Source organism: Manis javanica, chromosome 2 (assembly GCF_040802235.1).
Source record: "Manis javanica isolate MJ-LG chromosome 2, MJ_LKY, whole genome shotgun sequence".
In the NCBI taxonomy this organism is placed as follows: domain Eukaryota; kingdom Metazoa; phylum Chordata; class Mammalia; order Pholidota; family Manidae; genus Manis; species Manis javanica.
The window spans coordinates 32,283,643-32,860,358 of record NC_133157.1 but is presented as its reverse complement, the minus strand read 5'-3'; the positions used below and the strand labels follow the sequence as shown (position 1 = coordinate 32,860,358).

The 576,716-nt window shown below is 43.0% G+C and overlaps 9 protein-coding genes, 2 long non-coding RNA genes, 1 other non-coding gene and 1 pseudogene across 29 annotated transcripts; 7 read left to right on the top strand and 6 right to left on the bottom strand.

Annotated features, from left to right (window-relative positions):
- Window positions 1-55,001: 55,001 nt before the first annotated feature.
- Window positions 55,002-55,986, bottom strand: LOC108410106 (small ribosomal subunit protein eS1-like; annotated as a pseudogene).
- Window positions 55,987-85,768: 29,782 nt separating this feature from the next.
- LOC118969471 (uncharacterized) lies at window positions 85,769-93,072 on the bottom strand. The gene is made up of 3 exons (XR_005057398.2): window positions 92,950-93,072; window positions 92,732-92,845; window positions 85,769-86,973 (listed from the first exon to the last, which is right to left on the bottom strand). It is a non-coding gene; the product is annotated as an uncharacterized lncRNA (long non-coding RNA).
- A 5,546-nt stretch (window positions 93,073-98,618) lies between these two features.
- ALDH1B1 (aldehyde dehydrogenase 1 family member B1) lies at window positions 98,619-103,634 on the top strand. Its single transcript, XM_017681071.3, has 2 exons — window positions 98,619-98,919; window positions 101,026-103,634. The coding sequence occupies exon 2, from the start codon at window positions 101,036-101,038 to the stop codon at window positions 102,587-102,589; it is 1,554 nt and encodes a 517-aa protein (XP_017536560.1). The 5' UTR covers window positions 98,619-98,919; window positions 101,026-101,035; the 3' UTR covers window positions 102,590-103,634.
- A 7,136-nt stretch (window positions 103,635-110,770) lies between these two features.
- Window positions 110,771-126,305, bottom strand: IGFBPL1 (insulin like growth factor binding protein like 1). Its single transcript, XM_017681067.3, has 5 exons — window positions 125,649-126,305; window positions 116,968-117,077; window positions 116,133-116,249; window positions 114,360-114,519; window positions 110,771-112,366 (listed from the first exon to the last, which is right to left on the bottom strand). Exons 1-4 carry the CDS (start codon window positions 126,091-126,093, stop codon window positions 114,370-114,372), a joined length of 822 nt encoding a protein of 273 aa, XP_017536556.2. The 5' UTR covers window positions 126,094-126,305; the 3' UTR covers window positions 110,771-112,366; window positions 114,360-114,369.
- Window positions 126,306-135,884: 9,579 nt separating this feature from the next.
- On the top strand, window positions 135,885-180,017 carry LOC108410104 (stimulated by retinoic acid gene 6 protein-like). Of its 8 annotated transcripts, none has more exons than XM_037004281.2 (18): window positions 135,886-137,045; window positions 145,327-145,402; window positions 147,260-147,360; window positions 149,974-150,104; window positions 156,008-156,128; window positions 157,594-157,639; window positions 159,911-160,039; window positions 160,759-160,829; window positions 162,201-162,312; window positions 166,445-166,598; window positions 171,064-171,139; window positions 174,237-174,318; window positions 174,645-174,693; window positions 175,172-175,289; window positions 176,381-176,500; window positions 177,733-177,954; window positions 178,609-178,755; window positions 179,368-180,017. In XM_037004281.2, the coding sequence occupies exons 1-18, from the start codon at window positions 137,026-137,028 to the stop codon at window positions 179,384-179,386; spliced, it is 1,794 nt and encodes a 597-aa protein (XP_036860176.2). In that variant the 5' UTR covers window positions 135,886-137,025; the 3' UTR covers window positions 179,387-180,017. The 8 variants fall into 8 exon arrangements, with proteins under 8 accessions (XP_036860184.2, XP_036860198.2, XP_036860176.2 ...); XM_017681068.3 differs by having other exon boundaries at window positions 136,065-137,045; window positions 177,733-177,896; XM_073227318.1 differs by lacking the exon at window positions 135,886-137,045 and adding an exon at window positions 139,643-139,846 and having other exon boundaries at window positions 177,733-177,896.
- Window positions 180,018-181,929: 1,912 nt separating this feature from the next.
- LOC108410107 (uncharacterized) lies at window positions 181,930-185,350 on the bottom strand. 2 transcript variants are annotated; one of them, XR_012127248.1, is made up of 6 exons: window positions 184,546-185,350; window positions 184,388-184,455; window positions 183,152-183,277; window positions 182,872-182,993; window positions 182,525-182,660; window positions 181,930-182,236 (listed from the first exon to the last, which is right to left on the bottom strand). It is a non-coding gene; the product is annotated as an uncharacterized lncRNA (long non-coding RNA). The 2 variants fall into 2 exon arrangements; XR_012127247.1 differs by lacking the exons at window positions 184,388-184,455; window positions 184,546-185,350 and adding an exon at window positions 184,155-184,304.
- Window positions 185,351-199,088: 13,738 nt separating this feature from the next.
- Window positions 199,089-266,671, top strand: CCDC180 (coiled-coil domain containing 180). 4 transcript variants are annotated; one of them, XM_073227299.1, is made up of 38 exons: window positions 199,089-199,187; window positions 199,610-199,702; window positions 200,920-201,110; window positions 203,874-203,962; window positions 205,081-205,190; window positions 206,267-206,392; window positions 206,501-206,611; window positions 206,737-206,832; window positions 208,766-208,929; window positions 210,359-210,478; window positions 213,960-214,039; window positions 216,244-216,332; window positions 218,041-218,163; window positions 219,286-219,459; window positions 220,260-220,375; window positions 221,481-221,607; window positions 223,268-223,307; window positions 223,437-223,891; window positions 225,165-225,391; window positions 234,746-234,921; window positions 236,391-236,571; window positions 237,503-237,649; window positions 238,298-238,442; window positions 238,607-238,723; window positions 243,063-243,161; window positions 245,184-245,303; window positions 246,807-246,976; window positions 247,274-247,329; window positions 247,437-247,524; window positions 249,246-249,323; window positions 254,394-254,460; window positions 255,206-255,347; window positions 258,242-258,402; window positions 258,978-259,115; window positions 259,622-259,733; window positions 264,287-264,392; window positions 265,192-265,327; window positions 266,505-266,671. In XM_073227299.1, exons 2-38 carry the CDS (start codon window positions 199,634-199,636, stop codon window positions 266,634-266,636), a joined length of 4,878 nt encoding a protein of 1,625 aa, XP_073083400.1. In that variant the 5' UTR covers window positions 199,089-199,187; window positions 199,610-199,633; the 3' UTR covers window positions 266,637-266,671. The 4 variants fall into 4 exon arrangements, 3 of the variants coding, with proteins under 3 accessions (XP_073083400.1, XP_073083402.1, XP_073083404.1); XM_073227301.1 differs by lacking the exon at window positions 249,246-249,323; XM_073227303.1 differs by lacking the exons at window positions 199,089-199,187; window positions 199,610-199,702; window positions 200,920-201,110 and adding an exon at window positions 201,124-201,240.
- Window positions 266,672-281,946: 15,275 nt separating this feature from the next.
- On the top strand, window positions 281,947-371,539 carry TDRD7 (tudor domain containing 7). The gene is made up of 17 exons (XM_037004250.2): window positions 281,947-282,106; window positions 295,932-296,144; window positions 298,556-298,697; window positions 299,630-299,843; window positions 327,018-327,091; window positions 329,362-329,579; window positions 338,510-339,096; window positions 342,626-342,812; window positions 349,823-349,934; window positions 351,598-351,800; window positions 352,765-352,899; window positions 354,640-354,726; window positions 359,983-360,117; window positions 362,323-362,433; window positions 364,322-364,824; window positions 368,667-368,827; window positions 371,083-371,539. The coding sequence occupies exons 2-17, from the start codon at window positions 295,938-295,940 to the stop codon at window positions 371,301-371,303; spliced, it is 3,297 nt and encodes a 1,098-aa protein (XP_036860145.1). The 5' UTR covers window positions 281,947-282,106; window positions 295,932-295,937; the 3' UTR covers window positions 371,304-371,539.
- A 3,784-nt stretch (window positions 371,540-375,323) lies between these two features.
- Window positions 375,324-468,860, top strand: TMOD1 (tropomodulin 1). Of its 4 annotated transcripts, XR_012127234.1 has the most exons (12): window positions 375,326-375,472; window positions 393,060-393,219; window positions 411,392-411,548; window positions 416,099-416,218; window positions 424,755-424,844; window positions 425,730-425,860; window positions 427,583-427,690; window positions 432,715-432,858; window positions 445,413-445,557; window positions 451,952-452,025; window positions 466,325-466,458; window positions 468,587-468,860. XR_012127234.1 is itself a non-coding variant. In XM_073227289.1 (11 exons), the coding sequence occupies exons 2-10, from the start codon at window positions 393,100-393,102 to the stop codon at window positions 452,014-452,016; spliced, it is 1,080 nt and encodes a 359-aa protein (XP_073083390.1). In that variant the 5' UTR covers window positions 375,326-375,472; window positions 393,060-393,099; the 3' UTR covers window positions 452,017-452,025; window positions 452,496-453,557. The 4 variants fall into 4 exon arrangements, 3 of the variants coding, with proteins under 3 accessions (XP_073083393.1, XP_073083390.1, XP_073083388.1); XM_073227289.1 differs by lacking the exons at window positions 466,325-466,458; window positions 468,587-468,860 and adding an exon at window positions 452,496-453,557; XM_073227287.1 differs by lacking the exons at window positions 466,325-466,458; window positions 468,587-468,860 and having other exon boundaries at window positions 451,952-453,557.
- LOC118970185 (U2 spliceosomal RNA) lies at window positions 422,236-422,426 on the top strand. Its single transcript, XR_005057976.1, has one exon. It is a non-coding gene; the product is annotated as a U2 spliceosomal RNA (small nuclear RNA).
- Window positions 452,391-480,490, bottom strand: TSTD2 (thiosulfate sulfurtransferase like domain containing 2). The gene is made up of 10 exons (XM_037004203.2): window positions 480,347-480,490; window positions 478,276-478,488; window positions 473,980-474,293; window positions 471,942-472,062; window positions 468,038-468,163; window positions 467,107-467,212; window positions 464,054-464,172; window positions 463,370-463,528; window positions 462,668-462,806; window positions 452,391-454,838 (listed from the first exon to the last, which is right to left on the bottom strand). Exons 2-10 carry the CDS (start codon window positions 478,438-478,440, stop codon window positions 454,483-454,485), a joined length of 1,605 nt encoding a protein of 534 aa, XP_036860098.2. The 5' UTR covers window positions 478,441-478,488; window positions 480,347-480,490; the 3' UTR covers window positions 452,391-454,482.
- NCBP1 (nuclear cap binding protein subunit 1) lies at window positions 480,476-518,739 on the top strand. Of its 3 annotated transcripts, none has more exons than XM_037004188.2 (23): window positions 480,476-480,980; window positions 487,171-487,259; window positions 487,800-487,900; window positions 489,703-489,859; window positions 491,785-491,892; window positions 492,227-492,348; window positions 493,881-493,950; window positions 494,414-494,629; window positions 499,626-499,723; window positions 500,430-500,493; window positions 501,931-502,041; window positions 502,795-502,859; window positions 504,176-504,238; window positions 504,594-504,668; window positions 506,575-506,678; window positions 508,888-509,010; window positions 510,194-510,296; window positions 511,109-511,202; window positions 511,937-512,040; window positions 513,020-513,134; window positions 516,047-516,175; window positions 516,777-516,890; window positions 518,245-518,739. In XM_037004188.2, exons 1-23 carry the CDS (start codon window positions 480,947-480,949, stop codon window positions 518,356-518,358), a joined length of 2,373 nt encoding a protein of 790 aa, XP_036860083.1. In that variant the 5' UTR covers window positions 480,476-480,946; the 3' UTR covers window positions 518,359-518,739. The 3 variants fall into 3 exon arrangements, with proteins under 3 accessions (XP_036860083.1, XP_036860086.1, XP_073083380.1); XM_037004191.2 differs by lacking the exon at window positions 480,476-480,980 and adding an exon at window positions 481,004-481,213 and having other exon boundaries at window positions 487,800-487,929; XM_073227279.1 differs by lacking the exons at window positions 480,476-480,980; window positions 487,171-487,259; window positions 487,800-487,900; ... (5 more) ...; window positions 499,626-499,723; window positions 500,430-500,493 and adding an exon at window positions 500,634-500,764.
- A 1,873-nt stretch (window positions 518,740-520,612) lies between these two features.
- Window positions 520,613-548,869, bottom strand: XPA (XPA, DNA damage recognition and repair factor). 2 transcript variants are annotated; one of them, XM_017658127.3, is made up of 7 exons: window positions 548,577-548,869; window positions 545,199-545,309; window positions 537,357-537,462; window positions 536,895-537,060; window positions 536,403-536,520; window positions 528,998-529,058; window positions 520,613-521,923 (listed from the first exon to the last, which is right to left on the bottom strand). In XM_017658127.3, the coding sequence occupies exons 1-7, from the start codon at window positions 548,743-548,745 to the stop codon at window positions 521,863-521,865; spliced, it is 792 nt and encodes a 263-aa protein (XP_017513616.1). In that variant the 5' UTR covers window positions 548,746-548,869; the 3' UTR covers window positions 520,613-521,862. The 2 variants fall into 2 exon arrangements, with proteins under 2 accessions (XP_017513616.1, XP_017513615.1); XM_017658126.3 differs by lacking the exon at window positions 528,998-529,058 and having other exon boundaries at window positions 548,577-548,861.
- Between the last annotated feature and the right edge of the window lie 27,847 nt (window positions 548,870-576,716).

The window sequence follows — 576,716 nt, the reverse complement described above, 5'->3', positions numbered from 1 at the left end:
ATAGTGGTATATCCATGTAATAGAATATTACTCAGCACCAAGAAGAAACAAGCTACTGATACATGCAACAACACTGGTGGCTTCTGAAAACATTAGCCTGACTGAAAGAGGCTTTATATGGTATAACTCAATTTATATGATGTTCTAGAACAAAATAAGTTCTGGCAGACAAAAATCAAAACAGTGTTTGCAGGTAGAGATAGAAGCAGTGAGACTGACAGGGAAAGTTTCTGGTGTGAAAATATCGGTTACATTAATTTTCTGTATCTTGATAGGGGCTTGAATTACACAGGTGTATAATTTGGCAAAACCCACCAAGATTTGTGTGTTTGTGTACAATTTTACCTTAAAAAAAAAAAGAGCTGTAAACAAATAAGGAACTCTAGTTAATTATCTACATGTTGAAGTGTTTCTGGATAAAGCATATTGCTGTCTGCACCTTATGTTGAAATGCATCCCCAAAATAAGATGGATGGTCGGATGGACAGATGGGTAGATGGATAGTGAGACTAGCCCAAGAAGCAGGGGAGACAAGGGGGCAGATCCTATGACCTGAAGGAGGTGTAAGTAAGGAACTTTTAGATGCAGACAGGAGAAAAGGGACAGCAAGGTGCCCCCAGGATATGACAGAGCAAATAAAGCCAAATGTTAATTTTAGTGGGTATATGGGTATTTGCTTTATAATTTTTTCAATTTTCCTGTATGTTTGAAAATTTTCATAATAGAGTATTGCAAGGAAAAAATAACTGGTGCAAACTCTATTTCTTGACTGGACCCTGGCTTACAGTCTATGTGTGTACTATAATTTATTCAAGGACTCTTCTATTGATTGATATTTAGAGACAGAAGTGGCAGAGATAGGGCTCTGCCTTCTAAGAGTTCAGGGTTCCGTTGAGTGACAAGATCCTTGGAGGAAAGTGATCAGCGGAGGAAAGGCCCAGAAAAGGTGGCTGCTGTTACCCTCAATCTCACCAAGTCAGAGGGGCAGCCCCAGAGGCAGACGAGCAGGGGAAGGAGACTGCACCTTTCCTCACACACAGGTCCTAGACAGTGACCACCACCAATAAGTATCCAATAACTAGGTTCCTGTTCTAGGCAGGAAGCTGTGACTCAGACCTGGAAGGACCATCTGTTACCAGAGGCAAGGGGCTCAAGGAGTGTCTCTCCACAGACTTCTGGGGTTGCCGGGATACAGCAGATGCCTTTTTAAGGTAGCCAGAGTTAGGGAGGTGGGGACTCCCCCCCTCTCCTCTTAGTGCCTATGCAATTCTCATAACAGAAGAAAAGAACAAGAAGAGAAGAGAAGACCAGAGGTGGGACTTCCCCACCAGGCAGAGGAGTAACCTGGGCAAGGGGTAAGGCTAGCCCAAGGGGCAGGGGAGACAAGGGGGCAGATCCTATGACCCGAAGGAAGTGTAACAGGGAACTTCTAGATGCGGATGGAGGAAAGGGACCGTAAGGTGCCCCCAGGAGCCTCCCCTGAACACCTGGAACACCTGTTTGGGGTAGAGAACAATGATGGATTGCTTTTTAGACAAAATGACTCAGAGGGAGTTCTTGATGACCAAGAACAATTTTTTTTTTGATGCAGAAAAAAGTAACAAATTAAAAAACCATTTTTCTCTAAGACTTTAAGTTTAAATTCAAATTTTATTATCCTAATTGTAAATCCAATTTCCCTTAAACAGTCTCATTTACAATTTATTAGTTTCTTTTAAGCCTTTTGAAGTGCATTTATAAATCTGATGCAACCTGTTTTCATTCAGAGCACTTCAAGTGCTTGACCTAATAAGAAAAACCTTTCCAAGCACTTAAATGACTCTTCTAAACTTAATAAATAAAAATCATAAATATAGTGAATCTCAAGTTCCTATAAACATTCCAATACTGTTTGCAAAACTAATCAAATACTCTTACAACTTTTAATTTAAAATCACAAGTCTAAAATCAATTACTCATTTACAATGTAATCTCACATACGCCGAATTCTCTTAGCACATCACAAACCCTGAAAATACCAAATACATACAGATCATTCCTAATTTTAATACAAATGTGTTAATATTATGGATCTAATCAACTTTATTTCTGTATTTAATTAATACCTTCCAGTGGTTAAAAAGACCCCTTTTTACTAAGGGAACTTCCTTCTCATTCCAAGAGAACTGAGGTCTCCCCTGCAGGAATACCACCCTTGGGCTGGGCTGAGGTTCCCGATCACTCATTCATGGCCAGGCTCTAGTTACATTTCTGAGGACAGCCATTGCTTGTTGCTCAGAGGTTATGGCTGGCACTGGAGACTTTGAACTGTAATCTTCCTGGGTGATACCTCTCAGGTACCTTTTTGTGTGACACCAGAGGATTCCATCTCGATACTGGTCAAGTGGAATTGGATTCATAGCCCAGTCCCTGTAGGTACAAGTTATACCATTCCCTAAATTATATGTCTGATTTGAGTTTGCAACACTACCAGTTGACCAACCATGTTGCATCAAGTTTCATCCAATGAATCACTTCATTCAATACTTCATTGAATTCCCTATTCTTTTCCAATTTTTCCTTTCAGGGACACCACTTGTAATAAGATTTAAAATAATGCCCAATTGGATTCTGACTCCATGCCTTTGCTTGTCTCAATGGTTTGTAAGCTAATTTTCCTGGCATTGCATTGAAGATGAAACAAACCAAAAAAGATTTGGTGGCCATGGAGTTTTCTTTAAAAGAAATTTTCAGAAGGGCACAGTTGACTGACAGTCTCCATTGCCCCATCATTGAATCCACTGTGGCAATCATGCTGAGGCCACTCTTCCCCAGGCTGCTCCCAGCCAAAGGCTGAGCTCAGTTGGAATACTTGACTGGCTTCTTTCTGCATATCATGGGACTCTAACCGTTGCTTGGCGACTCCGCATGGCGCTAGCTAAGACTTTCTCAGAATTGCACGGGAGTCTGACACTTCTTTCCTGCCAGTCCTCCTTTCCTCTCTTTTTTCATAGGTGTCAGACCTGCATCATTGTCTGAAGCCTTTGCCTGCTCTCTACTCCTTCTGCCTTTGTCCTTCACAGGTATTTCTCCTAATAATTTTCTTGTATATCTAACCCTATCTTGGTGTCTGCTTCTTGGAGGATTTGAAGTAACAGAGGTGGAATATGAGAAAATGCAGTGAAATGATGGGGTTTGAGTCCTGGCTCACTCATTGGACCCATTCCAAGTGGAATGTGGGGCACCGATAGTCCTTGGCACAAGGTAGAGGCCAAACTGCTGAAGATTTCACAGGTGGTGACCTGGGGAAATGTCCCAGTGATACATGCATTTGAAACATATGGAAGGAACAATGCCAGCAAGGACAGTGGAATTGACTGGTTTTTACTTAGGTGTGACACCCTGCAGAGGCATAATGAGAAGCTGAGGGCAGTTAACAGTTGAAGGTTAAATATGAGGGCCAGAGCTCTCTTTGGTAGATTACAAGACATTCTTACCTTTGCAGTGAAAGCAGAGTCAGGACTTGATAGAGTAGCAGAGGACCATTTATGTTTAAATGCTCAGCCAAGATCTGTTGTGCTAAGGGTCCTGGTTAGGAAAACCTGGAACATTGAAATACTGGTGATTCTGGGTGATGTCCCCAAGAATTTTAACTGTTGACATACCTGAACTGCCAGAGCATACCGAGGTAGCCCACTCCTCTGTAGTAGGAGCTAGCATTTCCCTATTTCATTCAGGAAACCTTGGACTCTCCACCTCCAGCCCCCTCAAGAAAACAGCCCTGTCTTCAGGAGCTGTCCCCACTTCCTCACTGGATGCCAGGTTGCTAGGTAGGGTTAAATCCCAGCAAAACCTGGTTTGGGGCTGCTAAATCTGGTAAGGGAGGAGGGAAGAATTAGCTACCCCATTCCAGGAGAAGCCAGGGATAGGATCTGTGTCCTTACAAGAAGAGAAATGGACTAAAGCACTCTCCCTTACCCCTATCCCTCTGTCTCTTGCTTTTGTTCTTTCCCTCACCCTCTCCTTCCATGTGAGGATATAGCAACAAGACAGTCATCTGTAAGCCAGGGAAACGGCTCTTACCAGGAAATGAGTTGGCTGGCTCCTTGATCTTGGATTTCCACTTCCAGAATTGTGAGAAATAAGTGTTTATGTTTTAAGCTACCCAGTCTATGGCATTTTGTTATAGCAGCTTGAGCCAAGTCGGTGTCCCTAGGAGTGAAATAGATAGGCAGCCAACCAGGGTGCTGCTTAACATCTGCAAGAGGGAATGAAAATGGAAGAGCAAGAGGCTGAGGATGGCTGGCTGCCCTGATAAAAAGGCCTGCTTATTTCTCAGTTGGCAGACCGGAGCCAGTTTTCATACCTGGGACCCACTGACCTAAGAGGAGGCTAGTCCTTAGAAGGAATTACCCCAGAACACCACAGCAGGTTCACATGGTGGTGATCTCCCCATTCCTCCTCCAAGGGCGCTCTGCTCCTCTACTCAGGTGATTGTACACAGGGAGGGCCGAACACAGTTTCTGTTGCAGTCACTCAGCTCTGCTACTGCAGTGTGGAAGCAGCTGTAAACAATATGTAAACAAATGAGTGTAGCAGTGTCCTAAGAAAACTTTATTTATGGATGCTGAAATTTGAATTTTGTCTTGTTTTCACATATCACAAAATATTCTTTTGATTTTCTCCAACCATTTAAATATATAAAAAACATTTTTAGCTTGTAGGCAGTACAAAAATGGGCAGTGGGCTGGATCGGATTCACAACCTGTCATTTGGAAACTCCTCATCTACTGTGTTAACATTTGTTGATTTAACATTTTTAACTTTTACAAATCAGTATAGGTGGTCCTCTACTTAACAAAGGTTCAATGTAGGATTTTCAACCTTAGAGGGTAGGAAAGCAATATGCATTCTGTGGAAACCATTCTTCTAATTTTGAGTTTTGATCTTTTCCTCAGGCTAGAGATAAGTGGTTGATGTTCTCACCTGATGCTGGACAGAAGCAGGGAGCTGTAGCTCCCAGACAGCCACATAATTGGCAAACAGCTAATATGCTTACTACCTTTATGTATCCATGGAACCATTCTGTTTTTCACTTTCAGTACAGTATTCAGTAAATTACATGAGATATTCAATACTTTATTATGAAATTGACTTTGTATTAGGTGATTTTGCCCAACTGTAGGCTAATGTAAGCAGTCTGAGCATGTTTAAAATGGACTGGGCTAAGCTATGACGTTTAGTAGGTTAGATGTATTAAATGCATTTTCAACTTAGAATATTTTCAATTTACAATGGGTTTATTGGGCTGTAACCCCATTGTAAGTGAAGGAAGGTCTAAATTACCATCAAGAAGCTGTAACATTTTGGAGGGTCATTGACTGACTGTATGTTCCTTGGTCCATGCTGCTCAGGTTCACTCCTGCTTGAGGACAAAAGCCTTTTCTTGTGTCTTCTCTCCCATGTCTTAAGGCCCTCCCAATCTTATTTTTGAGCTCTCAAGAAATCTGGAATCTGTTAACTTCATAAACTCTCTACCAAATATGACCTAATTTTACTTTATTACATGGGGCAGTTTTATTTCTAATCATCCATCACAACCTGCACTGCCATCCCCTGAACCCAAACCAAGTCCTGGACCTTGCCTTTTGATAACAAAGGTCCAGTAGGGTTGTGAGGAAGTTGGGGTTCCTGTGGCCAGGATCCGCACTGAACTTAAACCACCTGACGTAATTGGCCTGTTGCTGGGCTGCTGCTTCCACACCTTTAGGCAATAAGCTATTATTGCGCTATATAGAGAGCTCGGCCCAGTGCTCTGGGCGGAGGCAGAGACGTTAGTGCTTGACTTACCGCTGGAGGACAAGCCGGGTAATAAACCCTTTCACCCCAAGAACGTTTTGCTGTCGATTCCTTTGGTCACACTGAATCCATAGCGAACTTGCCGGGGGCTGAAACCCATTGGCAAGACAAGGGTGTTTTCCCAAACAAAGCAATCTTTCACTAAGGTGAATTTAGCTTTCATCTCTAAAATGGAATGACTCTGGCAAGCAGCTTTTAGAATAACAAATTTAATCCCTACCATACACAGCCAGCTTCATCTTCACCACAATTTTATGTGTATGGAGAATAAGGAAATTGAGACTTCGTGAAATTGCATAGAGACTCTAGCATCAAGCCAAACACTTCAATGGATGGAAAATGGTTTGGTTAAGCTGGGAGCATAAAACAAGTATGGCTATTCTTGCCTTCACTGTTATTATCCTGTCCATAGAAAATGATTCAGCCAGCCCTGGGGGCTACACACTCAAATGTCTTCAGAGGCCAGGCTGGTCCCAAAAGGGAATGGTGGAGACTGGGCTAAACTGAAACATGCATGGCTCATTAAAACACGTTCAAAATAAAAAACATATCTCTATATGGCAGTATGCTTGTTAACAGAGCACAATCATGAGAAAGAAGCAAATCTCAGGCCATCAGTTTGCAAGCTCTGCACCTGTCCTCGTCATTTTTCTAGCTCATTTACACTTGAGGCTGTGAAGAGCAACATCCTGAAAAGTGCCCCCTTCCACTCCCTAAGTCCAGTCCCTTCACTGTAAAGACTAACAAGTTGAACCTTATGTCAGAGAAGGAACTTGGACAAAGCAGTACAAGCAAGCTGCTACAGCAGAATAGAGATTTGAACCCAGTTTGCCCCAGTCCCAACACAGTTTTTCTCAACCCTAGTGTATCTATCTAGAAGGGTTCAAAACAGGAGGATGCTCAGGCTGGCACTGTGGATCCTGAAGCTGCTCATTCTGGCTGTATTATTTAATTCACCTACCAACTGGCTGAGCAAATGAAAAAAATGAGTCAGCTGACATTATGAATAAGCAGCTCCAGCTGCCTCCCGCCGGCCAGAGCTGCCCTATATTGGAAGGTCAGACATCAGAGCCTCAGCTATCCATGTGGAATTTAACCACTGGGGCCCACATGACTGCAGGCAGCCAGAGAGGAAGGGAGAATGGATACTCACAGAGTGTAGATCCCAGGTGCTCAGAGCCTTGCAGCCACCTCTACATGCCCCCACGTGGAGCCCAGATGATTTAAATATCACAGTCACAGGAACCAGACACACATTTCAATGTCACCCCAATTAGGGGGCTTGCAAGTTTGGATGGATCCTTGAGGGAGGCACTGGGGACACCAGCTAGATGAGAGAATGAGAGCCCCACAGCCATGGAGACCCAGCATCAAGCGTTCTTCTAAGGAAAATGGGAAACTTTGGGATCCAGCTGTGCTATGGGATCTTAAGCAAATCCCAGCCCTTCTGCTGGCTGCTGCCGTTAAATGGACTAATAGGATCCTTACTGTGCATATTGGACAGTGTTCTCATGAGGAACAAGAGCCATAATGAAGGTGAAAATACTATCTGAATAGGAAAGGAGTGGAGGAATTTTGGCTGTTGCTTCTAAGGGTCCATAAGGTAGCAGTTGAATGGGAAGAAGTAGTAGAAATTTTTCTAAGGAGGAAGGTACTATTATGGTTGTGGTTTCTATCATTGCCATGAAAAGGGCTCTATTCCAGGAGAGGGGAACAGACGTGTCCCATGGAGCCCTACAGGCAGAGTAAGAAGGTTGAGTGGCAGGCAGTTTGGGGAACAGGAGGAAGACTTTTGTGGCAGAGCTATGCAAAGACAGAAGGGACTGCCACAAAAGGCAGTGAGCTCTCCGTGGTGAGAGGGTCCAAGCTAAGGCTGGATGAGCATTTAGTGTGAGAGCACCCAGGTGTCTGATGGCAGGAGGTTTACACTGAATCACCTCATGGCTCCCTTTCAGTTCTCTGCTCTGAATTTCGGATTTGGTAGGGAGGGTGGTGGTGATAAAGGAGAGGGAGTTAAACCAGGAACCATGGATTCTGGGTCCAGAAGAGGCTCTGCCACAGCTTGCTGGGCCCTTCCCCATCCTCAACCCCTTTCCCCCACTGAGCTCTGCAGCCTAAGAGAAATGGTTTGCCAGGTCAGTGCCTCGGGGACCCCTCCGGTTACAAACACCTTTCTGGGTGGCCTCTATTGTGGAAGGCCATAATCTGAAGGCTAGGGCACAGGTGCTTGCCCTTTCCCTCCTGGGGACCTTGGTGGTCCCTTCTTGGAAAGTTGGGTATGGAGGAGCACAGTTTGGAAGACATGGCTTAGAGATGAAGGGCATTTCAGCTCTGGCAGTCTGTGAGCTTTCCACAGTATTAGGGTCCCAGGATCAACTGGGGAGACAGAGCCCACTGTCTTGCCAATGTGTTTCAGCCCCGGGCAAGTTCACTGTGGATTCAATGTGACCAAGGAAATGACTATAGAACATTCTTGGGGTGAAAGGGTTATACCCAGCTTTATTTCCATGGTGGCAGGTCAGTCACTAAAATCTCGTTCACTCAGAGCAAGTCTGCATGCAGCACGCAGGTCTCTGCCCGCACAGCAGTCCCCTGGGGCCTCTCGGCCCCCATAGCCCTCCTCTGGCTCTGTCCTCAGTGCTGCCACCACTCCAGCTTCCCCTCTGCTCTCCTGCAGCCATGCCACCGTGTCACCCAGAGCACTGGGCAGAGCTCTTTATATAGAGTCAATAACAGTGCAGTGCCCACACATGTGTAATGAGCTAGCCAGCCAGGGCCAGGTGAGAATCCTGCCCACAGGAACTTTCATTTTATCCACACCCCCTCTTCACAGATCCCCAATTTTGTCACCTAGAGGCAGCCCTCTCAGGGTCCTACGCCCTGTTCCCCCCCATCCCCACCTCCTCTGCCCTGAAAATCAAAGGTAGGAGTGTGGATTGGCACAGAAAATGACTTGATTAATGTCCCAGCTCTGTCAGAGATATAGGATGAAAGGAGACTGTCAGAATTATGAAAACATGTCTGCATCCCTGGGGAAATCAGTCCATTTTGATATCCTGGGTTTGCAATTAGTCTGTGGGGAGCCCTGTGATTCCTGAGTTGTCTTAACCAACCTGCTGGCAACAGAGGGCAGACAGCAGCCCTGACTTGGGGGTGGGGAGTGGGAGAGGTAAATCAGGCTAAATAATGCAAGTTCAGTCCCTCCTTCCGAGTGCAAAGCACACTTCAATTACTATTCTACAAGTAATCTTCATAAAAGTGGAGACAGTCACCCCAGATCACCTATGAATCTGAACCTGCCTGTTGGCATATACCTTTTCCCCTCTGCGAGCAACTGAATACAAGGAGGGTACTCCATGCTGTGCTCCTCAGAGGCCCTTGGCTGGTCTGCACTCCTCTCCTCCTCTGCCTCCTGTGTTCTTTTGCTTCCAGTGGTCTACACCTGTGACTCTCCTTCAGTGGCCTGCCTCAGGCTGCGTGAAACTCTCCCCACAAGCACAGACAGAATGCAGTGCCTGGGAATTTCACTCCCCCCAGCTAATGACTGGCAGGTGCAGTAGTGTGCAGCCCAGCTCCCTGGTCTTTAGAGAGGACAACGCTGAGATGTGACTTACACTCCAGACCACCCAGGGGGATCAGGTTGAAGTTACCCTTTCTGGGACTTGGCCAGAAATCACTCCCTGATTAGCTTCTTCCCTTCCCTCTTCTGCTTCTTACTCCCTTACTGGTTTCCCCGGTATGTAAAATAACAGTAAATCATGTGTACATGAATCCTATCTCAGGAACTCCTTCTGTGTCCCTAACACTCCTGATGTGGAGTAGGGGCTCAGTCACTGTGGGCTGTAGCAAATAAATATAACAATGGAAACAACTCTACAGACGAAGCTCAGAGATGAAGAGACGGAGGCCCAGAGGGGGCAGGCACTTCCCCAAGGTCCTATAGCAGGGTAGAGGCTGAGTCTGTGCTAGGACCCTAGGACCCTTTTGCGAAGTCCCAGGTCAGGGGGTATCCCCTCTGCTGAGCTGCCTGTACCTAGCAATCCAGCTATAACTAAGGTAGAAAGTGTTCAGAGCCTTGGGAGGTGAAGGCAAAGGGTGGTGAGGGCTTAAAGAGGGGAGAGGTCTTTGCCGACATGGGGAGGAGGGGGTAAGGTGGGGCTGCCTGGAGGGGGCCCTTGAGCTGGGCCTGGGAGGATGAGCAATAGGTGGTGGTCAGATGGGACGATGCACTGCTGGCAGGGAGAGCTGCATGAGCCAAGGCAAAGAAGCTGGGAGTGTAGATGATGTTGGAGGAGCAGGGACTTGAAACAGCTGAGGTCTGATGGGGTATTCCAATTGAAAGAACTCTATTATAATAATAGCTAATCAATGCAGATGGGTACCAGAGACTAGGAAGGGAGGCATCTGTAGGTGGAGGCCTCCTCCTCCTTTCCTGTGACCTCACAGGCAAGCACTGGGTCCCTTAGGATTAATAGGAAGCCCCACCCCCTGAGCTCCCTGCTTCCCAAGTTTCTCCCCTGGTCTGTCCTTGCTGCTGTGCAACCTGATGAGAAGGCTCTGAGCACTGGTAGCCTCCCAGGGGTTTGGAACTTTGGAGCACCCAGAGACCTCTGGGCTAGTCCTGATCTGAGCAAGTAGGACTTGGGGAAAGCCCAGCAGGGGCTCCCATCACAGAGAGGGAGCTTAGCTAAATCAATTCTGTATATCAGATACACCTTGATATGCCAATCTGTATAATGGGCATGAACTAAGAAGAATTTGAAGACCTTTCTCTGGCATTCAGTTTCAGTAATCTGATCCATATTTTAGCTGTAATTCTAAAGAGCCTCCTTTTAAAAATAGCCTAGCATTGGGCTAAATTCAGTAATATCAGGGTTTCTGATTATAAATCCATGGGCAAGGGGCTTTTGTTAAGTTAAATTAGAAGAGTGAAGAGACTCTTACTCTGAGACCACTGTGCAGTAAAGTCCATGCTAACCCTGTAAGGCCATGTGGTGGACCACCAACGCTGTAGATACCTGAATGAGTCTTGGAATATTCAGCCCAGCATAGCCAACAGCTGAATGCGGCCAGGTGAAGGCCTTCAGCTGATGCCATGGGTGGTAGAAGAATCACCCAGTTGGGCTCAGCCAACCCACAGAATCATGAGAAATAATGAAGTATTGAGTTTTTTGTTACCACATTTTTAGTTGTTTGTTTTATCATAGATACCCAAAACACCTAGTTTCAAATTATCTTCTGACCAAGTGTTTAGCAGCTTAGTGAGATAGGCAGTAGGGGCGATTGTGTGGAGCTCAGCATGGAGGGACCTGTCAGGTTTGTGCCCTTTTGCCTGGCCTCACTTGGTGTGTTTCTTACCAGAAGATGCCGTTTCCATAACTGTAGCGTCTCTAGATTCTTCACTAGGTGTGGCATCGGCATGGAGGTATGAATCTGACTTTGGAGCCTGCTGGCTATGGATAGAGTAAGCTGGTGAATGGTAGCCAGCGGGCAGGCCAGGAGGCCGGAGGGGAGCCCCACAGCCGCCCTCCTAACCCATCCTTAGGATGAAGGTCATCGATTTGATAACACTCACTCATCTCAGGCTCTGGTGGGGGCCCTGGGGAAGGGAATGAGTCAGAACAGATCTCTGCCTGCATGGAGTGCCCTGGGTGAAGGTGCCCAGAGAAGGGAGGGTCTGTTTCTGCCTCAGATGCTCAGGGGTAGAGGGAGAAGACATTTGATCCAGGCTATAACATGGAAGAGGACTTTGGTCCACAGTGGTTGAGGGAGGGAACCTAGGAGGAAAGATAAACACAGGCAAGGGAAAGCCTGGCCGTGCTTTTTGGAGCGGAGGGCTCAAAAAGGGGCTGGGAGGGTACTCTCTAGGGAGAACTTGGACCATTAGAGCTGAAAAAAGTGCAAAGCAGAAGGCAAAGAGGCACAGGAAGAGGCCTGATAGAAGCAGTGTAAGGCGAGGGAGGCTCTGCTCAGTGTTTCTGAAAGGGAAGAAATAACAGAGAGCCGGCCACACCTGGAGTTTGGACTGAGAAGAGGGGCCAGATGTTCTGACCGTCTGCATGGGCTGGGCCACATCTCTGCCTCTGAACAAGTGTCAAATCTCAGTCAGAATGCTCAGTGAGTCCTGGATCTCACATCCTGTTCCAGGCATTGGGAATCTCCCAGGGGACAAGGCAGGATTCCCACCTGGGAGGGATGCCTCAGCCCAGGGAGAGACAGAAGATAAAAGCCATGTCTGTATGATGCTATGGGCCAGGTGTGGAAAGGAAGGAGGCCTGGCCTGACCTGGTTAAGTCAGGACCATGGGTGATGGGGGTGTGAGGTTGTGGGACCATCACACTTCTGGTTTCCAAATGAAACCCTGGGTCCCACTGTGGTAGATCCCTGGCCACCCAGTGGACTTCAGGGTAGAGAAGATACAGCATTAGATCAGTGATTCTCAGAATGTGGTCCCCAGTCCAGCAGTGTCTGCATCATCTAGGAATTTGTTAGGAATGCAAATTCTCAACCGCCTCCCCAGACCCACTGGATCCCACATTCTGGAGATGGAGCCTGGCTGTCTGGGTTTTCACAAGCCCTCCAAGTGATCTGATGCCTGGTAGAGTTTGAAAACCACTGCATTAGTAGACATTGTCTACTGGCTTGAGGGTTTGGCAATCAGTAGTTCCATTTGCAGTTTGAAGCAGGCAATCAGGTGCTATTGATTAGTTCAGTGGATTCTAGATTTTTGTTTTATTTCACTATCTACTGCTTGATTTATTGGTCTGTTATTGACTTCTGGTCCTGGAGCATATCTCTCCACCTGGGTCCAAATATAAGGTGCTTTTGAACACTTACTATTGGCCAAGGCAAGGCCTTTATCCTTTACTGGCTTCAGTCTTCCCACCTGTGAAATGAAAGGAGGGAGTTGGAGTGCATGAGCGCAAATATTCTAGGCAATGGTGACCATTCTGAGGAGGCTTAGGAAATAGAAACACCTCATGGCTGGTGGGGCAGAGCTGGAAGTGGAGGGGTCTTGCCAATAGGTTTCAGCCATGGGCAAGTTCACTATGGATTCAGTGTGACCAAAGAAAATGACAGCAAAACTTGGGGTGAAAAGGTTATACCCAACTTTCTTTCCAGGTGGCAGGTCAGTCACTAAAATCCCGTTCACTCAGAGCGAGTCTGCATGCAGCAAGCCGGTCTCTGCCTCTGGGCCCCTCTGTCTGCACAGCCATCCCACACAGCCGTCCTCTGGGCCTCTCCACACAGTCATCCCACACAGCCGTCCTCTGGGCCTCTGTCCTCTGCGCTGCCACCACTCCAGCCTTTGCTTTGCTCTGCTCTCCTGCAGCCTTGCAGCCCTGCCACCGTATCATGCCCAGAGCACTGGGTGGAGCTCTTTTTATAGAGTCAACAGCCCTGTATTGCCCACAGGTGTGCAGTGAACTAGTCAAGCACAGCCAGGTGAGAATCCTGGCCACAGGAACTCTCATTTTATCCACACTCCACCCCTCCAGGATTCCCTCCTCTCAATCTATGTGCCCTCAGTCCTCTGCAATGGTCCCTGTGCAAGGAAGCTTGAACATTGTTCTCCAGCCTCTCCAGCAAAAAGTCTTGCAGACACACAGGCCAGACTCATGGCTCTGTCTCTGGCCTCTGCCTCTTTGGTCTTAATGGCTGGAACTGCTGCTCTGGTTTCAGCTCTTGCCATAGCTCCAGTAAGATCCTATTTGGCTTCCCATCTAATTTCCTTCCATCTACTCCTGCCCATGTCAAATCAACCCACATCTGGGTCCTCATAACCCTCATGAGGCCCCTCAAACTCCTCCTGTGAGTAACAGGTCTTATTTCTTTCCGGGTTTTTGTTGCTTCAGCTACTGTACGTGTCACCTCATATTTTGTAATCACTGCCTCAAGGTGGGCTGCACTGTCAGGGAAGACAGCTTTCCCATCTCTGATCCCAACAGAACAATTCCATCACCCCTAAGTCCCACAGCCACCGGCTCAGCCTGAGTACAGGGGTGGACCATAGAGTGCTCCACGACCTGGGGAGGGGGCTGCTCCTCTCCTTGGAGAACTTTAAGCTGCTGGGTCTTTATTTCCTTTACAACAACTGGGTGTGATTTCAATACAGGAGATGCCAATGCCTCCGACACCACCCCTTCATCCTTCCCCAGCTCCTCCATTTCTGGGACTGATGGCACCTTTCTCTCCACTCCCCCAAGTGCCTCCTCTGCTACACTACCTCACAACAATGCCAGCTCAGTCTTCAGAGCTCTCTTACCTTCAGCTCAATGCTTCACAGCTGACGTTCTCGTGCCATCTCTGCCTGTGCTTCCCTCAGGAGTTCATCTTTTTCCTTGATGGCCTCTTCCTCCTTCAGCACACCTGGCAGCACTGCCATCTCATCTCCAATGGCACCTTGCTGCCCGGGGCTCTCATGCTGCCTCCTCCCACATCAATGCCATCTCCTTCCTTAGGGAATCCACAGAAGTTTGCAGCTCACGTTCTCGTGCCGCCATTTCTTGGGTCTCCTCTGTAGACTTTTTTAATACTGTGAGAAGCAGCCAACCCACAGTCCCCACTGCCTCATGGGCACTCTGCTTCTCAAAGGATCTGCTTACTATGCCAAGGGCCAGGCCACCCCTACTGCCTCAAGTGTCACCTACACTTGCCTCCAGTTCTGGGGTGGGGCCCAGTCCTCTAGGAGGCAAGCCACCTCAGACCACATACCCACTGGGGGACAATCCACTGTCTCCCCATTCACAGGGGCAGCCCGCTGAAGTACCCCTCCCATAAGGGCAGCCTGTCTTTTCCTTTGGTCAACAATGAATCCTGCTGACTACGCCAATTGTCTTGCCAATGGGTTTCATCCCCAGACAAGTTTGCTAAGGATTCAGTGTGACCAAAGAAATTGACAGCAAAACGTTCTTTGGGGTGAAAGGGTTTATTACCTGGCTTATTCTCCGGTGGTAGGTCGAGCACTAGCGTCTCTGCCTCTGCCCAGAGCACAGGGCCGAGCTCTCTGTATAGCGCGATAATAGCTTATTGCCTATGGGTGTGGAAGCCACAGCCCAGCAACAGGCCTTACGTCATCAGGTGGTTTGAGTTCAGTGAGGATCCTGGCCATAGGAACCCCAACTTCCCCACAGGAGGCCAGAGGGCAGGAAGGGAACAGAGCAGGAGCATGTGGGGTCCAAATGCCAGCTGCAGTGTGAGACCAGGATAAGCCATGTGCTGAGAGCACCCAGGAGAAGCAGAACTGCATTCTACTGGGGCTGGGAGATGCTTTCATCCTCATGATCTCCATCAGCCCCACAAAGCTACCACATGTAAACATATTATCTAAATAAAAGCAGTGAACAAGTTTACAAACACAGCTTCTAGACAAGTCTCCTAGTACCATCCCTCCATCCCCTAATACAGAGTTGCCCTTAAACCTCCCTACAGAAATTCTGGAGTCACCACCACTGAGGTTCACTACCATGGGCAGCTTCTGGGAAGAGGTGGCATAGTGGGTGGGCCTTGGGAGGTGAGCAGCAGTCTACAGGCCCAGGGAGGGGCATGTGCAAAGGCATGGAGGCCCGAGTGGGCAGGGAACAAATGGGGGCAGTGAGAAGGCACATGAAGGCATATGAAGACAAATGAAAAAGGCTGAAGACCTGAAAAGCCAGGGTAAAACTTTAAAAATTTATATTCTAAGCCAGTTTTTTGCCCTACATTCCTTAGCACCAAATCCTTTTGTAAAAGGACTTCTTGCATCAATCCCTTATTTTATTTTTAAGTAGGCAAAATCTTCTTTTATTATAGTGTTTTCTAATTGTAGAAGGCACATTATAGGTATTTTTTTATTAAGGTATCATTGATATATACTCTTATAAAGGTTTCCCATGAAAAACATTGTGGTTATTACATTCACCCTTATTATCAAGTCCTCCCCATCCCCTATTGCAGTCACTGTAGTGGCTAAGAGTTATCGACTACTTTCTGTGTGTCTTAAATGGATTGATTCCCTGAATTCTACAGCGTCCTTCCTGTGTAGGCAGTATTGTCATACCCGGTTTACTTCATGGGCTTTGAACCCAGACATCTTAGTGTCAGTGCCCTCTGTGCTCAAGCACTGTGCTAAATTCCACTCACCACCTTTGTTTGGAGTGGGGCTTGGGGCTCGCAGTCTGCTTGTTCAGTCTCCCCTTTCCTGCACAGTGGACCACCAGGCTCCCCCATGTCACATGGTGGCACAAGGGAGAAGGGGTTGAAACCACTGTTCTGATCCACTCCAGGGTTTTGAAGAAAGGAACTCATTCACAGCTTAACCCTGCATAGAGAAGGATGGATAAGAGAGGAAGGCTGAGAATCCCACTGAGAGAGAAGAGTATGGCCCAGGCAGAGGCAGGAGGCAGAGCTGGGACAGAGTCCTGATGGCCTCTTTACAGCCAGAGGTCAGGGGACCCTGCTTCTAAGTCCAGCCCTGCTGCTGACTCTGTAGTCCTGAATGAACAAGCCTCTGTCTGTCTCTGGGATCTGTTTCCTGATTGTACCACCGCAGGGTTCGACTAGGTCAGTGGTTTCCAACCATTTCAGCATTAATATTCAAACACATTTGTCAGTGGAAGTTCATTATATAAAACTGACAAAAGTCACATTATCATAAATTTATGTTTCAGTTCAAATGTATAAGCACTATACGTATTACAAAGTCAACCAATGAGAACAATGAGGCTATTTCAATAACCCAAATAATTTGAAATTGGGCATTATAAATAATAGTTACAATCCAGTATCAGCATCAATATCCAATTTATTTCAGTATTTAGAATTCACTGTGTTATTAAAATCCTGATCCACCTGAAAAATAGTTGCAAATGGTAACAGATTTTCAAAACACTTTACCTTCCTATCACAGAATGTTCTCCAATTAAACTGATCCAGAAATTCAAGAGGAATAATAGGCAATTATTTTGTTTCAGGGTTGATTTATTAATAATACCTAAGCTCTGCTCTCATTCCTTAAATTGTTAAGTATTAAATTTGGAGGGAGATGATGAATAGGTTTCTTAGTTTAAATATTCATTGTTTGGTGGAAAGACACTTTACACATGTAGCTTGAAAAATGTCCAGAGTTGTCATTTAGGAAAATCTCACACCTCAGTGCCCATCTCTGATAGCTCTTCACTCAAACTTTCTGAAGATATTTATTTTGTACTGCATGTTAAGTCAAAGCTTTAGGATTCAATTTTATCCTAAATGTTATCTAGAGTTGTAAGCAGGGTAACAGGGATCCTCCTGAGCCCACTGGAATTGACAGGATCAGACAAGAAGTGCCCAAACTTGCAGTGCGCACTAAAAAACTGTTTTCAAATACGACAGTATTGAGACTTCTGGTGCTTTCCCCCGACTCCCTTGTTACTGCCCAGCCCTGCTTTGGTGTCCAGAGGAGGCATCTAACGGTGCTGGACATTTAACTGGGCATTGCACATGGTCATCTATGAGTGGGCTCACACAACAATGTGGTGTGTGAACTCATGTTCTGACCTGAATTACCCAAGAGAGTCAATACAAGTGAGGTGGGTGAGCAATCTTCCCAAGCAATGGTGTGTCAGCTCAGAAACCACATGGAGGCCCAGGCTCACTGTGGAAGCTTTATCCTGAGGGTGGCACAGAATCTCACTGTGCAGCACATTGGCTGGCCTCCATTTGTTAAAATTTGGGAGCATGCACAGTATTTTTGTTTCAAGGTTTAAAATAATTTGAGATATATATTTAGACAATGCTTGTGAAGTTACTAAAGACTTCTTTGGATCCTTGTGGGCTCCAAAATCACAGTTTGGAAACCATAAGCCTAGGCAGTCTCTCAGGGCCCTTTCTGGGCCGACATGCAAGCCTTGGCTGGGCACCGGAATTGCCGATAATTGATTCTGTTTTATCCTCCCATCCCCCCATCCCGGATGTTTCCAGGAGTAGAAAACCAAGTCCTCCCAGTCCTCCCCACCCCCAGCCTATGGGATTCCCTTCTAGGAAAGTCATTACTGCCTCTCTTGGTCCTCTGCCAGCTCTAAAGTGTCTTTTTAATTGCATCTAATTTGGCCTCATCTCATTAAATCCTTAATTTAAACAGGAGCGATCCCTCCAGCTCTGGCTGCCTAATGACAAAGGGGCCCACACACCCTTCCCCCTTCAGCAAGGCTCCCCAGTCAGGGCTGTTCTCATTTCCAGGTGGTCTCTCTGGGAGGCTTCTGACAAGTGGCTGTCGTCCTCGCCATGCTGAGCATGGAGCCAGAGCCAAGAGGGCTTCCTGGGAGTGGTAATTACTGGTAAAGAAAGGCTCAACCCTCCACCTCACAAGTGCCCAAACTCACAGACCCCAAGTCACTGAAGTGACAATTCTAGTGCAAGAATAGGAGCATAGTGAGGAGGAGACACTGAAATTAAATAGTAATAAATGCATAATAATTACAGTAGCCAAGACATCATGCTTTAGATACATTATTTCACCAAGCAAGGGGTCACTGGCCTCATGCTGCATGTGAGAAAATTCAAACTTGCAAATGGAAAGTGACAGGCTTCAGGATATTAACACTGATATGCCTGGATGGGAGGGTTTTTTTCCTTCTCTCTCCAAGTCCAAGGTGGCTCATCTGCTCTCAGGCTCACCCTTGGTCGCTCTTCTTCAGCCACCTAGCTATTCCAGTGTTCCTCAAACATGCTAGCTTACTCCTGCCTCAGGACCTTTGCACCTGCTGTCTCTTCTGTCTGCAATGCTCTTCCTTTACATGTTTATCAGGCTTATTTCCTCTTTCCATCAGATGTCAGCTCAGACCTCCTCTCTTCAAAGAAACCTATCTTGACTTCCAGTGTCACTCTTTCTTCAATCTCTATACCCCCATTGTGTTTCATTTCTGTGGTTATATTTGTTTTGCTTGTAATTGCTGGGACCACTTATCACTAGCTCTTACTATATTATATATTTATCTTTAAAAAATGAAGTATAAAAGCAGAGTTTTTCTGTCTTCTTCACTGCTGTGCCTAGTACCTAGAAGGATGTCAGGCACATGCTAGGTCTTCAGCTTGTATTTGTTCCTTGACTCCATCATGGCAGTATTTAACCATTTTGGTAGGATATGCACATTCCAGCACTTCTCAGCCCCAATGGTTGCCAGGATTGAGGTCTCTCCTTACTCTGGATAGAGTCCACCAAGAAGAAGCCAGAATTATCGTTGCTTGGGGATGACCCCCACAACTGCAGCCTAGGTACCTCAGGGTCAGGGTTGAGGTTTGCTGCACTGATGTGGACCTCAGGAAGCTGGTTGCTATAGAAACACCTATTGCTTCCTAGATTCTTGGCCACCGAGTGGGCTTCCACGACTGCTTTGAGCGCTCTACACTGCTGGGATCTGAGAGGTCAGGCACTAGGGCCTAGTGAGAATAGATCAGGCTTCTAATTTGGTCTATCCTTGTCAAGTTCTCTCATTTATCTAAGCCTCAGTTTCCTTACATGTAAAATGGAATAGGGAGGATTCAATGAGATGATGCATGTAAAGGACTAGCACCCAGTTCAACACATTCCAAGCCCATTCTTGGTTCTATAAAACTTCAAGAAAACTGGAAACTGATTTTATAAAATTCAATATTTCTTTTGAATGTAGACCTGTCAGGATCTTTGAAGGTCTAAGATTTTCCCCTACTTGAAAGCTACCAAGCCAGCCTGCCACAATTACATGGACACTGGCAGAAAACATGAGACTCCTGGGTCAGAGACAAACGTCTTTATGCAGGAAGAGCTTTGTGCTTGCGTCAGTTCTCCTTGCTGCCCAAATCCCATTGGGGTGATCAGAGCAGCCCAAGATGGATGTTGCACGCACAATGGGTATGTGCCCAAGTTAAGGAACCCCAAGTTGAGGTGACCCAAATCTTCTACAATGGCCTACAAGCAAACCTATCTTTGCCCCAGAGGGAGACATCTGTATTTCACTGCATAGCGAACAAACCTGCCTTTGCCCTATGGGAGAAATGATCTCTGTCTTCCAAGGCTGTTCCCTATACAAACATCCATGAAATGATAGTCTGTCTCTGCTTGTAAGATTCACAGAAACATTAGGAATCCATGGAGAATTATCTCCCATTAAGGCCGTGTGCAGAAGAGATCTACAAGGAGTGGGCAGCTGTTGAGAAGAGGTGTGCCTTGGGTAGTAGGGGCTTATTGCATTTCTAGTTCTAGTTCTAGGCTGTTTTGGGAGAGCCCATGCAGCATGCATTATGGGCCTCCTCATGCCCAGATTCACCCTCCTTGGGCTGACACACCTTCCAAATTCCTAGGTGTGGAAGGGCTCAAATGAAAGGAAAGCTGAGGATGGGAAGCCATGGAACTGATTTGACTGCTAGGGGGATGGCGCATGGCAGTGGCCATCTCTAAGGAACATGAATCATTTTCTTGAAGGCCATCACAGCCTGATTCCTGGGGCTCCTCATTGCTATCTGCCCATCAGCACAAGCAGCAACAGGTATGACAATATTCCAGAGATGAGCTGACCCATCATGTGTCCCCACTCTGATCTTACCATCTGCAGGCATGTGCTGGAGGGCACTGCCCACTTTACCCCTGAGGAAGGAAGGAATCCTGTGTATAAAGAGGAGAGAATTCCAGTTCCTTCACAGTTCATTCAGCAAGCGTTTAATGAGCTCTGACTCTGTGCCCAGGCCTGCGCTGGAGGCTGGGGACGGAAATTAACAATTAGACTTGGCCCTGCCCTGTGGCACTCTTAAGCTGCCTGGAGAGATAGAATATGGACACAGGCATTATAGCACAGGGTCCTAAGGGCCGTGGTAGAAGAAGGCAGGGAGGAGACTCTTCCCTGGAGAAGGGCATATTGGAGTTGGGTGCTAAAAGATGAATGGCCGGGTCGTGTGTGGCAAGGCAGAGCGCAGGAGGACACGATGGCATTAAGGGAGGACAGATTCAGGGGAGCAGGAAACTATGCCAGTGGGTTGCAATTTTAGCCTGCAGGTAAATGAGTGGCCATGAAAGGGAGGTTATCTCAAGTCTATTTTTTATTCTTATTACTGAAATCACACATTCTTTTTATAGACATTTATAAAAGATCTGTTATAAAAATAACAATACTAATCATCCATAACTCCTCCACCTAGGGAAAACTACTGTGAACATTTAGTGAATTTCTTTCTGGTCATTTTCATGTAGGCACCTGTCATCCAAGCTGGAGCCCTGGAAAGGCTTATTCTTTGCTATCCTTAACACCCTGAATCTTCTTTCAAAAACCTGAATCAGTAAGACAAACGTGTTACTTTACTTCCTCTAACTCAGGCTCACAGCCTCCTCCCCTTCCCCACATTGCCAGGTTGCCTGGTCATTTGGGTTCAGACATTTAGGAGAGTGAGGGAGCACCTCACCCTCCCTGGACCCCCAAGATGCAGGGAGGAGGGCACAAGAGCTCTGAGTCAGGCCTGTTATGATGGCCCATCCTGGCCTGCCTGTGGTCACTGCCAGCAGCCCTGTGGCCACTCAGCCTGGGACCATGGGCTTAGACAGAGTAAGGTGAGGGCCTCTGGAAAAAGACAAAGCAAGATAACCATTGTGAGATTTGCTTTGGCCTGCTGGGGGGGCCCAGCTTATTTTTCTAACTTTACCCAAGTGCTGCTTTTTTTCCTACAGCCCTAAACAAATGATTTGTTGCAACCTGGGCAATGTAACAAGCAAACCCAAAACTACTGAGCCCAAAACAACATAGTAAAAAACAGGAAGGTGTGGGGGCCCGGCCTATGGCCAAGGCTGAGCCCCACTCTAGCTGGACAACGCCCTAAAGATGGCGCCTGCTTCCTGCTCACTACCCTTTCCCCTCTTCCCTGTTGGGGATTGGCCCAGCAGACTTCCGTACCCGTGCACAGCTCGTGCTGCCCCTTAGAGTGGCGCGTGACACCTATCCGCTTAAAGGTCACGCATGATACTGTCCCGGATTGGTTGGGTGACTGAATATAAGGGAGCCCACCGGGAGGGAGAAGAGTTCCCCGACAACTGCTGTAACCACCGCAAGAAAGCTTCCCGACAACTGCTGTAACCGCCGTGAGAGGATTAGACAATAAAGCCTAGAGAAGAATCAAGACCTTGGGCGTGTTGCTTCGGTCCCTGAAGGGTCGCGACAGAAGGATTCCGTCTTGAAACCCAATTAGTTAAAAAGTAAGGCAATAACTCAGCTCACCTTGGGAGCAAAGCAGGCAGCCTTGAGTGATATGCTCCCAGACCAGGAAGCTGCTCTCCTGGGAGGAAATCAGAGCAGTAAAATTCTTATAAATAACCGGGAAGCCTAAAAAGAAACTTAGTGTTTCTTCAAAGGTATTTGAGACCACTGAGCAGGTCTACATCCCTAGCCCTTTGTCTCTCAACTGCCTATAAAACCCCTAGACAACGTCCCCTCCTGGTCTGAGCCAGGAGCTCTGTCCTCTTGCCTTCTCTCTAAATAAAAGCCTCGCCTTGCTCTCCTACCTTGACTGTTCGTGAAGTTCATTCTTTGGCTCCGTGAACAAGAACCCTGGCATCACCATCCTGGCCTGCCTGTGGTCACTGCGAGCAGCCCTGTGGCCACTCGGCCTGGACATGGTGTAGGCAGAGTCCAGCTTCCTTGCAGGTGCTCCCGCATACATTCCCCTCCCCCCAAGGACTGCCACCATGGCACTGTGGGGGAGTGTGCAGGGGCCCCGCTCCTCCTAGGCCTTCTGGGGAATCTCCTCTCTCACAGGCCAGCTCCTTTCTCCCTTCCTCCCTTGCAGGAACCCCTTAAGCAGTTCACGTTTTTGGAAAACAAATGCCAAGAAGAACTGATGCCCACAAGCTGCTCTTTCAGAGTCAAGGGAGAGCAAAGGCTAGTTCCTTCTTGGAACCGGGAGGGAAAAGACAGAAGAAAATACAGACAATTATCTAAACACATTATCTTCCAGCAACATGCACATATAATAATAAACCGGCAAGCCTCTGCCGCATTCCAGTGACGGTGCAGTGTGCTCCCTCCCTCCCTGCCTGCGGGTAGCTGAGCACTCACAAAATCCACCCTCTCCCTCAATCCTCCCCACTAGGGGGAGGGGATGCGGCTCTCCCTCCCCACCCAGGCTGTTGAAGAGGAAGGTAATGAGGCTGTGGGCAGCAGCCTCCCTTTCACACTTTCTCCTGATAATTGGTCACCCTTTCAAGAGCAGGTGGGTCCAGAGGCAGTAATTGGTAGGGGGTGGGGCAGGGCCAGTCCCCCAGGGAAGGAAAGGTGTTAATTGCTCTTCCTCTTCCCAGGTGGGACTCTGTTAGGGCAGGAGCTTTAAGTCTATGGGATGTCCTGGAGAAGCCCCAGTGATGCCAAGGGCAAAGGTTTGATGCTTTCCTGTGATACTGTAAAGAGGGTGAGATTGACAGGCAATCCTGAGAACTTGCTGAGGTTCCTTAGCTGGTAAGTGGTAGAGCTGGCACTTAGAAGAAGCCAGGGCTGTGAGACTCCAAAGCCTGTGGCTTGACCACCCCTGTGTCCTGTTCCTTGTTGGACTGAGCCAGGGAGGGACCTAGCTCAGGTGACTCTCACAGTCCTTTCCAGCCCAGCTCTGAAACTCTGGAGTCCCTTGGGAGTTGAGTTCCTTTTACCATGGGCTTCCCAGCAGGAAGCATTTGTTCAGGGCATTGTTTCCTCTTAATAACACTACACACCCAACACATTTTATTCATTGGAAATTACCTTCAGTCCAACATTTTATCAGCCTGACCCACAGAGTAATTGGAAACAGGTGGATTTCCCTCCAACAACAATCAGTCCCTGAGAGTATGAATTACGCTCCCCTCAGAGGACGTGTGGGCCTCCATCTGTAACATGAGGAAGTGCCCCGGCGGCCCTCCAGCCGGCCAGAGCCTTCTGCTCCTCAGTGGTAGCATCAGCCAGGTCTGGAGTGAGGCAGCGAGCCCTGCCTGTCGCTGTGGGGACAGCAGCACGTGAGTGCACAAAAGCGTCCAGAGACCCTGACCATCCTGAAGAAAGGACTTAGAGACAACATGCCTCTCTTAGGAGCTCCAGCTCTGCTCTCCACCCAGTCACCCAAGCCAGAATCCTGGGATTTGCCTAAGCTTTCTCCTTTCTTTCACATCCTCTAGCTGATCAATCCCTCCTCCCACCTCCGAGAATTCTCTCCCCAACAATGTCTTAGTTCTGGCCTCAACATCTCATCGGGATCTCCAAAGCAGCCTCCTTACTGGCACCTGACCTTGGTTTACTCTCTCCTATCAATCCCTACCTTGTAGCCAGAATAATCTTCATAAAATTCAAGTCTGACCTGACTGCTCCTTTGTCTAAAACCTTTCTGTTGTTCCCTATCACCAAAGCCTGGCATACAAGGCCTTCCACATTCTGGCTTCTGCCTCTCCTGTCTCAGCTGCTCGTTTCCAGCCATGGTGTTCTCCAAACATACTACACCATCTCCCACCTCTTAAGAATTTGCTGCTATCATTCCTATTGTCTGGAATGTTCTGTTCTTCGCTCTGCTCCAGAAGCTCAAATCTAACTCATGCTTCAAGAACCACTTCTAATGGTACCTCCAAGCCTTCCTGAGTAAAGTGATTCATAGTCTTCTATTTCAGCTTTGGGACTTTTATGTCTGCAGTAGTAAGAATAATGCTCCTCCCAGCCCTCACATGATGTCTAGGTCCCTATTCCTCAAAACCTGTGAATATGTTATCTTATATGGTAGAAGGGACTTTGTAGCTATGATTAAGTTAAGGCTATCGAGATGGGGAGCCTGGATCAATCAGGTGGGTCCACTTACTCATTAGGGTTCTTATGAGAATAAGGCAGGAGTGTAAGAGACAGAAAAGGGATGTGACAATAGATGCAGAGGTTAAATGATGTGGGGCCCATGAGCCAGGGAATGCCGATAGCATTTAGATGCTAGAAAAGGAAAATAATTGACTCCCTTACAACCTCCAGAAAGGACCATAGTCCTCCTACACTCTTGATTTTAGCCCAGTGAGATCCATATTGGACTTCAGACCTGCAGAACCATAGATGATATATTTGTATTGCTTTAAGTCACTGAATTTCTGGTGATTTGTTGTAACAGCTATTGGAAACTAATACATGCTATTGGAGGTAGTTGTTTATGTGTCTGGATACAAAGGACAAAGCCTGGGGCTGGTCCTTCTCTGTGTCTCTAGCTCCCAAAACAAGGACTGCCACGTAGATGATACTTAACAAACATTGGATGAATGAATGAGTGAGTGAGTGAATGAATGGGTGGGTGAGACACTTCCTCTGGCACCAGCAGACCCACTGTGGGCAACAGGCCTTTGAAGCTTCTTGGGCTGAAATGAAATGGGATTATTTTTCACACCCAGAAAGCATTGTTCCTTGAACTACTTGCCCCATTTCCTCTGCCATGTCCAAAGACATTAGTTATATTGCCTCAAAGCCACTCTCTCTTGGACTATGAGATCACTTAGCCTTCCTACTCTGGCTTTCTTCCAGTAACTCTCAGGTACATTATCAAGGATGTTAGGCTCTGAGGCTTGCAGAACATCAGGGCTGTAGGAGCCTCTGCAATCAACCCATCTCACGTCCTCGTTTACAGATGGAGACACTGAGGTTGAGAGAAGAAAGGAGCTAAGGTGGTTAAATTGTGGCACTGCAGGGCCAGGAGGAGAACCCAGGCTGGGACTCTTTCACCTGCCCCACCCAAGAACCCAGACACTAGTGTCAGTATCCCAATTTTACAGATGAAGAAACTGAGGCACAGAGAAGTGAAGTAATTTGCCCATGGTCAGCTAGTTAGTGGTGCTGATTTGAACTAATCGTTGTTCCAGAGTCACTCCTCTTCATCTCTGCACTATACTGACAGCTGGGGAAACTGAGGCCCAGAGTGGATCCACACAGGGGTGACTGAAGAGAAAGGATATGGCTAACGTTCAAATCAGAGCCTTCCAACCCCACAACGTAGGAAGTGCCTGGTGGGAAAGGCTTTGGGAGTTTGCCTTCTTCAGTTAGGCTGTTTGCATCTCTGAGTCCAGGGATAATTTAACTAATGGTGCTGGTTTTCTGACACTATTGATCGGCCAAGATTAAGTATGTTTGTCGCAGTCAAGTGAACTAATCACTTTATTGTATTTCAAATACTAATTTCATTAGATAGTTGTTGGGGGTGACCTGGGGAGGTGCAGGGAGATGAGCACGTGCACAGATCAGGGCAGCAACAGGGCCATCCCTGCAACCACACTGTTTAGGGGTATCTGGAAGAGCAGGTCTTCCAGAAGCCGGCAGCAAGCTCTACTGCTCAGGCAAGAGGAATATGCATTTTCCCTGGCTTCCTCCATCACTGTTCCAGGGCCTTCTTGAAATTTATCAGGAGAAGCAATTTCTCAAGCATTATTGGAAGATGGTAGATGTTTCCAAATAGCTATCCTAAATCACTCTCTAGCCACTAATCCCACAGCCACTCTGGCACTGCTAGATGCAAATGTTGACTCTTGAGCCATTAGCCATTTCAGGAACCACCAGTTCATGGCAGAACCTGAAAATGAACTCATCTGTCTTTCAGGTTTGGAAAGGCTTTGCCATTTCCATAGCTTAACACATTGGACAAGGAGACCCAGGGCTTGTTAAATCATCTCCTGGCCCTGGTGCAATTGAGCAAACCTCCCTTCTTATGAGAAAGGGTGAGTATACATGAGGACATACATCCCCATATTGCACTCAAATATGCATGCACAAACATGCACACAGACACATAATGCAGACCTCCATAGAAGCACACCTATGTACACACACACACGTGCACACACTCACAATGTTCAGAAGTTCCCAAGGGGCAAGGTGTTTTCTTAACACAACACTGGTTTGTCTTCTGAACACAGAAATCCCTGAAATGACTTGACTGGGTGTCTTTGAAGAGCAGGCCAATTTATCTAACCTGAACATAAGCCAACTACCAAATCTCTTTCCTCATTTTGTCATATCTAATCACACCACAGGCCATCAATTATAGCTCCTGCTATTGAAGAAAGTTAGGTATCTCTCCTCCACACTTCAGTTTCCAAGGCTCAGTCCTGTATTGATGAGACCAGGAAAGAGGCTGGTTCCCAATTTACTTTAGGTGCTGAGGAGCAACCTACCACAGTCCTGAGCATTTGCTTACACAGCCTCAATAAGAAGGGTCTTTTCCTGAGTAAAACACATGTTTCTGCTTGGAAGAGCCTCCTGTGGCCGTCCAAGGTGCCTCTGGCTCTGTCCATGTCGGGATGTGCTTAGCAGAGCCCTGTCCCCAGAGAATCAGTTCTTTATAGGCACTGATATTTCACATTTGTCCAGCTTTCAATAGGAGCTCTGGAAGCAGATAGGGCTTTCGAATTTACCATCCTTACTTTTTGGATTCAAAGCTGAAGCCCAAAGAGAAGAAGAGGCTCCCTAAGAGACAATCAGTGTGACAAATTGAAACTGGAGATTGGGGTTCCAACTCCAAGACCAGCACTTTGTAAATCTCTGCAAACTCTGCCCAATCTTCCACAGCCTTGCAAATCTTGCCCTTTATCATGTTCTTGTTCTATGGCCATTCTTTCACTCCTCACTGGATTTCCTGACTGCAGTTCTGCCCTTGAGCAGAAGTTTCCAGGTCCTCTTTAATACAGGTTCCTCTTCCTAGAGACCTTCAGGCCTGGTATTAAGACAAAGGCTCCCTGTGGAGCTGGACTGAGTGAGCCAACACCTGTGTTCTTGCCAGACAATCTCTATTTTTAGACGTGTATTTTCATGACTTAGAAGCAGTGAGGTGGTGTTTTCCTAGGGAATTTGCTGAAGCTCTAGGAGATACATCCTTCCCTAGGAATCCTACTGAGTTAAACAAGACAGAAAAAACCAACAGAGGCTCCTCAGGGAAACACTGAAAGAGCAACAACAAGCAGATTTGCTGAACATTCCTAATCTTTGAGCATCATTAAAACCGGGAGAGCTATGTGTTGAGTGTGTAACCTGGCCTTTAGTCTCTTTTCATGCTATGTAACTCCAGATGTTTTACCCCCTAAAAAGATCTGTTTTTCTACATGATGGAGTACCCAATTTGCAAAAAATATCCTGGTGCCCAATCTGAGCCAGCAAAACATTGGCAGCATGCCAACCTTCAATGCTTGTTTGTTAAAAGCCAGGCCTAGGAAATGTTCCATGCATGGGATTTGAGACCTGATGGGTTTGGAATCCGAAGGCCTGAGCTCCAGCCTCTGCTCTGCCTTCAGCTTGTCCACTGAGTTGCCTGAGGCCCACAGAGCATGAGGCAGAGCTGGTGCTAAATGCCCAGCTGCATGCCCTTTGAGCAAAGAAGAATCAAATCCCAAAATATCTTCTGGTCAAGATGTCAAGGAAGGTAGTATTCCTTTTGTCTTGTTCTCTGTGTAGACTCTTGGGAACTGCCAGCCTGTGAGGTGCCCATAGTCCCACAGGGAGGCTGTGGAGGGCACACTGGGGTCCTCGGGCAGACTGGCACTGACATTTCAGGACAGAATCGTCAGTACGGTCTCTCAGCCCTTGTCAGGATAACTACCATGTCACTGGAGTCAGTAGCCGGCCCTCTCTGTCACATGCCCTGCTGACCACTTTCCACTACCAGAGTCTCTGCTCTCCCTTGGCTCCAGGACCCCACACTCTCCATGTGTCCCCTCTCTTTCTGGCTGTTCCTTATCAGCAGTCACCTTTTCTCTGGTCTGTTCCTTGAAGGTGATGTTCTCCAGGTATCTACCAATTAATGGATCAGTTATGTATGCTCTGAATCATCTCCCCCACCCCCATGGCTTCTATCTGCCCCACGCTGTGCCCATGATGCTCCAGAACTCCAGGCTTATCTATCTACCTGTCTGTGTAACTTCTCCATGTCACTGGAGTCTCCATATCACATAGTGAGTCCAGAAGCAGGGAGCAGCTGGCATTGACTCTGCAGCTCAAGCATGTCAGAGCTAGGGTCTCTGTGCTTCTCTTGGCCTTTCCCTTATGATTGCATGAAGGCAGCTGTAGTGCCAGCCATCTCATCTACATTCTAGATAGGAAGATAGAAGACATGATGAAGGGCAAAAGGGCTCCCAAAAGAGTTCTAAGAAGCTCCACCCAGTAGCTCCCACTTACATCTCCTTGGATACTCCTTTGTGCAGGTTGGCAGAGTGTCCCATCTGTGCACAGTTTTAGTGGGCATGCTGCCATCCCCATTACAGGAACACAAAGAGGAATAAGGAGAGGAGACATCTCTCCTGACTGCTTCAGGTTTCTCTCCATGACTCCTTCTCTGCACCCTTGTCTCTCCCGGTCCTTCTGATGGATCCCCATCCACAGCCAGAATGATCTTTCCAACATGAGAAACTCTGGTCCCATAACTCCCACCAGCACCTTCCCCAGGGCTTTGCCCCATCCTGGATGCCCCTAGGTAAGTCTCACCAGCCTGTAGGGTAAGATGCTCATCCTGGCATTCCAGATCTTGGAGACTTGACGTAATCTCCAGAAACTGAAAGTTATTTCTTTGCTGCAGTGTTCCTGGTAGAATTAAGACAAGGTCAGGGGGAAGGGTGGCTGATAACAGGGGATTTAAAAAACAAACACATTAGCTCTGGCCTGCCCAGATAATGAATAGAGGAGAAGGTTATCTATCTCACTGATTTATATTGTTATGGTTTTTTCCATAGACCTAAGTGGGTGAATCTTAACATCTCCCGCCCTCCACATTTACTGCAGCAAGGAAATCGCATTTTTCATGAACCATGGGAATTACTGAATGGCTGTGGCTTTATTTGTTAAGGATTGACCTTGGCCATTTCTTATACCAGAGGCTGTCCTGCTGTTATGCACAACTTCTCATCCAGAGACACACCATGGAGAATAAATCAGGACCAGGGCTCACTCTGATAGCCACAGTCTGGCAGGGCCCTGGGGTTTAGAGCTAATGCGGTCTCAGGGCAGGGAGGAACTTCTGCCAGCTGAGCTGGGGAGGTGGAGTGGGATTGAGACTTAGAAAAACGAATGGGAAAATTTTGCCACTTCATAAAACAGATGTCAGTGGGTGAATAATAGACCGTGTAGGGACTGTGAGGGCTGGCAAGGCCTTCATAATGGGTGAGCTCAGGGCTCTTAACCTCAGGTCTGAGGATAGGTTTTATGCGGTCTATGAGGCCATGAAATTGTGTGTAATTTTTTCAGTGCGTATGTGCATTTCCCTGGGGCTACAATTCATAGCTTTCATCACTTCTCAAAGGTTAAGAACTACTGATATAATTCAACCTACTCATCATACAGAGGAGAAAACTATGGGGTATTTGGAAGAGAAGGGGCCCGTTGAGTTCTTCTAGTGAGAAAGGAGTAGAAATAGAATTAGGAATCAGGAGATCCAGGTTCAAGTTTGGCTTGGCCAGATCCTGGCTTTGGTATCTTGTGCCAGTCACCTTAACTTTCTGAGTGTTTTGCATGTGATTCAAGGGTTGTAGAGAGGATTAAATAAAGGAATTACTGGACCTCAACACCTACCCACAATGTTAGTATGTAATTGATAGCCAATAAATATTCTTTAAATCACTGACTAACTCTGAAAATCATTCTTTTCAGCTATTTTTCATTCATTCAGCAAATATTTATTATCTTTTATATCCCAGAACACTGGATGAACAAAGAAAGCTATCCCTGCCCTCAGAGAACTGGGAGTTTAGTGGAAGATACAGTTAAGAATACAGACCATTGTTGCTGTAACAAAAACTATGTTATTGTTGCTGTAATTGTTAAAATGCAGGGTGATGAAATGTCATAACAGGGTCAGCACAGAAAACTGGGGGAGCATGGGGTGGGGGCACCTAATTAAGGGTGGGATGGGGGAAATCAAGAAAGGCTCCCCAGAGGAGGCAGCAACAAAGCTGAGACCTGAAAGAGGAGCAGGAGTTGGCCAGGCAAAGAGAGGGCTAAACAATGTGTAAAGAATAGCATACAAAGGACCAGAGGCAAAGGAAAGCTTTTGTTTTTTCGCATTTCCTTAGTAAAGTAGACCAGACTTGCTATTTTCAGCTGCTGCAGGCAGCGAAGAGAAATCATACCAAAAACAAAATGCATACCCAGCACATCTGCATCCCCTTCACCCTTCATCATCTCTGTTTATCTTTGCATTCATTTATTTAATGTTGGCACCTTTATACATGATTCTCTCCTCCTCCTGTTGATCCAAATGGTGCTGCTTCCCGGGATCTGGCCTTGGCAACTCTTTCAGCTCCCCTCTATGGAGGTTAAGAAGCTCATGGGTAATTGATTTAGTTCAGGTGATGCCTGAACTCAGGCAGGGCAGTCTGGTGAGCCAATATTATTAGAGGCAGACAATCATTGTGCTGCATGCCGGGCTGTCCCAGGCTGGCCAAGCTCCCTGGGTCACTGTCCTTCCAGGGACAGCCTGAGTGATCACCCTGGGGATGATTTATTCCTGCCTCTCTTGACTGGCCCTGAGTCCGCAGCCAAGTGCTGCTGTCATCTCTTTATTCTTTTGCTGCCCTGTTATTGAAAATCAATAAGCCATCCAAGGCAAATGAAGTTCAGTGACTAGGACCGAGTCCATAAATCAAATAAAAATGAACTTATATTTAAAAAGGGAAATAGGAATAAGACGGCTGCTTTGAGGTGGAGCTGGAGTTCCCGAGAGTCAGTTATCACCGGGCAAAGAGATGAGCAAGAAACTGGTTTTACCTGGCCAGGGGACATGGCTATAGGGCTGGAAGTGCTTCAGGGAACACCAGCTTGTCATCTTCCAGATCAGAAGACTGACATCCAGAGAGGAGAATTACCTCTCTGGTCCCACAATGGGAGGGGCCAGAGCGCATTGATAACCTCCCTCTACCAACTGGCACTCAAATCAGTGAGAAACAATAGCCAAATTGTAGTGAATTTAAGAAGAAACCAAAGAGAGAGGCTTTAAATTTTATGTTATCAAATCATTCTTTTCCTTTACAGTTTCTACCTTTAATGTAATGCTCTAAATCCTAAGCAAAAATGTCTGTTTTTAGGCAAGGAGTAGGCAGATTGATTCTGGAGCTCACATGGGGCTGGGAATTCTTCATGTTCCCAACTGTAGTGAAAAGAAAGGCCTCCTTACACCTGAAGCACTGGATAGGGTCCTCATTGCCTTAATAGTGAGGTCAAATTAACCCTAAAGGCTGCTTGCTCTGGAAGGCTTGAAAGGATTCTTGAAAGCTGCTTTGTGCTCCAGAACAAAAGCCAATGGTATTGAAAGGAAAACAGCAAAATCCAGGAATCAACAATGTAAAATTTACAATGTTTAGCATCCAGTAAAAAATTACCAAGCAGGCAAAGAAGTAGGAAAATATGGCTTATCACCAGATCTAATCACTAGAAAATCAAAACTAATCACTAGAAAAAATAAGTGATAGAGATCATGCGTTAGCAAAGAACATTAAAACAGCTATTAAGATCTATATGTTGAGAAGGTAGAGGAAAATGTGATCATGATGGGGAGAGAAATGGAAGTTTTAAAATTTTAGATCCAAATGCAATTTTGAGAAATGGGAAATATAATACCTGAAACGAGAAAACATGTGATGGTATTCATACCAGATTAGACTTTCAAGAAGGAAAGCTATAACTTTAGAAACTATCCAGAATGAAACATACATTTACCATATGATCCAGTAGTTACACTTTTAGGAATCCATATAAGAGAAATGAAAATATACTCAGATAAAGACTTGACTATTCACAGCTTTCTTCATAGTAATAACTGGAAGTAACCCAAATGTTTATAGATTGATGAAGGGATAAACAAAATGTGACATATCCATGTAATGGAATACTCAGTAACAAAAGGAATGAACCATAGATACTTTCAATAACATGGATAAATCTCAGAAACATTATGCTGATTACATTTATATGAAATTGTAAAAAAGTAAAACTATAGGAATAGAAAGCAGATTAGTGGTTGCCTAGGGTGAGGAATGAAGGGAGGGAATTGACTGCAAAGAGGCATGAGGGAAATTTTTAGATGATGGAAATGTTTAATCTTACTTAAAAATTTTTTTATTTTATTAAACTTACAAATTCATTTGGGGAAAACTCAACGTTACTGAATCTTTCTACCCAGGAACATATGTCCAAGGCCACCACATTGCATAAGCCCAAGGCGCACCATTCACATGGAGGTGTTAAGTGTTCCATCTGTATGGCTATAGACAGAGGCTGTAGCTATTTATTTCCATTTATTCAATCTCTCTGTAAAGCATTATAGTTTTGTCATAAAAATTTTGTTCTTGTAATATTTATTTCTGGGTCATTCATATTTTTGCTAGTATTGTGCATAAGCTCTTTTTATCCTCTGTTTTTTCCCATGTTATTGCTAGTGTATTAAGAGTGATTTACTTTTTTTATTTTGTAACTACCTTACTGAATATCCTCGTATTCTAGCTGAATATTATCATACTTATTCTATATACCTACTGAATAGTCTCATGCTCATTCTAGCATAGTTGTTTAGTTGATGCCTTTGGATTTTCAAGCTAGAAAATTATACCATCTGCAAATATGATTCCTTTGATTCCTTCTTTGTGTGATTCATACCCTTTGTTTAATAATCAATCAGCTGTCTACTGTTAAATTAGAGTGGTAATCACAGGCATTCATATCTTGTTCCTGTCCACAATGGGGATATGTCTGACATTTCACTTTGGGTGTGATGTCAGCTATCACTAGGAGATGGATACTCATTTAAGTTAAGGAAATATCTTTGTATTCCAGGTTTACTAAAATTTGGAATAGAGGTTGAATTGTGCTCTTTTGTTGCATTTAAAAGATAATCATATGGTATTTCTCAATAATTCATTATTAATGTAATGGGTCATATCAATAGATTTATATCAAACCATTTTTGCCTTCTTGAAATAAACCTTATTTGTCCTGGTATATTATTTTAATATACTTCTAAATTTTACTTGCTATTGCTTTATTTGGAATTTAAAAAAATCTATAGGCAAGCAGGCTCTACAGTAATCTCTCTGTTTTAAGCTTGGGAATCACAGATATGCTGGGTTTGTAGAAAGAGTTGGGAAGATTTCCATAATTTTCTTTAGTCTGGAACTGTTTAAATAGCATGGGAATTAGTTGTTTCTTGAAGGTTTAGAGAAATTTGCTCATAAAACAGTGTGAGCTCTTAGCCTTATTTGGTAATGGTTTTCCAATAATTATGTTGTTTTCTTCCATAGATTCTAATTTTCTTTCCTCAGTTAATTTTGCCAATTTATATTTTCTCACAAAGTTATCAATTTTTCCCAGTTTTAATGATGTTTAGCATAGACCCATCATAGTATGTACCTTATAACTATAAAATCTTATCAGTATCTTTGTTTCCATCACGCTTCTCAATTTTAATGTCATATTTTCTGTTTTCCCTTTTATCTTGATTACTTTTTCCTGAAGCATGTACAATTTATTGGACTTTTGAAGAAACTGCTCTTGGTTTTATTAATCAGTCTATTGGGTTCTTGTTATTGAGTGTGTTCATTTTTGTTTTAATCTTTATTGCTTTCTTCTTATTATTTTCCACAGGTTTATTTTGTTGTTTTTTCTAATTTCTTGAGTTAAATGCTTAAGGTGACTAATTTTTATTGGGGTTTTTTTTGTATGTTATGAAATTTTCTCTGAGGATAACATTGACTAGTATAAGTTTAAATATATAATATTATATTTTTCTTATTTCCTTGTATGGAATATATTTTAACTTCCATATTTTTTCCTATTTAACATTTTATTACTAAAATAAATCCTTTGTAGTAGAGATTTTTTTTCAGTTTTGCTGAAGCCCCAAAGTCTGAGATTAAAACCGCTGCATTATAAAATGAGAAGGCAGACCATCTCTACAGGTCTTGCAAAAGAAGCATCTGGAAACCAAGTTCACTATCTTAGCCAACCTCCACCTCAAGTATATTCAAGGGTTGAGAGTGAAGAGTCTGGCAGAGACCATTTCTCTGAGAAAGCTGTTGGAGGAATTTACACTTCCCTCACTTTGGGAGCCTGGGAATGCCTCCCACTCACCTCTGTATGTGCCCCCTAGAGTCTTGGGGCCGTGTACTAGGAACAACTCACTCCTGGAAGATTTAAAGGCATGAGGCCAAGGTTGTCCATCTGAGGAGGCAGAAATAAAGAGGACTACACAGAGAATGAGTTACACTTCTGCCAACAGAAGGGGGCAAGGATGCATACATTTTCTCATGGAACTGCGGTAGAGAAGCCTGGACCTGGGGCAATCTTAATACAGACTTGGCCCTAAAATTCCCCTAGGAGGGTTGATGGACCCAACAAAGATAATGTGGGGGAAATGGACCCCTGGATGCCTGGAGGTCAGGGTGGAAAGTCTGGTGGAGTCAGATGGAGATGTAAGCTACAAGCCAGAGATGAGCTTTATCCTGTCCTGGAGATTGTATTGCAGGGTCCCGGTTGGGGAGAGCTCTGTGAACTCCACACAAGTTCACCAACACAGAGACCACCATCACTGGCCCAAGGACACCACCACATCAGACTGCAGTTGCCCCGATACTGACGGTCTGTGGGCCCACCTAGAGCCACAGGCCCGAGAGGCCAGGGGAGAACAGAAAAGGAGGGGAAGTATGACAGAGGTACTCTGCCACCTCCCCTCAGCAAACTTCCTTCCTCTGACTGGCCAGAGTAAGGGAGGGGAGAAGCATTAGCTGAAGATACGGCACAATATTATTACTGAAAAAACATAACACAGTTTTGGTGACTAAAGGTGGAGGTTTTTTGATTGGTTTGTTTTATCCAAAGATGCCTGGATATGTTGTGGAACACACCTGTGGCTTCATCTAAAGACTGGAACTGAAGTGATCTACACAGAACCAATTTGAAGGGACAGCAAGGAGAAAGAGCAAACTTCTTTTCTGCTTGTATCCTGTTGAATATGGTCTGTTCAACAAAATAGCTATGGTTTATTAGATTATGGTAAGAGAAGATAGCCTGTGCAATCCCAACTCTCGGGAACTTTTGGGGCCCAGAAGACCCCAGTGTGGTAGACATTTTCCTTTGGCTGCTCAGCATCTGAACCCCTTTCTGTGTTTGGTATTGAGTGGCCTGACACCTGCCTTCCTGGCCTCCCAGTTGCTAAGGCCTAGGCTCAGCCAAGTCGCTGCAGCTGCCTTAAGCAGGGTCTACTAAGATAAACAAGTAGGAGCCTTGAAAAATCCACTTCTGGTCATGAATGGTAGCAACATAGTTTCTAGGGCCAGTGGGGCCAGCAGCTGTGGCAATATTCCAAGCAAGGGAAGGTGGTGACCTGGACTTGGGTGGAAGCAGTGAAGGTGGTGAGAAGTCAGATCTGGAGTTTTTGTGGACAGGAGAGCCAACAGAGCTTTCTGTGAGGAGTCCAAGCTGGGTCCAGAGTCTCCGGCCTAAGCTAGGGGAAGGCAAGTTTGCCATGTACTGAGAGGGGGAGGACAGTATGTAGCACAGTTTAGGGGATGATTGGGACATCATTTTGGATTCAAAGTTTGAGACAACTCATATATCCAAGTAGAGATATTGAGTTGGCCACTAGAAATCAAAACCTGGGATCCAGGGAAAGTTTGGGTGTAGATGTAAATTTGGGAATTGTTAGCAACCAGATGGTAATAAAATGAGAAATGAAAAGATCATTTCAGTGTGGCAGTGAAGAGAAGAGGTCCAAGGACTGGGCCCTGTGGTATGTCAGAGATAACAAGGTGACAAGCAGAAGAGGAGGAACCAGAAAAGAAGACGGCAGCAGCACCCAGCGGGGGAAACCTGGAGATGTGGTTTTCTGGAAGCCAAATGAAGAAAAATTCCAAGAGGAGAGAACATTCCATTGTGTTAAGTACTGTGGATAAGTCATGGAAGGTGACAGAGAATTTACCATTAGCCTTCAGGATATGAAGGTTATTAGTGAGGTCATATACTGTCCAATAGTTGGTATTGTTAGGCTTCCCCTCAAGTCAGTGGGTGTGAATGGTATGTCACTGTTGCTTCCATCTCCACTGAGATTTACAAGGCTGTTTTCTTTTAGATTCTTGGCACAAATTAAGAAGGAAGGTGGTGTTTGCAGGGTGGGCACTTAAGTTGTGGCTCCCCCAAAAAGCAGTCCTCACTGTTCTTGTGTGACTATAGGTTTTTCAAGGGTTACATGGTGGAGGAGGTCTGAAGGGGCTCCTACCTGTTTTAAATAATTCTGTTTCCTGAGATGAATCCGAGCAAGTTGCTTTACCTGTCTTATCATTAGTTGAGTGTCCTCTCAGAGTTGGAGGGTTAATTTTCTCTTCACCTTAGTCTTCCATGCATTTGTGAGGGATGCTCTGTGCTCATCATTGCATTGGTGACAATATAGGGCGTTGGGATGGGAAGGGGGAGTATTAACCAATTACCATTTTAGGAAATCTCACTTAGAAATATTTAAATTAAAAAAAAAGTCCAAACCACTTCTCTCCAAGTTCCTTTGTATTTTAAATATTGTGAAAATTACATCACTAATCATCAGGGAAATACAAATTAAAACCACAATGAGATATCACCTCACACCAGTAAGGATGGCCAGCATCGAAAATACTAAGAAAAACAAATGCTGGCGAGGATGCGGAGAAAGGGGAACCCTCTACACTGCCGGTGGAAATGTACGCTAGTTCAACCATTGTGGAAAGCAATATGAAGGTTCCTCAAAAAACTAAAAATAGAAATACCATTTGACCCAGGAATCCCACTCCTTGTAATTTACCCAAAGAATACAACTTCTCAGATTCAAAACAACATATGCACCCCTATGTTTATCGTAGCACTTTTTACAATAGCCAAGATATGGAAGCAACCTAAGCGTCCATCAGTAGATGAATGGATAAAGAAGAAGTGGTACATATACATAATGGAATATTATTCAGCCATAAGAAAGAAAACAAATCCTACCATTTGCAACAACCTGGATGGAGCTGGAGGACATTATGCTCAGTGAAATAAGCCAGACAGAGAAAGACAAGTGCCAAATGATTTCCCTCATTTGTGGAGTAAAACAACGAAGCAAAACTGAAGGAACAAAATAGCAGCAGACTCAGAGACTCCAAGAATGAACTAGTGGTTACCAAAGGGGAGGGGTGTGGGAGGGCAGGTGGGGAGGGAGGGAGAAGGGGACTGAGGGGTATTATGTTTAGTACTCATGGTGTGGGGGGTCACGGGGAAAACAGTGTAGCACAGAGAAGGCGCATAGTGGATCTGTGGCATCTTGTTGCACTGATGGACAGTCACTGCATTGGGGTATGGGTGGGGACTTGATAATATGGGTAAATGTAGTAACCACATTGTTTTTTCGTGCGAAACCTTCGTAAGAGTGTATATCAATAATACCTTAATTAAAATTTTTTTAAAAAGTTAATAAAGGGAAACCTCACTGACCTGGTGTCAGGAGGCCTCTAAGGGGAAGCTCTCAGGCCCACCACTCCCTGCCATTCTCAGATTCCCCACCACCAAGAGAGGGATGCCATACTATTTTAGCTGCTTTACTATCCAACAGGAGGAATAAAGGTTTTCAAGGATTCTTCTGCCTTGTCACAACTGCCCAGGCAAAGAGAGACTGTCACAACTCAGCCAATGAGAAGCCATGATACATAGGACTGTCAGTTCACTCCAATGGACTTTTTGCTTAGAACAGCCCTCCCAACTCCTCCCTTTCCTCTATAAAAAGGCATCCTCTCTTTTGTTCTCCAAACTTGCCTATTGTTTTGTCATAGCTTGCTGGTCCTAGATTGCAGTTCTTTGCTACTCCCAGTTAAACCCATTTTGCTAGTAAATTAACTATTTTATTTCTAAGGTTAACAATATCCATCTCATAGATACATCCCAGTTTTCTTAATTCCTGAAAGATTTTCAAATTTCACTAGTATGATGATTAATTTTACGCATTAACTAGACTGGGCCATGGGGTGCCCAGATATTTGGTCAAAAATTCTGAATGTTTCTAAGAAGGTGTTTTTAGATGAGATTAACATTTAAATCACTACCCTGAGGCAAGCAGATTTCCCTTTCTAATGTGGTGGGCCCCATCCACTCAGTTAAAGGCCTGATAGACTAGCAGGCTGACCCTCCCGTGAGTAAGAGAGAATTTTCCTGCCTAAGGGCCATTGGACAGCCTTTCCTAGTTGCCTTGGGAGTCAAACTGGTACGTGGTTCTGTGGATTTTGTATTTGACAATCTCCATAATATCCATCCTATGGGTTCTGTTTCTCTGCAAAACCCTAATACTATGAGGTGCCACAAGGCTCTCAACTCCTCCCTGCTGAGGTGCCTGGCGCAGGTGAGGCTTGCACCTTGGCCTCTCAGGGCCTCCAGCTTCCTAAGTCATTAATGCAGAGTTGGACTGGGTGACTCCTGAGGCTATTTCAGTTCTTATATTCCTGGCGCCTGTTACTGAGAAGTGGACAGAACCAGGATTCCATGCCATTTTCCACCTATCAGCAATGGACAGTGTCCACTTAGGCTCCAAACGCAGAAAAGGGTAACAGTGGATGTTGGCAAGGATGTGGGGAAATAAGTAAGAGAAGGCATTCTAAGCAGAGGGAACAGTATGAACAAAGATATGGTAGGGGGAATTACCTCTTGAATTTAGGGAAGACAAAGTGGCTCGTAGTGATAGGATTACTAGGTGTGTAGAAGGAGGGATCTTAATGTGTGCGTGATCTTTTGTGGTTGCTGAGTCCCTTCCTTACCCTCATCATAACCACACTGTGAGATCAACATTTTTATGCTTATTTTACAGGAAGGGAAACTAAGGCTCAGAGGGCAAAAGCTATTTCTCTGGAGGCAGACAGCTGGAAATCAGCAGGGCTGAGATTTGAACCCAAACCCATCTGTGCTCATCCCGTAACAGACACTACAGAGGCTCAGAGGCTATATGACCATGTATATCCAGTCACCTATTTTGCATTATCCTAATGACAAATGAGTGTGTAATTCATTAGACCAGCCATACGATTGCTCTGATTCTACTGTCAAAGTGGGCAAAAAGCAAATCCATCATTTCTTGATATGAGATATTTTTTTTTATTTCCCCTCCTGCCAGCCCCCTGCAGAGACCTGGGAGGAGACATATTTTCATTCTAACAGCCTGTGTACATTGTGTCTGCCTGCAAGTGATGAGGTGAAGGAGAGATTATAACTTTATTCTCGCTTGGGGGCAACTGGTTATGTCTGGAAACATTTGAACAGCCCATAAAGCTCATTTCTTTTGCAAATGAGTCAGATAACACAGAACACTTCAAAGTGAAATTCCACTGGGCTTTCCATCTGGCTGGCCTCTGGGGGAATGTGTTGTGCTGCTTTTGTTAACCAGGTCCTGGGAGTTAGAATTTTATGCTGAAATACAAATAACTGTGGATTTGTAGGGGAACAAAGCCAAGATATGATCTCAACTGCAATCGGAGTGAAATTCCCCATCTCCCTCTAATGCTCTATATCCTCCACCCAGCGAGCAAAGAACATTTTCTTGCTCCAAGCAGTTGTGCTCTTTCATGCCCTGCACCTAGGAAGGCAGGCACGGTTGAGTGATGGCTTGTTTGCCCTCTTGCTGACTGCTGGGTGCTCTTGGGTAGGACTCTCGTCGGTGTGGGTCTCACTTTCTTGTGCTCCCAGGGCCTCCCGTGTGCCCAGAATATTGCCCTGGAGCATCCTGGGGAGCTGCCCCCTCCATCTCCATTCCACCCTCCTTTCATTAGGAGAGATTGGACAGCCTAAGACCGCATTTCCCAGACTGTCTTGGGGTGCCAATTGTGGGTGTGAAGTACGTGCCATCCATTCTGTGCACTCATATGGGTTTCAGAAGTCAGAGTGGGGAAGATCCATTTTGCCGGCCCTGCTTACTGTTCCCTCTGGCCAGCAAGCGGGAATTTCACACACACGGCCTCCCTGCATCCCGGCCCCCTGCCTGTTCTCCAACTCTGGTGTCCAGAGCCTTTTGCAGCAGCAGCCACAGTGGCAGTCTGGGCTTTTATCTGCAGGCCCGATGTGCTCCAGAGGCTTATATTCACACACCAAACTTGTCAAAACATTAGTCTCGTGATAGCTTCCCTTAGCATAACCTTTGCTTCACTGGCCCTCCATTTGTCACAGTCTCACTTAGCATGCTTGATCTCAACTGCTTCACAAAAACCTAATGCTCAGGACAGGGAAGGTGTAGTTGAGCAGAAACCGGTGTGAAAGAACAGAGGAACGTGACTCAGCTGCGGGCTGTGAATGCAATGAGAGTGGGTGCCAACCCAGCCATTCCCCAAAGCTTGGCTCTGTGAATCCAGACTCCTCATGCTGTCGGTTTGAACATTTACATGTTCAAGCAGAAGCATCCTTTCTTTTCTAGCTGTGATACAACATGAATTTGGGACTTCTGGCCATCCCTACCAACCCTTTGCTTCAGAGACACTATTAAGCCACTTTATAGTTAGATTTAATAAAGACCTGCAGATACACTTTAATATAACACACAAAAGGGCCATGTGCATTTCTTGGGTCTCCAGCATCATATTAAACAACTCTTAGCATCTAAACAGTTGCTTAGATTCAGTCATTTCACTTTCCAACAGCTGTTTTGACATATGAGGAAGATGCCGACAGATTGAAGATAAGTTGTCTGATTTCTAGACATAAAGGGCAAAAAAGTCCAAAGTGAGGAGGAGGTAATTGGAGGTCCTCAGCAGCTGGCCAAGTTATCTGGCTCTGTAGCTTTGGGGAAATTATGAGGAAGAGGGAGATGTCTCATGTTAAACCTGGGCACTGAAACTTTATCTAACCCTGACATGACCTTTTTACTTTTTCACAATCTGCCTGCCAGAGGTTGGTTCACAGATTATGGAAATGAGAAGTGAATTTAGGCTCATGGGGTCCAACTCCCTCATTTTGGAAATCGAGACTAAGAGAAGGAAGATACTTGACTTCAAATATCAATAGCCAAAGCCTTCCTAACTTCAGACCAACCTGGCATCAAAAATCTTCTAGGATATGCTCTTTGACCTAGATTTCTCTTACAGCTGATAACTTCGTGCTCCTCCATAAGAGAGTAAGCTTTCTCTCCACTGCTGGGTCCAGGGTCTTTGAAAGATAACAGAATGACCCTCTGCCAACACCCAGTACTCCTCACACTACAGCGTCCTGCAAAGTTTACTTGTATTATTTCCATACGGCATATACATTTGATGCTCTTGAAAGCCTTAGTGAATATCACTGATGATTCTTATTTCTTTGTTTTTTCCTAAGTGTAGCCCATATTCAGCAAACATTCAGCAAACACTGCTGCATACCACACCTTGCACAGGTGTGCAGGTATAGAGGTATATAAGGCTCAGTGCTGCCTCCAAGAGGCTCATGAGCTAAAGGGTATATGGATAGGTGAATAAAGGGAGGGACTAGGTATCCCAGGAGCTGAAAAGAGCGTGAGGGGGTGCAGAGGCCTGTGAATTCTACTGGCAGGGAGTAGGAATGAGGCATAGAAGAAGGGTGCACTGATCCATACAGAGCTTAGCTTGAATCCTGAAACAGCGGAAGTCAGGAAAGGGCGGCTTAGGCAGCAGGAGAGTGATGGAAGTGTCGGTGGTGTAGAAGAATGCAGTATGTCTGGTTCCTTCATGGGATGGAGCATGAGGCACAGAGCTATGGAAGGGAACAAGGAGCAAGGAAGCTGAGACTCTGATGTCACGCAGCTCAGCTGACACTCAGTTCGGGAACTCAGACTTGGCAGCCATTCTACCTCTTTAGCAAATCCCAAATTCCTGATCAATCTGCCCCCTACTTCCTGTTATCTGCACCCACTGGTGCCCCAAAGAGCAGACCATTATGGCATTCAGTACTAAACCCCTGCCTAACCCAGCAGATCCAATACCAAACCCCAGGGTGCCAGCCGATGAGCACAGCTGCCATTGTGCCCAGCTCCTCTCTGGGCTTCCTGAACAATGCAGGGCTAGACTAGCCTCTCTACAAAACCTCTCAGCTCTGAATCTCAGCTCCAGAATTCAAAAGCAAAGCAAAACAAAGACTTACCCTCTTTGAGCAGAGCAGGTGGCCAGTTTGCCAGCCAGCTGCCTGACCTGGCACCAGTGGCTTGTCCCTCACTAGTGCTTGGCACTGATCAGGAGAGGGTTTGGGAAGAGGCTCTGACAGACTGGCATGCCTGGCCTCCCAGATGACTGCCCAGCCCACATGCCAATGGGAAACCAACAGAGGCGAGTGGGCAGCCTGGAAGGCAGAGCAGGTGGCTCTGGCACAGCAGGGTTAGGCAAGTCATGTGTGGGCACTGTTCTGTGGGCTGTCAGGCTGCCGGAGTGAAAGAAGGAAACACAGGAATGAATGAATGTGCTCAGTGCACAAAGGTTGCTTGAAGGGAGGGGGCCGGGTCAGACAGGTTCTACAGAGGCCTGGAATTGCCTTCTGCAGACTGGACACAGGGCATCCAAGGCTGCAGATGCCAAGCCTTGCAGTCTGGAGGGGAGGCTGGCCAACACAAAAGAGAGGAGGGATGGGGGATAGAAAGCTCACCCACCTGAAGATCAGGGGAGTGATGGAGAAGACAAGCCCTGCATGGGAAGGTAGGGGATCCAGAGCCGCACCTGTCATTGACTTCCTGAGTGACTCTGGGCATGTTCCGCTCCTCTCTGGGTTTCAGTTTCTTCATCAACATGGTCGGGGTAACTGTTACCTGGTTCCGCCTTACCCACCCAAGCTGTGAGAAGGCAGACTCACGAGCCAGATAACAGGTGTGATAGACTTGTAAATGTCAAGGTTGGGCTGAGCCCCTCCAGCCCTCGGCCTCACTGAATCCATCTGTGGCCACTCCACAATCTCTATGTGACAGGCTTTAGTGGTGGCAGTACTTGGGGATGGATGTGTTGTGGCAGTAGTGGCCCATCTTGCATTTCTGTGCCACTTTGAAGAAAAAATTATGAAAGTCTTTTGAACTGGCAATAAAGATGACTGGATGTCCTTTTAGTGACTTCTGGATAACTCATATCTAGTCCCTCTAGACAACCTTTTCTTTCAGGGCATCTTCTCTTTTCATGGTTTTTGAGCTATTTTTCAACTTCATACGTTGCAGAAAACTGATAGCAATGCAGTGATTCTCATCCATAGAAATACAAATGAATTTTGCCTCCTGGAGTTGCGATGATTATTGCTGGGTGAATATCCACCACTTTTGTATCCATTTCAACAACATTAATGACTGCCACCTTGTGCAGTTCTCTGAATCCTCCTTTGAACCAGTTGTAACAGCTGACAGAGGCCCTCATTAATTAACGAGTTAAAGTATTTGGCACATGTTCTTTTTATATCAAGAACCATTGTATCAGTTTTCTTTTGCTGTGTAACAAATTGCCCACATTTATTGGATCACAGTTATGTAGGTCAGAAGCCTAAGCATAGCAGGGCTGTATTCTGTGCTCAGGGTCTGCTGGAGTAAAGGTATCAGCCAGGCTGCACTCCTTTCTGAAGGCTCTGTGGGAAGAATCCACTTCGGAGCTCATTCAGGTTGTTGGCCAGATTCAGTCCTTTGAGGTTGGACTGAGATCCCTGCTTTCTCTCTGGCTGTCATTTGGGGACCACTGTCAGCAACAGGAGACCATCTCTTCCTATTGGTAGTTCACAGCACAGCAGTTTGCTTTCTTTCAGGCCAGCAAGAAAGAGCATGTCTCACTGGTTTCTTCCTCTGTGACCACCTGGAGAAAATGCTCCACTTTTAAAGGGATCTCTTGATGAAGTCAGGACCACCCAGAATAGCCTCCCTTTTACCATGTAACATAACATAATCACTGGAGTGATATAATCACTCAAGTTCCACCCACACTCAAAGAGGGCAGATTGTACAAGAGAAAGAGTCACTGAGGGTCATTTCATGGATGATTTTACCTAACAAAACATACTTTAACAATTTTTTAAAACCAGAAGAGCATCAGAGAATGAGAAGGGGCTGGCAGAGATTATGAGTGTGCTGAAAGCCCCCTGTATAGACCACCACCCCTTGGTCTTGCCACTGCCTAAGCCTCGACCCACTTGAAGGTCAGCTTTTTATTAGTGTTGAGTTTGGCTGCCCATCTCCCCAGCCAGACTGGGAACTCCTTTAAAATCAGAACCTAGTCCTACTCAAATCTTAATTAATTTTCAGCCCTTAAAGCAAACCTGGTGAGTGGCGTGGGATCAGGGTTTGAGAGATGTTCCCCCCTATCTTGATTCTCCCTTCTGTTGGTTTAAAAACAAAATGCTGAATGACACACACAAAACCTCTTGGGTCTGGGAGTAGGGTACAGTGGAAAAAGGGATTCAGAGAGGCTCCAGCAATAACTGTAGTATTAGTCAAACAGGAACCAGGGACTCACAAGGGCCGTCAGACTATGTCCCCAGAAAACAGAACAGGGATGGTTCTGATTCCTATTTGCTGTGAGGGTTCAACTTTGGGTGGGCAGAGAACAAGTCAGAATCTCTGAGTGTTTCATGGGTCTGCCTTCGTGGCCTCCCCATCCACCTCTACTGGAAGAAAACTTCTCGCCCTGCCCAGCCCCAGACAGCTTATTCCACCTTTGTCTCTGTGCTTCAGCACATGATGGTCCCTTTGCCTGGTGTTTCCTCTTTCTCCCTAACCTCCACAAAGGAACTTCTTTTCATTCTTTCACCCTCCACTCAAATAGCAGGTGTTCTGGAAAACCTTCCTTCAGAGGTATCATAGCAGCAGAAAGAAAATGAGCTTTGAAGTTAGTTAGAATTTTGCTTCTGCCTCTGCCAAGTTGTGTGTGGCCTTGGGAAAATGGGACAGGCTTTCTGAGTCTTCATTTCATCTGTAAAATGAGCACACTGCAATCTTTGATGATAAAGCCCATCTTAGTGACTGATTCAGACTAATAATAGCAGTGACAGTGTATCATGTGCTTGGCATGCACTAGATATCATGTTATGTGCTTTATATGCATTTTTCATTTAATCTCCCTGTCAACTCAATAAAGGAAGTACTGTTATTCCATTTTGAAGATAAGGAAACTGAGGTTTAGAAAGGTTGAACCCAGTCTTATCTTTCTCCAAAGCCCAGTCTCTTCATCATTGTGACATATTGCCTCCTAGAAAGCACTCAAGAAAGTGTCATTCCCTTTCCTCTCTCTGTTCCCCACTGTGCTCCCCTCTGGAGTATCAGACTTGCTTACTCCTTTCTCTGTGTCCTTGTAGCCCTATTCTTCTAGTGCCTCTGTAATACCATGGAAGAAACCGTTCTTTCCATGTGTTTCTGACTCCTCTGGCCCCAGCATTAGATCTGGCACAGAGTAGGCATAGATTACTTGTTATTCAAGTAAATTAATTCATCATCTTGAGTCTTTTTAGGAATTGATCAGGATATAATTTATATAATAAAATGATTATGAACCATGCATAAATAAAAGAGAGAAGATTATCCTTTCCACTCCATTCCTTCATGCTCTCTCAGCTGAAGCATAGGCCCTGCAGGAACTCAACAGCAGACAGAAAAACATCAAGGCCCATTCCAGCTTCACACAGGACCCTAGAATTTAATTTAACTCATACAGACACAGTGTTGACACTCCTGGGGGCTCCCTGAGTATCCTCCAGAACACCTGGTAACAGCTGTGATGGGTTTGCTTCACACCTCTGATTGAATCAAGGGAATCCCATGAAGGCAGAGCCCTGGAAACTGTTTTACAGAAAGGCTCTCATAGACTTCCAGGACCTCCGTTTTGGAAGAAGTTGCCAAGATCACCTAGTGACCCCTTTGTTTTTAAAATAGCCATACTGAGGCCAAGGGATTTCACCAAACTCCCCCAAGTTTTAATGAAGCAGCATTAAGAATGCAAACAGCTACAGCATTTTAGAGCTTGAGGTGTGCAGTTCCTGTGCCTAAGTTCCTGCCTTTGCCCTCTTCCCCATGTGTCCTGCACTCAGTGGACACTGCCGCCAGCTAGGGGTAGACACAGGGTAGTAGTTAACATGGTTCACGTGGTTCATCAGGCCTGCAATTTATGTGAGATCCAGATTATCATCTGAACTCCCCACTTTATTTTTATATTAAATCCTGACTTTTTATATTAAACCGTGACTATATTTATATTAAACCGTGACTCTTTCATATTAAACTCTGATGCTGAAAGCAGATAATTCAGTGACAAAAACACCTTTCAAAATGAAACAAATGTAGAACATGTTTCTTGTGATATTTTTAATAATTTTCTATTACCAGCTGACTTTAACCCAGATCTTATTCCATATATTGATTGAAATTACACTTTCTAACTCTCCGTGCTTTTTGGTGTGTAGGCCAACCTACCTTGGAGCTTTTCCCTTAACCTCAGTCTCAGAATTAAACTTTCTATGCTTGCTTATTTTATAGCATATTGAACTCTGTCAATTCAATAAAACTTTATAAAATGTGTTTATTTATTGAGCACTTATCATAGTGAAGGCTTGAGTAAGGATCCTACATATACGAATAAGAGGTGGCCTCTGCCCTTAAGGAACTCATGATTAACTAGAGAGTAAAATCATTAACAGGTAATTAAAACCAAGGTGGTAATATGAAAGTAAAGCCAGAAATCATGACAGGTTTAATTACATAAATATTTAACATTTCTGTAAGGCAAATAACATCATCATAAATAAATCTAACATACAAATGGCACACTGAAGAAAAAACATCTTCAACATTTATTACATTGTAAAAGTTAATAGTGTTAATGTATAAAAAACCTTCTACAACTCAATAAAAAGAAAAACAACCCAACAGTAGATGTGCAGATGACTTGAACTAGAAATTCACTTAAAAAGAAATAGAGACATACAGTGCTCAAATGAATAAGGAAATACAGATTAAAACAACAAAAATATACTTTCACCTCTCAGATTGGCAAAATGCTTTTAAAGATGGATAATGTTTAATGCTAGTGAGATGGTATGGAAATATTAACACAGTTGGGAAGGGGGTAAAAAAAAAACATTTTAAAGGCAGTTTAGCAGAATCCATCAAAGATTAAAATTTGAATATCCATTGACCTGGACATTCCACTTCTAGGAATTTATTCTGCAGATTTTCTCACTCAAATGCACAAAGATACACATCAAAAGTGGTTTGCTGCAGCTGTTTGTGTAAGTGAGAAATTTGAGACATCACGCATGTATATTAGGAGATTTGTTAAAAGAATTAAGATGTAGTCATATAAACTCCTTGCTTGTGGGTGATTACGGAGGTCAAGATAGAGGGTAGATGACATTGAGAGCGGTTATAGAGTGAGAGGAGATGCCCCTGGGTGGGGCTGTTTAGAGCCACACTGGCCATCTTTCTGTCCCTTTGATTACTGAACTTGTCCTTGCCTCGGAGTTCTTATATAATTTTAAATTTTACATATTTCCTATCAATTGTTCCTTTTATCATTATGTAATGTCCATCTTTCTTCCTAATAATACTTTTGGCACTAATGTCTATTTTGTCCAAATATCTATACTTCCTTTCTTTTGGTCCATATTTGCCTAGAATACATAACATAGGGCTTTTTATAAGAATTTCAATACTGACTTCGATCTATTTACATATGTAGTTACTATCGAATTTCTTGGATTTATTTTGACCATCTTATTTAATGCTTTATATTTATCATGCTTTTTAAAATTTTTCCTTTGTCAGTGTGATCAAATCTTCTTTTATTATGTTTCCCCTCTTCCTGTTAAGAAATGACACAAGCTGTTTCTACTTTTATTGTTTACCCTTGATTTTTTAATATGCATAGTATCAAGTTAATCGTAATTTATACCTTTTTATAAACAACACAAGAAATTTAACACTTTGGATTTCATCATATCCCTCCTATCTTATTGCTGTATTTTAGCCACACCTTATTTTTATATCTTTCAGATTATTAGTAGTATTTTATACATTCAATGCATGTTAGATTTAACCACATTTACTATTTCTTTTCTCCACATTACTTACATTCTAACCCTTCTTTCTGAGTTTGAATTTCTTTTTCCTAAACTGTATCCTGGCACAATTCTTTGAGAAAGGGTTTATTGGTGGTAAACTCTCTCAGTATTTATATGAAATGATTTTATTTCAACCTTTCTTAAAGTCTAATTAGTTTTAATTTTTTTTTTGAGTGGAGGAGTGAGATAAATGTACCTGTAATGTACCTCTTAATTGTACAGTGGAGGTACTCATTCTGTCCTCCAAAGAATGAACTACTCATTCTATCTTCTCAACTTCACTTCACATTTTCCATCTCTTTAATTTACAGTATTGCATTCTGAGTATAGCCTCAAATCTATCTTCTGTTTCATGAATTCTCTTCAGTTGTGTCCAATAGTCCATCCATTCAATAATTAAATTTTAATGTCTAAAAGTTCTACTTGGTTCTTTTTTAAATATGCCTTGACTATACTGTTTTGTTTTACTTGCCTTCAGTGTCTACTAGATTTTTTTTAATAAAAAATATTAATTTTATGGTCTCTATCAGATTTTCCATTATCTGAAGTGTTTGCTCGTCTATTTCTGCTTTTTGTTGTGCTACCTGACTTATTTGTTGAGAGTTGTTACTCTATTTTTTCTTTTCTTTTTTTGTAATTTGTACTTTAAGCTCATCTGTGGGCTTCATTTGTGGGAATTAAGGGCACAGGCCAAGATAAACAAGTGAATGGGTTTTTTTCTTAACCACTTTTCCTTGAGCTCTTTAAGGGTCCTAGGCCCTAGGGGAGTTACAGCTCTAACACTCCACCTCTTCTGGCATTGAGACCCTATTTCCTGTCTCCAAGTGGAACAATACAGTCACCTGAACCCATGGTTGAACATCCCCCCATGCTCAAAATCCCCATTAGAATGACCAAAGAAATATAAAATAGAGAAAGAGCTGTATGAGGGATGGATACCAACAAATGTGGCATTTGCCAAAAAAAATTTGAGGTATTTATGTGCGATAGAGTGCAATAAGGGAAATCTATATGGAGTGGAAATAACTGTATGAAAAAAAAAAATCTCATCTGAAGAGAAGGGCTCCATACGTATCTCACTGACCCCTTCAAACTTAGGGTGGCAAGTTCTTGAGGAGAAAAAAGCTATAGGCAAGCAGAGTTGAAATTTCAATCCTGCTAGCCTCTCTGGAGGTCGACTGAGGGCAGTACTTTGGGTGGTGAGCCATACATAGCACATTCTCAGCCTCCCTGGGCCCAGCTGGCTGAACAAAGCAGCTGCACCCCCAAAACTGCCCTCTAAGGAAGGCAGTTGTGCAAGGTGTTCTGTATTTGCTTCAGGCTCCTATAGCAAGTCAGAAAAGATTTGTTGCCATGTAGCTCCTTTTGACTGTTCCTTTCAAATCCCATGGAAATTATTTCCTGGAAAGGTGAAAACATAGCAGACTCAATCTTTTTCCTTCTTAGCTCATCTGGAACTGAACGATTTAACTAAATATTCACACAATATCTTATCAAACACACCTCAGCTCCCAATTCTGAACAAAACTTAGCTTTCCCATCTGTTAGAATGAGCAAATGGAGAAAACTAATCAGATATGAAAAGAGATTCAATAGTTCAAAAGAAAGAAACTATCTCTGAGGAATTAAGAGAAAGCAGCTTCCTCAAATTAGACTTATTGCAATAGAAGGAAACCTTGATAAAATTCTAATTTGCATTTTCAGTTACACTCAGGAAGATATTGCACCTATGAAAAGGATTGGTCTGAAGTAATACAAGCTTGTTTTCAAATGAGAAGCATAATTGCTAAATAAAAAAGGTAATAGACTCCACTCCATGAAAGTCAGATTGGAACACTGTAGAAAATCAAATGAGCAAATTATATGTAATATGTACTTGCTATATTCTACTAGAACCAAGAAAATACAAATGAAGACATTAAAACATAGTAAAAAGATAAGAATTGTGGAAGAAAGATCTAGGTTCTATTATACTTTACAAATAATTGGAATTATCGAAGGAGAGTATGATAGATTATTTAAAATGTCCTCCAAAGAGTTATGCCTCCTGTGTCCATATCCGTCTGCAGTATGACCTTGACACTGCTCCTATCAAGAGATGGAGTCTATTTCGCCACCCCTGGAAGTGAGGCTGGCATTACGATTTTCTTTTACCATCTGAATGTAACAGAAGTGGCATCTGTGACTTCTGAGCCCAAGCCTTGTAGCTTCCACTTTAACTCTTAGAATTCTGGGATCATGATGTTGTGAAGAAGCTCAGTCTAGCCAACTGAAGCACGAGGGGCCATACAGAAGACAACCAAGGCACCCAGCCAACAGCCGGCACCAACTGCCAGGCGTGTGCATAAGGCCATCTCAGACCATCTAGCCCCATTTGAGCTGTCAGATGGCTGCAGCCACACAAAAGAGTAATTTAAAACATTTTTTAAAAGATCCATAGGTTTAGAGATGAATGGTGCAGCAAAAGAATCCTTCAGATTGCCTATTCACAGAATTGTAAACAATAATAAATCATGAGTGTTTTAAGGCACTAAGTTTTGGGGGGATGGTTATGCAATAGAAACAGAAGAATAATTTTAGAAAATAATGTACCAGAAGTGTCCTGAGGCCTCTTGCCCCACAACTGAAGCTTCTGTAGTGTACACCAGTCCTCAGTAGAATGAGGAGCTCAGTTTCTGGTCCCTAATTTAGATGATGTCCAGAGATTATATTAGGAGACATTCCTGGCTGTGACTGGTGGAGTGGGGTCAGCACTGACTTTACGGATCCGTTTTGCTGGGTCATCGCAGAAATCCAAAGACAATTGATTTACCTCTGATTGAAACAGTAATCAGAGGTGATTATCAAGTGTCTTCTCTGGAATACAGAACTAGCTATGTCCCACCCCACCCCACAACTATACAGCACTGGGGATAATGGGTCAAGCTGTGAGACATGGGGATCAGCTATGTTGGTGAGTACCCAAAACGTGAATGGGCTGAGTCCTTTGTTCTTTGGTGCATTGCCACTTTCCATGTTCGTCTGCACCAACAACTAAGGGCTGCAACCCAGGGTCAGGAGAGATTCAAATCCTAATTAATTTGCTGCCATCAGATACAAAGGCCTGGTGCCCACCCGCCCACATTAATACATTATAATAGTTCTCAGTAGTATTGACAGGGAGACTTTTGCATAAAGGGTTATCCCTGCCTCAGAGAGAAGTCAACCTTCTGAGGGTGGCAAAGGTAATTCTGTACCATCTCTCTCTCAGATTACAGAGGGAAAGAAGTTTGGCAGTGATACCCACTACAGGGGATGAAATCTGCCCTAAGCTAAAAAATTGCATCTTTAGATACAAAGGGTTCATTGACCACCAGGGAGAAGTAATGAAAAGAGATGTACATCTAGACTTACTTTGGTGATTTTTAGAAAATTTCAAGGATAAGAAAATTTTTTTATAAATATCCAGACAGAAAAGTATAAAAGGATACCTATAAGGAAGTAAGTAGTGCTATAAGCATCAAATTTCTCCCCCACGACACTGCTACCAGACAATTGTGTTGGTGGTCCCCAACATTCTCCCTGGGTTTGATGCACTAGGAGGACCACAGGACCAGCATATGGTTGCACTCGTGGCCATGATTTATTACAGAGAAAGGAGGCAAAGCAAATCAACAAAAAGGAGCATGGGGTGAAGGCCAGGGGAAACAAGGCTCATGCTCCCAGGAGCCTCTCCCAAGGGAGTCATGCATGACATGCTTAATTCTCCAGCAATGAATTGTGACCACACATGCGATATGCTGGCTACCAGGGAAGCTCCCTAGACACTCGGTACCTGCTGGTTGTTGTTGGGGGCTGGTTACCTTTGCACCCTGTCTACCATGTGCCAAAATTCCAGACACCCTGAAAGAAAGCAGATGTGCAGCATAAACCCATTGTTTAGGTATAGTGAGCTACTCATTGTTTAGGTATAGGTTAACTATAGTGAGCCACTCACATCAGTTCTGGAAATGGTGGGAACTCTCCCAAAATCCAAGTTCCCAGACACCAGCCAAGGGTCAACCTTACCAGCAAGACTTTCCAAGGAGAGCAGTCTCAGGTTTGCTCCTTTCTGTACAACAGTGAAACAGTATCTACAGGATTTTTGTGTAAAGAGTATAACCCAACAGTTCTAAAATCCGAATTATTGTTCATGGGCCACGGCAACAGAGACATTCTCGGATATCCATATTGTTCCTAAAAAAATTACTTGAGTAAGTGTATTTAGGTTTCCATTGCTGCTGTAACTAATCACCACACACTTAGTGGTTTAAAACAACAGAACTTTATTATCTGACAGCTCTGGAGGTCAGAAGTCCAACATGGGTCTCACTGACAAAAATCACAATGTTGGCGGCTCTTGGGAAGAATTCCTTGCCTCACCTTCTCCAGCTGCCAGGGGCCACCTGCATTCCTGGGCTCACGGCTTCTGCCATCTGCAAAGCCAACAGCCATGGGTCAAGTCCCTCTCATACTGCCCTCTCTCTGACCTGCTTCTGTACTCACATCTTTCTCTGATCACCGCCAGGAGGTTCCTGGCTTTTAAAGATTTCTGTGATTAGCTTGAACCCACCTTGATAATCCAGGATATGCTTCCTACCTTAATGTCCTTAACCTTAAACACCTCTGCAAAGTCCCTTTACCAGGTAAGGTAACATATTCCGAGATTCTGGGAATTAGACTGTGGCCATCCTTGACAGGTGGGGGCATCAAGAAATGAAGCAAAATGAAGACGACAGGACTGGTAGGCAAGGGTGGCACAGGGACTTCTCAGATGGAAAGGGAGAGGGGAGACTAGAACCGAATGTCTGAAGGAGTGTATTTGAAGACTAAACTGTTTAGTGGTGAGAGAACAGACAGTTGGGTGGGGGGGGAGAGGGGGATGAAGGGGAAAGATAATCTGTAGCAAGATCACAAAGGTCCTGAGCTGCAGTTAAGGCATTTGCTCTTTACGTGAAGGCCATGATAAGGGCAGAGATGTGCATATGCCTGAAAAGCAAATGTGCTATCAGTGCAGACAAGACAGGGGACATGGTGGCCTCATGACACCTGCCAAGCCAGTGAATTTGACTCTGAACACCTGGGAGGTTAGGGCAAAACTGGAGGCATGTCGGTTCTGTCCTTTTATTTTCTCTCTTTGGATCTTAAAATCAACATCCCACAGGTGCCTCGTGGACAGCTCTTTTAATGAATGAAATGGAGCAGGCATTGTTTTGGGAGGTGGCCCTGTATGCCCCTTCTCTCCAGAGGTGAAGGGAATCAGCTCTCAGGCTTCCTGCCCCTGGCAGCCACAGCACTTAGCCAGTTAAGAACTCCTGCCTGGGGATCTGACTTATGAGAGTGGGTGATATAAAGATGAAGCACATTGAGAACTGGTTTGTGGAAGCTATGTCCACTGTGGGATGGTTATTCCTGGCCAGATTGAAATGTGATTCTTCTACCTCCTGCTTCATGACCTTCTATAACTGCTTTGATCCTGCCCATTTTCTAAGCCTGTTTCTCCAGCTTCTCATTGATTTTGTAAACCTCCCAATATCCTTCCGATATCTTTCAAAAATGTTTGCTACAGACTCATTTCACTTGCAACTGGGAACACTGATAGTCAGTAACTTTTGCATTAGCCTTTGCTCAATCCAAATTGTATCTTTTGTGCTACATGGGCAGCACAGCAAGTTCCTAAATTATCTAAATGTTTTTGTGAGGGACACAGGCACCCCCACCGAAGACAGTTTGTCTTCTCTCTGTATGAGAATGTAGAATGACCTCCGAACTTTTCACAAATCCAAAGGCCTAATCCTCAGATCAGGTGCCAGCAATGAAAGCTGTCCCTTTAATCAACCACATGGAAGGCCTGTGCCACAAGCCTTTGTCTGAGAATCTTGTTGCAAAGACTTTTCAGTGTGAGTCATGAATCAATTGAAAAATTGCACCCACCTGAGCCTTGATGCAGATCACTGATATTTGAGACAGTCCAGTGGTGATGCCAGCTCTCCAGTCCTCCACTCTAGATTTGTCCCTGAATTAGGTACACTGGTCAGGTTTTCTTAGCCCATCCACCCTACAGGATGTGTTCCCCTCCAAGCCATGACAGTATCACTGTGCCTTCGTCTTTATAGAGGATGCACATGAAGCACTGCTTAAATAGCAAGTGGCTCTGTGACAGTGGGTAGATCGCCATACATGAGCAGGGAGGGGTTTAGGGACTTTGGCCCGTGTTTACATTCATCTAGATGCTCGTTTATATAACGTTTTGTTTTTCACACAAATAAGATTTTTTAATTTGACATCATTAAAGTCTGAATTTTAAACAGATTCTTGGACTGGTGGCTCATACCCATTAGCTCACTCAACTTCAGCACCTGTCTCATCCCCAGTAGCTTTCCCAGAACTACTACCTTCACCAGGAAGCTCCATGAGTTTCCCCAAGTCAAACAGGCTCCTTCAGCATTTTACCTTTCTAACAAGGACATCATGGAGCCGGTAAATAGATTGGCAAGACTTTTCTATGTCCTTCAGCATTTTACCTTTCTAACAAGGACATCATGGAGCCGGTAAATAGATTGGCAAGACTTTTCTATGTCTTTTCCAATGCTGTCTGGAATCAATTTATTGACCATTCCTTTCAAGTCATTTGTCTCTACTTCTTGGGTCAGAATTTCCATCATCTTCTTCCTGATTTTGCAAACCTGTTGATGCTGAGTGTTGGAAGTCTTCCGAATCTGATTATCACATTTTTTAGTAAATCCAACACAGGATAGATGAAGCAAATAACCACCAGTAGTCTTCACTTCAACAGGAGCTTCAATCATGGTCTGCCATTTTTTGACCATGGAGCACATTTTGCCATGGGTAAGATCCATGCCATGGAAATAAGTCAGGCAGTTTTGCCCTGAACATCCTCAGTAATTAGCCTGAATTTTCTAAATGCAACTTCATCATTCTGCAGACCAGCAAGACATGCTTCAAACATGTGACCCTTGAGGCCATAAGATGCAATTTTAGTTCCTCGAGTTCTTGTGGCTAGTGTTTTTTCAATATTTCTTAAATTGAACATGATAGGCACTTTCACATCATACCAATCTTTCTTATAAAATGGATCAACCGCTTTCTTCTTGGCTCCCTTCTTGCAGCCTTTCGTAAAGCACTTGTTCTCACCCACTGCCATGTGCTGCTTAGAGAGCAAACGGATGCTCATTTATGTTCTAAACATTCCAGGTAAACTGTTCTCACAGGATGTGGGGAGTGAGGGTATAGAAAACAGACCTGCCAAAACTCGATGGTTCCAACATGGAGAAAAAGTTGACCCTGACTTCACCTCGAAATACATTATACACTCATTAGCATACTGAAAATCACCCCCCTTGGTGCCATGACAGTGTCAAAGCTGACCATCTAAGGACAAAAAGGGCACATTGCTCTATTTCCCAGAAAGCCACTCCCTATTTTGAGAAAACCCCACCTATCCTGATGAATATTCCACCCGCTGCTCAAACTCCAGCTATAACACCGCCCAGCCCACCCAGCATGCTGCTCCCCTCCGGAGTATGCCCACACTCCTTCCTTGAGGGTGTACTGCTGCCTTCATACTCTTTGCTTGTACCTGCTCATGAATTCTTTCTCGACCAGAGTCAAGAACCATTCATTTCCTGAGCTGAGGTCTCTTCCAGCACGCAGAGAGATCTCCTCCAATTGGATTGCCCAACAACATTTTTACTCCTGACCAACTATGTGGATAAACCAGATTATCCCACTGAACCTTATTGTCCTCATCTTTAGAATGGGGGGGGGGGATTAACCTACATCTCAGTGAGACTCAGATGAGCTAATGGATTTAAGAGAATTTTGTAAACTATAAAGAGCTGCACAGACATGCGAGAGCATGATTATGTTACTTGATATCCTTCAATATGAAATCAGGGAATAAAGTCCTTTAGTGACTTAGTACACGAAAAAACTATCTCTGCCCAAAGAGTGATCCATATGGTCCCTGCTCGCAGCAATGAAAGATGATAACTTTAGGAGCCAACATCCTTTTTATTGTAAGTGATGGAAACCTAAGTTGATATACTTTAAGTCCAAGGGGGATTTATTGGACCATGTAACCAGCAGAGGGCAGGGGAGAGGCTGGATTTGGGGATGGTTGGAACCAGGTCTATCAGTCCGCCCCTCTTTCAGTCTCCTCCCTAGTCTCTCACCTTTGTGTCTCTGCCTGTTGGCTTTGTCCCTTCTATCTGCACGTGTATTTTCCACATGCTGGGGAGCAGGGCTTAAACCTTCAGACTTTCTTCAGCTCAGTAACCAGAGAAGAAAAAGAATCTTCCCCTCCAGCTTCAAGCTAAAACATCCTGGGGCAAAACTCAGATTGGTTAGCCTGACCAAAATTTTTAACCAGGGAGATAATATTTGATATATGGCAGGGCACTTTCTCCCAAAATACATTCTCTCCTTTTTGCTGGAACCTTTGTTTCTGAGCTGGGCATACTGCTGTCCAGTTAATACATTTCCTAGCCTCCTTTACAATTAGGCATGGCTATGTGTCCAAGTTCTGATCAATGAGATATAAGCAGAAGTAGTCTGAGGTATTTCTGGAAACTCTTAAAATGGAGAGGCTGTGCTTTTCTCCTCCCTTTCCTCCTTTCTGTAGCTTGGAATGTGGATGCAATGGCTAAAGCTCCAGCAGCCATTTTATATCATGAAGTGGCTTTGGGAATGGAAGCTACCTCTGGCAGAGGAATAAGACAGAAAGAGCCTAGGTCCCTGATACCATGTCTCTGCCCTACCAGCCTTGAACTGAATCCTCTTTACATTTTTATGTGAGACAAAAATATCCTTCTATTTTGTTTAAGCCACAGTTGTGGATTCCACAGTTTTTGTTATTTGCAGCCAAATCTAATCCTAAATTGCACAGCTCAGGTTGGGAGTAGAACATCAATGACAGAAGAAGGGTCTGGGGAGAAAACATCCCAACAAACATAAGACAATAACTGTTAGAGTGGTCCAGTGTCCCCCGTCCTTCCTTGGCCTTTTGTAGCCTGGGGGTGTCCACTCTCCATGCTCCCTTTACTCTCATTCTGTGATGTCCTCCTTTTCCATACTTTGGTTAATGCCAATCCTTAGAAGAATAGGCAGAGTGTCACATGAAAACCACTTTTCCAACAGTGTGCTCCATGGGACACTCACCCCGGGAGGTGCTCTGGAGGAAACATGGATCTACAGTCAGTTAAGTCTGGAATGCTACCAACTATTCCTCTCTCAGAGATTTATAAAGCACATAACATGGTAAAGTTTCTGAGAAGTCTTTCAGTTAAAGAAACCCAATTAATTTTCTTTAATTCAGCTTTCCCTCAACCTTATTTTACCACAGAAACCTCCTTTCTCCCCCATGTAGCACCTTTTAACATCCTATAGAGAAAGGTGCTTTGGGAAATATTTGATCAGATAAACAATTGCAAAGGCACAAGCTGTGACCTTGGAAACTGCTTGGGTAAACAGCATTTTCCCTGCTTATTCAGTCACCCACTAGCCATGAGGACCTGCCTGGTGTTGGTTGTACCTGGATCATGATCTCCTAGCTGTGGCCAAGGTGGAACTGTTATCTCCCTTGTTCTAGACCTAAATGTTCTGATGTCTACAACGACAATCCATTTCCTTTGTCTCTTCCAAGGGAAGGTTGAGGATAGCTGAGTCTGATTTTGCTGGGCTCAGCAATTATTTAAACCTCAAAGAAGAAGGCTGCCTGTCGGATACTCCTGCAGGTTCAAATGTGCCTTCACCACACAGACCAAAGACAGGATGAGAATTAAAGCGAGAGACATCCACATAAGCTGGGGAAGAGATGCTTTTGGTATTCTTGGCCAGATCAAGGCAAGAGTCCTCTGTGAATTATTATAACCTCCTCTAACTGTCTCAGAAATGTGAGCCCTGCTCTCGAGTCAAGCTGGCCAAGCAGGCTGTCACTGCTTATGATGGATCTGCACAAACAGGTTCCTGTGGGTCTGCTAAAGTCTGGGGCACCTGTCCCACAGGTAGGAATGGTCTAGTTTCATTTCCCCTGGTCTGGGAGCACAACTCTGGATTGCTGGCTGGTGTATTCCCTACAGACCGACAGACCAGGGATGCCAAGGAGAGGGACTGAGGACCAAGTGAGGGAAAGAAATCCCAGGCCTGTCTGTGAGGAGAATCCCTCTCCCTTCTGTCACAAAGACAGGCGGCAGCAGGCACCTCCTGCTGTTCCTTCATATCGAAACCCCTCTCCCGCCACTCCCCAGATACAAAGATCTTTTTCGGTCCAGTTCAGACACAGAATAGACTGGTCTTAAAACCAATAGATTTGAACCCAGAGCTGTCCTTTACTGCCCATGTGGCCTTGAGAAATGCCCTTGTAATCCTGGAGTACAGAGAACATGGATCATTGGGAGGATATGATGCATGAGAGAAGCATGTGGAAACGCCCAGTGAGTGCTGAGCCCGCTCTAGGTGACACAGATGCTTAAATGTCTTTGTTTCCTAACTTCCAAATTCTGTCATTCTTCCAATGTAAGCTTTCCTACTTGCAAATAGGACTTGACTGATCCGTAAAGTGGGACTTTCTCATCCTTTCTGCTTTGAAGCCAAGACTTTGGTACCTGTAAGTGAACATAAAGGGAGTCACAAAAGACACTTTGGAGTAATTTTAGAATCGATTTTGATTGGTTTGAGTAGTTAATTCTTGGAGGTAGTCTCCATGAATTATGTGTTTTGGGGAGCTTGGGTTTTTTTGTTTTGTGTTGTGTTTTTCCAAAAACGTTCTTCCATCCTAATTCTGTGAAAGATTAGACCAAGTGAAATTCATTCTGCCTTCACTGTGGGGATTTCTAGAGCAAAAGAGGTATGTAGTCCCAGACTGGAGTGACTTCATATACTGCAGAGGGGGAGAGAAAGAAAGAGAGCAAGAGTGAGAGAGAGAAAGATGAAGTTTGAATATGTGCACAATTTAAAAATGTTCAGATTGGATGAACCATGCAAAGGAGAAAGTGAGGAGAGAGAGAGAAAGAGAATGCCACAGACAATGAGTGGGGAGGGTTCAGAAGAGAGAGGGGGAAATTGGTTTTCAGATCTGTCTTGAATCTCTCAATTTTATTCATAGAAGTCAGAGCCTAACTGTAGGCTCTGTCTGAGGATTCCTCGTACTCCTGGCAGAGCAGGAGATTACACTACGAGGGAGATCAAGCCCTGTTTGTATATAGGTAATTGCTTTCTCCCCATTTCCTGGTAATAAAAACCAGAAGCTGACAAGGGAGTAGGCTTCAGCATTCCTGTTGCACAGGACACAGGCTGTTCCCTATTCGCTGGTGTGGATCCCTCCTCCCCAGCACAGCACGGTCATACTTCTCAAATAGGCTGGGACTAAGAACCCCTGGATTCAGCCCTCTAAGGCTCTCTTGCTGCCACAGAAAGTGAAATCCTCCCCTCAGTGTTGTCCCCTCAGCACTCCACTGCAGAGCTCTGAAGGAAGTGGGTATCTCCTCTGCTCACCCCTCATCAGGATGCCCCACGGAAGGAGGCCCCACAGGCTTAAGGGCAACTGGGTCTCTGATTCAGCCACATCTTGGGAGTGGGAGTACCCACATCTGCTCACTCACTAGCCCCCAAAACAGGTCAGGACATCTGGGCCCACCAGGGGCCCCTGACATGTCCAGATACTTGGAGGTCATTTAATGTGTAATGCCCATTGGCATAGTAAAGACTGAGGAGTCCTGCAGTGCAGTAGTACGTTTAACTTTAACTCCATGCTTTCCATGCTTAACTAACCCTGGATCACTTTTCTCAGGGAATGCACATTATCTCATTGAGTAGCTTTCCACAGAATGCTGGGGAACAACATCATGGAGCCATTCACAGCCATGTCCAGCTTCTGTGGAAGATAGAGTGTCTGTTTTAGCTTTGGGATCACAAATCCTAGCATAAGACTTAGAAAAGGCTATTTGTGGAAAGAATACATGAGTGAACTAATGAAATCATGCCATGTTTTGCCCAGCCTGAACCTGAGAATTATAACTGTGTGCCAAGCACTCTTTTCCAGGGCAATTAAGCCTGTGGCAAATACGTAGCTTAGTTAAGACCAAATCGTTTTTTTCCCGTCATTTATACCAGTTAGAAACTGGCAGGCCTTTAACCAGACCTGTCTAACACATGTGCTTTGTTTGGCTGGCACAAGAGTTTATTTTTTTTAATGCCTTTAGGTAAGGTCTGGACTCTGCAGCACAGACACGCTCTCCTTTTTCCTGTGCAGCCCCAGCTTCTCCCCCATTCACATCACCTGCTCTGCTCCTGGAGGCTCTGAGTTTTGCCATCCTGAGTTTAAATCTCCCTGGGAAGTTGCTTTTTTTAATCTGACCATGAACATCATGAACTTATTTCAAAATGGATTTTCCCAGATGAGAAACCATGTAGATCTTGAAACCTTAGACTGTTTGTGATGAAAAATCTTATATAGCCCACCATGGCCCAGGCCCTAGGACACTTAAGGCTACTTTCTAAACCAAACTGATAATGGGTTGGGGACCGTCTCATCCATGTGCTCATTTTCCACAGCAGTGATCCTCAAGCTTGTCACTGGGAGAGCAGCCTGTGGAAGCCCAGAGTTCCTGGGTCCCGTAGGTCAGACACAGGATCAGGAACTTGCATTCCAGGCACTACTGTGGCTGAGCACTTTGAGATCTATACAGTTTACAAAGCTCTTTCACACCTATCATCTTATTAGATGCCAGCAACCAACCTGTGATGTTAACAGGGCAGGAATCACGACTCACACGTCACAAATGAGGAAAGGCAGACTCAGAGAGGTTAATCTATGATCCAGGGTCACACAGCTCGACATGATTTGGGGTCTTCCAATGCCAAGTCAAGCTCCTGCAGGCAAGGATGTGGTTGCATGAGGTTGTCCAACATCATTCTGCTTTAGGACAAGGGGATTAGACCAGTGAACAACATTTTAGGAAGTTACTTCCTGCAGGAGAGATCTCTGCCTCCAAAGCAGGAGACAACAGCCTCCCTCAGTCCCTTTGAGCTCTAGCACTACACACGGCGGCTCTGCAAGGACAAGCGTGAGGGACAAGCAATGGCCCTCACCTCTGGTTTTCAGCTCTGTAACAGCCCCAGGCAAGACAGGAGAGGAGCAGAGATGCCCCACCCACTGGAGTCAAGACACTCCTTGCTGAATTTTCGGTATAGCAACCCAAGCTGAGTGAGAGACAGGCACAGACCACAGCTTCTGGGTGGGGAAGAAGGGGGAGCGCAGACCATATGGAGCGAGAGTGACAGAATTTGGCAGTGTAAGCTCTGCAGATGGGCCTGCTTATGTCCAGACACAATCTGAGGCCAAAGACTGAATCATCTCTCTAGCAATTTCTTGTTTCCAAACACGTCTTTTGAAGAATGTGGGGATGCTTATCAGAAACCCTTGCTGGGAAAGGATATGCAGACAACCAGAAAAGAAAAGTTGCTTTTGCAGGGGAGAAAGGGGTGCAAAACGTCCACTTGAATGAGGGGGAAGCCAATGGGTAGTGAGAAGGGAGCCTGGTGGTTTGGCAGCATGTAGGGAGTTCAGTCAAGCATTTTATGTATTTTCTTGTGGGATCCTCGCAACACGTTAATGGGATTAGCATTATAGCCCCATTTGCAGGAGTGAAGACTGAGATTATAGAGGGTAACTGGTTTGTCAGGGTCTCCCAGCTGGGGAGGACAGTTGTGAGTGAGAAAGAGCAAATGGGGCAGCCACACGTGCCCAAGGACCCCCTGCCACCAAAGCCAAGATTCTTTCATCACTGTCCTAGGCAGCCTTGTGCCCCAGCTCCTGTGTGGCCTTCCAGTAAGTTAGTGGGTCCCCACTAGGGGTCCCCAGGGTCTGTCTTTAGGATAAAGTTTGAACTGCTGTTTGGCATTTGAGGGGCTGCTAAGCCAGGCTCTAGCCTCGTGTCCACCCCTCCCCATGTGCCCCAGGCTTGGGTCCAGCTGATGACTCACCTTTCCCTGAACACAGTCGGTGCTGCCCTGCCTCCAGGCATGGCGTTGGTGCCTTCCAGTCATATTGCACTGTGACTTTTCCACTTTATCTTGGCTTTACTGGTGCCCATGTCTTTTATCTGGTCCTCTGCTCACCTCTCATCCTGGCATCATACTGAACATCCTTTACACAGTGTACCACCTATGGCTCGCAGAGCGCCACTCCCCTGTGGGGTGATATGGGGGGTGGGGGTGGCTAAAGTTAGGACTGGGGAGGGGGAAGGATATTAGCCCCATTCCCACTGAGGCCAGAGAAGGGACAGGACCCACCCATGGTCTCAAACCTAGTTGGCAAAGCCACAGTGACTGAGGCCAGGTTCCCAGGCTCTAGGTCCAGTGTTCCTTCCCATGTGCCCCAGTCTGGGGAAGGTGACTTTATTTACTCAAGAACAAGCTGCTCATCTGCCCAGAGGTGGTACCCACATGCCTCAGGGTTGCCTCAGGGAGCCAGGAGTTGTATTAGTTTCCTGTTGCTGATGTAACAAATTACCATACACTTTGTGGTGCAAGCAATACAAGTGTATGATTATCTTAAAATTTTGAAGGATAGAAGTCTAACACAAGTATCACTGGTTTAAAGTCAAGGCATCAGCAGGGCCATGATTTTTTTAGTGCCTACTATGTGCCAGGCACATGCTGGGTGCTTTTCCTGTATTTTCCTAGTCCTCTTAACAACTCCACTTTACAAATGAGGAAACTTTGAGAACAGAATGATGAACTGATTTACACAAGGTCACCTGGCCTGTAAGTTGAGAAGCTGAAATGAGAACCATGTTCTTCCTAACCCTTTACTGAAATAATCATATTCACAAGAATGCATTCCATGTACACAGCATTTTATGCTCTACAGAGCTCTTTCCTATCTGCTGTTATCTCTGATCTTTGCAAGAGCCCTTTGTGTTTTCATCAACCCATTGATTCAGATGGGAGCATTTGAGACTTAGAGCAAGGAATCAACTGGCTCAAAACAGCAGGTGTATGAGTTATCTACTGCTGTGTAACAAATAATCCCCAAAATTGGCAGCTTAAAACAGTACACATTTATTATCTTACAGTTTCTGTGGGTCAGGGATCCAGGCATGACTTAGCTGTATCTTCTACTTCATGGTCTCTCATGAGGGTGCCTCATGAGGCTGTAATCAAGGTATCAGCCCAAGGTCTATGTTGTCATCTGAAGGTTCAACCAGGGAAGGATCTGTTTCCAATCTCATTCACGTGATTGCTGGCAGATTCAATTCTTTGTGTGCTGTTAGACTAAGGGCCTAACTTCCTCACTGGCTGTGCACCAAAGACCACCCTCTGTTGCTTGTCACGGGACCTCTCCAGTATGGCAGCTTGCTTTATCAAAGTGTGCAAGTCGAGAAGGCAGTAGAGTATGCTATCAGGAAGGAAGTTGCAGTCTTGTAACCTAATCATGGAAGTAACATCCCACACTTCTGCTGCACTCTGAAGTGACATCAGAAACAGTCACTAGGTCCACTTCAGACTCACACCCCAGGGGAGGGAATTACACAAGAGCATGATTACTAGCAGGTGGGGATTATTGGAGGCTGTCTTAGAAGTCTGCTTACCACAGCAGAGGGATGGGCTGGATCCTGCAGTGTGCAGCCCTGAGGCTGGGCCTTTTTCCCGGACCTGGAAATGTGCTGGCACAGTGGATGGAGGTGGCAGGTGGTGATCTTCCCTTGTCAGTGCTCTAGGGAGTCTCTCGGGGCCATGTAAAGCCTGGGCCAGACTTCTCCTTCCCAGGAAGAGAGCTGTCCCATTTTAATTACATTGTTGCCTCCAGGGAAGCCTGTTCTTCTCTGGATAGTTTTGCTCCCCCTTTATTGCCATTTCTGTCTTTAAATCAAAGCTGCTCTCTGTTTGAGGGCTCCTGGCCCCAGACAGGATGAGGACTTATGAGTGGGTGATCCAGGAATGTAACATAAAGGAGTCAAGACACAGACAATAATGCAAACTGAGCAGTCCTGGAGAGGCAGGTGGCCAGGACCCAGTGACCTCTCAGGCCTAGCCGCCATCACAGCCTCTGCCTTTATTAAACTCTTCATCATCCGTCCCTTCTGCCTACTGCCGCTGTCCCTTCTCCTCACTGTACACCGCAGCCTCCCACCCACAGCCAGAGCGCAGGGCCCCCGCCTCTGCCTGCCTTTCTAGAACTGCTTCCTCTGTCCTACCATCTCCTGTCTCCCTTCTCAAATCCTTCTAGGCTCCAGTCTATGTGAATAGACTCCTATCTGCAGGCTTTGCTCAAGCTGTCACCTCTCCTGGAATTGCCCTTTTCCCATCATCCTGGTAATGAAATTGAGGACTCCTTCCCTAACCTGTCATTCTCTGTCCCTCGTTCACAGTGCATGGTCCTTAATATTGGAGTCATAAAGGTTTTTGCCATCCTCCCCACATTCATCTGAGACTTCCTTAAGGGTAGGGGCTGGGGCTGGAACCCATCATGATTCTACTACCTCCTGACACACAGGAGGTACTCAGTTAACATTGGAGTGACAGAAAGAGTCAAGGTCAGAATCACTTTTCTGTGGAAAGAAAGAGTGCTTTCCCTTTGCTCATTCTATGTATGGTCAGTGGCTGGTAATCCTTTTGCTCCTTTTCTCTTTCCTGTGGTACTTCTTCTGCAGCAGGTCTGCCTGGGAGAGCACGCCAGCCCTGCCACATGGCACAGGCTCCAAGCACCTATGCTAGGCGTCCACATGTGTGGATTAGGGCAGAAGGCAACCAAGTCAGGCCCAGAACAAAGCCACCTTCCCAGACACAAGTGGGGCTGCAGATAGCCAGAAGGATACAGACATTTGCCCTCAGAAGATGCCACCTACCCTCTCCCACTCTCTGCCTGCCCCAATTGCCCTTCCAATGGCCTGCTCAGTGGCCTGGGAGTCATCCACAGCTGCTTTTTTTCTCTTGATCTTTCTCCAATCAGTCTGTAGGTTCTACTTTCTGTCAAAGTGCTCTTTGCATCAACTCTTTCTCCATCCCAACTGCCACTGCCCCATCAAGGCCACCAAGAATCCCCTTCTCCTTGCTCTCCCTGCCTCCGCCTCTCCCTGCTTATCGAACCTCCATGCAAGTCACCAGAACTGTCATTCTTGTCAAGTCACTCCCTTGCTCAAAAACTTTCAGTCCTTCCCACCTGCCCGCACCTGCCCCCATTGCCTGAGCATCTGCACTCACCTTGCATTCCATGGTCTGACTGACAGTGGTGGGAGCTTACCTGGTCTCATCTCCCACTTCACCATCATTCCACGCACACTCTTGGGGGCCACTCACACTGCACCACCTCCTGTTCCCCAGTTCTCCCACCTCCCTTTGAAATACTCTTCCTCCTCATCTCTACCTGTCTGACTCTACCATTCTTTCAGGACAGCCCAAAGGCCACCTCCTCCATGAAGCCTTCTCAGACCACCTTCCAGAGGGCAGTGAACTCTCAGTCCTCTAAGCCTCCAGAGGTTTGGCATTGAAGATGTAAAAGGCATCCTTGTCTTGTCACCCCTTACCCACATTGTGAGCTCTTGGGGGCAAGGACCAGCCTCATTTTCCTCTCTTTCAAACCCTACCCCCTGCTGCTGCCTCTTCAGAGACAAAGACAAAGGCATCCCTTGGGGGAGGGAAGCTGTCTTGAAATCTCTTGGAGGCTCCTGACAGCTCAGTCCCTGAGAAGAAAACAGCCCAGAAGGCTGCGCTTCCAGGGAGGGGTTCTCACCAGAAGGCCCAGTGCTGGGCCGCAGCCAGGGAGTGTCTGCAGGAGCCCCGGGCTGTGTGGATGGGAGAAGGGGGGACTTGGCAGCACAGGGGGTGCTTCATGACCCGCCCTCATTCTCATTTCCTGATGTCTTTGTTCAGAATCCCTGGCCCTCCTCACCAGGCAAGGGGATGGGGGTGGGGACAACTCAGAGCAGGGGGTGGCGGGACATTGGGCTTCAGGAGGAGCCAGCTCCCTGCCTTCAAGGGGAAAGAGACCTGGGAAAAGGGAGGCGCCTAGGAGCCCTTTCCTTATAGTGCATCTCCAGGGCCCAGGGCAGCCCTTCAGCTCCTTGGGTCCGGTTCCCGTTCCTTCAGTCCACCCGCTCTGTCTGCCCTGCATCTCCAGCTTCTGCCTCTGGGCTTGCTCCTTCTCTTCAAACAGCCCCCAGCTCCCAAAGTCCTGCTCCCTGACCTCGCCCTGTCCTGCCCCCTTTCCTCCGGCTGCCCTCACTAAGAATGCCTCCCGGGGGAGGGGGTTCAAAAGCCCATGCCCTCCTCTTCCTGGGCACCCCAGCCTACGCACTGTTGGAGCCAATCCATCTCATCATTTTCTTCCATCTTCATCTTCCATGACTCTGAAATGTTGGAAGCTCAATCCGCGCAGTCCGAGGAAGAGCCCAGGGGTCTAATTCCATCTCTGCCCTTACTCACTGGTACCTTAGGGTAGGTCCCTTCCCCACTCAGTCTGTGTTTCCTCACCTCAAGTGGAGGGAACAGTCCCCACCTCACAGGGGCTGAAGTGCTAACCAAGAAGTGCTGAGCCAGGCCAGGCACAGAGGACACGCCCTGTATAAGGCGGCTGTCCTCAGGGTGCCCTGCCCTCCTTATTTGATGACTGTTACCTATTGTTATTATCATGGTTACTAGGTCCCCTCTTCTTAATTTAACAGCCACTGTCCTTTGGACTGGCTTGGGAGGAAGGCAGGATGATGCCCATGGAGGTGTGGAAGCAGACGGAGGAGGATGGAGCTGGATGGGGAGGAGGAGGGGCTCACGGAGCAGGGAACTCGGTCCAAAGACTGTCCATGGGCCGTGAGGACAGGACTCCCGGGAAAGAGAGCTGGTATGGGACAGGAAATGTACAGGATATGCCTAGGTTGGTGCCCAAGCGACTCCTTCTCAGGTCCCCTTGCAGCTGAAGGTGCTCTCATTCTAGGGGTTCTCTGGGTCTGACACCATGCGCTTCCTAGCACATTCCCCTTAACAGAGGCACCTCACTGATCTTGAACCAGAGCTCCCAGCAGAGCTGTACAACTATGTAATAGGTTTCCTCTGGAAGTAGTGAGCAGGTAGTGGTCAGAGAAGGTCTGCAAGTAGAGGCTGGCGGGAACTTGACAGGCAGGCACTAGAGGGAACTCAGGTATCTGATATGGTGATAGGGAGGATGGAATGATCTTTAAGTTTCATTCCTGCATTCTGCCCCAAGAGACTATTATCAAAATATCACTAATCAGACCTTGTAATAAAGATAAAACATAGAGACATTAACAAGTGTTAGACTTTCATCTATACCATGGAATACTACCCAGCAATAAAAGGGAATCAACTTTTTGTTATTGATACACGCAACAACTTGGATGCATCTCCAAGGAATTATGCTGAGCAGAGCAGGTACAAATGGGGGAGATAATTCCAAAAGATTCCATACTGTGATTCCATTTGTATAACATTTTTTCTGAAAGGACAAAATTTTAGAAATGGAGGACAGATAAAAGGTTGCTGGGGTGGGGGCAGTGTGCCAGAATACAAGTTGGTATAGTTATAAAAGGGTGTATTAGTTTCCTATTGCTGCTCTAATAAACTACCACAAATGGGCTGGCTTAAAACACATGAATTTATACTCTCACAGTGCTGCAAATCCAAAATCAGCTTCCCCAGGCTAAAGCCATGGTGTTGACAGGGTTGTGTTCCTTCTGGAGGCTCCAGGGAACAATCCATTTGTTTGCCTTTTCTAAAACTTCAGGAGGCTACCTGCATGCTTTCACACATGACCCCTTCCGTGTCACTTTAACGTCTCATACCCATCATCACATTTTCTATTTCTTTGACCTTCTTCTCCCTCTTAAAAGAGCTCTTGTAATCACATTTAGGGCCCACCTAGATAATCCAGGATAATCCCTCTGTCTCAAGAGCCTTAATCATATTCATAAAATCCCTTTGCCATATAAAGTCCCATGCACAGATTCCAAGGATAAGACTGTGGCTCTCTTTGGGGCAGAGGGGTGGTGATGGCATTATGTAGCATATCACAAGGCAGCACAAGGGGTCCTTGTGGTGTTGGATGCAAGGACCTACACAGGGCATAAAATTATATAGCACTGAACACACGCACAGACATAACTGAGTATGAGTGAAAACTGATAAAGTCTGAACAAGGTCTATAGGTTGTGTCAATGTCAATGTCCTAGTTGTGATAATATACTATTTTGCAAACTGGGCAAGGGGCAAAGGGCTCTCTCTGCATTACTTCAAACTGCGTGTGAATCAACAATTATTTCAATAACTATTTCAACAGAAGAGTGCTAGACGGAGGGTATGGCTGAAGCCAATTTGGTTATCTTCTCAGTGCCTCTTCCTTGGAAAATCCCAGTCCTGCTCACAGGCCATGTGTTATGGGGTGGGTTTACCCCCTTGGCTACAGGCGACTGGGCCAGGGGGGGCATCTGTCCCAAGCTGAGACAGTTAGAGCCCCTCCTTAGTTCTTTGGGACAATTTAGAATTGGGACACCAGAGAGAGTTCCCCTATGGATTTCTATAAACATTGCACTTTGAGCATCCTGTTCCACCACACAGAGGAGCCGGGGACGTATATTTGCAAGCAGAGCTGATCAGAGCCTCTGCATAGAGAAGCAGACAAAAGCTGGAGAAAGAGGGCACGCTGGGTTCCTGTCAGCTTCCGCTTCCTGTTTCTAGTCCTCCTGGGCTGTGGCCTGATCTAGCCCTTGGATTTAATGAGATTCCTTCTTTCCTTGTACAAAATCACTTCCCTCCCCTCTCCTATCCTCCAGCTAGCTAGAGGATTTTTATCCTTTGCAATCAGGAAGCCCAAACTACTAATAATGGCGCTTGCCAGGACTCTGAGCCCCACAGCCTGCTGGTCCCCACGTGGTGCCACGGGAGGTCCATGTGCCACCCCTCAGGATCCAGTGCAGGGGATACGAAAGGTCCTTTTTTTGTCTTGGACTTTAAACTCTACTCCCATCTGTTGCCCTCTCTACACAGCTCTTACCTATGTGTACAATGAAGGAGAGGGCCTGCCAGGAGAACCCTGTCAGCTTCTCCACACCGTGCACACAGCAGGCACTTGACAACATTCGTGAGACTGGGTAGAAGCCATCCTGAGACTCCTTCGTCCTGTGACAGAGGACAGTCTGAGAAGAGTGGGCAAGCCCAAGCACTGTCACATCCTAGAGAAAAGGAGAATGAGAAGAGGCCAAGTCAGCTACCCCAGGCAACCAGGAAACAATTTGCAAGATGGAATTCAACAAGCAATGCCAACAAGATCATAATGACCACATTTATGGGAGAATGTGGAGGCCCAAGCATGGGTTTTCATTATCGTGTGTACAAATGTGATCGTATCCACGCAGCCAGCCTCCTGCTCCAGGCGGCAGCTGTTGGCTGGTGCATGGTAATTTGATGTAAATTGCCCCCAAATATGGTAATTTTCTCCTCTGCCAGGGGATTTTGAAGTCACAAACCTGAAGATGTTGGCAGCAGATGTTTTCTTACTTCTCTGCAGGCTGCTGGTTTTGTGAAAAAGGGCCAGCAGACCCAGAGACAGTGCTTACCTTTGTTAGCTCCTACACGCATGCTGCGTGACCCAGAAGAGCCACTTTACCTCCCTGACCCTTGGTTTTCTCATCTGTAGAATAGGCATATCTGCCAGGGTTGCTTTGAGGATTGGAAAAGATATACTCAGAGCACCTACTACAGTGCATGTATTAATAGTATTCTTTTGGACCTCAAAGGTACCATCATGGGGGTTGGGCAGTCAGTGCCGAGGGTTGTCCCCTGGTCCTCAGTAGTGAGTTCCCCCAGGCAAGAACAATGAGAACAACATGATTAAAGTAAAAGTGATAGCACTTTGGGGAAATGTCTGACTGAGGCCAGACTAAGGGTTAATATCTTTACAGTCTAAGAGCTCATTGGAATTTGTAAGAAAAACATCAATACTCCAGTATGCAAATGAACAAAGGGTACAAACAGGCCATTCCCGCCAGAGAAAGACAAATTGCAATCAAAGCCAAGGAAAGATGTCTTTTCCTCCTTTTTCTTCTCTTCTTTAATCAATAGTAAAAGACATCAAAACAACTTCAAGATGGTATTCTCATAAAATAGGGAAAATATTAAAAAGAGGATACCTGATCCAGGTTAAGTTTCTAGGGAAAGCGCAGCAGCCAGCTGTTGAGGCGGCACCCTGCACTGGCGTGGACTCTTTGTAAAGCAATCCAACAGTGTGTACCAAAAGTTAAGTCAAGACAAATGATCCAGGAATCTCACTAATGTGTATTCCTCTTGAGGAAATTACTCAGTAGAAGTAAAAAGGCAAATGAACAGAGACGCTATGAAAAAAAATGTTAAAAAGCAGGGTTTGCATCCATTAATGGTAGATGGCGAGTCAAGCCGTGATGCTTCCACATGACGTACTCAGAAGTGCTTCAAAGGGTAATGATGTTTTGAAGAGTGGGCGTACCATGTGCAATAATGTTTGTGGCATATTTTTAATTAAAAAAAAAGAACAAAAAGCTATTTACAGCATGATTGAAACTATATGCACATGTGCCTGTGTGAGGCGAGGGCTGCCTTCATACAAAGGAGCAGCCATGGAGAGAAGCAGGGTGTTAGCACAAAAGGAGACTGCCTTGCAGCATGAAATTTCCGTCTCTTGGTCACAAGAGGTTGTCCCAGAGCAGTGGCAGTGTATGGGCTTTGATGCCCCTGAAGAGCAGTCCTGGGGTAAGGGGAGAAACTCTTTGGGGAGGTCTGCCAGTAGCTCAGGTCTGGGAAGAACCTTTGTGTGGTGAGAGCTTTTAGCAGTGGCCTGGGCTGGCTCCTGAGGCAGTGAGCTTGCAGGGGCTGGAGGTGTGGGAGCCAAGGCTGGACTAGAGACAAGTTCAGGTGGGCAACTGGATTAAACATCGCTAGGATGGTTAAACGATCCTAATCACATGCCCACCCATACTGGCACATCTGGCCAAATACACTCCAAAGTGCAACAGGGCCAACCTGTTTGTTCATGGAACATAGGGAAGGACAGGGAGGGAAAGAAGGAAGAGGAGGTTGGGGGGTCAGGGAGGGAGGAAGGCAAGGCCTGTCACATGCTAAGCAGGGATCTAATCCCTTTGTAAACACTGTCAGAAACTTGTCTTCCTAATTGAAAAGCCCATGCGGCTGCTTAATCCAGTCCATGTTAATGAGACCAAAACACATTACAGCAGATAGTGACTCCAGTCATCACAGTGCTGAGGCTGAGGACACCAGAAGGAATATGTTGACAAAAGGGAGACCGGGTCAGCCTCTGTCCCTATGGACATCATCTTGCTATTCCTTTGCTCAAACCATCCCTGGGCAAGACTTGGTCGTACACCAAGGGGCTGCAGGATTTTCATGGGAAAAGTACCCCTGAATCCCCTGGATCATTGTCCCCCTTAAATGAAGAAAGTGGCCTTAAAAATAAAGGCCTTGATAAAAACATTTACTCAGACAAGTACAGCAAAGTACAAATCTGTTCATGGGACCTGTTCTTTTCTTTTTTTCTTTCTTTCTTTTTCCTTTGGCCTGTTTAATGACTGAAGAAATCATTACCAAGCCAAAGTTGGGCCATTTGGGAGCCTGGGGGTGAGGCTCTGCTCAACCAATTCTTACCTACTGCTTGTGACATTTAACCCCTCCTACAAAAGGTTAATGCTCTTATCTTCAGGCTTGCTCTCAGCAAATGGTCTCATCATATTTTCAATTAATTAGTGAGACACTTAAATGCTGTGGCAGTGGGCCTAGACCTTGGGTCACACACAGACCTTGTTTTGGCCTTGCTATCCCTCACCTGGGTCTCAGGACAACTGTGCATCGATTTCCCTGCCCCAACTTCACCGTCCCCAAGCAATCCTCCACACAGGCTACTCTAATTTACAGTTCTGATCCTGTCTTGCTCCTGCTTAAAGATCTTCCATGTTCCCCACTGCCTAGCATCAGCTCTTGGTGCCATACCTCTAATCAGCACTGTCCCAAATTCTTATTACTCTCACACACCCTATACTCTAGCCCTTGACCTGCTGAGAGCAGGTGACCTAACTCACAGGGCTGGACTCGAACCACGATTCCTACACCAATACACTTCACATTTGGTAGAACATGTAGTCATCTGTCTAAAGAATTTTTTACAGTGAATACTAGCCCTATTACACTGCACAGCACTCCAAAGTTTACAAATCCTGGCACGTATATTATCTCATTTAACCCACATTGCAACTCTGTGAGGTCAATATTATTATGCCTGTTCTACAGGTGAGGAGTCAGAAGCTCAACTGAGGTGGCTCAGAGGCTGGAGGCCAACAGTCCACAGTCTCAAGTACTATTTCTCCTATCTTACAAAAGGGGAAACTGAGGCTCAGAGGAATCAAGGAACTTGCCTGTATCACAAAGGTTAGTGGGGGTGGGAATGGAGAGACCCAAATCCATCTGGCTCAGAGTCTAGTTCTCTCTCACAACCCGGCTGCCTTTCCAAGGCAGCAATAAAGAGGCCAAGCTGAGGTTACCCTGTGACCTTGGCAGCCATTCATCACTGGGTCCAGGAACAGAGTCTTATGGATCTTTATTTAGAATGTGACGGGAAGTGGACACTTAACCAGGCAACAGCTGTCGTGTGAATTGAGAGACTCAAATGTCCTTGAGAAATATTCTCCCCTGGGGGTGACTTCCAGCCCTTTCTGTGCCCTGATCTGAGCTGACTCATTAGAAATCCATGTTCTTCCCTGAACCTGGTGGCAAAGAGCCTTAAACCTGAAGCAGCCACCAAATTCTAACTCTCATGTAGTTGCGCGAGCCCTTGACTAGTGAACAAGGTGCTGCACACTTTAAGTTGTATTTACAGCTTGCTTTGAAATCCTGGGAAAACACAGCAAGAAGGCACCAGTTATTTTCTTATTTGCTCATTCATTCATTCATTCATTCATTCCACAACCTTTCTTGAGAATGTACACCATGGCAGGTGCCAGGCATTCCCAGTATGTGAGATGAGGCCCTCACCCTCAGGGTCTTTGGTCCAGTGGGGAGGTAGATTAGTACACATATAAGTAGGAGGCTTTCTTAGTCTACTCCTGCCTTTACCACATGAAGGAGCTGAGGGCAGGAGGCCCTCCTCTGCATTCAAAGAAGATATTTGCACAATTTTGCATTTGAGCCAGAGACCTCACAATGGCATTTTTTTCAGGAGGCTGAAAGGGTTGAAATTTCTGTTTTCCCCAAGGCAAGCTATAAGAGCTTTCCTTTGACAAGATAGTAAAACATCCGTGTTTACAAGAGAGATAAGGAGGAATCTGGCAGCTGTGGGCCTCTGAGGCTGCCTTATGAAGGTGTTGCCTCTAAAGATCCAGTCTGAGATGGAGACATCCAGAGGCAGGCAGCCTGAGCCTGGCTCTGAGCTGTGGGGCAGGTTTCTTCCTTAAGTCTGTCATCTTGGCGGGGGCTGCAGACCCTGGCACCCGACCAGGTCTGGACATGCTGTCCACCAAGGTTGTTTGATGGGTGGATTTCATCTCATCTCTGCCCTTTTCCGTCCAGCACTTGGCTCACAGAGATCAGAACATTTCTTAATCCTGCTGTTCCCCACCTCCTAGGTCATATTAAGCTCCTTATCCTCACAGCCAAGGCCCTTTACTCCAGCTCACCAGGCCAGCCTTCTCTCCATCCTCAAACACTCGAGCATTCCATGCTGAACTCAGATCACAGTTCTAGTTCCCAAACATTTGCCTTCTTTCCTCCAGGCCTTTGTTCATCTGGATGGCAGGCCCTTCCCCACCCCTTTGCTGCCTGTCCTTTAAGATCCCTCCTCCTCCTTGCTGGATGGTAAGATTGGTGCCCTGTTTGGGCATTCTCCACTTGGCTAGGTGTTGAGGCTGTCCTGGAGGTAGAATGTTCTGAATGTTTCCTCTGTACACCACTGGTCAGAATAAAATGAACAAGGAGATACTTGGAAAAAGTATCAGGCACAGGCACACCGTCTGTTAGGTAACTAGTGAGAGTGCAGGTAGGCATTTTGCTCTTCCCAAGGAGAACCCCCTGAATCCACCCTGTGCCTGGGTGGCTGCAGAAGGAAGCACACACAGCTCCTCTGTGGTGGATGCCACACGCCTCTCTTCCACAGAGGCCTTACTTGGCATAAAATCTTAACTCTATGGGTCTTTCTCTGGGTGGCTGTAGGTGAGACACTTGTACCCTTGTAGCCTCAGTTTCCCCATCTATAAACAGGCTATGGAAGTGCTTTGTAGACTGTGAAGTGAAGCAAGCCCACCAGACGGTCTCAGGTACCCAGCAGCCCCTGAGTTCTCTCCCACAGTGTTTGGCCAGGGAGACTTTCTGTCGGGGCAGGCACCCCACAAGTCTTACTCGGAGTCATCAGGAGTAATCCCACTGGGAAGATGCCAGCTGAACTCCTCCCAGGGCCTGGGTCCACAGAGCCAGGAAGGGCATCCACTGTCCTCAGGAACCCTGTGCGCTTCACGACTGATTACAGGAAGGGTCCGTAGGTTCAGGGCAGGGCAGAGCCTGGGGGTCAGGACCAGGGACTCTGGTAGCAGGAATGGAAGCTGGAGAGAGTGGCTCATTCATTCCCAATCTTCTGGGTGGTGATATGTGACACAGCGAGATAAAAGGAGGGGCAGAGGCCAGGGACACAGGACATCTGGGATCTAGGCCCAACTCTGCCCCTGGTTCACCATGTGCTTTGGGGCAAGTCTCTTCTCTTTTCTGGGCCTCGGTGTTCTCACTTGCAGAGTAAGAACTAGGTGGTCTCTAGGTCCCCCTCCAGCTATGACATTCTGTGGGTCAACAAGAAATCTACCCTAGTAAACAGTCTGCTCCACAATATCAAGAAGCCAAAGCAGATTGTTCTGTATTCATTTGGAAACTCATTCCCTGAATCAGTCTCTTCTCCCCCAGATGCTTGCTGTTGCCTTTCCAGATTTCTGTATCAGAACCACCAGCTCCAGGTATCTCTGCATTTGATGCAATTTCACATTAAGCTAGAGAAATATTTTCTCCCAGACCACAGCCAAATGGCGCCATCTGCAAAATGAAGCTGAAAATAAAGCAGCAGAGAGACTGCTGTGTTGTGAGTGAAGAAGAGGTCAGAAACAACCCCTCAGCCCTGGCAGGCAGAGATGATACTGGAATGCCAGACTTTGACCACGGGAGGGTCAGAGGGAGTACTTATCCCATTTTAGAGGTGAGGAAAGAAAGACTCAGAGAGGTAAAGTCACCCACCCAAGGTCACACAGCTAGTAGCCAAATCAAGCTTCAAAATGTAATCTGTTTAGCTTTCCACTGCACTACACAACCTCCTTCCTGCTGGCACTGATCTGTTTATAAGCATGTCCCCATTAGTGGAGTGTCCCTTCAAGGACAAGAGCTGCCTAGACTCAGCTCTTATCACAGGGCTCACAGCATGTTTTCTGAAGCTCAGTAAATGTTGGCAGAATTGAATTGAATTGAACTGAATTTCCACTAGAGCCCATCTGACGCTTAAAACTGATGGACAGGTGATCTCCTGTTAGGGCTGTGGTGTGTATCATCTCTGCAATGGCTCCTGGGGAATAGGGCAGGCAGACAAAGTGGTTCAGTCCCAGCGTGGGGTACAAGGTCAGACTCTTAGAAGGAATTAATAATATCCAAGGAATTCCTCTGGAACAGTAGGGGGGAATAAAGATTCTTCAAAGAAGGCCTAATAGCAAATTTTCTGGATTTTCCAGCTAATTTGAAGGTACCTACTTGGAACATTTTCTTGTCAGAAAAGATTTTAAAATACATTCATTCAGTGTGACATGATAATTGGGCCAGCCTGCCTGATGAATGCCTTTTATCTATTCTTGAGCTATTGTTCATGGAATAGAGCTGATGGGCTGGAACGGGCACTTTGTTAAATGCACAAACAGAGCTACTTGCAATGATTCTCGTTACAGGATGCAGTGGGGTCTCAGAAAGGTGCTTTGCGGGCTTGTAATGGTAAGGTAATAGAGAAGGAAGGAACTTTTGAGACTAGAGAAGACAATTTCCTTAGTGTACAACTAGGGAGACCAAGGCCCGGGGAGGGACAGGACCTGCCAGTGTCATACAACAAGGAAGTGGCAGAGGCAGGACTTAGCCCTAGGTGTCCTGACCCAAAGCCTAGTCTCTCTCCCCTGCCTATAAGGCTTCTGTGGAGAAGGACACAGCAGTGGTCAGCGCATGTCCACACAAAATCACTCACGCCCCTGCTTGATCCTTTGCCCTTTGCTTGGAGAACACTCACCTGTTTCATGCCAGGGCTTGGCAGCCAGAGCAGGATGCATATCTGACAGCTGACTTTTCTCAGCTATTCCATGCTATTATTGAATCAGCTATTTTCTTAGGCCCTTTTCCCTTTCTCCTTCTTTTATCTTTTCTTTTAATGCCTTTGTCTTATCGAAGACAAATTGCCAGGCCTTACCATCTGATAATCATTTGCAAAGGTTCCATGTTCCTTTTTCACCCTTTCTGAGGAAGGAGGACTTGTTTGGACTTAGTATTTATCTTAACATAATATTTTGGCTTATCTTGTTTTTTCTGTTGAAAATTCCTGCAGTAGTTTTTTAAAACCAGTATCTGTTTTAGTGTGTCTCAGAGCCTTCCACATGTTATTAAACAGTTTGCAAAACTGTGGCTTGGGTTTCTGCTTTGTCAGAACAGGGCTACTGTTTTTCTGTTTAAAAACTTAATGTGTTACCTGAACTGCCTTTCATTAACATTTAATGAATAAAACAGTTCTGTCAGGATTATAAGGTTGACATTTCCATTGTTTTCCTTAGAAAACACCATAATGTTCATCATCTCTCAAGGGACTTTATTTTCCACTAAAGCAAGATAACAAAAGCCCAGGATAGGTGTGCATGCATGTGCACATGTGTTGTTTAGGAGTATATGTGTGTCTGTTTTCATGCTTACATCTATGTGTCTGAATGTGTATTTATGGCACTGTACATGTGACTATTTGTCTGCCAAAGTGTAACTGGTAATGTGTATGTCTAGGTGGATGGTGTGTGTATATGTCTAGATAAATCTGTGTGGATCTGGATGTATGTGGATGTGTACATCATGTGTCTCTGTGTGTTTTATGGCCATGTGACTATGTTCACACGAATATATTTTCATGCACATACGCTGGTGTGTACACACACACCTATCCATGTGTACGAGTGGGTGCTATGTGTGTGATTATCTGTGGGTTTGTTGTGTCCATGTGTCTAATTGTAAGCATTTGTGTGGGGATGTCTTTGTCCATGTTTCTCTACTTGAGCGTTTGCAGGAGAGGATGCCCAAATTTCCGTTCAGTTTCCTATACACACGTACACAGTACCCTCTAGTGGACATCAAAAGAAAGGACCCCAAGGACCCCCTCCCCACAAGAAAGCAGTATCTAAATCACTTCCAATTCCAGACTGGTCCCTGGCTACATACAGGGCAGTTTCTGGGTTGGCCTTTGAGAGGGCCGGAGAGGGCCAACACCCACTTAACAGGGTACTCTGTGTAGGGTCCAGCACACAGGCAGTTGCTCCATAGTGGGGCAAAAGGACCAATCCTCTAGCTTGGGGTCATGAGTTTCTGCTTGGGGATCAGTGGGCCAGGAGGAAGGAGGCCTGTGCGCAATCGGATTATGGTAGGGAGAAACCTTACTCAGAGTTTTCACATTTGCTGGGCCCTGTGTTCTCTATTGCCCTAGTCAGGCCCAATTATAAGAGTATGTTCAGCAACATGCCCTTCATGTACCAACACCAAGTCCCCATGGTCTGGGAACTAGGGTCCCTGCACCCAAGATGCAGTGAGTTTCTTCTTGCCGTTGGAAAAAATTACAACAAACTTAGTGGCTTAAGTTCAGAAGACTAAAATGGGTGAGCAGGGCCACGTTCCTTTGAAGGCTCTAGAGGAGAATGTTTCCTTGCCTTTTCCAGCCTGCAGAGGCTGCCTGTATTCCTGGCTTGTGACCCCACATCACTCCAACATCTGCTTCTGTTGTCAGGTCTCTGTCCCTTAGTGGGACTCTCCTGCCTCCCTCTTTGCCAGACCCTTGTGATTACATCGGGCCCACCTAGATGGTCCAGGATAATCTTCCCAAGATCTTTAATTCAATCACATCTGCAAAGTCCCTTTGGCTGTGTAAGGTAACATTCAGAGGTTCTGGGCATCAGGACATGGATGTCTTTGGGAGCCCATTATTTGGGCTCCTACAGATGACCACCCAAAATCCTTCATCTTCCTGTAAAGGTCAGGACAGACAGGACTTGAGCACACAGTTACCATTTATGGAATGCTTTCCCTGTGTCTAACGTGCACTAAACTCTTTATGGACATCTGATTTGATCCTCCCGACATTACTGTGATGTGGGCACTGTTATTATATTGTAACTGAGGCCTAACAAAACTAAATAACTTGTCCAAAGTCACACAGTTGGAAGTGGTGAGGACAGATTTTGAACAGATTGTTCAACTTCAAGACCTGTTCTTTTCCATTAAAAGATATTAAGAGGGTCAAGCTTCCATTTTATAAATGAGAAAGCTGAAAGCTAGAGGCAGGGAATTTGATAATAATTTGACATAAATCAATGCCTTAAGAAAAATGTGTATATATGTCCTTTTAAGGACAGCTGCCATAGATGAACTAAGCAGTCATGAGCGATCTGGGGTATAAAGATTTTTTTAAAGACATTTATATTGAGGAATAATTTACATATAGTCAAATTCACCCTAAAATGGGTGTACCTAAGATGGAGTGCAGTTCTATGAATTTTGACAGACGTATATAGTCTTATTACCACTACCACAAACAAGAAATAGCATATTTCTGTGACGCTCAAATATTACTTTATGCCTCGCTGTAGTCAAACCCCTCCTCCCTCCCAGCCCCTACAACCACGGATGTATTTTATGTCCCTTCAGTTTTTTGCCTTTTCCAGAATGCCATATATGGAAACTTTTTATTCCCTTCTTAGTGAAGTATTATTTACATTTAGCAAAATGTATGCTTTTTGGTATAGAGTTCTCTGAGCTGCAACAAAAACACACACGGCCATGTAACAACCATCACAATCAAAACACAGACCTCTTATACAACACGGCCGCCCCACATCCTCCTGCACTCTGCTCCTGTAGTCACCCTTTATGCCCGTGCTGACCCGTTCTCTGGTCTTTCTTTTCTCCCATCAATGACTTGTTTTCTGTTCCTATAGTTCTGTCTTTTCCAGAATGTCATATATTTAGAACCATACAGGGTGTAGTCTTCGAGTGTATCTTCCTTCACTGACCATATCCATGTGAGATTCATCCATGTTGTGTGTATCTGTAGTCCTCTTGATTGCTGAGCAGTGTCCCCTCGTATGAGTGTACCACAGTTTGTTTATCCATTTACCAGTGGGAAACATTTAGCTTATTTCCCACTGTGGAAATTATGAAGTATCCTTCATATGTTTTGCTGGATTTGCTTTGATAATATTTCATTTGAACTTTATGCATTTATATTCATGAGGAATACTGGACTGTAGTTTTTTCATTTTTTGGAATGTCCTTGCATGCTTTTTGTATCAGGGAAATGTTGGCCCTATAAAATGACTGGGAAGTGTTTTCTCTACTTCTGTTTTCTCTAAGAGTTTGCATGGAATTGGTATAATTTCTTCCTTAAATCCCTTGCTATTAGAATTCACCAGTGAAGTCATCTGAATCTGGAGTTTCTTTTGTTAGAAGGTTTTCAATCTTGAATTTAATTTGTTTAATAGATACAGGGCTCTTCTTGTTACCTATTCCAAGGACTTTGCCCATTTCATCTGAGTTATTAAATGTATTACTATAAAGCTGAGGAGAAGTCAGTGCTGAAATAACCAAACACATGAGCGAATGACTTATCTAAGGAGAATGTAGAGACCAAAGAACAGAAATTCTGGGTTGAGAAATAATCTGAAATTCATGAAAAATGCGATACTTTTTTTGAAATGAGTCAGTTATTTTAAAAGTACAATTATGCACCAAGATGTCAAGCAAAGTCTTATAAAAAATTGGAAGCCATATAAAGGTCAAAGGAAGTTAATATGGTATCTCCACTTGATAGAATATATATTCTGTATCATTTAAACACTGTGAAAAACATACATAACAAAGTCCAGAAAGAAACACACCAAAATGTTAATAGTTATTTGTTGAGTTTTGAGTCTATGGAGTCCTTTTTCCTTCTTTTCTGTATTCTGTGTATTTGCTATATGAAATTTTTTAATGGGATAAAAACTGTTAAGAAAAACCAGCATTTCTTCCCACCTCTAGTTGGGCATAACTAGAATTCCTATCAAACTCAGGACCTGACACATAGAAGCCCCTCAATAAATGTAGTAAAGGACCCATACGTGAGATCCGAAGGCCCCTCTCACCTGGGGCCTCGGCTGTTGCCAGCACTGCTGCTTCCTCAGCTACTGCCACCAGGCAGGGCCCAGGACCCAGCCCCGGCTGCCCTCTTGGGTCCTGGAGCATCCTGGACCCCGTCCTCCTCAGGTATAATGTGTGTGCAACATCAAGTGGCCAGGCTGACAGCTTGGCATGTCCACTGCCTACCATCACCGTGGAGCTGAGCCTATGCATGCATGCCCTCCACCAAGCATATCTCATCTGCTCACATGCACACTTCATTGTCTCATTAGACATCACTTACAAAACACACATTCACAGGTAAAATTATCAGGCATTTCAAGATGATGACAGCAGAACATAAAACCAAATGCTTTGGCAACTGCACAGGTCATATACCCCTAAAACCAGCCTAGTGGAAGCATGGGGCAGCAGAGGCTTGACATGAAGTAGTGTCCCTTAGAAGACAGGGTAGGTGACAAAGCAGCCCTGATAGTTGATGTTTCTAGAATATACATACCTAAATATCCACATTACAATTACAACTATGTAATTATATTTGTTGTGGAAAGTAACAGTAAACAAAACACCATAAGGACAGAGAACATTTCTTGTTTTTTTTTTATAGCTGTATCCCCAGAGCCTGACCTAGTGTCTGGCACTTAGTAGGTAACCAATGAATAATTTATTAAATATAAAGACATATATTTCTATCCTTACTCTTTCACAGTAGCTTGATAACTCCTATACATCCTTCAAGATCCTATTCAAAATGCCCCCTCCTCTAGGAAGCCTTCTGTGACCCTTCCAGAGTTAGTGTTTCCTCCTGTGATTTACTGTGCCCTGTGCAGCCCTCTATATTAGCCCCAGTTCAAAGCATGAAGTAAAAGACAGGACGTTACATGAATCCTCAGAGTTTGACTTAGTTTCAAATTTTTCTGCTTAGAAATTTTGTCTCTACCAAAAATCCTAACTCCATCAATTAAGACAAAACAAAATATTCTATAGCATTTTTTAAGAAGGAAGGTATTTATTTTGTCTTTTAATCATCCTTTCCTTCTTTTTTGCTGAATGCTTTCATTTTAGTCCTAAAATGTTTCTGCTTTTTTAAAAATTAAGGTATCATTGACATACACTCTTATGAAGGTTTCATATGAAAAAATAATGTGGTTACTACATTCACCTATATTATTGAGCTCCCCCCACCATACCCCAATACAGTCACTGTCCATCAGTGTAGCAAGATGCCACAGATTCACTGTGCCTTCTCTGTGCTACACTGTCTTCCCCATGATCCCCCACACACCATGTGCACTAATCATAATACCCCTCAATCCCCTTCTCCCTCCCTCCCCACCCCTCTCCTTTGGTAACTGCCAGTCCCTTCTTGGAGTCTGTGAGTCCTCTGCTTCTTTTTTTTAATGAACTTTTTATTTTGGAATAAATTTAGAAATTAGAGAAAAGTTGCATAGGTAGTATAGAGTTTGCAAATATACCTCACCCTGTTTTCACCATTGTTAACATTTTATATTACCACAGTATACATGTCAAAACAAAGAAAACTGACATGGGTGATGTATACTTAAGTAAGCTCCAGACTTTATTTGGATCTCACCAGTTTCTCCATTAGTGTCCTCTTTCTGCCCCTTGATCCAGCAGGGCAACAGGCTGCATCTAGTTGTCATGCCTCCTCATGGTCTCCTCCGGGCTGTGGCAGTTTCTCAGTCTCTCCTTGTTTTTCATAACCCTGACAGGGTGGAGGAGCCCCGGCTGGCCATCCTACATAATGCCCTCCAGTTTGGGTTTGTCTAATGTTTTTTCTCATGCTTGGGCTAGGATTGTAGTTTATGGACAGAATACCACAGAGGTGAGGTGCTCCTCTTGTTCCATCATGCCAGGTGACACCTGACATCACTGGTGAGGTTCTCCTTGGTCACCTGGTTGAGGTGTATCTGCTGGAAAGGTACTGTCTTTCCCATTCCTCTCTAGTCTTTAGAAGCAAAGATAGGATCTAGAATCCTATCTCATGTGCCCCAGAACATATCACCATATTATAATTGTCCTTTCAAAGAAAAATTCAGTGAACTATGATCACTTTAAATACATTTAACATCAAGCTTTTAAAGGAAATTTACCTGTTAGACCCAGTGACCTGAGAATTACTATAAATGTGCTAGGCTATGTTATTCTGATGACAAAATAGCATCAATTATGAACAGGTAGGATGGCCCTAACACTCTGCCTGCTCATGGCCCCAGCCCTGCCCTGGCCCCCTGTGACAAATGACAGTCATTCCCAGGCTCCTGCTCTGCCCCAAATGTTATCCTGGGCTCTGTGGCTTGGACCCTGGACTTGACCTGCTCCAACCCCTTTCTTGTTCAGTAGGGGAAACTGAAGACTAGAGAGGGAGAGGGTTTCCCTGAAGTCACACAGTCCTTGAGTAGCAGAACCATGGCTGGAACTTGAGTCTCTTGCTTCCCCAGTTTCATAGTAATGCTAGTAATAATCTATACCCTCCTTCACCAAATCCCTGCTCAGCCAGGAAGGATTCTCTGGTTTTCTGCATGACTTTCAGTCCTTGTCTCAGTGTCTGAGTTCCTATTGCATAATCAAGCCTGGGTCTAGCATGGGTGTTCCAGATGAGAATAATAACACCTCCACACGATGCTCAAGGGGATCCTGGTAGGGTGGTGACAATTCCATTGATGGCTTAGTACATGCTTGGCTCAGAATAGATGTGAATAACTGTTGGATGAATGGATTCACAAAACACTTAAATTCACAAGCCTGTGCCATCTGGTTAAGGCCCATTACTCACCTTGATGGAAGCATATTCCAGTCCTTGAGAATGTATATCAGTATATCAGTCTCAACTTTTACACTACCTTGTGTGATTCGTTTGACTAGTGACCTACTAATGGTCCCTCCCCTAAAAGAATCTACACTCTGAGAGAGCAGGGACCATGTCAGTCTTGCTCACCAGTGGGATCGCAGCATTTAGCATAGATAGTAAGCACCTAATAGATAGTTGAAGGATGCCTGAGTGAGTGAGTGAGTGAGTGAGTGAGTGAGTGAGTGAGTGAGTGAATGAATGAACAAGATCCCAGGCACAGAGAAGACTGGGCTGTTACACACACACAGCCAAGACTTCTCACAGTCCAGATGCAGCTTTCCACACTTCTCACCAGCTGCCAGGCCATCACATCAGATACAGGTTTTCAAATACAAGCAAGAAGTTGAATGCTTGAAGCTAAATAAAGCAGTGGGCTGAGCCAACTGGCCTTGAAGAAAGCTGCTTCCCACTCACCCCACCTGGCACCCAGGAGCCCACAGTCAGGACTGTCTTGCAGTCAACCCTCAGCTTCCAAAATCTGCACCGTCAAGGAATGTAGGGCTAGGGGCTTCTGGGAGGGAGACCACCTACAACCTCTCTGCTACATGGCCACATCAGACCTTGCCTTCCTGCCTGTGTCCACCCTGCTCAGGCCAACACACTCAGATCCTGGGGCAGAGGTGGGAGCAGAAGAAAGGAGGCCCCCTGGGCGCCCCCAGGGAGCACCTCACCTGTGCTAGCTTGCTTGCGGTTCATTGCCAATCAGAGGCAGGGAATGTTACAGCCTTTAACAGATGTGGAAACCAAGGTTCAGAGAGGTCACTAAATTGCCAAGGCCACAAAGCCCATCAGTGACTCTGATCTGACCTCAGCTCTGTCTGATCCCAGAGCCCAAAGTCTTGCTTCAGGCTGTGGAGAAGAGGGTCCTGGTCACAAACTCTATTTTCCTCACTACTGAACTAGTTCCCTTTTCTTCTTCTCTTCACATAAAACACTACCAGGATGATTCACTCGTTTGCTTGTTTTTTATTGTTTTTAAGGCCAATAATATAAGTAATGGGGGTGGGGGTGGGAGCTGTCAGCCATTCACTCCCTGGTGTGAATTAGCTTGGTCCATTTGCTTTCCTTCTGATTCTGACCTCCAGCTAGGTCTCCCTTGAATGGAGCAGGTAGAGATGTTAAAGAAGAGTCAGGGTCACTTAAGAGCCTTCACTGTAGTTAATGTCAAATTGGGAAACTAATGTCAAGAGCAAGGAAGAGAAATGCCCAGAAGCTGGGTTAGCAAAGCAGACAGAGCAAGACCTTGGTTCAGGAATTGGAAAGGTGATTCCTGACACCACGGTAAGCTCTTCTCACCCAGGCCCCCTGGTGAAGGTGAAGGTAAAGGCAAGGGTAAAAGTGGTGGGGGTGGAGGTGGAAGGAAAGATAGAGGCTTTCAGAAAGAGAGCCATTCTGAGATACCACAGGCCACCTGGGATACAATTGCCTGTCCCAGTAAACGGGGCCCCAGATACTGCCACAGTCCCCAGCACCCACGGACGTATCTAAAGACCCTGGTTTAGGCAGACAGAGCAATCTGATCCCACAGCAGGCAACAGCCTAGTATCTTAGAAAGTTCATATTCTCTATCTGGTTTCCAACTTCTGTTCCACAATTTACAAAGCTTGTGGTCTTCTATGAGCCTCAGTGTCCTCTTCTGTAAAATGATTGTTTCCTTTTGAGGAAAGACTAGTTCATGTCTATAAAGCATGTAGTATACCTAGTACATGGTTGGCTTTCATGCAAAGAGGACAACAGTCTTTTGTTAGGACTGGAAATGGACCTCTTACTTGGTCCTCACTGTGATCCTACCAGGTTCTGGCTTGAAAATTCTCACTGGTCTTCACAACCCAGCAGAAATCCTTCCCAGGCAGTGCATGGAGTCCAGACCCAGGATCCCCAGGAAACCTGGGTTCAGTTCCTACTTCTTTCACAGACATGCTGTGTGACCATGGCCTCCCGCCTTTGTCTTTCTGGGCCCCAGATCTTCTACCTGGCATTGAGGTTAATAATCTTCAAGGGCTTAATTTCATTTATTCCTTATGCCTACCTGAGGCAATAAGCATTACTGATATTCCCTTTCCACAGATGTGGAAATTGAAGCACAGAGAGGTTAAGTGAAGTGCCTACGGTTATTTATTCATCTACTGAGAGGTAGGGTAGGGATTCAGTTCCAGGTCTGTCCAACTTCAGAGTCATTCTGTAGGCCCTTAGAGCAGAGGTGATAAAGCGGAGAGTGGGCATGCTGGCCTCCAGATAGGCTGGCCAGTCTGTGACAAATTTGAGGAGAAGGCAAAGGACTGAAAGCTGGAAGGAGGTGGGAAATTCTTCTTTATCAAGGCAGCTGCAAGGACAGGAGTTGGTGAGGGTTGGAGGCAGTGGGGGAAATGGGCCAGAGCCAAGACTGTGGCCAGGGGCAGGGAGCAGAGAGGCCTGGAAAGTTTTGGGATATTTATGGGCACAGAAAGGAGCTCTGGTCTGAAGTTTGAACTCCTGCATGGAAGAGAACTTGAGTTGGGGCAGGGTCTGACATAAGGTTGTAAGTCTGATGGTCGCATGATCCTTGTATATTTATAGCCCTATTTCTCATCATTGCATGATCTGCAGACATGTATCAGTAAGTCCTCACAGTGATCTGGGGAGGGAAATAGGGAAGTGAGGCCTGTCTTCCAAGCTCTGTGGGGCAGGTATTGGGTGGGAGTGGAGGAATAAGAGACTTGAGCCATTTGCTACAGCCAACCTCAGGCTCTCCAGCTAGAGTTGTAGGGGTGCGTCTTGTCTAGTGCTCAGCTGCTCTGTTGCTTGAATTCTCTCCACCAGAGAGGTTGAAAGCAGGCAGCCACCAGTCAAATTTGTACTTTGTTTGGCCTGCAAAGGGTGTTTAAAAATTTGTAGTTAGTATTTAAAAACAGGGAGATGTGGAACACCTAGGGTTCTCATCCACAGCTGCTGGGTGTGGGTACTGCCTCTTTGAAAAACTGCTTGATATTATCTCCTAAAAGCTGAGCACACACATGCATGTCCAGTGACCCGGCAATTCCACTCCTAAGTATACATCCAACAGAAATGTGAGCACATGGGCACCAAAAGTCATGTATAAAAATGTTGAAAGCTGGATGACTTTAACAGACCCAAATTGAAAACAGCCCAAAGGCTCATCAACAGTAGAGTGGATAAACACATTGTGGTATATTAACACAAAGGAATGCTATACAATGAGGATGAAACAGCTGCATGAATGACGGGCCAGAGGATAGCCAGTCCCTTCCAAACTCTGCCTCCAGCCGCATGTCAGTGAAGCTCCAGAAACAAGCCATGTGCCTTGTCCCTGCCAATTCCCATTTTTAGACATCAGATCATTCTAAGTTATCCTCTCTTTGCTTTTTTTCATATTAAAACATGGTAATGCAGAAGATAATGGTGAAAATACACTGAACATTTATAAAAGATAAAAATGAATCACTACACACTTCCGGAAAATGGACAAAAGTGCTTCAAGTTACCTCAAAGTTTGCAAAATGCCCCATTAGAGTAACTAAAAATGACCAATACTAGAATTGGTAGAAGCTGAGAATATTCATTGCATTCATTATCTATTGCTGCATGACAGATTGCCCCCAAACTTGGTACTTTTAAACAAGTTTCTAAGGATCAGGAATCCAGAAAAGGTTTAGCTGAGTGGTTCTGGCTCCAAGTCTCTCCTGGGATTGTGATCAAGCTGTTGGCAAGGGCTGCAGCCCCTGGTGTCTTGCCTGGGGCAGGTGGATCCACTTCCAGGTGCACCTATGGGGATGTTGACAGGCTAGAAGGAGGTCACAGTTCCTCCAAGGTGGGTCTTTCTGAAGTTCACATGGTGACTGGTTCCCTCAGAGCAAGATCAGAGAGAAATGGCCCAAGAGGAAAGCCTCAGTCTTTCATTACCTAATGTCAGATGTGACATGCTACTACCACTTCTCCCCTGTGCTGTTAGTCACACAGACTGACCCTCCTCATACAGCGTGGGAGAGGACTACACAGTGTGGGCTGGTGTGGAGGTGGGGGAGGGGAGAGGTCATTAGGGGACATCTTGCATGCTAGCTAGAGCATTGTTTTTCTTAACCAAATTGTCTTTTGGACCAAACTAATATCATCCAACATGTTTTCAGCACAGTTACCTTTAACCAGCTCACAGATGGTTTTGGAATCTGAATGGAAACATGATCTCCCTGTTTCCTGTGTGTGGCAAACTGAATGATGGTCCCCGAAGAGTTTCAGGTGCTGGACCTTTGAGTATTCTCTTAAATGGAAAAGGGACCTTTTCAGATGTGATTACATTAAATATCTTAAAATGGGGAGATTATCCTGGATTATCCAGATGGGTCTTAAATGCAGTTGCAATGTCTTTATAAAAGAGGGCAAATACTACACTGCTAGCTTTGAAGAAGAAGGAAGGGGCCATGAGCCAAGGAATGCAAGAAAAGCAGTTCTATAAGCTGAAAAAGGCAAGGAAAGGGATTCTCCCCTAGGGCCTTAGGAGGCAGCCAGGCCCTGGCACATTGACTTTTGGTCAATAAACTGCTTTGACTTCTGACTTCCAGAACTGTAAGAGGATATATTTGTGCTGTTTCAAACCACAAGTTCATGTTAATTTGTTATAGTGGCAAAAGCAAACTAATACACTGTGTCATGCCATTGGTGCAATCAGGGAAGGGTAGAGCAAGAACTAAACAGTAAGTCTGGTTCCAGAGCTGCAAGTATGGGAGGTTTCAGGCTCACATGTGCCTTTGTTGTTAAAGGGAGAAGGGACTTCATGCCAAAGCCCCAGTCCTTTGGGAGGGTAATGACATTGATTTCAGGCGTGTTCAAGTGAGGCCTGGTGAGTTAAATCTCCTGGGTTAGAATCCACCAGTCATTAGCTGGGTGACCTTGAGCAACTTATGCAACCCTTTCTTCTTGATTCTGACTACATACAAGAATTACCTCGAGCCCCTCAAATCCCACCCATAGCCAGGCCCCATCCCTGGAGACTGATTTAGGTGGTCTGAGGTAGGGCTTGGGCAGCAGTGTTTTTTTAAGCCCCCTGTGATTCTAACATGCAGCCAGGCAGACGAGCACCTTTCTAAGTGTGTTCCTCCTCCGCCAACATAGAAATTAAAGTTAGGTTACCTGTCACATGGGTGTGATGCGCCTTAAATGAAGTAATCCAATGTGAAGTGCAGAACACATAGTAAGCTCTCAATAAGTATTATTATTATTATACTTCAATCCAGACAGATGGATCATCCTTCAGTGTCCCCTACTCTGTCCCCTTTAAAAATTTTCAGGATAAATAGGAAGGCTCAGTAGATCACTAACACGGTGACATTTAGGTACACCTAAACCAAGCATTTTAAACTCCAGGGAGACACAAGACAGAGTCCACTCAGATGTTTCTGCAGCACTTTGGGGTTCCAGGGCCATACGCAAAGCACATGGCAGGTCCCTGATTCCGTGTCACTTAGGTGACTGTCTTGCTCTCAGCATGCCTAAAGTTGTACCCATTTACACGTATTTGGAAAGGGAAAAGCCTGTCTGGCAGGCAAACCAGAATTTTTAAAATCTTTTAGATTTTAAGACCAAGAGCTTGATTTACTATAGACTTGAGGGCTCCCTGAAAGGGTGGCCTTGGAGTTTTCAAAAATAATTGCTTTTCCTACTTCCGTGCTCCTCAATGCTTTTCAGCCAAAGGGAGAAACAGTCTCTATCTCAAGAGAGCTTTGGGAGTGGAACCCAGGGGCTGCAAGCCCTGGGAGCAGGAATCAAGGGGACACACAGGGGCAGACCCAGGTTTTGTGGGGTCTCACTCCTATGCTTTGGGGGGGCGTTGGGGGCAACGAGCTCTCTGCCACACCTTGCTGCTCTGTGAGGCAGAGAATGTTGATGATTAGTATAAGAATAGAATGAATAAACAGGTTTTCAAACTTGTATAGTGAATAAACACCCCCATTCAATACATTTCCTTTGTCCCCTTTACTGAGATCTCAGGCTTCGGTGTAATGCAATCTGAGATTCTGGCCTGGTCAGCTGGAGCATTGTTCTGTCCCTTATTACCCCTCCTCTCTGGTTTTCTTTTTGCTTGAAAATAAGATTGAATTATCTTTTCTCTCCCTCTGGGTGTTGAGAACGGGAAGTCTGTTAAGTAAACATACCTAATAAAGGCACTGATCCGTCCCCAGCAGGCAGTAATTGCACCTCCAAGACCACAAATGTAGGGATATCGAGGCAGAGACTTAGGTTCTGCTCTCCCCTGCCCTGCCAGGGTCTCTGATTGGCTTGGCTCTCCCTGGGATTCAGCCTCCTGTCCTGTACAACTAGTGTAACAATACTATTAATTCATATTCTTCCCACCACAGTGATGAACTCCTTTGGCTTAAGTTGTAAATGACAGTGCAGGACTCACTTTTAGCTGAAAGGCATTAATACCGCCCTATGGGTGCCTTAGTATGAAATGATCACCTACCAGTTTGTAAGCAGAAGATGTCTTAGCCTGTGAGGACCCAGCCCCACTCTGGTTTCCCCACCCCTGCCCTGGGACCCCCAAGACCTGCTGTGACTCAGCACGTGGGGAACACATACACAGCCCAGGAAGGTGACACAAGAACCAGGCACAGAAACATTAAAGCCAAGCTCTGTGCTTACTAGTCACTGCTGGATGTTCTGTTGTTCAGTTTCTCAGTGTTTGAATAGCATGCCTAGGCCCCTCCATAGTCTCAGGCACCAATCAGTCCTGGTACTGTCTCTCCACGGAGCCTATCTCACCCTTTACACACCAGAGTAGGGCCAGCTTCTGGAAGAACTTGGAGTGCAGCTGGAAATGAAGCCATTGCCCAGCCAGGGACCCCTGATCTGTCTACCCACCCTCCTTTCTAGTAGGTCATCTGATCTAAAAAGTTGGCCCCGGGAGGACTGGTCTGGCAGGCTGGCCTCCAGACCCCATGAAGGACTCTCCCCAGGCCAGGTGGAGCCCAGGCTCCCTGGTTCCTGCCCCTTGTCCCCTGATGTGCCCCCCTCCTCAGGGACATCACCAGACACCTTAGCCCTGGGGCAGAGCCGAGGCCTGCAGAGTGGTAGAGACCCCTGGAGCTTCCTCAGGGGCACAGAGGGTGGTGGTGGGCAGCCCAGCAAGCAGCTCCTTTTAACCTGGCTTGAAAGCGGGCTTCTGTGTAAGATTTCTTTGAGTCTGTGATCTAGTCCAGTCCCCTCTCTGTGTGGTCATTGGGCCCAGAGGGTACAAAGCGAGGCAGGCAGCCTGGCATCCCAGCCTCTGGCCCTCCGGCCCAGGGCTGGGCCCACTACATCTCATGTCCTCTCGCATCTCTGCTTCTATCCCCCCCATGCTGCAGACATACCACTCTGTCGAGGGGAAGGAATATTCCATGATCTGTAATCCACATGGTCAGATGTACGACAGTGGGAAATACCTTTCTTTTACCAACCCTGGGGCAGTTCACCAACCTGTAGCTGATGCCTTACCAGGATGCAGCATATCTGAAAAGCTGTTTAAACACCGGACACCAGGTGTTTAAACGTCTAATAGCTTGCCTAGTGCTTAATAGTTGGCATTCAAAGCCAGGCTTTGCAGTTCCAAATGCACCATGTACAAGTGACTCATGCTCTCTCTCCGAGCCTCAGTGTCCTTATCTGTCGAGTGAAGTTGATAATACTTGTCCTCACAGCAGAGTTGGAAGGGTCTGTGGCAGAGCTTCTTAGTCATCCCCCAGTGTCTGTCTTCCCATAGAGTCACAGAAATGAAAGCCTCCAAAAAAGACTACATATCTCAGCCTCCCTTGCAGCTAGTTGTACCGTGTGACTAATTCTGGCCAGTTGTAAAAGTGAAAGTGCTTGGGGGCAGTTTGGGGGACCCTTCCTTAAGAGCAGCTGGCATACATACTTTATCATTCTGTCTTCCTCCCTCCCTCCATCCTAACCCCTGAAATACGGATGTGGTAGCTGCCATCCTGAACCATGATGCTGAGTTCTCACTGCTAAGGATGACCATGTGGTGAACTGGAGGGGACGTAAATCCTTGAGGACCATTTATTACCTCCTGGGACTGCTTGTTTCTAGGCTTCTTTTACTTCTTAGAATCAACTTCCATTTTGTGTAAGCCACTGTTACTCAAGTCTCTGTTACTCAGAGTTAAAGCTAATCCTCACTCATTGCCATGTGATCTGGTGAAATTAAATGGTTCTCATCTAACCAAGTCATCCTCCTGCCTTAAAGGCCTTTTGTGCCTCCTCAAGATAGCACTGAAACTCCTTAGCATGTAAGACCCTTCAGGACCAGTCCCCTCTTGGTGCTCCAGCCTCATCACTCTCATTTCTCCTCAGCCTGCCCACCAGACCCCAGGCACCAGCCAGTAGGGGCTACTCACAGCTCCCAAGCCACCCAAGTCACCTCTTACCTTTGGCCTTTTGCACATGAAACTCTGTCTATTAGAAATGCCATATTTCCCCTGGCCTTTTATAGCTTTCAAGATTGAGATCAAGTATCACCACCTCCAGGAAGCCTCCCCAGACATTCTCAGGCTTTGTTTTGTTCCATTTCTTATTTCTCTTTGCTCTCTTGGCACCACAAGGCTTTCTCCTACTTTGGGAGAGAAACATACCAGTTTCCATGTCTGTCTTCCTCTCAAGTCTGTGAGCAGCCTGAGAACAGGGATGGTGTCTGGTTCATCTCTGCACTGCCAGGGCCTCTGCAACAGGGTCAACAGTAACAGGAGCTGAGTGAAGGAAGGGTGGATGGCAGATACTTGTTAATGTGGAAGCTGCTGGGCCTTTGGTGAAGGGCTGTGCTGAGGAATAGTCTTTAAAGCAGAAAGAACACCTGGAGACAGAGGTGAAAGGCAAGGGCATGCTGAGCAGCTGCTCATCCCTGGTCCTCTGCTCTGGTCACCTAGGAGCTGGATGCTGCTGGACCCCATGTGTGTTCGCTGGCAAATCTGCACTCTGCGTCACTGACGGTAGGGCAGCTTTTCAGGCTCACTTAATCAGCAAATGTGTGAAGACACATTTGGCCTCTGTCAACACTTTGTACTTCAACCATTGCCTCATTATGCCATAACCAGAGCTGATAACAGGATGGGAAAGTTAATTGACTAGATTTCACAACTACATGCATTCGGGGTCCGAAGTTTGTGGGCCAAGGACTCTGCTAACAATGAGAATTATTTAACAGCTTTATTAAAGCTTTCTGGGGCCCTGATCCCCCAATGGCTCAATTGTCCATCTCATATCTCCTCATTTTACAGTGGGAAAGACTGAGGCCAGGAGAGAAGAAGTTGCCCAAGATCATATGGAGAGGCTGGAGTAGGGACTGGGCCCTAGGCTCAGAGACCCAGCTCCAAGCTCTTTGCACACCTCTGCCCTGTTCTGTTTTCTGTCCAGTAATTAACTGTGGATTTAGATAAAGACATGGGCCTTTTGGTCCCAATCATGAAGGTCATGAAGGGACAGATGTATTACAGAGCCTTTGAACCAGGGAGACACATTCTACTGGTTTGGTAACATAATCTTTTCTTATTTTTTAAACTTTTTATTATGAACAAATTTAAATATACTGCAAAACAGAGAGTATAATGACCCCCTTGTGCCCATCACCAACCAGCTTCAGTAATTATCAACACCCACTGTTCTTGGTAACATAGCTTGAAACCATCTTTCTCTTTAAGAAACTAGAGGAGACACACAATACAACCAGAATGATCTTTTCAAATTACAAACTGGATCATGTCAACTCACCCCCTTCTTTCTCAAAACTCCAGACAGATCATGTGCTATGGTTAAGGAAGGCAGAGGAAGACAGAGTAGGGCCCCACCTCACCCTAGACAGCCTAGCTCTGGACTTCTTTTATTTGAGAGAAAAATACACTTCTCTCTTGTTTGAGCCACATTTGTTTAGGGCTTTCTCTTACATCAGTAGTTCACAATCATGGCTGCATACTGTGATCAATAAAGGAGCTTAAAACAAAATGGCAGAAATCAGACAACTTGGTCCCATGCTGATGGATTCTGATTCAGTTGGTCTGAAATGTTGCTCAGGCATTAGTGTTTCAAAAAGCTGCCCAGGTGATGTTAACATGCAACCATAGTTGATAACAACTATTTAACTATATATATCTGAATTAATTCTGATGCATGGCTCAGCTGAAAAGTTATCTTCTGAGAAGTCCCAGGCAGGAGGAGCTCAGGGCTCCCTCCTCTGTGCTTCCACAGAGCTTGGTGGTGACCTCTAGTAGAGGTGTGTGGCAGTGTTATTGCATTAGTTTTATTAGAGTTGGGTTTCTCACTGTCCTCTGAGCAACTCCAGAGTGGGACCATGTTAGATTTCTCTAGGATGCCTGGCCCAGGAGTTAGAGTTCTTACCTGGGCCTCCAGACCTGCATGGTCTGGTCCCTGCCCATGCTTTCAGCCTCTTTCAGAGGCATTCATCCTTTTGCTCTTCCTGCCTATGCCCTACTTGTCTTCTCCCAACTCCTGACTGCACCATGACCTCTCTCACCAAAGACCTGTGCATATACCTGCCCCCTTTACCTGCAACTTTAACCTGCCTCTTCATTTAGTCTGCTCGTACTAGTCCTTCAGATCTCATCCTCTACCTATGCTACTCAAAACGTGGTCTTGGCACTAGCAGCATTGGCATCACCAGGCAGCTTGTTAGAAATGCAGAATATAAACCCTTTATAGTTAGTTACCAAGGTTTAACAAGATCCCCAGAATGTGTCATATGCTAAGATGGGCAGTTCTGACTCACAGATATGATCGGGGTGGAGGCAAGGAATGGGGTTGCAATAACCAGAAGAGAGGAATGCTGGGCAAACATAATTATAGTATGTGAGCATAAAGAAAGGCTATTGACCACTTGGCCTGTTCCAGCTAGGCCAGAGGCCATAAACTCAATTGCCTACAAAGTCTATAAACGAGTGAATCAATGTAGTAGTTTTCCATTTGTTAGCTGTTACAAATTATTGCAAACTTAGTGGCTTAAAACAGCCCAAGCCTGTTATCTTTGGTTCTTGGGGCTCAGAAGTCTGAAATGGGTGTCACTGGGCAAAAATCAAGGCTTTGGCATAGCTGCATTTCTTCTGGAAACAATAGGGGAAAATTGTTTCTTTGCCTTTCCCAGCTGCTTGCATTCTTTGACTTGTGGCTACATCACTCCAACCTCTACTTCTGTCATCACATCTCCCTCTCTGATCTTGGCATTCCTGTCTCCCTTCTCTAAGGACCTTTGTGATTACATTGAGCCCAGCCATACAATCCAGGATAGTCTTGCTGCCTCAAGATCCTTAACTGCACATATGCATGCACTGCCACATGCTCTGCTTCCATCCCAGTGGCATCTGTGTGCTTATGTGAGAGCCTGGATTCTAGAGTCCCGAACTCAGACACTTATCTCTTGTGACCTTGGGCAAGTGTCTTTCCCTTTCTGGATCTCAGTTTCCTTAACTATAAGTCGAGGTGCAGAGGGAAAGAGGAAGCAAGCCAGGCAAGCAGAAGGGAAGCCAAGTTTATGGTGAAAATACTCGGGGCTGGTTTGGTTTGACAATGTTCAGACTTTGGTCATGTTCACAGAGTGTAAATTTCAGAGTATAGAGGTTCACTTAGCAGAAAAAGAGGGAAAAAAGATGTATTTTGGTTTGTATTTGTATATTTTTATATGTCCATTCTCTGCAATTCTCTCAGGATCTTTATCCAGTCTTCCATCTTCAGGTCAAATGCAGAGGAGAGGCACCTGTTATGCTCAGTATAGAATAAACGCCCAGTGCAGCTCACTATCTCTTTGTTTGGAATCTGTCTGATCCATTCATTATCTCAGAGCCTGGAATCTTCTCCAGTAATTTCCCAGACATATAAGGCTCCAAAATGCTGAAGGATAGAATTAGCTCATCTTCCCCTGCCAGGCAAGTGTAAACACATCCCTGGGTGACATTCCTTGATGACAGTGACCTGACTACAGCTTGTGTTATCTCACCATTTTCCCTTAAGTCTTTTTTGTCCAAACATTCACAGTGGCTCCAGGCCCAACATCCATTATAGAGGCCTGGATCTTTATTGCCAATTAAAATGCTAAACCCAAAACATTCCTGAAAAATAGATAGCCCTCTGCAAAAATAATTTGCACATTTTACCCTGAGCCGCTTCACATTATTCCTTCACTCCAAACCATAAATGTCAAGCATTATGGAAGGTATTTATTTTTTTATTTTTTAAATGCTTTTACAAATGCCCTGCAACAGGACTACTTCAGTGCAAACTGATGGCAGTCACAGCTTATGAAGTGTCAAGGGTGGGAGCGCTGAATGGAATCTAGATACAGACAAATTATAGTCAGCGAAGTTTGTACTCTGTGAACATGATCAAAATCCCTTTTTCTGAAAACCGTCTGTGAAGGAGTCATAGAATACCCACTTAGGCCAGTGCTTCCCAAATATAGCTGCACATCAGGAGCATATGGGGAACTTAAAAATTCCTGGATCTCAACCAACATCTAATAATTTAGAATGTCTTAAAGTAAGACCCAGGGCAATTATAATTTTTTCTGACACTCCCCAGGCAATTCTGACACACAGCTAAGTTTGAGAGTCATTTGTCTAGGTCAGTCCTGATGTGGCACTCTCCTTTATGGGATTTCCCCAAATGGTTGTCCATCCTTCCTTAAACTCCTCCAGCGACGGGAGCTCACTGCCTTTCCAGGCAGCCCCTCCTATCCTTCCTCAGCCAGCTCTGCTCTGTCAGGAAGTTCCTCCTCTGCCCCTGTAACCTCTGCCCCCAGTGGCTTTGACCTCTAGGACCCTGCAGACGTGTCTGCATTACCATTTAGGGATCTGGAGCATACAGCCTTGCCCTTTGAGTTCTGAGGGGTGGGCACCCCCAGTTTCTTCAGTTGCTCCTCACAAGACACAGCCTTCAGCCTCTCCCCAAGAGGCCACTGCCTTTCACACCTGCCACAGCTTTCCAGGTGATCTGACCCCATGAAGACTGATATTTGGCTTTGTCATGGATCTATCAATGAAGCCTGCCTCTATCAATGAAGCCTGTTAATGATTAACCAAATAATCATTAAATCAATACACTATTGAGTGCCATGCCACGTGCCCAAGGTGTTGCCAGGCTGGCCATGCGCTATGGGGGAGGTAAAAGGGACTTTGCAAGGGGCTAAATGGTTACTGGGGAAGCCAGAGAGAAACATGAACATAGATGGGGTAAGATGCATGATACAGTGCTTTTAGTAAAGAACTAAATTTTGTAGCAAGGACCATGAACATCCTAAGACTGACATGGCACAAGAGATTCCATAGAGATGTAGCTTAAAAAATTATGTTCAAGCAGGAAAATGTGAACACTATATGGAGAGGTGGGGATTTAATACAAACAATTGAGTGCTGACAGGTTGTCTGGAAGGGCTGGGGAGAGAAGCAGGGAAAGCTAGACCTTCAGTACTGACTCCCAGAGCAAGATGGACATGGCCCACTAGCCTCGTTACAATTGGAGGCCTCCTCTGAGCTATCTAGCTGCAGCTACACTCCTGCAGCCATGATTCAAAGAGCAGGTAGCTGGAGTCAAGTAGCTGCAGCCACAGCTGCCACCCCACACCCAGAAAGGGGAAGAAGGGATGAGGAATGCCAACACACAAAATTCTCACTTTGTGCTGTTGTTTAGTGGTGCCCCAAAGGGGCAGGACAACCCCCTCCACCTTCCACATCTGACAGGGGTACTACTTATTGGCAGTACCTAGACCACATCCAGAACTCTCCTGCAAATAAGGCTGGGAAACTTAGCTCTTAGTATTGCAACAGACCTCTCCAACCACAGGGAGGATGCGGTGGCGGTGGAGTGCGTGGGAAAGGCGTGGTCAGGACACCCATCCTAGCAGCCTAGCCTGTATGGCAACAAGAGGGAGACACGCCAGTGGCTGACCTACCGTGGAATTCTATGCCACCTTGAGAGTATGATGTTGTCTTTTAATTAATGACATGAGAAAATGTTCATACTAAGTGGCTAAGTAAAAAAATAATAATAATAATAAAAAGGAGGCAACAAAATAGAGTTCACCATAATGATATCATTTTTATTCAAAGAAGTTTTGAAAAATGCGGAGAAAAAATACTGGCAAGATGAATGACAACTTTTAGGTGAAAGATTGAAGGGGATTTTTTTCTTCTTTCATCCTTTTCTGTGTTTTCCGAAGCCTTCTACATTGTGCATCAAGTCTTTTTAGGACAAATAAATAAAAACAACCGCATTTTAAAATGCACAAATATGGAATCTGAAAGGAACTGGGAAAAAGAGCCCAGAAGGTGGAACACTGACAGAAATTATGACACATCCAGTGAACCAAGAGGGAAAAAAGAGAGAGAGAGGAGTCTAAAAGAGGGTAAGGAGAGGCGCAAGGGCTGCAGCCCAAGGAAGTGCATTGAGCGGGAGGGAGAAATGCAAACATAACGTGGGTCCGTCTCCTCTTGCTGTCTGGCCTGCTCGGGAAGGCCCACGCATCCCAGGCCCCCAGGCCCTCAGTTCTAAGCAGAGATGAGAGGAGGAGCGCTTGCGTGGTCCGGGATACGGGTGGGGCGCTGGGATATGGGAAAAGCGGGGCGCTGGCTCTCCGCCGGCTCCGGGAGGGTGCGGCGGACTTGACCGTGGGCGGGAGACGGCGGCGCCCCAGACGCAGGCGGAGCCTCACTGGAGGCTGGGCCTCCGGGCAGCGCGAAGCAGGCATCTGTGGCTAGTAGCTGGTGGGAGACTGGACTAGTCCTGAGGAGAGCCTGGACGGGCACCTGAGCCGAGCCTGCCGCAGGTAACTAAGGAGCTCCTCGCCTAGCGACCCCCCACCCACGCCCCCACCCCCACCCCGCCACCGCCGCGGCAGACCGCAGCTCCCTTCCTGAAGATGGAGGTTTCCTTCCTGGGTCTCGGCTTCCGCATTAGGGGCCGGCCTTTCCTCCCGCGCACTGTAGGACCCCTCTTCGTGCTTTCCCATCCTCACCCCGCACCCAGGTCCCAGGGTGGCACATGGTGGGCTCCGAGGATGCAACACCCGCCCTACCTTCCCAGTTAGCTGGACCTCATCGTTTCCCACCCCCACCCCCGGCCCACACCAGCCGAGAAACCCTGAGTGGAGAGGCGAGAACACGTTCTCCCACTCCCCAGAAAGGGTTAGGGGCACCACTAGGTCGATGACCTAGAAGGTCTGGTCCTTGGCACAGTGGGCACTAATACAGGGAAGGTAAGAAATTGCCCAAAGTTGGGACAAAACACAACCTTGGGGCTGTGGAAATACTGCTGAGGCCCCTATTCTTACTTGCTGTGTGTTCTTGGTGAGTTCTTGAACCTCTCTGACCCCCAGCCACCGCCTTCTGCTCAGATCACGTGGGGGCTGCTGGGAGGCTTAGTGAGTTAATGCTGAGATAGCCTGCAAACTGTAGTGTGGTGCACTGTGAGCGGTGATCTTCAAGTGGAGGCACCAGCACAGACCCCATATAGGTGCCTAGAGAAGGAACAGCCTTGGATTGGCACGAGATTTGTCAGCCTCGGTCTGTGACCCCGTCTCCCACCTGTTTAGCCCCTCCACCCCCACCCCATGGATTGGTGACCCCCTCTTACTCATACCTCCCCTTGAACCTCTCCCTTCTGATACCCAGCCTGTTGGACCCAAGGCTTCTTTGGTCCCGGTGTGGAACAGCTCTAAGCAGAGTGAAACCTGAGTGCCCTCCTGATAGGTCTGCTGGCTCAGCTTTCCCCCAAGGGAGGACTTACCTGGGCTGCACTGATTTGTATGGGGCCTTGGTTACCTGCTGAGTTCTTTGCTTCTCTCCCTGCCCAGTGGCAGAGGGTGGGTTGTACTGGGGCTGGAAGTGGGTGGGGACAGTAGGGCAGGTATGATTCCTTTCTACTGCTGGGTGGGACAAGACTCAAGTGAGACAGAAAGGGCAGAGGGATTCATCTCCTGACTGGAGAGTAATTGCTTCAGTGAATCTAGGAATTTTATACACCATTGAAATTTCATTGAATACATTTTATATACTGTTTAAATTTTATGGTTGTTGTTTTAATAAAGTCTACAACATGTTCAGAGTTGTAGGCCAGAATAAAGAGGCCCTCCTTTCCCGCTGCTGCTGCATTTGCTGTGCTCCTGGGAGGCTGGGACCTCTGCGTGGGGGTGGGCTAGGCTGGTTTCTAAGGGTGCCACCAGATCTGATGTCCTGGGTGGAATTCCCCCTGCTTTTTATGTGCATGACTCCATTCAACAAAGCCCCATGAGGCATTTCACATATGAGGACACTCAGGCCCAGAGCTGAGGTGAGGCAAGCCCCTCTCACAGGGAACAGCTCTGTCTTCCCTTTGGTTTCTATTCCTTTCTTAGGTCGTTTCTTCAGCAGCCTGGAAATGTTGACATTTCCTCAGTATTATCATTCAGTAACTAGCTACCGAACAGCTGTTCTACAGTGGGCATACTTTGAGGCATCCAGGCCATAGCAGTGAATGAATGAGGCAAAGAAAAGCCCTACCCTCCTGGAACTAATGTTTTATTGGCGAAAGGTAGACAATAAACATTTAAGCATGTAAACATATCACTTGGTGTGTATGCCAGATGGGGAAAAATAAAGTATGGGGGCTGGAAAGTGCTGGGGGTGAAAAGAACTGAAATTTTACAAAGTGTGGTCCAGGAAGACCTTGCTGAGAAGGTGATATTCGAGCAAAGACCCAGAAGAGGTCAGGATAGATGGGACATGATGAAGTAGGACTAGAGAATTCTTCAGGGCCTTTGTACCCCTTACAATCCAGGTTTTTAGAGGTGACACCCTTTTATGCTAGAATCTTGAGACATCTGAGCCGGTGGGCCTGTAGGAGACACCCTGCCCCCTCTCACCTGTTCACTCTGGTTGTTCCTGTCCCTCCCCAGAGCAGTCAGTATGCTGCGCTTCCTGGGACCCCGGCTGCTTTGCCTCCGTGGCAGGACTGCCCCATACTCCTCAGCAGCTGCCCTCCCAAACCCCATCCTGAACCCAGACGTCCACTACAACCAGCTCTTCATCAACAATGAGTGGCGAGATGCGGTCAGCAAGAAGACCTTCCCAACAGTCAACCCCACCACTGGGGAGATCATCAGCCATGTGTCTGAAGGGGACCGGGATGATGTGGATCTGGCCGTGAAAGCAGCCCGAGAGGCCTTCCGCCTGGGGTCTCCATGGCGCCGGATGGATGCCTCAGAGCGAGGCCGGCTGCTGAACCACCTGGCTGACCTAGTGGAGCGGGATCGGGTCTACTTGGCCTCACTGGAGACCTTGGACAATGGAAAGCCTTTCCAGGAGTCTTACGCCTTGGACCTGGATGAGGTTATCAAGGTATACCGCTACTTTGCTGGCTGGGCTGACAAGTGGCACGGCAAGACCATCCCTATGGATGGTGAGCATTTCTGCTTCACCCGTCATGAGCCTGTTGGTGTCTGTGGCCAGATAATCCCGTGGAATTTCCCCTTGGTCATGCAGGGCTGGAAGCTTGCCCCGGCGCTTGCCACTGGCAATACTGTGGTCATGAAGGTCGCAGAGCAGACCCCCCTTTCTGCCCTGTATTTGGCCTCCCTCATCAAAGAGGCAGGCTTTCCCCCTGGGGTGGTGAACATCATCACTGGCTTCGGCCCCACAGCAGGAGCAGCCATTGCCCAGCACATGGATGTTGACAAAGTTGCCTTCACTGGTTCCACTGAGGTGGGCCACCTGATCCAGAAGGCAGCTGGCGATTCCAACATCAAGAGAGTCACCCTGGAGCTGGGTGGGAAGAGCCCTAGCATTGTGCTGGCTGATGCTGACCTGGGCCATGCCGTGGAGCAGTGCCACGAAGCACTGTTTTTCAACATGGGCCAGTGCTGCTGCGCGGGTTCCCGGACCTTTGTGGAAGAATCCATCTATGATGAATTTCTTGAGAGAACCGTGGAGAAAGCGAAGCAGAGGAAAGTTGGGAATCCCTTTGAGCTGGACACACGGCAGGGACCCCAGGTGGACAAGGAGCAGTTTGAACGGATTCTGAGCTACATCCAGCTTGGCCAGAAGGAGGGAGCAAAACTTCTCTGTGGCGGAGAGCGTTTTGGAGAACGTGGTTTCTTCATCAAGCCCACGGTCTTTGGTGGTGTGCAGGATGACATGAGGATTGCCAAGGAGGAGATCTTTGGACCTGTGCAGCCCCTGTTCAAGTTCAAGAAGATTGAGGAGGCGATTGAGAGGGCCAACAACACCAGGTATGGCTTGGCTGCTGCTGTGTTCACCCGGGACCTAGACAAGGCCATGTACTTCACACAGGCGCTCCAAGCTGGGACAGTGTGGGTGAACACCTACAACATTGTCACCTGCCACACACCATTCGGAGGGTTTAAGGAGTCTGGCAGTGGGAGGGAGCTGGGAGAGGATGGGCTTAAGGCCTACACAGAGGTGAAGACAGTCACCATAAAGGTTCCTCAGAAGAACTCGTAAGAACGGCTACCATGGACACTCATCTCCAGTCCAGTGATTATTCCACAATCATCTAGACTTGCGGTTGCCAAACATTTTTCAGCCATGGATCTCCTTTTTTTGTTCCAAAGGAACTATTAGAAGGAATCTCAAGAAACAGAGCAATTAAAATCAGAGCTGCTTTAGCTAAAGCAGGATGGAGCCTGTCCACCTGTGCCCAGCCCCAGCTTGGGGGCCCTGCATTACTTCCATGAAACCTTAGGAGTATCTGGAAAATAGGTTAAAAACCACTGATCTCTGCAATGGCTTTTAGTTTTTCCTGCTGATCCAAGGACTTCCAATGGAAGGACTTCCCAGTGGATTAACTGATGGCTTGGTGGATGGACGCAGGTTAGATATAGGATTAGAAGGCATTAGGAGTTTGAAATGAAGTGGATATTCACCCCATTCTTCATTGACTTAACCTAAAAATCAAGGGTGCTTTTCCTTTTCTAACTGATAGTAGTTGGCTGTTTTGCTTGCTTGCCCTTCATTTTGCTATTGATTTTCCTTGATTTGAGGGAATAGGTGGGCAAAGAATAATGCATTTACATAACCATTCCCTTAAAATAAACTTAAACAACCCAAATATCCATCAGCCACTGAGTGGATAAAAAAAAAAGTTTCCATGGAATATTCCTCATACTATTCAGCCATAAAAAAGGAATGAGGTGCTGGCACATGCTACAACATGGACAAACCTTGATGCTGAGTGAAAGGAGCCAGACTCACAAAGCCACCTAGCATGCGATTCCTTTTATACGAGGTATCCGGAATAGGCAGACCCAGAGACAGAAAGTGTATTAATGGCTGTCAGGGGCTGGAGAAGGAGAGAATGGGGAGTAACTGCTAATGGAAATGGGATTTCTTTTGGGAAGTGTTTGAAATGTTCTGAAATTGAATAGTAGTGATAGTTGCACAGCTTTGCAAATATACTAAAAAGTACTAAATATCACTGATTCACTTAAAATAGTGAATTTTGTAATATGGTAATTAATTTCAATTAAAAGTTAAATTAAAAAATTGATACACTCTGTTTGCAAGTCAATTTTATATCAACATTCTCTTGCTGGTGAACATTTTAGAGTCCTGGAGATGGTAGGGACCCGGGTAGTTATCTAGTCAACCCCCAGCCACGTGTAAAAGTTCCCTCCCCAATATTTTTAGTTTTATTTCTGTTTTCTCTTGGCTGGGTAACAAAGTGCAACTTTGAGACCCACAGAGAAAAGGCCTGGTTCTTGCCTAGAGCTCGTCTGTTTCAGATCTCATTCAAAGGCTTCCACTGGTATTGCCCCGTAACCCCCACCAAAACACACCACTCTTCAAGCCAAGCCCAGCATCAGGGCCATCCTGACATGATAGGGGCTTTCAGAGTTCCAAACCTCAGAGTTAAGTGTGTTTACCGTTTGTGTTAATGGGGAATTTCATTCCTGAACTGATGGGAATAAATCAAAGCCAGGCAGACCACAATATAGAAACAGAATGCTGCTTCTCTTTCTCCTTATCTTGCACCTTTCTAGAACATGTTGCTCATGAATCACGTTACTTTTAGGTCCACTCAGTCTTATGAATGCACCCCTTGGTCATCTCCAACATCAAGATGATTTTGAAGAGTTGGCCTGAAACTGCTTCCTGAGAATTCAGGATCGGCTTGGTCCCCTCATCTCCCTTTCCTATGACCTCCTTTCAACACCATTTGTCTATGACTGGGGTGACCCTTACTGTCCCCTTAAGTGCACCTTTTATATGTTTCTCTTGAAGGCTGTTGGCACCTTTGCACAGTAGTGAAAGTTTCTCATGAACAGACAGGCTGGGAAATGGGAGGGAGTAGAAAGGTGAGGTTTCTAATGACTAACAAGCAGCAAGCAACACCCCAATGTTTTGACGAGCCCATTCCTCATTTGCTTCTCAGTATTTCTAAACCGAAGAGGAACTTTGTAGCGGGCATCCTAGTAAGGGGTGGGACAGGAAAAGACAGTCTTCTAGGCCTTTCATTTCCATCCCTGAAACTTATCAGGTCGGATTCCCAACCACTCAGGCCCTGCGGCCCTTCTGCACTCAGTATCACCACTCTGACTGTGGGGAGGTGTGAGCAGGGGGATGACTGGGCCTCATTACGTGCAGGCACTGTCCGCAGGATTTCACTTGGCCACAGATGTTGCCATTCTGGGCCACCACCCATTCAAAATTCATGCCACGCATGTACTCTCCAGCATTCTCTGCGCCAGTTGCCTTTACAGATCACTGGAGCTCCACAATCTATAAAGTAGGCAATGCAGTGGGGTTAACCTTTCTTCAGATGAGGAAATGGAAGCTGAGAGGTTCAGTATGCAGCTCAGTTTGACTTAGTTTCCCACATGTGTCCACTACAGGCTAGAAAGCAGGGCACACTGAGAGAGCATCTAATCAAACCTCAAAGCCTAAAGAGCCCACCGCAGTGCTGAACAAGCTCAGACACCCAGATCTTTGCAGGATCCATCAGGGCTGCTTCTGTGTCACACTGTTCTTGATTAGATCCCAGGCCCTAGGGCCGTTAAAAAACTTTAATTTTGTTTGGCTCTATTCTGGGTGTGCGGCTGACCTCTGGTGGCCACCTTGTTAATTAGTTTGCTCAGATGATTGGTTTTTAAAAAAAGGCTAAGGTGCTAGCTGTAGTCAGGTTGCAGGGAAAGAGAATTGAATGGAGTCCCTACTCTGCAGGAGCTCACAGTCTGGCAGGGAGACAGTAACAGAACAGGGTGAAAAGTTCTGTGATAAGCACAAGTAGAAGACCATGAGATCACACAAAGGAAGAAACACTAACACCCACAATATTTATAAGGCATCTGCAATAACATTATCTCATTTGATGCTTCTAACTACCCTCAAGTATTTATTATCATCATTCCACACTTGGTAAATTAACATGGAGGCCCAGAGATGTACAGCTAGTAAGCAGAGCCAGTACTCAAACTCAGGTCTTCTGATCTCTCTGTTGCACCCAGCCCCACCCAAGGGAAAGGCCCGGTGGGAGAGGCATGGGATCCTGCTGTATGGGAAGGAGGTGATCAGGCAGAGACACGGGAAGGGTGTTTCTGGGAGAGGGAAGGGCATGGAGTTTGTGAGAAAGCATGGAGGGCGTTAGGAATGGTGTGCGAAGGGAGAGGCCTGGGAGGGTGAAGGGGCTGTATACCCTGCGAGAAAGTACACGTGTTGTCCAGCCATGGAAAGCCATGAGGGTTTCCAGTGGAAAACAATAGGGTCATATTGGTTTTAAAGCTGGCTCTGCTTCAATGGGAGGATGGGTTGAGAGGTGAGCCTGGGGCCTGAGGGGCCACTCAGGATACTGCTGCCTGTGCCAAAGCAATGCTGACAGGAACCGGGTGGGAAGATAGGTGGGAGACCCTTGGAGCCCAGAGCTAGGCCTGCAGGGCTACTTCAAGGGGAGGCTGAAAGGGTGGCCCCATGTTCTTGGCTGGGGTAACCAAGTGGGAGGTGGTGCCAGCGCTGTGAAAGGGAACCTAGCTGGAAGAGCAAGTTTTCTGACAAGCTGGTGAGTTTGTTTATTTATTCCTTTACTCAATACATTTTACTGAGTGCCGACTATGTCTAGGAACTGTTCAGGGTTCTGAGAACTAAACACAAGTCTTGCACATCCTCCCTGATGGGGGAGGCTGACCATATGTAAAGTAAGTGAAACATTTAGTCTATCAGAGAGATATGGTTATTATAGAAGAAAGTCCTGCTGGGAAGGGGAACAAGGGAAAGGGGTGGGTTGAGGAAGCAGGAATTATAATTTTCAGTAGGGTGTTCAGGGATGGTCTCATGGAAGAAATGATGAAAGACTAAGAGTGGAATGGAAATGTCAGGTGCAGAGGCCTTGAGGCTAGAGCAGGTCTGGGAGTTGAGGGAACACAGGGAGGCCAGAGAGCTAGAATGGAATGAACAAAGGGGATGAGGACAGAGAAGAGATGGGGCTAGGGTAGGGGCAGATAGAGCTCTGACTGTCACTGTGCCAATTAGGACCTTTCCTCCGAATGATGAAAGGGCCCTTGGAGGGTTTTGAATAGAGCAGTAACATGATCTGACGTGTGTTTTAAAAGGATCGCTGGGGCTGTGTTGACAACAGATTGTAGGGAGGGCAAGGATAGCTTGATCTTGACCCGGCCAGCATCCAGGGATGCGTGGAGAGTGAGAATTCCATACAGGTCACTAAGAAGAAATAGCTCAAGAAACAGAAGGAAGACTTGAGAGAGAAGGGTCAAGAAGCCAAGGAAGGCAGGAGTTTCCAAAGGGAGGGAGCCACTGGCAGAGCTGCTTCTAAGAGATCAAGTAGGAGGAGGACTGGGAAGTGTCCCCTGTCTGAAGATGCAGGGGTCCATGGAGACCTTGGTAAGGGCAGTCTGTACGCAGGGGTGGGGGCAGAAGCCAGACTGCTGCAGGTTGAAAATACCACTTAATCTCCCCAACCCCCAGTGCTCTGTACATTAATCTAGAGTTGGAAGACTTGGAAGGAAAGCCAGAAGGCACAGTATGAGGGCCTTTGAGAACCTCTGGCTGCCCCACTTACTTCATCAGAGGAGCAGACCAAGAACCAGTCCAAGGCCACAGAGCTCCGTGGGGCCAGAGCAGGGCCTGGATTACAGGTCTCTTGGCTCCCAGCCAAGTACTCATCTGTATGGGTATAATGTTAGCTGTCACAACAAATGAACCCCCAAGTTTGAGGGGGTCAACATAGCAACAGTTTGTTGCTTCATCTTATTTAAGCAATTAACCAACAGTTAACAAATACTTAATGGTTAACAATGGTTAATTTCTTGTAACAGTCTAATGCGGGTGTCTAGTTAATTGGTCCTTGTTCCCCTCATAGACATTCAGAGACAGGTTTCTTCCATCCTGTGGCTCCATAGCCTACAATTGTTCTTAACCATTTTTGACTTTGTGTATTCTTTTGAGAGGCTAATGAAATCTACAGACCTTTTCATCAGGAAAAAATGCACATATGTACATCCACACAAAATTTTGCATCCTTTCAAGGGGCTCATGGACCCTATGGATCCACTTGTCGAATCCCTGTGGGGCCTCAGAGACCTCTATGTCAGCTGACAGATGCAGAAGGCAGGCAGGCAAAGGCACAGCTACTTCTCTGGCCCTGCCCTCGGCACGGGGCCATCACCTCCATTCAGTCCGCTGGCGAAAACACCCTCACCCAACCAAGGTGCTGAGAGAGCTGGGGAAGGTCATTGTGGGGACACTGGGACACTGCAGAAGTGTCCCCAGGTTTCAGTGGACAGCTTGCCCCACTGCTGGCACACACAGCACCTCCATGCAGGTGGGCACGGTGGTTAGAATGTATCTCATAGGCACTTTTAGAGTTTAATCGTCTCATGGACTGTTTGCTCCCCACCTTCCAGCCTTGCCCAGGCTGTTCCTTTCTCCTTCCTTCTTCCATCTCCCAGTTCAGCCCATTTTCTTGGAGCCCTGCTGAGGGCCCATCTCCTCCAGGGTGCTTTCTCCAACTGTCTTAATCAGCAATCTCTGGCACCTCAGAGCTCATAGCAGCCGCCCTTCATTTAGTCTTCCTTGTGGCAGCTCTTGTCTGCTAGCATACAATGAAATGGGTCAGATGTTTTGACCCTCTAGACTGTCTCTCACAGCCCCCTAGCACATCTGGTCTGTCTCCCTGTGCCCCTGCCACCTGGCATGCAGCGCGCAGCAGCGTCCCCTCCTGAGTGGACAGCGCACATCCATTCACTCATTGAACCCTCAGGGCAGCAGGACAGGGCAGTGAGGCCAACCCTCCGGCGAATGTGGAGATAGCAGCTCGGAGAGCGGAGGAAGTGACCCAGCCCCAGACACTGCAGCAGGCCTTGCCCTTGGTTCCAGGTCTTCCAGTTCCAAAGCTGACATCCATCTGGCCAAGGGATGCCTGCAGCACTTGGGTAGCACAGAGACAGGTCCAGGTCTGCTGCCCCAGGTCCTGGATCCTGGGTTGTGGCCAACAGTAGACCCCTCAGCACTGAGCAAAGCCTGGCCCATAGTAGGTGCTCTGCAGATATGTATGGTGGGTGGATTTATGAATAAAGATAAGAGAGCTTTCTGTGCCTCCCATCTCCCATCCTAACAATTTTTTTCTTCCCTTGAGAACCAACCACTCCTTAATATGGGGGGATTTAGGTATGAGGAAGAGATAGCCACAGTGGAAGGAGAGCCAGGTAACTGCCTCCTGGGAGCATACACTTCTCAGCCCCTGGACACAGCCACAGCTGAGCTCAGAGGCAGCCCTGATCATAAAGGAATTCACATGCCAGGGAGAGACATCAGCTCCCGTGAGCTGTGTGGGTAACTACTGGTATCCGGTTCTGCCTTGGGTGCTAGCTGCCATGTTCTGAAGTCATTACTCAGCTCTAGACACAAGGGCACTTCAGTTTCCCTTAATTAATTAAAATATCACATAATCATCATTTTCTGACTTAACATTCAAGAGGCCCTGGCAAAGGCTGGGAATGAGGAAATTCATTAAAGGAGACTGTTCACTGTCATTCGATTTGCTCATTCTTATTAATTTTTCCTGTGTCACCCATCCCTGGGGAGGGGGAGAGCAATGTGTTTTAAAGACATAGGATTAGTTTCACCATAAAACCTGAAGAAAAAAATCCATTTTGACTAAAAATCAGACTTTTTTAAAGGCAGGAAGTGATACATTTGGGATTGAACACTGGTTTTCAAATTATCTTCTTCTTCAAGCCCAGTTGACAACGAAAGACTTAATTAGATTCAGACTGCCCACCACTTACAGCATCAAGCTCAGCCTCCTCCCATGGTATTTAGGGGTGTGGCCTAAAAACCACTCTCCCACCTGCCACTTCAGTTCCCAGAAGCCACCATTGTACTTCCCCACCCCTCTCCTTTCACATGCTGTTTCCCCCAGCCCTGGATTCACCAAACCCACTCTGATTCCCTCCGATGCCTCCTCTTCTGGGAAGCCCTGGATTTACCAAACCCACTCTAATCCCCTTAGATGCCTCCTTTTCTGGGAAGTCTTCCCTGATCTGCCCCAGCTCTGGTCACAAAGCAGACATCCTGTGCTGCCTGGCAACATGGCAACCACATCACACTTATCCCCATTTGTCTTACCTGAGTACGAGGGCCTAGATCCCATGCACTTTCACATTGTCGCTGTTTGCACCCTTATGGCCTCTGGACAGTGCCACTCTGTATGGGTGGCAGGGATGACAGAAGGCAGAGCTAAGTGACCAAATTAAATAATAGAGTGGGAGACACAGTTAAGGAGAATGAGAAAGATGGGGCCAGCAGTAGCTGAACAGGGCTTGATAACAACTGCAAGCAAGTGTGACCAGGTAGGCTGGGAGCACAGACCATGCGTGAGAGGTGAGGATGATTCGGATTAAGTAGCTGACGTGGGCAAGCAGAAATGGGAAATGTGCCTAAGAACCAATGGAGTGAGTACCAGTGGGTCTGGACCAACCACAGCAGCATTCCAAGGACAAAGAGACCACACAAGACCGCGCTTCAAAACATTTATGGTTAAGGAGCAGGGGCCATGTGATATCATCACATCTATGAAAATAGGGTAGAAAACACAGGCTCTGGGGGCATCAAGTTTCCGAGTGATTACAGCCACAGCACACATTGTCTCAGCCTCTGGAGCAGCCCCGGGGCTCTCATAGTTGAAAAGTCATTAGGTTGGAACAAACATGTTAATCTACCTTTTTGATTTTGGTGAAAATTTCAGACTATAACATTATTACTTTTTGCACATAATTATAATTGATGCTAAACCGTACCTCATGCAGCCTTGAAGTTCAGCTATGTCACCATGGGGCTCCATCCATCCTACCCTCTGGGGTCTCAATCTAGCTCTCCAATTTGGGCAAAGATGAAATGATTCAACTGATTTTGCTGAATGTGCTTACTAGCAGATGCTTGATGTTGTTCTAGTAACTTCTCCAAAGCCGCAGCATCCCTATTCCTTCAGACAGTTTCACTAAGTGTCTTACCAAGTCATCTCTCAACAACTAAATCATGGAGGAATTAATTGCAGACCTTGGATATAGAAATCATTTGGGAGGGAGGGTGTAAGAGGGGCCAAATAGGAAAGGGATGTGAAAAGGTCCCCCAGCAGCCCTAACCTCCAACAAACAAGGACAGCTTCCAGCTTAATCAGTTTTAATTCTGATTTTATTTCAAGAAGGAGTTCCAATGTTCTAAAGTTTGAAAACTACCCATCTAGTTTCATTACCTCCTTATTCAAATAAGAAAACCAAGGTCCAGAAAGTGAAGGGGATTTGCTCAGGGGTCATGCAGCAAGTCAGGGATAAACTCTCAAATGGGCCTCATGTTTCTGGATTCCTGCTGTGCAGTATGTCAGGGTGATGGCCACCCCAATGAGTCAGTTAAGAAATGGCCAGGCTTAAAGGCAGAAAATGCAGTTCCAAAATGTACTTTTGAAAGTTGAGATGAACTTTGATAAGTTTCCATGAAATCTATGAACTGGCAGCATCCTCCTTTGCATATTTATGAGATTATCCTTCGAAGCAGCATCTGGAGTGGGAAGGGCACCAAGGGAGGCCAGCACTCTGCGCTCTGGTCCTTCTCACAGGTCTCCAGACCTTGGGCAAGTGCTTGGCCCTCAGGCCCTAGTTTCTTCATCTGTAAAGGGGGAAGGACATTAATACTCGCCCTGCCTACTGTCCTGGAGTTGGGAGGTAACCACTGATGGAAAGGTGCTTCATGAATTTTAAGGATGTGAGATCCCAATTCTGACTTTTAAAATTTTAATCACCTAGGCAATCTATTTATTTAGCCCAGATATTAAATATTCTCCTTTCTTTGTTCATTAAAATAAAAGGAAGAAAGCCTTATTCTTGGGTGAGTAAAAACATCTCTAAAATATATTCTACTATACTCTAATTCGACAGCCCAGAAAGAGCATCTGACACTGTTTTTACAATTTGATGTCCAGAAATCAGGTCTCCACTGCCCCCCTGGTTAGAGAATGCTGGGCTTGTTAACAATCGGAAACATCTTGGTCCCCAGATGCCCAGCCAAGAAGCCCCTGAATCTGGTAAAGTATCCCATCTTGGACTAAATCTCTTTAAAATAGAAAAATGGCAGAAGAGCTAGAGTCAGCTCTCTGCACCCTGCCATGAAGCAATGACATTTGTTTTGAGGGAATACCATTTAAAAAAGAAAGCTAAGACTGTACATCCTGTATTTTTCCATAGGGCCGTATCAGTCTAGGATGGCAAGGCTGGGAGAGAAATGAGTAACATCCAGCCCAAACATCACATTCACAGGTGAAGTGATGAAGGCTCAGAGAGGGGAGGGATCTGTCCAGGTCACACAGTAAGTTAGAGGTCAGGCAGAAGAGAATAGACCCTTCCTCCTCCTATAACACACACTAAGTCACAGAGTTCCACTAATCAGTCACAAATGAGATAACAGCTGACACATGCCTCATTTTAGCCCTTTAAAATTACATATGTATCATCATGTGACCTTCCCTGGGAGGGAAAGTTAAAAAAAAGAACCCTCACAGAGCAATTCACTTCAAAAGTATAAAAAAGCTACATGCAGTCTGTTTTCCCACTGTTGGCCCTGCTAAAAACTACATCTACATATGAATCTAATTTGCATCTAATTTTTAGAAACATACAAAAGGAGTCATCTACAAACACAGTTTTTCCAACTCCTCACAAAGCAAAACAATCCATGACTTGACTTTTCTGTCCTCCTGTGATCCATGTTTCTATGGTCCTAGAAGAAAAGAGGGAAAGGATTAGAGAAGAGGCCTGACCTGTCGCAATCAAGCGTGTGTTAAAAAGAGGGTAGAGGAAATGATCCTTAAATCTCTCCCTGCCAAGGAGTGGTGCTGGTGGGGAGCAGAGGAGCCATGTAGGGTCCAAAGAGTACATATCAGACCAATGGATGGACACAGACGGCAGATTCAAGCTTAATATGAGGAAGAACTTTCAACTATTGGAAAATCCAAAAATGGTTGTCTGGTGGTGGTGAGCTCCATATCCCTGGATGTATGCAAGCAAGAGCCAGTCACTACTGCATGTTACTTTGTAGAGGGAACTCAAGAACTGGGCCATGGCAGTGGCCTTAAAATTCCATGGTTCTTTGTGGCTTCCTTTTGGAAATTCATCTATAATAGATTGTATTCATAGCCCAGTACCATTTCATACACACACACACACACACACACACACACACACACACACACACACACAGAATTGTACAGGACAAAAAGTCAACAATACATATATATATATAAAATACATACTAACAATACATATATATATAAAATAACAAGTCAAGTATAAGGAGGGCAACTGTAAGAGCTATCTCCTAACTGAATTTTTATTTGGTGATTTCACACCTTATGTTTTCTTCCCTATTTCTAGGAGCTCTACTTCTATCCTTCAACCCCAATGCTATTTCCTCAGCCACATCTTCCTGTACTTTCCCCAGTTCTAAGCCACTCCTCTACCCTCAAACTCACGCATGGCCCTCATTTCCTTACCATTGCATTCCTTGCAATTTGATGGTGTTCACTTTTCAGTTTTCTGTGCATCCCCTACACACCTGATGTACGGCTTTGGGTACTGAACGTGTGCAATGATAGTGGCTAGTCATGGAGTAATATGGATTACAACAGCCAAATTCTTTTGCTTTTCATAAGCTATCAAACTTGTTCCTCCTTTTTCCTGCTCTATTAAACAGCTGTCCATCAGCCTTGGTGATAGTGCCTGTTCAGGACTGTTCCTTCCTCTGATCCTGTAAGCAGATCATGCATTCCTGCCTTTGGCCTCCTGCCATGGGAGCAGACTTCCCCCTACCCCAGTGATGCTAAGCATCACTGTGGGACTTGCTTTGGCCAATAGACTTAAGCAGATGCCACATCTGAGCAAAAACTTTAAATGAGCTCATGTGCTTGCTCATTCCCTGTGTCACAAAAATGCACATATTTCCACATTGAGGCTGCTCCTCTAGCTGGTTCCCAACATGACTAGTCACGCGGCGCAGAGCCCTAGCCAACCCACAAGGCCTGTGAGACAAGGAATATAAGCAAGAGATAAATGTTGGTGGCTGGGAATCAGCAAGGTTTGGGGGCTGTTAAGCAGCAAAAGCTAGTAAAGGGATTTGTTTCCCATGTTCACAGTTGGCCTGTCAGGGGGAAAGATGCAACCGCAGCTCTCACCCAGGGGAACCGTGAGGACTAAGAGTCACCTGGCCAGGGGAGAGGCAGTTCTCTGGGAGATGTGCTGCTAAGCAGGTACAGTGTTGAGAACGGGGAGGCAAGGCCTGGAGACAGCAGAGCTGCTGAACAGAACCCAGGAAAAGACAAATGAAGCTTCAACTGTCTTCTCTGCAGGCACATTTTCACATGGGTGCTGTCACAGTGACAGTGTCTGTTCTTGTGTTGCCCTCTCTAAGAGGACTTGGAGGAAATACTCTTTCAGCCTCAGAAACAGTAAAAGATGACTGGTCTTTTCACCATATGGACACCCACAACACTCACAGCTCTTGCTTTGCATGCTGGTTGGGAAGCCCAGTGTAATATGTGTATAGAACATACTAGAAAGTCTGCCTGCTAACTGTAATATGTTTCTACTTTTGTTTTGCATTCCTTTTGATTTCCTCAATCTATATATTTTTCTTCTTTTTCATTACACATCTTATAAGCCATTGTAATCTCTTGTGATACAGTATATAAATACTGAAAATAACTTGGAACATGTACATTTACTCCATCACATGTGGTCATCAGGAGCTGGGAAGTGGGCAGCTTTGTGTCTGCCCAGATCTGTAACCGTCACTGTGCTGTTTGCCTGGGCCTGCCCAACCGCATTGGCTGAATGGCACTGGTACACTCCCTCGTCTTCTTTTCTCAGAGGGTTGATCTAGAAATACAACAGGCAAGTTTAAATAGTTCTATATGGCACAACAAAATTACTTCCTTATTTAGTTCTTAACCATGTGTCTGAACACTCATACCTTTTCAAAACAATAAAGCTATTTCTCTTCTTGTTGTGGCTGCCAAGAGAGAGTTAAATTTCCTTCTCAGTACCCTCTCTGTGTGGCTCTCATTTTAATGCTTCCCCTGCATTCTTGCTTTTTACTGTGAGCTACCTTGTCCTTTTACTGGAAGTGATAGGTATAAATTATAAGGAAAATACTGCAAATTAAAAGAACAAAAATCTACTGACCCAGAAATGGCTCACAAGTGCTCCCAATGGAGACAGCCTTTATAAAATAACACCAGAGAGAACCTTTTCTTGTAATAGGAGGGCATGTACTTGATTTGAAAACAGCCACAGACCCAACTGCATTCTGAGTTGCTGAGCTAGGAGTAGATGTCACCAAAGCTTGCAGAGATGTGTATGAAAGGGGGAAGATGCCCCGGAGAGGAGCCTGTTCTCACGCCCCTGCAGAGCAGACCCACAGCTAGCTCTCCCCTCTCTTGTTTTCTCTTGTAACAACCTCTAGCAATTGTGAGTCACTCTACAGACTGGAGAGGGTTTATGCACACCATCTCATTTTGAACTCATGCCAATCATGGGTGAAGGGGGAGAACTTTTATCCTCGTTACAGGAGGCTTGTGCATCACAAACTGTTAGGATCACAGAGCCCTTGGACACTGTCCAGTCCAAAGCCCTCTTTTTACAATTGTGGACACTGAAACTCAGAGAGGTAGAGTGACTAGCCCAACAGGAACCCCTGCTTCCTCACTCCATCCCTCCTTCAAACACATGGCATTCCTTTGTCTTAGTAAAACTGCTGCAAGTGGAGAAGAGCCCTGAGAATGCAAGTCTGCTGTTTTCTCTCTTTATCAGCCACGTGGTCCTGGGCAAGTACATGAGTTTCTTACAAATTACCACACACTTAATGGCTTAAGACAACACAGATGCATTATCTACTGTTCTTGAGCTTGAGACCTAATGGTCTCAGTAGGCTAAAATCAAGGCTTCAGCAGAGCAGCCGTCTCTCTAGAGGCCCTAGGGGAGAATCTGTTTCTTGTCTTTCCCACTGTAGAGACTGCTTGCATTCCTTGGTTTGTGGCCCCCTTCCTCCATCTTCAAAGCCAGCACCATGGGTCATGTTTTTCTCACACTGCCATCTTTCTTGCTCACTTTCTCTCCTGCCCCCTTCTTCCACGTTTAAAGGAATCTTCTGATTACACTTGGCCTACCCAGATAATCCAGGATAACTTCCTTATTAAAGTCAGCTGATTGGCAACCTTAATCTCCTCTTGCCATATAACATACACATCCACAGGCCCCAGGGACCAGGACATGGACATCTTTCTGGAGCCATTTTGCTTCCCACTGGAGATCACGCATGCTCCCAGTGGGTAATACTATCTACCCTGCTTTCCTACCAGTTATGGTAGGGTCCAGTGAAAAATGGATAAGAACAGCTTTGAACTTTGTGTAATGTGTGATAGTAATATAAACGGTGCTTTCTAAGGGCCAGTCAATAATAGCCAATAATCCTAAACAAATGAGATACTCACCAAAATCCAGGCTGTGGCCTCATGGTCAGAAGGGCCCCCTCGCACCTGCACAGCAATATTGATGTGGTCCCCAGGCAAGTCCTCCAGCACCTGCGTGCCCTCAGGTGACTGTGTGACCTTCAGAGGACAGAAAACCAGGAGGGGTTTAGAAAAAGCATTTCTGGATTAGGACCATTCCGCAGACATCCTCGCTGTCTTCATCTTCCCACTGACTTGAAGGCTGAAAACCTAGTACCTCTTATTCCCATTAAAACATCACTTTTTAAACTTAAATGTATGTATAGACAGCACCCCCTGCTGGACAGCAAGGTTGTGGGCACTACCGACTATCACAGAAGCAGTTCAGAACTTCAGGGCCCTTCCCAGGCCTGTTGAAATCAGGGATAACACATGTTGGGATCCATGCCAGTCAATCAAAAATTGATACGTAGGAAGATCTAGTTTTACAATAGGATTGGGTCATCTGCCATCAGCCAAGGCTTTCTAAAACCCAGATCCAGTGAAGTAAGCTCTAATTCCATTCCAGCTGCTCTAGGCTAGATAAACAGCAGAACTTCTTGGACAGCTAAGTGGCCAAGGGAACAAATGGCATAGAAGGATGGCAACCCCCATCCTCTGGGAAGAAAGCTTGGGGGTAAAAGTTCTGAGGCATAAACCTACAGAGGAGTGGTACCTAAGATATCTTTTTAAAAATCTTCTGCTCCCTGCATAAAGTTATACACACAAACACACTTAAAAGAAAAAAAACATTTACACATCTCTCTCTCACACACATTCACACACACACACACACACACACACACACACACACACATGAGTTCTTGGATATAAATACCTTCCTCCATGTGATGACTGGGATGGGCACAGCCCTCACCTCACAGGACAGGTACACCTGTGCCCCGGTGACGTTGTGTATACCCCGGGGTGGAACAACAACCACAGGAGCTGGGAGAAGAAGACAAGGGAACACAATCTTTATGCTGCCAGGTTCCAGGCACCCCACTGCTAAAATTCCCTACCTGCAGAGAGCCTGTAAGGGACAGTCTCCTGTGAAGGGAGCAGTGCAGGTGAAAGCTCTCCGTGAGAAAGAGCGCTCTGCTGGGCATGAAATCACAGAAGCGTTCTCCTCAGACCAGGCAGATGCCTGCATGTTTCCTCTCCCATCACCTTTGCTCTACCAACAGGAAAACAGGGATCCAGAGAGGAGGGGCAGCTTCCCAAAGTCACCCAGAACGTCTGTGGCAGAGCTTAGGTCTCACCACACTCCCTTCCAGGGCCTCTTCCAGGACCCTGGCTGCCATCTGCTTCCAGCTCAGTACAGGACAGCAGGCTCCAGGAGGGGCTGTGTCACTTCACGGACAGCAGTCTTCTGACAGATGGGCATGTCTCCTTCCACGTGGAGGGCATTTCAAAAAGTAATTCCCTGCAGAACAGCTGCACTCACCCTGGAGTGGAGATCCCCTGCGGTCTGTTCTAGATGTCCACTTGCACATCCCAGACTCACGGCCTCCACACATGGCCTCCCCAGCCCCTCACACACCTCCAGTCCCTGAGGGTGAAACTGCAGGCGTGCTAGCTAGTGGAGGGACTGAGGAAGGCCTGACAAATAGAAGTATATTGGGGAATCAGGCAACATGGTTCTTGGCTGCCAGAAATCACGGGTGTGGGCTTGCTGGGTGGGACTGTAGAGCATGAGGGCATCTGAATTGGAAGTTCTTAGCTGGCACTGCACACTGCGTCCTCCTCCTTGTGTCTTGCATCTGCTCCGCTCACACTGGGACTAAAGAATAAAGCCCAGCTGCCGCCGCTCTCTGCCCTCCACCCAGCTCCTCGGTGTCCCTGTTTCCCTATGCATGGAATGCACCCGTAGCTCCACAGGTGGGCGGCTCGCCATCCTACAAGGCCTAGAGGGTATGTGCCTAGACCGGGACCAGGGGCTCTGCAGTGCTCTGACCTGCTGAACCCCAGCCTGCCCTGCAGTCCAGGACTTCCGACTAGTCTCACCCGCACTAGAGGGCCCGCTTGGCTCACCCTTGCTCTGGCCCCACGGATGTGGGGGAAGGCACAGTATGGAGGCGTGGTGAGGAAAATGCTCTCTGCTCAGGTCTGCTGTCTGGGAGATGAGGATAGTGCTTCCTCTTCACAGGGCTGTTGAGCTGATCTTACCGTACAATGAGTGTGAAAGTGATGGTTCAAGTGGACATGATATGCGAGCAGGGGTCAGATTGGATGAAGAAAGACATGACGAAAGAGCAAATTTATTCTCAGGCCATCAAACTACAGGGTCTCTGACTCCTGGGCTTCACCCGGTGACTCCAGGCCAGCCTTACCCTCTCCATAGGCCAGCCCTGCAGAGGAAAAGGGCCTTTGCTCCCCTGGGTGAGGCTGCAGTAAAAAAGGAGAGCAAAGGGAGACATGGACCACAGGAAGTCGGGGAGGGACAGGCGTTAAAGAGAACAGAAATAAGCCTGGTCTGGCCCTCTCCAGACTCGCAAGCAGACACTGCCAGCTGGTGCCAAAAACTCTCTGGGAGATTATGTTAGAGCCAGAGAGTCCCAACTGGAAGGGCCCTACACTGCCCACTGCCAGGATACTTCCATCCTGATCTTCCACCATTTCATCAGTTAGCCTCCACTTACATGCCTCCAGTGATGGAGACCTCACCACCTATGGAGCCAGGCCCTTCCATCCTTGGAGAGCTCTGCTAGAAAGAAAACTCACTCTCATTTGGAGCTAAAATCCACCTTCCTGTAACTCCCACCTGTTCATCCCAGGGCTGCCCTTGAGCCCCTCCTGGATGCCCCAATGGCCTCAAGTGAGTTGAATACAGACCCTGCCCTCCCTCCCTGCTGGTAGCTTTCTTTGCCCTCAGCCTGATGGGCGCACTCCTTCAGTGGTGCCCATTTGACTCCCCTCCACACATCATGCCCCTACCCATAACCCCGAGTACAGCCACAGAGCTCCCACTGAACCACGGTCCTAAGCCTCTAACACTGCCCAGTGCACCTCAGCCACCAGCCCACGGCCACAAAGAGCCACAAAGCCCTGCTCTCAGCCGGGAGCCCCATCTGCGAGGGACAACAAAGACAGCCTAATTTATTCACAATCTCCTGCCAGCGCTGCCTCTCCCAGAGCTCAAGCTGGTCCTCAAATGGCTCACTGGGGGAACAACCAGAACTGCGTCTTATTCCAAAGCCCTCAATGGATTCCAAAGAGACTCTCAATCAACGTGTTTTACTTTTGTTCATGTAAAGTCATAAATTTTAAATGAGATTTCATCAGTCCCTTTCAGGCCTAAATTAATAAAGCAGTAAATCACATTTCATCTTTCTCTCTCCTCACATCTCATCTTTCTCTCTCCTCACATCTCCTTCTCCCTTCTTTCAAAAACTACAATTAAGAAACACTGTCTTGTAAATACTGTCTTTACTGCTGATTTGGGGGCAGAAAATACCATTTCTTTTACAGAAGAGCCCCCTGCTTTTGATTATAAAGTGACATTCAAATTTTTATTTGTAAATTTACATACAGCACATGCACTCTTTCTGGTGTACAGTCCTAAATTTTGACAAAGCATACAGTTGTGTAACCACCACCATAACCAAGATATAGGACAGTTCAGTTGTTTTGAAAAATGTTCTGATGTGCTCTTTATCACAGTCTGGTTTTAATTTTAACATATCTGATTTGAAATTTAAAATATTTTTATCCATAATTGCTCTGTATAATCAGTTGTCATCATCATGATAGTAATAATGGTAATGATGCCACCAGCTAACACCAAGAGCTCACTGCATGCTGGGCACTCTTCTCCTGTTTACAGGGATTCACCCATTTGATCTTGCCAGCAATCTTACCAGCTGCCAGCTGGGGACGCTAGCCAGGGTTACCCCATCCTAAATGGTGGAGTGAGGCTATGAGCCCAGAGGTCTGGCTCCAGGCCGTCCCACTATCCTGCCCTCTCCTTAGAGGGCACTTCCATGTGCACTGCTCCCGGCATCTTCACCCCAGCCCTGCAGAGTTGGTGCTTTTATCCCCATCTTACAAGTGAGAAAAGCAAGGCTCAGAAAGGTGAGGTGGCTGGAGGGGCAGGGACTCAAACCCAGGCACCCTGATCCCATTAACTCCACACTGTAGTTTACAGTGAAACATTTGTTATCTGTTCTGACTCCATTCCAGAAAAATAAAGTTCCTTAGGGATTGTGTTGGGTCCCAAAGGCCACCCCAGTTTCGATGATTCGCTAGGTGTACTGACAGCTACAACTCACAGCTACTCAAAGGAGACAAAGCAAATCACCAGAGGGAAAAGAGGCTCATGGGGCTAAGACTGGGACGAGGCACAAGCTTCCAAGAGCCTTCCCCAGTGAAGTCACCCAGGATGCACTTAATTCCCCAGCAACAAACTGCGACATTTGTGAAATGCCATCTCTTGGGGAAGTTCACTAGACAATGCCCAGGATTATTGGGGACTGGCCACCTAGGCACCCTCTGCCTACTATGGACCTAAATTCCAGGCTCCCAGAAGGAAAGCGGATGTGCAGTTATCCTTGGTACAGCTGAGGCACAACAAGCCACCCTTGTCAGTTCTGAGAATGGCACAGTCCCTCCCGGAGTCCAAGCTCCCATACACCAGCCAAGGGTCAGCCTTGCTAGCAGGCCTTTCTAAGGATATGCTTAGACAGTATCAGGCCTCCCATGTTGATTCTTCTCTGCGCAGGAATGAAACCCTTCCACACAGCCCTGGAGAACAGCTCTTGTGAAGATACCATTAAGGAGGCAATGTGTCCCTTAACACATTCCCAGTCCAACTGTCCCCAAGGGCTCACTGGAATGTGGTATTGGAATCCTCAAAGACATGACTACCACAGGCAGGAGGAACCCAGGTTCAAATCCCATCTCTTCCACATGCCATTGTTGTGACATGGCCTGTTTCTTCTGTAAAATGGGCACAGGAATCCATTCTCCCTCCCCACCCTCTCCTCATAGGTTATTGTGAGGAGCAGTTACAGGACCCCTTGCAAATTGTACAAGGCTTCCACAGAGGGCCCTGAGGTCTCTGCAGGTTGTGCTACCCCGAGGGTAGTCACCTTGAAGGTGCCCTGAGACACCTGTTCCTGCCTGCCTGGGACTCTGTACTGGCCTCTGGTGAGTGGGATTATTGGTGGGTCCTGCCTGGAGGCCCTAAAGGCCATGGTCCATAACCCTCACCCTGGTGAGCCCAGGGCTCAGTCTCTCATCTTCCTGTTTCCAGAACTGCCATACTCCTGGAAGAGCCAGGCTTCCTTTTCTACCTGCCTTAGAGTAATGTGGCTTCCAAGAGGGAAGATGGTCCTGGCCATCCCAGTCTGCGAATGTGCCAGCTTTGTCTCTCTAGTTCTTCCTTGCTAAATACTTGTTTCTTCTGCTTGTGCCAGCAAGAGCCCTGGAAATGCTGGGATGGCACAAATCACCTACCAGGTAACACAGAATTGCCCCCCAGGTGTATACCCTCAGAAGCGGCACTGTGGATGGGCAAAATAGTACCAAGGAAACTCAAATGCCTGTGGGTCCAGTCACCAACCACGGGGACTCAGGCAAGTTGCTAACCATTTCCTCCTTATCTGCAAATGGAGATAATGACTGGGTCCACATCCTCTGGGATGACAGAAAACAAGGAATGTGACTGTTATTAGCCACGTGGATCTGTACAAATGAAAGTGATCGGTATTATTATAGCAGGGGATGATCTGTTCTCCATCCCATTTGTCCTTGGTGGCTGGAATGAAAGATTTTCCCAAATGACTCTGAGATTTCTTTAAAGTTAACAGTACTAAGGAGAGAAAGAACATCAAAAGTCATCCCCTAGGACCTCATCTGCTTGTTTGAAAAAGCACAAAACCACAGTTTAATAATCAACACACTGAACAGCCCTGATAATTTATGCTAATAGTCACATTACAATGTGGAAGGAGAAACAGCTTAATCTGGCTCCCTGCAGCCTGTGCTTCAAACCCCCTCCCTAGGCATGAAAGGCTTCTGAGCACAAGACCCCCCTTCTTTTGTCCCTTTCACAGAGTGGCATTCGCTGCCTTTCGTGGTTACCTAGTAACACGTGCCTTGCACAGACAGATTTCTAAGTGGAGCTGGAATTTCAACTGGGGTGAATTTTATAAGATTCAGGATCTCAAGAGCTCACTGAAGCTTCGAGAGCTCAGTGTCCTGGTGGGCCTTGGCCCAGGACCCTGTTCCTATCTAATTTAGCATTCAAAACACACTATCAGCCTGCCATCTGTAGGTTTCCAACCCCCTCCCAATGTTAGCAAATAGAGTGCATACATGGAACAACATAGCCTTTTAAAGTAATAATACCGACAACAACAATAATGTCATGTGGCCTTACAGTCGAGAAATGGAACCAATAATTTAGTACAGGATGCAGCTTCATTCTGCAGGCTGGCACTCAAGCCTTGGAGTGACCCTGGGGCAAACTTCTGTGGGCTTCACCTCCTTCCCCAACCTTCCCATGGGTAGCTGCCCAGCAGGCCCACTGTTTACACTCACCACAGGACCTCCTATCTCCCTACCTTGATTCATGTGCCTCCCATCTGCCCTTCTCAGCCCAGCAATTTTCTATTCATCCTTCAAGGCTATTCTCAGATGTTTACCCTTCTGTGAAGCTATCCCTGTTCCTCTCAGGAGCCATCACCCAATTCTAAACAGAGAAACCAGCAACAAGGTGCAGGAAAAACAGGAAGATGGATCCAGATTGAAAAACCCTCAAAATTCAAGGGTAGCCAGTTTGTAGCCCCTTCCTAACCAGGTTGCCAGTGGGCTAGAGATGCATGGTCCCGTCTGAGAAGAGCCAGAGAAACCCGAACTGGAGCCCCTCCTCAGCTGGGAGCCACCATGTGGCTCCAGAGAATTTCCTGTGTGTGTGTGTCACTGCACTTCTATTAAACGGGAGTGAGATCTGGCCAGGGTAGTAGTAAAAACCGAGTAGAAGATGGGATGTGAAAACAGTTTCCATCAGTAAAGAATTCTTTATGTGGGAACAGAGTGTATCTTCAACAAATGTGTGTTGATCAAGGGATTATTCTCATTATTAGGCATTTTGGAGCAATTCTGAGCAAAGCAGGAAAGGTGAGAATTTAAGCCTGAAAATGTTCCAAATGCCCCTCAGAGTCATGGGTAAGAACACATCCCACATGTGAGGAAACCTGATAATTATTTAGGGAGGCTTCATTCTGTCAAAGTCAGGTGCCTGCTTATTGAGGATAGGTGAGTTGCTGAGGAGGGGTGACTTTATTACCAGTATTGAAGCAGAACAGCTGCTGCTCTGACTCAGTCTCTTTCCCTTTAACCAGCGTCCCTAGGGGCATTGTTAAAAAGTGCTCCTGCTGTGTCCTCTGAATAAAGAGTGCTTTAGGGCAGTGCAGAATGAGGTGCCACCTTGCCAGCTAGGAAAGATCCCCCAGTCCACACCTTCCTGCTTCACCAGGACACAAGGGCAGGGGCTACACAAACATTTCAGGCTAAATAGTGTTGGGGAAACAGTGCCTGGGTCTGTGGCAAATGACACAATCACTGGTGGGGAAGTAGAGCTAAATTCTGGGCAGGCCTGACGGCTGTCTCTCATGGGATCATTAAAAGCAGCTTCTGAATCGCCTCTGATTGGCCCATGAACATTGTTCCTTCCAGGGCCTGTGCCTGGGGTGGGCCTCAGAGCCCATAGATCAGAGTGGAGGGGCTGTCACATTTACTTGTCATTTGGTAATTTTCAATGAATTAGAGATATGGGGTTTCCATCTGCCATCTGGCCTCCCTCTGGTAACCATGACAACCACCACCTGCCCGACTCAGCACTATCAAGTCCTGCCCTGAAAGAGCACTGAACAGGGGTGCTGGGGACATGGGAGCTGATCAGGCTTTACTGATCACCCTGGATGAGTCTCCTGCCCCCTGGGTGTCACTTTTCCCTTCTATTCCCACATAAAGAATCCTCACCAGATCTCCTCTGCATAATAGATTTGGTCTAAATGTCTTCAGGCATTTCTCTTCCTAGGAACACAATGCCAATGCGGGGATAAACCATCAGAGACATTAGCACTGGCTAGATTCTGGGGACCCAATCAGCATTTCTTCTGTCTCCTGTGTGTGAAGGGAAAGTGTTACCTGTCTGGAGACAAAGAGAACTGCCTGTGAATTAACTGCTGAGGAAAGCATATTGTAAAAGCAAGTGACAAGAACTGGAAGGAGGAGGGAGACAGGACTGTTTAAATGCCAAAGGGAGAAACAAAGGTTCAAAGTGAAAGGGATCTCAACCATGGCTCCACAGGGGCTGACACAGCCCAGAGAGGGTAAGGGGCCAGCCCGAGGCGACCCAGGGAAGTAGCAGCACGGGACGCACCAGGCAGCCCTTTCCTCCACTGGGAACCCCAACCGGGAATAGCCAACAGTGACTTTCCTGTGCCCTAGGGTTGCCTCATTCCCCTCCATGGGCCACACCTTGTTTTCATGTTTCTGGGGACAGGAGCCTTCCTGCCCCATCTCCAACAACCCATTGGGTCTCCTTGACTTAAGTGCATCTCCCTGGAATGCATGGAGGGAAGGAATGCTAGAAACTTCCCCAGACCTGAAGAAGGCCACCCCCACCCCAACGGAGCTGAAGTCATTACACTGACTTAGGCAATTACGTCTGGACTTGGTCTCCGGGCCCAGGCCAGAACCCCAAGCTGGACTCCTTGGGACTGTCTGGCCACAAGCTCACTTAGCCTAAACTCTCCACAGCCCTCTCCAGGCAGCACAGACGGGTAATTCTTCAAAACCTGACGGGCCAGCAGAGTGGTCCACTCAAAACATCCTTAATGTTTTGGTTTAGTTTTTTAAAATTACATATAGAGGGTGGACAAAGATGGCACCCATAGATGGCTTTACCAATAATGTTAATGAAGTTTAAGTTTGCAGGTCCCCAGCAATGACTAGTTTTCAATTCCTTTACTTAAAGTGGGACCCTCCAAATTATATAAACCTTAGTCCCACAACAACCATGTCTGTCCCTGATGGCACCATAATCTTTTCGGATCCTGTGTCTCCATTCTGGCACCATTCCTCCTCCTCCAACACTTTTACCTTCCCTCTCTCTGTTCAAACAACCCACTCCTGGTACAGGACCCCAGGTTGGACCTAGTGGGAAACTCTCCCTCCCAATGCCCAATCCCGTGGAGAGAAACATGCCAGGCCTGCAAATAATTTTATCAGCGAGTATCAAAGGGATTGCAGGCTCACCAAAATTCCAACCAGCTCACTGGCTGGTGTCTCCATGAGCTTCCTAAGGGAGGGTTGCAGGATGTGGATTACTGTTTCCTTGAGCATCTGCTCAGGTAAGAAAAACTGCTCCCGAAGGAAAAACTGAGAGCTGGGTAGCACGGTCTATTGTTGTACAGGGGAAAGGGGACAACCCTTCACCCCACACCCCAGAGGGTTAGGGTACCTCTTTTTCTACCCGCTCCAGCACCACGGAGCGGGGACGGGACTCACCAAATTCGCAGAGGCCGTCGCGCACCTTGTGCAAGTGACCAGGGTGAGCGCTGGGCGCGTGCCAGGCGCGCAGGCGCAGCGCGCAAATGCTGGGGTAGGAGCGGCCGTCGGAACCGCAAACAGCGCCGCGCTGCGCGCATACGCAGAGCCCAGTGCCCTCGGGCGCCGCCCCAGCGGTGCGGCTGGCGCACACCAGCCCGGGGCCACAGCGCGCGCCAGCCCGACCCCCGCAGCTCGCGCCCTCGGCGCCCAGGCAGCTCGCGCAGCAGCCGCACTCGTCGCGCGCAGCTATTCTGAGCGCAGGGCAGCGAATGGGCGCCGGACAGCGCTCGGGCCGGCAGGGACCGCACTCCGTGCGTCGGCCGCCAGCGCTGCGGAGCCCGAGGCCCGGGGCCAGTGGCGGCAGGAGAAGCAGCAGCGGGAAGAGCACGGGTGAGCGAGTCATGGTCTATCCCCGGACGGCAGTGGCGCCTCTGCTTGGCGCTGCGCTCCGCGCGCGGCGCAGCCTCCCTGCCCGCCCCGCGGCCGCTGATTGGCCGGGCCTGCACCGCGGGGCGCCCGCAGACTGCGGCCGGCCAGGACGCTTCAGCACGGTGGGCTCCCTGCTGCTCCCCGTTCCAGCTGGAGTGATGTCCCGAGACCAAATTCCTGACACCCAGTGGGCTGTTGGGGAGACCGAGACCCAGTCGGAGCGGGAACTCGCCCGAGGTCGCTCTGGTTGTGCCAGGATGGATGTGTGGTCGCCAGATACAAGGCTGGCTCCAAATATTACACCCCTTAATCATCCCAGAAGGATGCGCTGTTTTATTTTATTCTGCGTTTAGTAGTTAACAAAGTTATATTTTAAAAAGGGAATATATGGTTTAAAATTTCATAGCTTACAAATGGATACAACGATGAAAAAAGGGTCCCTTTCATCCTCTGTCCCAGTGCTCTAGGTCAGTCTCAATAGGCCACTCCTTCTCAGCTTTGTGCATATTTCCAGGAATTTTGTATGTCTATGAAAGCACGTATGATTGTTTAATGTGTGTGTGACCAACTGAAGACAGTAGACAGAAGGAGGGACTTGCTAACCAGGCTTTTTGGGTAGCTTTTCCTGACTTCACCCCTCAGTTTTCATTTGTCCATGCTGTTTACTATCTTTTCTGAACAAGAGGTGAGAAAGCTTCTTAGAGTCTGGGAAGACCAGCGACAGGACTCTTGGGTGGTATCCATTCAGCTTTTCAACACTAGTTCCTTCCCAGTTTGCAGTCTTTCATGGAATGTCCTCATCCCCCAAAGGATAAAAAGATGTAAAGACATATACTTTATTCACCAAAAGACTGGCAAGATTTTGCTAAATTACATTGTAGCAATTTGGGGTATATGGATTATAAATGTGTTAGACCAAGGAGGACAGAATATAACTCTGAATCGAGTTGAATTTATTGATACAGGTGCACCTACCTGAGATCCTGGGTTCAGTGTGTTGGTTTGTGTAGCTGGAAGTGCCTCTGTAGTTTACTCAGCTGTTTAAGTGAAACTGAGACTTAATGATGACCTATATTTAGGCATGTTGAGATGCCAGTACTTCCTTAGTGTGTCATAAAAGAAGGAATCAAAAAGCTTAGGAAGATGCTGGAGTAGATTTATTACGGACAATCTACACGTTCATCTACCTACTCCATATCCTAAGGGGGCCCAGAGGACATTCCCTTCCTTGTGACATTGGGAAATTCATTACTGAGGGGAGCACTGGTATCCTTGAAAGTTCCGTGGTTGCTTTCTTCTGTTAGCCACATAATGACAAATGGGAGATGCCATCATTGAGATGGCTCCCGAGTGCCCTGGGGATGATGGGAATCCAGAAGAAGAGAGGCCAGCACTTAACTGCCAAGGGCACAGCAGGGCACAGGTCCCATGATGGACAGTAGGATGAAGGGGACTCTCAGTGTTTTGACCCACAGCGATCGTTGTCATTGCCAGTTGCCACAGAGTTCCTAGGAATTAAACAGTGAGCAGCCTATTAAAATGTGACTTGCTGCACACAACAGGAAAGGCCCCAAGCCTGGTGTCCAAAAGCTGATTTGAATCGTTAGGGTCTCATATCCAGTTTTTAGACCTAATCTAGAAGGGGAGGCCAGTCCCCTTGAAGAAGGACTCTGTACACATTTTATAAATCCTCCTGTAAGCCCTCTCCAGAAGGACCTCTGACCCTTTACTAGAGTGTTCCACTGTGGCCCTCAGTCAGAGGAGGCCTTACGATGATCAGGCCCATGTTCAAATCACAGTGAACCCACCCTGTGGTTACTACCCCAGGTCCTGAATAGAATAAACATATTTGGCAACTGGCAGAATCCCAAATCAGCTCTGTGACACATGGAATAAGGGCTATTATAAGAGGCAGGGTCAAGTGTAAGCCCTGGAACTTTCCTTTCCTACCAGGAGAGTTAAATAGCTGCCATAAGTTTCCTCATAAATAACCAAAAGATGTCACCTTGCTAAAGGAAGGATTCATTTTCTTAGGAGACAGCACAGCCTTGATTTACATGAGGAAAGTAACTGCCTCCTTTTAACATGCCTTTCCTACTTCTTTCAAAGTCATAATGTGTCGTTACTGTGTAAGGAGCATTTGGTCCCTTCCTGAGCCAGTGTCAACATAAAAACAGTTGTTTTTTCTTACTTTCAAATGTCTCCCCTGTTGTGGGGGAAATGGTTCTCCACTTATCTTTCTACATCATATCCCTAGTTTGTAGATTCATTGGTTCATTCTTCATTCGGCAAACTCTCAGAGGGCCAACGACTGCATGCCAGGCCTGCACAGGGCACTGGTGGTTAGATGAGTAAGCCAGGAGCTGGGGCTTAAGAAGGCGGCTTTGGTGAGGCAAGTGGGAAGCAATTTCAATGCAGTAAATGCTACTACAGGAAAGTGCTGGGGGAAAAGAGGCAGGGAGACTTTCTGGGAAAGGTCCTTCCTAAACAGGATCTTCAAGAGCCAGGGCTACCTGGAAGGAGGGCAGAGAGAGGCGATGGTGTGTCTGAAGTCATGGAGACCAGGCAGAACATGGTGCAGTCAGGAGCAAGGAAGCTCAGCCCAGTCACAGGGCTGCTTGGGGGGTGTGGAGGTGCAGGGGCGAGGCCAGAGAGGGCAGTGAGAACCACACCGTCATTCTTGCCTGGCCAGCTGAGAAGCTTGAAAAGGTGGAATCCAGGCTTGGCCAGGTGGCTCAGGCCCGCATTGCTGTCTGACAGAGACACTTTAAAGGTGAAGGACAAAGGGACAGCACACACCCACCAGGGAGCCAGAGGATAAGTCTTTGAGGAAAGTCCTCCCTGGTTCTCCATTCTTCCCTTCAGCCCCTTTTTCTAGGACTTCCACCAAAACGCAGGGTTAGTGCTGTGGCCCCCTGTGCAAATTGCCACCTTGTGGACAATGCAGGGATTACAGATCCAAAAATGATAACTGTTCCTCGTTCATTAGCTCAATACATATTTCCTAATAATTCAAATGAGCCGAAGTGCTGGGATAAAATGCTCTTAATTATGAGGAAAGAATAGAAATTCATACAAATAATCACCAAATGCTCAGAGGTGTGAGGTGGGCTGAAGCAATGGGGTCAGTGAAGGAAATTCGGGAAGGTTTCACAGAAGTGACATCTCAGCTGGGTCTGGTAGGGAGAGAGGGCCTTTTTTTTCTTTTCCTCTTTTCATATATTTTTCTGTGCATACACAAAAATGTCCTTTTTTATTACGGTATCATTGATATATATACTCTTATGAAGGTTTCACATGAGCAACATTGTGGTTACTACATTCACCCATATTATCAAGTCCCTCCCATACACCCCAAGGCAGTCACTGTCCATCAGTGTAGTAAGATGCTATAGAGTCACTACTTGTCTTCTCTGTGCTATACGGCCTTCCCCGTGCATCCCACTACATTATGTGTGCTAATCATAATACCCCTTAATCCCCTTTCCCTCCCTCCCCACCTAGCCTCCCCACTCCCTTCCCTTGGGTAACCACTAGTCCCTTCTTGGACTCTGTGTCTGCTGCTGTTTTGTTCCTTCAGTTTTGCTTTGTTGTTATACTCCACAAATGAGTAAAATCATTTGATACTTGTCTTTCTCCACCAGGTTTATTTCACTGAGCATAATACAACATAGCTCCATCCATGTTGTTGCAAATGGTGGGATTTGTTTTCTTCTTATAGCTGAATAATATTTCATTGTGTATATGTACCACCTCTTCTTTATCCATTCATCTACTGATAGACACTTAGGTTGCTTCCATATCTTGGCTATTGCAAATAGTGTTGTGATAAACATAGGGGTGCATCTGTCTTTTGAATCTGGGATCTTGTTTTCTACAGGTAAATTTCTAGGAGTGGAATTCCTGGATCAAATGGTGCTTCTATTTTTAGTTTTTTTTTTATATCATTAATGTACAATTACTTGAACAACATTATGGTTACTAGACTCCCCCTATAATCAAGTCCCCCCACAGACACTCTTACAGTCACTGTCCATCAATGTAATAAGATGCTATAGAATCATTGCTTGTCTTCTCTTTATATACTGCCTTTCCCATGTCCCCCCCCCGCTACATTATGTGTGCTAATCATAATGCCCCTTTTTCCCCCTTATCCCTCCCTTCCCACTCATCCTCCCCAGTCCCTTTCCCTTTGGTAAACTGTTAGTCCATTCTTGGGTTCTGTGAGTCTGCTGCTGTTTTGTTCCTTCAGTTTTTTCTTTGTTCTTATACTCCACAGATGAGTGAAATCATTTGATACTTGTCTTTCTCCACTTGGCTTATTTCACTGAGCATAGTATCCTCTAGCTCCATCCATGTTGTTGGCAAATGGTAGGATTTGTTTTCTTCTTATGGCTGAATAATATTCCATTGTGTATATGTACCACATCTTTATCCATTTATCTACTGATGGACACTTAGGTTGCTTCCATTTCTTGGCTATTGTAAATAGTGCTGCAATAAACATAGGGGTGCATCTGTCTTTTTCAAATTGGGCTGCTGCATTCTTAGGGTAAATTCCTAGGAGTGGAATTCCTGGGTCAAATGGTATGTCCATTTTGAGCATTTTGAGGAACCTCCATACTGCTTTCCACAATGGTTGAACTAATTTACATTCCCACCAGCAGTGCAGGAGGGTTCCCCCTTCTCTGCATCCTCCCCAGTATTTGTTGTTTCTTGTCTTTTGGATGTTAGTTATCCTAACTGGTATGAGGTAATGCCTCATTGTGGTTTTAATTTTCCTTTCCCTGATAATTAGCAATGTGGAGCATCTTTTCATGAGCCTCTTGGCCATCTGAATTTCTTCTTTGGATAAGTGTCTGCCCATTTTTTAATAGGGTTATTTGCTTTTTGGGTGTTGAGGTGTGTGAGTTCTTTATATATTTTGGATGTTAACCACTTATCGGATATGTCATTTACGAATATATTCTTCCATACTGTAGGATGCCTTTTTGTTCTACTGATGGTGTCCTTTGCTGTACAGAAGCTTTTTAGTTTGATGTAATCCCACTTATTCATTTTTGCTTTTGTTTCCCTTGCCTGAGGAGATGTGTTCAGGAAAAAGCTGCTCATGTTTATATTCAAGAGATTTTTGCCTATGTTTTCTTCTTAGAGTTTTCCGATTTCATGACTTACTTTCAGGTCTTTGATCCATTTCAAGTTTACTTTTGTGTATGGAGCTAGACAATAATCCAGTTTCATTCTCTTACATGTAGCTGTCCAATTTTGCCAACACGAGTTGTTGAACAAGCTGTCATTTCCCCATTGTATATCCATGGCACCTTTATTGTATATTAATTGACCATGGGAGAGAGGGTCTTTTAAAACCACCTCCGACATCTTCACTTTACAGAGGGGTGACTCAATATAGGCTAGGAAAGGACTTGGCAAAGTCTCATAGCCCTTCAGAGTAGAACTGGGTTGAGGACCCAGGTCTCTGGGTTTCCCAGCCCAGAGCTCCTTTTACTGTACATGGTTGGCCTCTGGTTTAAATGGGTTTCCCTCTTGGTGCTCTAGAAATAGTCTTCCGCTGTTCTCATCTGTCCCTGAGCAGCCCCATCCCAGCAATTTGTCCCAGCCTGCCTTCTGGTGCAATAATATCATTCTCTGAATTCCATCTGTGATAAATTGCAGAGCACCAAAGCCTTCTCCAGGGAGGACACCGAGCTTAAACTGGGATCTTAGCCAACCTGGGAAGAGGGTACAAGGTGTGTCCCTAGAACATCCGTCCACAGGGACTTCTTCGCACACAGGTACTTCATAAATATATGTGACATGAATGAATGAGAGAAGGCAGGGGAGGTGGATTGCACCTGAGAGGGCAGTCCAGATCTCCTGAGTACTTCCCAGAGTGTAGTCTGGGAAAATAAATTGTGGCTGGTCACAAAGGTCACTGAATGCCCACCTGAGGAGTTTGTCTTTATTCTGCCAACAGGGGGAGCCAGGCCTGTTTGTGACAGAGGACAAGATTGGAGTATAAATTAGTTTGTCCCTAGTCAAGGGTCACACCTGCTCCAGAAAGCCATCTATATTACCCAATGAAGAAATTATACTAACTTCCAGTTATCTGGGTTGTTTTATTTGTAAATTTAATAATTAAGCCATATGTCTATAAAATAAATAGAGGCTATCTTGTGATAAGCTCCCAACACTCAGGAAACAAGTGCAGCCCTTGTGATGCACGGCTGAATTTCCTTCTGTCATGCCACCGGGACGCTGAGCCCTGCTAAACACAGGGCTAAAACAGTCTTCCTAACCTGGGTGCCGGTGTAGTCGGTCATCTCTTTCCTCACGCTCTACCAAGTTCAGCACCGTCACGTGGCTCCTGGAAAGCAGTCCCTAGTGGAGTGCTACAGGGCTCTGCTCTATCCAGGGTTTTTACCAATAACCTGGATGACTCAGCAGAAGTATTTAAATGCCCCCAAAGCTTCAAAAAGGAATTAATATGCATTTAATAGAGGAAGCAATATTTTCAAATGCTTGCATAGGCTAGTATGGTAGAGATAAATCAAATGTTGGAATGTTCTACAGATACATGTCAAGTTTTCTTTTTGGATTCAACACTAAAATGAGGAAGCATGAGAGGGAGAAAATGAAATCTGCCCCACGGCATTACCTCCAGGTTCAGAAGGGCCCTGTCTGGAGTATGGTAACCACTTAGAAATGGGTGCTCATCACTGTGGATGAAATTTTACTGAACCTTAAGCAGTTTAGAACAAATGTCTTAGCTTTCCTCCCACTTTAAGATGGCTGCCTCCCCAACCTCCCCAGGGCAGTTGGTAGCAATTCAGTTATGTCTCTTCCTTAATTGTGTGAAGAGAAGAATTGCAGAATTGTGGGGGAAACCACCATGCAAATCCAAGAATTTAAAATATCCATTTGAAGCCTTGGCAGTGGAGCCAGGAAGCACCCGGCAGATGGGCACTCCCGGAGGAGATAGCATCTCCGAGGGCCTGGAGGGAGGTGGGCCTTGCAAGTCTTTTCTCTGAACAGTGTGGCACGGATGCACCAAGAACTGCTTCTTCCAAGGAAGGAGAGGGCCTGGTTTCATAGGAAATGCATTTACACTGTTCCTAGGCATCCAGTAAGAGAGTTATATTTCACTAGGTCCCCATATGTCTCTGTCTTGTTCATTTTTCTCTTACCATTTTCAATTTTGAGAATAAGCATCTGTAAGGCATATGCTGTATTTCAGATATCATTTTGAATCAGATCTAATTGTGGCTTCCTAGCCACTATGATCTCATGGGAAGATGTGACTTGGACACAGTTAACTGCGATGTGATTGTATACCCTGCATTCCAGTCAGTACCCAGCAGTGTAGCATCCAATAATAGCTACTGTTCACCGAGTGCTTACCATGTGTCAGGCACCCTCCTGAGGGTCTTATGTATATTAGCTCATTTCAGCGTCCTACATCCCATGAAGTAGGTATGGCCGATTGCAGGTAAAACTGAGGATCAGAGATGTTAACACTGTAACTTGGCCAAAATGACAGCTAGTAAATGGCAGAGTTGGCCCCAAAGTCCACACTCTGAACCACCTCACCAGCATGCTTCTCCATACATATGTGTTAAATGAGTAAATAAAGAAGGCCTAAATATGTGCCATAAGAGAAATGTAGACTAAAATTCCATCATGGTTTGATCAGGAGACATTTCATGTCAGATAGTATGCTTGAAGTAGGACTTAATGAACAGAAAGGATGGTGGTAAGCAGAAGTGAGAGGAGGTGTGCCAGTTAGGAGTAAAGGGATCAAAGAACTCAGACACAAATGGCCTGAATTGGTCGGTTACAATGCCTCTTCGTTACCTCCAGGACCTAATTGGAGCTGATTGGGCCAGGGGTGTTATGGATTGAATTGTGTCCCCCCAAAATTTGTATTTGGAGCCCTAATCCCCAGTACCCTAGAATATGACTGTATTTCGAGATGGGGCCTTTAAAGAGGTAATTAATTAAAATAATGGCATTAAGGTGGGTTCCAGTCCAGTCTGACTGGTGTCTGTGCACGAAGAGGTTAGGACAGAAGGAGACATCAGGGATGTACATGTGCAGAGGAGAGGCCATGTGGGGACACAGCAAGAAGGAGAGAGGCCTCAGGAGAAACCAAACCTTCTGGCACCTTGATCTTGGACTCCAGCTTCTGGAACTGAGAAAAAATAAGTTTCTGTTATTGAAGCTAACCAGTATGTGGTATTTTGTTCTGGCAGCCCTAACAAACTAATGCAAGGGAATTATGACTGAGCCAAATATCAGAAAGGCATAGGCTGTCCTAGGACCCGCCTGGGGAAAAAGATAAACTTGGACAGATATATTATTCTAGCATTTAGAACCAGGGGAACCCTAGAAAGAAGGCAATGAACCCTGAGGGTAAAAGCTGAAAGGATACCAGGACGGTGATGAGTTGAAGCTGTGAGAGAGCAGAAACCATAGGAAGCAAAGGGCCTGAGCCATAGAGAGAACAGATTGGAGCAAGAATGCCCAAAGGGAAAGAGCCGAGAGAGAGCTCCCTCGGCCACAGGTGGGGAGGAGCCATTCCCAAGAATGGCTTCACTTTCCACACCTTCCCAGGGTTGGTCGCAGCCCTTGCAGGGGAGTAATAGGAACCCCCTTCGACTCAAGGCAACTTGAGTGGATCTCATGCCTTGCTCCCTAAAGATCCAGATTAGCATGAAAGACTGTGTTTAGGGATGGATAAACAACTTTAAAATATGTAGAAGTGCACAGTGGCAATTAGGCTGGAAGGGAGACTGAAGCAACTTCTTAGAAGGTTTGGAGTGCCATGGTGGGGCGCAGACCCTGGGAGGACACTCAGCAAGTCTGAGTTGTGCTCTAGGGAGAGGTTTTGGTGCCTTAAGCGTGGGACTGGAGGCTGCGAGGCCATTAGAGCACTCTTGCACTAGTCCAGACAGCAGGTGGTGAGCGCTGGGACTGCGGCAGCAGCAGTGTGAATGGAAAGGAAGTTGTGTTGATTAGGGTAGGGACTAGCTGCAGCAAAGTGTATGATGGCTCTAACAGAACAGAGGTTTATTCCTATCACATTAAAGTCTCAGACAGCTATTCCTGGTCTCCTCAAGTGTTGATTCAGATATCCAGGCTCCTTCCATGTTGTAGCTCCACCATTCTGAACACCAACTCCAAGCTGGCAGAGGGGAGAAGAGGAAGTGAGCCCTCTGACACAAAGGTAAAGGGATGGGTGAGAACCGCTGGGAAGCGGAATGAATGAAGCAGGAGAAGGGGAGGAGCCACTGACAGCTTGTGAGAGGCGGAGTTTGGTGGTACCATTCAATGGCCCAGGAGCTGAGGATGCAGTGAGCTGACAGTCAAGGACACCTGGAGTCTAGCTCCCATTTGGCCCAGAAAGTCATTTGGAAACAAAGAGGCCAGTTTGAATCCACAAGCCATTCTGGTAACTGGGAAATCTTAACGTATGCTCAGCAGCAAGAGTCATGCTCTGGCCTGATCAGAACTTGACTGTTCCTTAGGTTCCTGCATCTCTCTGGCTATTATTTGGTTCTTAGTCCCACTGACGAGTGCTTAGCTCTTGCTCTGTCTTAGGGCTGGGCTCCTAAGAGAGAGGCTCTGCTAGGCAGGGTGTCTGTCACAAGTAAGAGACTGTATGGCTTGTGACTGGCCGCTCTCGGGTCAGGCACGCAGCCGTGGCCCAGTCAGCAGTGCTCTGGGGCAGAATCGTGTGGCACCAGCATGGCTGCTCATGCCCTGGCCACAGCTCTGGGGGCACAGCAGGCTTTCTGAGGCTTAGCCAGTCTTGTTAGTATGCTTTCCTTCCCAAAGCCTCTGTTTTCTTCTTAAAATAAAGGACTTGGACCACATGATACTTTCAAGTCTTCTGTGTTATGTGCTGTGTTATCTGGCATAACACTAGCTGCTATAACAAATAAGCTTGCACTTGGCTGGCTTCGTACCATAAAACTTTATTTTTCTTGCCCGCACAGCAGTGTGTGAGAGGGCAGTCAACGTAGAGGGCAGTTTCCTCTACATGATGATTCATGGATCTGGACTCCCTCCATCCTATTTCCTTTAGGGTCTTTGAGCCCTAAACCAGCACACAGGGAAGGAAAAGATAGGAAAGACACATTTGCTTCTTAATTGTTTTGGCCCACAAGTTACTCATGTCACTTCTGCTCACATTTCATCGGTGAGCCTTCGGCCCATGTTTGTTCCTAGATACTGGACCTGGGGAGTCTGGCCTCTGGCTGGGCAGCTTCATCCCAGTGCCAGCCTCTCCTTATGGAGAGGGAGCAGCAATTCTTGGTGGACAGTAGCTGGTTCCACCACATGGGTGGTGTTCAATTTGAACTTGTCTCCAGCTCCTTCTCCCAACAATGGATGGCCTTGTATCCAAGGAGAATCTTGAAGCCAGTGGTCCTAGTTTCCTAGTTTATTGCCTTGAGGCAGAGTCCTACTTTATTGCCTGTAATAATTTTTACAGCTAGCCAAAGAAGCCTCAGCTGCTGGGCAAAGTTCTAGTAGCTTAGGGCCCCCTGACCACCCTCAACCCCCAGTGCCCACTGCAGGGGACTCAAAGAGATAGCCAGAGTCCAGGAGAGAGGAAAGAGGGGGGAAGTTCCTGCTTTTGCATGAGGAAGCACGAGAAGGGGAGGAAGAACAGAAGAATAGCCCGCAGTGTTCTGAAACAAGGAAGGCTGCCTGCTTGCTTTCATTTCTCTGGTGAATATTTGACTGGATGTTTGCTTTTTGTCTGAGTTTTTGTGTGCTGTGAAGAGAACTGGGCAGAACATCAGAGTATCAGAAACGATCATAACCAGGAGGCCAGAGAAGCTCAAAGACTAATCCAGAGAAGCAGCTTGCTCGCCGGGGCTGCAGGCGGTGCTTTTCCACCAAGATGCTTTCCACAAGTGCAAGGTGAGTCAGCAGGGTCAGATCTAAGACGAGCCATGCTAGACAAACACATGTCCTGGCAACCGTCTTCTCTGATGGTGGTTTGTGGAAACTGGGAGAAGGCACAGGTTAGCTCCTTTGTACGCAGGCTAGCATGGAGGAAGGAACCATGGATCAGGTCTGGGTCAGTGAAAAGATTTCTGTTTGTCTTCAGTTTGGAGCCACAGAGCAGAGTGGGACGAGCCCAGATAATGGTGTTAGAGGACCCAGGTTTGAATCCTGGCTCTGTAGTTTCTGGCAAATCTTAAAGGCTCAGTTCCCTCCTCTATAAATCAGGCAGAAGAGCCCATGTCCTCCCTAACACCCAGCTTTGTGAAGAACGTCTGAGAAAAGAATGTGAAAGGACTTTGAGATCTGTGAAGTCCTGTCCAGATGTCAGGAATTAAGAATTCTCACTCAAACATTTAAATGCGAACGTTTGATCATATCTGATCACAGAACTGAAAGAACTACCACAAAATACAGCAAAAAGTAAGCCACCACTTTCTGGGTCATCATGTATCTGCTTAGATTGTTGAAGAATGCTGTGGAGGATGAAGAAGGGAAAAGAAGTAAAAAGACCAACAGGTATAATGAGAGTCACTTGGAAAAGGAGATACAGGCTTCCCCTTCTATCTGAAAGTAGAGCATTCCTACAAAATCTTTTGTAAGCTGAAACGGCATTGAGAGAAGATGCAATTACCCTTAATTTAGATGGAAAAATTTTGAGCATTCCTGAATCCAAGAAATAACCTCTCTTAGGCTTTTCTGATACCTTAGGACACATCTTGTTAATGGATGCACAAAATGGGCGGCAGTTGTAGGGAAGAGGAAAAGGCCTGAGAACCAGCATGCATGGTGCTTCTCAGTTAACAAGGCACCATTTGTACCTGTTCCCTAATAACCAGGGAAGTGCTGGCATTACAGCCACTCTACAGACAAAGCAGCAAGGCTTCCGGAGGAGAAATGATTTACCCCAGGTCACAAGGTCTCTGACATCAAATCCCAGAGTCTTCCTTCCAGATCTGAGGACCCTCGTGAGCATGAAGACATCCCATACACCGACAAGGAGGTCACCAACCCAGAGCCGACCATCCCTAGTTGTACAGCGAGGCCAAAATGGATGCGAGTAGTCAGGCAAAGGAGAAGAAAGCAGATTTGGACATGCAGAGAAGACAGACACCCTGGGAAAGAACTGAAATAAAAACAGGTGTCAGTGTGTCTTTCACTGTAGAACATTCCCCTGATTCTCAGAGCCACAGAGAATGTGACAAACCAACAGACAGAGACAAACCAACAGGCCTAAGAGAGAGAAGCAGACAGAAGGACATACCTGCCTTCCTGGGAAGGCCATCAGAGGCAGGCCTGAGGGGTGGAGGAGCTGGGAAGAAATCCGAAGAGACCACCAGCAAGGTAGCAGCCTGTGTAGGTTTGGTAGTCATGGACTTAATTTTATTTTAAAAGTTTACATTTTTATTATGGAAGTACATGAATTTACATGAAAGAAGAGAGAATAGTATAAAGAACCCCTATATCCCATCACTAGCTCCAGCAGTTGTCGACACATGGCCTTCCTTGTTTCACAGACACCCTGCCCACTTCCCACCCTCCAGACAGCCTGTTGTTCCATCGCGGATCACATTTTTGAAAGGAAGTTTCGCTTTCCCCCACGGAGTTCTTAAAGCTGCACGCAGATGACCTGGTGCGCAGATTCACTCTTGAGTCTTTACAGGTCCTGTCCTCCTCTAGTCTCCAGCTGTGAGAGCTCAGACTGCACTGGCCATAGCCATGGGCAGTTACGGTAAAGTCATAGAACGTGACAGCCAGGAAGTACTTACATGATCACCAGATTGCCAGGGTCCAAGTCTGTGGGCAAGCTCAGACAAGTTTCCTGACCTTTCAGTGCCTCAGTTTCCTCATCTGTGAAATGGGGTGATAATGGTACGTCTCTCACAGGGCTGTTGTGAGGATGAAATTAGTTAATAAATGCTAAGCCCTTGAAGTATAGCTTGGTGCACAGTAGGCTCTCGAGAAACATTAACTTTCCATCCATACACTTAGGAAACATTAGTGAACACCTACTGTTGCCACATACTGGGCCTAGAGCCGGGGACGTAGAGATGAATGAAAAAGGTCCCCCCAACAAGGAGCTCCCTTCCTGTGGGGGACACAGGCCCATGAAAAGGCATTTCCAAACAGTGGCTGGCTGCTGTGACCATGGACTCTGTCCCAAGAAGTCCAGCCTTCCTCATTCACAAGTGAACAGAGAGATACCCAGGGGTTCCAAGAGCCTGAGGAAGCACAGCACCTAGCAGTCAGAGTGAGGATCTGCCTGAAGCAGTTATTCCTGGCCAGGCCCCTTCACCAGATGCCAGCAGCTTGGGAGGGCAGTGGGGCTACTCTAGGCAGGGTTCCTTGCTTTGGGCCACTCTGTCAGCAGCAAGGAAGTGGGAGACTGGGCCCTGAGCTAGGCATGGGCAGCCACTCTAGCTACTGGTTAACCAGGTGGAGGACTTCAGTCCACTGCACGGTCAGGGGCCCAAGGGCAGGGGAGTCCTTCACATGCCCAGGCCTAGCAGGAGGCCGGGGATGCCAGGCTGGTTGTCTGTGGTGTGCACTGGATTGGGAAGGGCTGAGCCCAGACACCCCAGGGAGTTGAGGTGAAAGAAACCCTGCTAGTGAGAGTCCCTTTCCAGCCCAAGAAAAGGAAAACCCCTTTTCTTTGATCAAAGCTGTCCGAAAGCAGGAAAGGGATGGGAAAGATCATTCCACTGAGCACAAGGCAGGTACCTGACTCTCATTGTATCTAATCCTCGTGGCAGCTCGGATGGCAGGCATTAGATGTATTTTCAGGATAAGGGGAGTAAGGCCCAGAGAGGGGCACGGCTCACCCAGTCACGTGGTGGAGCTGGGGCTTGCTTGCTGTCAGGCTCCAAACCAGTGCTTTTCCCTCTGGGCCCCACGCCTCAGTGAGATGGAAGTGTTGGGCTGTGGAGGGAGAGGGTTCCCACTACTGGAAGTGCCCAAGCAAGCCTTCATGGCCACACATGGGTTTGGGCCTGGGTGGGGGTCCTAAAAGGATTCGAACATCGAATGGGGTCAGATTCCAGAGCCTTTCAGTTACCGGTTAGGAGTCTGTGATGCCCTGATGGGTGGGTCTCGGTGGACGTGGCAGGGCCCGGCTCTGCTGCGCGCATGCCCACCACCCGCGGTGCAGCGCCGGGTGTCTCATTCTTTCTCCCTCCGGCCCTCCCTCCGGTCCTTCCTGCCTGCCTTCCCTTTTCACTCACTCATTCAGCACTCGCTTGGATCTGTAATGTACTTCTTCCCAAGTCAGAAGCTGGGTGTGTGTCGGTGGGGCCGGGGGGAGTTGTCGAGGTTCAAAGTGGAATAAAACCCATTCTTGCCTTTGAAAAGCATGGTCTGAAAGTGAGACATTAGACATGAAAAAGGCAGCTATAGCAGCAAGCGGGAGTGATGAGTGCGAGAGCCCGCAGGCTAGTTGCAGAGTCCGGGGGAAGGAGCCTTCCTCTCCAGGTGGGGGAGGCGAGCTGCTCCCGCAGAGCGGAGACCAGCTCAGGCCGGAAGCTGGTGCAGCGGCGGCCAGGAGAAGCGGTAAGGGCCTGAGCTGAAGAGTTTCCTTGATGATCTCACCTGCTGTTTACCCATCAGGGCAGGGCCTGGTTTGGGGGCGCCCTCTGCGGCAAAGGCAAATACTTGCCAAAGGGGCTGTGAGTCAGAGGCCTTCAGGGATTCCTGAGCCCCTACCCTAGCGATCGTCTCACCAAGTTTTTTTTCAAACAGCTGAGACCCATTAGTGGGTTGTGAAATTAATTTAGTGGTATGACCAGCATTTTACAAAATTAATAGAATTGAATCAAGTTAAAAATACCAGAGGACACCAAGCATATTAAGGGTATTGTTCTGTGAAAATTTGTTTTGCACATACACACTGTGTGCATATCCTCCTCCTTTCCTAACTTTTCTCTGCACTGAGCAGTGAAAACCGATTTCCTTCTGCTGACCACCCACGAGGTGGCCAGTGCCTGAACTCATTGTGTGAGACCTGAAATAGTGTGTTTTCTGCTCACTGGCCCTCTCCGGGCCTTGATTTCCTGAGGGCAGTTCCCTTGGAATTTAATAGACATTCCTAAGCCTCTCTGTGCCAGGCACCCGGCTGGCGGTGGGGATCAGAGATGAGCCAGCCGCAGCCCAGAAGGTCAGGGAGCTCTAGAGGCTCCAAGGAGCCACGTGAACCCACAGCCGGGATGGGAAGATGGTGTCCTCCAGGGAGGATGGCTGCAGGCCTCATCTCCTGATCAAGTTATGAAACCTCTCCTGGCTTCAGTGCCTCATTTTAAAAAGGAGATAATACAACCTACCTCATAAGGTTGTAAAGATTAATTTAGAGAATATAAAATAGCAAATGCCTAGGACATACTGACACCTAATATGGTGACATCAATCAATGAAAGCTATTATCATACGTTTAACTTACTACTATTAGGCTAATATTTTGTTGAGTATTTTTGCATCTATGTTCATCAGGGATAGTGGTCTGTAATTTTCTTTTTTTGTGGTGTCTTTTCCTGGTTTTGGTATTAGAGTGATGCTGGCCTCATAGAATGAGTTTGGGAGTATTCCCTCCTCTTCTACTTTTTGGAAAACTTTAAGGAGGATGGGTATTAAAACTTAAAGGAGGTCTTCTCTAAATGTCTGAAAAAATTCAGCAGTAAAGCCATCTGGTCCAGAGGTTTTGTTCTTGGGTAGTTTTTTGATTGCTAATTCAATTTCATTGCTGGTAATTAGTCTGTTTAGATTTTCTGTTTCTTTGCGGGTCCATGGCTTTTTAATATGGGTTGACTGCATTGCACACTTCACTTGTTCACTGTAGTGGCTGTTGGAGTAGAAGCATAGCCCAGGGAATCAGACTCAGTAGCTCTGGACCCCTTATTTAGAGGGCTGACAGTCAGCCCTCCTTGAACTCACCTGGTTTGAGCTGCCACAAGACGTACTCTCTGCTCAGCCTCCCAGAGCAGGAGACAGGCCCGGCGGTGAGTCTGTGTCAGAAGCGTCACCCATCCAGAGGGTCACCCATCCAGAAGAGTCTGATGGGTCTGTCTCAACTTCCTTCCTTCTTTCATAAATGAAAGATTTTCTTCCTTTCTTAAATGAATTTCCTTACTTTTGTTGATTAAATGAAGAAATCAAGTTTAGTCTGATCCCATTTTTGCTTAAAACAACACATACATCCAGTTTATAAACACATAATTATGGAGGAGAAAGGCCTTTATTTACCACTTTATACATTTGCTAATATTTGTAATGTTTTACAATGAGCATATATTACTTTAAAATGTTATAGTCCCATATGTGGAAGAGACAGAGAGAGAGAGAGAATACATAAAGATACCTATTCTAGTACATATCTTTAGGAGTTTCTCTGATTATTTCCTTAGCTTAAGTTTTTTTTTTTAGTAGAATTTGTAGAATGGAATTGCTGTATTTTAAAGGTCCTTTGTGTGTGTGTGTATATATATATATATATATATTACAAAATTAATCCTCAGAATGGTTATACAAGTTTACAGTCTGACTACCAGAAGATGAATACCAACTTGTCTTAACCTTCAGTAATGCTGGTAGTATTTTCAGTAATCTCCAGTTTAATAGATAAGTGGTATTTCATCTTAATGTCTACTTTTATTACTAATTGAAATTTTAAGGGTTTATCAAATATTTGTATTTCTTCCTTGCTGGTGGCTTACTAGTCTTTGGACATTTTTGTCCTTATGGTGTTTCTTTTTTAATCTTAATCTCATTTTTTTTCTCTTCCTGTAGTCTATTGGAGCAATTGAATTTTCTTTCATATATACTTTTCAATATGCTGGTTTACATTTTATTTATATTCTTCTGGTAGAGTTAACTATGGATTTTTCACATGCTTACTTAGAATTCTAATTTTTAAAATAAAGCCCAGAAAGAAAAAACAGATTTCTATATCGGCCTCCTAAACATGATGAGAACTCGATCATTATTTTACTTCCATCTGCATCCACAACCTGTTCCTACTCACCTTTCCCTCCTCCTGTGGGGTCTGTCATCTGGTATTTGACCTCCAAAATTGGCATTGCAAACATTTTGTTTCATAATAATTACTTATGTAGATATTTAACATATATTTTATTAGTTTCTCTATGCACTGATACTTTTAAATCCTTCTTCCTCCTAGATTCATTTTTCTTATTAATTGAGAATTTCCTCCAATATTTCTTTCAGAGAGGGTCTTTTGAGTCTTTGTAGTTCTAAAAACGTTTTTCTCTTTCTCAGTATGTGTGTATATGTATATATTTATTTAAATATGTATTTATTTAAAATCCTGTGCTCAGGATTAGCAAGAAGTTTCACTAATTTGTTTGCCTACTATTGCTTTTTGCACCCCTCTACTTCCTCCTAGATTTATTCTTATTGTAGAGAATTTCTTCTAGTAATTACCTCATATAGATACATATTAACTTTGTTTCCTCAGGAGTAAGTTCCTCTCTCTGTTGAATATTTGACTCCCTTCTGTGGTGTAATGTTTTTCAAATGTTTGATGGTTCTTGATTGTATGCTCCTCTCTGTGATCTAGCTTTCTACCAGGATACTTGCTTTGTGGATTTGTGGCAGCTGCTCCCAGGGCTGTGCAGTGGGCTGGAGAGGGGATGTACCAATAGATGGCATATCTCAGAGGCTGGACTTCTGGAAGCCAAAACAACTGGTCCCTTTCAGGTGTCACCTGTGGCCCAGAGCACAGCCTCTCTCTCTCTCTGAGACCCATATATACATACTACCCCCGGATACATAAACTCCATTGCCCCTGGCTGATCAGCAGGAGTCGAGGACACATGGGTCTCTGTGAGACCCCAGTTCATCATTCTGTGGCAGCCCCACTGTGCTTCAGCCTCTTGCCCTATGGGTGCAGAGCGCTCCTTGTGTGATCCCAGTCTGCAGCCATGTTAGCTGATGCTTGTTCTCTTTGATCTAGTCCCAGTTGCTCTCTGTCATTCAGGGTCTTCTAGTAGTTTCTGTGTCCCTGATAGGATCCCTCTTGTTTTCAAATATGGCTGTTTTCTTTCTTTCTTTTTTAAAAAAATAACAAATTTTCTGTCATCTTGAAGGTTTTGTATGGATAGGGAGACTGATACATGTTTACCTTCCTGAAAACAGAAGTGTGTCTTTTACAGTTCTACCACATTTTTGATAGCTGTATTTCCTTCTACTTTCCCCCACTTCTAAGATGTGTCAGACCTGTGGTTAGACCTAGCCAGGGAGCACTGGGATTTTAAAGAATTACCGAAGAATGTTCCATGATCATGGACTCCCTAGAGGCATGCTCTTCCCTAAGACTTGTGAGGGAGATGAAGGAGCTGGCCAGAGAAGGGAGCCCGGGACTTGGCTGGGGGATGCTGTAGGAGCAGGGAACAGAGTGAGCAGAGATCCAGAAGGGTGAGAAAGCATGCTGAGGTGGTGCAGGGAAGTCAGAGCAGCAAGAACAGTGGGGTGGGAGCCCCAGAAAGGAGGAGGTCCCTTTTAAAGACAAGTCACGAAACTGCTGTCATGTGTTTCAGACAAGAGACCCCAGCAACCTTGTCCTGCAGACTATGAATCCTAGAGAGGACAAAGTCCACAGTCTGTAGTCCAGATAACCACTGTCCTGTCCCAACAGTCCAGCAGGGGATCAGGAACAAGCTGATGCTTCTTACACTCTGGTTATGGAAAAACTTGTCCAAGGGCTGATTTCCTATGAAGTTACTGAAGCTTTAGTCTCAGGGCCCCTCACTTGCCCAGAACCCTTTCAAGGCTCTGGGAGAGTGGGAGGCACCTTAGTTAAGTGTTTACATGGCAATATGTTTTCCTAAAAATATGAACAAGTAAAATGGTTTTGTAGTTTTATTTGGAAAGAATGTCCCAAGTTATATAAGCATCAGGCCTCACAGAATCTGAAACTGTCACTGACTGTCATCAAGAAAGGAAGGCGTTAGATCCAGTTAGTAGAGCAGCTGGATAGATAACCAGGCTGAAAAGAGGAATAGGAAAGATTAATCCACTTAGGGAAGACACATCACAGGTGAGTAGTACTGGCTCTGAGGAAGCAAAGTTAAAAAAGATCAGATGATTTGAGTGGGTTACAAGCTAAACTCCTGACAGTGACGCTCAAGGCTAAAGAGTCAGTGACTGTAGCAATGACTGATGATGTGAATGTGGTTTTTTGGCTGTTTTTCAGGACCAGGCAGTTAAATGTCACCTGTACCAGTTCGATGGACATGGAACTCTTCCTCCATTACTCCCTCATCCCATCGGTAAGTCAAGGCAGGGGAAGATGGAGGAGGGGAGGGCAGGGGAGCTGGGCTTGAGTTGGTCAACAGAGATATCGGCTGTATTTCCTTGGCTGTCTTATACTATGCACCAAAACAGAGGCAGAAAAAGGCTTTTAAGGGCCAAGGAACCAAGGACACTGGGTTTTAGAGTGTCCTTGATGTTTTTAGAGTGTTTTAGAGTATCCTTTCTTGATGACAGACAGAAAAGCCAAAAGAAGGCTTTTCTGAGAAGCTGAGGTTTGTTGGGAACTGTAGTAAAGAGCATTTCAGACAGAAGGGAGAGCCCAGGGCAGAGGCTCTGTGAAGGGAGAGGGAGGGTGAGGGTGAGGAACTGAGAAGGCTGTGTGGCTGGAGTGGAGAGCTGAGGTGGAGGTGTGTGGGAGATGGGCAGGACCAGGCAGGACGCAGCCTGTGGGCCTTGGTGTGAAGTTGTGCCTTCATTCTAAGTACAGTGGGAATTAACTGGAGTGTTTCAAGCATGAAGCTGGAAATGGTGTGATCAGATTTATCTTTTGAAATGATCACTCAAGTTGCAGTGCAGGTATCAGGTTGGAGGTGGGCGAGAGAGGAGGCAGGAGAATCAGTTAGGAGATGGTTGCAGGGGTCCAGGTAAGAGACGATTTTAGCTCATTCTAGATGGTGGTCAACTCGAGACATTTGGGACACAAAAAGAACAGGACTTGGTAATGGGCTAGACAGGGAGGTTAGGGAAGGGAGAGGCTAAGGACGACTTAGCTTTCTAACTTGCACAGCTGGAAGGATGGTGGTATCTTCCATTCATTGGTTAAGGAAAATTAGAAGAAATCCAGGTTTGGAGCTGATGAAGGAATATGGCAGGGAGAAAAAATCATGAGTTCCATTTAAGACCTACTGAATTCAAGAAGCTTTCAACACATTAAAAAGAAATGCCAACTCTGGAGTTGGATGAACAATTTTGGAGCTCATAGATAAGGTCTGGGCTGAAGATTCAAGTTTTTGAACCTTCTGTCTATTGTTGGCCATTGAAAACAGGGACATGGGTGAGATTGCCAAGGAGAGAGGATTGGGTAAAAAGGGGAGTGGTCCTTGGAATGAACTATAAGGAAATCCAAATCTAGTGGTTGAACAAAGAATGATCCAGCAAGCGAGATGGAGAAGTAAAGAGAAAAACCAGAAAAATGTGGCTGATGGAAGCCTGGGGAAGAGAGTGTTTCTGAGAGGAGGAAGTGGTCGGCATGCTGAGAGATCAAGCCAGATCTGGGCTTCAGGTGTGCTCCGCATCGAGCTACAAGATGGTAATCAGCTTTGGCTGAACTATTACCAGGGGTAGAAGCCAGGTAAGGGGGTTGAAGAGCAAGTGAGGGGTGAGGAAGTGGAGACAAGTGTAGACAATTCTCAAGAAGCTTCTAGCAAAGAAGAAGAGAAAAGGACATGTATGAAAAAAGAATGTAAGAGGTAAGTAGGTGATGAGAGATGCCCTCTCAAAAAAAAAAAAAAAGAAAGAAGTATGTGAGAATGTGACTGAATCCACACGGAAAAGACAAAGGATTATCAACCTGACAGATATTATACCCTTTTGACAGATGAGGAAACTGAGGTTCACAGAAGTTAAATCCCAGCCATATGGGGGAGAGACTAGATTTGAACCTATGTTTGTTCAGGGCAACTCAAAGGAAAACTCAGTAAAAAAAATCTTCTGGAAGCTCAAGGGTGTGTGTAGGCAGCTTCCTGCCTGTGGAGTTTGCGGGTCACGGACATTCTGAGCCCTCTGCTCACCTGCACATCCTGTTTCAGGGAGGGCACTGAGGGCACATCCAGGATGAATGATCCCACTGATGCTCTTATCTTCTTTTCCTACAGATTTTCATCATTTTGGTCTTGTCCTTTCTCCAAAGACAAGAGCACCAAAGACAGAGAGATGACACATCTTACCTCCTGGGGAGCCGCTTTGGAATTATCATGTGAGTTGGGCCAGGTGGGTCACGACAGCTTGGGCTACCCTGTATTTGGGGCCCATACCAATTGCAAGGCCAGGATAACTCCCAGTTACCTCCCCACCCTTGTTCCTTCCCTACCGTGGACAGCCCTGCCCATCCCCTGCCCCAACCCAGCCAAAGCTCTGAGAGCTCAGAATTGGCTCCTAACCCTCAGCACCCAGGGCTGCCCAGAGATGCTTGAAACATTTCAGTGAGTATCAGCTCCCTTTGGGGAAGCCCTCCTACACTCAGCCCTATGGCTGCCTCAGGGGACATGAGGGAGACTGTTCATTGCCACTGGCGACAGCAAGCCTTCTTGTCGGCGTGGCGGCAGGGGCCAACCACTGGGTGATCCTGCTAGACCGGGAACTGTCAGGGCCTGGCTAGCTCTGCCGTTCTGAGTCTCTGTACCCTTTATTAAATATTTTCTTGAGTTCTAATTGTTCATATCTCCGCCTCATCATGCTCTAATAGTAACAACTCTAATTATAATAAAGCAGCTAATAATTATTGCACACTATGACCCAGGCACTAAACCATTTGCTTTGCCTACATTACTGGGATGAACCCTCTTGCCAACCTAGCATGTTGGAGGTTGTTATGTTCATGTAATGGATGAGCAAACTCAGGCTGAGAGAGGTTACATGACTTGCCCAGAGCCACACAGCTGACAAGTGACATGAGCTGTAACCCAGATCAGGTTGCTATTTGCTCTGATCCCTCACTGTCATGCCCTAAGCAGGCTCAAGCATGTGAACTTGCTGAAGTATCAGCCTTGGGCTCTGGAGAAAAGAGAGGAAGCCAGATGCCAGGCTAAGGGTGACCTGGACTTTAGGATGAGAGCAATCCAACTGCAGTGCCCAAGGACCCCAGATACCATCTCATAGTAGTAGGCTTAGTCTGGATCCCACCCAGTGCAGCACTCAGCCCCTTCCAAACTGCCAGGTCTAAGCCACATTGTTTGGGGGCACAGAAAAAGATTGGGGCTGGTGGATAAAGAACTTTGGATTCCTTCCTGGGCATTAGGCATGTAGGGCCTGGTGCAGGGCTTTTTAAGAAGTAAGAGTGCCATATGGATAATGATAAGCAGCTTTGAATTAAATTGATAATGGCACAATGTGGTTGCTCCTTGGCCACTTTCCCATCAAAAGCCCTGCTTTTCTGAATTGTTTTGGCCCACTGTCTTCACTCATTAATAACCCCTCACATGTGCATGGCACTCTGTAGTTTATATGAGCAGAGTAGGGGTTTCCATCTCAGTTTTAAAGATAGCCTCACAGAGCTCTTCAGTATTTCAGGTGTTGAATTAGAATTCAGTTCAGTTAAACAAAATGTGTGTCCATGAATATGTGGTGAGCACCTGTCCTTTTCAAGGTTTCATGCGAGGTTCCCATCTCAGAGGAGTTTATATATAGTTTATTAAACAAGCGATAACCCAAGGGAGGTATGCTGAAAACTCAGACAGGAACTTAGCACTGAGGTACCCAGGCACGGCAGCAGCTAGGTGTGCCCGGTGGGGAGCGGGCGATCAGGGAGGCTTCCTCGAAGAGGTGCTCCTTGAGCTGAGCCTTGAAGGTGAAGAAGAGCGAGCCAAATGGGAGAGGAAGGTGAGGCCCACATCCTGCCCCCAGGTCCCTGCCTGCAAGGCATTGCTCAATGCCATCCTGTTTTCATTAAGGCCACTTTAAATGATGCTTTGTTGGAAAAGCTTTTTCTTTTTTTTCTAAATGCAGTGCTTACTCTCTAGACAAAGCTATTTTTGTCAGAAGAAACAGATGTCCAGTAAAGCTTGTTTACATAAAAGGGAAAGAAAAAATTTTTTTATAGAGTCCCAGAGATCTCACAGAAACTGGCAAGGCTGGCCTCATGAGAAGTGAAACTCTTGAGATGGGCATCTCTGGGAGACTGGGACATGTTAGCACCATTTTACCATTTTCCTCTCTGCCATCTGACTTAGGATCTTTGCTTCCCTAACCCCTTGGCATGCTTCTAGCACTGACTCTGATCCCAACTTGGCATGACATTCCAGAATAGTTTTAACAACTAAAATTTGACTCCTGTCGCCAAGGTCATAAGTCCAAAATACAAGATCAGGCATCTGATTGTCTCATCCAGTCAGGTGGTCACCCATGGTCCAAATCAGCAATGGCCAGTAGGTATGATGATGTGGAATCAGCACAGCAGATGATATCCAGAGCTTCCCAGTGATATGGGAATGAACTCTCATGCACAGGCCGGGTGCAGGACAGGCTCCCCCATGACTGTCTAGAACGTACTGCTTCTTTTGGTCTCTTGGAGTATTGCCTGTGTCTCTCATAGCTGAAACTCATTCCATTTTGCTTGTTGTCTGGCTGCTGGTGTCCCTGCTTTGCCCCCTGAGACTTTGGAGCTCCTTAAAGGGAAAGATCATGTCTTCCTTACTTCAGTAGCTGAATCCATGCCTAGCCACAAAATTGGCACAGAGGGCCTCAGAAAATGTCAGTTAAAATAAATAGTTCACTACCCAGCAATCCCTTCTCCTGCTGGGATAAATACTTTGGAGATGACCTGTGGGAATGAGCCACCTTTTGGCCTCACAAGCTTTTCTCTCGTTCACAGACCTCTGGACTTTGTGGGCACTTTTAGTAACCGATGGTCATATGGAATCGCCTTTGGGGCCACAGCCAATAAGGTCATGTTCCTGTTTTCAGAAGGTTACCAGCCTCTGCAGATCCCACAGTGGGCCCAAGGTACTAGGGCTGCCTCAGGCCTGCTGGGCATCGCGCTGGGGGATTCCTGCTCTCAGACACTGAGCAGCAGGGGTTCTCTGGGATGTGGGGATAAACTGTGAGCTGTCCGTGTTCTTCCTAGCCTGTTACTTAACCAAGGAAAACGCCGAGCCCACAAAGTCTCAAATCTTGTTTGTGGCAGCTTTCCCCCAGTTAGGTTCAGGGGTCCTTCAAGCATGTTGGAACAAAGACCCAGAAAGTAGGGTCATCATCTCCCACCCTGAAAACCTCTCCTAAGTCATAGCCTTTTCTGCCTTCTTGATGTCAGCAAGTGCTAGGATTCCTCCTTAAAGAACATGGCTTGCTTCTTTGGCCACTGGTCTGATGCTTCTTTGTTCCCCATGCCTCACACTCTTCCTAAAGAAGCAACCATCCCTAATATGGTGATTTCCAGACCTCCCCATCCAGGCCAGTTCTCTCTTATGGGCTCTGAGCCTATATGAGGAAATGCCTAACAACATCTCATTCATCTTCAGGGAAATGCAAATTCAAACCAAAATGAAACACTACCACATACTTCTCTGAAGTAAATGATTTGATACAGTTTGACAAATGTTTACATCCATGAAGTCATCCCCACAATCAATATAATGAACCCCAGAAGTTTACTTGCCCCTCTTTTTTGTGATCTGTCCATCCCACCCATATCCTGTCACTGCCCTCATCGCTGCTTAGTTTGCATTTTCCAGAATTTTAAATAAATGAAATCATACAGAATGTACTCTTTTTTTTTGGTTTGGCTTCTTTCACACCACATAGTTCTTTTTGTGATTTAACATGTTCCAGAAATTCATTCTTTTTATTTTATTGCTGTATAGTAGTTCACTATATGGAGAAATTAAAGCTTGTGTTATCTATTCACATGTTGATGAACACTTTATTTATTTCTAGTTTTTAGCTATTGCAAATTAAGCTGCTGAGAGTTCTTGAACACCACTTGTCCAAGTCTTTGTATGTATTATGCTTTTATTTTTCTTGGGTAAATATCTATGAGTGGAATGGCTGGATCATATTAATCATGTAGTAGATCATATTTTTTAAGAAACTGTCAAACAGTTTTCCAAAATGATTGTTCCATTTTATTTTATTTTGTTTTATTTTATCTTATTTTCAGGGTTAAATATTTGTTTTTATTTTACATTTAAAAAACAGGCTGCTTCTTTTTTTTGCAATGGAAACACTTTATTCTTTATTTTTCATGATTAATGTAAAGCATTTGAAGATAATGTACATTCCATAAAATTCTCTCTTCCCTTGATAATCTATTACCTATGTTCTCCCATCTCTCTCACTAGATTCCCTCCCTTTATTTAAAAATTTTAAAATATTTTTATTAAAAATTTTTTTATGTTGAGGTACATATGATAAAATGCCCAAATCCCAGTGTACAGCATGATGAATTTTGACATGTGTTTACATTCATGTAATCATTGCCCAGATTAAGATACAAAACATTCTCACTAATTCTTCTCCCTTCATTTTTTTCACCCATCCCCCCACTTCCTCCCCTATGGCAATCACCAGTCTGTTCTTGTGTTTGAATCTAAATCATTTTGTTCTCATTTGTTTTGTTTTTTGGAATCCACATATAAGTGCAGTCACATGGTATTTGTCTTTCTCTGTCCGACTTCACTTAGCATAATACCCTCTAAGTCCATCCATATTGTCACAAATGACAAGATTTCATCCTTTTTTATGGCTGAGTAATGTTCCATTGTATGTATGTACCCACTCATCTATTGATGGACATTTAGGTTATTTCCATATTTTAGCAATTGTAAATAATTCTGCAATAAACATAAGAGGGCATATATTTTTTTGGATTAATGATTTTGTTTTCTTCAAGTAAATTCCCATAAGTCAAATTGCTGGGTCATGCATTTCTATTTTTAGTTCTTTGAGAGACCTCCATACTGCTTTCCACAGTGGCTGCACCAATTTGAGTCGACCAGCAATGTACGAGGGTTGCCTTTTCTCCACTTCTTCACCAACACTTGATATTTCTTGTCTTATTGATATTAGCCATTCTGAATGGGGTGAGGTGATATCTCATTGTAGTTTTGGTTTGCATTTCCCTGATGATTAGTGATGTTGAGCATCTTTTCATGTGTCTATTGGCCATCTGTATGTCTTCTTTGGAAAAAATAACTATTCGGGTCCTCTGCCCATTTTTAAATCAGATTATTTGTTTTTTTGGTATTGAGTTGTATGAGTTCTTTATATATTTTGGATATTAGTCCATTAACAGATACATCTCCCATTCAGTAGGTCGCCTTTTTGTTTTGTTGATGGCTTCCTTTGTTGAGCAGAAGCTTTTTAGCTTGGATTGTTCTACTTTAGATTACCACCATCAGTGTAGGATAGTTCCAGTTTCCCAATAATCTCGACAGCACATAGCCAATCTAAGAGGCAGGTAGTGGTGTCTTACTGTGTTTTTAATTTGCTTTTGTGTAATCAGTAATGATGCTGAACATATTTTCATGTGTTTATTCGCTGTCCTTATGCCTTCTTAGGTGAAGTGTATTTTCTAATCATTTGCCTATGTTTAAAAATTTTTTTTCCTTCTTACTGAGTTTCAGGAGTTCTTTATATAATCTGTATATATGTCCTGTATCAGAGGTATGAATTACAAATACTTTCCTGCAATCTGTGTCTGTATTTTTATTTTACCAACAGTTTCTTTTGAAAAGCAGACATTTAAAATTTTGATGAAATCCAATTTATTCCTTTTTTCTTTTATAGATCATGCATGATGTCATATAAGAAAACTACCTAATCTAAGGTGACTTAGATTTTTTCCTATGTTTTTTCTAGATGTTTTGGTCTTGTGACATTTTGCATTTGGGTCAGTGATACATTTTGAGTTAATTTTTTTGCATACAGTATGAAATATGGGTCACAGTTCCTTTGTTTTTGTTCTTTTTGGGGGGGCAGTTTGCCTTTGGTTATTCTTTTGTTCCAGCACTATTTGTTCCAAAAACTTGTCCTTTGCCCACAAAATTGCCTTTGCACCTTTATCAGAATCAACTGGCTACATACATATGGGTCTGTCTCTCCACCCTCTGCTCTGTTCCATTGATCTGCAATGTAATGTGTGAAGTTTCCAATTTCTCCACATCCTAGCCAACACTTATTTTCTGGGTTTTTTTGTTTATTTAGTTACAGTCATTTTAGTATATGTGAAGTAGTATCTCACTGTTCCCTTGATCTACATTTTCCTAAAGACTAATGACACTGAGCACCTGGCTGAGCCAGAACATCATTTCTTACTTCATGGCTCTAGATGTCTCTTTTCAGAGTTCACAAAGTGATTACGTTTGTGTATCCTCCTTATATCCTCACACTCTCTGATCAGCTTCTTCCCTCCGCTTTTGTCTGGACCCACTGTTTCCCAGCTCCTAATGCTCCTGTCCTGCTCATTTTAGATCCTCACTATTGGCAGCCCAATGAGGGGCTCTGTCCTGGGAGGGGACTTGGGTGTTTAGTATAGTTGGTTCACAGGCCCTGACCACTCCAGCATCCTCAGACTTACTAAGGTCTGCTTTTTCTCCCCCATGAATCATAGCCTTCAGCACCTGCCCAGTTTTAGCTGTTATTTCAGCTTCAGTTTCCTGTGAGTATCTCCTGGGAAGCTGGGGTTCTGTTCTCAGGCCTTCAAACATCCATTCCCTTCCCTCTGCTTCCTTTTACTTAGATGTTGATAGCAAATGTATCTTGTTGCCTAGATTTATTGAGATGTTATCTGTGGGTTTTGGTTTTGCCATATTAGTTGCTCTGTCTGCTTCTATAGTGGGGGAATTCAGGTAAATTTTTTAATTATGCAGTTGCAGCTTCCCTCCTCACAGGAATTATTCTTCTAATTTATATTGTCTTTTCCTACCAATGTTCCACCACTCAAATTCGTATAATAAATACTGTCCAACACCATCAACAGAACAAAAAGGCATCCTACAGTATGGGAGGATATATTTGTAAATGACATACCCGACAAGGGGTTAACATCCATAATATATAAAGAACTTACACGCCTCAACACCCAAAAAGCAAATAACCCAATTAACAAATGGGCAGAGGATATGAAAAGGCAGTTCTCCAAAGAGGAAATTCAGATGGCCAACAGTCACATGAAAAGTTGCTCCACAGCACTAATTATCAGGGAAATGCAAATTAAAACCACAGTGAGATATCACCTCACACCAGTAAGGATGACCAGCATCGAAAAGACTAAGAACAACAAATGCTGGTGAGGATGCGGAGAAAGGGGAACCCTCTACACTGCTGGTGGGAATGTAAGCTCGTTCAACCATTATGGAAAGCAGTATAGAGGTTCCTCAAAAAACTAAAAATAGAAATACTATTTGACCTGGGAATCCCACTCCTTGGAATTTACCCAAAGAATACAACTTCTCAGATTCAAAAAGACATATACACCCCTATGTTTATTGCAGCACTTTTTACAATAGCCAAGATATGGAAGCAAACTAAGTGCCCATCAGTAGATGAATGGATAAAGAAGAAGTGGTACATATACACAATGGAATACTATTCAGCCATAAGAAAGAAACAAATCCTACCATTTGCAACAACCTGGATGGAGCTGGAGGACATCATGCTCAGTGAAATAAGCTAGGCGGAGAAAGACAAGTGCCAAGTGATTTCCCTCATTTGTGGAGTATAACAATGAGGCAAAACTGAAGGAACAAAATAGCAGCAGACTTAAGAAACTCTAAGAAGGAACTAGTGGTTACCAAAGGGGACGGGTGTGGGAGGGTGGGTGTGGAGGGAGGGAGAAGGGAACTGAGGGGTATTATGTTTAGTACACATGGTGTGGGGGATCACGGGGAAGACAGTGTAGCACAGAGAAGGCACATAATGAATCTGCAACATCTTACTACACTGATGGACAGTGACTGTATTGGGGTGTGGGTGGGGACTTAATATGGTTAAATATAGTAACCACATTGTTTTTTCATGTGAAACCTTCATAAGAGTATATATCAATAATACCTTAATAAAATTTTTAAATAAATAAATAAATACTGTCCAACCAGCCATCTCCCATCCTTTGAGTAAATAATGTCCTTCCTTCCCTCCTTCTCTCTACCTTACAAATTCATGCATATATTCCCTGGGCATGCTAAATGTCACCACCTCCAGGAAGCCTTCCCTGATACCCAGCCCCCAGGTGAGGACAGTAGCTTCCTACTCTTGTCCTCCTGGCAGGTTGACTATGCCTCTGTTACAGTATATATCCCATCACTTACTTTCCTCCCTGTTTTCTCTATTAGACTATAAGCATTTTAAAGCAAGACACTTGTTCATTCCATCTGAATGTTGGAATTCAGTGCCTGGCCCAGGACCTAGCTCCCAATGGATAGTTTATAAAGATTGTCTTGCATGGTTAGATTTCACTGGATCCTGTTAAATCATCTAAGAGCTAGTCAGTAGCAGGATTTCATCACCCTTTGTATAAAGTGCATGGTGGTGACAGGAGGTTCATGCACTCAGCACATCGCCTCTCTTTGTGTTGCCACTGTGCACTTGCAGTGCTTTACTCCCAGTGATTTTTGTTTGTGGTCTCCACCCACCATACTGTGAGCTAACCAAGAATAGAGACCAAGTCTTCTTTATCTCAATAGTTAGCTGGTGCCTTGCATGGAAGAGGTACCAAGAAGGGTCTGTTGTGAGAATAAATGAAAGACATTCTTGCTTTCCTCTTGTGCTGAGCTGAGGCTTGTCCCCTCACCTTCTTGGGTTTTGAGGTCTGTGACTGGAAGTCAGCATAAAGCCCCAATGCTTCCTTGGGACTCTGCTGAGCCTGTAAGAAGAGGAACTCACAGCATCTCTGGCCCTTTCTCTTCCAGCCTTTGTGCTTCTGATTGGAGGTATCGAAGTCGGCCTGTCCCACTTCCCCTTCTTTGCCTGCCTCTCATCGGAGTTCCAGCTGGTCAGCTCCATCCTTGGCTTCAGCTACTCTCTGGTTTGGTAAGACAGAGTCTGACTGATTGCTCTCCTGTAACTACTTTGGCCATGGGTGAACCCTGGACAAAGGGCTGGAGGTGACCTGAGAGCTCTCCATGGAGGTCAACTTTGCCTGGAGCCGAGGCTCAGGGTGGACAAATGGGGTAACTGGTTCAAGGTCCCACTGCAGCCTCTGCTTGTACCTGCACTTGAGGCTTCAGAAGGTCAGGCCATTCTGTCTGCTTCACATGAGGCCACTCATGAAAAGAATACTCCCAGAAGTCAGGAATATAGAAAAATTCATTTCTATAAACTACAAAGGGTCCCACTGGGGGGGGGGGGGCACAGGAGTCCCATTTGGATGCTTCTCCATACTGTCGTGGCTTCCCTGGCGGCCCAGGAGAAAGTCCATGTGCCTCAGCTTGTCATGCAGGGCATCACAGTCAGGCCTCTTCCTGTGTCTCCCCCTCTAACAGTCTCTAGCACACACCTCCAGTCACACAAGACTCCTACATTCCTTTCCCATCCACTTACTCGTTCAGCAAGCAGGCCACATCAAGCCAGAGAGTGTGCTGGGAAACAAGACAGGCCCTCAGGACTCATGGGCTCTGGTCTTTGTATGCTGCTCTTCTCTGCAATCATCTGCCCCAGCTGGGTCCAGTGATAGCTATGTGCTCAGCATGGGCACCAGGCCCAGCACAGAGTGGCCCCAGGACTATTACTGTCTGACTAGGCCCATGAGCAATTCTGCTTTCTGGCCCGTGTCCCCCTTACTGGGCTGGCTTCCCTCATACAGCGTTTCTAGGGGGTGAGGGTCCTCAGGCGCCATGTGTGGGCCACTGCAGGAGGCTCACAGACAACAGACACACCAATGGCTACAATTCCATAGTTTGAAGTGGGTTGCATTTTAAAAATTAAAAGAGGGTGCCCAGGGTCAGATATGGAGTAATATCATCAGCCTCTGACAGACTTTGTGACCAGGAGAGGAAAGGGTGGTAAGAATGACCCAGCAGCTTGGACAGTTTGGGAGTATGGATCAAGCTTGAACATGACCCGCAGTGCGTGTCCAGAGGGGCAAAGCCTTGAGGCTGATTCCTCAGGGCAGTGCTTACAGACAAGGCCAGGTCCAGGGAGAAAGAGTGTTGGCACCAGAATCAGGAGACCTGGGTCTTGGTCCTGACTCTGGGTGTGACTTGGGGCTTCAGTCTCTCCACCTGAGTCATGGGGAGGGAAGATGAGATCTTTCAGGGTCTTCGTGCACTGCTCTTGCAGATTTGGGGATTGTGTCCTAAATGAGCGCATATGAAATTAATTTAGTATGCTTGCATTTTGGCACACACAGGATGCCTGATCTGGGTGAGATCTACACAGAGGCCTGGGAAAAGATGGGGAGCAGTAGGTAACTCCAGCAGGTAGAATCTAGGCTGTTTGCACAGTGGCTGCCCCACTGGAGGGACCCCAGTGCCCAAGCCCTGTTTCTGTCCTCCAGGTTTGCTGTCACCATCCTTCACATCACAGAATGTCCCCATGGGCAGGTGAGTCCCTGCTGAGCTGTTTAGACTGTTTAGTCCCATCACCATGGCCAACAGGCTGTGTGACATTGTACAAGCCTCTGCCACTCTCTGGGCCTCAGCTCCCTCATGTGAACAAAAGGAGAGTTGGAGCCATTCATGATGTTTCCATTTGTATAGCATTTTATGCTCATTCACAGACAGATGTTCTCTCAGTTGGTGCTTACAGCATCCCCTCAAGGTGGGGAAGCTCTCAGCAAACCTGTTTTATAGGTGAGGAAACTGAAGCCCAAGTTTCTTAAATGACTTAAGAAGCAGCAGATTTGGGAGTTGAGACCAGGTCTGACTGACTCTAGAGCTCATTTCTTTCCACTCCTTTCTGTAGCCTCAGCTTCTCTGTCTATAAAATGGCACTCAGACTAGATGAACCCCTTCCATTGCATTGTCCTCCATGGAATTTGAGGAAACTAGTTCATGTGTTCAGCCTTGTACCCCAGGAAAAGGAGCAAGATGAAAGAGGGATGTCGCCCTGCACCTAGAAGGGTTGCTTTGCCAAAGCCTCTCCTGGACTATAGTAACCACGGAGGATTGAAGAGTGGGATAAAGAGAGTCTGGGGAGCCAGATTAGAAAATGAGGCCTGGGACCTGGGGCTTCCCTCTGTTCTCTGCACTGCAAAAGATGCCCTCCTTCATGCTGTTCAACACTGCCTGATCACAGATATTTTTTCTTTTCTTGGAGCCTTGGATAGATCTGGAGGTTCTTTTGAAATTTGAAATAAGCATGGTTAATTAAGGGAGAGGGCACAATCTTACTTCTATACTCAGAATCACTAACTTCAAGAACTGCTCTCTGCTAAACACAAAGGCTTAGTCCCAAAATTAACCCCTGAGCCCTCCAGATACTTTGAAGACAGTATGCTAGTGCCATTCCCAATTCACTAACGAGAAAGTGAGGCTCAGGGACTAACATGACTCACTAGTTAAAAAATCATGAGACTAGAATCCAGATTAAGGTAATAACAAAAGTTTGGTCTTTTGTTTTCAACTGTATTCATGGAAACATTATTTATGAAAACAAGACATTGGAAAGAATCTAAAATGTCAAATACTAGGAGACAGTTTAAATAAAGTTTGGTTCATCTAAATGCAGCTGTGTCGGCTCCATCGAAGCACCCTCCCCATTGTCCCACCCATATCTCCGTCACATCTAATTGGCTTGTACTTAAGTCTTCCTCACTCTTACCTGGGAGGAGACATCAGGAACTATAGCCTTTTAGTTTGATGAATTGCTGCACTGAATAAAACTGAGTCTGTTCTTAAGAACAAGGGGAAAGTGAAAACTAGAATGCATTTAGGAGTATTAAAAGTGATGTGTGCAAATAATTTCTAACCATGTGGAGAAATTATTATGTTATATACAGACCTGTGTATTTGGAAGGAAATATATTTGGCACTATCTCAATTTATAATAGATACGGATATATGGACACAGCTATGGATGGAAGACACTGACATATCAGCAGTGGTTCTGTCTCGGCTGTAAGCCTGCACTGGGGAGATGGACAAAGGGAAGACACGAGCCCCCACAGCCCAGCATGTCTCCTTCCTGTACCCCAGCATCACAGCAGAAACCCTGCCTTTCCCTGGGGGAAATACTCTGTAAACAAAAGAACGTAACCAACCAGTAAACTGTGAACGATAAGCCACAATATTATTTGTCTGAAAACAATAAAAACATTTTTTGCCACCAAAATGAAACTAAAAATACAGGAAAACTATGAGCACCATCTTGAGAGACCTGTCACTCCTGGGCGCCTGTGTGGCTCCCAATACGATGGCAGTTGTGTTGGTCCTCCCTGCCCCACCTTCTTTCCTCTCTGTTTCTCCCTCTCTCTGCGTCTCTCTCCCCCTTCCCCATCTCCATCCTTCCATTCTCTGTCTCCCCTCCTCACTTCTCTTTCTCTCCCTTGCCCTCCCTCTCTCGTGTGTATTTCCCAAAAGAAGCATTTAATACCTAATTTTTTAAAAAAGGCCATGAAAACCCTTTGTATAGAATAAAACAAGGGTGTTAGGACTCTAATCCAGGGCGGCTAGACTCCAAGTCCACTGCTCGTTCCAGGGCTGCAGGGTTGGGGGAGCAGGACTGGTTATTGACGTCAGAGCCAGAGAAAGCGGGGAGAGCAGGCCGGGCCAGTGGCAGGAGCAGCCTGGAGCAGGCAGCCTGCTGTCCACACCTTCGCCAGAGGCCCGGCCTGGCCCACCTAGAGCCCGCACCCCGTGGTCTCTCTGTTGCAGTTTGTGGGGAGGTACGAGACTGTCATGTTCTACTGGCCTTCGCTTCTGTGTCTGGCCTTCCTGCTGGGCCGCTTCCTGCACATGTTTGTCAAGTCTCTGAAGGTCTGCCTGGGCCGGGAGCCCCGGACGGTGAGTACCAACGATAAGCACGATGTGTGTCCCGACAGGTCTGGTCTTCACAGCAGCGCTGTGAGGGAGGTACTATCAGTGCTTCTCCCATCCTGTGTCAGGAAACTTGGACCCAGAGAGCAGCACCGCATCTCCCAAGGTCATGCAGCTAGTCTGTAGCAGAGCCAGGACTGCAGCCCAGACAGTGTGACTGCTGAGGCTTTCTATTCACCATGGTGCGTCCTCTCTAATTCCTTAAGGCACTATCGTCAAAAGCTCCATTATACTTGGAGAAAACATTATAATGAGGAAAACATATACATACCACCGAAGTTCATTTCTTTAAATACTGCAAAATAAGATGAACGGGAGACACTCTCACTCATTAAAAGTAGAAACATGGAATTTGGTTGTTTCATTCTTAAAACAATGTATTGAACTATGACGGGCAATTGCCAAACCTCAAAGGGAAAAAAAGGCTTCACAAAAACAGTGACTAGTACAGTTGGTAAGCTGAAGGGTCAAAGAAGGCCAGACCACTGGCATTTTACGAAAGCAAGTGCTCAGTAAACAGAGCCTGGACCCTGTCCCTGTCTTCAGTAAATGGCAGGTGTCTGGGAAGGGCTCAGTCCAGAAGCGTAGCTCAATTCTTGCCCTCTGTGGCGATAGCCTCTCAAAAGAGACCTAAACCTTAACAAGAATTTGTGAGCCAAGGCACACACCTCTTTCTTTTCTCACAGGAAGAAAAGCCTTTCCTGGAAGTTCACCAGGGGCAGCACGTCAAGCAGCTCCTGAGGAGGCATCCCCCGCAGTAAGGCACAGTTGGTTTCTTTGCCACTTGGTGTTTGCACCGACGTTGAGCCTTGACAGTGGGAGACTCTGAGGTGACTGGAAGGCACTGGGTTAATCAGCACTCGTTTGCTGATAACAGAAACTCAACTAAAACTGGATTAAAGAGAAAAAGGAAGTTTATGGCCTTAGAGAATTAGGAAGTCTAGAGGTATTCAGCTTCTGACAGATGGGTCCAGGGGCTTACTTGATATCATCAAAACTAGGTCTCTTTTCCCCGTCCCCTCTTTGCTTTTATCTGTGTTAGCTTCATAGTTAGGTGGGCTTCCTCCTCACGATGGCCTCCAGAATCTCTAAGCTTATACCCTTCTGATTTAAGCTCATAGTAAAGAGAAATTTACTTTCTAATAATTCAAACAAAAGCCCCATGAGTGTGTTTCGTTCAGTCAAATTGGACCACATGCCATCTCAGAACTAAGTACTGTGGCTAGGTGATTGGACTACATAAAGCCTGGGTTACATGTTCACCACTCGGACTAGGAAGTGGTTCAGCTCCACTTCACCCCTAGGACAGATGTTTAGGAAGGGGCAGATTCTCAGAGAAAAACTGAGGTACTATTACCAATAAAAGAGGACACAGCTCTTGGCCAGGCACAAGCACCTGATCTCCAGCGACCATACAGGCCACCCTAGCCCTGCCACTGTCACTGTGTGTGGGGGAATATACCCCAGAGAAGGGACATGTCCGGTTCAAAGCCACACAATAGATCACTATTACTTTGATTAGGACTGCACTTGGCTACAGATAGCAGAACACGCGAAGTAATAGTAGCACAAACGAGAAAGATTTGTTTTTTTCCCACACAAAAGAATTCTGGAGGCAGTCAGTCCATACTAACCCTGGACTGTCCACCATGGCACTTTACCAATCAGCTGTCTTTCTGCTCCAGTATCTTAGTGGCTTCCATCATGCAGGCTGTCCATGGTCCAGGATAGATCCTGGGGCTCCAGCTTGGACCAGCCACCATGTCTGTATTTAGGCAGCAGGCAGGATAAAGAAGAAAGGGCAGCTGTGTCGGCTCCATCGAAGCACCCTCCCCATTGTCCCACCCATATCTCTGGTCACATCTAATTGGCTTGTACTTAAGTCTTCCTCACTCTTACCTGGGAGGAGAGGTCAGGAACTATAGCCTTTTAGTTTGATGAATTGCTGCACTGAATGAAACTGAGTCTGTTCTTAAGAACAAGGGGAAAGTGAAAACTAGAATGCACCACTGCTCGTTCACTTCACTCAACTCTAAGGTAAAGAGGAGCAAATGAGTTATTTTCAGAAGAATCAAGCATTTGTTTACCAACCACAACCTATCTTTTCTTGGTGTTTATTCATTCACAGGGAGAAAAAGAAATCTTGGTTCCAAACCAGGATATATGAGTGGGACCCCTGCTTTCGGTTCCCAAGCAGAATGATTGGAACCACTGTGTTGGCTTTTATCTGCCTGTACCTTGTAAGTAGATCTGAGCAAATCCTTTTCTATTTTATAAATGCTGCAGGGATTGAAAAGGCTGGGTCAAAATTGAAACTCTATAAATCAAGGAAGTATAATTCTTTGACCCCATCATTTTGACTCCAAGGGCACTTTTACCCTCACGATGAATATTACAGGGAAATATAATCATTTATGGAAACTTCTGGTCACCAATTTCATATGTAAAAAGCTTGAAAGACATTACTTCTTCCTATTAAGTAAAAATCTGAACAAACTGAAAAATGAATAGTTCTTAGATCTGTAAGAGAAGTGAGGCCATAGAGCAAACCATTGACCCTAAAATTGGAGAGAGACAGATGCATATAGAAAATCACAACAGAATGGAACAGAAACCCCATGGGAACCAGTGCTGAGGTAGGAAAATCTGAACTGTAATTGACACTGTCCGTCAGTCAAATATTTTGGACATCCATAGACTACTTCATCAACAACAACAGAATACACATTCTTTTCAAGATTACATGGAAAATTCACCAAGAAAACCCCATCCTGGACCATAAAATACACCTTAAAATTTTTTAAAGGATAGTCTCAGTGGTTTCAGTGTGACCTCAGACCATGGAAATCAATGTGGTCTCAGGCCACAATGGAATTAAACTAGAAACTAATAACAGAAAGGAACTGGAAAATCCCTAAACAGTGGAAATTAAACAACACAGTTTAAGTAACATGGGTCAAAGAAAAAATCTCAAGAGAAATTAAAAATAATTTGAACCAAAACCAACATAAGATTGTATATCAACAATACTTTGATTTAAAAAAAAGAAAAGAAAACAAACAAAAAAAGAAGAGGTTAAGGAGCAAGAATATTATATGGGTAGACTAAGAAAGAAGGGGAGAGGACACAAATTAGTCACGTCAGAAATGAAAGAGGGAACATCATTACAGATTGCATGGACATGAAAAGAATAATAAAAGAATACTATGAGCAACTTTATGCCCACAAATTTGATAACCTAGATGAAATGGACCAGTTCCTTGAAAGACACAATCTGCCACAGCTCACACAAGAAGACATAGGTGATCTGAATGGGCCATCCTCTATTAAAGAAATTGAATCAATAAGTAATGATTAAAACAGAAAGTACCAGGCCCAGATGAGTTCACTTGTAAGTTCTATGAAGTATTTATGGGAGAAATTGTACTAATTCTCTATGATGTCTTTCAGAAGATAAATGCAGAGAGAATACTTCCTAACTCATTCTATGAGGCAGCATCATCCTAATACCAAAACCACAGATATTACAAGAAAAGAGAACTACAGCCCAATATCTCTTATGAACATAGATGCAAAAATCCTAAACACAACATTAGCAAACCAAACCCAATAATGTATAAAAAGAATTATACACCACAACTAAGTGGGATTTAATCCAGATATGCAAAACCAGTACAATATTTTTAAAAATCAATTAATGTAATCACATCAACAACCTAAAGCAGAAAAATCACATGACCATATCAGTAGATGCAGAAAAAATATTTAACAAAATCCAACATCAATTCATGATAAAATTTTTCAGTAATCTAGGAATAGAGGGGAATTTCCTCATCTGATAAATAGCAACAAAAAACTTGTAGCTAGCACCATACTTTATGGTGACAAATTAGCAGCTTTCTTGTTAAGATTAGGAAGAAGGCAAAGATGTTCCCTCTCATCATTCCTTTTCAACATTTATTGGAAATCCTAGCTAATGTAATAAGACAAGAAAAGGAAATAAAAGATACACTGATTGGGAAGGAAGAAGTAAAAATATCTCTGTTCACAAATGACATGATTGTGCATGTAGAAAAGCTGAAAGAATCAACAAAAAAAAAACCTATAAGCAGTTATAGCAAGGTTGTAGGATACAAGATTAACATAACAAAAATCAATTGCTCTTCTCTATACCAGCAATGAACAAGTGGAATTTGGAATAAAAAAAACACAGTACCATTTACATTAGCACCCCCCAAAAATAGAACTACTTAGGTGTAAATCTAACAAAATATGTACAAGATCTGTATATGAGAAAAACTAGAAAACTCTGTTAAAAGAAATCAAAGAACTAAGTAAATAATGTAGAGATTTCCATGTTCATGGATAGGAAGACTCAATATTATTGAGCTACCATTCTTCCAATTTGATCTCTATATATTGGGAATTCAGTGCAACCCCAATCAAAATCCCAGAAAGTTATTTTGTGGATATTGACAAACTGGTTCTAAAGTTTATATGGAAAGGCAAAAGACTAATAATATAGCCAACACAACATTAAAGGAGAAGAAGAAAATTAGAGGACCGACATTACTCAATTGCAAAACTTACTATAAAACTACACTAATCACGACTTGTGTTGGCAAAAGGATGGCAGATAAACCAATGGAATAGAATAGAGAGTCAAGAAATAGAACATTATCTTTGACAAAGGAGCAAAGGCAATACAATGGAACAAATGGTGCTAAAACTATTGAGAAAAATGAATTTAGACACAGACCTTACACCCTTCATAAATATTAACTTAATATGTATCACAGACCTCAGTGTCAAATGCAAAACTACACAAATCCTAGAAAATAACATAGGAGAAAATCTAGATGACTTTGGGTTTGGTGATTACTTTTTAGATATGACACCAAATAATTCATGAAAAAAAGAATAGCTGTACTTCATTAAGATAAAAGATTTCTGATCTGAAAAAGACACTGTCAAGAGAATGAAAAATCAAGCCATACATTGCAAGAAAATATTTATAAAAGACACATCTTATAAAGGCTATTATCAAAAATATACAAGGAACGCTTAAAAGTAAACAATAAGAAAATAAACTCTGTTGAAAAGGAACTAAAGACCTTAATAGATACCTCACAAAGAAGATGTACAGATGGCAAGTAAACATGATAAAAGATGCTTTGGAATATGCATACAAGGATATACAAATGAAAACAATATGAGACACTATTACACACCTATTAGAATTGTCAAAATCTGAACACTGACAGCACCAAATGCTGTCAAGGATGTGGAGCAATAGGAACTCTCATTAATTGCTGGTGGAAATACAAAATGGTACAGTCACTTTGGAAAAGTTTGATGGGTTCTTACAAAACTAAACAAGCTCTTACCATATGATCAATAATCACCTCTCAGTATTTACCCAAAGGAGTTGAAAACTTAAATTTACACAAAAAACTGAGTGTGGATGTTTATAGCAGCTTTATACATAATTGCCAAAATGCAGAATCACCTTCAGGTGACTGGGTATATCATCTAGTACACCCAGAAGATGGAATACAATTCAGCACTAAAAAGAAATGAACTATTAAGCCATGAAAAGACATGGGGGGAACTTAAATGCATATTACTGAGTGAAAGAAGCCCATCTGTAAAGGACACATACTATATGATTTCAAATGAGTAACATTTGAAAAAAGGCAAAATTAGAAAGACAGTGAAAGATCGGTGATTGCCAAGGGTTAGGGGGGAGGGATAGATGAATAGGTGGAAGATTTTTAAGGCAGTGAAAATACTTTGTATGATACAAAGGTGAAAGTGCTCTGAATTATTCTAGATTGAGAAACTCCCTGAAGACAGTAGTCTTTAAGCTCCACATTCAAAGATGAACAAGATTCAGTTGGTGAAATAAAATGGCAGCAGAACTCTAGAAGCTTTGGCATGATGACAGGAAGCATGAGGGCATGATGCAGGATAACGGGGGTGAGCAAGGGTAACGTGTACATGAAGCAGCCCCTTCTTCAGTGTGGTTACTGGCCAAGACACAAGAAGGGGAGCAGTGAGAGAGTTGGCTAGAATTGTACCCAAGGTCACTACTCATTGAAAGTTAGGCATTCATTTCACTCTGATCTATTTGCTTTTGAAGAGTTCTTTGAGCCCTTTTTGTGCCTAGTCTGTATGCTATAGGCTGAAGAACAGAGTTTGGGGGGACTCCTGTCTCCAAAGAAGTCACAATCCCATTTATCTCAGTATAGCCAGTGTTCAGTGTCTATTTCAGATGAGTTTTGAACTCAAAACCAAAAAAAGACCCGTATGTTATTCACATACTGAGCTGGACTCAGGTGAGACCTTGAAACATTTGCTCTGTGTCCTCAGTTCATTGTCATTGAGTTCTGCATGTTCATGTATGTAAGAGATGAGCTGGATGTGTTTGAAGGCAAGCTGGAGAACTATATCGCCTCCGTGAACCAGTCAGGGGCCCTGACCCCAGTCATCCTGCAGGTGAAAGAGCTGATGAGCGTCAGCAAAGGTAAAACTGTCCAGCCACTTTTCTTCCTGCCACCTGTGTGGGAGACAGAGAGGGACCTGTAACTGGTGGCAGGTGCACTGTAGTAATTATTGCTGCTTGTATTAATACTACCTGCATGAGGTGACTGGCCTTGGAGGAAAATGTGTTACAACTGATACAAGCCTCCTTGTGTCAACTAGAAAGACAAAGGAGTCAGACACAGGACACTTTTTGTTAAAACCTACTTGGGGCTGAATATCTGAGAAATTTCTCATCTGAAATATCCTATTTTGTTTTGGTGTCAGTGGGAACAACTAATATCGTCATTTTTTTCACTTTGGAAAGCAAGTCTTGACTTTTCTTAATGACTATATGAGTATTTATCTTTCAAATTTAATTTCTGCTTAGTTTGGGCTTCTGTGACAAATCAACATAGACTAGGCTGTATAAACAACAAACATCTGTTTCTCAAAGTTCTGGAGACAGAGAAGGTGTTGGCAGGTCCATTGTCTGGTGACGGCCTGCTTCCTGCTTTACCAGTGGCCGTCTTCTCTTTGCATCCTCAAATGCTGGAGAACGGGGAGAGCAAGGAAGCACTCTCCCATCTCTTCTTATAAGGGCACTAATCCCATCACAAGGGGTCACCCTCATGACCTAATGACCTCCAAAGGCTGCCTCTCCAAACACCATCATACTGGGGATTAGGGCTTCAACATATGAATTTTGTGGGGGGAGATAAACATTCTGTCCATAGGCATCACTTCTTTAAAATGAGAGGTTTCTTTGAAAATGGCATATTCTAATTATATGTCCATTGTCTATGAAGGGAAGAGAGTTCTTCCCTAATCTCTGGTTAGAAAAGACCCAGGCAAGATGTCAGGATAAACACTGTGTCATTGGACAAGTCAGGCCCCCTTTCTTGGCCTCAGTTTCTCCATCTTTAAAATGGGGTTTGGACAGAGTGGTAAAAGGTTTCCAAAAGCCTTTGTATATCTGACATTTGGTGGCAATAAACTGCCAAATGTTCTTTAAGCCATGAAAAAGGTGATGTAAATGATATTTTTACTTGAGACTCCTAAGCTTGTAGAATATCAGAACCAGAGGGGAATAGATCTACTATAAATTACTTGAGCAAATTCCCTTACACATATGTGCATGGAAAAGTTACCTTTTACATGAACACTGAGGCAGGTACTGCTTCTTCCATATTACCATATACTTTACTGATGCCCTGGAACATTTTTATTCATCTTTAATGTAGATTTGTGTTCAGCTCAGTGAGCATATAATCTTCAATTTCAATTATATAATTTTAAGTTACACTTTTAAAAATTCACATTTCCATCCCTGTTCTGGGCAACTATTTTAATGCCAACCTATTCCTTGGTCTGGGTGAAACTGAAATCTTTCACCATATTCACGCATGTTTTATCTCCTTTCATGTAGTTCTCACAAGTTCAGACACTTTGAGAGTCAAAACATAGCATTTTCCCTCTATCTTGATCTCGTCCAGCTTTAAAACAGCTGCCCTCTTGACAAGACTTTTAAGCTGATTATCCTTCACCTTTGTCTGGGGAGGTAAAAGCACTAAATTAAAAGTGTGCAGTCATGTTTTTGCTGCTGACTGGAGCAAGTCTGCGCTCACTCCTCTTGTTCCCGACTCCTCCCATCCCTTCCTTCCAAGAACCCCCCATTCCCAGGGCCGAGGTTTACAGTCGTTTACCCGCAACTGCATGATCCTGGTGATGCTGGCACAAAGACACATTGGAAACTTGAAAGGAATGGCTATCAGTTTTCTTTCTCCTTTTTTTAAAAACACTTTATGAAGATATAATTCACATACCATACAGTTTACCCATTTGAAGTGTACATTTCAATTGTTTTTAGTGTATTCTCAAAGCTGTGTAACCATCACCACAATCAAATTTAGAACATTACATCCTAAAAAGAAAGCATGGCCATTTACAATCATTCTCCATTTCCCCTCAACTCTCCCAGGCCTAAATAACCACTCTTTTCTAGCTCTATGGATTTTTCTATTTTGGACATTTTACTATAAATGGGGTCATACAATATATAGACTTTTTGATTGGCTTCTTTTACATAGCAAAATGTTTACAAGGTTCATCTATGTCATAGCATGTATCCGAACTTCATCCTTTTTTATTGCTGAATTTTATTCTGTTGCATGAGGATACCACATTGTATTTGTCCATTCACCAGTTGATGGAAATGTGGGTTGTTTCAGCTTTTGGCTACTATGAGTAATATTGCTATGAAGATTCATCTACAAGTTTTTCATACATTTTCATACGTCTTGGGTATCTATCTAGGAGTGGAATTCTGTATCATACAGTAACTGTGTTACCATTGTAAATGTATGGAATTCAGACTGTTTTCAAAAGCAGCTACATCACTGTGTATTCCCACCAGCAATATAGGAGGGAGTCCAGTTTCTCCCTACCTTCACCAACACTGGTATCTTTTTTATCATGGCTGTCCAGTAAGTGTCAGGTGGTATCTCATTATAGTTTTGATCTTCATTTCCCTGATGACTGATGACGTTGGACAATTTTTTCACGTACTTATTTGCCATTTGTACATCTCTGAATAATGTCTATTGAGATTCTTTGCCTATTTTTAAATTGTGTTATTTGTTTATTATGGAGTTGTATGAGTTCTTTATATATTCTATACACAAATCCCTTACAAGAGATATAATTTGCAAATATTTTCTTCCATTTTGTGGGTTGCTTTTTCATGGCATCCTTTGAAACCCAAATGTTTTTCATTTTGATGAAATTAAAGATTTGTTTTTCTCTTGTCACTTGCACATATCTAAGAAACCATTGCCTAACCATATTCTCATCTTTTCTTCTGAGGCTTTTATAATTTTAGCTCTTACATGTAAGCCTCTGATCCACTTTGAGGTGATTTTAAGCTATGAGGTAAGGGTCTAACTTCATTGTTTTGCATGTGAATATCACTTGCCCCAGTGCCATTTGTTGAAAAGTATATTCTTTCCTTATTGAATTGTCTTGTCATCTTTATTTAAAATACATTGACAATGAGGGTTTAACTCCTGGATTCTCAATTTATTCCATGATCTATTTGTCTGTCTTTATGACAGCACCATATTGCCTTCATTACTATAGCTCTGTAGTAAGTTTAAAATCAAGGAATTTTGAGTCCTGCAATTTTGTTCTTCTTTTTCAAGACTGTATTACCTATTCTGGGTCCCTTTGAGATTAGCTTGTCAACTTATACAAAAATGTTAGGAATTTTTATAGGGATTGGGTTGAATCTTTAGATCAATGCAAGGGAGCATTGTCATATTAACAAAGAGCATCCAATACATGAAAGTGGGATGTCTTTTCATTAATTTAGGTCTTCCTTAACTTCTTTCAACAATCTCTTGTAGTTTTCAGTGTACAGGTTGTACACTTCTTTCTCTAAATTTATTCTGAAGTATTTTATTCTTTTTGTTGCTATGGCAAATGCAGTTATATTCTTACTTCATTTTCAGATTGTTCATTGCTAGTGTACAGAAATACAGTTGATTTTTATATATTGCTCTTATGTCCTGTAACCTTGCTGAACTCATTTATTAACTAGTTTTAGCTGGATTTTGTTTGTTTATTCTCTAGGATTTTCTAAATTTAAAAAACATGTCATTGGTGCAGAGAGATAGTTTTAGTCTTCCTTAGCAGTCTGGATGCATTTTCTTGTCTAATTGCCCTGGATAGAGCCTCCAGTACAATGCTGGATAAAATTGGCAGGAGCAGACATTGATTTTCTTATTCTTGAACTTAGGGGGAAAGCTGTCAGTCTTTCATCATTAAGTTTGATGTTAGCTGTGGGATTTTTGCAGGTGATTTTAATCAGGTTGAGGCAGTTCCCTTCTATTTCTAGTTTATGGACTGTTTTTTATTATAAATAGGTGTTGGATTTTTCAAATGCTTTTTCTGCATCTATTCAGACCAGTTTGTACAGAAGCTTTTACACACATAAATCATCTCCCTTCCCTGCTTCTCCATCCCTGTATCACCAGCACACAGAATCACTTTAAAAAGGCAAATTAGATATGAAATATTAAAAACTTGCTGAAAGATGGATGAATGAATAGTCAAGACCTCTTGATTCCTGTTATTGTTACTGCTGTTTACTGGGGTGGCAATTAGTTCAACTATTAATGGTTTACAGGGAAGGAAGCTACCTACCTTGTGTATCCTCCATAATTTTCTCTTCCCATTACTCACTGTACATTGAAGATATTAATACCAAAGGAGAGGCTTGTACAGGAAATAAAGTATATCAAGGGTAGATGTGGCTAAAATGAAACAAAAATATTAGCAAAACATTATTACATAAAAATGAGTTAAAGGAAATATATTTGCCCAAATCTTTTCGATGTGAGTTTCTGCATTTTGAAAATACTGCATCTGGTTCATCTTCCAAAGCTTCTCATTCACTTTTCCTATTTCAGGAGTCTGGGTGGTGACCATTTTGCCTGCCTCCCTCACGTGTGTGAGCTATCTGTTCCACATACTGGCCTGCTACAGGTAGTCATTTGTGGGAGTCATTTGTGTATCTTTAGCCAGGAAAGCATCTGACAGACTTTCCTAAAAATTCCTGAGCAGTGTCAGCAGTGCCCAAACCGGAACCAGGAGTGTATAATATATTCAAGGTCCAGGGACAGCCACATCTATTGGTAGTTCAAAAACAAAAAACTATTGATTTGAGCTTCTGCTATAAGCTTGACATTGTGTTTAGAATCCTCTTTTGATTTTTACCACAACCCTGAAGAATTCTTTCTTTTCCATTTTTACAGCTGAGAAAGCTGAGATTTAACAAAATGACTTACCCATGCCATAAGCAGGCAATCATGTCTCCTGACCTGAGAGACCTTGTCATTTCTTGTCAACTCTGGTACCTCTACTGGGTGTGAGCCTGCCCTGCTCTCCAGGACTAATCACACTAAGCTCCCAGCAGGCAAATCTGGCTCAAGGGGTCATCAAAGGGGATTCAGCAAGTGGACAAGGTACATCATCTCAAGAACAGTAGAGCAGAAGGAGGGGATGGTCTTCAATATGTAGCAAGCATTTCATATGTAGACAGCAGGTAATTTTCAGGAGTCTGCCCTCTCTTCTCTCTCTCTCTGTCTCTCTCTGGCTGTTTGTTTCCTTCTGTCTCAGTGCCTAAATCACACTCACTCACACTCACTCACAGGAAGCCTAGGGCCAATTTCTACCCTCCCAAAGCATCCTGTCTTTATACCCTCCCCACTTGGCTGTGCAAAGGGTGGGTCTCCTGCACATGGCATCCAAAAGAAGACTCTCCAGGCATAAAGAGGTCCCAGCTCTCTACCCCAGCCCTGCTGGCCTCTCTCTGCTTTCTTCGACTTGGACCGCATGGGTGGACTGCACACTGCTACTCTCCCTGCCCCATCTGATGTAGGGTTATATCAGGCTCTTTAAAAAAAAAATAGTTACGAAAAATATTTAATGTAAAGTAAGTCTTCCTCCCACTCAGACCCCAGTTTGTTGCCCCAGAGCTAAGCGTTGTTTTTCATTTTCTGAACATTCTTCCAGAAATTTTCTATGCACCATGCAAATATCTCTGTGTTTGTATTCCTAGTAGCATTCTCTGTTCCAGCGCTGCCAAAGAGAAGCTCAATGAAAACCATAGAGATACAATGTTGAATTTCCTAATAGCCACTATTAAAAAAGTAAACAAGGAGGTGAAAATAATATAATAACATATTTTATTTAACCCAGATACCATCGTTTCATGACATAATAAATATACAGTTGACCCTTGACCAGCACAGGTTTGAACTATGCCAGTCCACTTATACATGGATTTTTCTCAATAAATATATTGAAAACCTTTTTGGAGATTGGTGACAATTTGAAAAAACATTTTCTTTTTTCTAGCTTATTTTATTTAAGGATATAATATATAATACATGAAGCATACAAAATATGTTAATCAACTTTATGTTATCAGTAAGGCCTCTGGTCAACAGTGGGCTGTTAGTTAAGTTTTTGGGGAGTCAAAATTATACGTGGATTTTTGACTGTGCAGCAGTTGTCTCCTCTAACCCCCACACTGTTTAAGGGTCAACTGTACAAATTATTGAGGTATTTACATTCTTTATTTCATACCGAGTTTCCCTAATTTGGTGATGATAAAATTGTAAAGCATCCTGGAAGGTGCTGGAGATAGTTCTAAGAAAAATACAGGACATAGGCGTGAATACAGACTGTGAACATAACTATGCCAACCTAATCTTTACACAAAGGGCCAGGCTAAGACTAACACCTGGGAAAGGCATGCAGGGATTTGGTGGGGTGCTGGGATTAGGAGTGGTTATGGCTCTATTTTTATTTCCCTGTAGGTTGTTATGATGAGGTTATTGTTAAAATCAATTTTCTGTTTTTACCTATTTTAAAATATTATTACATATTCATCAAAGAAAAAAATAAAAAAGTAGAGCAAGTTGAAGGGAAAAATGCCACACAGAGTCTCTACTATCACATTCAGTCATCATTAAGACTAGTTGACAATGTATTCTTTTTACAGAATATATCAAATTTAAGATTTTTAAATCATCAAGGAAACACAAATCAAAACCATAGTGAGGTCCCACCTCATACCTGTTAGAAAGGCTATTTACTATCAAAAAGACAAGAAATCACAAGTTTTGGCAAGGATGTGGAGAGAAGGGAACCTTCATGACTGTTGGTGGGAATGTAAATTGGTGCAGCCACTGTGGAAAATAGTATGGTGTTTCCTTAAAAATTTTTAAATAGAAATACTCTATGATTCAGTAATTCCATTTCTGGGTATTTACCCAAAGAAAACAAAACACTAATTCCAAAAAATATATCCTACATTTGTTGCAATATTATTCACAATAGCCAAGATATGGAAGCAACCTAAATATCCGTTTATGGATGAATAAAGAAGATCTATGTGTATATACAATAGAATACTATTCAGCCATAAAAATGAAGTCTTGCCATTTGCAACAACATGGATAGACATTGATTGTATTATGCTAAGTGAAAATAAGTCAGACAGAGAAAGACAAATACCATATGATCTCACTTATATGTGAAATCTAAAACAAAATCAAGCTCATAGATATAGAGAACATATTGGTGGTTGTCAGAGATAGGGGCTGAGGGGTGGTGGGAGAAATGCATGAAAGGGGTCAAAATGTATAAACCTCTAGTTACAAGATAAACAAGTCCTGTAGTGTACAGCATGGTAACAATAATACTGTACTGCATATTTGAAAGTGGTTAAGAGAATTGATCTTAAAAATTCTCACCACAAGAAAAAAATTTTTGTCAACTACATATGGTGATGGATATTAACTAGATTTACGGTGGTGATCATTTCACAATAAATAGAAATACTGAATCATTATGTTGTATACCTGAAACCAATACAATGTTACATGTCAATTATACTTCAATTTTTAAAAGTATTTAAAAAAAGCTTTTTAGGGCTGATTAGAACCATGGTCAATACAGGGAGTCTGACTGCCGGCCTGCTCCCTCCACCATCCTTTCTGTTTACATCTATTGAGCTCTCAGTGCATAAGGAACCATAGTTATGAACACTGCTCATTTCTCACTTATTCTCTAGAAAGCACATGAAGAGGTTGTGGGCAGGAGATAAACAGTTTCTTCCTGTGAAGTTCCATAATCCTTCCTCGTCGGAGAGTGTGGTAAGTCTACAGAGACCTCCTTCTGCTCCAAGACTGATTTGCCAAAACCTGCTCTCCTACACTTAGATGGGGCAATATGATGGGGCAGGAAGAGCCCCGGGCTGGGAGTCCAGGTCCTCGGTGCTCGTATGCTCTACTGCTGGGCGACTCAGGAGTCACTGTCCCCATCTGGCCTGAGTTTCTTCATCTGTAATATGAGGACAATCAGGACACCTGCCTTGGCGGGTTGGTGGGTGAACCTCAACGAGGCAGACATGTTTGACACACTTATTAAAGGTAATCAAGCTTTCCTCCCTCTGAGGCCCCTTTTCCTTTTTCAATCTCAGGTGGCCATCGCAAGGTACTCTGGCTGGCAAATAGCCTATATTCTGTGGGGTAAGTGCCACCATGTGACCTATTCAATTCAACACACAGTCCCTGGGCACTTGCAGAGTCCTGGCTGTGGGTAGGGAGGAGAGAAGTGAGGCAGAAGAAGCCCTGGCTCTTCCTCGAGGGACCTTCAAGAAGGACGGAGAATCACTCCTACAGGTCATCACCACCACCTGTCCCAAGCCCGCGGGGCATAATTGCTAAGGGGGTGGTGACCCAGAGGAAGAAGTGACTATCCACATCCAGAGCAGGGCATGAATGCTTTCTAGTGGAATAGACATTTAAACTGTGCCTGGCAGGTGAATAAAGTCAGCAGAAGGTCAGCAGGAAGAAAAGGGAAGCCAAGCCAGGCAGAAGCAGCAGCATAAGCAAAAATGCCAGGACTTTGGTGGGAGGAAGATGGGGAGGGGGACAGTGCAGGGAGGTACAGGTGTGAGCGGATCATGAAGGGCTTTGAGTGACCACCAGTTCTCTTGGCCTCCAGGCTACCTCATTATCCATGTGCTGCAGAGCCTGTGTGGCATGATGATCATGTACAGTCTGGTGCTGCCTGTCATCCACAACCAGGGCCTAGGGATGCTCCAAGGACTGGGCATCGGGACGTAAGTACTGGGTGGGCTGCCTGTCCTTGCCCAGAGCCTGGGAGCTGGTGGACCCCCCACAGCTGCTGTTGAAGACCCCTTTCCTGCTGGGCTCTCTGGAATCCCTGGGCCCAGGCTCTCAGCAATGACTCAAGGACAAGCTGAAACAGCAGCTCATCATGACAGGCACCTGTCCTGTCAATGCAAGCAATTGTTTACAAAATGTTTCCACTCCCACAGTTCAGTGGGGTGCCCACAATTGCATCTGTGGGGGATACAGGCATGTCCATTTTATAGCTTGAAAGACTGAGGGTAGGGAGGTGAAGTGAGAGACAAGACAGTATAATGGAAGGAGAGGAGAAATCTGAGCTTAGGTTTTAGATCAGCTTTGTGACTTTGGGTAAGTTGCTTCTCTGAGCCTCAGTTTACCCATATAAAAGATAAAAGTGAAGGCTGACATTAGGGAGAATTTACTGTGCATCTTTTATGTTAGGAACTCTTTAGGGTTGGGATTTACATTAGCTCCCTTTTGTTTCAGAAAAGGATACAGGCACAGAGAGGCTAAGCAGTTTTTCCAAGAGTGGGGAAGAGGCGATACTGGGGGCCAGGCAATCTGACACTAAAGCCTCATTTGAGCATTACCCCATGCTGCCACTCAGAGGTGGCAGACGCAGGAGGTGGTACTTTCTGGGGACCTCCTTGGTCCCAGACTCACTGAGAGCCCCTGTGAGCCTGGGCAGAGGCTGCCCTATCCATTCTCATGGCCTTCATGAGCTCTTGTAAACACTCCGTTCCCTTCTGTGATTCCCATGCTATTAAACCACTCACCCCAGCTGTCTTCCCTGGACAAAAGGACATAGTAAATCCCAGAGTTCTGGACGGGAGCCAGAAGACCTGATGATGCAGCTTGAGAAGGTCATCTCCCCTCTGTGAGCCTCAATTTTCCCATCAGCACAATGGGTGTGAGAATGCTCTGTAGACATAGAGCGTAGTGCTCATGCTACTGTCACTCTGGCAGGCTGTCAGCATCTCCTCTTTCTTACTGGGCATTTGAGAAGGGCCTGGGGAGAGTGGACAAGGCCCCCTCAAGATAGTTTCACCCTGTGTTTCAGCCTCACCATATCCATCGTCCTGGGCCTCATGATCATCCAGGTATGGATTGCCACCACCTTCTTCCTGCAACCAAAGATAGGCACAGCTGACAAGCAGAAGCCCTTGGCTCTCAACAACAGGTGAGGGGAGAGAGGGGAGTGTGGACTGTAGGGCTTTGCCTTTGGCAGCCTCTGTGCCTGCTCTTCACCCTTGGCAGCTTCCTGGGTAGACTGTGCACTCTCTGAGAGGGCTAGGGGCAGTGGTGCAGGAGTGAGCTCTGCAGCCAAAATGCCTGGGTCCAAATCCTGGCTACCCCTCCTTGTGAGTTATATGAGTTTGTGACTTTACTAAATATCTCTGAACCTCAGTTTCCTCATTTTACAAATTGTGCATACGTCAAAGAGGTGTTCTGAGAATGAAATGTTCTAAAATATAGACTTAGAACAAGAGTGTGCCTGGCCCATGGTAATCTTCTCTAATTCATTGATTCAAAGCTGTTCACTCATGAAGGAAACCACATGGGCACTGAGAATAAAGACATATCCCCACATGACCTGTATGTAGAAGCTCCTGGTCCACTGGAGCCAACAGACACAGGCATGTAGGGACAGTAGAGTCCAGAAGATGTGACAAGATTACAAGAAAAACAAGAGTAATGGAGAAGGAGAGGCAGGAGTGGTTAATTCAGCTGTAGGTGGGACATTTGGGCTGAGGTTGGTGGCTGGTAGGGTTCCTTGCAGGTAGAGATGAGTAGAAGGCATGGCTGGCAGCCCCACTATACCGATGGAGGCAGGAAGCCATGAAAGGGCAGGAGGTATAGGGATGAGAATCCAGTATGGTGGCCATGTAGCTGCCTTGGATGGCGAGGGGCACAGAGTGACAATACCAGAAAGGCCCCTCTCAAAGATGGCCCAAGAATTCAATATGCAAAGTTTGGCCTTTATCCCATAAGCAATAGGAAACCACAGGATCAAGTCATTTGGTAAGTTTCCTCTTGAGGTCTTGGAGCAGTTCCAGCTGGAGGCAGATCGTTGTTACAACAGACAGTGGGAAAGCCACCACCTCTGCTATTGCCACAAAACCAGCTGTAGCCACATGAGATTTCTTATCATACAGGAAACCTCAAAACCCAAGGATGCTGTGAAACAATGCAGTCCCCACTAACATTTGTTCAGCACTGTACACACCACCCTCTACACCATACCTGAGCCACTTCTCACACCAGCGCTGTGTGGCAGGGGCAAAAGCGCCCTCTTACAGCCTAAGGTCACACAGCTAGGAGACAGGAAGTGTAGGATTTGGGCACAGGTCTCCTGCTTGGCCACCTCCTCATACTGAAGGGTGCTGCCTCTCTACCTGTTTCTATTTGCAGGAAAGCATTCCACAACTTCAACTACTTTCTGTTCTTCTACAACGTGCTGCTGGGCCTGGGCGCTTGCCTCTCCAGGCTGCTCATCAGCTGCATCCTGGGCACGTGGCTGATTGCTCGCATTGACAGGACCATCATGCAGAATGGCTATGAAGGAGCAGACATGGGTAAGAGGCCAGCATCTATGAACGACTTGCAACTTTGGAGAGGCTGCTTGGAGGCCAGGTACCAGAGGCCCGGAGTTCACACTCTTCACTTAAAAAAATGCTTAAAGCTTATCTTCCTATGGAGGCTATAAAGCTGAGTTAGGAAAAACACTCAGACTAAAATAAAGGTCAGAAGGGAATTCAGGCTATTAAATTATAAATACCTGCATATTTGACAGACCTTTGCAGTATAATGGAGGGCAGGAAGACATAGTGTTCTGTCTGAGCAGTTAGAATGTATAAATGTGTGGCTCTGAAAATTTTGAAAAGAACACATCTCATAATGTTAGTTGGAAACTTAGTTAAGAAAACAGTCTGTTCAGCTAAAATGCTTTTAAATCAAAGCCATTTACTGTAGAGTAAAAATCGTTTTTGTTCTATTTCTGGCCCCTGTCCATTCACTTACTCATCCATTCATTATATGACTGATGGCTTCTTCATATTAGCCACAGCAGCTCTTAGCCCGTTGGAACTGCAAGTTCCCAATAAAATGGATGGATTAGAAGGTGATCTCTATGACTCCTTCCAGTTCTTTATACCTAATTTTCCAGATTTCTCAGCAAAGGCCAGGCACAGTGTAGGAACAAAGTAACCCTGCAGTTGTGTCATAAAAAGCACAAGCTGGGCCCTCCTGAGACATACTGCATGGCCTGACTCGCCTTCTGGATTTCAGGGTTCAATGCATGGATCGGCATGCTCTATGTGGATCATTATCATACCAACCCTGTGCTCGTCAGCTTCTGTCACATCCTGATTATAGGCCACAGGGAGAAGAGGCTCCAACAGGCCATCAGATACTGGTGCCAAAATCAGCCAACAGGTAAGACTCCTGTTTGAATGTACACTGGGGCTGGACACCAGGAAACAAGTACCCTAAGGCTTCTCTGGTGTCCCACATGACCCCTGTTCTGCCCTTTTCCTCTGTACTCTGAGCCCTGGGAAACCTACCTGGGAGATCAGGACACTTTTTCCCCTCCTTCTACCTGGGCTCCTTCCTTGATCTTGGAAATGAACTCAGTTCTGCTTGAGTCCTCTGTTCCCCATTTGTTTGACACTACCCATATCCCAGGCTTCAGGCCAAATGCCCTCCAAGGTGGCACTCAGTTCTGCTACCACAAGCTCTCCTGCCACCAACTCCTGCCCTCTCAAGGCCTACCCCTGCCAGCCCTATTATTCTGTTCTGCTATCTACTGAGAAGCCACCCATTAGCCATGCTTTGTGAAGACTGATCTGGACTGTGTTCATCACTGTTCCCAATACTGTAGGTACTCAGCTCTGTGAGACAAACTCACATCCCTCCAGCCACCCTCTTTTTCCCAAGAGTCCTGATCCAGCTCCTCCTCCCACACCTTACTGGCAGCTTTTGTCCTCTGAGAAGGACAGAGACAAGCTGCCCCCATACCCCAGCCTGTCTGTTTTGATTCTATCCTAGGTCCCCGCATCTCAGCTAGGTCCAGAACACGGTGGTTCCTGCTGCAGACCCTGATCAACAATCCCAGACTGGCCATGCTCAGAAAATCAAGAGTGGGTCATGGCTCCTGGGAGTTTACCCAGATTCTGTCACCATGCTCTGAGAGCTGATGCTGACCTCCAACACTGTTACAAGGCCATTCCAGGCTGACCAAAAGCTGTCCCCTGTGATGCGATGAGATGCATAGCCACTGTGGGTGCAGATGGCACACAGCACTGGCTACTCATGGCATGATACTGAGCTAAACAATGAACTATGAATCACTTCCTTGGTAAAAAGATCAAGGACTAAAGAGAATTTCTGTTGAACATAACTTGCCCAATAATTGTTTCCACTATTCATGGTTAGGGGGCAGCCTGGGAACCTGGGGAGTTCGGTGTTGAGAAGCACTTAGTTTGACCACAGGGCAGAACTTTGCGTCACTGAGGAAGGTGGCAAAATTTCTATCAGGTGAGTTTAACCACTGATGCAGTTTTTCTTTGGAAGAAAGGATGGCTTTATTGCTTCCTCCTTCTCAGGTCTTCTGGTGGTAGGAGAGAAGGAAATCCATGATCACAGCCTCCAGTCCAGTAGGGTAAGCAGGCATACACTGAGCTCTCCCTGTGTTGGCCCCTGGGATGAAGAATAGATCAGAACTGACCTGGGCCTTGTCACACAGAAATTCTGATTCAGAATCTCTCTGACAAAGGGGGATCCCCTGGGAAAGCACCTGTCTCAGGAGGCAAAGACAGGGTGGGCATGCATCCTAATTGGGGCACAATAATGCAAAGGTTTGGGAGCAGGAAGAGCTCAGGCATGTTTGAGGAGAGTGAGCCCTCTGGTGTTTACAGAGCAGGGTGTTGGGAAGAGGCCCATGTAGCTGGCTGAAAGCCTGGATATTTCTCTTTGGGCACAAGGCCCAGAATTTACCCAAATTCTTCCTACCCAAGCATGAGGTCTCTGATGGCCCAGGACCTGTAGAAAGTGTGATCCTTAAAAGTCACTCATGAAGCCACTCTGCAAGTGCCAGAAGGGCCCACCAATAGGGTAAGGGAAGTCCCCATCTACCTCACAGGTCCCAGAGCCACTGAAATTCAGTAATCATTATTGAGCTCCTACTGTAAAGCCATCCTTTACGTATTTGCCAGACTCATCTCTTTTAACTTAATCTCCACAGCTAAGCTTTGTCATTCTGCTTTTAGAAACAGGAAACTGAGACTCAGAGTTTCGGGATCTCCACACCACTACTTTCTAGCTGTGTGATATTGGCTAAATTACTTTGCCTTTCTGTGCTTTCTTTTCTTACATATAAAAAGTGGGTGATACCCACAACATCCAAAATTATTTTGAGGATAAAATGAGTTAATACATACAAACACTCCTAAGCTGGTGCCTGATCCTAACTCTCAATATCCTAAACTTTCAATAAATATCAGTTATGTTATTTGTAATATTACACTTTGTGGTGATCTGATTACTGTCTGCTCACCTCTCACTGTGCTGCAGCTCCATGAAGAAAGGGGCCTGTAATGGTCTCCCTTAAGGTAGTTGCCGATTACCATTGATTCTCCTCAGGAACTAAACCCACCAGCCCTACTTGCTTTTGGGCTTATTAGTTGTCTCAGTCCCTGAGCCACCTTGGCCAGCAAGGGACAGTATGGGGTCTTTCCATGGCCAGACCGGAACTCATCCATGATCCATCAGGTCCCAGCCGGGGAGGAGTGGCCACAGCGTACCAGACAGAGAGGCTGGGGCCTCTAGGGAAATTTTGTCTTAAAAAGAATTATACAAGGAAGGGTAGGGATGCTGGAAATCCCGTTCAGGGTAGCAGAAATGTTTATGGAATGAGGCCCATAAAAGGCACATGACAGATCTTTCCCCTGGGTAGGAAAGCAGCAGAAGGAATTCATGGACAAGGATCCCATAAAGGTTCCAAATGTGGGTAAAGAATGAACACAGAGATCCTAGAGGGGGACCGAGGATGGGAAATCCTGCTGCCCCTGTCCATTTGCAAATCCCCTTCCTCTGGTCTTGTCCTTCCCATATGCAATGTTTGATCTTTTCACATTTTTTCCCCCTACTTAGTGCTGGTGCAACTCCAGAGATTGAACTAGAGAACTACAAGTTCCTAATATTTGCCCAAAGAAACCTCAACAAGAGAAGCAGAAAATATTCCCTCTTCCTTCAAAACTGTAAGAAAAACAACTACTGTCCTAGGGCAAGTATTATTTTCCAAGACACCCACATTTCAGTGGTGGTTATGCCTGTGAAAGCACCTTCAACCTCGAAATCCCAGGAGATCTCAGGGGCTGTCTCTGCTCCTTGCCCAGGTTAGTAATGCTAAAGTGAACATATTTTTAGAGTAAGGGGGACACAGGGGTCTCCCTTCAGTAGCCAGGGATGGGGGCTGGTCCTTTCGTCTTCTTCCACATACAATAAGCTGATGACCATGCAAGATTTCTTAGTTCAGGGAGGAATGTGAGAGTCTGTAGTTCATTTAAATTAGCATAGAAAGTGAAAGAACAAAATCACTCACTCAATCTGTAAAAGAAATAGGATTTTAGTATAATAATATTCAAATCCAGCATTTACTGCTCACAACAAATAAACGGTACCCCTCCACAATAGGTAAATAGGCCTTAGAGAAGGGCAGCTGGATGGAGCAGGGTCATCTTTTATTCTGCCCTTCAGGAGACCCCACAGAAAGGCTCACTGTGTTCTTCACCTCAGAGGAGGGGCTGACCCAGTGCCTATGAGAGCCCCCGCTGTGTCCCTGCTGCTGCCTTACTTGAGCTGGTCTCAGAAGTGTGATCCGCCACTGGTACTGCACTCTGTTTCGGAGGCCTGGTAGCTGGACAGAAGGAAAGAATTACCTTGGGGGGCTTTCCCCAGGGCCGTGGCCCATCCCCCTCACTCCCCCCCCCAACTACATCTTGTGCTCCAGGCACTGTACTGAGTGCTCCGTAAGTCAACAGTACCCATCTGTCCCTGCCATGTAAGCAGTCATTTAGCATCACCCATTTCACAGAGTAGGAAACTGACTCCCAGAAGGCTAAGGCATATTGCCCCAGGCACAAGGCTGGTCAACAGTAGAGCTGGGATCAGACTCCCTAAGACCACACTTAGCCTGAAGATGTACCTGGAGCCCCTAGGATTCAGCCACAGTAGCCTGGACACCCATTCGCCGCTGAGCTCTATGGTGGTCAGCCCCTCTCGGCCTTGAGTGTTCTGCTGGCATCTAGGACCAGAGCTCCAGCTGGTAGGACCAGTTGTAGCTACAGGAAGAGTAGCGCCTGTAAGCCTACCAGGAGCCACACCCGGGGTGTCCCTCCCCGTGCATACCCAGCAGCTGGAGTCTGGGTGCCTCAGCTGTCATCATGCAGCAGGGTCTGGGGTTGACCAGAGGATCAGGACCACCGACTCTCAGGAGTTAGCTGCCAAGTGACAGCCCACACCCGCTCTCACCCAATTCCTGCTTGGCCTCACCCTTCATCCTCACTGAGTTGCTCCATATACTGAAAACAGGCTCCAAATTGTTCCTCAGGCTCTAGATTGTAATGATTAGCAGCCCTCTGAAGCAGCCAGGTCTCCCTCATTACTTTGTATTCCTGGAACCAGAGAAGAACAGGTGTGGATAGGGCTGAGTCAGGGGGTGGGGGGATGCGGTACGCTGCTGGTGTATTGTGGGGGTGGAGGGGAATAAGGCTGGAGGCCAGTCCTGGGTCACATAGGAAGCCTCCTCCCCTTCAGTTCCCTCCAGTCCTACCTGTTCTCAGAGACAGGTGTAAACAGCCCCTCCTCCAGGACGCTGTCTTTGATGCCAGCCCTCTTCCTCCACCCTGCCAGTTTGGTGGGTCTCCCACTTCTCTGTTGTCAAACTCGCCCAGTAAACCTAGGAGATGGAGTCAGGGAGTGTCTTGCTTGGGGGGTGGGAGGGCGGGATTGGGATTTCCACTCCCCTACGCTCCCCCAAGTATGTGCCACAGCTGCTCCCCTTACTCTTTTTCTGGAGGTTGGTCTGATTCCCCGGGAAGGCAGACAGCCAAGGCCCATCAGAAAAAGCCCCACAGCCCGTTACCACCTCTCCATCCCACCCCTCCTCATGTTGCACTACAGCCAGGGGGCAGAGCAAGCCTGGAACACAGGCTCTGAGCCCCGGCTGGAGGGGGGCACTTGAGAGCTAGCCCAGCCCTCTCTGCTGGCAGACGGGCCTCACACAGGAAGGGACTGCTTGGCCGCTTGTGTGCTGCCTGACTGGAGGAGCCAACGTCTCTCTCCCCTCCATGAGGGACGAGCGGGTCAAGCTCTGACAAAATGTCCTGCAGCTTGGCGGTCAGGCTGCTCTGCTGCTTCACCAGCCTAGGGAGCCGGCAGAGGCAGCTCCCTCCATCCTCCCCAGGACAAGCATGACGGTCCTGTGTGCTGGCGCCGCTGAGAGGCCCTCATGAAAGGATGTTTGCTGAGGGCGCAGGGCTCAGTGTGGGGCCGCAGGATCCTGGTCCCCACTGCCCCACCCCCAGGCTCGCCCACCTCAGAGAATCCTCCTTCGCAGAGTCCGACGTCACCAGACCAGTGAGAAACGTGCCAAGGAAGGGATGTGGGAATAGCGATGAGCCCCCACTCTCAGGTGCCCCCAGGGACCCTCTCCTGAACACCCCTCAGCCTCCTGGCCCACCCCAGGTGTCCCACGCAAGCAGCCTAGGACTCTTAGCACCTCCCCTCAGTTCCCTCCCCTCCCCCTCTATGACCACCAGGCTCCCTCTAATCACCTCCTAGGGCCAGCTTTTGGCAGCCACAGGGTGTGTGGTCCTGGGATCCTCCTCACCCCAAATCCTGTGCCCAGCTCTTCCGGGCCCTCCTCCCAGTCACTGCTAACGGAAGGGCGTCAGGCATTGCAGCAGCAGGAGGCAGGGCTAGAGGGGCCTCAAGGGAGGAGAGGTCTTCTCTCTCCATTGGAGGCCTCTGGCCTCCCTGACCTGGAGCACCTCCCTGACTCACTCACCTGCTGCTGCTGCTTGTGGGCTCTCTGGAAGCTTGTCTCCAGGACGGCAAACTTGGCAGTCTCCCCTCCTGCCAAGTTCAAGGATGGGGTCAGAGAGGCCATGTCCCTTCACCCCATGTTCCCCCAAAACTTCTAACCTTGGACCCTGGTCATCTTACCAAGTCAGCTGGTATCCGTGCTACTCTGTCCTACAGGGCACTCTGATTCCAGAACAGTCCTAGCTCTAGCGCTCGCACTATATGCAGCTTTGGGCCTTTGGCCGGGCCTCCCTGAGCCCATTTCCTCATCTGGAAAATGTGAGGACAACTCCACCTACCTCACAGGGTCTCCTGAGGACTCAGTGTCATATTACGGGCATCCTTGTTCTCCTCCCACACCTCCAGCACACTCCCTCCCTCCCTTGAACCTCATCACCAACCCTGTGAGTCCTGCCCCACAGGATCATCACCCTCCTTTCTCCAGATGAGGAGGCTCAAAGAGGGACAGGGACTTGCTCAGAGGCCCACAGAGGAGAAGCCACTCCCTCCTGCAGCCAGAGGCTCTGTCCTGGCTGCCTTCACCCCACCCAAGCCCCACCACCAACCAGAGTCCTGTCCTCTGGTCCCTCAGTGTGTGTCCAGGCCCCCCGGCCAGCCAATCAGTAGAGGAAGCCCCTGCTTCCCTCACCCCCCAGCCTCTGCCACAACCTCTTTTCTATTCTGTTTCTATCAGTTCGGCTTGTGTTTTAGATTCCATATGTAAACGAGGCCATGCAGCGTGTCTTTGGCTTGTTCCACTTAACATACGCCTTCACAGTCCAGCCTTGTTGTGACAGAGAGCATGATTTCCTTCTTTGTCATGGCTGAATAATATTCCATTTATATGCATACTACACTTTCTTTATCCATTTATTTGTTATCAGACACATAGATTGTTTCCTTGTTTGGCTATTGTGAATAATGCTGCAATAAACATAGGAGCGCAGATTCATTTTCCAAAAGCATGTATCTGACTTTTCATATTTTAAAAATTGCTGTTGTGGGATTAAAGATGGCGGCATGAGAGGAGAAACAGAGGCTTCCTCCTAAAACTGGATACAATTAGAAAATTTAATTGGTGCAACTAATCCTGAGAGAGCAACAGGAAAGAGGATGGTGCCAGACTGCACACAACTGGAGAAAAGAGCAGACCTCACCGAACGGGCTAATGTACCAGAGCTGTCACTCCACAGGACCCAAGCCCTTCCCCCACCCCAAGCTCACTGGCAGGAGGAAGAGAAATGGAGCAGGGAGGGAGTGGAAGGCTTGGGACTGCTAAATACCTAGCTCCAGAGATCTGCTCTGGGAGCACAAACCTACATTTCATGGTGCTTTCATAAGACTTGTATGACTATCGGGTTGAAAACTTAATACAGGCAGAGTTCCTAGGGAGACTGGGATTCCAGCCACTTGTGGAAAGCAGGGATCCATATCCAGCTGCTCTGGGGCAAAAACTTATACCAGTGTGCCCGGTCCACTGGCTCAGGCAGTGGAGACAGGCACAGCAGCTGGAAGGTGGGAAACAGCACTTTCCTCCCCCCAGGCACCAGTACCACTCCCCTGCAACCCCCGACATTGCTTCAGGGGCTGAGCAGCTCCAGAGACTGCAGCTTCTGGACACTAGAGGGCACTATATACAAACATGAAACACCAAAGGAACCTTGTCCAGAGTAAAATTATTAATACAACTCCCAAGAAAGATTTAAATAATATGGACCTCGTGACCCTTCCTGAAAGGGAGTTCAAAATAAAAATCATCAACATTCTAATGGAGGTACGGAAAGACATCCAAGAATTCAGGAATGAATTCAGGTTGGAGATCCAATCGTTGAAGAGCATGATGGAGGGTATTAAGAGTTGGATACGGTGGAGGAGATGATAAATGAAATAGAAACTAGAGAAAAGGAATACAAAGAAGCTGAGGCACAGAGAGAAAAAAGGATCTCTAAGAATGAAAGAATATTGAGAAAACTGTGTGACCAATCCAGGCGGAACAATATTCACATTATAAGGATACCAGAAGAAGAAGAGAGAGAAAGGGATAGAAAGTGTCTTTGAGGAGGTAGTTGCTGAAAACTTCCCCAATCTGGGGAAGGACATAGTCTCTCAGGCCATGGAGATCCACAGATCTCCCAACACAAGGCACCCAAGGAAGACAACAGCAAGACACATAGTAATTAAAATGGGAAAGATCAAGGATAAGGACAGACTGCTAAAAGCAGCCAGAGGGAGAAATAAGATCACATACAAAGGAAAGCCCATCTGGCTAACATCAGACTTCTGAGCAGAAACCTTACAGGCCAGAAGGGAGTGGCATGATGTATTTAATGCCATGAAGCAGAAGGGCCTGGAACCAAGATTACGTTACCTGGCAAGATTATCATTTAAATTTGAAGGAGGGATTAAACAATTTCCAGATAAGCAAAAGCTGAGAGAATTTACCTCCCACAAACCATCTCTACAGTCTATTTTGGAGGGACTGCTATAGATGGAAGTGTTCCTAAGGTTGAATAGCTGTCACCAGAGGTAATAACCACAGTAAAGAAAGTAGAACAGCTAATTACGAAGCAAATGCAAAATTAAATTAACTATCCTCAAAGTCAAGCAAGGGATAGACAAAAAGTACAGAATATGATACATAATATACAAAGAATGAAGGAGGAAGAAAAAGGAGGAGAAATAGAAAAGAACCTTTAGATTGTGTTTGTAACAGCATACTAAGTGAGTTAAGTTAGACTCTTAGATAGTAAGGAAAGTAACCTGGAACCTTTGGTAACCACGAATCTAAAGCCTGAAATGGCAATAAGTACATACCTATCGATAATCACCCTAAATGTAAATGGACCGAATGCACCAATCAAAAGGCATAGAGTCACTGAATAGATAAAAAAATCAAGACCCATCTATATGCTCCTTACAAGAGACTCACCTTAAACCCAAAGACATGCACAGACTAAAAGTCAAGGGATGGAAAAAGATATTTCATGCAAACAATAGGGAGAAAAAAGCAGGAGTTGCAGTACTAGTATCAGACAAAATAGACTTCAAAACAAAGAAAGTAACAAGAGATAAAGAAGGACATTACATAATGATAAAGGGCTCAGGCCAACAATAGGATATAACCATTATAAATATATATGCACCCAACACAGGAGCACCAGCATATGTGAAACAAATACTAACAGAACTAAAGGAGGAAATAGACTGCAATGCATTCATTTTAGGAGACTTCAACACACCATTCACTCCAAAGGACAGATCCACCAGACAGAAAATAAGTAAGGACACAGAGGCACTGAACAACACACTAGAACAGATGGACCTAATAGACATCTATGGAACTCTACACCCAAAAGCAACAGGATACACATTCTTCTCAAGTGCACATGTAACATTTTCCAGAATAGACCACATACTAGGCCACAAAAAGAGCCTCAGTAAATTCAAAAGGATTGAAATTCTACCAACCAACTTTTCAGACCACAAAGGTATAAAACTAGAAATAAATTGTACAAAGAAAACAAAAAGGCTCACAAACACATGGAGGCTTAACAACATGCTCCCAAATAGTCAATGGATCAACGACCAAATTAAAATGGAGATCCAGCAATATATGGAAATAAATGACAACAACAATACTAAGCCCCAACTACTGTGGGACGCAGTGAAAGCAGTCTTAAGAGGAAAGTATATAGCAATCCAGGCATATTTAAAGAAGGAAGAACAATCCCAAATGAATAGTCTAATGTCACAATTATCAACATTGGAAAAAGAACAAATGAGGCCTAAGGTCAGCAGACGGAGGGACATAATAAAGATTAGAGAAGAAATAAATAAAATTTAGAAGAATAAAACAATAGAAAAAATCAATGAAACCAAAAGCTGGTTCTTCGAGAGAATAAACAAAATAGATAAGCCTCTAGCCAGATTTATTAAGAGAAAAAGAGACTCAACACACATCAACAGAATCAGAAATGAGAAAGGAAAACTTGCGACAGACCCACAGAACTACAAAGAATTATTAGAGACTATTATGAAAACCTATATGCTAACAAGCTGGAAAACCTAGGAGAAATGGACAACTTCCTAGAAAAATACAACCTTCCTAGACTGACCCAGAAAGAAACAGAAAATCTAAACAGACCAATTACCAGCAACAAAATTGAAGCAGTAATAAAAAAACTACCCAAGAACAAAACCCCCAGGCCAGATGGATTCATCTCAGAATTTTATCAGACATACAGAGAAGACATAATACCCATTCTCCTTAAAGTTTTCCAAAATATAGAAGAGGAGGGAATACTCCCAACCTCATTCTATGAAGCCAACATCACCCTAATACCAAAACCAGGCAAAGACCCCACCAAAAAAGAAAACTACAGACCAATATCCCTTATGAACGTAGATGCAAAAATACTCAACAAAATATTAGCAAACCAAATTCAAAAATACATCAAAAGGATCATACACCATGACCAAGTGGGATTCATCCCAGGGATGCAAGGATGGTCCAACATTCGAAAATCCATCAACATCATCCACCACATCAACAAAAAGAAAGACAAAAACCACATGATCATTTCCATAGATGCTGAAAAAGCATTCGACAAAATTAAACATCCATTCATGATAAAAACTCTCAACAAAATGGGTATAGAGGGCAAGTACCTCAACATAATAAAGGCCATATAAGACAAACCCACAGCCAACATCATACTGAACAGCGAGAAGCTGAAAGCTTTTCCTCTGAGATCAGGAACAAGACAGGGATGCCCACTCTCCCCACTGTTGTTCAGCATAGTACTGGAGGTCCTAGCCACGGCAATTAGACAAAACAAAGAAATACAAGGAATCCAGATTGGTAAAGAAGAAGTTAAACTTTCACTATTTGCAGATGACATGATATTGTACATAAAAAACCCTAAAGACTCCACTCCAAAACTACTAGAACTAATATCGGAATTCAGCAAAGTTGCAGGATACAAAATTAACACACAGAAATCTGTGGCTTTCCTATACACTAATAATGAACTAATAGAAAGAGAAGTCAGGAAAACAATTCCATTCACCATAGCATCAAAAACAATAAAATACCTAGGAATAAACCTAACCAAGGAAGTGAACGACCTATACCCTGAAAACTATAAGACACTCTTAAGAGAAATCAAAGAGGTCATTAACAAATGGAAACTCATCCCAAGCTCCGGCTAGGAAGAATTAATATTTTCAAAATGGCCATCCTGCCCAAAACAATATACAGATTCAATGCAATCCCTATCAAATTACCAATAGCATTCTTCAATGAACTAGAACAAATAGTTCAAAAATTTATATGGAAACACCAAAGACCCCGAATAGCTAAAACAATCCTGAGAAGGAAGAATAAAGTGGGGCAGGATCTCACTCCCCAACTTCAAGCTCTACTACAAAGCCACAGTAATCAAGACAATTTGGTACTGGCGCAAGAACAGAGCCACAGACCAATGGAACAGAATAGAGACTCCAAACATTAACCCAAACATATGTGGTCAACTAATATTCGATAAAGGAGCCATGGACATACAATGGGGAAATGACAGTCTCTTCAACAGATGGTGCTGGCAGAACTGGACAGCTACATGTAAGAGAATGAAACTGGATCACTGTCTAACCCCATACACAAAAGTAAATTCGAAATGGATCAAAGACTTGAATGTAAGTCATGAAACCATAAAACTCTTAGAAAAAAGCATAGGCAAAAATCTCTTAGACATAAACATGAGTGACCTCTTCTTGAACATATCTCCCTGGGCAAGGAAAACAAAACCAAAAATGAACAAGTGGGACTATATCATGCTGAAAAGCTTCTGTACAGCAAAGGACACCATCAATAGAACAAAAAGGTATCCTACAGTATGGGAGAATATATTCATAAATGACAGATCCAATAAAGGGTTGACATCCAAAATATATAAAGAGCTCATGCACCTCAACAAACAAAAAGCAAATAATCCAATTAAAAAATGGGCAGAAGAGCTGAATAGACAGTTCTCTAAAGAAGAAATTGAGATGGCCAACAGACACACGAAAAGATGCTCCACATCACTTGTTATCAGAGAAATGCAAATTAAAACCACAATGAGATATCACCTCACACCAGTAAGGATGGCTACCATCGAAAAGACAAACAACAACAAATGTTGGCGAGGTTGTGGAGGAAGGGGAACCCTCCTACACTGCTGGTGGGAATGTAAATTGGTTCAACCATTGTGGAAAGCAGCATGGAGTTTCCTCAAAATGCTCAAAATATAAATGCCATTTGACCCAGCAATTCCACTTCTAGGAATTTACCCTAAGAATGCAGCACTCCAGTTTGAAAAAGACAGATGCACCCCTATGTTTATCGCTGCACTATTTACAATAGCCAATATATGGAAGCAACCTAAATGTCCATCAGTAGATGAATGGATAAAGAAGATGTGGTACATATACACAATGGAATATTATTCAGCCATAAGAAAAAAAGAGATCCTACCATTTGCAACAACATGGATGGAGCAAGAGGGTATTATGCTCAGTGAAATAAGCCAGGCAGAGAAAGACAAGTACCAAATGATTTCTCTCATATGTGGAGTATAAGAACAAAGGAAAACTGAAGGAACAAAACAGCAGCAGAATCACAGAACCCAAGAATGGACTAACAGTTACCAAAGGGAAAGGGACTGGGGAGGATGGGTGGGAAGGGAGGGATAAGGGCGGGGAAAAAGAGAGGGGGCATTACGATTAGCATGTATAGTGTGTGGGGGGCACGGGAGGGCTGTGCAACACAGAGAAGACAAGGAGTGATTTTACAGCATCTTACTATGCTGATGGACAGTGACTGTGAAGGGGTATGTGGGGGGGACTTGGTAAAGGAGGGAGCCTAGTAAACATAATGTCCTTCATGTAATTGTAGATTAATGATACCAAAATAAAAAAAAATAAAAAATAAAAAAAAATAGTCCTTAAAAAAAAATTTCTGGTCAACAGGTAGTATATATACCAATGCATTTCTCCCCTGAACTTTCGTGTGGATTTCTACTCATTTGCTTTGGAAATGTCTGAGGTTATTCACTTCCTTGCATTCTCACCAGGGCTGCACATCAATATCTTTAGTCTTCCCGAAAAGATCATTTAGAATAGTACTCACTGTGATGTTAGAATTGCATTTCTCTGTCTACTTTTGTAAATTGCCTATTCATGTTCTTTGCCATTTTTATTAGGGTGTTAATATTTTTATCTGATTCTGATACTTCTTGTTGATTATATAAAAAATTCTTGCCCATTATATATTAGGAATATTAACTTATAATGTATCATATGTGTTATAAATATAATTTCCTACCTTTTAGTTTGCTATTGTTCTTATGGCATTATTACATAAAAAAGTATTTTCTATCATCACCAAGCCATCAGTCTTTTTGCTTTATAGTTTCTACCGTTGATGGCATTCTTAACAAGACCTTCTTATTTATCGTTAGACCTTAGATATTGTTACCTAGTATTTTTTTTATTGTTATAGTTTCATTTTTTACTCATTCCAGTTGTATAGGAGCTTGACTGAAGATACGTGGTAAAGGATCTGTTCTTATTTTCTGTTAGATTATTAAATGATTGTTTTGAGACCTTGTATTAAATAAGACCCTTTCCATGCTGATTTGAAATATGTTCATCATAAACTAATATATTTATGTACTAGTATCTCTATCATATAGACTTAAGTCTTTATTACTGTAGCTTTATGATATAATTTAATACTTGGGATGCAAGTCTTTCTGTTCTTAAGAAAAACTTTGTTATTCACACTTGTTTTGTATAGATGAAATTTAGAATAATTTTTGTGAATTCCATGAATTATTTCTATTGCATTAAATTTGTAGATTAGATCTGGGGTCCTTTCTTTATGTCCTGACCAGAATCTACTCTCCAGATGTTTTAAAATCTGAAAACCACATGATGGAAATCCAAATAGCTAATAAACACATTAAAATGTGCTCAAGCTTATTAGTAGTTAGGAGAATGCTAATTTAAACCACAAGGAATGTTCTTTCACAAGGAATAGACTATTCCACACTCACTAGATTGGCAAAAATCAAAAGGTCAATTAATACCAAGTGTGGATAAGGAAACTGAGCAAAAGCAACTCTGATCCATGGCTGGTTATAGTGTTAATCGGTACTACCACTTAGGTAAATAGTTTGGCATTATCTAGCATATGTGAAGATACACATCCCATCTCTAGCAGTTCCCTTCCCAGGAAAGTACCCTACAAATGTGTGAACTTAGAGGAGCCTTACATCTTTACATCTTACAGTTCAGGACTATACCTGGGAGCTGTGTTCATAATACTCCCAAGTTAAAATAGCCCAAATGTGGTCAACAATAGGATAGGTAGGTGAATGACAGATATTCATATAGCAAAGTGTAACTCTGTGCAGCAACTTGGATAAATACTGTTTAACAAACAGAGAAGAGAAGTAGTGATTTTACAACATCTTACTACGCAGATGGACAGTGACTGTGAAGGGGTATGTGGGGGGTACTTGGTGAAGGGGGGAGCTTAGTAAACATAATGTTCTTCATGTAATTGTAGATTAATGATACCAAAAAAAAATACTGTTGAGCAAGAAAAGCAAGACACCAAAGAAAACAAGGAGAAAGATCTAACATATATGTACATATAACATTCATATTGCTAAAATAGGCAAAGCTAAAGTACTGTGTAGAAATGCATAAGTAGATAGTAAATCTATGTAGAAAGGCAAGAAAATTCCTAACATAAATTCCAGATAGTAGTCAATTTGAGGATTGTCAGCAGGACAGGACATAGTGGTGGGGTCAAGATTCTGTGGCCTCACCCATGTAATGGTTACGTGGCCATTTGCTTATAACTATGTGATAAGTTCTTCCTTTCTGTTTATTTACTTCTCTGAATGTAGGTATCGAAATGCTTTAAAACCAAACATCATAATTGATGGGGTTTTTTTTTGAAGCAAACTTAGCCTCTCTCCTAGTCTCAGGGGAATCTTCTAGAAGGGTTGATGAAACCCTCTGTATTTCCCTGCTCTGGGCTCTCAGTTCTCTGAGGTCTCAAAGAATTCCCATCTGTTATGTTTTTGCAGGTTGTCATGATTTTTCTTTTAATGTTCAACCGAAAAAAATCTCAGTGCTTTTTGAATGAAGGAACACATATCTAAATGTCTTCATGCCAGAAAATAAAGTAAAAAAGAGGAGAAAAAAAGAGTACTGACAGAAAGTCCAAGATGGTCCAAGATGGCAGAGTACACAGCTTTATTATAAAGTTCATTCTCTTAGGTGTTCTCTTAGCACAATGGTATGTTTATCCCTCAAAATCCTCTGCAGCTACTCTTAGTAAGAAGACTGTCACCTGTCACCTGGGGGCCCACCTAAGAGGGCTTGCTGTGAGCCACGGATAAGGGAGAGTGGAAATGAAGTCCATCCAGTGTGTGGGGGCACCCAGGGATCAAGGCCATTGCCTCCCAAACTTCCTGGGGAGCTGCAACTTGCAGAAAGGATGCCCTGAAGCATTGAAGGGGGAATTTACCAGGGGGTGAGCCTACTCAGTCCTGCTACCACATGCCTCTTATGGGCAGGCCAGTCCTGTAATTGGAAAATCAACATTCTACCTCTAAATGGATGTTAGCCACAGGATTTTACTTAGAACGTGAGTGCATTGAACAGAGCAAATCTGTGAGTGCAGACCCCATGTTATACCAATTTTTTTTGCCCAGAGTCAGGACTTCACTATCAGAGACTTGGGTCAACCGAGTATAGCTTTTGACTAGGTAAAATTCCCATCATTATGGGTGTTTACCTCTCTAGAGAGTGCCTGATTTTTTGGAGCACTTTCCAAGTGCCAGGCACTATGCTGAGATTTTGGCATGTGTTATCTCATTTACTTTCTCACCTCTGTAAAGATTGCCTTCTTATTATTCTGGTTCTTCTGATGAGGAGTCTCCAGCTCAGCCAATGCACTCGGTCCAGGTCATGGTAAGTGGCAAAGGCAGGCTTTGAACCCAGGAGGCACACAGTCCCAGAGTTGGGGACTGCAGCCAGGTCCTGTGGAATTGACTCATCGCTGGCCATTCATTCTCTCTGCAGGGCTCAGTACTGGGAAGGCAGTGGCACCACTCTGTGCTTCATTCTCCCTGCGCTGCCCCTGAAGGGCTGGTGTGCTCTTGGAAGAAAATGTAGAAGCTTCCTGGTGCATCAAAATGCTTAGCAGATGCATTACTAGGGGGCCCCCACTGGGGGTAGAATTGACTGGCTGTGTCCTCTGTTGGAGTCTTTTCAAATATCTATGTCACAACATGCAAGTTTCCTCTGCCGACAATGTGAACCCTTTTATTGCTCAGAGTGCTGGCCCTCTAGTCCCGCTCCCTCACCCCCCATAGCAGGCTGTAAGTGCCACCCTTGCCTCTCACAGGCGATGCAGATGGAGAGCCAGTCCAGTGTGCAGGGCACCGAATCCGAGGCTACTTGCATCAGTGATATGAATTTAGAGCCTCTGACACAGACTTTCCAAACCAGGACGACACATAACATGATCTCAGCCTTGTTGGTTGTAGGGTCACCTGCCCACTTGAGGCTGGTGGGATCCAGTTTTGAATGAGTACACCATCTAAATAGGAAAAAAAATTGTTCGTAAGGTCAATACATGACTGTGTGTTGGTTGATGAATGAGGCTGTTGAGAGAGGTTAGAAAATTAGAGATTTTTGCCTGCTGTGAGCAATCTAGTGATGGATGATAAAGCTTCATAGAAGTGTTTATGCTTTTTGCCCTGATAATTCACCTTTGGAGGAACATGTTAGGAAGATAGAGTTGTTAATACCTCAGGGAGTAAAACTGACCTAACTTTTCTATATTTTCAGCACCTGAAATGTTCAACTCCAGAAGAGAAGCAGGCTACTCCTTTGCTGTTGACTGGTGGTCCCTGAGAGTGATGGCATATGAGCTGTTGAGAGGACGGGTACAGTAAAATTGTACTTCTTTCTGGTTATCTTATAGCAAGTTCCATTTTTAGAATGAAAGAATGGATTTTTTTTTTTTGCTGAAAACCAAGCAGTCTGCTTGAGGGGTGAAAGCAACTATGCCACGTGATGCTGATAATCACCCCTGGGGTTTCTGCACGCATTAATTCACTCTCCTATATACACAGCCAATCATGTGAGTTAACATTAAATTATGCAGATAAACTTAAATAATATGGATATTATAATCTCCCAGAGAGGAAAAATCAGTGCACCTCACTAAATATCTTGTGTAAATATATTTGTTTGTTTAAAGAAAATCACTGTGCAGTCACAGACCAGGTCTCTCATGCTCCCCCATGGTGAGTGTGAATTATTATTACCACATAATTCATGCCCTGTCTTGTTGGATTCCTGTCATTTGGCTCCTGGATTCTGGGTTTAGTAGGGAGCTAGAGTAGTTTCCTGTTCAGGGAAATGTTTCTTAAACTAAGAAAATACCGAGGAAGAATTTTGCCCTCATGTGATTTTACCTCTGTGGTAGTTCCCTGTGATCTCATGTATTAACATTATCAGACTGATTTTTCTTCTTTTATTTTCCTTTTTTTTTTCCTTCAGAAAGAGGAACAAAAATTACTATGAGGTTGCTGAATTTATGTATTTATATAAATATATATTAAAGAACATTTAAGTTGTCTAACAAATTTTAATTATACAACACAGCATCATCACCCATAGTCAGCAGGTTATACATTATTAAGACCTTAGTCATCTTACAGCTGAAAGAGACAGGGTATCTTGGGAGCCTAGCTGAGAGGCTCCTGTTTGCCCCAGCCCCACTGGAGTCTCTGCCCCCCAGTCTAGGCCTGAGGCCATGCCAAAGGCTCCACCTCCCCAGGGTAGCTCTCAGGACACCCCCTGCACAACTCTTTCTTCGTCCACTTGGGAAGGGGACTCCCGAGGTGCCATCCCCATCCAACAGGGCGCAGGGTGGTAACACTTCAATTTCTCTTTTACATGAAGCTTCTGACTTCCATTCTGGAAGGATCCACTAAGAATCCATTGGTTCCCCAGCTTCTTATAAGCCATCTAGGGCATGTGTCATTGCCAGCTACACACCCAGGTAAGAATCCTGACTGTGACTGGTTGGCAGTGACTGCTGTAGAGGGAAAGTGGGAAGCTGCAGAATGCATACATATCTGTCCCTCGTCCAGCCACTTTGACCCAAGATTAGGCAGCTATTTCCCACCAGGCCCATCCCTGGGGCAGGCAGGGTGCCTCCCTTTGAAGGTGCAATAAAGACAGGAAGAGCAACAGGAGCCTGGCTCCCTGAGGACAGGCTGGCTGCTTTAGGGAAGAAAAGAACCCCATTCACCCTCACAGCCTGGAGGAAGCTAAGTGCCAGCAAGATGAACCAGCATGGAAGCCAGGGACTGCTAATTCTGCCAGTTTATCAAGCCCTTCTGGATGAACCTCGCCACTACCACTATATTCTATTACCAGGGCCTCCTACTCACCAAAACTGCTCCCTGCTGCCCATGGACCAAACAGATCTCTCTTCTTTTTAATCTAGACAAGACAAGACTGAACTTTTTTTAAAGATACTTTGAGTTAGAAGCAAAATTTCACCCTGCCCAGTTCTCCTTCCCCTCTCACCCCTGCTCCCTTTCCAGCCTCCAGCCTCCACTCTCCCTTGATTAGCAGTTCCTGGCTCAGTGAATTGTCTCTGCTTTCAGGAACTCTTCTGGAGAGGAGGGGAAAGCAAATAAGGGAGGAGAAATCTGTGAATAATGGGAGGGGTCTGAGTGCAAGTCCTTATTATTTGAGAACCCAAAAGATTCAAACTGTCTGGGTGAGGGTTTCCACTGAGTTCCTCTGAGCTCACGGCTCTGTGGGCCTGGGGAGGGGAGCCCCTCATGTTGGTTACCTGAGCCTCTGTTCTCATTTCTTCCAAGAAGCTCTGTTTCGATCAGTTTTACTTTCAAATGGACATAGTTTCTTGCTGTAAACACATGAAAATTTCCAATTCAGCTCAACCCAACCATAGGCAAAAATTACTAAATTGGACTTTACTAAAATTAAGAACTTTTCATCAAAAGACACCTTCAAGAGAGGAAGATGGCAAAAGCAAAATGGGAATAAACACGTCATACGTTTATGTGGAAAAAGCCTCCTATAGGATATGTAACCAGCTCCCATGAATTAATGAGAGAAAAGAGACAATATGCCAAAAAAAAATGGGCAAAAGATTTGACTAAGCATTTCACAAAAAGATAACCAAATGTCCAACAAATATATGAAAAGGTGTACAACATCATTACTCATCAGGAAAATGTGAATTAAAGCCACAACAAAACACCACTACACATACATCAGAATGGCTAAAATAAAAACCACTGACAATACCAAGTGTTGATGAGGATGTGGAGCTTCTGGAACTCTTTCAAATACTGCTGTGTGTAAACTCCCAACAACTACTTTCAAAAACTCCATGGTATTATCTCCTAAAGATGGACTTAACACATACTCTATGACCAAATATTCCACTCTTAGATAAATATCCAATAGAAATGCCTCCATATAGGTTCACTGAGCAAGAGAATATTAGAACAGCACTAGTTGGTAATTCTCTAAACTGGAAGCAACCCAAATGTGCATCAATAAAGGATAAATAAAATGGACAGAAAGGATAAATAAAATGGGTTATAGTTTTATAATAGGATGCTATACGGAAATAAAAAGGAATTAGAACCATATTTAAAAATATGTTTGAAACTTACAAACATAATGAAAGAAGCCTGACATAAAAACATTCTGTATGATTCCATTTAAATAAGGTTCAAAAGCAAGCAAAACTAATTCAGAAGTTAGGATACTTGTCACCCTTGGGGAAGAGAGGGCAGTGACTTGGGATGGGTACCTGAGGAGGGCTCCTGGAGAGTTGGTCATGTTCTACCTGTTGCGGGTGATGGTTGCCAGGCATGTTCCCTTTGGATATTTGATCTATACTCTTATGATTTCCATACATTTTGGTATGTATCCTGTGCTTCAACACACAAATCCAGTCAGCTGGATCCAGGACTTGTGGCGGCCTCTGAGGAGGTCCAGGGAATGTAGGTTGGATCAGGCAGGTACTGCGGTGTTGGGGAAGTACTTTTGAGCGGGGGAGTGGGTGGGTCTGAGCTAGATTTTAGGAGGGTTATGTGGCAGTGGTGGGTAGGATGAGTGGAACTCAAAGTGTCACATAAATTAGGATGAGTGGAGCTCAAAATGTCACGTAAACTAGCCTTTTTTAAATTCCATTCAAACGTCGAGGCCTGAATTTTAGGACCTTCAACCTCTTAATCTGACAAGGAGATGGCCTCCTAGACACGCTTTCAGCTTCTTATAGCCAAGCACTGCTCTATGCTACTTCCCAGCAGAGGTTGGTTTTAATCAATGCAAAGAAGATAGGATGATTTGCTTGACCGCAGTGACTCGGAGCTACATCTCCTACGACTTTTCAGAACATTTAATGTGCTGCTCCGGACGCTCCCCACAGTCCCGACGTACCCCTGGCGCAGAGAAACGGGTAGGGAGGGAAGGGCTAGACTCCGAGATTCCCTACTCCCGGCGCGGAGCTCGGGTTTCCAGGCCTGCCCCCTCTCAGCGCGGAGAGGAATGGGGGCGGGACCAGCGGGGCTCCTCCCCTCTGCGTTGCCGCGGAGACCGAGCGCGTCCCGTTGCCGTTAAGGCGGGCCAGGCCCTGGCTGACCCGAGAGTGCTTTCTGAAGGTGGGGCGCAGGGCCTCCATCCGTTTGACCGGGCTTAGAGGGGCTGCCAGGGGCTGTCCCCGCTCCTCGGGAGCTTGGGGTGGGCGTGGGAGGGCTGAGAGGAGGCCGGGGTTTTCTCAGCTGAAGGTAGGTGCCTAATTAGCATAGCCAGGGTCAGGCTGTGCTGCCTCGTCCCTCCCTTCGTCCTTTTGTTTAAAATGAAAACTCTGAGGGTGGAAAGGGGCCCGAGGTTTCTCCCAGAGTAAAGGAGTCCCGGCCTCAGGTGGGTCCCGCACCATCCCGGATCTGGGGGGCCATGTTCTCTGGGGAAGACGTGTGTTTGTCGCGGAGGGCAGTGGGGCGCGGGGGTAGGTCGGTTTCTCAGCCTCTGGGTGGTAATGAGATCAAAACCTAGACGTGATTCCTGGACGGTGGCTTACCAGTAGGGGCATCCCGCCAGCGCCAAGATGTCCTCAGTGGGAAAGGTGACCCAGGTTCCCAACGGGAAAGTCTACCAGCAGATCTTCAAGGCTGAGGTAGGCCTATCCCTCTGTCCCCCCCTTTTCCCACCCCCCTTTTCCCTCTGCTCCTCAGACTTCCCCTTGCTCCCCCCCAACTCCTTTCCCTCTGAAGGCTTCCTTGCCTGGGACTCTAATAAAATAAGGGCTTCGAAATTGCTTTGATTTTAAAAGTAATTCTTACTGGTTCTGAATATGTAGGAGTACAAAATTAGAATGTCTATTCTTGAAAATAAGAAAATTTAAAAGGTTTTAATTAAATTTAAATTACTCAGAGAGAGCCAGAATTAACCATTGGGTGCCCTGGGTCTTTTTCCTATCCATAAAAGCTTTTCTGATTTTTTTCAGTTAAAAACTGAGTGCTTTGAAACCTTTTTTTCTTTGTTAACAGTATTTCACAGACCTTTCCCACACAATAGACATCCATATACTTCATGTTCAGTGGCTGCCTAGTTGTGGATTTAGGACTTCCCATAATGTATTAAAATAACACCCTTTTGACAACCATATAATTTCTCATCCATCTATTAAAAAAACTGCATAAACAAAGGATGTCAAAAAAGAAATACGCAGACTCAAACCCTTTCTTTGAAGTTCTGTACTGCTTATTTACAAGGGATTTTCATTCTTTGTGCCCTAAATCATGCTCTCTGTAGAAGGCTTGGAAATGATAAAAATGTAAAGAGACCAAAGAAACCAATCACTCTCAGGATCCAGCTCTATGGAAGCAATGCACCATTCTTAATATTTGGCATATTTTCTCCCAGTCATTTTTCTATGCATTTAGAATTTTGAGATCATACTGTATAATTTTTGCTATAATTTTTAATTTATGTTTTTAATTGATATGTTTTATACCATAAGCATTTCCACATGTCATAAAAATTTTTATTTAAGTCTCATTTTTAATAAATGCCTAACATTCCTTTGAAGGGTCATACCATGTTTACTCAACCAATCCGTGTTATTGGACAGCTCCATTTTCCCACTTTCTTTTGATTATAAAAAATGCTGGGACAGATCATCTTAGTTTTCACTAAAGCATCTTTCTAGAAGTGGGTGAATGACTGCTGGTTGGGGATCAGGGTGGGGGGGGGTGGAGGTCCCTCCTGGGGTGAAGGCCTCCCTGGAAGGTGCCACCCTGCTAGTAGGGTCCCAGTCGACCTTCTAAGACCATACGGCCAGCCTGAGGGTGCTGGGGCTGATCCCCTAACCAAGAGCTTCCATGGATTCAGGTGCAGCTAGTCCGCTCCCTGGCAGCCACCAGGAAGCGGGCTGTGGAACATTCTGTGACTGCGAAGAATGGCAAGAAACCCTTGATGAAGAAGGTGGATACTCCTGAAGGGGAGCTGATGGCTCCTCGGCAGCGGAAGTGGGTGCATAGCCTACCCAATGACTGGGTCACAGAAAACCCTGTTCTCTACAGGTAGGTCCTATGGTCCAGGCCATATGCCCACACTGGGGATGTGTCAGAGTCTTCAGGCCTCAAGAAGAGCTCACACCAGATGAGTGACCGAGAAAGGAATGAAGTTACGGTGCCTCCCTGAAAGAGGGAGGTAATAATGCCTACTCTGCAGGATTGTCTGCTTCTCCCTCCCATCAGCCCCCTCTGCACTCAGTAATTATTGATCGAGTGCCTAGAGCCAGGCACTGGGTTTGGGGATCCCACCTTCCTGGAATTGGAGGTAAATAAATAAGGTTCCCCCAAAGGTGAGAGGGCTCTGACACAGAGGATGGAGTGGTGGGACAGGAGTCAGGAAAGCTTTCTGTGGAGGAGCCTCAGCTGACACCAGATTGAGGGAAGGGAAGCCTGGGGCCAGGCTCTGAGGCAATAAGGGCTTGATCTGCTCCAGAAGACTGAAGAAGTCAGTGGGCCTTGGGAGAGGGGCGGGAGATGAGGCTAGGAGAGGCTTGCAGGCCATCGTCAGTGTTCTGGACTTTACTGAAGTGAGCAGCTGACTTGCATTTGTCAGGCCTTCTGGCAGCTGTGCACAGAATGTAGGAAGCTGCAAGAAGCAGCAGGGAGGCCAGGCAGGAGGCCAGTGCTGTCCACAGAAGCTTGGTGGGGCTGCAAGAGGGAGAGGAGGGCACTTCAGGTTCATTTTGGAAACAATGCACTGAACTAGATGATGGCTTGGGTGGGAGGAGAGGGCTTCTGAGAGTCCTAGGCTTCTGACCTGACCTGTCTGGATGGACAGTGGAGGCATCTTTCTCTGAGATGGGAGCATGTGGGGTTTGGGCAGAGAGATCAGGAGAAGGTGAACTTGAGATTCCTGCACATGCCATTCCAGCTCCCGAGCTCAGATTCCTTATATAGGGAAAAAAGAAAGGCAAGGAGAAAGACAAGGACAAGGAGGCGTTTCATCTTTCTCACAGGGCTTTTAGGAGAACATAGCAGAAGCTGAGCTTGCGTTTGGCTCTTTAAGCTCTGCATTAGCCATTAACCCCTCTCTGGTCTGAGACTTCAGGACAGGAAGTCAGTTCATCTCTACCTGTTTTCTTTTCACCCCTTTTGGGGCAGGGATTGACCAAATGCTGGGAAAAGATCTCTGCCCTGACCTGATCTTTGACTTTTCCCAGGGAAAACTCTCAAGGCTTTTGACCCTCAGCACCCTTCACTATCTACAGATGGGCAAACCCACTGCTCCCCCAAGCCTAGACTGGAGGCCAGCTTTCCCAGCCCATGTGCCTGAGGCCCAATGCAGGGATCCCAAAGCACAGACAGCTGGAGCCTGTCCATGCTCCCCTGCCTCCCAGGAGGATGGGCCCACAACCTGGCCATGACTCCACCTCCCACAAGGGTCAAACCCTCTCCTAGCTGGCTGAGAGCTGACCTGTGTCTCCCAAGGGTCTCCTCTTCCCCAGGGTTTAGCCTAGAACCACCCATTATCCTCGTTACCAGTTACAGCATCAGTCAGGAGTTCTTGGCACCCATGGGACAGTGTTTAAGAAAGCACTTTTCATAGAGGGTGCTGGCGTTGTGCTGTGTTAGCTTCCTGGGACAGATGGACAAAGCCAGCTCTGCCTGGATACAGATCCAGAGCACAATTCCCTGTGGCCTGTGGCAGGAAGAGAGATGTGTTTGTAACCTGCCAGCCTCAAAAGTGGTCACTAACTCAGCATCACTGTCTCTCTGGGGTGCCTTGTCCTCTTCCTGAAAATTCCACCATTCAAAGCCAGTCAAGTTGTGTATTCATTCACCCAGGGCAGGGCCTCTGGATGAGTGGGAGAGGGACCCACGATGGGCTGGATCACCACTTATGTAAATCAAGCTCTCAAGGCCCCAGGTCCAATGGCCAAGAAGCCAGAGCCATCAGCAGCTCCAGTAGTCAGGGCACCCAGCCTCATGGGGCCCTTCTTAGTGCAGGGGCATTTCATGGACAAGGCTGAAAGCCTCACCTCTGGAGAGTCAGCCTGGGCCCCACCACTGTGCCCAGGCCCTGATGTCTTCCTTGTCAGTGGGTCTGCAGTGCAGACAACACGAGAAGATGACTGGAAAGTGCTGCACACACAAGGGCCCTGAGGAATGGCAGGCATCCCTGAGAACTGCTGCATCTCTGTGCTGCTTGCCCCGTGGACCGTGCATTTAGGGACTTTTATTCTAAAGCTAAGGTCATGCTCACCCACCCTGGTCCTTCCTGCTGAGACTTTGTCCTGGGATCTCAGCTCTCTCTACCCCAAACCCCTTGGACCTTGGACTTTGTGTAAATGCACAGGTCTGGGAGTCCCAGCTCTGCTTTGTACAGTGGCTTAATCTAAGTCCCCTTCCTCTGTACTGGACAGTGGTTACTCCAGCTGCCTCATAGGCTGGGTTGCTGAAGGAGCCAATGCTGAATGCTTAGCACTAGCCTGGCTTTCCCAGGCTGGTCCCACCCTTTCTGGTCCTCAGTTTCTGTATGCGGAAAATGGCTCTTGTCTACCACCCACATTTGGTTTGCAGCCAGAGTGGAAGCAAGCTTCCTGAGGACAGGCCCTGACTTCTTGTCTAAGGACTGTGGTGTCTGCTGGCAGCAGGTGCCCATGCAGTGTTTGTTGGCAGACTGGCACAGCCTTGGGGCTCTCTGGAATTGGGAGGGCCTGGGCTATTGCCGACACCCAGGGTCCCTCTGAAGATCCCCTCATGAGCCAGAGCTACCCTGAGAGGGCAAGAGGGCTGGAGGTTTATTGTTCCCCTCTGCTTGTGCCTCAGGGAAAAGAAAATAGCCAAGAAGGAAAAAGGTCAAGAGAGTGAGAGCACCATTGCTGCCCGAGAAGTCCGGGGCCTCATGGACACTGTGGGTGAGCCTCCATTCAGCTACGAGGGCAGGCCTGGCTGGAGCCAGAGAGAGCCCCGGGAGGATCTCCTGGAGGCTCCAGTATGGAAGTACCTAAAGCTCCCACTGTGTTCCTCTGCTCAGCCGCAAAGCGGGCCTCCTGCCCTGAACCCTCTCCCCTGGGCCTTCTCCCCAGAACCCCTTCCCCTGGGCCTTCTCCCCGGAACCCCCTTCCCTGGGCCTTTTCCCCTGAGCCCCCTCCCCTCTGCCTTCTTCCTGTACAGGAAGCTGGGAGAGGGGAAGGGGATGCTGGGCCATGGCATTTACTGATGAAAGTCAGTGGGTAAAAGATGTTTCTTCTTGTACCGTGATTTCACAAGAAGATTTCTCAATTTACATTTTTTCCCTTCATACTATATTGTCCTGGTTTGACTTTACCCCAATATGGAAGCTCTTTTTCTGTACGATTTAAGAAGTAAAAATAATATACATGCTCACTGTAGAAAAACAAAGGAAGGAGATAAACAGAAAGTAAACTTTCTCCCTCCACAATAGCACCCCTTCTTCTCCCAAGAGTGCCCACCCCACGAAACCACGTGATGTCCAGCCTCCCACACAGTTCTGGGGACAACAGAGCACAGGTGAGAGTGCGGACCCTATAGCAGATGGCCCATGTCCAAACGCCTGCTCGGCCACTGTGTACTTTTCCTAAGCCCCATTCTGTGTGTCTTCACTTGCGAAATAGAGCCAATAAATAGAACCTGCCCCTTGGTCTCTTCATGCGCAGTAATGGAAGCAGAGCAATGCCTGGTACATGTAAGGTGCTATGTAAGTGATGCTTATTCTTACTTGTGTATGTATTTGTGTCTGTGAAACTTTTAAAAAACATAAATAGTTCCATTCTATAAATACCAGTTAGGAACTTTTTTCCAGCATTTAACTGTATATGCAAGACTTCATTCCCTATAGTACTCATGGATCACCTTCATCTTCTCTTTTTCCTTAAGCTGCTGACACTGCCGGCCTTGTGTGGGGGGTCTACGCCCTGACCAAGGCCCCCTCTGCCTTGCTGCCTTTCCTGGGCACTGTCCCCTGGCCTTGGAGCTCCGAGGGTAGCCTTGTCACCTCTGTTGTTCTCCGCAGCTCCGGAGAAGATCAGCAGCATCACCCTTCAAGCACAAGGGGACTACAAGAAGCGGAGCTATGAGAGTGCTCTGGGGAGGTTTAAGGAGGAGATCGCTCAGATCGGGATGGTAAGAAGCCCCCTCTCTCCCCTTCTGTTCCTGGGCCACTCCAAATCCTGGCTTGTCACTGCTCCCTCCCTTCCTTTCCCGACACCTTGGAGGTCCTCTGTGCTCACCACGGTGTAGGTAAAATCATAGTAGCCATGTTTGAGTGTCTAGTTATGAGTGCTTGTTATGAGCATAGCCCTATAAGTCAGGTACTGTTATTACTCCCATTTTACAGGAGAGGCCCAGAAAGTCTTGTCTGACTTGACACATAAGGGGCTAAATGGAAACTGGACTGCAGGTCTAATGCCAAAGTGCAGGCTTTGATCTCCCTGCTCAGTCCTACCAGTGAGAGGCCATATGGCCTAGTCCCTCGCCCACCCCTGCTTTACAGCCGGTGCTGCCTGGCCCTTGGGCACACCACCCTCGCTTGTCTCCCTGTTCCTCTCCATTGACCTTCCATCTCTTAACCACACTGGCCCCTGGAGTGTTCCCTAGGTGAGGCCCTTCTCTGCCTTGCCAGGTCTTCTCTGAGCCCCACACGGCACTCAGCACTTTCTCCCCAGGTCTCCTCTGATTGTTGCCTTTCCCCTGCTCCTGGAGCTGGCTCAGTACCCAAAGCACCAGGAAGCTCCCCCAGACTGTGCAGCCCTTTCCTCATGTGTGCCAGCTGGACGGGAGCTCCACTGTCACCCATGAGCCCTGAGTCTTTGGCCATACAATGTAACTGAGCCTCAGTTTCCTCATCTGAAGTAAACTTGGGATTCTTTCATTAGCCACTTTAATGAATATTTGTTGAGCCCCAACCGTTGGCCAGCCTGATGTCAGCAACTTCTTCATAAGCTGTGATGAGTACCAAGTGAGTCTGAGGATGGGGACTCAGCATATAGCAGAGCCCCACGCATGGTGTGTGCCTGAAATAAATGGTGGCTGTTCTTATGCTCTGCCTGTGAACTTATTACTAAGCCTTAACTCCTTAGAGCTAGGTAATTATTATTACTTTTGAGACAGGACTATGGCTGGCATTTCCACATTACAGAGGGGCTTCCTTCTGCCCCAGTGGTGTTGATACCATAGCCATCGCCCTTGGCCTGTTTTAGGAAATGGAACCTCTCATCTTGGAGCCAGGAACACTGTTTATAAAAAAGCTGGCTGAGTCTGATCAAGACATCAATTCTCTCTTCCAAAAGGTGGAAAATGACAACCTTGAAGACTACACCATCCAAGTAGGCATCCCTCTGTGGCGGGCTCTGCCCTACCTTGGTCCTGCTCCTCCCCGCCCCCCCACCCCCCCGCCGCCTGTTCTCTCACCTGACCCAGGTGTCTCGGCACAGACCTTGCTGGAGCTGTGGGATCAGGTGGCTGAGAAATTCTTGCTCCAGAAGCAGGAGATAAAGGAGCTGGATGAGAAACTACATTTGCTTGAGTTCTCCCGGACCGACAAAGTGAGTTGGCTTACAAATGGGCTCTTGGTGATTTCCACTTGTGGGATTTAATGAAGATTCATCTGCTTTCTTTGAGTTCTGCAGGAGAAGACGGTCACTACCTATAGTGCCTTGTTTTTTTCTAGCTGAGAAGTGTGTTGAAGAAATACGTGAAAATCATAGAGAGAACTTCCTACCTCATGCAGCCTGATGTGTACAGGCTCATAAATAAAGAAGCCATGGTGAGTGGATTTCAGGTGCAAGAGATCAGCCCACAGGAGAAGGAGCAGGCCCCAGAATGCCCCAGAGCTTGGCATGTCAGGAATGACGGGCTTCTCGTCTGTAACACTTCCAAGTAACTCTGTGTGGCCACTTGGGTTCACTCTTCGTTAGGTGTTTTCAACAGAAATCTTTCTGAAGTATATTTAATATTTCCCTGCCATTTTAATCCTCACAGCATCATTGGTTTGAGTGCTGCTGGTTTTACTAGCACCTGCCCGGCCATCTCGGTTACTATGTGCATTGCAATAGGTGCTATACAGTGGAGCTGTCCTGATCTCAAGGCGGTTTGCACCCTCCTAAGTGCGCCCCACCTGCTCTGTCTGTCTAGTTTTTCAAGGGCTTCGTGTCTCTCTTCCTACTTCGGTCTCTGTTGCTCTGTTCCTGAATGCCTGTCCCCAGCTCTGTCTCCACTGCTTCTCTCTGCACACTCCCGTCTCCCTCAACTGATTCTTTTGGGGGTAGAAAACAAAAAATTCAAGGCTGTTCATGATGTCTCCAAAGTCAGAGTTAAGCCTGACCCCACCACTGTGTGAAAAGATGCTTCTTTTGGCTACTCAGAGGTGCATTTTACTTGCACGGGTTTCCAAGTCCCATGCAGAAAGCTGGGCTTGCCAGATAAGGGGCCTCCAGGCAGCACACAGGTTACAGCACTCAGAACCACATGGGCTGCAACCCAGGTCTGTGCCTTGGGGTCCTGGACAAAAACAGACGGAGTGAACACAGACCTCCCTCTCCACTGCCTAGACATGAAGGATGCCAAAATAACTCAGCCCCTGCCCCTGGAACTCCCTGTGCATAAAATGGGCAGGGATAATAGTGATACTTAAACCCCAGTACTTGTTGGGAGTACTGCAGTGGCTGCTCTTATTTTGAGACAAGCAAGAGTTCCTAACTTTTATCGCTTTGATCCATTATGGGAATCAGAGTTAGTGGTGTTCCAGTTGTTTCATTGTTTGACTTTCCTAAGCTTAGTCTGCTCATTATAACAACTGGCACTAACTGCTTGCTTTATGTGCATTTATCTCATTTAATTTCACAAAATTTCTATGCTGCAAATAGCAGTATCTTTATGCTATGGCTGCAGAATTGGAGGCTGGAGAATTACTTGGCAAGGCCCCCCAGCTAGGAAGTACAGCTTATATTAGACCTCAGGTTCCAGTGAAAAATGTTACTGGAATTTCTACCTGCTGAGCTTGGCAGGTGGTCTCTTCTGTGCCTGGACAGTACCTGGAGGGCTTTGGGAAATGTGTAGAGGCATTTTTATTTATTCCAGTCCCTGGGGGCTTGGGAGTGGTACTTTTTTATAGAATTGGGCAGGGATGCCAAATGGCACAACAGCACCACACAATGAACTGTCCCCACTGCCATGCCAAGTGTGCCCAGATGAGGACCCCTGGGAGGATTGCCAAAGAATGTTCTAGCTGGCCTCATTTGGCACTAGGACCTGGTTCTCACCACAACCATATGTGACTGGTCCCAGATGGCATGAGCAGTCTGCTTTTGGACCAAATATATACAAAACAGCTAAGCACTGAGAGCCCCCTGGAGTGAGTGCTTCACTCAGTTCACTTCACTCCAGTGAACTCAGATCAGCTTCCTTAACAGTCTGATGTGGTCCTGGAGCTGGGTGGAAGCTCATGTGGTCGGGGTTCATGGTTAGCCTCCAGGAAAGACTCTTACACTGTCCCAGGCAGTTTCCTTGAGTGCCTACTGATCCCTCAGTACGTACGCCTCAGATGCTCTCACCACCCTGCTCGTCTCGTTTGGCTCAGGCCCCCATCCTGCACCTCACCTGGCCCCTCTCCAGCCTTCCCTTGCTCCTCTCCAACTGAGCCTTCTTTTGATCTTGAAGAGCCCGCACCCCATCTAGAGCCTGCCTGCCTATGACCACAGGTTATAAACCATGCCCTACTGGGCAGCCGGAGGGCCATCGCCCAACTGTTCGTCAACCTGAGGGAGGCCACACTGCAGCAGGAGCTTGAGAGCCACTACCGTTGGCAGTGCCTGGTCGGTGCCTGGAAGACTCTCAAGAAGCAGGCCCTGCTGCAGAGTTTCAGGTCAGCGGCTGCCCACACTGCCCACAGCTCTTCCCCCAGCCCACCTGGGCAGCTGGCACAGGCGAGGGGGTGGCATTCTCGCTCCCCTTCTGTCATTACTTTAAAAGGCTATTGTTTTCTGATGGTAAAAGTAATTGTGCTTTTAAAAAGAAACTTGGTGAAGGGGGGAGCCTAGTAAACATAATGTTCTTCATGTAATTGTAGATTAATGATACCAAAATAAAAAATAGAAAAGTTAAAATAGATAAAAATATAAATAAGAAATTAAAAATCACTACTAATCTCTAACCACAGTGAAAAGCATAGCTGATATTTCAATACATTTTTTCCCCAGGGTTTTTTAAACCCACACTGCATACATAGATTTGTATCTTATTTTCTTCATAAACACTTGTCTAAGCATTTTCTGAGCACAGTACAGATTGTTTGAAACATTAGTCTGATTATCTGCCCAATTTCCACTCTTTACTATTATATGTAACCCCGTGTTACTGGGCCAACGAGAATGGCTATCCCTCAGGCTTTGATAGTTCTCCCACTTTGGTAACAAATTTCACCCCTGGGAGGGTGAAGAGAGGGCCCATCTCTGGGCTTCCTCTGCCAGGTGGCACATTTGGTAATAGTGACACAAGGGTCCTGGAGCTTTTGGCCAACAAGCAAGGCTTCCTTTGAGTGTCTGTCCATCCACACTGCAGGTCTAGGGATGGGTGGCCCAGCTGCACACCAGTATTTCCAGACAGAGAACACCAGAGTCTCACACTGGGGAGGAAGGAAGAGTGTACTGAGACCTGGCTCCACCTGTACTTCCGTTGTGGCTTAGATCAAGTTCTTGAACATCTGAAGCCTTTCTCTCTATATACAAAACAGGCACAGTGATGGACTGGATAGAGTTTCAGTTATGATCAACTACATGCAATATATGCTATATGCAAAGTGCCTGCCCAGGCCTGGGCCTGGGAGGTTGTTACAAATGTCAGTAATCATCAACAGTGATGGCAGGAGCTGACTTTTACCAGGCATTTCCCGTGAGCCACCCACAATGCTAAGGGCTTTGCTTGCAGTGTCTTGCTGCCATCTTACAAGTACCAAGGAGGAAGGTACTATCATAAGCTCCATTACAGAAGAGAAAACTCAGATTCAGAGGAGAGGAGTGACTTGCCCAAGGTCACATAGTGGGCAGGCAGCAGTCAGGACTCACACTTGGATCTATGCCTTTCGGCCCCTTATATGTGCCCTTAGCACCAGAGCCTCACTGGTTCTTCTCTCCCCACTCCTTTCCTCAGTGTCCCTGAGGCCCAGGACGGGGAGGAAGGGGCTGGGAGAGGTGTAAGGGTGCTGGGTTCAGAGTGTTCTTACCATGTCTCATCCCCTCTCGTAAACACCTTACCCTCCTCTCCTCTCCATGGTGCCAACCCATCTGAACACCCAGTGAATTCATGGCCAGTGAGAGGATCCAGACTCCTCCAGCTGTGCAGAAGGAGCTGGAAAGCATGCTGAAGAACCAGAAAGCCCTGCAGCAAAAGCGGCTGGAACATCTCTGCGCCATCTGGTACCGCAGGAGGGGGCTTTGGGGAGGGGCACACAGTCCTCAGCATTGACCTTTCTCCTGAGGCAGCCTCCAGAGCAGGCAGTCTCCTGGTTCGCTGGTCCTGGGTTGGCCAGCTGGGCCCACATTCCAGCCCCACTGACAACAAATAACATGACACATTTGCTGCAGAAAAAAGTTTAGTGTGCCTGTACCAAAGAGCTTGGAAGGAGGCAACGGTGAGGGGGAAGGTGGAGGAGAGCAGGGGGATCGGCTTAAGGAGCTGGACTGGGGCACTGGGGAGCAGAGTGGCTTCATCAGCTTTGTAATATGGACGGTAAGTTGGAGGTGTCTGAGGCTGGAGGCCAGGAGGTCAGTGAGAAGGCTGCTGCCCTCGGACGAGACCAGTTAGAGACTGTGACTGCTCCCCTCAGACCTAGGTTTACCCAGTTCTGATCCCATAGTCTGTTTGGTGGGGGGCACACCAAATGTTCTAGACCCTGGAAGCCCACTGCTTGGGATGCCTGTGGCATTCACCCACAATAGCAGGATGGAGCCTCTGGCGTTCTGTAGGGTAGGACACTTGACCTGCTAGGAAATGCTTCTTTTCCTGTGCACCTTGTTGGTCCCTCCCACCCTTGTAATGCTGGATGCAGGTTCTTCTTAATTTTATCTCTCTACCACAGAGCCTAAGCTCTCCTAGGATATAAATGACAATTAGAACCACACACAGTTTCCTCCCCGCACAGGCGCCTCCCGCAACCACATATACATGCAGGCGTAAAATTAACAAGGTGGATAAAAACCTCAGCACAAGGAAAAGTGCTTTGTTGTTTTCTACAGTTTCACTTATTTCTGATGCTGAGCCTCTGTTTGTTAAACTGGGTAAAACTCAGTCTTTCTTGGGGTTCCACCCATTGAGAGAGAAGTTGTGGAGTCCCACCTGGTGCCAGGCACAGTGCTGGGGGTCTGAGCTTTAGTGTTTGGTCTACCCACATGCCACTGAGCAACTGCTGCTGCCTCCATAGCTGGATGCAGGAATCCTAAGGAGGCTGCTCTGAGTCCTGCACCCTCACGCTCAGGCAGCCGTGTTCCTCCAGGGACCCAGGTCTTGCAGCTGCTCCCACAGCCAACAGGGAGTAGGACCCAGGCTGCCACTGCCAGGCACCTGCCATCCTGCTCTGTCTGCACCTCTCCTCAGGGTGAGGAGAGAGCCATGGTCCCCAGCATCTCCTTCCCAAGGGTTCTCAGCTGACTCCCACAAATGTCTTCTCACCGATGTTCTAGGTTTAGCCATTTAAAGAACTCAGACTTTTGAAAACAAAATCTAGAAAGATTTCTAGGCTTCTGTCTTTTCTGCCCTGCCATATCCCTCAACAGGCTGTGAACATGGATTTGACTGACTACCTGCCTGAGTGGAAGGGAGAGACAGGGCCAAAGACATGGAGAAAAATGCAATCATCAGCCCTTCTGGCCATGGCTGATAGACAGTGTAATGGCCACTATGTAACAGCAGTGTCTACAGGTGGACCATGGAGCTTGGTGGGTGATTTGACCTGGCCTGGAGGAAGGTGGAGTGACTCTATGAAATCAGAGGCAAGCATGCACGTTGACAAGGGTGTACAGGGCCCAGTAGCTCCTTCACAGTGGGATTTTATAATGAGGTGAAGTCAGGACACCATCCCTGGGGAATGTGTACCGTGAACATAGGCTTGAACACACAACTTAAAAGTAAAGTCATAAAGCCTTGATCCTAGGAGCCTAGTGAGCATCAAGAGAAAAGAGTTGGGTTTGTTGTGCAAGGGTCTTGACAGCACCTGCAAAGCACATGGTATAAACACCCACCTGTTTTTTCTTGACCTGTCAGGCAGCTAGGGAGCCTTCTAAGCACACCCGAGGAGCTGTCCCAGGGCAGGGAACTGCCTCCTTTGGGATCACAGGGAGTTCCCTACCCAGTCCAGACTGCTCCAGGCCTTCCTGCAGAAACTCCAGAGTTTCAGCCCCCGTGGGGACCCTCGCTCTGCTCATGCACAGGTCCTCTGTAGTTTTGTGGGCAGTGATGGCAGAGGGGTGGGGAGTGTTGGTAAGATTCCCAGGGCCCCAAGAGGGGGTTATCCAAAGTCCCAGGAGAATCCCCATGGATTTGGATTTTCTTAAACAAACTATATGTGCATATAATTTTTTAATAGCTTTAAAAATTAAATGTATATTTTGGAGTAATGTTAGATTCATAGAAAATGTACAAATATAGCACATAGGATTCCTATATACACCTCACTCAGTTTCCCCTAATGTTATCTTACATTACTATTGGATATTTGTCAAAACTAAGAAGTTAACTTGGATATATTCCCATTAATTAAACACCAGACTTTTTCAGTTTCACCAGTTTTCCACTAATGTCCTTTTTCTATTCCAGGACCCAGCCCACATTGCATTAGTGTAATGTTTAGACTTAGAATTATGCTATGCACACTCTTGTATCTACCTTTTGCTCCTTACTGTCCCGCCGTAAGTGGAGTGCCCAACCACCCGGGGTGATAGGTCTTCTCCTAGTGTAATCATTAATAGCATCCTTACTTTCACTGTCAAATATGTCCTGGCTTGGACAATAATGATATGCTTCCCCTAGTTATATGCATCTTTCCACACCATTAAACACCACCCAAAATCTAGTGGCTTAAACCAACAATTATTTCTTGTTTCTCATGATTCTGTGTGTTCGCCAGGTGGTTTCCTTGGTCTGGGCTGGCTTGGCTGTAGCTGGATGGTCTAGTACGGCCTCACTTCCATGTCTGGAGCCTGGTCTGGGACAGCCAGGGTCTCTCCCCACTTGCTCTCTCAGCCTCCAGGAGGCTAACCCAGGCACACAGGCATAATGAGGGTGGCAGAAGAGCAGCCTGCCACAAGAGAGGAAGAAGGCAGAATGCACAAGCTCTTTCCACGCCTCTGCTGTGTTTGCTAATGTCCTGGCCAAAGCCAGGATCCAGGGATGGAGAAAGAGACTCCAGCTCCTGATAGGAAGAGCTAGTGATATTGACCATTTTTCAACCTGCCACACTATATTTAATGACTTCAGAAGAGAATTCACTGTACTTTATTTAGACAGCTCCCTATCATTGAATATGGAGGTTATTTATGATTTTTTGAGTGTTTATAAATAGTACTGTTAAGTGACTATCTTAATACTTAAACTCTGTATGCATTTTATATTGTCATCTCAGATTAGGTTCCTAGAAGTAGGCTTCCTTGATCAGTGATGTGAACTGTTTGTTTTTTTTCCCATTAGGAAAATTTGATTTGATTTTCTAAGTAACAGACTTGTTAATATTAATAAATTTTTCTTGCATTATGTTTTGGCACCAGGAAATCCCCAACAATTCACTTGTTTCATCAGTATTCATACAGCTACTCCTCTGGAGCTATGTTCCTTGAAGATGCTACCAATTTTGGCAAGTGAATGTTTTATCAAGCATGGCTTACTTTTCATGTCTTGCCTTCCCAGTGACCTTCTGCCCCCCAGTTACAGCAAGACTCAGCTGACTGAATGGCAGTCTTCTCTCAACTCCATGAATAAGCACCTTGGTGAGTGAGGCTTACAGGATTCCACTCAGGTCTCTCCAGAACTCTGCTTAAGTAGTAGCTATGTAGTACTTCAGCCAGTACTCTGTGAGTGTGATGTGAGAGTCACTGATGTGAGAGTCCGTTATAAAGTCAGGAGTAGGTGGCAAGGCCCAACTGGGAAAGGAGGGAGGGGATGTAGATGGAAGAGTATTCTCTGATGGTTCATGTCAGACCTCCAAGACCTTGCCTGGCAGAGCCCCCTCTTCCCTCCGTCAGCCTCCCAGTCACTGCCTGGCTGGCAGGAATGCCAGCTGCACACTCTGACCCCTGAACCTTGACTCTAGTGTGGAGCCACAGGGATGGCCCTGATGACCCACTGAGAGGATAGCTTCAGGGCCAGGTCCAAGCACATGATTTGGCAATCAGACATAGGTCTGACACCCAGCTCTGTGACCTTGGGGAAGTCATGGCTTGTCTTGGCCTCAACTTTCTGCCCCATACAATAGCAATCTCAAGAGGAATAATGAAAGTACCTCCATGGTGGGGCTGGCATGAGAACTGCATGCAATCCTGCAGTCCAGTTGTCATTCAGCTCCTGGCTTACATGGAGAGTGCCCAATAATAAATAGGAATGTTTAAAAATGCTCTATTTCAAGGGTCCTCAAGCTCCCACCCATGGGCCACTGCCTGTTTGCAAATAAATTTCATTGGAGCACAGCCATGCTCATTTGTTTAGGTATTGTCTCTGGCTTCTTCTGCTCTACAACAGCAGAAAAGAGTAGTTGCAACAGAGACCTTACAGCACAGAGAGGTGAAGTATCCCACACAACATCACACAGCTATTGAAATGTTACAGCTGGACTTGACCTGGGTACTTTGGTTTGTAGCACCCACCATGGCTGCCAGGGCTCTCAGGTTTACAGTTGCAAAGATAGTATAATTATATTATAATGCCAAAGGTAAGAGCCCCAAGACCTTAAATAGTAGCCATGGTTGCCATTTGCCAGGTGCCTTCTAGGGACAGGTGTGGTACTGGGCCCTGGTACCCAGCAGAGAGGATCATCCCTTGGCTGTTACCAGTCCAGAGAAGTTAGACCATGCAGAATGTTACAGCAGGGAGTGGACAGGTGACCAGCATGTTTTTTGGGGATACAGCCTGGTTAAAGGTCTTGTAAGGTCTCACCAAGCAAGTGACCATCCACTTGAGACCTGCAAGGCAAGTAAGAGTTAGCCAAGTGCAGGGATCAGGGGAGCTTTTCAGGCAGGAAGTAGAGCATGTGAGGAAGCTCAGAAGCAGGATAGGGCTGGTCTTTTAGGGAAAGGAAAAGATGGCAGGGAGGCTCAGAGATGCCAATGGGTCAGACTGTGCTGGCCATGTGGCTATGTAGGGGAGGCTGGACTTCATCCTGAGGGCAGTGGGAACTCAGTGGAAGATTTTGAGCTAGGAGTGATGAGGCTAGAGAGAGGAACAGGAGTAGAAACACAGACCCCGGGAGTGCGGTGACTTCATGGGAAGGGTAGGGATGTGGTGGTCTAGGAAATGCCCTGGGAGAAACCAGCTTTAGAGCTTGTCCTTGCTAGTTCCCCTGCTTATCTACCCTCCTAGAGTCCTAAATCTATACCCAACTGCCATCCATGCTGCCCTCCTCCCCAGCACTTATCAAAGAACCACCATCACAAAATCTTTGTGTTGTCTTTCAGCTTCTAGAATTGCCAGGAACTTCAGTTGCTTATCTTAGACACCAGGAATCACACTGAGTTGATTATAAACTGGGAAACAGTAGCAAGAGGGAAGAGGAGAAAATGAGTCAGCTTCTGAGTATTCTTCTAATCCATTCACTTTCTAAGGAATTAACTACAGTTACCATATGTAAACTCTCATTAATTTACACCCTTTTTACTGATCTATGACTTGATACAACTCTCCAAAAAGAATTTCACCAGTCTTGAAGCTGAGTCAAGAATCAAGGTCAGAATGGATTCAGAACAGATAAAGAAGACTCCTCATTTGAGGTCCTTATCTTGGGGTGTCAGGAACTTTGTAAGGAGGGAGAGTCCAGCCCCTGATCAGAATTGGGACCACTTATCTCACCTAAATTATCCTTGTTATCCAGGTACTTTGCTGGGGAGAAGTTGCCCCCCTTTGCAAAGGGGAAACTCCTCTTTCTAATCTCCCCTCTTCCTTCTGGAAAAGCAGCTGACATGTTTTGTTTCTGCCCATGGAGATGCGTACCATGTGGAATGCATGCTGCGGATCCGCTTGCAGTATGAGAAGACCTGGCAGGAGTGCCTGGCCCAGGTGCAGAAGTACAAGGTAGGTGCTCCTCATGGCAGGCTGGGGTTGATGAACAAAGGGTAAGGGACCCCATGTTCCCTCCTTGGCCCACCACTACCCCTCTGCAGCCCAGATCCCCTGCTTTACTTCCTCACATGCCCCAGGCTCTCACTAGTCTCTGGGCATTCTAAAGCTGTTCCCTCTGCCTGGACCTTCCTCCCCAGCTATTCCCACCCATCCCTCAAATTGCAGCCCAACATTTGAGGGCTCCTCCAGGAAGCCTTCCCTGATCCCACAGATGAAATTACACATTTTCTGATTTGGCTCAAACTTCACCCTTGACCCTTGGTATCATTTATGGCACTTGACATTATTTATTTAGTGAAAATCCTATCACTGGGGATTGTTTCCAGCGCTTCACTTTATAAATAGTGTTGCCACTACTGTCATGCCCACCTTATCTCCCCACTCTGCCCCACCTGTTAGAGGTGAGACAGTGAGTTCACTCACAAACTCCTTCAATTACAATGCCCGGTATTCTGGGGTACAAGGAAATATTTTGTCAAAATGCCCCCTCCTTTCCTCCTTGGTAAAACTGATTAGATAAAAAAAAAACTCTAATCATTTTGGAGATGGTCTAACCTACTGGTGGTAACAGGGGTCCCCAAGCTCCTTGGGGACCCCTGCCTGTTGGTCTTAAGAAGCTCCTGCTACTTCACCCCTCAAATTCCTGTCAGGCTTTTAGTCTGCCACCCAGACTCCGAGGTGAGCAGAACTCCCGGAGAGTAGAGTGCCCCAGTGTGATGCATGGGCTGGGCGCTGCTGCCCCTGCGGGCTGTGACACCCACTTGCACACGTCTCTGCCGGCTGTACGTCACCAGGCCCATCTGGAGACGAGAGGACCGAGTTCACAAAAGGCCCAGACGCTGCCCATTGTTCTGTGGCCTTCAGGGCAGCCATGTGCTTCTCATCAGCTCTTTAGGGGTGTGAAATCTTAGAAATAAAGACTGGAGGGAAAGAGGGGAGGGAGACCTTTGCCCTAGGAGAGCCTCCCCAGTACCTGGCCCCCAGTACTCCCCTTCCGCTGCCTGTTGCCGCCTGGACCTCCCAGAGCCTGATGGCCATTTGGCCCTGAATGCTGACATCCTGTGCTCTTCCTTCCTCCCCTTGTGCTGAAGTCATCACACACCCCAGGCGCACATTACACCTGATGGAGGACAGGCACCTGGCTTTCTGTTCAGCAGCATTGGCGCTTTGCCACTGTAGACAAGTTTTGGCTCAGGGGAGGTTGGTTTATGTTAGATTTGTTCATCAATGAAGGCTTTATTAACAGAACGCTCACTTTCCAGTTAGCATAATTCAGTTCCAGGAAGTGCGAGCCCTGACTGACTTTCAGACTATGTAGGATGATGGTTGATTCCTGTAGGGTCTGCAGTAGGATAGTGCTGAGTTCAGATCCTGACCCCACTACTCGCTAAAAGTGTGTTCCTTCACTTCTTTGAGCCTTAGTTTCTTTGTCTATCAAATGGGGCTAATGAGAACACCTTCAGGGAATTCAGTGAGGTAACAGGTAGAACACAGCACCTGGACAGAATGAAAAGACTATAAAGATGGACCAGCTTTGCCACCGAGAGGGTTTCCCTGAGGTTCCCGGGGGCAGGTGATAGGCGGATCTCAGAGGGCAGGACTGGCCCCGAGGTGAAGCCCCTGCCAGTCCCAAGCCAGGCTGTGCTGTGTCCCACTCCAGAAGCAGCTGCTGGACTGGAAAGTCTTCACCAAGGAGGAGGCAGAGAGCCTGGTAAACCCGTCGTTCCTCCAGATGGTGGAAGTGCTCCAGCGCAACGCAGAGGAGGAGCTGGAGTTACTGGACGTGAGTAGCCGGGGACCTGTGCAACTGGGGAGCAGGGAGGGCATCACTGGGGTGCTGGGCTGTGAGGAAAACAGGAGGCAGGGGGCCTCCCAACTTTCCTGTCACTAGCAAGTCCATCTCCCACGTCATGGCCTGCCCCTCCAAAACAGTCCCTCTGTGCTGGGCACTCCGGCTCACCCCTGACTCCCCAGCTGCCCTCTGACTCCTGTGCTGTGCAGGGCTCAGTCAGGGAATGCTTCCTAGAGCCCTTGCTGAATCTGGGCGCTGAAGGGCCACAAGGAACAATAGGCCCCCACCTCAAGACGCTAGAATATGGAGCAAGGGTCAGCAAGTGTTTTCTGTAAAGGGCCAGATGGTGAATGTTTTAGGCTCTGTGGGCCATCAGGTCTCTGTGACAAATTCTTTCTCTACTGTAGTCACACAAAAACAGCCTTAGGCGATGCAGAAACAAACGGATTTGGCTGTTTCAGTACCACATTGTTTGTGGGCACTAAAATTTGAATTTCACATAATTTTCACATCATTAAATGTCTTCTTTTGATTTTTTTCTCAGCTGCCTAAAAATGTGAAATCTGTGCTTACCTCCCAGGGCCAAACAAAAAAAGGCAGAGTGCCAAATTTAGTCCACAAGCCAAGTTTGCCAACTCCTGACCCTGACGAAAGCATAAAAAACACCCATATAAAAGGGGGAGAGGTGAGGATTTGACATCAAGTGTGTTTGGCTCAGATGCAGAGAGTGAGGGAAGTCAGATCCCAGGCTGAGCAGGGTGTGGCCTACTGTGGGCCCAAGCTCGTGCTGGGTTGCTCCTTTCTTCCAGGCCCCAAACTGCATGTTCCTCCTGTAAGTGACTTCAGGGGACATGGGACAGGTCTAGAGATGAGAGTTCAGGGGTAACCAGACTGAGGGCATAGCCTTGGGCAGACAAAAACACTGCCCCAGAGGAAGGAGGGCCATGAGCCCAAGTGTGGCCCTGAAGATGACATTGATGGTTGGTGACCAGGCAGTGAGACACACGTGACACGTCCATGGAGACACTGAGGGAGCCCTGGCAAGGGGGGCCCTCCTCCTCACCCTGGGCCAGTCAGCACTCAAGGCCCTTTCTCTGGGTTCTGCCACCGCAGAAATCCTTTGAGGCCCTGGCAAAGCAGACAGAATGGCAGTGTACAGACCTTTTCAGCTACTTCCAGGAGGCCTTGCAGCTGTGGGAGACACATCAGAACATGCTGTCGGTACAGGACCTAGAACTCGAGAAGAGGATGGAGCAGCAGTGGCAGATGCACAGCCTGGAGGCCCAGGTGAGGCCCCAGCATCCAGGGTAGCCCCAGCAGGGGATGAGGAAAAGGCCACACCCAGATTGTCAGCTGTCCAGTAGCTCTGCTTGGTGGCCTAGGAACTCAGCCAGTATTCAGATCTTAAACAACAAAAAACACAACTTTGATCCATATGTCACACCATAAATAACATAACCCTAACTGTTTTCTAGACTCAAATGTAAAACCTTAAGCTATGAAATTTGAACAGTTGGGGAAATTGAGGCTCACCTTGGCCATGGGACTGGATCTGGGTAGAAGAAATCTTCCCGAGTCAGGTCCGGGCTGTGTGATGGCTCCCTGGATGCAAATGTGTCTGTAAGAGTGTGCATGAAAGCCAGACAGACGGATGTGGGGCACTCTCTCTGGCAGCCACCCCGCCCCCACCTGCCCTCACCCAGTCCAGGGAGCAGAGAGGCACACTCAGTAGCTGACTCTAAGTATGACTGGTGAGGGGTAGAGCCAGGAGCAAGGGCCACAGGGAAGTGTACCGGGGAACTGCCCAGGTGGGGTGGGTGTGAGGGCCATGCCCCTGAGGAGTCCCGTCTGAGCTGGGTCTCCAGGAATGTGAACTAGACAGAGAAGAACATTCCAAGCAGAGAGAAGGCCTGGAGGCCCAGAGCAGTGAGAGTAAGAGTGGTGGACCTTTGGTGCCCCTTTTCGTTAGGGCCTGCCCCAGGCTATCTGCACCTCATTTCCAGCAGCAGGGGCTCTGCATGTGCCCGACATTCTGCAAGCTCTGGTGTCTCACATCTGCTTCCTCCTGTTTTGGGGGTGGCTGCCAGGCCCAGGAAGCCCACCTTGATAAGCTCTTGGACCAACTGAGGCAGCAAAACAATGAGGAAACACTGAAGTTTCACCTGGAAAAGGCCAAAGACTTGCTGAAGAATATGAAATGCAGGTAGGCAGACTAGAGCCCCAGAGGCATAAGGAGATGGCCTGGAATTCATATTCAAGGTCAGCGGCTGCCTGCTTAGGAGGTCAAGGGTGTGGGGTGTCCAACAGGCTAAAGATTAAAATGTTGCCTCTGAGTTTGGAGAGTGTTGTCGTCCTTTGCAGCTCTGCTCTCAGCCAGCATAGAGGCTCACAGGGAGAACTGTGATCTGAAAGATTTTTGCAGGGAGGTTGCAAGGTTACAAGCCAAGAGCATGGGACCTCCCCTACCTTTCTAAATGTTAAAACATACATGCTCTTTGCTAAAGAAAAAAATGTTGGCTAATACAAACATGTAGAAATTTCCCCCTAATTCCTGCCCAACTCTTCCTCTTTATGGACATACACACCTATATATGGATATATGCACATATATAGTGCTTTTCACATAAAGGATCCTGCTATGCAAATTATTCTGTTACTACAGATGTATGTCGATATATGTCCATTTTTAAATGACCAGGTAGAATTCATTCATATGGGTGCTTCATAATGATTTAACCATACCTCAGATGATTATCTTTTTAAGACTGGTTCCAGTCTCTCAATATTAAAAACAGTTCTCACTGAACTATCTTGTATCTTTGTGCCTTTTTACAACTAATTCTGCAAGGACCATTAACAGAAATGGAGTTGTACTGCCAGTTGACAGCAGTACTTAGATTCAGAAGTATTCTTTGAGGTAAATAAGTAACCCCTGGAACCTTGATCTCCTTACCTGGGAAACAGATAATGTCTAGACCTTGGAGGGTTCGATGGGATAATGTAGGTAAAGTTCAAAGACAGGGTTAGGATAGTGGACGTGAAATGGGAGCCCACGTTACAACAGGCAAAGAATTTTCTTGTGTGTGTTTTCCAAATGTTCTACCGAGTATATATCCCTTATATGATCAGAAAAATAGCAAAACAAACCAAAGATTGTTGTAAAAAGAAACCTCCCCAGCAGCTCTGTATGGAGTTAAATGCTGAATTTCAGTCCACCTCCACAGGGCCCAGGGTGTGGCTCTTGGCTGCAGTTTCCTGCCCTCAGGCCAGCTCCCCTTAGACTATGGTCTCACCTACTTACCCCTCAGGTATGAGTGTTTTCACAATCTCCTGATGAAGGAAGTGATGGAGTACCCAGTGATCATACTGAAGGAACTCAACTCCTACAGTTCCACCCTCAGCCAACACTTCTTTGTTCGTGAAATCTTTGAACAGGTATGGACCATGACAGCAAAAGAAAGCCACTCTCTAGGAAGCAAAGGAGAGATCATTGTCTAATTCTGCTCTGCCTTGACTTTGAGTACCTCCCAAACTCTTGCAGAGTTAGAATCTATGTCAGGACATCAAGGGGTAAGGAGCTGAAAGCATTTCTAAAAGAGATCATTTCTTTTTCATATTAAGAGATTGATGGACTCAGAATTCAGGCCTCAAGGCTTGCATAGAATTATAATAAAAAGGTTAATTTATGTGATACTTTGAGTTCCATTCATCATACCCACCACTGCCACATAACCCTCCTAAAATATAACTCAGACCCACCCACTCCCTTACTCAGAAGTCCCTCCCCAGTGCTGTAGCCCCTACCAAATTAACCCATGATGGTCCCTGGATGACCTCAGAGGTCCCCACATATGGTCCCCACCTTGACTGTCCCTGCTTCAGCAAACTTCCTGTGTATGCCCCCAGCCCCCAACCCTTCCTCATCCTGCTTCTCTGCTGGGATTGATCCTTCCATCTGCACACATCCCCAAACCACCCACACTTCCAATCCACTATCAGTGACAAGGATCCCACGCACTCAGCCTGACCCCTCACCTCACCTTCCACTCTCTCGCCTCTCTGAATGTGCCTGTACATTGGCTACTGTCAAATTCCGTAACTCAGAGCACGCATAGAAGGTGTTTCCTGAAGGGCAGGGATGCTTTACCAATTTTCATCCACCTTTGGTTGCCCTTAGCACAGTGTCTTGTACATAGAACAGATGCAATGAATGCTCCCTGGGTAAATGCATGACTTCCTGGAATGTTCTGGTCTCACTCCCAGAGTTTGGGTCTTTTCCCACACACCCAGCCAGAGTCCTGCATGGTCAGAAATGAAAATACTTGTGGTTGACTCTGAAACTTGCCAGGGCTTTCTCATGTATGTGGGGTCCCTGGCCCCTCAAGAATCCGCCCCCACCCTTGGCAGGGATCCCTATTCCAATTGCTAGTAAATGCTCCTTGAGGCTCCTGGGTTGAGGTAGAGCTGAAACTGTAGGAGACTGAGCTCACTGTCTGCCCTATGAGACCAATCTGCTTGCCTGGGTTAAAGCAGAGACACTGATATGATCTCCATGTCACAAGAGAGGACACTCAGATCTGTAGGGTTTACGGGGCTTGCCCAAGGTCACTTGGCCTGTAAGGAGCTGGGATTCAAGTCCAGACCTGCAAATCCACGCCCACACTGTTATACATGACACAGCATATCCAGAACTGTATCCAGAGTCTGAGACGGGGAATTTGTAGGGGTAAGGAGAGGCTTCCCAGATCATGTAAATCATGTTTATTCTGTATGTTCACATCCAGTACTGGATGCAGCAGATTCCTGACCGTTTGTTTCAATCTCTCAATTTATATTTTCTTGCTCTTTGCCCCAGACTGCTACCAAAAATGTATCAAGAATGATGAAAGGTTTTGCTAGCCTGTTTGGGATTAAGAAAAACTAATTCCCCTGAATTGGGAAGGCCCTCTTTACCCCAGAGAAACAAGTCATCAAGGCCTGCATCAGATGTTGAAGGGGAGGGATGCTTCCTTTTATTTAAAGAGATACCCTCAGAAGTAGCATTCTGGAAGAAGGCAGCATCGCTCACTCAGTGTCCTGTGTTTTTTCCTTGTAGAGCTTGGATGGAGAAGTCATTTTCAATTGCAGGGATCCAGGTAACACTTGTACAATTCAAGTGTGATTCTCTCTTGACTCCACTCCTGTATGTTGGTGGGTCTGGAGGCCCAATCTCAGCTACATTGCTAACCAGATTTTCCTTGTGCTTTGGGGTTGGTCATCAACAGAGCCACATGAAAAGCACTTCCAGGAGACAGTAAGAAAACTGAGCAGAAAACAAGAGGCTAAAGCGGAAGTGAGCAACAGTGAGGAAAGCATAAGTACAGGAACAAGTTCCCCCAGGGCAGCAGGGGAGACCAAAGAAGAAAAAAGCCAAGATATCGAGTCCTCCACACCTGAAGACGTGGTAGTAAGCCAGCGGGAACCAGTTGTATTGAGTGATGAGATAGACGAGTCCAGAGAGGGCTCCATTCAGAGACTAGAAGAAACGCAGTTTGAAGGAGACAGCTCTTTAAAACCACCCCTGAACCAGGAAAATGTGATGGTTCAAGAAGAGGAGGAGGAGAAAGAGGAGATGGAGAAGGAAGAGGTGAAGGGGGAAAAGGAGGAGGAGGAGGAAGAAGAGAATGAAGAGGAAGAGGTGGAGGAAAAAGAAGAACACGAGAGTTTATCTATGGATGAGGTAGGCCAGCAATGGATTCATTCTTGGGTTTGGGGGAAGTGTGCTATGTTCAGTCTGTGTATCCATAATATAAGTTGGGGTCCCCAGGGGTGCAGTCTCCATTGGAGTGCATATGAAGCATTACAAATGTATTTACACCTTTTATTTCTGTCAACAAGAATCCAGTTCTTATCTCATAGAAATGCTTTTTAAAATTCACTTTCATCTCCTAACATCTTGCGTCCTACTCTGAAGTCACCCCTAAACTACATGGCTTTCCTCGTCCTTCTCTGGTCCTTTCTGTTTCCCAGAAACTCTTTATTGTGTAGATGGACTTGGCCTCTCCATTATTTCTCTTCTTCCATTCTCTGGTTGTGTAACACAAAAGACCTGTATCCAAGTTGGCAGGCAGCTCTCCTTAGATGCAGAAGTGACTCTCATATTAATAAATTTTGTCCTCAAAACACATTCAACCTCACAGATAAGTAACCTGAATTCCATAATCATGAAATTGCAGAAGACTCTTTTCCTGTGTTGCTGTAGAAGAATTGACATATGAGGCTTCTTTTTGATCAGGGATCCCAAATTCAAATGCCCACAGGCATGTAATAGAAAAGTCTAAAATATTGACAAATGGTGAAGACTATTGTTTTAGTGCATGTTAGGCTGCTATATCAGAATAGCATAGACTGAACAGCTTATAAACAACAGAAATTTGTTTCTCACAGTTCTTGAGGCTGGGAAGTCCAAAATCAAGCCACTGTCAGATTCAGTGTCTGGTGAGGGTCCCCTTCCTGGGTTGCAGAAGGCTGTCTTCTCACTGTGTCCTTATGTTGTAGAAGGGGTAAGGATGCTCTCTGTGGACTCTTTTATAAGGGCACTTATCCCATTATGAGTGGTCTTTCTTCATGACCTAATCACCTCCTAATGGCCCACCTCCAAATACCAACACATTAGGGATACGAATTTTGGAGGAATGGCCAACGGCATTCACTCCATTAATCATTACTATTACTCTTTACATCCAGTTACTGTGCAATCACTACTCAGCTCCGGTCAACAATTCCATCTAGGAATGTAGACTCAAAATTGCCACATTTTCTGGTTTTTTAAAATAAATCAGAAATCCAGATTATATATGGAATTTCCTGATTTTAAAAGCACTATATGGACAAAAGCAATTACAGGTAAGATATGGCCCACAGGTTTAAAACCTCTGACATCAAGAAATCTGTGGTTGGGATCCCCAGTTCTGTTTGATGATGTCAAGTCTAAAGTCTTGTTTCTCACTTAGGTCAAAGTCCAGAAAGAGAGTATGAAGGAGGCCTCCCCTGAGGACTTGGAATCATTCACAACCTCCAGTGGGAACACTTATTCTGTCTTCCTACCCTTGGAACAAGAAGAGATTTGCAAGAGACTGCATTCCAGACTTTCTGCCATTCTCATCAATGACACTACCAGTGCCAAGTTCATACAACAAGTGATTATTCCATCCAAATTAGTTGTAGAAATTAAGAAACAGTGAGTAGAAAACTCTTTTATCCTCATTCTCTTGTCCTCAGTTTTATTAGCAAGGTGAAATAATATAACAAAAGATTGGACTCATTTCAGCTGGAGGAAAGAGCAGGTAAATAAGAGTAGAGATGAGAAACACAATAAAAAATAGCAAATGTCTGGGAATTATTAGCTGTCACAGAAATGCTCTGTGAGAGTGACACCCTCTGTCTGCTCCAGAATGCCTTGCGGGCTTGGGCCTCATGCATAATAAATAGTATTTTCTCTGCAAGATGTTTCTGGGTTCTAGATCTTGGCATACCTGTAATCTTAGGATTTCTTTTTGTCTTTTTTTGTAATTATATAGATAGAGACCATACATGTATCAGTATGGTATTTAGCTCTGATTATGTGACACATTTATTGCAGAAAATTAGAAAATTGAAAAAAATGTAACAAAGAATATAGAAATGGCCCATAAATCTACCCCTGAGAATTTGTATCTCCTAACTCCTAAGTTCCTGGGCCTTCATGTTTGCATTTTGGAATGTGAAAATTTGCATTCAGTTTTAGGATAGCATTTCCATTGCCCTCCCAGCTCCATAATATCATAGTTAGGGCTAAAATGACTAGAGATCACCTGGTTAGTCTACCTCCCATGCTTACACATAAGTAGGGTGTAGAAGAAGATTCAAGCCTCCAGACTCTTCTTCTCCTCAGCCTCATCTCACCTTGAAAATGTCTCAATGCAAACCTCGTTCTTTTCCGTCCTCTTCCAAAGGCCATTGTCTGTCCTCTCCATAGCCCATAGAATGAAGGAAAACAAGGACCCCACTACAGCTAATACTTATTGAGAGGATTTAATGCTTCTCAGTAACCATGAGAGGGCTACCATAATTATCCCATTTTCCAGGTGAAGAAACTGAAACTCAGAGAGTTAGTAACTTGGACAAGATCTCTGAGACAGGAAGTAGTTAGATGCAGGGTATGGATTTAGACCCTGCAATTCCCAGAGTCTTGAACCAAACACTATACCATCTGGCCTTGGGACTAACCATAAAAATAGTTCTGTGTTCAACTGATTAGACTTGGCATGATAACCATAAATACTGAAAAGTATGGAAATCATGAGTGTGTAGCTCAATGAAATATCCAAAGGGAGCTCACCTGGTAACCAGTACCCACAAGAAACAAAACTTGACCACCTATTCAGGAGCCCCCCTCATGTACCCATTCCAAGTTGCCGCCTCTCTTCTCCAAGGATAGCACACATTCTAACTTCTGAATTAGGTCTACTTGTTTTTGAACTTTATTTAAATAGAAGCATACAGAACACACTCTTTTATGTGAGACTTCTTTCATTATGTAAGTTTCATTTAGATAGATAGATAGATAGATAGATAGATAGATAGATAGATAGATGATAGATTTTTTTTTGGTATTATTAATCTACAATTACATGAGCAACATTATGGTTACTAGACTACCCCCATCATCAAGTCCCCCCCCACAAACCCCATTACAGTCACTGTCCATCAGTGTAGTAAGATGCTATGGAATCACTACTTGTCTTCTCTGTGCTGTAAAGCCCTCCCCATGTCCCCCCCACTACATTATGTCTGCTAATCGTAATGCCCCTTTTTCTTCCTTCTCCCTCCCTTCCCACCCATCCTCCCCGGTCCCTCTCCCTTTGGTAACTGTTATTTGGTAACTGTTAGTCCATTCTTGGGTTCTGTGAGTCTGCTGCTGTTTTGTTCCTTCAGTTTTTTTCTTTGTACTTATACTCCACATGAGTGAAATCATTTGATACTTGTCTTTCTCCACCTGGCTTACTTCACTGAGCATAATACCCTCCAGCTCCATCCATGTTGTTGCAAATGGTAGGATTTGTTTTCTTCTTATGGCTGAATAATATTCCATTGTGTATATGTACCACATCTTCTTTATCCATTCATCTACTGATGGACACTTAGATTGCTACCAATTCTTGGCTATTGTAAATAGTGCTGCGATAAACATAGGAGTGTATATGTCTTTTTCAAACTGGGCTCCTGCATTCTTAGGGTAAATTCCTAGAAGTGGAATTCCTGGCTCAAATGGTATTTCTATTTTGAGTTTTTTGAGGAACCTCCATACTGCTTTCCACAATGGTTGAACTAGTTTACATTCCCACCAACAGTGTAGGAGGGTTCCCCTTTCTCCACATCCTTATCAACATTTGTTGTTGTTTGTCTTTTGGATGGTGGCCATCCTAACTTGTGTGAGGTGATATCTTATTGTGGTTTTAATTTTCATTTCTCTGATGATTAGGGATGTGGAGCATCTTTTCACGTGCCTGTTGGCCATCTGAATTTCTTCTTTGGAGAAGTGTCTGTTCAGATCCTCTGCCCATTTTTTAATTAGATTATTTGCTTTTTGTTTGTTGAGGCGCATGAGCTCTTTATATATTTTGAATGTCAACCCTTTATCGGATATGTCATTTTTGAATATGTTCTCCCATACTGTAGGATGTCTTTTCATTCTATTGATGGTGTCCTTTGCTGTATGGAAGCTTTACAGCTTGATATAGACCCACTTGTTTATTTTTGCTTTTGTTTCCATTGCCCGGGAGATATGTTCATGAAGAAGTTGCTCATGTTTATGTCCAAGAGATTTTTGCCTATGTTTTTTTCTGAGAGTTTTATGGTTTCATGACTTACATTCAGGTCTTTGATCCATTTCTAATTTACTTTTGTGTATAGGGTTACATAATGATCCAGTTTCATTCTCTTACATGTAGCTGTCCAGTTTTGCCAACACCAGATGTTGAAGAGGAGTTATTACCCTATTGTATGTTCATGGCTCCTTTATCATATATTAATTGACCATATATGTTTGGGTTAATATCTGGACTCTCTATTCTGTTACACTGGTCTGTGGCTCTGTTCTTGTGCCAGTACGAAATTGTCTTGATTACTGTGGCTTTGTAGTAGTGCTTGAAATTGGGAAGCGAGATCCCCCCTGCTTTATTCTTCCTTTTCAGGATTGCTTTGGCTATTTGGGGTCTTTTGTGATTCCATATGAATTTTAGAATTATTTATTCCAGTTCATTGAAGAATGCTGTTGGTATTTTGATGGGCATTGCATTGAATCTGTAGATTGCTTTAGGCAGGATGGCCGTTTTGACAATATTAATTCTTCTTAGCCAAGAGCATGGGATGAGTTTCCATTTGTTAGTGTCCTCTTTAATTTCTCTTAAGAGTGTCTTGTAGTTTTCAGCGTATAGAGTCTTTGACTTCCCTGTTCAGGTTTATTCCTAGGTATTTTATTATTTTTGATGTAATTGTGAATGGAATTGTTATCCTGATTTCTCTTTCTGCTAATTCATTGTTAGCGTATAGGAATGCAACAGATTTCTGTGCATAAACTTTGTATCCTGCAACTTTGCTGAACTTAGATATTAGTTCTAGTAGTTTTGGAGTAGAGTCCTTTGGGTTTTTTATGTATAATATCATGTCATTTGCAAATAGTGACAGTTTGACTTCTTTACCAGTCTGGATGCCTTGTATTTTTTTGTTTTGTCTGATTGCTGTGACTAGGACCTCCAGTACTATGTTGAATAACAGTGGGGAGAGTGGGCATCCCTGTCTTGTTCCTGATCTTAGAGGAAAAGCTTTCATCTTCTCAGTGTTAAGTATGATGTTGGCTGTGGGTTTGTCATATATGACCTTTATTATGTTGAGGTACTTGCCCCCTGTACCCATTTTGTTGAGAGTTTTTATCAAGAATGGATGTTGAATTTTGTCAAATGCTTTTTCAGGATCTGTGGAGATGATCATGTGATTTTTGTCCATTTTTTTTTGTCAATGTGGTGGATGATGTTGATGGATTTTCAAATGTGTACCATTCTTGTATCCTTGTGATGAATCCCACTTGATCATGGTGTATGATCCTCTCGATGTATTTTTGAATTCGGTTTGCTAATATTTTGTTGAGTATTTGTGCATCTATATTCATCAGGGATATTGGCCTGTAATTTTCTTTTTGGTGGGGTCTTTGCCTAGTTTTGGTATTAGGGTGATGCTGGCTTCATAGTATTGTCTATAATTCTTTGTATTTCTGTTGTGTCTGACATGATTTTTCCTTTCTCATTTCTGATTCTGTTTATGTGTGTAGATTCTCTTTTAATAAGTCTGGCTACGGGTTTATCTATTTTGTTTATTTTCTCAAAAAACTAGCTCTTGGTTTTGTAGATTTTTTCTATTGTTTTATTCTTCTCAATTTTATTTATTTCTTCTCTGATCTTTATTATGTCCCTCCTTCTGCTGACTTTGCACCTTATTTGTTCTTCTTTTTACAATTTCAATAATTGTGACTTTAGACTGTTCATTTGGGATTGTTCTTCCTTCTTTAAATATGCCTGGATTGCTATATACTTTCCTCTTAGAACTGCCTTCACTGCGTCCCACAGAAGTTGGGGCTTTGTTCTGTTGTTGTCATTTGTCTCCATATATTGCTTGATCTCTGTTTTAATTTCATCATTGATCCATTGATTATTTAGGAGCATGTTGTTAAGCCTCCATGGGTTTGTGAGCCTTTTTGTTTTCTCTGTACAATTTATTTCTAGTTTTATAGCTTTGTGATCTGAGAAGTTGGTTGGTAGAATTTCAATCTTTTTAAATTTACTGAGGCTCTTTTTGTGGCCTAGTATGTGGTCTATTCTTGAAAATGTTCCATGTGCACTTGAGAAGAATGTGTAACCTGCTGCTTTTTGGGTATGGAGTTCTGTAGATGTCTGTTAGGTCCATCTGTTCTAGTGTGTTGTTCAGTGCCTCTGTGTCTTTAGTTATTTCCTGTCAGGTTGATCTGCCCTTTGGAGTGAGTGGTATGTTGAAGTCTCTTAAAATGAATGCATTGCATTCTATTTCCTCCTTTAATTCTGTTGGTATTTGTTTCACATATGTCAGTGCTCCTGTGTTGGGTGCATATATATTTATAATGGTTATATCATCTTGTACTGCCCTCTTTATCATTATGTAATGCCCTTCTTTGTCTCTTGTTATTTTCTTTGTTTTGAAGTCTATTTTGTCTGATACAAGTACTGCAACACCTATTTTTTTCTCTGTATTGTTTGCATGAAATATCTTTTTCCATCCCTTCACTTTTAGTCTGTGTATGTCTTTGGGTTTGAGGTGAGTCTCTTGTAAGCAGGATATAGATGGGTCTTGGTTTTTTATCCATTCTATTACACTGTGTCTTTTGATTTGTGCATTCAGTCCATTTACATTTAGGGTAATTATCAACAGATATGTACTTATTGCCTTTGCAGGCTTTGGATTCGTGGTTACCAAGGTTCAAGGGTAGTTTCTTTACTATCTAACTGTCTAACTTAACTCTCTTATTAAGCTATTATAAACACAGTCTGATGATTCTTTATTTCTCTCCATTCTTATTCTTCCTTCTCCATTGTTTATATGTTAGGTGTTTTATTCTGTACTCTTTTGTGTTTCCTTTGACTGCTTTTGTAGATAGTTGATTTAATTTTTGCCTTTAGTTAGTATTTGGTTAGTCTACTTTCTTTCCTGTGATTTTATTTTCTCTGTTGACATCTGTTTAGCCTTAGGAGTGCTTCCCTCTAGAGCAGGCCCTTTAAAATATCCTGTAGAGGTGGTCTGTGGGAGCAAATACCCTCAACTTTTCCTTATCTGGGAATTGTTTAATCTCTCCTTCAAATAATTGTGCTAGATACAGTATTCTTGGTTCAAGGCCCTTCTGTTTCATTGCATTAAACATGTCATGCCATTCTCTTCTGACTGTAAGGTTTCTGTTGAGAAGTCTGATGATAGCCTGATGGGTTTTCCTTTGTGGGTGATCTATTTTCTCTCTCTGGCTGCCTTTAATACTCTGTCCTTGTCTTTGATCTTTGCCATTTTAATTATTATATGCCTTGTTGTTGTCCTGCTTGGATCCCTTGTGTTGGGAGAACTGTGGACTTACATGGTCTGAGAGACTGTTTCCTTCCCCAGCTTGGGGAAGTTTTCAGCAATTATTTATTCAAAGACACTTTCTATCCCCTTTCCTCTCTCTTCTTCTTGTGGTACCCCTATAATGCGAATATTTTTTTCATTTGGATTGGTCATGCAGTTCTCTTAATATTCTTTCATTCCTAGAGATCCTTTGCTCTCTTTCTGCCTCAGCTTCTCTGTATTCTTGTTACCTGATTTCTGATCCATTAACAGTCTCTTGTACCTCGTCCAGTCTGCTCTTAAGACCTTCTGTTGATTGTTTCATTTCTGTTAAATCCCTCCAGACTTCATCCCTTAGTTCTTGCATATTTCTCTGCAGGTCCATCAGCATGGTTATGACTTTTATTTTGAATTCTTTTTCAGGAAGACTGGTTATATCTATCTCACCAGGCCCTCTCTGTGGGGTTGTGTGAGTGATTTTTGACTGGACCAGATTCTTCTGCCTTTTCATGGTGATAGGAGTGGTCGCAGGCAGGTGGTGCATGTGTTAGCTGGGAGAACAAAGTCCCTTCCTGCTTGGTGGTTGCCTTGCCTTTCTCCACTGCCTGTGTCGATTACCCACACACAGGGAGCAGTCTATGGGATAATATCCTGAGCTGCCATGGGCGGGGTGGCCCTCGGGATAGCCTATGGCCCTGTGGGTGGTTGCGCCCACACCAGATGTGTTCTCCTGCGAGAATGGCACCCCCACTTTGTGCCCTCCGGACCTTGCTCCGGCTTCCTCTGTCTGTGCCAGGCAACTACCTGCCAGCAGCAGCCTCTGGGTCTGTCCCAGTTAGCTGCATGCTGGGAGAAGACTCTGTGTGATTGCTCTGGGTGGGGCTGTTCTCCGGCTGCTCTGCAGCTGTGGTGGGTCAGTCGGTTTGCTTGCAGTGCTGGCCAGGGGGAATGAATGGTAGGCTGCTTATTGCCATGGGGGCTTTGTGGCTGTATTACCCCTTAGGGAGTTAGGGTACCTGAAGTTCCTCAAGATTCCCAGCATACTGGGCTGAGTGTGCTAGGATCATTTTGTCCAGCTGTTAAGCCCTTGTCCCTTTAAGACTTTTAAAAAGTACCCACTTTTCTTTTGTCCCAGGGGAGCAGGCTGTGGGGACCCGCTTGTAGTCTCTGTCTCGGATTTTACTTTTCCATTTCTCTAATATCCAGTAAACCATGCAATGTGTGTCCGTGCTCCCTGTGCAGATTACTAGGGCTGGTTATTTGGCAGTCCTGTGCTTCCACCCCCTCCCCACTCTGATTCTTTTCCTCCCACTGGTGAGCTGGGGTGGGGGGAGTGCTCAGGTCCTGCTGGGTCACGGCTTTGTATCTTGCCCTTTTCATGAAATGCTGCGTTCTTGCAGATGTAGATGTAGCCTGGCTGTTGTCCTGTATCTTCTGGTCTCTCTTTTAGGAATAGTTGTATATGTTGTATTTTCAAAAGTATATATGGTTTCGGGAGGAGATTTCCATCACCCTACTCATGCCACCATCTTGAGCCTCTCTCCCATATATATTTCTGATTGTGGCTTAGTTCATTTTTATTTCTGCATAGTGTTACATTATAAGACATGGAACCCTTTTTACTTATCCATTTTCCTATTGATGCACATTTGGATTGTTTCCCATTTGGAGATATACCAACAATGTTGCTCTGAACATTTTGTATAAGGCTTTTGGTGAACATATGTATACATCTTTGTTAGATATATAACTACCAATGGAATGTTAGGATGTAGAGTTTTTATATGTGTCCATCTTGAGGAGATACTACCAAAGAGTTTTCATAAGAGATTTTGTTTTAATAGCTTACAACAGTGTGGGAGAGTTCCAGTTGCTCCACATCCTCACCAACTTTGGTATTGTCAGTGGTTTTTATTTTAGCCATTCTGGTGTATCTGTAGTGGTATTTCATTGTGGTTTTAATTTTCCTGCTGTGTAATGATGTTGTACATCTTTACATATAATTATTGGCATTTGGCTTTCTTTTTGTGAAATGGCTAGTCAAATCTTTTGCCTGCTTCTTTCTTGTGGGGTTTTTAAATCTTTTTAATTTATGCAAGTTAGTTTCCTATGCTCGATATGAGGTTTTTGTCAGGTACATACCTAGCAAATATTCATCCCTTCTCTGTGCTTGCCTTTTTAACTCTTAAAGGTACCTTTTGACGAACAGAAATTCTTATTTGATAAGGTCCTACTTATGATTTTTTTCATTAGGATTAGTATACTTTGTCTTACCTAAGAAATCTTTGCTTATTCCAAGGTTATGAAAATATCCTCCTATGTCATTAATATAAATATTATTGCTCTAAATTTCCCCATTTAGGTGTAAAATCCACCTGGAATTGATTTTTATTTATGAGTAAGATAGGATTCAGATTCTTTTATTTCCCATGTGGATAACCAGCTGGCCCAAGCCATTTGAGAAGACTCCTCTCTTCCCACTGCTCCGTGTGCCTCTTATTTCTCTATGTGTCTGTCCTCGCATCACCACCTCACCCTGCTTGATTACTGTTGCTTTATACCAAGTCTTCATATCTGGTAGTGTAAGTCCTCCAATCTTGGACTTCTTCAAGATTATCTTGACCAACCATACTTGACCATTTGTATTTCTATATAAACTTGAAATCAGTTTATCTGTCCCCGTAAGAAGACATTTGCTGAGCTTTTAAAATTTTTATTGCTTTGAATCTATAGATAAATTTGGGGACAACCAACATCTTAACACAACAAATTTTAAAAAGGAAGAAGTGGTAAAGTGGGAAAAATATTTGCAACACACATTACAGTCAAAGGAGCTCATGCTGTAAAAGGAGCTCCTATATAGATTGATAAGAAAAAAAGCAGCTATGCAATAGAGAAATGGGTTATAGATATTAATGGATAGTAGGCAGAAAAATTAATTAAGTACTATTGAACACATGAAAATATGCTCAGTCTTAGTCATAACATGACAAAATTGTCAAATTCAGAAGTTTGACAATGCAGTCTGAAACTATGGAGAAATAGAAACCATTATTCATTGCTGATGGGAGTTCAAGTTGCCTTGTGATAGAAGCAATTTGGCCATACTTCAATAACCACACATATATTTTAGACTTTGGTTTAACAATTCCAGTTCAGGGAATTTATCCTGTAAAATGCTTCTATACTTGACATATGTACAGGGTTATTCATTGCAGCCTTCTTTTTAAGAAGAAACAGTTGGAAATCACCCAAGTCCTTCAATAGGGGTCTGGCTAAATGAATGATGGTTCACCCAGACAAGTAAGTACAATATAGTTGTTAAATAAAATAAGGAAGAAAGAATGAAAGAGGGAAACACTTTATGTATCGATATGGAAAGATCTCTCCCTGGTCATGATTGCTGGCAGGGCTGACTCACTGGTTTATCCCTCAGAGTTCGAGCTGGCTTTTTTGAGCATCTAGAGAAGTGGTTTGACCAGTGTGCTCTCAATGCCCGGGTCATCTTGGCCACCAAGATTGATGAGCTGGATTCAGAACTGGAGCTGCGTCTGCACCTGCACCACCTGAGAGCTGAGCACATTGAAAAGGACATCCATAATGTCAGAGCAGGTACAGACCTTGTCTGGGAAGGCTGCCTTGCCCCAGACCCATGGTGTCTGTGCCACCGGAGCTCCACATTCACTAGCTGCCCTAGTTTGCACTCTGAATCCTCATTTGAGATTTTTTTAAATTATTTTTTAAAAAGAGGGCATTAGATACCGAAATAAAGAATATTGCCCTTTTTAGCTGTATGGAACCCAGATCTTCTCACACACCTGTCAAATACACACCTGCACAGTAGATGCTCTAGAGACAAGTCTGTAGCTCAAGAATCAGAGTTATCAGACTCAGCCTCTCTAGCTGTGTGACTCTTGGTGAATTACCAAACTTCTGATCCTTCCCTCATCTGCAGAACGGGATATTGGCGATGGTAATTAACTCCTTGAAATACTACAGTGAGAAGTCGTGAGCACCTGATACAAGCCACAGACTCCAAAGTTGGCAGTCATTAATTTCAGGTTATAAAAGAGATGCCATTTCTCTCTTTGGCAGAGGGCTCCATTAAAGGGGGCACACTTTTAGTTGGATCCTTCAATGACATCTCTGGGTTTTCAATCATGTCATACCTCAAGCTCCATCAAAGACTTTAGAGCTCGTAGAGAAGCCCCAAAGGATTTCACCCAACCTCCTATTGCCTGGAGCAGTGAGAGTTGTGGAATCAGACAACCTAGCCTGGAGGTCCAGTGCTTGTGGCCTTGGGAAACCTGTGTGGCGTTGGAGCCTCATTATCTTCATTTGGAAAATGTATGTATTAGATACAAATATGAATAAAGATGCTCCCTGAAAGCTGGTTTCCTTCCCCTTCCCTGGCTTCTTGGCCCCAATGAACAATGTGGAAATCAAGGGTGGAGTCATCCCATTCATTTCTGGCAGAGCAGGAATGACAGCAGTTTTCACCATTCCAGGCAGTAGGGAGGCCAATGGGGTAATCTGTGCCTATCTGCTAGCTCTAAAAGACTATGATGGAGCTCTTGAAGCCAAATCCTGGTTCTTTTTACTCCCCTGTAGAATTCATTGTCCACCTTCAGAATTCCAGCTCACTGGAAATGAGGAGCCACTGATAATAAAGGCGCAAAGCCTTACTGCCTGGCTTTGTGCTGGTTGTTTCTCCTATACCCTCTCACCTAGATCTCCACCCTCCCCAATACCCTCCCAGATTCCACTTGCGCTCGGATTGCTCCCCTAGGCTGCTCCATCTCCCAGGCATTGTTCCCTTCTGCTGCATTCCCCACCAGCAAGGACCTCCCTGCTCACAGCCCAGAGCCTCCTCTCTGGCTGGAGACCATAGGGTAGTCTGAGATTGGCCCCTCTGAGGTCTGTGCCATTCCTAGGCCAAGGCCTGGCAGGGGAAGCAGGGACAGGACGAAGGACCTTGCCCTGCATGGTCACTGCTCTGCAGCCATCACTCTCCAGGAAAGGAATGGCCTGAGGTAACTTGGGATCCCGGGAGTGCCTCAGCTCACCTCATCCTTTTTCAGCTGAGCTTCTGTTTCATCAAAAGCGGCTGGATAGCCACTGTGCTGGGGTTTCTGAGGCATTGAGGAAGGAGAAGCTGATGTTCTGCCAGTTCCAAGAGGAGCAAAACACAAGGAGCAAAAACTTCCACCAAAAGATTCATGACATGGAGCACATGTTGTTGAACGCCACCAGGAGCCAAAAGTAAGAGCCCTGATAGTCACTGTCCTGCCCTCATTAAAATCCCGGCCAGGCGGCTGTTCTCAAAGGAGGGCCCCTCCCTGGTGGATAAAAGAGTTGGGCTTTCCAGGCCCCTCAGCAAGCTTGTCTTTTCAGTTCACCTCTTCACACAAGTAGGAGTCCAACTGTGTGAACTCTCTTGGTGGGGACTTGGGGCTAGAGATGGGTGAGCAGCCAGAGAGAGAAAAGGGTGCACATGGTCAGAGTGTGGGGATGCAAACAACCTGCCCCAAAATGTGTACAGTGAGGAAGACCACTTCTGTCAGGGGGAGACAGGAAGAGCTTCCGAGAGGAGGTTCCCTTGCTTGGGATGGAGGAAGGTGGGGAAGGAGCAGAATTCTCCCATCAGGAAGGCACACTGGCCCAGCTGGAGGTGGGGGTGTGCTCAGGGTAGAGAAAGGGGTTCCACGGAGGCCATTCAGGAATTTGAGATGGAGGCTCTTGCATGCTCAGGGAGGCCTCAGTCAGGTAACGGGTAAGAAGCCCTCACAGATGTCTGTGCAGTGGTCAGGTACCTAAAAGGAAGCTGATTAGGGTGGGTTTGAGGGTAAAGTGGAAAGAGCAGGGTGCTCTTTTGGGAGAGCACTGGGGCTCAGGAGCCACACTGCTGGGAGCTAAAAGGAGAGCATGCTGGAGGGAAGGTGAAGGTCACTAGCACGTAAGGATTCTTTTACCAATTTGGTGGCAGGGGCCAGAGAGGAGTACACTGAGAGTCCCACACTATGTCCTGCACACACTGGTGTTCCGAACTTTCTTCTAATACCTCCTCTCCTTCCCAGAGAAGATGGGCTCTGGTTCTGGTGGCCTCACAGCTGAGCACAGTGGTGGAGCTCAGGAAGCCTCCCTGGCTGCCTTTCCAGTCCCAGGTCACCTCTCTGCCCTCCCATGTCCCCAGGTTGGTCACTCTCAGCAGCACACTGCACCAGGAGCTGCTTAGCTACATCGATGTCACCCAGGTTTCCCTGCGCAGTTTTCGCCAATATTTGGAGGAGAGCCTGGGCAAGCTTCGCTACACCAATATTGAATTTGTCAAGCACTGCAGGTGGGAGCCAGTATCCAGAGCTTCTGCAGGCTCTTTCTCTATTGAGAGGTGGTCTTGTGTCCCTCTTCATATTTTTATTGTGATAAAATATATACAACATGAAATTGTCCACTTTAAACATTTTTAAGTGCACAGTTCAGTGGCATTAATTACTTTCACATTGTTGTGCTACCATTACCACCATCCATCTACAAAACTTTTTCATCTTCACAAACTGAAACTCTGAACCCATCAAACACTATCTTCCATTCTCCTCTCCCCTGGGGAGTTCCTGGCAACCACCATTCTATTTCTCAAATCTCTATAAATTTGACTGCTCTAGGTACCCGCTATAAGTGAAATCATACAATATTTGTCCTTTTGTGTATCTAGCTTATTTCACTTAGTATATCTTCAATTCTATATGAGAATTCATTCCTTCTTAAGGCTCAATACTATTCCACTGTATGTGTATACGATATTTTGTTTCGCCATTCATGCCTTTGTGGAGATTTGGGTTGTTTCCCTGCTTCTAGTCTTAAACTATCTGCATTCATTTTTCTGTGATCTTGTACTTTTAATCTAAAGTCTTATCAACCACAGTATTTGGAATGGGTGGAAAGCTTCATGTCTCATCAGTGGCTTTTTTTTCTCCCAAATCATTTTCAGATTGTTTTCAGAGGGAGGCAACTTTTCTCCTGAAGAAATTGACTCACTGTGTCACCAACTGAAGAAGGAAGCTGCCCGGATAGAGTCTGTTGAGAGTTTAACAATGATTAACATGGAGAAGATGGAGCGTGAGTACCTGGACCAGGTAGGTGGCCAGGCTCCCAGGACACCAATTACAAAGTGTTCACCTTAAAAATTGCCTGATGGGCTGGTCAAGGCCCCTTTCCAAGCATTAATCAAGCCTGCCCCTCTCTGCTTTCAAAGTTCCAAATCAAGGCCCCCTCCTTTACTTTATATATTTCTTTACAGGCCAATGACATTATCAACAAATTTGAAAGTAAATTCCATAACCTGTCTGTGGACCTTATTTTCATAGAGAAAATCCAGCGGTTGCTGACACATCTGCAAGTGAAAATAAAGTCTGAGGTAGGACAGATGCATTCTTTATCTGTGGATGTTTATCACACCTGCATGCCAGGCACTGTCCAGGGCTGGGAATACTCCTGTGCTCTCTGCCTCGTGGGACTTGCACTCCAGACAGAGCCTCTAAAATTCACTGAGGTATTATGTACCATGTATCCTACTAACTAGTTTATTTTGATTAACTATATTAGTCCTCAGAAAAACTGTATGAGGCAAGTACTGTTTTAACACCCATTTTAGAGATACAGAAACTGAGGTAGAGAATAATTACACGACTTAGGCAAGAACATAGAGCTCTTCTGGTGGAGCCAAAATGTGAACACAATTCAAAAATCTCAAAGTAACAACCTCACTGTACACCTCAAGGAACTAGAAAAAGAACAAACTAAACCCAAGGCTAGCAGAATGAGGAAATAATGAAGATCAGATAAGAAATGAATGAAAGGGAAACCAGAGAAACTATAGAAAAGATCAACAAAGCTAAGAGGTGGTTTTTTGAAGACACACAAAATTGACAAACCTTTAGCTAGACTAAGAAAAAAAGACAAGACTCAAATAAAATCAGAAATGAAAGGGAAGACATTGCAACTAATACCACAGAAATGCAAGGGTCATAAGAGACCAGTTATATGCTGACAAATTGGAAAATCTAGAAGAAATGGATAAATTCCTAGAAACATACCTATCACAACTTAATCATGAAGAAATAAGAAATCTGAACAGACTAAAGATAAATCAGGAGATTGAGTCAGTAACCAAAACCTTTCAACAAAGAAAAGCCCAGAACAAATTTAAGAGCTCTGTGTTCTTGCCTAAAACATTTATTCTCTGTTTCAGTTTCTCTAAAATGGGTGTTAAAATAGTACTTGCTTAACACGGTTTTCTGAGGACTAACATAGTTAATCAAAATAAACTGTTTCAAGTTCCATGGGTGGATTCTACTGAACATTTAAAGAAAACTTAATGCCAATCTTTTTCAAACTCTTCCAAAAAAAGAAGAGGAGAAAACATTCCCAAACTCATATTACTCAAAGCAATATAACTAAAAATCAACATTATTATCCTGATATAAAAACCAGATTAGGACACTTCAAGAAAAGAAAAACTACAGACCAATATCCCTAGTGAATGTAAACACAAAATTCTCAACAAAATATTAATAAACAAAATTCAACAGCACTTTAAAATGCTCATTCACCCTGATCAAGTAGAATTTATCCCTGAGATGCAAGAATGACCCTACATAAGCAAATTGATCAGTGTGATACACCACATCAATAGAATGAAAAATGACAATCATTTGATCATCTCAGTAGATGCAGAAAAAGCATTTGAAAAAATGTACATCTTTTCATGACAAATATGTTCAAAACTTAGGTAAAGGAGGAACATACCTCAATATAATATAGGCCACTTGTGACAAGCCTATAGCTAACATCATACTCAACAGTGAAAGGCTGGAAGTGTTTCCTTTAAGATAAGGAACAAGACAAGGTGCCCGCTCTCACCACACCTACTTAGTGTAGTACTGGAAGTCCTAGCCAGAGCAAGTGGGCAAGAAAAAGAAATAAAAGGCATCCAAATAGAAAAGGAAGTAGTAAAACTGTCTTTGCCTGCAGACTCACCAAAAAAACTGTTAGAACTAGCCAGTGATGTTCAGTAAAATTACAGGATACAAAATTATCATCAAGTTGCATTTCTATATACTAACAATGAAATATCTGAAAAAGAAATAAAGAAAATAATTACATTCACAATAGCAAAGAAAACAGTAAGATATTAGGAATAAACTTAACCAAGAAGGTAAGAAAATCTATACACTGAAAACTATAATAATTTGATGAAAGAAACTAAAGAAGATACAAACAAATGGAAAGATGTCCCATGTTCATTGATTGGAAGAATTAATATTATTAAAAAGTCCATACTACCCAAAGCCATCTATAGATAATGCAATCCCTATGAAAATTCCAATGACATTTTTCTCAGAAATAGAAAATATCCATCCTAAAATTTGCATGGGAGTGTAATAGACCATAAATAGCCAAAAAATCCTGAGAAAGGGCAAATCTTGAGGCATGAAAGTTCCTGATTTCAAACTATAATGATCAAAACAGTATGGTACTGGCATAAAAATAGACACATAGACCAATGGAACAGAATCAAAAGCCCAGAAATAAACCCTTGCATGTACAGTCAACTAATATTTTACAAAGAAACCAAGAATACTCAATGAGGAAAGGATATCTCTCAATAGAAAAGGAAGTAGTAAAACTCAAATAGAAAAGGAAGTAGTAAAACTGTCTTTGCCTGCAGACTCACCAAAAAAACTGTTAGAACTAGCCAGTTGTGAAAATTGGATAACCACATGCAGAGAAATGAAATTGGAGCCCTATCTTATACCTCACAAAAATAAACTTGAAATGGATTGAAGTTCTAAATTCCAAAGGGATTAAAGACCTGAAGCCATAAAACTCCTAGAAGTAGAGATGATGAAAAGCTCTTTGACTTCGGTCTTGACAATGATTTTGTGGTTATGACACCAAAAGCACAAGCAACAAATGCAAACATCAAACTAAAAAGCTTCTGCACAGCAAAAGAAACAATCAACAAAATAAAAGGGTAACCTTTGGAATAGGAGAAAATATTTGCAAATAATATATCTGATATAAGATTAATATCCAAAGTATGTAAAGAACTCATATAACTCAATGCCAAAAAAATCAAACAATCTGATTTTCAAAATGGGCAGAGAACTGAGTAGACATTTTTCCAAAGAAGACATATAAATGGCCAAGAGACCATATTGAAAAGGGGCTTAACATCAGTAATCATCAGAAAAATGCAAATCAAAATGACAATGAGATACCACCTCACACCTGTTAGAATGATTATTATCAAAAAGACAAGAGAGAACAAGTGGCGAGGATGTGGGAAAAAGGAACCCTTGTGCACTGTTAATGGGAATGTAAATTGGTGCAGCCATTATGGGAAACAGGATAGAGGTTCCTCAAAAAATAAAAACAGAACTAACATATAATCCAGCAATCCCACTTCCGGTTATTTATCCAAAGGAAGTGAAAACATGATCTTAAAGAGATATCTGTACTTCTGTGTTCATTGCAGTATGATTCACAGTTGCCAGGGCATGGAAACAACCTGAGTGTCCATCAACAGATGAATGGATAAAGAAAATGTGTGTGTGCACGCACACACACACACACACACAGGAATATTATTCAGTCATTAAAAAGAAGAAAATCCTGCCATTTGTGATGACATGGATGGACCTTGAAGGCATTATGCTCACGACATAAGTTAGACAAAGACAAATACTGTATGATATCACTTTTATGTGGAACTCATTAGAAGTAAGAGTAGAATGGTGGTTACCAGGGACTGAGGGATGTGGGAAATGGGGAGATGTTGGTTAAAGGGTAAAAACTTCATTATAAGATGAGTAAGTTTGAGGGATCTAATATGCAGCACGGTGATTATAGTTAATACTTTACTATATGCTTGAAAGTTAAGAGAGTAGATCTTAAATGTTCTCATCACAAAAAAGAAATGGTAATTACTTGACATGATGGAGATGTTCGTTAACACTATAGTAGTAATCATTTTGCATTATCAAATTAACATGATGTATACCTTAAACTTATATAATGTTATATGTCATTTATATCTCAATAAAGCCAGAAAAAATATTTATTTTTAAACATTTTTCTGTATATGGAAAGATGGGGGTTATATTTATGTGTTTGTATATATACACAAAGCACAAAATTAGCTTTTTGATATTTATACAATTTTTAATCTGTATAGTCCTTAAAAATTCTTCCAAAGCATCATTTTGATGACTTCCCTCTTGAATGTGCTGCCATTTTTTATTAACCATTCCTTTTTGGAAGAATATTTGGTGGCCTTCACTTATTATGATGCCAATGTGCAATAAATATGCTTGCACAATAAACTCTGCTTATGTCTGTAGGGTATCTCCCAGAGCTAGAATTACTGGGCTGAAACATTAAAGTTTTAAGGCTTTTTTTGCTTTCCAGGTGGCTTATAGAGACATCCCTTGCTGCAGGGGATGACTGTTTCCTCCTAACACCCTCAGCCAGTACTATGAATTGCCAATTTTATTTTTAAATCATATCTATGTGATAGTAAAAAAATCTTTTTAATTTGCACTAATCTAGTTTTTGATAAGACTACACTTTTTCCTCCTGATTTCATTTTTCCAGTACTTAATCCATCTCTCAGATAGTACATTTCACTGAACATTATCCTGATTAAAATAAGGCTTCTAAAAATAAATCTCAGAACCTCTTGTTTTTTCTAGGTAGCCAAGTCCAATTTGCAAACAGATGGATTAAATTCTTCTCTGGAACAGCTTCAAAGCAAGGTAGAAATGTGTCAAAACTCAAAGGGAGACAAAAAAGTAAGTGCTCATTAGGTGCTATGCTAGGAATAATAAAGACATATCATGGTACAATCATAAACTGGAAGTAAACAAATCTGTGTTCAAGACTTCTCCAGCACTAGAGGGGCCTCTGAGCCTTCCTACTTAACCTCCGTTTAATTCAGGGGAATTAAGGAAGAGAAGAGAAACCAGCCACCTCCCCAGCCCCTCCCAGGAGGTATATAGAGTCCAGTGAGTGTGGGGGCTTGAGTCTGACCTCACTCCCCCTCTGATGTCACCAAACATCCCTCCCTGTCATTGGAACTCAGCCCTAAATGAATAACAGCTGGACTCTGCCCTTTGAACAACCATTTTTTGTTTGATTTTTCATTTGTTTGTTTGGATCATCACACATAAAGTAGTTCCTTTGTTTTCTGTGTATAAATAGTGAAAAGTCTGCATTGGAGTAGTTTGGGAGAAATGGAGTTCTAAGTGCCTGCCAGGCACCTGATCAGCACAGCAGGCCTCTGGATGCTCACACTCTCTCTTCCCCAGTAGTAGCACTCATCTCTGTCCCCATTCCTCATGCACCCTGGCCTCCCCAAGTAGGAATCTTTTCCTAACACCTCAACTTGAGAACCAGATGGCCTAGCCAGATGTTTCTTGAGTGGGACCCACCCTCCTTACCAAGCTCTGTCTTTTCACTTCCATTTCCATCACTGAGTTGAGGTTTTATTGTTGTTTAGTGCTGAAGGGATGTTTATTATTCTGTCTTTGTTGTTTTTTCTTGCACAGTAATACATACTTCTTGAAAAAAGTTCAAGCATCCACAAAACCCAGAATGGAGAATACACACCCCTCGTATTATTCTCATTTTCTGCAGAGCTCCTGTAACATCAGGCAGATGTTTCTGCACATCCCCTAGGAAGCAGGGGGAACCAGGCTATCTGCAGCGACCCCTTCAACAGGCCCCTGAGGGACAGCTCTACCTGTCCAGAGCAGAAGCATTTGCTCTCCATTTCCTCACCTCCCAACCCCGCTCCCCTCCAACCCTCTGCCCTCTCCTGGTGGTGTCAGGGTGTTGGGCTGGGTACCAGGGGCTTGCACAGCCTCCTGGCCGGGTCGCAGAGCATGGGCCTGGGTGGACAGGCAATCCTATGTTGAGGGAGGAGACTGGTTGGATGTTTATGAAGAGCAGGGGCCAGGAGACAGAACAGTGCCTGGGACACATGGTGAATATGGTGGGGGCCAGGGAATGTGCAGCCAGTACCTTGTGCTCCGTGTTGCATGTGAGGAGGGCCTTCTGGTTGTTGGGTGCCGAAGACAGGGAAGGAGGGAAGAGTGGGACAGGGTGCTGAGACAGAGAGGATAGTAGCCTGGACAAAGTGCCAGCAGGGACATTTCCAATCCAGAGCTGAGTGATCAGGGGAGTGGGCAGGACTCAGCATTCATTGGAAATGAAGGAAACAGAGGAGGCCAGTGCACCCCCTGGCCTGGGTCATCTACACTAGGTCAGGAACCATTCAAAGCACGACATATGAGGACCACCAAGTGACATGTGGGATGTGTGGTGATGGGGAATGTCCTTAGGGTTGCTGCCCTGTGGACCTCTGGGCAAGGTCTGTGGGACAGCTCCTCCAGGGGGTGCGTGTATTTGATATTGTCCTGAAGACGGCCAGCTCGCCCTGCAGAAGGGCTGTGGCCAGTTCACTCCTACATACCCCGGCCATCTGAGGTCATGTCCTTCTACACGGAGAGACCCTGGGAACATTCTGTCACTATAATACAGATGGGCAGTTAAATCATTCAACCAAAATGAACCCATAGAGCCAGGAATAGAGCTCCTGATGCCTCATCAGTGAAGGATCTGCTGCCCCAGTGCAACCATCTAAGAGAGCTGGCCCAGCATTTCCCATTGCCCTAGAGCCCACCCTGCAACTGGGGGCCTCCGGCTGACCTGGGCATCACCATCAGCCAGCCCCTGCTCCTGCAGTTCTGATGGAATCAGCCTGCCCTCCCGCAGCCTGCTTCCCATGTCTTTCTTACTCTGTGTTCTCACAGACAGTGACCACAGAAGACCTCCTTGGCCTTGTCCAGACTGGGAAAGAAAAACTGAGACAGAGGATTCAGTACCTCAGCTGCAGGCTGGACATGGTGTCCGGGCCTCAAGCAGTCTTTACTGTAAGGAGAAGACGGTGGGGAAGGGTGGGTGGGCTGTTGGATCTAGGCTTCCAGTTCACCTATAGGCTTAGCAAAGCCTAAGGGAAGAGGGAACTCCCAGGCCCCTGCTGGACCTCAGGCCTACTGGGCTGCCTTGGAAAGACCACAGGCTGTGCAGTCAGATCTGGGTTCAAATCCCAGAGGGGTCATCATCCCTCACCTTCTGGCCCCACTTCCCCAACTCCATCAGGACGGTCGGCTCACTCCACCCACCAGCTCCCAGGCCAGCCTCACATCTCAGCCTCTTCCCATGAGCACCCCTGGCTTCTCACCACCCCTCACCCCTCTGCCTTGTCCAACCCCCACTCCCACCCCATCTCCTACCCACTGGCTGCCCTTATCCCCTTACTTCCCTTCCTGATCCATTCCCTGAGCTGCAGCCAGACTTAACATTGGAAAGGCCAGTCTGACCATGTCTCTCTCCTGCCCTCAAGGTAAAATCCTTTAAAGCTTCCTTTAAAGGAACCTACACAACAGCTTCCTAAGCCTGCCCTCTATGGCTTGTTCATTTCTCTGACCCTGAGGATGTTACTTCCCCCTAGGCCTTCTCTCACAGAGAGAGGTCTTGATTTTAGGAGCTGCCTCCCTAGACTGTGTGCCCAAAGAAGGCAGAGCCTGCGTTTGAACATCAGAGGCATTCAACCAATGTCCAGGGGGATGTATCATAGAACCAATGGTAGCATAAGTGGACAGCCCTCAAGTTCTGCTCTGGCCACCCTTCAGGCTCTGACCCTCATGTTTTGATCCAGCCCTTCCTTCTGTGGGGAGGCTCTTCCTGTGATGCCAACACTAGCTTCCGTCACTCCACCAGCACTACACCCAACTAGATGGGGTGCAGGAATCCAGCAGGAATCTTCCCCTCTTACGGTCAATCCATGCTGAGACAAGACTCAGAATCAGACAGAACAGCCCAAAAAGCACTTATCGTGGGCCACCACTCCTACCCTTCTCTAAGGTCCAGCTCGCAGGGAGTTGGCCACTCTCTCACCTACGCACCCATTCGTTCATTCATCCATTTGGTCAAAAACACCTAGCACATCTATGGGCCATCCTTACAGGTCCATGACCCTCAGTCTTAAAAGACTCTGGAAGTTTCCCTTCATAGCACAGGCTCCCAAGAAGTGGATACTGAGTGTCTGTTTCTCTGACTAGATTGTAAGCTCTATGAGGACAAGGGTGATATGTGGCCTCTTCACCCTGTGTCCCAGGACCAGGCAGAGCCTTGCAAAAAGCAGTCCTTCAGGAAATGTTTTTGAATGTCTGAATGAATGAATGAATGAATGAATGAATGACTCTCCAAAGGAGATATGACCATTACCATTTTTAGAAGGAAAAATAAAGGCTCAAAGAAACAGGCAGCTGGCCTCCAGCCATAGCACTGCAGCAAGGAGGTGAGCCCAGGCTGCCTGCCTCCCTGGCACTTAGGGCAGACCCACACACTTGGCCCTTCTCTTGGGCCTGCAGGACATTTTGAATGATGTGGAGGTGGAGAGTAACATCCTGGAGTCTTCAGAAGCCCTTGAAGAGGAAGCTAAAGTAGACCTGGTCACCCCTGAGTCCTTCATCCAGCCTAGCCGCACGGGGAAGTCCATGATTGAAGACCCAGCTGTGGAGGTGGTCAAGAAGATTCTGCAGTGAGCAGCCCTGGGGGCGCAATGGGGTCCTGCCACCATGGCTGACAGCCCTAAGACTTCAGGGGCTGTTTTTGGGGTCCCAAATCCTGGATTTCCATGTAAGCCCACCCCTCATGGCCTGTGACCTTGCATAAGAGGCTTCTCTTCTCAGAGCCTCAGTTTCCTCCTCTGAAATGGAGCTCATGATAGGAAAAACTCACACAGTATTGTGAGCTAACTGGGATGGTGCCCACTGCCTGACCTGACCCATCCTCATGGTCACTGGGGAGAAGCTCATGCCCTTTCCTTTGGTTTCAGATTTCCCAACTCAAAATTCTCAACCCAGAATCGTGACAAAGATCGGTCCCAGACAGGTAGAGGCATACAGGCCTGTGGGGCTCAGAGCACTGGCGGGGGGAAGGAGGTGGTGCCACCTGTCCCCACTCACCTTGGATCCTCTGCTCTCACCCTGGGTGCTCAGCAACCAAAGGCTTCAAGCGACATCAGAAACAAGTGGAACATTCCATGAAAAAGGCTTGGTCCAGTGCCAGTGCCACCTCGGCACGGAGGTAGTGTTTCTGGGGTGCTTGGGATCTCCCCTTCCCAGCCCCCTATCCTGTCCCTCAATATGGAGGCCAGAGACCACCCTCTTGCTCTTCTAGACTGTCCTTAGAATGTACCAGCTGTGCTTAGCTCAGAGACCCCAAGGGAACCAGTGAGGGAACGGCTCTGATGCTGGCTTTAGTCAGGTTTGCTCATTCCTGCCGAGTGACACAGCTCAAAGAGGTCTCCCACCCTGAGAACCTGTCTGGGCATTCACTGGCTTTCCATGGTGACTGCCAGGGGATCCAAGCCCTGCTACCTCCCTACATACATTGGCCTGGTCAGGAAGAGGGACACTGGAGATGGCTTTCCTTGGATGATATCACAGAACCACAGGTGAAATCCTGGGCTCTGGTGTCCTGGCTATGTGCTCTGTCCACTGTGCCCCACCGGGGTCATTAGACTTATGGCTCAATGAGCATGGATGCAGGCTGACCTTTAACACCAATTTTATGGAGGGTGGATAGCAGAAGCTACATGGCTGAGCTGACTTCCTGAGCTCTCTGTGAGTCCTTGTTAATTCCTGGTTTCGAGGATGTGGCCATGAGGAAATTTCTGCTTTGCATAGTTCCAGGTCTTTTGAACATTTATGCTATCTCAATGTAGAAATAAACAAAGGTCAAATGATCAAAGCAAAGGATATTTATTTGGAGCTTGCTATGGCAAAGAAGTCAGCCACCACCATTTGTGTTTTAGCAGACTCAAAGGCAGGCCAAAGAGTGAGGAAGCTGTATAGTGGAGAAAAAGGCTTCAGATATACCCTGTTTGGCGACTGTTGGCCTAGGGAAACTGGAGGCAGGCAGGCTGGCAGTGGGGCAGTCACTGTGAGTGTTTAAGGGTGCCTATTTGGCTTTCTCTGGTTGGTCCTGAGTTGGAAGCAGGGACAGAATTTAGGGAAGTTCTCAGTTATTAATCAAGTCCAGACCATTTGGAGCTGATTGTTATGGGAGTTATTATTTCATATTCTGAATTGTCACTAGAGATGACAATCTGGCTTCCTACAAGTCCGACTTATAGCAGATTGGCTTCCTGCATTGTTTATTGTAAACAAGGAGTTGGTTTCCTGGGCAGGTTGCTATAGGTTATGGGTCAGAGTTTTGTATTTGTGTGTGGGTCCATTTGTATATTTAATCTACCAGCACTTACAGAATAAAGTCCATGTTGCCAGGGCTGCCAGATAAAAATTCAGGATGCCCAGCTAAATTTTAATTTCAGGTAAACAGCACATAATATTTTTAGTACAAGTATGTCCTAAATACTGCATGGGACATACTTATAGTAAAAATTACTTGTTGCATATATGAAATTCAAGTTTAACTGGACCTATTATATTTTCAGTTGAGAAGCTCAAAATTCTGCAAGTGGCTCAATCTATTTTTCTTTGGGTGCTCACCACAGGGGAAAAAGGATACAGATTTCTGGGCCTCAGCACCTCTGCCTCTTGTTCCCTCTCAGCAACCTTGGGTTGGTTTTCCTGGTAAGGTCTTTACCCCCACAATAAGGTTGTCTCCGGGGCTGTTGAGGAGCAGGGAGGCACCTTGAAGGATTCAGCCCCAGACAGGGGAGTCAGGTTGCCCCATGGGCAGGCACAGCACCTCCGGCTACCCACCCACTTGGGGCTCCTGCAGGCTCAGGGCTGCCTGTGTCCGTCCCAGCCTCCAGAGCACTGGCCCACTTTGTCCCACAGCATCACGTGGTACTCCAAGCCCAACCGAATGGACAGAAAGTACCAGGTGCTCGGGGAAAGGCCACCTCCTCCTTCTGAGTAAGTGACACACCCTTTCCTTTAACTCCGTTTTAACTTCTTGTCTCCATCAGAGGGCAGCTAAATCTGATCCAGCTGAGGGGAAAATAAGAAGGGAGATTATGGCAGAGCAGAAGAGGTCAGTGAGGGGGCAGGTGAGGGTCCAGGTCAGTTTTTTTCAGCCCATTTCTCCTAAATTTTTTTAGACATTTTCACCAGAACTCCTCATTTTCCAAGCTAAGCATTTTGTGGAAGCAGGGCAGCATACCTCTTTGAAGTTTGTGGTTTGTTTGTAATATTTTTAATGCTGTTCCTATCCCATTCATCTTTTGTTTTAATTTCAGTGATCAAAACAACATCTATTCCACTTAATATTAAGCAAATCTAATTTTAAGTGAACAAACATAATTTCAGCTTCAGAAAACCAAAAGCACTCAAAGAAAGTCAAGATCTTCAATGGATTGCCCTCCTCCCCTTCGTCAGGGAACTCACCATTACAGTGCCCCTACTCTTCAGTCCTTGTGCCCCACCAGTGGGGTTTTGTGGACCCTGCAAAGAAAGGTGGCTTTCATATCAGGTGGCTGGGCAGTTGCATCCAAGTCAGCAGCTAGATGCTCCTGTGTCCCACACACCAAAAGACATTCCACATCATTGAAACATGACTCTATATCAGTTTTGTATAGTTCTCTCACTTTATCACATGTGTATATTCACATAACCATCACCACAATCACGGAACAGAACTGCTCCCTCACTACCAAGATCCCTCTCTGGCTACCCCTGTAGAGCTGCTCCTGCTCCCTCTATACCTGTCCCTAACCCTGAGCAACCACTGATCTGTTTTCCATCTCTATAATTTTGTCACTTCAAGAGTATCATGTAAATTGTCTCATCTACTATATGTCTTTCTCAGCATGGCTTTTTGCCTTCAACATATGCTCTTGAGAGCCACTCAAGTGGTCACGTGTGTCAGTAGTTCATCCCTTTGCATGACTGAATAGTAATCCATGGTATGGATGCACCACAGTTTTTTAGTGATTAAAAAAATCATATGCTAAACAAAAATAAATAAATAAATTGAGCATTTACTAAGTCTCCGAAAGGGGAGATACTTTCCTGAGAAAGTACAGTGGTTAATTGCTCAGGAAACAGAATCAGCCTGATCATGTTTTTACCCCCACATTGACACTCTGGCTAAGTGACTTCTCCCCAAGCTTAATCTTCCCCTTTGCACAGCAGGTAGAAAAGCACCCTTCTCTTAGATCTGTGGAGAGGAGTCAGTGAGTCACCCACAGGCCTCCTTTGAGTAAGACAGGACTGTCACACCAACCAGCACTTGATGAAACCACAAGGGAAAAGACGGGAAAAATTCTGTCAAATAAAATTGTAAACTCCTCTGAGTTAAAATGCAGTAAAAAGTTAGATGATAACCAGCCAAGAACAATAGTGGTAAATAAGGCCAACAAAGGAAAAGCCCTTTAAAAATTGGCTCTCTCCTTGCCTCCCAGCAAATTGCTTAGGAAACCTTGAAAACTCAGTAGGGGAAGGGGGGAATCCGAAGAGACCGCGCCCAAAGGAGAAAATAAAATTAGGAACAAACATGCGCAGAAAACACTCTCACTAGAATACAAAGAAATGAAAGGGGAACGACTTCGTTCGTCGTTTGCCTAAGAGTAACCAATACATAAGTTATAGTAGGAGTTCCCAGTTATCAAGGGAAGGTGGAGATGAAAAAGTTATTCTGACACTCGTTAAAACAGTAAGGAAGATTTTATGTGGGAACACTGTAATGGCTCGGCTGAGAATACAAGAAATCAAGCTTAACTCTAAATACAGTAAAGACAAGTGGGGATTTACAGCCAACATACAGAGTGAAGGGGTCAGTGGATTGAACATTCAAGGGTAGTGGGATTCTTGCTAAACCTACTTAACAGGATTCTTGCTGCAGCAGGCTGGGTTGACCAGATATTAAAGGTGATCAGATATCAAAAGTGGGGGATTGCCTCTAAACTGACTTAATAGAATTCTTGCTAAAATGGGCCAAAGATAGTGCCCAAGGATAAGGCCTAGTCAAAAAGTGGACTGGGAAGAGCCTATAAAGTTTAGTCAAAGAGAGTGTTTCTGTTAGTCCCTCCTTTTATTTAAGGGAAAAAGAGACATTCTTCTTTGCTTTGAACAGTACAAGTGTATTTCTCATTTGTTACCTTTTATTCATTAAGGACCAGCTGAATTATCTGTTGAGACTTGGTAGTAGGGCAGCCAGACAAGACTTGTAGCTGCTGGCCTGAAGCATCCTGAGCAGCCCACACCAGAGCAGCTCTGGGATTAGGTTGCCATTGTCCAGATTCAGCTTGCAGGGCTTCTTTAGATCCTGGGGACAAAATCAGCTACAAAACAACCTAAAGTCTCAATAGGTGTCCAGGGAATCAAGTTTTATTTCTCAGTGGCATCAAGTCAGGAAGGTGGGAGAAAAACTGGAAATGTTAGTTTGAAGAGTTGTAGCCAGATATTGAAGGAAACTAGAAGAACTGAGAATTTGGCAAGGACTGAAAAAAATGTGCAAGATGGCAAGATCCAGCCCAGTTTATAGTAGCTAACAAAATCTCAGACAATGAAAAGGACTAGAATCTACTAGCCCATAAGGTTTGCTATTTAAAAATAAAATTTTTATCACCCCTTCTTTTTGTTTTTTGTTCACAAAATAAGACTGCTCTGATTAGATTTGGCCTGATTATTTATGTAAGCACAGCAAGAATAGAAATTGACCACACAGACCTTTGTATTGCTGGAACTTTTCATAAAGAATCACAAATTAGACATTTTAAAGCCTCTTGAGGCTAGGAAGCCAAGCCAGATTTTACCTGCAGTGCAATAGATTTGGGTGAAACCCTTTCTTCTTGAAGTCCCCATAATATCCTAAGGTCCCTGGGCCTGCCAGGAAGTGGCCTTCCTTACTCACCTATAAGTCTGGGCAGCCTGTAAGTCAAGTACCAGGCTGGTTTTCCCAAGGAGGCTTCAAGCATTGGCTCCATAAAGTCAACTTTAGTTCCTTCAAACTGTTTAGCCATATCTGATTCTACCCATCATTCTCCATATGACATTCTAGTTAAAGCCTTGATTATCAAGTGTTCCAGTTATGCCCTATTACAAGGACAGATTCCTGCTGAGCTCATGTAAATAACTGTATTGCCACAAAATACATATACTCAAAAAGAACTTTTGAAGTCTGGGGTTCATATGAGTGGATAAAACATCCAGCCTGTTGCCAATTAGCCCTTTTTCCTTTTCAGCCTCAGCTATTTGCTTTCAGGAGTTCCTCAGTCCTGTGAGAGCCCAGAGAGGGACAGGAGGCCTAGAGCTAAGTGACTGTAGGGGGCTGAGGACTCAAGTGGGAAGGGAAAGAGGTATGGCTTTGAAGGGAATCATAGCAAAAGGTACAGGGAAACTGAAGGAAAGATCAAGGAGACTGAAGGGAGGGAGGAAGGAGGAGCAGAGGTGATGCGAAGGAAGAGGTCTTAGATGAGCCAGTCTGGGGGGATCTTAAGTTTCCCAAAGAAGCCACTGAGGTTCCAAATTATCCTTAGTAAAATCATGCCAGTAGCATGAATCACACAATGGAATATTCTTTGGGAAGGTATTATGAAATACACAAAGGAGCCAGTCCATATAAACATTTGGTCAAGGACAGAGTTTCTGTTAAGGTCAACAGTAAATTATCTTTCCAGAAAGCAGCTGGGCAGGTATAGTGAAAGTCATAAAATTATACCTTTTGTGCAACTCTTCAGGCATCTCCCCCAAGAAATCTAAATCCTATCAAAAAAAAGAAAAAGCGTGCCCAAAGATACACCATGCAATACTTTTTATCCCAATTAAAAATGGGAAAAAAACCTGAAGGTTCAAAAATAGGGGATTGTACACAAACCATGGTGCTTACATACTCAGTGTTACACAGCCCTTGAGAAAGATACTGTAAGGTGGGAGAACACTCACAAGTGAGCAGAATATAAAATGCGCATGAACCTAATTCCCAAACCAATTTTAAATTCAGGAGAAGGCAATACAATAAAATATTGGCATTTATTTTTCCTTCTTGCTTTTCAGAATATTTCTAATTTTCATTATGATGAATGAATTTAAAAATGAAAGATCAAATGACATGTGTGTGTGTGTGTGTGTGTGTGTGTGTGTGTGTGTATGTGTTTAAGAACTTGGCCAGTCATGTGTATACAACAGTCTTTATATCACTTCACAGAAATTGTATAAAATCAAGTGTCCTGTAGCTGTGTGCAGTTCTATTGCATCTGCCCCTTACTTTACTCTTGCTGTTGAGATGGTTGGCCTAACTGAACATTGGTATCCACTGGATCTGTGCAAAGTTGTTTAATAAAGCCTCAGTGCTCACAGTCAGCCAAAAGGCCAAAGGTAGGAGAAGGGGCATGTTTAGCCCGACGGAAGTCCTACTCATCTGACTAATATTTATGAGAAATATTTCTTCTTCCATCAGTGGTGAGGCACTGATGGGTACAGGTACCCACTGGGACTGGACATTCCATGGTGAGCAAAACAGACACATTCAGTCTGTTTCCTGGTGGACTTTACCATCTGTCGGGGAAGATGGAGGTTAATCAGCCAGTCACACAATCAGTTCAAAACCCCCTTGTGGGGAGTGCTACAGGGCTGAGGGCCTCTGTGACCTGTGAGAGCATTAGAATGAGGTGGTAAAAAACTGCCACTGAGCCAGTATCTGAGGAAGAAATAGAGCAACTGTGACCAAGAAGAAAGTAGTGTTCTCTGGAGAGAAACTGGTATGTGCAAAGGTTCTGAGGCAGGAATGAGTAATTATAATGAGTGATGAGGCCAAGAGAATAGAGGTGCTGAGAAGAGGCCAAACCCAGCTTGTCACATACAACTGGCATTAAACTAGACAAATAGAAATAGTAGGTGGAATGTGCTTAGGCTTCACATGGACTGTCCAACTCCAATTCTGGCTGGGCTACTGAGTACTTGGAATGGTCTGTCTGTTTGGTTTTGTCACATCATTTGGTGTGATTTGACAGAGCTCCCCAGGGATCTGTTTCATGTGTGTTGCAGGAATTTTAAAGGCATTATCCGGACCCTCCTCTGGGAGAGCAATGACCATCTGCTGACTGTCGTGGAGGTAAAGATTGCTACCCACAGACCTGTCTGTGCCCCTCTGCCAGCTGCTGGCCGCACATCCCCAGCTGCCTCTACTTTCTGCATTCTGCTGATAATGGCCTTGTGGGTGAAACTGAGAAAAGGGGATTCCAGCCCTCGTGACTATAGCTACCCAGCTTCTGTCCACTTGTGCAGTATTCTTCATCCTAGAAATTAAACCTCATTCATTCATTTATTGATTTATTAACCACCAAAGATACCTTGGACTCAAACTGTATGACATATGTGCTGTGACGGGAGAAACAAGCCCTGTCTTTGTCCTGGAGAGGTCAGCGCCCAGTAGGAGGGCAACAGATGTGGGGGCAGCAAAGGAGCTGGGTGGGGCTGTGGTACAGGCAGCTGCAGGGCCTCCAGCAGGGGCTCCCAGCACACCACACACGGGGGTTTGTGCATGTTCCTGCCTGCCTTCTACTGGGCTGTGAGTCCTTCAGAGCAGGTGTGCTGAGTCCTCCATGTTTGTGGCCTGCAGCCTGGTACCCAGCTTGGAGCTTCACAGAAGCCCAGTCATTGAAATGAGATTCTATTTGGGTCTTGAAGGGTAAGTAGAGTTTTGCCATTCACTTGCACCTTGTGTAGCCTAGGATACTGACAGTAGTGAAAAGGGCAGATGGCTAGGTAAAGCATCCCCGAACAGGTGACATCAAGCAAGTCGGAGGAGGTCGCATGGTGAAGGTCCCCTTCCACACACTGTCGACCTTCCCTTGCAGGAGTTCTACCGCAAAGAGAAGCGCTCAGTCACCAGGCCTGACTGCATGTATGAAACCTTTGACCAGTGCGCGGAGAATATTGGCCAGAAGATCCTGGAGTACCAGAGCCAGACAGATGAGTACCACAACTCCTGCCTCATAGGTGGGTGCGGGCAGCAGGTGGGCAGGTGGGCTGCAGGTGTGGCCCACATCCAATGATGGAGCTAGGCCTGGTCGTCTGGCCTGGATGATACCTCCTGACCTGCAGGCCACTGGAGAGGCAGAGAAGCTCCCTGGTAAAAAGCCCACATCTTAGAATTAGATGAAAACTTCTATCAGATGTAACTAAGCAACCACAAATCTACTTTCTGTCTCTCTAGATTTTCCTATTCTGTGCTTTCATATGACTGGAATCATGTAGTATGTGGTCCTTTATGCTTGGCTTCTTTCATTTTGCATAAGGTTTTCAAAGGTTTATCCATGTTGTAGTGCGTGTCAGCACTTCCTGCTTCTCTGTGGCTGAATCATATTCCACGGCATGCATGAGCCACATTTTGTTTATCTTTTCATTCACTGATGAACATTTTGTTGTTGCCACATTTTGTCTATCATCAATAATTCTGTTACAAAGATTCTTGTACATGTCTTTGGACATATGTTCATTTCTCTTGGGGGTATAAATAGGAGTGGAATTGTTAGGTCATATGGTAACTCTGTTTAATCATTTGAAGAATCCTTCCACAGATATTTGGTAAGTGCCTGCTGTATACCTGGCCTGTGCTGGGTTCTGATAGACCTGGTAGACACAGAATCCAGGAGAATAGGGACAGGAAAACAGGCAGGTAGAATACATCTTGCCACTTATATTTATTATAATGACATTTAAGAAGCTGTGGAAAATGCCCATTGCCCCACCCCCACCCCACCATTGTCCATTTCTCTGTGTTCCTCTGTGTCTTTGTCCACAGCCAAGTATGTTTTATACAGTTGTAAGACCTAATTATTCCTGCTTCTAAGGCAAGGAACCTGAGGGCCCATCACAGGCCTGCTGTGTTGGGGAGGGGCAGGTGGGGTAGAAGAGGGAGAGGAGTAGGGGATGGCCAGACCCAGGGTCAAGACCCAGCACTGTCAGCCCCCAGCTACAGGACCTTGACCAAGTCAGCTCAGCTCTGTGAGCCTCAGTTGCCTTGTCTGTAAAGTGGAAACAATGTCCACCATGCAAGGCTTTTTGGAGGATTAAGCACCTTGCATAGACCTGCCACATACAGGGAAAAATAATCAGTGGTGGCTCTCTTCAGTGTGCTTGTGGGATGACTGGAATTGAAACCATGGACAACATTTGGTTTCTCTAGCTCAGGATTTCCCCATGTGGGATCTCATCCTATAAGATCTTCCTCAAAAGAAAGTTTTCAGGGTCAAATGGGTTTGGGAAATGCTGCAGATTATGTTCCTCTCTGGAAAATTCCCAGTTCACATTAAATGGAGACTTCCATTTCCCACAGTTTGGGAATCCAGTATCCCCACCAACCCTCCCACTGAAAACATGTGAAAATGCTGGCTGTAATGTTTTTGTGGTGAACCCTTTCAAATGCATTGATGAGCTAGCTATAAAGTAAAAAACACACAAGGCTCCCAAATTAAGCGAAAATAGGGACTCTGAGAGATTAATTGAGCAGTAACTCTGACTATTGCCCTAGGGGGCTTTGCTGACTTCCAGGTGAATTTGAGCATCTGTTTTCATGATCTCCAGGGCTCTGGGAATAGGACACAAAGTCCCAGACCCAGACAAAGTCCTACACTCAAGGTAGAAAGTCTGAAAGGACACAAGCCACATAAAACCAGGACTCCACAGGGCTCCACTTGCCAGTAAGGAGAATGAGAGAGAAACCAAGCACCCCCCAGCTCCCTACCAGCGATGGGAACTGTCTAATTAAACATGATGCTACTGGATAAAGAAGAAAAATCCAGTGAGAATCCATAACTGTAAGCCAGCCTGTATGTGGTTTTTAAACCTGAAGTCCCATTTAAATAAACTTGAATTCAACTTTGTTTTTGTGACTCATCCAAAAGACCTTTAGCTGGTACTTTATGGGTCATTCTAACCCTTAAAATGACCTTGTTTAGTAGAGACACTAAAAATGACCTTAACATGTGTCTTTGTCCACAGCCAGATATGTTTTATCCAGTTGTAAGCCCTAATTATTCCTGCTTCTAAGGCAAGGAACCTGAGGGCCCATCAAAGGCCTGCTGTGGTCTTTCTAACCCTTAAAATGACCTTGTTTAGTAGTGTCTGCTTGTTCAGTAGAGACACTACAAATTTTCTCTAGAAAAACCCACCTTCATTCAGCCCTCCAAGGAGTCTCATAAATAAAATGCCCAGAGTAGGAGCTCACAGTAAAAAGCAAACAAAACATACAAACAAGGAACAAAGGCACCTTGAGCAAGAGGCAGCAGCAGCAGACCAGGGAAGGCCTCGGATAGTGAGCATGCCAAACACAGAATATCAAGTAATATATTTATTAGCACAAAATAAAAGAGGATATTGGAAACATGATTAAGGCACAAGAGATTATTAAAATAGCCAAGTAGATATGAAAGAGAACCAAATAGAACTTCCATATTGGAAAACAAATACTTATAATTTTAAAATTATGAATGGCTCTATGACCAGAGAAAATATTGAAAATGCAACACAGAAAAATAAAGTGATGAAAATATGAGAGAGGTGAAGAGATACAGTGATTTAGAGGCCCTGAGAGAGAGAGGAGACTAGAGTCAAAGCGATATTTGAAGAGGTGACAAATGAGACAGAACTGCTGAAAGACACAATTCTTTTTAAATGAGCTGAAAAGTCCGGTAGAGTATAGGAGATCAGTCCTATGAACTTATTTAATCCAGTATTTTCTATAATGATTTTTGAACCACAGGATCTCTTTTGATAAAATAGCTATCACCACATTGTAGACCAAGTCTTTTTCTTTGGGAAACTGCTTTTGGCCAATGTTGGAGAGACAGAGCAACTTGGCTGTGCTCTGTCCTCTCCCCTGGTTCCTGCAGAATTACGGGCCCAAATGAGGAGATTTGAGGAGCTGCTGCCCCAGGTGTGCTGGCTGGTGATGGAGAATTTCAAGGAGCACCACTGGAAAATACTTTGTGCCACTACTGAAGAGATCCGGGGACAGTTCTGGGATTGTCAGAAGGAGCTGGAGAAAAGGAAGGTGAGGGGGGTTCCCAGGACGAGCCCTTCCTCTCCAGGACCAGGGGCCTGGGAGTTCAGAAATGGGGGCAGGGCACAGGCAGAACTGAGTCCCAGGGAAGGAGATGGGCCAGGCTTGACACTATTGGATGCGGGCTGGGGGATATGAGGCATGGGAGAAACGAGAGTTGAGCCAGCAGCTTCTTCATGGAAGATATTCAGTAAACTCTGTTGGATTTAATAGGTGGGTCTGCTGGTTTCTGTGGGGCCAGGGTCATTGAGCTCAACAATAATTGTCTACCTGGTGCGTGGAGCTGTGGTTCAAGGATATTGTTGATTTTGTTGGACTAAATCCCTGATTGTGCTGTGCCAGGTGCTCAGCTCTCTCTCCATCCCTCAGTGTCAGCTTCATCCATGCCCCTATCCTGCCTTCTCCACCACACCTCTGCCCATCCATAGCCCTTCACACACCCAGGTCAGATCACATATCAATCTGGCCTTGGTCATTATTGACAGAGGACATAGGCCAGTGACTTTTGGTTCTGACCTTAAAACTGGGTCAAAATTCCTACTGATTTTTGGGTTGCTTGATTGAAGGATGAAAATGCCCAGAAGCTCCGTCCAAATCTCGGACATCCTGCGCATTTTCAAGAAATGGAGTCTTTATGTCAAGTGGAAGAGAAAAGGCAGGAAGATCTGGACACCTTGATTAAGGCGATCAGGGATAAACTAGAGGTCAGTGGTGCCACTGACTCCCAAGTCCAGGTGCCAAGGCCCACACTGCCCTCCAGAGAAATTACCCCAACAGACAGCCTTCCAACAGCAGTGGGCAAAGCCTCTTGTTGGCAACCTGGACAAAGAGGGGTATGAAAGTGGGCAAGTTTTATAGGTAGATATGTTTGTTATTGGCTGTTTTAACTTGCATTTTTGAAATTTCTAAATTAAAATTAATTACAAATTTACCAAGAACTTTTAAAATCAAGATCCACATATGATTTTATTTCCTCTTGGGTGAATTGTCTATGGGTCCCATGGTCATTTCTGAATCATTTTCTATCTTCAAGCCCAGTTACCTCTTGGGAGAAGCCTCCTGGCTTGGGACCAGATGCCAGTTAACTGGGACACAGTTGATAAATGACTTTGGGCTTGTCTCATCCATGGGCTCTACAAACCCTCCCTCTGTCGGCCTTTGGAGGAAAGTTCCTCTCCCTATAGCACTAGGCTACCTGTGTTTCCTCCAGGATTTCAGCAGGAAATCTGGCCAGTTTTTCATAGCCAGCTTGGCCGCCTTCACTGAGAAGTTCCTGCTGCAGCTGGACGAAGTGGTCACCATTGATGATGTCCAGATCGCAAGTAAGTGGCACTGCTTATGCCCTGGCCCCAAGGGGTCTGGTGAGGCTCAGGGTGATGGCTCTAGGGGTCTGCTTTCCCCCATCTCCACCAGAATGAAAACAGATTCTCCCTTGAGGGGACTGATGAGTTTTTGTTTGTTTTCATTAAGTAACCTTTTCTAAATTAAAAGAGCAAATCCCAAAAATAGGTCTAATATTATATGTAAAAAATGAAACCCTAAGCTGTAAAAAGGTCAACATCATGTTTGGGGCTTTGGAGTGGAAACAGTGCCTATATCCCACTTCACATCCTCTAGCAGTGGCCCCCCTGCCACTGCCACTGCTCTCTGTACCTGTGGTCAGGTACATTCAGCCTCTGTGGGAGGGGCCTGCCTCCCCTCACGTATAACCCTGGCACAGAGACATCTTTCCTAAGTATGAGATGAGAGCTAGAAGCCACAAAGGAAACAGCTGGCACTTCTCTGGGGCCACAACAAAAACAAGGAGAACTGGTGAAAGATGGAAAGACAAACCACAAATTGGAAAAATATTCCTAAGAACCTATGGGTGTCAGAGACAAGCGTAATATCCCTGTGGTACAAAGAATTCTAGTGGGTCAAATTTGTAAGAAATAAAAGACAAACACATGCAGTTTAAAAGAGAAGCAATTCATATGGCCAGTAAATGTAAAAGGTGCTTGACCTCACTGTGAAAAATGAGCTAAGCATTTGATAAATGGACACTGTTAAGGTATCATTTTTACTAACAGCCTTGTAAGGTTTTTACATTTAGTGACAACCAGCCCTGGAGAGACTGTCAGGAAGCCCCAGGATCATAGAGACCCTTGGAGAAGTTGCTCCCACTCTCCTGAAGAACCCTCTGTCAGTACCTGCCAAAATTCTGAATACCTTTGACCTAGGAATTCTAGCCCTAGGAATTTATCCAACAGAAATACTTGCACAATATTTCAAAGATATATTTTTAAGCATTTTCATCATAGCACCATTTGAAATCACAAAGAATTGGAAACAGCACCAATCCCCATGCATAGGCAGTGGGGTAAGCAAGTTATGGTCCAGATGTACAAGTGAACACTGTGCAGGTGTTAGAGTGAGTGCAGTACATCCGTATGTGGCCACACAGAAAGACAGGAAAAACTGCTGTTATGTGAAAAAAACAAGTTGACAATCAGTACTTATCTATGATACCATTTTTTTCCATTTATTTATTTGTTTATTTATTTATTGGTATCATTAATCTATAATTACATGATGAACATTGTTTACTAAACTCCCCCCATCACCAAGTGCCCCCCACATACCCCATTGCAGTCACTGTCCATCAGCGTAGTAAGATGCTGTAGAATCACTACTTGTCTTCTCTGTGTTGTACAGCCCTCCCCGTGCCCTTCCCCCACATTATGCATGCTAATCCTAATTCCCCCTTTCTCCCCCCACCCCTCCCCTTATCCCTCCCTTCCCACCCATCCTTCCCGGGCCCTTTCCCTTTGGTAACTGTTAGTCCATTCTTGGATTCTGTGAGTCTGCTGCTGTTTTGCTCCTTCAGTTTTTTCTTTGTTCTTATACTCCACAGATGAGTGAAATCATCTGGTACTTATCTTTCTCTGCCTGGCTTAATTCACTGAGCATAATACCCTCTTGCTCCATCCATGTTTTTGCAAATGGTAGGATTTTTTTCTTATGGCTGAATGATATTCCATTGTGTATATATACCACATCTTCTTTATCCATTCATCTCCCAATGGACACTTAGGTTGCTTCCATTTTTTGGCTATTGTAAATAGTGCTGCAATAAACATAGGGGTGCATATGTCTTTTTCAGACTGGGCTGCTGCATTCTTAGGGTAAATTCCTAGGAGTGGAATTCCTGGGTCAAATGGTATTTCTATTTTGAGTTTTTTGAGGAACCTCCACACTGCTTTTTACAATGGTTGAACTAATTTACATTCTCACCAGCAGTGTAGGAGGGTTCCCCTTTCTCAACATCCTCACCAACATTTGTTGTTATTTATCTTTTGGATGGTGGGGACACTTACTGGTGTGAGGTGATATCTCATTGTGGTTTTAATTTGCATTTCTCTGATGACTAGTGATGTGGAGCATCTTTTCATGTGCCTATTGGCCATCTGAATTTCTTCTTTGGAGAACTGTCTGTTCAGTTCCTCTGACCATTTTTTATTGGATTATTTGCTTTTTGTTGGTTGAGGTGCATGAGCTCTTTATATATTTTGGATGTCAACCCTTTATCAGATCTATCATTTATGAATATATTCTCCCATACTGTAGGATGCCTTTTTGTTCTATTGGTGGTGTCCTTTGCTGTACAGAAGCTTTTCAGTTTGATATAGTCCCACTTGTTCATTTTTGCTTTTGTTTCCCTTGTCCAGGGGGATATGTTCATGAAGAAGTCACTCATGTTTATGTCCAAGAGATTTTTGCCTATACTTTTTCTAAGAGTTTTATGTTTTCATGGCTTACATTCAGGTCTTTGATCCATTTCTAATTTATTTTTGTGTATGGGGTTAGACAATGATCTAGTTTCATTCTCTTACATGTAGCTGTGGCAGTTTTGCCAACACCAGCGTCGAAGAGGCTGTCATTTCCCCATTGTATGTCCATAGCTCCTTTATTATATATTAATTGACCATATATGTTTGGGTTAATATCTGAGCTCTCTATTCTGTTCCACTGGTCTGTGGGTCTGTTCTTGTGCCAGTACCAAATTGTCTTGATTACTGTGGCTTTGTAGTAGAGCTTGAAGTTGGGAAGCGAGATCCCCCCTGCTTTATTCTTCCTTCTCAGGATTGCTTTGGCTATTTGGGGTCTTTTGTGGTTCCATATGAATTTTGAAGCTATTTGTTCCAGTTCATTGAAGAATGCTGTTGGTATTTTGATAGGCATTGCATTGAATCTGTAGATTGCTTTAGGCAAGATGGCCATTCTGACAATATTAATTCTTCCTAGCCAAGAACATGGGATGAGTTTCCATTTGTTAGTCCTCTTTAATTTCTCTTAAGAGTGTCTTGTTGTTTTCAGGGCTATGATACCATTTTTAAAACACATATGATTTAAATAGATGTATTCACATGAATATAAATGAATCTGTGAGAGACAGAGAGACATAGGGAGTGAGAGAGACAGACCCTGAGAGACAAGTGCCAGACTGCTGGCAGGGAGCACCTGTGGTGCCTGGGCCTGGAAGAGACTTCTAAAGTCCTTTCTTTGTCTGCATTAGGGAATGCTTAAACTTTTTATAATGTGCATGTTCTATAACTATATAAAGATTAAAATCATATATTAAATGTTATCCATTTATCCTTAACCTATTAAGTAATTAAAATATATTATTTTTGTTTTTAAAAGTTTATTACAAACACAATTTTTATAGCAGAATAAGCAATTCCATATGAATTATGAAGAAAGTGAAGGACACAATTCTTCCACCCAGAAATAAGTGTCTGTAACATCCGTTGTCCATCCTTCCGTCCTTTCCCTTTTTGCACAGGCCGGTGTGTGTGTCAGGGCGGGGGCAGTTCTAGGCTGTGTGCTCTTGTGTAACCTATTTACCTTTGGGCAGACATTGGTCAGTCACTTTCTGGAGCATTTTCAGTTGCTGTGCATCACAATTTGCTAAGCATAGTAATTTATTAATCAGTCCCCTGCTGTTGAACATTGTGCCATTTCCAGTTTTTCACTCCTGTAATGGAGCTGAAGGGAACATCTGCATCCATATATCTCTATTTTCAGGCAATAGATTTCCTAGAAGTGGACTTTTTGGGTCAAAAGGTATATATGCATTTTGAGATATTGGTGGCTTTCCAATATAGGAGGTCTCTTTGTCAAGCATGAGCCTTGTTTGGGAAAGCAGACCTGCAGGGACATTAGGGTTGACACCCAGGGGAAGATAGGCAGAGGAGCCTGTAGGCAGGGCATTCTCTGTTCCTCAGAGGGAACTGCTGAGCTGGGATAATCCCCTGCATCTGGCTTGAAGAGGCCTTTCCTGTTCCGTATCTTGGGCCTCTGGGCCAAGCAGCCTAGCTCTGACACTCGTGGCAAACCAGGGCGCAGGACAAGGCCACTCCTACCTGCCGGCTCTCACTCCATGCACGGTGCCCAGTCAGGAAATCACCTCCCAGGACAGGAGAGCAAGCTGAACACTAGATGGACAACCTTGAATGTGTTCCTGCCATGGGGAGTTCTTAGATCAGGATGCCTTTGAGCTAGTATAAGCCAAAAAAGTCTCTACAAAGCATATTTGGGGGCTTATGGAAGCTGTAAAAAGGTCAGAATGTCAAGTTTGGGGCTTTGGAGTGGAAACAGTGCCTATATCCCACCTCACATCCTCTAGCGGTAGCCCCCCTGCCACTGCCACTGCTCTCTGTACCTGTAGTCAGGTGCATTCAGCCTCTGCGGGAGGGGCCTGCCTCCCCCTGGAGATTCCAGGTGGGAAGGCCGGTGTGAGCCTTCACTTCTGTCAGTGTAAGGTCAGGGGAGGTCCCCTTGACCTCAGGCTACAGGGGAGGCCATCGTCAGTAACCTGTCTTTTGCCTTCCAGGGATGGAGCCCCCCAAACACAAAACATCAATTCTCATACGGAGGAAACTTGCCAGGCTTTCCCTGGAGGAAGAGAGTGAGAAGCCCCTGACTGAGCGGGGAAGCAGGTGAGAGCCGAGAGTATCGTTGAAGAATACTGTGAAGGGCTGTATTTGCTGGGGGCAGTGCAATGACATGGTTAGAGGCACAGGCTCTGAATTCCCATGGTAACCTTGGGAAAGCAGTATGTTCTAAGCCTCAGTTTTCTTGCCTGTGAAATGGGTATGGCAGCCTATGTTACATGGTATTATGAAGAGAAAGTTAAATGAGATTGTACTTAGAGTGACTATTGCACATATTAAGAGCTTAGTAGCTGTTAGTTCATGTGGTGAGGACCCACAAAGGGGTTTGCAAAGAACAGGAGGCCTGTCCCAGCGTGGGACACATTCCTGGGTCTCTGGTGGCCTGTGAGCCACTACGTGTGTGACGACAGCTCTCAAAGTCCTGTCTCCTGTGCTCCAAGAATATGACTCTGGGAGAAGATATAAGGCAGTGATTTGCCCAGCTACGTTCTTAGCAGTGGCTTTTACAGTGCAGCGGGAAAAATGGACCAGGAGTCAGGGACTGCCACCTGGCTGGCTGACCAATGAGGAAACTGAGGCCCAGGAAAGGGAAGCAACTGGAGGTGTACCATCCCCGCTCCCCACAGAACCTGAGACTGTCTGTACACATGGATTAAAACAGTATGAAAATATGAAAAAGAACTTAAAGAAGCTTAATGTTAAATGCTCAGTAGGGTTTTTCTCTTAATTAAGACATTTAAAGCATGATAATTTTTTTAAAGGAACACTAGAGTTTTCCACCAGGGTTGGAGGGTGCACTGTGAATGATGAAAAGCCTGTAGGCCTTTTACATGCATGTTTATAGGAAGTGGCCAGGAATCAAACCCACCAAAGTCACCATCCAAAACAAGATTCTTCTCCGGGAAACACCTTCAATTACCACCACCAAGACCACCCTGGGCCACCTGGCAGCTGTGGAAGCCCGAGATGCTGTCTACCTGGTGAGTGGAGAGACAGGGTGGGGTAGGCACACCCCAGGGAGCACAGGGCAGCTCAGTTTGACTGCCTTTGGGGGGAGGAAGCTTTCCAACACAGGCACCCTGACATTTGGCCCACAGAGCAAATGACACACGTCAAGGTGTCCCAGAGCACAGCAGCTGCCCTCAGGACAATCAGTGTCTCAGGCCAAGCCGCAGGTCGTGTCCAGTCCTAGCAGCAGTTGGGTCCAGTGGCATGAGCCCAGTGTTGCAGAACTCCAGCCAAGGGACAGCCCACCCAGACAGGGAGTGAAGGAATGCTTCCCAGAGGGACAGCTGAGCCAGAGTGAGGGGCAGAGTAGCCAAGAGTCATGGGGCTCTCAGAGCAGAGGCGGCATGGCTGGCAGTTCCTGAGAACCTGCTGCAGCTGTTCCTCTCAACCTGAGGCCTCTCACTGAATCCTCGAAACAACCCTGTGAGGAAGGTAGAACTGTCCCCGTGTTGTTACTGAGGAGGACACTGAGGCCTAAAGAAACAGGCCCCCCTCTATGCCATGACAGAATGGCAGAGCCAGGATTTGAACCCAGTGCCTGCCTGGGGACCCATGGGGCCTGCCTGAAGAGGAGGCTACCTGTAGGACCTCTCAGCTCTGAAGATGCATGGAACTTTGGTCCTCGTGCTGAGAGACAGACCTCATCCTGCCTAGAAATAAGCTGACCCCCACGTGGGAAGAGCCCACATCGCCCAGAGTCAGCCGTTCCACAGCTACCATGTCAAACCCCAGGTGGAGGGACAACTCTGCCTGCTGAGTTCAGTGAGGGCTCAAGGCCCTCCGGGCTCAGCCTCCCAAGGAAGCCAGGACGCCTGTGCTCCAGGGGGGCTGCAGGACTGGTGGGCAGTTAGGAAGGAGCCTAGAGTCCAGAATCAGGTACATGGCGGTCCCGTTCCCTGCTCAGCCTCTTTCTAGCTGGGTGACTGCAGGCAAGGCTCTGAGCCTTAGTTTCCCCATCCACCAAAAGAGGAAAACCCCTGGACCTGCCCGATCAGTTGTCGGGCAGCTTACATGGGAAATGACTGTGGAACTCTTGCCAGTACCCAGAGTGGGTAGGAAGCTCCCTGCCATTAGGTTGCAGGGTTCTTCTAGGGCACAGAGTCCAGAAGTCTCTCCTTTTGTGTCCTCCTCCTGTTGCCTTGTTCCCAGAAATATTTAGCATTATTTGAAGAGGAGTTGAAGAAGATCCAGGATGACAACATGTCACAGGTGAAGGAAGCTCAGTGCTGGAGAGACAGCTGGAGGAGCTCTGTGCATGCCATCCAGGGCCTCTACTTGTAATACCCTCAACCTGCCCCAAATAAAGGCTCATTTTATATGGACCCCTCTGTCTGCCCATCCATGCACCCATCCCCGCTCTGTGCCCAGGACTGTAGCTTCATCAGTGACTGGTGGCCCCTGCCCGTGTGAGGATCACCTCCAACGAGGAGACAGAGGTAAAAGGAGGAGTTGCACATGCTTAGCAGGGATGATGGGTAAAAACAGGAATGGGTCACTGAAAACAGAGACCTACTTCAGAGGAAATCACTTCCAAAAGGCATGCTTGGCCCCTCATCCTGGAAAATCAAATAATTAAACCGTACGGGAAAGAGTATTATTTTACATTTCACAAAATGTGGCTTATATTGCAACAATGCACTGATTCCTAAAACCAACAAAATTAATCCAGTACCGACCGGCAATTTGCCTGATCAAATTGTAGCATTTGGGTGAAAATCTTGGGCCTCCTTAATTTTCCTTAGGGATTCTTTCATCTTTGAGACAGATCATTCTCTGATTAATTTGTCAGTGGCTTTCTGTCATTTGGGCAGGCCCCTCATGTTCCTTCCTGGACTTCATGAACTCCTGCTTCTTTTACATGATTTGCATTTTAACTTTGCATCAGTTTATGTTTCACATGCTTTACCTCTTTAAATGACTCGATGAGGTAGGCTTTTACCCCTACTTTACAGGTGTGGCAAGTCCAGAAAGCTGAGACAACCTGCTCAAAAGTCATACAGCCAGTGTAGAACCTGATCTCCCAAAAGTAGACAAGGACTTGAGGGTAAGCCATTTGTTTTAGAGATCTCAGAGTCATACAGGCTGCCTCCACACCTGTCTCTGCCACTATGCATTAGAGGTATGTCCCAGGGACAGAACCTATCTTGTCCAAGGTCACATAGTGATTCAATGACAAAACTATACTTGGGTGAGTATTAGATTTGGCTACATACAGTAGAAAACCTAAAATAATGGTGGCATAAACAAGAGGGAGATTTATATCTTTCTCATATAAAAGAAACCTTTTCCTGTTGTGTGACAATGCTACTGACCCCCACTCCAGGCAACTGGATGACAGCACTGACTGATTTGTGCCTTAATGGCAACAGCCAGAGGAAAGCGCTTATGTCCAGGGAAATGGACTGTCCACTCTGACCTGCCATTTTCTCTGTTCATAAACCTCCCCTCCCCACAAAGAACTGACAACTTCTGATCTTTTACTCTCTCTACAGTTTTATCCTTTCCACAGTGTTTAACAGTTGGAATTAGACAATGTGTCGGCTTTTCAAGCCTACAGATCAAGTAAAATTATCTTCATTTTTACTTACTGTTGGCCTGATTTGATGTTGATCTTGGTGAACCATCATATAAGTCACTGTAATTACGACTTTCATTAGTTTTCTCCTTGAACAATAAGATCCTTTTTGACAACTGACACATTATTTTAACAGATTGATGAATTTTGTAATACACCCCAAAATACAGCACTGAAAAAAAAACATTAAAAATCTTCACTGACTATATACTACCTACTTGTTGCTGATAACTACAGTTAATATGTGGAGGCATAGTCTGTGTATTAGAGCCACTGGTAAAAATGAGTATACATTTACTACTACTGACAGTATTCACTTAAACTATTTATATTATCAAAGGACCATTGGTTACTTAATTTTATCACCATTGTTCTCGATTTCAACTACTATAAAACTTTCATTTATGCCAGGTCATTACTTAGGCTTCATTTGGTGTAAATGCACCATTAATGTATTGATTCTTTTAAAAAACATATTATTCTTTTTAAAAACATGTGCTTCAGTCATTAGCTCATAACAAATTCAGTAGATTAACCCCTTGCAGTGTATCCATTTTTTTCAAGTTTTTTTTAAATTTAGGTATCATTGATATACACTCTTAGGAAGGTTTCACAAGAAAAACAATGTGGTTACTACATTCACCCTTATTATCAAGTCCCACCCCACGCACCCCATTGAAGTCACTGTCCATCAGTGTAGTAAGATGCCACAGAGTCCCCATTTGTCTTTTCTGAGCTACACTGTCTTCCCTGTGACCCCCCACACACCACGTGTACCAATCATGATACCCCACAATCCCCTTCTACCTCCCTCCCCACCCGCCTCCCTCACTCCTCCCCTTTGGTAACTACTAGTCCCTTCTTGGAGTCTGTGACTCTGCTGTTATTTTGTTCCTTCAGTTTTGCTTCGTTGTTATACTCCACAAATGAGGGAAATCATTTGGTGCTTGTTTTTCTCCACCTGGCTTATTTCACTGAGCATAATACCCTCTAGCTCCATCCATGTTTTTGCAAATGGTAGGATTTGTTTTCTTCTTATGGCTCAATAGTATTCCATTGTGTATATGTACCACATCTTCTTTATCCATTCATCTACTGATGGACACTTAGGTTGCTTCCATTTCTTGGCTCTTGTAAATAGTGCAGCGATAAACATAGGGGTGCATCTGTCTTTTTCAAACTGGAGTGCTGCATTCTTAGGGTAAATTCCTAGGAGTGGAATTCCTGGGTCAAATGGTATTTCTATTTTTAGTTTTTTGAGGAACCTCCATACTGCTTTCCACAATGGTTGAACTAGTTTACATTCCCACCAGCAGTGTAGGAGGGTTCCCCTTTCTCCACATCCTCGACAGCATTTGTTGTTCCTAGTCTTTTCATGCTGGCCATCCTAACTGGTGTGAGGTGATACCTCATTGTGGTTTTAATTTGCAATTCCTTGATAATTAGCGATGTGGGGCATCTTTTCATGTGCCTGTTGCCCATGTGAATTTCTTCTTTGGAGAAGTGTCTGTTCAGATCCTCCACCCATTTTTTAATAGGGTTAGTAGCTCTTCGGGTGTTGAGACATGTGAGTTCTTTATATATTTTGGATGCTAACCCCTTGCTGGATATGTCATTTACAAATATATTCTACCATACTGTGGGATGCCTTTTTGTTCTCCTGATGGTGTTCTTTGCTGTACAGAAGCTTTTTAGCTTGATGTAGTCACATTTGTTCATTTTTTGTTTTGTTTCCATTGCCCAAGGAGATGTGTTCAGGAAAAAGTTGCTCATGTTTATAGTCAAGAGATTTTTGCCTATGTTTTCTTCTCAGAGTTTTATCATTTCATGACTTACATTCAGGTCTTTGATCCATTTTGAGTTTACTTTTGTGTATGGGGTTAGACAATAATCAAGTTTCATTCTCTTGCATGTAGCTGTCCAGTTTTGCCAACACCAGTTGTTGAAGAGGCTGTCATTTCCCCATTGCATATCCATGGCTCCTTTATCATATATTAATTGACCTATATGCTTGGGTTTATATCTGGGCTCTGTAGTCTGTTCCATTGATCTATGGGTCTGTTGTGCGAGTACCAAATTGTCTTGATTACTGTGGCTTTGTAGTAGAGCTTGAAGTCAGGGAGCATAATCCCCCCCTGCTTTATTCTTCCTTCTCAGGATTGCTTTGGCTATTTGGGGCCTTTTGTGGTTCCATATGAATTTTAGAACTATTTGCTCTAGTTCATGGAAGAAAGCTGTTGGTACTTTAATAGGGATTGCACTGAATCTGTAGATTGCTTTAGGCAGGATGGCCATTTTGACCATATTAATTCTTCCTATCCATGAGCACTGGATGTGTTTCCATTTATTGGTATCTTCTTTAATTTCTCTCATGAGTGTCTTGTAGTTTTCAGAGTATTTGGTTTATTCCTAGGTATTTTATTCTTTTTGATGCAATTGTGAATGGAATTGTTTTCCTGATTTCTCTTTCTGCTAGTTCATTATTAGTGTATAGGAATGCAACAGATTTCTGTGTATTAATTTTGTATCCTGCAATTTTGCTGAATTCAGATATTAGATCTAGTAGTTTTGGAGTGGATTCTTTAGGATTTTCTATGTACAATATTATGTCATCTGCAAACAGGGACAGTTTAACTTCTTTGCCAATCTGGATGCCTTTTATTTCTTTGTGTTGTCTGATTGCCATGGCTAGGATCTCCAGAACTATGTTGAATAAAAGTGGGGAGAGTGGGCATCCTTGTCTTGTTCCTGATCTTAAAGGAAAAAGCTTTCAGCTTCTCGCTGTTAGGTATGATGTTGGTTGTGGGTTTGTCATATATGGCCTTTATCATGTTGAGGTACTTGCCTTCTATGCCCATTTTGTTGAGAGTTTTTATCATGAATGGATATTGAATTTTGTTGAATGCTTTTTCAGCATCTATGGAGATGATCATGTGGTTTTTGTCCTTCTTTTTGTTGATATGGTGGATGATGTTGATGGATTTTCAAATATTGTACCATCCTTGCATCCCTGGAATAAATCCTACTTGATCATGATGGATGATCTTACTGATGTATTTTTGAACTTGGTTTGCTAATATTTTGTTGAGTATTTTTGCATCTATGTTCATCAGGGGTATTGGTCTGTAATTTTCTTTTTTTGTGGTGTCTTTGCCTGGTTTTGGTATTGGAGTGATGCTGGCCTCGTAGAATGAGTTTGGGAGTATTCGCTTCTCTTCTACTTTTTGGAAAACTTTAAGGAGGATGGATATTAGGTCTTCACTGAATGTTTGATAAAATTCAGTGGTGAAACCATCTGGTCCAGGAGTTTTGTTCTTAGGTAATTTTTTGATTACCAATTCCATTTCCTTGCTGATAATTGGTCTCTTTAGATTTTCTCTTTCTTCCTTGGTCAGCCTTGGAAGGTTGTATTTTTCTAGAAAGTTGTCCATTTCTTCTAGGTTATCCAGTTTGTTAGCATATAATTTTTCATAGTAGTCTCTCATAATTCTTTGTATTTCTGTGGTGTCCATAGTGATATTTCCTTTCTCATTTCTAATTCTGTTTATGAGTATAGACTCTCTTTTTTTCTTGATAAGTCTAGCTAGGGGTTTATCTATTTTGTTTATTTTCTTGAAGAACCAGCTCCTGCTGTCATTGATTCTTTGTATTGTTTTATTGTTCTCAATTTTATTTATTTCTGCTCTAATCTTCATTATGTCCTTCCTTCTACTGATTTTGCACCCCATTTGTTCTTATTTTTCTAGTTTCATTAATTATGAGTTTAAACTGTTCATATGGGATTGTTCTTTCATGAGGCAGGCCTGTATTACAATATACTTCCCTCTTAGCATGGCTTTTGCTGATTCCCCCAGATTTTGTGCTGTTGAATTCTTGTTGTCATTTGTCTCCATATATTGTTTTATCTCTCTTTTTATTTGGTCATTGACCCATTGATTATTTAGGAGCATGTTATTAAGCCTCCATGTGTTTGTGGGCTTTTTCATTTTCTTTGTGTAATTTATTTCTACTTTCATACCTTTGTGGTCTGAGAAGCTGGTTGGTACAATTTTAATCTTTTTGAATTTACTGAGGCTCTTTTTTTGGCCTAGTATATGATTTATTCTTGAAAATGTTCCATGTGCACTTGAGAAGAATGTGTATCCTATGCTTTTGGATGGATTGTCCTGTAGATGTCTGTTAGGTCCATCTGTTCTAAAATGTTGTTCAGTGCCTCTGTCTCCTTACTTATTTTCTGTCTGGTTGATCTGTCCTTTGGAGTGAACGGTGTGTTGAAGTCTCCTAAAATGAATGCATTGCATTCTATTTCCCCCTTTAATTCTGTTAGTATTTGTTTCACATATGCTGGTGCTCCTATGTTGGGAGCATAGATATTTATAATGGTTATATCCTCTTGTTGGACTGACCCCTTTATCATTATGTAATGTCCTTCTTTGTCTCTTGTGACTTTCTTTGTTTTGAAGTCTATTTCGTCTGATACAAGTACTGCAACTTCTGCTTTTTTCTCACTATTAGTTACATGAAATATCTTTTTCCATCCCTTTACTTTCAGTCTGTGTATGTCTTTGGGTTTGAAGTGAATCTCTTGCAGGCAGCATATAGACTGGTCTTGTTTTTTTGTCCGTTCAGTGACTCTATGCATTTTAATTGGTGCATTCAGATCATTTACATTCAGGGTATTTATTGATAGGTATGTATTTACTGCCATTGCAGGCTTTAGATTCGTGGTTACCAAAGGTTCAAGGGTAATTCCATTACTATATAACAGTCTAATTTAAGTGATTTAGTATGCTATTACAAACACAATCTAAAGGTTCTTTTTTCTTTCCTCCTTTTTCTTCCTCCTCCATTCTTTATATATTAGGTATCATATTCTATACTCTTTGTCTATCCCTTGATTGAGTTTGGTCATGCTGGCAGGCCAGGAGGAAGGTGCAGCATGCTGCATATCATAGTGGGTGGCCTCGGAGCTGAGTAGCCAGCCAGGGGGATGGAGCGCCTGAAGCTCCTGAAAGTTCCCAACCTGCTGGGCAGAGCACACCCATACAACCTTGTCCATCTATCCCTTCTCCTGAATAGCAAGCCCTGTGCAATCCCCACCCCTTCAGCAACCCTCTCACTGCTAGGAAGCTTCTCAGACCGCCTGCCTTTCCTTTGTCCCAGAGCAGCCAGATGTGGATTCCTGTCCTTCACAAATGACTGGAATCTCAGTCTCCAGAGAACCATGCAATGAAGGTTTGTGCTCGCAAAGCAGATCTCCAGGGCTGGGAGTTCAGCAGTCCTTGGCTTCCACCCCCTCCCTGCTCCATTTCTCTTCCTCCTGCCTGTGAGCTGTGGTGGGGGAAGGGCTTGGGTCCCTCCAGATCAAGGCTTTGGTATGTTACCTGGTGTCGTGAGGTCTACTCTGTTCTCCAGGTGTATACAGTCTGGTGCAGCCTTCTTTCCTGTTGCTCTTTTAGGATTAGTTGTATTAACTATATTTTTGTATTATTTGTGGTTTTGGGAGGAGTTCTCTGTCTCACTTCTCACACCGCCATCTTTAACCACCTCTTCAGTGCATCCTTTTAATGATATATTTATGCTGATATTTAATTGATTAAATAACTTAAAAACTATAGCATTTTTTTCTGTGACTCTGCCTTCAATTATGAATTATCACTGCAAAAAGATTTTCTCTTCATCATTGATAAAATATTTCATCATCGGCAAAAGTCAGTTGCTGAGAGACTTGTAATTTTTTGAATTAAATTTTTATTTACTTTTAATTTTTTAATTAAAAATTTTTTTTACCTTTTATTAAGGTATCACTGATATCACTCTTATGAAGGTTTCACATGAAAAACATTGTGGTTACTACATTCACCCATATTATCAAGTCCCCCCCATACCCCATTGAAGTTACTGTCCATCAGCATAGTAAGATGCCACAGTCACTACTTGTCTTCTCTGTACTACACTGTCTTCCCTGTGACCCCCCAACACACACCATGTATACCAATCATAATACCCCTCAATCCCCTTCTCCCTCCCTCCCCACCTGCCCTCTCCAACCCCTCCCCTTTGGTAACTGTTAGTCCCTTCTTGGAGTCTGTGAGTCTGCTTCTGTTTTGTTCCTTCAGTTCTGCTTCATTGTTATACTCCACAAATGAGGGAAATCATTTGGTACTTGTCTTTCTCCACCTGGCTTATTTCACTGAGCATAATACCCTCTAGCTCCATCCATGTTTTTGCAAATGGTAGGATCTGTTTTCTTCTTATGGCTGAATAATATTCCATTGTGTATATATGCCACATCTTCTTTATCCATTCACCTACTGATGGACATTTAGGTTGCTTCCATATCTTGGCTTTTGTAAATAGTGTTGTGATAAACATATGGGTGCATATGTCTTCTTGAATCCGGGATCTTGCTTCCTTTGGGTAAATTCCTAGGAGTGGAATTCCTGGGTCAAATGGTATTTCTATTTTTAGTTTTTTTAGGAATCTCTATATTGCTTTCCACAATGGTTGAATTAATTTACATTCCCACCAACAGTGTAGGAAGCATCCCTTAAATCCTCACCAGCATTTGTTGCTTCTTGTCTTTTGGATGTTGGCTATTCCAACTGGTGTGAGGTGATACCTCATTGTGGTTTTAATTTGCATTTCCCTGAATATTAGTGATGCAGAGCATCTTTTCATGTGCCTGTTGGCTATCTGAATTTCTTCTTTGGAGAAGTGTCTGTTCATATCCTCTGCTCATTTATTAATCGGGTTATTTGCTTTAGACTGTCGTAATTTTGACATTAGGATGCACCAAACCAAGGACAGCCAGATGTGCTACCAGCATTATTAAACTTGAAGTGCCATCACTTTCGGTACATATTTGAGACTTTGCCATCACAAAAATAAGAGCAAATTCTAGCACTGAACTAGCATGGTGATACTTTGTTAGAAGTAGTCATCAAGAAGTTGCAAAATATGGTTACATTTATTTAGATAATCATCTAAATGAAAATGCAAATATTTTACATTCTTGTTGAGAACTCTTAGACCCCTAAGAGTAAGTGCAATGACAAAAGTTTGCACAGCAATGGCCTATACTCTACTTCACTTCTATCTCATCAGCACTAAATTTGGTTTGCTAGTGAGGTTGTGAACATTGCATATGAGTTACAAAATCAGCTTTCTAGCAGTAGTGTTTATGCAACACACCATAAACCAGCCACAACTCTTGGATTTTCAGAGAAAGTCCACTTGGTATTCCCAGACACTTTCAAGATCAGGATTGAGAGAGGAAGACTTGGAATCACCCAGAACCATGTTTCTCTCAACTTGAGCAGCATAAGCTCCATATCTCTACATGGAAAGATCCTAACCAAACAGTTACTAATTCTGCTATTTAGAACATCTAAGCCATTGTCTGAGTTACAAATACCTTCTAAATGGATCTTGTTTATTTACAAGGAAATGACCAACTGAACTTTAGGACTTTGTTTTGGGTGCCACTTTCAAGAAATTTGATTAATTAAAGCTTGCTTGAAGGAGGAAAGTGTGACATTGAGCCGAGAGAAGACACTAGCAAAGTTGTAACATTTCCCAAATATCAAGGCCCCCTCCAAAGATTCCACTTTTTCTCTTTAGCCAATAGGTAGAACTAAGGCCCATAAGTGGACACTCCTGAGAGGGAGCTTTTATATGAAGATGCATTTTGACATTTAGAGCTGCCTCTCCAATAAGGACAGGGCTCACACACAGGGGGAAGTTCCCTGCAGATGCAGTGCCCCATGCGGAGGAGCAGTGTGCTGGGAATAGTTCAGAAGGCCTCTCTGTCTAGTTGACTGGCCTATTGGTGCCAACAAGTGTTTGGAAAAGTATCAGGTCACACTCACCAGCCTGCTCACCTTACCATCCAGAATCTACCAGGCCGGGAGGTGAACAGAATGCCTGTCCAACTTCCCCAGGAAGGAAAGGGTGCAGAGAAGAAAATAGGAAGAATTGATTAGAGACATTTGGAGATTTATGTAAAAAGGGAAATTCTATGGATATACAGTGAAAAGGAAAGATCTGTGAGGCTTTTTCTGAACAATGAGCTCACAAATTGGCACCTGGATTTGGTGCAAGCTGTTTGCTAACCCACATTATATAAGTGTATGGCTCTCCATAGAGGTTTTGATAAGAGGAAAAAAGAGTTTTCTCTGTCCTTATGCTTTTTATACATTTTCTTTGTTTGCTTCTTAGGCTTTTTATTTCATTAGTGAGGTATACAAAGAGGCAGCATGGCATTGTGGAAATAGGATGGACTTAGCCCTTCCCTCATTTATTCATTGATTGAATAAATATTTATTACAAGCCTTTATGTACTAAACATTGGAACATTGCAGTCATTACTATTAGGGATTATATATATAAAAAATGCATAATATAATATATAACATGAATATAATACAATATAATTAATATGATGTAATATAATTAATATAATATAATATAATATAATATAATATAATATAATATAATATAATATAATATAATATAATATAATATAATATAATATAATATAATATAATATAATATAATATAATATAATAAATATGTGCTTTGTAAATAGAGCTCCCACAATTTCAGTGACATTTATAAGTGGGTTTATAGTTTAACCTTCAAGCACATTTTCAGGAACATGTACTATACAAAGGGAGTGAAATGCTGTGTTAGTGCTGACATATCGTTATTGCTATCAGATTAAGAACTACTTTCATAGAGAAAATCTCCACTAGTGGTTTACTCTGACCAACAGCTTGCTAGCTCCTTTCTTAGCAGATGTTGCAATTTTCTAATTGCAAATATAAACATCCTGTTTTAAGCAAGTTGCTGCTGAGAGTAAGGGCTTCAGTTTTAAGTGAAAAAGACTCAGTGGGAGGGGATGAAGAGAGCACTGGGAGGAAGAGCATCTCTTCTACTTAAGGTGGAGGAGACAGGAATTCAGGCTTAGTGAACTCCAGAGAGAACCTGAAAAAGAGTAGTTTTAATTTCATCAGCTGTGAATGCTAGGGACAACTGGGTAATCAGGTGGTGCGGTGGTACAGAATCCTAACAAAGATAAATACATGTATCTATCCTTATGTCTGTTGGAGTAAACAAGAATGTCTTGTTCAGCTTCTCTTTGGGTGGGATTAGCTGAACCCTGTCTGACCCAGGACCTTCTTTAATAACAAATATTTTGTAATCTCCTCTTTTATTGTCCTGTAATGAAATTCACAGACAAGAATCTGGAAAATTCATTGTATAGTAAAACTGTGAAAAAATTATTTGTGTTTATACATAAAGCAGAGGTTTTTCATCTATGTGAATGACTGGCAAGACATTCTCCTGGTTGGGACAAAGGAAACTTCTGTGATATGGAGGAGCTGTTTTGGACCTGGCAGGACAAAATGCCAGGAGGCCCACTAAATGCTAGGAGGTATCTCTGATCATTGTGACAACCAAAAATAACCTCATGGCTGTCCAGAGTGACCTTGGGGGAAGATAGTGCCTCCACAGAGAGTCACCGATGAAGGGGAATTGACTGAACAATGGCTAGAGAAGCTCTTATGCTACTGAACTAGTTTAACTTTGCCACTTAAGGCGAACTGAGGGTAGTACCAGACCAAAGGGCTACTAATTTAAAAGATCAAGCCCCAAATGATTTAGCGAAGGTCAGACAACTGAGTGGCAGTGGCCCTCCCTGAACAGTACACTTTGAATCTGAACCCACACTTTTTGAATACTGTCTGCATCTTTGATGTGAGGGTCAGCTACCCAGTACTGAACACCACATATACACTTATGTGGTTTCTTCTTGCTGCCATCTCCCTTCCTCACCCCTGGCATCTGGAGCAGTATAATTTTTGTATCAGCTGGCTTATTGACTGTTATAAGATCAGTAATATTGTAGTTGTTTACCTTACTTAAAGTATTAATTACTCCATGCCCTACTCCACAACTGGGCCCTAAACCAGCTGTCTTTTCAATATCTATATCCTTAGAGTCATCCGTATATCTGGGCCTTGCCCAAGGCTGAGCTGTGTGAATGACCCACAACTCAAGAGGGGACAGAGGTGATCTCTTAGCCAAGACCCTCCCCTATTGGTTCTATAACCTTTCTCTACGCAATATTGCTTAAAGCTTTTATTATCTCATGTTCTCCAGAGTTCTGTGGCTGTGTGGCCTCTACAGCTGTAGGGATCAGTCACTTCTGGGGATTAGCCCCTTCCAGCTGACTCACCTTGGAGGTCTTTGTGGGCAGATTAGGGAGTTTTGCTTGGTCAGCACTTCCTTAGCTTTGCCAGGGCCTGGATTTTAGCAGCGCTCTCCAACAATCTCTCCCTTTTGTTTTGTTTTGCTTCTCCTTACTCAGTTAAAACAAATGCAATTGTCTAGAAATTTCTCTGCATTTGTTGTTGAGGCAACAGCTGATCGGCGGAGAGGGAATGATCATGATGTTCATGATGAGCCCAAAGTAGACCTGTCTAAACGTTCCTTTTGTAATGGATCTGTTTCTCCTGAACTTGCATAAGCAAAAAGTACTTAGGAGGCTGTGTTTCATCCACATACAGAACTCTGAACATTTTGTTTAGCTTCAAGGAGTTAATTTATTATTGCTGAAGTTATTTGCAATTAAATAACCTAGAGGAAAAAGATCAATAAAATCTAAAGTCTTTTCAAGTAGTTCATAAGGGAGATGAGACAGAGAACCACTTCCTCCATCCTCTTTCACTGCAAACATAGTTGAGGGACAAATAACAGTGCTTTAGGATCTCAGCTGCAGGAGCAACCACTTCCAGGTGGGGCTTCAAGGAAGCTTTCCTGGGAGAGGAATTACTTCAGACACTGAATAATGCCACAGCCGAGTCCCTGTGGCACATTTAGTGGTACATGAAGTGATAGAAATAAAGTTTTTGGTCTTGGTTCTCTTTTTGGAGACAATATAAAGAATAAACAGATGAGTTCAGATGGGAAGTGAAATGAGAGCAATTTGAGGTCTCTAAAATGGCCACTGTAAATTTTGGAGGGTGGAAAGCTGCCTATGACAGTTGCAATGTCAGAGAGGCTCTGAGAGGGAGGCTAAGGAGTGTCTCTTTCTTGGGCTATATTGAAAATGCCAAAAGGTTCCATCAGGTGAGATAAAAACAAAGTGAGCTATAGATATGTTTTCTTGCAACATGGTTGCTGTCTCCCCTTCCTTCTAAATGGTACTTGCTGAACTGAGAGAAAGAAGGGAGAGGTGAACACAGATTCAACTCAACCAATAGCTTTTGTCCCATGTGTCTTTCTCCAAATGAACAGGCTCCCCAGGTGTGGATAAAAATGCAAGGAGGGCTTTAGATGGAGGTTTCATACTTGAAATATTTCCACTTCTCTCAGCCCAGGATAAGCTGGCAACAAATCCTTCTTCCTTCCACACACCTGGGCCTTGATTTGCATTCCCCTTCCATGATGACTTTTCTCCTGTGAAGTATCTGGGTGGGCACAGATTACCTGCCAGGCTGTTGCTTACTGACCAGCTGTTCCTGATCTCCCTATTAGCCACCTCATTACCCTCAAAAGCCACCCAAGCAGACCACCAAAGACCTTTGGACAGCCCTTCAGGATGGGAAGTGTGGCTGCCTCTCCTGAAAGAGAGACCCAGATGCTCCTGACCCCTACTCCTGTCATCCAAAGATGAGTTTGGGCTTTTGCTGAGATGGACTGATTGAATACATTTGTTAAAATTCATCAGATTTCACATTGATTATATGTAAACTATTCATTAATAGAGCTGATTTTTTTAAAAGTAGCTGCAGAGCATAATTTTTCTTTATATATAGAACAGTCCAAAAACGGAACCCTTTGCATGGATAAAGATAAAGGATCTAAGACTTGGAGTCAACTCACATCATTTTATGATTTATTTTGCATATTGGACTCTGGACTCTTTCCTAATTTCCTGCTCCAACTGGCACTCTTTCAACTGAGAGCTCCTTTTTACATCTTTCCCATCTTAAATGTGGACCAGAGGATGTTATGAGCACTGTAGATGTTATGAGCAATTTGTAGAGTCCAAATTGGGTCTGGCTGTATTTGAGGTCTATTAAATCCACTGCAGTGTTTGGAGCAGACTGGAGGGGAGAGAAGGGAGGATCTGAAATAGAATGAAATACTGCAGTGGGCATGGAGAGAAGTGCTAGGAAGAGATATTTGAGCAGGGTAAGTCAGGGACTAGACATGATAGTAAAAGAGAACAGTGCTCGAAGGAGACTTGAATAGTTCACCACTGCCTTTGGAGAAAAGCCCAAACTCCTGAGCATGGGCTGTCAGGCCTTCTGGGATCTACTTCCTATCTACCCTTTCATTGCTCAGTATGCCTTTTCATTGAATCAAAAACTCCTCATGCACTCTTACTACACTGATGGACAGTGACTGCAACGAGGTATGGGGGGGAACTTGATAATATGGGTGAATTGTAGTAACCACAATGTTTTTCATGTGAAACCTCCATAAGAGTGTATATCAATGATACCTTAACAAAAAAATAAAAATTTTAAAAAATCCTCATGCATGAGCTTCTGTCTTAACCTAGTAGGCACTCCATGAAAGTTTGTTGTTTCAAAGCATGTATTAAATATATACTGGTTGATTGTCCATTCACCAACAGATGGACATTTGTGTTGTTTCCATTTTTTGCTACTACAAACAAAGCTGCTATGAATATTCTTGCCCAGGTCTTTGTGTGGACATATACTTTTACTCCTCTTGTAAACCCTGGGAATGTAATTGCTGAGTCATATTGTAGATTTAGTGTATCCATACAATGTAATACTATTCAGCAATAAAAAGACATGAATTATTGGCAAACACAACAACATGAATGGATCTCAACATACTTATACTGAGTGAAAGAAGCTGGACAGTCTCCTCTTCCCCCCAAAACACAGCACATATGGTATGATTCCATTTATATAAAATTCTAGAAAATGCAAACTATAGTGGCAGAAAGCAAATCAGCAATTAAAGGGCAAATGACAGAATGGCACAAAAGTTGAGAATTGTAAAGGGGCATGAGGAAACTTTTTTAGGTAATGGAGATACTATTTTTATGGTGGTGATAGTTTCACAGCTGTATACACATGTCAAAACATCAAATTGTACGATTTAAACGTGCAGCTTATAGTATGTCAGTTATACCTCAATAAAGCTGTAAAAATATACTGGTTGAATAAACAAGTAAATGGATATGGAATGAATTCAGAGAAGTGTTCAAAGTTGGCTTAAGGAATATAAACCAGTACACCCAATAGATATTGGTAGAATTAATGTGCAGAAGAAATAAGGAATAAACATTAAGTGTTCAATAATTTTATAATGAATGAGTTTGACAAATATTTATGTCATGCTTAGGTGCGAGGTACTATCTTAGGCTCTGGGAATAGATTAGGGAACAAGACAAAGATCCCTGTGTTCACAGGGCTTTAATTTAAGGAGGATAGTAGACATTGAAAAGATAAATAAAACACACATTATGTGCTCTATAGATGCTAAGAAGAGATACAGTTGAGGAGACAGGGAATGTCAGGGAAGAAGATTGACGTTTTTCAGAGTGTAGCCACCCGCCTTTGAAAGGGTGACGCTTGAAACTAGACCTAAAGTAAAGACATCGAGACCAGGTGGATGTCTAGGAGAATAAAAAGCAACTGCCCCAGAACTGAAGAAAAAATGAGCGAGAGCGAATGAAACGTCTATAGGATGGGTGAACTCAACAGCAGGGACGCATGCATAAGTGATGGGGAAGTCTTGCCGGGTAGAGGCTCCCGGCCTGCCTGTACTTGCGTTGTCCACGAGGAGGAGCCCTTGAGTTCCCTCCTTAGTGCCGCGGACGGCGCGTAGGTGGGCACGTGCAGAAACCGCTAGGCGGCGTCGGTTTCCTTTTTCACGCTCTGGGGCAGGAGCGGGCCTACGTGATCGCGGTGCCCGCGCGTGCGCAGAGGACAGGCCGGCCTTCCCTCGGAGCGGGGCGGGGCGAGCAGGGCGGAACGGGGGCTCGAGGTGGTTCCCGACCGCGGCGGTCAGCCAGTGCGGGGAAACCGAAAGTGGGTGGCGGCCGGGGCTGAATCCCTGGCGGATACAGCGGCGGGAGCTGGACCCAGAGGCGCGGCGACGGGCCGTGGGTCCCCGGAACGAGGTGAGCGCAGGTTCTGCGGCTGCGAGAGCGACAGGTGCCGGCCGACGTGGGACGAGGTTTCGGGCGACGCAGCGCACCTGGGTGCCTAGCGGGGAAGAGTTCCGGGCGGGACTCGAACGCAGGGAATGCCCGGGTCCCGACCCCCGGAAACCCTGCTGGGCGCCGGGGGAGTAGGAGCGGATCCGCCCCTCCGGCCGCTCGGGCAACTCCGTGCGCTGGGGAAGTGCAGCGGCGGGGCTGTGGGCCCGGGGCGGAGGGGATGACCAGGAAGTGGTTCCCCGTGCCTTAGACCCAGCTGTTTGAGCTGTGTTTCACCCGGGATCTTTAAGTTCCTTGAAGGCACGGACCTCCTCGAGCCCCCTCCAGTATGCAGGACACAAATATCCACGCCTCTCAAACCGAGAGCACCGGTGGGCACAGAGCTCCAAGGGAGAAAGGAATCATGAATCCATGAACGAGTTGTCTTAACTTTCACCAAAATGCAACAGGGTCAGGCTCTCAGACTCATCATCTTAATGGTTGGGAGCTTGGAGCTCGCACAACTTTTCTGGGTATTTCCATTAATAACCAAGGGTACCACGCAAAGAGCAAGAACAGGAAATATTTATATTAGAAGAAGTCCTGGCCCAATAGGATTTTGATAATCACTGTACATAACAAAACAAACCACTCGTCCAGGTCATCCCTCTCCTTCCCAACCCCCCATTGTGCAGGTGGAAAAATTGCAGAAAGGTGTTCTGCCTACCAATTTGCATCAACTTAATGACAGAAGTGAAACTTAGACCCCAATTCCCAGCTCATCCTGGGCTGCCTTGAGCGTAGGTATTGCATACAGCAAATAGTGTGTGCTTCGCAGACCTAGGATCTGGGCTTCTCTTACTGTGTTATCTTCCAAGAATTACATACTTTGAGCTTGGTTTTCCATGTATCAGATAGAAATAACTTACTTTGCAAGACTTTTGTGAGATAACTACTGAAAAATCCTTTCATTTGTAATGATAGTTAAGAAATGTTAACTCTTCCACCAAACTTCCCATATTTTACATAATTCTGTTTTAGTTTCTTGGAGTCAGGGACACATCTTTAAGTTCTCTGTATGATATAAATTGACACGTGGTGGAGATTTTTGCAGTTCCACTCAACTGACATTTCATTGACCATCAGTTAATGCAAAACACCTGCCCCATGCAAGGAATTACAACGGGAGGCCAGCTAGGTTAGAACCCACATCTCCTGTGCCCCAGCCCAGGGCCCTTTAATGGCAGTCAGCCTTCCTCTTTGCTAGTTAAACAGAGTGAGACTGTGAGACAGCAGTTGGTCTTGCCTTTGGATTTCAGTCCCTGTAGATTGGAAATGGAATGTAATGCCTGCTAATGCCCTTTTAAGTATATTGGTTGAATGTGACTGAATGTACTATTGTATTTTGTACCAAAGGATTTAAACTTTTTGAAGGACCTCCAAGTTCTCTGTGCAATGTAATCTAGTTGGAGACTTAATATGAATGTAAAGGAAAAACACTTTAAAATCCAACTCTAAGTGCTGACTTGCTGTGTTTTGGGGTTTTTTTTAAATCAAATGCTATTTTCAAGAATTGAGATTTGATGTAGAATGAGTGCTTTGCATCTGCACTTTCATAGTCAGCAGATAAATACAGAAAGGACAGAAGTTCCTTGGTACTTGAGTGAAATCTAATTTCATATTTACGTGAATTGGTTTTTCTTTCTGTATGCAAAACCTACTTTCTCTGCCTTTACTACCAACTTTGTGCTTTTGAAACTTCATTCTTTTTATTATTACCCTATTGGACCAAAATGTTTTTAAAATTTTGTCTTTCAAACAAACTATTTAAAAATAATTTGTGTCATCATTTTAAGCTGGCAAGTGTATATATGCCAATTAGAGCTTCTGATCAGCACAAGATACTTAGTGTGACCCCAAAGCAAACTCAGTATTTTAGCTGTGCAGCTTTGCCAGGAGGAAACAAACCATGGTCTCTATTTTGTCTGTGGACCTCATTCCAAAACTTGAAGGACTCCCAGGAAAGTTGAGAATCACCTATCTTGGCCAACTACTTTCTCTTCCATAAAAAAAAGAGACGTGAAGTGCCTCTTCGAGTCACAGCTAATTAGTAAAAGAACTAGGATTAAGACCCAAAGTCCTAACCAAACCACTTCATTGTCTCAGTATTTCTTCTCTAGTATATAGATTTATGGAAAGCCCTTACTTGTAGATCCACAGTGTGTAGTTAGTAATATATATATATACATACAAATATTTATATAAATAAATTATATATATATATAAAATTTGGAGTTTGAAGTTACAATAATAAAAAAGAAAACTCTCTTAAGATGTACTAAAGAAGTGTATCACCACCTGAGGGTATTAATTACTATCTTTCCTTTTTAAAAGACTTGGTAAAGGGGTAATCAAATGCTAACAGACTACACTGTAATTAGAAAGAAAAGATTAATTGTTAAACTGTCACAAGATGAGAAATCATCCAAGGTCTTAAAAATCTCCCTGCTCTTAGACCCAGTTTATTGATTTGTAAAATGAGTTTGAGACAGATTAGATGATGCAGAATCTTTTCACTACAGACATTCTAAACTTTGAGGGCCTGGCTTGTTGCTAAAATCGTGTCTTCAAGAAGGGCAACCGGTTACCACAAGGATATGACCAAGGAGATACTAAAAATTGATTAACTGACTAAAGAAAGTAAAAGAGATTACTTGGGGATTTCAGTTACCCTAATAACTCATATGATTTGTTTTGGGATTTAGTGCCACTCTACAAACTGAAATTTGTGGCATAAAAAAATGCAATGAGGAAGATGAGTTGGAAATAGTTGAGAAAAAAGAAACTTAGAGAAGAGAAAGCATAGATGAGAGCCAGACCAGCGCGCAGCTAAAGGTCATTGGGCACCAGTACTGAGGAAACTCAAGCAATAGGAAGCAGATAACATGCAAATGATTGAGCCAGGGAGGCTCAGTTGAGGGTAAAGGCTATATCTAGATTTTACCAAAGCCAGGTTCTGCAGAGTAAGTCTTTCTTGGGACCATTTTGGGGTGTATCAAAGAGAAAAGCTATGAATTTACAAAACACAATTTTGAATGTGAGAATTACTGTAGGCTGTTTAAACTATCTAAATCTTGCTTCCCTAAAGATTGTCATCACTTTCCTCTACTCCTTGCTCCACTTCTTGTATATTATTAACACTTGGTGGCATTCACGATGAATTGTGTAGCCATGAGAAAATGAACAGAATGAAACAATAGATGTTGATTGCCACCATTGGCTTTTTGCAACAATTGGCAGTTCTTTTGGGTTTTGGTGCCACACATTTGAAATCATAATGTGGCAGATCCGTGTTTTGTGCCACTAAGGGCTAGTCCCTAAACATGCCCAGGGTTTCTGTCATTGTTCCCTAACTCAAATTTACTTTCAGAAACCCACTCTTACATATTTGGAGCAGCTGTCTAAAACAAAGTCCCAAGTTTGGGAGCCAGAAGACCTGGGTTCTTGTGGTTCTGGCTATAAAAATATGTGAGACCTGGAATAATTTCCCTGGGACTCAGTTTCCTCATTTATAAGCTGAAGAGTTTGGAGACGGTGTGAAGTGCCCACCAGCGTGCTGTGCTCCTCTCAGCTCCCTACTCTGATGTGGAGCCCCGATCCTCTGCTGCTTTTCTAAGTATGTGGGGTTGCAGTCTAGCAGCGACTCTCTGTTTTCTGACTCTAAGTAGTAAGTGACTTTGGCCTTCAAGTAAGGTGAGAAGTCTTGGAGGAGATCCAGCAGCTTTCTTACCAGGCTTCCCCATTCATGAGTGTATTAGTGAGGCAAGTAAGTATATCTGGGAAAATTGTGGTATTTCAAATTTAATGCTGTACTACAAAGTTCTCCAGTATACCAATGCTTATCTCATTGTACTCTTAGCCATTTAATGTGTATTTTCATAGGTAGTTTCCCATCCATACCCTGCTGCTAGGTAAATTTATTAAATAACCACTAGATGCCAAGCACTGTGGTAAGTACATATAACTCTACTTTTGGCACTTTTCATTCAGAAAAAAGGCAAGGGAAAGATGAAGAGAAAGAGTGATAGGAAGGAAGTGAAAGTAAAGTGCAATTTGTTGTGATTTGTTGTGGCCAGTTTCTTCCTCCTTGAGATCTTTGCTGGCTGACCTTGGTCATTTTTATTTTTATTTTTATTTTTTTTATGTTCAGTGTTTTTTATTTTCTAAATTAAAAAATTTTATAGTTTACCATACAGTATTATATTACTTTCAGGAGTACAACATAGTGATTGACATTTATATCCATTAAAAATGTTCACCACTGTAGTATAGCTACCACCTGTCATCTTACAAAGTTATTACAATATTACTGACTATATTCCCTATGCTGTAATTTATGTTCCTGTAAGTCAAGTTTGTACCTGTTAATTTTCTTTATCTGTCAACATTTAGGATGTAAATTTACCTCAAAGAATATCTTTAATGGGAACTCTACGGCTTAGAAATGTAGTGTTTTCAATATCATTCAGCTTTAGTCTTTAAGAAAATTTTTTAAAATATTTTTTAATTAAGGTTTCATTGATACCCAATCTTTCATTTTTTTAATTAAGGTATCATTGATATACAATCTTATGAAGGTTTCACATGAATAACACTGTGGTTTCAACATTCACTCATATTATCCAGTCCCCACCATACCCCATTGCAGTCACTGTCCATTAGTGTAGTAAAATGCTAGAGCCACTACTTGTCTTCTCTGCTGTACTGCCTTCCCCGTGACCTCTCCTACATTATGTGTGCTAATTATAATGACCCTTAATTCCTATCTCCCTCCTCCCCACCCACCCTCACCATGTCCTCCCCTTTGGTAACCGCTAGTCCTTTCTTGGAGTCTGTGAGTCTGCTGCTGTTTTGTTCCTTCAGTTTTGCTTGTTATACTCCATAAATGAGGGAAATAATTTGGTACCTATCTTTCTCCACCAGGCTTATTTCACTGAACATAATACCATCCATGCTGTTCCAAATGGTAGGATTTCTTTTCTTTAAATGGCTGAACAATATTCCATTGTGTATATGTACCACATCTTCTTTATCCATTCATCTACTGATGGACACTTAGGTTGCTTCCATATCTTGGCTATTGTAAATAGTGCTGCGATAAACATAGGGGTGCATATATCTTTTTGAATCTGAGATCTTGTTTGCTTTGGATAAATTCCTAGGAGTGGAATTTCTGGGTCAAGTGGCATTTCTATTTTTAGTTTTTTTGAGGAATCTCCATATTGCTTTCCACAATGGTTGAACTAATTTACATTCCCACCGGCAGTGTAGGAGGGTTCCCCTTTCTCTGCATCCTCGCTGGCATTTGTTGCTTCTTGTCTTTTGGATGTTGTCCATCCTGACTGGTGTGGGGTGATGTCTCATTGTGGTTTTAATTTGCATTTCCTTGATAATTAGTGATGTGGAGCATCTTTTCATGTGCCTGTTAGCCATCTGAATTTCTTCTTTGGAGAAGTGTCCGTTCAGATCCTCTGCCCATTTTTCAATCAGATTATTTGTTTTTTGGGTGTTGAAGCATGTGAGCTCTTTATATATTTTGGATGTTAATCCCTTATTGGATAAGTCATTTATGAATATATTCTCCTATAATGTAGGATGCCTTTTTGTTCTGCTAATGGTGTCCTTTGCTGTGCAGAAGCTTTTTAGTTTGGTTTATTCCCATTTGTTCATTTTTGCTTTTGTTTCCCTTGCCCGAGGAGATGTGTTAAGGAAAAAGTTGCTCATGTTTATATTCAAGAGATTTTGCCTGTTTTATTCTATGCATTTTATGGTTTCATGACTTACATTCAGGTCTTTGATCCATTTTGAGTTTACTTTTGTGTATGGAGTTAGACAATAATCCAGTTTCATTCTCTTGCATGTAGCTGTCCAGTTTTGCCAACACCAGTTGTTGAGGAGGTTGTCATTTCCACATTGTGTATCCATGGCTCCTTTATCATATATTAATTGCCCATGTATGCCTGGGTTAATATCTGGACTCTCTATTTGGTTCCATTGGTTTATGGGTCTGTTGTGCTAGTACCAAATTGTCTTGATTACTGTGGCTTTGTAGTAGAGCTTGAAGTTGGGAAGTATAATCCCCCCAGCTTTATTCTTCCTTCACAGATTTGCTTTGTCTATTTGTGATCTTTTGTGATTCCACATGAATTTTAGAAATATTTGTTCCATTTGAAGAATGCTGTTGGTATTTTGATAGGGATTGAATTGAATCTGTAGATTGCTTTAAACAGGGTGGCCATACCTTTCCAATTTTAACCTATGCATTTATATTTAAAATAGGTTTCTTATAGATAGTATGTAGGTAAGTCTTGCTTTTTATCTACTCTGCCAGTCTCTTTTTATTGGGGTATTTCCATCATTTATATTTAATATAATTATTGGTATGGTTGGCTTTGAATCTAGTGTTTTGCCCTGTATGTTGTTTCTCTTTTTTCCTGCCTATTTTTTTTACTATGACTTGTTTTCTGATTAAAGTTTTTATTCTTTTATCTTTACAATTTATATTAGTTTGTTTGCTTTTAATTTTTTTTATTTTGTTATCATTAATCTACAATTACATGAAGAACATTATGTTTACTAGGCTCTCCCCTACCCCAAGTCCCCCCCACAAACCCCATTACAGTCACTGTCCATCAGCATAGTAAGATGTAGTAGAATCACTACATCTCTTCTCTGTGTTGCAAAGCCCTACCCTTTCCCCCACCCCCCACATTATACATTCTAATCATAATACCGCCTTTCTTCTTCCCTGCCCTTATCCCTCTCTACCCTCCCATTCTCCCCAATCTCTTTCCCTTTGGTAACTGTTAGTCCATTCTTGGGTTCTGTGCTTCTGCTGCTGTTTTGTTCCTTCAGTTTTTTTTTGTTCTTATACTCCACAGATGAGTGAAATCATTTGGTATTTGTCTTTCTCCACTTGGCTTATTTCAGTGAGCATAATACCCTCTAGCTCCATCCATGTTGTTGCAAATGATAGGATTTGTTTTCTTCTTATGGCTGAATAATATTCCATTGTGTATATGTACCACATCTTCTTTATCCATTCATCTACTGATGGACACTTAGGTTGCTTCCATTTCTTGGCTATTGTAAATAGTGCTGTGATAAACATAGGGGTGCATCTGTCTTTTTCAAACTGGAGTGCTGCATCCTTAGGGTAAATTCCTAGAAGTGGAATTCCTGGGTCAAATGGTAAGTCTATTTTGAGCATTTTGAGGAACCTCCATATTGCTTTCCACAATGGTTGAACTAATTTACATTCCCACCAGCAGTGTAGGAGGGTTCCCCTTTCTCCACAACATCACCAACATTTGTTTTTGTTTGTCTTTTGTATGGCAGCCATCCTTACTAGTGTGAGGTGATATCTCATTGTGGTTTTTATTTGCATTTTTCTGATAACTAGCGATGTGGAGCATCTTTTCATGTGTCTGTTGGCCATCTGAATTTCTTCTTTGGAGAACTGTCTGTTCAGCTCCTCTGACTATTTTTTAATTGGATTATTTGTTTTTTGTTTGTTGAGGAGTGTGAGCTCTTTATATATTTTGGATGTCAAGCCTTTATTGGATCTGTCATTTACAAAAATATTCTCCCATACTGTAGGGTACCTTTTTGTTCTATTGATCGTGTCCTTTGCTGTACAGAAGCTTTTCAGCTTGATATAGTCCCACTTGTTCATTTTTGCTTTTGTTTTCCTTGCCTGGGGAGATATATTCATGAATAAGTCACTAATGTTCACATCCAAGATATTTTTGCCTATGTTTTTTTCTAAGAGTTTTATGGTTTCATGACTTACATTCAGGTCTTTGATCCATTTTGAATTTACTTTTGTGTGTGGGGTTAGACAGTGATCCAGTTTCATTCTCTTACATGTAGCTGTCCAGTTCTGCCAGCACCATCTGTTGAAGAGACTGTCATTTCCCCATTGTATGTCCATGGCTCCTTTATTGAATATTAATTGACCATATATGTTTGGGTTAATGTCTGGAGTCTCTAATCTGTATCACTGGTCTGTGGCTCTGTTCTTGTGCCAGTACCAAACTGTCTTGATTACTATGGCTTTGTAGTAGAGCTTGAAGTTGGGGAGTGAGATCCCCGCCACTTTATTCTTCTTTCTCAGGATTGCTTTGGCTATTCGGGGTCTTTGGTGTTTCCATATGAAGTTTTGAACTATTTGTTCCAGTTCGTTGAATAATTTTGTTGGTAATTTGATAGGGATTGCATTAAATGTGTAGATTGCTTTGGGCAGGATGGCCATTTTGATGATATTAATTCTTCCTAGCCATGAGCATGGGATGAGTTTCCATTTGTTAGTGTCCCCTTTAATTTCTCTTAAGAGCGTCTCTTATAGTTTTCAGGATATAGGTCTTTCACTTCTTTGGTTAGGTTTATTCCTAGGTATTTTATTCTTTTTGATGCAATTGTGAATGGAATTGTTTTCCTGATTTCTCTTTCTATTGGCTCATTGTTAGTATATAGGAAAGCCACAGATTTCTGTGTGCTAATTTTGTATCCTGCAACTTTACAGTATTCCGATATCAGTTCTGGTAGTTTTGGAGTGGAGTCTTTAGGGTTTTTTGTGTACAATATCATGTCATATGCAAATAGTGAAAGTTTAACTTCTTCTTTACCAATCTGGATTCCTTGTATTTCTTTGTTTTGTCTAATTGCCGTGGCTAGGACCTCCAGTACTATGTTAAATAACAGTGGGGAGAGTGGGCATCCCTGTCTTGTTCCCAATCTCAGAGGAAAAGCTTTCAGCTTCTCGCTGATCAGTATGATGTTGGCTGTGGGTTTATCGTATATGGCCTTTATTATGTTGAGGTACTTGCCCTCTATACCCATTTTGCTGAGAGTTTTTATCATTAATGGATGTTGAATTTTGTCGAATGCTTTTTCAGCATCTATGGAGATGATCGTGTGGTTTTTATCTTTCTTTTTGTTGATGTGGTGGATGATGTTGATGGATTATTGAATGTTGTACCATCCTTGCATCCCTGGGATGAATCCCACTTGGTCATGGTGTATGATCCTTTTGATATACTGTTGAATTCTGTTTGCTAATATTTTATTGAGTATTTTTGCATCTACGTTCATCAGGGATATTGGTCTGTAATTTTCTTTTTTGGTGGGGTCTTTGCCTGGTTTTGGTATTAGGGTGATGTTGGCTTCATAGAATGAGTTTGGGAGTATTCTCTCCTCTCCTATTTTTTGGAAAACTTTAAGGAGAATGGGTATTATATCTTCTCTGTATGTCTGATAAAATTCCGAGGTAAATCAATCTGGCCCGGGTTTTTTTTTCTTGGGTAGCTTTTTGATTACCGCTTCAATTTCTTTGCTGGTCATTGGTTTGTTTAGATTTTGTGTTTCTTCCTTGGTCAGTCTTGGTATGTTTCTAGGAAGTTGTCCATTTCTTCTAGGTTTTCCAGCCTCTTAGCATATAGGCTTTCATAGTAGTCTCTAATAATTCTTTGTATTTCTGTTAGGTCCGTCGTGGTGTTTCCTTTCTCATTTCTGATTCTGTTGATGTGTGTTGATTCTCTTTTTCTCTTAATAAGTCTGACTAGAGGCTTGTCTATTTTGTTTATTTTCTCAGAGAACCAGCTCTTGGTTTCATTGATTTTTTTCTATTGTCTTATTCTTCTCAATTTTGTTTATTTCTTCTCTCATCTTTGTTATGTCACTCCTTCTGCTGACTTTAGGCCTCATTTGTTCTTCTTTTTCCAATTTTGATAACTGACGTTAGACTATTCATTTGGGTTTGTTCTTCCTTCTTTAAATATGCCTGGGTTGCTATATCCTTTCCTCTTAAGACTACTTTCGCTGCGTCCCACAGAAGTTGGGGCTTTGTGTTGTTGTTGTCATTTATTTCCATATATTGCTGGATCTCCATTTTAATTTGGTCATTGATCCATTGACTATTTAGAAGCATGTTGTTAAGCCTCCGTGTCTTTGTGTGCCTTTTTGCTTTCTTGGTACAATTTATTTCTAGTTTTATACCTTTGTGGTCTGAGAAGTTGGTTGGTAGGATTTCAATCTTTTTGAATTTACTGAGGCTCTTTTTGTGGCCTAGTATGTGGTCTATTCTGGAGAATGTTCCATGTGCACTTGAGAAGAATGTGTATCCTGTTGCTTTTGGGTGTAGAGTTCTATAGATGTCTGTTAGGTCCATCTGTCCCAGTGTGCTGTTCAGTGCCTCTGTGTCCTTACTTATTTTCTGTCTGATGGATCTGTCCTCTGGAGTGAATGGTGTGTTGAAGTCTACTAAAATGAATGCATTGCAGTCTATTTCCTCCTTTAGTTCTGTTAGTATTTGTTTCACATATGCTGGTGCTTCTATGTTGGGTGCATATATATTTATAATGGTCATATCCTCTTGTTAGACTGAGCCCTTTATCATTATGTAATGTACTTCTTTATCTCATTGTTACTTTCTTTGTTTTGAAGTCTATTTTGTCTGATACTAGTACTGCAACTCCTGCTTTTTTCTCCCTATTGTTTGCATGAAATATATTTTTCCATCCCTTGACTTTTAGTCTGTGCATGTCTTTGGGTTTGAGGTGAGTCTCTTGTAAGCTGCATATAGATGGGTCTTGGTTTTTTATCCATTCAGTGATTCTATGTCTTTTGGTTGGTACATGCATACTGTCCATTTATATTTAGGGTGATTATCGATAGGTATGTACTTATTGCCATTTCAGGCTTTAGATTCGTGGTTACTAACGGTTCCAGGTTACTTTCCTTACTATCTAAGAGTCTAACTTAACTCACTTAGTATGCTGTTACAAATACAATCTAAAGGTTCTTTTCCATTTCTCCTCCTTTTTCTTCCTCCTTCATTCTTTATATATTCCGTATCAAATTTTGTACTTTTTGTCTATCCCTTGATTGGCTTTGGGGATAGTCAATTTAATTTTGCATTTGCCTCACCATCAGCTGCTCCACCCTCCCTACCATGATTTTACTACCTCTGGTGACAGCTATCCAACGCTAGGAACACTTCCATCTATAGCAATCCCTCCAAAATAGACTGCAAAGATGGTTTGTGGGAGGTAAACTCTCTCAGCTTTTGCTTATCTGGAAATTGTTTAATCCCTCCTTCAAATTTAAATGATAATCTTGCTGGATAATGTAATCTTGGTTCCAGGCCCTTCTGCTTCATGGCATTTAATACATCATGCCACTCCCTTCTGGCCTGTAAGGTTTCTGCTGAGAAGTCTGATGTTAGTCTGATGGGCTTTCCTTTGTATGTGATCTTATTTCTGCCTCTGGCTGCTTTTAACAGTCTGTCCTTATCCTTGATCTTCACCGTTTTAATTACTATGTGTCTTGCTGTTGTCTTCCTTGGGTCCCTTGTGTTGGGGGATCTGTGGATCTCAATGGCCTGACAGACTATGTCCTTCTCCAGAATGGGGAAGTTTTCAGCAACTACCTCCTCAAAGACACTTTCTATCCCTTTCTCTTTTCTTCTTCTGGTATCCCTATAATGCGAATATTGTTCCGCTTGGATTGGTCACACAGTTCTCTCAATATTCTTTCATTTTTAGAGATCCTTTTTTCTCTCTGTGCCTCAGCTTCTTTGTATTCCTCTTCTCTAGTTTCTATTTCATTTATTGTCTCCTCCACCGTATCCAACCTGCTTTTAATACCCTCCATCGTGTTCTTTAACAACTGGATCTCTGACCTGAATTCATTCCTGAGTTCTTGGATGTCTTTCGGTACCTGCATTAGGATGTTGAATATTTTTATTTTGAACTCCCTTTCAGGAAGAGTCACGAGGTCCATATCATTTAAATCTTTCTCTGGAGTTGTATTAACCATTTTACTCTGGACAAGGTTCCTTTGGCGTTTCATGTTTGTATATGGCGCCCTCTAGTGTCCAGATGCTCTATTCTGGAGCTGCTGAGCCCCTGAAGCAATGTGGTGGTTGCAGAGGAGCGGTACTGGTGCCTGGGGGGAGGAAAGAGCTGTTCCCTGCCTCCTGGCTGCTTTGCCTGTCTCCACTGCCTCAGCCAGTGGGCCGGGCACACAGGTATAAGTTTTTGTCCCAGAGCAGCCAGATATGGATCCCTGCTTTCCACAGCAGCTGGAATCCCACTCTCCCCAGGAACTCTGCCTCTATTAGCTTTCCAACCCGGTAGTCATGCGAGTCTCATGAAAGCACCAGGAAATGTAGGTTTGGTCTCCCAGAGCAGATCTCCAGAGCTAGGTATCCAGCAGTCCCAAGCCTTCCACTCCCTCCCTGTTCCTCCCGTTGGTGAGCTGGGGTGGGGGAAGGGCTCGGGTCCTGCGGAACCACAGGTCTGGTACGTTACCGCGTTCGCTGAGGTCTGCTCTTTTCTCCAGGCTTGTGCAGTCTGATGCATCCTCTTTCCTGTTGCTCTCTCAGGATTAGTTGCGCCAATTAAATTTTCTAATTGTATCCAGTTTTAGGAGGAAGCCTCTGTCTCTCCTCTCACGCCGCCATCTTTAATCCCATTCCTGATATTAGTTTTTCTTCTTAAAAATATCAGTGGTTGTTGTAAGGTTTACAACATATGTCTTTATCACATTTCTCTTTCAAATAATATTATACTACTTAATATATAGCATAAGAATCTTCAAATTGTGTACTTCCAGTTCCTCTCATTATTTGTGCTGTTTTTGTACATTTTACTTTTACATACATTATACACCCTATAAGGGAACATTTTTGGTGATAGAAATATCTATATCTTGATTGTAATGATGATTAAATGGGTGTATGTATTTTTCAAAACTCAAACACTACACATAAGATGACTGAATTTTACTATGCATAAATTATACCTAAACGAAGATTTTAATATATAAATACATATATATGCATATATGTGCATATGTCTATCTATTTACAGAGAGAATAAGGATATAGACCCTGTATCCTGGGTGTCCAAAATGAATCCACTTCCTTCCTCTTTTGCAAACCTGCCTCTTCCCGTCCTCAGTGGGAGTCCACCATGCTTCTAAGCTAGAAACTTGGGAACCTCCCTCCTCATCCATTCCAGTTAATCAATTCCTGTTGAGTCCACCTCTTGATTACCCCTCAAATAGGCTTTTTGCTTATTCTGAAGGCCCTGTATTTTTACAACTCATTAATCTTTCCCCTCCAAGTTATCTTCCCCACTACTGAATATTCATCTTTCTAAAATACTGAGCTAATCACTTTATTCCCCTATTTAAAATCTCTCTATGGCACCACAATATGTTTGGTAGAAATGCAAACATGTTAGCATGATACGGTGGTTTCTTCTGGGACCGCTGCTTCCCACCTCTCCCATCTCCATCTTCCAGCCCTCAGCTTGGAGTCTTGGTTCAATCATGCCCAGTCACTTACCTGCCTGGAGTTCTCAGAACTAACTATGTACTTCTTTCTTACTTTTCTGCCTTTTGAACTTTCTTTTTCCCTTTACTTGGGCTGAGACCCCCTCTGCCAACACACATGTACAGAAACCCACACCCTTTTCCTCCTTGTCAGGGTGAGTCCATTCTGTCCTTCAGGACTCCGTTCAGGCCTCCCTCACCTGGGAAACATTCCTTGATGTCCTCTCTCCCCAGATTAGGCTTTGTGCCCTTCTGACTTCCCCCGTGTTCTCACAGTATTCTGTGCTTTTCTCTACCATGACAGGTATTTCCCTGTGGTGTAATAGCATAGAAAGTATTCAGTAACGATTATTTAATTATTTACAGAATCTTCTAACAGTTCTAGTAACCTTCTACTCCGTTCTTACAGGTGAAGATGCTGGAAGCCGATCTGGTTTCAAAAATGCTACGAGCTGTTTTACAGTCTCATAAGGATGGAATAGCATTACCCCAGCTCCAAGGAGAGTACAGGTCCTTGACTGGAGACTGCATCCCCTTCAAGCATTTAGGTTACCCTACACTAGAAGCTTATCTGAAAAGTGTGCCAGCAGTTGTCAGGGTAGAGACCAGTCGATCTGGAGAGGTAAGAAGGTAACTGTGTGCGTCAAAAGAGGGGAGGGAGTTGTTAATTGCTGTCTGGTGTTTCCAACCTTAAAACTAGGAGAGAAGTCAAAATGAAAGGTACAAGTTGGGTGGTTTGAGATCACTAGTTAAAGAACAGCATCCAAAACACAGCCTGGATCTGATGTTTTTTGTTTTGTCCCTCAAATCCTTTCCATTGTAAAAATAAGATTTTAATCACAGTATATAAAAAAAGTTAAAGTTTACCCAATCTCAATGTCCAAACAAAATAACCGTACTGGAGGCCTTAACTGCCTAAATTCACACCTAGCCATTGTAAAGCTGCTGCAGCTGTTTTTGTCCTGGTTGCTAATGACCTCCTAACTAAAATCTAGTAGACATTTTTACATTCTCATCATCTGTCCTCACTCCTGTCTGTCCCTCCTGCTAGGCCCTAGTTCAATCCCTAATTGATCTTTCAGCACTTTTGATTATTACAGTGCCCTTCCTTGTCTTTAGCCTCTTCTCTCTATAGACTGTTCCCACCTTCACACCAATATGATCATATTAGTCTATAATTTTAAATCCTCTAGTTCCTTTGGAAGGATATTTTAAATATAACGTATTTGGTGGTGGCAAGTAAATTTTTCATTGCATATATCATGTGACCTAGCAGTTTCATTTCTTGCTATCTGCCCATTGTACAGTATGAGAGAGGTGGGCAGACCACCATCTAAAAGACAGAAAAGCAGCCTTCCCCTCCAAGAAAAACCACATTATTCTGGGTACATTTCTGTATGTTAATGAGCAGGTCTGGAGCATTTCTTACCAAAACTTAAAATAGTGGTTCCTCTGTGTGGGAGGGAAGGGGAGGCAATGGATAGCGGACGAAAAAAGAGGACCACCATCAGGAGAGCGGTCAAAGGGGAGGTTCACCTAATCTGTAATAATCTGTTTAAGGAGCAGGTATAACTTTATTAGATATTATGTTAATAATGAAACTTGCTTCAGCATCCCTGTTTCTCCCAGACAGATTTAACCTCTCCTTTCTGTCTACTTGGCACCTTGTAATATACCCAGTGTGACACTGGACACAGTGCTTTCTATTTATTCTCTTGCCTTTCTCTTTTTCCTCCCTTAATTTCTTGAGAGTGAGAGATTATTTATTCACCTCTAAGAGTTGGTTCTTAATAAATGTGTGTTGAATGTATGAATAATTAAATGTCTGAGTGAATTAATAAACTAGTGCTTCACATAGTTACTATATTTACTCAACTCTATTCCCTCATTGTGGACATTTTTAATGTTTACAGGTTTTAACTATTAAAATAACCAAATTTGTAAAATAGTATTTGGGTATCTAATTTTTTATTCTTTTGAATTATTTCCTTGTAATATATTTTTAGGGATACAAATGCTGGGCCAAAGAATAGGAGCATGTTTGGTTTATAGTGTAAAACCTCATTGCTTTCCTGTTCGTGATTAAATTTACAATCAAACTTTCTAACACTAGATCTGGCTTTAGCAGTTGTCTAGTCCCAACAGTCTACATGCTTTTTTTCAAGTCTTTTTTCAAATATCCTACCTATCACACCAATTTTTTTTTTAAGGATAAAAAGCTAAGCTGCTCTGTTTTAAGCAGATGCTGAAGGGCCAGGGCTCTGTCCGCCCTGCCCTGCCCTCACACCTGTGTCACTCTTTGTTCCCTAAGGAGTCTCCATGGAATCCTGTGGCTCCATTAGGCAGTTTGAAAGCCCCAGATTCAGCCCCGCTCCTGTTTTACAGCTGAAAATACTAAGATTTGGGACCCAAATTGATTTGCCCCAGGTCATCTAGCTAATCCATTGCAGTGGCAAAACTAGGATTTAGTAGTTTTTGGGAGAGAATAAAAATAGCAGGTACAAGTACATACTTTGGATTCAGAGAGATAGCCTGTATGACAGGGAGATGGCTTAACTTTTTCTGAGCCTCTGTTTCCCCAAGTATAAAATGGGAATAAAATATATCTCTTAGATTATGTGAAATAATACATGCTGATCACAGGTTTCTTTCTGTTCATTTGTTAATCCCATAGTGCCTAGGGTATTGTAGAGGCTTAATAAATATCTGTTCAAGGAATAAATGAAACTTTCCATTTGCAGAAAGAAGATTATTCAATCTAGACTATGTTTGATTTCTTTGGTAGAAAATATAATTTTGCTGTAATGTTATCAAGGAGAGAAAGGCATGAATATTTGCATTCAGCTTGACTTGGGACATGTAAACTCACTAAGATTCTCTTTTAAAATCCAGCCTCAGATGTTGAAACCACAATGTTGTTCATGTGAAACCTTCATAAGACCATATCAGTGATAGTTTAACAAAAAAAATCAGCCTCTAGGCACCAGTGAATCTGAGCACTGTTTCTCCCCTCACCTTGCCTGTCATGAACAGATTACCTGCCATGCCATGGCCTGCTCAGAAACTGCAAGAATTGCTCAGCTTGTGGCTTGTCAGAGGAGTTCTAAAAGGAAAACCGGGCGGCAAGTCAATTGTCAGATGAGAGTAAAGAAAACCATGCCATTTTTTCTAGAAGGTAATGTCTTTTCACATGCTAAAAATTTTAAACTTGCCTGTGACTACACTGTCATGTGGAATTACAGAAGTATTGCTTGTATTCATGATAAACACGTATGTTTGTTAACATTCATATGTCAAGGGAGAAATCCTGAAGCTAGTATTTCAATTTGAAATTAAGTGAACTTGATGAACATGACTTACTAAGTGAAGGGATTACAGAGTGAAATGACTCAGAGTAGATTTTAATTAATTACTTATTACGGCTAAGTATGGTTTTTTTCTTTTTGGGGGAAAGCCTCATGCAGAATGTTGGGTAAACCAAGAACCTATGATTTAAATGTTTTATTTAGCAAATCATGTCTTTCAATATATATCTTCTATTTTCAGAAAAACATGAACTATATAGTACACAAAGGTATTATAGGCAACTCAGCCTATGTTTACTGAACACTCATCCCAAGGATCTTATTCAGTTCTAAAACTAAATTCTCAAGGTCGGTGATAATATAAATGAGTCGATGTCTAAATTACCCAAGGAGCATTTAGACAAGGGAGCAATCATTGTGAGTGACAATGGCAATGGCAGGCTTTGTTGTGAAGGGGAGACCGACCTCAAATAATGGGAAGCATGTAGATTGATGGGAGAAGAGATGGGAGGACCAAGATAGGGCTGAATGTACTAGATTTGTAAGGGTGTCAGGTTACTGCCTCTGAAGGGTTGGTTAGTGAGCAGTTTGGTGGATAAAGCCACGTTCTGAAGAACTTGATCTGTTAATACTCGCCAGTCTACCCTTCTCCTGACCAGTGCTCTAGTGGCAACCTCCTCCCGTTCTGGTAAATGTTGGTGAGAATGGAGACTCATGGGAAACATCTGGACTGGGGAATGACATAATGAAACCACAGTTTGGGGAAGCTAATTGATTCCATTATGTGTGCCTAACTTCATAGGAAAACCAAAAGCAACCCTCAGACAACCAGGATTTTCTTCAGATTATTCTATCAACAAAAAACCTAATCCAACAGTGTTAAGAGACAAAGGAAACTCTCTGAAAGTTAAGTGTGATGCTGAAATGCTGCCTTACACATTACACACAACTATCGGAAGAGAAATTTTCAAAGATGTTCCAGTGCAGAGGCATGTAACCATGTCTGCCAGCAACAGGTATTTGGGCTTTATCTGGCTAAAAGGAAAAGTTTGGTGAACCTAGGATAAAAAATGTTAAACAGTGTATGTTCAGGGTTAGAAGGAAACACTTTCTGTTTTTCTACTGTAAGTTCACATGTAGTAGAGAAATGCGTCATTACTAGTATGTGCACTTTTCCTGGCTATCTCAACATTATTCTCTGAATATCTCCATTTTGTGTTTCTTCTGTATTGGTGGTAACATCTTGTAAAATTCATGTTTAAAGCTCTCACAGGTTGTTCCGAGATACTATTCCAGCATAACTTACAACTTTTTCTGAAAACCTTTCTTGTAATTAATTTTATAAGTTTTAAGTAAAATCTTATTGATTTGCACACTCTACTGTGCCCCAATAATCATGTCCATAATTATACAAGAGCATGACATGTCTGTGCATCAGAACACTGGACTGGTAGTAACAGCACAGCCTTCAAGTCTTAAGTTCAGGTACTGCCATTCACTAGCCAGGTGAAGTAAGAGAAATTATTTCACCTTTTGTGGCTGTGGTTCTTATTTAGCCAATGAACATGTTAAACTAGGTGATCTTAAAATTCCTTTCTGGCTCTAAACTTCATAGTTTTATAAGGTAATAGGCCAGCAAACTATGACCCATTGGCGAAATCTAGCCCATAGCCTGTTTTTATAAACAAAGTTTTATTGGAACAAAGCCAAATTCCTGTGTTGATATATTATTTGTGGTTGCTTTTGTACAACTGCAAAGTTGAATAGTTGTGCAGAGAGAGTATTGTCTGCAAAGCCTAAAATATGTGGTATGGGACCTTTTACAGAAAAAGTTTGCCAGCTCCTGACATAGATGAATCAGTATCATATTCTTCCATCCTATTTGTGCCTTTACAGAACAAATTTTGTTGTATCACTTCCCTTTAAATCAATGTTGAAAAATCCCATTTTGTGCAAAAGATAGCCCTCCCCAGGTACTCCTTCCCCATACTAGAATACTTAGAATTAATTTTTTTAAAGGTAGGTAAAAGGGTACTTAGTTTTTATATTTTGGTATTTTTTACAAGTTACCCTTAAGTATATGTTTAATGTGATTTATGGTTGGTTATAATTTTGACAAGGTTTGGAAAATAAATAGTTAAAACCTGGATCTTGACCCAAAGCACTATTTGGGTCTAGTATGTGACTGAGGTACCATTGTCTCCTCTGGTTGCTTGCCTAAATTTCAAGATTCCATTATTGAATCTATAAAATGGTAGCAAAACCAGGCATCCTGGATTGTGGGCCCAGCGAAGCATTCTCCACCCCATGGTCTGATGTCTCCTACCCCTCACCTAGTGACACTGGGCAGGCCAGGTAAGTGTGTTCATCCCTGTAGGTAGCACCAGCAGTGATTAGGTGGGGGCCCCACCAACACCAGGCAGCCCAAAGAATGGGTCCAAGGCAATGCTGTCTGACCTGCACCCTAGTGTGCTCCCTAGCAGCACCCTTCCCATCCAACAGCACAGGCCAGGGGAAGTGCATTCTGCTCCCTTGGGCAGCACTTGCAGAGATCAAGCAGGAGCCCCAGCAGCAACAGATGAATATACCAGACCAGAATAGCACCATAAGGACCTGAAAACTAAATTATCATTGAAACTACAGCCTATAAAAGTGGGCCAGGAGATATGTGCTAAACCTAAGCGGGGTAACTGCCTACTAAAACTGGATAGGATCCAGAGTCTCCTAACATATGTCAAATGTCCAGGATATAATAAAAATATCACTTATATTAAGAACTAGGAAAATGACAACTTGAATGAGGAAAGACAATCAACAGACACCAACACCAAGATGAATCAGATGTTGGATTATCTGACAAATATTTTAAAGCAGCTCTCATAAAAATGCTTCAGTGAGCAATTGCAAATACTTTTGAAAATAATTTAAAAATAGAAAATTCATGAAAGAAATAGAGCACATAAAAAAGAATGGAATGGAAACTATAGTTCTGAAAATCTGCAAAAACCAAAATTTTTTAAATGCAGTGGATGAGCTCAATAGCAGTATGAATATGACAGAGGAGTTAGTGAACTTGAAGATAAAACAATAGAAATGCCCAATCTGAACAACCATATAAATAGACTTTAACAAAACAAAACAAACAAAAACAACCACTAGCAGAGTCTTAGGGACCTGTGGGGAAAATAAGAAAAGATCTAATATTTGTATTTTCAGAGTCTAAGAAGGAGAAGAGGAAAAGTGAGGCTAAAAGAGTATTTGAAGGCATAATGGCTGAACACTTCTCAAAATTAGCTGTGGGCATAAACCTACAGATTCAAGAAGCTTAGCTTTGAGAATTCCAAACAGTGTGAATCCAAAGAAACCCACACCAAGACACATCGTAATTAAACTTCTGAAAACTAAATACAAAGAAAAAATCTTGAAAGCAGCCAGAGGGAAAAGAAACATCACTTATAGAGGAATACCAGTTTTAATGACAGTGCATTTTTCACCCAAAACTACAGAGGAAGGAAACAGTACCTTTTTCTAGTGTTGAAAGAAAAAAACTTCACATATTCTATATCCAGCAAAAAAAATACTACAGGAATGAAAGGGAAATAAAGACATTCTCAGATGATAGAAAACTAAGAGAATTTGTCACTAGCTGACTACTCTGGAAGACTGGCCAAAGGAAATGCTATCAACTGAAAAGAAATTATATAAGATGGCTTGAAACTTTGGAAAAGCAAGAACAGAATGGGTAAAAAACAGGTGTAAATATAATAGAGTATACTTTTTTCTCATAATTTTCTTAAATCACATTGGGTTGAAACAAAAATTATAACACCATCTGATAAGGTGCTCAAACTATGTAGAGAAAGACTTAACACAATTATATTTATAAAGTTGGGGGGCAAGGAGACCTAAATGGAAGTAAGGTTTGTACACTTAAAGTGATAAAACATTAATACCAATAGAATGTGATGTTATATATGTACACTGAATGCCTAGAGCAACCAATAGGAAAACTACACAAAGTGATATACTAACAAATACTGTAAAGTCAGAATGGAATTCTCAAAAAGTTTAACCCACAGGAATACAAAGAAAGAAATGAAAGTGTGAGAAACAGGGAACAAATAGAAAACAAATAACAAAATAGCAGATACAAGCCCTAATATAAAAGTAATTACTTTAAATGTAAAAACACTGAAGAGAAGAGAGGATTAAAGATGGCAGCGTGAGAGGAGAGACAGAGGCTGCCTCCCAAAACTGGATACAATTAGAAACTTTAATTGGCGCAACTAATCCTGAGAGAGCAACAGGAAACAGGACAGTGTCAGACTGCACACACATGGAGAAAAGAGCAGACCTCAGCGAACCGGGTAACATACCAGAGGGCGTCCACGGGACCTGAGCCCCTCCCCCACCCCAGCTCACCGGCAGGAGGAAGACAAATGGAGCAGGGAGGGAGTGGAAGGCTTGGGACTGCTGGATACCTAGCTCTGGAGATCTACTCTGGGAGCACAAACCTACATTTCCTGGTGCTTTCATGAGACTCGCATGACTACCGGCATGGAAAGTTAATACAGGCAGAGTTCCTGGGGAGACTGGGATTCTGGCCGCTTGTGGAAAGCAGGGATCCATATCTGGCTGCTCTGGGACAAAAACTTATACCTGTGTGCCCGCCCCACTGGCTCAGGCAGTAGAGACAGGCACAGGAGCCAGGAGACGGGGAACAGCTCTTTGCTAACCCCAGGCACCAATACTGCTCCCCTGCAACCCCTGACATTGCTTCAGGGACTCAGCAGCTCCAGAATAGAGCATCTGGACACTAGAGGGCGCCATATACAAACATGAAACTCCAAAGGAACCTTGTACAGAATAAAATGGTTAATACAACTCCAGAGAAAGATTTACATGATATGGACCTCGTGACTCTTCCTGAAAGGGAGTTCAAAATAAAAGTAATCAACATCCTAATGCAGGTACAGAAAGACATCCAAGAACTCAGGAATAAATTCAGGTCAGAGATCCAGTCATTAAAGAACACAATGGAGGGTATTAAAAGCAGGTTGGATACGGTGGAGGGGACAATAAATGAAATAGAAACTAGAGAAGAGGAATACAGAGAAGCTGAGGCACAGAGAGAAAAAAGGATCTCTAAAAATGAAAGAATATTGAGAGAACTGTGTGACCAATCCAAGCGGAACAATATTCGCATTATAGGGATACCAGAAGAAGAAAAGAGAAAGGGATAGAAAGTGTCTTTGAGGAGGTAGTTGCTGAAAACTTCCCCATTCTGGAGAAGGACATAGTCTGTCAGGCCATTGAGATCCACAGATCCCCCAACACAAGGGACACAAGGAAGACAACAGCAAGACACATAGTAATTAAAATGGGAAAGATCAAGGATAAGGACAGACTGTTAAAAGCAGCCAGAGGCAGAAATAAGATCACATACAAAGGAAAGCCCATCAGACTAACATCAGACTTCTCAGCAGAAACCTTACAGGCCAGAAGGGAGTGGCATGATGTATTAAATGCCATGAAGCAGAAGGGCCTGGAACCAAGATTACATTATCCAGCAAGATTATCATTTAAATTTGAAGGAGGGATTAAACAATTTCCAGATAAGCAAAAGCTGAGAGAGTTTACCTCCCACAAACCATCTTTGCAGTCTATTTTGGAGGGATTGCTATAGATGGAAGTGTTCCTAGGGTTGGATAGCTGTCACCAGAGGTAGTAAAATCATGGTAGGGAGGGTGGAGCAGCTGATGGTGAGGCAAATGCAAAATTAAATTGACTATCCCCAAAGCCAATCAAGGGATAGACAAAAAGTACAAAATTTGATACGGAATATATAAAGAATGAAGGAGAAAGAAAAAGGAGGAGAAATGGAAAAGAACCTTTAGATTGTGTTTGTAACAGCATACTAAGTGAGTTAAGTTAGACTCTTAGATAGTAAGGAAAGTAACCTGGAACCGTTAGTAACCACGAATCTAAAGCCTGAAATGGCAATAAGTACATACCTATCGATAATCACCCTAAATATAAATGGACAGTATGCATGTACCAACCAAAAGACATAGAATCACTGAATGGATAAAAAACCAAGACCCATCTATATGCAGCTTACAAGAGACTCACCTCAAACCCAAAGACATGCACAGACTAAAAGTCAAGGGATGGAAAAATATATTTCATGCAAACAATAGGGAGAAAAAAGCAGGAGTTGCAGTACTAGTATCAGACAAAATAGACTTCAAAACAAAGAAAGTAACAATGAGATAAAGAAGTACATTACATAATGATAAAGGGCTCAGTCTAACAAGAGGATATGACCATTATAAATATATATGCACCCAACATAGAAGCACCAGCATATGTGAAACAAATACTAACAGAAATAAAGGAGGAAATAGACTGCAATGCATTCATTTTAGTAGACTTCAACACACCATTCACTCCAAAGGACAGATCCACCAGACAGAAAATAAGTAAGGACACAGAGGCACTGAACAGCACACTGGGACAGATGGACCTAATAGACATCTATAGAACTCTACACCCCAAAGCAACAGGATACACATTCTTCTCAAGTGCACATGGAACATTTTCCAGAATAGACCACATACTAGGCCACAAAAAGAGCCTCAGTAAATTCAAAAAGATTGAAATCCTACCAACCAACTTCTCAGACCACAAAGGTATAAAACTAGAAATAAATTGTACCAAGAAAGCAAAAAAGGCACACAAACACACGGAGGCTTAACAACATGCTTCTAAATAGTCAATGGATCAATGACCAAATTAAAATGGAGATCCAGCAATATATGGAAATAAATGACAACAACAACACAAAGCCCCAACTTCTGTGGGACGCAGTGAAAGTAGTCTTAATTAAGAGGAAAGGATATAGCAACCCAGGCATATTTAAAGAAGGAAGAACAAACCCAAATGAATAGTCTAACGTCAGTTATCAAAATTGGAAAAAGAAGAACAAATGAGGCCTAAAGTCAGCAGAAGGAGTGACATAACAAAGATCAGAGTAGAAATCAACAAAATTGAGAAGAATAAGACAATAGAAAAAATCAATGAAACCAAGAGCTGGATCTTTGAGAAAATAAACAAAATAGACAAGCCTCTAGCCAGACTTATTAAGAGAAAAAGAGAGTCAACACACATCAACAGAATCAGAAATGAGAAAGGAAACATCACAACGGACCCAACAGAAATACAAAGAATTATTAGAGACTACTATGAAACCCTACATGCTAAGAAGCTGGAAAACCTAGAAGAAATGGACAACTTCCTAGAAAAATACAACCTTCTAAAACTGACCAAGGAAAAAACACAAAATCTAAAGAAACCAATTACCAGCAAAGAAATTGAAGTAGTAATCAAAAACTACCCAAGAAAAAAACACCCGGGCCAGAGGGATTTACCTCGGAATTTTATCAGACATACAGAGAAGATATATCACTCTCCTTAAAGTTTTCCAAAAAATAGAAGAGGAGGGAATACTCCCAACCTCATTCTATGAAGCCAACATCACCCTAATACCAAAACCACGCAAAGACCCCACCAAAAAAGAAAATTGCAGACCAATATCCCTGATGAACGTAGATGCAAAAATACTCAATAAAATATTAGCAAACAGAATTCAACAGTATATCAAAAGGATCATACACCACAACCAGGTGGGATTCAACCCAGGGATGCAAGGATGGTACAGCATTTGAAAATCCATCAACATCATCCACCACATAAACAAAAAGAAAGATAAAAACCACATGATCATCTCCATAGATGCTGAAAAGCATTCGACAAAATTCAACATCCATTCATGATAAAAACTCTCAGCAAAATGGGAATAGAGGGCAAGTACCTCAACATGATAAGGCCATATACGATAAAACCACAGCCAACATCATACTGAACAGCAAGAGGCTGAAAGCTTTTCCTCTGAGATTGGGAACAAGACAGGGATGCCCACTCTCCCCACTGTTATTTAACATAGTACTGGAGGTCCTAGCCACGGCAATTAGACAAAACAAAGAAATACAAGGAATCCAGATTGGTAAAGAAGAAGTTAAACTTTCACTATTTGCATATGACATGACATTGTACATAAAAAACACTAAAGACTCCACTCCAAAACTACTAGAACTGATATCAGAATACAGCAAAGTTGCAGGATACAAAATTAACACACAGAAATCTGTGGCTTTCCTATACACTAACAATGAGCCAATAGAAAGAGAAATCAGGAAGACAATTCCATTCACAATTGCATCAAAAAGAATAAAATACCTAGGAATAAACCTAACCAAAGAAGTGAAAGACCTATACCCTGAAAACTATAAGACACTCAGGAGAAGTTAAAGAGGACACTAACAAATAGAAACTCATCCCATGCTCTTGGCTAGGAAGAATTAATATCGTCAAAATGGCCATCCTGCCCAAAGCAATCTACAGATTTGATGCAATCCCTATCAAATTACCCACAACATTCTTCAATGAACTGTAACAAACAGTTCAAAAATTCATATGGAAACACCAAAGACCCGGAATAGCCAAAGCAATCCTGAGAAAGAAGAATAAAGTGGCGGGGATCTCACTCCCCAACTTCAAGCTCTACTACAAAGCCATAGTAATCAAGACAGTTTGGTACTGGCACAAGAACAGAGCCACAGACCAGTGATACAGATTAGAGACTCCAGACATTAACCCAAACATATATGGTCAATTAATATTCGATAAAGGAGCCATGGACATACAATGGGGTAATGACAGTCTCTTCAACAGATGGTGCTGGCAGAACTGGACAGCTACATGTAAGAGAATGAAACTGGATCACTGTCTAACCCCACACACAAAAATAAATTCAAAATGGATCAAAGACCTGAATGTAAGTCATGAAACCATAAAAGTCTTAGTAAAAAATATAGGCAAAAATCTCTTGGATGTGAACATTAGCGACTTATTCATGAATATATCTCCCCAGGCAAGGAAAACAAAAGCAAAAATGAACAAGTGGGACTATATCAAACTGAAAAGCTTCTGTACAGCAAAGGACACGATCAATAGAACAAAAAGGTACCCTACAGTATGGGAGAATATTTTTGTAAATGACAGATCCAATAAAGGCTTGACATCCAAAATATATAAAGAGCTCATGCTCCTCAACAAACAAAAAGCAAATAATCCAATTAAAAAAGTCAGAGGAGCTGAACAGACAGTTCTCCAAAGAAGAAATTCAGATGGCCAACAGACACATGAAAAGATGCTCCACATCGCTAGTTATCAGAGAAATGCAAATAAAAACCACAATGAGATATCACCTCACACCAGTAAGGATGGCTGCCATACAAAAGACAAACAAAAACAAATGTTGGCGATGTTGTGGAGAAAGGGGAACCCTCCTACACTGCTGGTGGGAATGTAAATTAGTTCAACCATTGTGGAAAGCAATATGGAGGTTCCTCAAAATGCTCAAAATAGACTTACCATTTGACCCAGGAATTCCACTTCTAGGAATTTACCCTAAGGATGCAGCACTCCAGTTTGAAAAAGACAGATGCACCCCTATGTTTATCACAGCACTATTTACAATAGCCAAGAAATGGAAGCGACCTAAGTGTCCATCAGTAGATGAATGGATAAAGAAGATGTGGTACATATACACAATGGAATTTTATTCAGCCATAAGAAGAAAACAAATCCTACCATTTGCAACAACATGGATGGAGCTAGAGGGTATTACGCCCACTGCAATAAGCCAAGCGGAGAAAAACAAATACCAAATGATTTCCCTCATCTGTGGAGTATAAGAACAAAAGAAAAACTGAAGGAACAAAACAGCAGCAGAAGCACAGAACCCAAGAATGGACTAACAGTTACCAAAGGGAAAGAGACGGGGAGAATGGGAGGGTAGGGAGGGATACGGGTGGGGAAAAAGAAAGGGGGTATTATGATTAGCACGTATAATGTGGGTGGTGGGGGAATGGGGAGGGCTTTGCAACACAGAGAAGAGAAGTAGTGATTCTACAACATCTTACTATGCTGATGGACAGTGACTGTAATGGGGTTTTTGGGGTGGACTTGGGGTAGGGGAGAGCCTAGTAAACATAATGTTCTTCAAAATAAATAAATAAATAAATAAAATCCTGCAATATACAAAAATTAAAGTCCTTAATGCACCAATCAAAAGACACAGAGTAATAAAATGGATAAAAAAGCAAGACCCATCTATATGCTGCTTACAAGAAACTCACCTCAAGCCCAAAGACATGCACAGACTAAAAGTCAAGGGATGGAAAAACATATTTCAGGCAAACAACAGTGAAAAGAAAGCAGGGGTTGCAGTACTAATATCAGACAAAATAGACTTCAAAACAAAGAAAGTAACAAGAGATAAAGAAGGACACTACATAATGATAAAGGGCTCAGTCCAACAAGAGGATATAACCATTCTAAATATATATGCACCCAACACAGGAGCACGAGCATTTGTGAAGCAAATATTAACAGAACTAGAGAGGGAAACAGACTGCAATGCATTCATTTTAGGAGACTTCAACACACCACTAACCCCAAAGGATAGATCCACCGGGCAGAAAATAAATAAGGACACACAGACACTGAACAACACACTAGAACAGATGGACCTAATAGACATCTATAGAACTCTACATCCAAAAGCAACAGGATATACATTCTTCTCAAGTGCACATGGAACATTCTCCAGAATAGACCACATACTAGGCCACAAAAAGAGCCTCAGTAAACTCCAAAATATTAAAATTCTACCAAACAATTTTTCAGACCACAAAGATATAAAACTAGAAATAAATTCTACAAAGAAAACAAAAAGGCTCACAAACACATGGAGGCATAAGACCATGCTTCTAAATAATCAATGGATCAATGAACAAATCAAAATAGAGATCAAGGAATATATAGAAAAAAATGACAACAACAACACAAAGCCCCAACTTCTGTGGGATGCAGCGAAAGCAGTCTTAAGAGGAAAGTATACAGCAATCCAGGCACCCTTGAAGAAGGAAGAACAATCCCAAATGAATAGTCTAACATCACAATTATCGAAACTGGAAAAAGAAGAACAAATGAGGCCTAAAGTCAGCAGAAGGAGGGACATAGTAAAGATCAGAGAAGAAATAAACAAAATTGAGAAGAATAAAACAATAGCAAAAATCAACAAAACCAAGAGCTTCTTCTTTGAGAAAATAAACAAAATAGATAAGCCTCTAGCCAAACTTATTAAGAGAAAAAGAGAATCAACACAAATCAACATAATCAGAAATGCGAATGGAAAAATCACGACAGACTCCACAGAAATACAAAGAATTATTAAAGACTACTATGAAAACCTATATGCCAACAAGCTGGAAAACCTAGAAGAAATGGACAACTTCCTAGAAAAATACAACCTCCCAAAACTGACCAAGGAAGGAACACAAAAGTTAAACAAACCAATTACGAGCAAAGAAATTGAAACGGTAATCAAAAAACTACCCAAGAACAAAACCCCAGGACCGGATGGATTTACCTCGGAATTTTATCAGACACACAGAGAAGACATAATACCCATTCTCCTTAAAGTGTTCCAAAAAATAGAAGAGGAGGGAATACTCCCAAACTCATTCTATGAAGCCAACATCACCCTAATACCAAAACCAGGCAAAGACCACACCAAAAAAGAAAATTACAGAACAATATCCCTGATGAACGTAGATGCAAAAATACTCAATAAAATATTAGCAAGCAGAATTCAACAGTATATCAAAAGGATCATACACCATGACCAAGTGGGATTCATCCCAGGGATGCAAGGATGGTACAACATTCAAAAATTCATCAACATCATCCACCACATCAACAAAAAGAAAGACAAAAACCACATGATCATCTCCATAGATGCTGAAAAAGCATTCGACAACTTTCAACATCCATTCATGATAAAAACTCTCAGCAAAATGGGAATAGAGGGCAAGTACCTCAACATAATAAAGGCCATATATGATAAACCCACAGCCAGCATTATACTGAACAGCGAGAAGCTGAAAGCTTTTCCTCTGAGATCGGGAACCAGACAGGCATGCCCACTCCCCGCTGTTATTTAACATAGTACTGGAGGTCCTAGCCACGGCAATCAGACAAAACAAAGAAATACAAGGAATCCAGATTGGTAAAGAAGAAGTTAAATCACTACTTGCAGATGATATGATACTGTACATAAAAAACCCTAAAGACTCCACTCCAAAACTACTAGAACTGATATCGGAATACAGCAAAGTTGCAGGATACAAAATTAACACACAGAAATCTGTAGCTTTCCTATACACTAACAATGAACCAATAGAAACAGAAATCAGGAAGACAATTCCATTCACAATTGCATCAAAAAGAATAAAATACCTAGGAATAAACCTAACCAAAGAAGTGAAAGACCTATACCCTGAAAACTATAAGAGACGCTCTTAAGAGAAATTAAAGGGGACACTAACAAATGGAAACTCATCCCATGCTCATGGCTAGGAAGAATTAATATCGTCAAAATGGCCATCCTGCCCAAAGCAATCTACAGATTTGATGCAATCCCTATCAAATTACCAGCCACATTCGTCAATGAACTGGAACAAACAATTCAAAAATTCATATGGAAACACCAAGGACCCCGAATAGCCAAAGCAATCCTGAAAAAGAAGAATAAAGTGGCGGGGATCTCACTCCCTAACTTCAAGCTCTGCTACAAAGCCATAGTAATCAAGACAATGTGGTACTGGCACAAGAACAGAGCCACAGACCAGTGGAACCGATTAGAGACTCCAGAAATTAACCCAAACATATATGGTCGATTAATATTTGATAAAGGAGCCATGGACATACAATGGCAAAATGACAGTCTCTTCAACAGATGGTGCTGGCAAAACTGGACAGCTACATGTAGGAGAATGAAACTGGACCATTGTCTAACCCCATATACAAAGGTAAACTCAAAATGGATCAAAGACCTGAATGTAAGTCATGAAACCATTAAACTCTTGGAAAAAAACATAGGCAGAAACCTCTTAGACATAAACACGAGTGACCTCTTCTTGAACATATCTCCCCGGGCAAGGAAAACAACAGCAAAAATGAGCAAGTGGGACTACATTAAGCTGAAAAGCTTCTGTGCAGCAAAAGACACCATCAATAGAACAAAAAGGAACCCTACAGAATGGGAGAATATATTTGAAAATGACAGATCCGATAAAGGCTTGACGTCCAGAATATATAAAGAGCTCACACGCCTCAACAAACAAAAAACAAGTAACCCAATTAAAAAATGGGCAGAGGAATTGAACAGACAGTTCTCTAAAAAAGAAATACAGATGGCCAACAGACACATGAAAAGATGCTCCACATCGCTAATTATCAGAGAAATGCAAATGAAAACTACAATGAGGTGTCACCTCACACCAGTAAGGAGAGCTGCCATCCAAAAGACAAACAACAACAAATGTGTTGGCGAGGCTGTGGAGAAAGGGGAACCCTCCTACACTGCTGGTGGGAATGTAAATTAGTTCAACCATTGTGGAAAGCAGTATGGAGGTTCATCAAAATGCTCAAAACAGACCTACCATTTGACCCAGGAATTCCACTCCTAGGAATCTACCCTAAGAACGCAGCAATCAAGTTTGAGAAAGACAGATGCACCCCTATGTTTATCGCAGCACTATTTACAATAGCCAAGAATTGGAAGCAACCTAAATGTCCATCGGTAGATGAATGGATAAAGAAGATGTGGTACGTATACACAATGGAATACTACTCAGCCATAAGAAGCGGAAAAATCCTACCATTTGCAGCAACATGGATGGTGCTGGAGAGTATTATGCTCAGTGAAATAAGCCAAGTGGAGAAAGAGAAATACCAAATGATTTCACTAATCTGAGGAGTATAAGAACAAAGGAAAAACTGAAGGAACAAAACAGCAGCGGAATTACAGAACCCAAAAATGGACTAACAGGTACCAAAGGGAAAGGAACTGGGGAGGAAGGGTGGGCAGGGAGGGATAAGGGGGGGTGGAGAAGAAAGGGGGTATTAAGATTAGCATGCATGGGGTGGGAGGGAGAAAGGGGAGGGAGGACTGTACAACCCAGAGAGGACAAGTAGTGATTCTACAACATTTTGCTGTGCTGATTGACAGTGACTGTAATGTGGTTTTTAGGGGGGACCTGATATAGGGGAGAGCATAGTAAACATAGTATTCTTCATGTAAGTGTAGATTAAAGATTAAAAAAAAAAAGAAAAGGTGGATTACTCCTTTATAGGATAAAACTATTGGTAAAGCAAAGATTAACGCATGCTTTAAATATCCTTAATTTTGATCACTTAAAGGGTGTCAGATGATCGACTATGGAGGTACTCTTTTCTGATAATGTTCCTTTCTCTTAAGAAAAATAAAAATAAAAAAAATAAAAAAATAAAAAAAGCAGTTCCTGTGTGCTGAACTCCAATGAGTTCTACACAGTGGTATAGAGGGCAGGTCAAAGTGTGGGCAAAGGGTCTGTTTGTTTTTATGCAGAAGATCAAGGCCTAACTTGGCTACCCAGAAAATGAACTAATATACGATATGAGGAGGAGCTTCCGGCATCAGCACTCTCTGAAGGACTCGTGCCAGGGGATGATCATCAAAAAGCCTCCACAGGGATCCCGGCGATGCTGCATTTGTGGCTGCGTCCATCCCACCGTTTCCTGGACTTGCCATTGGAATGAGGAGGGAGATGTCTAGGCTGGCATGTGCATACAGTGAGACAACGAATTTGAGTGGATCTGTACTGTTGGAACTCAACTAGGAGTTGGGAGGGGTGCAAGTTGTAGTGCTCCAAAATCTTACGACTATAGACTATCTACGGTTAAAAGAACATATGGGATGTGAACAGATCCCAGAAATGGGTTGCTTTAATTTGTCTGATTTCTCTCAGACTGTTCAAGTACAGTTGGACAATATCCATCATATCATAGACAAATTTTCACAAATGCCTAGGGTGCCTAAATGGTTTTCTTGGCTCCACTGGAGATGGATGGTAATTATAGATTTGCTTTGTTTATGTCACCGTATTCCTATTATGTTAATATGTGAGCGCAAATTAGTTGGTAGTTTAAAACCTATACATGCTTAAGGTACTCTACAAGAAGATATGTCAAAGAAATAATCAATCCTCCCATGTTTTCTTCCATATGCTACCTCTATAGCTTTCCTTCTTCCTTCCTAATTACAACCCCACTAAATAGAATTCGTGCCTCATATTGAATTTACCGAGTATCATAATTCCTCCAGGTGGTAAAGATACCTCGAGACAAGTGCTGGGCATAGAAGCCACAGGGCATAAATCTGCAAAGAAGTAAAAAGCCAACCTTTTCAAACAATATGGCTTCTCTCTCACTTACCAACTTTGCATTTCCCTGTATGGCCCCGGAAGATGACTGGTTAGCCAGAGACGGGTAAGATTCCTCAAGGGAGGAACAACCTAAGACAGGCACAGTCGCAGGGGGCCATCAGGTGAGAAATTGGGGATCAACAGAGGTGAGGCTCAGAACCTCACCCCCCCTGTTTTGAGAGAAAGCTTCTGCATCCGTGGATGTTTTGCTGCCCTTGTCTAGCTTGGATTAATACTTAGTCCATAGGCACACACCTGATCATCTACATTTGCCCTATTACAGCACTAAACTATGTTTTCTACCTTTATTTTGCATCTACCTACCACTTCAGCATTTTATTAAAAATAAAAAAAATAATAATAATAAAGGGAGAAATGTGGGATCAACATATAAATCAAGTACAAAAATCAAACGAATATTCCTACCTTGCATCTACCTACCACTTCAGCATTTTATTAAAAATAAAAATAATAATAATAATAAAGGGAGAAATGTGGGATCAACATATAAATCAAGTACAAAAATCAAACGAATATTCATATTTGACCTGATTGTTTATAGGTCATAATGTGTGATCAAAACCGAAAGTTTCTGTGATGACTGCTCTTGTACTGTTCACCATGTAAGAACTTATTCACTATGTAAGAATTCGTTCACCATGTAAGAACTTGTTCGTTATGCTTCAGAAGATTGGAGACTGACTAGAATTAGGCTTGAGATGGATTAATGATTGTGCATTGAGCATTGAGCCCCCCTATACAAAATTTTATTGTTGTTAACAACCATTTGATCAATAAATATGAGAGATGCCCTCTCAAAAAAAAAAAGTAACAATAAATAAATAAATAAATAAATAAATAAATAAATAAATAAATAAATAAATAAATAAATAAATAAAAGTCCTGCATGGATTTTCCAACTAAAAAAAAAAAAAACACTGAAGAGATGTTCAACTCCATTAGCCATTAGGGAAATGCAAGTTAAAACTTCAATGAGATACCACTGTGACACTCCTATAAGAATGGCTAAAATAAAAAATACTGATAGTGAATGATGACAAGGATACAGAGAAACCAGATCACTCATGTATTGCTGTTGGAAATGTAAAATTGGACAGCCACACTGGAAAAGTTTAGGAGTTTTCTTGAAAGAAAAAAACTAAACATTCAGTTACCACATACCATGTATGTGACCCAGTAATTGCTCTCCTGAGGAATTATCACAAAGAAATGAACTTGTTCTCACACAAAAACTTGTTCACAAATGTTCATAGTTTTTTCTAATAGCTGAAAATTGGAAACAACACAGATGTCCTTCAGTAAGTGAATGACTCAACAAACTGTAGTACATCCATGCTACAGAATACTTCTCAGCAAAAAAGAAAAACAAAAAACAAACTATTGTTGCACACAACTTTGATGGATCTCAAGTGACTTATGCTGAGTGAAAGAAGCCAATCTCAAAAAGTTACATACTATGTGATTCTATATGTATAACATTCCTGCAATAACAGAATTATAGAGATTGAGAACAGGTAAGTGTTACCAAGAGTTGGGGCTGGGGAAGGGGGAAGGGTATGGCTATAAAGGGGTAGCAAGAGGGAACCTTGTAGCAATGAGACAGTTTTGGATGTTGACTATAGTGGTGCTTACATGGATCTGTAGGTGTGGAAAACTGCACAGAACTATACACACACATATGCACGTGCATGCAAAACTGGTAACATTTGAATAAGCTCTGGATTGTACCAATGTCACCTGCCTGGTTTTGATATTGTGCTATGTAAAATGTTACCATTGAGGGAAACTGGGTGAAGGGTACGTGGGATCTCCATCTACATATTTTGCAACTTTACATGAATTTATAAATATTTCAGAATACGAAGTTTAACAAATGATAGCAAAGTCCTTATATATGGTTTTAGTTTTGAGTATTAATGAAATATATGCTTTTGTCTTTGGCCTTTCTCTGGAAGAATTTTGAATTCCATATGGTAGAATGTCTTGCTTGAACAATGATTTCTAGAATTACATATCTAGCTGTAGTCAGCCATCTTTATGTGGATTATGTTACAGACTATTTTAATTATAGATTATTAAAGGTGTTGTAAAACATCTTCCTTAAATCTTTCTGTTAAGAACATAATACAAATTGAAAGATATCTTTTTTTTTTTGAGAGGGCATCTCATATTTATTGATCAAATGGTTGTTAACAACAATAAAATTCTGTATAGAGGGGTCAATGCTCAATGTACAATCATTAATCCATCTCAAGCCTAATTCTCGTCAGTCTCCAATCTTCTGAAGCATAACGAACAAGTTCTTACATGGTGAACGAATTCTTACATAGTGAATAAATTCTTAGATGGTGAGCAGTACAAGGGCATTCCTCACAGAAACTTTCGGTTTTGATCACACATTATGAACTATAAACAATCAGGTCAAATATGAATATTCGTTTGATTTTTATACTTGATTTATATGTTGATCCCACATTTCTCCCTTTATTATTATTATTATTTTTATTTTTAATAAAATGCTGAAGTGGTAGGTAGATGCAAAATAAAGGTAGAAAACATAGTTTAGTGCTGTAATAGGGCAAATGTAGATGATCAGGTGTGTGCCTATGGACTAAGTATTAATCCAAACTAGACAAGGGCAGCAAAACATCCACAGATGCAGAAGCTTTCTCTCAAAACAGGGGGGGTGAGGTTCTGAGCCTCACCTCTGTTGATCCCCAATTTCTCACCTGATGGCCCCCTGCGACTGTGCCTGTCTTAGGTTGTTCCTCCCTTGAGGAATCTTACCCGTCTCTGGCTAACCAGTCATCTTCCGGGGCCATACAGGGAAATGCAAAGTTGGTAAGTGAGAGAGAAGCCATATTGTTTGAAAAGGTTGGCTTTTTACTTCTTTGCAGATTTATGCCCTGTGGCTTCTATGCCCAGCACTTGTCTCGAGGTATCTTTACCACCTGGGGAATTATGATACTCGGTAAATTCAATATGAGGCACGAATTCTATTTAGTGGGGTTGTAATTAGGAAGGAAGAAGGAAAGCTATAGAGGTAGCATATGGAAGAAAACATGGGAGGATTGATTATTTCTTTGACATATCTTGTTGTAGAGTACCTTAAGCATGTATAGGTTTTAAACTACCAACTAATTTGCGCTCACATATTAACATAATAGGAATACAGTGACATAAACAAAGCAAATCTATAATTACCATCCATCTCCAGTGGAGCCAAGAAAACCATTTAGGCACCCTAGGCATTTGTGAAAATTTGTCTATGATATGATGGATATTGTCCAACTGTACTTGAGCAGTCTGAGAGAAATCAGACAAATTAAAGCAACCCATTTCTGGGATCTGTTCACATCCCATATGTTCTTTTAACCGTAGATAGTCTATAGTCGTAAGATTTTGGAGCACTACAACTTGCACCCCTCCCAACTCCTAGTTGAGTTCCAACAGTACAGATCCACTCAAATTCGTTGTCTCGCTGTATGCACATGCCAGCCTAGACATCTCCCTCCTCATTCCAATGGCAAGTCCAGGAAACGGTGGGATGGACGCAGCCACAAATGCAGCATCGCCGGGATCCCTGTGGAGGCTTTTTGATGATCATCCCCTGGCACGAGTCCTTCAGAGAGTGCTGATGCCGGAAGCTCCTCCTCATATCGTATATTAGTTCATTTTCTGGGTAGCCAAGTTAGGCCTTGATCTTCTGCATAAAAACAAACAGACCCTTTGCCCACACTTTGACCTGCCCTCTATACCACTGTGTAGAACTCATTGGAGTTCAGCACACAGGAACTGCTTTTTTTATTTTTTTATTTTTTTTATTTTTATTTTTCTTAAGAGAAAGGAACATTATCAGAAAAGAGTACCTCCATAGCCGATCATCTGACACCCTTTAAGTGATCAAAATTAAGGATATTTAAAGCATGCGTTAATCTTTGCTTTACCAATAGTTTTATCCTATAAAGGAGTAATCCACCTTTTCTTTTTTTTTTTAATCTTTAATCTACACTTACATGAAGAATACTATGTTTACTATGCTCTCCCCTATATCAGGTCCCCCCTAAAAACCACATTACAGTCACTGTCAATCAGCACAGCAAAATGTTGTAGAATCACTACTTGTCCTCTCTGGGTTGTACAGTCCTCCCTCCCCTTTCTCCCTCCTACCCCATGCATGCTAATCTTAATACCCCCTTTCTTCTCCACCCCCCCTTATCCCTCCCTGCCCACCCTTCCTCCCCAGTTCCTTTCCCTTTGGTACGTGTTAGTCCATTTTTGGGTTCTGTAATTCCGCTGCTGTTTTGTTCCTTCAGTTTTTCCTTTGTTCTTATACTCCTCAGATTAGTGAAATCATTTGGTATTTCTCTTTCTCCACTTGGCTTATTTCACTGAGCATAATACTCTCCAGCACCATCCATGTTGCTGCAAATGGTAGGATTTTTCCGCTTCTTATGGCTGAGTAGTATTCCATTGTGTATATGTACCACATCTTCTTTATCCATTCATCTACCGATGGACATTTAGGTTGCTTCCAATTCTTGGCTACTGTAAATAGTGCTGCGATAAACATAGGGGTGCATCTGTCTTTCTCAAACTTGATTGCTGCGTTCTTAGGGTAAATTCCTAGGAGTGGAATTCCTGGGTCAAATGGTAGGTCTGTTTTGAGCATTTTGATGAACCTCCATACTGCTTTCCACAATGGTTGAACTAATTTACATTCCCACCAGCAGTGTAGGAGGGTTCCCCTTTCTCCACAGCCTCGCCAACACATTTGTTGTTGTTTGTCTTTTAGATGGCAGCTCTCCTTACTGGTGTGAGGTGATACCTCATTGTAGTTTTCATTTGCATTTCTCTGATAATTAGCGATGTGGAGCATCTTTTCATGTGTCTGTTGGCCATCTGTATTTCTTTTTTAGAGAACTGTCTGTTCAATTCCTCTGCCCATTTTTTAATTGGGTTACTTGTTTTTTGTTTGTTGAGGCGTGTGAGCTCTTTATATATTCTGGACGTCAAGCCTTTATCGGATCTGTCATTTTCAAATATATTCTCCCATTCTGTAGGGTTCCTTTTTGTTCTATTGATGGTGTCTTTTGCTGCACAGAAGCTTTTCAGCTTAATGTAGTCCCACTTGCTCATTTTTGCTGTTGTTTTCCTTGCCCGGGGAGATATGTTCAAGAAGAGGTCACTCGTGTTTATGTCTAAGAGGTTTCTGCCTATGTTTTTTTCCAAGAGTTTAATGGTTTCATGACTTACATTCAGGTCTTTGATCCATTTTGAGTTTACCTTTGTATATGGGGTTAGACAATGGTCCAGTTTCATTCTCCTACATGTAGCTGTCCAGTTTTGCCAGCACCATCTGTTGAAGAGACTGTCATTTTGCCATTGTATGTCCATGGCTCCTTTATCAAATATTAATTGACCATATATGTTTGGGTTAATTTCTGGAGTCTCTAATCGGTTCCACTGGTCTGTGGCTCTGTTCTTGTGCCAGTACCACATTGTCTTGATTACTATGGCTTTGTAGCAGAGCTTGAAGTTAGGGAGTGAGATCCCCGCCACTTTATTCTTCTTTTTCAGGATTGCTTTGGCTATTCGGGGTCCTTGGTGTTTCCATATGAATTTTTGAATTGTTTGTTCCAGTTCATTGACGAATGTGGCTGGTAATTTGATAGGGATTGCATCAAATCTGTAGATTGCTTTGGGCAGGATGGCCATTTTGACGATATTAATTCTTCCTAGCCATGAGCATGGGATGAGTTTCCATTTGTTAGTGTCCCCTTTAATTTCTCTTAAGAGCGTCTCTTATAGTTTTCAGGGTATAGGTCTTTCACTTCTTTGGTTAGGTTTATTCCTAGGTATTTTATTCTTTTTGATGCAATTGTGAATGGAATTGTCTTCCTGATTTCTGTTTCTATTGGTTCATTGTTAGTGTATAGGAAAGCTACAGATTTCTGTGTGTTAATTTTGTATCCTGCAACTTTGCTGTATTCCGATATCAGTTCTAGTAGTTTTGGAGTGGAGTCTTTAGGGTTTTTTATGTACAGTATCATATCATCTGCAAGTAGTGATTTAACTTCTTCTTTACCTATCTGGATTCCTTGTATTTCTTTGTTTTGTCTGATTGCCGTGGCTAGGACCTCCAGTACTATGTTAAATAACAGCGGGGAGTGGGCATGCCTGTCTGGTTCCCGATCTCAGAGGAAAAGCTTTCAGCTTCTCGCTGTTCAGTATAATGCTGGCTGTGGGTTTATCATATATGGCCTTTATTATGTTGAGGTACTTGCCCTCTATTCCCATTTTGCTGAGAGTTTTTATCATGAATGGATGTTGAAAGTTGTCGAATGCTTTTTCAGCATCTATGGAGATGATCTTGTGGTTTTTGTCTTTCTTTTTGCTGATGTGGTGGATGATGTTGATGAATTTTTGAATGTTGTACCATCCTTGCATCCCTGGGATGAATCCCACTTGGTCATGGCGTATGATCCTTTTGATATACTGTTGAATTCTGTTTGCTAATATTTTATTGAGTATTTTTGCATCTACATTCATCAGGGATATTGGTCTGTAATTTTCTTTTTTGGTGGGGTCTTTGCCTGGTTTTGGTATTAGGGTGATGTTGGCTTCATAGAATGAGTTTGGGAGTATTCTCTCCTCTCCTATTTTTTGGAACACTTTAAGGAGAATGGGTATTATGTCTTCTTTGTGTGTCTGATAAAATTCCGAGGTAAATCCATCCGGTCCTGGGGTTTTGTTCTTGGGTAGTTTTTTGATTACCGTTTCAATTTCTTTGCTTGTAATTGGTTTGTTTAACTTTTGTGTTTCTTCCTTGGTCAGTCTTGGGAGGTTGTATTTTTCTAGGAAGTTGTCCATTTCTTCTAGGTTTTCCAGCTTGTTGGCATATAGGTTTTCATAGTCTTTAATAATTCTTTGTATTTCTGTGGAGTCTGTCGTGATTTTTCCATTCGCATTTCTGATTATGTTGATTTGTGTTGATTCTCTTTTTCTCTTAATAAGTTTGGCTAGAGGCTTATCTATTTTGTTTATTTTCTCAAAGAAGAAGCTCTTGGTTTTGTTGATTTTTGCTATTGTTTTATTCTTCTCAATTTTGTTTATTTCTTCTCTGATCTTTACTATGTCCCTCCTTCTGCTGACTTTAGGCCTCATTTGTTCTTCTTTTTCCAGTTTCGATAATTGTGATGTTAGACTATTCATTTGGGATTGTTCTTCCTTCTTCAAGGGTGCCTGGATTGCTGTATACTTTCCTCTTAAGACTGCTTTCGCTGCATCCCACAGAAGTTGGGGCTTTGTGTTGTTGTTGTCATTTTTTTCTATATATTCCTTGATCGCTATTTTGATTTGTTCATTGATCCGTTGATTATTTAGTAGCATGTTGTTAAGCCTCCATGTGTTTGTTAGCCTTTTTGTTTTCTTTGTAGAATTTATTTCTACTTTTATACCTTTGTGGTCTTAAAAATTGGTTGATAGTATTTCAATATTTTGGAGTTTACTGAGGCCCTTTTTGTGAGCAAGTATGTGGTCTATTCTGGAGAATGTTCCATGTGCACTTGAGAAGAATGCATATCCTGTTGCTTTTGGATGTAGAGTTCTATAGATGTCTGTTAGGTCCATCTGTTCTAGTGTGTTGTTCAGTGTCTGTGTGTCCTTACTTATTTTCTGCCCGGTGGATCTATCCTTTGGGGTTAGTGGTGTGTTGAAGTCTCCTAAAATGAATGTATTGCAGTCTATTTCCCTCTTTAGTTCTGTTAGTATTTGTTTCACATATGCTGGTGCTCCTGTATTGGGTGCATATATATTTAGAATGGTTATGTCCTCTTGTTGGACTGAGCCCTTTATCATTAAGTAGTGTCCTTCTTTATCTCTTGTTACTTTCTTTGTTTTGAAGTCTATTTTGTCTGATATTAGTACTGCAACCCCTGCTTTCTTCTCACTGTTGTTTGCCTGAAATATGTTTTTCCATCCCTTGACTTTTAGTCTGTGCTTGTCTTTGGGTTTAAGGTGAGTTTCTTGTAAGCAGCATATAGATGGGTCTTGCTTTTTTATCCGTTCTATTACACTGTGTCTTTTGATTGGTGCATTACGTCCATTTACATTTAGGGTAACTATTGAGAGATATGTTCTTATTGCCATTGCAGGCTTTAGATTCGTGGTTACCAAAGGTTCAAGGTTAGCTTCTTTAGTATCTTACTGCCTAACTTAGCTCGCTTATTGAGCTGTTATATACACTGTTTGGAGATTCTTTTCTTCTCTCCCTTCTTATTCCTCCTCCTCCATTCTTCATATGTTGTGTGTTTTGTTCTATGCTCTTTTTAGGAGTGCTCCCATCTTGAGCAGTCCCTGTAGTATGCCCTGTAGATGTGGTTTGTGGGAAGCAAATTCCCTCAGGTTTTGCTTGTCTGGGAATTGTTTAATCCCGCCATCATATTTAAATGATAGTCGTGCTGGATACAGTATCCTTGGTTGAAGGCCCTTCTGTTTCACTGCAGTAAGTATATCATGCCATTCTCTTCTGGCCTGTAGGGTTTCTGTTGAGAAGTCTGATGTTAGCCTGATGGGGTCTCCTTTATAGGTGACCTTTTTCTCTCTAGCTGCCTTTAAAACTCTTTCCTTGTCCTTGATCCTTCCCATTTTAATTACTATGTGTCTTGGTGTTGTCCTCCTTGGATCCTTTTTGTTGGGGGTTCTGTGTAATTCCATGGTCTGTTCGATTATTTCCTCCCCCAGTTTGGGGAAGTTTTCAGCAATTATTTCTTCGAAGAGACTTTCTATCCCTTTTCCTCTTTCTTCTTCTTCTGGTATCCCTATAATACGAATATTATTCCTTTTGGCTTGGTCACATAGTTCTCTTAGTGTTGTTTCATTCCTGGAGATCCTTTTATCTCTCTCTATGTCAGCTTCTATACGTTCCTGTTTGCTGGTATTGGGGTCCCTGTCCCTTTAAGGCTTCCAAAAAGCACTCGCCAAAAAGAGGGGAAAAAAAAGGTGGGAAAACGCGCGATTTCCTCCGTCCTCAGGCACCGGTCTCAGGCACCCACCCACCAGTCCCGCAGGGAAAAATGCACGATATTCTTTGTCCTCAGGCGCCAGTCCCAGGCACCCGCTCACCGGTCCCGCCGCCCTGCCTCCCTAGCACCGGGGTCCCTGTCCCTTTAAGGCTTCCAAAAAGCACTCACCAAAAAAAAAAAACCGCTCTGGTTTCTTTCCACCCACCGGGAGCCGGGGGGAGGGGCGCTTGGGTCCCGCTGGGCCGGGGCTTGTATCTTACTCCCTTCGCAAGGCGCTGGGTTCTTGCAGGTGTGGATGTGGTCTGGATGTTGTCCTGTGTCCTCTGGTCTCTATTTTAGGAAGAGTTTTCTTTGTTTTATTTTCATAGATCTATGTGTTTTTGGGAGGAGATTTCCACTGCTCTACTCACGCCGCCATCCTGGGTCCGCCCCTGAAACATATCTTTTAAAAGAAACCTACATACCACCTGGCGACAGATGTTATGGACAGTCTTTCCAATTATAAAATCAAAAACTTACTCTTACCAAAATAGAACAATCGAAGATATTTTATTTGTGCTTGTGAAATATTAAGCAGTAATATTAAATAGTAAAAGCTATTATGAGCGTGAACTCTTTGGGGGTTACTAAACCTTTTGAGAAACCAATAAAAGCTAGAAATGACCTTCCCAGAAAAATCAACATGAACACATATACATATATAGTATGTATGAATGTAGTACACAAACTATCACTTGGGACTCTAAAAGATGAAAAACTGTTCCTACGTTTTAATTTCTACTTCTTTGATTTTGATTCTTAAGGAAATTATATTTTTGTCATATGTTGTATCAGTCCATTTATAGATCCTTCATGAATTACATGTCTTTGTCCTTTATACACTTTTCCTGTTGGTTTTTTTCTTCCTGATTTGTAAAAGTGATTTACAAATTAAAACCCTTTGTAATGGGTTGGCGATATTTCCTCAGTTTGTATAATTATGGCATTTTTACATACAAAATCTTTAAAATTCTATACAGTTACATCTATCAGTCTCTTCCTTTGTATCTTCTGACTTTAGGTGTTATGCTTAGAAAAGCATTTCTACCCCATATGTAACATGTCTTTTGTTTTAGAATTTTTGTGGTTTCATTTTTTGCATTTAAATCTTTAATTCATCCAGAGTCTATTTTGTTTTATAGTGTGAGAATAGTGATCTTTTTCTAGTTAGCCAGATGTCATAATATTGGTTATTACACAATACTTTCTTTCCCTGTTGGTTTGAAATTCCATCTTTACCAATACTAAATTGTTATAAATATGTGACTCAGTTCCTGGGCTTTCCTTTGAAATCATCAATTACCTACCTATTCTTCTGCAGTGCCAAACTATTCAAATTAGCAAACTTTATACTAAGCATTAGGAACCTTTTCTCTCTACTCCCTCCTCTCTCTACCTCCTAATTTGGTTTTATGCTTCTATCATGTGCTTTTATTATATCTACTCCTGTCACAGCACTTGGTAAACTTTGTACTTATAAATAGATTTTGTCCATACATTAATTACCCATTGTTGTGTAACAGTTCACCACATATTTGGCATCTAACAACACATCTATTGTCTTCTAGTCTGTGGGTCAGGAATCTAGGCACTGCTTAGCTAGGTCCTCTGCTTCAGAGTCTCTCATAAGGCTACAGTCAAAATATTGGCCTTGGCTGGAATCAGCTGAGCAAGAATCTGCTTCTAGACTCACTGATGTGGTTGTTCCTTTTGAGTTGTCCCTTTGTTTCTATCTGACTGTTGGCCAAAGACCACCTTCAGTTCTTGCCACATAGGTCTCCCCAGTGTGGCCACTTGCTTTATCACAGCCAGCAAGGGAGAGATTATGCTAGCAAGGTGGAAATTAGAATCTTTTGTAACCTAATTATTTGCAGTCCCCTCAACCCTGAGGTATTCTATTGATTAGAAACAAGTTATGCAAAGGGAGGGGATCACACAAGGCTGTGGACACCAGGAAGCAAGAAGCACCTGGGGGCCAGCTAGTAGCTGCTTTCCACAGTCAGTTTTCTCAACTCTATAAATAGTCCATGACAATAGGACTATTTTTCTCTTGCTTACCACTGATCATTACTGTCAGATATAATGCATGGCACATAATAGATCCTTATATAAATATTCATGGATAAGAATGTATCTCTAAAATATGGCATATGTTTAGATTTGGTTTTTCTTCCTTCTTTTTTTTTTTTGGACCAGTCTGAGTATTTGTCTTTTAAGAAACAAAATAATAACTACCTTATACTTATTGTTATAAATTGTTATAAAAATTATTTATAATTTATTGTTATAAATCCTTTATACTTATTGTATATCGTTAGTTGTACCCCTGTCATCTCCTTGTGTTTGCTTTTCATGTGTCCCTGCAGTTTCCCTGGAATACCTTTTGCTATATTGACTGTTTTCTTTCCTGTCTGTTAGATCTACCCATGCTTGAACCATAGGAGTCCCTGCTACAGTTTCTACTCTCACCCTTCATGCATAACTCTCTGCCTGCTACTAGAGGCCTCAAAGCTGACTCAGAGCAGGGGAAGGCTCCAATTTATGTTTTTTAGGGCTCTGGTGCAAGGAAGAGGGGTGCTGTCTCCCTACCAGTTCTGCAAAAGTAGGAGTTGGATATGATTTTGTGTTATTACCCAGATACATTAGTATACAAACATGATGCACTTATAATTGCATATCATCGTATACCAGCTAGGCTTTTATTGGTAACATACAATCTAGTAATTTCTTTTAGAATTAAAATCTGAGAAGATGTACTTCGTTTCAAAGAATTGTGTACTGTGTCACTGTCACGCACTGTAGTCTCTTACCCACTGCCAGGCAAGATGTAGTCATTGTTCATTCAGTCATCCTATTCATTCTTACAACATTCACTTTCCCTCGCATGTACCAAGCACTATTCTAGACATGGAGAACAAGGTAGTTAAGATACTTACACTGTAGTGGAGGAGATAGGCATGAACACAAATGGTGTGTGTGTGTGTGTGTGTGTGTGTGTGTGTGTGTGTGTGTGTGTGTGTGTGTGTGTGTGTGTGTGTGTGTGTGTGTGTGTGTGGCTTATTCTTGGTCCTCATGTTTGGAAAAATCTCCTTACATATATCCAATACAATTCATATAAAAATTATTTTGTCAAGAGTATGAAGTATGGGGATGTTTCTTCTTTCCAAGCAGTTATTTCAGCTCTAGTTTGAAATGCCAATTTTATTATGTGCTAAGATATGATTTGTATTGAGTGTTTCTCAGCTCTCTACCATTTTATTATCTGTCCAACTACTTTAAATATTGTAACTTTGTAACATTTCAATATCTGTGATGCAAGTCCCTTGTTTGTAAGTTATATTCCCAAATATTCATTGTGTTCAACTGTTCTTTGCATGGCTTTTTAAATTTTATATTGGTAGTCCCTTAAGGGTGATTCGTTTGAATTCTGACTTCTAAGTTCTTTTAAAGTCCTAGTTTAAATTTAGCTTTAAATGCACATTTTTTTTCTGGGTGAGTATGAAATATGAAAGCTGATACCAGGTATCATTTTCATTTTTGATAACTTTTAAATATTTTAATGACTTGTTTTACTGTTCAATGCCACAGAGACTTTAAATGAAAAGTACAGTGTTTAAAACTTGGTATAGACTTTGCTATTTAAGTTTTACTTTTTTTTTTAACACCTTAGGTTTCCCTCAAAGACATCTCTTCCTCCACATTTTCAGATGTGTTTCTCAAGAACCTGTACAAAGGAAATGAGTGGTATGTTTTCTAAACATTATGTCATGATACATTTTGGCTTCTATAGCCCCAGAGCCCCTAGAAAAATAAGCGGTGGTGGCTTATGACATTTGTTCTCATCTTCTCCCACTTAAAATATCTCTCTCTTCCCTTCTTCCCTAATCTCATTAAATTATGAATTGAACTGACCTAAAGAGAAAATAATACCTCCAAAGATAGCATCATTATTCTGACTTGAGGCCTTCCTCATACCAGACGTATTCTGTTTCACTTCCACGTATCACCTGCAGAGATACTTGTGTCCCTTGTTACCCTCTCACTCATTAGAGATAAGATTTAAAGAACATAAATATGGGACTTCAACTCATAAAATAGTTTCAGATACTTCACCATTTAAAAGCTAGGACCCTGAACTGTGTACAGTGGCCAGTATGCATCTAAGTATGAATATAATGATTCATCAGGTTATAAAATTCAAAAGGGCTGTGAAGAATAGGAGACACAATAAAGTCAAAGAATCTGAAGATTAAAACTATACCCACTCATCATCTGTCTCCTCCAATCAAAGTGTAAATCCTCTGCTCATAAGCCCATTCAAACCCAGTGTTTTCAGCATTAGTATTTAAGTTGCATGAAATGTAAATGTGATTTTAAAAGATTTGCTGCATTAGGTGTGATTCTTACTGAATTGAAATCATTTTTTCCACAAGAGCACACCTCCAGTATTTCTGTGGAAATTAATTGAACAATATGGTTTCTGTTTCTAGCAATTACTTTTACATACACATTTTCTGAAACATGACTACTCAGTAAAGTTGTATGCTCTTTGGAGGTGGTAACTCCTTTTTCTGCAGAACCAAGAGGACTTGTTTCAGGAGAATTGCAGTTCATCCTGCAGCTGATAGGCACAGCTTCTACCTGCTGGCAGCCTAGATTACTTCCTTGATTTATTTAACAAAAGATAGAGAAGCTTGGGTGACTCCACTGGGCCCACAAAGAAGGGCCTTTGCAAAGACTCCAACTGTGTGCCAGCTGCTGACACTCTCTCTTTATGGGGCCTGGCCAGTTCTCAGAAGCTCATCTTTTCCTTTTACTTGGTCCTTCTATATCATTATTTGGGAATAACTTAAATAAATTAGCTGTGCCTTTATTTGGAAAGTATGAATATCCTGGACCCTTCTGTTCACTGAGTCAAACTAAGTCTCAGCAAGGCCAGGGCTCTTGCCCTATGGTGGGTAAAGCAGAGTCAGCATCCAGCCACCCTCAAGGGACAGCTCACCCTCTGGCTTCATGGCATCCTCGGAGGCCAGCATCCCCCATCCCCACACCAGCCTGTGTGTCTCTAGCCAGTCAGTTTAAAATAAAATGAAATAAAAATAGTTGAATGCCAGCAGAAATACTCTCTGATTAAAATAGGAACATATTTGGCTTGTAGATGGTAATTTTTAATATATTCTGTTCTCTGTCCCCATGAAATTTAGAAGAGGTTTGGAATGAATTTTGTAATTCTTAAAATGCCAGAACTGTCAGTTACAGTGGATACTCAATTTGTCTTAGGATGTTAACTCAGGCATTCTAAGTTTTAAATAAAAACTAAATGTGAGTAAGAGAGCTAGCCAAAACTCTATAAATATCCACTTATGAAAGATAAATGATTTCTATTGGAGAAATAAAAAACAAATCATAAGTAGTCATCTATAGGCACTAAGCCTTTTATTTATGTTTATAAACAAGCTGGGATAATTACTGTAGGTGGATCAATTTTTGAACTGTTTATTGCTAAATTATTTTTTCTCATTAATAAAGGGGAAAATTAGTCCTATGTTAAAACCTGGACAATTTCCTGTTTTCCATAGAATGTTTTTGATCTTACTATTACATTATCCTTATGCTTTATGTAATATAGCTTTAAATTCAGTATGGTATATATACCGTTACTGTCTAAAATTTAACCTTAGTTGCAGTTAGAAAATGATTGCTTGAATAATAACTTTCATTATTCTTTATGAAGCAAATCATCCTGATGTTTAAATTAAACTATGAAGCACCTTTGCAAAATAAAGGGGCTAGGCTCCCTCTGTGGGTAGATTGGTAGCCTACTGGTTATTTCAGGGTTAAGACTTAGAATGAAGTTGTCATGGTCCTGCTTTGCCTAATCCTGCTCCCTTATAAATCCCTTGACCCACAAGCCTTGAAATATAACGAAGCCTAAAGATTCAAATACTAGGTAATGGGGATAATCTAAAATGTGAAAGCATTTTGGTTAATTCTACCATTTTTTTAATTTAAAGATAATTTAAATCAGACTGTTGAAAAACCAAATGTCACGCCTCCTGCCTCTTACACTTATAAAATGGATGAGGTTCAAAACCGCATAAAGGAAATACTAAACAAGCATAACAATGGCATTTGGATATCTAAGCTTCCACATTTTTACAAAGAGTTATATAAAGAAGAACTTAATCAAGAAATTTTACAACAGTTTGAACACTGGCCTCATATTTGCACGGTACGTTTCTACTTATTCCTCCCACTGATGCTTCCTCCCTGCCCCACTTTCAGATTTTGAATTATTAGAAATATCACCTTTTATCCAGGCAGCACGAAACACTTTACATAGTATTGCTTCATTAATCTTTATCTCTAAGGTTAACACATACCAGTTTGTACTTACAGAAGTATGTCAAGGTGGAAGGCTGTATGTTTTAATTACCTTTTGTATATATTTTGTTTTAAATTATTTTAAAAATGCAGTTAATAGGTAATATGTATACCATTTTGTATTGAACTGCTACCAGTACATACTAATAGCTTTGTCATTTTAATAACTTGAATTTACTGGTAATAAAACTTTTCTTATTAACCTCAAACATTATGAGCTTAATCTTGGGCATTTTAAAAGACATTTAGGTAAAAAATCTTAGTTCTTTTGGCTAATTATTTATAGAGTCCCTTATTTTTATTTTAAAATTAATATAGGGCGCAGATTTATTTATTTATTTATTTATTTATTTATTTATTTATTTATTTATTTATTTATTTATTTATTTATTTATTTATTTTTGGTTTCCAAGTTGGGTCCATTTTATTTTTATGAGGTATATAGCTTCATCTCACATTCTGTATATGTACGTGCTTTTGCATTCATTCATGTAACAATGTATTTTGTGTGTGTGTGTGTGTGTGTGTGTGTGTGTGTACATACATGCATGTGCGTGCAGATGACATGTAATGGAAAACAGGAAATAATCATCTCTAGAACTGGGGAAGAATTAAATGCTTCTTTTTTTTTGGTATCATTAATCTACAATTACATGAAGAACATTATGTTTACTAGGCTCCCCCCTTCACCAAGTCCCCCCGACATACCCCTTCACAGTCACTGTCCATCTGCGTAGTAAGATGATGTAAAATCACTACTTGTCTTCTCTGTGTTGCACACCCCTCCCCATACCCCTCCCCCGCACTATACATGCTAATCGTAATAGGGCTCAGATTTCAAATTTTTGCAAACTTTTTTGGAGAAAAAAGTTAAAAATGAGCAGACATCAATTTCCATACTTGTTCCTATTTGAGAATCTATTACACGATAAAACGATGGATCAGTATAGCTTATTGGGCATCTTAGTTCAGCCTGAGATAGAGACAACTAGATTCTTAAAGTAACTAACTTTTAGATGTTTTTATTTATATAGAATATATTCAACAAGGTAACTATTTTAAATGGTACCATTAGCAGCTACTTGGTGCTTCTAAGCTTGTAGAATTAAATATGCGTGAAGATTACTGTTTGATAGAGGGCTTTCATTTCTTTAATACATATTTTAGTCCCCAACCCGGTTAGGCAAAGTTTAGGCTATTCCTTCTTTTTAAGCACCCGGCCTAAAGACAGCATGGATTTTTGTAACGACTAGTTATTCCAGGCCAGTGATACCAACAGAGTGGATGGATGGATGGATGACTCTTGTCTGGAAGTTACATGTGCCTTCCAGACAAGAGTCATCCATCCATCCATCCACTCTGTTTGTTTCTACAACATTCACTGTGCACCGGCAGGTGCCAGTCACTGCCCTAGGTGCTATGAACACCGGAGGGCAATGTGACATCTTAGAATATACAGTGTGAAATGGGAAAGGTAAGGAGAAACATCAAACTCTGGTAATAGAGCTGTGTCCCTACTTACAAAGTTAAGAATGCTTAATAACCATAAGATTATTATTCCTGGTTTATGTGGAATGTAGGGTTTGTTCTTATAATGGGAATTCCTAAGGTAGCTCTTCAATCATTCCATTTTTATCTCTTTCTGGGAAGAATCTCCTTACTGGATGCAGGTTTAGCAGCATTGATGTACCCCTCAGATTTCCCTAATCTTGAGAAGACTTTCAAGGTTTTACCACACTGCTCAATTTGAAGGTTCAGGGTCTGGAGCTCCTTCTAGGAATGCATATGGCTCTTTATTTTTTTAAATCCATAGACATTCATGAACTTATAGCATATCTTCAATGAATTTAGAGCATTTTATTTATTGTCAAAATGTACATATAACTCACTATTAAGCCTTGATAAAGAAGTCATCTTTAGAGTAAAAATTTTAAACATTAATTCCATAGATTCTCTTTAATATATTATATATCTGGTTACTTTATACTCCAAGATAATTACTAGTATTTATGTAGCTTAATTTATGACTTTTTATGCTTGCTATTCTACATGTCTGCAAGGCCCCAAAATTTCTCTTGCTAGGATTGTAGGTAAGAGAGTATCTATCTCTTTGATGTTAAAATTGTACCTAAAAAGAATGCTTTCCTACTAAATTTCGGGTGCTGAAACAATTGACTTTCTATTTTTTGGTCATTCAGATTCATCTTTGTTGCATGGTTGTTTTCTGTCCAGGCAGTGAGGGTGGACCATGAAGCAGAAATATGTCTTTCTTACCTATATGCTCTCAGCAGGACTGTTTAGATGGAATCACTATCAGTTATTAGGTATAAGAATTCGCTTAGTAAAGCACTGTGTCTAGGGTACCAAAACTTGCCGATCTTATTAAAGTCTGTTGATATTTTTCAAAACTTTTTTTCAACTCTGAATATTTTTTAACAGCCTGCTGGCAAACACTTTTAAACAGTTACACCATGGTTATTTTTGAGCTGCTCCAATCAGTTATACAATGGCTGTTTTCCCTTTGTTCTGACTTCTTGCTTTTCACCTTGCTGAAAAGCAGAAGCATGGATAGCATGCGCAGGGCTGAAACTACTACAGGCAAGGTCAGACAGTCTCAAGCACAGTACAGAAATTTTAGGGTTAGAAAGATTTGGTAATGTCTTGGTAATGTACTGACTTGGCTTGGAACTGAAGAGGAAATCCAAGTGCAGTGTATTTCTTTTCTTTTTTTTTAAGAAAAAGACTTTCTCCCCTAATATTAAACATTTCATATTTTAAAAATGAAAAATAAAGTTACAATAGAAATAAAAATCACCCATTACCCTACTATCCAGAGATAACCATCTGCAGAGATTTCCATTTGAATCTCAGAATGGGCTTCAGAGGCCAAATAGCAACATTGATGTATCCTCAGGGCTGATGGCATAGATACAGTCCATAGAACAATGCCAGCAGGAGCAGCAGTGAAAAGATAAACTGAGAACCTGAAAGTATAACCATGATATCTAATTGGAATCCAATTTCTTTTCTAATTTTTTTACTAATAGAAAGAAATATGCATTGAACACATTAGAGGATTTTTAAATTTAATTTCAGTGAACATCTGAATAGAAGAAAGGATAGCTCTGTAGGGAAATCAGAATATAGCAGTTGAGGAGTAATGGTGTTGCTGTTCTGGAACTTCAAACAGAAACTATACCCAGAGGGTCCCATCATGCAGTGGGAGAAATTTGGGCTTTGGAAATAGAGGTTTGCCTTTCCCATTTCATAGCTGTATTACTTTCAGCATACAAATCATCCTCTCTGAGCCACACTTTACTCTAAAAGGTGACTATTTCTCCCCATCTCATAGGGTAGTTAGAATTAAATGAGCCACACTGTAAAAAGCAGCTGCCTGTAGGATATCAGAAACATATAGGTACTTCAGAAAAGGCAGCTGGTATTTTTTGAGGGGAAGCCCAGCTTAAATTAAACCAGGTTAAGACCCATGGGTAAGCTAGAGACATGCCCAGCAAACTCTACAAAGGGACTTACCTCAGTGAAAACAAAGGAAAAGCTGAAGAGGGGAGGAAGAACAAATGTATAAATTGAAAAAAATAAGCAGTGGATGACTGAAGTCAGCTGAAACTCCAAGATGAGGCAAGTTTCTGTCCTCTCAGAGGAACCCGCCGCCTTGCCCGCACCAAAGTAATGTGAACATACCTAGTGCCCACTTGGCCTACAAGGCCCAGGGAAGCCACACCTGCCAGCCGAGTCCACCCCGGAATGCTCTGCACACATCTGACCAGAAGACTCCGTTGTCTTCCTGAGGGAACCTGTGAGGAAGGGCCTGCCTTGGACCATGCTGAGGGAAAATGACTGAAGTTTGTCCTGATATAAGTAGTTGTAATCAGCAGCAGTTAAAAGTTTTTACTAGGAAAAGGGCTGGAGTGAAATATATAAAGTCCATTATAAAGTATATTATGAAACAACTCATCCAGGATGATAGAGGAAGAGTTTCTCTGAGTAGGTGGCTTGTGAACTGTCAGAAGTTACCCTCTACAAGGAACTTTTTATCTTTACCTTTGATTCAATCTCTGTGAAAAGCTACAAGCGCTAAAAACGTATAACCATTTCTGAATATTTGGGCTTAGCATCACCAGCATTAGTCCACTGTTGCAGAGACTGTGGTGGATGTGGGTGGTATGGAACTTTGAATTGGATGGGTTTAGCTGGTCTCAGTGTATTTACATGCATGCAATATATGCTCCACATACTGCCTATACACTTCAGATGCAAACCTCTCAGTGTGTCTTCACTGGGCACCATTTTCTCATCTCTTTGTCAATGCTCTACCTTTTCCAGCACTTCACCACTTTAGCACAAGAAAACTGAGCTTCTAAGGAAGTCATCATCCAGTCAGTCTGTCTGTGAAATGGCTAATCATAGGGCACTAGCTTCTGTTTTCATTGTTGCTAGTTATCCAGGGGTCTTTGTTCACTGCTGAAGTTGAGTTTTTAAGTTGGTTGAGTTCAAAATCTTGCTCATGCTTCAAATGCTGGGAAGCAGGTCTCCAGGTAAATGTGATTTTACTATAGTGTTTCAGGCTTGTGTTGGGTAGGGACCATATAAAATGAAATGTATAGTAATTTAAAGCTTCAGTGCAAAGAACTACTACCCAGCGGAAACAAAACTGTGGCTGGATGAGATCCAAACAATTGCTTTAGGAAAACTTTTTTATTTAATTGGACAATGCCAATTCTGTTAGAGAATCCCCCCAAAAATTCTAATTCCCTAAGAGACAATAAGTTTACTTCAGTGGCCCATGCTGCAGAGTCAGCAGGTGAGCATTCATAGACTCAAAGGAATTTGACTTCCAAAATTTAAATGTACAGCACAGGTAAAATTAGAAAAGAGGAAGCAGAGGCCTCCTAGAATTAGAGAAGTTTCTAGGCATATAGAATGAAGACTTTTATTTGTGTGAACAAATAGGCCTCCTGAAGAAATCGATGTTTAAATCCTTGCCTGTCACATCTACCAAACCTAATCTGTCTACTCCAGACTTAAAGAATCCTAGAGAAGTATCTCATTCAAGTTGTGATTCCAAATGAGGCAGAAATCAGGCTGATATGATGAACTTGTGGGGATAGACAGTTTAAAGCATATTAGATACCAGAATCTTCTGATGATCATCAAAGGAGGTAGCTTGAACTCCATGGCAAAGGGAGTCAGTCTTTTATGTTACCTACCTGTCTCTCCTGTTGGGAAGTGGGGGTGAGGGTCCATACATTGTAAACATGGATTTCTAGGTCATACCAGTTCCCAGTCATTGAACTGGTCATTTTTTTGGACGGGTATCCAAAACCAAAGAAAAAAATGTAGAGCCACATAATAAAGAAAACATAGAGGAAAAGGGCAGGATTGTTGATCCTGACTCATCTCCTACTGAACAAGAGGCCTTTTGACCACCTCTTCAGGTATGCACCTAAGTCAGGTAGACTAAAGGGACTAGATGCTATAATAGCACTCTCTTAAGAGAGCTAGCTGAAATGATTAGCAGCTGGTTGTCACACTAAGGAAATGACAAAATCCATGTTTCAAGTGGCTGTTGACCTTATTGATTATTTGTGAAGGTCAGAAGACAGCTGTTCTACTTGAGGGGTGTAACAGGAGATCCACATGTAAATCTGGCCAGATGCACCAGAGTACACTGAGCAGTGGACACCATGCTGTAACCCACAGTAGAGTATTCCTTATCTCTGGGGAGATTCTTGTAGGCTGGGGGTAGATATAGTAATAGTTGTCTTCCCTAAGCCCATTTACCAAGAAATTTTTAAAAAGAGACACACATTTTGTGGAGGACAGATGGCAATCACAGTAGAATGCCTGGGAAAAGCAATTTTTCATTCATATGAAGATTTTAAAACAAGCTGAAAAAAATTAATTTCTTTTAAGTTATATTTTTAAATTCTAAATATTACAAGTTTAATGTTTTTTCCCTTTGAAATGAATAACCTGTCAGCCATTCTCCAAAGACTGGATAATGAAGTATGTGGACCAGGCCTATTTTCCACAGCCTTAAACTTATCCATGAATATCTGCCTAATGTGTTGAAGGACATCTGAATTAATTCCAGTTAGTGTCAGGCTCAGGTCCTAAAGTCAGGCCTATGTGTAATCTTAGTAAATGCTACTTTGAATTTAAAGAGGCCAAACCACTGGAGAACAAAGTAGAGTTTAGACTCATAGCCAACCCTCTTGAGGTCAAGAGGAAGCACATTGCAAAGTGCCTGCAGTTCAAGGAACCTAGTCATTTGGGGGTTGGGTGGTTATCTGCTTTAAACAATCAAAATAAAATAAAAATTCTGAGGAAAGAAATCTGTCTTCTAGTTCTGATGATTATTTGGCTATTGTTTGGACTTTGTATAAACTCAGGCTTATTGATAAAAAATCTACTTTATAGGCTGACTGGCAAAGCTTGACTTAAATGCTGCAGACACAGCTCTGAAAGCTTACTAATTCCAGATGATGTTTAAGTATTATTGTAGAATTAAGGTCAGAAGAAAGAGAATTCTGCTTTTGCTCTGAACTATTTCACATCAAGTGAACCTAATGTTCATAACTTCTGTTAAGAGAGTAATCCCAGCTAGAAGAATTTGATGATCAGAAGTCATATTTAGAGGTTTGATAAAGCACATTATTAGGTAATTGGCCCTGATTACATCTGAAGCACAGGAGGGAATGGAAGCTTTGAGACTGTGAGTGGGGGAGACTACTGAACATTAAAATATCCCATATTCTAGTTCACTCATCAGAAAGAAAAGGATCAGAAAACTGAAGCACCGTTTTTATCCTCTTGGTTCAGAAGACTCCATGTAAACAGTTGGGGCATGAGACTTGTGAGAGTTATTTTAGGTAAGACTGACTATTCCACTTCAGAGAAGGTATGAAGAGCTGAGAAGAGGTTGGTAGGTGAAGAATGAAGAAGGGTTTTCAGATGAGCTCAGAGGGCTCAACTGGTTTGGGATATAAATCTAAAATTACAGTAGCTAGGATTCTGTATGACAAGCGAATAACACATGGAATTCTGTTTAATTTTTCCATGTGTTCCAAAAGTATGTTTCTCAAACCTTGAAGGCTGTGCCTTGGATACCCAGTCTATATTCTTGCATCTTACTTAGTGTCTTAAACCACAGTGAAGATGGGCATTTTAAGATTTCATACTTAAGAACAAGGTGTCCACCAGTGACAACCAGGTTGCCCGCCAATGCCAATCATGGACTGGATGGCCTCTACTTTCATTGCTGCTTTGGGGTTTTCAGGCATGGAATTTCCCCCCAGTCCTCAGAACTTAAACACACATTGGAAGGAGAATATGATGAGGAAAATAAATTTTATACTTATATTAATATTCATAGTCCTCCTGTATCATCTTTAATAGAGCCAGACTAAAAGGAATCTATTTTGATATTAAATTAATCTTTTCTTTTGACTTATTAAAGCTCTTCTCTGGCAACAAGACAATACCTTTTTTATATATACATATTTATGTTCTTTATCCCTAAGCATATAGAAAATGAAGTAAGTAAAGGCAGTATTCCATACAAGCTACCCACCCAGCATCCTTTAATAGTCTTTTGTGGAAGGGAGGACTTCTTAAGCTTGTGTTAATGCCTCAGTGGTCTGGAGTACTCTCCTAAGGGCTTAAATTGCAGCTAAGGAATAGCTGGATAGGATCTGACAAAATAAGACTTTTCAGAGAGCTGTGAATACCAACTTCATTCTAGTCAGAAGTTGAGAAACTTACTTTGTATAGGGCCAGATAGTAAATATTTTAGGCTTCATGGGCCAAGAGCTATGTGACTGTCACCCACTGTCTGGCACAACTGCTTCTCTGCTATTGCAGGTAACAGCAACCATACACCATACATCAGCATTGGGTGAGTGCCAATAAAACTTTATGCTCACTGAATTTCATATAATTTTCACATCACAAAGTAATTATTTTGATTTTTCAACCATTTAAAAACATAAAAATCATTCTTAGTTCATGGGTTAGGGAAAAACAGGTGGTGAGCTACATTGGGCTGCAACCCATAGTTCTCTGACCTCTGGTTTAGTAGTAGGCTTAGAACAAGGGGGAAAAAAGTGCCATCCATCAGTTTCTTTCCTACTTTTTCTCTTCTATAAACAGATACCATCAAGCCATGGCTCTCACAAATGTTATGCAATAAATTTAGAGAATGGGTGACATGTTTATCTCTTGTTCACCGGAGGGGCAGCACTTTCAGCTAACTCTCTACTATGGTGGTTGTCAAAACTCAGGTGTTTTCCTGGTACCAGAAAGCTGAGGGTTTTCTTGGGACAGCACTTCAGTTTTAACTAAATACTTCCTAGCTTTCTTCACAAAGGTTTATTGCTGACAGTTCTGATGCCTCTCCACAGCTTCAATCCACCTTGTATTCTGTCAGCATCGTAAAGTGTTTGGATTTGGCAGAGAGAACTGAATGCAATATGTGGTTAACAGGACAGAAACACTCGTGATTTCCTCAGGCTGTTGGAGGCCAGATGTCTCACAAAGGAAATACTCTTATTTCCCTGTTGATTTCTGAAATGTGGCTCATGATATTGTTTGTAGGTGAAGACAATGCACTGAAGTCTTAGTAGCTGAGAAGAGTGAAAGTGTACACTCTTGTGTTTTTCTGATCAATTTGCTCTCAAATTTAAAATGTATTAATGTATTTTCAGATTGTTTATAGCCATTGAAATATCTGTCATTTACTTTATTTAAAAATTTCAGGTGGAAAAACCTTGCAGTGGTGGTCAAGATCTACTTCTTTATCCAGCTAAGAGAAAGCAACTCTTGAGAAGTGAACTGAACACTGGGAAAGTACCTCCTTCTCTTCTACCTGCTCCAAAAGAAATACCAGAATTAAAAGGGTGTCTAGCAGTTATGCCAGGAGACATTAAAGAGAAAGTTGCCAAGCTGCTGGTGAAATACTCAAGTGGCCTTTGGGCCAGTGCACTCCCAAAAGCATTCGAGGACATGTTCAAAGTGAAATTTCCTGAGGATGCCTTAAAAAACCTTGCCTCACTTTCTGATGTGTGCACCATAGACTACATTTCTGCAAATCCCCAGAAGGCCATTCTCTATGCTAAACTTCCATTGCCTACTGACAAAATTTTTAAGGATGCAGGGCAAGCACATGGTGACCATGATATCAACTCTGTGGGTGAACAAGAATATTTGCAAGTAGAAGAAAACTTTGCCCAAAGTGCTGATACCTTTATGGAGAATATAGCAATTCCTCCATTAGTCATTCCAAATGAGGCATCCCCATCTGTATTGGTGGTTGAACTGAGCAACACAAATGAAGTGGTTATCAGGTAAGTTTTATTTTCTCATTGTTTAAGGTCTTGGTGTACTGTTTTCACTTGGCTATTCTTCACATGGATACTGAGGGTTAAGGAAGAATAATATATTCTTAGTTCTGTAGCATTATAATGATGTATAATAAAATATGGATGTATTTTCATGCACATTTCTGTCAACTGCCAGCACGTTTTTGTTTGTATCTTTTAGGAGACTTAATTTTTATTTCTTCTACATTATGATCATGTATGTGCATTTGTCTCTGGTGAGCATCTTAAAATCAAAGTACTTAAAAAATTAATCTCTGCATATATTCTTAATATCCCTTAAGTGTTCAAATATGCAACTATTCTTGTGAGGAAAGATTATTGGCAGTTTTTAAAATTGGTATGATAATATGACCTGACAGTATGAAAAAAAAGTCTATGTCAAAAACCTAATTGTGACAGAGATGTCAAAAGCAATACCTAATCCATAGAAAAGGTAAGTTGCCCACTAGGTAGGTACTACTGTTTAAACTGGGACTATGGAGCATTTCCTAAAAGTCAAAATAGCTAAGCACCACCTTCCTGGTATAATATGTCAGATTAGCCCTTGGGCCCAAAGGTATTCAAGCCTTTGGTGTCATTGCCTGGTAGGAGTCATTGCCTAAGTAGCCAATCATAACTGGAATTACAAAAAGCAGTCCGCTCTAGGCACTTGACATGAATTTTGGAGATAATATAAAATATATGGAAAATATTGAAAGATGGTAATTTGCAGTTTCTGACTCAGTATAAATAATAGGAACTCGTTTTGTTATGTCTCTGGGTGTGGCTGTGCCTTGACAGAACAAGAAAAGGTTGACGCAGAACAGTATCCAGGCATCTTCAGCCAAAATGCCTCTGTGGTTTGGGTTGTTATGGCTCCAGAGAATCACAGCTGAGCTGGGAAGGCCTAATGAAGGGCCACAGAAAATCAAGTCATTCAATGAAAGAACAGACCAAAAATTTAAAGCTCTTCCATTTGAACAAACTAAGTCTGAGTGGATAATGAAGTGAGACTCAAGTATCTTATGAGACTCAAACTAGAGTAACATATAGAAGCTTTAGAGAGATCTTGTTTAATACAGTAATAAAAGTAAATGTATACAGCTTTTATTTTAAGATGTGGTATGGCCTGAAGATATAAATAGGTTGCTGAGGGCTAGGGGTCCTACTACAGTTCACTAATAAATTGAGATAAAGGAAGGGTGCTGAGAAGCACATTGCTAACTTTCACCATTTGACATAAAGAAATCTAAATCTGCCTCCTTGGCAGGATACTTTGGTAACTATTAACAGTAGTTGGTGCCATTTTCACTGAAAATGGCATTGATCTAGCCCTGAGCTGGATCAGTCATGTGATTTCTGATGTTCCTATCAAAGTTTGGCAGGAATCTGAATCAGTTCCAGGATAAGGAGGTTCCAGTCTAAGCCAAGATGATTAGGTCCAGGGCCCTCTGATTAATTAGATCCGTTTTTCCATTTAAATTTGAATCCTGGAGTCAGCATTCTACATATTCAACAGAGTGGCCGGCAAGCAGCAGGCATGATGGGTAATGTCTGAATTTAGGATAACCCTAAGTCGTTGGCATCCCCTCATTGCCCCAAAGACTCAGCAGATCTCAGCTAGGCTGAGCCTTATTCTGTAGCCACATCTTCACCCAGGCAGGCAGGAGGCTCTGGAAACCAGGACTGTACTCATAAAGGGTCTGGGGAGTTGCTGTGGCAGACCCCTCACGTCAACTATGGGAATCCCTCATCTCCCCCCTCAAAAATTAACTTTGTAAAATTTTCTATTTATGGCATACTTAAATTGGCCTACAAATCATTCTTTGACTACTTGCTCCAGTAATTTGGGGACAATGTATGACCTCATTCTTGCCACTGGCCACTATCATCCCAACTGGAAGGTCATCCTCTCACCCCACTCAGGCCGGTTGCCATCCTTCTCTGCTGGTTGCTGCAGAGAGCAGAAGCTGCCTCCAGATACAGGCTGTTTCTCACCAACTTCCTCCTCCCCGGCAGCAAGGTGTGCTAGGCGGACTACCAAATCATGGGCTGCAGCCAAGGTCCCAACCAACTGAGCTCCCAGGGCTGTGGGAGCACCAAAAGGAGGACCCATGAGACTGCAGGGAATGGGCACTTGGGCAGAGTTACAGACCTCCTGGGAGGCTTCAGAGTCAAGAGTGCAGCTGCATTCCAGGCAGTACCTCAGTGCTTAACAGGAAAGCTCAATAAGCTTAAATGATAAGAGCATGACAGCTTCTTCAGCTATTTCTGGAGTAAATAATATGCATGTAGTATTTGGTTTTAAAATAGCCATTGCCTCAAAGAGGCTTTCTTTTCATTTTGTGTAGGACTTTTTAAAGCTTTTTCTTCTCTAGTAGCAAATAGGTTAAGTATGGTGCCTTCTGTCCTGCTGATGGTTACCAAAAAGACATGCAAACATTCCTAAAGGAATAGTTTCTCAAAGCTATATAGGATCATGTGGGACCTGGGTAAAAGCTAGAACAATACAAAGACAACTTTGTTCTTGTGGGTCATCCCCCATCTTCCTATATGGGTGATTCTGGTATACAGCCTCTATCTTGTTGCTGAGACAGCTCCTGAGCCTAACTATATTTGCCAGGTTTTGCAAACTGGAAAGGGACCTTTGATGGAATTGTCTCTGAGGACTAATGGGTAAGAAAACAACAGCCTTTATGTGGCAGAAAGGAAAATGATATGTCCTGATAACATAAACTGGGATAAGGTGACTGAGGTTGTCAGCAGAAAATTGTTGAAGGGGATGGGGGCATATCCTGAAAAAAAAATACTTCTCAGAAAGCACACTATTTAATAGACATTTAACTTGGCATATCATCTCTTTTAAGGTTATCAGAACTCAACAGTTTCTTGTAATTTGTTCACATTTGTTCATTAAGTTGGAAGGATGGGTTGTCACCTGTTTGGGTTTAGTGTGTTTAAGGCTTTATTTTTCTCCATTGAAATTTTTCTCTGTTAAAACTGGCTTTCAGAACTTGCAGCTTGGTCAGACCCAGCCTTAGTTAGAGCAAACTAACTAGATTCTCTTCTCAGTAACCTACAAAGATCTCCAGCAGCATTAGTCAAAATCCTAAGTCAGCCCCTGCTTACTGGCTTCCACTGGTGTCTCCATTTCCTGGCGTATCTTCTTCTCTTCCCTTCCCTTGAGTCTTTTCTCAGCCTCGTCCTCCCAGAAGACCTCCTGTACTGTCCCAGAAGACCTCCTGTACTGTTACATCCTCTAGTTCTCTGCATTGTTGCTGAGCATTTGCTCTGTGTGTGGTATGTTGGACCTTGGTCTTGTTTTATACGACCTCCACAATATTACATTTTCCTTCATCAAGAGAGAAATGTTTACTAAATGCACGTTCTGCTCCCTGTTGCTGTAGACAAGTCTGAGACTGGAACCAAGGATGACAGTAGAAAAAAACAATAACATTAATGAATCGTCCTTCTGGGTTGCTTCATTTGTGTTCTCTTCCTTTTACTAATTAAGGTATGTGGGCAAAGACTATTCTGCTGCCCAGGAGTTAATGGAAGATGAGATGAAGGAGTATTACAGTAAGAACCCTAAGGTCACAGCAGTCCAGACTGTGCATGTGGGGCAGCTGCTGGCTGTCAGTGCTGAGGAGGACGCGTGGTTACGAGCACAGATCATCTCAACAGAAGAGAACAGAATAAAGGCAAGCACTTCTTACTTTGTCACAGCTTTATGAAGGCAAATACATTATTTTTTTTATTAAAGTATCATTATTATACAGTTTTATGTTAATTTCATATGTACATCACAGTGGTTCAACAGTCCCCATGATCAACTTGTATTGTGATTGCAAGTAACTGTGCCCCTTTATCCGCATTCCCCTCCCCTCCACCACCTCCCCCACACCCCTCCCCCTTGGTAAGCACAAGTCACTTCTTAGTGTCTATGAGTCTACTGCTGTTTTGTTTTTATATTCCACAAATAAGTGAAATCTTATGGTATTTGTCTTTGGGTTATTTCACTGAACATAATACCCTCTAGATCCATCCATGTTGTTGCAAATAGCAGGATTTCTTTTCTTTTTATGGCTGGATAATATTCCATTGTGTATATGTGCCACATCTTCTTTATCCATTCATCTATTGATGGACACTTACCAATAGATGGATGTCCTACCAACAGTGTAGGAGGATTTCCCTTTCTCTGCATCCTCGCCAGCATTTGTTGTTTCTCGTCTTTTGGATGATGGCCATTCTGACCAATGTGTGTGTGAGGTGATATCCCACTGTCGTTTTAATTTGCATTTCCCTGATGATTAGTGATGTGGAGCATCTTTCATGTACCTGTTGGCCGTTTGTATTTCTTCTTTGGAGAAGAGTCTGTTCAGGTCCTTGCCCATTTTTTGATAGGGTTATTTGTTTTTTGGGTGTTGAGGCTTGTGAGTTCTTTATATATTTTGGATGTTAACCCCTCATCAGATGAGTTGTCTAAGAATATATTCTCCCATACTGTAGGATGCCTTTTTTGTTCTGCTGATGGTGTCATTTGTTGTACAGAGGCTTTTTATTTTGATGTCGTCCCACTTATTCATTTTTTATTTTGTTTCTCTTGCCTAAGGAGATTTGTCCAGGAAAAAGTTGGTCACTTGTCCTCCTCCGCACTGACAGCCAGCAGCTGCCCCACATGCACAGTCTGGACTGCTGTGACCTTAGGGTTCTTACTGTAATACTCCTTCATCTCATCTCCATTAACTCCTGGGCAGCAGAATAGTCTTTGCCCACATACCTTAATTAGTAAAAGGAAGAGAACACAAATGAAGCAACCCAGAAGAAGGAAAGCCATAAGAATTCTTGTAGGATGAGGAGAAAGGGGACTCCTCCTGCACTGTTGGTAGGACTGCAAAGTGGTGCAACCCCTGTTGAAAGCAATGTGGAGCTTCCTCAAAAAACTAAAAATAGAAATACCATTTGACCCAGTAATTCCACTTCTAGGAATTTACCCAAAGAAAACAAAATCCTTGATTGGAAAAGATAAATGCACCCCTGTTTATTGCCACACCATTTGCAATAGCCAAGATATGGAAGCAATCTAAGTGTCCAAATATTCATGAGATTTTTGCCTATGTTTTCTTCTAAGAGTTTTATGGTTTCATGACTTACATTCAGGTCTTTGATCCATTTTGAGTTTACTTTTGTGTATGGGGTTAGACAGTGATCCAATTTCATTCTCTTAGATGTTAACTGTTCAGTTTTGCCAACACCAGTTGTTGAAGAGGCTGTTATTTCCCCATTGTATGTCCATGGCTTCTTTATCATATATTAATTGACCATATATGGTTGAGTTTATATCTGTGCTCCCTATTCTGTTCCATTGGTGTATGGGTCTGTTCTTGTGCCAATACCAAATTGTCTTGATTACCGTGGCTTTGTAGTAGAGCTTGAAGGTGGGAAGTGTAATCCCCCCACCTTTGTTCCTCCTCCTCAGGATTGCTTTGGCTATTTGGAATATTTTGTGGTTCCATATGAATTTTAGAACTATTTGTTCTAGTTTGTTGAAGAATGCTGTTGGTGTTTTGATAGAATTGCTTTTAATCTGTCGATTGCTTTAGGCAGGATGGCCATTTTGACAATATTAATTCTTCCTATCCATGAGCACAGGTTAGATTTCCATTTATTGGTATCTTCTTTAATTTCTCTCATGAGTGTCTTTTAGTTTTCAGGGTATAGGTCTTCAAGCTATAGGTCTTTCACCTCCTGGGTTAGGTTTATTCCTAGATATTTTATTCTTTTTCATGCAATTGTAAATAGCATTGTTTTCCTGATTTCTCTTTCTGCTAGTTCATTGTTAGTATATAGGAATGTAACAGATTTCTTTGTATTAATTTTATATCCTGCAACTTAGCAGTATTCAGTTATTCTAGTAGTTTTTTGGGGGATTCTTTAGGGTTTTCTATGTACAATACCCATGTCCTGTACAAATAGAGGCAGTTTAATTTCTTCCTTACCAATTTGGGTGCCTTTTATTTCTTTGTGTTGTCTGATTGCAATAGCTAGGACCTCCAGTACTGTATTGAATAAAAGCAGGGAGAGTGGGCATCCCTGTCTTGTTCCCCATCTTGGAGGAAAAGTTTTCAGCTTTTTGCTGAAGTATGCTGTTGACTACAGGTTTGGCATATATGGCCTTTATTATGTTAAGGTATATACACTCTATGCCCATTTTGTTGAGAGCTTTTATCATGAATGGATGTTGAATTTTGTCAAATGCTTTTTCAGCATCTATTAAGATGATCATCTGGCTTTTATCCTTTTTTTAATGTGGTGTATGACACTGATTGATTTACAAATATTGTATCATCTTTGCATCTGTGGAATCAATCCCACTTGGTCACGATGGATGATCTTTTTGATGTATTTTTGGATTCAATTTGCTGATATTTTGTTGAGAATTTTTGCATCTACGTTTGTCAGGGATATTGGTCTGTAATATTTTTGTGTGTATGTGTGTGTGGTATCTTTGTCTGGTTTTGGTATTAGAGTGATGCTGTCCTTATAGAATGAGTTTGGAAGTATTCCCTCCTCTTCTACATTTGGAATACTTAAAAGATGGATATTAGCTCTTCTTTAGTGAACGCACTATTTTTAAAATGCCAATGTTCCTGCTAATACTGTGTTCTTTCTAACTGTATTTCATTTGCTTCAGAAGTTGGAAAGTTAATATCTGTAAAAGATTGTCCCTGTAGCTTTTAAATCAGCGAGAGTCATAATGTCTCCAAGTTTTGGTTAAAAAAAAAATTCTTCTCCATGGGAGTATCCATAACCCTGCATGCAATCAGGAAAAGACCTTTATCCCCATTTCCAGGGGACCTGCAACTAATGCTGATCAGAGCTCTGTGGGCTTCTTATCAAGCTCAGGTCTTTGCAGTAAAGGAAGCAGTATAGTTGGGACATGACAGCCTTCCTCTCCCCTCCTCTGCAGCCTGCTGGGGAGAACCGTGACTAGGACTTAGGTTATCTGCCAAGAGCCGTCCTCTTGGTCCTCTTTGAAAGGTCAGAGGGCTCTTTTGCCAGTCCCTCCATCAGCAGGTGTCAGGGCTTTCAGGCTTGGCCATATTCCTAGTGGTCATCCCCTGCCCCAGTGCCACCTCTTTCCCTCAGTGCAGAGACTGAGGATTAGAACTCTGCCCGCTCAAGGTACAACTAGGATTGTCCAGGCTTTGCAAGCAGAGCAAACATTTCTATTTCTGCAGCCTCTGTTCTATAATATAAAACCTATTCCTCATGCCAGTGTCAGTCCCTGACAAAGAATCCCTTTTGTGTCAGAGTACAAATAACTAATCCCTGAACCAAGGTAAGACCATCAGGCACTCTCCCCTGAGACTGCCACCCCCAACCGCAATGGAAGGTGGTCAGAAAGGGATGCTTGCTGTTTCTTACCTTGTTTTTTTAGTAGAAGAGGCCCTGACCCTCTCTCTAGAAGTAAGCTTACCCTAAACCCTTAGCCACCCTTTGCTCCACAGATAAATTTGGAAATTCCTTAACCAAATCTACAGAGACATAACCTTTAAGCAATTTGACTTGACTTTAAAAATCTGAAAACAGGAAGTTTCAAAAAACCCCAGAAAATTGGCAACTCCTAATACTTGCCATATGACCCCTAAGTATTTACACAAGAGAAATGAAAACACAGGTCCACAAAAGGCTTGTGCTCATATGGTTGTAGCAGCTTTATTAATAGTCCCAAACTGGAAATAACCTAAATGTTCACCAACAGGTGAATGCATAAACAAATTGTAGGTTATCCATGTAATTCAACAAAAGAAGGAACTACTGAAAACACAATCACATGGATAAAATTCACAGGCTGCACAAGTGAAAGAGACACACAGAAGAGTTATACTGTCTGCTTCCAAATAAGTTGATATCTAAGGACAGGTAAAATTCATCTGTAGTGTCTGAAATCAGATCCGTGGTAACCTAGGACGGGAGGTAGTAGGGGCTTAACTGGAAAAGGGCAAAAGGAAACTTTTTGGAGTAGTGGACATGGTGATTGTATGGGTATATACTCTGTAAAAATCCATCACTTTAAAAGAGAATTTTTATTCAGTGTAAATTATACTTGGATTAAGTTTGAAAAAAATCTGGAAGAAGCTAAGGATCAAGTAGAGACCTGGAGCAGTGAGGAGCACAGTGCAATTAGCACTTGGGCATTCGCCCCCATTGCCCCTTAAGGGCTGTGTGCCCTTGATCAAACCTCTCCATCCCCTGGGCCTACAAAGTGGAGGCATTGGACTAAATCATTTGAGTCTGAGAGCTTGGTGCCCAAGGATACCCCTTAGTTCTCCTTTATATGTATCTGGAATGCCCTTCCCTGGGGACATCATCTCTGTGAAAACACTCCAGTCAACAGACCCTATCTTCACTGGAACTTCCTATGGGAAGGAGAACCACAGAGATGTCAGCCTTTAACAGAAGTGTTAAGAATGGCTAGGGAAGAAAGAAAACCAAGAAGGCAGTGCCATGGAAGCCAGAACAAGAAAGGGTCTCACAAAGGAGGTAGCAGCCAGCAGCGCCACTACTCTGATTGCCATGGGCTGGTGTTAGGAATAAAAGTATTTTGGTGTAAGTACAGCAGTAAGCTCTTAAGGCAGTGGTAGTTATAGCAGTTCTGGCCTGATCTTGTTCCCCACATCCCCGTGAAGCAGAGATGAATTTCTCCTTTTATTTGGAGAAACCCTAGCTACTTAGCTAGTCTTTTTTCTCTTGAACTGACCCATGCCTGACAGTGAATACCGGTTCCCTCTCTGCTCTCCGCTTGTTAGGTCCTTGGTGAGTATAGGAAATGGGAGCATGCAGTAACTCCCCCTCCAAAGGATGGTGCCAGTTTTGCCTGATCCAGATCCACATCCCAGGGGTCTGCTGGTTATCACTCTGGTGGTGCTGTGAGATATGACCATTGGGTGGTGCCAGAGAACCAAGAATGCACTGGAGCCTGATGCCTGGACTGTGAGCCTGCTTGTGCTGATTGCAGGGTATAAGGCACAGAAACTCTACTCAGATCTCACAGAGCAGAGGACATAGGACAGGGTGTGGTGAGAGTCAGACTGGCAATCCATGGACAAGTGTTTTACAGACTGCAGCTACCATACAAATTCATGGTATATCTGATTTGAAAAGAAAGTAAATGATAAGAAACAAGCTCCAAACATTACAGAAAGCCTTTGCAGATTTTGGAGCAGCATATTCTTTAGTCTGTTAATGCTAGGAATACATTCTGAATATCCCAGGAATCATAATTTCACATATTATGTCCTATTGTCAGACCATGTTATCTCCATGAACCAAGTTGTAGGTGGTGATAACTATTTAGGAAACAAAACTTGCCTGAATCCTGAGGCCTGTGGGAAGAAACAGCAGGTGCTAAATTGAGACTGGAGAAATGGACCCATACACTGAAATGACTGGCTTCTGATATGGGGACTCTATCAGAGTTCTGAACCTAAGGCAGCACTGAGTCAAGATATGGATGCTAAGAGATAATATTCTCCAGTATGGGATATACACACCCGAGGGACCCAGTTTCAGGTGGTCAGGGAAAGGCGTTAGTGGTTTCCTCTCCAACTCTTATTTTTCCCTGAGATTCTCTGCTGGGGAGAATTTTTGTTTTGTATGTTTAATACCATAATCCAGGTAGTAAGAATCTGGCCTGTGGACTTTATTTCCTGTAGAAAGTAAAAGGACCTGCCTCTGTTCCTTGCTGTCTCTCAGCCACGCCTTTGCCCTGGTTTTTGTTGTTTTGTTTTGTTTTGTTTTAATAACAGTCATCTACTTTAACCAGAGAAGCAGACTAGACTTTCAACACTTCCCTTCAGATTTTTAGTTATCATTCTAGATCACACCTTAATGTGTCTAGATTCTATTTTTCTAAAATAATAAGATTTCATTTATATAGTCCTTTTCAACAGGTTTTATTAAATCTCTAAAAATAATATCCAGGCTCTTAATGATCTGTGCTAATGGTGAGGAAAAGCCATGCAGGTTTCTGCAAACACAGAGCTCTGTCCAGCAGACTTGGGGCCTTTTGCTGAGCTTGATGAAGGCCTAATCCTGCTTTGCACTCCTGAAAAAAAAAAAAAGGAGTACCTATTTTTTACAGTGTAGTATTGTCATCCAAAGAAAGAATCTCAGTCTCTGGAAGTAAATGGCTGAGAGCAGGTTGTCAGAAATGCTGCCTGGAGGTTTTAGAATCTGATAAATACCCCCAGAGTGATGCCTCTCGAGAAACAAATACTGCTCCCTAAGGAGGTTTATCTTGAGTGGAAGTGTGTAAATCAATAGAGAACAAGGTGAATTAGGCACCTCTTATATTATAATGAGGCCAGTCAGGGCTGGCAGAACCAGATGGGTGTGCTGCTAAGCTGGCAACTACAAGGTATCAGATTTCAGTGGTCTTACCTGGTTCTTCCCTTTGGCCAAGGGGCAGCAGAGGGGCCTGGAAGTCAGAAGCCCTGGTTTCCCTGGTCCTGGCCCCAGCCTTTCTCTTCAGGCTTAGTCAGGGGCACCTCGCCTAGTACTTTCCAGCAGTGTGGTCCTACTTAACTTGCTGATTACGGAATAAGAAGGAGCCAATTAAATGTATCAGTTGTTTTTTTAAGAAGCGAGGATAAAGAATTTTATTTGAACCTCAATGTCATTGTTTTTGTTTTTATTATATTAGGTGTGCTATGTTGACTATGGTTTTACTGAATATATTGAAAAGAGCAAAGCATACAAATTGAACCCAAAATTCTGTTCACTCTCATTTCAAGCTACAAAGTGTAAGCTTGCAGGTAAGAGGAACCTCCTTTAAAGCTCTCTCCAGTTTGGTACATTATTACCATTGTACTTATGGTTGGTTAAGTATTAAATGTATTAAGTATTGCATGGTCTTACAGTGTGTTATTTATTGAAAAGTATAAATAAACTCATGTCTAATGTGGTCTTTATACAATGTGATCATTATGAAAATATAATGTTTTTGTTATGTTATATATAACATACATGATTTATTTTATTATAAAAATATTTTCTGGCATCTTTTTTGTTCTAACTGCCCTAGTAGTAACTGCTAGAGGCCCTGTATCCTGGGATTTGATCAGTTTGAATCATGTTTGACCTGTTGTAAAGTGATTCTCAGCTTCTTTTGCCCTGAGGTGGACTCTGTGGGTGCTGCTCACCAACTAACACACCTTCATGTGCCCAAGTGTGAGTTTAGCTACAAATCACATGCAGCCTTTGGCACATTTGATGAATCTATTCTCTTTCCTCCTTGGGGAAGCATAAAGAAATGCACGTGTGTGCAAATGACATTGTAGGGATAACCTGAAAGTATGGAGGATACAGTGGCCACGTTAATCATGAGGGAAGACATTGAAATATGTGTGCACCATGCCCGGAGAGCCTGAGCCAAATGCAGAAAATGATCAGAATTCTTTCATGAAAATTAGGCCAGTAAAGAAATACCTCCTTCCGAGCAAGGATGAGTCTTTATGTCAGAGGAGTTGAGTTTGTCTTTGTTAAATGAATCTGTTGGATGAATCTCAAGTAATTTTAAAAGCCTTTTATAAACCAGTAGGAGTTAGTTTTGAGAAGAACATACCAAGAGCACAAACAAGATTTCATGCTGACAAGAAAGATTTGATAAAAGCTGTGAAGTTACATGTCTGGAGAGCAAGAGAAAAGTAGCTCAGAGGTCATCAAGGCTTTTGTTTATGGACTTAAAGGGAAAAAATATAAAAATAGTATAGAAACACTGGGGAAATGGGAGCTAGTTTTAATTAGTTTATTAGGTTAACTTAGTGTTGTCATATACATGATACTTGGAATTACAGTTTTTAAAGAATTTGAAGAGTAATTAGATTACAATAAAATTCACCTAATCCCATGTTATAGTAAACACAATTTAATCTTTCTTTGATAAATCAGAAAGTTCTTTGATATCCTCAGGGTCATCTTGATTTACTTAAAGGGAAAAAAAGTGGTTGTCTAAGTTTCCAGTAAATGCATGTACATTTTATAAGAAATAATTTTGTATATTTAATTAGAAAACGTAAAACTCAAGGGTGTATTTATAGGAAGGACATAACAAACACATGACTGGTAGACGTAATCGGTAGCTTCTTATATGTATTAGTCTTTTCGTTTTAAATGTGTTTGTACATAAAGTGAAGGCTATTTCTCCTACAGTAGACATTCTGATTGATCATCAACTTCTTGTTTTAAGACTGCCTGCCTTAGTGTAATATTCAAAAGGTCATTCATCTTATACAGTTTAAAACTGAAACATAGGATGGGTAATGTAAAGAAGGTTGTAAAACAAAGCTTCCCTGAAAAATTTGTGAGAATTGCATAGTAGATTCATAATTATAATAAGTGGCCCAAACAAACACAATGAATCTATCTGAAAACGAGTTTGCTAATTAAGAGTAAATTAAAATATTCAATATTTTTCAGGGTTAGAAGTTCTAAGTGATGATCCTGGTTTAGTAAAGGTGGTTGAGTCTTTAACTTGTGGAAAGATCTTTGCAGTGGAAATACTTGAAAAAACGGATATCCCATTTGTTGTCCTGTATGATACCTCAGGAGAAGATGACATCAATATCAATGCTACCTGCTTAAAGGCCATATGTGACAAGTCACTAGAGGTTCACCTTCAGGTACCACTGGGAGGACCACTATTGTCATCTGTTATACAGATCATAGGAAAGAAAGTTATCAGAAAAGAATGCTATAAATTTTAGGCTAACAACAGAGACAGACTGCATATGTATTGAGAAAAAAAAAGTGGGGGCTAGAAGAGGGAAAAAAGGCCAAAACACAATGGTAAATATTAAGTATTGGATTTTTGTTGTATTTTCCAGTTTCTACAATGAGCATGTATTCATTTTATATTAAATTGTTTTGCAAAGACAATAGGGGAGGGTGATACAAAAGGGGGGAAAAATAGATCAGTAAAGATGTTTGTTATTAGCTTTAGCACTTTTAAAATGCACTTTCCAAAGAAGGAAACCTTTAAGAAAAGAATAGAGCAGTCACTCTGAAGAACAGGATGAGATGTTAAAAGTGATCACGTTAAAGACTTCATAGCAACACTGGGAAAATATCTGTTTTAACAAAGCAGTAATGAACTAACTATCTTTATATTGTGATATGACTAAATTTTGCTAAACTTAAACCTTTACTATGTTACAAGTTTTAAAAATTACTAAAACTCAGATTACAAAGTAGGCTGGTTGGGATCGATTTTGTGAGTTTTTTATTTTGATTTCTGCTGTTGTTACAAAAATAATGTTTATGTAATTCTTTTTCTAAGTTAATGGGGAAAAATAAGACAAAGTTAAAGATATTCTTAGCCTTTCAGATAAAAAAAAATGGAATGTAGTAATGAGTTAATGTATGCAAAATGTCCACTTTGTGCCTAACACGTGATATCAGAACCTTTTGAAAAGAGAGTTATCCAAGTTAGCTTTTCACATTTAAGTTATGAATTTCATTCTATCCTCCAACTTAACTTAAATTTTAAAAAGGGCTTTTAATGAGATATTTAGGTAGATACCCCTTAAGTAGGTAAGAGCTATGCTCTGTTCTCATCCTTGATGTGTCTGTCCTTTGTTGTTCCAGGTTGATGCCATGTACACAAATGTCAAAGTGACTAACATTTTCTCTGACGGCACACTCTACTGCCAGGTGCCTTGTAAGGGCCTGAACAAGCTCAACAACCTGCTGCATAAGATAGAGGGCTATTTCCATTGTAAGGTAGGTGGAGTACCACCCACCTCTAAAATTAGTCCTAAAATTGCAAGTGAGTGGTCACTAAATTGTATAAGTGTGTGTAACTTTTGAATAGTTTCAGGTGGAATCTCTAGAATAGTGGGTGAGAGCCCAGACTGCAGAACTTAAAACAAAACACCAAACTATTGGTTTCTACATTGTAAAATGAGGATAATAATTGTGTGTGGACCCATAGGATTGTCAAAAGGACTGGTCACAAGACTGCTTACCACAGCGCCTGGCACATAGTAAGTGCTCACAACAGGTAGATTTGTTATTGACAAGGTGCAGCTGATGCTCCTACAGGGCAGCTGCCTGTGACTCTGCTAGAGCCAGCTGGCTCCTCTGCCTCGGGCAGATGAAACCTTGGGATTTAGGAGAATAAAACTTCTGAGGCATCACTCCCCAAGCTCTTTATGGTCTCTGGGAACCTACCATCTCAGTTAATGTGGTTCTATAGTTTAAATGTATTAATAAGCTCCTTACTCTTTGATTCTAGTATTCTTTTCTGACTCGGGATCTGTAGAGGTTTTAAGGTACTAAGGTGATTTCCTTACCTCCATTAAGACATTATTGTCATAATCCAGAATATGCTCTGATTTTTAAGTGACTAAATTATAGTTATAATGCTGCTTCAACCTTGACACCTTCACTACATGAAGGAAACCCTCTAACCTACAAAGAACACCAAGTGCCCTATGGCACTCATTTGCAGAATAGTATTTTAGTTATTTGGGTATTCGTTTGCCTTACTAGGATGTAGGTTTCTTGAGTGCAGAGACAGAACCTTAACCAGGTAATGGTAAGCACTCAATTCATTTAGGTGCTGTAGTGTCTAGTGTCTTACATAGAATATGTATTCCAACATATTTGCTAAATCAGGTTAAATCTGAATTCAGGCTACAGCCTAGAATTGAAGCATTAGATCTATATCCTTACCTCTTTCTGTGTTACAGATGTCTTAGATATATCTCAAGATCATTACTTAGGTTTGCTTTACAATCTATCTTGGAGAAATCTGAGACCACCCCCAGAGAGGCTGACTCACATGCATGCATACGCTTATAACCTGTGGTGATGAAAAGAGCCTTTGCTAGTCCCCAGTGCTCTGGTGACCTGAGTGCAGACATTGCTTCCCGGGAGAGTAGAAACATTCATCCTGAACAAGAGGGACCATAGCAAGCTCCCAGCTTCAAACTACTACAGGAAGAGGAGGATGCAGAGTCTACAGCTATGACTTGTTGCCATTTCACTGATACTGATGTCCATATTTGTGTCGGTAACGTTTGGAATTAATATCTTATCTTTGAAGTTAAATGTTAAAAGATGAAAAGAAGAGGCCTTATGGACAGGTAGCCCAACCTGCTCACTTTTATCCAGGCTGTTTTCCTTTTTGTCAGATTCATCCTTGCTCTTCATGTTTAACTGATGGCGCTGGAGCCAGGATGAATCATACTGACCTCCATGCTAACATTTTTAGACATTTTGACAGGACTGATTTATGATCTGTGGGCAGGGGAGGAGAGTAGATGACTGCCGTCAGCAAAGGCATAAGAAACAGGCTTAAAGTTCTATAAGCCCTGCATCTGCTGCAGCCCATTCCTCACAGGAAGACCGCTTACGTGCGGGTGAGTGGCCGGCTGTGCCACAGCCTTGCTTTCCAATGGTGTAGCAATATGCCCTTTGCTAAAAGTAATAAAAGTGTCATGCATTTCTCTTTTGTAGCATATGACCTCCAAGTACTTCGTTTCATTACCCTTCTGTGGGAAAATCTGCCTCTTCTGTTGCAAAGGAAAATGGTTACGAGTAGAGGTAAAATCAGTCACTTGACTTTTTTTAAAACTTATTATGAAATATTGCAGACAAGTTTTTTTTTAAAAATGGAATCAGCACCCATGTACTCATCACTAGTTTGAAAAATAAAATATGACCGATGTGGTTGATACCCGCTTTCTACATCCCCTTCTCCTCCCATCCCTGGGGGTGCTTGCCAGCTGAGTTTGGTGATCCTCATTCCTATGAGTTTCTTTAAATTTTTACTCTCTCTGTATCTATATATACACACTTTACTGTCTATATATCCTAATATAGAGAAATGAATATGTATAGAGAATATATCAAAATAAATGAAGTATAATGAAATGAATAAATGTTTATACATTTCATGTAAATAGTAAAATGTACTGCGCCTTCTGAAGCATGCTTTTTCATTTACGATGTTATTGAGGTTCTCGCATGTTGATGTGTGCAGCTCTAGTTCATTAGTCTTCACTGCTGTGTGATATAACCACATGTGAATATGCTGAAGTTGTTACTTCATTCTCCTGATGATGGATACTTAGATTGTCTATAGATTTTTATTTAAACAGCGCTACCATGACCCTTCCTGTGCATGTCTCCCGGGGTATATATGTAGGAGTGGAATTTCTGGGCATAGGGAATGCATATCTTCAACTTCATTAAGATGCTGCCTAATTGCTCTCCCAACTCACCCTTCCATTGAGAGTTCTGGCTTCTTGGGCAGGGATCAGATCCTCCTTCCCTCCTGCCCAAAGGATGGCCTTGACTTCGTTGTTCACATATTCCTCTGTTTTCAGTCCCTAATAATTGTCTTATTTTCCTGTAAGCTAAGTTATGAATTTGAAAGGAGGTTTTTTGTATTTCATCACATATTGCTGTATGTTTTTCAGAGGCAGGTTTTGGATTTTTGTGGTTGCTATTTCTTTCATTCTTTTATATTTAGTGTGCCCAATTGCTAAAAGTACAAATTTGAGCTTGATTTTATTCTGTTTTTGGTTTTTTTTTCTGTTTTTCTTTTGTTATAGAAGTTCTAAATCTAGACACAAGGACCTCTATTTTCAGGGGGGTTCCTGAACCACTGGAATTGTACCAAATTGTGTATTATGCATTTTGGGGGGAAGGTATCTGTAATTTCTATAAGATTCTCAAACCAACCCTAAGAAGATAAGAACCATTGCTTTATTGATTTTTTAATACCTCATAACATTTTGGTAGCCTAATTATAGCGATTTTCCCTTTATTTAAATAAATTTTGGTCATGTCTACTTTAATGAAAGCAACAATTTTGAAGTAATTATTATAATTAATATGAATGTATGTTATGTCAGAAGGCTGAGATCTGGGTTTATATGACAAAGAGTTGTGTGCTTAGTCATAAATTTCAAAAACATGAGTCATTCAAAAGAACATGGCATTGTTTGACTTTTAGAGCTCTGTGTTGTTTAGTGTACAGTACGAAAATGTACAAATGCTTGATTTTTTTTAACTTTTTATTTTGAAATAATTTCAGACTTTTAGAAAGTTGCAAAAATAGTTCCAAAGAGTTCTCATAGGCCCTTTACCCATCACCTCCAATTATTAACATATTGCATTACCTTATCGAAACCAGGAAATTAACATTAACACAGAATTATTAACTAATCTGCAGAATGTACTGACATTTCCAAGACTGTCCCATAAATATCCTTTTTCAGGTCCAGGACCCCAAGTTATATTTAGTTGTCATGACTTCTTAGTGTTTCTCCAGCCTGGCAGTTGCCCTGTCTTTCTTTCTTCGTAGCTTTGGAGGAGTAGCAGTATTTTATAGAGTATCTCTCAACTTGAGTTTCCTCTTATGTAGAATCAGGTTATGCCTTTTTTGGCAAAAAATGCCTTTTCAATGCATGCTCAAATACTCTAGTTAAATACCTAGTATCATTTTTATTACTATCAAATTGTGTATTGTCTGCCTTTGAGGAAACGAAAGTGTTCATTTCATTCTTTTTGTAGTGCATAGAAATTTAGGGAAGGAAAAGTGATTAATGAAAGCAGATCTTATAAATACAATGACGTATTTATTCTTGACATTGTAAGTTGTCTAAGCTTTATTTAGTGCCTGTACATTCCGAACATATTCCACACACCCAGCCAACACTCTTCAGTGGCCATGATGCTCCCGGTTCCCTCCAAATACATTCTGAATGGTCTGTATTCACTTTTTACACCACCTTCCAGTCATTCCTCAGCCTCTGCTGTCTGACTTCCTGGTACTCCATCAGAGAGTCAGTTTTGCAGCAGCACCTTAATCACACAGTCCAGTTAGTATCTTCCAGGTCTTAGTTTCCCAGACCTCCTTTGATGCATCTTACAGTGTAAAAACTTAAAATGCTCTCCTCACTAGGTTACCATGTTGTCAAATATGCCTAATTTTCTTCATGGTGTTCTAATGATTCCTTCTCTTATTTCTCACCAAGACATCTCTCCCGCCCCCATCTATGAAGTGTCAATGTCAGTGTGACCTGGCCCACCCCTCTTTTCATTTTCTGTATCCTTCTAGGCAGTCCAGCTCATAGGTTCAGTTACTATCTCAGTCCTAATTACTCCACAGATTGTTTCCCAGGCCTTGATGATCTTCAGATTTGGGCAAAAGCCAGCCTCATTGTCTTTCTCACAAACTCCTCAAGCTCTATGTGTCTGAAACCAAAATTATCTTCCCCTGTCCTTGTCTTCCTCTTATGTTTGTATTTTGGTGACACCTTCATTCATGCAACCATTCAAGTTGTTCCTTAAGAGTTATCTTTGACTCCTACATTTTCCTCAGCTCCCAGGGCAACTAAACCAAACCCTGCCATTCTTACCACCTAGATGACTGCAGTAGCACCCCAGCTGGTCCCTGTGCTTTCGTCTCCCTCCAGTAGAGCTCTGTAACCACTAGAGCGAGCAATTCAAAATGCGAGTGACAGCAAATGATAATATGTCCAACTTTTAATGGGGCTTACTATTTTTCAGATGGTAAATGTTGTTTAAACGTGATGGATTTCATTTAATCTTCACAAAACCTTTTTATCTCCTTTCTTAGTGATGAGGAAAGTTACTCAGCTAGAAAGTGGGAGAGCTGGAATTAAAACCAAATCTGTCTGATTCCAAAACCCTCATCCAGTCTTACCACCAACAATACATGGCCTTTTATAAAGCTGATCATCTCATTCTTCTTCATTGGGGTTTTTCTTATCTCCAGGGTAGAGTCTGAGTTCCTTAAGACAGGGTACCTGGCTGCCCAAGACTGTGCCTTTGCCTTTCTCCTGGCTGACCTCATGCCTTGCCCTCTCTCTCACTTGATGCTCCAGTGTAACCAAAATGCACGTAGACCCCACATGTAGGAAATATATGTGTCTTTCCCCATCCTCTCCCCTCTTCGTGACATGTTCAGATTAGCCTCTAACTAAGGTCTACCTCTGAAAATTTTGTGAAATTGGAGTAAAAGGAAATTAGTGGAAAAGCTAATAAAAAATGTCCAATAAATATGATTATTTCTTAAAGGAACAAAAACTTACACAATTTAAATTACCCAGCCAAAGACAGGCTATGCAACATTAAAGTGATGCAGAAAACTAATGACATGAATAGGCTTATGAGACAATAAGTGAAAAATGGTCAGTTATGAAATAGTATATACAAATATGTTTGAATTTTTATAAATCTAATTTTTTTGTAAATGCATGGATAAAAGGCAAAGGATAATTGTAATCTATACTAAATTAAATTTAATTTTATATCATTCTTTAAATTTTCTATACTAGGGGCATTTTACTAAAACAAGAAGAAAAAAGTAAATTTTAAAGAAAAGTACCAATTCTAGACATTCCCTCCTCCTGAAAGCTTGCCCTAACAAGTACTTCCTCACTGGGCCAGGTACCCATCCTCTGGGCTCTCACAGGATCCTGTGTATAACTTTAGTGTTGCCCTTTAGTGCATTATATTATGATTGTATATTTGTGTCATCTCTCATAAGACTTGGAGCTCTTTCAATGGGAAGATATATCTCTGTGGCCGAGTTATACCTGGTTATAGTAAGTATTCAGTATATTCCATCCATACTAATATACATATTCAGTATATATGTTTGAATAAATACACATAAAAATACTGCCCTATAGTACTGCTTATGTTCATCATGTCTTAGAGTAAAAAAATCAATGCTGTTATATTAATAAGCACTCCTGGGGCAGCAGAAAAAGGCTTTACTTTGCATATATCTGACTCCCATGCCAAGAGTGGTCCGTCTCTCCTTGACAGTTTCCTACTGAGGGCACCACCAGTCTCAAGGTAGAGGTTAGTGCAGCTGTAGGCATGAAGTCCTTGTCCAGATAACCATCCCAATGGGACTGTATTTCACAATGTAACTATATTAAGTGATAACAAAATCACAAGAGCATATTAAGGGAAGTGATGGGCATTTAAAAGTGCACTCAGGACAGTGACTGCAATGGGGTATGGGTGGGGACTTGATAATATAGGTGAATATAGTAACCACATTGTTTTTCATGTGAAAATTTCATAAGAGTGTATATCAATAATACCTTAATAAAAAAAAAGTGCACCCAGAATCTTATATTGAGATGTGGTTGTTTGATCACAGATAGGTAATTACTACTTTGATTTAATGTATAATCTTCCCATTTAAAAACTACTAATGTGTGTTTATTTTTCCTTTCTATGACTTTCTGAGTTTCACTTTTTTAGTTTTGGACAAGTAATAGAAATTATCGTGGGGTTATCTGATGAAGCTATAAAATACCAAAATATATTATGATTTTAAAATATATAGGATGTACCTACTACAAGTAAAATGCTGAATATTCTCTATTCTTTATTTCCTCATTGCTAAGATAGTCGTTTTTTTCTTATATTTTAATATTTTGGAGAATAGACTGTGTCATAATCAGCAATATATTTATAATTGTGTATCAAATTGCTTTATAATCAGTAGTGTCCCAGAATCGAAAACATAATAAATATTACTATAGTTATGAATTTTACTGATTGTTATTGGATTAGTGCTTATTACTGATTAAATGAGTTAACAACTAGATGTTGAAATAAATGCCACTGTAAAAGAAAACCTATTTGGTAAATAAGTACATTTTAAAAATAAGAGAAAATTTAAGTAACACTGATGGTCTTTGTTGCTTTTTATATGCAGTCTAGAGTCATACAAACTGTAATGGCACAGAAGCATTTTGGCCATTTCGACATGCTAACACATGAGCCAACACTGTCTCATTGCAGATCACGAACATTCACAGCAGCCGAGCTCTTGATGTTCAATTCCTGGACTCTGGCACTGTGACATCCGTAAAAGTGTCTGAGCTCAGGGAAATTCCCCCACGGTTTCTACAAGAAATGATTGCAATACCACCTCAGGTACTATATGTTACAAGTCTGCCAAAGCTGGCAGAGATTTGGATGTATTGGTAATCATGTGAGATGTCCTCTCAGTTTTGATCTAGATAATGATTGAAGTCCCAAGTTTGCAACAAAATTGGAAATGGTCAAATGTGGTTGTTCACTAATTTTTGGATGTAAAACTTACAGAGTATTTTGTTTGATAAATATTTGCTTTCAAGCATGTCTAGTCATCATACTATGCTGTCTACTTAGAGGTTCCATTTTAATAATTAGAGTCCAGTGCTGACTTCTATGTAGTTTTAGGTTATTGTATGTAAATATTTACTTCTACATTTCTTAGCTTCATTAGGTAACCATTCTCTTTGGAAATCTGTATATTTAATCATTTTCTTATATGACCTTTCCCCCATAGATTCTGGTAAAACGATTAACTTAGGTCTATCCTTCTTCTGTTGGTAAAAATTCAGATGACAAGAATTTTGAATTATTTTGAATTAGTTAAAATTGTTAAGAACTACCTCCTACCTTTAGGAGAAATAGAGGATTTTGTACAGAAGTCAGTCATTTTTTTTAAGAATAAAATTGTTCAATACTGTATAATTTCAAAAGGCCCCTTGACTTATGTTTGCCAAAAGATATCCTATGCCATTAAAACTCAGTGCATAAAAAGCACTTGACTATAATTAGTGTGGCTTTTATAATTTTTCTCACTTTAGTCACCATTGCTTTTTCTAAAATATTACAGAGAAGTTTTTAATCTTGTATTCAAGCCTGTTTTCAAAATCACTTATTTTTATTGCTGCTCAGCCATAATATTGAAAATTATTAGATCTTTAAGTGCTCCTTTCACTTGATAACACCTCTAGCCTCTGAACTCCTTGTTAGAACATCAGTCCAGGGCCAGCCTTACCTGGAAAAGGTTTCCTGGACTGGAGGAGAAGGTGGGATCCATCCTCCTGCTTCTGACTGAAAGTCACACAAATAGTACCTTCTTTGTGCTATAGCATTGAAAGTCACTACAGATTTTTTTCTGTTAATTTTATCTAGATTTGTTATTTGATAAATGTGAAGTTGGGGAACCTTAAAACCCAGCTAGAGCCAAGCCTCTGGCTAACATCTCCACAAGAGCTCTAAGTCAGAGTAGCAAAATGATGGCCTGTCTGTCCCATCTGACCATGAATATGGGTTTACACTCTTGGCTGTTACAATGTTTAAAATGTGAATTGGTTGCCAAGATTTAAAATCCGGAAATTTCCTCTGTGGGATGGCACCCTCTGGGAGCTTGGGAACTGGCCTTCTCTTCTGCAGGGACCGCCTGGCCCCTGCAGGTGTTGGAGGTGCTCTCTCTGCTGTAAGCGGCCTTCTCCCCGTCGAGAAATGTCCCTCAGCCAGGCAGCATGGTGAGGGACTGGAGCCCCCGAGAGAGGAGGGTGTGGCAGAGAAGATGGAAGGAGATCAGAGAGGACAGCAGGAAACCAGGCATCCTGGAGTAGATTTCATCTCCTTCACAAAGTTGTCCCCATCAATTCAAAGGCTTCCATGCAACTGAAGGGAGCCCCTGGGGTCACCTTTTACTCCCTGTTGTAGCCATTATACAGGCTTGTGCAGTGACAGTAGGAGGTTAAGAGCTTTGAGGAAAATGAGGCTTTTAGGTACCAATGGGTTCAGGTTTTCTGACCCTCCCTAATTCTCATTACAACTTCCTTCAGAATGTGAGCACAATGCGTGGCATCCTGCAGACACTCAGGAAATGCTGAATGAAGCGTGTAAGCCTCCAAAAAGATTTTTGCAACAGGAGTCAGACTTCATCCAAATGACACTTCATTTTCTTTCAGTTGGGCTTAGACAGAAGACCTACATATAAGTCCCAGTTCTCTTTACAGCTTTGTGATCTACCCAGTCTCTCTGAGTCCATTTCATCATCTGTAAAGTGGGATCACAGTGCTGATGATGTACCATGTAGAAGTATCGTAGGCAGGAAATGTGAAGTGCCTAGTATAAGCCCGGCTCATATAGGGATAGAGCTAATAGTAGGAATATAAATAGAGCCAGAAACATAGCAGATGCTCCAGCCCAAGAGCTGTGATTGTCATTATGAGCTATTGCTTGCTTTCCATTTTGGCAGTATCTGATTTGTAGGAAAATAGTATTGACATGACTCATAAGTACCTGTGTTAAGATGATGATTGTGTTTGCTTTTCCATCATGTTTCCTTTTCAGGCTTTAAAGTGCTGTTTGGCAGATCTTCCACAGTCTATTGGCATGTGGACACCAGATGCTGTGCTTTGGTTAAGAGATTCTGTTTTGAATTGCTCGGACTGCAGCATTAAGGTTGGTTATCTTAGGGGTCTTGATATATTTAGAAAGGGAGCTGTCAGCCAGAAGGGTGCATTTGTTTCTTGTGAAAGAATTTTATCTTACTATAAACTGATGCTTTCACATCTTACACATTTTTATAGTTAAGAGATTGGTTTCATGAGATATTTCATGGTGAAATTTTTATTTAAGATTTATCCTGTATCTCCAATTTATTTTTAAGTTCTTTATATAATTTTTCCATTATTAAGAAAGTAGAAGATACAGTTCTCTGCTCCTGTTTTGCTCCATGGTAAGAAGTTAAGTCCCCAGCAGAGGAACTAAATATCTCTTGATAAAGTGTTTCTAAAGATCATTTAAATAAGTCCTCTATTTCTTTTTCCCTGAAGTAGACTAGATTATAAGCAAATCTTTTGTTAATAATCTTGGTTTTTACCTCTTTTCCTAAAGTTTGTTAAACTGCTTTATTTCACTGGCTCTTGTTTCTCCTTCTGCACTTTTGCATCTTCATATCAGAAACATTGCTCATATTCCCAAGAATAGTAACATAAGATGATTTCTATTTTAACTGATGCAAATAATATCATTTTATATAAGCACTTGACAATGAAATGTCCTTGAGCAATATCTTCATGAAGATCTCTAAATTATATTCTAGTTCACACTGATTTTCCTATGTTTATACTCTACAACTGTGTTTATACTGTACAATTACACAATTATATACTATTTTATATTCTTTGTTTGCCACATGATAGTATTGTTTTCTCAACTATGTTTTAAGCTCAATACCAGAGTACTCAATAAAAATATTTTTAATCATTGATTTTTTGATAATGGTATTTCTGTATCATAAATATCAAAATGAATTAGCAGTCAGTACTTCATTATCACATCAAAGGATGGATTCAAATAGATTCATCTTGCTAGGAAAAAAACGTTAAGTAAATTACAATAGATGGATCGCCTAGTCTCCCTCTCTTCATACTTGTGTCTCTGCCTTTCATTCCTAGCCCTGTTCATAAAAACAGAGATGTGGCCAGAAGTCTTTCATTTTTGTCATTCCTGAGACAAACAGGAGTTGCCAATGAGAATTATTGGTTGCCCAGCCCTTTGGGACACACAGCAGTACAATCCCCATTATCAGTGTGTGGTTTTCCCATGTAGACACTCACCCCTGGAGCAGAAAGAGGTAGCTAGGTAGTCAAAGGTCTCCTGGGCAACAGGTGCAGATCTGTAATTTTGGCTCACTGGCTAGTGCTTCTGCCCAATTTTCCTCTCCAGGTCCTTCTCCCCGCATGTAACTGGGGGAGGGGTTAAAGGGTGAGGGCAGATATTAGGACCAAACAAGGAATTTGGACCAGAGGTCCGAAAGGGTATGGTGAGTGGCAGAGCTTTTTCCTTCCCTTCCCAGTCTGAGGGCACGTACACCAGCCTGAGTAGAATGTATATGGAACATTTTGCCATCATTGTGATGATTTTATATCAGTTGAAGCTAGAAGATGAACATATGGGGATTCATCACACTATTCTTTCTACTTTAAGTGTTTTTAAATGTCATTAAGTTAAAAATAAATAAAATGTCATAAATTAAAATTTAATCATGATATATGGTATCGCTTCTTCTCAGTGATAATGACCTCTAGCAGAGTTTTTTGAGGTCAGTAAACTTTTCATGTCCATAAACTTGCTGGTTTCTAGACTGTTTTGACTTAAGAGCTTATTCATTGCTACAGTTATGATAGATAATTCATCTTACCTTAAATAAAATTAGTTTAAGCAAACTGGGTTTTTGTTTTTGTTTTTTTCAAAATACTGTTTTAATATTTTAGTTACTATAACTGCCTCCTGGAATTCAGTATGAACTTGGATTTCCTGAATTACTTTTTTGTGTTTTCCAAAGGTAACAAAAGTGGATGAAACCAGAGGGGTCACACATGTTTATTTATTCACTCCTAAGAACTTCCCCGATCCTCATCGCAGCATTAATCGCCAGATCACAAATGCAGATGTGTGGAAGCATCAGAAGGATGTGATTTTGAGCGCCATACCCAATGCGGGTAGTTCTCCTAGCAGTAAAAGCACTAACAACCCCATTGCAGGCCATCCTGGAGAGAATTTCAGAAAGAACGTCACAGATGTCATCAAAATATCCGTGGTGGATCATACCAACTCTTACTCCATGGAGGAACTGCCACCTCCTGTTCACATGTCAAAGCCAGGGGAACATATGGATGTGTATGTGCCTGTGGCCTGTCACCCAGGCTACTTTATCATCCAGCCATGGCAAGAGATACATAAGTTGGAAGTTCTGATGGAAGAGATGATTCTGTATTACAGTGCGTCAGAAGAGCACCACATAGCAGTGGAAAAAGACCAAGTGTATGCTGCAAAAGTGGAAAATAAGTAGGTCCTGGTACAAAGCATTTTGTTCTACCCCTAAGAAAAATGTGTAGAGTGATACCGAGTCCTTAATCCCTCCAGGGGAACCTTGAACTGCATGAATGGGAATTTTGAATGTGAAACGAGACTAAGGAATTGTGTAATATTCTAACATTTAAAATGATGTCATTTATCTAAAAATCTAGGGACCATATTCTTGTTAAAACCTAACCGTATCTAAAGTGAAGGTTCAACTGTTTTTTCTGCCTTCCTATTAGAAAAAAAAACCTTTGTTGTTTTCAGAAGATGTTTTTTAATTTAAAATGACATTTTAATTTAAAAAATGAAATGTCTATTTTACAAAAGTTAGAAAATACAAAAAGAATAAGAAAATCAGCCAACCTGACTTAACCTTTGTTTAACTATTTATGTGTTTCTTCTGGGTTTTTTTTCTATACATATTCATATAATTGGTATTTTTTATTATATATAAATTAATACCTACTTTTTTCACCTAACATAATCCTGGGAACATTTTTTCATGTGATAAAAATCTCTTCATAAACATTTTTAATGGCTGAGTAATAGCCCATCATAGTCATAATTTACTTACTCTCTTTTGCTATGTGGGATTTTTTTCTCCCAGATTTTTCACTGTTATAAATAATATTGAACATGTATCTTTGTTCTCATCTCACATTATTTATTTATAGGGTAGATTCCTATCCCGTAAATGTTTGAGTGACAAAATTCCTGATAGATGTTGTCAGTTACTTCCCAGAGAACTTGGGTCACCTTTTATAAGGTTCAAGAATGCATATTTCACTGTTCTTTGGCCTTTGGACAGCGAGAGCCCTAATTCCTAATACTTGTTTAGCACTTTAGTCTGTTTTCCCATATTTTCACATTTGGATCCATGCCCTCCTCTCCCAAAGTCCCCTAGTATATACTGGTTCCAACCCAGGGAAGCCCAAGCATTATACTTTATACTCAAGGCCATGAAAGCCCTGGAAAATGGCACAACTGCTCCTGTCCAGTCCCCTTTGCCATTTTGTAGGGGAAATGACCAAGCTTACTTTGATGATGACACACAGGAAAAACGGTCTCCCCTCCCCAACACACACCAGACACAAACACATATGCACACACCCCAAAACTCAGTTTATAAGGTCAAACATATTATTTTTCTATGAAATACTTTCATTATTTCCTAAGATAGCAAGCATATGCATTTATAAAATTGTGATATTTCCATGGGAGGAAAAACCTGATTTTTAACTCCTAAAGAATGAAAAGTATAGTAGCTCTCATTTTAAAAAGCATCCAGCTTATATGTTGCAAGCTCTTCATCCTCAAAAAACCAACCTTACTATGTCATGTTACTTATAATCATAAGTTTAAATGGGTTTAATTCAATATGAAAACATTATTGATGTGTATCTGTCTCAATCAGAACTCTGCAGAATAATTTAATCACAGTAAAAACCAAACTAATGTTACTGTTATCTTAGGGGAAGATTAATTATGATAGTCGTAGGGAGGTCCTACTTGAAGGCAAGCGTTGTGTGGGGTGGAGAACCCATAAACTGAAGGCCTGTAACTGGGACTTCAGATTCTACCCTGCATCCCCATGGGGCAAATAGCCCTGCCCCAGGCCACTTGGGCTTTAACCAGTTAATTTGTCCCCAGATAATCAAGGGCTATTCTATAGGTAGGAACAGGCTACCTGACATTATAGAAAACTTTATGAACTGAATCACTGTAAAGTGTTTAGAATTTCTATCTTGCTTATGATCCAGGATGATTCACTAAACCTTGTTCCCAACTCTGGTAAGTTAAGACTTACGAATTTCAGGTACATTTATTACAGTGGTTTCCAAGTCTATTTCAGGTAAGAATAACCTGGAAAACCTGTTAAAAATGCAGATTCTCCCAGGCTTCCTGAATCAGTACCTCTGGAATGGAACCCCAGAATCTGTTTTTTTAACAAACCCTCCAGATTATTCACAAGCAGCCTTGCACTGATACTGGTGATCTAGTCCAAACAGAAGCCTTTATTTAAGCTATGCATTTTGAAAATCTAGGTACAACACATAGGTTTTCCGATGGCTCTCTCCTCATTGTTCTGTATCTCGTTTATAAACTGGAAGTACACCGCATGTCATTTGGTCTGTACAATTTATAGACCATGGTATAGGTGGAAACCAAAGGTTTTTCAACTCCCTTTTCACTTACACAAATTAACAATCTGTACCAAACCGGCATTTCTACGTAAGAAAATTTCTTCTTAACTTGATCTGAGGTTCTTATATTTACACAGCCTATTTTCATTCTAATAATAATGATAATCATGATGATGGCCACCATTTGCCAAGCACCTATTATATGCCAAGTAGTATGCTAGGCACTATATATGTGTGTATGTATATATATATATATATGTAATAATTTCTGTAAGTTAATTAAAATTAATATTACACATGAGATAACAGGCTCCGAGAGGTTAAGAACCCTAGGTGACACAACTGAAAATGGCCCAGATGGGACTCCAGCTTATGTCTGTCCTCCAAAGCCCATGTACTTATTACGATTCCTTTTCATATCCCTGTGGTCTCTGTGAGTCATGGATTACTGCTTGCTCTCAATTTGGCTCAGCTGAAGGTTTCTGGAGTTTTCCCCAGAAGTCCCCAATCACATACAATGTTTAAGGCTGGCCCCTTTGTAGCGTTCTTACTGTATTTCACCCGGTAGCAGCTGTGTGGGGTTCCTGTACCCGTTCTCCACTAGAGTGCGCTGGCTGGAGCGTCTGGAGAGTCTGTCCAGTCTGGGCAGCCCCAGCCCAGCAGCATGTTGCAGTGAAGGGTCTGCTGTTCCACTGGGCTTGGAGCTTATGGCAGCTACACCTGTTTCGGAGGATATCTGGGTCTGTGGCCTCACCATTCAGGAGCAGACAGTGCTTCCATAGACACCTTCCTTTTAGACATTATGAACAATTTTCCTTTCCTTAGTGTAATCATACTCTTCATATAATCAAGACCATAGGACTTTAAAATGGTCCTTAATATCTTAACTTTGAAGTTTAGACTTTTCTAATTTCAATGATAATGATGTACACCCAGAGGGGTAAATACATATTCTTGTGAATTTCTTCCTAGCACCTTGAACTCCAGATGTGAAGCCATGCTCCTCCTTTTCCCCCATACTGGCAGGCTAGGTTTTATTTTATTTTGTTTTTTAGTGTCCTTACTTGGCATAATTAAAGTTGTCAACTTTGCGTTCAAAACTTTTAATATCTCTCCTCAGCCTCCCTTCCCAGGCTGACTTCTCTTCCACTCCCCACACATTCCACCTTCCAGCCCTGCTGTAGTGCTGCTCTGCCCCAGACGGCCACGCCCTATCGAGTCTTCTCTGCTTTTCTTATTCTGCGACTTCAGCCTGGTCTCCTCCCACTTGCCTCCCTCTTTCCGTCTTCCACACATGGACCTTGTCCCAGACTGGTGCCCATCTCTGTCTCCCCGTTGGAATGCAGGGATTTCCGAGCCTTGTCCTGATCATCCTCCTTGGCATCTAATCATTCTTCTTAGTGATGGTTTGGGTTTATATGTTGTTCTCCTGCACTAGCTCCATGAGGCCTGTAAAAGGATGTTGAGTGAAAAAATCCCATCACATGAGCTGGTGGCAAAGCAGAGTAGTAACTCTGGAAAAAGAAAAAGCAAACTCTTTAAAAACTTCTTTGACAATACAGTTTTATATTTTGATAAACATCATTTGCATTAATTTTTCATTTTATCATGAATTGTTACCCTTAAAGCAGGTGTTGACTTTGTGTGTGTTTTCTTCTTCCTGTTTAATCCAACGCACTATAGGTGGTACAGGGTGCTTTTAAAAGGAATCCTTACCAACGGATTGGTATCTGTGTACGAGCTGGACTATGGCAAGCACGAATTAGTCAACATAAGAAAAGTACAACCCTTAGTGGACATGTTCCGGAAGCTGCCTTTCCAAGCAGTCACTGCTCAACTAGCAGGTAATTTCTGTGGAATTTGAACTCATGCCACAGCAATAGTTTCTATTATCATTTTGTTCTGTATACTTAGGGAGTACAGAGTCATTGGCTTATTGATTTAACTTTTTTTGCACAACTTCTCAACCGTAATAGAAATAATTTTGAATGATCTCTCACAGTCATGTGCTCCCACTATATCTGCTGTTTCTATTTTTCCATATTCTTTTCTGTCTGTGGTTTCATGTGCATTTCTAAAGCTGTAATCTTAGTACAGGTATAGCATTGCATTCTGCTTTCTTTATTTTTGGCATTCTTTTTCCTGATTACTTTTTGGGTGGTGGGTTGATGGTCTTGATAATGATTTTTAACAACTGCAAAAAATTCTATTTAATCAGCTATTTCCCTATTGTGAACATTTAGTTTGTTTATATTTTTATTGTACTATTAGAGAAAAGCCTGTAGCTATGTATACTAGCCAAAACAAACAAAAACAATGAAGCAGCCTAAATAACCAATAGGAGAACTCTGTACAATTAATACTTTGTTTTATTGCATAAATTATATCTACATAATGGGTGTTCAGTTATAATACATTCCTGGGTTATAGAATAAGACCGTTTTCATGGCTGAGTATCCATTTGCATTACAACTAACGGAATGCAAGTGTGTGATTTCACCATTCACATCAGCCTGTTGACTGTTATTAAAATTTGAGAAGCTAATAGGTGTACAGTCATTATACTATTGTCTAATGAGATTTCTGTTTTACCTTTTATGAAAGCAGTACAAATGTTGACTGCTCCTCTTTGTGTGCAGTAGTGAGATGGAGCCCACCCAGAGGTCAGCATTAGCAGAGGGTGCGGAGGCCAAAAGGGCTGAGGGACACAGGCACCTCCAGTCGCCTAGGGCTCCTCATGGGTATGGGGAGTTGTGACCACATGGTGCCAGAAGTGATTTGATCTCAGAAATGAAAAAAAACATGTATATAGATTCACCTTTTTTGACCAGCTTCTATTGGAGAGATGTATATTGCCTAATCCTGACATATTTGACAGTTTCTTTGTGTTTCCTGCTAGAATTCAAAGGAAACTCCCATGGTTGTTGGATATGAGCCCAAAATGTCATTTTTTTGCACATGGCATGGCTACCACTAGCCTATTTTGATCAAACCTCTAAGTGGTTTCTTCAAATTTAAAGGGTTACATTTTTTCCTTATTCACTTTTTAATGTTCAGGTTTTACTAACAACACATGTTAACCAGCATGGTGGCTCACTGGTGCTGTGTGCCAGGGACTCCACCACCACTTCACTTCGCTGAATCTCCCCCGCACTGGGAGGTTAGGCCTTGGTACTATCACTATTACACAGATCAGGAAACAGCAGCTGACAGACTACTCTTGGCTTCTCTTGCAGGAAATTCTTAATAATCAAAGAATTTAGCCTGCTCACTATAGACAGCAGGACTTTAAAATTATATGTGAACCTCAGACCTTCATCACTATGGGACATAATTTATAGTTTATCTAATTTAGTATATGTGGACTTAAATTATGTTAGTATAGTAGTTTCTTGAAAAATATATAGTCTTGACCCAGTTTTGTTTTAAAACCTAGTTTAGAATTCTCTAACCTGAGTTCTCAAGTTTAAAGTCATGGGGATTTAGAAATTCATGAGACTTAAAATTCATCTGGTCCAACCAGTTTATTTTATGGTAAGAAAACTGAAGCCTGAGAGATCAACTTATTTGCCCAAGGTCATACCACTTGTTAGAGAAAAAGTGAGAATGGTAACTGGGTCTCCAGACTTTAAATCCAGTGCTTTTACCATGATATTGTATATAATTTTGAAAATTTAGATACTGTAGGTATATTCTTTTTTTTTTTACTTATCTGGATATCAGGAAAAAATCTGTGAACAAGAGAAATGTCACTGACATCACTGATATTTGATTTCCCTTGGTTATCTCCGTTATCAGTTTAAGTCTACATATATTTTATGTAGAGAAATGGGGAGTAATTATAACTTCTTTTATAACAGCATCAAAGTCTCAAATGGACTTGTGTCTATAGGTAACAAGAAGTAGCCCTGTTCAGAATAGAAAAACTGTAAGCTGGACTGTTTTAAGGTTGTTCAGCAAAACTGGTTTTCATTTAGACAAGTCTAACCTGGTACTTTTCGCTCTTTTGGAAGTGACTGAATATAGTTTTCCATTATAATGGATCAAAGAAAGGCCCATTTGACTCTCACCCTCCTCACACCCCCTTTCTTTCTCCTAGGAGTGAAGTGGAGGCAGTGGTCCGAGGAGGCCTCAATGGTGTTTCGAAATCATGTGGAGAAGAGGCCTCTGGTGGCACTGGTGCAGACAGTTACAGAAAATGCCAGCCCTTGGGACCGGAAAGTAGTGGTCTATTTAGTGGACACATCGCTGCCAGACACAGATATCTGGATTCATGACTTCATGTCAGAGTATCTGGTAGAGCTTTCAAAAGTTAATTAATCACTGCTTCTGAGACCTTGTCAACTAATTCAGATTTTCAGCAATAACAAAATGTAGTAGGCTTAAAAAAAACACCTCTGCTACATGGCTCTGACTGCTGTGGGGATTGAAAGAATATGCTTATGTTTGGTGAAAGATATTTAACAAGTTTTGTTTTAACAAAATTGACTTTTCAAAGAAAATTATACTTGAATTATTACTATTTTATTAGAATAAAGTGTTTATCAATATAAAAATTGACTATCTTATTTTTAGGCTTTGTGATCTTAAGATGGAGTTTCCTTTTCTATTCCTGTTGTCTTCCTTGCAGTGCTGGATTTTTCTCCAATTACACTGAGAATTTCATGCCTTAACCCCACCCTGGTATGGCAGTGTGTCCCAAGGCAAGTGGTCACCAAGCTGTGCGGAGACTGTCCTGAGTGTTTAGCACATCAGCATTGCTGGCTGTGCTGCTAGAGGGGCAAGCCCAAGAAACCCAGGATGTTCCTCACCCTAAATCCTGAGTGCCTTCTCATTGCCCAGAGAGTCCAGACTGCAGACCCAGGTCTTCCACAGTCTCCCTCCTAGCCTTACCTCATTGTCCACCACTCCCTATACGAGCTACACTGGACCTTCACCTGGTCTCTGAAGCCCATGCATGTGCATCCAGGACAATCCATACTCCAAAACAAGCCTTTCTCCCCTGCAAACCATGCCTATTCTGTCCTCTCTGCCTGCAACTCACTCTCCCTGCACCATTTTTGCTTGTTCAGTACCTTCCCTGGCTCCCAGCCTGACCACGGCGCCTTCCCTGGTGCCTCTTGTACTCCACTATAAGGAGCATGCCTCTGTGGTGCCCAGGTCTCCTGAGCTTTCTGGTGTAGAACTAGTTGTCTGTGCACCAATCACCCCAGCTGGACTGTGAGCTTCTTAGAAGGGAAGGGACTTAGTTGTCCCTCTATCCAGTGAGGCACTGGTAGTTTGACAGTTGGTTCTGGCGGGTGTTGGGAGGGAGGGAGCCATGAGGCTTAGTGTCTTATGATTCCCATGTTGTAACTACTCCTGGTGTTGTTGAGTTCCTTCTAACAATGTGACACCACTGAATGTGGAACTGGGAAGAGATGCATCCAGATGGCTCCTGCAAGCCTGTATGATGGTCTCCAGAACACACCACTGTGTGCGTCTCCACAACAGACAGATGACACCTTGCACACATCACACATCAGGTACCCAGTATGTGCTTGCTAATTGATGGGCAGGATGGACTGACAGAAGAATAGGTTGGAGGCCTTAGTAGTGGATCAAAATGAGATGGGGAGGCCCTGGACTAGAGTGGAGCAATGGGAATGAAAAAAAATTTTAATTAAAAATTGAAGTTTTTAATCAGAATTATCAGAACTGACATCTTAGATACAGAAAATAGGGAAAAGGGGGTGTCAAAAGGTAAGCTAGGTCTTAAGTTCTGAGAACCTAGGATGATGATCCTTACTCTTGGAAGCTTAAATTTTTTATTTCAAACATACTGGGTTTAAGTGAATAGACCTCTGTGTGAAAATATGCATAAACTATTGGAAATATGGAGTGGACTTCAGGGGAGAAGACCAGCAGGAGATAAAATTCTTAAAGTCATTTGCTTATTTTTATTTGAGAAAATCTAGGAAAAATGAGAACAGAAAGAAGGTAATGACCAGATGTTTTAGGTTTTTCATGTAAAACATGTTAAAATTACTTTTCCAGCCTTTAAAAAATTTATATTTACTATTTATGATTAAAGTTATTAGAAATTCAGGAATGCTTATGCCAGTCAGTGATTTAATCATTTACGAGAAAATAAAAATACCCTGACATAAATGTTTAAGTGAAAAAAAAGTAGTATAAATTTTTTTATAATGGTTTCTTTCCATAGCAAAAAAAACAACTAAAAATCCTCAAATTGTCTAAGATAAGGAAGAGATTATTTCTATTTCACTGACTGCAGAAGTGTTGCCATTACTTTTTAAAATAAAGCAATGTGTTATATCCGTGCTAAAGAAACCTTTGAATTTTCATCAAGCTGCTGCTAGTGGCCATCTCTGAGGAGGACATTGTGAGGGAAACTTATTTTCAATACTTTTTTCTGTATTTTTTTTAAAAAACAGAATAGTCACTGTTTTTAAATAAAAAAGTAATGCTATCAAAAAAAATAAATAAAAATAAAGCAATGTGTTGTTGATGTAATGGAAAAATTAATCTGGTGCTAAAGCAATCTGACACACAAATGACTCTTGACTCATACCTCATACCGTCTTCAAAAGTCAATTCCAGGTGGATTGAAAGCCTACATGTGAGAGGCTAATGTAGAAAGATAACGTATGAAAATACCTTTATAATCCAGGAATAGGAAGGATGTCTTAAATGGGACTTGCCAAGTGCTAACAATAAAGGAAAAGATTGGTATACTAGACTGCATTAAAATGAAGAACACCTGTTTGTCAAAAGACATTAAGATGTAAAGGCAAAACACAGAGTGGAGGAATATATACACACACACACACACATACACACACACACACACTCACTCACTCACTCACTCACTCACTCACTCACTCACTCACTCAATAAAATACCCAGAAGCAAAATGGACAATACATTTTAACAAATACTTCCTGAAAGAGGAACTCCTTTAGGACAAAGGGAAATGCAAATTAAAACCTCAATGAGATACCACTACGCATGTACCAGAATGTTTCTATTTTTGTTAATTTCAAGTGTTGTTGAAGATGCATGTACTTCTGCAGGAGGATACTTGTAAAGAATGTTCACAGCAGCACTATTTGTATCAGCTAAAATCTAGAAACAAACTAAATGTCTATTAATAGTGAAGTGGATTTAAAAAATTTTTTGGTATATTCATGCACTTGAAAGCTCTATAGCAATGAGAGTAGAGAAGCTACAGCCCTATGAAACAACACAGATTACTCTCAAAACACAGAAATGAGCAAATGACAACTTTTGGAGGAAAATGGCAAGCAAGGAAGTGATTACCAGAAAGTCAAGAAAGTGATTATCCTTAGGAGGCAGTAGTAACCCAGCGGGCACAGGTTGACTCTGGGATGCTGGCAATGTTGTTTCTTGTCTGAGTGGTGGTTACAACAGGTGATCACCTGATAAAAAAGATGGAACCTGCACACGTATGTTGTATGCACTTTCCTTAAATGTTTGATTCCACCACAAAAGGGTTTGAAATAAAAATCTGAAATATCAAATCACTGCTTTATTTAAAAATATATGTCACATATCCCTCGAGAAGAGCATTCTAACCAGCTGCGAGCGTTTTGTAGAGATTGATTTTTATGGAAAACAAGACTTAAAAAGCAAAAACAAGTATTTCTCATTAGCCATCTTTACACCAGGATTAAAAGGAATTGATATTATTAAAGTCTGCCCTACCAGAAACTTTCCCATAATAATCTAGAGACCTTACTTTCTGTCCATACAAATTACTCTCTCTTTTTTTGAGCCATTTTAAAAGTTAAAACAATGTTTCTGCTTGGTTTAAATGGTTTGTTCTGGAAAACATATTAGCCTTTTAAGAAAGGGGCATTGTTATGTTGTGGTTAAGTCGTTTTCCTGAATGCTCTTACTATAGAGAGAATTCATTCAAGTCTGTCTTAACTACCTGTTCACGCAATGATCGTTGTTAAAGCTTCGGTTCATCCCTACAGTCAAGGAGGTTCAGGTGCAGCAGCTGTTTGGCTGGCTTTACTCCACCCAAGTGCCTACCGATTCTTACGTTCTCGCCCCGCAGCAAAGAAAATCCGCCCACCTTTTTCCAAAGAACTTAACTGCCGTATAAACTCCTCCTGGTACGAGCGGGGAAAGGGGGCGCTCAGACTAGGGGGCGGCCGGCACGGTCTGGAAGCGGAGCCACACTTTGGGGCGGCCAGGCCTCTTCGCGCTGCCCCAGCGGGTGTCGCTCCCTGGCGCCCCCGAGCGGAAGGAGAGGTAAGGCCGGAGAGGGGGAGGGCGGGGCGGGGCGCGGTGACAGCGGAGCCGGGCCCGCCCCTGGCTCCCACCCCCCGCGCCCACAGCGCCCGCCCGCCCGCCCGCGGCCGCCCGGGAGCTCGTCCAGCCCCGCGCTCCGCTCGTCCGTCGCCGCCCGCCGCCCGCGCTCGTCTGCCGGCCGCCCGCGCCCGCGGCTCTACGGCCCGGTAAGCCCCCCACCTGGCCTGGGGTCCCCCTCGCGCTCGCGGGGCTCCCTGCCCTCGCGCCGGGGCCCCAGCCATATCTGGGCAAAATATTCAGCTGTCGCCGCCGCAGCCAAGAGGGACTGAACGTGGCTCCCTCTATAAATAGCCGCCTCCTCGGGTTGCCTCCGGGGTTGAGGAGTCGGGTCTCGGGGTCCGGAGCCCGACGCTCTCGCCCGCGCCGCTCGGTGCGCGTGGCCCTGGCTGGGCGCCCTCCTCCCTGGACCTCCGCGTCTGTGCCCGGGAGGAAGACCTGGGGGCCCTGGACGGGTCCTGGCGGGGCGGGCGTCCGGGCTGCCCGCCCGACCCCAGCTCGCGCGGGTGCAGGTGCCCGCTTCTGCCCGGCCCCGGGGCGCGGCCTTCCGCCGCCTGCCCAGAGTTTGCGGGTGGCAGCGTGGGTGTAGGTGCTCGGTTGGACATGGAGCCGGCGTTCGGGCTGCGCCTGGTGGTGGCAGGAAAAGTTCCCCAAGCCGCGGGAGATGACGAGGCTTAAAGCGCGGTGATACACGAGTTTCGCGCCAGGTGGAGCAGGAAAGATCGTGAAGGCAGGAGCTCCTTCGCTGTCGCCAACTCACAGGGATTCTTGGCAAGCCCCCACCCTTCTCTGGGCCTCGGTTTCCCCATTTGTAGAATGTTTGGTTCCAGGGACAGAGCTTGGAGTCTGGGCGGTGAAAGCAGCAGGGTGCGCTCTTGACCACCGCGCTCCTGCCACCTGTTCGCCGGCTCCCTGCCCGGGACTCTCGGGCGTAACCGCGCACGTCCCGGGAGGTTGTGGAAATCAGAGACTTTGGCTGTCCCTCTGACACAGGTCGTGTACCTGGCCCCTCGGAATGGCCTGAGCTGTCCAGAAGTGCGCCACGGTAATTATGGGCATTGCTGTTGGCTAGCAGCCATGACTTTCGCAAAGCAGCGTGCAACTCCAACAGCTTTAGACCCAGTGAACTGGACAGGGCCAGAGGCTCCATTCCAGCCGCTCCCTGGCCTCAGTTTCCCCATCTGTGATGCAGCTTCAGAGCTGTGCAGGCAGGCCCCAACCCTCTAGCACCTCCGTACCATTACTGACACTGCACTTGGCCTCAACCTTCACCCTCTCAGGCTCTTGTAGATAACCCTGCCAAGCTTTTCTCTGCCAGAATCACAGAACTAGACCCTCAGCGGGAGCCGCCCCCACACAAATCCCCATTTTCCTCCCGGTGATCACAGCCATTTTGTTACTGGAGAAGAGCCACAGAGCCCCCTGCTCAAGGTCACATGCTGCTAGACATGCCAGGAGGTCTGCAGTCTCCATTAGCCTTTGTCATCTCTTCTCTGACCCTTCCTGCTGCTCGGGCATGTTTGGGGAACCTGTGAGCACCTCTTCTCTGATCTACTGTTCAGGACTTGCCCTTGCTCCAACAATAGTGCCCCCCATCCTGAAGTTTCATTTTTATTTGTATTATGCTTTCTCATATATTTCAAAGCCTCACAGATGGAAGAGTTAGGGGGAAATGGAGACAAAACACTAAAATTTTCATCAGTTTGAACCAGACAACAAACAGGCAGAGTGAAAGCAAGAAACTCTGTCATTACAGTTTATTAATTCTTTTTAATGAGCCAGTCTAGCAATATCCCACATATTAGTGGGAAAGCCAGTTTTCTCTAAAAGTAGCCTACACCCCACCTTATCAGGGTCCCACACCTTTTCCCTCCTCCTGGGTAGGGCTACTTCCTGCTGCTCAGCAAAAAATGTAAGAACAGGGAGTAGGTAGTGGCAGCTCTGAGTACCTGAGGTTGACTGACCGGGAAGTTAGGGCACCTGCTCCAGCCCCCACTTAGAGTGACCTTGAGCTATGAGGGTGAGGGCACGATGTCCTCCTGCAGACCTGGATCAACATTCAGAGTTTCCCTTGGAAGACTTTCTAGCATGAGAAAAGTAAAGCACCAGGAATGAAATGCAGGGGAACGCACCCTGTGAAGAGGAGGCAAAGAGGGGGAGAAAGTGGCTTCCCAAGAGCTAAGGGAGGAGAATGAGGGGCGAGTGGGTGACTTTGGCCAGAGTATTGCAGAGGGTTCAAAAATGGGATCTGCCGCCACTTTACTGGGGCCAGTGACCCCATCTTTCTGAGCCTCAATTTCCTCCTCTGTACAATGGGATAATAATAACACCCATTTCTTATGATTTGCTGTGGGGATTAAGTGAAGTGATGCAGGGAAAACCTAGGCCCAGGGCTTGGTACCTGCAATGGTATCAGTGTTAGTGAAGGGAAGAGGCAGAAGCTAACAGGAATTGAAGATGGGGAGATGGAGCCTACAACTCTCCTAAAAGCTTCGGTGAGGAAGGAAGTGGGGAAAAGGTAGCAGGAGCTGGAGACAGGGACAGACAGGAGGCAGGTGTTTCTGGAATGAGGAGTGTGAGAAGAGCTGGAGAAGGAGGGAAAGAGGGTGGTAAAAAGAATCTAAGGGCTGTGCACCTGGGAGGACTGAGAGCCTTCCTTAATGACCTGCTGAACGTCACAGACTATAGAATCACATTCTTCTAGAATCAGACTGAGCAAAGAAGGGGTAAAATGAATCTGGTCCCGGCTCAGACCCCAGTGTCCCCTGGGCAAACTTTAATATCTGCAAAGGGGGATGGTGAGGGGCCATGAAGGGTAGTCTACTTCTGCCCAGGGGCCCTGTGACCTTGGCTTGCTTATTTCTGAAATGACATCATCTATTGATGACTCCTGCTCAGCTCAGTCATAATGGCCTTTTCCAGTCAATGTTTTGATTTTTCGGTCTTACTAATGGACTAGCCAGGCTGCCAACATTTCTTAAGAGACCAGTTCACTTTTCATTTAAAGCCAGAGCACCGAATAGATCAATTATTTGGCTGTTAGGAGCCATTGTAACTTTGGAGCCACAGGCCTATTTCTATGGAAAAATATGAATCAGAGAACATAATTCTGGGGGGGCCATTTTCCCTAATTTGTTTTGTAAAATCCTCCTTTGGTTAATCATGATAGGACTTGACTCTCTGCTCTTAGTGAGAATGAAGGAATGGCTCACTGGAGCCAACCGAGGCACATCTAGGAGGTTTTCTTCTATGCCAGGAGGTGCTGAGTCCTTGTCTGATCTGAAAAACTAAACAAATTGGAGCATTTCCTTTGCTCTCCTATTCTTACATCCTTTCATTTTTCTCTTAGAGAAAAACAGGTCTGTGAAAGGACTGGACATTACTGCACAGAAGAGGAAGCAGGCAGAGAGAGGGGGGCAAGGCGAGCCCCCCTGTCCCAGTCATCTTCTCAGGGTGTGCAGCCAGGCCACCACTCACTCTGGGGCTTCTAGGGAAGAGACCCCAGGGCCTGGAGATGATTCTGGAGGCTGATGAGTTGTGGCCACTGGGCTGTTGCTCTCCATGGTCACGGGAACCAAGAGCAGCAGACCTGCCTCTTGGCCTCGCTCAGTGTCCTTCATAGATTCATCTCTTCTGTCCATCCCTTAAATGTTGGTGCCACTCTCAACCCAATTCTCTTCGCACCCCACACCCTCCTACAGTCCCGTTCACTCCAGTGGTTCCTGTAAAGTCACAGCTGCCCAATTCATGTGTCCCGCCTGGACTGCTCTCCTCGGCTCCAGGCACCTAAGACTCCTGCCAAATGGACAAAGCCAACAGGGCTTCTCAAGGCATCTCCTGCCCAGTAGGCCAGACTCAAGCTCGTCCGCCCATCTTCCTCCAGGGTCCCCCATCCTGGTCAGTGATAACACCATCGATCCAGGCGCCAAGCCAAAAACCTCCCTTCCCCCCCCATTCATTTGGTGAAGAGTCCTGTCAGGTCCACCTTCCTCACCATCCCTTTATTCATTTCTGTCCCCATAATCACTACCCCAGTTGAATTCTTCACCATCTCTCCCCTGAGCTACTGTCAGATCCTCTTAAACGTCCTTCTGCCTCAAGTCTTTTCTTCTGCGCTGCTGTTAAAAGGTCTTTGTGAGACGTGCCTATGGCTGCGTGATTCTCCCCTCTTCAGGGTCCCCATTTCCTACCAGATTCCTTAACACCAAACACCAGGACCATCTAAGACTGGTCCCCAGGCTACTCCTCCACAACCATGTCTCATCACTTCCAGAAATTCTCCTGCCCTTTTGATCGTGGTGTAAGCCCACATGCCCTTGCGCCTCCCTGCCTCAGCCCCGGCTTTTCCACATGGCAAACGTTACACTCATCCTTTACAGCAAAGCTCCCATTGCCTCGCCTGTGCTCCCACAGTCCAGGAGAACCAGCCACAGTGTGTTTCGAATTTCCCCATCCACTTCCTTCCTTATCTCTGACTAGAATGACAGCTCCTCGAGGACAGTTGATGGCTCATGTATTTCTGCTTCCCCAGTGTCAAAGCTCAGAGGTTGACATAGTGCAAGAACTTTATGTTTAATAAATGACCGACAGTCGCATGGGTGAACGAGTAGAAGAGTAAGCAAATGAAAGCCCTGCGACGACGTCACCGCAACAGCAGAGCACCTCCAGCGCTTCCCCCACCGAGCCGTCAGCGCCAGAGGGCGGAGCCGCCCCGGCTCTGCCACCCGCGGCTCCGCAGCCCTGCCAGCCCAGCCCAGCGCATGGGCTGAGTCCCTGATCTCACCGGGAGCTCGCAGTAGGCTTCCAAGGGACAAGGGCAGGTATTGTTACCCCCTTTCCGCATAAGTGTGAGCTATTACGGGAAGGTCGCATGGAGAGGTGATGCGTACAGGCAAGTTGCCTGCCTGAAATCCCAGCTCTACTACCTACTAGCTTTGTGACTTTGGTCGCTGTGCTGGGTTAAATAGTGTCTCCCCAGAAGTCATATCCACCTTGAGCCTCAGAACGTGATCTTAGGTAGGAACAGGGCCTTTGCAGGTATAATTAGTCAAGATGAGGTCATCCTGGATTGGGTGGCCCTAAATCCAGTAGCTGCTGTCATTATAGGAATAAGAAGAGTGGACACACAAGGCAGGAGGCCATGTGACAGTGAGGCAGAGATGAGGTGTGCAGACCCCAGCCAAGGGACACCAGGGATAGCTGGCATCACCAGAAGCTAGGAGAGGCCTGGACAGGTTCTTCTTCCCAGCCTCCAAAGGGGCCAACCTCACCAACAGCTTGGTTTCCAATTTCCAGCCTCCCAAACTACCACAGAATAAATGCCAATTGTTTTAAGCCATCCAGTTAGTTTGTGGTAATTTATCACAGCAGCCCTAAGAAACTAATACAGTGAGATCACTGCACCTTGGTTTCTTCCTTTGTAAAATGGGAATTAAAAAGCAGCACTTCAGAGAGTTAAGATTGCATCAACTAATCCACGTAAAGAACTTAACAGCCACCTGTGTTATGGAGCATGTACAGAGTAATACTCGCTGCTGTAAGGTACAGGTATGGTGGTGCAGTGGGCAATACTGGCCGCAGGGATGGTATTACAAGTATACTCTTGTATGTCTACACTATGATTTATTTACCCACTCTCCTATTGAGGAACTTTTATGTGGTTTTCAACTTTTTGCTTATATAGATAAAAGGCAGATAATTTGTACATGTATCTTTGAACAATTCAGTGAGTGAACTGGTAGGACAAATTCCTAGGAGTGGAATCGCTGAGTCAAAGCATGTGTGCCTTTGGATAGATCTGGCTCGACTTGCCTTGAAAGCAGGTGTAGCGATGTGTACTTCTGTGTAAGAATGCTGGTCTCCACATCTCATGAGCCCTGGGAATTCTCAGGCCTTTCATCTTTGTCGATTTGATAGATGAGAACAGACGTCTCATTTCTCAACTTACTTTTCTGTAACTATGAGTAAGTTACAGAAACTTACTTTTCTGTAACTATTATCTGCTTGTAGGTTTATTAGTCACTTGTATTTTTAGGTGAATTGCCTATTCCTCCCCCCTTCCTGCATTTTCGCTGGGTTCTTCTTTTTTTTTGGTAGGAACTTTTTGTCTATTAAACAAATGAGTCCTTTGTTCAATGTGCAACAAATATTTTTTCCCTGATTTACCATTTGCTAATTTTCATGCTGGTTTTTCAGAAAATATAAAAACATACCTTATGTTATTAACACATGCTGTGAGGCAAGGTAATAAATTGTGTTTGTGGAATGGAAAATGAGAATAGGAGTGAGCTCCACCAGCTTTTCTACAATCCAGCTTCTATTTACCAGTGCTTTTGATATACGGCTGGCAAAGCCAACAATACTAGACATTTATTCATTCATTGAGTCGCCAACCCTGCCTTCATCACCTGAGAGTTGTGGAGCTTTGTGTTGGACAGGAGAGAAAGAGATGCTTGCTCTAAGTAGCTCTCAGTCTTGGGGCGGGGGTTGCTGCAGGAAGATGATGCCTCTGTCAGCAGACTCTGACGGCTTCTCCCATTTACTTAAGATACTGGCTTGCTAGAGCCCTTTTCAGCTGGTGTGAAGAAAGAGGACATGAAAGAGACAGCATGGTGAGAGCTCATGGTGAACTCGGGAAGTTGCAGAGGGGTGGGTGGAAGGAGCCACAAAGGGGAGGCTGCGTGACTTGCGGGGCTGGTGGGTGGGCCAGCTTAAGCAGGGAGATGGTTTCAGAATCTTTTCCTGGAGCCCTGTTGCTATAATGACTTGTGTGGTGACTCAGACACCGTGATGACCCCAAGAGAAGCAAAATGATGGTGCACGCACACACACACTTTCTAATTTAAACCATTTGACAACTTTGACACACAGACTCTTAAGGCTCAGTGTGTCCTGGGATGGGGCTTGTAGCAGCTGCAGAGAGAGATGGAGTCAAGGGCTGTGTTTAGTTTCTCTTTTTCAGAAGGTACTTTCCTGTATGACTAAGAGAATGAGATCAGCCAGGGAAAATAAATGCATACAGGCCAGAAAACAAGTCTTTTAAAGATAGCTGAGCTCTGAGTCTCCATCTGCTCCCCACAGTGGCCCCAAATATGTCTCACATAATAGAATCAGGCCTTGAAGGGCTTTAAATCTCATCTTGTCAATTCCCCAACCACCACCATCAGTCAAGACATAAACCCTCTCTGGAAGACCTCATCTAGGACTCTGTCATCTCTGCTCACATGCTTGTTGTAGTGGGTGACCACTAGCTCCTGAATCAGCCTAGTGCATCTTTGGGCATTATTTACTATTGGAAAGTTCCTTGTGCTGACCAGAAATCCATGTCCCGGTAATCTCTGTAAATCTATGTCATCTGCCTGCTAAAGAGCCATAGACCTCTTCTGTTCCTTCCTCCCCAGGTCAGCCCAAGATTTCCCCTGATCTTGCAAAAGTTCTTCATTTGATACCCTGCTTTTCTTCTCTGGACTTACTCAGCACTGCCCAAGGGAAAAGGCCCATTTCACAGAAGAGGTCATTCACATAGCCAATAGGCATATGAAATGTGCTGTACATCATTAGTCATCAGGGAAATGTACAATGGCATACCACTACCCACTGGCCACAATGACTGAAAGAGAAAGTATTGACAGTACCAAGAGTTGACAAGGATGTGGAGCAACTAAAACTCTAATATATCGCTGGTGGAAATGTAGATTTTCATGATTACTTTGGAAAACTGTTTGACAGTATCTATGGAAACTAAATGTATGCCTGCTCTAGGACCCAGCAATTCTACTCCAAGTACATACCCAAGAGAAACAAGTGACTATTTCTACAAAAAGACCTTTGTAGCACTATTTATAATTATCAAATATTGGAAATAACATAAGTGCCCATTAACTGTTATAAATTATGATGTAACTCATGCAATGGCAAACTACACATCCATGAAAAAGAATGAACTGCCACTAACACAACTGGATAAATCTCACAGATGTAATGTTGAGTGACAGAAGCCAGACACTAGAACATACCCACTGTATGTTTCCATTTTTCTGATGTTCAAAAGCATTTGAAGCTAATCTATGGGTTTAAAAGTCAGAATAGTTGCCTTGGAGGGAGACGGACTGGGAGTGGGTATAAGAAAGCCCTCTGGTGGACTTGAAATGTCCCATATCTGAGTGGGGTTTACCTGAGTGTAGACAAATGGGAAAATCCAGTGAACTGTACTCTTATGACTAGTGCACCTGGCTGTATATAACCAGTGTCTTATTAAAAAAGAAAAAAATGAACCACCCCCAAAAGAGTGGGGGCTCAGAGCTGAGCTCCAGCATGAAGCTAAGCAGGCCCACCATCACCCTTGCTTTGGCTACTCGCATTAAAGCAGCTGAGACCTCACCAGGACTTTTGGGCCTTTTGGACCTCACCAGTGCCTCCCACTGTTGACTTACATTGGGTAGACAGTCACTTAACCCCCAAATCAGTCCCGTGGCTGCTCAACTTGTGGAGTTGGCTTGTTGGGCCTCCAGCATCAAGGGACTGAGGAAAGGGAAGGAAGCCAGCACTCTGAACTGTATCATCCTTTATCTCATTTCCTCTTCACAGCAGCCCTTGAGAGGTATGTGTGCCCTCTCTTTACAAATGAATCCATTTATCTCAGAGGCACTAAGTGACAAGACTGGGGCCGCCCAGCTAGGTAGAGCCAGGGCAGGGGTTTAACCCAGGCCTGCATGACCCCTAGGCCAAGCTTTTGTCTTTCACCAGGCTGACCTGAGATGAGGCCTCATTTGTGCCCTAGCCCAGCTCATTGCGCCTTTTGGTGGATGAACAGATGATGTGTGTGACCCCCCCCTCAGGGATCTCTGCATAAGTCTTACCCTCCTAGCTTAATTATAACTTCCTGAAGGCCAGGGACTGTCTTATTAAGTTCTGTCTCACAAAGCCTGCAAGGCCCTGAACATAGTCAGTGCTCAGTAAGTACTCACCCGATGAGTTGAGTCATGGAAACCGAGCTCCAGAGAAGTACAGCAAATTGCTCAAGATCACAGAGAATGTTTTCAACCAAAGTCAGGACCACAGTCAGGTCTCCTGTCTCCCATCCCAGTGCTCCTTCTGCCCTTGCACCCTGGTGCCAGCTTCCTGTCAACCCCAGGGACTGGAGATTCCAGTGGGTTGGAAGAGACTAGGGGCTAGAACCACCCCAGGTGAAAAAGGCTGACTTTGGCTCTGGGGACTTCAGGGTGAGTCCTGGGAAGAAGGCTGTAGGTTGGGCAATTGCACCGAGCCCTGCTTCCTGAAGGACCCTGTGCTCAGCTAGATGCTCTGCAGGTGCTTCCTTGAAATTCTTAATTTTATCTTTGGATTCATACTTCTAAGTGAAGTCCTATGGACAAGGGAACCGGGGCCTGGTCCCACCTCCTGCTGCCTGTCTGCTTTCTGGGGATGGGTTCTGAGCCTCTGGCTGCCTCACTTCCTGGCACCCCTGGGTCCCATGCCACCTTCCCCCTTGCACTGCTGCCCAGCTACCACTGGGGCTTTCTGCTCCCTTTGCATCCAGCTGGCAACTCTGCGGGGCAAGCCTCTTGTCTGCCCCGATGCAGGCATGATCGTCCTGGTGCAGAGGTGGTGACACTGTTGTAATCATCTGTCTCTGTGTGTTGGGGCAGTGACCCACTGTGGGAAGGGGTGTGCCTGGCTTGACTGCCCAGACCTCGCCAGTGAGGGCATGGCTGTCCTGCATCTGCAGAGGAGGGTAACTGGCAGCCAGAGAACTTGGTGTGCATGCTTTGGAGCACAAGGGCGCCTGTGTGTGATGTGTGATCATGACATTAAATACTAAGAAAACACCATAACAGAAGAAGAAAGAGACCATGAGAGAAAGGGAAAACTTTCTTAGTACCTTTAATGCACTTTTCCCCCATTTTTGAACAAAGGACCCCACGGTGTTGGTTTGGACCTAGCAAAACCCATAGCTGGTCCTTTGGGGAACTTTTCATAGGGGAACATTCAGCAGGACAGGGTGGAGGCTGGGCCCCTGCAGGGGCTCCCTGGGGAAGCGACATGGCAGTAGGTTGGGCCTTGGTGGCAGGGAGCTTGGCCCTCTCATCCTGCCCCCTCCCTCTCCCTGTTGCTCCTCTTCTGTGTTAGTCTGGATCTCACCACAGGTGACAACAGGCCCCGAGGGGCACACACTTCTTGTCCTGCTGGTGAGGCTGTGGGCATGAGAGTCGTTGTTCCGTAAACTGCGAAGGTCTCTGCACTGGAGAGGTTGTTGGTATAATTGTTGTGTCACATTTTGTGAGCTTATCCTAAAACTTAAACACTGAGGAGGCTGAGTGCCCCAGACTTCCATTGCCCATGTGTTTACACCTTCCACACACTACCCTGCCTCCCCTGTTCTCAACTGATGGCTGGTTGACTTTCTTCTCTTGTGGGTCTGCAGTGCTGGGGGTCTTTTTCCTTGCCTGACCTGCACTGAGGGCACTTTCTTCTGAGGCAGCCCACCTCCGCATGGAGACCAGGTGTGACAGCTGCCCGCCCAGCCCAGCTGGGGGCAGGGGACTGCAGGTCTGAGGGCTGTGGTGTCCTGGATCTGCTTTCCCAGGACTGCACAAGGCTGTTGGGGGAGAGGCCGCGACACTCCTGTGAGGAGGGTAGGGAGCTGTGAGGACCTGATAGGACCTCAGAGGGTATGGAGGCAGGAGAGGGTCTCCAGGCTGAGGGAACAGGGGAAGTACAGCTCAGAGGAAGCAAATTTCAGGGGTACTTGGAGCCGGCCTGGTACGGCTGGATGGGGAAGGTCTGTGTTGGGATTAGAAGCTGGGGAGGCACAGAGTCTTCCAGGCTGGGGAGTTTGCTCTCTCTTTGTCTCAGTGGGAGCTGTTGAAAATGGCTTCCAGCTCAGGAGCAGCATCAGAACTGATTTTCATGGATATCATTTTGAGGCTGGGTTGAACATTGACAGGAGGGGAGAACTGAGGCAGGAAGACAGGTTGGGAGGCTGTGGTGGTAAGATTTAAGACAGCAAGCACTATGATCAGGGAGAGCAGGGACAGGGACAAAGGGATTCCATCACAAAAGGACAAATACTGCAGGATTCCACTTCCATGAAGAACCTGGAGGAGTCAAGTTCAGAGAGAGCAACACTGCGGTGTTCGCCAGGGGCTGCTGTGGGGCAGCCGGGTGTGGGGTTGGTATTTAATGGGGACAGAGTTTCAGTTTGGGAAGATGAAAAAGTTCTGGAGATGGACGGTGGTGACGGTTTCACAACAATGTGAATGTACTTAATGCATCTGAACTATACACTTAAAAAGTTAAAATGTTTAATTTTATGTTATGTGCATTTGACCACAATTTTGAAAAACTACAACATTCCAAAAACATAGAAAGGGATTAAGGATTGACACTTGTGAAGACCGAGCAGAGCTGCAGGAGCAGTAGGGGAGTGTTGAGGTGGGTCCCAGGTGTCCTGCCTGGGTGACAGATGGGCTTTGGAGAGACAGTCACCCAGGTGAGGAGGAGGTGGTGGTGAGGCGGGCCATGCTCAAGGCTGGACACTGGACCTGAGGGACTGCAGGGAAAGTACCAAGCAGGGGAGAGAGCATTCGAGAGTCCTCAGACCCCACCTGGGAGAAGACAAGGCCCCAAAGGAGAGCAGGAGAGGTGAGAGGAGGCAGAACCCAGGGGCACAGGGGGCCAAAGAAGGATGCACCATCCAGGAATCTGACGCAGGGCAGAGAGGAAGGAGAGGACCCGGGGAAGTCTGAGCTGCCGCTCCTGTTGGGCTGCAAGGGCCAGGAGTCAGTCAAGGCCCCTGAGCGTGGTGAGGGGAGTGTGCAGGTGGAGGGCGGGCCCCTAAAGATCAGGGCAGGCCAAGGGCCTCATGGAAATCCAGCATGAGCCATGGCAATCAGGCCTGAGGGAGCAGAGCACTTCTGGGGGCCCGGTGTTCTCCATCTCTCAGCCCCATGAACTTGCCCTCTTGTGAGGATTCTCACTCCCCCAAACATCTCTTCCTCCATGGCCTCAGCTTCCACATGCCCACAGGGATCACCCCTCTTCACCCCCAGCTTCCTCTGCCACCTGCCTCATTCTCTTCTTAGGTCCAGTTCAATTTTGTTATGGGTTGAAGTGTATTCTGCCAAAAAATGTACCTGTGAATCTGACCTTATTTGGAAATAGGGTCTTTGCAGATGACCAAATTAAAGTCATAAGGGCAGGCCTTAATCCAATATGACTGTTCTTATATAAAGGGGATTTTTGGACACCACCTTGTATAGAACAGGGAGACTGCCAGCTCAAGGTGGGGAGCGGGGCGCCAGTCTCCCGCAGAGCCCTCAGAGAGAACCAACTCTGCTGACACCTAGAGTTTGGACTTCCAGCCCCCAGACCTGAGGGACACTAAATTTCCGTTGTTTAATCCACTCAGTCTGTGGTACTTTGTTAGGGCAGCCCCAGGAAACGAATATAAATGCCAAGAAACAAGCTCATCCATCCCAGTCCTTTTTTTTTTTTTTTTTTTTTGTCCAAAGCTACCTCATAGGTCATTGACTAGCCAATCAATTGGCTGCCTTCGAGCAGACTCCACTCTGTCCAATCAGCAGGGAGCAGGGGTGGTCACATGATATAAAACATGGCTGCCCCCTGAGGTGCCTCTTGCCTGAGGGCAGGGGGCAGAGAGCTATCTCGGAGGAAGAGCAGACATCCCCGGCACCCATGCGTCCCTGACGCCAAGGGAAAAGAGAGGTGCAAGCTTCAGTGATGAGGGATCGTGGCCTAAAAATCCCTTTAGCCAAAGCATCTTCCAGAAGACTTGAGGAGATGGGGTATGAAGAATCAACTTTGTAGATCAACCTTTCTTTACCCACCATCAAGAGGTTTACTGTGGTTCAAATAAGAAGACAGTATAACTGGAAAATATTCGTTTGAACTTTGTGACTCAGCTCCCCTTGACCTCAGGAAGTGCAGTCCACAAATCAAGATGCTGCTGCAGCCCTCCCTCCTCCCCTCGTGTTCCCACGGGGCAGATGCTGGAGAAGCCATTAGCAGAAGTGAGTGGACCCACTTCCTGTGAAAGACTTGAAAGCACATTTGGTACTGCAGGAGTTTCCCTGCAGAGCTTCCATCCTGAGACTATGGCCTCAACCCGTGAGCCACTAATTTTTACTGTCCAACCTGCCTAGTTTTACTTCCTGGCACAGTTTGTGAACTTTTTTTTTTTTTTTTTTTTCATATTTAGCAGTGACTTTAGGCTTCTGCCATGAGAAGCATGGTGGCCAGATGTGGTGTTAGTGTAAAATACACCCCAGATTTGGAAGACTTAAGTTTTTAAATGTGTTTTAAATTTATTGAGCTGCCCTTTTTGTTTTTCTTACCAGCTCTTACTCAGGACCCCCTTTACAGATCAGGTAGCAGGTGCTGTTCAGTATCAGGCAGGCCATGCTGGGAACTTGGCAGCTTCGCCACCTGCCCCCTGCCTGTCTCTCCCATCTTGGGTTCCCAGCCCTCTCAGACCTGGTGTGATCTTTCCATTTTAAAGATGGGAAAACAGAGGATCTGAGAAGAGAAAGGACTCCTTAAAGTTCCAAGGACACTAGAGCAAGCCCCACATGTAGTCATTCCCTTCTAGCACATTCCCCAGATACAAGGCTGGGCACTGGGAGCATGAAGACAGATGAGGTGTGGGTTCTTACCTGAGGGAAAGTACAGTCTGATGACAGTGTGGGGGAGCGGGCTGGGGGAGGGCTGGTGGCTGCCGCAGCAGCGGCAGTTTCATAGTAATGGCTCACATTTGTTGAACCTGTGGCAACTGCACACCAGCCCCAGGCTTTGCACCTTATCTGCTTGTTACCCCTTAATCCGCACAACACCCTGTGGGGAGAATACTATGACCCTCTCACTATACTGATGGAGAAACCCAGTCCAGTGATTTTCAACTTTTTATTTTAGCAGCTGAATCCTTTTTCAAGGGAAATCTTAGATGGAACACCAAAAAATAAATAAGGCAAAATTGGGGGTCAGCCCCTTGCATAGTCTCTCTTACTTTACCCCCCTCAGGGGCCCTGGAGGAGCCTTCTCTGAGCCTGAGATCGCTCCTCAGCACAGTTTAAAAACCATCCGTGTGCTCCCCTTCTTGGACATGTCCAAAAGCATCAGGTTACCAGCAGGATTTCCCAGTCATTTATGCTCATTTTACAGATGAGCAAACTGAGGCCCAGAGTAGGGGAGGAATTTAGTGAGGGTCACCCAGGGAGGTACCACCACCATAAGCATTTCAGCAGAGTCTTATACATCTGAGACCTGTGTACATCCATGACAACTTTTTGTTAGGAAACAGAGGCCTTTTATTAATAGCTATAAAATACTGTATCTTCCAAGCTGTATTTTAAGGCCAAGCTTGCAGTGGGGTCTATTAACGTGCTGTTTTCACCTCTACTACACCCTGTCTCTTCCCCACCTCTAGTTCCCCTTCCATCACTGACCATAGGAGGGGAATCTTGGAATCTTGCTTTCGAGAACCATGCCTAGAGGCCAACTGAATGAGTGTGGCTTGAAGCTAACAGCTTCGTGGTTTGCCTTAGAAGTTCTCTGTTCCTCTCAGCTTATTTAATGTAATGTAATATCACTCCATAATATTCACAGGATGCTTGACATTAGAAAGGGCTTTTAAATCCTCTGAAATAGGATTTTGAATTTAACAGCACCTTGGAGTGTGTAAATGGAACATTAACTGTCCTGTGTTCTAAGAGGGAGACTGCTTCAGGAAATTCAATGACTGCACCTTGCAGGGTGGCATCTCTGGAGGTGGCCTGCCACCCCAGCCCCATCCCTCCTTCAGTGAGTCCAAGGTTGGCCCCTAATTCTTTCTTCCTGGTTATTTCCAGCTTCTTTTTCCTAGGCTGGCTTTGGTAGGGATTCCTCTCTGCCCATTCCCTCATTGTCCCTTTCTCCAGGGTCCATCCATGACTTTTTCTAAGGGTTTTAGCACAAATCATCTAGGAAATTAGTCATCTGGCAAAGATAACAAGCATGAGAAGCTTCCAGGGGCCCCAACCTGTCCCAGCTGGTCCTGTTCTCAAGACCCTTCTTGTGTGAGTCTGCATGGTTCCATCATGTGACCCAGAGGTGAGTCTAGGCTTTTTCTAAAACCTGTTTCATGGGATTCCAATTGCAGGAGCAGTTTCTCAGAGACATGGTTTCATGGACAGAAGGACTGGGAAATGCTTCTTGTAACCTCTCCCTGTTGGAGGCATCCAGCGTGTGGAAGCAGACAACATTTTTGAGAAGTCCAGCTGTCCAGGGTCCTGTGGAACTCTGTGTAATCCCAAAACCTGTTTTGAGCACCAAAGACATGTCTTACAGTCCACCTACGAGGCACTAGTTAGAGGTGTCTCTGTGAGTTGGTTCTGGAAGCGTCTGAGCTTTTTTCACAAGGGTTCCTTTTGGCCCTAGGATGGAGACCATAGAGATCCTCTACTGCCTCCCTCAGGAAAAACCAAATTAGGTTATTCTCTGAGAACCTCCAGGAGGTTTTTTTCATATACACCAGAGCATTGTCAGCTGCCTGTGTTTTCTTTGGAAGTAAATAGAAATGAATCAAGGGGGGGCCCATTTATGGTCTGAACATTGCATTCTTGGGGTCTGGTCAAAGGCAGACGTCAGGCCAAGCTGAGCCATTCTTAGAGAAAAGAATGGCACTAGGGTTTTCTGTATTTGGGAAGCAAGCCTTTTCTTACCCAGCCAGCTGTCACACCCTCAGATTTCTCCTCCAAATATTCCTACACATGCATAGAGTTACATTAATAACACATACCTCTGCTCTTCAAAGTGGAGGCTTTTTCTGTTAGCTTGGTGAACTTAGTGAACTTTATTTTTAATTACTTTCTTTTTAGTTAACTAATCTGGACTTTTTCATTGATTAGTTGCCTTTTCCTATTTCACATTTCTTTCTACTCTGGAGAATTCCATCAGTCATTTCACAGATAAACCACGGGTTCTGTTTGTTCACGTGGGGGTCTAAGGCCACAAACTGCTGTGAGGAAGGTGGTCCTAGTTGTCTGGGCTTCCAGGGCTGCAATCATCAAGTACCACTTGCCAAGTGGCTTAAACAGAAATGTATTGTCTCAAAGTTCTAGAGGCTTGAGGTCACCAAGGCAAAGGTGTTGGCAGCGCTGGTTCCTTCAAGGGCTGTCCAGGTCTTTGCAGATTTGTGCCGGGCCTCACCCCCAGCTTCCAGTGGCTTGCTGGCAATCTCAGCGGTTCCTTGGCTTGTAGAAGCATCACTCTGGTTCTGCCTTCATCGTTACGTGGTGTTCTGCCTGTGTACCTGTCCAGCCCAAATTCCACTTTGTAGAAGGACACCAGTCATGTCGGATTACGAGCACCCCCTGCTCCAGTGTGACCTCATATAAGCTTAACCACTCATATCTGCAGCCATCCTGCTTGTGGGCTGTGTCACACTCTAACTTGCAATGCGGAACTGGACTACTGGGGGTTAGGCGTCCTTCAATACATGAGCTGGGGTGTTGGGGGAGGGGCGGGTAGACACAGTTCAGCCCATAGCACCAGTTCTGTATGCACAGCTGCCTTCCATCCAGCCACACTGAAGGAAGCCCCAAGCTGCCGCCTCACCTTTCAGCCTGTTAGTTCCAGAAAGGATGGCTGATGGCTCAGCTCACATAGGTTGAAGGACAGGTGGGAACAGGCTCAAACACAGAGGTGCTAGCAGCTTCCACAGCAAGCTGACATTTTCCAAGAGGAGAAGGGCCTAGATCTCCTTGAGGCTGTCTGACTGGACCAGCAGTGGCAGGTAGGGAGCTGGAATGGGGTTCCTTTCAGTAAAACTCCCCACTGTGTGTCCAGCCCTGGGGAGAAGGGGATGAAGCAAACCTCGCCCCTGCTCATGGGGAAACCCCAGGAGCCAGATATGAGGGCTGTGGGCAGAGGTGTGGCCCAATGCTATGGCCGTGCTGACCTTTGCTTAATGAGGAGACTAAAGCTTCACAGAGGAGGTGATGTGTGGCCTGGGCTTGTCATGTTACCAGTTTCAGCCAAGCAGGAGGACAGTAGGGCTTAAGGCAGGCCTGGGTTCAAGTGGTGGGTCTTCCACTTCCTGGTAGTGTGATTTGCGTAAGTCACTCAACCTTTCTTGGCTCAACGTCCTCCTCTGTAAAACGGGAATGACAGCAAATGCCTCAGAGGTTAAATTAGAAAATTCTTCTGAAGTGCTTAACACACAGCTTGGCATATGTAGTAAAAGTTAGCTATTCCTGTCAGCTGCTTTTTGTGAGGACTGAATGAGATGTTGTAGGTGAAGGGCCCACAAAAACCAGGACCTCAGTTAACCTTTGACACTCCCCTCCTTTAAAAACAGCTTTGCTGATTGGCTGAGCTTCATGCATTTTCCAGCATTCATATTTTCCATCGGGGTGTGGGGTGAAGGGTGGAAAAGTATTTGAACTGCCTGAACATTAAAATCGTTTTCAGGTACTCATAAGCCATTTAATTCACCTATTTACTTGTAATTCATGCCATGCCAATACAACCCATTACAATTCATTAAATCACATGCAATCAGAACTTTTACCTTGCACAATTTAATAGAGAATTAGTCCAACTTGGTGCAGTATTCCACTACAGTAATTATGATCCTGACCATGAAAGATGCCCAGGCCACCACGTGAATGATAAGCTTTCATTTGCTGTGAAAGAGCAAATCCAAGAAGGGTCTTTCTAAGATTTTTCTCTTTCTGGTAGATCACAGAAATTCAGAGGATAAAAAAGAACTTCCTCTGCAATGTCGTACAGACGAGAACTAGAGAAATACCGCGACCTGGATGAAGATGAGATCCTCGGAGCCCTGACAGAGGAAGAGCTCAGGACCCTGGAAAACGAGCTGGATGAGCTGGACCCTGATGTGAGTGGCACTAAAGGGGAGCACGTTGTTGCAGGTGAAGGGACAGTGACCATTGCCACCTGGGGAGGGACAGGCCCAGGCTTCCTGCAGCCCACACTTCCTCTTTCCTTCCGTGGCAGTGCCACTGGAATGACATTGCCTTTGCAGGTGTGTGTGCATGTGCGTGTGTGCGTGTGGTGTCAGCATACTCTATAGAAACAGAACCACTAGGCTACATATGCATATAGTAAGAGATTTATTATACCTCTCACATGATTATGGAGGCTGACAAGTCCCAAGCTCTGCCATCTGCAAGCCAGAGTCCCAGGAGAGCTGTGTTGTAGTTTCAGGCCCAAGGCTGGCAGGCTCAAGACCCAGGAATTGTTGATGTTTCAGTTCGAGTCTTAAGGCAGGGAAAAGATAATTACCCAGCTCAAGGCAGTCAGGCAGGAGAAAATGCCCTCCTGCTCTGGCAAAGGTCAGCCTTTTTGCTCTATTCAGAACTTCAACTGATTGGATGGCATCCACCCACATTAGGGAAGGCAATCTGCTTTACTCAGTTTACCTATTCAGCTGTTAATCTCATCCAGCAACACCCTCACAGACATACCCAGAATATTGGTTAACCAAATGTCTGGGCACCCTGGGACCCCATCAAGTTGACACACACAAAAAGACATCACAAGTCCACTCCTTGTCAACTTGGCACCCATATGCATCTCCTTAAATCATACTTATCACCATATAAAGACAGTAACAAGGTCATAATTCTACCTAACATGATACAGGTGTCCCATGTACAACCTTGAGGTGAAGTCCTTGAGTGATGTTTGCTCTTCTATGTGGTATCCCATAAATTAAGTACTATGATGTAAATTAATAACATTGAATACTATGATGTAAAATCAATGCATCTTATGTCACAGAAGAGAATAAAAGAGGGAAGAACACAGAGATATTTGTTTAGCATACACACATGTACACAAGAAAATAAAGAGAAAAGGCTCACTGCAATGTAGTCCTTGTTTCTCTAACTGGTCGTATGGAGGTACTTTCTTCTACTACCCATTCTGTATTCCCTTTGCCTTTTAGCAAGCACTTAGCTGGTCGTGGTTCCTTGCTGTAACTCCAGTGAGAGGAAATCCTGGGGCAAAATACCTCTAAAAACCAAAATCAGTCAAAAGGAGAAATAAAGTGTAAAACCCATTTATTGCTTACAGACTGCAGACTGGGGCTGTCTCTCTTTCCTGCTGCAGCCAAGCCAAAACTAGCCCTTCTCCTCACCTCTCAGGTTCAGATAAGCTCTCAGTTGCCCAGGTAATTACCCATTGATATGAAAATGAAATATCCCCCCGTGAGGAATGCCCACTGATATGCAGATGCACTAAAGCCAGGCAAGATATTCTGGAAATGTTACAACTTTACCCACACTTGCTATAGTTAGATAAGCCAAACCTTCATTCCTAAAGAGTCTAGGCCATTAGTAGTCCTGCCTGGATTGGTTTGTGATGGATTTGTAGTTTTCCATTGACTTTAATCACAGGGCATGGTAATACTAAGAAAGCCCTAAGCAGTGTCCCAAATTGCTGACATATGCTTCCTCTGCTCTGTTGTGGGGCAGTGGTCCAGTTCCCCTCGATAGACAGGATCAGTCTCCCCAGCCAGGACAGAAAGCCCTTCTCTGCCTGTTGATTCAGAGGCATACGGAGCCCAAAGTGGCCAGGTGGCAGTCTTCCAGTCCAGAGGAATCATTGTTGTGTCTCCTGGTAGAAGCAGTCCTCCTTTGGGAGCTAAGGCCTGAAGGCCAGAAGAGCATAAGATCCCAGGAACAGGAAGCAAAACCTTTACCAGTGGGACATTAGGGCTAATAGTGAGTGGTGTCACTCCCCTTTCACCCTCGACTCCTGGGCCTGTAAATCCTGGCTGTGGGAGAAACAGCACCATGTGTGGGACACTGATTCAGAGCATGCACAGCCTTCTGGAGAACCTTGCCACAGCCCTGCAAGGTATTTCCTGCTAGTGGTATTGTAAGTGGGCCAGCTAAAAGCCTGTTGGACCATTCTATGTTATGGAATGCATTAGCTGAGCAATAAGGACTAGAAGAATCCCTTCCACTTCCTGGATGTTTCATCACTGCCCTTGATAGTTGACACATTTAAGAAGTTTGTTTAATGCTCAGAATTTGCCTCTTCAGTCAGAATCACAGCATCAAGAGGCAGCAGGCTCTTTAGTCGTATCTCTGGTTGGCCAGCTACTGCGGAGCTGTGAGCAGAGCCAAGAGAGGGATTCCCAGGTGGCCTACTGGACAGGTGCCTTCATCCTATCTCTATATCCCAGGTGCTTGTCTCAGAGAAGGTAGATAATGAATGTTACTGAATTAAGCAAATTTTCCATGTGGTATATTTCCAACTAAAGGTGGGACATAGCACAGATTTTTCTTTAAACCTGTCATTGCTAAGCTGTAGTTCAACAGTGATCCATAAAGAAAAGCCTCCTACTACACCATTTCACTAACTCTCAAGTAATGACAGCTTGTGCAGAGGCGTGCAGGTTAGCAGAAAAATGCGGGACTGGAGCGTGGGTATGTCAGTTCCCGCTTGCCCTGTCTCTGACTCTCTGTGTGACCTTGGGCCATTCGCTTTCCTCCCCTAGGCCTCAGCAGTCCCATCTATGAAATGATGGAGTTGACAGTCCCTTCAGGACTAAGCTTCCATGAGCTTATAACCAGGTCTTCTCCCCAGAGTCAATTACACATCTTGTCTCTAGATAACCCAGAATCAAGTCTAGGGGCTGAGTTCTAGTTCCCACCGAATGACAGATCCCTCCAGTGGTATGTCCTGTCTTGCTGTTTCCAACTTCCTCCAGCACAGTCCCGAGGAGCTGGGGCCCCTGAGGAGGCCCATTGAGTTGAAAGGCAGCATCCGTGGGAGAGCCTTGGGTCTCGTCCTCCTTCCCTGGTACCACCGCCCCCCCTTAGCCTGGGCTTCAGTAAAAAAGAGCGATGTGAGCATGGAGCAAGCAAGCTTCCAGCTTTACTGCTATAAAATTATCCTGTTCTAATTCTAGATCACTGTCACGCAGAATTACAAGAATGAACAGCTTTTAGAAGTGAGAACGAAAGGGGGACGTAGCTACTCCTAGTCAACTCAGTAAACATGGCCCAGCTACCTGCTGGGTGCCAGGCCCTGGGCTGGCCACTGACTGGGTAGCCTCACTGGGGTCCTGCCCTTCCGGTGTCAGCCCCCTGGGGAGCGGGAATAATAACTGCATCCTAAGCAGGAGCAGGCAGGGTGCTCAGTGAGGGGAGGCTTCACAGAGCAGGTGACTTTGGACCTGGGCCTCAGGATTTTTCTAAGTCAAGAATAAAAACAAAGAATTCTAGGCCAAGTGAAGGCCAGGAGCAAAGGCTCACGTAGAGAAGGTAGTCAGGGTCAGGGAGTGTCCATGTTGTTTCTGGCAAGTTGGTTCAGCATGGAAGGAGGTCTAGGCCAGATAACAGGTGATGCGGTTACCCAGCTGGCTGAAGAGTTTGGCCTTTACTTGGCAGGCCCAGGGAGCCCTTTGGAGACAGTGACTCCATGGGCTGGCTGGTTTTGGGAGCTGAGGACAGATGGACAGGAGAAGGTGAGAGGTGGGAGGCTAGCTGGTGGGTAGGGAGTTCTTTTCTGAAATAAGAAAAGGCCCCTGTCCCCTCCACATTCCTTCTGCCAAATTGCAGAATCCTTGCTGTCCCTGGAGCAAAGAAGGGCAGACTGCCGGGGACCCCACAGGGCCTGCTGCCCCCTGGCCTTCCGGCTCTTGGAGTTGCTCTGCACTGCTTTATGGGGATGAAGTTAGATCAGGCTGTGGTGCAAATTGGGCAGGTGATGTGATGACAAGGGTCAGAGCCAAGCGTGAGACCTGAGAGTTGGGGGAGGGCAGATTCAGGAGCGACTGCTTGAGCCCCAGCTGGGGGCTCTGTTTCACTTCAACAGAGGGCTCCCACAATGCCCTCACCCCACATACCAAGATATCTGGACTCAGCAAATTCCCAAGGCCTCTGTACCGCTCATGCAGCCAGCTCCCCCCAGCCTCCTCCTGGAAGATCAGTAGGAAGGCCCGTGCGCACTGGAGGGATGGAGAACCCAGGGCTCAGACTGCTGACTAGCTTGCCCAGCATCACAGGACCAGGGCATGGAGACTCGGATCTCTACCAGGTCCAAGTGCCAAGCCTCCCAGTCTGGCAAGGGGAAGGTCACTGTCCATTTGGATTTGGGAATGGGTTTGAGCAGTCTGAGACCTGTGATTCTCATACCATTGTAGTTTCAAAATGGACATTTTAGAGCCCCTTTCTCTCTTTTCAAGGAAAGAATACAGAAATCAGAGAGTGGAGAAGATAGAACAGAGGCCAATGGGTTTTTGTCCCTGCTGCACAATTGGCCCCTTTACTGAGATGTCTCTATTACCTGATTAGCAAGTCAGTATGTGAGTTTTGAAAAGATCTTGCGGGCCTCCTTTCTTTCTGAGAGCACAAACATTCCAGCTCACATTTCCCCCGCCCTTGGCCCGTGTTCTGAAATCCTAATGCAGGGAGAGGCCAAAGGTATGCAGACCAAGAGAGGCAACTTGGGAACCAGCTGGTTGGGAAGGGCCCAGGGACCAGAAGAGTCCAGCCTCTCACTGTCCATTGGGATTTGGGAAATCTGAGCAAGAAGTGAGCCCAGAGAGGAGAAGGAGCTTGCTTTAGGTCACACGTCTAAACAGAACCAGATCAGACCCCAAGTCCACTGCCCTCTCTGTTACACTCTACACTCCTGTCTTAATTTTTGTTCAACAAATGCTTATACGGCCCTTTGTATGTTCTAAGTACTTTGAAAATATTAATCCATTCAACCATCATCATCACAATCCTATGATGCAGACATTGTTATCATCCCCATTTTACAGATGAGAAAACTGAGAGGTAAAGTGAATTGCCCATGGTCCCAGAACAGGCAGTGGCTGAGCCAGGATATGGTTCCAAGAGTTCACGGCTTAGCCACAACAGTGTAAAGTTTCACGGGAGTCTTCAGGAAGGCAGTGTGAGCCACAGATGTGCTCTGGTTTTGTAACTGGGACAAATGCTGTATGCAAAGTCATCCTCCTTTCTCCCTAGAAACAACCTGAAATGGCATATCTGCGCTCACATCTGCGTCTGCCTCCAACTTAGGCATATATTTCTTTCTCCCTCTTTGGAGCTCAGTTTCCCTATCTATAAAATGGGCACAGTCAGCCTAGATGCTCTCTGGCAACCCCTCCAGCTCTAACCATCTTTGATATTGTGAGCAGTTCCTGGCAGTCTTACTACCTGAATTCAGCTACCACTTCAGGGGGTTATGTTTTCAATGATGCAATTGTTAAGTCCCAGCATCATGTGACAGCATAGAGTACTCAAGAGTTGGAAAGCAGCTTTGTTTGCAGCTGAGGATTCCAAACTTGTGCACATTAGAAGAAAAAAAAAGTCCCTGAGACTTTCTATCACTCTACCGCCTGGAAAAACTCGAGCTTATCATGAGATTGTTGCGCTTGGCCTCCCGAGGGAGAGGAATGCTCCATGTGCTAAAAGTATCCACTGTTGACTGATTCCCCAAGAGGATCTGCCCTTTCTCGTCTCTCTGGAGTTAAGTGGATGCTGCTCTGAAGCTGAGCCAACTCCTTGGTTCAGATTCCCTTTGTACCAGGCAATGGTACAAAGGGGAAAATGGGCAATTCACAGACATGCAGGGGAATGGGGTCATACTGTGACCTGTGCGAGGAACAGCATGTAAGTTCTTATGGGATCAGTAGATAGTTACCATTTACTGGGTGCACCATGGGCAAAACCTTGCATGATTATCTCAGTCCTCAGGGAGGTTTGGTTATCAGCCCCATTTTAAAGATGGGGAAACTGAGGTGCACAGAGATGAAGTAAGACATCTGGTCTAGACAGTCCTGACCCAGTAGCCTGTGCTATTCATCACCGCCTTCTGTGAGCACATGTGCATGCAGCCTGGAAAGGAACAGGATGGGGAATTACCAGCAAATTGTTGTTTCCAATTAGAGCTCCTTTGAAATTGTTATTTCCACCATAAATACTAGTCTGGATGGATGGATGGCTGGCTGGCTGGCTGACTGGCTGACTGGCTGGCTGGCTGGCTGGCTGGCTGGATGGATGGATGAATGGATGGATGGATGGGAGGAAGGAAGAAAGGGAAGGAGGGAGAGTGGAACCATTAAGATTAAGAATTTAAATATAAAAATGGCTTGATAATGTGGCTTTGGGGGAAGAAAGGAAGAATATTTTTAAAGTGTCTCAGTAAAAGGCCCAAAAAGGAGAGAAGATGGTAGAGATAAACTCAACCATATAAAGAAATTGTGTCCCATGAGTTGCTTCTGAAGTCAGTCACTGAGGATCTCTGACACATTATAACCACAGAACAACCATGGAAAATGGCAAGCCCCCTTCAAGGCCTGAATTAATAATAGTAATGATAACACTAAACCGTCACCACCACCACCACTATTCTTCTCCGCTGAGGCCTCTGTCCATGCCAGGTGCTGTGCTAAGCATTCTGTGGGCATCGCCTTATAAAATTGCCCAGAGGGTCCTATGAGATTGGCCCTCAAAGGTTGGGGTTAATACCAATCTAAAAAAGGAAACGCCCAGAATCACACAGCTAGTGGGTGACAGACTGAGTGCAGGCAGAACGGCCTCCCTTAGCCCATAATGTCTCAAGAGGCCTAAGAACAAGGAGCCGTGCACCACAGAAGAAAGGGTGGAAGAGAAAACCTGGAACTGGAGAACCTCAGAGTCAGTGGGACACTCGGAAACCACCTGACCTGCCCTCCCTGGCCCTGCACATAACGCAGTGCGGGTAAAGAAACCCTGATCCACAGAGTCCCTCCTGGACACGTCATTCACTCAGTACTTTATGTATTTAATTGAATCCTCATGCCAACCCTATGAGGTAAGTATTCTTATTACCAATTTAATGGTGAAAAGGCAAAATAACAACAACAAAACTCCTGAAGCCCAGAGAGGGGAAAGAACTTAGTCAAGGTCGCACAGCAAGTGAGCCGTAGACCCAGGCTGAGAACTGGGACTTCCTGTCAAACCACACTGCTCCCCATCAGACTCCACAGAGTCACAGAATCCTCCCTACTCACGCCCCAGAGCATATCCTGTTAGCCAGAGGACGCTCTTGGCTATGTGGAATCAGCCAAGTTTGGGCCGCACAGCCGTGGTTCTTCCTTGTAACACAAACCGGCAGATTCGCAAGACCAGGACAGAAGTAAACAGTTGAAATGGAAAGAAATAAATCTTTGCTCTAAAAATAGGCACACATCCTTAGGAACACTGCTGGCCATGCACGGAGCCAAAGATGGGCCTGGTGGGCTGAGGGCAGCGAGGCCAGTGTCAGCGTGTCCCCAACCCTCTGACTTCTGGCCCCATGACCGCCTCCCCCCAAATCCCCTCCTTTGCCCTAGATTTCTCTCCTCCCTGCCCCTTCTTGCTGGGATCCTCTTGGACCTGCAGTTTCTTACTCAAGTTGAAATCCTCCCATTTTTCAAAGCCCAGCATCCCACCCCTACCTTGAGAAGCTTTCCTACCCTGCTTCAAGGCCCAGGACTGCATGTGCCGCACACTGAGCAGTTGCCTTGTTGATTTTGACATTTCTAATTGAAAGTATTCTAAATACATAGGAGAGTACATACCATGCCTATATTCCCATTATCCAGATTTGATAAATGTAAATAATTTGCCTTATTTGATTCAGCTTAAAAAGAGAAAAAATCACTGTCCATAAAGCTTGGATCCTTCCTCCCATGCCCCCATTTCTGCCCCATTGCTCCCACTCTACTGGACACTTTCTACTTGACAGGCAACAAATGAAACCCCCCCAACATCAGGTGGGTGATGTAAATGAAGAAAGGAAGAAAGGAAGGCGGGCCAGTTTTCTTGAGGCACATAGCCATCTTGATTCATCTTTTACTTTTCCACTCTTGAAGGAGATGACAGAAGAGCTTTCACTTGCCACTCAACCTTCCAGGAAGAAAAGCAGCAACTGCTGATGATAGATGGTGGCTGATCCTAGACTTCTGTGTCAGAGACACCAAGGGCTGAGGCAAACAGGAAGCCTGTGTTTGACTAAAGGACACTTGCTGTTCAGCTCCACCAATTGTTGCCAATGTGAAAGTGAAGATCCAGTATTGCCAGATTATTTATTTTTCAAGATATCCTGAGAATCTAAATTTTTATGTGCCATTTCCCTATTTCAAAATGTTGACACCTCATTCAAATACACAGATCAAACAAACCAAGTTTTGGTGTTTGAGTAGACTATAGTTTGCAACTCTAGCTCTGTTTGATATGACAGTTTTTTACTTTTGCATATATATGTACACACACAAACACATATACATGCACACATATACAAATATATGTGTAAATATGGTTTAGATACATGAAAACAGCTCAGTGCCTAGCACATAGTAGGTGTTTAATAAATGTTTGTTGCACCTGAATATATGATTTACCCACTAGAATCTAGACTTCTTAAGATTTGGAGTCACATTGTACCACCACAGAGCAGCAAAGTATAGTGCAAGTTGTGTAATGCACAATTCCAGGAGACACTGCTCACATAAACCAGAGAGCAAATAATGCCCTTGGAGTTGTGCAGTGCACAACTTGCACAGCCAGATGCAGCCACCCTGATGGACTGTCCCCACAATGCAGTGTCTGTTCAGTGGAATGGAGTGAATAGTTTGTTTCATGGTAATAAAACTAATTGGCAATAAACTGCTTCGATATGAAGTTCAAACCTTTAACCTGAGAGTTCAAGCTTAAAATGGCTTTTGCACTTCATTTTACAGAGGGGTATCCAAAGTCAGAGGGCACCAGTGCCCTATTTGTGGCCTCATAGCCCTGAGATGAGAACCCAGGTTGTCAGTTAGAATGCAGTTTGGCTGCAAGTAACAAGATTCAAAATAACATGACTTAGGTGGCTTATTCATTCCTCAAGTAAAAGCCCAGAGGGAGGCAGTGTAGGACTGGCATGGAGCCCAGCCTCCCAAACTTCCCTGAGTCCCAGATGCCATCCAGCTCATCTTCCTGTCATCCCAAGGCTTTCACCCTCATCCTCATTGTCCAAGTCAGTGGCCATAATAGCTGCATTCCAGGCATCACAAGAGAAGAAATGGGAAAAAAGAAAAGGGAAAAAGCCAGTATTCAAGTGCCTTTTAAAGAAGATTACCAGTAATTGTCAGGGGGCACTTCTTACATCATTGCCCAGACCACAGTTGCATGGATCAACTGAGCTGCAAGGGAGCCTGGGAAATGTAGTCTTTAATCTGAGTGGCCTCGTGCTCAGCTAAAAGAGTGGAGTGCTTTTATTACCAAAGAAAGGGAGACATGATGTCAGGGACAATTTATAGTCTGTCACTGTGAGTTAGCCAGCTTGATGGCCTGATACTCTGCCCTGCCTAAAGCTCTGAGGCATAGTAAGAGCAGTTGGCAGGAGATTAACCAAGCAGGCTCTCAAAGAAAACATTACAAAGGTCTCACTCTCTAGCTTGGCATTTCCCAAGACCCTCATAGGTGAACCCTTGTCCCATCCTGAGCACCCCCACTCTGGCACCTTTCATAATGTGTTCCCTCCCCCAGACCTGCTTGGAGCAGCAGTTAGGCGGCTCAGCAGACAGCTTGGGGCAGCAGGTGTGATGCTGACCTGACGAGTGTCCAAGTAATACCATCCTTTCCCCAGCTGGAGCAGCAGTGTTGTGTGATACTGGACAATTCAATACCTTTTCCTGTGCCCAGTGCTTGGTACCAAGGATTCAGAGAAGACTAAGATACATCCCAGCTGGCCCTTGAGGGGCACGTGGTCTCCTCAAGGGGAGACACAGCATTCATGCACTCTAAGGCAGAGTAGGGTGAGCATTATTTAAGAACTGGCAAGATGCCTAGGCGAGTTTGGAAAGAGAATTGCCAGATCAGTGCAAAGAGTGCTGCAAAGGCGTAACAGGATGCTCAAGGGACAGGCTTTGAAAGAGAGATGCAGGGGAAGAGGAGGGATGGAATTCTAGGTGGAGGGCAAACCTGAGCACAGGCATGGCACCGTGATAGTGCAGGGTGCAGGTGTGGAATGTGGGGTAGCCTGGAGTGGCTGGAACCTGGAATACCTGGAGATGGGAAGAGGATCAGGATGCTGGAGTAGGCTGAGGTTTACATGGTGAAGAGCACCCCCTACCCGGCTATTGAACTTGGTGGTGGTTCTGTAGGTGGTGGAGATGCTGAGTTTGTGAGTGTGCTGGGGAGTGACAGGGTCAGATGCACTTGTCAGTGACGTCATCTGGCTGATGGGAATGGAGAAGAATAGAGACGGAGAGGCTCCAGGCAGGAAGGCCAGTCCAGAGGCTCCTCCCATGGCCCCAGCTAGACGCATGACAGCTTGAACAGAGATAGCACCCACGTAATGGACACATTTCTGAATCCTGCAGCATCAGACTCCCCCAAACTCCTTCCCCCAGCAAGCCATGCCCCCTCACTCCAGCCTTTGTGTTGTGCCTGCAATCCCCTCTACCATCCTGTCCTCTGCCCTCCCTACCTGGCTGGTTCCTGCCTGGCCCCTGGGACTCAGCTGGGGAACCACCTCCTCCAAGAAGCCCAGGGCTGAGTAAGCTGCTCACACTTGGGCATGTGTCTCCATTTAGCTGTGAGCCCCACTGGAGTAGAATCACGTTCATTGCCTCAGGATGCCCAGTGCCTGGCACAGCAGGGCACATGGAACATTTTCCTTGTACATGAGGCAAAGGAGGATTAGAACACCAGGAAGGGTTTGGCCCCACCTTGTGCCATGAATGCCAGAGAGAAACAAAGTGTGCTGTTATGACTAATAGGTCCCCCAACAATTACAGGACTGGGACTACATGGGTGCCTGTGGATGTCAGGGTGGATGTCAGCACTCATGCCCTGTACAGTTGGTTGGGGGAAGTAGCAGCTATTGGGTTTCACCAGTCCTATAGCAAGGTCAGGGCCCCAGAGCCAAAGGCCTGGATATTTCTGGAAAGAGAAGATAGGAAGATGTCCAGTGTGTGTGTTGGGGTGGGTTGTGTGTTTGGGGAGAGGGGCTCCTGGTGGTTTGGAACCCGCTGTGACTGGGGCATGAGTGGTGTGGCCCCCCTGCCCCGCCGCACTCCCAGGTTACGTCTGCCCAAGTGTGACAAGAAAGCCCCGTGGAGGCTCCACTGCATGATTTCTGGTGGCATCCGGAAGCTGCTGGTCAGGGATGCAGTGGCAGAGTGCTCTATATGTGGACAGGGCCCTGAGGGCCTAAAGAGGCTCATTTTAATATAAGGGAAAACGGACCCCTGGCAGATAACTGGGAAATAAAAGACTTCAGGGCCAAGTGAAAAAAAACCTGTTTTGGTCAAATACCTTGAAAAGGCTAATTGGATGACTAACAGGCCTGTAAAATGTTTGGCCTTGCTGATGGGAGGCGGGGAGGGAGGGCGGGCATCTGGGGAATACTTAGGTCCTTTGAAAAGGAGGGGAGAGAAGTCAGTGGGAGTGGGAGAAATTAGGCCTCCTGGATTTCCCTCTTGCCCAGGACACTCTCTCCATGCCTCTAGGTCTCAGTTTCTCCATCTGTAAACTGAGGCAAGTCTCATGAGGAGGTGAGCTCCTTTGACACTTGGAGAGGAAGCGTGGTGTCCATGTGGCACCACCTCTGGTTTCCATGACCTATTCCCAGAGGAAGGCGGTCGGCTGGGTCACAGTTTTCTGTGGCCAGCAAGTCAAGAGTCCTGGGCTCTCAGTCCAGAGTATGACTTCGGGCAAGCCCCCTCCCGGTGTCCCTGGCCCATGGCTGCTCCCAGTATCCAATACAGAGGCTGCACCTCATGGCCCATCTTCTGCTGAGGAGTAATGCAAAGTCCAACCACAGGAATCAAGGACTCCTGGAGCCCAGGCCAAGGGTACACATTTTACACTTCCTTAGTCTCCGATGCAGCTGATTGATTTGAGAAAAGTGATAAAATTGCTTGGTTTTTGTCACTATGAAAAATGTACAATTAGCCACTAGTCTGAAAACAGCCATACTGATCCTTGAGCCTGTTAATTATTATCTTCTGTCTTCCTGGCTGTGTGGCTAACTGGCTGTGTGACTTTGGGCAAGTGACTTCAGTTTTCTATGCCTCAGTTTCCCCAAATGAAAATGAAAAAATTGGCCCAGGGGCTCTCTTAGGGCTTTGCAGCTCAGAATTGCCAGGAACCTTTGATCCTTTTAACACATCGTATATATGTACGTGTGTGTTGCCTATGTGTGCACACATTGTAGATGTGTGCATGTCTGAACAAACCCCCAGTTCTAGCCAGGATGGCATCTCATGCAGCCCTAAGTCTCCCTAGTGATTATAATTGTGCAGATACTCGCTATTTGGCCTTACTGTCACCTGTCTGCAGGATGGTAGTGCTCTGAACAGCACAGGTAAGGATCTGTCAAAGTTTCCATGGTCCTTTGGACAATTGGACTCCAGAGTGTGGATGTGAAAATGAGACTAAGCATCAACTAGTCAAACTGCACATACAAGCTTTAATTTCACCTTTAAAAGGAAATCACCATTAAAAAACCACCAGCAGGGAACCAACTGCAAGAAGAGATTACCTAAATATTTCCCCCTGTTTATTTCCAAGAACATATTTAACTTTTAGTGTGTTTTTACATTTTTAAAAGCTTCTTTCTTTCTCCAGCCCAGAGCCTGATATGGGCAAGTCACTCAGTAAATATTTGTGCCATAAATGAATGACTGTCTTGACTTTCTTTACATGGAATTTCAGTTTGATAGGAACTTAAGATCAGACATGGCAAAATGTCAGTCCATGAGCTAAATCTGGCCTACAAATGTGTTTCATTTGGGCTGAACATTGTATTTAAAGTGTTTAGATTTTGTGTCAATATTGAAAATCACTGAAGATTTGCATAAAGATGAGCAGGTCTAGTAACACCACCCACATCCTCATATGCCAGTCATTCACTAGAGCTAGGGACTGAGGAAGCATAGAAAGCTCCACTGTGCCACCATCCCCACCACTTCCAGCATCTAGCAGATATAATTTTAGGCTAAGATCAGAGACTGTCTAGAAATTGCTCTTTTTTTAAAACCAACACTAACTTTCCCGTCGGGAGATGAGAAGAAACTCACCCTGACATTAGTCACGGCCCTCCTCAGATGTAAATTTCTGATTGTAAGTAAGGACACAAAGATATGCTAGGAGTCCCTGCATCAAAGCTGTCTCCCAAAGCAGATCTCACCCATAACCAGCCTGTCTTTGGAGTGACAACATATGTTAATGCGTGCGTATAAGTACATATTTCCCCAATGCAAAATTGATGACTGTCCTGGAGAAGCCAGACTGCTGCTTCCCTTACACTAACTATAAAGAGAGCATTGCCCAGCACATCTACCCTGTGCCCCCTTAAGATTAAAATAAGTTAAGATGGTTCCCATTTCCCAGAGACATGGTAAATATAAAAGCTTTACAGGCAATATAGAAGCTATTCATATGTTATTCCTTGCTCTTCAGCAAAGTAGGCCCCCCCTTTAGGATCTTGATTAACCTTAAAAGCTAAAACAATACATTGTTTTCCAAATGTGCTATAATTGAGACTTCTCTCTCATTTTACTCTACTTCTGCCACATCCCACCAAGAGTTGTGAAAACTCTTTTCCTCACCTATGGGATGGCCTGGGTCTGAGAGTCAGTTTTAGGTTCCAAGAGTCATAAGAGATCCAAGGCAGTATTTTCGTACCCACTTAACTCCTCCCTGATTAATTTACATAAAAGGCACATCACCTGGTAAAACAAGACACCGTTTTAAATTTGGCCAGCTCTCTCTGGCCAGTCTCAGCAACACTATCGGCCATTGGCATATGAAGACGCTCTGTCCTCAGCAGTCTATGACACTTTAATTATTGTATTAGCTGTTTTCATAATTTTCCCCTTGATAGCATGTGCCACTGTTTAAAAACAGCTTCTTTTAAGATATAATCCATGTGCCATAAAATTCACCCATGTAAAGTGTACAATTCAGTGTTTTTCAGTGCATTAACAGAGTTGTACAACCATCACTGTGATCAATTTTAGAACATTTTCATCCCTTCAAAAAAGATGCCCTAACCGATTAGCTGTCACTCCCCTTGCCCCCCAAACTCTCCAGCCCCAGGCAACCACTATACTACTTCCTGCCTCTATAGATCTGACTATTCTGGAATTGAATATAAATGAAACCAGACACTGTGGTCCTTTGTGGCTGCCTTCTTTTACTTAGCATGATGTTTTCAAGGTTTCATGTGTGTAATAGCATGTATCAGTACTTCATTTCTTTTTATTGCCACATCGTATTCTGTGGTATGGATATATATATACCATATTTTGTTTATCCATTCATCATTTGATGGATATTTTAGTTGTTTCCATTTTGGGGCTATTATGAATAATGCTACTATGACAAATTCATGTATAAGCTTTTGTGTAGACATGTGCTTTCATTTCTCTTGGTTATACACAAGTGTGGAATTGCTGCATCATATGATAGCTTTATGTTTAAGCAGCTAAGAAACTGCCAGACTATTTTCCAATGGGGCTGCACCATTTTACATTCCCATCAGCAGTATATAAAGGTTCCAATTTCTCCAGTCTTGTCAACACTTGTTACTATGATTTTTATTGTAGCCCTCCTAGTGACTGTGAAGTGGTATCTCATTCTGGGTTTGATTTGCATTTCCCTGATGGCTAATGATAGTGAGCATCTTTTCATGTGCCTATCTGCCACTTTTATGTCTTCCTTGGATAAATGTTTATTCAGATCCTCTGTCCATTTTTAAATTGTGTTGTCTTATATTTAGAGTGTTAAGAGGTCTTTAGGTATTCTGGATGCTGGCCCCTAACCAGATATATGATTTGCAAAAGCTTTCTCTCACTCTGTGGATTGTCTTTTCATTTTCTTGGTAGTGTCCTTTGAAGTACAAATATTTTTGATTTTGATGAAGTCCAATTTGCCTTTTTCTTTTGCTACTTAATGTTCTAGTAATATATCTAAAAAACCATTGCCTAATCCAAGGGCACAGAGATTTATGCCTTTTTCTTGTAGAAGTTTTATAGTCTTAGCTTTTACATTTAGATCTTTGACCCATATTGAGTTGATTTTTGTATAACTGGTGACACTCATGTCAATTTTGAAAACAAGTTAAAATGATAAATAATCAGGAGTTTAAAAAAGATGCAACTGTTTTTGGTTTTAATTGAAAACCATGTACTCTTTCATTAAATGTACCGTTTAATGGAAGAAAATTAACTCCTAACAAGCTGATACTCTCAGTATTTGCTTTAAAAATCTGATAAACTAAGAATTGTTAGAAAGGGCCTTAGTCATTCCTGTGTTTAAAAATCAACTCCTTTCAGCAAAGACTTGAATAAATGAAGCCATATTATAACATGCTATATAAGTAATATGTTTTAAATACATTAAAAGCACCTTTATTGCCCAATTACAATGACATGGGCTTCAGTTTAACACTGTGATTCTACAACAGGGTGACTTTGTCCCCCAGGGGACATCTGACAATGTTTGGAGACATTTTTGGTTGTCAGAGTGTGGAGGGAGGTACTACCGGCACCTGTTAGATAGAGGACAGAGATGTTGCCAAATAGTTACAATCCATAGAATGCCCCTCCCCCCGACTAGGAATCATCCAGCCCTAAATGTCAACTATGCAAGTTGAAAACCCATATTTTAAATCAGTGGCCTCTATCAGATACATTGGAAGAGATGTACGTTTGCAAACCCTTTCGTCTCAGTTATAGCCTCATGCATTTCCCCCATCTAACACCCAGCCTTTCAGAGGCCAGAATGTGCCCCAGCACCTCAAAACCCTTTGTGGTGACAAACACCTATCAGGTCTTCCCTTGTGGGGGGTCATTGGGAAAACACTTGCTTTCAGAGTTTAATTCATTCTGTATTTGTTTTCATTTTTTGAATTTTGAGATATATTTGGATAATACATCCATTCCCTGTTCAACGTATATGAGTGATCAGTCTCCTATTAAAATATATTTTGTCTGATTAAAGAACCACAAAGATAATAAGTAACAATTTGGGAATACTTGGTACTGTACTAGGCACGTTTGCTGTATTATTTAATTTTCTCAACCATTCTGAGAGAATGACTATCATCATTCACATTTTACAGCTGTAGATGAGACATGATGAGATTAGGCAGCTTACCCATGATCACATAGCTGGAGTCACCACTACTCCAAGTCAGGGCTTAAGAGGGGTCAACTGTGAGGTACAGGCATGTCACAAAGAATTTGGGTCACTCATTATGGGTAATCACAGATGTTTGCAGTACAGTTGTGTTCTGTCACTCAGTTGAATCACAGTAAGTGCCCTGTCATGGGCGAGAAGTAGATACACACAGCTAGCCACAGGAAATCCCACCTCACCTGGCCATGCCCACAGAAGCGTGGCTTATCTGTGAGCCTTATCCAGCCTGCAGGTAACTGTGGGCAGCATCTGAGGACTGCTGCTTAAGGAACACTAGGATGTCCGTGTCATGACTTAGTTTCCTGATGCTCGCCCCCAAATCAGTCAAGTCTTGTGTGCTTACGTACTGGCCAGCCTCTCATGACATGCTCCAACTCCCAGATGTCTCTCCTGACTTGTGGCCTACAGCCCTTTGCACGAACACCAGCCACCTTCCCCCAGCCCTCATACATACCATGCACTATGCAAAGTTCTCCTCACCATCACCTTTCCCAGGCTCAGGTCACACTCCAGGCTCCTGACCTCACATCCACTGGTCTTACTGGCACAGCACTGTGGTGGTAAACAGTGGTAAACATCTCAGAAGAACTCAACTGCAGTTAAGCAGTAGTGTCCCCCCTGTCCCAGCTTATCCCTCTCTCCACCAAGACCATAGCTGTCTTTATAAACCTGATATCATCTACCTCAGATGGTGCTTTTAGGAAAGTATCTGGAGTGTGAGAGTGACTAAAGATACGTGTTATCATGGTACAAAAATTGGAAATAGGATGGTTCTCCACTTTAGCCAGTTTGGGGCAAGAGTAAGGTGAGACTGCTCACACCTGCCTTCCGAGTGTCTTCCACCACGTCTCCGAATGAAAGCAGTGGAAGAGATGATGACTGGAATTGAAGATTGTCCTCCACCCCCAAATCTGAAGAGGGACCTTGATCTTTGTTCTAGATCTGCCCCTAAAATTCCTTGGGCAAATCTTTCCTTGCTCTGGGCCTCCATTTCCCCTTGAGGAAGGGTGTGTGCACTAGACAATTTCTAAGCATCCTTGCAGCTGCAAACTTCTTGTAGCCCCTAAGGTGCTGGGGGCTGAGTTGAAGTGAAGCCTGTGGGACTCCAGTCCAGCGTAAGTAGCAATCTGCTTTAGTAGTAAGCCCACACCCAGAAGCCTGTCTGTGTTTGAAGTATGGAACAATGATTGGTGGATGCTATCTTTCTTGAAAGACTCATCTCCAGGGATGGTGTTAGCATATTTAACACCCAGAATGGCCCGAGCAGGGGCCGTCTGGAGGGTAGAAGCAGCTGGAAAGGGCCTTCCCGGGCTGCAGCCTGGAGAGCATGCCTTGCCCCCTTGAGGTTCTGTGGAGCATTTTGCTGCTTGTTTTTGGAGTCAGCCTCTTCCTGCCTGATTCTGCACTCAGGGCCCTAACTCCTACCCCTTTGGCTGCTTCTCTCTCCAGCCACTTTATACACAACAGCTGTAAATATCCTCCAGCATCCAAACACCAACTTAATCATATTTACCTTTTAACAGAGGCTTTTGGAGCACCCCCCTGTGCTCAGCCCTGTCTGGACAGACTCCTCACCCTCCCACCTTCAAAAACGTTAGAGGCTGGGAAAAGCAGGACGTTTAAGAGACCCGAGTCCTTACCTAGCTACCCCCCTTGTCTGTCCTTTGATCTCAGGCTAGACCCTGCCCCTCCTGGGGGTCAGATTCCTCCTCACACATAAATGAGCAACTTGGATTAATTGATGAGCTCTGAGGTCCCTGTTGTTCAATGATGACTTTCTGGAACAATGCAAGTCTTCAGCCTCTGATCCTCTTTCTCTCTCTCTCTCCCCCTCTGGGTCACCCGGCCCCACAACCCTCCCTGTAGAATGCACTGCTGCCTGCAGGCCTGAGGCAGAAGGATCAGACCACCAAGGCGCCCACGGGCCCCTTTAAAAGGGAGGAGCTCTTGGATCACTTGGAAAAGCAAGCAAAGGAGTTTAAGGACCGAGAAGATCTTGTCCCCTACACAGGGGAAAAGCGAGGTACTGAATAATGTTGCTCTTGTGAACACGTCACTCGCCATTCACCGCTGAGTTCCCCCTGTATGTCCGGCCGTGTTGGGCCAATGTGTCTCAGCCTCCTTGCCCCCATCCCTGCCTAGCCAAAACCACAAACCCACCTCCAAAAATATCAGTACATGACACAGACTTAGTGGAGTCTTGGGGTAAACTGAGGAAAGAGTTTCATCCATCCCTCAGACCAAAAATTTCCCCTAAATCCCCTTTAAGTAAGTGTCCTGATTATTTTCATACATAAATCCTGACGCTTCTGAAAGTGAACAAGGAAACTATTGATCATGATATCAGGACATAAGGCCTACACAAGGTCTGTTCCGTGCAAACCAGGAAAAATAGATATCCTCCCTCTACACTAACCAGCCATGCTCTTTCCCAGACGTTCCTGTCTCTGGCAGCTGCATCATCCCTTCCTTCATCCAGTCCTCTAAGACTCTCTGCCCCAGCCTAAGGCAGGCCATCTCTAAGGCTTGGGGTCAGACAGGCACTCCCTGACTATCCAACCTCCTACACTCCAAACCATTCTAGTGTCCTCTTGTATTGTGTTTGCCCTTGCTCACTGCGCTGCCACCCCACACCCTTCTGTCCTGCAAACATTCTGAGCTCTTTTCCACCTCAGGACCTTTGCACGTATTCCCTCTGCTGGAATGCTGATCCTGCTATCCAACTCCACGCTGTCTTCATGGCTGTCTCCTCCTCCCCTGTGAGATGCAGGATGGTTAGACACACAGCCTGTCACTAGGAGTATTCTGGTCACCATCCTGGCACTCCCACTCACTAGATGTGTGAGCTTGAGTACATTTTTAGACCTGCTGTGCCTGCATCTCCTACTCTGTGGAGTGGGGCTGAGGAAAATAATATTACCAACCTCATGAGGTTGTTAAGAAGACTGACTTAAGACATATAAAGCTCTCAGAACAGCACCTCGCTATGTACGTGTTAGCTGTCACCAACTACCCTTTGGGTCTCAACTGTACTGTCTCCTCTTTCAGGGAAGGCTTTCCTGTCTACTCTGTTTGGGACACACAGCCCCTTCAGCTCCCTACTTGGTCATTCTCCATCTCAGGAGCCAGTGTGTGTCCTTCACAGCAGTTGCCATCTTACTATTACATGCGTCCTTCTCATTGGCTGTAAGCTCAGGGAAGGCAGGGGCTTGGCCTGCTTTTGCTCACACAGTATCCCCAGCACCCTGCACAGGGCCTGGTGCACAGTGGGGCACAACAGAGAGGTGTTGAATGAATGAATGAGTTCAAATTAGTAAATGTACTTGAATCTTGTGGGCTACTTTCTTAGAATATAACCCCATGAGTACCAGGACTGCGTCTGTATTGTTCATCATTGCCTCCCTCCCCCTAATAACCCTAGCATATAGTAGACATCAATAAATATTTGTTGAATGAAAGCATTAGTTCTAATTAATTAGTTGTGTAATTAATAGTTTGTTTTCAGTCTCCTCCACTCTCTACCCTCAAGATTGTAAGTATGATCAGCTAAGAGTCCATATCTGGCTTTTATCTCTGTATCCCTATTGTATCAGCATAATACCCTGCATAGTGAGTAGCTGCTTGATGAATAATCAAGTGGATGCTATCTTTCTTGAAAGACTCATCTCCAGGGAATGTGTTAGCATGTTTAACACCCAGAATGGCATGTGCAGGGGCTGTCTTGTTTTTGGAGTCAGCCACAAGCTGACCCAAGAAAACGAGCAGGAGTAGACATCACGGGGAGAACTTTGAGCCACCGCAAACCCGGGAATTGGGGCTCAGTTCAGATTTCATCAAAAGTTTGGAAGGTCAGGGACTCCCAAGAGGCATCTGGATTACTGAACTTGGGGAGGATTAGGTGGTCCTGAGGCATCCTGGAGGGGGGCAGGGGAAGGAGGCCTTGACCACACGGGCTAGGTGTGCCTGCTGAGCGTGTGGGCACGAGATGTTTTTAAGCAAGACCTTTGTGCCGTGAGCAGTGATTTCTGTGTAGCTGATAAAGATAATAGAATCTCTGGATTTCATGGAGCCTCAAAACTTACATTGTCCCACCTGCATGTTTGAAAAATGGGGAAACCAAGGCTGTGGGAGAGTCAGCAGGAGACCTGGTGGACAGCTGGCTTCCACTTCCTCGTGCACCCACCCCGTTTCCATTTTGGTTTTGGTTTTTATTACAACCATCATGGGTGTGATGGCATCTCATTTTCCTAATAACCAGTGATGCTGAGCATCTTCCCATGTGCTTGTTGACCATTTGTATATCCTCTTTGGAGAGATGTCTAGCAGTCCTTTGCTTGTTTTTAAATTGGGTTGTTTTTCTTTTTATTGTTGAGTTGCAAAAGTTCTTTGTATGATCAATACAAGATGCATTCAGATATGCGATTTGGGAGTGTTTTTCTCCCATTCTGTATGTTGTCTTTTCCCTTTCTTGATAATGCCCTTGGATGCACAAAACTTTTACACTGATGAAGTCCAGTGGATCTGCTTTTTTCTTTTGTTGCTGGTTCTTTTGGTGTCATACTAAGAATACACTGTCAATTTTAAAGTTATGAAGATTTATGCCCATATTTTCTTCTAAGAGTTTTTTAGTTTTGGCTAGTCTATTTAAGTCATCGATCCATTTTCAGTTCATTTTGTTTTATGATGTGAGATAGGGGTCCAACTTCATCCTTTTGCATGTAGATACCCAGCAACACTTCTTGAAGAAATTATTCTTCCCCACTGAATAGACTTGGCACCTTAGTCAAAAATCAATCTGCTGTAGATGGATGGGTTTATTTATGGACTTCCAGTTCTATGCCATTGTTCATATGTCTATCCTTATGTCAGCATCACACTCTTTAACTTTGTAGTTGGTTTTGAACTCAGGAAGTCTTGGTCCTCCTACTTTGATCTTCATCAAGATTGTTTTGGCTATCTGGGACCCCTTGTAATTCTATATGAATCTGAGGATTAGCTTTTCCACTTATGTAGAAAAAGGTTATTGGAATTTTGATAAGAATTGCATTGAATATATAGATTGCTTTGAGCTGTACTGCCACAATAATATTGTCTTCCAGTACAGAATACCAGAAGTCAGGGTATTCTTTTATTTACTTAGGACATCTTTGTTTTCTGTCAGCAATTTTGTAATATTCCATGCACAAGTCTTCATCTCCTTGGTTCAATTTATTCCTAAATATTTTATTCTTTTGGGTGCTACTATAGGTGAAATGATTGCCCTAGTTTCCTTTTCTAATTGTTCACTGCTGGTGTATGGAAGCACCATTCATTTTATCTGTTGATCTTGTATAACTGCTGAATTTGCTTATTAGTTCTAACAGGTATTTTGTGGAATCGCTAGGGTTTTCTATATATAAGATCATGTCATCTGTGATCAGAGATAATTTTATTTCTCCCTCTCCAGTCTGGATGCCATTTATTTCTTTTTCTTGTCCATTTGCTCTGGCTAGAACTTCCAGTGCAATGCCAAATGAGGATAGTGACAGCAGGCATTTTTGTCTCGTGGCCAATCTTAGGGGCTTATTCCCTCATTTGCTCTGTCAGATCCCAGCTCCTTGGCCATCGTCTCAGCAAGGCCTTCCATGGCCTTCCTTCCCACCTCATTCACACCCCAGCCTGGAACTTCCCAGCCTTTGCTCTGCTTTACTTTCCTCCACAATACTTAATACCATCTGGTATCTTTACATGCTTATTTAGTATCTTCTCTCCCTCCATTTGTAAATTGTTCACTCTTGTTCTGCTACCTCCTAGAAAGGTGCCTGGCACATAGTAAGCACTCAATAAATATTCACATGAGAATGTGTATGTGTGTATATGTGTGTGTGTGTGTATATATATATATATATATGTGTGTGTAATTTTCCACACACAGAATTAAATTGTTCATGTATTTTGTAAACTTGATTTTTCACACAGCATCTTGTCTTGGGTGTTTTCCTTCCTTGTGGAGATCTCTGTCATCCTTTATAAAAGCAGCTGGAACTCTAATGTGTGGCTGCCCCATAACTGCCTCCACACTGCCTGCTGGCGGTTGCTGCTGCGGCCATCCTGTGCCTGCCTCTTTGTTCCCTTGCTCGGTTACGACTCTGATACTTTAAACATACAGTGTTCTATGAGGCAAGGATACGTTTTTGCTCCCTATTCCTCTTTTAATACTCTGAGTGTATTTTATTTATTTTGTTTAGAAATGTGTCTATATTTTTTTCTCATATCAGAACCTTTGGTTAGGGAATCCCAGACCCTAACATTCTATTATATTTTTCTTTTGTACCTTTTCCCTACTTACAGGTTGTTTAAATTAATGACCAATGTTTTCAAGAGTGAGCAGGCTAGTTTGACCTCATGATAAAGTTATTCTTTTTGAATGTGGAAGGCACTTTGCTGAAAATCTTCAATTCCTGTTCTTTGAGGAAGTTTGGCCCTGGGTCCCCAGAGGGAGAAAACGTCAAGGGAGTCTCAGCCTCGAGGGGTCCACAGGATTCTGGGATGGTCTACCCGGGGCCGTTGCCAGAAGCTCTCGTGTGTTTGCAGGAAAGGCCTGGGTGCCCAAACAGAAGCCAATGGATCCGGTGCTGGAAAGTGTGACCCTGGAGCCAGAGCTGGAGGAGGCCTTGGCAAATGCCTCAGATGCAGAACTCTGTGACATTGCAGGTAAGAGGCCTTCTAGAAGCTTCCCCATGCCCTTGAGAAGGGTTTGACCCGCATTTGGAGGGAGTCTTGGATGCTTTATTTCAACATGAAAGCATCCTTGCTGCTTCTTGTAAGGGCTAGAGGAGACCAAGAATATTAAAATAGAAATCTGTGAAAAATCAAAACAAGGAAAATAAAACCACCCAAACCCCTCATGCCACAGAGCCATCTGTTGCTGCCATGAAAGATGTGGAAGCACCCCAGGGAAGGCCGACATGAGCCCTTTACCAGCCTCTGCTCAGGCCCCTTGGAAAGAGGGAATAAAGGGGGTTAGACCGGAGCCTGGGGCAGCTCAGGTTTGGGAGGTTCTCAAAGTCTGGAGCAAAGTCATATGATTTCACAGCTCAGAGAGCAGGGTTTTCAGGCAACTGCCCCCAAGTCTTACTTTTGTACAACACCCTCCGTCTTCATGTGTGTTTCTGTGTTTTCTTCACAAACAACCCCGAGAACTCCAGAAGGTGGCTTGATATCGAGCCCTTTGCCACTTGCCCTTGCCTGCTTCTTGCGGTCCAGCTGCTGCCCCACAGCCCCATGTCCCATCCCCAACAGGCTCAGCCCACTGCACATACCCTGCAGGCCCCTGTCCCTCTGTGCTCCCAGGCCCTGCAGGGTGGGTGGCCTTTTTATGCTGCAGACTTGGGGGCTACTGACCATCACCCAGGTGGTGACAGGAGGATGGCTGGGGTGGGGAGAGAGACTCAAGGCAAGAGAGAGTGGGAGGGGAAAGATGGAGTCAGCTGCGACTGTCTGGCTGTGACAGTGAGGTCTGGGGAGGAGTCAAGGAAGGTTCCAGATTTTTAGCTCCAGAGACTAAAAGGATGTTGGTGCCATTAACGAAGGTGGGTGTATTATTCTACACGGGCTGCCATGATAAAATACCACAGACTGGGTGGTTTAAACAACAGAAATTAACAGTTCTGGAAGTTTGAAGTCCAAGTTCAAGGTGTTGGTGGGTTTAGTTTCCTCTGAGATGACCACCTCTCACAGTGTCCCTCTGTGCACATGTCCCCTGGTGTCCCTTTGTATGTTCTCATCTCTTATTATAGACACATCAGTCAGATTGGATGGGAATGCACCCTCACAGCCTCACTGTCACTTAATCACCTCTTTAGAGCCCTTATCTCCAAACACAGATATAAACCCTAAGGTACTAGGGATTAGGGCTTCAACATATAATTGTAGAAGTATAAAATCCAACCTTTAACAGTGGGGTAGGAGCAGATTTGGGGAAATACTGAGTTCAGTTTGGAACCTTTGAAGTTTAATGTGCTCCCCAGATAGGAAGCTCTCCAGAGGGGGCCACTTGTACACAAAAGTCTCAAGTTGTGCAAGGGGTCCCAGTGGCATCATCAGCATAGAGATGTCGGTGTCATTAGCATTGTCAAGCTCCAGGCAGAGGGCATGACAAGAGTGGGGGCCTAGGGCTCTAGGAAACTGCACTGGCCAGGGTAGAAGCCTTTAAGAGATGAGGAGTGGAAATGGGACAAAGATGCCCCAATGGGGGCCAGTTGGCCACAGATGCACTGGGAACCAAAGGCCAAATCAAGATGTGCAGAACCTGATACAAGAGTAGGGAGAGAGAAAGAGGGTTCAGGGCTGGCTGGGAGACTCAGAGGTAGGCGAGGCCAGAGGCCAGCTGAGGCCACCAGTCTAGGGCACTCAGCTGGCTGCAGCTATCATGTCCTCCAGCCTCTCATGGGTATGGTGCCTGAGTCCTGATGGCATTTATGCGGGGGGCAGGAAAGGACGTGGCTTTCATCTGCAGTGGGATCATGGAGGAGGGGTGGTGAGAAGACTCATGTATGCACAAGGGTGATCGTGGGTGGCACTGGCCACAGCCAGGTTGCAGGAACCCACGGAGTGAGTGGGGAGAGCCAACACATAGACTCTGAATGCAAACAACTCTTTCTTCAGGAGGCAGAACATTTGGGAAAGGTCAAAGGGCAGGGGCTTTAAGGGTGTCAGGGCTGAGAGAGGAAGGCTTTCATTTTCATTATAAAGTATGGAAGGAGTGAGTATTTCAACCAGATGGACACGGATCACAACTGAAGGAACCTAACTGGTTTACTTTGCCTACAAGTCAAGATTTTTTGTGAAAAGCCACACAAGTCATTACTACATCCTACACTTATGTGCATGTATTTCAGTGGAACTATTCTGCTGATGAGGGTTGTGGGGGTCCCTTAATGGTGCAGCTGGGAGGTAGGTGGGGGGCACCTTAGCCCAGCATCTACCACGGACTCACCCTGGAGCTGTTTTTGTACTGGTGCCTCCCCTCCCATCACCCTCCACTCCATGACGTCACTCCCCTCATTCAGCAGCTCGGAGGGATTATCAAATGACTCCACTGTCAGAACCGCCCATTCCTGCACCAAAATAGAACTGCAATATTGTGCTAAGTTTCTGTGTTGATTTCTTAAAACTGTTTCCATTTTTGTTGGCGTGACTAATTATTATTATGTGCTCATGATACCATACCCATTCGTTGTCCAGAGGGGAGGAGGGAGCTGCAAGCGGACACCAATGTCAGCTGGCTGGCCTTGGGTACCGGTCGTTGCCTATCAGCCATTTGAAATGTGTCAGTGTTTCTGGGGAAGGAGGGACTCAATAGCTGTTGACCACCAACTGTGTCCCAGGTGCAGTGGGACTTGCTTCCACTACCTCGGGGCATTTGTTGACCACAGCCAACAGAAGAAGTGAGCGTAATTGTGCATGTGTATGGACGGAGGAAGTAGGCAGGGTGAGGGTAAATGCCTTGCCCACAGGGTTTGAACCTAGGCAGCTTCACCATCCAATGCAGCCCCAATAAAGCCCCCCAGGTGGGGAGATGGACACAAAGCGTAGGCAAGAGCAGGTGGCAGCCGGGCCTAGGGGAGTGTTGGGAGAGGCTGGGCAAAAGCAGGGGTTCAGGAGAGAGGTCGTGGCATTCAGAGCATGGGGGGATGTAAAAGGCAGACCCAGGTGAGGCCAAAGACTGAGGTGGATGGCGGAGCTGCTCCTGAGAATGTGGCTCCCCTGGGAGACCAGCTGTTCCTGGTGCTGGATCAGAGGCCGAAATGACTTTAGGCGTTCTGGCCGGAGGCAGCAGAAATCAGAGCTGGGCGGCTGCAAGGAGAGAGGCCAGGAGTCGTGGAAAGGCGCCACACGAGATGAGGGGGGACATCCTGTTGGAGTGCTGGGTGTGGTGAGCCCATGGTGGGGCGAGGTGTGGAGCCAGGAGTGTGGGTGACGCATGAGTGAAAGGAAAGTAGGGCAAGGAGGGCACAGGGTCTGTGGGTCATCGGTACTCCCAGGCCGAGTGTTCCCATGAATTCAGCCCTTGTTCACTCGCCCACACATTCCACAGCCAGTACCCAGGGCCTCCCTCTGTGCCAGGCTACTGAGGAGCCCTGGTGAAAGAATTGTAGGTAAAAAGCCCGGTTCCTGCCCTGCAGAGCTGACATCAAACTATTAAATGAGCTGAGTGTCAAAGCAGCAAAAGGAGAGCGCGTGCGAGAGGGCGGCTAGCTTAAGTGGTGAGGCCGGTGGGGATGAGGGTAGAGACTGAAGCTGAGCCAGAAGGAAGACGCGTAGGGGTGAAGGGGGCTGGGGTGGAGGGGAGGTATCTCTGGCAGGGATGTGGCTGGGAAGAGGTGGCGTGACCACCCTCCCCCCAGCCACTGGCTTTGCAGGCGCGCTCACAGCAGGCTTGGCAACCGGCAGTGGTAGGAACACGCAGGAGGGCCCCCAGCAGGTGTGTCACCAACTCAGCTGTGGCTCTGCAGGCAAGGCCTGTGAACTCTCATCTGTTTGATTACCTTCTTGGTGTACACCGCCCACACACTCATCCATTCACTCATGGAGTCAGTGTGCACTTTTTAACTCCTACCAGATGCTAGCAGGAATCAAATCCAGTCCCTGCCTTTGAGGGGTCCAGGATGTAATGAAGATGACAGACCGAAAAACATAAATTTCAATTACACAATTACAAATGCACAGGGTGGTGAGCAGAACATCTGAGCAGGCCCCTCACAGTGCTGGGTTCTTGGCATGTTACCTTGGGATGTAGCCCAGAGGCCACTGGGAGTCAGCTGTGAGCACCTGGCATCATCAGTGCCTCCTCTAGTCAAGGCTGTGATCCTGGCCCACTGTTAGGGACCCTTCAGGTGGGGCAGGACCCAGGAAGGATTGGGGTAGGAGACTCACCGGCCAGAAGGGCCAACCCCCATACCACCCCAAGGGCAACCTGACCCCTAGCCACTGTGACTGTAAGAGGCAGTCCTAGCCAGCCCACGCCTGGCTCCTGGCATTATTTCTTGTCCTCAGGCACCTGTTCTCCTGTTCGCCAAGGGTCAGGGTGCGGCTTATCCAAGAGCTGTTCCACTGCACCTGAGTTCTGGGCTGAAGGGAGCCAGTTGCTCCCACCTATTCCTAGGATGCAGGAAACACCCTCCTGCTGTCTGCCCAGAGCCAGCCCGAGCAGCTGGCGCTGGAGAAGCCCAGGATGCATGCAGCTATCTCTTTGCATCCTGAGTAGAATTACAGAGTGAACCCTGCCAAGGCAGAGGAGGATAGAGAACTTAATGTTCTTTATCAGAGTTCAAAAATAGTCCTTTTTGAGTTTTGAGGAATATCTAGACTAAAAAAAAAGAAAATCACTTTCCCTAGTGCTAAATTAGCCTTGTCAGTATCTGCAAAGAATGAAGCTGCAGGCAATGCTGAGATGCTGTTTTCCTCCTTCATTCACTCCTGGTGAAGTGGCGTGCAGAACCAAGCCAGGGGAAAGTCATAGTTTAGTGCCTAAGGTGGGTGGCTTGAGAGCCCCCAGGCATTCTGCCCAGTGGAGGATATTTAGCTTGGTGCCTCCCCACTTCCTTCCTTACCTCCCTCCCTTCTTGGAACCTTGATTTCCTCTGAACTGCAAAATGGTTTTATTTTTCCTTATGCCTGTATTGTTTGTATTACCTCCTACGATATATATTGTCTGTCCTACTTCCAACATCAAGGGGCAGTTTCAGAGCTTTAGAACTGCTGGTTAGAACTTAGCATGTAGAAGAATGGGTGGAGATATTAACTAACTTAGAAGCCAGTGGAGTCCTTGCTGAACAGTCTTTGGCAAACCATTTCCCTGTCAATCCTGCTGGAAAAGTTGGGGGCCAATGGCATTGCCCTGGATGTTTGTTGTAAAAAATCAGACAGAAGAAAAGATGAGATGTTTTGTGGTTAAGCCCTATATGAGGTAAGAGACCAGTGTTCAGATGCACTCCATTTTACAGGTGAGAAGACTGAGGCCCCCAAACTGGAAGTGACCTGGATGAGGTTACCCAACAAATTAGTACCAAGGTCCAGACTGGAGCTCAGGTCTTCTTCGTCTGTCCCCTGGTACTTCCTTGTAACCCTCCTGCCTCTGCCCCCATTTCCGGACCATTCTGTGAACCTGGCATGGGCACAAAATGCATCTTCCATATTCCACCTCTCTATACACTCTAAGCTAGACCAGCTGCCCCTATGAGGTATGGCTTTCATGATTCCCAGCACCTTTCCAAACTGTTTTTTTAAACCTGGAATTCCAGCAGCAGCCCAGAAGCACCTCTCCCTGTGTGGGAGCTGGAAGAGCATCTCCAGAAGGTGACCTGCAGGGATCTGATGCACCTGCCACAGACTCAGGCCTCAGCTCCCACTGCCCACGTAGACATAGCTTAAATTAAAGCCCAGAGAGCTCAAAAAAACGCAGATGCCTCTCTCCCTAGCAGGTCTCCTTAGTGATGAGCAGGCGATTCTAATTTTAGCAGAGAAGATTCGTAGAATGTGCGAAACAGGAGGGCCTTTGCAGTCAGCTCCTCTGTGGTTCTCAGCTGCCACTGAGCATCAGAATCATCCAACAAGATGAAAAATATATCTCCAGAGATTCAGATCAGTTGCTCTAGGAGGAGCATTGATATTGTCTTAAAGCTTCTGGGTGATTTATATGTGCAGCCATGATCAAGAAGCAGTGGTCAATCACTTCTTGCCCTTCTGGCTAAGATCAAGTGTAGTATCTGTTCTCATCAGTTTAATATCTGATACATTCTCTATCCAAAGAGAATATATTTAATGGATTTTTGGATCAAGAAGGTGGAATAAAAGCTTGCTCTGTCCACTCCATGCACTGACCTGTCATTGAAGTGCCTCTGGGAATGGTGCACACACACACACACACACACACACAAACAGTGGTCTTGTGTCACCCCTCATTGCACAGAGGAGGCTGAAGCCCAGAGAGGAGTGGAGACTTACCTCAGGTCACACAGCATCCAGGGCATAGTCAGGACTGAAAGTTTGGTGTCGTGACTCTTCATTAAGGGCTCTCATGTTGTCCCTCTGACTAAAAATCATGTCTAATGAAATGGCTAGGGGAATAAAAAAATCCATCAGCAAATATTTATAAAATAGTGTATTCTGGAAGAGGTGGAAGAGAGGTAATGTTCTTCCCTGATCTTTGAAAGCCCATAGTCCAATTAAGGAAGCACACATGTGCCCTGATATCTCTAACACTGAGTAGACTATGTGCTGTGATAAGGACACCAGGTTCCAGAGAGGGAGAGAGAAGAATCCAGGAGGACTCCCTGAGGAGGGAAGCATTATTCCAAGTCTTGAAGGACTAGGAGGTGGAGCTGTTAGGTCTAAAATAGGATGCTCAGTTGGATTTGAATTTCAGATAAACAACAAATAAATTTTAATCTAAGTAGATCTCAAATACTGAATGGGACATACTTATACTAAAACATTATTCATTGCTTATCTGAAATTCCATATTAACTGGATGTCCTGTACTTTTATTTCCTAAATCTAGCAACCCTACAGGAGGGATTTCAGCAGTGCAAATGGAGAGAGACTCACCAGAAGAGACAGGATTGGCAGGAGCAGGAGAATGCACTGTGCTGTGACTGTCAGTGTCACTGGAGCAGAAAGGGTGTGGGCGAGGGACAAGGCTGTGCAAGCAGGGCCAGCCCAGGAAGGGCTGGTGGGTCACAAGCCGCCATCCTCCCACGAGAACAGTGGCAACAGCCTTCCCATCCCCCACGTCCTTCCCTCCCATCTGTCATCAGTTTTCCACACACAGCCAGGGCAACAGTCACAGAACTTGAGTTAGACCATCTCACTCCCTGCTAAGGCCTTCAGTGGCTACCCAGGCCACACCTAGAAAAGGACATCCCAACACTTTACCTCAACCTAGAGGACCTCAACCTAGCAGAACCCAGCCAATCATGTCTGTTTGAATAAAATCTACTCCAAAGGCTTGTTGTGAGGATTCAGGGGGATAGTGTCAGGCAGAGTTCTCAACCTGCACTGCCCCCTGAACTCAACTAGGGAACTTTAAAAAAAAGCAGGTGCCTGGGTCCCACCCCCAGAGATTGTTGAATTGGTCTGGGATAGGCCTGGGCATCTGGAGTTTCAAAAGATTCCGCAGTGATTCCAAAGTGCAGGCAGGCTGTGACTCAGGTACCCTGTATTCTCTGGAGCAAGCGCCCAGTGAGAGAGGCTGTCATTGCCTCTACCAACTTCATTTCTGTCCCTCTTCCATTTCCCCCTCCCTCCACGGCCTTCCACTCTCTGAGTCTCAGGGCTTTCCCACCTGCCATCCCCTCTGCCCAGAATGTTCTACCTCCCTTCCCTAACTTGGCCAACACTTACTTGTCCCTCCCATCCCAAGACCCTCCCTTCTATTCTCCTGGAGCACACTGAACGTTTTCCTTCACAACACTTACATACTCTGTGCTCATGTTTCTAATTGTGTGGGTACCTGCTTAGTGTCTGTCTCTCCCCAGCAAACTGCAGGCTAATGGGCAGGGACCCTGTCTTTCTTGTTCCCTGCTGTCCTGAGCCCCATACATCACGTTGGCACTCAGAAAATGTTGAACATATGAATGGATGAAAGAATGACTGAGCACGGGAGTCATGTGGTGAGATTTGCATTTCCAGAAACACCTTTCTGGCTGCTCTGCACTGAATGCTGGTCAGAGTAGAGTAGGAAGATACTGAGACCAGAGATTACACAGCTATGGTAATATAGCCAGGAAATGATAGGGCTTCAGTCAGGACAGAGGTGAAGGAGTTGGGGGTGGGAAGGACAGACACGGTGTGAGGAGGGTGGGGACTTTTGGGGGGTGTGGTCACGTGATTGAGTTTCTACCCTGAGGGCACAGGCAGGCCGACAAGATGGAAGGTGCCCCAAAGTAAGAGGCTGTTGCCAGGAAAGATGAGTTCTGTTTCTGCCAAGTTGGGTTGGTCATGTCAGTGGGCCATCAGGGAGACACAGGGAATCTGAGGCCAGGAACCAAAGAAGCCTAGGTTGGGTATACAGATTTGAGAGTCATGTAAATAGAGGCAAAAGTAAAAATCAAAAAAAAAATTTTTAATTTCATGCAAGTGTTTCTTGCCATTTCTGTGAGCAAAAATTCCTGGGGTGTGGCATGTCCATGCTCAGGAAGCTCTTCTGTCAGAGAGGCAAGTCATGGCCCTTCCCCTGTCCCCGCAGCTATCCTGGGCATGCACACGCTCATGAGCAACCAGCAGTACTACCAGGCCTTGGGCAGCAGCTCCATCGTGAACAAGGAGGGACTCAACAGTGAGTACTCAGCCCTGGCTGCCAGGCTTCACCACCCGCCCCTGCCCCAAGTGAGGGCGGCTTGGAAGTGAAGGCATTCTCCCGTTCTTGCTTCCTCCACCTGCTCATACTCTCTGGCTCACGGCAGAAGTGTTAGAATTTTATGCAGCCAAATCTATCCACCTTTTCCTTTTCTATCCTGGGATCTGTGTCTTGTTTATACCAACATCCTAAAATATTCTTCTATATTTACTTCTAAAGGTTTTAAAGGTTTACTTCTTATATTCAACTTCTTAATCCACCTGGGGTTCATGTTTGTGTGTGACATGAGAGGAGATCAAACTTTCATTTTTAAGTAGATATCCCGTTGTTCCAACACCATTCTTAGCAGAATTCATCCTTTCCCCACTGGTTTGGGACTCCATCTTGATCATAAATTTCCACACGTCCCCATGGGTCTGTCTCTGGGTGCGTCTTCTGTTTCATGAGTCCCCTGTCCTTCCTGTGCCAATATTGCAATTGCCCCAAGCTGGCATTTTGGCCCCAAAGAGAAATGAGGGTACCAAAAGAAAAGTGATCCCTCCTTTCGCAAGGCTTACACATTTCTTTACCATCCAGGCTTCATGTTATCCTCACAAAAGCTCACAGAGGTATAATGACTGTTCATGCTCTACAAACGAGGACAAAGTTAGAGAGATCAAATAATTTACCCTGTTCTTTCAGAACGTCAAAAGCAGAGCCCAAACCTCAGGGCTTCTCCCAATGCGCCATCCCTCCTGGCAGACCCCCGCAGGCGTGGCCTCAGGCCCTGAATCCTGCCACTGCTTCCTTCCACAGTGTCCTTGTGTCGAGGCGGAGTGATCCCCCCATTTCTGTGAGCCACTTCTCTTTTGTCCATTGCTATAGGTGTCATCAAACCTACACAATACAAGCCTGTGCCTGATGAAGAACCGAATTCAACAGATGTAGAGGAAACACTGGAGCGGATAAAGAACAATGACCCGAAACTTGAAGAGGTCAACCTCAACAACATCAGGGTGAAGCCCCTTTACTTCCCTTCTCCTGTGGGTGTGGGAGAGCCACGCCCCCTGGCACCCTGCTGCCAGCAGTCTGGGCTTGGCTGTGCAGAGAGAACAGGGTCCAGTTTGGGCTCTGGGTGCTTCTAGATCGGGAATAGGGGCAAAACTTTGCAGAGGAGTGGACAGTGTAAATAAGAACATCCCTTAGTCCTGGTTGCTTTCAGAAAACTGACATCAGGCCCAGATGGTCACCACTGGCCAACCTGGCTGTGACTCTGGAAACCTGCCACGTTATTTTCCAAGATAAAAGACAGACAGGCTCTCAAGGGTGGAAAAGCCCAGTGCCTGCCAGGCTCCTGGGGCAACCCAAGCCCTGGGAGGGGCCTACTCCTGAACTACCCCTGCTTCTGAGTCATGGACATAGTCAGGCGATGCTACAGCCCTGAAAGGGAGCTGTCAGCCCAGATGTCCAAACACATGTCGCCAGCTATGGCCCATGTCTCTCCAGATGTTTCCCACATGAGCCCCAAGGGCAGAGGAGGGACAGATGGACAGGCAGTCCCACCCTGGACAGGCTGTAGGAGGAATTCAGAGGAGGCCAGCTGCCTGCCCACCTGCTCAGCCAGGAGGCCAGTGGGATTAGTTCAGGGAGGGGTGGGGGTAAGACAAGAAGTGGGCCCCTCACTCCCCGGCTCCTCTTTCCTTTCTTCTCCACTTTCTTTTAAGTGGCTGCCAACCCCATGGCACAATCAGATTGGAAACCTGCTCTCTCAGTGTTCTACTCCACCTGGCCTCCCCCCTGCTCTGCTCCCACGAGGAGCTAAAGTGACACTCTGAAATGAGAGACCAGTAGAAACACAGCCAGGTTCTCACTCAGGTGCCTCCCTTATCTGCTCTGTGCCTAGTGCCCTGTGCCAGTGTACCCCTGGGCAGTGAAGCAGCTTGGAGTGGCATGGGTGTGGAACTGGCTGGGGGTCTGCTCTTCATCATGGGACCTCAGGCAAGGGCTGGGCCCTCCCCAGGTCTTAGTTTCCCCTCTGCATGGGAGACAGTTGGACTAGATCAGTGGTTTTCACCTGTAAAGATGAAAAAGTGTATGCCAATGCCCACCCCCAACCCCTTCCCACTCCTTTCCCCTACTGCCCCCACCCCCACTACCAAGATTCTGATTTTATTGGTCTGGGGCAGGCCCAGGCATCAGCAATTTGTAAAAGTTCCCCAGGAGCTTCTGATCTGCAGTGGGGCTGAGGCAGATACCTCTTAGAGATCATCTAGTGCAAACCCACCCCTTCCACAGACCTTGGTTTTCTAGAGAAGCCCAGAGAGGGAAAGATACTTCCCCAGAGTTACAGAGCAAGTCAGAAACATTTCCAATTGCTGGGGTGGAAGCCAAGCCCCTGCCTCTTCCTCCAACCCGAGTCCTAAGCTATTGGCACAACACCTCTGCATCCTCTGCCGTGATTTTTCCTTCCCCTTTGTTTTCTGCAAACACAAAGAGAATTGTGGTTTCTTTCTGAAATTTTCAGGGAGGATTTTCTCAGTCTACATACTAGAAAATTCTCCCCAAATCTCAGCCATTGGAGCAAAGCCAGGACCCTTTGCCCACTCAGCTTTTTGGTCAGACTCGCTAGGCATCTGGCTGCATGTGTGAGAGGGTTACTGCCCATCTGGCTGTCCCGCCCTGCCCCCACCCCCACCCTTCGTGGGGCTGCTGCTCACCACCTGCCTCTTTCCCTGCAGAATATCCCCATACCTACCCTCAAGGCATATGCAGAAGCCCTGAAGAACAACCCGTATGTGAAGAAGTTCAGCATTGTGGGGACACGGAGCAATGACCCTGTGGCGTATGTATGTACCTTTCTGTTCTGCTACATTGAGAGTGCGGGCCATAGAAACAGAGTGCTTGTGGCCTCAGGACTGGCTGTATCCACTGAGGAGCCCCATGTGGTCTGGTAAAAGGAACTGGGCTAGGAGCTAGGAGAAGACATGGACAGAACAGCTATTACCTGGCCACATCTATACATTATCCTACTTAATCTCCACAACCGCCCCTGATTTTCTCTTTGCAGATGAAGAACCTGGGGTGCAGGGAGTTTAGGCAACTTGCTATGTCCAAAGTTGCACAGCAAGAAATTGGTGGAGCTGAGATTTAAATGCAAGTCATATTGATCCTAAGGCCAATCTCTCTTCACTCAGCATGTCACCTTTGGACAAGTCCTGCTCTTCCCTAGGCTTCAGTTTCTCTATATCTAAAATCATTGTCTTTATCAGTGGATCTTGATGATCAACTTCCTCTTTTTGTTTTTACCCAAAGCTTAAAAATATTGCTGACCAAATTAAATTATACTTATTATGAAGTAGCCATCAGCCATCAATTTTTTTTTTAAACATTCAAAACGTATTTATTGAGAGTCTCTCTGTATCCAGCACTGGATTAGACTCTGGGAATAAAACTGTGACCCGGCTGGTCACAGCTCCCACTTTCATGAATATAATAATGGTCCATTTGGCCAGGTAGGCAACCAAAGGATAATAGTACAGCGTGATTACTCCAATACTAACGGCAGGTAAAAAGTGTAAGAATTAGCTTACCCGGGATGGTAATTAACCATTTGGTAGCAATTTGTTGATATCTGCAAAATAACTCAATGGGATTTTAACTGGGACTGCATGAATGTATAGATCAAGTTGGGAAGAACTGACATCTTGACAATTTGAATCTTATCCATGAATGCAGACTATCTCTCTATTTGTTCTTTGATTTCACACATCAGAGTTTTGTAGTTTTCCTCATGCAAATCTACATATTTTGTTAGTTTTATACTTAAGTATTTCACCTTTAGGGGTACTAATATAAAGAGTATTGTGTTTTTAATTTCATATTCCACTTGTTCATTGTTGATCTATAGGAAAGTGATCGACTTTTGTATATTAACCTTGTATTCTGCAACCATGCTATAATCATTTATTAATTCTAGGAGGTTTTTGGTCAATTCTTTCAGGTTTTCTACATAGACCATCATGTCATCTGTGGACAAAGACAGTTTTATTTCTTCCTTCCCAATGTGTATGCCTTTTATTTCCTTTTCTTGCTTTATTGCCTTAGTTAGAATTTATAATCTGATATTGAAAAAGAATAGTGAGAAGGGACATCCTTGCCTTGGACCTAATCTGAGTAGTAAAGGTTAAGTATGATGTTAACTATAGGTTTTGTATGAATATTTTCTGCCAAGTTGAGGAAGTTCCCCTCTTTTTCTAGTTTACTGATAGTTATTATTATGAATGGGTGCTGATTTTTGTCAGTTGCTTTTTATGCATCTCCCTGAAATGATCATGTGGGTTTTTTTTAAATCTGTTGATGTGATGGATTACATTATTTTATTTTTCAAGTACTGAACCAGCCTTGCATATCTGGTATAAATCCTATTGGGTCATGGTATATAATTATTTTTATACATTGTTGGATTAAACCTGCTATTTCTTTGAGGATTTTTGCATCTGTGTCATGAAAGATATTGATCTATAGTTTTCTTGAAATCTCTTTGTCTGGTTTGGTATTAGGATTAGGTATTACCATTATTTGTTCATGCCTCATAGAAAGAGTTAGGAAATATTCCCTCTGCTTGTGTTCTCTGAAAGAGGTTGTAGAGAACTTGTATAATTTCTCCCTTAAATATTTGGTAGAATTCACCAGTGAACCCATCTGTGGCTGGTGCTTTCTGTTTTGGAAGATTAGTTAATTATTGATTCAATTTCTTTAAGAGATAAAGACCTGTTCAAATTGTCTATTTCTTCTTATGTGAATGAGCTATGTCAAATCGCATCTTTCAAGAAACTGGTCCATTTCATCTAGGTTACCAAATTTGTGGTCTTAGAGTTGTTCATAATATTCCTTTATTATCCTTTTAATTGTCATGGGATCTGTAGTGACGTCCCCTCTTTCATTTCTGATATTAGTAATTTGTGTTCTCTCTTTTTTCTTTGTTAGCCTGGCTAGAGGCAGATTTACTTTATCTTTTCAAAGAACCAGCTTTTGACTTTATTGATTTTGTTTTCAATTTCATTGACTTCTGCTCTAATTCTTATTATTTACTTTCTTCTGCTTACTTTGGATTTAACTTGCTCTTTTTTTTTCTAGTTTCCTAAGATAGAAACTTAGATTATTAATTTTAGATCTTTTTTAAACTATAGGCATTGAGTGCTATGAATTTCCTTCTAAGCACTGCTTTCATTGTATCCCACAAATTTTGATAAGTTGTGTTCTCATTTTCAGTTAGTTTAAAACACTTTTTAATTCCTCTCAAGATTTCTTCTTTGGCCCATGTGTTATTTAGAAATGTGTTGTCCAGTCTCCACATATTTGGGGATTTTCCAGTTATCTTTATTCTACTGATTTCTAGTTTAATTCCACTGTGCTCTGAGAGCAGAAATTATAGTTCTATTTTTTAAAACTTCTTTTGTTCATGTGGTTCCCTACACCTAAAGATGCCTGCGCTTTACCCTCTGAGGTACTCTCCACCCTATGGGATTATCTCAAATCCCACCTTCTCCAAGAAGCCCTCCCTGCTGCTTGCTGCTGAGATTGCTCCCCTGCAATGGCCCACACTCTGTGGCTTGCTGGAGCACCTGGTTTGATGGTCATTTTCGTACTTGTCTGGCTTCCTATGTTTCATGGCTCAGAATGTGGTCTAAAGTGTTTGTTAAAGTGTGTTTCATGACTCAGAATATGTTCTATCTTGATGAATTTTCCATGTGAACTTGAGAAGAATATATATTCTGCTATTGTTGGGTGAAGTAGTCTATGGATGTCACTTATATCCAGTTGATTGATGGTGTTGTTGAATTCAGTTATGTCCTTACTGATTTTCAACCTCCTGGATCTGGCCATTTTGGAGAGAAAACTGTTAAAGTCTTCAACTCTAGCAGTGGATTAATCTGTTTCTCCTGGCAATTCTGTCAGTTTTTGCCTCATATAATTTAGCACTCTGTTGTTAGGTGCATATACATTAGGGATTGTTATGTCTTTTTGTTGAAGACATAAATAAAGAATTGACCCCTTTATCATTATGTAATACCCTTCTTTATCCTAGATAATTTTCCTTGCTTTGAAGTCTACTTAGTAGCAATCAAGTCTTTCTGACTTTTAAAATAGATAGGACAATGTCCTTCAGTATTTTTGAAATGACAGAACTAGATCACAGTCTCTCATTGCTACTAGTGGAGAACCTCTGGATAGATGACTTCTGATCTCAGGAGATCTCCAGGGGATCCTGGGTTTGCCCATGGAGACATGGATCAGAACCCAGCACATCCGTACTGGCACTCAGCTCAGCTCCATGAATGTTTATGGGAACTTGACTCTGTCAGGCCAACAGCTGATATCACCCATTCACGCCAGTAACCCGTTGTGGGATACTGAAATGCTTCTGGGCTAGTTGGTAAATAGGCTGCCAGGGCTCTGTATGTGCCCCCACTGCCTGCCCCTGATCCTCTCCTGACATCCCATTCTCCCAGCATGAAAGAACCTCCAAGACCTGCTCAGACAGCAGCATGTCCACTTGGATCAGCCTGGTGCACTTGCCGACTGGTAGTTAAATATTTTGATTTTAAGGCCTAGGCAGGCCTTTCCTGGGGAGCAAGAGAGATGTTGTGGAGAGAACATGGTCCCTCCCCTCAGCCTACACAGATCACAGAGAAAGCTGACGTGCCATCCTAGGAGTGCACAGAAGTGGAGGGAAACTAAGGGAGTGCTGGTCCCAACAGGGAAGGGTCTTGGGGGTTAAGCCTCATGTAGGCTTTCAGCAAACAGGGGCAGTGAGAAGGGCCTTCCTGGCTCTGCGCATCATTTCAGACAACCAGGGCCCACCAGTCATACATCTCGGGCTCTCAGCTGCTGGTGTCTGCTTTCCTCCCTGACATATCATTTCCACCAAGTGCTAATTACCTCATTTCCTTCAGAGGCTCTGATTGTCATCTGCACCCCCTGGCTGGATTCCTCTGAAACGTGCTGGAGCCTCCTGATCTCGTCTCCTCCCATTTGCCCCGGTCACTTGCCCTATGCGGTGGCTTCCCAGGCTTCCCTCTCTGCTCTCTGCTGTTCAGTCAGAGAACAATGACTCCACGGAATTCCAACAGGGAAATAGAAGCAGCAAGTGGAGAGTATATAAAGAGGTTGGGACTCCACTAGTCACTCAGTGGACAGTGATCAAGGACATACAATGTGCTGTGCACTGTGGATACCATGGAATGAATAGGTGCATTTTCATCCCACTGAGAGTATGCAATCCACTGGCAGAGAACACACCAATACAAAAACACGTCTGAGCAGAGGAACACAAGTTCCATGACAGAGGTTATGGATAAATTCTGTGATGTGCAGGAGGGCAGGGCACAGCTAGCTGGGGGTATCAGTAAAGGCTCTTAGAGAAAGAAGCATCAGGAGTGGCCTTGAAAGACAGGCAGGGTTTGGACAAGTGAAGCAGAAAGGAGGGGGCATCTGGGTGGCGGGACAGGTGAGCACCAAGCAGCAGGAGTGCACCAGGCCTGCACAGTGAGCCCCGCTGCAGGGGAGCTGAGCACTGAGGTCCCCAGGGGGGCAGGGCCAGGAAGCAGAGGCTGGATGCAGGCTACAGAGCATGGAAGCCCTGGTGTGGGTTTGAGAGCCAGGGCAATTGAGGGCGAGGAGAGACAGAGCTGTGCTTGGTACCATTATGGAAATTGTCTTGCCTGGTCCCTGGCTCAGACAGCATAAATGTGCACTGGACTCTTGCTCCCTGCAAGGCTCCCCCAGTATTTTAGGTGCTAGCCTAGAGGGCCTCCAGCCTTGCCCAGGGTGACTCATTGGTACCCTTTCTTTACTCTGGTGGTTCAAGGCCCTTGCTGAGATGCTCAAGGAGAACAAGGCATTGAAGACGCTGAATGTGGAGTCCAACTTCATTTCTGGAGCTGGGATCCTGCGCCTGGTGGAAGCTCTTCCACACAACACTTCTCTAGTGGAACTGAAAATTGACAACCAGGTAAAGTGGGCGAGGGTCTCCTCATGTCCTTCACCACGTGACACTCACCATTCTGCACTTTGCCACATGTTGCTGGATAGAGTAGATGCTGCTGGGGGTAAAAGCCCCAGAGCCCAGCTTTAAGGCATCTCAGAGGTCTCCACACCCTCCACCATGCTCACAGTCCTTCTTCATCATTCCTGTCAAGTGCTCTTCCAGCTTCTGCTTGTACACCCCTGGTGATGGGGTGCTTACTCCTTACCAAGATCACCCCTTCCATTCATAGTGAGAATATCCTCCCATATAGCCAGTAGAAATCTGCTTTCTGTAAGTTTTGTTGGTTGGGCTTATTCGGTTCTCTGCTGCACATGGGACCCAACTGGTGCACAGATCTCATAAACCACTGGAGTCTTCCTCAGCAGGCTAAATATCTCTGTTTTCTTCAATCGCACCCACTCAATGCACTTTTTTTTTTTTTTTAGTATCATTAATCTACAATTACATGGCACTCAATGGACTTTTGAGTCTCCTTACCATTGAGGTTACTCTCTGGGCATATTCTAGTTTGTCTTTATCCTTATGAGGTTATCATTTCTCTATAACTTCTGTAATTCAGTCATTTATTTTCAGGGCAACTCTTCCAGTTCTGACTCTTTAAGATGATGCTAATAACAATATCTCACATGTAAAATATATTGTACATTGCATGTGTTGAGGGTCTACTGTGGGCCAGGCTCTGTGCTTTGGACCTTAGATCTTCCCAACAGGATGTGTGTATTCTCTGTCTCAGTTTGCAGAAGGGAAAACAACTCAAAGTGGCTAAAATAAGCAACTTAATAAGGAAATATAATGAAATTGTCAACAGTGGTTCTCCCCAAATGAGATTATCTATACTTTTTACCCTTATTGTAAAATATTATAAATATCGAGAGAAGTGCATAAAACTTAAATGTATAGCTTAATGAATCGTAATAGGCAAGTAACCCCTGTCTAGGTCAATAGCTGAAACATTACCAGCCTCCAGGAGACTTTGACGGTCCTTTACAATCATAAGCCCTTCAAAATCTTCACAATTAGCCCCCTACTTACTTTCATGCCTCCATGTCTTTGCTGTCACTTTCCTCTCCACCTGGAATGTCCTCCCCTGCTCCTACTTCTTCTCTGCCTGGAAAAATCTTTCTCTTTCTTCTGGATGTAGTTGAAGCCTCTTCTTTCTCCCAGTGGTGTTCTAGTCAGCCTGAACCAGCTTGCCAGAGCCGACTGTGTTCATTTCTACGCAACTCCACGTCAGTCGTGGCACAGTGGTACCTTGAAGTCACTCCCGATGGGAGTATTTACATTATGGAAATGGGCAAACACTATAAATCCAACCTTTATTTTTTTTTCTGAAAGTCAGCAGCCAGCATATCACTAACTTCTCCCGTCAGTCTGCCATCAGACCTCTAAGCCTCCCCCGAGAGTTAGGTTCTCCCTCCCAGTGTTCTCCTGGCAATTTGGTTGCCCTGTGAGCTTCTCAGAAATCGGTGCTATCCCCGAGTTATATCCCAGTGCCCAGCTCAGAACTTGGCCTCACAGTGGTACTTGGGAAGCTGGGCTGCCTGGCTGGCTGTGTATGTTGTTCACTGCACAATGAGGTGGCAAGGCACGAAATCCAGCGCACACTCTACTCTCCAAGTTTTGGTATGGGGCTTTGTTCACCCAGATAAGGCATTTTTTCTAATTCATACAAAGAAAGCACAGGAGCAGCCTGTCATGTGAACTTGCTGCACTGGAAGCCTCGCCTCTCTCGCATGCCAGGGGGCTGCTACTGTACCACCCGCCCCCAGCCCCTCCCCACCCCACCCTTTCTGCCATCGCTGACCCTGCTCTGCTGCAGGCAGGAGGGATGGAGCAGATAGAAGAAAAACATGCATCAAGCTTGACAGCAGCTCTGGGCCAAGCCCTGGGATTGGCTACTCATGTGACTCCAAGCCTAGCCAGGCAGCCTCAGAGTCTGCCCAGCGTCACCTGAAACCTGACTCCTGGGGCAGAGTGTGGATCAAAGATGACCCAGAGCACTGGCTTCAGGTCATTGGGTGGCAGCTGACAGGGAGTGAGCTGCCCCCTTCCCTCTCACTGCTATTCCCCCAAAGCCCAGAGCCAGAGCCAGTGCTGACCACCCCCCCACCCTTGCTGAACACCCTGGTGTGAGAAAGTTCAGTTTCCTCACTTGTAAAATAGGGATAACAAGAATCTCTGCTTCTAAGGTAATAACAGATATTAACTATGGAGTTGTTAACTTTTAAATGTACTTCTATAATTTGTATAAATATTTGTAAATATACTAAATTTAAACCATATACATAGTTATAAATACTTTGTATTTATAAGTACTTTATAAATAAATAATTAGAAAAATAAAAACTTTTATAATTTTTCCAAAAGTGACCTGCGGAGTTCACACATTATCCGAAGAGTTAACTTACTGAGCAGGTGCCACTACCCCAGTTAATGCTCACAAAGACTCATGGGAGTCTCACAGCCCACCCCTATATTGTGGATGAGGAAACTAAGGCCCAGGCAGGTCATCTAACCTGCCTTAGGTCACACAGTAAGTAAGTGACAGAGGCAAGATTCAAACCCAGGTCTGTATGACCCCGGAGTCCATGAGCCATGCAGGCCTGGCCTCTTGAGCCCTGGTTTCGTGTGGGCCTGCTCAGCTTTCTCCGCAGTCACTTTCCCTCCACGCTAGAGCAGAGGGCTGGTCACTGCCTGGCCTTCCCATCCCAAGAGCCTCTTTTTTGATTCATCTCCGTGTTTGGTGAATGCTAGCTGCACCCCATGGCTGTGCTGGACTCTGTAATGTGGAGGCTCCAACTCTGCTCTCCAGGGAGTTCACGCTGGCTGGGAAGACAGACAAGTACAGAAATGACCATCAAACCAGGCTCTCCAGCCACAGACGGTGGGCCATTGCAAGGCAGCAATTTCCTGTCAGCAGCAAGCAGCAGGGAGGGCTTCTTGGAGGAGATGGGGTTTGAGATAATCCCATAGGGTGGAGAGTCAGAGGGTAAAGAGGAGGCATCTTTGGCGTAGGGAACCACATGAACAGAGAGGAGAGGAAAGCCGTGGAGGCCATCCAGACCAGCTTAATGGTGCCACAGAGGAAAACCAGAAAGGGAGCTGGAGTCCAGAGGACCCTGAGCGGGTGGGTCGAGTGAATGTGAGCAGTGGACTGCCGTCTGCACCAGTCAGAGCTGCTTTCTGGGAAGATGGTTTCTGGCTGGATGGGAAAGGATCAGAAGCAGGGAGGGCATCAGGGCCTGGGAGACTGGTGGGGGGCTGTGACTACCCTTGGGGGTGCTCCTGTGAGCTCGGAGTCCAGGGTTGGCTGGGGAGGGAGGGTGGGATGAGCCGGTCTCGGGGAGGGACTGTGCTGGCCCAGGCCAGCGGGTAAGTCCGAGGAGGCCTGGGCTCAGCCAGCTGCCTTTCCCCAGGCACCCCAGCCCCGGGCTCTGAGGATTGTGACAAAGAGAAGGTGGTGAGTGGCATTTGATTTATTCCTCACTCTTGGCTAGTCACTGAAGTCTTCAGAGGCCTCAGCCCCTGCGCGGGTAACCTATGTCCATGAGTCTCCATCCTCCGTTTCCCTTAAAAGGCCAAAGAAAGGGACTTGGGGAGTTCTACCCAGGGTGACACGGAGCCTTGCAGTCTGGCTTGGGGCACAATTTGGGAACTAGGATCCTGGGGCTGTTTGTTTACTCAACCAGTCTCCCTTTATCTCCAAGCAATGCTCTGTTGCCGCCTGCAGTTGCCTTGACACACAGCGGAGGGTGGGAGGGGAGGGGGCCCTGACTAGAGCTGGCGGTACTGAGAATACACCTAGTCCAGCCTCCTTTTACAGGTGGGGTAGCTGAGGATGGGAGAAGGGCTGGGATGTGGCTGAGGTCACGGATCAAGTTAATGTCAGAGCTGGGTTGGAACTGAGGTGTCCTGCCTTTCAGACAGGCTGTGTTTACGGATGGACAGGAGAGACCCTCTCGGCCCCCAGACAGCAGGCTCCACACGTGGATGCCTGCCAGCCCCATCCATCCCCATGCTGATTCTCTGTCCCTCTTGCTCCACCTCCTCGGTCCCACAGAGCTCCTTCCCCAGGAGCCTCAGGGCACAGACAAGGCCTGCAGGCTGATGAGGAGATGTGCAGTGTCTGGGCCAGTACCTGCCAGATTCCTCACTCCAATATTTGATAGTGTGGATATGCTTAATATTTTGTAAAGAAGCTAAAGGAAGTGGATTGTGTTTTCTTGTTTTTCCAGATCAGATTATTTTCCTAGTGGAAATAAGTTCAGGAAGAAAACAGAAGATAGATGGAAATAGGATCCTGAAGGTTGTTACACAGGGTGACATCCCTTTAATTTGAGATTACACGCTCATGGCAGCCAGCTAACTTGTTAAAAATGAGGCTGACTATGACTTTTGGTTTTGCAAATTAAGGAAAACACATTCTTCAAAACAAAGAGAGCATATGTTTTGACCAATCATGCTCCCTCTTCTGTTCCTTATATGTTTAGCTTCTAAGCAACAGCTCTTGGTGTGGGCATGATTTTTGTGTTTGCTGTCTCATTGTGTATTATAGTAATTCAGCCTGGGAATATTCAGTCTCCAGGAGAGGACAGGCATGTGTCACCATCTCTTCCTCCAAATGCCAATTATGTTCTTTTATTCACCTCACTTCCCAGTGGAAAATGAAATAAAGGCAGTGGAAAATGAGGGGGAGTGGAAATGACACAGTTAAAACCCTTTTCCTACAGAGATTAGATTGAATCAGAATAAAGATTTGTTACAACGACCATCTCACACCATGTCAGGCCCTCACTGGAGGCAGCACTCTGATCTGAAAAGCCTGGAGCTTTCCAGACAGGAGACCAACTGACCCAGGGACTGTCTTCAAATTTCTTACACTTGCAGCCAAACAAGGAATTAATCCCCCGTAAGCCTCAGCTCTGTCCTGTCCTTGCTGTGTAATGAGGGGAAGTCACTTGATATATCTATGCCTCAGTTTCCATACATATAAAATGGGAAAAATACTCATCTCACAAGATTGTGAGAGGGTTTAATGTATTGATCTCTTATTCAGAACCCAGCATGGCTTATAGTCTTCTTTCAATAAAAGGGAAGTGATATGTCTATTGTTAATTAGACCAGCAGTGATAGACGGGTGAGGTGCGGAGGACTGACCTCTGAGAGATTCTTTTTTTTTCAGGGAACAACTGTTTACCCCTTTCTTCCCTCCTTTATTCTTCCTTCCCTCCTTATATTTACTTTTTTTATTAAAGTGCAATTTCTATATGATGGCAAATACATCTTAAGTAGACAGCTCACTGGACATATGCATATATATATACATCTGTAATCACTACTGAGATCAAGAAAGAGAACATTTCCAGCACCCTAGTAGGCTCTTGTGACCCTCCCAATCAATACTCTCCAAATGCAATTATATCCTGATTTTTAGCACCATAGACAGTTTTACCTGTTTTTTTTTTTAAGGTGTCATTGATATACACTCTTATGAAGGTTTCACAAGAAAAACAATGTGGTTATTACATTCGCCCTTATTACTGAGTCCCCCCCATACCCCATTGCAGTCACTGCCCATCAGTGTAGTAAGATGCCACAGAGTCCCTATTTGTCTTCTCTGAGCTATACTGTCTTCCCCGTGACCCCACATACACCATGTGCACCAATCATGATATCCCACAATCCCCTTCTCCGTCCCTCCCCACCTGCGCCCCCACCCCTCCCCTTTGGTAACCACGAGTCCCTTCTTGGAGTCTGTGAGTCTGCTGCTATTTTGTTCCTTCAATTATGCTTTCTTGTTATACTTCACAAGTGAGGGAAATCATTTGGCATTTGTCTTTCTCCACCTGGCTTATTTCACTGAGTGTAATGTTCTCCAGCTCCATCCACATTGTTGCAAACGGTAGGATTTGTTTCTTTCTTATGGCTGAATAGTATTCCATTGTGTATATGTACCACATCTTCTTTATCAGTTTTGCCTGTTCTTAAACTTCATATAAATGGAGTTACATGCTTAAGTTGTTTTGTGTCTGGCATTTTTTATTCAACACTGTGAGTGTATCAGTTATCTATAGCTGTGTAACAAATTACCCCCCCACACACAAAAAAAACTTAGCAGCTTAAAACAATAATAAATGTATATTAGCTCCCAGTTTCTGAGAGTCAGGAATCCAGGTTTAGTTTGGCTGCATGATTCTAACCCAGGATCTCTGATGAGACTGCAGTCAAGGTGTAGTCTGAAGGCCTGGCCGGGGCTGGAGGAAATCACTTCAGGCTGGCTCCTTCCATGGCTGGAGGCAGGAGGCCTCAGCTCCTTGCCATGTGGACCTCTCCGGTGGGCTTCTTAAATGTCCTTACTGTATAGCAGCTAACTTCTCCCATAGTGAGTGATCCAAGGCAGAAAAAAAAGAGCCACAACTGCCTATTATGAGCCAATCTTGGAAGTTACGTGGTCACTTCTGCCATTGTCACTAAGCACAACTATGCTCAAGGGAAGGAGTTTTGAAGGGAGGAGTATTAAAGAATTTTCAGACATATTTTAAAACCCCCACGCTGAGAATCACCTATAGATTTGGCCAGAAAGACCTTTCTAACCAGCCAAGCTACCCAAGGATAGAGCAGGGCACCTGAAAGGGAGATGTGCTTCCATCACTGGGGGGGTGTCAGTGGAACAGAACAATTTGACAGCTGTGATATGGAGGAAATTTTAATGTCAGCCGGAGTTTGGGGCTCTGGAGTTGGGCTGAATAATTCCCATGGCTCCTTTCTGTTGTTTTTTCAAGCAGCCCCAGTTGTCCGTATCTTCCAGATCACAAAGGAAAGGCCACGATTGGCCCCATCAGATGTATCAAGGGAGTTTCTTGCTGCCCAATTTGCCTGCGGCTGGAATGGGCTGCTCAAAGCCACCAGCTCTAGGTCACAGCTCAGTGCCACCGGGGTCATTGGTGCTTTGTTAAGTGGTGCATCTGATCATCCTCTCATCTGACTGATAATCTTCAGTCACAGGAAAGGCATGGGGACGTGTCACACACTGCTGAAGGGCACGTCAGCGTTTATACCTTGTGGCGGGGCAGTCACAATTTTAATTCAAAATATGCCTGGTTTTCAACCCAGCAACTCCATATTGCTACAGAAGCCTCCCTGCCTCCCTGGCAAAGTCCTCCACCACACTGTGTGTGATGAGGGAAAATGGAAGCAAACTAAGTGCCCATCTGTTCCAGGGCATCCCATGAAGCCATGAAAAGGAATGAGGTGCTCTCCAGGTGCTTACTTAGAAAGAGCTTCAGAAAATACTAAGTGAAAAACGCCAAGTTGCAGAACAATGAGTATAGGGGTGAATCCATTGAAAGAAAAGAAAAAAAAACATAAGGAAAATCTGCATCTTTTTACTATATACTTCATAGAAAAAATTCCCACCCCGTTGGCCATGGTGGCTGCCTCTGTGGGAAGGGCGTGAGTGGGGGATAGTGATGTGAAGGGAGAATTTCATTTTACTCAGTCTGTTTTAGTATCATTCGAATTTTTAATAATGCGATCACCATTATTCACAATTGATTTATGTAATTCTTAAGCAAATCTGGAGGGGGGCAAGAGTTCTTCCCTGACCCCCTCTCCCTGGCCCTGCTGCCAGGGTCTGCTGTTGTCAGACCTGGCATGACCCCCGGTCCCTCCCCAAGGGGTTCCTAATTGCCTGTCACCCACTGTCAAGGTTACCTCCTGATTTCTTAAATGTCATCTGAGTGAGCTTTTCACAGACTCATAGAACACAGGTCCCAGAGGCCCTAAGGTCATGGAGCTTAAGCCTTCCCCATTCAGAATGATGTCAGGAGACCCTAGGAGACAAAACATGATCTGCCCTTGACTTGCACACCTCCAGTGATGGGCAGTCTACTACCCTACCATCCTTTCCATGGGCAGACACTGCCGATGGTTAGACCACAGTCCTGTACCCTGAGCCGAACCCTGCTGCCTGTCACTCTTCTCTTCAGCCCCCCTTCTGTCCACGCTCTCTCACAGCCACTTGGGTGAGGCGGGATCTAGCAGGCTCTGGAGTGAACTGCCTGTATTCAGACTTAGTTCTGCGGCTGACCAGCTCCGCGATTTGGGGGAAATTTCTTAATGCCTCTGTTTTTCATGTTCCTCCCCTATTATAATAAAATAGGACATATTCCATAGGTTTATAGGAAGGAGAAAACAAGCTAGCTAATGAGATGTGCTTGTGACATTGCCTGACAAACAATAATCACTAGATAGTAAGTATTTGAAAGAGAACTGAGAGACCAGAGTTTTAGTCCTGACTGTCCCCGAGCCCTCCTCCCTCATCTGTCAAGTGATTGAGGACTTCTAGTCTCAGAGACCCTGAGCAAGGGAGGGCCTGATAATGAAGCAAGTGTGAAGTTTCTTAAGATGTATGCACATTTTCTATTCTGCTGTTTAATGTAAGTATAATGGCTCTGGTCCAATATTAAAGCTCCAGAAAGTCCCACCATGATTACTGATAGAATCCTGTATCTTCTCACACATACTGACATGTCTGTGTGTACCCCCGAGATGCTGGATGCTAGCTTGAGAACATGGGCCTAGAAGATCCTCTGAAGTCCTTTGCGCCCCAGGTCAAGGTCAAGCCTTGGCTTTGTCATTAAGTAGAGGGAGCACAGTCCAGCTTCCTTCCATATGCTGGTTCAGTTTGCTCCTCTCTAAGATGGAGGTGCCATTCCTGCCTGCCCTGCCCACCTTCCAGGGAGGTAGGGAGCAGTTTGCATTGGGATGCATCATATTCTGGACTGAGCAGCACGAAGTGTGGGCTTCACAGAAGCAGCCCCCGCAGTCCCCAGCAGTCCTCCCACTCAGGGGAGACCCGCACTTCCTGAGGTTAGCCTGTCCTGAGAGCTTTCCTAGCAAGTGACCTCAAGGAGAGGCCAGGCTTCCTGCTAAGTGGGGTTGGGAGGACCTGCCAGTTCCTTCCTGAGATCTCAGATGGTCTCTTTAGCATCTGCCAGGCCAAGCCGGCCAGAGCCCAGGACTGTGCTGAGCCTCCCAGGACAATCCTGAGCTTTTCCCAGCACTTGCAGGAGCCCTGCCAGCTGGGCTGGTGGAATTTCACCAGCACCCTTCTGCATGCCCTAGTAGGTGTTCCAGCCCCATCTGAACCCACATGAGCTCTGGTGAACTCACAGTACATGGCAGGACTTCTCTGTCAAGTCTTACCTGCATTTCCATGCTTATCCTTATGGAAGCTTGGCTGATGTATTTTCCCAACCCTCCTGTATTGCTGGGTGCATGAGCGTGTTCCTATTTCCTCCACTCAGTTCCTCACCCGTGCCTTGGAGGTACTGGGTACTGTGTGCTATCCAAGGACTCACAGTCTAGGGTAGCACTATCCACAGAACTTCCTGTGATGATGGAAATATTCCATTTTCACAGACTGAATTTTAAAATTTATTTCATTTTAGTTATTTAAATTTAAAGTAAAAAAAAAGGTAATCCAAATAAAAAATGGGTAGAGGATCCAAATAGATATTTTTCCAAGGAAGACATACAGATGGCCAACAGACACATGAAAAGGTGCTCAACATCACTAATCATCAGGGAAATGCAAATCAAAACCACAGTGAGACAGCCCCTCGCACCTGTCAGAATGGCTATTATCAAAAAGAAATAACAAGCATTTCTTGCACTGTGGGTGGGAATGTGAACTGGTGTGGCCACTGTAGAAAAACAGTATGGCGGGTCCTCAAAATATTAAAAATAGGGCTACCATACAAGCCAGTAATTCCACTTCTGAGTATTTACCCAAAAACACAACTGAAAAAGACATGCACTTCTATGTTTATTTCTGCATTATTTACAATAACCAATATATGGAAACAAATGTCCATTGATAGATGAATGGATAAAGAAAATGTACATATATGCAGTAAAATATTACGAAGTCATAAAAAAAGAATGAAATCTTGCCATTTGCAACAACTTGGGTGAACCTAGAGGGCATTATGTTAAGTGAAGTAAGTCAAAGAAAAATGCCGTATGATTCTACTTACCTGTAGAATCTAAAAGAAAAAAGCCAACCTCATAAATAGAGAATAGATTGGTGATGATTGTCAGAGGTAATGGGGGAAGGGAGATGAAATGGGTTGAAAGGGTCAAAAGGTACAAAATTCCAATATAAAATTAAGTCATGAGATGTAATGACAGCATGGTGACTATAGTTAATAGTACTGTATTACAAATTTGAAAGTTTCTAAAAGAATAAATCTTTAAGGTCCTCTTTGCAAGAAAAAAGCATTTTTGTTACTATGAATGGTGAGGGATGTTAACTAGACTTACTGTGGTGATCATTTCACAGTGTGTACAAATACTGGATCATTATGTTGTACACTTGAAACTAGTATGATGTTATATGTCAATTATACCTCAATTAAAAAAACTTAAAGAGCTGCATGTATCTAGTGGCTACTGTACCGAACAACACAGGTCTAGTTGGAGAGACAGATATGGGGGCAGGGGACCCTAATAAGGCAGTTGGACCAGGCTGGGAGTAGAGAGGGACAAACAATGTGTCACTTGAGTGTGGAGAGGGGAAAGATTGTCCAGGGGTCAGGATCAGGGAGGGCCCACTGGGGAGTGGAAATTTTCAACAGGTGTTAAAGCAGTAGGAATACATGGAGGAACACAGGAGGGTAAGGCATTGCACGTGGCGGTAGGAGGGCACGTGAGCTTTTAGAAGTAAACGTCTGCATGCACCCGGTACCATGTACCAGACCTCCTGGGGTAAACAGGCTGGGTAAAGACTGAGAGGGGAAAGGAAGGCAAGGAGTAAGGAGTGAGCTGCTTAGGGCCTGAGTGCCAGGCTGAAGAGGAGGTGGGGCTTATCCTGTTGGGTATGAGGGAGTGAGCTGAGATGCTGTGAGTTGGGCACAAAGCCCTGAGGCCATAGCAGGCTGTCACAGTCAGCAGCAGCAGCTGTCAGCAGTGGGAAGCGGTTGGTGGTAGCTGTTAGCTGCTGCTTCACATCAGTTTGAGGGTTTTGCTATCTTAGATCTACTGATCCATGAATATAGGATATTTTTATATTTATTTAGTTCTCTTTATGTATAATGCTGTTTTGTAGTTTTCAGTTTACAACTCTTTTATAAAATTTATACCTAGGTATTTTTTTGTTGTACATTTATGTACAATCTTAATTTCATTTTTGGACCATTTGTTACTACTGTAAAGAAATACAACTGATTTTTATGTATTGTGGATTCCTTAGGATTTTCCAGATGCAAAATTGTGTCATCCGCAAATAGAAATAGTTTGCTTCCTCCTTCCCAATGTGGACGCCTTTTATTTATTTTTCTCGCTCAGTTGTCCCTTGTAGAACCTGCAGGACACTTTGGTAAAAGTGAGCGTCTTTGTCTTGTTCTTGCTCTCAGGGGAAAAGTCTTTAACTACTAAGTAAGATGTTAGCTTGCTTCCTATCTTTTCAACCTCTTTAAGATTATGTTTATGTTTTATTATCTTATATACATGGTAACAGAAAACTGAAACAAGACAATATGATAGAAAGAAGAGAACAAAGACTCCCCCATATACCACTACCTTAAATAGACTTGCAGGCCCTTTCAATGCACATGTGTGTGTGTGTGCGCGCGTGTGTGTGTGTATGGGCAATATAGGTAACTTTACATAAATATGACCTGTTTTGTAAGTAGGCTTTTTCTTTCTACCCAACATTGTTTGAAGGCCATCTTTCCAGGCCAGTGACCAACGATTTTCATCATCATTTTACAGCTGCCCTTGTTCTGTTGTAAAGCTGAATTCATTATTTAAACAACTCCCTCTTGATGAATACTTGTTTCCCCTTTTTTCCCACTATGGTAAGTGACTCATGAAAAGCTCCCTCCTCCCCAACACTGTGCACCATCAGGTTTTCCTTTCCTTTTCTTTTGATCTTCCTCGGATGATCACTGTAGATTTTGAGGGTGGGGAACTAACACGATCAGAGTAGAAGCTAACTGTGGCATTCCCAACTTACTCTGAGACCTTGGCAAGCCCTTTTCTCTTGCTGGGCCTCAGTTTCTTCATGGGTAAGTTGTTTGTCTAAATGACTGGCTATCAAACCTGGCTGTATACTGGAATCACCTGGGGAGTTTAAACCTGAGATGCCAGAGTCTCACTCCCAACGATTCTGATTTAATTAGCCTGGGGTATAGCCAGGGCAGTATGGTTTTTAAATCTTGAGACTGGATAATTTGAAGGTCCTTCCTGCTCAGATATTTTAAGAAGGCTGCTGTGGAGAAAAGATCTGTTCTTGGCATCCAACAGCCCGGGGTTTGATTCCCAGCTCATTTACTCCTGGCTGTGTGACCTTTCAGCTTCTCCAAACTTCCCTCTGCCTGCTCTTGGAGGAGGGGTCAGAAGGGAAGAGGGCAGCATAGAATCCCCACCCACAACTCAGGTTTCTGCAGGTAGGGAAGGGTTAGGTCCTGCGCAAATGGAGTAAGTGGTGACTGTTGTTCTTTTCTTGATCAAAGAGCCAGCCCCTGGGCAGCAAAGTGGAAATGGAGATCGTGAGCATGTTGGAAAAAAACACAACGCTTCTCAAATTCGGCTACCACTTCACCCAGCAGGGGCCCCGGCTGCGGGCATCCAATGCAATGATGAACAACAACGACCTTGGTGAGTGGAAATCTGCTCCCTACCCACCTGCCTGCCAATTTTCCCACCTGTCCTAGGGTAATGGCAGGAAGAATGCTGCTGATACCAAGGGAGTCCTCTTCTTGAGCCTGACTTTCTCATTTTCTTGTTTTCTGTGTTCACACCTTTGCCTCCTGCCCTACACTGTGAGCACCTGGGTCTGCAGGCGGTAGGGCTGAGCCCTGTCCTCCCCACAGCACGGGGCTGCACCCGGAGCGTGCCCTCAGCGAGACAGGGCACAGGCTTATTGTCACTCTTTCCTGAACACCCTTCTCTGAACTCAGAGTCCTCTCCCAGTCATACAGTCTGGCTCTAGTCCCAGTTCCCAAAGCCACCAGCCAGCACTCCCACCCAGAGCGCAAGCCCAGGAGACTCCACGTTACTTTTAAGGTAAAGCTGAAAGTATTGACTTCATAGTAAAATAAAACAGACTGCATTAATTTAATGTCAATTAAAGGCATAGTTTGGTTTTTTTTCTAAAAGGAAAACTAAAGAAAATGTCACTATCTTATGAGCAAATGTCAAATAGGTATGCAAGTCAGTTGAAGGAGAACGTGAGCTCAATCATTGGCTTATTTACAGGAGCCAGTTGTTCTCAACCTATATGTGTAGTTATTTACTATGTGTATTCCTGCTGGCTGCTAAACTTGATATAGTGTCCAAAAACAAGTATGTCTGATAAGGCTATAGGAAAATAAGAGAAAAAAACAAGAAAAGGAGTAGGTCTAATATGTTAAAATAATTGATCTTTACAATTATCTGTGTTTCCTAGAATCAAGGTAGGGGGAAAACCAAGCAAGTTACTTGGTTTTGAAAGCATAATGAATTTAACAAAATAACAAGAAAGCTGCTTTCTGGGACTGAATGATGAAATAACTGTTTTCTAAAGGGCAATGTCTTCAGTGAATTTTTCATCAAATTCAAACCTGCTCTACACAAAGAGCTTAATATGAAAGCACATCTGAACCTGAGACCAGGTTAATACATGGAGACTAGTGTGGGTACAAGGCAGGTGGTCACAGAACCTGTGCATCAGGGACTACAGAGCTACGCACACAGGCGCACCCACTTGAGACTGAGTTACTCAATTCACCAAACCTGTGTCAAAGTCTACAGGGTGCTGGGTGTTGAAGATACAGGTTTTTGCCTGTAAGGATATCAGAGCCCAGAGGCTGTTCATTCATTGCTCACTCCATGTGCCACTTTTTTTCTAGACCTGCAGGTCTGAAAAAGTCCATAAAACAAACAAAAAATGCATCCAGTGTCATGGTGTAGCTGAAGTGCCCCTATTTGAATAAAATAAGAAATGTAAATAACTAAGAATCATGATTATTATGGTGTAAAGGAGGTGATAGTTCCACTAAATTGCTGAGGAAGGCCAGGCAATCTAAATTATCTTGGCTCAGCTGTGATCTGGCTTCAGAGCCAGGGCTTAAAAGCCTTGAGTTCTATTCTGGTATCAGTAGCCTCACATTTTTTTCTCTCAGCTAAGATTGGGTTTCTTATGTGCCTCTTGGTGCCTATCTCAGGGCGAACCCAGCTTTTGTCTTCCCTTGGCAAGATGGTCTGGAGGTCTTTTTTGGAGAGCAGAGGTTCCAGATGATAGAGGTCAAGAGTGCTGCAGTGGGAACACCAGAATTAGCTGGAGGTTGGATAAAATGGCTCCGGAGGATGCTCCTGGTCCTGAGCATCTGATTTCAAATCGAGCCCAATTCCAAATCCAGGGACTTCCTCAGATTAGGGCAGGTCCCCGAGTGCCAGGGCTGGTACGGACTTCAGGCTCACCCCTTCAGCTCCCTTAGGGGAAACTGAAGCCTCTGGGGGTGGTGTCCTGCCAGGGCAAGTCACCCAGTTGTTAGTCATAGCAAGCATGTTTGGAGCAACCTTTGTGTGCCCAGGACTGTGATGGGTGACATAAGGGGGGAGAGGAAAGGCCAGGTCCCTGACTCAAGAACCTTTACAACGTTTTAGTGGGCAAAAGACTCAAAAATATGCCTAAAAATTCAGGAATGCCTATAAACTGTATCCAAACAAAGGGAGGAAATGATTTGAGAGGCCAGAGGCCAGTGAAGCAAAGCATCCTAGTTGGGGGGTGGGCCTTTAGCTAGCCTTGAAAGGAAGAGAGAGGTTGTGAGGGAGGTCAGGAGGCCTTCCTCGTGGGGGTACTAGCAGAGGCAGAGAAGCAAAATGGTAGGACCCAGTCTGCAGGAGAGACAGATCTAAAAGGATAGAGCAACTATTATAGGTTGTTAGACCTAGAAGGGAAAACAGGAACTCCAAGGGAAGGGCATTCCAGACACAGGGAGCAGCATGGGCAAAGGAAGGATGACGGACAGGTATGTGATTGACAGGTGCACAAGGAATGGGGCTGTGCGGAGGCTGTGAGCCAAAGGCCTTTAGTGCCAAGCTCAGGAGTTTGGTGAGGAAAGCAGGTGAGAAGCGGGACTGTGGCAGTCCCCTGTACAGGAATGACAGGCAATAAAAATGGGCCTCTTGCTTACCCCAGGGAACTAACTATACAGGTGTTCCTTGGGGTTTTGCACAGAAGGCATTAGAGCAGAATCACAGAAGTGATTACACACAGCATTCAGAGTGCCAACTGGTGGGGTAGGATTTCCAGCTTTAAAGCAAATTTGTGCCCATCTTTGGCTAATTTTTGTAAAAGAAATGCTTCTGATTCTCTTAGTACATCAGTTTCCTCCTGCAAATTTTTTTTTCCAACACCATGTTTTCAACCCACTCTTGATGCTCCAATGCAGATATGCTTTCCTGTTTTCCACCTGAGTATTTTTATCACAAAAGTCACCTGTGGGCCTGGCCTAGCTACTGAGGTTGTAGGCAGTGCCAAGGGAGGGAGGACAGAGGGGAGGAAGCCCACCTTTGGGGGTTCCATCTTACTCTAGCCTGCCTTTGTGCTGGCTCCTGGCCCATGTGTGGGCTGGGCTTGGCCTGCCTGCGAGGTGGGGGGCTCCTCCTTGATGGATGGTCAGTCCCCAAGGCCATGGGGCAGCCAGTGCCTCTGCAGACAGGCGGCCTGCCTGGGGCCCATCCTGGCTGGCGAAGCCATGGTCCTTCCCACTGCGTGCAGGGAGCTGTCCACAGAGCGCTGTGTGGGAGAGAGTACCAGCACCGTGGTGTCAGGAGGCGCCGTGGGTCCCCATCAGTGTTTTCCCACAGTGATACCTCAGATGACTCCTATCTCCACACTATTTATAGACGAGCACCAGGCCAAGTCGGCTCGCAGTTTCTGTAAATCTGCCACTGAAGCTCTCTCCACTTAATGAAATCTGGTTTGCAGACTCCAAGTTAAGGCTTTTGCAAGTGTGGGGGTGGGGTGGGGAGGAGGAGTAACATGTTTCAAAGCAGAAAACATGTTCCTAGGGGAGTGGCTCTTCCACTGTATTCTCAGGAAGACCTTTCGAAGAAGCACTGCAGACACAGCACACCGCCCATCAACTTAGTCAACTTCTCCCAAACCCATCGCAGCAAAGGCATTACTGTCCTCACAGCCATTCGAGCTACAAATCCCAGTCTCTCTGATGTTGCCCCCATGCCAGCCCGCCAGTCACCTCCTTGCCATCCCTGTGGCCCTGCCTCATGTCAAGCCCTCATCCCGCTCACCTCCAGCATCCCAAAGCTTTTCCTATCACTGTGCTTAGAGCACTTTCTGGGCCCCCATTGCTCTCAGGTTGAACTCTTGACATGGCCCACAAGTCTTTACTGATCATAGCTGGTACTTACATGGCGCTTACTGTGTGCCAGGCACTGCCCTAGACACTTGCCATCTCCCAGACTCGTGTGAGGCTCCCAGCAACCTGGTGAGGTAGGTGCTGCTATTATCCCCTTTTTGCAGGAAGGAAACAGGCCTTGAGAAATCCATGCAGTCAGTGGGCAGATGTGCGCTGCAGTCTGGCCCCAGAACCTGTGCTCTCCACTTCCCCTCTTGGCCAGGCCCTGCTGGACTCACCTCTTAAGACACACCTGACGAGCCATCCTCTTACCTTTAGTACCAGCCAGTCCAGGTAGCTGGAATGCCTCCCAGGGACCCAGGCAAATGCATCCCTTGAGAGGCTCATTCCTCCTAATTGCCCCCCTCCTTCCCATCCACCCCATTATTAAGATTCCAAGGACAAGGTACCTGCCGTCTTCAAGATCTGCCCCCTTCACCCACTGTGCCTCATGCTTGATAGAAAGCTACCAGGGCACCTGGGATACTTTACCAAGCTGTTGTACATCTTGGTTCTCTTTCTAGGTTGTATCTTTCTGATCCTTGTTCTTGGCACATAATAGTGCTCAGTAAGTGTCATTGAATGTATAAATGGATGTCAAACACTTCCCAAACACATGGTGGTGCATGGTGGGAAGTGGTGAGGGAGCTCAGGCAGCGGATGGAGGTTGGTCCATAGGACTCCAGGCTCCTCTGGCTCAACAATAAACGAGTCCCTGGCTGTTGCAGTGATAAGGGAGAAGGAGTTTGCTTAGTGGAAATGAGCAGCAGATGGAATTGGAAGAGGATATTAGGAGACTGGGCTTCTACCCCAGTTCTGTCACTTACTCACCATGACTTGAGGCAGGTTACTTCCCTCTCTTGGCCTCAATTTCATTCATTATAATGGAGAAAAATACCACTTGAATAAGTGGATGCCTTTCTCTTCTCCCCATCCACTTCCTGTAGAAGGCAGTGTCAGGGGAACTGTGCCCACATCCTGCCCAGGAGACATGATGAGGGCATGTAGGGGAAAAAGGAACGGGGCCCCCCTGTCTGTACCCTGAGCCACGGGCCAGAGGCTCAGGTTCTGTCCTGACTCTGCTGCCAGCTCTCAAAGACCCTGGCTCTCTTTTCTTCTCCAGGAAAAAGGAACGAACCCTCCTTGTGAGACTCAGATGAGATATGGGTGTGTAAACCTTCCGTAGACTCTGGGACTGTACTGAGGGGGGCGCTGGGCTGGGGCTCAAGATGAGGCACAAGCCTTAGTTCTGCCACATTCAGCCTTGTATCTGTGAGCAGGAAATGTCCCCTCTCTGCCATACATTTTTCATCCATAACATGGGCATGGCACCAGCACTGCCATCCCAGAATTGGTGGTGGGGCTGCAATGAGGTACTGAGCATAAAGAGCTGTGATGAGGGCTGCCAGCTGGGCGAGCTTGTACAGCTTACGTGGAGGTGCTTAAATGTGGTTCTCGTAAAGCCTCTGGCCACTTGGGGCAAGCCCCTTTTGCTCTGTGGGTCTTGGTTTTTGTTCCCCCACATCTACCCCAAGCTGTTGGGCATCCCCATAGTGCCCAGGAATGGGTTGGCCTCTCCAGGAGATTGCCCACTGATTTGCATTAGTTACTCTTTCGACAGGGGTGTAGGGGCAGGTAGCTGCTTAGGCACAGGCTGAGCTCTAAGTCCCAAATAGGCCAAGTGGTGTGCCCGTTCCCTCCCCACCAGCTCCCAGCCCTAACCAAGTGCCACCCCTCCCTGGGTGGTTCTGCTTCATATGCTGTGTCATGCACAAACTGATTCGGTTCTTGTTGCAGCTCATATGATCTATCTGGTGGCCGCAGGTCTACCAGTGCACCTGGGGACTGGAAGTCATCTAAGGATAGACAGACTTTTTTTCCTCTTGCAATACCTTCCTGTCTGTGCCACACCAGCAGCCTTGACTGTCATCTACGGGCTCTACAGATTTCTTGACTTTTCTCCTGTGGCTCATCTAGCTTGCCACTTGGTCTTTATCTGCAGACACTGTAATTCATTTCAAACACTCCCTTGTTAAACGGACCCTCCCCTGTCATCCTATAAGCTACTGACTCCAGCCTGCAAGCTGCCAGCTAGCGCCTTCCTTTACGGCATCTGACTTCCTTGTTCCATGAACACGTTTGGGCTTACAATGTCTTGCCCCTGGGAAACTGTTGTGGTTAACCATAAGGTGACAGACCCTGCAGGTAATCTTCAGGGTGGGAATTGTTTACCTAGGAAGGAGGTAGGCCAGGAGCTCTTAGAAAGAGCTGGGGGAAATGTTTCCAGCAGGTTTAAGACTCTAGTCTCATTAAGATCAACTGAACTTCACCCTTACCTGAGCCGGAGCAAAGATCTGCCTCTCTCCACAAAGGCAGAACAATGGAGCTGGATGAAATGGGCATAGTGCCTGTGTGGTCAGCAAGTTAGAATTAATTTACAAATGAATCTACACAACCACAGGCCCTCATCAGTGAATCCTGACAAACTGCAAGGCTGACACACAGTTCACATTTAACTGTCCTTTAAACAATATTCAGACTCTGCCAACCAAAACGTTAGCAAGAAGCTTCTCATTGCTTTCTCAGAGCCACAGTGGACCTGACGCTCAGGGACAACTGGCTTACATCTCATCTCCATTCCTTTCCAGTGAGGAAGAGGAGGCTTGCAGACTTCACGGGGCCCATCATTCCCAAGTGCCGGAGTGGCGTCTAGTATGTGGAGGTGATGACCGCGCCTTTGAACTGGACATGTTCTTCTGATAATCTGTGCTCTGCAGTGGAAACCAGAAGGCAAAATGCCGGCACAAAACCCTTCTGTGGTTTAGTTCTTTATGCACTAAGGTTTTAGGTTAACTAGTGGTTGTAGTTGAAAATTTTATAAACTATGGTTAATGTGAAGTTTTTCTTTAGTCACAGAAGTTCAGTCTATTATTTAAAAACTAAGAAGCCCTCAAACGGGCAGATGTTACTGAAGATGTTATAGCAGCAGGACTTACCCTGGGAGCCTGGTTTGGGTGGCCTTGGCTGTGTGGTGTTTCGGGTACATTTGAAAATGTGGAACACAGGAACAAATAGCACACTCTTCCATTTGGTTTAGAAGCATTATAAAACACTTTATTACAAATTTTATCTTAGCTATTAAGCAAACAGAACAGATCATCATTCCTTATTAACTCTCCTTTAAATTTTAAGAACCTCAAGATTAAAGGTTGCCAAATTGATTACTGGATCAAGAACACAGTCTTGCCCTTCAAGAAAGACTGAAAGACTGAAGCCACAAAGCTCTGCCAGGAATCAAGGAATATGAGATTCCTTTTGCTGGATATGAGGAAATGATAGAGAAAGCCAATGGTGAGATTTCAAGTCTCAAAAACCATCCCTTCTTTACCAATGCCAGGCACAAACATTTCCCTCAGTGTTCCTTATGAACATCTGGGATTTATTTACAATTTAATACTGGAGTCAGAAAGAATTTTTTCCTTATCAAATGCCAACCTCACGATGGGTCTGAAAACCTACAGCCAAACACCTGAAAACACCTTTCTGTAATGCACAACAGGCCAATGGCTTACATGAGGTCAAACACTCGAGAAACTTCCAGTCTGCTGTGGTTATGCTTTATGGGCTTCAAGTACCTGTTGTACCATGAAACAGACAAGTCACTGCTGATCTCATGCCTGTAAATTAAGCCTCTGAAGGCCAATGGTGAAGAAAATCCCGATATTAAAGAACTAGGAAACCCTGGCCAAACCATCCCAAGATGATTATTCTGAAAATGTAATTTGGGTGTTTCTGCCAGGTCCCTTTTTAACAACACATGCATCTCTTGGGATCCAGCAAAAACATTAAGCCACAATGCCCTTGTGCCTTTTAGTATACCACAGTGCCAGTTAAACTAGTATTTCTGGTTGCTTGAGGAGTTATTTTCATGAGTTATTGAGCAACTCTTATGATACAGAACAGGCCAAAGAGCTGATGAGCACAGACTAACAAGCTGCAGAGCACTGCGCAGAGGCTTCTGATGAAAAGCCCGGCACACCGAACTGCAGTGATGCGGACAGCACAGGGTGACCGAGGTGAAGCCAGGGCCACACCACTATGGAGGGCTGTCTACTGAGGCTGCAGATGGGCCCAGGTGTGGCGCCAGGCCGCAGGAATGGTCATTCCCACTCGGCTTCTCCTTGAAACACAATTGCAGCTGTATTCTGCATCACTGGAAACTGCAATATAATATTAAATCTGTTGGTCTGTGAATGGCTGGGTATGTTTCTTGGGACCTGTGTGACAGAGACATTGGTGTGATACATTGGCCAGAAGGCTGGGAAACCACCAGAGTGATGCTAAATGACCTCACTCAGAATGTGTCTTACATCCCGGGGCATGTCCCTAAAAACTGCCCAAATGTCAGTGTCATTGAGCTAATTTTAATCTCTCTAAGAGAATACCTAAAGGCTAGGAGTGTGGGTATTGGGGGAAAGCAGAGACCATTAGGGGTAAATCTCTCACAGAAACCAAATCAATAAAAAGTGAAAGTGGGCCATATCTTTAAGACCATCAGCTCCATCAGATGAGCTGTTAGTTCAAACCAGGGGGTGGCAAATTTTTTCTGTAGAGGGCCAGATAGTAAATATTAAGGCTTTGCAGGCCTTTAGGTCTCTTTTGTACTACTTTATTCTGGCAGAGAGTATAGGTGAATGAATGCGGTGGCTATTCCAATAAAACTTTTTATTTACAAAAGCAGGAGGTAAGCCCACTGTCATAGGTGGCAGATCCTGATCTAGTGCTGGCAACAGAGAGATGAGGATAGGGGTGAACTGGCCGGGCTCCAAGGAGTCCACTTCCAGGGCCATCACTTGCACACTTCTGCCACCAGGATGGACAGGTTTGTTGACAAGAAAAATGACCACTCCCGGACCTGCTGCATGGCACAGAAAAGGGCATGACCTAGTCACCAGGCTCTCAGTTCCATCCCTCAGCATCTCTGGGGTCCCTCACAGATCACCTTTTTCTGTGCTCTTGCACCTTCCGGGACAGAATGTCTCAGATAAGTGGTCAGCACCCAGTTCCCTCTTCCCTCCCCTTGTGAAGTACAGGTGGCTGATATGGTGACCAGTTTGCCATGGTGGCACTGACCAGACTAAAGTTCCCTGTTTCTCTGCTGCCGTAGCCTTGATATTCTCTACAACATGGTCACTCCAAACCTAGCTCTGTGAAGGCTTGGGGAAATGCTGGCAGTGCTGCTCTCGTAGTGTGGCCCATCTTCAGCATCAGACCTTGCCTCTGGGCCTGCAGGGAGCTGCGCTGGCTGTGCAAGTTCCCTGGGTATGCGCAGCCGTCGGGCTGTACACTCACATTCCTCTTTAAAGCTGCTCTGGGTAGGGCTTGAGGCTGGCCTGCACCTTTTGTCCTGACATGTGACACAACAGGCTGTGAACCCTCGTCCTTGGCAGGTGAGGCAGGTCAAGACGAGCTGGCGGCACTGCGGAGTCGAGCAGAGTTTATACTGGTCCCACGGGGCTCCACAGTATGAACATTCTGGGGAAGAAAAGATGCAGTTACAGAGAGACACACATATGCATACACAGGCACTTCTCTGTTCCTAAATAGACCTCTAGCTCATCAGAATAGCATATATCCCATCTGGCTTAGGGAACATTTCTAAAATAGTGAGTCTCCTGTCTTGTAACAACAAATTCTCCCTCACTCCCACTTTTCTTTTTGGTGGGGGAGGGTTTGCTTCTGGGAACTGTGTTCCTGATTCCAGTGTTCAGTGACCCATTTCTTTCCCCCCATTTAGAAAATAGGTAGTTGTCGTTTCTCTCTTTCATTCACTATTCCAAAGCTGGTCAACTGCCCCTTGATCAACGGTCTTTTCCTATAGCTCATTCCCTTTTTCAGTGGAGGACAATATTTCTGAATACAGATGATCCTACATGTACAATCAATTTCCGTAGTCCCCTCTCCTCTTCCCAGGCCTCAGGTCTCCCTGCTATTGCTAGTGGACATTTGACCACCTGAACCCCTAAAACTCACAATATCTACTTTCAGCCCTTTTACCTGCTGGCTTCCTGGTACCAATGGTGGTAACATCACTCTGCACATCTCCTTACCTAACTTACTAAACTACCTTTGGGCCTCATGTCTCTTTCACACTCACACGCAGGTACCCACCAAGTCCTCCACTACTTCCTCAGTACCAGTCTTAAATTCACTATTTCTATTTACTTGTAATTTATACTCCACCTAGTTCCAAAACACACCTGAAATAGCATTCAATAAGACACATAAATCAAGACCATAAAATGAATAAAGAGAACAAGAAGAGAGGGGAGAGGACAATCAAACACAAATCTCACGCATTACCTGAGTGGCAATTCACTCGAAGTCTCTGATCACAGGACTTCGAGGAAACTGCAACAACCATGAGGGTTGTCTGCCCCTGACCTTTCCTGTCCCAAACTGCAGCACACAGGGGCAAAAACTACTTTTCTAAAGGATTATTCCCATCCTTCTATTACTAACTGCTCCCATCAGGTACCACATGTGAGCTAGAACTCAAAACTAGAGTCAAACCACAGGCTCCTGTGACCACCTGCCTCCAGCCTTGGCCCTGGTTCAGCTCCCACTTTGGAATGTCCCACCTCCCACTCCAAGCGCATACCACATGTGTCCATAGCCTATTTAAACTAGGCGTTCTTACTTTTGTGCTATGGATTTACTTGGCGATTTAGTGAAGACTATGGGTTGTGTCTTAGAAAAATGTTTTTAAAGTGTATAAAATAAAATACATAGGATTATGAAGGAAACCAATTATACAGAATACAAAATACCAAAATATTTTTTAAAACCTATGATACAGCAAGATATTTATTAACACATTTATTAAATAAGACTTAGCGGTGGGCCTAACAACTACTTCCATTTTGAAGTAATGATGAACACAAATGCTATTTTGAGACATCCCAGTTACTGTATAAGAATACTGTGATTTCTATTGATGACGAAGTCACAGTTACATCTAATACACTGATTTGTTGCTTACATTCATAATTGAAGTTAGTGCTGTATTTAGTGAGGGGTTATAAAAATAAAGACATAATTGAGGGAGAGGCCAAGATGGCGGCGTGAGTAGGACAGCGGAAATCTCCTCCCAAAAACATATATATTTTTGAAAATACAACAAATACAACTATTCCTAAAAGAGAGAACAGAAGATAAAGGACAACAGCCAGGTTACATCTACACCTGTGAGAACCCAGCGCCTCGCAAAAGGGGTAATATACAAGCCACGGCCCGGCGGGACCTGAGCGACACCCCTACCCCAGCAGGAGGAGAGGAGTCGGAGCGGGGAGGGAGAGGGAGCCCAGGGCTGCTAAACACCCAGCCCTAGCCATCCGCACTGGGAGCACAGATAGCGTGGTGTGCTGGATACTAGGGAAACGGAACAGTAAAACCTGTGAGCGGGTCCTCGCAGCTGGCGCCTCTGGGACAAAAGAAAAGTGAATGCTTTTTGAAAGTCCTAAAGGGACAGGGGCCTCACAGCTGGACGGAAGCGTCCCGGGCCACTCAGCCTAGCAGCTGGGAAGCCTGGGGAACTCCGGGTGCCCTAACCCCCTGGGCGGCAGGGCAGCTCTGAGGTCCCTCACCGTGGTAAACAGCCTCACGCCTGTTCCCCCTCTGGCACAGCCCCGCCATAGCAGAGCAGCTGCCTGAGGTCGGCCACGCCCACAGCAACTGTGGGGAGCTTACTCCACAGAGGTCGGGCAAGAGTCAGAGACCCCATCTGCACGCAGCTGTCCAGCACATGCCACTAGGGGTCGCTGTTCTCCCAGGAGAGGAACGTGAGGAGCAAGCAAGAAGGTATTTTGTTCGTTCAGCTGACACACACACCATCTGCCCATCGCCATGAAAAGGCAGAAGAATTTGATTCAGACCAGAAGCATACAGACATCCTCCCCTGAGAGGGAACCTGGGGAGACAGACCTAACCAATCTTCCTAAAAAAGAATTCAAAATAAAGGTCATAACCATGCTGATGGACTTGCAGAGAAATATGCAAGAGCTAAGAAGAGAGAATACAGAAATATAACAATCTCTGGAAGGACTTAAAAGCAGAATGGAGGAGATGCAAGAGGCCATTGATGGAATATAAATCAGAAAACAGGAAAGCAAGAAGCTGACACAGAGAGATAAAAGGATCTCCAGAAATGAAAGAATATTAAGAGTGTGACCAATTGAAATGGAACAGTATCTGCATTATAGGGGTACCAGAAGAAGAAGAGAGAGAAAAAGGGATAGAAAGTGTCTTTGAAGAAATAATTGCTGAGAACTTCCCCAAACTTGGGGAGGAAATAGCCTCTCAGACCACAGAAGCACAGAGAACTCCCAACACAAGGGACTCAAGGACAACAACACCAAGACACATAATAATTAAAATGGCAAAGATCAAGGACAAGGACAGAGTATTAAAGGCAGCCAGAGAGAGAAAAAAGGTCACCTACAAAGGAAAACCCATCAGGTTATCATCAGACTTCTCAACAGAAATCTTACAGGCCAGAAGAGAATGGCATGATATATTTAATGCAATGAAACAGAAGGGCCTTGAACCAAGGATACTGTATCCAGCACGATTATAATTTAAATATGAAGGAGGGATTAAACAATTCCCAGAAAAGCAAAAGTTGAGGGAATTTGCTAACTAAAGGCAAAAAATAAAATCAACTACCCACAAAAGCAGTCAAAGGAAACACAAAAGAGCACACACACACACACAAAAAAACACTAACATACAAAGAATGGAGAAGGAGGAATAAGAAGGGAGAGAAATAAAGAATCATCAGACTGTGTTTATAATAGCTCAATAAGCGAGTTAAGTTAGACAAGATAGTTAAGAAGCTAACCTTGAACCTTTGGTAACCACGAACCTAAAGCCTGCAATAGCCATAAGTACATATCTTTCAATAATTACCCTAAATGTAAATGGACTGAATGCATCAATCAAAAGACACATAGTAATAAAAAAGCAACACCCATCTATATGCTGCTTACAAGAGATTCACCTCAAACCCAAAGATATGCACAGACCAAAAGTCAAGGGATGGAAAAAGATAGTTCACGCAAACAACAGGGAGGAAAAAGCAGGTGTTGCAATACTAGTATCAGACAAAACAGACTTCAAAACAAAGAAAGTCACAAGAGATAAAGAAGGACATTATATAATGATAAAGGGGTCAATCCAACAAGAGGATATAACCATTATAAATATATATGCACCCAATATAGGAGCACCAACATATGTGAAACAAATACTAACAGAATTAAAGGAGGAAATAGAATGCAGTGCATTCATTTTAGGAGACTTTAACACACTACTCACTCCAAAGTACAGATCCACCAGACAAAAAATAAGTAAGGACACAGAGGCACTGAACAACACACTAGAACAGATGGACCTAATAGACATCTATAGAACTCTACATCCAAAAGCAACAGGTTACACATTCTTCTCGAGTGCACATGGAACATTCTCCAGAAAAGGCCACATACTAGGCAGCAAAAAGAGCCTCAGTAAATTGAAAAAGATTGAAATTCTAACAACCAACTTCTCAGACCACAAAGGCATAAAACCAGAAATAAATTGTACAAAGAAAGCAAAAAGGCTCACAAACACATGGAGGCTTAACAACATGCTCCTAAATAATCAATGGATCAACGACCAAATCAAAATAGAGATCAAGCAATATATGGAAACAAATGACAACAACACAAAGCCCCAACTTCTGTGGGAAGCAGCGAAAGCAGTTTTAAGAGGAAAGTATATAGCAATCCAGGCATATTTAAAGAAGGAAAAACAATCCCAAATGAATAGTCTAAGGACACAATTATCAAAATTGGAAAAAGAAGAAAAAATGAGGCCTAAAGTCAGCAGATGGAGGGACATAATAAAGATCAGAGAAGAAATAAACAAAATTGAGAAGAAAAAAACAATAGAAAAAAATCAATGAAACCAAAAGCTGGTTCTTTGAGAAAATAAACAAAATAGATAAGCCCCTAGCCAGATTTATAAAAAGAAAAAGAGAATCTACACACATCAACAGAATCAGAAAAATACTACAAAAACTATACGCTATGGAAAACATAGAAGAAATGGACAACTTCCCAGAAAAATACAACCTTCCAAGACTGACCAAGGAAGAAACAGAAAATCTAAAGAGACCAATTACCAGCAAAGAAATTGAACCGGTAATCAAAAAACTACCCAAGAGCAAAACTCCCGGGCCAGATGGATTTACCGCAGAGTTTTATCAGACATACAGAGAAGACATAATACCCATTCTCCTTAAAGTTTTCCAAAAAATAGAAGAAGAGGGAATATTTCCAGACTCATTCTATGAAGCCAGCATCACCCTAATACCAAAACCAGGCAAAGACCCCACCAAAAAAGAAAATTACACACCAATATCCCTGATGAACATAGATGCAAAAATACTCAACAAAATATTAGCAAACCGAATTAAAAAATACATCAAGAGGATCATACACCATGAACAAGTGGGATTCATCTCAGGGATGCAAGGATGGTACGACAATCAAAAATCCATCAACATCATCCACCACATCAACAAAAAGAAGGACAAAAATCACATGATCATCTCCATAGAAAAAGAATTCAACAAAATTCAACATCCATTCATGATAAAAACTCTCAGCAATATGGGTATAGAGGGCAAGTACCTCAACATAATAAAGGCCATACATGAAAAACCCACAGCCAACATCATACTGAACAGAGACAAGCTGAAAGCCTTTCCTCTAAGATTGGGAACAAGACAGGGACGCCCACTCTTCCCACTGTTATTCAACATAGTACTGGAGGTCCTAGCCATGGCAATTAGACAAAACAAAGAAATACATGGAATCCAGATTGGTAAAGAAGAAGTTAAACTGTCACTATTGGCAGATGAATATGATACTGTACATAAAAAACCCTAAGGACTCCACTCCAAAACTATTAGAACTGATATCAGAATATAGCAAGGTTGCAGGATACAAATTAATACACAGAAATCTGAGGCTTTCCTATATACTAACAATGAACTAATAGAAAGAGAAACCAGGAAAACAATTCCATTCACAATTGCATCAAAAAGAATAAAATACCTAGGAATAAACCTAACCAAGGAAGTGAAAGACCTATACCCCAAAAACTACAAGACATTCTTAAGAGAAATTAAAGAGGACACTAACAAATGGAAATTCATCCCATGCTCTTGGCTGGGAAGAATTAATATTGTCAAAATGGCTATCCTGCCCAAAGCAATCTACAGATTTAATGCAATCCCTATCAAATTACCAATAGCATTCTTCAACGAACTGTAGCAAATAGTTCTAAAATTCATATGAAACCACCAAAGACCCCAAACAGCCAAAGCAATCCTGAGAAGGAAGAATAAAGTAGGAGGGATCTCGCTCCCCAACTTCAAGCTCTACTACAAAGCCACAGTAATCAAGACAATTTGGTACTGACACAAGAACAGAGCCACAGACCAGTGGAACAGAATAGAGTCTCCAGATATTAACACAAACATATATGGCCAATTAATATATGATAAAGGAGCCATGGACACACAATGGGGAAATGACAGCCTCTTCAACAGCTGGTGTTTGCAAAAACTGGACAGCTATATGTAAGAGAATGAAACTGGATCATTGTCCATACACAAAAGTAAATTCGAAATGGATCAAAGACCTGAATGTAAGCCATGAAACCACAAAACTCTAAAAAAAAAAACATAGGCAAAAATCTCTCAGACATAAACATGAGTGACTTTTTCATGAACATATCACCCGGGGCAAGGGAAACAAAAGTAAAAATGAACAAGTGGGACTATATCAAGCTGAAAAGCTTCTGTACAGAAAAGGACACTATCAGTAGAACAAAAAGGCATCCTACAGTATAGGAGAATATATTCATAAATGACAGATCCGATAAAGGGTAGACATCCAAAATATATAAAGAGCTCATGCATCTCACAAACAAAAAGCATACAATCCAATTAAAAAATGGGCAGAGGAGCTGAACAGACAGTTCTCTCCAAAGAAGAAATTCAGATGGCCAACAGACACATGAAAAGATGCTCCACATTGCTAGTCATCAGAGAAACGCAAATTAAAACCACAATGAGATATCACCTCACACCAGTAAGGATCGCCACCATCCAAAAGACAAACAACAAATGTTGGTGAGGTTGTGGAGAAAGGGGAACCCTCCTACACTGCTGGTGGGAATGTAAATTAGTTCAACCATTGTGGAAAGCAGTATGGAAATTCCTCAAAAATCTCAAAATAGAAATACCATTTGACCCAGGAATCCCATTTCTAGGAATTTACCCTAAGAATGCAGCAGCCCAATTTGAAAAAGACAGATGCACCCCTATGTTTATCACAGCACTATTTACAATAGCCAAGAAATGGAAGCAACCTAAGTGTCCATCAGTAGATGAATGGATAAAGAAGATGTGGTACATATACACAATGGAATATTACTCAGCCATAAGAAGAAAACAAATCCTACCATTTGCAACATGGATGGACATAGAGTCTATTATGCTCAGAGAAATAAGCCAGGCAGAGAAAGACAAGTACCAAATGATTTCACTCATCTGTGGAGTATAAGAACAAAGGAAAAACTGAAGGAACAAAACAGCAGCAGATTCACAGAACCCAAGAATGGACTAACAGTTACCAAAGGGAAAGGGACTGGGGAGGATGGGTGGGAAGGGAGGGAGAAGGGGGGAAGAAGAAAGGGGGCATGTATTATGTTGGGGGGGCATGGGGAGGGCTCTGCAACACAGAGAAGACAAGTAGTGATTTTATAGCATCTCACTACGCTGATGGACAGTGACCAATGGGGTATGTGGGGGGGACTTGGTGAAGGGGGGAGTCTAGTAAACATAATGTTCCTCATGTAATTGTAGATTAATGATACCAAAAATAAATAAATAAATAAATAAAGACATAATTATTTTCCCATGCAAATTCATAGAACCCTTGAATTTTATATATTGACTCCTAGTTAAGAATTCCAATTTAGCCTATTAGTTCAACTCCTAGCAGTTAGAGAAAGCAAGTGAAATCATCCCCATTTTAAAAGGCTTGCCTAAGTCATAAATAGTAAAGCCAGGATCCTAGGACCTGACTTCCAGTCCAGGGTCCTGTCTGCTCTCCTGTTGGGAAATGGTGGTTCTGCATACTCCTTCCCCCCTTTTATTCTTCAAGTAATCACTACTAGGCCTGCCTTCTGAATAGTTAATACAGAGACTGTGCCTGACCATGAGTATCTGTTCGGGGCCTGGGCTGACCTACCTGACACGATTTCACTGTTGTAGGACAAGGCATAACGCTCATCAAAAACAAACAACTTCCCTTTGTAAAAACCATCAGGAAACTCTTCCAGGTACTTGTGGATGCCACCCTTGAGCTGGAACACTTCCTTGCACACTCCCTGCAAAAACAACAGGAGAGTGGAGGAGATGAGCAGAGACCAGTGAGGACCTCCACAGCAGAGTGGCGCACTGGGAGGAGTGCCAAGTGGGGCTCCTGGCTGCCCCGCAGGACCCTGAGAAACTGCTGACCCTGAGAGCAAAGGAACCAACTGGCCGGGTCTCGTCTGCTAGGGGTGAGTGAGGACAGCACTCAGGGCCTACACTCTAGATCCTGGGAAGCCCAACTATTTTTGCTGCCCCCTAAATATAGGAAGACACCTGTTGGGACATCTAATGTTACTGAATGTGCTCTTCTCAGGATCAAGCAAAAGGATTAGGAAAAGGGAGCTGTTAACTGATCTTTCCCTTTGGCACTTGATGAGTCTCTAAAACTGTTAAGTGCTTTTTGTATCTTGAGATTTAAGAACTTCAGATTTTGTGCTTATCAACTTTCTGCTGGAACCGTATGAGGGGAAAGTAAATCCCTGGCTGACTGGGGTGGGGTGGGGAGCAAGCTCCACACCATTGCTGGGGGAGCCTTCCTCACCCGCTTGCCTGCAGTGCCCTCAGGGTGGTGACTCACCTGGGCTTTCAGGTAAGCTGAGGCCCGTTCACAGCGGATGCCTCCAGTGCAATACATCAGCACCCGCTTCTTTCTGAAAAGTTCTAAATTCTTGTCAACATAGCTGGGGAAGTAACTGAATTTCCTGATGTCTGGGGCTAGGCAGCCCTGGAATCGTCCCTACAATATAGGAGCAACAGAAGAAAAATTACTCAAAATCATACCTGATAGGAATGAAGGTTCTTTGTGTGAACACACACAGACGCATACACACAGAGACAAACACACAGCTGCCCCCGGCTGTGTGCTGTTCTCATCCCACACTCTTTAACTTCACATTTTAACTTCAAGATCTGTGACTCAGAAACAAGACTGCTGGTCTGTGGGTCATTTTCCCAGAGTATTAGGGGAACTGGAGAGGCTGCCCAAAGAAAACTGCAAGATCCTGATACCTGTCAAGGGTAGGCACACAGGAGCCAAACGTACATTAAGTGCCAAGATGTCTTTTAATTCATATTTTCTCAGACTTTCTTGCCAGATTCTGAGTTCAAAGGCTCCTGTTTCTCGGAAGCTGCTAGCAGTGGGAAGAGACGCATGTGACTCGGCCACAGTTAGGCACACTGAGCATACTGTTGAGAAACACGCCATGCTGTGGGAGCGGGGAGACCTACCACTTCAAGGAAGTCAATCCTGGTTCTTACTTACTATTTTGCTTTCATAGAAGTTTCTGCAGTCCAGTAGGATAGTATCACTTCGTTCTTTATTTGCCTGAGACAAATATTTTTCAACTTCTTTATGAAATTCACCTGGGGATAAATGGACTCCTAAAAGCAAACCAAAAATTTAGTTAAAACAGAACAAAAGCAAACCTAAATAACAAGTGGGCCTGATGACTTCTAAGTTACTTTGTTTGTTCCAACCTAAACCTCTTCTCTTCATAATTGAAATTAAGTCTGAAAATAACACTATCTGATGATCATGGTGAAATAATTGAGCAATTCCAGATATCCTCATTCTCCCTCCTCCGAAGTTCAGCACTATGGAGACCTGGCAGTTTAGAAATAACCAAAGAACTTTGCATCTTCTTCCTTGGTCTTACCCAGTGAGACTGAGGTCTTACCTAGCTTTTATCAAGCTAGGCAATTGCGATCTAAACTGCCATGTGGGTTTGCTGGTCCATTTTACAACCAGTGTTCTATTGTCATTATACCTGGAGCAGATGGGGCATGCATGTGCTTGACTATATAGGCTTTGATAACTGTTCTATACAAGGTTGAGTCCAACTTCAAGGCTTAAGAACTTTGGCACAGGCTGTGAGCTTAAGTTTGTGGAATAAGGTTGGAATGTGTTTTTGAAATATACAGAAAGGTAAGAACAATGTGTCTAAGTTTGTGTGCATGAGTCAAAGAGAAAAGGACTGGATGGGTTGACAGCAGGAATGATGTATGAGAAAGGAGCAAGAGAGGGAAAAGTATGAAAAAGCTAGAGAACGGAGAGAAAGGAGATGAGGAAGGTAAGTAAAATACAAGCAGACTACATGAGAGAGCCTGACAGCACCAAGGGGCCTCATTCCACTCAGGATGTACCCCAACAACCGCCTGAAACTGCTGAGCACCCAGGCGGGGCTGGAGGCCTCACGGCCTGGCCAAGGAATCTGGATTCCTACCTGCCCAACCTAGGAGTCTAGGGAGATTGAAACAAAGCCAGATTTTGTTATTGTCACATAATTACACAGTCACCAAAACAGTGAGGTGAAAAGGGAGGTTCAGAACTGCAATGAGCAGCATGGAAATCTGCTAAGCCTTCTCCTTCCAGAAGCCACGAGGAACCAAGGCTGCTCCTGCTGCTATTACTGTACCTGCTCTACAGGCCCCGAGAAGGCCTAAATGGACAGTGACTCATGTGGACATGTTTAAAAGAAGTGCCTTCAAACGGCTTGGCTCAAACAAAAGCACACAGCATGGCCCGGAGCCGGTGGTCCCGGAACATCCTGCCAGGCCTGCCGCGCCAAGGAGGAACCGTTTGTAGTCATCCTGCCTCCTGCTGAGGAAGGGCCACTAAGTGGACACAGCCCTTTCCGGCCCTTCTCTCCTGATGCCTGAGTCTCTTCTCCCAGACACTTGGATCTTGCTCCCAATTATCTCTGAGGGCTTAACTCTGAGCCTTTTAAAAAAATATCTACATATGAAAAAATGAATGTAGAGCCACCAGAACTTTGTGCTTCCTGATTAAAGAGAACAGTACTACCTATGAGTAGTCTTAGAAGGAAATTTAAAAAAAAGGAAATCAAACCTGAATCTGATCAAGTCTCTAGATCTGAGCTATCTAATAGGGTAGCCACTAGCCCCGGGTGGCTAACAGGCACTTGAAATGTGGCTTGAGATGTGCTGTAATAAGGGTGACATGGATATAGAAGTTCAAAGACTTAGTATGCAAAATGCAGTAAATTAATCTCAATTTTTTACATCAATTACATGTTTAAATATTTTGGCTATACTGCAATAAGTAGTATTATTGAAACTAGTTTCACTTGTTTCCTGTTACTTTTTTAAATGTGGCTACCAGAAATGTAAAATTACCTATGTGCCTCACATTATATTTCTATTAGACAGCACTCTCTAAATTTCACTTCCAATTTATAGGAAATACAGAGGACAGATGAACAGTCCATGGAGAGGCAATCAGCATTATCCAGATTGTGGGAAATTATAAAAAGTGATCTAGTTCTTTCAAAAATTAAACTGCAAAGAAAAAAAAATGGAGGCAGATCTATAGGTTAAAAGAGACCTAAAGAGACATAATGTTTAATTAAAATGAGTGGACCTGGCTTGAATCCTAACAGAAACTTTAAAAATTATTAAATAACTGGGAATTTTAAGTATTGACTAGATACTTGATGGTATTAAAGAATTACTGTTAAAAATGTTTTAGATGTGATAATGGTTTTATATTATTTTTTAAATATTTATCTTTTAGAAATGTCTACTAAGATATGTGAGTGAAATGAGATGACATCAGAATTCTCTTTGAAATAATCCAGGACGGCAGAAGGAGACAGGGTATAGATGAAAGTTGGCAATGAATTAGCAACTGCTGAAGCTGCGTGATAGGTACCTGGGAGCTCAATGTACTATTTTCTCTACTTCTGTTTAATATTTGAAAATTTTCATAGTAAAAAGTAAAACAAGAATAAAACACCCTGCCAAACAAATGTCTTTCAACCATGTATGGTAACCATGGGGAAGAAGAAGAGGAGAACATTCTGGAACATTTCCAAAAACTGCTTTGGGTTTTTTTTTTTTAACTGAAGTATAGTTGACATGATATAATAGTTTCATGTGTACAACACAGTGATTCAACCTTTATATATATTCAAACTGCTTTGGTTTTAAAAGCCACCTGCTTCCTATAGCAAAAAGCCTGTTTGTTTTGTTCAGCTCAACTATTTATAAGTAATAATTATACTCTTCCAAAATTGCTATCTTTGGAAAGAGAATACAATTTCTTGCCAAACCCTCATGAAGAATAACCAAGATCATTCTAAGGGGTGAATCTTCAATTACCACAGCACCAAAGAGAAAAAACAATTTAAGAACTGAATGACCCGTGTGCTAACTACCCGATAGCTACTTTAAAGAGAGGATTCATCACAATTCTTGCTGATCAGAGTGTCTAATTTTTTTTCTCTATATTTTCTCTGTATTAATTTATTTTCCCTCTGGAGAAGAGTAAAATTTTTCTTCTAAAGGCAAGCATACCAGTATTCCTGTACGAGATTTTATTGGGATTGATCCCCATGGGCACAATTTCTTCAAATACACCAACACGCAATTCTGGAAAACAGCACGCTCCTCCTTTGCTTGTCTGGCCAATGACAAAACAAAACAGAACAGTCTTACTCTCCCATCTCCAGGCTTAAGACAAGTGTCAAATCTAAGAATTACATCTTTTTTATAATATGATAGCTGAGGTCTTAAGAAATCTCAAATTAAGGACTGTTACAACAGGAAAAGGAAGTTAGAGCTTAAAATGTTCCAGATAATTCAACATTAATAAATATTTATTGCACACCAACTATGTGCAGAAATGTTAAATTGACAAGGTGTTTCTATAGCTATAAGCATTTAACTATAAAACAAACACCACTGAGCAATTCCAACATGTTCTAGAGCAGTTGCCTTTCTTTTCCTATCATCATCAGACTAACACTAGCAAGATAATTCCCACCACCTTTATCACCTACTATGACAAAGTATAAAGCCAAACAAAGCCACTCATCTGTGAGAGCAACAGCTTTATTCCCCCAGGTGGTCTGAAATGCTGTTCTTATAGTGCCAGGTTTACTAAAAAAGTAGTGATCCCCTGAAATAGCCAGGTGGTCCCTCCAGTGAGCAAGCACATCTAAGTTGTAGTGTTTAGACTGTGTAAACTGTAATGTCCTTGTTCTATAAGGGAGACTGAAGTCCAGACAGGGCACTAACTTGCCCAAGATCACATGGTGACTTTCTGGACCTTCCACCAGAAAGAATGCTCTTTCCACTGCACAGCCTTATAACCTCAAGGGGGAAGAGCATTTATCTGGCACTGCTTATTTCTCCACAGTGACCTTCTGTTCATAACCAAGAGCAGGAAGAGGCATAAGGTAGAAGCAAATGGCTCTAAATCCATTATATTTTCGATTTTTCTTACCTTAAAATCATCCTTACACATATACTCCTTAAACAATGGGCAGGAAAGCATGGCTTCCACATAGAGTCTGGTGGCCAATTTGCTTCCACCAACTGTCCCATTGATTCCTTCTGTAGCAATTCGAACCTGGGACACAAAATGGTGAGAGAAAGGGGATATAGCCTATTCTAAGCTTAGTTTACATCTTCTCCGAGCAGAACAGGCTCACATATGTCAATGAGTTTAACAGGAAAAGCAGATGCTGCTGTGGACACCAAAGTGTTACCATACAAAGATACTTGTACTTTTCTAAAATGCCATTGCCCACAGTTCAGATGAGTTACTCAGTTAATGTGCGCTGAACAAGAGAATGGACTGAATGAAACTTCTGGAAAGCTGCATTTGCTGTGGCACTCCAATTGTCCAATGGCCAAAGAAATGAATTGGAGCTTAAGCTAAATCCAGGTCAGCAGATCTAGGATCAAGATTCAGCTTTGCCATTTACTTGCTGTGTGGTCAGAAGAAAATTAATTTACTTTTCTGAACCTCAGTTTCTTCATCCTGATACAGGAAAAAAACAAGAAAAAATTGCTGAGGAGATACTACCCAAGTCCTACTACAGCACAGGGTGTACCTGAGAGATGGGAATGCAGGTGAGCACATCTTTGCACAGTGTTTGGGGGAAAGCACAGCACTGTAAACCCACCTAACGGAATCCAAGTTCCAGGAGGGGTGTTGTGTCTGTTTCATTCACTGTTATATAATCAGTGCCCAGAACACGGTGTGCCACATAGTTGGCACTCAGTAATTATTTGGGAAAAATAAATGTGTATCCATAACTGAGGATTTCTGGCTTCTTGAGCCCTGTGTTCCCTTTGAAATGCCTCACTGGTTAGTAGACAAGAGAGCCTGACATGAAGGGCCCTACCTTAGGCGGTGCTCTGAGGGCCTGCCAAGTTAGTTGTCTCCGTACTACAAAATCTATGAGTTCAAAAATGCATCATCTTTATAGTTGAGCTCTATAGAAAAAAATGCTAGAGGAAAAGTACAACACTGATATCATGGTACTCTCTGAGAGAGAGGTAATTTAATTCAAGCTCCTACAATGTTACTACTATTTACACAACAATGTTATCTACCAATGCCTTAGAATTAGAAACATTTAAAAGGCTGCACTTTTCAAGGCCCAGAGAAGATACTTTATTGCCTCACTTGATTTAGTTCTTTAGGGCATGGATACAAATGAGATTCAGTTCACAAGCTAATGCCAGCTCACTAGTGTGGCTGTCCAGAGCTCTATGAGGACCCTGGATCACATCCAGAGCTTCTTGAGAAAGAGTACTGTAATCTGGTGATGGGAGAAGAAAGTAAGGTGCATATGCCATCTCTGCTGTACAGGCTACAGTACCCACTACCAACTTCTATTTTTTTAAGGAACTACATAGAAATATAGAATCTAGACCACTCTAAGGTTAGGAAATCTATTCTAAAACTATTTATGACTGTGACAAATATGATGAAGAGGTATGTACTTCTATGTAACTGTATTTAGGGTAGGCTAGTAGATTCTTTCCTGTTATTTTAATATAGGACCCAAATAAAAGACAAGCACATTTACTCCCTATATAGCTGGGGCACAGCAATCTCTACCTTTCTTGAAGCAATAAAGAATGTATAGCAGTAGGAAAGAGAATCTCTTCTCCCATAATTCCAGAATTTTCAGCTTCTCCTCTTTCCCTATCTAAAGGCCAGTATTCTGCCCAATGTCCTACCAGCAGAAAACTATCTCAAGACCTGAGCATGTACCGCTGAAGCCTAAGAGCCAGGCAGGTGCTGCCACCTTGTGGGTAGGGATCCTCACTGCTAGTTCACCTCCCGCTGGGCCAAGAGTAAAAATCTGCCCCTAAATCAAGGAAAAAGATAGATTTTGTATTTTGTACATTCAGGTTTACTGTGAGAATATCCATCTTTCGAGGTATAGAGAGATGATAAATGTACTCATTCCACAAATGTCCAGTTTTTTTTTGTTGTTGTTGCTGTCTTTTTACCTATGCACCAAGAATTGTGCTAAGAATTAGGGATATAATGGTTTAATAAAAAAAGTCTTGCCCTCTGGAGCTTACAGACTAAGGGAGGTCACAGACATTAAGGTAAAAGTTACAAACTGACAAGTGCTATGAAAAATAACAAGACAGTATTAGAGAGTGAGTGAACTGGAAAAAACCAGTTTAGTCTGATGGTCGGGAAAGTTCTCTTTGAAGAAGCATCATTAAAACTGAGAACTGAAAAATTAGTAGGAGAAAACAAGTAAGTGTGGAAGAGTTACTCGAAGAGAACAAAAAGCCCAAGACACAAAAAACTTCTGTGGGCCCTGAGAAACTTCAAGAAATTGTTAGTGCTCTGAACTGCATTAGGTAAGTGGAAAAGGTAGGAAGGGACCTAAGAGCATGTTAAGGATTTGGGTTTTACTCAAAATGTACCACTAGACAGCTTCTGAAAGACTTTGAAGGAGTGATGTTTTATTACCCTTTTAAGATCATTCTGACTGCTTTGTGGAGAATGGATTAAATGGCAGATGAGGATGGAAGGCAGAGCAGTTTGGCAGCTCCTGCAACATAGTGTGGGGGCTTGGCCTAAGGAGCAGAAGTGGAAGAGAGAGTGAATGGAGTCAGGGGTATCTTAGAGGTAGAAATGTTAGGACTTTGGTAATGACATGTATGTAAATGTGGTTTTCAGTCACTGTTAGAAAACATGGATGTGCAAAGTATCACTGATCAAATGAACTGCCTCAGGGAATTAAAACCTGGAACATGTGTGGGAAAGATTAGGCATATGACAGCACAGTGTCATAACGAGAGGGGATCTCAGAGGGAACTTAGTTCACTTTTTTAAAAATTTAAATTTAAAAAATACACACACACACATATATGTCTATATAGATGTGTACGTATGTATGTGTAATCAAGGATGTTTAAAAAAAAAACAAGGAAAAAATGCATAATCCTATCATGCAGAGATAATCATGATTAACATTTTAATATCTATCTTCCATCTTTACACACAGGTACCTCTTGTTTTGTTACAAATATACATGCATTCCTTTAACATTCTCCAAGTATTTACTATCTGTTATGTGCTAAATCCTGTTCTAGCAATGAGAATCCACCAATTAATTAAGACAAAATTCCCATCTCCATGAAGCTTAAATTCTACAAGGGAGATGGATTACAACAAATCAAAGATTACACTTTCAGGTAGTAATACGTCCTTCGAAATTCTTTGAGCAGAAGGGGATAGAAAGTGATGAGCTTTGGAGACAGGACTACTTCAGATTAGAGTTCTGAGGAGGTTAACATTTCAGCAGAGAAATCAAGTGAGGAATAAGCCATGTGAGGATCTAGGGGGAAAATGTTCTAGAGGGAAAGGAAATGGCAATGCTATGAAATGGTAAGACTCTGGCATGTTTTAGGAAAAGTAGGAAGCAACTTGGAATCACACTTGTAGGCATAGTTCTGTAAAATATTTTTCCAGTTAATATACCAAGAATATTTCCCTATGCCAGGGAACAACAGATTATATCTGCTTTTGCACAGCTGTACTGGAACACAGCCATAGCCTTTCTTATATGTATTGTCTATGGCTTTCATGTTACAGTAGCAGGGTTAAATATTTTTGTGTACAAAGCCTAAGATACCCACTACTTGGCTCTTTAAGAAAATGTTTGCTGAGCCTTGGTCCATACCATGAAATACTCTGACAAAACATGATGTTACTAGCTGTTTAGTAGTCTATTTAAAGGCCTAGCAGGATTTCACTTATTGCTAAGACCTCCCAACAGTGAATTCTCTTCGTTAGGAGTACAACCTTTGCAATCCAAGCTGCAGGTAAAAAGAAACTAGTGAAGGATAAGGTGCAGAGGTGTTACCTTGCCTGTGAGGTGCAGGTGCCGACACAGAGCTGTCTGCCAGGCACAGATCCAGTGGGGATCTTCCAAGTCACAGTAGCTGTAGTAAAGTAGCACCTCCCCTTCATCACTGCCCTGGCCACTAGAAAAAGAAAACCACAAGGAAAGAGTATTTGAGCCACTGGCATAAGGAAGCTAAAGTCATAAAGTATACCCAGCCAGTCTCAGAAGGAAGGCCAGGATAGAGCAACTCACGCCTACCTTTGTGCCTACTACTGTCCTCCTCCTGAAACAAAAAGCAACTCTGTATTTGCTCTAAAGACAGTATCTGCACTGAACTTCTTACTTTACAGTGAGTTTACTTTCATTTCCTCACTTAATCATCGTATCCATGAGACAGGTATCAAAGACCCTACTTTACAGGACAGCTGAAAATTTCAGTCCATTCTGGTTTATAGTCTAAGGTAGGCTGTATCTGTTTTGAATCTCTCACAGTATAAAAAGGTTTCACTTCCACTTTTTCATGTAATCCTTTTACCCATGAGACAGATTATTATTATCTCCAGTTTACAGTTGAGTAAACTGAGGCCAGTTCCTCCCAGGTAGGACAGCTACAAAGTGACAGCCAGGGCTTCAACAGCAGTTTCAACACTAGCACCCATACTCTTTCTACTACACTATGGTGTCTTAATACTACCTGTCATGGGACCCAGGTGGGTCTCTTATCATCTCTGACCCTTGATTTCCTCATCTGCAAAGTCAGAGAACTAAAATAAACCACATCTCCCAAAATGTGCTCTAAGCTGTTCTATGAAATCACGTTTGAGAAACCCAGTAGACAGTATCTCCCTCTGAGAGTCATAGGGAAAGCCCCTTATCTATTGAAGGCTCTGAGAAGTCCTGCACTTAACATTTTAACGTAGTGCTTCCCCAACTTACTTGTTTTTAGTATCTCTTTTCAAACCTGTTAGCATCCTCTGGAACTGGTGCTGCACAGATTTCAGAGAATGCTCTATAGTAGGTGATTATGAAAGTCACATCGAGCTCTGGAATTTAGGACTCCCTCATCAATACCCTCAGCCTATTTCAGGGCCCAATCTCCTCTGAAATCTTGTCTATTTTAGAGCTTGTTTTCCTTTCTCTAAACTCCTGTACAAATTATTGTCTGTACCATACAATTTAATGGATATCATATAGCTTGTCTTGTGTCATGTGCAAATTGTTTCACGTATCCCTTTCTTTCTCTCACTAGAAAGCAAATTCCTTGAAGTGCAGGGCCATACAAAAATAAGGCCACATTTGTATAGTTCACAAGTGCTTTTATCATCATCCTTTTAGATAATTCATATAGCAATACTGTGAGGTAAGCAGGGCAGGCATTATTCCAGTTTTAGAGGCGAGGAATGAAGGTACAAAGAATTTTAGTGACTAGCTCAAGTCTGACTTGAAGCTCAATTCTCAAACTTTCTCCTCTTCTTTATGACAAACAAGGGGAACTTGGCACTGAATACCAGTGACATTGTATCAAATGTGGACATTTTCTATTCACCACATAGTCAGGAATCACTTAACATCAGAAATCTGTCCTTTAGCTATAATTTGATTTGGTGAGTTTTTCAAAGGGAAGACCTAACCTTCTAATTGTAGTCCTCAATGCTAAAAGTTAACATTCTTTCTAAAACAGATTCAGCTCAGAAAACCACATTTGGTAACAAAAGCTCTTTTTTTAAGCTGACATTCAGGGCAGATGAATCATGAACACTTCTGGGCCTTCGCATTTCTCTTTAAAAATAATCCAATTTTCTGTTCTTTACCTCACCCTACAGAAGATGGAGGATGGCTTCCAAGAAACCTAGCACAACCTGGCAGCTGCGTGGTTATAAGCTGCTGCATAGGCTGCAGTTTTCTATCATACAAGTATGTTTATTGGCCTAGCTTAGGCCCATAGAGAAATGCTGTGCCTTAAGGATCTTGCCATTTTAGTGGATGGGTAGTTGTATCTCGTTATGGCTGGAAAAACTTTTAAAATTAAATCGAAAGTACAGAATGAAATTCTTACCTTATCAGCTCATCAGGGCTAAAGCAGCTTATATCAGGGAGCCAAGCAGACATTTCATGGTTACAAGTAAGGTACTCTTTTAAAGGGTTCCTTTTGTCTGCAGACTTAAGACTCTTTGAGGTGCTCAATGTCACAGCCAGCTGCTTTAAAATAGAAGCAGTCTGGTGGCAAATCTCATCAGCATGTTGTATTGCCACATGTCTGTGGATGCTGATCTGGTCTGTGAATAGTTGCTGACAGCATTTCCACCATTTTTCTTTACATTCAAAAGGAGGTGCTGGAACTTCTTTGGTTTTGACAAAAAGGGCAAATGCCTGCAATTACATTTCAAATATGCCATTGTTAAATAACCTTAGGTTTAAGGCTAGTAGAAGTCTCAGTGAAATCCCTTATCTTTCCACAGGGGTTTCTAGTTTTATGTCCTACTACTTTATAGAACTTCCTGAGAGAGTAACAGTTTTATTAGTAAGCTTTATACCTGAATTTAAAATTCTTTAAGGACTATTCTTAAGGATTTGAATTTCAAATATTAGTAAAACATTATAAACAACACTATCAGTCACTTCCAAAAAGGAAATAGTCGAGAAAATTATGGGTATACCTACTATGGAATATTAAGCAGCCAGTTTTAAATTACATGGGGGACATTTATAATATTAAATGAAAAAAACTGGATAAAATTTGCTTATATAATGTAATCTCAACTACATTAAAAAGTACACCAAAAAAGAAAGGAATGTAAGAAAATGTTTTGATTTGTTTTTTGGAAAATAAAAATGATATATGCTTATTGTAAAATGAAAAAGCAAACAGAAAATTATGAATGTACCATAATTCTCTTAACCAATTCCTAACCAATGGACCTTTTTTTGTTTCCAATATATATTTACAATTATAAGCAATGTTGAATGAGCATTCCATGCACACATCTTCCTGTACTTCTGTAACTATCTATTTAGGACTTATATATAAAAGAAAAATTTGGGGGTGAAGAAGCATGAAATTTTCAACTGTGATAGTGACTACCAGAAAAACCGTACCAATTTATATGCTCACCAATAATGCATGAGGGTGCCATTTTATCCACAGATACTACATTTTATCAGTATGTGTTATTGTCAATATTCTTAATATTGACCTGAATAAAAGCAAGAGAAATGTACTGTTTTTATTTGCAAGTCTTTGATTAGTGAGGTTGAATACTTTTCATACTGATTCTTTGTTCTTTTCTAACTTGCCTCTTTACATCTGTTGCCTATTTTTCTATTGTGGCATTCATCATCTTACTGATTTGTAAGTGGTTTTAGAGACCTTTTGTTGATCACAGTTATCACAAATTTGTCAACCAGCTTGTCATTTGTTTTTCAATTTCATTTACGGTGTTTTTGATGTATAGAGGTTAAACAAGATCTGTGATTCTCAGCCTCTCAAGGATTGTTCCCTCCCAGTCTAATATATATATGGGTGCGTATTATATGTATATATTACATAATTATATATGTACATGTTACATATTATATATGTATTACATATTATATACATGTATTATATGTGTGTGTTACACATATATGTATTTTCTTCAACAACTTTTTAAATGCACCTAAATGCACAGTCAAAAGTGGGCACTCTGAAGATTAACAGTTACGGAGCATCACTGCCTCAATCTGTACACAGCTGTATCTGGACTGTCTTAGACTGAAGCAGCAGGATGCAGTAGCCTGAAATTACAGTGGAGGGCATTTTCTAGCCTCTTTTGTAGTCAGTCCTTCCCAATAGTCAAAAAAAAGTAATAAAAAAGGAAATATCATGTTAATGTAAGTGCTTCTTTGTATTAAACTTTGAACTTCAAATCTTGTCCTCTGCCAGTGCTCAGAAGAAAAACACTTTTACAAGTACCAGGCTGGGAATTACACAGGTTAATTCAATTGACAATTACAGCACATCAATAATTACTATGATTATTAGTTTATATAGAACTGTAAGGCCTATGCATCCAAGACCTTATTATTGTGGCCTTAAAAGTTCACGGTCTTTAAAGAAATACCACACAAAATCTGAATTTCTTTCCCTCCTCCTTCCTTTCTCTCTGCCTGAGCAAGAAAGGAGGCCCAGTGCAGACATGGCTTAGCACATGATCTCTCAGGGCCTCATTAACAAGGCACTGAGGACAAAGGAGCAGTTAAGGCCTGTGTGAGGTATGTTCAAGAGAAGGCAGGCCAGAGCCAGAAAGGTAGCTCAGAGGTGGGTGTGGCCTACATGGGGAAGGCAGGTCCTGGCAGGAGAGGCAGCTTGGCAGAGTGGAGAGAATGACTGTGTGGAGGGGAAATAAGCCAATAAGTATACATATTGGGACTAATTGGAGCTAGACTTTTCACTAACTTCATCAAATAGGGGAGGTATAATTTTGAATAAATCCTATGATGTTGGGATAGAACTGAAGGTATTGGTATGAACTCCTGGTTTGATTTCATTGATATAAAAGTAAAAATATCAGTATGTGTATGATACATAAAGATGTGTATTCATCTACATATTTTCTTAGCTCTGTCCACCAGATGTCCTGGGAGAAGCAACACCTTAGCAGCAAGGAGCTCACCTAACCCCGGTTTGGTTTTTGACAATTCGCCACCAGAGGGAATCAGGGCTCCTTGAAGAAATACCTGATTCCAAGGATGGGGCAGGAAAACTATAAGATGAGCCTGGAACATCTTGACTCAGAATGCAAGTAACTGTTCAAAGAATGATGAGGGCAAGGAAAAAGGACATAAATACTAGCTTCAAGGGGCTCCCAGCCAAATCTGAAATGATCTGAACATCAAAATAATGATAGTAATGGATTATAACCCACTGAATAAAATGGAATCCTTAAGTTCACACTGATACTAATAAATCAGGAGAAAAGAAAGCTCTTCCTTGCAGCACAATTCAAAGTAATAAATCTAGAGGAAATGAAGCAATTAGAAAATCACCATTTAGCAACCATCACAGTAATAATTCAGCAAAGAAAAATCAATTAATCTAAAACTAGTACATAAAAGATGAATAGGATATGTACACAGTCTCAAGCTATTTTCTCCCAAAATACTGATTAATTAAGAGGAAAAAAAGAATAGTTTCATAGCAGAGATATGACAGGCACTTCCTTAATCAAGTAACCAATATTAACATTGCCAGCAATGGAACAAATTGCTGCTGTAAGCCACATGACAGAATACATCTCTTGTGGATAGTCTTGTTCATAAAAGCACTAACCTTAATCTAATCCAAAGGAAACATGGGTACAAAACAACTAAGGAATATTCTACAAAATAACTCACTATAATCTTTAAAAATGTCATGGTCATGATTTCAGGGAGGGAAAATGAGGAAGTGTTCAGAAAGAAGACATGAGATACGACACCTAAAATGTAACATGTGACCTTACACTGGCTCTATAAAAATCATCTGGGACATTTGATGAAACATGAATGGAGCCTCTGGGCAAAGGGGACATGCAAGTCTTCTGTACAATTGTGGCAACTTCCCTTTAAATTTTAAATTATTGCAAAAATAACTTATTTTAAAACCTTTTTGTATCCTTTAGATTCCATTTTCAAGGAAATCTGTGTGAGATGAGGGTGAAGGGGTGGTGGATAGGAAGTTATAAGCAAAAATATCTATTCTTCATCAACATGGAGCCAACAAAAGATAACTGCAGAAGCGGAACAATGGACTGGAGGTAAGAAAACAGCCTCAGTTGCATTTCCTCAATCATTTTCTTTCCTCTGAGCTTCAGAAGGAGGAGGTTTGAGCCAATGATCTCTGAAAAAACCATCAAACAGTGCAGAAGGGCAGCATCAATACTACCCCCATTTGAGGCCATTAGAATGTCCTCAGTAAGCTTGCAACTTTCTGGGCCGTCCTGACCCCAAAGAGCCCAGCCAGCTGGACCAGATCAGGAGTCTTAGATGGCAGCTGCCCTACTGCCTGTCTATTCTTGCAATCAGGTTTCGTGGGTTCCAGTGATTCCTCCTACAACCCTAGGAGCAGAAAGGAATTCAGCCCCTCTGTTAAGGATCTGTCCTCATGTACTCTACCATTAGGGTTCCACAGCACACTTTGCCCAGGACTCTCCTTTGCTGACACTGACTTAAGATCGCTGGTTAGTGACCCTATTAGACCTTACTTTAAGCATGGCAGCAGCCTAGTATCTCACTTGCCATCAATTCCCTGGAGGACAACCTTGATGAGCTACTTCTAGATGCATCTGAATTAGCTGTACATAAAATGATCCTGAAACATCAATAGCAATTTTACCTTTTTCTTTGCAAATGAGTATTTCTTCTTTGTACTAACATCTAATTCTGTTTTGAGACTGCTACTGGGATTGATAAGACTTGTGTCTTTTAAATCTAGGTCTGAAAATCTTAAAACACAGGCCTCCAGGTCATCTCTTTGGTCTGGTGAAGTGAAAGAAGGCATCTGGTTTGGTTGCAGTAGTGGGGCAGCTTCCTTTCAGTTAACAGTCTCCTAGGAAGTAAGCAAGGGAGAAAGAATAATGTCAGTCTTTGATTACTACTTGAAGCAAACTTGCAGTTAGTCAGTCAGGCAAATGAGCAGGGGCCCAGCAGCCCAAGCTGTCCATTCATTCACTCAATGTTTATTTAGCACTTACTCTATGCCAGGCACTGTTCTAGACTCTAGAAATATAGCAATGAATGAAACAGAAACTATCTCTGCTTTCTTAGAGTTTATGTTCCAGTGGGAAGAGAAAGAAGATAAACAAATTAATACATTGGTTTTACAAAGTCAGGTGGTTAGAAAGGACTATGAAGACAAAAAAGCAGGGAAAGGAAAGAGAGTGGTGAAGGCACTCTTTAGTACACAGAGAGTGGGTTAACTTTTTCTGAGGCAGTAGCATGTGAGCAGAAACCTGAGTTAGGGGGCATGCTATGCAAACATTTAAGGTAAATGGTACCTGAAAAGCACCAAGTCTAATCCAAATCAGCCAAGCTGTGTGCTTGTACCTTCAGTTATAAACATGTTCTTTTTGTCCCCTAATTTTAGACCTGTGCAAATTCCCCTCCTTAGAAGAAATAACAACCAAGAAAGTCCCATTGTAATGAGATGTAAGCATAAAATATAATAATTGCCACTGTGGCCACATCCTGTCAAAATAGACACATTACCAGCCCCATTCTGATTACCATCATTCCTTGACTGAATTACTGCAATAGCCTACCTGCCCTCCTATGGAGTGAAGGAGGTCATCATCAAAAAGTCAATGAGATAACTCTCCAGGCTATTCCATTTATTCATATAAAGTCCAAAACCCTTACAAAGCCCCTCCTACCACCTCCCTGATGTCATCTTTTCTCTCCCTGTGCTCACTACCTCTGACTGCACTGTTTCCTGAATAGTTATCAGCACCAAGAAAGCAGGGGTTTTCCTTCGCTCATCTTTGCTTCCTCAGCATCTAGAACACTGCCTGGCACACAGGAGGTGCTAAACGTTAATAAATACAATGTTTGTTGAATGAAATAAACAAACTGGGTAGCTGGGGAAGGCTTCAGGAAGGACCTGATATTTGAGCTGAGACCTAAGTGACAAGGAGTCATCCATGCAGATTTAAAAGCAGAGATCTTCAGGCAAAAGAAAGAGTATAAATTCCTACAGTGAGAACAATCTTAACTTGTTGGAGGAAAACGAAGCGAGTTAGAGTGGTTCGAATATCCAATGAGAGTAGAACCTGTAGGTCAAGAGTATGGAATCTACAATGGAAAGTCCCTGGAGAGTGTAATGAAGGGATAAAGTGGTCTGATTCTGGATTTGTTCTGAAAGTAGAGCTGGCAGGGTTTACTGATAGATTGTTATGCAGGAAGAGAAGGCACAGGAAGACAGAAGAATGACTCCTACCTCATTTTTTATTAAGCAGTCGGATGGATGGTGTCATTTACTGAAATGGGTAACACTGAAGGAGTACTAGGTTAGACCAGGAGGGTGAAAGAGGAGTTCCATTTTAAACGTGTGAAATTTCCGATGACCATGGACCAGGCAATTAGATAAGTAGGCATGGTGCTTCAGAGGCGTCAGGGCAGAGGATGATCACATACACGTCCATTAAGTACCAAATAACCACTGAAAACATTGCTAAAACCATCACCTGTTCCTTCATAAGCAACAACTCAGAGGAGTGAGAGGTAAGATGACAGCAAGGGGATAAGCCCGGAGTTCCTGCTGGAGCGGGTCTCCGAGTCCCAAGGGCCGTACGAGCGGCGGCGGGGCCTGGCACCTGGGCCCCGCCTCCGCGCCAAGCCTGGTCCAGTCTCTCCGCCCCGCTTCCCGAAGGAGGCAAGGGCCCGGAAGTGGGAGTGAAATGAGCACGTACCCGCCAGTCCTGCTCGTTTCTTAGATCTTTCTTCATTCAACCGTCTCCGCCTAGCAGTTGTCACTGCCCACAGCCCTAGAGCCGCCAGCCTGCGCCGGGTATTTACGAAGGAAAGAACGCCCCGGACGTCACCTCGCTCCGGAAGTCTTCTAGGCCGTCAGCGAAAGGGCCGCCGGGAAAACGATTGAAGGCCCCTAGAGAGGCTCCGAAGTTGAGGCGGGGACTGCTGACTGCATCCCGGCGAGGCCACCCCTCCAGGCGTGGCTCGCGGCCCGCGGGCTCTGGCTGCCTGAAAAGGCGGAGCTCTCTGCGTGGTCCCGGAAGGACTTACAGTGAAAGGCGGGAGAAGGAAGCAGCCGAGAGGCGGAGGGAGCCCGAAGGGGCGGTTGCGTGCCCGCGGCCTGCTGAACTTCCAGACGCCGGCTCTCCCGGCCCAACGAGCCCACCCGGCTGCCTCTCCTCCTCGCGCTTCCGGGTGCGGTAGCGAGCGAGTGCGCCGGAGCGCCGCCGGTCTGCGCTCCTCGCGCGGGTTGGCTGCCCGACGGCTCCTGCCAGGCTTCCCGCCCGGCATCGCGGCTCAGCAGCGCACCGGCGTACGGCATGTCGCGGCGGCGGCACAGCGACGAGAACGACGGTGAGTGTTCTCGGCCGGCCGCAGAGGCCGCGCCCTGGTGAGACCGAGGTTTGGCTTCCTTGGTTTTCGGGTCGGCGAGGGAAAGGACAGAAAGCCTTTCTACCCAGGGAACCACGGAGAGAAGGAGAGTGGCACAGCGGGCATGTGGCCGGTCGACTTCTGGAAAGCCGTTGCCCCCCCGCCCCGCCAAACCCGGCCCCAACTCCTTTAGTCGTCGGCGGAAAGGAGGCCTGGTGGGTCCCTGGTCTCTAAGGACTCTTTAGGACTGTCTCCTTAGCATCACCAAGCAGGGCACCTGTGTGTCTGTGCAGCTGCGTCTTAGGGACAGTGACAGGGACCCACGAGCCCCAGTGGCTGCACCTGAACAGGGCTCTTGGAAGACTACTGAAGGAGAGGAACAAAGCCGTGCCTGAGAGGTGATGACTCGCAGTCAGAGCTCTGCTTCTGTGTGGGTCATCCGTTGATTTGCCTTCTTTCAAGCTGCAGGGATAGAAATCCGTTTTTTACCCTAAACTCGAGGTCACTACTGAACAGATGAATATTGTTATGTTAAATTTTGAACTGGCTGTAAGCCTGTTTCCCTCGTTAAGAAAGAAGGCTGGAAAACTAACTGGAGAGGAACTCATTAGAGATTTAGATCGGGGTTTCTGTCTTCATTTGGATGGCCATGCTCATGGGGATCACGATGTTGCCATCATAAAAACAATAATTTTGCTAATAGTTAAAAATAGAAAAGATGCTTAGGCAACAAATATCGGCCAAGAGCACACATCCACACACAAAAAAAGAAACAGTAATTCTTTTATTAATATTTTAATGTATTGTTCTTTAAAGAGTGTAGTGTAGTAGTAAGAGGCTAGACTTTGGAATCAGAGGGTTTAAGTTCAAAGCTAGACCCTACCATTTCATTGCGGTCTTGTACAGATTAAATCACCTATTTAAACCTTAGTTCGTAATATTGAAGTTATGATACATACCTCTTCTTGGTTTTGTGACAGTCAAATGAGGTAATAGATGTAATGAAGGGCTCATGGTGATGCCTAAGAGGTGGTAAACATTGGTACATGCCAATGATATAAGAAAAAATAATGGAACAAAATTTAATTTAATTTTACTGAATTTTCTCCATGAACATTTTCCTGTCCTTGAATGTTGGGGCAGTTGGGAGTAGGAATAGAATCACTTATATTTAGTTTCAACAATGAAACATCAGATTTCTGCAGGGCGTGGCTTGAGAGGATATTCTAGTCCTGCTTTCTTATCTAATACCCAAGGGTCTAGGGTGTCAGGGCAGTTAACATGGAACACAGCTAGCAGTACCGAGACACCAATGAAAGCAAGTCCAGGGTTCTCTTCATTCCGCAGGTGTTACTGTGCTGCATGCTTTGATTTCTGTTTTAACATGGGAGGCTACTTGTATAAGATACATACCGAGTACAGAAAATATAGTTTTCATATGTTTTGAATGTGATTAAAGAAAAGGTAGCATGCTTGAAGTTATCGCTTAGGTTCAGAGAATTTGAGTCTTTGAAAGTTCTGCCCATTTTCTTTGCTTTTCAAGCTTTCTTTACTCTTTCTTCTCTGGGAGAGAAAATGTTTCCAGAGGGCATCCTAGGGAATTGGATTTGAATATGTAGAAAAATGAATTTTGCTTTTATTACTGGGATGCTGGCGTAACTTTCTTGGGAGTTAGTTTTTTTTAATACCAGCTGGCCAGTAAATCATTGTCCATTTGGGTCATATTTAACTGCAGGACCCTCAGACAAAAAGAAATGAAATACAGAGTTAATCAGAGTTTATTATGGTGAATAATTTAGTAATGGAGGGGCAGTTTATACTTCCTCTTGGATACCACACCAAAACTGGAACTTGTGTAAATTGCCACAAGGGGGAACAATCAGCTACGGTTTACCCTAAACAGTGATATGAATCATATATTTTAGGCAGTTTTCTTTCAGTTAAGCATCTTAAACTAATTTTTTAAGAGTCTGAAATATTAGAAATTTAAGCATAATTTTAATATTTTAAATATTTTAAAATAGGATGAATTATTATTATTGTAATACATCTCAGATGCATCTGAGCATTTCTGGATCCTTGTCAGTGATCCACCACTGACTGCCATGACTTTCCATGTGCTTGACTAGATAGAATATATATTCAGCAAGTATTTGAGTGCTAGACGCTGTTCATCCAGTACAGCAGTGGACAAAATAAAGACAGAGACTCCCTTTCACAGACAAAAATAAGTAAAACATAGTGTGTCATATGGTGGTAAGTGCCATGGAAAAAGAAAACTGGGTAAAGGCAGTAGCGACTGCTATGGGAGGAGTTGCTGTTTTACACAGATTGGTTAGGGAAGGCCTCACCGGGAATGGTGTCTAATCTGCAGGAGGAGGTAAGGGAGTGCGCATATGGCTATATGGGGAGAAGCAGTGGTCTAAGCAAAGGGAATGCTGCGTGTCAAGGCCTTAAGGCAAGAGCATTCCTGTCCTGTTCACAGAACAGCAAGGAGGCCAGTGTTGCTGGAGCAGTGTGAGTGAGGGGGAGAGTTGCAGGAGATATGATCAGAGAGGTAGCAAAGGATCAGCTCACAAAGGGCGATTTTTAAATTCGATCTCTCTGTTCGGGCTGGAGTATCCAGTATCTAGAGGGACAAGTAGGGGACTATTCCAATGAAATCCACTGAGACGTCAATTTATAGACAAGGAAAGGGAAGTCTTAAATGGAAATGAATGTTTATGAATACTGGTCTAGTGCTAAATCGGACTTATTAATTAGAATCTCTTTAAGAATGTCTTTGAAGCTTTTCACTTATAGGATATACATATGTAATTAACTGTTCAGTACACTATATTCTTTTAAGAAAGTATTTAAGGATTGTCTGTAATCTTAAAACCCCATATTAGCCTCTTTTAAGCTAGTTGGAATTTGGTTCTTATCTTTTGGACTGTGGCTGGTTTTTTACCAAAGTATAGAAAAAAATAAAATGAATAGAAGTGAAGGGATTTGTTAACACTGAGGAAGAGTAGTTTTTTTCAGAAGTGTTGGTTACCTCTGCTTTAAGTCTGCAAGGTCAAGGTACTTTTCCCTTCTGCCTTGTTTGATTTTCTTACTTATGTATATCTGATTCTAAATAAGGACCAAGATGTACAGTGTATCCATATAAAATTAGAATCACTTTAGAGGGGAAAGTTTTTTTTAATGTATCAAGATCCTTTCATATGGGTTTTAATAGAGACCGTCTTCTCTCTTCTACACTAGCCAAGGGTGACAGAGTGAAGTGGTCCTATGTAACTTTAGTTTACATTATAAAGCTTCTGCATAATTGCATTTTAATATAAGATGTGTTCTCGATTTGGGAGCTACCATTGATACATTTCCTTGAGGGTATGTGAAAGCAGTCAGCTAAGTCCCAAAGTTCTTAAACTATTTTATGCTACTACTTTCTCATGCTTTCACCCAGGTTCTCTTCTGAGTTCAATAACCTATTGTTGTCCATGAGTTCAGATTGTGTCTGTAGTCCAGTCCACCCCTCCCCCCGCACACACTTCATATCCTCTCAAGTATCAGGTGACAGTAGGGCATCTCTTCTTAATACTTCCTCCCTCCCACTCTCCAAACAAAACTTCTCCTTCAGTATAGTCAAAATGGGAAGAAGAGAGAAAAAAAGGGGTTGCAGTTCAGAGACAGGACTGTGTACTTACATTTTTTAGTTTCCTTCTGAAATCGTACTTCCCCCCACAGTATTATTTTCTCCTTTTCAAGTTTACAAGAAAGCCTGGAAGGGTTTAAAGTTGGGGTATAATTCTAAACTGATTGGGGAACAAGCCAGCTGCATAGTTAACGTAGGGATGTTCGTGGAGATGGGATGTGGAATAGAGTTGGCAAAGTAGATGGGCCAGAAAGAAGGAAACAGTGGCTAAGGTTTAAAAAAACTACAAAAACTGGAGAGGTGGGGGACAGGACTGCTCTAACTCAGCTGGTTTTTCAGCATCTGCATTCCTCCAACCTTGCTGGAATCTGGTTCTGAGGAACATTATTACTATATTCTGCTTTCTAGAACAGTTTTGCACATCAGCATTATTGACATTTGGGGATGTATTATTATTTGTTGTAGGGAGTTGTCCTATGTAATGTAGTATGTTTAGCAGAAACCCTGGCTTCTAACTACCAAATACCAGTAGAACTGCCAGTTGTGACAACTAAAAATGTCTGCAGAGATTGTCAAGTGGCCCCCCCTGGGGGAGGGGGTGGGTCTCACCCAGTTGAGAGCCACTGCCTGAGAAGGCTATGTTAATACCTTGGCTGACAGCTCATATAAACATTGCATCAAATATGCAAATTTTTTTTTCAGGGAATGAATCCTGGAAACAGCCTTTGTGTGAAAATTGGCCCTTTAGGTGGTAGAACTTTTATAGATCCTGTGACATAGGTTTGATGTATACTTGATGACCTTGAGTCAAGGTCACTGTTCCCACTGTGCACATGTCTCAACTTTATATGGGCAGATATCTCCAGGAATATATTTCAGCTGCTACGCTGTAAGCATGTTACATTTTGATGCCATTATCAGTTCAAAACTATACTCAAGGACTAATTAAGCCATATCGTAATGATGACTAAGGGGCTGGGAGTCAAAGCACACAGTGCTTTATCTAAACCACGACTTTTTATAATACTTGTCTAATCCTATCTGGATAGTACTATATTGGTTTATTTAGCTTAAGTTCAAGTGGCACCCGAAGATCATTTCAATCATTTGAGAGACTTTTTTAATACCCCATGCTTAGAATAGCCAACGGCTATTTTTTATGAGAATCACCATATATGTCAAGCCAAATGTTCTAGGGGCAAGTAAATGATTATGAACTCTGTAAAAGTGGTCCATTTCCTTTGGCTGTACATGTCTGGAGAAGACTGGAGTTACATCTAATTTACTCTGGGGTAACCCTATATCCAACTGCAGATTTTCATTATTAATACAGATTTCCCCAACACAGGCTATTGCTTCTTTGTCCACATGCATGTTCTAATAATCTAATTGGTGGAAGTCAAAAAATTGACTTATTTTAGGAGACTAGCAAATATTGTGTGTAGGGAAGGCATCATATTCCATGCCTAATGCTATTATTTTAAAAATTAAACCTATGTAATTCCATAAAAGGGTATAAGGCAGGTGTGTTAAGGTCGTAAACAAAATCGTAAGACATCAATAACAGCAGGAATCTGAACAATAGGCAGCCCAGTACTTAAGGCTGATTCATTCAACTTGAATTCTTCAGCAACCAAAGGGACAGATAGCTGATTGGTAATGATTTCAGGATGGTAGGATTTTTTTCCCTAAAATTCTTTGAATGATACAGTTTTTTAACATAGTAGGGTCAGTAGTTAAAGTAAGGAATCAAGAACCAATTAAAGCAAGGAGTTATAAAACATTTACTTTTAACCCACCAATTTTTGATATAGTGCTTGGGACTTTTCTTTGAGACTATGTCTGCTGATTATAATATCCATTGTTTGGGATAAACTATACCCTAGTGCTGTGTGGTCTACAGAACCAGAACTATTGATGAGTTAAGAGCTCAGATCCTTGTAAAGGTAGTGAGGGATTCTAATGTTTATGCTCCCTTTCCCATCTTGTGAGGTTTTCCTCTTCATACCTAATACAAAAGCTTTTTTTTTTTTCATTTAATCAGGTCTTTCCAAAACATTCAACTTGGTTTTGCACCCTTCATCAGTTTACATGATCAGTTTACATGATAATTGTCATTAGAATAATGAGTACTACTGGCACTAAGAGGTTTTAGGAGCAAACAAGTGAGTATCAATCAGTAAGCTACTCAAGTAGCAGTATATGAACGTGACTGTTCTGCTAGTGGTTAGCATGTTGTTGGCAACATTCCTACTTATCCACAGAAAGAGAAGGGGGCTGCTGCATTACATAGCTCTGTGGGGCTATAGTCACAAAATTTAACAGAAATAATACCTCCTGGAGTTACTACAGTGTCCCTGGATATGGATGCCCTTGGTTAATCTAGCCCAGTCTGAGAAATGGAGGGTCAGTTGAGAGCTTCTATTACATGTAAAAAGTAGAGCTGGTAGAAAAGAGACAATAGCAGTAAAAAAGTTAAAATGTGTGATAACAGATTGATCATGTAATGTTTATTTTTTTACATTATTGAAATAGGGGGACAGCCTCACAAAAGAAGAAAGACCTCTGATGCAAATGAAACTGAAGATCATTTGGAATCTTTAATATGCAAAGTAGGGGAAAAGGTATGCACCAAGCAGACTGACAGGCTTAGGATTGTAGTTGACTGTGCTTGATTAAATTCTGCATCTGAAAACTTGATGCTTTTAAGTTTCAGGGAAAGCTTATATTGCCATGTGTCTGTATCCCAAAGTAAATGCATATTAAAACTGTTGGGATGCAGATAATTTAGAGTTAAATGTTTTTAATAATTTTCATAGAATGTGAATCTAAGAAGAGACCTTAGGGAATTACCAAACAAGTCCTGGATGTCTGAGGTAATTTGCGCAGTTATAGTGAATGAATTAGAGAGAATAGACCCCATTTCTAAGACTCTGCTATTTTAGACTGCTTGTTCTTAAAATTCCATTCTGCTTATTTTTAAATTTTCATTCATTATCTTTTCATGGATTTCTAAAGAACAATATCTGAATTGATTTATACTAAACCTGTCATAGTGTGTTTTGTGTATAAGACTTTAACTTATTTTTTTTTTAACTACCTAGATGGTTTTAATTCATAATTGCTGAGTACTTGACAGAGATTTAATATGCTGTCCTCTACAGAGTGCTTGCTCTTTGGAGAGTAACCTAGAAGGCTTGGCTGGGGTTTTGGAAGCTGATCTTCCTAACTACAAGAGCAAGATCTTAAGGCTTCTTTGTACAGTGTATGTATGCAAAAGATTTATGAATCCAGGTGATAATGTATTATCTACTCTTAAATGCTTTGGAAATGTTCAAAAGATATTTTTATGTTCCATATTTCATCAGCTTCCTTCTACCAAAAAATCTGTAGAAGAGAAATGATGACCCTTTGATGAACTCTTTTTTTAGAGATAAATTGGACTACAATTGAGCGTTTTCCTTATGCTTTATTAGAACCTTAGAATTGTTTGAGTTGATTGTGTTTAAGTGAGAAAGTAGACACTTAAACATGCAGAGATTAAGGGCACATTTAAATACGTAAAGTAGAGTTTAATTTCTATTTTTAATCAGTATCAAACAAATTTGAGAACTGGTCACTTGACTAATAGCCCTTAGAAGATTGAAGAAGCAGTTGAAGCTAATAATAGGCATAATCTTTCTCTGAGTTAGGTTAGCTAGAACAAGTATCAGCATTTAATTTGTGAGGAAATTAAAGTGGGAAAAGCCTTAGGTGAAATCATGAAACAGTTTCTTCCAGTAGTGGAATTAGCAATCCAGATTTTCTCATTTCTCAAGTAGACATAAATCACTGAAGTGCATGCCTTGTAACAGAAGTAGCTATGACTTATGGTTAAAGGGGTCTTTGTACTTTACATGAAATTATAAATTACCAATGAGTTAATTTTTAAATGGTGAAAGTGACTTTTAAATTGTCATTTATTTTAAAACAATGTTTTTACACCAAATTAAAACTACCAGTAGATTTTCTTTTAACCTCTCATAAGATGCAACTAATTTGGTTCCTAATTTTTAAGAGGAATCCAGTTCATATTCAGGAAGACATGTCCTTACCTAAGAAACTACTAAGAAAAATCATTTTGCTATAGTTATGACTTCTGTTGTAAAAGCATTTATTAGAATGGAGATTTATGCTTAAACTCTGGTGGAAGCCATGGTTTGGGAATGGTGGTGTTTACCAGCAGTGCAAGCATTTTTCTGAAACTTTAATTGTCCCCAACACTCTGTTAGGTACCTTGGGAAAACACAAAAAGTGAAAAGAATCTGAATGATCGAATTCCTATCCTGTTTGCTTTTCTTTTTGAGTTAATTTCTAAAGAATGCCTAAATTAGGAAGCAACACTTGCTTTTTCCAAAGGTTTATTTCTGTAATCCTCTTCCCTATTTCTCAAATAACTGATGAAAATTAGCACACATGAAATAAGCAAACTGGGATGTAAAGAAATCCTAGTATTATCAGAATACCATGTTAAAAATTCAACAATTTAACTAACAGAAACTTAGTTGAAATTGGGTTTTAGTTTTAATCTTTTGTAAGTAAATCAAATAGTGTTTCTCAAAGTGAAATTCTGATCCCAAGACATTAGGTTAGCTAAGTTTAGAAATGCTGAATGCTGCATCTCCCTCTTAATGATTCTAATCAGAGAAACTTGTTCACCCAGCATTTCCCAGATATTTTACCATGCAAACCATTTTCTATAGAACTGCTATTTGATTTCATTAAACACATTGGAAGAAAAATTGGTCTAGTGTTAGTTCTATTTATTTTAGTTTGATAACTTCATAGTTGAAATGTTTTACTTTTTTAACTCTTAGATTAATTAACTAGAGTTAAAGTAAAAAATTGAGGGGTCTATGTTTGTAACTCTTCTCAATATTTATGCCTTCTCTGAAGTAGTTTTAAAAAGACAGCTGAAATCCTGTTCCATAGTTAATAAAATGATAAAAGATGTACATAATATAAAATTCATCAATTTAACAATGCTATTGTTTTGGGGTTTTCTTGTTTATTGGGTTCTTAAATAAGCGCACGTCTATTACCTGAGAAGCTGACAATTTATACAACATTAGTTGGACTGCTAAATGCGAGGAATTACAACTTTGGTGGAGAATTTGTAGAAGCCATGATTCGTCAACTTAAAGAATCATTGAAAGCAAACAATTATAATGAAGCTGTATATTTGGTGAGTTATTATTTTTTTATTTTTTATTATGACTTAGTGTTGGGATGGAGGGGAGAGGTGAACTGCAATCAAAGGATTTATCCTCTCTCTTGAAATAGGGTTCTGCACTTAACCACAATAGTTGCTCTTTGAAGCCATTCTCATTAAAGGTACCATAGAGCTCATTACCAAGGCCAGTGGTTCTTTTCACTCTAAATCGTAGCTGGCCTCCATGTAGCATTTGCTTCTCTACACCGCTTATCTCTTGGTTTCTCCAACACTTTTTTCAGGACTGCCTACTGCCATCTGCTTTCTATCCCTCAGTCTCCTTTCACTGGGTCATTTTGCTTTGCTCTTAAATTTGTGCGTTTCCCAGGATTCTGTCCTTACTTCACTTGTCTTTAATCATTCTCCTAACGCATTCTCTTCCTGTCTCATAACTTGATAAACCATCTTTATTTTGATGACCCTTTTCCCCAAAATCAATAATCTTTATCTCCTCCTTCAACCTTTCTTCTGAACTCCAGACCTATCTTCCAAACACTACCTGGATAGCCCTAAGGTATCCTGCCTGGAAGTCCCAACATAATGAATTATTCATACATCCTTTCCTTCTGTCCTCTCACCAATCCACCCACAGTGGCTGTTGGCTACTGGCTAACCCACCTAGGAACCTGAGCACTGATTTTTTTCTTCCCTTTGCCCACTCATACTGTAAGCAGTCCCCAAGCCCTATCAGTCTACCTCCTAAATTTCTCTTCTATCTATCCCTTGTTTTCAGGGCCTCTTGCAAAGTTCACACCTTCTTCCTCAGCATCTTAAAATAGCCTCTTAACTGATCTTTTTGTATCCAGATTCTCTTCCTTTCACTTTATGTTCTACAGTGGCACCAGAGTGGTCTTCCTATACTAGCTCTGCTCATGTTGGTTATAGTTAAAAACCTCAATTCCTTCTCACTGTCTACAGTGGATAGTCTTAAAAGCTTGGGTACACAGGATGATTCATTGGGTTGCAGAAAATAAATACCAGAACTCTAATTTTTCTTAAATGGAAATGGAATTCAACTTAACTAATACACAATACATAGATTGACAGTAGGCCAGTGTACATTTTTTTAAAAAATACATGTGTTGGAGATACATGATCATATTCTTTTTTATTGAGTACACATACACAAAAAAAATCAGGCTATAAGATTGAGTCCAGGTGAGTCCAGATTTCTTTGCCTGAGGTTTCATGGTTACCCCAATCTGTTTCTCTGTCCTTCCTCCCATATATCCTCCAGTTATATCAAAATGACTTGTAGATCCTGTTTTTGAACCCCTCTGCTAGAAGGCTCTCCTTGTGGAGTACTTTGGGTTGAGCTTCTCCCACTAGACTATGAGCTCCCATATGACAAGGGCTTTCATAGTGCTTAGCAGGGGCACACAAAGTGCAACCCAATAAATATCTGTTCAGAAATTTCCATTTCTATAGGCCAGTGAAAATTTTTTTAAGCCAAACAGAAAAGAAGATTATAGGTTAAAGTTAGAGTCTAGGTTCTTAGCTTAGCATTGAATGGAAACCTACAAATGTAGAGATTCCCTGTACTTCATGCAGTCTCTGTCACAACTACTCAGCTCTGCTGATGTGGCACAAAAGTAGCCATAGACAGTGTGTAAACAAATGTGTGTGTCTGTGTTCAGTAAAGATTTATTTGTGGACACTGGAATTTAATATCATAAAATTTGAATCATAAAATACTCTTTGGGTTTTTTCAATCATTGAATATCTAAAAACCATTCTTAGTTTGTAGGTTGTACAAAAAAAATGGACAGGAGGCTAGATTTGGCCCTTGCACTGTGATTTTTTTCAGACCTATGATTGTTTCAACCATTACAAGATGGCTTATTTTGTAATTATTTTAAAGGCTATTTAGATTTAATAGAAATTGTTTTCCCTAACAGGTCCGTTTTTTATCTGATCTTGTGAATTGTCATGTCATTGCTGCCCCATCAATGGTTGCTATGTTTGAAAATTTTGTAAGTGTAACTCAGGAAGAAGATGTGCCTCAGGTAAGAAAACCCCTTATGGTGAATATTGTCCACATAGTATCAGGAATTCTTCACTGGTATCTCTTCAGTAATAAAACCCAAAAGATAACAGCAGATTATCACACTGTAAATGCTTAATGAATAAAAGTTAAATGGCATACTGGAGGGTTCCCAGGACATCTGTATATTTGAATGATTCTGATCAAAACTATTATAATCTAGATATGCTGTGAATGAGCCAGATGTCTTAAGCCCTATTAAATGGCTTCCATAGGATTTTATTCCATAATAAATATGATATGAATGAAAGTTAACTAGCACATATTTTAAGTTTACCTTTTTAAAAATTCTTTAGGTGCGGCAGGATTGGTACGTGTATGCATTTCTGTCATCTTTACCCTGGGTTGGAAAGGAGTTGTATGAAAAGAAAGATGCAGAGATGGACCGTATCTTTACCAACACTGAAAGCTATCTTAAGTAAGGGCACAGCTCATAGTTCTCTGTGTTGTTTAGGTAAAGGAAATCTTAGGCTGTATCACGTTTATGCTATCACTATCTGTTAGTAATACCATTTGAGTTTCATTTCTCAAAAATAAGCTGTAACTTTCCTAAGACTTTCTTTAGGTAATCTCATCCCTCTACTGTTTTAACTTATTGAGGCCTGGTGGAAAGGAATTGGTTACATAGCTTCTTTTAAGCTGCTTTTATACATGTTTGCAAAGGCATAAAACATCCTACCACAATAGTTCTCAAAATTAATGTGCATAAGAATCACTTGTGGTACTTAAACATGGTCCAGCCCCAAACCGAGTGAACCACAGTATTTGAGATAAGAGTGCTGGATATCTGTATTATTAATATATTCCACAGGTGGAAAACCAGTGCCCTAGCATGTATATTTGTTTCATGTAAGTTAATCCTAAAACAAATCCTTAAAACAGTGATCCTTTATCTTCCCAGCCCATACTTCTTGAGTAATATGGCACATTTTAATAAAAATAGTGCCTTATCTTCCCATTATCCATTTCTTCCAAGCCAGTGTGAAAGCTTGGTTTATCTTATTAGATATTACATTAACAGTAGGCTTTGTTTGTAAAGTTGGCTTAATTAGCTAGCAGTATGGTAGTGGTTTTGTGTCCAATTACATTTTTTCAGAATGATTAATTGTGTTAATAAGTTTCATTTTCTATTAATAGGTTCTTTTTTGGATATTGTTAATATCTGCTTAGTTGGAATAGAGCTAAAAAGTCTAAAGACAAAAATCTGCTTTTTCATGATAGGCTTTTTAAATGTTTTTTATAGTTCTGAAAAGTTGAACAGGTTTTTAAAAATGCAGATGTTTGTGAAAGACTAAAAATCAAGAGTGTGAGTATCCTAGCATTGGAGTATATGTCCTTCCCCTTTTTTATACCAACAGTAGTCCATTATACACACTGTCTTCACTTATTTTTTTCCCCTGGGTATAATTTGGATTTTTTGTATAAAAGTATATAGCTCTACCTTATTCTTTTTAACAGCTATATGGCATTACACTCTCCTACTGTACCATAATTTCTTTCACTAGTCTCCTGTTAGCAGACATTTAGGTTATTACTAGTCTTTTGCTATTATAAACAATGTTTCAGCATATATCCTTGAACATATGTCATTGTGTACAGTGCAAACTGTATTTGAGGGGGTAGAGTTCTTAGAAATGGTATTTCTGAGTTGAAGTGTCTTAACAATTTTAATCTTCATAGATTTAGTCAAATTGCCTTCCAAAAAGATTATACTCTTCCAAATCTTCTAAAGAGCTTATATCAAAAAACCCTCTGCCAACAGTGTTTGAAACTGCATATTGCCCACATTTGGGCAATGTAGTATATCATAAAAAAATTTGTAGTCTGCCAAGTCTGATAGATAAAGGTGTTATTTCACTGCATTAATTTGCAATTTAGTAATTATGAAAGCAACTGAACATTTTTCACATTTTAAGAAACCTAAATGTAGATTTTCATTTTGATCTTTAGAAGACGCCAAAAGACTCATGTGCCTATGTTACAAGTATGGACTGCTGAGAAACCACATCCACAGGAAGAGGTAAATTGATGTCTGTCTCTTGTCATACAAGCACTGTCAGCTCTTACCTCTGTGACTTATTATTCAGATCATCCCATTTTATTCCTTAGCTAGGTTTCCATATTTCTTTTCAGGGGTCCAGTTCCTCATGTTCCCCTGCATATGTAGGATTTTTAATAAATGTTAGAATGTAATTGAAACATTCCCTGCTTTGTGGGATTCCAGATATCATAGAGTTGACATAATTTTTATTTAAATTCCCAGTTTAAAAATATAAGAGGTAAAAGCCCCAGACAGATAGACTTTATAAAGTAATTAAAACAAAGGCAAAAACTTAGGGCCATTCCTTTGTACTATATATAATTGTAAATTATCTTAATTTTGTATCCTGTATTTTATAAGGTAGTGATTTTGGGGTCTATCTAGTCAAAGCATTTCTTTTAGCCTCCAAATGTATATTAACTAACAATTAATCTGTCTTTAGTATTTAGATTGCCTGTGGGCCCAGATTCAGAAATTGAAAAAGGATCGCTGGCAGGAACGGCACATCCTAAGACCTTATCTTGCCTTTGACAGCATCCTTTGTGAAGCACTGCAGCACAATCTGCCTCCGTTTACACCACCTCCTCACACTGAAGATTCAGTATACCCAATGCCAAGGGTCATTTTTAGAATGTTTGATTACACAGATGACCCCGAGGTTTGTGACCAACTGAGCGATTTAATCTTGTTGAATTATGTCTGTAATACATTTTAATTCTGAATTGTTTATTATCTAAGAGGTAGATGGCTATGGCATTTACAGTTTAATTCAGTGAATGGTATAAACTCATTGTGCAAGAAATTATATTTAGCACATGTAAATAGATTCAGAGCACAGTGGGCAATTTAAGAGAGTAGATTCGCGATAACCTAGAAGAAATGGACAACTTTCTAGAAAAATACAACCTTCCAAGGCTGACCAAGGAAGAAACAGAATATCTGAACAGACCGATTACCAGCAATGAAATTGAATCGGTAATCAAAAAACTATCTAAGAACAAAACTCCTGAACCAGATGGCTTCACCGCTGAATTTTATCAAACATTTAGTGAAGCCCTAATACCCATCCTCCTTAAAGTTTACCAAAGAGTAGAAGAGGAAATACTTCCAAACTCATTCTATGAGGCCAGCATCACTCTAATACAAAACCAGGCAAAGACACCACAAAAAAAGAAAATTACAGACAAATATCCCTGATGAACATACATGCAAAAATACTCAACAAAATACTAGCAAACCGAATTGAAAAATACATCAAAAAGATCATCCATCATGATCAAGTTGGATTTATGCCAGGGATGCAAGGATGGTACAACAATCCAAGGATGGATTTGAAAATCCATCAACACTATCCACCACATCAACAAATAGAAGGACAAAAACCACATGATCATCTCCATAGATGCAGAAAAAGCATTTGACAAAATTCAACATACATTCATGATAAAAACTCTCAACAAAATGGGTATAGAGGGCAAGTACCTCAACATAATAAAGGCCATATATGATAAACCCACAGCTAACATTATACTTAACAGCGAGAAGCTGAAAGCTTTTCCTTTAAGATTGGGAACAAGACAAGGATGCCCACTCTCCCCACTTCTATTTAACCTAGTACTGGAGGTCCTAGCCACGGCAATCAGACAAAACAAAGAAATAAAAGGCATCCAGATTGGCAAGGAAGAAGTTAAACTGTCCCTGTTTGCAGATGATATGATATTGTACATAAAAAATCCTAAAAGAATCCACTCCAAAACTACTAGATCTAATATCTGAATTCAGCAAAGTTTCAGGATACAAAATTAATACACAGAAATCTGTTGCATTCCTATACACTAATGATGAACTAGCAGAGAGAGACATCAGGAAAACAATTCCATTCACAATTGCATCAAAAAGAATAAAATACCTAGGAATAGACCTAAGCAAGGAAGTGAAAGACCTATACCCTGAAAACTACAAGACACTCTTAAGAGAAATTAAAGAAGATACCAATAAATGGAAACACATCCCATGCTCATGGATAGGAAGAATTAATATTATCAAAATGGCCATCCTGCCTAAAGCAATCTATAGATTCAATGCAATTCCTATCAAAATACCAACAGCATCCCTCAACAAACTAGAGAAAATCGTTCTAAAATTCATATGGAGCCACAAAAAACCTTGAATAGCCAAAGAATTCTGAGAAGGAAGAATAAAGCTGGGGGGATTATGCTCCCCAACTTCAAGCTCTACTACAAAGCCACAGTAATCAAGACAATTTGGTACTGGCACAAGAACAGACCCATAGACCAATGGAACAGACTAGAGAGCCCTGAAATAAACCCAACCATAATACGGTCAATTCATATATGATAAAGGAGCCATGGATATACAATGGGGAAATGACAGCCTCTTCAACAGCTGGTGTTGGCAAAACTGGACAGCTGCATGTAAGAGAATGAAACTGGATTACTGTTTAACCCCATACACAAAAGTAAACTTGAAATGGATTAAAGACTTGAATGTAAGTCATGAAACCGTAAAACTCTTAGAAGACAACATAGGCAAACATCTGAATATAAGCATGAGCAACTTCTTCCTGAACGCATCTCCCCGAGCAAGGGAAACAAAAGCAAAAATGAACTCATAGGACTACATCAAACTAAAAAGTTTCTGTACAGCAAAGGACACCATCAACAGAACAAAAAGGCATCCTACAGTATGGGAGAATATATTTGTAAATGACATACCCGACAAGGGGTTAACTTCCATAATATATAAAGAACTTACACGCCTCAACCCCCAAAAAGCAAATAACCCAATTAACAAATGGGCAGAGGATATGAAGAGACCGTTCTCCAAAGAAGAAATTCAGATGGCCAACAGACACATGAGAAGATGCTCATCATCACTAATCATCAGGGAAATGCAAATTAAAACCACAATGAGATATCACCTCACACCAGTAAGGATGGCCAGCATCAAAAAGACTAAGAACAAATGCTAGCGAGGATGCGGAGAAAGGGGAACCTCCTACACTACTGGTGGGAATGTAAACTAGTTCAACCATTGTGGAAAGCAATATGGAGGTTCCTCAAAAAACTAAAAATAGAAATACCATTTGACTTGGGAATCCCACTCCTTGGAATTTACCCAAAGAATACAACTTCTCATATTCAAAAAGACATATGCACCCCTATGTTTATCGCAGCACTTTTTACTATAGCCAAGATATAGAAGCAACCTATGTGTCCATCAGTAGATGAATGGATAAAGAAGATGTGGTACATATACACAATGGAATACTGTTCAACCATAAGAAAGAAACAAATTCTACCATTTGCAACAGCATGGATGTTGCTGGAGGACATTATGCTCAGTAAAATAAGCCAGGCAAAGAAAGACAAATGCCAAATGATTTCTTTCATTTGTGGAGTATAACAGTGAAGCAAAACTGAAGGAACGAAATGGCAGCAGACTCACAGACTCCAAGAAGGAACTAGTGGTTACCAAAGGGGAGGGGTGTGGGAGGGTGGGTGGGAGGGAGAGAGGAGGGGATTGAGGGGTATTATGTTTAGTACACATGGTTTGGGGGATCACGGGGAGAAGAGTGTAGCACAGAGAAGGCACATAGTGGATCTGTAGCATCTTGCTGCACTAATGGACAGTGACTGCCTTGGGGTATGGGTGGGGACTTGATAATATGGGTAAATGTAGTAACCACACTATTTTTGCATGTGAAACCTTCATAAGAGTATATCAATCATACCTTAATAAAAAAAAAAGTGTAGCTTCGTGAGCCCAATGGGTTTGAATTTTAATTCAACGGTTTAGTCAGATCATAGCTGTGTAATCTTGGATGAGCTATTTGCCTTTCTACCTTAGTTTCCTAATGGTAAAGTAATAATATGTACCTCATGAAGTTGTAATGAGGATTCAATTATTAGTACACATAAAATGTATAGAACAGTATGTGACACATGCCGAGTGTTCAAAAATTGTAGCTATTATTCTGAATAAGACTATTTTTCAAGAAAAATACCCCATTTTAGAGATTGTCCATCTCTCCTCACAGCTTACCTTACTATTCATATTATGTACTTATTTTTTAAATATTATGAAGTATTTTTTAATTCAAAAACTCCAAAGCAGTGCTGACTTTATAGTATTTAAATATACATACTCTTTATTATGTTGGCAGCCATTACATTTGCAATTAAGAAAATGTATAATTTTGCTATTAACATTTGGTATAAAATTTATACTTTATGCTTTAATTACCTTATACCTTTGCATTTGCATGACTGTCTTTAATTGTCAGGCAGCAAGCACAACGATTACTAAATAAGAAAGTCATCTGGCTAAAGTACCATACCTGTTGCTTAATACTTCCCATTCGGCATAGACCAGGGTCTCAACCTCACCACAGCCGACATTTGAAGCTGTATAGTTCTTTGTTGTGGAGGACAGTCCTATGATAGGATGCTACATCCCTGGCCTCCACCATCCAGGCAAAGTGGCATCTAGAGGCTGTGTCAGTTGTGGCAACCATGTCTCCAGAAATTGCCAGATGTACCCTGAGCACAAATTTTCCCCATTGAGAACCACTGGTGTAAGAACCAATATTAGCACCTAAGGTCAAATTAGAGTTTTCTTTCTCCTATCTTGTCTTTTCTATCCTCCCATAAATTAATCAGGACCAGTGAAAATTTAGTATGTGTATGATCTGTGACAGCTTAAAAAATTATCAAATAATCAGTTATATATACAAAACTATCAACTTGCTACCCACTTTGTTGTATTCTATAAATAATAAAATGCTTTTATTCAACATTATATAATGGTTTAATTAGGTATATCTAATTGGAAGTCTTATTTACATTTAAGATTGCTAGAATGTTTGTGATTAGGTATTTATTTGTACAAGGGGAACTAGAATGGAACTTGAAGATTTGTTTCTCCTATACTATTTATTGCCTCTAAGGGCCCCATCATCCTCTGCCAGAAGAGCATAAATACACAAATTGTCTGTTCCACTCAAAATGAAGAGAATTTTGGGTTTTTTGTCTGGCCTTAGGTGGGAAAAAGTTTATTTTTAAAAATTAGAAATTATAGAGAAGATAAAAGTAAAAATCACCATTAAGGGTCTGTAGTAGTCAATAATAAGTAAATAAAAATAGGGTCTTTAAACTTGTTTATTATGCATATTCTTTTTTTAAAAAAATATGTAAGGTTTTTAACCTTTTTATAAATAATATGGATATGTTTCAATGCATACGTGATCTTTATGTCTGTATAGTTTGAAATAAAATTTTTCCTCTCCATGTTTATTATGGAAGTGTAAATTCACTCTTTTGGTTTTAAAAATATCAAACTGTGTAGCGATAATAATACACATTATTTTGTTTCATATAAGAGTTGAGGTGGGTAGTGATAATAATGTTAGCTATGGTAGAAGAAACACTATCCCTGACAATTCTTGTTCTGTTGTAGATATAAGTGAACACAACACTGAAAGTTGCTGAAATACTGAGCTTTCACACTTGGGAACTTTTATCCTCAGCACCCAGTACAGGGTGTGGAACATAATAAGCTCTCAAATATTTATTAAATAAGTACAAGAAAATATTTTTCCTAGGTCTGCAGTGTAAACATTTCTTTCTTTCCAGGGTCCTGTAATGCCAGGGAGTCATTCAGTGGAAAGATTTGTAATAGAAGAAAATCTTCACTGCATCATTAAGTCCCACTGGAAGGAAAGGAAGACTTGGTAAGATTCTTTTCATGGTACTTTTAGAGTGGAGAAAAAGCAACTTTGATATTTGGTAAGAACAAAATATGTATGTTAAGGGTAAAAGGAAATCTTTCTCTCTTCTGATGCACTGTCTTGCTAAGAACAATCTCTAAAAACACTTGCTTTGCTTTGTTGAGAACCTTCACCTCAAATGATCCTTTCCTGCCTGCTCCCTAGTTCTGTGCCTTGTAGTGCTTTGTTGTAGTAATGTGCATATGGTACCAGCTTTTTTGTGTAGATATTGGCCACATGCTATGGAGAGATTAACTTGAGCAGCAAACTGTTTTGGATATGCATGTTACAGGAATAAATGAATACTAAGTGCTCTGTTTCCTAGCACTTAGACATCAAGCTTTAGAAAAGTTTATTTTTAATATTAAACTTTGAAAGTTTTGGTTTAGATTTTAAGATGGGAAGGATCATAGTATTTTGGGAGTAGTCTACCATGTTAAAACTTAAGTTAATATATCTGTGTATGCTTCCGTAGTATTAGTAAATCTTGATCTTTCAAAGAGTTTTGAAATTCATTAAAGAGTATCCCTGTGGTAGACAAAATATTCTGGGCTATAATAAGTGAAGCAAGGTTTCCTTTCCTTACATATAAACACATTGTTTTTGAAACCGCTTGTTTGATCTTACATGTCTTTGTATACTTGTTAAACTTAAATTATACTTTTTATAGTGCTGCACAGCTAGTGAGCTATCCAGGGAAGAACAAGATCCCCTTGAACTACCACATAGTTGAGGTATGCATTCCGCATGGAGCTTGTTTCTGAGTTTCGGAATCTTTCTTGTTGACTTTAACGTATAATCTATTCTTTTTTTTTTTTCTTGCTATTTGTCAGGCACTGAAAAATAACAGAGGAGCGAGGAAATTGCTGTCAGTTTTGGTGCTCTGTTAGCCATGTTAGTACAGAGGAAAGAGGAGGTTGAGACCAGTAGCCAAATGGAATTTTGAGTTGCATATAAAGTATTTATGTAGTATGTCTTCATGCATGGATAGTTATCATGGATAATGTAAGTTACCTCTAGCTCTTTTAGTACATTGTCCACTTAACAGATATATAAGTGGCTTAAATACTTTAAGATATTACACTAGGCAGGTGACCTGTCTGTAACTGTTTATCTGGCCTCTTATTAACTAACTAGCATATGCCTGACTTTTATATTATTTCCTGTATCACAGGGTAGGGATAAATATGAATCCTTATTCTTAGAAATCAAAGGAGCCAATTGTTTTAGAAGTAGTAAGCATAGATGCTTTTTTGACCTATGTAAGTCATACAGAAGGATATTAGTATTGAACACCTTGTAGATATTTATGTCCCAAAAAAGTGTTTTTACTTGATGCTAGTAAACTATCAACTGCACTATTCCTTTGTGTTAAAATATTCATGAAAGTGAACATAGTTATGATGTATTATTTAAGATTCACTTTTTATTCATACTGCACTTGTGTGCTTTCTTAAAAGCACTGCATTTGTCCTATTTTTACCAAACTTGAGTATACTTAGGCTTTGAACTTAACTCATTGATATGTCAATTGAAATGCAAAATATAAGGCATATTTTTACATCTGCAAAATGTGTAGAAATTCTCCACAAAAGTGTGGGAGATAATGAGAGGAAGGAATGCAGACCAGGCCTTAGATTTCTAGGTAGGTGGTCACAAATTACATAGGGAGGGTGGAAGCAAGTTTCTGAACAAGAGACATGGCAAAAAGACATCTTAAGATTAACAAAAAGATTCCTGGGCACCAATTTTAAATAGCATTGTGGAATGACTTGGCCATCTTCTGTTCCCATCTTCAGATTATAATAAGGGTTTTTACTACTTAAAGGAATGAAACTCTGATGGATCCATGAGTCCCTCAGTAAACAGTATCTCCCCTGAATCAACTGATACTTCCAAAGCTGGAATTTAATTGCTCAATTCTCTGGGAGTATCAAATAAGCCTTAACTTTTCCATATTATTTGGTTGAGTTATAGAGAGAAAAAATTTTCATTACGGTATTCAATTATAGATCTTCATGTTTTAAAGAGTGTAATTTTAAAGATTAATTCTTTTTTCACTACAAATGCCATGGAACTAGAAGTTTGCATTGAGAATATTGAGGGCTTTCTAATAGCAGAAGTGCACAGACCCCTGCTGAATTGCATTCTGACTCATGATTCTCTTGCAGGTGATCTTTGCAGAGCTCTTTCAGCTTCCAGTACCCCCTCACATTGATGTGATGTACACCACACTTCTCATTGAACTTTGCAAACTTCAGCCTGGCTCTCTCCCCCAAGTTGTATCCTTAACTTTGTCCATAAGTTTACTTTCTTTGGCCTGACTTTAAAAGATTATTAAATATTTTTGCTTGTGGGTTTAAATCACTTCAAGAAAAGAGTTTGGCATTTCTTTTAAAGTTAAACATACATTTACAATTCAGCCATTCCACTCTTAGCTGTTGACCCAAGAGAATTGAAAGCACCTTTCTCTACAAAGGCAGGCATTGATGTTCATAGAAATTTCACTTGTTACCCAGAACTGGAGAGAATCCAAGTGCACAAATGGATAAACAAATTTTATTATATCAAAATGATGGAATACTATTCAGTAATGAAAAGGAACGAGTTTTTGATGCAGGCAACATCATGAATGAATTGTAAGGCAATTATTTGGAGTAAAAGAGGCCAAACAAGTAAAAATTAATACTGTATGATTTCACTTATACAAAATTCTAGAAAATTCAAAGATATTTAGTGACAACAGACCAATATTTGCTAGGGGACATAGGTGAGAATGGGGAGAAGTGAAATAGATTACAAAGGTGAATGAGACATTTTGGAGGTTTAGTATAAATGTTCACTTTATTGATTTCATTAGTGTCTGTGGGCCAAATTTATTGTCCATGATTGATAACTCAAACTATTTTTCAGAAAGATTACATGAAAAGATGCTCAACATTAGTAGTCATACAGACTTCTAGGAAATGTTATTTTTTAATCACAACTTATTTTGAAGAAGGGTGGAGAAGTTTTCCTTATCCTCAAAATCATAGCTTGCCCAGGCAACTGAAATGTTATACATGCGTTTGGACACAATGAATACTACATGCGTAGACAGGTACAGTAATTGCCTTATTTCTATACTGATTGTTAGCAGCTTCTGCTACCTGTACTTTATAGAAGAGTTTGGTCAGCAAAACATATGCCCTTTTAAGAATTTCCAAGTTGATTTTTCTTTCTTGCCTCCCCCAAATAATCCTTTGTATAATAATAAAACTCATACTTGTTGTAACATTACACTTTCTGGTATTTCATTATGAAATGATGCCCTGCTGAGGTTTCTTTAATTTCAGTCATTGTTTATTTGCCTGGTGCTTTGGTACAGTTATACTTTTCCTTCTGTATTGGGTATGTAAGCTTTTAAAATAGGCTTTTTGTAAAAGCAGACTCTAATACACTATATTTATTATGTATAAATATATATATGTATTTTTCTTTGTTTATACATAATATAAAATTAGCTTCTATATAACTACAGCTTTATCACTCAGTTTATACAGCGACCATATTGGGTTTTTATAGCTGTAGTAATTGCATGCCCACTATCATCTTTTGGGTGAGGTCTATGTACCACCTTTATTAGCTGGTATTCTTTCTTAACTCTCAATTTTCCAAATCAGAGTAAGATAGGTACTGAACATTTCTTCAATTTCATGTCTTGTTCAAATTCCATATTTGAAAATCATCAGTAATGGCTCTCTGTGCCATTGACCTATTACCTTGAGTAATTTCAGTGATTAAAATTTTAGATATGGGAGGGACATGCTTTAAGAAAGTGTCTTCTGATTTTTCTTTTCCAGTCTAATTGATAAAACTACTAGTTGTATTGGGCATCCTAGTTATGCCATTCACTCAGCAAGTATTTATTGGGCTCTTAGAAACTGCACAGTATTATACAGTATACTAAGGTGATCCCTATCTAGTTAGAGAGATCAGGGCATGGTGTGATGAGAGACTACACTTTGACTCTGCCATTTATAAAATGTTTTATCTGCAATTGCTATAACTTTTTTTTTTTGCCTCTATTTGTCAATTAAATTGGGAGAACAATACATTCCTCAAAAGTTATTGGGAATTAAGTTACATAAACAAGTTTCCTGGCACAAAAGACACTCAAATCATACCATTCACTTTAAAAGGCTAGCACTCTTTAGAAGGAGGAGTATTCCTTTTTGAAGCAGAAGATGGATTACAGGATTTGCAGAGAAAAGAGTAACTGGCAGAAGATACAGGAGCTTTTGGTAGAGGGATGTGCTCTTCATTTAACTCTAAAAAATAAGGTTCTCTTTTTTTCCCTTGAAGATTATATAAGTTCCTGTTATAAACTGCAACCCTTCGTCCTTTTTTGTCCCTTTTGCCCACTTCTCTCTATAGGTTTATTAATTGGTTTTCCCATCATCTAAGTAACTTCCAATTCCGTTGGAGCTGGGAAGATTGGTGAGTGATGTGATGTTTTTTCTTTTTTTCTTTATAATCTACCATTCTTTTTTTTTTCAAACTGAGGTGCATACATAGAACGCACAAATCTTAGTGTATAGATTGATGAATTTTGACATATGTATACATAAACTCATGTAACCATCATTGAGAACAGTCTACCATGATTTTTAAAAACTGTTAATATTTAAACCTATAATAATAAAAGCAGTCTTCATGGTCTGAAATATTTTGGGTTTTTTTTTATATATAAATGGAATAATCCAAGTAGAAGGAAACTTTGTAGCTAAATTCAAGTTAGGTGTAAATGCAGATTATGTACAAGAATTTTTATAAAACTACATTTCCTCATTAGGTCAGATTGTCTTACTCAAGATCCTGAAAGTCCCAAACCAAAGTTTGTAAGAGAAGTTCTAGAAAAATGTATGAGGTAAGTTCGCTGTGTTTTCTCTTTAGCTTAGGTCTCCTCATTTCTGTGGAGGAATTTCTCTCTTCTCTGCATTTGTGATGTGTGTCCAGGATATCATTTTTTAAATCTAAGCTAATCTTACCTTTCAGTTTTTTTATCAAGATTTGAGCTGAAAAAATTAGGCAACTATGTCATCTGGATTCTATGTGAACTAAGCCAATATTTTGGTGGGTTTTTTGTTTTGTTGTCAAATATACTTAGAAATCATTTCAAGTTTCAGGAAAGTTACCAAAATAGTACAAAGAACTCTGTATCCCATTCATCTGGATTCCCCAGTTGTTAACATTTTACATTTGTTCTAATGCTTATTTTTTGCTCTGTGTACATCCATTACATGGTCTTTTTGCTGAAGCCTTTGAAAACAAGCTGCAGATATGAATGACCCATCACCCCTTAACAGTTGGCTGTGTATTTCCCCCCATAGACATTCCTACATGACTATCATACAACCCTCCAAATCAGGAGATGGGCTTTGATACAGTACTACTATACAGTCCATAAACACTGCTGCAATTCTGCCAACCATCCCAACGTTTTCTTTTTCCCTTCTAGTCCGAAGCCTGTCCAGGCGTGTGAGCATTTAAGTTGTCATTCTCCTCAGATTCCTCAGTCTTGAAGTTATTATTCTTTCTCTTTCATGTCCATGTCACTTTTATAGAGTTCGGGTCTTTCTTGGGTTACCCTGATGTGTCCTCCTGACCAGACTCATGTCATTGTTGGTGCTCTTAGTTTATCACATTGGAGGCACGTGAATCCCAGGACTGGAGATGTTAACTTGAATCACCTGGTCATGAGTGTCTGCCAGGCATCTCCACTGTAGAGTCACCATTTTTCCCCTTATATTAATATTTGTGGGAGATATTCTGAGGTTACACTCATACTCTGTTCTTCAAACCTCCACTGACAACTACTTTTGTCTGCCGTGTCCATGACGACTGCCACATGATTCTTTTTCTGTTCCAAATTTATTAGTTGGCATTCTTCTGTAAAGAGCTTTCCTTCCTTTTTCACCCATTTATTTATCTGTGTTTATATATCAGTAGAGAATAATGGATCTGTTTCACTCAGTGGGTTATAATGTTATTGCCATTTATTTTTATGCCCAGATTGTCCCCCGTTTGTCCTTGTGGCCCCTATTTTCTTTCACTGTCCCCCTCCATTTATGAAGCATTCCTGTATTTCTGGTATAAGATGTTAAGATATATTCAGGCTCATCTTGTACTTACTTGCTTCCCTCCCCTGAATCATCTGTTTATACAAGGAGGCCAAGTTTCTAGTAGTGGAGTGTGGTATTTAGGAGCCAAGATCTGGCCTCTTGATGTGCTTGTTGTTCTTGGGGTGTCTTTGGTTCTAGGCCCACTGGATGGACAAGAATACCGAATATATTTATGTGTACACACACATGCACACACCTGTATCTGTAACAATTTCTGTATTCATCTAGGTGTGTATATCCTTCCAAATCCAGCCCAGCATCTCATTTTTTCTATCCTTCACCTTTGCCAAGATTTCGAAGTACCTTTTCAGGTTGTAAGAAACTTGGCTCCCATTAGTCTACATATGTATTTATTTACCACAATATAACCAGTCTCCCAATCATGCAGACCGTCTCCACCCCACCCTGCATCCTTGGCCACCAGGTTCATGGACCTACTGACTACACCTCAGTGCCAACCAAGAAGTTCCAAAGGCCTGAGTTTTGGTGTGCTGGTATAGACAAAAGCTTAAAGGGCTTGTGTTCCCCATTTACTTCTTGGTGTCAGCAGAGTCCAGGTGTTTAGAGGTTGTGACTTTCCAGGTAAGTTGGATGTTACCGAAGAATGGAACTGATGAATGATATTTTCTAAGGTTCTTACTTGTATTTTAGGTTATCTTACCACCAGCGTATACTAGATATTGTTCCTCCTACCTTCTCAGCTCTGTGTCCTGCAAACCCATCCTGCATTTACAAGTATGGAGATGAAAGTAGCAGTAAGTAATGAAAGAAACCCCTCTACCTTTAAAAAGTACCAATGCAAGTAGTCTCTTCATAAGTCTATTAATATGGAGAAAGTGAGCTTTTTCTTGTCTTGGGTTTATGTTTTCTCTATCTGAAAGGTGATCTGCTGCTAATCACTATTGTTGTATTTGTCCTGTCGTTTTGAGGTAGATCACTTAATTGTGATTTACTTAGGTATTACTAGATTTTAAGTTTTTTCTTTTAATATTGTTTATAATACTAAAGTGAATCAATCACCAGAATTTACTAAAATGAAAGTAGGTATTTGTCATGGTGATGGAGATTATATGAATTTATTATCATTGATGATCAGTTCAGATATGGGAATATAAGGGCATACAGACTATATTTTGACCAACAGCATGCTTCTAGAAGTAGATTCTTAAAAACAGTTTTCTTACTTTTTAGCCATGGCATTTCTGAGATTATACACTGTAAATCAGAGGGACTACAATTTGATAATGGCATTTTATCCTTTACACTCACTTATGGTAAGGCGTATGTTAGTTACCACTGGTAGAGTTAGACGTGGAATTTTTCCAAATTTGTCTTTTCAGAGGGCACTGAGCACCTCTCCTCTGTGAGCCTTCCACTTCAGGAGCAGCAGTTCTTCGTATCTTGAAACTCAGTTCTCTCCCTTGCCTTCTCATACTGCATTCCTGGTTCTCCACATACACCTCAGACTATACCTGTTTTCTTTATAATAAACTCAGTTGGTCCCAATGCCAAGTACATTTCCTGTTATTATATCACTTTGTCCTTAAAGCAACTCTGATAAATAGTATGTTTATTATACCAATTTTACAAAGAGGAAGCAGCCTCAAAGAGATAAAGCCAAAACGAAATGGCTTCTGTGTGGTAAATCCCAGATTCAAATCCAGGCTTACTAACTGAGCAGCCATGCTCTTAACTACAGTGCTTTCCTAAAAGAACAAGGTTTGGTGCAATACTTCTAAGTGCCAAGTTTTGAGTTCTGCCTGTACTGACCCAAAGAATCATAAGACAGTCTTTTATATCAAAGAGCTCAGACTTTTATAAAGACTTGAGCTTTCTTTTTTTCCATAGAAACAACTCAGCCTGACAAATTTAAGACCTCCCTAGTAGTTCTTCCTACTTCACTGTCCATTCTTCACACATGGACCTCCCAACTCTGGCTACATCCACTTTTGTATTTTTTCCACGATCCTGGTTCTTGGGTTTGCCTCTCTACAGTTACCCAAGTCTAGAAAGCCCTTAATACATCTGATTTCCTGTTCTCTCTCCAACGTCTGGCTCAAGCTCCACTCCTATAAATACTTTTTAACCTTTAGCAAGCCAGTTTTGTGTTGTTCTCTGGCTGCTTCTATGTGACTATCTTGGTTCACCAGCTAGAATGTAGACTCCTCAGTGGAAGGGGATTTTCTTTTTCTTCACCTATTTTCTCTCCCGCTTTCTAGCAATAGCACAGAGCATGTATACCTGTTGCATTAGACTTTATTCATTCCAAGCTTTATTTGTGACCTCTGTCTACCGTACATTAAAAGTAGATTTCTGATTGCTCTAGGAATGCCTTACAGTATATACTAAGATAAATTTTATACCATAAAGACTTTACAGATATTAACCAACAATAAACACATGGAGTCACAGCACATGAGCATCTGGCTTATGTAGATTGAAGTGTATGGACCCAGCAAAAGAGAAAAGCAAAAAAAAAAAAAAACACTTTAAGTTGGCAGTATTTACCTCATTCAAACTCAGTTTCCACTCTCTTAGGAAAAAGGAGGAAGGAGGTATTGTCAAAAATGAAAGATAAATACACTGATTCTCAGCTTATCAGCTTATAAAGGCCTAGAAATTTGAGAACTGTCAAAGAACAATTGTGACTGCTTCCATATTTTCCCTCACATCTCATCCCTGAGGAAGATCAGCACCCCTTGTACTCGGAATTTCAGTTAGCTAAGTATTCTAAAGGAAGCCTGGACATGAGAATTATCTCTACAGCTTATTTTAGGTGAAAAACTATTGACTTATTAAATGAAACTTTCACATGTGGTATCTTTATACAGATTAAATAGTGATCTTGGGATAAAGAATATTCTATTTTGAAATAATTTTTTTCTTAAAAGTTTCTCGGTTATTTAACTATTTGCAAGAACATTCTTAAAACCAGATCTATCCTCCCACCCATTCTGTGTTTAGATTCTCTTCCTGGACATTCAGTTGCCCTCTGTTTAGCTGTTGCCTTTAAAAGTAAAGCAACTAATGATGAAATCTTCAGCATACTGAAAGACGTACCAAATCCTAACCAGGATGATGATGATGGTAAGGGAATCACGTATTTCTTGAGTAAAACTCCATATAGACCAGATTAAAGCATAAACATAATTCTGGCAACATGATTCCCCTTAAATCTCATAAAGCATTGTATTTGTTTGCCCTGTCAGTTGTTCCTGGAACCCAGGCATTTTCTCCCCCATGTGAGGAGAAATCCTAACATCCCTGTGAAATAGCTTACATTAAATGTATAAACTAATACAAAATACAAAGTAAAACATGCTGTTCTCAAAGATTTTCACACATTCCCTGCTTTCACTTTAAAGATTCCTGAAAGGGAAGACTTGTGTATTATAAGTTGGATTTTTTCCTTCAAATTGAGCTATTATAATAACAATATTTAACATTTACGGATTATATGTACCATGTGATCCCAACCAAAATTCCTAGGACTTTTTCTGGGCAGGAGAAAATTAGCTAAGTAATTTGTAAGTTTACCTGAATCAATAAATGGGTAAGACAAAAAGTGATGAGAGGGACTTGCCTTATCACATATTCAAACATATCTTAAAAACTACAGTAACTAAAACAATGTAGTATTGGCAAAAAAAAAAACAAATTAGTACAACAGATGAGAAGTCTACTGAGAGAACTGTAACCATCCTGAGGGGGATTTTTTTGTTAGATTCATACATAAGGACACATGAATAGAAAAATGCCTTAAAATAAAAAGAGTCATGGACTTTGGGTTATTAGTTACTGGGATTTTGTTTGGACTCTTCTTAAGGAACTTGTGATGTTAGAGAAAATATATTTAGAAAACTTCATGATGTTAAAGAAAATAGTGTAAGTCAAAATCATGGTAATAAATTTAGACATCATCAGACATCTTAGGATAGACTTAAATGCTGTGAGTTTACTGTTTTTTCTTGTATTATAGTTTCTTACCACCAGACAGAGATGAACAAGGAAAAAAAAAAGAGGGAACTCATATAGAATAATTAGGGAAATGGTCCCCAAAATCTAAAAATTTAGATTATGCTTAGTTTTATATTTCAAGTATTTGAAATCATTGATAGTCTTTTATTCTCTATTAGTACTCAGAGATGTCACGTAAATGTCTGACTTAGCGTTTGAATGTGAGCATGCCGTCTGCTTAGCATTCCAGGTGATGGACCAAGAATTCCTTTACTTAAACTTTTCTAACCATCTTACATGGATTACTTTTCAGATGAAGGATTCAGTTTTAACCCATTGAAAATAGAGGTCTTTGTACAGACTCTTCTTCACCTGGCAGCAAAATCATTCAGCCACTCCTTCAGTGCTCTTGCAAAGTAAGTACAGTAGGAACACACATCATATTTTAAGGGATTGGAATTTTGTTTGGGTAAAAGCAATGGTATTGTAATTTTTACCTAAAATTGTTGAATATAAAGATCTTACTATATAGTATTATACAGTTTTATACAATGGATTCTGGTTTGTAGTAGCTAAAATCCCTATGCTATGTTCCTGTTAGTGTATATATAGTTTTCATATATACATGGAATATACGTTTTTATAGATATTTAGAGAAAACTGATGAAAAACCTGGGTCCATAGGACAGTCACATATATAGTCCAGAAGCTCCCAACCTGCCAAAGCATCTTCCAGAGGAAATTAAGTAGAAATGACAGCCAGCTACATTTTGGGGAGCCACCCTTGGCACCTGAAAACAGCTTTCTAACTTGTCAACCCAAAAGAAAGAGCATATAGATATTCCACCAGCCACGCAAAGAAACTGGCCTTCTCACCAAGTCTACTTCCAAGTCTCTATATTATTTGCAGGGTTCCCACAGAAGGTGCAGTCAGAATACTTGACCTACGTTTGGAGACAGTTCCTTAGCCCTCACCTATTCTTAGATAAACAGTAAACAGTCCTAGGCTAATAATAGTGTATTGTAACTCTCTTAAGATTTTGTGACAAGTTCCATACAAACTACGAATTCCTAATCATACCTTTTATATTCTTAATGGTTAATATTTGGTTATTTTGCATTTATGTGCTGCAGTATAAATTGAGAAACATTGAAAGGGCTTTGAAAACATTAAAATGCTTAATGAATAAGTTTATATGTGGTATTTTTTCCCCCCCACTATTAAAAGGTTTCATGAAGTCTTTAAAACCCTAGCTGAAAGTGATGAAGGAAAATTACATGTTCTGAGAGTTATGTTTGAGGTCTGGAGGAACCATCCACAGGTAAAAACTATTTAATGAGATATGTTGAGGCTCTGATTATAGGTATAAAAATAAGTCAGTTAATACCACTGTTTTAGTTTGTAAAACATGAAATTTGATTCTGCCTATAGAATGTTTTTAAAATCCATAATTTTTTTAGTTCTGTGGAAGTAATGATGTTTGATTCATTCTTTAAAGAGTAAGTGTTATAATCTGTTTTTGGACTGTAATATCTCAACATGCTTTAATACTTAGTAGGAATGCTTGTTTCTTAGAAGATTCTACCAGTTGGGTAGGAAATAACTACCTAGTCTATCCAGTTTCTACAAACAAGCACCAGATTTCTCAGACTTCAGTATATTGTTTTTATACAAAGAGGCATTAAAATAAACTTCAGAATATATTTAAGAATTTATGATAAAACATTTATATTTTAAAATTTTAGGATTCAATGGAGGTAATGTATTTTTTTATGAATTATCTAAAATGTTTTAAATGTTAAGTGTTACTCAGTTTTTCTTTTTGCTCAATCTTTACTAATGTTGTAATATTCTTAAACTAAGTACCAAAGTCAAGCAGAGAGCAGAGTAACTATAAAGACCTAATGGTCAAATTGGTCAGTTCCATAGCCACTGAAAATGAATTTCACAGACCTCCTATTTTACTTTTGTAGCAGTGAGGTTATCTTGGCCTACTTAAGGTGTAAAGTTAAATGCATGTAACTTGATTTACCCCTAATAATTCTCTCATTGTAGATGATTGCCGTACTAGTAGATAAGATGATTCGTACACAGATTGTTGACTGTGCTGCAGTAGCTAACTGGATCTTCTCTTCAGAACTATCTCGTGACTTCACCAGGTAATGTGGATTATTTTACAAAGTTCATATTCTCTAAGAATTGGTTTACATGTGGTCTCATTGATGCGATCCAAGTTCTAGTCCAAACCAGGTTGATGCTAGTATACTAATAATGGTCCAGTCTGGTAGGACTGGACTTGGCAAGGTTTTTGGACAATGGAAATACACCAGTCAAAAGATTGATTCTAGACCTATTCCTCCTAGAGGAAAAAGACTTCTTTAGGCTGGATCTCATTCATGAAGTTGAGTCCACAGCTTTATAACTAGTGAGGAGTGCGACAGTAGGAGCTGACACAAAACAGGAAACAAACAAAAATTACTTGCAGATTTAAAAATTCAATACAGCCTTTCTCGTCTTCATTGTATCTGTTATTGGCAGTGGCCACTGATCTAAAATAAACTGAATACTTCGGGTAGAAGGGTGTGACCTGAGTTTATCATACCAACCAAGCTGGCATTCACAAATGACAACAGAAAGATATTTTCCAATCTGCAAACTCCCAGAAAACTGACTGCCCAAGTAATGTGTTAGCCATTATCTTGAGTGATTTACATTTATAGCTCATTTAATCCTCACAACAACACTACAAGGGAGGGTTACATTATTGTCCATATTTTACAAAATAGAAAAATGTTACAGAGGGCATAAGTAACTTGCCTGAAGTCACACAACTGGGTGCAGAGGCAGAATTCAAATACAGGCATTTTTGAGTCAAGGCATTGCTCAAGAGCTCCACCTGTGCTTTAACATCAAGCCTAAAGCCTTCCCTGACCACCCTTTCCAGAGTTAAAGTATTCTGATTTCTCATCCTGTCTGCTAACATCCTAGACTTTGAGTTTTATGAACAGATTATTTTATTATCTTCTACTTAAGCTGTCAATGTCCAGTTCAAAATTAAAAATTAGAAGAAAGTTAAGACTTCTCATTTTCTATAAGCATACTTTAACATACACTAACCAAATACCCTATTAATTTAAGATTGTTTGTTTGGGAAATCTTGCACTCCACAATTCGTAAGATGAACAAACATGTTCTGAAGATCCAGAAGGAGCTAGAAGAAGCTAAAGAAAAACTTGCGAGGCAACACAAACGGGTAAGTCTTGTTATCAATTCCTAAATGGTCAAAGAAGGTATACCTTCCAGAAACTCTTCAGAATATTCAAAGTACATTACCTTGAGGCCAATAGGGAGGCCTATTTGTAGAAGTAGAGGAAAGACCTTGAGGTGTGTTGCTCTATTGTTACACTGCATAGTGAACCTACGTAGGAAGCCACAGAGCAATCTTTTCCATAGTTCACCATTTCTGGATCCGTTTCATGTTGGCCTTTCCCCAAAGGGAAGGAGAAGGAAAGAGGGCACTTGTATTTTTGTAAGAGGTTCTGATGCAAGAGGGCAAGAGGAAGATGTCAGTGTTCACTTCAGCAGTTCTGCGAGGAAGGGCAGAGGCAGACATTTCCAGGCTTACAAGATATTTCTTGTATTAATAAGGAGTTTAATATCTGAGCCATTTGGGAGGGAAGCAGTGGGCTGGCTGTATCCTGTGATTTAGTGTGATAGTTCTGGTATTCTTCAAGACACTTCCTTGTGTTAGGCACATTTACCAAGTAGAAGGAGGAAACAACTTTCATGACCTGTATGAACCCACAGCAGGCTCAAGTGCTATTCTCCACATAAACACACACTGACAAACCTAAAATACTGCAAGGTAAATGATGTCATCCCCATTTTATGTATGTCTAAATCGAGGCTCAAAACCTGCTCAAGGTTACACCGTGAAAGTAAGTGACAGAGCAAGGACCTGGCTCAGGTCTGTCAAGTTGCAGAGACTTTCTTGCCTAATGCCACACTGTTCTTTAGATGTTGATGCCCAGTACAGTACCTGAGAGCCACACGTAATTTTAGTTAAAATTGAATACCATTTAAAGTTCTGTTCTTTAGTCAGGCTAATTGCATTTCAAGTGCTCATGTATGGCTGGTGGCCATCATGATGGACAGCAAAGTGTAACATTTCCCTTATCGCAGAAAAGTCCGTTGGGCAGTGGTACATTGCCAAAGGAACCTTGCCCTAGTGTGGTGTTAGGAAAAGACAAACACGTATCCAGTTGCCTCAAACACAGTGAGGCAGATGTCCTAACAGATGCTGTGTTAGAGATAAAAGCAGAATTCTATAAAAACAGGAAGTTCTGATAATTCTGCTTCAAGAGTGGAAGAGGACACTATCGTAGACAGGGCCCTACCAACAGAGTGTTAATCTAGGAGGAAATAGGCTTCTTGTTAAAAGGCCCTGGAGTCTGCTTCTGGCCCTGCTACTTGCTGGCTATGTGACAATGGGGAAATCATCTAACCTCTTGGTCTATTCCCTTATCTGTAAAATTATGCTATGCTTATCTTCTGCCTTTTTAAAAAACAACAAAAAGGCACCTAAGTGAAGTTCTTCAGGATGAGCTGGAGAGAGGTGTTAAGGTTTAGTGTATTGAGCCCATCATTGCTAGCAGTCTTAAAACAGTCTGCTCTGAATAATTACAGGTAGTCACAGCCATTTCTAAACTATTTACAAAGATAGGCATTATTTGGTTTCTGAGCTGCATAAGAGTCTGCCCACCTTTTCTGTACGGCCAGTTAGTGGATGAAAGATTACCGGCTGCTTCTGTTACTGCTCAATGGCCAGTGACTGAGAAGCACTGTCAGTTTTTTCATTAGTCATCTACTTTGTTAAATAAATAGCTGACTTACAAGAAAGTACTATCTTTCGTCATTATTTGTGGGTTCTATTTTTCAAACTTACCTACTCAATAAAATCTATTTGTAACCACCTAATTCAATACTCACAGTGCTTTTTCCAGTCATTCGCAGGTACACGTAGAGCAGTGAAAAATGAGTTGTCCAGTGGGCTCGTTCCCAGCTGAGGGAACAACACTCTGCGTTCAGTTCTCATACTGCAAAAAAGTGTCCTTATGTATTTAGTGCCACATTTTTCATGTTTTTTCTTGTCATGTGTTATGATGGGCTTTGTATTGATGGCTTCACTGTTTAATAGGGCCCCCAAGCATAAGGCTGAAGTGTCCTCTAGTGTTCCTAAGCACAGGAAGGCTATGATGTGCCTGACAGGGAAAATACATGTGGTGGAGAAGTTCTGTTCAGGCACAAGCTCTAATACCCTTGGCCATAAGTCAGTGTTCACAGATCAGCAATATTATACATCCAGGAAAAGGAAGAGGAAATCCACCAATCCCTACATGAAGTTACTCCATTAAGTACTATAAAGTAACATCTATAGTTTATGGAAACAGTGGAAAGCACATAAATTTGTAGATTCATGAGATGACAGATGATTTTCTAAAAGCATAGTGGACAGCAAACATTCTTATGCTGAAAGCCAAAGATACCTAACAGTCATATTATTCAGGGTCAGGGAGATGTTAAATCCTTTTCAGCAAGTGTTTCAGAATAAAGAAATACTGTACATAATTAGTTATTTGTAAGACACATAAAATAAGGTTATGTATTGATCAGTTGATAAAAATGTTACAAGAGGTTCCCAAGAACCTAACTCCTTTTCCCCTAGGAGCAGCGGTTTAGTGTTCACTAATTCAGGGTTCAGAGCAGTTCAACTGCATAACTATGTTGAACAACAACTATCAAGTGTACATTTTCCATAAAGCTCAAAGCTGTTTTCATTTTGAATGGAGAAAAAAATGACAGACATTTCCTCCCTAAGTGGGCTGTCTTATAAAAGGCATAACTCACTTCTGCTTTTTAGCAAACACTCCCATCACCATTATCCAAGACAAGTGCCACTAAATACACCTGGCCTAGATAAGTACCCACAGGACTTTTGGGTGTCTGCATATGTGCTTGGGCCAATAGAGTACTTTTCACTATGGAAAACAAGTTGTCACATCTTCAAATAGCATCTGACCAGACAACAAAATCCTTCCCCTTGATAAGATTTAATACACTAGAATTCTAAATGGCATTTTCTTCTTATTCCTTTGCATTCTGTAGCGAAGTGATGATGATGACAGAAGCAGTGACAGGAAAGATGGGGCTCTTGAAGAGCAAATAGAAAGACTGCAGGAAAAAGTGGAATCTGCTCAAAGCGAACAAAAGAACCTCTTCCTTGTCATATTTCAGGTATCTTGGCTTGGGACACTGATATGTAAAAAGAAACAGTATACTGCTTTAGTTTTAAAAAGTGGTTTTTTTTAATCATAAAATCATAAATACATGCTCATTTATAAAGGCTCTAAATATAAAAATTTATAAAGGAAATAAAAGTTCACTACTTCCACATTCAGTGTTGTTTACTGAGCATCTTGCAAGAGCATTTTCCTATGCTTTAAAAAAATTAAAAGTGTGGGTGGGTGGTGTTTAAGAACCTCTCATTTAATTATTTCCATTTGCTGACCATTTAGATGTTTTCCTTCCTGACAAACATTATTGTGCATAGATTCCTATAAGCATTTCTAATTATGACCTTAGAATAGATGCTAAGAAAAAATTTACTAGCCTAAGTAATCTGAACATTAAAGGTCTTCATGTCTTGCCCAAAATGATATACTTATAATTTACATTATCACTGGTGTGCTTGTCTAGACTGATAGTATTTATTGAATCATGAAAGTCAGGAATGCCACAAAGACAGTGTGGACCAACCAATGCAATGCCTCTGAGGTCGGTTGGTGGGAAATGCGTTTGTTTCTCTAATACCTGTAACTTTGTACTCCCTTTCCAGCGTTTTATCATGATCTTGACTGAGCACTTAGTACGATGCGAAACTGATGGGACCAGTGTATTGACACCATGGTATAAGAACTGTATAGAGAGGCTCCAGCAGATCTTCTTACAGGTTTGTGGGAAACTTTGACTAGATAGTAAATATCAGTTGCTCAGCCACAAGGATTTTTCCATTTCAAAACATCAAACTTGTCAGATTATGTAGTGCCTAGAGAATGGTTTTAAAATCCATAATTTTTTTTAGTTCTGTGGAAGTAATGATGTTTGATTCATTCTTTAAAGAGCAAGTGTTATAACCTGTTTTTGGACTGTAATATCTCAACATGCTTTAATACTTAGTAGGAATGCTTGTTTCTTGGAAGATTCTACCAGTTGGGTAGGAAATAACTACCTAGTCTATCCAGTTTCTACAAACAAGCTCCAGATTTCTCAGACCTCAGTATATTGTTTTTATACCATGTGCCTATAAGCTCTTTCATTCATGTCCATCTGCTCCTACTGTTGTTCATCAGAATATTTAGGCTTAAATTATCACTTAGACTCCTAATTGCAATTCTCTTAGCTAGAGAGCCTACTGTAATAATACAAAATGTAGAGAAAAAATGCTGAGGGAACAGTAATGTTATTTATAAAAATAAGTCATTAAAGTTTTTAAATGAAGCAAGGTTAAATTCCCTGAGGCCTTTATAGAAAGCAAAACACAACATCTAATCTCTGCTAGATTTAAAGATTGGTAGGAGTGTGGAACTAATCCTTTGTATCTTTAGGTGTAATAGAAAAGTGACTAAAGCATAAGTCATAAATGGAAAAAAAGTTCTTTAAGCCTTCAAATAAAAATTCTCTCTAGATTAGTTATTGCCAATTACAAAGCATTAACAGCCCCTTGTCCTATAGGGATCTCTGAGTATATTCAAGTTATATAAAAGATTGTCTTTTCTGACATTTTTCCACCTAGGCTTAACAAGTCACCTGATTTTTCAGTAAGACAGATGAGTCTCTTTAAAATGAGGTTTGGGTTTATTTTGTGGTGTACTTGAGAATTAGGCGGTGATTTATTAAAATTTTTTTTCTTAGGGTCCAGAGACCACAGTTTTAACCTGAACAGTAACATATACCAAATTCCCTATCTATTTGTTCAAAGTTATACTGGATTTTGTTCTAATTGGCCAGAAGACCCAGGTGAACCACAGTTTATAGTTATAGCAGCAGGCACTGACTGGAAGCAAGAATTGCATTTACACAACAGCTGGTCAGAACTGGATTTAAGTTATTGAACATCCATTTTTTTCTCATTTCCTTAATGTTCAGATTTTTCAGGGGTCCTAAAGTAAAGTCCTATCAACATAACCACTTTTCCTCTTTCTTCCCATCACTGTATGGCATGGGCAGGCTGCTGAGGAGTGTTCTGCAAGACTGCTTAGGTGCTCTCTTTCCCGACCTAAACACCCCCTTTTCTGTGTCCACAGCATCACCAAATAATCCAGCAGTATATGGTGACCCTGGAGAACCTGCTCTTCACTGCGGAATTAGACCCTCATATCCTGGCTGTGTTCCAGCAGTTCTGTGCCCTGCAAGCCTAAGGGTCATTTTATTCCCCTCATATCAGGATTTAAAAAAAAAAAATCTCAAAATAATTTCTTATTTTTTGATGGTTTGATTGCTTGCTTTCTTGTAGCATCCTTTTCACTTATTAAGAGAAAGGGGAGGACAGTGAAAAAAATAAAACACTGGTTAACTTTCATCGCCCCTAAATAGCAAATATTCCCTAATGACAATGTGACAGTGACCATAGGCTGTAGTATGTATGTGAGGCACAAATGATCACTGATTTGACATATGTGGAACACTAGAGGTCAAAGTAGTAGCTAGAATTGATGGGTTTATTAACAAGTAGCATAGCTTTTCACAGCTCATGCATAACCTAACATGGCTGAAATAAAACTAAAAAATGTTTTTTTAAACTTTGGTATTTCATGATTTATCATCTCAATCTACTTTAGATTTGGTGGCTTCTTATTGAAGGTGTACGTACCCTCCACTTGAAATTTTCCATTCAAAATATTTTTTTAACGTATTACTTGTTAGCATAAAAGTATTTGAACAGCAGTTCCTAAATTTGTCTGAAACTAAACAACCTGGCAATCTCTCAAGTTGTTTTTTAAACTAAACCACTATCTTGGGATGGAACACAGACATCAGTGTTCTTAAGGTTTCCCAAGTAATTCCAATATGCAGATGAGTAAGTTTGGGAACCATTATCTTAGAGCATCTGGTCCCTGTCTTTAGTCTAAGACAGATTTGTACAAGGTCATAATAGTGAGTTACATGCTATAGTGGAATAGATATAACTAGACCAGCTGAAACTCCTCAGACCAGGTTTCACAGAAACACAATCCAAACCTACCTACTTTCTGAACATGTTTCCAACATGGTATTGAGGTTTGATAAGAATGCATTGCAAAATTTACCAAAAAATCCCACAACTGGTAGTATTTTTGTGTATTACACAACATATCTTACTACATCATAAGTTTATGATGCATTAAGCATTTTCCATGTTGATATATGGTCTCTTTGGTTTACCATACATTTTGTGTGCTCAACAGATGGCAATTCCTAGGATTTTTAAATACCATTTAAGACAAATTCACAAGATTAAGGTTGCATGGTAAGTTACTAGCAGAAAGGGGACTATAAAACCCAGGTTTCTTGTCTAAACACTTCTGTTTATGCTAGTCCTCCTTCCCACAAACTATGTAATTACTTAGAAATGACTCCTGTCCTCAAGATGCCAAAGGATAACCAGTTAAGGCTTTGGTAACTTTACTGGACTCTAAACTGCTTTGTAAATCCTTTCACCATGTATTGTAAAGTTTGGCTAGTTATACTTGCTTGATCCAAATGCTAGAGAATGCCTAGGGTTTTTTTTACTTTCTTTCTTTTCAATCCTCCTAATGTGTAATGGTTGATTCTAACAACTGTTCACTGGTGTGACCCTGCTCTGTCCCACTCTGGCAGCTAGGTACATGGAAAAACTGAACTAGAGGTTGAATTTTGAAGAAATAAACGTTCAAGAGCAAATATTCAACAGGTGCTTTCGCCACTAACAAAGTTCACATAAACAACAGAACGGCATGTCACTGTACTGCATACCTTGTAATAAATCAGTATTAATTGTACTAATGCCATTTAACATACTTTTGTCAAAGCAAATACATAATTTAGCTTTCCTTGATTCTAAATCTACCTTCCAGGAATTTTTCAGGCAATGGTTCATATCAAAATAAGTTTGCTTGCTTTTTCTGGAAAGTATTTAGTGCTGATTAGTAATACTTATACCTGAAAATGAAAGATAAGAAAAAAACTTGCCAATCGGGGTTGAGCCGATTTGGCTGTCAGTAGTATTTGGATACTGGGATTGTCTTAAATGTCAAGAAGGTAAAGAACAATTAGAAGCATGCTTCAGCTAGACAAATCTACAACTATGATGGTATTGGTGATATGTGCTCATTAACCAGTGGCTGTTATGTGCCAGCCGCTCCAGATTTACCTTACTTAATCCTCACAACAGTCACTGAGAGTTGATTATGCTCATCTGACAGATAAAAACAGGCCCATGAAGTCACTTACCCAAGGTGCACAGCTAGTAAGTGCATTCTTTGTCTTCCAATGCAGTAATGCTGTTGTCAGCAGCCTGAACCCCTAGTTACTCTGTTGTCATCGAGCTGGAAGCTTTTTTTTTGTCCCAGGAAGGTCTTGCTGCCCAGTCAGAATCAATTTTTACTGAGCTGTAATTTAGCATAGTATATTTGAAAAAAATCAATACTTGATAAGTATATTAAACATTTCTGTATTGAATATATATATAGAGAGAGAACAAATTAGTAATTATAGTCTCAGCCTATTTGGGTTTGATGTTTTCTTCAAGCAGTCCTCAAGAGTTGATAACAGAAAAAGAAATGAAATATAAACTTCCTATGTCTTGTTATTTGTAGCTGTAGAATAAGAATTGTGTCAAAGAATAACTTGAAAATACCCAATTTATCTTAACCTGAATTTGTTATTGTCAAAAAATAATACATGGACCCACGTGGCATCAAACTTCTTACTAGCTGTTAACTACCCTGTAATCCTTTTGACAAGATAAGGAAAATTTAGCCTAACTTGGTCTGTCTGGGGTACTGTCAGCTTGTAAAGGTTACCACTTCCTTTAGAAATGAATGCTAAACAGGCACAGACCCAGGTTATGTTCCTGATCAGGATTAAATGATAATACCTTTAAGGCACTTAGCATAGTACTTACCAGGCAACTGGTGAGTGCTCAGTAAATGTTAGTAGGTTTTGATAAGCTTATTATCAGCACCTTCTTTGAGCAACAAAGCTGTTTTACAGCTGTTTTGCCATTTTAACTCATTTGAAAAGGGTTATCTAGACACCGACATCAGGGCCCCCAGTAGTAAGCCCTAAAGAATTAGAAAACATGATCAGGCTCCCATAACTCATTGCTCATTCCTGCTAAAAAGTCAGTATTTGTCTCTGCTTCCTAACTTAGAGAAATAGTCAAGAAGACCTGACCCAGCCGGGGGGTTACAGTGGTCTGCCACCAATTCCTGTTGTTTCTTGGGATAAGAATTCAGCGTAGCAGCTTTTGTTTGTACTAAAAGCTCTTCCTACCTCAAGGTAGGGTTTGCTTTGGTTTCTTATTTCTCAATTTTAGCTGTAACCTACCACTTCTGAATCTCATCTACCACTAACCTCCCATCCTATTGTAGAAAAATGATCATTTACCCAATATTTTGCCAACAGCCAGACCTGTTGGACCTTAATGGAAATCTGCTCTCAAGCCATAACATACACACTTATTCCTAAAGCATTACTTGTACAAGTGTTTCATTCATCTTTGAACACTTTAAATTTTGGTGAATTCTGAACGGGAGAAATCTAAATTTCCTTTACCTAAATATAAAACCTGTAAAACAGACCACTCAACTAAAAATCACATTTTCTCATATGTCAATTCATGGCCACATGCAGTACAGATCTTCCGGTACATGTCATCTTCTAAGTTTTCTTCTGGTCCATACTCATGCTGATGAGCAACAGTTTCCCTTTTCCACACACTGCTTCTCACTGCTCGCCGTAATTCTAGGAAAAAAATAAAAGCCAGTTTTCCGGTGGCTCTATTCACTGAATCCAAAAATCTATCAGGTTTTCAACCATGTGTATAAACCAAATACGGCTTACCTTAACCATACCAAATCAAAGTTGATTATACAGACTTGGCAAGATTACTTTCCCCTACTAGCTTGGCTTGTGAAATCATTCCTGTCGTAGTAGTGTGAAATGAGAGATACAGAAATGGGGTATGATGCAGGTTAGAGGGATAGCAAAAAAACAAATTCCGAAGATGAGGAAAAGAACAGGGTTCAAGCAGCTAAGGAAAAATTATGCCACAGCAGGAAAGGACAGGAGGCTAGCGGGGTGGGGGGTAGGGATGGGGGTGGTCATCTGAGATGATGGAGGACAAGGAGCGTTTTTAAATTCCATTTAAGTCAAGACGTATTTTAAGCGGCAAGTCAGCTCTGCAAGAAAACTAGAAAAACCAAGAACTGCTACTATGATGTTTCACCTTAGAAAAACCAACTGACCTTCAAGTTGTAAATTCTTTATCCTATGAGAGCAATATTTTAGGAGAGGGATTGATAATAATTACACTGCAAAGTACCAATACAAGAAACAGACTATCAAGAGGTGGAAAGAACTATAGACTTTTTAATTGTACTCCATTTTATTTTGCAGGTGGGGAAACTGAGCAAAGGTACCATGTGAACCCAGGTCATTTATTCCAATTTTGAGAACTTTCTCCACTACATCATCTTAAAGTATCATTTTACTAAGAAAATAATTATATTGGATGCCTTGAAAAGCAATTAAGACAATCAAATTTTAAAAGTTCACATTGCATATAACCTGAAGAAACCAAATTTAGTGTTAATTGGAAATTAGCAAATAACTTCTCAGTTGCTAGTTTAATTAATAAAAATCAACACTAATTGTTCACATTATTCTATTCCAACCAATGACCCAGAGCCCAGGACCATCTTTTGACAGTGGCACTATATAGGGAGAGTATGATAGTTACCTGCAGTGACCTCAGTTGCAAGAGTCAACACACACCAAACTTTCTTTAAACCATTTTAAATCTATGATAGGTAGCATCAAAATACTACTTGAATCTATATTTCCAGCCTTTATTATGTCATGAGCATTAGCAAACATGAAAGACTATATATGAGGCACCGCTCTAAGCACTTTACACATGAACATATTTAATCCTCACAATCCTTTGAGATAAATACAACTATCCAGATTTGTGTATGAGAAAACTAAGGCCCAGAGAAATAATACAATTGGCCTGAGGTCAAACAGCTTACTGACGGTGGGGGGGTGGGGGGGGACGATGTAGCTCAGATCCATGCTGGGAACCACTAAGCTCTGCTCCCTCCTCACATCCCCAGTGTGAACACCTGTTAGCAGACTCCCGTTTTCAGCTTCACTGTGTGCACCTCTAGATAGTTCCCAAACTGGGAAAAACTATGTTCACGCAAACTCTAATCTTTATTCCTATATCCTCTGAATATTCTGAAGGACCTTAATTTTTCTAGATAGAGCTGAATGCCCTCTTTTATTATTTTATTTTACCTTAGGATATTTTCTAAATTAAAATAAAATGATATGCTGATCAGAACTGCATAGATGCCTCATGGTTTCAGATAATGATAGGAATGTCTCAGGTTTGAATTCCAATACCTACTTTCCAACTTTGTTCTGATGTAAGGTACCCTGGCCATTTTTCCTTTACTTTCCCACTGAGAAAATCTCTCAAAATCTACTACATCCCAATCCCTGCTAAGATAACCTCTACCTAGCATTATGTGAACTTAGTGAGAGATAAGAAAATTATTTTTAATGCTATAAAAATATTTACAAAAATATATAGCTTACTATCCATAATTGAACATAAAGTTTTTTACTGACTTTATGGCTTTTTCTTCCAATCCTTCAGCTAGTCTATCAAGATACATAATAAGAATATAGCCATACTTTAATATTTATAGACATTCCTGGAAAAACTTGTGCTAGAAAATAAGGAAGTAATAAAATACTGATGTTTGTCACTTTCTTGCCCTCCTTTCCCTTCCTCAACAATCCAGTCCTAAAGCCATTAAGTGGAACATGTAAAGCAGGCCTCCATGGTAGGATGGGAGGAGGAGCCCAGGAAAGGTAAGGAGAGTCTCCCTGTGGAGGAGGCGGCATCAATGATGGGAAGTTCCTTATAAACAGAAGCATTAATCAGATTACGTTAAGGGCAGTAGGAATCAGGTTTCTGTCAGGAAAGGGAATTACAAAAGGAAAAGGTGAAAACTAGAATGAACCCTACAATTTTGGATTAGAACTGGGTTCATCTGTGTGAACTCAAGGTTTTTATATATATGACAGACATAAAAATATAGATATACAAGTGTTTTGTTTTAGAAAGCAGAAAGGAGTGCTCGATGAATGAAACATGACAGAAAGGAGCTAGCTTGAAGATGGTCCCATCAGCCCAAATCTAAGACCGTCTGAGCACCAAAATATACACAGAAATGAACCAAAAGCCACTGAGAGAAACAGGAATAAGCCACCAATAATAAACGGGAGAAAACATGTTGTAGAATGCTGGTTTCCAACGGGTTAAATCGGAGACAGCACTGAAGTTAGAAAACAATCTTTACAACCATCATATTAAAGACTGTTGCAGGCATCTGTGGATGCATGATAAATCTAAGGGGATTGTGTTAAGAGGAAATATTTGTATGGTCTCACAAATTTTTTTTACTTCTCAAAGGAAAAATAAATATTAACATCAGCATGAAGGCAGATGGACATTATATGCCTTCAGATGTGAAGCCCTAAGAAAGGCGCATCATATATGTATGTTTCCTGGCCTGAAATGTGTAACCTGAGTCAAACCATCAGGAAACCAGAAAAGCCCCAAATGAAAAACAGAATGCAGGCCTGAGGAAGGGAAGAGACATCTTCAAAATTGTTAATGTCATAAAAGATAAAGGCTGCAGATATTTCCAGAATAAACAAATTCCAGAATATTCTGGAAAACTAAAGAATAAAATTTAGAAAGACTTGATACCTTAAGTCAATACCTGATCATATACTGGATCCTATATTAGAATGAAAAACTATACAGGACATTAATGGGTCAATAAAACTAGAATATATATGATGGAAGATTAGACTAAGAGAATACCCCTAGCCTTAGGAAATATATACTGTAATATTAGGGGATGGTGTATGCAACCTACTCTTAAATGGTTAAAAAATATGTGTGTATAGACAAAATGCAAATGATGCAAATGGCATAAAGTGTTAACAGATCTGGGTAAAGGATATATAGTGTTCTTTATACTATTTTTGTCCTTGTGATTTTAAGTAAATTTGAAATTATTTCTAAGTAACTTTTTAAAAAGTCAGATGCTAGCTTCAAGAGGTTTCCACTGGGAAATTTGGGACAATTTGAGCATCAAAGTGAATAATAACAGGAATGGACTAGAACACTGATGAGAGTAAGAACCCACCCATATCCAAATGGTATTAAAAAAAGCTACTTACTTCCAAAATTAATCCAAATAATACCTGTAGGAAAGAATAACAGAAATAGAACCACCATTCATATGCACCCTAATAACAACTAACTCAGATAAGAATTATCCCCATGTACTAAAAGCACTAAATCAGACTTAAGGAATAAGATGATCACAGTGTCAAACAGTTCCCCAACAGATTTCTTCTTAATTACAAAGGGAAAAGAATACCTTTAAAATGGAGAAATCTGACAGACACTGCCTTAAGCAAGCAGACTGAGTATCAGTCTTTTGAAAAGAACTGATGTGCATCTCCTGATGTGTCAGACACATTACCTAGGAAGTATTCCTGACAAAAATGTTCGACCTGAATTTAATCATGAGGAAACAAGCTGCTAATAAATCTAAATGGAGGAACATTCCACAAAACAAGTGGCCTGTATTCTTCAAAATGTCAATGTCATGATAGATAAAAAGGCTGAGGACCTAAGAAAGACTACAGATATGCATCATCCTTGATGGTCCCTGATCAAACAACTATAAAGCAACAAAGAACAGTGGGACAACTGGGAAAAGATAAATATAGATTACAGACTAGATAATAGCATCATATTAATGTTAAAATCACTGCTTTTCAGTTACACAGAATGTCACTGTAGGCGAACATGCTGAAGTACTAATGAGAATCACATCAAGGTGGGTCCAAGATTGTGCCCTGAGCCCACCTCCTCCCATGTTCACACCAAACCTGTACCTAAACACAAAGCACAGAGGCACAGAGCCCTAGTGAACACCTGCACACTGAAGATAAAAGGCCACAAGAAAATAGCATGGTAATGGATGGAGCCCCCGCCCAGAGCAGCCCGGGCAGGGACAGGGAGGAGTACTGCTGAGGTGCTGCAGCTCAGATTCACCCATCCTTGGGGCACAGCCAAAAAAAAGCCATCAGTTCAAGGGTTTAAACCCCACCACCAAACAGTAGGGGAACTGCTCAAACTCTCTCTGGGACTAGAGGAGCTGGTGAGTGCCACTGTTTATGTTTCCCCCCACACTGCTAATGTGCACAGGAGAGTGCCACTGTTGGTATCTCCCAACACTCCTGGTGAACTCCTAGCACAGTCTCTGGCACAGAAGGGAAACAGGTTGTGCTACACTGTTTATGTTACCACTGCACCCAGTGCAGACAGGAGCAGGGTGAGCACCACTGTTTAGGTTCCCCAGGCACAACAACAATACAGACAGAAGCAGGGTCAGGATGCAGGCCTCCTGACTCCCCGCCACACATGCCTGTCGGAGATCCAGCAGTCCTACTAAAGTGGTACTATCACGACTCTCACACTGATTTGCCTACCTATGCCCCTTCTGTCCCTGGCTGCCCCATTTGCATGGCCCCAGCCAGGTGCCAACTCAGGAGATCCCTGAACGTAGGTACCCATCCATCCCTAGCCACTCCATTAGCATGGCCCCAGCTGGAGCCCACCCAGGAGACCTCCCAGACAGTGCTCCTCCACCCCCAATCACCCAGCAAGGGAGGGCCAATCCCACTGTCCTCCTAGGAACCTCCTGGACTGTGCCCCTTTGATACCACTGACCTGCCAGCATGGCCCTTGCTGGCAACCATACAGGAGACCCCCAGCCCAAGCCCTGAAAGTCCCAGCACTAGGACATGCCTGTCTCAACTCATCTGGCCTCCAGCCAGCCAACACTACAAGGCACAAGCAGTCCGTCCAGGGGACCTTCCTACATGAGGCCAGTCCTTCAACACTGGGAGATGTAGCCCTCTTGACTAATTCATAGAAACAAGCACAGAAAGTGAAGAGAAGAATATGCTCCAAACAACAAAACAAGACAATACTTCAAAAAGAAAAAATCCTAAAATGAAATAGAGTTAACTTATCTACCTGATATAGTTCAAAGCAATGTTTATAAAGTTACTGTACTTGAGAGAACAAATGAGCTCAGGGAGGACTTCACCAAAAAGACAAAATCTAAAAGGGAACCAATCAGGAAAAATACAATAAATGAAATAAAAAAATACGCTAGAGGGAAACAACAACAGATTATAGATGATGCAGAACGGATCAGTAACTTGGTAGACACAGTAACAGAAAGCACTTAAGCTGAACAGCAGAAAGAAAAAGGAGTAAAAAGAAATGATAGGTTACAGGAGCCCTAGGACATCAAACATCATATTACTCACATTATAGGAGTCTTTGAGGGAAAACAAACAAAAGCTGAAAACTTTCCTAATCCAGGGAAACACATCCAGGTTCAGGAAGCACAGAGAATCCCAAAAAAGATGAACCCAAGGAGGTCCACACCAAGACACATAATAATCAAAATGCCGAAGATAAAAGACAAGGAAAGAATATTAAACATAGCAAGAAAAAAGCAACAAGTTTGCCTACATAAGAAACCCCATAAAGCCATCAACTTATTTTTCAACGTTAACTCTACAGGCTAGAACAGAGCATGACATATTCAAGTGCTGAACGATAAAGACCTACTACCAAGAATATTCTACCCAGCAAGGCTATCATTCAGAATTGAAGGAAAGAGAAAGAGCTTCTCAGATCAACACTAGTTAAAGGAGTTCACCGCCACTAAACCAGCCTTGTAAGAAATGTTAAAGGGACTTCTTTAATAGGAGAAGGAAAGGCTGTAACTAAAAGCAAGAAAACTATGGAAAGTAATAATTTCACTGGTAAAAGCAAACAGACAGCAGTGGTAGTTGATCACTTAAAAGCTAGTATGAAGGTTAAATGACAAGAGTAGTAAAATCAACTACTTCTAAAAATTAGTTAAGGAAATCACTAAATAAAAAGTGTTAAAGAAGAGACCATATACATGAACATGGAGGAAAGGGAGCTAAAAATGTAGTGCTGTTAGAATACAGGTAAACTTAAGTAAACAGCAACTTACCATGGACTGCTGTATGTAAGACATCATATATAAACCACATGATAACTACAAACCTAAAACCAAAAACTTATAATAGATACACAAACCAAAAGCCTATACAACAGATTACAAAAAATAAAGAGAAAGGAATCCAACCATAACACTAAAAGTTTCACACACAAGGGAAGAGAACATGAAAAGAAAGGACCAGAGAAGAATGATAAGAACAACCAGAAAACATTTAACAATATGGCAAGAAGTATACATATATCAATAATTAAATGTAAATGGACTAACTACTCCAATCAAGACAAAGGGTGACTGAATGGATAAAAAACAAGACCCATCTATATGTTGCCTGCAAGAGACTCACTTCAGACCTAAAGACACACATAGACTGAAACTGAAGGGAGGGAAAAAGGTATTCTATGCAGACAGAAAATTTTTAAAAAGCTAGAATAGGAGTACTTATATCAGATAAAATAGACTTTAAAACAAAGAAGGAAACTATATAATATATAATGACTAAGGACTCAATCCAGTAAAAAAAATAACAATTGTAAATATCTATGCACCCAACACAGGAGCAGCTAAATACATTGAGAAAAATATTAATAGACATTAAGGGAGAATTTGCCAGTAATACAGTAATAGCAAAGGAATTTTATACCTCACTTACATCAATGGATAGACTGTCCAGACAGAAAGCAGCTTTGAACAACACATTAGACCACATGGACCTAACAGATATAAACAGAACATTATATCAAAAACAGCAGAATATTCATTCTTTTCAAGTGCAAGTAGACCATTCACAAAACAAGTCTTAATACATTTAAGAAAACTGAAATCATACTAAGCATCTTTTCTAACCACAACAGTATGAAACTGGAAACCAATTACTAGAAAAAGAAATTTGTAAAAAACACAAACACATGGAGGCTAAATAGCATGGTACTAAACAACCAATGGATCAAAGAAATTAGAGGAATTCAAAAAGTACACAGAGAATAATGAAAATAGAAATATGACAATGCAAAATCTTTGGGATTCAGCAAAAGCCACATCTAAGAGGGAAATTTATAACGTTACATGCCTGCCTCAAAACAAAAATCTCAAACAATCTAACCGTAGACCTAAAAGAACTAGAAAAAAGGGAACAATGCCCAAAGTTAGTAGAAAGAAGGAAATAATAAAGATTAAAGCAGAAATAAATAAAATAGAGATAAAAACAATGCAAAGCATCAATGAAACAGAGTTGGTTCTTTCATAAAATAAAATTGACAAACTTTTAGCTAGACTCATCAAGAAAGAGGACTCAAAATCAAAAATGAAGAAGTGACAACTGAGAAATATAATTTTAAAAGAGTACTATGAAAAATTATATGCCAACAAATTGGACAACCTAGAAATCATGGATAAATTCATAGAAACATGCAATGCCCTAAGACTGAACAAGGAAGAAATAGAAAATCTGAGGAGACCAATTACTAGTAATGAAAGTAAAGCAATAATAAAAAAAAAAACTCCCAACAAACAAAAGTCCAGTACCATATGACTTCACAGGAGAATTCTACCAAACATTTAAAAAGGAGTTAACATCTATACTTCTCAAACTACTACAAAAAATTGAAGAGGAAGGGAAGTTTCCAAACTTACTCTACAAGGCCAGTTCTATCTTGATAACAAAACCAGAATAAGACACTACCAAAAATAATTATACATCAATATACCTGTTGAATATAGATGCAAAAATTCTCAATAGAATATTAGCAAATTGAATTCAAAAATACATTAAAAAGTTCTTCACCACAACCAAGAGGGATTTACTCCACGCTTGCATCCCTGGGATGGTTCAGCATCCAGAAAATCAATGCAAAACACCACATTAACAAAAGGAAAGATAAAAACTGTATGTTCATCTCAGATGCTGAAAAAGCATTTGACAAAATTCAGCATCCATTAATGATAAAAACTCACAACACAATAAAATGGGTATAGAGAAAACATCTCAACATGATAAAGGCCATCAATGACAAACTCACAGCTAACATTATACTCAACAGCAAAAAGCAGAAAGCTTTTCCTTGTTTACAACAGCAACAAGACAAGGATGCCCACTCTCACAGCTATTATTCAACATAGCACTGGAAGTCCTAGCCACAGCAATCAGGCAAGAAAAAGAAAAACATACAAAGTGGTAAGGAAGAAATAAAATATCATCATTTGCAAATGACATGATACTATATAAAGAAAATCCCATAGACTCCTCCAAAAAAATGCTAGAGTTAATATATTCAGTAAAGGCACAGAAGAAAATATATAGAAATCTGTTGCAATTCTATGTACAAATAATGAAGACAAATTAAATAAATCCCATTTACAAATGCATCAGAAATACTAAGGAATAAATTTAACCAAAGAAACTATGATGACAGAACTGAAGAAAACACAAATAAATGGAAAGCTATTCCATGCTCAGGGACAGGAAGAAATAATATTGTGAAATTGACTCTACTGCCCAAAGCAATCTAAATATTCAATGCAATCTCTATCAAAATTCTAATGACATTTTTCACTAAACTAGAGCAAATTATCCTAGAACTCACATGGAACCACAGAAAACCCCAATAGCCCAAGCAATATTGAGAAAGAACAACAATGTAGGGGTATCATACTCCCTGACTTCAAACTATAATACACACTTACAGTAATCAAAACAGTATGTCACTGGCATTAGAACAGATACACAGACCAACTGAACATAACAGCCCACAAATAAACCCACACCTATATGGTTAATATATGACAAAGGAGGCAGAGTATACAACCAGGAAAGTCTCTCTCCAATAAATAGTGTTGGGAAAACTGGACAGCTACATGTAAAAAAATAAAATTGGATCATTGTCTTACATCATACATAAAAAGAGACTCTTAATAGATTAAAGACCTGAAACCATAAAACTCCTAGAAGGAAGCATAGGCAATAAACTCTTGAACATCAGCATTAGTAAATTTTTTTGGACTATGTCTCCTCAGCAAGGGAAACAAAAACAGAAACAAGTGAAACTACATAAAACTAAAAAAGGTTCTGCACATCAAAAGAAACCATCAACGAAACAAAAAGGCAGCCTACTGTATGGGAGAATATTATTTACAAATGGTGTATCTGATAAAGGGATAATAAGAACTTATATAACTCAACACCAAAAAATGAAGTAATCTGAATAAAAAATAGGCAGAGGACCTGAATAGACATTTTTCCAAAGAAGACATGCAGATGGCCAACAGGCACATGAAAAGATCTCAACTAATCATCAAGGAAATGCAAATCAAACCACAGTGAAATATCACCTCACATCTATCAGAATGGCTAATGTCAAAAAGACAAATAAAAGTTTTGGTGAAGATGTGGAGAAAAAGAAACCTTTGTACACTGCTGGTGGGACTGAAAATTTGGTGCAGGCATTATGGAACACAGCATGGAGATTTCTCAAAAAATGAAAAATAGAAATACCATGTGGCCCAGCAATTCCACTTCTGGGAATTTACCTGAAGAAACAAAATCATTACTCCAAAAAGAGATGTGCACTCCAATGTTTGCTGTAGCATTATTTACAATAGCCAAACTATGGAAACAACCTAAATATCCATCAATAGACGAATGAATAAAAAGATGTACATATATACAATGGGATATTACTCAGCCATAAAAAATGTTGCCATTTGTGACAACATGGATGGACCTAGAAGGTATTATGCTAAGCAGTCAGAGAAAGACAAATATCATATGATTTCACTTATACATGGAATCTAAAAAACAAAAAGAAGATGAACAAAGAAACAAAACTGAAACAGACTCAAACAAAGAGAACATACTGGTGGTTACCATAGGGGAAGGGGAAGTAGGGATGGGTAAAGGGGGAAAAAATAGTGAAAATGTTTGATATCTTGATCTGGGTGATGGTTACATGAGGGTACTCACATATCAAAATTCATCAAGGTGTACACTAAGATTTGTGCATTTTTTTGTATGTACATCACTAAAAAAAATGTCTGCAAGTAATTCTTAAATGGTTAAAAAATACATGTGTGTGTGAATGACAGCAAAAAGTAAATGTGGAAAAATGTCAATATTAGGTAAAATCAAAAATTGGTTTAAACATTAGTAAGTTTTCCACATTATTTCATTTAAGCTACTTAAAACTTTGGGAAGTAGAGATCACCTACATACTGCTGAGAATGAGAAGAGGGAACTAGAAATGTCAGAGACTTTAGAAGCATTTGAAAATATCTGACAGGCCTGGGGAGAGCTTAGGAACCTTGAGGGGGGTGTGGGGACGTGCCATGTGGCACTGAAAGCCTAACCGTGGCATGCGGCACTGAAAGCCTAACAGGCTGGAGAACAGGACGTGGTTTTACCATGTCACAATGTTACATGTTACTCCTAGTCCCACTGGCCTAGGATTTCAACACAGAAAACTGTGGACTAGCTCTCCTAGAAATTAAAATGTTCATGGCAACCAGTCTTGCTATTGATGTCTTCAGACTGTTTATATTTTTCACCTGAAGTTTTCCCTTAAATATTTGTGAAAAATTTTATACCACTTTAAAATTTGTATTTTGCAAAAGAGGCAACCTGTATTCAAAGAAGCCTAATGCTGCCTCTGAGGTGAACTTAGAACTCACTAAGGGAGACCAAATATTTCTAACTACTTGATGGGAGAGCAGGAAGCTTTGACAGAAGGTGCCCCTTGTTAATTAGAGAAAAATATCATAAGGAAATGACAAAATAATGTAAGAAGTTTTGATCTTATTTAGTCCTGCATAAACTAAAGCAGAGTAACCAGGAATTGTGTCCTTCAAACTATCCTGAGAGAAGCCCAAAAGCAGTCATACATATAGCCACAGGCCCTGGATATAAAAGGTCCACAAACTTAGGAGCCCCAAAGTGGGATTTTCTTACCCATCTTTTTTTGGGGAAATGTACATGGTAATAAACAAGGAAGATTAATTTTCCCTTTTTATAAAAAGTTAATCTCTACCAGTATGAAGTTAGAGAAAGCTGAGTATAACTTTAAAGTCTTATCTCCACACCTTAGTTGTGGAAAGGAGGCGTGCAAACCAAAACATTTTGTGTATCTGCACCAATTGAAAGTTCCTAACCAGTGTCAAGGCGAGCACATCCTGCATTTTTTGAAGTATACTAGGCAGCAGTGGTGCCATTTCTACTTTTGCCTTCTTGGATCTAAGACATCTATAACAATGTGAATTTGCTGACAAAATTCTCCTCTTCCACACTTTGTCTATATTAATATATGCCTTATTTAATTTTCTTCTGTAATAAGATGAATTCTTTCTTAAACTGCTAAAGTAGGTCATATTCTAAAGCAGGTAAATATAACCTCTTACCTTTCTATAAAGAAGTAAACTTTGGGTCAGCTTATTTGTGGATCAAAATCAGAAGACCAAGAGAAACCAGGTTCCAATTTCTTTTCAACTAAAAAACTTTCAGACTTGCTTTTATTCCTTTCTGTGCTGAGCCCTCTGAGCAAACTGCAGAGTAAACTCCTTGTTTCTAATCTCTACAATATCTACTCCACTCTCAGCCCTTTGTGGCCTAGTCAGGATACGAACATATCCACCAACCTCTAAAGTAAATCAACAAGAAGCCGCAATTAAAGAAAGTATTGCATTGACCTCTGCACATTAAATACAAGAAAAATGGAGTAATATTTATACAACTGAGAGAAAACTCAGGTTTTCATATACAAAAGAAATAGGAAAACATTCTTAGATTTGCAGGAACTTAGAAAATATGCTACTTATGTAGCCACTTGGAAAATTTCCTCAAAAGACATACTTCATCCAAACAACAATGAACTGAATTAAAGAAATCAGTCTTAAGAGGTCGAAGAAAAAATCTAGGGCAAATTCGAACTCTTCAGGGATGACAAAAACGTACAGAAGTTTATCTGGTGATTAATAGTAGCAATTTACTATAGTGAGAAAAACAGCCAATTATATTTGTATTTCTATTTCTTTAAAAAAAATGAAAATTGTAAATCTTGAACTGTTCTAATCACACTAATATTTAATCTATGATTATCTTAACAGAATTTGTAAAGAGAAAAGCATAATGAAACAGATGTCATAATCTTTTATTTCTAGTTAAATTATCAGAATTTAGTCATTAGAGGACATCTTGACCAAAGCACAAACAGTATCTACCTATCATCCTCCTTCCTGAAAATATTTCATCACTTTACAAGGTACATGTTCCTAATTCCTTTATCCAAATATTATTATAGTCTGCACCAAAATACCATCTGGAAGTAGTTTAAGGAGGAAGCAGAGAGGGAAGAATTGAGGTGATTCAGGTAGCTACGGTAAATGAAACCCCAGGCTCATAAATGGTCTCTGAATATGCCCTCCTCTTTCATACCCCTTAAGACGCCTTTTGTTACTTTATCTTTCAAGGCCCTCGTTGAGGTTGGAGGAGGGGAATGGCTGGGATAGAACACCGAAAAGGTTAAAGAAAAGGACCAAACTCAAAAGAAGTCTTCCCAAATCCTCTCATTTGGTCTTTGCATGTAGTTCTGAGTACTCCGGGACTGTGGTACAGCAGTGGCTCATTCAGTAAGATTCTTCGATGAAATGCTCTTACACAGGGAGCCTCTCCCCAAAGCCATAAAAAGGTGCTGACCCGCTCACTCAGGAATGGTATCTTAAGTAACTCTAATTTATATGAAGATGTATGTAAGTCTTGATAAACTTTTAATAAACTTCATAAATGTCCATTTTTATAAAAAATATTATTAAAAAGCCTATGTATAGAAAAGAACTGGAAAAAATAGTCATTAAAATGTTACTAATGATTGTCTCTGGGTAGCAGAATCATGGATAAAATTCTTTGTAGTTTTCTAACTTTTCTGCACTGCACATGAATTACTCTTGTAATGAAAAGGAGGACAGAAAAGTCCTTTCACAATAAGAAACAGGCAGGCTTACATTCAATTTTTTTTTCTTTTCAAAACATCTTCATTCACCCTCCCCAAAACGTCTAACTCCCAAAAATATGAGCAAAATTACTCATTTTAAATGGATCAATTTAGTAAAACACTGTATACACATAAAACACATGCTATCCATATACACTTTACTCCAGACTGGGACTCAACAATTACTATTTGAAGAATACTCATGCCCACCTTTTAAGACTTGTCTTAGGGTACCAGCAATATAGCAAAAAATGTTCTTTGTGCCCCTGTAGCCGCCTGTATTCATCACTATCACAGAACTTATCACACTCTATTATGATTGTAAGTTTACTGGTCTTTCTCTTCTGACTGTGACTCCAGCATTTATGTTAGCACAGTGCCTGGAACACAGGTGACACTTAGTAATTACTGGATGCATTGATGGATGAATGGATGGATGGATGGACAGAGTTAGCAAACCTGCATATATGGATGGATGGATAAACACAGAGGTAGATGAACAAAGGAATGGACAGTCACATGGATAGATAGATGTACGGACAGATGACTCAGTGTATCAAAGCAGACTTTTAGTCATGAAAGCCTGGTTCCCATGTCAACTCTCTATTAACTGTATATATAAAAAATCACTCTACCTTATATTCATACATAATAAAAATTATTATACTAGTGGACATTAGAAGGTTCCTTCTAGCTGCTAAATTAATGACTACTAAGACTTAGACTTGATTTTTCACTTTAAGCAATTACAGAGTTTGCTGGTGGATATCATTGTTTTTTATAACCCTGTAGGTAATATTTAAGATGAAATGAATGCTAAATCCTTGGTCAAGGGTAAATGTATCCTTGATCCTACCAGTGCTCCTATATAAAAACATGATTCACCTTAAGATGATGGCTTACATGCTTTCTAGAATTGAAGTACATCACAGTAGGTTGAGGGCAAACTTTAAATCTTTCTTCTTTAATCTATGAAAAAACACATTCCTATCTACTGGTGGCATATCTTTAACCAGGAAGAACTTAGCTAAAGTCTTTTGTAAAGCAGGAAAACATAGCCCTTCATGATACATAGCCATTTACCTTTTACTTTTTTATCAAACTTCTTCTGTTTCATTTTTTCTCGGTTTTCCTGTCGAACTTCCTTTGCTTCGTCTAATGCTTCCTGACTACCCCAAACTTCAAGAGACCTCTTCACAATCTACAACACATATTTAAATTAGTTGTGATTCAGTTGTAAAATATTATAGTTATAATTATTAAATCCACAGGTACCAAAGAAGGATCTAACTCAAGTGCAATTTCATAAATATGTGAAATTTAGAAGATTTTAAACAATAAGAAACACCTCCAATAATACCTCTATCTAAATCTATGAAACCCTCAGTAAACATTCCGAATTAGATTACAAACAGAAAAGATGTCCTGTTTCTCTGATTGTCTTCACAGTGACTCACACACAAAATAAAATGAAAAGTATCTTTTTAACTCTGTAGGCAAAAACTAGTTAAACTAGTTCATTAAAACTTCACCTGACCCAGGGCTTAAAATAACTGAACGGAACTTATTAGAGACCTGTAATTTTAAGTAGAGCTTCATATCACCCCATTGTGAATGATGAGGATTCTTCTTCACAATAAATTTAAGAGCTGGTTCTCTTTTTTCTAAATCACAGTCTTTCAGAAGGTATTCTTGTTTTGCTTCTGTTTTAGTTATAAGCTTGTGTTTGTCATCAGCATCTCTGAAAACAAATTAAGTCCATTACATGTTAGTTATTTTAAATAAAACTTAAGTTTTCAAAGAGCCCAGCAACTTAGGGGCACACATGCCAACAGGAACATGTACAACACTTTTTCCTGCAACTCTCATGGTGTAATTAGCAGTATAAATCATAACAGAAAAATACTTTCATTTATATTAGGAAACTCCCAAAGCAAAAATCATATTAAGAAAACTAAATCCAAATGGATCTAATTATTGTTTCGCCCTAAACCAACATACGAACATTAAAATTTGGCAATTGAGAGCATTAAGTACCTGCAGTTATCACAAGTTGCCAAATCAAAGTGGTTCATAAGATAAGAATCCATAAATTCTTTACCACATTCTTCACATATTGCATAATCAAATTCCATAACAGGTCCTAAAGAAAGGAAGATTAATTAAGTTTTCTTTTATGACTAGAACAATACATTTTCTTCTATTAGCTTATCAGCATGTACATTATACACACTTATGTACAAATACATTTACGTAAAAGGCAATAAAACCTTAAGTACTCTTAACATTTATCTAAAAAATTTTAAGAGAAAAAAGTAAAATAAAGGAAAAAGAAACTATCAATTCAAGTATTTCTGAACACAAACCATGTGTAAGATATTTGTCTTAGTTTTATATTGCTGCTGTAAAAAAGCATCACAAATTTAGTGGCTAAAGGAACAAATTTATCTTAGTTTACAAGTTTTTTTTTTTGCAAGTTTTTAGTTTACAAGTTTACTTAGTTGACAAGTTTTATAAGATCTGTAGTTTACAAAGTCTTTTATGGGTCTCAGTGAGCTAAAGTCGAGGTGTTGGCAGGGCTGCGTTCCCTTCTGGAGGTTTGAGGGACAGTCGAGGACCCTGCTATTTCCAGCTCCTGAAGGCAGCCTGTATTCCTTAACTCATGACTCCATCTTCAAAGCAGCAACTGCAGCTTCTCACATCACCCTGGCTTCTTCTATAACCACATTTCCCCAACTCTCTTCTGCCTCCCTCTTCTATTTTAAGAACCCTGTGATTACACTGGACCCACCTGGATAATACAGAATAGCCTCCCCATCTCAAAGTCTTCAGCCTTAATCATATCTGCAAAGTCCCTTTTGCTACATAAGGTAATACAGTCACAGGTTCCAGGGTGATTAGAATGTAGACATCTTTGGAGGCCATTTTTCAGCCTACCACAGCACTGTTGAGAGTACAAACATTAGTCCAAGAAGGAAGCAGAAGGAAGAAGCTGCTACAAAGACAGGTACTAACATAAGAAGGGAAAAAAAATTGTAAAGAGCAAGGTAACTCTAGAAAACAATACAAAATTCACTTTCAAATGGGAAACTTTCTCTCTGTATGCCACCCTGTACCAGTAGAACAAATAGTTTCCTCTTCATCTGTCTCAGCCATTAGATTGGAAACTTCTTAGGGTAGAGATTGTATTTAGCTATATATCGTCAACACTCAGCGCAGAAACTACTCAAATGAATAAAGCTAAAATGTTTTAAGGACTTCAAATACCTACCTCAGACTCTTAGTCCTAGAACTGGTTCTCCCAGCAAGTCTCAAAGTTTTACATGTATGTCTTTAGGTTGATTGCTATTGCCATGCCCCAACTCTGAGAACTGCCCCAGCTCCCAGCGGGAAGAAAGGGAAGTGGCCATTCGCTCCTGATTTGTTCAACACATTCCCATCGCCACCCTCCCCAACCTACTTCTGACACAAGAAGGTCAGTCTATATTCTACCATGTCTTAGTCCCACCAATCTTCAAACTCTAAGAAAACAAAAAATTACCCTTCTTTATAAAATATAAGAGGATCATAGTAATAGACAAAAGAAAACCTAAAAATATAGACAAAGTGGTATCTTCAAAATACTGATTACCAGAATGTATTAGAATGGAGAGAAACTGCATAACATTAGTCAAAAGCCATTAAATATGCACACATTTTCCTAGTTTTAAATATTCATAATAGGAAATTTTAAATGTACATAATGATGATTTTTCAACTCCATCACTCCTTTAAATTTACCATTTGGAAACTGGCAGTCTACTGTAAGCAAGAGACTGCACTCTCCCTCACTCACTCATTACTCATATATCTACTATTTATATAGACTCATGGACTCTTAATTTCTCAGTGGCATATAATTCATTGTTGTTGTTGCATGACAAGGTAAGCAATCCAGGCTTGTAGGGCAGTCATGCTCCTCACAGAAATTCAGGGACCCACATTGCCATCCTCCCTGCATCACAGAGCCCACCAGCACAGGCATTAGCAGGGCCATGGGCCCTCTGTGCCCCAGCTTGGAGGGAAGGGAAACAGTATGAAGGCATCATGCCCAGGGTCTTTAGGACCAGAAGGAAAGGTACACATCCCTGCCACTCATTTTCCCCTGGGGAGAACTGAGTTAGAGGCTGAGAAATGTAATTTCTAGCTGGATGACCATGTACCTAGTTACAGCTTGTTCACTGTAAGAGCACGGAAGAACAGATTTGGGTGTGCTGCTACTAGTCTGCACCACACTGCTTAATAAATGCAGCCATTATTTATTTATTAAAAAGTAACATTTCAGGTAGTGCTTATCCTTGTTCTAGGGGAAGAGGAATTAAAGAGCCGTCACAGCACAGAATGTGTGTCTCCCATAAGATGTTTATTGTTTAGGGAGTCATTTAAGTGTTGAGCCTAAAATCCAGGTAAGCCTTGAAGGTAGATAAAAAAGACCTTGGCTAAGGTTAGAAGGGGTGGATAAAAAGCAGCAGAAGGGGTGGGAATGTGATGAAAGGAGTGAGTGCTAATATAGCTATGCATTTCGTTTCAGCCAGCCACTAACAAGAAAGGCCTGCTTAGTGTGTTAAGCTTAGTCCCTTATCTGACCTGACAAGGGGAGAGTACACTGGCTTCCAAAGAAACTTCTAGGAGCAAGTTGGTCATTGCAAAACACAGAAAATAAGGCGGAAAAGAGGGGAGTTAATTGCATAGGGAAAACAATCATCTTGATTTTTCTCTTTAAAAGATATACTGTGTCCTATGTTAAGAAAACAGCAAATATTCATTGAGATGATCTGACTTGTCACCGCTGCCAAAGGAAAACAAAGGTGAAATGCAGTAGAAAGTAAGTATCATTGGTGTTTTTAATTACTTTGGTACTCAGACTGCCTCAGATTTGGCCAGTGGGAGCCCCTTCATGGTGGCTCCTATGTCCCTGTAACACACTTCTATCATTTTTTGAACATTATTTTCTGGCATTACAAGATGTTCCAAGCTCATCCTGTAGCCATCCTGCCCCAATCCTGGCATCAGCTATTTCTCTGAAGGGCCCTGGTTCCCTTTAATGGGCAATAGTATCAGAGTCCAAGATCTGGACACCAGATGTGCTCATTGCTACTAGGCTATCTTTGCTTCATAGTGGCCCTTTTGTGGACAAAGCAGGGAAATAAATGCATACTTGTGTACATACACACAGACTTTACTGAGGTATACTGACATGTAACATTAGTTTCAGATGTACACAACATAATTCAGTATTAGTGTAGATCACATAATGATCACAGTCAGTCTAGTTAACATATCACCATATGTAGTTACAATTTTTCTTCTTGTGGTGAGAACTTTTAAGATCTTTTTTCTTAGAAACATTCAAATATGCAACACAGTATTATTAACTATAGTCAGCATACTATATATTACACCCCCAGGATTTATTTTATAATCGAAAGTTTGTGCCTTTTGAGCCCCTTCACCCATATTACCCCACACCTCTTCCAACCACCTTTCTGCTCTCTGTATCCATGAGCTTGCTTTGCTGTTTTTAGATTCCACATGTTAAGTGAGATCATGTGGTATTTGTCTTTATCTGCCTGACTGACTTCATTTAGAATTAATGCCCTGAGGTCTATCCATATTGTTGCAAATAGCAAAATTTCCTTCTTTTTTGCAGCTGAAAATATTCCATTGTATATATACACACCACACTTTCTTTACCCATTCATCCATCAAAGACACTTAGGTTGTTTCCGTATCTTGGCTATTGTAAATAATGCTGCAGTGAACATGGAGGTGCATATATCTTCTTAAGTTCATGTTTTCATTTTCTTTGGATAATTACCCAGATGTGGAATTGCTGAATCATATGGTAAATGTTTAAATTTTTTGAGGAAACTCCAGTTTTCCATAGTGACTGCATTACTTTATATTCCCACCAACAGTGCACAAGGGTTCCCTTTCTCTATATACTTATTTTTCTTTTTAATAGCCCTTCTAACAAGTATGAAGCAGTATCTCATTGTGGTTTTGATTTGCATTTCCCTGATTAGTGATGTGGAGCATCTTTTCATGTGCCTGTTGGCCATCTCTATGTATTCTTTGGAGAATGTGTATTCAGATCCTCTGCCCATTTTTAAATTGGATTGGGTTTTTTTGCTATGAGTTGTATCAATTTTTTATACATTTTTTATATTAGCCCCTTATCTGATATATGACTTGCAAACATTTTCTCCCATTCAGTAGGCTGCCTTTTCATTTTGTTGTTGGCTTCCTTTGCTGTGAAGAAGCTTTTTAGTTTGATATGGTCCCACTTGTTTAATTTTCCTTTGGTTGCCTTTGCTTCTGGTGTCAAATCCAAAAAACCACTGCTGAGACCAACATCAAAAAGCTTATCACCTATGTTTTCTTCTAGTTTTGTGGTTTTAGGTCTTATATTCAAGTCTTCAATTCATTTTGCATTAATGTTTGTGTATGGTATAAGAGAGTGGTCCAGTTTTCCCAGAACCATTTGATTGAAGAAACAGTCCTTTCCCCATATTATATTCTTGGCTCCTTTGTAGTAAATAAATGCATATTGTTGTAACGCATTTATGCATTGGCTTATTTTTGGGCTTTCTCTTCTGAGCCATCGATCTATGAGTCTGCTTTTATGCCAACCATACCATTTTGACTACTACAGCTTTGTAACATAATTTGAAATCAGGGAGCGTGGTATCTCCAGCTTTGATCTTTCTCAAGACTGCTTTGGTTATCTGGGCTCTTTCGTGTTTCTGTAAGAATTGCAGAACTGTCTATTCTATTTCTGTGAAAACTGCCATTTGAATTTTGATAGGAACTGAATTAAATCTGTAGACTGCTTTGGGTAGTGAGGACATTTTAACAACATTAATTCTTCCAATCCATGAACAATGAACACAGAGTTATCTTTCCATTTATTTGTGACTTCTTCAATTTCTTTCATCAATGCCTTATGGTTTTTTGTGTAGAGGTCTTTCACCTCCTTGCTTAAATACCTAATTCCTAGGTATACTTTTTTTACTACAATTTGAATGGGACTTTTTCCTTAATGTCTCTGATAGTTTATTAGTGTATAGAAATGCATATTTCTGTATATTATTTTGTATTCTACAACTTTTCTGAATTAATTTGTTAGTTCACAGGTACACTTACACATTCATATCCATATATGTATTTTAGGAATCATGAGTTTACACTGATACTACCAATTTTAATCTATCCCCATAGGGTTCTTTCTTGCCTTCTCCCATTCCACAGTTGCATGTCCTTCTTTCACAGGGAAAACCTTGGATCCCAACAACATAAAATATATTTATTAATCTGCTTGAGCCTATAATACATCTAAAATAGTTTCATAATTAAGCATCACTCAAGTCACTCTACAAAATGAGTTCAGGAATTTTGTGCTTTTCCCCTCACCTCACCCACCTAACACAAATGATATTGTCAAATACTGTGTTCATAAATCATTTGAATTAGCTCTTTTTGTCCTCTCCCTTCTTTAATGTGATTACATCATTTGGAAAAATTGGTCCATTTAGTTGTTTTTAGATATTTTTCTCTTTTCTTTCCATCCCTGTTCATTTTTAATATGTAAATCTAACAGAAATATACATACTTTTGGGTCAATTACTCTACTTCTATGAATCATATCTGAACAAAAGTTTACCTCTAAATATATTCATTGCATCAACTATTAGAATAAAGTTAAAAATAATCTTAAATCACATTACTATAAAATACAATATTATTCAGCCAACAAAAAGCAAGTTCTCAAAGAATATTTAAGAAATGAGAAATGTGCTCAACATTTTTATGAAAGAAAAATATTATATTCTCATTCACATATTAAAAACAGCCTCAAAAAATACATAAAAATGTTAACTGCTGGGAAGTTATTGTTTAATGGGACAAAGTTTCAGTTTGGGGTAATGAAAACAATCTGGACATGGATAGTGGTGATGGCTGCACAACAACAGGAATGTACTTAATGCCACTAAACTATACACTGAAAAAGGTTAAACTGGTAAATTTTATGTTATGTTTCACCATGATTTTTAAGTAGTTTTTTAAAAAACCATATGAACAGTAACTGACCTCACTGTTACACACCATCCTCTCCCATGGCTGCATTCACCACAATCCTCTGCTACACAATGAGTTTAATGATCTAGATCAGGGATTTGCAAAGTCCCCAGGCGGGCTGCCTCAGGGTCCCCAGGACACCGCCACAAACTCTTAGGCTCCAGCTCAGCCCTAAGTCAGGTGCGGCTCTGGGGCTCTCACAAAGCCTTCCTGGGGACTCTGGTGAACCAACCACTGTTCTAGATTCTAAAAGCATTTGATAGGTTTTGTGTTACAGGCAGCAAAGCTTAATGACCCAAATAAATTATTTTGATTTTTTTCAGCTATGCTAAAGAAATACTCTTTAAAAATTAAAGAAAAAGTCATAGAAAATATTCATTACTCTCACTGCTTTCTTCTATCTACACAGTTCAGCCACATAAAGCTATACAAGTAGGCTTCTTGTGCAAAGGCATCTGGCCAAGAGAGAAAACGGGCCAAGACGCAATCCATGACCTCTTGTTAAACCATGTGCCTTGGCTCAGGCTAAATCAGCCAGAGAAAGAAGGCCTTTTTCTAATTTGCCTCCCAAAGGGGACACTGTTAGAGGAGGTAAATGAGAGGACACAACCGCCGGCTGGCCCACGAGCTAAACACAGACAATCAGAGGCTCCTCAACCCCATCCACTGTCCTTGGAATGTACATTCTGCCCAGCCTGTTCTCACAGCAGGAGCTGGTCCTAGGATACAGCCTAGTGAGAGTAATGTGTTATTTAACATCTGGACTGGATATGTGACTGAACCCAGTTAAGCCCTCTATATAAACTTTAAAGATCTGACAGGTAGGTACAGAGATCTACTCGTTTTGCAGCCACCCAAGACAAGCCTCATGGTAAGTTCCCTTACTTATCTGGAGTGGTCTGCCTCTTGCTTCAGTCTCTCCTTGCCCAGGCCAGTTTGCAAATCAACAGATAACCTTTTCTGATTTGCACAAATTCACTATGAGCTCCATTTGCAAGCAGCAGCCCTAATATCAAAGCCTGAATAGCAAAGCAGCAGTGCCACACACCAGTGAACACCTTAGTCAAGCAGCAAGGCACTACAGTAGACTCTCAATAAATATTTGTTGCATGACCTGTTAACTGAAAGTATAGGCTTTACAGTTTAGACACAAATGGAATAGAACAGCTGCAGCTAAAACTGGAATAGGTTTTAAACTGGAATAGGTTTTACAAAATGTTGTATTATATTACTGGCATGAAACTTACAATCAAATAAAACTATCTTTTTCAAAGAGTGTGAAAGTATCCTCATCCAGAGGGTACATATAAGTGATTAACCAAAACTTTAACCTTAGATAATGGAGTTACATGCTTCTTTTTATGCCAGGTCTCCCTATTTTATACTTTGTAAACCACTTGTTTTTCTCCAAACATAAATAAAAGAATGTCCTAAATTTATCTCTCAGATTCTAGCCCCTTATTTTTTAGCCTCTCAAAATAGCTTTGGGTATTTGTTCTGTCAGTCAATATACTGGTTGTCTCTGCCTATTATAAAAAAACAGAGAGCATCAACCTTAAGAACACAAACCACAGGTTTCATTAGACATTGCCAAATCTGTTTAATTTTTAATCTACTAGCAAAACTGTCTGACTTCATCAGTCGTGTAAAACTAACCTGTTCACTTACTAAAGTAAGTGTGGCATGATTTAACATATTTGCAAAGAATTAAGTTACGCAAAATGACCATCTTGATACCTACTTTCTGAAAATACACTTTACCTGGTTGATGAACAACTTTTCCAATTGTACGCTGTTCTTCATCTTCCTCTTCCAGAATAAAGCCTCCTCCTGTGTCAATGATCTTTGGAGCTGCTTTTACATTAGTCATACCTACAAAAAGTATGTAAAAGTAGTCAACAATTTAACTAGGTAAGCCCCTATGTCCCCCTGTGCATAAACATGAACTTTCTTTAAATCTACTAAACAAGACAAAGATGTCCACTATTACTACTTCTATTCAACATCATACTGAACACACACATGTACAGCTAGTGCACTATGGCAAGAAAACAAAACAGGCATAAAAGTTGAAAAGAAATAAAAAGCCTTTATCACAGATGATAATATTACACCCATAAGATATCCACACAAACCTACAATTAGAATTATGAAATAACACCTAGAAAGAGATGTATGAAACCTCTCCACTGAAAACACCACTAAGAAATCAACAACTGAAATAAATATGAAATATACCATGTACAGACTGGAAGCCTCAATACTGTAAAGATGTCAATTCTCCCCAAATTTATCTAAAGATTCAGTGTGATCCCAGCCAGTTACGGGCGGCTGGAGAGGTGAGGTTGAGAGCTGACAACTGGGCTCTTAACATTTAATGTGACTACAAAGCACTGAGAATAGCCAAGATGATTCGAAGAACAAAACTGGATCATTAACCCTACTAGACTTAAAGGTTAACTATAAATCTCCAGTATTAAGACAGTGTGGTACCAATACAAAGAGACCAGTGGAATATAAGACAGAGTCCTAAAATAGACCTATACATATTTGGTTATTTAATTTATGGCAAAGGCTCCAAAGCAACTATGGAACTGATAATCTTTGAGAGGAAAAGAATATTTTTAGTAAATGGTGCTGGGATTTATGACAAAGTTACCACTTTAAAACAGTGAGGAAAAGATGATCTTTTCAATAAATGAAATTTGACCTTACTTCATGTAGTACACACACACATTTTAATGGATCATAGTATTGAATGTGAAAAAAAAAACAAGCTTCTAAAGAAAACAGAAAAACTGAACTTGAGGTAGCCAAAAATTTCTTAAACTGGACTTGATTAAAATTAAGAACTTCTATTCATCAAAAGACACCATTATGAGAGTGAAAAGACAGGACGCAAAGTGGAAGAAGCTATTTGTGAAAGGTATTATCTGACAAAGGACTCAAATCCAAAATATGTAATGGAATCCTGTAAATCAGCAAGAGACAAATTACCCAACTTAAAATAGGCAGAAGACCTCGATAGAGACTTCACAAATGAGGATATCCATACAGCTAGTAAGCACATGAAAAAGGTATCATTAGTCATCAGGAAAAATACTAATTAAAACATAATGAAATATCACTACACTCCCACCAGAACCTCCAAAGTGAAAAAGACCGACAATACCAAATGGTAAGGGTGTGGAGAAACCAGAACTGTCACACATCACTGGTCAGATTTTAAACTGATGCAGAGTTAGGGGTGCTGACCCCATACACACAAATATCTGCTGACTTTTGACTCCCCAATAACTAACAGCCTACTGTTGATTTTATGATAGTAAATAATAAACTAGTATCTACATATATTTTATTCATTCGTGACATAACAAACTTTTTAACTTTTTCAGTATTTCTAGGCTTACACAGTTTACCTATGAGTTTTTCAAACCGTATTCTCCAAAAAATGTTCCAGTATATTTATTGGAAAAAATTCACGTGTAAAATGACCTACACAGTTCAAACCCATGTTGTTCAAGGGTCACCTGAAATCACTGTTGGACAAGACTTAGTAAAGCTAAACATACGCCTTCCCTATGACCCAACAATGCCATCCCCAAGCATACGCACAATAGAAATGGGTGCATACATCCACCAAAAGACACAGACAAGGATGCTCAAAGGTTTTCCCCACAATAAACCCAAACTGGAAAAAAACCAAATATCTACCAAAAGGAAATAGAAAAACTGCAGTGTAATAATAGAGGATGCCATACGACATATAAAAGAGCAATCAACAGAGGCAACAACACATGTAACACGATGATTCCCTCAGATATTACGTTGAGAAAAAGAAGCCAAACACTGTATGATTTCATTAATCTGAAGTTCAAAAGAAGATAATACCAATCAAATGGTCAGAGGAGTAATTACTTGTAAGGGTGCATAGTTGAGTAGGATATGGCATTAGGGCAACATAAAGTGCTGGAAGTGTCTATTAATCACTGTGGTGTTTACAAGAATATTTACAAGATTCAGATGAGTGCACTTTATATATTAATGTTTGTATGTTATGACTCACTTAAAAAATCTAGCATTATCTTAAGTCACTCTCTCTGGCCTCAATTTCTTCATCTACTAAATAAAGGGATTGAATTATTAGCCCATCTCTACTGTTAACAGCAATTCTCATGCTATATACTTTATTGCCTGCTCATCACTTTATATCCCTCCATTACACTGAGTGCTTTTACTTCTGTAATTCTGACAGTTAAGCATCCATGAATATCTCCTGTATGGATAGAAATGGATGAACATGCCAGATTATGACTTTCATGAGTAATGTGGCAGATGACTGGAATGACCAGGAGTGCAATGAGAAGTACAGTACAGCTAGTACAGCAGAGGCAGCTACTGGCAAGGAACGACGCCTGAACCCAATGCCAGATGACCTTAACTCTAGTCTTGATTGGCCTGTGCATTTGCTAGGATGAACCTAAGCAAACCCCTTTCCTTTGATGGTCCTCAGTTACCACCTCGGCAAAACCCTGACGCTAAATAATGTCCTAATTATTTTTGAGGTTAACTGTTAGAACCAAATTAGTTAATCTGAAAACTGTGAAGCACAACAGCTGCTACTCGTTAGCCCCATGAAGGCAGTAGTTACTGTGTACTGTGTTTGCCCCTCGCCCTGCACGTAGCCAACACCACGTCCTACGACTCCTGGTACAAGATATACGAACGCCCTTTGTTGAGTGGATGGACGAGGGAACAGGAGCAGGATTATTACTGAAATGGGTTACAAGTCTAAAAGCTTTTTACACGGGCCACCCAAGGGACCTATGAAAGTACTGCGGGACAACAAAGGGAAGGCATAGGCTGGCCCCTCCCGACAGTGAGGGCGGCTGCATCGCCCAGCTGAAGACCGCAGGTGCGGAAGGGAAAGCCCGGAGCTGGGAGTCAGGGGGCCCGGCTTCTACGGCAGATTCACGCTGTGGTCTGGGACAGCCGGCTTCGACGAAGCCTGCTGAGCGGGCTTCCTCCGCGGACTGCGGGAGGGCCTGCGCGCAGACGCGCGGGGAGTCGATGCCCCACCCGGGATGCGGCAGCGGCCGGCCAAGGGATGAAAGGGGCAGGCGCTGCCAGGGCCCAAACCTCCGGTAGCTGCAGCCGCCATCGCCGGGTAGGGTTGGGCCGCCAGCCGGGCCTGGCGCAGCATCAGCGCGCGCTGCCGCTTCCGCTCGATGCTCGCCCGCACCGAGGCAGGCAGCTCCGCCAGCGGTTCCGAGGCCGCCGGCTCGGGCGAAGCTTCCGCCGCCGCCATCGGCAACCTTCTCCGCAAACTGGGATCTAGTCCCGCGCACGCGCATTGAGGCGCCAAAGCGTGCCCCGGACCCAGCACGACGCCACCACCGCCTCCGCCCCAGCTACCACGAGCGGCCGCAGAGTGGGAGCGCGCCTGCGCAATTTGAAAAGGCGGAGGCAGAAGAGAGGGGCGGCGGGAGGTGTCTGCGCACACCTAGGGGACGCGAATACTCCCTAACCTTTAACCTGTGAGAAGGGTCCGTACAGAGATCGTTTCTTAGGATCTGGTCGACTTCGCAATAATAGTTTCGCTTGGTAGTTCAAAATATGGTCTTTGGAGTCAGACCTGGGCTAAGTCCTAGCACTGACACTTACCATCCGCGTGACCTTGAACAGGCTATTTAACTTGAGTTCAGTTTCTTCAGTAGTAAAATAAAGATAATTACGGAACAACTTCCTGGGTTGTCGGTAAGATTAAATGTAGAGACTTTCAGCGCAATGCCTGGTACATAGAAAGCTTCCAAAAATGATAGCAGCTAGTAATAATAGAAGTGCCAATCAAGAGAGACCAATAGATGATTGATCTGACCGCTTTGGACACACAGCCTAGGGGACAGAGCCTTAGAATTGAAATGAAAACACCTGGGTTCAAACTCTCATTTGCTCTGTGACTTAGAGCAAATGCAGCACCTGGTGCCAAGGCTGATATGCATGAGCCTGGCTATCTTTTCCATGGAATAGTCCTTCAGTGTGGATGAGCTGCCACCAGGTAGCCAATGGGTTTGGATTTGGACTAAATCCTGACTTCCCCAGAAGTGTGGCAAATGGAGCAAACAAAACATTGCATGCTTTTACAAAAATGTATGCTTTATTACAAATAAAATCTGGTTGAAGCCAAAGAACACTAAGTTCTAATTATTATATATACCATTTAGGACTAGTTTTTAGAACAACCTGGCATACTGAGGTTTCCCATTAGTGTTCAACTGTCAAAGTTTGAGAAGTACAACTTAGTGGTTCTAATCTATTGACTTTATATATGTATTTAAACTGGAGAATATTTATAAAGCAGGTAAAAGCTCAGATCTTCTGGTGAACTAGAGATAGAGACTTTAAGCCATCCCTATTCTGTTTCTCTTCCAATCCCTCTTTGTCCTTATCCAGTGACCTTGACCAGGTGATAAAAATCTCAAATTCCATGTAACAACAATAGCAGAAACAACAGAAGAAAAAATTAAGCAAGTTGGACTTAATCAAAATTTAAAACTTTCATACAGCAAAGAACACTCACTATAAGGAAAGTGAAAAGACAACTCATGAAATGGGAGAAAATATATGCAGTCCATATGTCTAGTATCCAGAATATGTAAAGAACTTAAAAATAATAAAAAGGCAAATAAACCAATTTTTAAATGAGCAAAGGACTTAAATCGACATTTTTCTAAAGAAGATATACAGATGGCCAACAAGCACATGAAAAAATATTCATCATTAGCCACTAGGGAAAAGCAAATCAAAAGCACAGTAAGATACCACTTCATATGCAGTAGGATGACTAGAAGAATTAAGGCAGGAAAAAGCTAACAAGAATTGGCGAGGATGTGGAGAAACTGGAACCCTCATACATTACTGGTGGAAATGTAAAAATGATGCTGCTATAGAAAACAGTCTGACTGGTCTTCAAAAAATTAAACAGAATTACCATATGAGTCAGCAATTCCACTCCTGGGCATATACCCAAAAGAACTGAAAACAGGTGTTCAAACAAAAACTTGCACGCAAGTATTCATTGCAGCACTACTCACAATAACCAAAAGGTTGAAAGTGCCCAAATATCCATCAAATGATGAATGGATAAACAAAATACCATATATCCATACAAGGAATATTATTCAGCTATAAAAGGAAGGAAGTACTGATACATGCTACAACATGAAGGAACCTTGAAAACATGCATTCCTTTTATATGAAACACTCAGAATAAGCAAACTCACAGGGACAGAAAGCAGACAAGTGGCTGCCAAAGGCTGGCGGGAGAGAGGACTTGGGGAGGAGCTGCTTAGATGAATGTGGGGCTTCATTCTGGGGTAATGCAAATGGTCTGCGACTAGACAGGGTAACAGCTGCACAGCATTGTGAATGTACTGCCTGTTACTAATGATAAACTTTATTTTTATTTTTATTTATTTCTTTTTTTATTTTGATATCATTAATGTACAATTACTTGAACAACATTATGGTTACTAGACTCCCCCCATCATCAAGTCCCCACCACATACCCCATTACAGTCACTGTCCATAAGCATAGTAAGACGCTATAGAATCATTACATGTCTTCTCTGTATATACTACCTTTCCTGTGAACCCCCCACATTATGTGTGCTAATCGTAATGCCCCTTTTTCCCCCTGATCCCTCTCTTCCCACCCATCCTCCCCAGTTCCTTTCCCTTGGTAACTGTTAGTCCATTCTTGGGTTCTGTAAGTCTGCTGCTGTTTTGTTCCTTCAGTTTTTTCTTTGTTCTAATACTCCACAGATGAGTGAAATCATTTGATACTTGTCTTTCTCCACTGGCTTATTTCACTGAGCATAATACCCTCTAGCTCCATCCATGTTGTTGCAAATGGTAGGATTTGTTTTCTTCTTATGGCTGAATAGTATTCCGTTGTGTATATGTACCACATCTTCTTTACCCATTCATCTACTGATGGACATTTAGGTTGCTTCCATTTCTTGGCTATTGTAAATAGTGCGGCGATAAACATAGGGGTCTTTTTCAAACTGGGCTGCTGCATTCTTAGGAGTAAATTCCTAGGAGTGGAATTCCTGGGTCAAATGGCATTTATATTTTTAGTTTTTTGAGGAACCTCTATACTGCTTTCCACATGGTTGAACTAGTTGGCATTCCCACCAGCAGTGTAGGAGGGTTCCCCTTTCTCCACATCCTCACCAACATTTGTTGTTGTTTGTCTTTTGGATGTTGGCCCGTCTTGCCAATGGGTTTCAGCCCCAGGCAAGTTTGCTATGGACTCACTGCGATCAAAGAAATTGACAGTAGAACGTTCTTGGGGTGAAAGCGTTATACCCAACTTTATTTCCAGGTGGCAGGTCAGTCACTAAAATCCTGTTCACTCAGAGCGAGTCTGCATGCAGCAAGCTGGTCTCTGCCTCTGGGCTCCTCTGTCTGCACAGCCATCCTCCGGGCCTCTCTGCACAGTCGTCCTGCACAGCCATCCTCTGGACCTCTGTCCTAAGTGCTGCCACCACTCCAGCCTCTGCTCTGCTCTCCTGCAGCCTTGCAGCCCTGCCACCATGTCATGCCCAGAGTACTGGGTGGAGCACTTTATATAGAGTCAACAGCCATGTATTGCCCACAGGTGTGCAGTGAGCTAGTCAACCAGGGCCAGTGAGAATCCTGGCCACAGGAACTCTCATTTTATCCACAGGGCCTGATAAATTTTATTTTATAATAAATTTAAAAGCAACTCAAATTATGAGTGAGCCAAGGCAGGAAATGGATGTTAATAAACCTGCCCAAGCTGTGAGACTCAAGAAAATGAGTGTGGGGGCCCCTCTTAAAGGGGTAACTATTACACAGCTCCCGTGGGTAGTTGCCACAACAGATTAGGCCCACTGTTGCCAGGTTGCCCAGTGCTTCAAGAAAAGTAACTGCTTCTCAAACTTTAATGCACATGAGTCACCTGGTGATCTTGTTAAAATGTAGATTCTGATTATTTAGGTCTATGGTGGAACTCAAGAATGTGCATTTCTAACAAGCTCCGTAGTGGGGCTACAGTTTCACCAATCACACTTTGAATAGTGTGGTTCCACTCACAGGTTCTCAAACTTGGCTGCACATTGGAAGCTCCTGGGGAGTTTAAACAACAGGGATGCTTAGGGCGCACTCCCAGGGATTCTGATGTCATTGGTCAGGGGTGAGGTCTGGGCATCTGGATTTTGTAAAGCACCCCTCCCCCAACCCCCCAATAATTCTAGTGGGCAGCAAACTTTGAGAGACTGTACTCTTGATGACCCTTATAGACTCTACACAGCTTGAGGGTCTCTGAGACTAAGCAATCTTTCTTTCCAGAGGACAAGGTACCAGTGCTTCCCCAAGGTAACGTTTTAAGAACAATCAGCCCCTAGAACTTGCTCCCCAACAAAGCATTCCAAGGTTGAAGGACATGGACCATAGCTCAGGTGCTGTATCAGCCCTGGCATTTTGTAATTATTGACAACCAGTAGGATTTCCTTTTACTGGTAACTCCCTCTCCTTTGGCTTTCTGACCTTTATCAGCAAGTCTCATGTAATTGGGCCTGAATTGTTAGCTGACGCCTCAACCAACCTAAAATGAGATTCCTCCCTTAGAAAAAGGAAGAGTACATGTCCCAGTCTGTCCACCCCACACAGTGACAGAGGCCACAGGGCTTGCCCGGAGCAAGCAGCATGAGGCATCCTGGCGGAGGCACAAACAAAGAGAACAAAACAGTGGGTATGTTCTTGCCTCTACCATTCCACAGTCTTGGGAAAAACCTGTGACTGCATCTGTCTTCCTGCTTTGTACCTCTGTCATCCCCAGACCAACAGGATTCTGGCTGGGAGAGCGGTAATTAACAAAGCACAGAAAGAGATGAAAGCCCTAAATGGGGCCTGAAAAAGAGCAGGCAAGTAATAATGGAGGCCAGGAAAGGGAATGAGAACCTTGGCAGTGTTTCCTACCAGGGCTTCCTCTCTAAGAGCACTGCTGGGGTTATTCATGCCTGAGATGATGGCTTTATTTTTATTTTTCCTGATTCCCTGGGACTTTACCCCTTAATGTGGTCACTTTGAACACAACTGGCATAAATCTACAACAGGATGACACCTGTGATAAGGACACTGTCTGGGACAAGGACACAACAACACAACAATTAGCCCAGTCCTGTTGACTTAAGATGTATAGATTTAGTAATCAAGGAAATGCAGTCTCTTTTGGCTATGACTGACTGGCCTTCTGGAGAAACTTTAGGACCAAAAGATAAAGGGATTGAGGCAGAAATATCATATTGGAACCTTGATCAATAACGTATATGTACAAAGAGATTTAGAGAACATCTTAAAGACTCACAAGAATTTTCTTTCCAGAAGCAATAAGGAGTGGGAGTGTGGATAAAATGAAAGTTCCTGTGGCCAGGATTCTGACCTGGCCCTGGTTGGCTAGCTCACTACATACATGTGAGCAATGTGTCGTTATTGATTCTATATAAAGAGCTCTGCCCAATGTTCTGGGCAACATGGTGGCACAGCTGCAAGGCTGCAGGAGAGCAGAGGAGAGGCTAGAGTGGTGGCAGCACCAAGGATGGAGGCCCAGAGGATGGCTGTGCAGGACGACTATGCGGGCAGAGAGGCTCAGAAGCAGAGATCGGCTTGCTGCATGCAGACTCACTCTGAGTGAACAGGATTTTAGTGACTGACCTGCCACCTGGAAATAAAGTTGGGCGTAACCCTTTCGCCCCAAGAATGTTCTACTGTCATTTCTTTGGTCACATTGAATTCATAGCGAACTTGCCGGGGATTGAAACCCATTGGCAAAACAGGGAGGACCCCAAAAATTCAACTAAGGACAGGGTGGAGGAAAAATGACTATCCACTGAAAGCCCAAATCCTCTGTCACTCATGGACCAGCCAGAGGGATCTTCCCTACTCTGCATTCCCCAGATCCAGAATTTGGCCCAGGTGACCTTGCTTCTTACTGCTTCTTCCAGGAAGCCTGTCCTGACTCTCCTCTGGCTGCCTACAAACCTCATTAATGCTGGTGCTGTAGCACTTACTACACCACAGGTGATACCTACCTGCCTTCCTTCCTGGATCATCGGGTCTTTGAGAGCTGGGACTGTCTGATTCCTCCCAGTATCTCCAGAGCCTAGCACAGTGTCTGGCACACAGTAGTTGCTTAGAAAATGTTTGTGGAATTAAATAATAGAACAAATATTACTGAATAAGGCTAGTTGGATGCCTCACCAGCACTGAAAACTCAAGGTCTAAAGCTGAACCTACAACCACCTGAGCTCTGTGCTGAGTAATAGGAGGTCAGTGTAAAAGCCTGCTTGCCAGAGGAGGAAGGAGCAGCCTAACAGGACAGGGAACACTGTACCTCAGTGTGGAGTATCAGTAATACTATGGAGACAGGGCATACTGTACTTCACAATAGCCCATTCCATTGTTATCTAGCTTTGGCTGTTATTTATTGCAATAATAATAATAACACTAATAATAGTGAACACATGGTGCTTACTATATAACAGGTGTGGTTTTTAAGCATTTTAAATGTATCGCTCTAATTTTCATAACTCCTCAATGAGTATATTCACGAGTCCCAGTTCATAGATGAGACAACTAAGGCCAGAGCTGTTAACTAACTTGTCAAGATCATAAACTATTAAGTGCCAAAATGGAGTTCAGTCAGGCACAGCCCGGGCCAGCATCAATATCCTCAACCGCTAAGTAGGTCTCTAAGTTAGGATGCGTCTTCCTCATACTGCCTCCACTAGGGCTTGTCCTGCCTGAGTTCGTGCAGAGCAGAAACCAGGTCCTTGCCGTACCGCACGTGGCTAGGTAGTGTGAAACAGGGCTGTCTCTGCCTGAAGCTTGATCCTAGAGATGTGGTAGCCCATGTTGGGTGAGGCCAGGGGAGGTGAATGTGGTCCAGGGTTCATCTGTTAGGTGGATGAATTACAGTCCATATAATGGGGTTATAGGCTTGTGGTTTCCTGTTTTCTTACTACCCCCAAGTGGGGTTTTCCTTTCAATTATCTTTATAACGAGTGTGGTCACAGCTTTAAGCCACAAATAATGTATATTTTATTGGAAAGCGCTTCCTCTAATAGTTACAGTTCTGTTGAATAGATGAACTATTTATCACCAGATGCACTTGTTTTTACAATCGTTACAACGTTTGAAGATTGGCTGTTTCTGGCCCCATTCATTCTCTACTCCCACTGCCACTGGCCTAGCTTAGCTCCCATGATCTGTCTAAACAGCCTCTAAAATGGTTTCCCACCCTCCAGGCTGACCCCTTCTAATCCACCTTCCACTTGATTTTACAGCTTCATCTTTCTAAAGTACAGCTTTGACCTCACCATTCTGCTCAAAAATCATTTGCCTCCAAGTCTGCAGCTAATTCAAAGTCCCCATCACCTGGTGCCACAGCGCTTTGGGGGACTTACCTCCCATGATCCTCACTGAACTTTGTGCTCTAGCCAAACTGGACAAGTTTGCATTTTCAGATCGTTTCAGACCATTCCTGCATCCTTCTGCTCTGGGCTTTGCTCATGCTGTTTTTTCTCCTGGCAGTTCTTTCATTTGTATATTCATTCATTCAGCAATTTTACAACACCCATGCTTCAAGCCAAGTCCTATGCTGAAGACCAGGAATGTAACAATGAATTAGTAGTAGTCCTCCTCTCAAGGTGCTTAAAGTCTAATCTGGACTCTTCTTGGTCACATCCATGGCCACCTGTCACAATCTCTCTTTGATGTTTGTCCCAAAGTTTCAGCTGGAAGTAACTACTTCCGTCCTCTGAAACCTCTCCCTGACCCTCTCCCCATTTCCCAAGCTCCCCATCTTCCAACCTGCTATCCTGGGCTATAATTATGCAGCTGCCTTATACCCCCTGGATGACACAGGTGCACTTTAGCTTCTTAAGGCAGAACACCCTTCCATCCAGGGGCCATCAGAGGAGCTGGTTCAGAGTGGACCCCTATCCAGCCAATGCTGCTGGTCGACACCGCATCCACCATTAGTCAAGGGGAACACAGAGCACTCATGAAAAGGCGGTTTTCTGGGATTCAATTCACGCACCATACAATTTGCCCATTTAAAATATGCAATTCCATCATTTTCAGTATATTCACGGATTTGTGCGACCATGACCATAATCTTTTTCATTCTCATCACCCCATAAACAAACTCCATACATCCTTTCAAACCCCCTAAGCCCTAGGCACCCACTAATCTGCTGGCTCCAGAGACTTGGCTGTTCTAGACATTTCACATCTCATATGTGACCTCTTGTGTCTGATTTCTTTCCCTTAGCATGTTTCTAATGTTATCTATGTTGTAGAACATAGCATTTAAAAAAATTCCCAAATAACATTCCATTGTATGGATATTCCACATTTTATTTGTCTGTTCATCAGGTGGTTGTCTTCACTTTTTGACTATTATGAATAATGATACTATGAACATCCATGTATATGTTTTTGTGTGGACATATGTTACCATTTCTCTTGAGTGTGTACCTAGAGTGGTACTGCTGAGTCATGGTAACCTGTGTTCCATATCCTAAAGAACTGCCAGACTGTTTTCCAAAGTGACTGCAGTTCGTATTCCCACCAGCAACATGAGGGTTTCAGTTTCTATATATTTTCACCAATAATTACCTTCTCCTTTATTATAGCCATCCTAGGGGATATGAAGTGGTGTCTCATTGTGGTTTTAATTTGCATTTCCTTAAAGCTTAATAATGTTGAGCATCTTTTCATGTGCATATTGATCATTTGTATATCTCCTTTGGATGTCTATTCAAGTCCTTTGCCCATTTTTTAATTGGATTATTTCCCTTTTTATTATTGAGTTGTAAGTGCTCTTTATATATTCTAGATATCCCATTGTTTTTGTTTGCTTAATAATTTCTTTATTTTCTAAGTTTTTTACAGAGATCATTAATTACTCTGGAAATAATATCTAATATGTGATACCAACACACATGAAAATATAGAAATTGTCATAAACTTATGACATTAAACTGGAAAGGACATTAATGTGTTTGGGGTTTTATTTTGTTGTGTTCACAAAATCAACATACATCCTTGGAGGAGTCAAGCTATGGGTCAAATACAATAAGCATAAGTATGAACTTCCTCATATCAAGTTCCAACAAGTTGAGAACTTTTGTTAGGGTGTTTGACAAAGTGGTCTCTTTCTGGAAATGTGAGAGGTAGCAATAGATGACCTCTAGGACTATATTCAACCTTCAAGGCCTATGATTTCCAGTTTAGGTAGGGGTAGGACTCTCTTGAGAAGGGTACAAGAAAAAGCAATCTGAAGGTCTTGGTGTCCCACAAACTCAGTGGGAACCAACATGTGACATAACTAATAAAAAGAGATGTTATCTGAGGTGACAAGAACAAAAACAGGGTGTCTGAGCTGAGACAGATGTTTGTCCCACAGTTCTGAGCTACTCAGCCTACATCTGGAGCTTGTGCCTACTCCTAGACAACACGCTGGGGGACCCATCCATGTAGCCAGTATGGAGAGGGAAGGGCTAGGAAGCCCTATTATTGGAATGAAGTGCTGGGAAGGAGGCCAATTCAGAAGATTCATGATCAAGGTGCCACATGTCCAGAGGGCTTCCCTGGACAGACAGCACAGATGTGGTTTGCTCTCACTTAACTGGAGATTCACAGTGATCTCCCTGGGAAGGATTTCTTCTCACCTCAGACCACCAGACCCAGGACTACACTCGTGGCATGCTCCAGTGGCCCCTCATCCCTAAGGAATTGAAGACAGAAGTGGCGATAAAATGAGAGTCTGACCTGGGGTCCACACTTCAGGACAGGAAGCACTGACACCTCTACAGCATTGCAAATCCAAGTTGTCATGGGGTCCAAGCTGGTAATGGAAACAAATGAAGCAAGTTAGGCACTTCCTTTTAAATGCATAGAAATTTCTTCACTTCCACAGATAAATATGTTGTGCCCTATTTTTCTTAAAACAAATGACTTCGTCTTTTAGTTTTCCTTTTTGACAAAGACCTAATAAGAAAAATGTTTTGGTTTTTGCTTTTACAATAAGAAAAATAATAGCACATCTGTGATAAAAAATCGTATCACCCTGAGGACAAAGAATATCGAGCGTTCCTTCCCTGCGGGACCGGTGGGTGGGTGCTTTTTGGAAGCCTTGAAAGGACAGGGACCCTGGTGCTAGGGAGACAGGGCAGCAGGACCAGTGAGCGGGTGCCTGGGACCAGCACCTGAGGACAAAAAAAAAAAAAAAAAAAAATCACGTGTTTTTTCCTTTTTTGTTTCCTTTCTGTTCCCTCTCTCATTGCTGCTGTTGTTGTTTTGGTTTGGAGAGTGCTTTTTGGAAGTCTTAAAGGGGCAGGACAGGTCACTTAGACCAGAGGCAGGGAATCTGGGGATCTCTGGGCACTCTAACCCCCTGGGCAGCAGGAGGCACAGAGGCCCCTTACGGAGATAAATAGCCTCCCGGCCGCTCCCCCTCCAACGGGGCTCCACCATTTTGGAGGAACAGCCCCAGCCAGGACAAGCCCACAGCAACAGCGGAGATAAACCCCAAAGCAACTGGGCAGGAAGCAGAAGCCCTGTCTGCGCACAGCTGCCCAGCACAAGCCACTATAGGTCGCTATTCTCCCAGGAGAAGGCCACAAACCAACAAGAAGGGAAGCTCTTCCAGCGGTCACTTGTACCAGATCTGCAAACTATCTCTATCACCATGAAAAGGCAAAACTACAGGCAGACAAAGATCACAGAGACAACACCTGAGAGGGAGACAGACCTAACCAGTCCTCCTGAAAAAGAATTCAAAATAAAAGTCATGAACATGCTGACGGAGATGCAGAGAAAAATGCAAGAGCAATGGGATGAGATGCAGAGAAAAATGCAAGAGCAGTGGGATGAGATGCAGAGAAAAATGCAAGAGCAGTGGGATGAAGTCCGGAAGGAGATCACAGATGTCAGGAAGGAGATCACAGAAGTGAAACAATCCCTGGAAGGATTTATAAGCAGAATGGATAAGATGCAAGAGGCCATTGAAGGAATAGAAGCCAGAGAACAGGAACGTATAGAAGCTGACATAGAGAGAGATAAAAGGATCTCCAGGAATGAAACAACACTAAGAGAACTATGTGACCAATACAAAAGGAATAATATTCGTATTATAGGGATACCAGAAGAGGAAGAAAGAGGAAAAGGGATAGAAAGTCTCTTTGAAGAAATAATTGCTGAAAACTTCCCCAAACTGGGGGAGGAAATAATCGAACAGACCATGGAATTACACAGAACTCCCAACAGAAAGGATCCAAGGAGGACAACACCAAGACACATAGTAATTAAAATGGCAAGGACCAAGGACAAGGAAAGAGTTTTAAAGGCAGCTAGAGAGAAAAAGGTCACCTATAAAGGAAAACCCATCAGGCTAACATCAGACTTCTCGACAGAAACCCTACAGGCCAGAAGAGAATGGCATGATATACTTAATGCAATGAAACAGAAGGGCCTTGAACCAAGGATACTGTATCCAGCACGACTATCATTTAAATATGATGGCGGGATTAAACAATTCCCAGACAAGCAAAAGCTGAGGGAATTTGCTTCCCACAAACCACCTCTACAGGGCATCCTACAGGGACTGCACTAGATGAGAGCACCCCTAAAAAGAGCACAGAACAAAACACACAACATATGAAGAATGGAGGAGGAGGAATAAGAAGGGAGAGAAGAAAAGAATCTCCAGACAGTGTATATAACAGCTCAATAAGCGAGCTAAGTTAGGCAGTAAGATACTAAAGAAGCTAACCTTGAACCTTTGTAACCACGAATCTAAAGCCTGCAATGGCAATAAGTACATATCTCTCAATAGTCACCCTAAATGTAAATGGACTTAATGCACCAATCAAAAGACATAGAGTAATAGAATGGATAAAAAAGCAAGACCCATCTATATGCTGCTTACAAGAAACTCACCTTAAACCCAAAGATAAGCATAGACTAAAAGTCAAGGGATGGAAAAACATATTTCAGGCAAAAAACAGTGAGAAGAAAGCAGGGGTTGCAGTACTAATATCAGACAAAATAGACTTCAAAACCAGGAAAGTAATAAGAGATAAAGAAGGATGCTACATAATGATAAAGGGCTCAGTCCAACAAGAGGATATAACCATTCTAAATATATATGCACCCAATAGAGGAGCACCAGCATATGTGAAGCAAATACTAACAGAACTAAAGACGGAAATAGACTGCAATGCATTCATTGTAGGAGACTTCAACACACCACTCACCCCAAAGGATAGATCCACCGGGCAGAAAATAAGTAAAGACACACAGGCACTGAACAACACACTAGAACAGATGGACCTAATAGACATCTATAGAACTCTACATCCAAAAGCAACAGGATATACATTCTTCTCAAGTGCACATGGAACATTCTCCAGAATAGACCACATACTAGCTCACAAAAAGAGCCTCAGTAAACTCCAAAATATTGAAATTCTACCAACCAACTTCTCAGACCACAAAGATACAAAACTAGAAATAAATTCTACAAAGAAAACAAAAAGGCTCACAAACACATGGAGGCTTAACAACATGCTACTAAATAATCAATGGATCAATGAACAAATCAAAATAGCGATCAAGGAATATATAGAAACAAATGACAACAACAACACTAAGCCCCAACTTCTGTGGGATGCAGCGAAAGCAGTCTTAAGAGGAAAGTATATAGCAATCCAGGCACACTTGAAGAAGGAAGAACAATCCCAAATGAATAGTCGAACATCACAATTATCGAAACTGGAAAAAGAAGAACAAATGAGGCCTAAAGTTATCAGAAGGAGGGACATAATAAAGATCAGAGAAGAAATAAACAAAATTGAGAAGAATAAAACAATAGCAAAAATCAACGAAACCAAGAGCTGGTTCTTTGAGAAAATAAACAAATAGATAAGCCTCTAGCCAAACTTATTAAGAGAAAAAGAGAATCAACACAAATCAACATAATCAGAAATGAGAATGGAAAAATCACAACAGTCTCCACAGAAATACAAAGAATTATTAAAGACTACTATGGAAACCTATATGCCAACAAGCTGGAAAACCTAAAAGAAATGGACAACGTCCTAGAAAAATACAACCTCCCAAGACTGAACAAGGAAGAAACACAAAAGTTAAACAAACCAATTACGAGCAAAGAAATTGAAACGGTAATCAAAAACCTACCCAAGAACAAAACCCCGGGGCCGGATGGATTTACCTCGGAATTTTATCAGACACACACAGAAGACATAATACCCATTCTCCTTAAAGTGTTCCAAAAAATAGAAGAGGAGGGAATACTCCCAAACTCATCCTATGAAGCCAACATCACCCTAATACCAAAACCAGGCAAAGACCCCACCAAAAAAGAAAATTACAGACCAATATCCCTGATGAACGTAGATGCAAAAATACTCAATAAAATATTAGCAAACAGAATTCAACAGTATATCAAAAGGATCATACACATGACCAAGTGGGATTCATCCCAGGGATGCAAGGATGGTACAACATTCGAAAATCCATCAACATCATCCACCACATCAACAAAAACAAAGACAAAAACCACATGATCATCTCCATAGATGCTGAAAAAGCATTTGACAAAATTCAACATCCATTCATGATAAAAACTCTCAGCAAAATGGGAATAGAGGGCAAGTACCTCAACATAATAAAGGCCATATATCATAAACCCACAGCCAGCATTATACTGAATAGTGAGAAGCTGAAAGCATTTCCTCTGAGATTGGGAACCAGACAGGGATGCTCACTCTCCCCACTGTTATTTAACATAGTCCTGGAGGTCCTAGCCACGGCAATCAGACAAAACAAAGAAATACAAGGAATCCAGATTGGTAAAGAAGAAGTTAAACTGTCACTATTTGCAGATGATATGATACTGTACATAAAAAACCCTAAAGACTCCACTTCAAAACTACTAGAACTGATATCGGAATACAGCAAAGTTGCAGGATACAAAATTAACACACAGAAATCTGTAACTTTCCTATACACTAACAATGAACCAATAGAAAGAGAAATCAGGAAAACAATTCCATTCACCATTGCATCAAGAAGAATAAAATACCTAGGAATAAACCTAACCAAAGAAGTGAAAGACTTATACTCTGAAAACTAGAAGTCAGTCTTAAGAGAAATTAAAGGGGACACTAATAAATGGAAACTCATCCCATGCTCATGGCTAGGAAGAATTAATATCGTCAAAATGGCCATCCTGCCCAAAGCAATATACAGATTTGATGCAATCCCTCTCAAATTACCAGCAACATTCTTCAATGAATTGGAACAAATAATTCAAAAATTCATATGAAACACCAAAGACCCTGAATAGCCAAAGCAATCCTGAAAAAGAAGAATAAAGTAGGAGGGATCTCACTCCCCAACTTCAAGCTCTACTACAAAGCCATAGTAATCAAGACAATTTGGTACTGGCACAAGAACAGAGCCACAGACCAGTGGAACAGATTAGAGACTCCAGAAATTAACCCAAACATATATGGTCAATTAATATTTGATAAAGGATCCATGGACATACAATGGCAAAATGACAGTCTCTTCAACAGAGGGTGCTGGCAAAACTGGACAGCTACATGTAGGAGAATGAAACTGGACCATTGTCTAACCCCATATACAAAGGTAAACTCAAAATGGATCAAAGACCTGAATGTAAGTCATGAAACCATTAAACTCTTGGAAAAAAACATAGGCAAAAACCTCTTAGACATAAACATGAGTGACCTCTTCTTGAACATATCTCCCCGGGCAAGGAAAACAACAGCAAAAATGAGCAAGTGGGACTACATTAAGCTGAGAAGCTTCTGTACAGGGAAGGACACCATCAATAGAACAAAAAGGAACCCTACAGTATGGAAGAATATATTTGAAAATGACAGATCCGATAAAGGCTTGACGTCCAGAAGATATAAAGAGCTCACACGCCTCAACAAACAAAACACAAATAACCCAATTAAAAAATGGGCAGAGGAACTGAACAGACAGTTCTCTAAAAAAGAAATACAGATGGCCAACAGACACATGAAAAGATGCTCCACATCACTAATTATCAGAGAAATGCAAATTAAAACTACAATGAGGTATCACCTCACACCAGTAAGGAGAGCTGCCATCCAAAAGACAAAGAACAACAAATGTTGGCGAGGCTGTGGAGAAAGGGGAACCCTCCTACACTGCTGGTGGGAATGTAAATTAGTTCAACCATTGTGGAAAGCAGTATGGAGGTTCATCAAAATGCTCAAAACAGACCTACCATTTGACCCAGGAATTCCACTCCTAGGAATTTACCCTAAGAACGCAGCAATCAAGTTTAAGAAAGACAGATGCACCCCTATGTTTATCGCAGCACTATTTACAATAGCCAAGAATTGGAAGCAACCTAAATGTCCATCGGTAGATGAATGGATAAAGAAGATGTGTTACATATACACAATGGAATACTACTCAGCCATAAGAAGTGGAAAAATCCAACCATTTGCAGCAACATGGATGGAGCTGGAGAGTATTATGCTCAGTGAAATAAGCCAAGCGGTGAAAGAGAAATACCAAATGATTTCACTCATCTGAGGAGTATAAGAACAAAGCAAAAACTGAGGGAACAAAACAGGAGCGGAATTACAGAACCCAAAAATGGACTAACAGGTACCAAAGGGAAAGGAACTGGGGAGGAAGGGTGGGCAGGGAGGGATAAGGGGGGGAAGAATAAGGGGGGTATTAAGATTAGCATGCAATGGGGGGGAGGGAGAAAGGGGAGGGAGTGCTATACAACACAGAGAGGACAAGTAGTGATTCTACAACATTTTGCTATGCTGATGGACAGTAACCGTAATGTGGTTTTTAGGGGGGACTTGATATAGGGGAGAGCATAGTAAACATAGTATTCTTCATGTAAGTGTAGATTAAAGATTAAAAAAAAAAGAAAGAAAGAAAGAAAAGGGGGATTACTCCTTGATAGGATAAAACTATTGGTAAATCAAAGATTAACACATGCTTTAAATATCCTTAATGTTGATCGCTTAAAGGGTGTCAGATGATCAGCTGTGGAGGTACTCTTTTCTGATAATATGCCTTTCTCTTAATAAAAAATAAATTAAAAAGAATTTTTAAAAAAAGCAGCTCCTGTGTGCTGACTTCCAATGAGTTCTACACAGTGGCATAGAGGGCATGTCAAAGTGTGGGCAAAGGGTCTGTTTCTTTCTATGCAGAAGATCAAGGCCTAGCTTGGCTACCCAGAAAATGCACTAAGATACGATATGAGGAGGAGCTTCCAGCATCAGCACTCTCTGGAGGACTCGTGCCGGGGGATGATCATCAAAAAGCCTCCACAGGGATCCGGGCGATGCTACAGTTGTGGCTGCGTCCACCCCACCATTTCCTGGACTTGCCATAGGAATGAGGAGGGAGATGTCTAGGCTGGCATGTGCATACAGTGAGACAACGAATTTGACCAGATCTGTACTGTTGGAACTCAGGCAGGAGTTGGGAGGGGTGCAAGTTGTAGCACTCCAAAATCTTATGACTATAGACTATCTACGGTTAAAAGAACATATGGGATGTGAACAGATCCCAGAAATGGGTTGCTTTAATTTGTCTGATTTCTCTCAGACTGTTCAAGTACAGTTGGACAATATCCATCATATCATAGACAAATTTTCACAAATGCCTAGGGTGCCTAACTGGTTTTCTTGGCTTCACTGGAGATGGCTGGTAATTATAGATTTGCTTTGTTTATGTCACCGTATTCCTATTATGTTAATATGTGTGCGTAAGTTAGTAGTTTAAAACCTATAGATGCTTAAGGTACTCTACAAGAAGATATGTCAAAGAAATAATCAATCCTCCCATGTTTTCTTCCATATTCTACCTCTATAGCTTTCCTTCTTCCTTCCTAATTACAACCCTTAAATAGAATTCGTGCCTCATATCGAATTTACCAAGTATCATAATTCCTCCAGGTGGTAAAGATACCTCGAGACAAGTGCTGGGCATAGAAGCCACAGGGCATAAATCTGCAAAGAAGTAAAAAGCTAACCTTTTCAAACAATATGGCTTCTCTCTCACTTACCAACTTTACATCTCCCTGTATGGCCCCGGAAGATGACTGGTTAGCCAGAGAGGGGTAAGATTCCTCAAGGGAGGAACAACCTAAGACAGGCACAGTCGCAGGGGGGCCATCAGGTGAGAAATCGGGGAACAACAGTGGTGAAGCTTAGAACCTCACACCCCCCCCCACCTGTTTTGAGAGAAGCTTCTGCATCCGTGGATGTTTTATTGCCCTTGTCTAGCTTGGATTAGCACATAGTCTACAGGCACACACCTGATCATCTACAATTGCTCTCTTACAACACTAAACTATGTTTTCTAACTTTATCTTGCATCTACCTACCACTTCAGCATTTTATTAAAAATAATAATAATAATAATAATAAAGGGAGAAATGTGGGATCCACATATAAATCAAGTGTAAAAATCAAATGAATATTCATATTTGACCTGATTGTTTATAGTTCATAATGCGTGATCAAAACCGAAAGTTTCTGTGGTGAATGCCCTTGTACTGTTCACCATGTAAGAACTTATTCACTATGTAAGAATTCGTTCACCATGTAAGAACTTGTTTGTTATGCTTCAGAAGATTGGAGACTGATGAGAATTAGGCTTGAGATGGATTAATGATTGTGCATTGAGCACTGACCCCCCTATACAGAATTTTATTGTTGTTAACAACCATTTGATCAATAAATATGAGTGATGCCCTCTCAAAAAAAAAAAGTAATAGTAAAATAAGTAAATGAAATTAATTTGAATATAAAAACAAACAACAAAAAAAAACCCCTAAAGAATCCACTCCAAAACTGCTAGAACTAATATCTGAATTCAGCAATGTTTCAGGATACAAAATTAATACACAGAAATCTGTGGCATTCCTATACACTAACAATGAACTAGCAGAGAGAGAAACCAGGAAAATGATTTCATTCACAATTGCATCAAGAAGAATAAAATACCTAGGAATAAACCTAACCAAGGATGTGAAAGACCTATACTCTGAAAACTACAAGACACTCATGAGAGAAATTAAAGAAGATAACAATAAATGGAAACACATCCCATGCTCATGGACAGGAAGAATTAATATCATCAAAATAGCCATCCTACCTAAAGCAATCTATAGATTCAATGCAATTCCTATCAAAATACCAACAGCATCCCTCAACAAACTAGAGAAAATTCATATGGAACCACAAAAGTCCTTGAATAGCCAAAGCAATTCTGAGAAGAAATAATAAAGCTGGGAGGCTCATGCTCCCCAACTTCAAGCTCTACTACAAAGCCACAGTAATCAAGACAATTTGGTACTGGCACAAGAACAGACCCATAGACCAATGGAACAGACTAGAGAGCCCTGATATAAACCCAACCATATACGGTCAATTCATATATGATAAAGGAACCATGGATATACAGTGGGGAAAGACAGCCTCTTCAACAGCTGTATTGGCAAAACTGGACAGCTGCATGTAAGAGAATGAAACTGGATTACTGTTTAACCCCATACACAAAAGTAAACTTGAAATGGATTAAAGACTTGAATGCAAGTCATGAAACCGTAAAACTCTTAGAAGACAACATAGGCAAACATCTCCTGAATATAAGCATGAGCAACTTCTTCCTGAATGCATCTCCCCGAGCAAGGGAAACAAAAGCAAAAATGAACTCATAGGACTACATCAAACTAAAAAGTTTCTGTACAGCAAAGGACACCATCAGCAGAACAAAAAGGCATCCTACAGTATGGGAGAATATATTTGTAAATGACATACCCGACAAGGGGTTAACTTCCATAATATATAAAGAACTTACACGCCACAACCCCCAAAAAGCAAATAACCCAATTAACAAATGGGCAGAGGATATGAAGAGACAGTTCTCCAAAGAAGAAATTCAGATGGCCAACAGACACATGAAAAGATGCTCCACATCACTAATCATCAGGGAAATGCAAATTAAAACGACAATGAGATATCACCTCACACCAGTAAGGATGGCCAGCATCAAAAAGACCAGGAACAACAAATGCTGGTGAGGATGCAGAGAAAGGGGAACCTCCTACACTGCTGGTGGGAATGTAAACTAGTTCAACCATTGTGGAAAGCAGTATGGAGGTTCCTCAAAAAACTAAAAATAGAAATACCATTTGACCTGGGAATCCCACTCCTTGGAATCTACCCAAAGAATACAACTTCTCATATTCAAAAAGACATATGCACCCCTATGTTTATCACAGCACTTTTTACTATAGCCAAGATATAGAAGCAACCTACGTGTCCATCAGTAGATGAATGGATAAAGATGTGGTACATATACAGAATGGAATACTATTCAGCCATAAGAAAGAAACAAATCCTACCATTTGTAACAACCTGGATGGAGCTGGAGGACATTATGCTCAGTGAAATAAGCCAGGTGGAGAAAGACAAGTGCCAAATGATTTCCCTCATTTGTGGAGTATAAGAATGAAGCAAAACTGAAGGAACAAAATGGAAGCAGACTCAGAGACTCCAAGAATAAACTAGTGGTTACCAAAGGGGAGGGGTGTGGGAGGGCGGGTGGGGAGGGAGGGAGGAGGGGATTGAGGGGTATTAGGTTTAGTACACATGGTGTGGGGGATCACAGGAGAACTGTGTAGCACAGAGAAGGCACATAGTGGATATGGGACATCTTGCACTGATGGACAGTGACTGCATTGGGGTGTGGGTGGGCACTTGATAATATGAGTAAATGTAGTAATCGCATTGTTTTTTCATGTGAAACCATAGGAGTGTATATCAATAATACCTTAATAAAAAATGTTTTTAATGGTATCACCAATCATCCTTCTGGCTTGGGCAACAGTAGGGAGCTGAGGGGACACCTGTGACAGGGCGGCAGCAGACTCAAAGAGGCTTCCACTTTGTTAAAGGAAGCTAAATATCTGGGTTTTATGTGAAATCTTCCAATTTCTAAATGTTGATGCTAATGTTTAGGAAATCATGTGGGCTTAAAGTCCCTCTATAGTATCTCTGCTGTGGTCTTAACTCTGTTATCCCTGGGACTAGCGCTCACACGCACAGAAACAGCCACCTCTCTCTCTGTGGGCTGCTTCAACTGCTAGGAATGGACTCTGAATTCAAATTAAATTGAAATCAATCTCTTGCTGTACACCAGCCCAACCACCCTGACCTGCACAGCCTCTGCCATCTGCCCTACCCTTAGTCTCTAGGCCACTCCCATCATTCATGCATGCATGCATTCACTCACACACACACGGGCACGCATACACACATGTACACGTGCACGCAGCTCGGCACTGTTGAATCCACTGGTTCATAATGTGGTTTCCTCATGAGTAGAAAGTCTGTTTTCTTTATCTGAGTGTCTTGGAGCTTCCTTCCCACACAGGGCCTGGAACAGGAGGGGGCCCAGAGACCCCTCTAGGTCACTTGGGTGGGAAAACTGCAGCCTCCCATTCCTCTCCTGGATGAAGGCTGCCCTGGAAAGAGTCCCCCTCATGGGCCGTGTATGCAGCTCCCCTTTTGGGCAACAGCCTGAAGCAGTGAGCAGGAATATGGGGTTTCCCGGACCTGTGGCCCTGGGCGAGTCACTGATGTCCCAGTCCAGGCCTCCCCATGTGTTAAACAGGGGCGTTAATATCATTTCATGCCATACTTTGAGGTATTTATAAATCATTTTAAGGGGAAAGGGCTACAACCTGTCAGGATTGTGACAAGAGGCAATGACATGGAGAAGTGGAAGGAACTAGGGAGCTCCACAGGGCTGTGTTTGAATCCAGACTCAGTCACTTTGGGCAGATTATTTAATCTCTACGAGCCTCAGTTTCCTCATATATAAAACAGGGAATTAAACGGCCTACACTACAGGCTTGTTCTTTGGATTAGAAATTAGAAAACAGCGGTGCATGTCCAATGTCTACACGGCGGGCACCCAGGAAGGGGCAGCAATAGTTGCTGTTATGATAATAACCAGTAGAGGGCACCAAACTATTCCTTAAATGAAACCCGCCTGGTGTCCCAGTCGCAAACGCGAAAAAGCGTTAAACCAGAGCAGCGGGGAGATCCACCGAGTACGTCGTAGGTTTGTTGATACACACTCTCCTTTTTAACTGAAAAAATTAGAAATTGCACTTTACACTGTACTGTGTGGGGTGTCATTTATTAACAAAAGCAGCTTGGAGGAGTGGAAAGTGCTGAGCACCCCAAGGAGGAAAGCTTTCCGACACGGGTCCTTGTCCTCGCCCTAGTCCTTGTGTCGTGTGACCTTGGGCAAGTCCCTACCTGTGTCTGGACCCCTTCCCCCGTTTCGAAGCCCGAAAGTGTCGGACCAAGGTGATCTCCAAGAGACATTCTAGCTGTCTACGACTGTGATACTGGGACAAAACATTTCATGAAGCATGCAGGTGTGGAGGGGGAATGGGGGGAATGGACTAAACGACCTCTGGATGCCCTCGCTGGGGCTGGGATTTGATGATTTATACATAGTCAAGGGAAGCCACGTATGGGCTAATCCCGGCCTTACAAAGGCGTGCGGTTAGCGTTGGGTGGTGGTGATGTTTTTCTGCGAGCGCGCACGGTGCTTATCTTCTGTGCAGGTTGTTGCCGAAGCCACGGAGACCACCCAGCCTGGCAAAGAAAGGAATTTTTGTCTGCAGTTGACAGCCCTCAGGTTGACGGCTTTCCATTTGCCCCGGAGGCTGTCACTCGCAGAACAATGGCAAGGAGCAGGGTGGCTCTCACCTGAGGCTGGCGCTGCCGCCAGAGCGGGGCGGGGGGCAGGTGCAGGACGGGGGTGGGGACGGGGCTTGCTGTCTCTCTGTCCAGGACAATGAAGGCTTAGGATCACTCCAGCCTGCAGCAGACATGCCTGAAGAGGCTGCGGAGGATTATTTTCCGCGTGGATGGTGTCTTGCTTCACAAAGCAGAAAGTAGTAAGCGCTTAAGACGTTACTCTTCATTTAAAAACGTTTATAATTAATTACTGATAACACAGGAAACATAAATCAATCTCAAAGCATTATGTTGAAGGAAAGAAGCCAGACATAAAGTATCTACTGTATAATCACATTCCTATGAACGTTTAGAACAGACAAAACTGACCTACGGTATGGAAATCAGATCGGTGGCTGCTTTCTTAGGAGAGGGAACATTTGACTACAGAGAGACATGAAGGAACTCTCCGGGGGATGGAAACATTCTGCGTCTTGATTGAGTGGCAATGGCTTGGGTGTACCTACCTTTGTAAAATTCATTGAAGTGCACACTTAAAATCAGTGCACTTTACTGCATGCAAATTATAGTTCCATAACATTAAAACAGAACTGCACAAATAGTTATGACTTTTCTCATTCTAAAAAGAAATCCATGCTCACACTAAAACACTGAGAATATACAGATGTTTTTTTAAAAAGAAAAGAAAAACCACCCATAATCCCATTCCCAGAGTTTAACATGGTTATCATTTCGAGATAGTGCCAGACCTTTATTTTCATAAAAATGAGATCATACATGTTTGTAATTGGCATTATTTATTATTCATTGAACTGGCAATATAGGCACATAGTTAAAATGCCAAGAGGTACAAAAGGGCGTCAAGTAAAAAATACACCATTCTCCCAGTCTCTCTCTCCAGAAGCAATTCCTCCCATCATTAACTGTATATTCTGCTAAAGCTATGATATATACTTACAAGAATATATGTGTAATGATCCTTAAGAAAAAAAATAGCCTGCTATGCAAGCTGTTTGCACCTTTGTCAACCTGCATTTTTAATATAATGACAGTATGAATATCTTTTCATGCCATTAAAATTTTTCTGTAATGTCATTTTGAAGCAGACTTTTAAGTATAACATAAAAACAAAACCCTACAAAAATTGTAGTGTACAGCTCCAAGTGTTTTCACAAGTTGAGTTTACTTTTGTGTCCAGTACCAATATAAAAACAGATATTACCAGCATCCCAGAAAGCCTTTTGGATACTCCCTACTTACATGTCTCCTCTCCCCCAAAAGTAACCACACTCCTGCTTCTAATTTCTAATGAATTTGCCTGGGTTTTTTTTAGTTTTATATGATGGAACTATACAGTATTTATTCTTATATCTATATTCTTTCACTCAACAGAACAGGAATGAGATTCATTCATATTGCCACAGATAGCACAGTTCATTCACATTTATTGCTCTGTAGTATTCCTTAGTACAAATATACCACAATTTATTTGTCCATTCTACTGTTGATAGACACCTGGGTGTTTCCAGGTTTGGGCAACTATAGCTGCTACAAACATCCCTTAGCAGTCTTTTGGTGAACATATGTGTACTTTTTGGTTGATTTATGCTGAGGAATGCAATGGCCAAATCATAGGGTATGTATACTTTCAGCTTTAGCAGAAAACACCAGTCTCCAAAATGGTTGCACCCATTTACATTCCTGCCTGCAATGTATGAGAGTTCCAACTGCTCTAGATGCTCACCTACAGTATCAATTTTAATGGCTACACAGTATTTCCTTATACAGATATGCCAACTTATTCCCATTTCCCATAGTTCAGAAATTCTTAATTCTTTTTGTCCCATACACACACTGGTGTTTTCATAAAGCTTGAGAAATACGACATAGTAAGATATGAGCTTCATTATTAACGAACTAAATGATAACATCCAGCAGATCTAGTAACCACAGTAACTTCAAGATTTCAAAATAAGCATAAACACAAAAATGTTTATTGGCTTTTGGTGCTGCTTCTTCTATGAAATGGATAGTTTGGCTTTTGACTGTTTTGTAAACGGCTTATTTATTTTCAGATCTTTATATAAGAAGAACTTGTGTATTATAGATATTAACCACCTCAGTGAGATATTATAATTTTTTTATTTGTCATTAGCTTTGCCATTTCACTCTTTAAAATAATAGCTCTGTATGTATTTTTTATATAATAGCTTTATTGAGAAATAAATTTATATGCTATAAAAGTTGTCCTTTTAAATTATACAATCTGATGGTTTTAATATATCCACAGTTATGAAATGATCACCATCATCTAACTTCAGAGCATTTTCACCCTCAGGGAGAAACCTTGAACCCATTTAAGTTATTCTCTGTCCCCCTAGTACCACTAATCTCTGTACCACTAATCTATTTCTGTTTCTATTCTGGATAGAATAATAGGATTTGCCTATTTTGGACATTTCACATTACTACCCAAACACACACAAAATAATACATAAAATACATGATCTTTTGTGATTGGCTTATTTCACTCAATGTAATGTTTTCAGGGTTCATCCATGTTGTGCCAGCTTGTGCCAGTACCTCATTCCTTTTTATGGCTGAATAATATTCCATTATATGGGTATACCAGATTGTTGATCCATTTATCAGTTGTTTCCACATTTGGGCTATTATGAACATCCATGTGCAAGTTTTTCTGTGGGTGTATATTTTCATTTCTCTTGGGTATATACTTGGGAGTGGAATTTCTGTGTCACATGGTAACTCTATGTTTAATATTTTGAGGAACTTCAGACTATTTTCCAAAGTGGCTGCACCATTTTTAAAAACCTACCAGCAATGTATGAAGTGTTTATCGTTTTTTAATGAATACAATTTTTAAATTTTACATAGTAAAGCAATGGTTTTCTTTATGGTTTCTGTTTTTGAGTCATTCTTAGAAGAGTTTTCATGAGACTAAGATTGTAGAAATAGTCTATGTAAGATATATTTTTTCTTTAGTACTTCTGTTTTAATTTTTTGTAATTAAAAAATTTAAACAACCAGTTAGGATCTACATGATGCAATGCCAGGTCTTCTTACTCTTTTGCCACTTCAGTAGACTTCTGAATCCAGTTCTGTCTGCCTTTAATAGTTAATGGCATTTTTTTGCCAGATTCTGGCCTCAGTTGTCAGTCTTCAGAAATGTGGTGAATTATGAGAATCTTTTCTTATTTTTTTCAGAAGTTTTTATGGCTGTTTCAGAAACTTCTAACAAAATGCCTTTCTTCTTGATATTATTTTTTAAAGAAAATGCTAACTTGAACACATTTTCCAGTGGTCTGAATATTCTATTAAAATTGGAATAAAAAGGCTATGGATGGTGTTGTAGACACACTCTGCTTCATGTGTCCTGTCTTTTCATGCCTTCATTGACCTTAGAGTGTTTGGTGAAAAGACAAAGATTGGCTAGATAAGTGGTAAAAGGTCTAGGGGAAGCCAAGAGGAGTCCAGGAGTCTTTAGGGAGCATTCATTAGGTTTTCTAGTCTGTCCCCTGCTTTTTCTTACTCTCCCCACCACCTCAGAAACAGAGAGTGGTCTGATTCCACTTGTAGTGGTATACCAACCCTCACGTTTCCAACTTTTCATACCATTTTTATTCTGTTTTGTCCTTACTGGGAGATTAGACAGGACCCAAGGCAGATCAGCTCCATTTTATAGATGAAGAAACAGAGCCCCCAAGAGGGTAAACACTGAAACTATACAGGCTAGGGCACGGTGGAGCTGCATCTTAATAGGCCAGGACTCCTGACTCAAAGCCTTGAAAACCCCTGTTCAACAAGGAAAGAGGGTCAAAGGTCCAGGGTGTGTACACATACAGCCCTCAAAAGGAATGTAGAGTTTGTGGTTTGGGTTTTTCTTCTCCTTTCTAAGCACGCTTCACATGCCAGCACAGGGTGTGCGTATGTGTGTTGAGGGGTGGGAGGGGGGTGAGTTGCCAGGCTGCATGTCATTCCTAAGCCATTCAATAAAGGAGGTCAAAGCATGGAACATGTAATGAAGCTCACAAATCCCTTGTGGTCTTCTGGTGTCTCATCAGAGCCAAGCTTCTGCAAGAGAATGACTTGCAGTGAGATTTGGCCTGACGGTGGGAACAGGACTTTGGTTCCACATGACATGACTCATTAAATTGTTTATTGTGATCTGTATGTGCACTTCAAATTCATAAAACACCCCTTTGTGACAACAGAAATAGACAAACTTTCTGCTTCATGGGCTCCAGAATAATTAAAAAGATAAAGTGTCTGCATGCCTATGACACTGAATATCCCAATGTGAAGTGGCCTTTGTGGGAGATATAAAAGATTTTCTGGGCAATGCTTTGGGCAAATACTACATATTGCACATCCCTCTTGCTGAGTCACAATGAAAATTAGTATATCTGAGGCTCCAAGAAGTCTTGCAAGGATGAGGCTTTAACTAGGGCGTACATAGTGTCTTAACCACTGAACCCTTTTTAAGGTAACATCCAAGACCTCTTGCCAACAGTGGTTCCACTGAATTTACTTTGCACAGTGCTGCCATAGAACATACATTACTATTACATACATTTACTAATAATAATTGCAGTATTTTAAAACATTAAACATTAATGCTTCCTCCACTAATTCCAATTTATGACTTTGAACAAGGTTGACAATGTTTTCCAGCCTAAATAAACACAGGTTAAATTCTATTATAACAAAGGCTTTGTTGCAAAAAAAAAAAAAAAAAAAAAAAGAGGCTGCCCAGATTATTTTACATTTGTGCTGTGCTTTCAAATGTATCAAATGTTCCTTGTCATAAGGGTACTATTTTCAGAAACTGGATACTTTTTCGGCCATACAGACATTTTTATTGCATAAGAAATCTACTGAAACATACTTTTGTCAGCATTGACTGATGTGATTCAGACTTGGTATCACTATTAACATTCATAAAATATTTTATTTTCAAAATTTCAGTATTATATCATCATTAATTTTTACTGAAGCTATATATGAATTTTCATCAAAATATGTAAGTGGATTTTCCCTTTGGGGCATTAAAATATTTCTGAATAGAATCCTCTTTTATAATAAGAGTAATTGATGAGTCCTTTTAAGTTTTTAGACAGTAGAGAAAAGCTGAAAAAAGTCCATTCTCTCTTCTCCCAAATACAGCCACTACTGACATTTTCATCAAGTCTTCTTCTATGCATATATAGAAAAAAATCACTTTGAGATGTTGTCTCTTACGTTATTGATTTAACATTATAGCAAGAATATTAGCATTTGTTTTTACCTTTGATGAATGTATAAACAAAGAAAACAACTTAAGATAAGATTCTCTGACTTCCAAGACATATTGGCAGTTTCAATTATTTGGAATCCAGAAGGGGTAATAAAGATGTTCCTCACTGAACACAGAAATGCAGGGCTGGCTCAGATGATGGCCCTGCATAAGTGAGGTAGCATCTTGGCCCCAGCAGCACCCTGTCCCTATAGTTAAGGCCACCAGGGTCCCCTGGCAAGCCCCTCCCAACCCATATGCTGAGACCATCCTCTCTGTAGGTCAGACCTAAGTCAAAGGATCAAGGTTAGGAGGGACAGGTGAATTCTCCTTTTATATAACAGAGGAAATTCAGATAAATGGCTTCCCTCAACCACCTGGTTTTCTTTTTTTCTTTTCTCCCAAGTCGGTGATAATGAAGTATTGTACATGACCTTATAGTTTGAACTCATACTAAAATACATTACCAAATGCAGTCCTGGTGAGAGCTTTTTACAGATGAGATGCTTGAGACTTGGGGAGCTAATGTGATCTGGCCAAGGCCCCTTTCAGGTGATGAGTGACAGCTCCAGAATCCCAGCCCTGGTCCCCAGAGCCCATCTCTGGCCCTTCTACCTCTCTGTGCAGCCCTGCACCCCTGCTTTCAGGCAGGCATAGAATGCCGTGTAAAATGCTGAACAGAAGTATGGCTGTCCTTAGCTGTGTGGAATTATAAGATACTTCAATCCAATGGAATTAATGGGCTTATTACAAAATCCTTCTAATTCCTCAGTCAACTTGTCTGAGCCCCAGTTCTGGGTCCTCTGTTGCTGGATTTTCATCTGTGGCTGACAGATTCAGAATAAGAAGCATGCAGGCCCGGGAGGTGGCTCTGGTTTTCATAATGCCCACAGGTGTTCTGGTCTGCCTTTCTGCTTCACCCTTTTCACACTTTGCCAGACGACAAAAATGATGACGAAGACTGGTTTGCTTTTCTGAGCTTTTACACAACCTGGAGGATTTATTGTATTGGGGGGGGGGGGCTGCTTTCATTTGCCTGCCTGTGTTTTCCCT

Excerpts from the sequence above, each read along its gene's own strand:
- ALDH1B1 (XM_017681071.3), top strand. The coding sequence starts at position 101,036 with ATGCTGCGCTTCCTGGGACCCCGGCTGCTTTGCCTCCGTGGCAGGACT.
- IGFBPL1 (XM_017681067.3), bottom strand. The coding sequence starts at position 126,093 with ATGACTCGCTCACCCGTGCTCTTCCCGCTGCTGCTTCTCCTGCCGCCA. Across the intron at positions 117,078-125,648 it reads CGACGGCCTCTGCGAATTTG|CTCCTGTGGTTGTTGTTCCA; the intron begins GTGAGTCCCGTC and ends TTCTTCTCCCAG. Across the intron at positions 116,250-116,967 it reads CAGTCATCACATGGAGGAAG|GTCACACAGTCACCTGAGGG; the intron begins GTATTTATATCC and ends TGTCCTCTGAAG.
- LOC108410104 (XM_017681068.3), top strand. The coding sequence starts at position 137,026 with ATGCTTTCCACAAGTGCAAG. Across the intron at positions 160,830-162,200 it reads CTGAGGAGGCATCCCCCGCA|GGAGAAAAAGAAATCTTGGT; the intron begins GTAAGGCACAGT and ends ATTCATTCACAG. Across the intron at positions 175,290-176,380 it reads CAAGGACTGGGCATCGGGAC|CCTCACCATATCCATCGTCC; the intron begins GTAAGTACTGGG and ends CCTGTGTTTCAG.
- CCDC180 (XM_073227299.1), top strand. The coding sequence starts at position 199,634 with ATGTCCTCAGTGGGAAAGGTGACCCAGGTTCCCAACGGGAAAGTCTAC. Across the intron at positions 225,392-234,745 it reads GTTGTAGAAATTAAGAAACA|AGTTCGAGCTGGCTTTTTTG; the intron begins GTGAGTAGAAAA and ends TTTATCCCTCAG. Across the intron at positions 259,116-259,621 it reads CGATCAGGGATAAACTAGAG|GATTTCAGCAGGAAATCTGG; the intron begins GTCAGTGGTGCC and ends TGTTTCCTCCAG.
- TDRD7 (XM_037004250.2), top strand. The coding sequence starts at position 295,938 with ATGCTGGAAGCCGATCTGGTTTCAAAAATGCTACGAGCTGTTTTACAG. Across the intron at positions 298,698-299,629 it reads CATGCCATTTTTTCTAGAAG|GAAAACCAAAAGCAACCCTC; the intron begins GTAATGTCTTTT and ends CTAACTTCATAG. Across the intron at positions 362,434-364,321 it reads GCTCGGACTGCAGCATTAAG|GTAACAAAAGTGGATGAAAC; the intron begins GTTGGTTATCTT and ends TGTTTTCCAAAG.
- TMOD1 (XM_073227289.1), top strand. The coding sequence starts at position 393,100 with ATGTCGTACAGACGAGAACTAGAGAAATACCGCGACCTGGATGAAGAT. Across the intron at positions 411,549-416,098 it reads CTACACAGGGGAAAAGCGAG|GAAAGGCCTGGGTGCCCAAA; the intron begins GTACTGAATAAT and ends GTGTGTTTGCAG. Across the intron at positions 425,861-427,582 it reads TCAACCTCAACAACATCAGG|AATATCCCCATACCTACCCT; the intron begins GTGAAGCCCCTT and ends CTTTCCCTGCAG.
- TSTD2 (XM_037004203.2), bottom strand. The coding sequence starts at position 478,440 with ATGCCTTCTTTCACTTCACCAGACCAAAGAGATGACCTGGAGGCCTGT. Across the intron at positions 462,807-463,369 it reads CAGCTTACCTGAAAGCCCAG|GGAGTGTGCAAGGAAGTGTT; the intron begins GTGAGTCACCAC and ends TTGTTTTTGCAG. Across the intron at positions 454,839-462,667 it reads CAACAGTGAAATCGTGTCAG|AATGTTCATACTGTGGAGCC; the intron begins GTAGGTCAGCCC and ends TTTCTTCCCCAG.
- NCBP1 (XM_037004188.2), top strand. The coding sequence starts at position 480,947 with ATGTCGCGGCGGCGGCACAGCGACGAGAACGACG. Across the intron at positions 502,042-502,794 it reads CTGGCTCTCTCCCCCAAGTT|CTTGCCCAGGCAACTGAAAT; the intron begins GTATCCTTAACT and ends TCAAAATCATAG. Across the intron at positions 512,041-513,019 it reads CTATCTCGTGACTTCACCAG|ATTGTTTGTTTGGGAAATCT; the intron begins GTAATGTGGATT and ends TATTAATTTAAG.
- XPA (XM_017658126.3), bottom strand. The coding sequence starts at position 548,745 with ATGGCGGCGGCGGAAGCTTCGCCCGAGCCGGCGGCCTCGGAACCGCTG. Across the intron at positions 545,310-548,576 it reads GGCGGCTGCAGCTACCGGAG|GTATGACTAATGTAAAAGCA; the intron begins GTTTGGGCCCTG and ends TACTTTTTGTAG. Across the intron at positions 537,463-545,198 it reads AAAAGTTGTTCATCAACCAG|GACCTGTTATGGAATTTGAT; the intron begins GTAAAGTGTATT and ends TCCTTTCTTTAG.